The sequence below is a fragment of the Neopsephotus bourkii genome, unplaced genomic scaffold (genome assembly GCF_033783945.1).
Source record: "Neopsephotus bourkii isolate Nb327-2 ecotype Australia unplaced genomic scaffold, CSIRO-AGI_Nbou_v1 NB_962, whole genome shotgun sequence".
NCBI classification, from domain to species: domain Eukaryota; kingdom Metazoa; phylum Chordata; class Aves; order Psittaciformes; family Psittacidae; genus Neopsephotus; species Neopsephotus bourkii.
In genome coordinates, this window is record NW_026901456.1 from 4,283,590 (window position 1) to 4,860,305 (window position 576,716).

Genomic DNA, 576,716 nt, shown 5'->3' on the forward strand with positions numbered 1-576,716 from the left:
GGTGATGTTGAGCTGTGGGGACAAGGGGAGTATATAGAAATAGAATCATAGAATAGTTAGGGTTGGACAGGATCTTAAGATCATCAAGTTCCAACCCCCCTGACATGGCCAGGGACACCTCACACTAAACCATATCACCCAAGGCCTAGTCCAACCTGGTCTTGAACATGGCCAGGGATGGAGCATTCACAACTTCCTTGGGCAACCCATTCCAGTGCCTCACCACCCTCACAGGAAAGAATTTCCTCCTTATACCCAATCTAAACTTTCCCTGTTTAAGTTTGAACCTGTTACCCCTTGTCCTATCACTACAGTCCCTAATGAAGGGTCCCTCCCCAGCATCCCTATAGGCCCCCTTCAGATACTGTAAGGCTGCTATGAGGTCTGTACGCAGCCTTCTCTTCTCCAGGCTGAACAGCCCCACCTTTCTCAGCCTGTCTTCATACAGGAGGTGCTCCAGTCCCCTGATCATCCTCGTGGCCCTTCTCTAGACTTGTTCCAACAGTTCCATGTCCTTTTTATGTTGAGGACACCAGAACTGCACCCAATACTCCAGGTGAGGTCTCATGAGAGCAGAGCAGAGGGGCAGGATCACCTCCTTCGACCTGCTGGTCACACTCCTTTTGATGCAGCCCAGGATACGGTTGGCTTTCTGGGCTGCAAGTGCACACTGAAGCCAGCTCATGTTCATTTTCTCATCGACCAGCACCCCCAAGTCCTTCTCTGCAGGGCTGCTCTGAATCTCTTCTCTGCCCAACCTGCAGCTGTGCCTGGGATTGCTCTGACCCAGGTGTAGGACCTTGCACTTGGCATGGTTAAACTTCATGAGGTTAAACTTCACTGATCTCACAGCTTCAGAATGTTGTAACTTTGACAGAACCAGACAAGTTCTACAGTAAGGGAATGATCGGCATCAGCAGGCAACGACCCAATACTGCACGCAGCCTCTCCTGTTCTGAAAGACTGTTACAAGAGATGGAGCCTGACATCATGGACCAGATGGACTCAGCAGCTTTATAGGGACTAGTCCATGCACTAAGATAGAAGTACACTGAGATCAGAGTGATGGTATATTGAAAATGTAGGATCTGAGGATGACGTGAATGGTATGGAATAAGGGGTGGATAATGTCCTGGTTTTATCAGCAGCAGTCATTTTTTCTCCTTCTTAGTAGCTGGTGCAGTGCTGTGTTTTGGCTTTCGGGCTGGGAACAAAGCTGATAACAATGATGTTTTGGTTTGGCCAAGGACTTTGTGAGTCTCATGCTCTGCCAGGGAGGAGGGGAAGCTGGGAGGAAGCAGAGACAGGACACCTGACCCAAACTGACCAAAGAGGTATTCCATACCACAGCACGTCATGCCCAGGAGGTAACTGGGAGTTACCCAGAAGGGCTAGGTGGACTGCAGGGTTGGAGGAGGTATCGGTCGGTGCTTGGTCGGGCTGGGGGGGCAAGTTATTGGTTGCCTGGTGATGGGGTGTTGTATTCTCTTCCCTTGTTATTTCCTTTATCATTACTATTATTGGTGGTAGCAGTAGTGATTTGTGTTATACCTTAGTTACTGAACTGTTCTTATCTCAACCCGTGGGAGTTGCATTCTTTCTGATTCTCCTCTCCATCCCTCTGAGAGTAGCGGGAGGGCAAGAAAGGGGGGGAGTGAGTGAGTGAAAGCTGTCTGGTTGGGGTTAAACCACGACAGGTTGGCATCAGCCCACCTCACAACCGTGTCAAGGTCCCTCTGGATGGCATTCCTTCCCTCCAGCATATCAACTGAACCACACGGCTTGGTGTCGTTTCCACTTAGCTGGGAGCTCTCTAGATCTTAGCAGTCACTGTGGCCATGATAAATCCTGATGTGGGTGCTTGAGGATGGTGTATTTTACTGCTAAGGTGATGTCATCACTTCCTTAAGGGAGATCTGCACAGGACATTTACGAAGACCTTTACTAGCTAGTTAACACTGAAGTAAAAGCTGTTGAAGCCTTTGGGCTACAAGTGATCTATTTCTGAGCATTGTTTGGAAATGAATCTGCCATTATTCTCAATGGAGATGGGAGCATAACGAAACTTTCCTCAAAAAGAGTTTCACATAAAGCACTAGGAACTCTAGCACTGGACAGAAAAGGCAAGGATAACACAAAGGAATCTCCTTGCCTCTTTTCTACCAGCTGAGGCCACCATTTGGAAAATAGCTTGAGAAGTCCCTTTTCCCAATTCACAGCATATATATAAGCAGCAAAGAATTCAGTCAGAATAGTTCAGCTGGCTGTCTTGTAGGATAAACAGAACCCAGGAAGCCCAAAGGAGTCTCCAGAGTGTTTGAAATACTTGCTGCTGGTATCTATATTTATTCCTAGAACTATATGGGATAAAATACTTTCCCTATTCCAAAATAACCCCACTGTGTATTCATCTTGAGTGAATGTATCTTCAAGAGTACTGATTTTTCAGAAGGCCTTTGTTCACTCTAAAGGACAATTGCATTTAAAAAACAAGAGAGACAGGCAGACTGGATAGTTCTTCCTCCAGAATAATGGCCTCTGTAGCCACGAGAAAAGGCACTCAGCTTGAAAGGAGACATAGAATTTCCTGACATAAAAATATATGTGAATAGGGGATATAACAAAAAAAGATTCTAGTTGTTGTCATTCAGCAGGATGGAAGTGTTTGTGAGAATATTTGTGCAAGAATTTTATGGCTAGTCATGTAGAATGTTGAGGTTTTGGTCACCTGGTGTGTACTTGTCGCTTTGCCAGCACTGAAAGAAATGTCTGGATATACTTCTTCATTAATTCAGTTATGTTGGTCCTTGTAATCATGAAAGTTCATGCAGTGTGTTATGACTCTGAGAAAAGTTGAGGAACCCATTGCTTTTTAAGGCAAAATCTTTTGTTTCATGGCTTTCTCAGAAATGTGAATCATCTAGCATTGGGTGAGTGTTTTGGTCAGTTGTCTCCGCGCATTGACCAATTCAGCTGATTTATGGCCACATGAAGTCTTCTTGAAATTTCTGGCTAAGTGCCATAAAAGTTCTAAAACAGTCTTCGAGGTTTTGAGTCCCTCTCTTTCTCCTCTAGGGAAGGGAAGGTTGTATAAATGCGGTTATTCTGGGAATGCCTATGGTTTTAATTTCTCTCTCAAGGGGGTATAGATGTCTTCCAAACCTAGTATTGAGAAAAAGAGCCATAGGAATATCTCAGGAAAGAAGATACAGCTTGGGAGGCTAGTCTGCATTTTCTCTTTCCAAAGTTTTTTGAAGGAGAAGATATGAAGCTGTCTGGAAATCTGTCACCTGGACACTTGTCTTTTGTTTACAGGAACCTTTCTTGCAAATGAAATATTGGAAGATAGTGAATTCATTCCAGCGTACCCACACTGAGTGGGTGGAAGAGGTATGTGAAAATTAAATGTGTTATTTGGAAGCTTTGGATGCTCCTTGCTTTCCTGGGGGAAGGAAGGACCTAGAACTGTTTGGTCCTATCTTTTTTTTTTTTCCCCTTAATTTGCCTCAGGAAGATCTATCAGCCATTTCTGTTTAAGCAGCGTGCTAACGTATCCAAAACCAGCTGTGTTCTGAGGGCAGGCTGGTACTTGCTGGCAGGTAGGATACAGAAACACTCCATAGCTCTCAGTTTTAGGCTTTATTTACACTACTTTAGTATTCCCTTTTGTGCATCTTACATGTCAGGCATATCGGCCCACGTCAAAATGATTTCTTTTTACAAGTATCTCCCTCAAAAACCTGCTACCACACACACTCATTGTTTTTCCCACCTGACAGTGTGAAGCTCTTCAGAAAGCCCAGCTTTGGAGCCAGGTGGTTCTCTTGCCTTGCCTTATCAGGTAGTGAAACTATTGCTTCCCTTTGCTTTAAGAGCCAAATGCCCCTGTGGCTGCTCCCCTAATAGGCTCAAAGAACCTCATATTGTGAGGAACTCTCCTTGTTGATGTTCTGAGTGTGACACCAACTGACACACTGAAGAAGAGTGAGACTACTTGTGCTTTTGAGAACATTTCTCCAAAGGTTAATCAGTTTGCTGTTGGGCTATCGTGTAAACAAGGGATCAGATTGCTCTAATGGAATATCATTTATGAACTGGAGAGCTTGGCTGCAGATGAAGAAAGTGAGAAACGTTAAGAGTAACAAATACCCAGGTCTTAGCAAAACTCTGTTGTTACTGAGGTTGACATGCTTAGCTATAAATTGGGTCAGTGGTTCCCTCCTGGCCCAATCATGCAGAAGGAACTAAGGCACTAGATAGATGGAGGTATTAGCCTCCTGCAGTCTTAATGCTGAAAGAAAATTGTACAGCCTGTGTTCTGCAGGGCAAATGATCCTGATTTTCTCTTCCATTCTTAAAATCCAAGGCACTGACCTTCTCAAATGCATGACTCATCTATTACCAGGAAGGTGAAAGTCCAACTATTAATGACTTGCCTCATTGTATACAGTCTTCAAAGCCAGACCTCTGCAATCAGCTCAGCTGAACACTTTGGACGTCTTCCCATCACTTGATCCTAATCATGGGTCTGCACCTGGTCCAGCTTTCTGTTTGGGACAATATGGTAAGAATTTATTGTTGGACTTTTCTTTTAATTGACTTCTTCTTCCCCTCTGAGTTAAATGAATGCTTTATAGGATGAGAACTGAACAATGTCAATGGAATGAATTGTGCAGGAGAGCCACAGGAATGGCTCATATTCAGGAGAAAGCAGGAGTATCCAGCTGTGTCCTGCTTGCTTACTTTGATGTCTTTGGCTGGAGGCGTGATGTCTGATTCAGACCACCTACTCTCTAGGCTCTGGCTCTGTAGGTGGTCAAAGGGGTGAAGAAATCATGAACCCAGCACACCCCACCTGTAGGGTGCCTTGTGCATCCTGTTTCACTGACTACACAGGCAACAAGCATTTGGCCATCCTGGGTACTACCTGGTTTTATGTGTTTGTCACTTTCTTGATCTTAAACACTGTAGTATGGGCCTGTGTGCACCTGAGGTACCACAGGGTGAAGTTGGAGTGCACCTTGCCATGAGCATGCTGTATTGGTGTTTGCTTTGCCATTTCTGTATTTTGTCAAGGGCAAATTCTACTTGGTCTTGAGGGACCATTTCTGGAGGTAAATGTGTCTGAGGCAAATCCAGGCAGCGCTTCGACTTCCTGCACACTTTTGTGTCTTGGTTGGTTGGTTGGTTGTTTTTAGCATGTTTTGTTTCAAACTCACCTTGTTTAGTTTTTTGTCTCTTTTTCTTTCTTTTTTTTTTTCAATTGGCAAAGGCATCAGGAGGCATGGGGAGACTGAGAAAGCACTTTGGAAGTGATCCCCACACTTTATTCTTTAGCCTGTGGAAGTAATGGGGACTTCGATCTTCATTGTAAGCATCTCTGTGCACTTGCAATTGAAGTGAGCAGCAGAGAAAACTGCTGTAACAACGGGGGCATGAAGGAAACCTGCAATTAAAGGCAGCTTATCTGTTAGGGCTTGCCCAGCTGCTGGTTATCATCCATGTTGCATCTGGCTTTTCACAGTACATCTGTTTAGCATAAATAACAGGTTTTTTTATTGGAGTCCTATGGTACATCCAAACAATGAACAGAAGAAAAAAGAGAAACTGTAAATAAATTTTACAATGTCAGTAAGAGCATTCACATTAAGAGAAACTATTTTGAGTGAATGCCAGTTCTTAATAAATTGCTATTATTCTGGTGTTTTTACAAAGACCGCAAGGAAAAAAACAAGAAAAAGCACAGAAACGGTTGAAAAATGGAAACACCGAATGTCACTGCTCAATCACTCCTTTTAATAATAAATACTTCTAGGATGTTCTCCTAGCAAATTGGTGCCAAGATTGTTTTTTATTTTTTCTTTGGGTGTCTATCTGAAAGCCAGTGGCATAAAAAATGACCATGAGTCAGCTGGCTGAGCTCCCTGTCCTCACTGCTCCCTGGGCAACTGTGCTTCCACCCATATTACCAGCCCTGGGTCTGAGCAAGCTTTCTGGCACTGTGAGGCTCACCTGCCCAGCCCAGCACTCAGCAGAGGTGCCCGCATCGACTCCAAACCCACAGGCTCTGCCCTCAGAAGGAGGAGACCCCTGCTGCCGTTGCTTAGCTGATATGCCACGCTAAGGACCAGCATCACTTCACAAGGCAGCAGGTTTTGCTAAGGACTTCGCCTGCAGTCTTAATTCCCAGTTACTGCCACCTTGTTTGCTGTGATTTCTCAGAAATGGGATCTTACAGTCCAGTTTACCAAGAACTCTGCTCAACGATCCAAATCACCTTGGAGATAAAACTCACCCTTTCTCAAGCATTATCTCCTGGCTACTGCTGGTTTACCTCCTTAAGGCCACATGGACTTTGCAAGGAGATTTCTAAATCTCTGTATTAGTGCAGCTGCGTGGCAAAGCAAAGTTGTGGGCAGCACACTGCACAGTGAGAGTAGTCTTTACCTACAGAGTCCCTGTTGCTGAGCTTCATGGGGATAAGAGCTCCATATTTCAGGGGTCCCAGAAAATCTTCTTTTTTTCCTATTTTAAAACTTTGTTAGTGATCAGGGTATTTTATCCGTGTCTGTTTCACAGGCCCTGTGTTAACCTTAGTTAATTCCTGAATGCAGGCATTCTGGGAAGCTGCAGTCTCTGGTATCTCCATGCTTAGGGGAGACTTTTGTTGATAGAAAGCCCCTGGTACCATAGGAGTGGGGTACGTAATGTGTGGCTGTCTTGGAAATCTTACATTAGAAATATGGATTCCCCATCTGGTGTTGGAAAATCAAATGTTAGGCTGACCATGAGAGGTGCTGATTGAAGGTCATGGCCCAACAGGTAGGCACAAATAGGGGTGTATTAGAAATAATGACAGAGGAGGGGGCTCTCAAGCCACAACATTGCCATCATTTGCCCTTCCAAGATTTGCAAACCTTGCAGATACAATAATCACAAGGGGTATTGTTTCCTTGTTGGGCAGGATTTCCTGGGCAACATGGCCATGCTCCTGCATGGTGGTGCAGATGGTATTAAGGTCTGGGGAGATCTGGTAACTAAGATGAGAAGTTGGGTTGTTTCCAGTGACATAGGCACTGGTAGCTTGGGACAATGTAGGGAGGACATTGCCGTGCCATTCTCTTTCTGACATGGCATCTGGAGTTGCACCCAGAAAGTCTGGGGTTTGTGCAGGAAAGGTGGGTTTGCCAACAGTGAGAGGGCTCATCCTCCAGGATCATGAGGAAGCCAGCTCTCCTGGTCATGGTCTGCTGTACCCACCACACTCTGCCAGTCAAGCAAGTGGGCCTGGGACCTTTTGCCTTTTTGCACACCCTAGAGGTGCTTTTATAATGAAACAAGGCCAGAACACAGTGAGACAAAGGGAATTAGAGATGTTGTATGTGCTCGTGTCTTGCTTCGTAAGGCAATTTTAATGAGTAATTGATTGCTAATTATATGTGCTGCTTTGTGGTGAAACATCATGGTACTTTGATATTGACCAAGAACTGAAGGTTTCTGTTGTGCTTACTTTTGAAAAACTTTTGGCCTGCTGATCTGTATGGGGTATTTTGTGCCTGATTAATTTAATGTATTGTCTTGGGTGAGTGTTGATTTACTTGCTGAATTCAAGATCGATTTTAATGAAGCTCTTAGTGCATGCTGGTTTGGGGACACAGGGTGCCATGTTATTGGTTTGTCTAGATTGCTCACTGTTTTGTTAGACTTCAATAAGAAAACTTCTGGCATAAAGACAGCTTCCCACTTCCCTACAATTGAGTAGACAACAACAGAGCTTAAACAGACAACAAACTTTATTAAACTCACATGTACATACATAACAAGGAGAAACTTTAGAGTAAGCTAGTCTGTCCTACAGGGCAATAGCAACAGAAAGTATATTCTTCTTTAACTCCCAAACCAGGTGCTATCAGGGAAACAGCAACTACAGCTGAAGTGACAGCCTGTACATTAAAAGGGAAAATGAAATACAGACATCACTGAGGATATTAATATCTGCTCTGTTCTTCACCACCGTTTCCCTACACCCTTTCTCTTTTCCTACATCTGGGGCAGGATGTTGCCATCATAAAAGTCTTCCTAGGAGAAGGATAGGGAAAAAGCTCAGAGTGCTGGGAAATGCCTCATGGAGCTCAATGTAACCAGGGCATAGACATGGGATGTTGCTGGACTTCCAGTGTGAAGCCAGCCATGGCTCTTCAAGGTGCTATGAGTTTGCTGTGGAGCTGCTCAAATCCAGAGGGATTGCAATGGCACCACAACCATGACTACCTGTGGCGATGCAGCTGAAGCTCTGGTGCTTGTTTTTCTTTTCCCTCTTCAGCAGGATATGGCTGTGCCCCCTGGATCAGCGGCTGCATGTTTGGAAGAGCATCCTGCTTGGACAGAGCAGAAGTTAACTAGGGTTTTTGGAGCTGGTAGTGGTTATCCTGGGAGTAGACCAAGGGGAATATTTGCTTTCCACTTCCAAACAGGAAACTATAAGTGGATCCAGCTTACAGGGAGTGTGATGTGGGAGGACATACAGAGACATATGAATAGGGAGAAACAAGAATGCTGGTGGAAGACTTTTCCACCCTTGAAATGCATGGCCACAGTTAGCCCCCCTTAGCAGTGAGGTAAATCACAGCTCCACACCTGGAGAGCACCCGTGAACTGCTCTTATCTTGGGAAATGGCATTTGGAGCTTCCAGGTTAGACAAGCGGGTGGTGCTGGCAGGAACGTGAGCATCAGTTCTTTCTCATTCTTCAGAGAAGACACACACTAACTTGTCATGCTCTCTTTAATTTGATTTTGTGTAACAAACACGCCCAACTGTTTAATGTCCCGTGGACAAGAAAGAGAAAGCAATTGCTATGTTATTTGAGGGGGAAAAGCCATTTGCTTTGCTTCTGTAAGCAAAACATGAATTGACACTTCCAGGGTTCAAAGGACCACAGAATTTTCTACAGTATCAGTTTCCAGAATGCTGATGTTTCTTTTTCAGAGAGATTTAATAGCAGGATGAGACAAAAGGATACACAGCAGGCCTGAAAGGTCCTTCCTCTCCTGAGCAGTCCCCATCAAGTCAATGGGTAAATGTCTGCAGAAGGGGACCACACTGAAGTTCTGTTGGTAGGTGAACAGCAATGCTTACCAAACAAGGCACCCTATTCAATCTGGTTTCAATGATTTAAAACTGAGTTAGAAAATGTGAATCCAGGCAGGAACTTGGCATTTAAATTGAACACTTGAGATGACTGAGCCTTTTTTTCTTAATGCAATTTAAAAAAATTTTAATCCTGAGGGATGTGAAAGGAGTTAGAGCATGGAGACGACATGAAAACAGAGTCCTTTCATATGCTGCTTGACATTTCAGTAATTCTTCAAGCAGCATTTTTGACTCTGTTAAATGCAGAGTTTTCTTAGCCAAGTTTGCAGCATGAGAAGACTGAAGTTTACTCTTTTCAACATACACAGTCTTCGTATAGAAATAGCTCTTTCCTATATGTTTGTGATGTCTTAGTGTACACATATGTACACCTGGCTTCAAGCCTAGATGATACTAGCATCAGAAAAGTTGCAGCTGATGCAGTAGCTAAGGCATGTGGCTATGTCATGGCCTCAGGTGATCTTGAATGAAAGGGATATATAGAGAGAGATAAAAATGAAAGTGTAATTTACACATTGGATATTTACAAGCTATAGGATATATACATAGCATAATTGAAAAGTGAGTTCATTTAGGAGTGTTTCTAGTGATAACCTGCTTCATGATTAACAAGACCAGCAAAAAATTCATGCAAATTTTCTTCTTAAAGTGCTAGGAAATAATGATTAATGTAATTAATCTGTATTAATAATAGAAATCTGACATAGGCATCAGGGGATTAACCTGCACCTCAGAAGCTCTCTCTTCATTTCCCTGCACTCTTTGACTCTTCTTGACTGACTGCTGATAGTATCAATTCAGTATTTGGTTATCTAACTCTTGTTAAAATCAATGGTGGTAATGTTTGAGTGTGCTGCCAGCAAGTGCAGGAGTGAAAAATATTCAAGTGGCTTTTCAAAACTGTGGGCTCAGATACCTATGAAGCATTTAGCCCAGAGAAGCTGATGTTCCTGATCTTCAAGCACCTAAGCCTATGCATTCTGCAGTGGTGATGAAAAATCCATCTTTCCACCACTCTCTTTCCCAGGTACCCCTCCACCACCATCTGACCACTGTAGGAGCACCAACATGCTGTACAGCTCTCCCATGCTACAGCTGGGGCCAACTTTACTCCCCAGTCCAAGCCGAAGTTCCTCAATAGAAGTCTTGGTTTCACCACTCTAAATGGCTGCCATACATCTGTTATTACTGTTATTATTTGTTATTAAATTTCCCCCTGGTTACACCTCTTTTATTTTCCCACCTAAAAATGGTGGCTTGGTAGGTTCCAAGTTTTGCTGAGAGCTTCAAGCTGCCTGGTTGTCAACCTTGAGGGCCAGAAGGTGCTACTTCATTTTCACTCATGGTCATAGCATGGATAAACACAAAAGCTCCTTGTGTTATGGGTTGAAATCGTAGTTATGTTTTGTTTTACCTTCTGCACCAACTCCGTAGAAGCTGTGTAGTGTATCTCCATCGCTTCAGTGTGCAATGGATGGATCTAGTGCTTATGTTCTGTGTGTAAGTGCTGAGTACAGCACTCCCTGCTGTCAGGCACAGAGTGGCTGTTGAAACATCTCCAGAATAATGTTCATAGCTCTAATATTGGTCAATGGCTCTGAGGCCATGTTCAAAACACAGAGCATGAAAAACATTTAGGGTGGGAGTGCAGATGTCCTACTCATACCCTGTGCAGCTTCTTGGGCCCAGGCATTCAACTCTGTTCTTCTGAGTCTCAGTTCATTTGCTTTCAAGGCCATCTCCAAGAGCCATCTAATTGTCCCCAGGCTCTCTGCAAGGAGCCTGTATGCCCAGGCTCTTGGGTCACAGCAGGAGGGAGCACACAAGCTGTCAGGGCCTCAAAGGGCTAGATGTGACCACAAGGAGTGGCAAAATGCCTAGAGTTTTGCTATATGAGCAACATGCACACACTGTGCTGGCTGTTCCTAGTGACCAAGGATGAAAATTTCCCCATCCTTGGCTTTCTCCTTTCCTCCACACTGGAGTGCCCATGTATCTTGGAAGCTACAGCTTCAAGTAACCCTCCCAAAGATCTCCACCAGTGAGCTGGGTGGTCAAAGCCGTTTACAAGAGTCACATTGTCTGGTTCTGCTCACATGCTTTAAGTCCAAGGCTATTCTTCTTCCTCTTATCTGATCACAGTTCCCCAGCTGTGCAGTATGTGCCACATACAAATTCAGAGAACATAATTTATTTTGTTGAAAAGCAACCCATGATACACTCATTGCCTCTTCCTCTTTCAATCCACACTTGCTCTCGGTGCCTTCCTTGCCCCTTAATGCTCTCTGCTCCCTTGGCATGAGCATGCATCTTCATTTTTATCCTGCTTTAGGGCTCACTAATAACTCTCTCAGCAGTGCACCATGAACGCAATGGAGGAGAGCACAGGGGTGGTAATTCAGGGCTGTGGTGCAGCCCTGAATCCCTTTGCAGCTGCAAGGGGATGCTCAGATCATCCTAGCATGTCAGCATGCTGCTGGCAGCTGTGCACCATCTACCAAAACCAAGTAGCCCTGCTGGCATTCAGCTGTGCTGCTAGTGCTCTAACACGAGAGTACCATCACAAAATGGGGATTTGCAAGCTTTAGCTGCAGGCAGGTATCAGTTGTGCTGCAGTTGTTTGCCACTTGAAGCAGGATGGTGGGCTCAGAACTGCTGGTGTCCCAGCTTTTTGCTAACATTGCTGTGCTGTTATCAGTATTGGATGTGGCTGATGGGAGCTCTTGTGAGAAGTCACCCTTGTGCAGCATGATCTAGTAACTCAGAAAGTTACCATTGTATGAAGAAACGAGTTTGAACTGAAGCTTCAGGAGGACTTGATAGGGAGCAGAACATCTGGCCATTAACTGTGATCAAGCCATTGAATTTACTAACTTTCTGCATCATGGAAGGATTTCTTGTGCAGTTTTTTGGTATTTAGTTGGTACTAAATTACTTCCCTCTGGTGAGCTTTTTAGGTGATGAAAATAGTGGGAAGCTTTCATGAACTTTGAATCAGTAGTCATAGTAGTCACCTGCCCTTTAACTCAACTTCCTGACCCGCTCACCTCTCTGTAAGACATACATTCTCTCATGCATGAAGGACTGGATAGATATGGCTCAACTCTTCCCCTGTAGCATGACCCAGCCACATCCCAGCTGTTGGTAATGGGAAAACTCAGCTCATTCAGCGTCTTTGGTCATCTGCCTTAAATGCTACCCATGTGAGCTTGAAGTATCAGTGGGGTTTTGTTTAGCTGGGGAACAAAAGCAGGGATTGACAAAAGTAAATTTTGCCCCATTTGTAAACACATATGCACTGGTGAGTGTGGAACTGGACTGGGGTGGATTAGCCCTTTTGTCTTTGTTCTTATCCACATGCCTTATCTTCCCCTGAATCCCAGAAAGTCCTCTTTGTTGGCATGCCAACCATTGCTTCCTGACACACTTCTAGAAATCCCTGCTGAGTGTATATTGTTGTCTTCCTAAGAAGGTACAAGTGCGGCACTGCAGTTAGAGGCAATGTGTATATATGCATGGCTACTCATTAACCAGGGCTATTTTAAAAGAACTTTTAACTTCATCTTTGGTTGCATCAGCTGAAAGGTCAAAGAAAGGTGCAGAGAAAATGAAAAGCATGTAAAAGGTGGAGTGGCGTTGTGTTGCATTAAGGGATCTTCTATGCCTTCCTTGTTATGTAAAATCCATCAGAAGGAGGGGGGAATAAACAAAAGAATTTTCTTCTCAGCATGTGCTGGGACCCAGCACAGCAAATAAATGCATTGTTAGTTGAAATCAGTGTTTTGGTTTCTCCCTTCCTTTGTGAGATGCTGTAGAGGAAGCAGATTAAAGATTGCCAGCTTTCTGGCAAAATATACTGGTGGCATCATAATGACTTCATTATGGCCTCTAAATGAGCTAACAGACTAATAATGTGCTCAGGAAAAATCCTACATTATGAACATGCAAACAGGTGTATGGTTAACCCCTTCTGTGGCACCCCTTGTTCTGAATACAGCCACTGCAGCTTCAGCCACATTTCAGTGCACTACTAGCTGGGCAATAAAGGATTCAATTCAACAGCTGTGTGCCAACTAATTACAGCTGTATTTTCTTCTGAGTTCATCTACAACGCAAACAGCATGGCAGCTGTTTGTTTGTTTGCTTGGCTGGGGCGGCTGGGAATGCTTCTGCGAGGTGGAAATACCAGCACAATGGTGCAGAGGCTCTGCGAGGCCCTCAGCTCAAACCTCCTTTTATTAAAAAGGCTTTCAAAGCGGCTTATATCACATACCCTTCCTTTGGGTTTTCCTTATTGCTTTACATGTTGCATAAAACATGTTCACTGGAGGAAACAGAGGTTGAACAGTAAGCCAAATCCTTCTGCCCAAACTAATCCTCTTCCTGCCTTGCTGATGTATCCTCCACCTCACATTCAGCATCCCTGGACTCTTAATTGTTCTCATCACAAGCCCTGTAGCCCTCCTGCCCCCTCATCTCTGCCTTCACCATTTCTGCCTCTACTCATCTCTTGCTTAGGTCTGTTCATAATTTTTAATTTCTGGATTATGTAAAAAGGATCCAAAATATCCTTGTTAGCTATATATAGCTCTTCCATGTTTTCTTTTGAGGTTTTTTGGACATAGTAATGTGGACATTATGGTTACAGAATGAGAGCATGGAAGAACAGGATACACAGGATGTTCTGCACATGCTTGGCAAAGCCAACATTTCCAAAACATGTGGGACTTTTATTATGTGTGAAGACCAGCTATGAAACATGTGTTCAGGCATCACTGATACGGCTCAGAAAACTGAGGTCTATCTGCCATTAATAATCTTGTGCAAGTATCTATTATTGTACAAGTAATCTTGTACATTAATAGATACTAGTCAGGACCTGTTAGTGTATGGTGGGGTGTACTCATATATTTGAAGTATCTAGGGTGTAAAAAAGTCTCTTATATCTGCTGCCCAGGTCTCCCTGCATCTGCCAGAGGTCCAGAAATCCAAACAAACATAGGAAGTCCTGAAATATCCTAAAAAAGGGTGGAATTTCTAGGTGGAAGAAGAGCATGGGTTCAGAAAAACATGATCACATGGGAACAAAGCCATCTTTAGCGTAAGCCACCTTTAATATACAGGCATTTCTATCTTCTTCCATGAATATTTGAAGTTACGTATCCTGTTTTCTGACGGGTTTGTCTAACTTTGGTATGTTAGTAGCCAGTGGAAGCTCTTATGTCATTGAGATCATACATATGGCCTCTTTCTCTCCTGTATGATGTTTAATATGGAGTGCATTCATAATATGGATGATATGGTCAAGACAAAGACTATTCTAAGGTCTCTGTCTTCTGCCTTCTGTTTTCATGAACTATGTAGGAGTTTTGTATTTTGAGATGCCTGTTCATCTGACAGATGTGGCTGAACTTAGTCAATGGATACAAAAGTTATTAAACAGGACAAAATATGGACACTAACACAGGGATTGTAGGGCCATATATTGGAATTATTTCCTTGGGAAATGAGACCAAAATCTGTTAGACTTTTGTTCTTGCTCTTCCACCCCATGAAGTGCCACAACACCCTTTTCCTGACCTTACTCTACCCACCACCCTACCCAATAGTTTTGTATTGAGAATGTAGTCTAACGAATATTGTGCTCACTCTGCCAACCCTCTCTGTTCGACTTGTACACTGTTTCTTATTCCTTATTATAAGCTCCTTGTCCACACTGTCCTGATGGAGAGATGCTTCTCTCCCTCAGTGAGATTCTTGTGGTATCATGTTTGGTGATAATTCATCTCTCACCTGCTTTGTTATCAGCATCTAATGTCAGCGTTAGAACTTCAGTCTGAGTTCTTTCTGTTCTCATACATAGTGCCCCTTTGCTGAGAAAGCTTCCCAGGAAAACCTGCAGGGTTACTCCACTATGTGTTTTCAGATTCCCCTTCCCTGGTCTTCTGTGACAGCAGCCTGGCTGTGACAACAGTGGTACACTATGACTGCTGCTGACTGTGCCCTGCAGTATTTCTCCTTACTTCTTGGCATCCCTAATCTACGCCCATTCATTGTCTTCAGTCACTGTCCATAAAGCCTTTAGACCAGAGTTTAGCCAGAGGGTTTGCTGTTCCTAGCACAATGAGATGCTAACCTAAGGACTGAGTTTCTTAGGCAACATGGTATGACAGTAACTAATAACATCCCATGGATAACAGTAGTAACAAGTCCAGCCATTTCCCAGCAGAGGAATGGTACATCAGGATCCTTTGTGAATCAAGAAAAACACCTGAAAAAGAGGGACCTGTACCATGAGTTAAGCTTCTACATCTATGCATTCAGTCCTCTTTCTGCATGTAGGGCAGTGGAAGTATCTAGGAAACTAAATGGTCAGCAGATTGGTTAGAAGGACCATTGCTTAAATTGGCCTGCTGCTGGGAAAGTGCAAGAGAATGGGGAAGACATGTCTGAATACTAATAATTCTCCAAGGCCAAGATAACCAGGAGATGTCAGAGCAGTGTCTATCAATCTGATCCAATGAATGTCACCAACCCTTTCTTTAAGAAACAGCCTCTGCTGGTGTATTACTGCTGATGGCTTACACTTGCAATCAATATAAAATTACATTAAGAGAGGAGTATTCTTGCAGTTTTGATCCACTTCCCCCCCATTTCATAGAATCATAGAATGGTTTGGGTTGGAAGAGACCTTAAAGATCATCTTGTTCCAAGCCCACTGCCATTGGCAAGGACACCTTCCACTAGACCATCCAACCTGGCCTTGAACACTTTCAGGGATGGGGCAACTGTGGGCAACCTGTTCCAGTGTCTCACCACCCTCATAGTAAAGAATTTTTTCCAAATATCTAATCTAAATATCCCCTTTGTCAGCTTAAAGCCATTCCCCCTTGTCCTATCACTACATGCCCTTGTAAAAAGTCTCTCCTGCTTTTATTTTAGGCCCCCTTTAGGTACTGGAAGGCTCCTACAACCTCTGCCCTGAGCCTTCTCTTCTCCAACCTGAACAACCCTGGGTATCTCAGCCTGTCTTCACAGGATAGGTGCTCCTGTCCCACGATCATCTTCATGGCCCTCCTCTGGACTTGCTCGAGTAGGTCCATTTTCTTGGTTCTGTGGGTGGCATATATTAAAGACTAATTAGAAGCCTCTTGCACTCACTTTTTGAAACCTTACCACTAGTCTTTGATAAGCAGGTTAAAACCACCTCCTTTACAGAGCTAGGCTGCAGAGCCCAGGAGTCTAGTTGGCATGCTTCAAAATGGACTAAACTTAAATAGCAGAAGCATTGCTTCACTACTTTTATTGGTCAAAGCCATGACAACTAGCCCTCTGCAATGATAAATTCCAGGCTAGTCTGTGAGCCTGACTGATGCTGAGTTACCGTGCTCCATGCTGTCCTTGCCAAAACTGATGACTATATGCAGATGTACATGTAAGAAAAAGACATCTGGGACTCATTTATAAACAGCATATAACGAACAGTTCTTCTGTAAAACAAGCTATTGTTTATTTATAACTGTGTCATCACTTCATCTTTTTAGGGTTTCTGTAAGAAGTGGGCAGTTGCCTTCAGCAAGTACATAAGTGGCTTGGCTGTTCCATGTAAAGTGGAAAACAGAGAGAAAAGCTTTATGATTGAGGGTGAAATTTAAGGTATGAGTTGCTATTATCCATATCATCTACTTCTCTGAGTCTGCAATAAAGTAGACCGAGGGGTAATAAAGTGGTTGACCTATCATGAATGATTCTTTTGATGGTGTTCTATCTAAACATTCATTCTTTTCAATCTATTTTCTTGCTTTAAAACTACTTTTTAATGTGTGTAGCTCAGGAGCTATTTGTCACAAGCAGGGAACTCTGGCTACACACAGGTACCATTCATAAATAACAAAGTCACCTTGGAAGAGTGTATGGATTTTCTTTGGAGACACAAAGGAACTCTGTTTATTAAAACAGATAATGTGTATTAGAAGCAGAGAGTCATTTTCTGCTGCCACTGAAAATATTCAGGCTAGGATTTTCACATTGATTCACGTACTGGGCAGCCTTAAGTCACTTGGAAAATGGTGGCCTGTGTATACTGTTATTCAGGAAAATGACCTGAAGCAAGTCTGGGCTTAGGAGGCCTGTGGCCAGATTCACAGCGATCCATACTAATTCTACTGGAGCAGCTTAAATTTATAGTGGATGGAGATATGGCTATGAAAGCTGAGGCCATAGCCATTAATTTTTTTGTTTTCCCCATTTACTGCCAGGTCTTCAAGAAGCTGGTGAGCAGCTCCCGTTCTCAGTTCACGACTACAACCTGGTTGCACTGCAGACTTAATGGACCATGTCTTCCTTCTTTTCTGACATTTTTCTCTGGAACATAGAGTCAAAAATATAGCGCACACAATGCACTGGCTTCCTGTTCCAATCCTATGAATGCCTTATGGAGATAAGCCAGCTTTGTTCCCTGTAGTGTGTTTGCATAGGGTTTGGATGCAATGTTCCTATAGGGACAATGGATATGTCACCTGGAAAAGCAGCTGTTTTGCATATGATCTCAGTTACTGAGACATTCAGTGCCAGAATTGAACAGTGTGGCACCCATAAAATATTTCATTCATGCTAGTATAAAGCTAAGAAGCAGTTGAGTTTGCATGGTCCAGCTACCTTTCTGTTTGCCTGCTGTAAAGGTAAAACTTGCCACCAGCATGGAGAACATATTCATGAGTGAAAGTTTATTGATAGGAAAACAATTGAAGGAACTGAGCACTTCCCCAAAACAATAAGTGGGCTTTAAGGAAGGTATATTTGAGGGCAAAAATTCTTGTTACTGTGCAACACCCCTTGTGAGGATACAACACCCAGCAGAAATATGCAGGAGTAAATGGGAACAAGACCGTTCATGTAGAAGAAAACAAAATTATTCTGTAACAAGCTATACTGCAAGCCTATGTCCTTTGGAGGTGATAACAAAAACTTCCACTAATTCTGAATAAGGTTTGGATGAGGTTTGGACACTGCAGCAAGTACAAACTGAACATGACATGAAAACCAGGTCCTAGCAGTAGGATCACCATTTTCATTCAAAAAAGTGATTGGGAAATGTTCACTTTGGGGAAGGCTCTTTATTGGAAAGTTTTCATCGTTATTGGACTAGTGTAGAAATGAGAACCCTCATCCGTACTGGTAAGAATAGTACAGATTCTCAAGCACAAATACATGCTTACACTGAGATGGAAAAATGAAGTAATTTGAATTAAAACCATCTGTGATGGTATGAAGGAAAATAAGGGGGCTCTTAAAGAATATCTTGAAGGGAAAGAGAAACTGAAACATTGTTTGGAGAATGTAGGGCATCTGTGACAGCTTCCTGCTGATTACACACTGTAAATATGGCAATCCACTGGCTGCTTTCTGCGCTTCATATTTAGAGGAGAATCTGCATTTCATCTCTCAGCATTCTTTCCTGCCCCCCTTGGACTGGCATCACTCTGTAATGCACTCACAAGACATCATTTTAAGGAAAACAAAGTTTGAGGGCTTTTGGTTGGTTTTGTTGGATTATCTTTTTCTCCACAAAGAGCCTAGCATTGACCTAAAGCTGATCCTGGTGAAGTCAGTGGTAAAGTTCCCACTGACATTTCATTAGTGAACAGTTGTAGTATCACAAAGGCTTTTTGAAAATGCTGCCCTCTGCACACCAAATAAGTAGTAAACAGTGCAAAACAGATCCTGCAGTTGAATCCATTTCTGTCCCAGTTTCTAGCCCAGAAGCAATAAAAAGCATGTACAACCAACTGATGACTCTGGAAGTGATGGGGTGGGGAGGTGTGCAGTCACTGTAGTTTACGATCTGCTTCCAGTAGAGGTGCAGAATAGTCACATGCTGACTTTAAAAGAGTTGTCATACCATGTAGGGATGACCTATCCATCCTTCAGGTTTATTTGTCTGTATCTTCTGATTTGGGTTTGAATCATTCAGGTCACACTAAGGTAATCTTTTTTCACCTCCTGCTTTTTTAGTACTTTAAACATTAGATATCCATAACTCATTAATCTATCAGGAATCTATTTTTCCGTAGTAGTTTTGTTTGTATTATGAGGAACAAGACCCATGAGGAGAGCCTTCCACAGGTCAGCTGATATTTTGATAAATATCATTATGAGGTCATTTAGAGCAGTGTTTTCCAGTGTCTCCCAATTAGTGGACCCCTACAAAATTTATAGCAGAGGTGAAGCATGTCATAAGCACAGTGACAACACTTCTACTCAGTCACTTTTCCCAGATCCCTTGTAAATGGTTCACATGCTACCATCAGCCTGCAGGCCAGAGAATGGTCATCACTAATTCAGAGGCTCTTTTAAGGCTTTTGCCCTTGAGCAGTGCAAAGAGACATTGAAAGAGACAACCACTGACCCAGGCAAGTGGGAAGTTAAGCAGAAAAGATCTGAGTTATGAAACACAAAGAGGGAAGAGACTTTGAACTCTTTTTTTATTTTCTAATGATTGCCTGGAAATTGACATTTTTTAAAAAAGATTTGCAAAGAACAGTACCTGTAGGCTCTGTTCAGTCCCTCAGAGCACCTCAATCATTATTTGCCTCTAGGGAGGCCAATTCGTGGATATTAAAAATAGCAATATTTTGTCAAAAACTTTTTTGTATACAAAGTCATTTTTTTTTCTGTATGAAAGGCATTTGTGTGCTCTGTTTCAAGTTCTTTGGTAGACAAACTCAGCTTCCTGTTCCAGAATGTTCCAAAAATAGGGTCTTGGTTTCCCTATTTATGTAAATACCTGTCTCACATGAATGTTAGTGAGAAGTCACTAATTTATGCTGAGAGAACACTCTGAACGTCTGAAACATTGTACATGTCACATACTACTATTGCAATGGGCCAGATCCTTCAGATTTAGTACACTAGCCAGCTTTGAATAGACAGAAATGCCATGTACCCTGTTCTTAAGGGTGACATAGGCACAGCTAATTCATGTTTCCTTCTAAATACTCAGAGGGTGCATACATGGAAGCACTGGCCTCTTCTGTGTTTAGACATGAATCCAAGTGCTCTGAGACTGTCACCTGGTGCAGCCACAAGAACCTGGAACTCCATGTCCTAGAGTCACTCCAATGCTTCACATTTTGTTACACATGATGAGTCAAAAGACAGGTATGTACATTTCAGACCACTGACTGGGCAAAACAATACAGACAAAAAGTCAGAGGTAATGCATTTCTAGTGCCTTGCTTCTTTAAGGTCTAATTCAAGAGCTTTTACGGGTTAAGATGTAAGGCATTTGTCCTAAATCAGCTGCAGTATGGATTTTGTTCATCATTGAGGCATGCTCTTTTCTAATATGCCTGCCTCCCCCCACCCCACGTGTTTCTGGCTATTACTGGATGATTTTTCTCATGGCTTAGTCCAGGAGTTTTCATGCGTGTTCATTTCCCAAATGCCAAATTTTCTAGCCCAAATACTTAATGACTGTGGTGAAGACGACACCAATGTCTTCTTCTGTTTTACTTCACATCTTTTTGTGCAGTACTGTTGGTCTATTTCCTGCTGTTGTATGGATCCTCTGTCTTCTGCTTACTCCACATGCTCAGCAACCTCAAAGTGCTCTGCAAAGCTGTGCTGTTCTTTCACAAACTACACTTTGGATAAGGTCCGCAGCTGCCTCCTCCTAGAAAGTCAAGGTGCTTCCTATAGTTGAGTGACTGTAACTTCTTCCCAGGTGAGGCCAGAGGGTGTTGTTCTGCCTGAGTTCTGGGCTTGCTGGAACGCAGGAGATGGAGTGCTGTGTTTTAACCTGAGACCCAGTGGCTTCCCATTTACAGCACCATACTGAACACAGGATTTCCCCCTGTGCCAGCTGTGGCAACCCTCCCATGGGTTTCCCTCTGGTGTTACACCCCCCTTTCTCAGGTGTGATTATTCCCAACTGTTCTACAAGAAGCCAGTCATTTGAGGTCACTTCACAAACTTACACCTTATCTTAGGGTCTGTCAGGCCTCTGTAGTGGCTTTCCTGCGGCTGGATTCTGTGGGATCCAGATCAGGCACTTAGACAGGAAAAAAGATGTCCACCTGTGTTTGGGAGGAGGGTATTTGTTCTGAGTGAAGGGGGGTTGTTGGCTTTACATATCCCCTTGAAGTGTTCAGGCCTGTGCTTGTGCAGGGTGAGAGGCCTGAGATCAGACCCCATCCACGGCTGTTCATTTTGCAGTTCTATTACAAAAAATAACATGGGGGAATTTTCTAGATTCCATCCAATCCATAATAACTTTTGAAAAGTTAATTTGCTGCAGCTGCTTTATAACTTCTCCTAAGGCCACAACTCAACATGATTACACAACCGCAGTAACTTTTATGGCTGAGTGGAAACACTATCCTGGTTTTGTTGTTCTACAAAAGCCAATATTTGGTTTAAAGATTCCCTTGGATTTTTAATCCACTTTGCTAGAAAATCTCACTCACCATCAGTATTTTTAGAGCCATCACCTGCTTTTGTACCTGCTTCTTGCCACATGAATTGACAGGTCTACTGTGTACAGGGAAAAAAAACTGTCCTTCAGTCTTTTTGGGTATGAAATACGTCATTGGTGTCACCAGTTAGGCTTCACTATGGAGGTCTTAATGAGGACTAAGATTAGATACCCTGCTCCTCCTTCCTGGTAACCCCCTCCGGTGTAAGAGCAGTGTGTTGAACGCAGCAAGCAGCTGGCCAGCCTGTGGGTATGCTTCCCCAATCAACCAGCTTTGCCTGAGGAGTCTGTCAGCAAAAATAAAAAGAATATTTCTATTAAAATGCCATACAGTGTCTGCACATTGAAAATATTTTTACCATGGTAGCATACATGCCACTGCCAATAAGGGTGTATTGTTGTTATAAGTTGGCTGTTAAAATTCAGCCAGCACTAAAAATTGCCACTGAAAGTCGCAGCCTAGAAGGTATTTGTTTATTTTGACAGGTTATTTAAAACAGGGAATGAAAAATAACTGTTGGGTTTGGACTTCTACCTTGCATTTTTCTGTTTAAAAAGGTACTAGATTATGTTTTCTGGTGATTGTATCCTGACAGAAGGCTTATATCTTGAGGGAGGTGGTGAGAACAAACAAACTAGCAGGCAAATTCTGGGGTTCCTTTTTTAGGGGGAAAAAAAAGTCTAGTTCATTTTCAGGATGAGAACAACTTGCTAGACCTTGGTGCCTAGCAAGTGTTGAGTTTTGCCCCCCCAAGAATACAAAAGGGATATTTAACGACTGTCCAAATCAAGTATAACTGCAGGGGTATAGTAGACACCAGTACAAACGATCGTGGTCTGGATAAGGGAGTAGAGCATTGCCACCTGTGACATGCTGAGCCTCTGAAAGGCCTGAAGAGCTAGAAGTGTGGTCCTGGGCCCTCTTCATTCGTAGGTGAAAGTTCTTGGCTTAAACATGAAGCCCAACATGATCACCCTTGTAAAAGAAAGACAGGCACCTAAATTCAGATGTAGATAACTGGCCTGACATGAGCACTCTCCCCAGATTTGACATGGCGTTTGGCTGGCTGTATAACATGGCCATGTAGGTGCTGAATCTGAGACACACAGGCTAACGATTTTTAAAAAGTGGATGCCAAAAATAAGGGTCCTAAATCTATACTTGCCCAAATAAACAAACACCTGATTTTCAAGCTGCTGAGCACCCAGTGGCTTGGCCCCAGGTTTGAATACTTTGGCTTACGTGACTTGTCCAAAGCCACACAGGAAATCTGCTGCAATTCCAGGAATAGAGCAAAGATCCTGTGCTTTAACCGCAAGCTGGCTATGTTTTATTTGTAAGCAGTCATTCCCACAAGGAAGCTAAACCAGGGATCTCGCTGCATCTAAAGTCAGCAGGATTACCTACTGCTAATGAAGCTGAAAGACGTTCCTTGTTCTCTGAGGAAGTAAATTATGCATGAGACCCCAGAGCAGCAGCTGGGTGCTTTGAAGAGCCAGTCTCCTTAAGACACACAAAATTAGATATCAGAGCTAAGGACGGTACGCCCACTTCTGCATCGTCTGCATTTCAGGCTGTTGCACAGGCTGAAACTGTGTAGACTGGAAGAGCTGTTGTAGGCACAGAGAGGAGAGGTGGAGCATCTGCTTCAGTTTCTTTAGGGAGCTGCTTCTGGGGTACCCAGCAAGACAAAAGCTCCTCTTCCCACAGCTGATCTATTTTTCATTGCTAGCTGTTAACACGCTGCTTCTCAGCCATGTGAGGTGGGCAGTTCTAAGAGTACTTATGTCAGTCCTAGCCTTGGAGACATCACTCCTGGTCCCTACCTGCCGTTGCCAATAAGGCTGCGGAGCCAGCATCAGCTTCTGTGTCACACTCTGGCTCTGAACCCGCTCTGAAGTCTAGGCTTTCCCCCACCACCATCCCGCCCTATTTTCATGCGTGTGTCAGAAGACTGGTAGCCAGGAGGGCTTCTGACTCTCTAAAGCAGAGGAATTTGGAGTTCAGTGGCCACAGTTGGAGCCCTGGCTCTTCTGTCAGTGGGCTGTGTTCAGGAAGGATGAATGAGCCAATGGGCAGCAAAAGTGGGGTTCCTCCCAAGGAGGGTATCGATGTGTAGGTCATGTTGTATGGATGAGAAGTGTGCTTGAATCCAGCTTGTATGTCCGCCTTACTTTGCAGTGTAGGGATGATCTTAGGCTGCTTTTAGAAGATCTCCACATAGACATAACTGCTGTTATGCTGGCAGGCTGTGTGTGGTGGATGATATCAAACATTTTCTGACCAGCTGAGTCTGAAGATGAGGCCTAAACTTATATAAGCAACTGTTCATTAACGATATATTGCTTTATGTTATCATGGAGTTGAACTTTTATGAAAGACCTGGTTGCTGCCTCTCTAATTGCATTTAAGAGCATTTCCTATGAATACCAGAATGGACTCAAAACTAATGATTTAAAAATCTGTTATTCCACATTGAGGTTTATGCCCATGTTGTGGTTTAAGCCCAGCCAGTAACCCAGAGCTTTAACTGTTTTATGCAGAACTGTTGTACAGGTGAGGAGGTGCTGCAGGAAAAAAGCGTTGAGCCACAGGTTTTGTAAAGAAAATGCTGAGAATCTCTTCAGGGTACATGCATTCGACATCATATATGCCAGACAGTGGTTTCTAAATGACATCTTACGTAACTCCTGAGTCAAATAAGATAACAAAAAGTTCTGTGTTGCAGTCAAACAACCATAACTAGAAACTCTCTGAACATTATACTTATATACTTATTGCTAAACCAGTAAGGGCAATTACAAATTACAATGTAGAAAATGCTTCAGCATTCATTACCGTATTTCTTCTATCAAGGCAAACCACACATTCCTCTTAGACACATGTCAAATGTGAGGCTTTAAAGAAAACATTCTGTTTATATATACATATATATATATCCAAGTATAAGGAGCATCTGAGTAATTTTCTTAATTGCTTGGATTGCTCAGTGCTAATCTGAACATATTTTCTTCTCTCTTAACAGAAAACACACTGAATATTGAATCCTGGACTAAGACCAAACATGGAAAATTTCAGGCTATGCCATAATATGAAGGGGGGGGAGGAACTGTAAGTGACAAGCGGGTTATATTGGAAGTCCCATCTTGGTTTCAACAATAGGGCTGGTATCTTGATACTTGTGCTTAAGAAATGTGGATTTCCACATACTAACCATCTTTCATGAATTACTGCAGATCTGACAAATTTGAGTTATTGTGCTCCTCCTGGGAGATTTTTAAAGCCAATTGTAACAACAGATTATATGAAACAGCTGGTCAAACAGAATGAGGAACCAGTTCATTGGCATTTGATGAATTAATAAAACCACGCACAATGCAAATTTCAGCAATAGCTAGCAATTCTCCAGGAGAATAGGAGCCAAAAAGAAAGGAGCAGGAATCAAACTACAGCAGCTGTTTGGCCAACAGGTAGGAGGCAATTATTTCTTCATGGCTAGGGCTTGGAAAACTCTTGCAAGATTCCCTGGAAAAAAGAGCCCTCTCCTTGCAACTTGTGCAAATGATAACAGAAGAACAGTGCTTAAATGAATTTCTGGCTGTTCTTTTGAGAAAAAGCCAATGAAAGAGAGAAAGGTTACACATCAGATTGTCTGCTAATGCAGGGACAGAGAAGAACAGGCTTGGGTGTCTTGTGGGGAATGAGTAGCTGTAGGGACAACAATCCTTTCACTCTTTGCCTTTACAGTTCCAGTGGCAAGCGGAGACCTTTGAGAACCAATGGCATAACTGATTCACTCAAAGTTAAAGCATTAACCTACCACCATAACAATCTTTTTGCTTTTTGGATATCATCTTCTTGAATTTTATACAACTCAGAGGACACAGCTGCTGTTCTTCCTGGAATAGGAAAACTCAGAACAACGCTAGAAATAGCTTCCTGAATCTTTGCAAATAAGGGTTTCCAACCTTCCTGAGGATCGTAATAGTCCCTAAGGTTGGCAGGAGGAGTTTTTTGAGAAGATCTAATTGCCTAGCAGCAATGGACATCTGATTCAAGGCAATAGTAGTTCCCAAAAACCCCTTTATTAAATCTAAATAATGATCCCGCAAAGCACATGAATGTGTCTTGAATCATTATTAAGAGAAGGAGTCAAGACAACTTCAGCATGTTCAATTGATTGTTCTATTTCAGGAAAGAAGTCATCAGGAAGTTTTTCAATACTATACAAGGATTGAATAATTACAGGATCCATATATAAATGAGAAATAATACAGATTTCAACATTATCACAAGGTACAACATAAAGCAACAGCAAATACAATAGTAAATATACCCTGGTTCTGAGCTCCCATGGAGGTGCGAGTAATCTCCATGACTATCTGAAAAAAATGGGTAGAAGTGTTTGGCAACAGCTATAGCAGTAAACTTTATCGTGCTGGCATTTTTCTATAGCGGATCATACAGAAGTTCCCATGTAGGAGAATATCTTTACCAGGGAAATTCTGAGGAACTGTAGGAAGGTGAATCATCAGAAGGAGCTGAACAACCAAATGATGAAATTAATAATAACTAATTATCAGGACTAGATGGCTTAGACACTAGAGTACAAAGGGAAAGCAAATGGATACAGCTGAACTGATGCTTACAATGCATTCTTTGTCACCTGCATCAGCTACTACACTTCATGGAATAAAGAACCATGTGGATAACAGTGATTTTTTAAAAGCTTTTGACAAGGCCAGTCAGCATAGGCAGTTAAATAAACGAGCCATTGGATAAAATGGAAAGAGAAAAAATGGGGGAACTCATCAGTGGGATCCCACAGGGATGTCAGCTGGAACCGGTGCTGCCCATCATGCTTCGCAATGACCGCTAGTGGAATTCCAGAGCCGTTCCTACTCAAACAGTACCGAAGTCATGTATGGCTTTACACAGTCTAAAATGAACTGCAAAGAGTTTAAGAAGGCACTGACAATACTGCAGGACCAAGTGATAAAATAGCATATGAAGTCCAATATTCATACCTGCATGATAATGCATACAGGGGGAAATAAACCACCATAGCTATGAACAGTGAGGATCTGCTGAGCTGCTGCTGTTCCGAAAATTGGACTGGGAGTCTGCACAATTCCCTGGAAAGCCAATTCAGTGTTCAGTGATGGTCAAAATGAAAGACAGGTAGCAATGACTAGAAAAGAACTAAAACAAAACACAGAATAGATTATGCCTCTGTTCAGGTCCGTTATGGTTACCACAGCTAGAAAAAGATAGAAGGGAGGGAAATAAAGCTGCTGAGAAATATTGAATGGTTTCTGTAGCAGAAGAGACTACTAGATTGGAAAAGAGATGAATGGTAATGTAGGTTCATAAAATTATAAAGAATGAGGAACAGGGAAGGATTACTCATTGTTCCTGGTAATAAAAGAAATAAGGAGAAGCTAATAAAAGTATCAGACAGAAGTTTTAAAACAGACCAAAGGAAGGACTTTTTAATTCAGTGTGTAATGAAGTTGTGAAACTCTTAATCACAACATATTGTGGAGGCCAAAGGTTTAAATCAGTTGGAAGACAGATGAGACAAATTCATGTAGGATAGGTTTGTTTGTAGCTAATAAACACTGTCTACAGCCTCCGTCCTAAATGGTAAATCACCGATTGCCAGAAACACAGAAGGTGTGTCAGGGGAAGAACTGTATTATATGCCCTGTTTCTTACTCTCTTTCAACAGAAAAAACCTCTCGCATCTTTGGAGGTAGCAAGTTGCTCAGTTACAGCAAAACATATCTCTTGTGCTCGAATTCAGCTTGGTGTAAGGAAGTGGTTGGTGTGAGAGTTTTAGGAGGTGGTATTTTCCTTCTGTAGCTCTTGAAGACATCTATTTGATCTTCTGTATCAGTTTAAAGATATGCACAACTGAAACAGGAAATTAATGACTGTTTCAGTAGCTGCAAGTAGTCTGAATCTTTACCTTCCCGTCATATGGCCAGTTCCATGCAAAGGAGAGACCTTCTGGGGGGCAAACTCTGAATAGTGTCTGTGTCACAAAAAGTAGCTGCAAGTCACAAGCAAACATGTTCAGGTTCTCTGGGAGGGATACTTTCCCAAGACTGTCCTCGGGCTGTGGATATCTAGTGAGGAGATAGATCTTGAGCCCTGCTCTTGGCGAACAGTGACATGGAAGCCTTGTAAGAGGAAGCAGGTTCTGCATTTGAAAGGTAGGTGTTTGAAAGGAAGAGTTAGGTCAATCCCTGAAGGAAACCTTCCATTCTTGAGGCCTCCACTACTGTTTGAGTGGTTGTGTGTTTGAGTATATGTGTCTGCAGGTATCTTGGATTGCCTTTTCTATCAACTTAGAACAGGTGAACCTATATCCATAACCCGTGTCCTAGGCTGTGTAGCAGGGAAGCTCACTTTCATCTGTGGTTTGCATGAAATTAGCATGGAGCAAATTTGAAGCAATAAACACAATCCTTTCCCAGTTTTGATACTGAACAAGTTGATCATTAACTAAAGGTTACTTTACAGGAAATGCTTTTGGAGGTCTTGCAAATGGAGAAGGGGTTGTATTGAACAGGACAAACACAGCTTTTCATTGCTACTGTGGAGGCAGCCTTCATGACAATAAGACAGGCATTAAGATTTCCTCAGGTATTTAATTGAAGTGTGTACTTTATTACATACAAGATTTTCTGACAATACTTACTCATGCTGTAATTTTTCTTTGCATCAAAGAAACAGCTGTGTCCATAGGAGCTCTACCTCAGCAGACTATTAGCTGTCAGAGGCTAAAGGATCCTTAAGGAATCACAACAGTAAGGTTGAATGATGACTGGAGGGTTTGTGTTTGTTTCTGTGTGTTTCTGTCTTCTACAGCACTAGGGAGATCTTACCCTAACTATAGACATATCCTTGTTCTGTCACAGTATCTTGTTGCCATTATACTGAATGCTGTTACTTAATGGCTTAAAGGCATAAAGACTACAGAGAAACACCTTGGAAATTCTGGTAATTTGTTAAAGTGCATTTAAAGGCAAGAAGATGTGTTTGACTGATAATATTGGAGACTTTCTTCAAACTGGCGTGTTTTTTCAATCACAACACAAGCTCCTCCACAGCACTTCAGGTTCTTTAGCTCTGGCCAGAACAATCCAGAGTACTGCATTGTGCATGACATTTTGAGGCATAAGACTGTACTAGGAGAAATCATTAAAGACTCAACTCATTCTCCTGCAGTAGGTTACATTATCATTATTACCCAGATGGTAACAGGATGTGAAGGAGAACAGAGAGCCATATAGGACTTAAGGCAATTAAACTTCAAACTATTGGATCCTTTAGCTCTTTTAGTCTGGAGTAATTTTCAGGAGTGACCTGGAATAGTTTTTATGTGGTATCTCAGTGGAATAGCACTCCACCTCCCACCAGCAAACACTCTGAATAATTTAGATGTTCCGCACCCACACAATAAGGATTTTCAAGCCAAGTTTTCAATGGATATTGCACATATTACTTTTTTGGGGAAAATGAGCTTTATATTTTTCACTAGATGTAATAGAGTTTCATTTTTTTAACTCAAGACTTCCTTATAGACAAATCTTTCCTCACCAAATCTCAATGATCTATTGGGATCTGTTTGATGGGACTCAGTTGTGACATTGTCCAATTCTCAATGTGAATTTATCTAGAATAGAAAACAGTAGTTAGTCCTGAGTCTGAACTCAGTTAACAATAAACACTCCATTGAAATATCCACAAGATTTTTTTTCATCATGAATAAGCCCAATGAATTCTCAGCTGTTCAAAATATGTAAGAATGTGTAAGAAAAGGCTGCAAAAGCTATAGGCTGAAAACCTAAGTATTCAGTTATCATGCAGAAAGTCAATCAAGGATTTTCCCCAGGAGACTTTGCTAAGCTGTTTGGCTGGTTTGTGGAATAGTAGTCAAATGTTTCAGGCCTTGAGCCTTTTCTAAAGTTATTTTAATAGATTAAATTGGAATAAGGGAAGCTATTAATTTTTCAGTCATATGATCTTATATTTACTCTTGTAATCAAATCACATTCGCACCCCCTCAGTTTTACTGAAGAAACGTGAATCTTATACTCTGCCTACAGTTAAAACAAATTAAATTAGAGTGAGTTTACTTTATATGGAATAGATTAATCAAAATTCAGAATCCCACTAATGATATTTACATATAGTCACTGTAAGCCAAACATTGACCTTAGGTTAAAAGATTTTTATGGATTACTTAATGGAGACCCATTTATATAGCACTATAGAGAATTCTAAATCATGTAGATGCAGGGCAAAATGAGATGATTAGAAATGCAGCAATGAACTGCCACAACCATTGTCATGCCTTGGAAATGGTATTATTTTAAATTGTGCCAGCTGTAGAGCCACTGTAAGTGTAATAAAAATGGTGGTAAAAAAGCAGGAAAATTATGACTTTCCGCTTCCAGACAGTAGAGATTTCCAGAAGGTAAACACATTCCATACGCACCTCAGACCTTTATACATCCAGCATGCTCTTCTGGCCTTAAACACAAGGTAGATGTGTGAAGGTAAAGATGCATGTGCGAAAGTGTCTGCCTGTCTTCATCTTCCTAATTTTCCTTCTTGTGGTAGTAGCAGTGTCAGTGATGTTTCTCAAAGGCACAAACAGATCGTTAGCTGCATAGCTAACAAAAAATTATAGGGAATTAAATGTTTCCATGACAAGTCATGGCCCTCAAAGTCTCCCCAGAAAGTGATAGTATATCATGGCTACCATAATTTTATCTACCTTTGCTTACAGTAGGTATAGCATTGGTATAATTTTAAGTCTGTGGTGGGTAGAACAAGAGTGGTTATTGGTATTCACAATGTAAAGTTGTAGTAAAGTATTCAGGTGAGAATCTGATCAGTGTGCACAGCGTCAATGGACACGACTGAAAGTGAGCAAACTTGAAGCATGTGGATCTGGTACTCTCACATGGTGGGTTTCTTAACATGGCCCTATTTTCACTGATAATTACCTGTGCAAGTATTTCTCTGGAATTCAGTAATGTGCAATTGGCATCAGGAGTTACTGTGACAAGCAGAACCTGTTTTTTTTTTCCTTATCTGCCAGAAGTACGCCTATTAAACTCTTAAAGTTCATACATTATCACATGTAGTTTTCATAATAAACACTTATAAAGATCAAGCTTTCTTTGCCTTCTAGTCGATTTGCAACAGCAGACTCCTTTCCCTGCCTTGCTCTATTTTCGTCTTACTCTCAGTTTAATGCTGAGTCTTGTTTAGCTAACATTTCTGAGAACTGGAGGCAGAGGTGGGTTGGCATTTTCCTGAGCTCAGAAATGGCTGAGCTAACCAGTGAGTGAATGTGGGCCAGATAGCTTCAGAATAACTGCAGTGTTGATGGGCCAAAGTTGATGTGCTGCATCCCAACAGTCCCTTGCAGCTGGGCTCACAGGAAACTAGCCTTTAAATTATTATCTGGGTTCAGTCAAGTCATTATAAGCCATGTTAGCTCTTCACTGTTTTATCTTTCAGTGCAGGAGCCAACTCTTCCAGGTTCAGACATGCTCCTTGGGGAAGCTCATGTTGCAGCACTGAAACTGAATTGAAACCCTCTATCTGTCTTTTCAGACCTAAACCAAGATATTTATGTCCTGCACCTCACTGAAACAGTGCTGTGCCGAATTCATGGATCCCACAAACTTGCATGGATGTGAGTAAGCAGAGCCTGGCCTTGACCAACAAACTGTGAAGCTGAATCAGCCCTTTATCCTTCCAGTCCCTCACAACCTGGTCCACAGGATGGCTTCTACTGTTCTCCACTTCACCCAGCCAGCACAGCTTTCCTGAGGTCTCGGGATGTTATCCGCTCATGGAAACAAGGGGGCAAGTTCCTCAAGGGGCATAGGGGAATACAGATGTGCAGTTGGCAGCTAGTCAGGACACTGGTGCTTGGGTCCAAGACAGGGAAAAGGGGCAAGACAAGCTATATGCAGTATCTGATTCTGGTTTATCTTTTGTACGGCCAGTCCATTGACCTCAAAGACCTTACAGCCATACTCATTTGTGAGACAAGATCTCCTTGGCCTTTGCAAGGGAAAAGACACACATCTTAAACCCAGGTGAAGACTAGAGAAGAAAATGTCAGCTGCTCCCAGCCATTATTACCCCCCTTGCTGTGCACTGGGAACCAGGAGAAAAGGTGTTTCCACCATTGAAATGACAGCACCCCATTCGAAGGGAGCAGCAGCAACCTTGAAACAAAATACAGTGACTATGGATGGCAAAAAGTTCATCCTGAACTAAACTCTGGCAAGGAGATCAACCTGTGCAGAGGAGCATGATTGGCCCAGAAAATGTCAGGCTTTGCACATATAAATAAGTGTGACAAAAAGGGAGCAGCCTTGGGGACAGTTACATGTTCCCAGGGAATTGATGGAGGAAGGAGTGGAAATGGGCAACTGTAAATGCAAGTGACCCTTTTGCTGTGCCCCGTGTCCCACCCTTCTGCTACAGTGGGACCCAGGACAGCAGTAACTTGCGCCATTATTGCACAGTGGAGTCCTTCCTGTGCAGGTGACTCAGGAAAATCAGATGTGCCAAGAAAAGACAGGGTAATTAGTGAGATGACAAGAGAAAGACACCTCCCAAACTTCCCACAGACTTTCAAACATCTCCTGGTTTCCCCAGACCTCATTGTTGCCATCCTTGAGGTCATGACATGCAGTTTGAACAGCTCCACTGATGTACACCCACCTCAAGGGGCTGTAGCGTGGGTTTGAAAGTTTGAGAGTGCATGAACATGTGAGACCTCTGTATTAGATGATCTCTCATCGTAGAGACATATGTCCTGTTCCCTTCCTCAGCTGCTCTTTTGTTCTGCCTTTGGTTTCCACATGTCCCTGTGAGGCTGAAGAACAGAGAGAAACAAGACTTGGCGAATGCACAGCCTGATGCCCAGAGCTGTGAGTGTGCAAGAAAACTGCCTGCCAGAGTGAGAAAGGAAGCACGGTCTCCCATTCTGTCAGGGAAGGTTTGGAAAGTTAAGCACTGTACAGGATCATGGTGTAGGGATCTTTCAAATCTAATGGACTTGGGGACCCATGAAGTAAAGAGGAAAATTGCAAAAGCAGATAAAATATTGCATATTTCATCTATTCTAAATCAATTGCCTACTTTTGGCCAGATGAGTCACACCCTAAACACTTGTTTCGTTCTTGCCTAGTTAGCGTGAGCAGTTTAATGCAGGTTTCCATACTGTATATACTAAAGCTAACAGGATCCATCTCCCCTGGTAACCGTCTTAAGTACAAGCCCAGAATGGTTGGCTCTAAGTAGCTCTTCGCTCATAAGGCAGTTCATACTGTGAAGTAAAAAATACTGCAAAGTGGAAAGGACAACACAAGAGTCCTCAGGCCAAAGGGAAAAAAAAGTTACTCAGTTCAGCCATGCATCTCAAAGGGACTTGAGATCTGAAATATCATTTTGGCCATTGCTTATGGATCTCTGCAGTCCTTCTCCATCCTATCTCTCTCCTTCAGTGAAGAAGTGTACAGGGGAGGACAAACTAACAAATTGCAGAGAGCATGGTTTGGGGAAAAAAGCCATCAAGCAGACAGCTACCAAGAAGGAAGAGACTGTTAGAAAGGTAGAATGGGGAGCACATACTTCTCAACTAACAGCTTTAGAAGTGCCATCTCCGTAAGACTCATCAGGGACCTTGTCTCAGAGGTAAAGGAGCCTTTCTTTTAAACTTTTCAGTTCTGCCTCAGACAGTAGGGTAATTTTGTCTTAACATTGGCACACTACAGAGTTCCCTATGGAATATCTTGAAGCTACACAAACACAAATCCTAGAGAAACAATATTTAGTTTTCTAAGACAATTGAAATATTTTTAAGACCAACCACTGTTTTGGCCCAGGGTATGTACTTTCTGCATGGCAATCTCCAGTTAGTACCAGATGCAAAGGTATTTACTACACATACCCAAAACTGCACAAGTTCCTTTGTCTTTGTGTTCAGTTAACCTCAACTTCCATTCCACATAACTTACTTCACCTCAACTATGTTTCTTGGAATAACATTGAATTTTGGTCAGTTCATTGTTGGCTCTGTTTGTCTTTGGTGCACTGTGCCTTACAGGGTTGGCTTGAAACATGAAACACTGTGGGGAAGGAATCCAATATGGTAATACAATCATTTGCCTACTACTGCAGGAATAGTTTCCATTATAGCCCCTATTTTTCACACTCTCCTAACTTTCCAAAACACTCACCTTTAGAGATGGAGTTTTCCATGCTTGGAGTTTGCCTGAAGGTTAAATCTGCCTGTGTGAGTAAAAGCTTTAGCAAAGACATCTAGTCACTTCTATGTTATGGGAGAGTGGAAAAAAACCCTAAATTTTTTCCAGCTTGGGAAGAAAAATATCTAACCACAATTCTAAGAAGGGCGACAGCAAATCTGCTGAGGGTTGAAATTTGACAGGCACAGTCAGTGGAGAGCTCAGTCATATGTTACGGACCTTACTCTTTGAACTCATCTCTATGTTTCCCAGTGTCTATAGGGAGCTATTTGTGTTCAACAGCCTGCAGGATAAGAGCACAACCAACCAGTCACCCCAACTGCCAGCAACTATTTCCTGTTCCTTTTTTCCCATGTAAGCACAAAATCAGGATCTCTATTAACACCTCTGTTCCCAAGGGTCTAGAAATGCTAAAGTTAAACTTCTGATTGTGTTAACTCAGTCTTTTGAAATGTGTATAAGATTGTGAGTAAAGGAATTGTTTGTCCAGTTAAACAAGAAGGACTGACTGGTTTTAAAGGAGTTAGCATCTTTCTTCTGCCATCACTTTTAATTTTCCTGCTTAAAATGTCTACCTGATCTCTGTGAAGGGCTTGGAGCTGTAGTAGCTTCTGAATCCTACATGAAATATGGCTATAGAGGTAACTATCTTGTGACTACAGCTGGTTATTAGATTATTACCTGCATGAAGAAGTTGTCTTAGTTTAACACCAAGCCATTAAAAAGAAAAAAGGAAAGAAATCGATGTTTCCATGAGAGCAACTTCTTAGCTAACACATTAGGAAATCTAAGAAATAACACCTGAACTAGAAGCTGTGAAGAGGCTATGTGCACACAACGCACAAGTCAAAAAAGCCGGAAAGATCACCATCGTTGTTGAAAGTGCAAGCTGCATTCACAGAGATCTCACTGGCAGAGAGACTACATGAGAGGCCGAGGAAGGTAGGTTTGCTCAGGACCAAGAGGAATTGCAAGCTCTAGGTGAGATAAAGGTGCAGGTTTTGTCATCATTTTGGGAAGTCAGACATGCATGGAGAAGGTTTGAAGCTTTAAAATTAAACATTGTGTTTCTACTGCTAGGAAGACACTTTTAGGTCACCGACATCAATGAACAGTCACAAGCAATTGGTCAGAAATTAGTAGCTTATTTCATCAGTGGAAGTGCTAAAAAGTTGCAGCTAGGAGGTCTGGCAGAAGCCTTGACATTAGGCATGTGCATGGTGAGACTGGAGAGGGGAATGTCCCTGCAGCCGTGAAGCCAAACGCTTTCACTAAGTGTCCTGATTTCAGCCGTAACAGCTAATTTTCTTCCTAATAGCTGGTGCAGTGCTGTGTTTTGGCTTTAGTCTGAGAACAGTGCTGATAACACTGCACCCTAGGAATTACTGCAGTAATTCCAAAGCAAGAGCAGTGAATGAACAAATCCTCATTCTTGGCTGTTATCATAGCCCCTGGCTGTATCTGCATTGCTCTTTAGATGCTCCAATAAAGAACTAGAGCACCCTATCTGTCTCTTTTTATGACATTCCATAGTCTATGGCATTTCTTCCATACATCTCTGCAGCATTTCAGTCAAGCCACCCTTAATACCCAGTCAAGGCCCCCTCAGTCTCAACTTACCTGCCTCATGCATATCCTGAAAGCTCACCATGCTTGAGTGTGAGGCTAGACTAGATGACCTCCTGAAGTCATCTATGACCTGAGTTATCCTGTGATCCCATGACCACATTGCAGAGCAGGCCTGCAATCTGATATGTGTGTGGCACAGCAGATTACAGCAGTGTGGCCAGTATCACTGTGGAGGTCAACACAGCCATACTCTGGGTGTATTACTCTTCCGTTCCTGGTGTCCAGGACATAGCAGAGCATCTTCCCCCTTTTTGAGCTCATAGGCAGGATGTGTGATGTCCTACAGTGTCCCCTGAATATGCAGTCACAAAAGGTTTGGTTGTACCTGTGCCTCTCGGTCACTCTATGTGGCCCTTGAGCACCCCAATCAGAATGCCTGACTCTGCGTGTTGTTCTAGGGCTTCCTGGAAGTTCTCTGCCCACCACCCACACCACGTTTTTACTCTCTCAACTGTTGACACAAGATACCAGTCTCCACGATGTCATGATCTTCACCTTCATCTTTATCAGTGCTGTGTGACCCTCTGCAGCCTGCACCCAAATGACCATGGGGAGCTCAGCCACATCCTTAGCTCCTGCCAAGTGTATCTTTGTGTGCCTGAGAGCTGCCTGGGAGATAAGCTGGGTGCAAGAGCTGGGACACCTTCCGCACCAGCCCATCATAGATGTGAGCAGTTGGTGCTGCTCAGCCTTAGACAGGGATGGGACATGGTGGGGAGGGTACTCCATCTATGAGGTGAAACACCAAGGGCCAGGGAAGGACTCTTCTACAGGTCAATTTGTCCAGAGGAAGGCATGCATTGTAAAAATCCTTTCTGGCTGACAAGTGTGAAGCCTTTTCCTGTGGTCAAGGGACAGCAATCTGCATCAGCCTCACACAGAGAAGCTTCTGGCAATAAATTCCTGAAAGCTGGCTCCCATTATACTGCATGTCTGGGACCACTGTCTCCATGAAGGGAGCACAGCCCCAGGAAAGATGTGCAAGCTGATCAGCCCTCTCTTCCCTGCGCCGCCCCTTACTCTGGGGACCAACTCACAGCTGCGAGAAACTCCAGCTGCAAGTACTACAGTCCAGGCTTGGTACATGGAGGCAGAACGTGCAGACAGGACCAATAGCAGCAGCGGGTTTGCCACAGAGATCCCCCTGCCCTGCATGCACCCTGCAGGCCTTGCTTAACCAGGAGCAAAAGCAGCTCACATGAGGCATATGCAGAGAAGAAAGCTCCTCATTGATCACCGGGGCAGTGTGCAATCCTGGAGTCATTCATATTCACTGTACCCAGAAGAGATGGGTCACGATACTGGGAGAAAGGCTGGGAGCATTATCACAAGCCACATGCTGGCCTGGTTTTCTTCTTAAACAAGCTATAAGTCAGACCTCAGATCTCTCTGCCAGCTATTCATGGCAGCAGTTCTGGGCTAAGGGCTATTTGCTCTTCCGCTTGCTAAAGTCTGTGGTATCACAGCCTGCAAAAGAAGGTGCACGAGGCATCTCTCCCTAAAGACAATAAAAACCAAGAGGACTGAGGAAAAATAGAGCTGAAAAAGAGCCCCAGGGCTCTCAGTTACCCCACTGGCCCCATTTCAAGGAACTCTCTGACCCTGTTGGCCTGATTGCCTCTAGTCTATGGGCTCAGCCTTGATGTTGAGGACACAGGGTCGAGCTTCCTACCACTTTGACTGACTGACTTCCTGCAGCCACAGACAGGGGCCCTCAAGGAGGACATTGTTGGACTGACCTGATCAAAGCAGATCTGATCTGATCTGTAGGGGAATGGGTGACCTGAATGAAACAATCCCATTGGATTTTGTAGAAGCCTTCCACTAGGAGGACTCTCAGTGCAACTAAGCGATTTCTGGCAGGCATTTTCTGTGATAGCTGTCCTCCAGCTCTGCATGGTCACTGTTGCTGCATGAGGTACCGCTTGACCTGAGGACTGCTTGCTCCCTCTAATTTACTCCATGGCCTCCAATAGACTTTCTGGCAGTCAAACTTTCACCTGTTGGTCTGCTGGGAAGGGTAGGATGCAGGGTTTCTCCACAGTTCAGGCCCGGATCCACATGTACTGCCCACAGTGATCAGACTGTGCCATCAGTAATGAAACTGTGCAGGGCAACTTGACTGCACTGGGTAAGGGAGGTTAGGGCAGCTATGATTTTCCTGAATATGACAATCTTTTTCACTAGGATGGCAGATGCAGGGCAGGAGTCCATGTATTGCTGTGTCTTTAAGCCTATGTGGTAAAGGAGGGAGTGAACATTTGGTTTTCGGATCAGATACCCAGTGCTTTTCCTCTGGCTTTCCACTTGCGCAGCTAGGGCTACAAGGCTGTGTCCCATAGCTCTCCCTTGTGTTCCTCCACTATGATCCACCAACATGAAGTTATATTGCTCAAAACTGGACTCACTGGTTCCCTTCTTTTGCTGCTCATGGTGGTATTTTTGGGGGTCATCCTGAGGAATAAGAGAATTCTCAGCAAGTTAGACTGAGCAACAAAAATGGTAGCATCATCTGGTGACTCCTTAGCAGAAGGGTCCTTGATGCTAAATGGACTGACTGATGGTGGCTGGTGGTGTGACCTTGGTAGGTGGAGGCATGACATGGGTACCTAGATGAGGTAGGGCTGGTGGTCTAGCCCTAGGTGCAGACAGCTTGCTGCCAGTAAGCAATGATTCTAGCCAAAGAGTGACTATTGCTGCCAGGCTGGTGATGCATCCGTAGCAAGATAAGGCCCACTGTCACATGCACGTGCTGACATGTCACTGCCATCCTCTCTGATGACAGCTGCGAGTTTTCCTTCGAATCTGCTGCAACCTACTGGTGGGTGAGGAGTTATCTGTCTCTTATCAGCTTTCCTGTCTGTGGGCTTCCTGAAAATTTTCATACTCAAAGAAGTATCTTTCTCCATCTCAAGATGGTTGCTCCTGCTCTTGAAAGCATCCTGTAACTTTTTCTCCTCTGCCTGGCACTGCTCTCCAACTTGCATTTCCCCCAGTGACCAATCTGGCCAGGGATCCCTTTGTATCACATGGATACTGCAGCTCTGCTCTATGAAATCATAGCCCTACATTGGATTTCTTTCCCCATACCTCTCCTCCCCATTTAAATGAGAGCTACGTGGGCCCTATAGGGCCCCAGAGCCCCACCTTCAGATGTCAGGTGATGCAGAGATGTAATTGAGAGGACCCTGTGTCCTACCCACAGTGCCTAGCTTTTGAAGAGACAAGCTGTGTTTGAAGGGATAAGGAAGGCTGGTAAAGTATCATGGCCCACATTGCTCTACACTTCTGGATACATGTTGGTGTTCCAGCAGTGCTGTTGCCATGCACAGCATATCTGTTGTGGTCACACAGATATGGAGGTGTCCTAAACGTTGCTGAAGTGGGCTGGGTGCTTCTGAAAGGCCAGCTTCTGGTATGTGCTGGGTGCTCTCAGGTCTGTGTGCCCAAGGGAGATCAGGGAGGTTGGTTGCTCCCACCCCGCAGGGGCAGCTGAACTAGCTTGATGGCAAGGTGGGAACTGCTTTACCTCCATCCCTTGGACAGGGAGATATTAAGGGCAGAGGGAAACAAAACCCCACATTATCACTTATTGCATGGGTTTGGGCGTGTGGTCCGGTAGGGTGAACCTAGATAGACCTGAGCCTAATCAGGTTCAGGTCTGCTATGCACCTTTGTGAGGAGTTGGCAATTGGCTTGCTTGTCCATTTGTGAAATGGGGCTAACACTGCTTACCTTTGTTTTCAGTATGTTTCAGGTCTCAGCATGAAATATATTATGCAAACGAGGGAGGTTTCTGGTGTTATTTCTTAGCAATGAGCAGCAGACCTTGAATTTTGACCTTTACATGTTGTTGGAGGGTTGTTTTTTTTTGTTGTTGTTGTTGTTTTTTGTTGGGTTTTTTAATGACTCTCCGTACTCGCCTCACCAGGCCTGAACTGAGTGGACTGGTCGCAACTGAAGGTCAGAATCATTTTCCTGCCAACTCTAACTATGTAAGTACGGGGTTGAGCAGCGCTGGAGGGGGGTATATTTATGGGCATGCAGATGATCTACCATTTGGACGCGTTTCTGCTGGTAGGTGGAGGGATGGAAGTACAGCTCTGTGGGGACACTGTGTGGTCGCTGCAGAAAACGGCACCCGGTATGGGTGAGCTGAGCCCGTGGCTTGCTTTCTCCTTAGCTGCGTGTAGGCAGAGCGCAAGAGCAAAGACCAACGTGCGTGTCACCGTGGGCGAGTAAGCATGAAGTGCCAACTTGTATGGTTATCTGGCCCTCGCCGCCAGCCTGTTGGGTGGCCAAGCTCAAATGCTGACCAGGTTGCAAAGAGTTAAAATACTGATTCAGTTTTCTGCACTGAGTCCTGGCTGTCCTCAATGTGCTCAGCTGGATGCAGAGGAAAGGCTAAGTGCGTCTCAGCCAGTGTAAATCACGCCTCCTTCTGCCTATCTCCATCTGTAAATGATACCAGCCTAGGCTCGGCTGCCTCCTGAGTAACCCCACGTGTACAAGCATCTCTCTGTGAGCATTAACCTAACCAGGAGAGTTATTCCTATGCTCTCCTCTATACACTGCAGTGTTCCCAGCAAGCTTGTACAGCTGCAGCTGCCCTTCTACAGGAGTTTCTTCAGTGCATTGCAGTCTCCTAAATTCAGGCTCCATTTCAATGGATACCTCATACATAGACTATGTATGCACCAAACCTGAAGTTCAGTGACTGATTCCCTACAGCGTATCATCTAGCTGGAGGGATGCTCATGTGTTACTGTGTCAGCAAATTATTATTCATTAACTCAAGTGAGCCAAGCCCACGTGTGTGTTTACCTGCTGCAGGTGCTGCTATCCTGATTTCTGAATTAGAGCAAGCCCTGAGGAGGAACACTGTTTTGATGTCCACGGGCTAACGTCTGGGTTAGTCTGTCTCTGAACTTCTTCATATGTGTGCTCAGGAGCTCCTGTGGGGAGCACACATATGAAAATGCATGATGCTCCTCTTGCATCAGCCAGTGGTAGGGGCAGAGGGAGAGTGCTGTCCAGAATACAAGAGTATTTCATTAGTGCCCTGTCTGTAGACTGACGTTGTCACCATGACAGCTAGCTGAAGAAACAGCAGCAAAACAAGGAGTTCACCAGCTTGTCAAAAGTTTTAGGTTTGGATGAGGTTTTGACAGACCCATCTCACAACTCCTCAGTAGCCCAGGCACTGTGCAGATTGTCCCTGGGCTCCTTCCTCCCTCTTCCCAGCCACCTGCCTGAGAGTCTATTCCCTTTGCAAGAGTAAGATGAAATGTTTTAGTCTGGGGTGGAAGGCAACTAGATTTCATAAGGGAATTACTGTTTTCTGCCTAGGCTCTGAATTTTGATCCTGGTTCTGCACACACATTTCATGTATTTCCCTGATAAGAGTTGAAGGTGCTCTAAAATTTACCAGGAACATTGTTTTGGGGTTCCAGTTATCCCAAGAAAAGCTCAGATAGAGTGATATGAATCAGAATAGTGTTCTGTTGCAAAGATGACTATAAGCTTCTGAATTCTTCCAGTTACATGGGGTAGTTGGTTTCAATCCATTATTAATGATTCCTGACACAGCATTTGATCTCCAGTTCCACAAAGTCCAAGACTGTTCAGATGAGCCTTTGGTCCTTACTCATCTCATTATGTGAGCTTCAGCCACTTGTGATGTGATATTAATGACCACTTAAAAATTCTGCTCATCTATGAATTAATGATATGGGTCCTCATTTAAAAAAGCAAGTGCAGTTCTAGGACACCGTCAGATTTGTGAGGACTCCAAAGCAGACTTTCATCGTGCACATAGCGTGAATGTTTGGTGCAAGCTAGGGTTTTGTATAAGAATTAGTGTTTTGATGTGTGTTCTGTGGAGGATGGCATTCATACATCAGTTTCTATGTCAAAAGGTATTAGGAGTCAGTGGGTCAACAGACACAGCCGCAGCTGGGGAGACGTAGTTTCAGCTTCTTGTCCCACCACAGAGTCATTCAGTGACCACTCAGCTTCTCATAGCTATTTAGGTTCCTAGCTCCCACTGATTTTGAAAGGTATTACACACCTCAGTATGCCTGAACATCTACTCTTTCAGTTGCTTTCCTGAAAGAGTCAGCAAATCAATGTTTTCATTCAAACTGCTCAAGTCCATAGTGGTCCTGTTACCAGAACGCAGCCCACAGATACTAGGATAGAGCACTGCATGCAGTCCTGCAAATGCAGACCTCCTGGGATGGCATATCTAGAGGCGGCTCTGTACCAGCAGCCAGGCTCTATCTCTGGGTAGTGTGCGTCCATGAGTCTGCATCTTCAGAAACCATGTTCTTACAATTCCTTAGCCTTGTATCAGCTGTGGGATGCTGCAGGGTACCGCTCATGCTGTTCCTGCCTGGTGAGATAAGGCTCCCATCAAAGTTCCAACTTGTTACAGAAAATCTCACACCACATGCAGTGCGTCAAGAAGCTTCCAGATTGTTTAGAGTTACAAGAGCAAAACTGTATCTGTATTTTCAGCAAATATCTTCTGATGTTTGCTGAAATGATATGTGAGCTTTAAAATAGAGGTTCTCAAAAGATGCCAGCAAAAAGAGCGGTCACTGTAAGACCAAGCTGGTGTTGTGGTTAAAGTGTCTTTGAGACTTCCAGACACAAATCTATCAGTGCAAGCCAAATAAGCAAAATGCCTGTAACTTTTCTGGTTAAAACACTTCCTCCTATTTGGCCTGCCTGTTTGTTTCATAGTTTTCAGCTGCATGTTTTCAGCTGCATACACAAAAACCTAGGAAGAACCTATTCTGGGTGACCATAAGATGCTGACCTGGACTTTGCTACTGGACTGATACCTGAAGGGAAAGATAAAATTTCACTTCTTTAATTAAGACCTCAGTTGGACTTTCAAATAGGAAATGATCTTTAGAACAACAATGCCAGTCAGAGTTGGTGGAACCTGCATCCTCTGTAGTGTCCCATGTGCTCCAAGAGAAAAAGTAAGGAACATCCCATTGTCCTGATTTACAGAAAAATATGTCTCTGGAAGAGATCAAATCTGCTTTTGCTGGCAAAAGTGACCCAGATATTTTTGTATCTAATCATGTTCCTTTTTATTTGTCATGATGTTTAGCCAGAGCTGTAGGTCAAACAAACGGCTTTGTGCTGTGCGCCAAATGTAGACTGATATGGAGCCTTTGAAGTAAGAAATCTGAGCTGCCTTCTCCCCACGGATTTTGGTCCTTCTGATAAGTGGATGCACAACTGACATACCACTCTTTGACCCATTTGTGAGCACTTCACTGCTGTATTAGCTTTATGGTAATCCTCAGAAATAAGGGGAATACTTACCAAAAGTATAGAAAACTTTGAATAGAGAAAGCAGGATAAAACAAGTTTTACAGATCAGTTTTAAGACAAAGCCTGTCCTTGGTGAGAGGTTTGGGACTTCACATCTGAGAAGACAAAATTCCTCTAGGTGAGCCCTGAGCTATAGAAACTGTGTTTGTATTTTACTTACACAGAATATAATTCTGACTGTGGGCTGGCAAAATGAAGCCCCAGAGATGGGGACCCCTTAAGTACATGCCTTTTTTAGTTCAACCAACCCATCCACATTCTTACATCTGGATTTTGAATGTTTGGGGTCCTTCTGGGAGAGGTTCAGTTTTATGTAAGGAACCTCTGTTTTTCACTGCAGGCTAGGATCAGAGGTGAGCTCATGACACAGAACTTAGATCTCAGGTCAAAAGTGAATATGTTGACATGGAGGAACCTGCACAGTTGAAGTTCAGCTTCTTACACAGATAAACGGATGTATGAATGGTCTGCAGCATTTGAATCCAGGTCTGGATATAATATTTTGAACCCTGTCTGAGTTGAGGGAATTGCAGTCAGAAAGGTCAGCTGTGTATCCTTGTCAAGCAAGGCTCCTGAATTACGTCACTGGAGAGATGCATGATATTTTTTTACTTGGGATATCCTTTAGGCTAACTTCAATGGAGACACATATGTGCAAAACCAGGCAAGCAGTTTAGCCCTTATAGTCTACTGATTCCCTGCTGCACAAGGACAACAAGCTGAAGTTTGTCAGCTCTTAAAGCATCTGGAGCAGGCAAGGAGGAGACAAACAGACAAATAAAACCCCACTTGAATCTAGACTATTCCCTTTAATATTAGTGGGCTCAAATCTGGTTGTGTCTATTATAACCAATTTGCATTAGGAACCTTTTACTCGGTTTTCTGCCATTAGAATAGCAGTAAGTACTTTAAGATCCTGGATCACTCTCACTGAGTTAGATAACTCAGAGTCATGCTGCACATGAATGTCTTAAGACTCCTCCATCATATGGATACCTTGGTTGATATACATATGGATGTATGGTTGATACATCCGGTCCCTTAGTTCACATCCACTATGTGGGCCTTGCTCGTTGTTGAATGTACCAGTCCAAGCTCAAGTACAGTGCTGTTTTGGGGCTGGAGGGTTGCACTTAATGAGGCTCATAGCTATCTCTGGTGATGGAGACAGAGTGATGGTAACAGTAAATCTCTGCACTGCAAGCGCATGAGGTATGGTAAGCCCTGCAGAAGAGCACAAAACTGGAGTTTGATTCAACACATTAGACTGGAATATGAAGCTACCACTTGTCCTAGAGAGCTCATGGTACTGAGTGCAGACCTGCTGCCTGCAGCCAGCGCACTACTGTACTCTGGTGCCTTCCATGCTGCTCTGGGCAGCCTCATCCCCATCCAGGAGATACCAGCATGGGGACTGTGGTAACCCCCCTGAGATGATGAGACTTCTGAATGATCTAGGTCAATGGACAAGCAGGGTAAGCTACTGCCATGAGATGGAAATTTTCTGAATACATTCTTACATGAACCACAACAATTGCATATACACAAAAAGGTGTGTGTACTCCAGTTGTGCAGGTCTGCAGATCTGTGAAAAATCTGATTTATTTTAAAAGTGACTGAACTTCTGTGAAAATGGTAATTTCCTGTCTTTCTTTCATCTCAGAAATGGCCAATGAGAGGCAGTAGCAGAAATGCTAAACACGTCCTTCTCAAGAAAGTGCTTTGAAGATCCACACATTATATAGTCCTGAAAGTAAAAGAAAGCAGTACCAAAACATACTTCCATTACTTTGGTGGGATAAATGTACATGCCATGCCACAATGCTTGCAGCATATATTCCTGGCCACCACATTCACAGTATTTTTGAAATCTAAGGTGAATCAGCTCTTTAGCTTCTACTGGATCCTTCAACGGAGATGCCAGAATATGGTTTATAAACTGCTGGATGTTAGGAGATCCAGGAGAGTTCATTAATCAGATGGAATCCAATTAAAAGATTACTTTCCTTTTCTCCAGATAGCATGCTATATAGATGCACAAAATTATCTGTTAAAATCCCTCAGGCAGCTTACCCGGAATAACCTTCTTCTGGATCCACTCCAGCTCCCAGTGGAGGCTCTAGTTCAGGAAATCATCCTTATTCAGAACAGCACTTAAGCTCTTGCTTAAAGTTAGGCATGTACGCAAGAGCCACTTCCCACAAGGCTGTATTTAATTGCACCCTAGCTGCCTTCCTAAATTGAGATTAATGTCAACGGGAAGGTTCCTGCTGATTTCGGAAAGCTGGGAAGAGGCCGTTGCCATCTCCATGGAGTCACTGAACATCTTGACCATGTGAATACCCACAGAGTTATGTAGCTCATGGTATCTCTAAAATCACATATTCTCTCAGGCCTGGGAACCATCCGGGGGTGGTTGAAGATGTGTGGCCCAATGGATCAGGGTTCCCAGGAGGGTTGAAGATGTGTGGCCCAACAGATCAGGGCTCCCAGTGCCTTCCTGGTGGAGCTGGTTCCAGATGGGGAATGGCAGGGAGCCAGCCCCACTCAGAGGGGGTCAGCACCAGATCCAGAGCAGGCAGGTGCCAAGGTATCAAGGAAGGTGTGGGAAAGATGTTGGCATGGGGAAGGTGTGCATGCATGAATGGCATCTGTCTGCTGCTCAGGAGTTGAGGGGGTTTTCTGCTTGAAGTGGGAGCTGAATGTGGGCCAATTGCAAGGACAGTCTGTGCAACTGGATTGTGGCCATATAAGCAAATGACCCAAGATCAAGGAAGGTTGAAGAAACAAGAAATGTGCCTATGCTCACACAACATATACCAGGTTAAATGAACAATTACTTCCTAACTCATGTGCTGACACACTTTTTTCCCTTCCTTGTCAGTGGGCTTGAAATGGTCTGCTCTCATTTCTTTTTAGAGCTTTCAGCATTATGTGGGGCCTTGGGATATGTTTTGGCCTCAATGACCTCTATGGACTGTTGTGTGTAAACCAGATTTTTTCTGCCAAAATAAATATCAGCGTAATGTAATTTTCTCTGACAGTGGAGCTGGGCTCAGAAGATGCCACTGCATGAGGTTCTGTAAGGTGACTGCTGTGGTTTTCTATTCCAACAGAATGTCCTGAGCTGGCCTTTGCTTCCCCTTTTACTATCACTGTGTAAGCAGTATTAACTGGTTCCACAGTCACAGGACTCTATTGAAGTCCAGAGTATTAGCAGTGAGTATTTCTATTAGGCTGTATCCAGGTCTACAAGTTGGGAAAAATAAACAATGATGATGTGCATTAAACCCAAAATATATAGCAGTTCTAGACCTAACTTGAGATTTCTGCGAAACACTGAGCCACAGTGACCATTTGATCATATCAACTAACAAACACTGGCATGACCTGTGCTGGGTGCTCTCCTCATCTTCCTCATCTTCCTGTACTGCACACAGGTTGCTGGTGCCTGAGATGCACAGTAACAAAGCTGCTCAGTATCACAAGATGAGTAGCTCCCAGCATTGTTTCCTTCCCAACATGGGAGGCAGAGCCATACGGACTTGTGTGGCTGAGGGGCACCTGCTAAGATCAAGCAATGTGCTTGCTCCTTAGCACCAAGGCTTTGAACATGGGGCCCTACCAGGTAGCACACCACAGGCTAGCAGCCTTTCTCCAGTCTGAGATCTAGGGCCAGCAGCAGCTCCATCAGACCAGCAGCATTTGCCCACCAGGTACCTGGGTGGAAAGAGGCCTTGGTGTACTCCTAGAAGAGGGGCAGTGAAAACTGAGCTCGCACTGAGGGCTGCATCTGCACAGGCATGGATGAAGTAAGTTGAGCTCTGTTCTGCTCCTGCATTAAATATCACGGATTTGCACCCCAACTTGCTGTCTTATCAGACTTTCCAGTTTAAGCTCAGCCTCTGCAAGCCTCAGGCTCTATCTTGGTATCTCCAGTCCATTTCTCCTCCTTGAGTACTTAGTAAAACACTAAGTTTTAAGCCTTTACAAAGGCTTAAAATATAACAAGGGCTTAAAATGTAGAAATGTGTATGTCTGTATGTAGGCATGCATTGACTTGTAGGTATACAGAAAATGGTGAAGTTTTAAACACAAGGTTATTTAACGTGAGACTGTGCTGCTTGCAGGCACTTTAATTTGGCTCCTGTGCAGGAAGGACTGGTTTGCACTAGGCTCTGAGTAGAGAGAGACAAGCATGCTATTTGGCAAGCACTCTAATGCCCAGCTTCTGCCAGTCACCAGCTCCCGAGGGTACCTGCTGGGAAGGCATGCTGCTCTGACAGTGCTTCCACTCATGGCCTCCGAGAAATGGGCAGTGAGTGGTGCCCAGCTACCTGCCAGACTTTCAAAGGAGGCAAAATCATCTCATGGCCATGCAGGTCTTGGTCACAGGCTAAATGCATCTGGTAGGGGAAAGATCAAGTGTGAGGTAAGGCAGAGTCTTTCACATGTGGTTGCAAGCTGGTTTAAAGCACAGAGTGTTGTTCTGGAGCATATGAAATTGTCCGTGTAGACCTATCCACTGGACGAGTAGCAGATCTGCTGTCAGGAACTGCAGTGTTCAGTAATACCAGGAAATGCTTCCAACAGAATTTGAAAGGCCCAAAAGTGTCCTGTAATTTTTTAGACACCCAGGGGCTAAAATTTAATCCCCAACTTCAGCCTTCTGTCTTCTAAACAGTATTCATTTAAAACATGTCTTGGAACGCATCCTTACTAAGGAGTTGCAGCAGTCGTTCTGGAGAAATGGTTGAACTCTCCTGCCTGTGTGAATCAGACCACTTGTTTTGCTGAGGAATTATGAAAACAGATGATTCACTCATACGCCACTTTTCAGCAATGAGCCCATAAGTCTGCAGGCATGTGAGTGAACAACATCAAGCCCTGTGAAAGTGAGTATTTGCAGTAACTGGAGCTCCAGTTCAGGCTCTCCTTGCTTTGATCCATCCAAATTCCCCACTGGCTTCTGCAAACATCAGTTGAGACAGGACTGCAGAACTAGCTTGCTTATAATCTGCACCATCCCCTTTTTATTTACCTCATCCCACCTGATGCTCCATCAAATCATGGCACCCCTGCCAGCAGAGGGAGACATCTGATGGACGCATCCTTGTGACCTTACATCCTTGCGACCTTTACATCCCTGTGACCTTTACATCCCTGTGATTTCTACAGCCTTCCCTTTGTTTTCTCTGATGCCTAGTGGACAGGTTGATTCCTACACACCTTTTCTCACTGACCTCTTTCCTGCCTCTCCCTCCGCTTTAGGAGACAGGGTGGGGAGGCTTTGTTAAGTGAAGGAATCAGTCATAGGAATGGGCAAACCTGGAAGCCTAAGGAAAAACATAAATGTGGGGAAAGCATGTAGTCATGCTTCCCCCAAAAAGTCTTCACCAGTCTGCTGTGACATGGCATGATGTCATTTTGCTCAAACACCTTTGATACGTTTTTCTTCTCTAAATCAATCTCTTTTACATGCTTGCCAGCTAGTAGCATCTACAGCATCCTGTGGCAAGAAGGTCCACAGCTTGCAAGTGCATGGTGCAAAGAAGGGGACCACGTGCTTTTGTAAAGACTCAGAGACTCAGGATTTAGATCCATCTTATAAGCCACCCTCTATGGTTAGAATATGAAAGGAGAAGGAACAAGATTTGAAGCACCAGTGTTACTGTGGGCATTCAGTAACACCCCATCAGAAGCTGTGAGCTGCCCCTGCCCAGAGGAGCTGTTGCAATCTGTGGCCTCTGTCAGTGCGTGATCTCCTGCCAAACCCATAGCTTGTTGCTGTAACTCCTACTCTCCCTTCCCTCTGCTTTATGAGGACAGGACTGCAACAAAACGTGGTTTCAGCAAGAGTGCCTCTCCCAGTTTCCATTCCCCAGAAGCTCCTCAACACTGTGAGCACACTCTTAAGGAGACCTGAGGCTTCAGTGAGTTTGGTTGTAAGAAACAGCTTTTTGCTAGAGTAGCTGTGGCATGATGCCTGCTACCATTGCACATCTGTGCTGCAGTTTCTGTGAACTGCTGCCCGGTGCAGTCCCAAACAAAACCTCAGGACAGCTTGAGGCCAAAGCACATACCTTTGGCCTTCTCACACCTCCTAGGATCTGGCTTGCCTGACTCTGGATGCCTTGCAGGAAAGCAGGGAGAACATATAAAGCACTGTTTCATTTCCCCAGCACCTAAAGAGCCAACACACATGGAAGGAAGAAACATTCATCTGTCATCATGTTCAGCTGTGGACGTCACTGGAAGTCAAATGGAGGCACTGGTACAGATGACATCTAAGTGTTATAAGGGGGTGGGTCTGTGAACAGGGCAAGTGTTTCCTCATGAGAACAGCAGTCACTACTCTTCATATTTCAGAAGGTCTTATTCTGCCTGTTACTTGAAGGGCACAGCACACACTTCTTTAGTCAGCCTTTATCTACACATATAGTGCTTGTCAGAGCAAACGCCAGGACAAAATGACCTCAAAACATTTGAGGCTGATGGATCATGATACAAATTTATTTCAAGGACTAGGAGCGTAGCTATCAAGCATGTAAGCATCAGAGCAGGGGACCCAGACTTCAATGTAGGTGGAGGCATGAGAGAAACCATTGGCGCTAGTTCAAACCACTGATGGCAAATGACCTGTGGTTATTGGAGATACTTCACAGAAGCAGAGAGCAGGTGGGCATAGCTGCTACCTTGCTGTGTGCACTGCCCTGGGTGACATTTATACACCTGACACTTTACTACCATCTCTCCAACTCTTTAACTGCTCTCTCTGAGCTATTAACTGTATTCTTCCATAAGGGTCTGGGGAGTGTGGGTGAGGAGCAGAAGGCAGCAATGTTAGGTAGTACAAAGAGTGCTTGGCAGGGGGTGTATATCTGTGGAAAGTTTCTTTCCTTCTCAAGGGACACACATACATGTGTTCAAGGTCTGACATCTTACTTTCCCAGCCAGAAGGGCACTGTCCTCAGACTGCGGTGGTGGTAAGAGGTGAGGCTGGGAGCTGACAGCCTGATCAGCTGCCTGGGCTGCAGTGAGGATGGGGTTTCCATGGGAGAGGTGATCAGGTATATGGCTGTAACAGGTAGCCCTTGTTCTGGTGTTAGCAGACAGGAGGGGTGCAGTGCTGGCAGCTGCTATGCAGTTTCTCAGTAGTGCATGCAGACACCATCCCTGTTACCCATGCTGGGAATAGAGGTCACTCAGCACCTCATGTTCTCCAGGCCTGATGTGAGGGTGCCCTTTACCTGCAGCATGTTGGACAATGCTTCCCTCAGAATGATCTGTCCCAAGCAAAAGCTGTCCCTGTGGAAAAAAAAGCCATAATTGTTTGGAAAAGTGTTTAATTTCCCTCTTACTAAGGTTGATCTCAAGCAGGCTGAGGAGACAATTTCCCTAAGTCACTGTAAGCTAAGCATCAGACATAGTGAAATAATAGCATTTCCTTTTGCACATGTGCAGGCAGCACCCTTATTTACCCTCTACAGCTTTTGCAACAGCAGCACATAAAACCATAGCAACAAAGCTGAATGACTGCAGTCTCCACCTGGCCATGATTTCTCCAACCTTGCAGTTTGGGCTGAGGGAGCAGTACATTTCTTGGCAGGGTGGCAGGTACTGGTATCTTGCCTGCAGTGCAGACCCAGCACCAGAAACAGACAAGAGTTTGGGACCTGACTTGTTCTGCTTTTTTCCGAGCATTCAGTGTTGGAAAACTGCTTAGGCTGCAGTCCCTCACTGTCAAATGCATCCTGATGAGATACGCTTTCTCATAGACACAAAGGGTTTTCCTTCACAATTTTGCTTACACTTATGCTGCATAACAGAATATGGTTAAAATACACTTTTCTTCTGAATGCTTTTCCTCTCACTTCTGTGGTGACTGGAAAATGTTGCTCTGTCAAACACGATGAGACCCCACCTGCAGTACTGCATTCAGCTCTGTGGCCCCAAACACAAGGATGTCAACCTGTTGGAGTGAGTCCAGAGGAGGGCCATGAAGATGATCAGAGGCCTGGAGGACCTCTCCTATGGAGACAGGTTGAGAGGGTTGGGGTTGTTCAGCCTGGAGAAGAGAAGGCTCCAGGGAGATCTTAGAGCAGCTTCCAGTACCAAAACAGGGCCTAAAGGAAACCTGGGGAGGGACTTTTTACAAGAAGATGTAGTGACAGGAAAAGGGAGAATGGCTTTAAGCTGACAGAGGGGAGATTTAGATTAGATATAAGGAAAAAATTCTTCTCTGTGAGGGTGGTGAGGCACTGGCACAGGTAGTCCAGAGAAACTGTGGCTGCCCCATCCCTGACAGTGTTCAAGGCCAGTTTGGACAGGGCTTTGAGCAACCTGGTCTAGTGGGAAGTGTCCGTGCCCATGGCAGGGGGGTTGCAGCCAGATGATCTCTAAGGTCTCTTCCAACCCAACCCATTCTGTGATTCTATATTTTTATTTAGCCACAAAGGACTATTCCAGATGTCCCTCTCCACCATCTGAACTTTTCATTGTTTCTATATACAAGGTATTAAAGACAGTGCATCTTGATGTGGGTTTCTGAGGTAACAAAGGAGCAATCTTCAGACAATAAGTTATTCTAATATTTAGAGACAGGTTTTACCACCTATGAACATTTTGGGGACAGCCTGTCAAGATCCCTCTGAATAGCAGCCAACCTTCCAGCAGGTCAGCTGTTCCTCCTGGCTGTCACCCATGCCAGTTGTTATGTGAAAGGCTGGGGGTTAATACCTTTGCAAACTTACCCAAAGGGTTACAACAGGTGTTCAGATTGCATAATACACAATTAACTTTCAGGATCTCTCAGAAAAACAGAATACCCTGACTGTTGAACCAGCAAATGTATTTACCAGCCAACAAACGCCCCAAAAAATAGGCAAAGGATGAAAACTCTAAACACTTCTCCCTGAAAGATGGAAGCACAGTTATATAAGAAATAAACAATAGCAAAAGGATTTCCTAATTTAAAAAGAAAACCCAACCTGTACAGGGCAAGACATCAAAAATCCCAGCTGTGCTGAATACCATACCCTTGGGAAGGAACAGTGTACAGATCCTAACTCTCTTACCCTGGGAAATAAAATAACATCCATCATGAATGGGGTGGATGCAGAAAGAAGATCAAATGAATAACGATTTGCTTAGAGGAATGACAAACAGAGGTAAAGTTAAATGTTCAAGAGGTGGAAGTTACAGCTTCTGGAGATGTGATAGCTTACACATCCTGATCCATTGCATAGACTCTGCCCAAGAGTGTAAGAAACAGGTAAGAGACCTAGCAGTACAGCTGCAAAACTAAAAATTAAGAGGTGACATCTTCAATTACCAGCACTGCTATGAGAAACCAGAAGGAGATGGAAAATGTACCAAGATGTAGTGAAAAGTAGATTATAAAGAAAAAAACCCATAAGGAAACAGTTCAGAGTTAGTTAACGGTTGTAATCTTGAATAATCATAACAGGAAACGTTTCAGCAGTAACAGTTAAAGTAAAACTGTAAAACCTAGTGATCTTGGTAGGTCTTTTTGTTTTACAGGGTGATCGCCTGACAGTCAACTTGAAAAGCAGCAGACAGGCCCAGGGACAGAACTGCCGATTTCACTAATGTTCTTACAAGCATATGTGTAAGTACCAGAAGGAATCTAGGAGAGTTATCAAGACGGTAAAAACCTTAAAGCAGTGGGGAAACTAATTAAATGCTATCAGCACTCTACGTATCAGTAGTTAGCAGTACAACATATCAGTAGTTTAAGGCTGAGAAGATTGTGTGCTAAGTTTGTGTATACAAAAGCATGAGGTCTGAAAGGCAGTGAATAGTACAACATTATGATTTAAGCAGAACAGATGAAATGCTGAAGGAAAATTACATAGGTACATATAAGAGGACGCTCATACCTCTCCAATAACCATACTTAACAGCTATATTATTTTCTAAGAATTTACCCTGTAACCAACACTTCTATAAAAGAAGATGTTTGTGTCAAATATATCAGCTGATGATTTAAGATAAACTATAAAGTTTGCCTGTTTATAGTAGAGAATATGGGGAAACAACTAATGGAGGATTGGAAAAAAAAGTGACCAAGTATACTTGTAAAAAGTCCTTCTCCAAATTTCTTGCAGGCCCCATTTAGGTATTGGAAGACCACTGTACCGTCACCCCTGCAGCTTCTCTTCTCTAGACTGACCAACCCCAACTCTCTCAGCCTGTCTCCAGAGAGGAGGAGCTCCACCCCTCTGACCATCTTTGTGGCCCTCCTCTGTTATAAAAGGTATGACTGTTAAAAATTCCCCTAGAGTCAGTGAAATATTCATATCTAATGTCTCGGCATTTCTCAGCAGGTGAGGGTTGTGTGTTAGGAGTGGGGGACTTGAGCCCAGGTTCCATCTCTTGGCAATGGTCCTGATGGTCCTCTGATTACTGCAGACTTGAGAATCTGCAAACCCTGAGGGATATCCCACTCAGAGGGAGATGCTGGTTGCCACCCACTGCAGTACAGGAGAGCTCAAAGGGCCTCACTTTGAACCACTATTCACAGGGTCGCAAAATGATTGGCTTTAGACATTAGTAAATTTCCATCCTGGGCACAATCCAAGTCAGTAATTACTAGGAATTTTTCAAAACTCCAGTAACAATGGCACTGTTCTACTCAGGCTATGATAAAGGGAAGGAGTGTTCTAAGGCTGTCAAGGAATGACTGATTATCCCTTCTCTTGCTTCCCACCTTAGCCAGGGAACAGAAGTCCCTAGTACAATCAGTGCCTTCCTCCTTAGCCATGCAAGAGTTCCTGGTATGGGCAAGCGACACTTCATTGCTCAATTCATTACACAAAGTCTAAGGACCGGCAGAAATTCCAGAGATCATGGAGCAGCCCAGAGGATGAGGTGGGGAAGTAAGATGCACCACCACCAAAATACAGCAAATTGAGCACCCCATTCCAATCCTATAGTTAATAATCTATGTACGCTACGTGTATGCATGCTTATTTATGAGTATTCCTTTATGAGTTTACAATATGCATTGCAAAATCTTGGGAGAGATGAATCACTAATGAACTCAAACCCTCCTATGAGATCTGGGTCTAATCACAACATCTTCAGTATGCCTGCTACCTTCTTCACCATCTTACCAGTAAGCCTAACAAAGGATTTGTAAAATAGTCAACAACTAAATACATCACTGCACAGTCACAGAAGGATTATCAATAATGAAAGTTACGAACAGTTATCATTCAGTTCTGAGCCTGTTGTACATTGAAAATGGAAATGTCTTCCTTCAAGACCACAGGGCTGCTACATGTGAAAATAGATCCAATTGTAATGTTGTTTATACTGTTAAATACTGTACATATTTACATGTGATGTACCTCCTGCTGATGACAATACCCTGTCATGGGTTGGACCCATCTGCTCCACAACACCTAGGAGGCAAAGCAGATGTTGCCACAGCACTGCCTCATCCATGAATGGTCAATTGCTGCAGTGGAGCTGGCAGATGGGTGTAAAAGCTCTAATCTCCTTGGTTTTCACATACGACCCAGTGTCCAGATCTGCTACGGCTGTCACTTCTGTCTTGCTCATGACAGCAGTCCAGCTAGTTCTAGAGTCCAGACATCTAGTCTATAGCTCTCTAATATGGCTACAAGGATATTATGAAAGACCATGCTGAAACCTTGCCAAAGCAAATATAAACCACCGCTACCACTCCGCTGAAACAGTCCTCCCATTATCTCACAATAGAAAGCAATCAGCTTGATCAGGCACAATTTGCACTTGGTAAATCTATGCTGCTGTTTCCAATCACCTTTTGTTCTTCACATGCCTGATAACAGCTTCCAGAAGGATTTGTCCCTTAACTGTCACATGGTTTGGGGTGTGGCTGATCATCCTTCACCTCCCTGGACCTTCACTGCCCTTCTCAAGGATGAGCATGACATTTACCTTCCATTCACCAGGGTCTCTTCCCCATTGCTATGACCCATTCTTGTGTACAGACAGGAGGCTCAACCAGGTTCCTACCTCCCTCCACTGAGATCAGGAGCATTTTACTTAATGTTAGTCTCCATTTGGGAGACTAATATTAAGGCAGTCACCTTTCCTGCTCAAGATATTTGGCTGCCCCTCCTTTTTAACCAGTTCCATGCTATCTGGCCTTGGTCATCTCATTGCTATAAAGACTAAGCAACCCTGAGCAAATGTGACCTTCAAGGGGACACGCAGCACAATGGGATTATTCAAGGACTCTTATAATTTCATTGAGAACAGAGTTGGCTGTTAAATTTCATGTCTATTTGACAACCTATCCATCCCTTATTTATGTAGGTATGACTGTGTGCGTGCGTGCAAGTATTGGCTAAACAGGACTGGCCAGGAACAGATGGTAGAAGAGGTTGGCTGAAAGAAGGATAAATCCTTTCACCCAGTTATTGGCAGTCCATGGCAGCAGTTCCCAAGCTACTCTGCTTGGGAACCGCCAGTGCTATGGCTGCTCTCCTACTGCCATACTGACGCTCACATCCCTGCATTTGGGAGCTCCTCTAAGAGCATGCTGGTGGTTCTAGGTGGCTTTATCCAGCCAGGACAAACCAGGGCATGTCTCTGGCTACATGATGCGGGAGGCTGGGCTTGCCGTGGTCATTCTGACTTATGGATTTCATCAAAGCAAACAGAAGCAGCTTGCCAGCTACTTTGACTTTGAGGGCCAAGCCGAGGGCACATGGGAAATTGACAGAGAGAAGAAGGGGATCAGAGAAGAAATACTGCCAGCAGCTCACTCCTGTGCTGGGAGATGCTCATGCACAGAAAATTATCCAGAAGCAGTGATAGCAGTAACCATGACAATGTCAGCAGCACAGCACTAGCAGGGCTCCCTCAGGGATTAACACTTTTCCATACCATGAGCGTATCTCCCTTTTTCTGACGTATGCTGTTGTTCCAGTGGTAGTCCATGTTCGCTTTATCTTCCTGAAATCAGAGCTACCTGAGAAACTGCTTTCTCTGCGAATTGCTTAGGGAGGACTACGTGTAAAAAGAAAGTATTTTTTACAGAAAGTGTGTCCCAGAGCATGTGCTTGTGGAGCACTTTGCACCACAGTCCCGCCCTAATCCCCCTCCCTCAGATGTCCCCATCATAGCCAGGAACCACTGCTGACTGAAACCAAAGTTGCCTCATTTCACTGAACACACTGCTATTTTCTAAGATGTGACTCAGAGCTTTTCAATTAGGTGTCAGCATGTGCTATTTGCTAGAAATGAAATCAACAGTAATTCTACTTTGTTTTTTAGTAAGTTTTTGTCTTTTCTTGCTCCAGATCATGAGTGAGGTACACAGGGAGCAGAGCTCAGAGAGACTGGTCCTGGCTGTGTATAAGGACCTGCTTCTCATAGCAAAGGCTTCAGGCACGGGTGAGTCACTAACAAGCATGATCTTGGTGGAAGGGAAGGCAAACTGTGGGCACTAAGTAGCCTGACAGCTTGGCAGACCTTTCTCACTGACTGCTCAGTTCTCAGGCTTTTGTGCCCACACCAGCCAAGGGAATAATAATAATAATAATTATTATTATTATTATTATTTTATTATTATTATTATCAACATCATCATAACCATCATCATCTTCTTCTACTTCTTCACCATCATCATCATCATCATCATCATCATCATTCTGCATAGCTCATTTTTACTCTTCTTCTGTATGGGTCAACAAAGATCGAACTGCACCAATGCTTACCCCTAGGAAAGCCCAGCAGTGCTCCTTCACAGTATAAGAAATTGCAGTAATAAGCATAAAGAGTAATACTCAGCATCTGACGGGATGACTGATGTAAGCTGTCAGCCAATATTTGACTTTCCAGCTGAGATTAGATTTAGCATTTAGTTTAATATAAACACAAAGTGTTCAGTACAAGGCACTTATTTAATAGACAGTTGCTTACAGCCTTATGCAGGCTGGAGACTAAAACTTTAAGCTCTCTCTGCTCCTTACAGGAGTGTCATCATATTACCCAGCGGAGTTTTAAAATCCTGAGTGTTATCCTGAATCTCATTAGAGAAGGTCACAGGAAAGGTAAGTTTTTGTTGGTAATTCTTTATTATTGAAAAAGCACAGTAATTTTTGTCCTGAATTCAAGGAAAATGCAGATTTTACAAAGTTTCAAGACAGTCTGCATTTGGTTTTGTTCATAGCTTGTTTACTTTAAATAGATTACCTTTATCCCCTATGTTTGAGTGTGAGTATATAATTGCAGAGATCTACATGCACCCTTCTGTGTGTGTGCGCATGCCAATGTTGCAAAGCTAGTCCAACAAGTAAGAGGTAGGTAGACTGCTGAACTCCAATTCGAAAGACTGCAATTTCTTATTAGTGATGAAAATTCACTGTCTCTTACCATAGTCTGCAGTAAGCTCATCACTGCTTGAAGACTGCACTGAATCAAGTGACTTTTTCTGGAAGCTTTTGCCCTTTGTGTAGGGTTTGGTTGGCCTGAAGCATTAAAGGACAGATATTATAGAGGAGCATGAGACTGAAATGCTGTAACACACTCTTCACTTTCCTGCAGGCTAGGAAGCCGCAATCCAGTCAAACCTTCCTCTTTATGTAGGAAAGGCAGAGGACAGTGGTACTTCTCAGAGCTTCTTGAGAGCTCCTTCCCTGGAGTCAGTATGTGCCAATTTCTGCCCCAGATCTAGCTCGGTTCAAGCAGGACCAGATGGATCAGGGAGAGTGACTGGATCAGGGGACAATTTGGACTGACAAGTAATCAGCTGCTGAGTAGGTATCTCTCCCTCATCTCTCCCTGTTGCTCTGTTCAAGGGTTAACAACCTGGGAGCCTCAGTGGGACCCTTCTCCCACCTTTTTCCCTCTGCAACTCTAGTAACACTGAAATCTGGCCTTTGAGAATGTCTCCTGTGGGATGGAGACCTGATTCATGCTTTTCTGAACAGCAGCTGGGTCTGACTGTCGCAAGGTTTGGGATAGCTGGAAGAGGGGCAGGACAGATATGGCTCTGTGGCACTACTCAGCATGACTGCCCCTTTGGGATGGTTGACCCTAATGACCCATGAAGCTATTTCAGGTATGAGGGCTCTGCTTCCTTGTCCCTTCTCTGTCTATCAGGCTACCATTTAGGAGTTAACTGCCTGGCTATTATGCTCCCACAGAGTCATCTGAGATTGTATGGGTACACCAGTCTTCACACCAGATGTAATATTTGACACCAAACAAGAAAGAGGGGAGCACATCCCTCCCTGAGAGATCCTAGGTACCTGCCTGTAGTGGCAACGTGCCAGCCCTAACACAGGGCCCAGTATGTACTTTGTCTTTTGGGCAAAATGCTTCTTCACTCAGTGTTTTGCCTCAGTAGGGAAGGCAGGGTGCCTCAACCCCTGTAACAGTGGGTCATGGGGGCCCATGCTAACTGGTCTTCACCAAGGTGTATCTGGCTTCCCACAGGCTAAAAGTGAGAGGAGGTATAAGACCTCCTTGGGTCTCTGAACATACTGAACCTCTCAGAGATGCATATTCTCAGCTGATGTAAAATTAGTACTGCACTTCCAAGTGGCAGGTGGAAAGTGCTATTAGCCAATTGTCATAATGCAGACAAAAGAAAGCAATGTAACTGTTTCAGTATAGATATTTACTTAAAATAAATACCATGTTGTCTTTAGAGCCGTAACTTGCAAGGATGAGTGAGATACAAAACTTCACTTGGGCAGTAGAAGATATTTTCAAGGAAACTTTTCTCACTTATATGAATGGCTGGAGGAGAAACATGACGGAAGCAGCAGACAAACTGCAAGCCAAGGTTGATGCTGAAAACTTTGACTATGTTATTCTTTATTTAATGGTGATGATTGGGATGTTCTCCTTCATCATTGTGGCAATCTTGGTGAGTACTGTGAAGTCAAAGAGGCGAGAGCACTCCAACGATCCCTATCATCAGTATATCGTTGAGGACTGGGGCGAGAAGTATAAAAGCCAGGTTCTGAATCGAGAAGACCTCAAGTGTGTGATCCACGAAAACCCAGGTGCAAGGGACAAAACAAGCCCTGGCTCACCTTGACTTTTTGAAAACATCTGCAATGAGGAAATCATAAAGCCACGTGCAGGGAACTCACTGGAATTACAAACAGATGTGAAACTGTTCATTAAATTAACAGGACAATGCAAAACAGAGTGCTGAGGAAATCAACATTACTGCTTCCCATGAGGACTCTGGCACGGCTGCTCAGGGAACACCCAAGAAAAATGCATGATTGTGCTTTGCTTAGATACTCTGTTCTTCAAGAAAATAAAACCAAGAGAATGAGCAAATGAATTACTTGACTTTTTTAGGCCTTTTTAAAATCCAGAAGCAGATCTGGATGTTCCCAGAACAGAATAACTGTGAATTAGTGGCCAAAAGTGTTGATTTAGATCCAAGCTGTATGACTTAAGCCCAACTTAAAAATGTACAGTAAAATACCAAAATCTCCATTTATTGACTGAACAATGTGTTATGGTATGAATCATAGGAGGTAACCTATACCATAACACACATCCGTTCCAAACTATTTTCTTAATGATCTGTCTCCTTTTTTTATTTCACTATTCATTGGCAGCAAAAGTTGAGTCATGGCCTTCTGACAAGGTCTGGTTTATAGCAGCAGAGCTGCTAAGCCCATGTCCTAGTTGTGTAGGGCAGCTTCCACAGGCTCATTATCTGTCCTCGAGTCCATAACTGGCCAACCTGTCTCTTATGCTGTTCCTTGGTTCTCCAGACTAATCTGTCTACCTGGGGTGCAAGCTGTGTGATGGACGTGTTGGTTACATCCCATCAGCCAGGGCTCAGTCTAAACCACTGAGATCCTGCCTTCTGGCTTTCAGAGGAGGAATTTCTAGACCCAGTTACCAAAGCTGTCCCATTGCCATGCTTTCTAAGGGATTTCCACGGCAGGTACTCATTTCCAATGGCTAGGAAATGGGTTTTCAAGATGGTTTGTCTTCTCCTGTGCTGCTGAAGTATCACAAAGCCTGCTCTTGGGGAATAATGAGAAGCAGAACTGGTGACACTTCTGGTATTAAAACATGCTTCGTTTTGTAGGTTTAGATCCTATTCACGTTGCCAGACTTAAATTTCTGAAGCTAAAAGTTCCCATGCTGGCTGTCTATCGTGTGGGCTTGTTGTTTGTTTTTAGAAAGTTTTGGCTGAAACCCTTCAGCCATGTCTGGCACCACAGTGCCAACAATTTTGTTTTGCTCATGTTAAAAAGAAATGAAAAGGGCTTCTTCTCTTGGGAAGCTTCGGCTTGTTTTGGAGACTGGTCTCAAGACTGGGCACAGTAGCTGCTGTCATGCTCCCGATGTGCCTTTTGCTGGCATAGGAATAAGCCTGTGACATCTCAGCCTGCAAGGGCTGGGAAAGACTTGTCAGGTCCCAGAGCACAGCCTTGTGGGGAGCCTCTCTTCCCCAGCATGCCCCCTTTCCCCCACCTCCCCGGCTGGTCTGTGAGTGTCTGCCAGCTCCCCTGCTCCCACCATGGGTGTGCTCCGCAACCAGGCTGCGAGGCTTCCCTTCCTCTCAGTGCCCACCGGCTGCAAAAGCAGATACTGGGCTGCAAGATAGTGGGCTGCACTGAGCGGGCAACGGGGCCATGCTGCACTCACGGAGAGCCCCTTTTGGCAAGGTACAGCCGGAGGACCATGCCTGGGGCACTTGTGCGGCTGCACCAGCATCCCCAGCAGCTGCACCAGCATCCCCAGCAGCTGCCACACCCGCTCAGGTCCTACCTGCTCTGGTAAAAACTGACAGCAGCTGAGGCTGTGGCCGGGCTGGACGGGTCTTTGGTCTAGGGGAAAGTGTCCGGGCCTATGGAAGGGTGTTGGCTCTGGATGATCTTTAAGGTCCCTTCCAACCCAAATCACTCTATGATTCTACGGGGACCTGGCCGGCTTTGCCCTTGCACCTACCCCCCCGGGGCATGTGGGAACTGTTTTACCTCACAGTTACTATTTCTGGGGTAAGAAACACGCGGCTCCCTCTGCTCCGGCCTCAGGCGGCGGCCCGGACACAGTGGGCTTGGGGGACAGGCGCAAGGGCGCGGCAAGGGTACGCGGCCGCTCCGGTCCCTGCCCCGCCGGTCCCTGCCGCGGCCGCTCCTGGGAGATGTAGTTTGTGGCTCCCTGTAGCCTAGAGCCATGGCCGCGCTGTGAGGTAGGAGCCGCGTCTGCTCGTCCTCCGCACACCCCCTGTCCTCCGCGCTGCCGGCCGCGGCGCCCTGCGGGTTGGAACCGGGCTGCGGGGCTGCCGGGAGAGATCGGGCAGGAGCGGAGCGTCCCCCGTTTCCCCCCTACCCGGCCTGCGCTGCTGCCTCCGGCCTGCTCGCCTGCCTGCCAGCCCCAGAACCCTCACTCCCCTCGGCCTTCCCCTGCCCCCTGCCTGTTCTGCTGCCCCCGGCTAGAGCGTACCTTCCTTTGCCCGGCCTCCTGCCCCCCTTTCTTGCTTTCCTGCGGTCCTAACCCCCGCCATGTGCCTGCCCGCCCGGCTCATCGCCCTGCCTGCCTGACCCCGGCATCGTCCTAGTTCCTGCCCCGGCCCTCAGGGCTGAGGGTGTGCGAGGCGGCAACAGAAGCTTCCTCGTAATAACCTGAGGCCTCCCGGCTGCTTCTCAAACGAGGGACTGTGTGGTTTAAAAGCTGCTGGAGGCATGTTCGCTGGCCATAAACCACGTCCAGGCATGATACGGTGGTCTCACTGCAGGGTACAGGGCAGGGCCACCTGGAATTGTGCTTTACTCTGTATGGATCTGTGGAGTTTTATTGTGTTCTAAGAAAAAAAAATGAATAAGTAAGAAAGAGGGATCTGAAAATATCATCTGTTGATAAAGTTTGGTATGGGTTGCTGGCTGTCCTAGGCATTGGTGCTGCAGAGAGCAGCACAGGTGCCAGGGCAGAGGTGGGGGGGCTGCCAGCACAGCAGACCCTCTTAGGGCAAGGTGGTAGCAGCAAGCAAAGGCCTGCAGCTTGCAAGACGCCTGGTATGCGTCTGAAAGGATGCCCTGGGGAGCCACGGTGGAACAGTCAGATGTGCCGCTGATGTTTTTCGTTTTGGTTTGGTTTGATATGATTTTAGTCCAGGTGCCATGATCAGTACATCCCATCTGCTCTGTTCTTATTTTCCAGCATGTGAGGAGCTGCCAGAGGAAATCCCTAATTTCTGCTTCTTCAGGTATGAATATCTTATATGGCTTTAGGTTTTTTATGTTCTTTGAGTTGGTGTTAGTTTACAAACTTCTTACTGTAGTGACAGGACAAGGAGTAATGGGTTAAAACTTAAACAGGGGAAGTTTAGATTGGATATAAGGAGGAAATTCTTTCCTGTTAGGGTGGTGAGGCACTAGAATGGGTTGCCCAGGGAGGTTGTGAATGCTCCATCCCTGGCAGTGTTCAAGGATGAGATGGTTTAGTGTGAGGTGTCCCTGCCCATGTCAGGGGGGTTGGGAACTAGATGATCTTAAGGTCCTTTCCAACCCTAATTATTCTATGATTCTTCATCACTGACACTACTGTAAACTGAATGATTACACAGGTCTTTTTATGGAGTGATGTCTTTACCCGCCTACACATAGAGAGGCAGTAAATGTGTGCAAGTCTTAGTGCTTCTGACTTAGTATGACTACTGCATCTTGTGGCAGTGGTCTATGAAGGATTCTTAGCACAGCAGCTCTGGCTCTCAGTTGCTTCCACTGTGTTTCTTTGCAGCCTGGGCTGCAGCAATTTTGCTTTTCCATATTGCTGTGTTTCCCCATGACACAGTAGTCTTTTTTTTTTTTGTTTGTTTAAGGAAGCTTGATCTTGTCTTGCAGATGCAGAGCCTGAAGCATAACAGAACATGTCATATATAGTGGTGGGTCCTCCAGTGACTCTCCATGTGGGAAACACTGGCTTTGCTTCCTGAAATGTGTGTATTAAAGAAAGAAGTAATGAAACAGGTGGAGTGAAACGGCTTTTCTAGCTCAGGACATACTCAGCCATCTCACCATTTTGGATGCAGTCACATTGCCCTAGTAGCTCACTGCTTTCTGAGGCCTTGGGGCTGGTGACTTTTATAGCTTTTTACAAAGTGGATAAAATGGAGTTGCTCAGATATCCCTAGTAGACAAAATAATATCTCGAGTCCCATTTTGTTGGGTAGATGGAGTTATTGGCAGGCTGAGTGAGGCATTCAGCCAAGACAACTCAAGTGGGTTTGTGAGTACCCAGATGCCTGTGTAGATGTTTTCTGGTGCATTCAGGCCAGTTGATACTCTGCTGCTGCATAAGCAAACAATGGCATGAGTGGCTGGGCTGTGATGTGGTTGCTGTGGTGGACTGGAGCTGTAATTCAGTGGCTGAGAGACCTGGATTCAATTCTTTGCTCTACCACAGACTTCCCATCTGACTGGGACCCAGCTCCTCAGTCTGTCTGGGGTGGTCTGGCTTGCACAACACAGCGTTGTGCAGAGATCCCGGGGCTGGTATCAGCCAAAGTCTAGCTCTGGGACTTGGAGCAGCCCTTCCTGGGAGCTCTTTAACCCTGCTGATGATACGAGCCTCTAGGGCCATGTTGGTGGCCCTCTTTGCCTACTCTGGACCAAGAAGGCTTCACAGCATTTGAAGCCAATGGAGGATTGTTAGTACAGCACTGAGGTGTGTGATATAAGCAGGCCTCCCTTTCCCATCTGCAGTAGTTGTTTCTGCTTCACAAAGGAGGTAAATATGCTAGTGATTGTGAGGTGCAATCATGGTGAAGAAGGTCATCAATACATACATACATCAACACACACCTAGTGTGGTACTGTTTTATCCCTATCCTGCACAGGAGTCTAAGTACGTGATGGCTAGCTTATGGAGTCTCAGGCAGGGCTTCAGGCAGAGACTAGTGCTCTTGTTTCTTTCTCACGTGGCTCAACACGAGACCTCCTTGCTTATGAGTGAAGGTAATAGTGACCTTCTATGGGGCCCAGTCTCTGTTCCCAGTAGTGCTCTTTGTTAAGGGAGCTTACATTTTCCTGGAGAACGAACAATGCCTGACTGTAGATGTGTTCTGAACTCCTATCTGTGCCTTATCTGTCTCTGAAAAGGCAAACATGAAACTTCAGCTGTTTATTTGCCTGCATGCTTTTAAGATACCACAACCTTGAAAGTACAGTGTCTGAGCTTTTGCTTTGAAATTGATGACGACCTCAGTGCTAACAAATGTTTCTCAAATGTGAAGTGAATCCTGCTGTTTTCTCTCCTCTTCCCACTTTCTTCTTTCTATCCCATGCCCCAGCTCCACTGGTTTTTGGTGTTTCAGCTGTATTTAATAAGGTCTGGATTAAGATGGAGACCAGAAGTGTCAAGAGACAAAATGGGAAGAAGTGCTTGACCACAGGGGGCTGGTGGCACAGGATGTGGGAATGCAGCGAGGAGAGAGTGGTAGCTTCCCTGCTCAGTTCCCACTGCAGAAGACACTGTGAGGACAAGCCATCAAAAGTGTCAAATCTTACAGGAAACATTTCGGATCAAAACACCACTCTTCAGAATAAAAGGAGAATTCCTTTCCTTCCCATCCTTTGTGACTTCAGTGCAGCTACTCCTGGTGGATACAGAATTCAGGCAGATTCAGGCTCATGTGTCAGCACAGCGGAAATATTACAAAAGTGTTGTGCTGAATGCTTAAATAATTGGCTCACAAGCAACAGCATTCACAGGAGTGCACACTGTGATACACATTATACACTGCTTCTTGCTGGTGGGACAGTACCCTGCAATCAGACCCCACAGATGGGCTCACATAATGTTTGCTGAGTCAAAAACTTTTTCTGTACATAAAAAATCACTAAAACCCCATTTTCAGCAGCGTATGCCAGATGCTGGCATGTGTTTGAATGGCTGAATTCTTGCCTTTTTACATCATGTTGCAAAATTATTCTGACTGAAGCACAGAATTTACAGCAATTTAGGAGAAGAGCGAAGGCTGTTGCTGATGAAGCTCCCATCTATGTCAGCATTTTGAGGTGAGGACACCCTATTTGGGCAGTGCAGTCCCTTCAGATCAGGCCAGGCTTGTGTAACTTGAGTTTCATTGAGAAGCACGTAGCCATCTGAACCATGCACTGAAAACCTGATTCTGCTCTAATGCAGGATTTTTGCTGTGCCCATCTAGCAGGGGACTTTAGCTCTTACCAGTCACTGAAATTCTGAAGGAAAGATGAGAAGTTAAAATGCTTTATTTTTGGAGGTGTAACACTACTGACTCGTTAGTTCACAGTTGTCCTGACATTTTATCAACAGAAGGGAGCTGCACAACTTGGGATCGACACAATAAAAACTGAATGACAAATGAGTTGGCCACACCACTGCTTTAGTTCGATCTCGGTAACAGAGATCTCTCATGGTGTCTCTCCATGGGGATGTTTTCAGGGTGGTCTCTGCAGGGTGAAGATTTTGCAGCTGAGGGAAGAGGAGAGAGGAGGACAGCCTAGCTGGAGAAATAAGGGCATCTATGCAGGAGCTGCAGGAACATTTATTTGACTCCTTGTTTCTGAAGAAAGGTCAGCAGCAGCTATTGTGGTGTGGTGGTGATTTATTCAGCCCAGCTGCTGGTGAAGGTCTGGACTGAGCTGGAAGACTTCTTCCTGCTTTTTGACAGTGACTCTGTTGTTGCACGTACAGGAAACACCTCGAGGGGGTTAGGCAGGGAAATACGCTTAATTTGAGGTCTGGTAGCTGACATGGTGTCAGTGCTGGTGGAGCAGCAAGCAGAGACTCGAGGGCAGTGCTGTGGCTGCAGCCTTCAGCATCCCCTCTAGCATTTCTCACCTCCAAAGTTCAGCTGTGAAATACATGTTGACCACTCAAGGGATCCAGTGAGTAGTTGGTTTGGGTTTGTGTTATAGGCTGCATGGAAAATGCAATCTATTAGTAAATCAGAGAACTGATAAACAATACTGAATACTGGGATTCATTAGGCATTCAGGCTCTAAACAGGGCAGGTGAGCTTAAATACCACAGGACAGCTCTTCTGGCACTTCTGCCTGCTAGATCTCAAACCTCAGTGAGGTGGTGTGATGTGCACATGTTGTCAAGCTGTTCAAAACAGCCAACACTGTGTTTTCAGTTGGGCAGCTGCTGGGATGGGCTGCAGTCAGTGGAAGCCCAGCCTGCGCTGCAGGCAAGCGTGGCACCTGCCTGGGGCCTGTCAGACCCCTGTCCTTCAGCAGCATGGACGTTGCTCCTGTCACTCAGCTCCAAAAGGCTGATGTAGGTCATTTCTGGACTGCATGTCTCTGAGATGCTGCCAGGCGCTTCACAGCAGTGAGTTTGTCAGGTGCAGGGTTGACGTGCTGAGCAGAAACAGACTGGCTAATTCGTTTTCAATTTCCTTTTCTTGAAGATGTTCCTGGCCTGTTCTGTGCCTGTACAAGTGTGACACTCATCGGTGCGGGGTGCAGCTTGCTGCGGGACAGGCAATACCATCACGAAGCCAAGATGGTGGCATTTAACTGGAAGGTGAGGATGTTTCTATTCATAAACGGGGACTCGGAGGTGGCTGGATGTTTATGTATGTAAGATGTGGTTGGGTTTGTCCTGTGTTTAAAGGTGGCTTTCTTGCCTAGGTTAAAGGTTGGTTAACCACCACACTCTCTGCACCTCAGGGATAGAGGACTCCTTATGCTGTCCTTTCTTGCCATACGTGCTTGCACCTTGTGGGTTGGCCCCAGTACTTGCTGCTGGGGCCTCACACTTGTGTTGATAGGCAAGCTCTGCTCTGCTTGCCTCTGCTCCTCACATATTCCCCTTTCCAGGCATTTCTCTGTCTGTTCTTCCCTCAGCTCCTTTTGTTATTGGAGAGTGTTTTCTCTGCTGTCTTTCAGTGCGCAGGGGACTTGAACACTGCAAGATATGTGTTTGAGCAAGTACGTCATGCATTAACAATTTAACATGTTAAACCATTTATCAAGAAAGCCAAGCCTTAGCTTTATCTTTCTGGTGTTGCAGAACTGTGCTCAAAAGAGATTGCCACTTACAGTATGTGGGGAGATTGTCAGAGGATGATGGTTTTTTGTAGAATTAGAGGGGAGTGCCCTGATGCCAAAGGTAACGTGCAACTTCTAGACATCAGTGTTATGAAAGACCCCACCTGAACCTCTGATTTGTGGCCTTCAAGGGAGCACACTAATGGGGTATGGATACAAGGTTTTTTCTAAATTCAGTAATTTGACAATGGCCCAACAGCTTTATGAGGTGCTGGGAAACCTGCTAAGGGTACAGAGGGGTACTGGGAGGCTTGCTAAGGGGGAGCTGGCACTGTGAACCTGCTGTGAACCATTGAAGGGGATGGCATCCTGCTGGTCATGTGGCTGCTTGAAACAGTGGCCTGGGAAGTTCATGTGCCTTCGATATCCTGCTGGAACTGACATCTTTCACTGAGTGGCTGTGCCACTCATTATGTTTGTATTTTGAGTTCACAGTGTTATTCTGTTCCATTGTTATTGTTCCATTTGCATTTTACTTTCCACTCCATGTGCACTTACAGTAGCATGCTTTTATAATGTTGAAATATGTTGTGCAATTTTGGTGATTCCAGGCATTAAAAGCTCCTGAAACTGAATCATAGGAGGCTATGGGTTTTTTACTTTTCTTCCAGTTTAAAGGCATTTATCTATACCTTCTAAATCTGGTCAAGTTAATTGCAAAACTACCATGGATTAAAATTTCTAGGAGCACAGAAGTGTGTTTGGTGATCACATCTGATAGCTGATATGGATCTGTGCATATGTGCACTTAAGTCAGAACCCTTCAGAAGTGTTTCCACTTCTACAATTATCCTAAGATACTCAATTATTCCCCCTTTTTAGCTCCAGATGGTACCAATATTCTGTTTGCTGTAAAGCAAGCAAAAGCAGCAAAGACCAGTTCAGAGGGGCTTTGTATATAGACTTGAGTGAACTTGTTTTGCCTTTTGCCCTAGAGGTTGATCTGCCTAGTTTAAAAGTTTCCTGCAGGAAAGAAAGCATGAACAGAGGAGCATTACCATTGCTTTGAATAGTGCTGTTCCTGTAGGAAGCTGTATAGCATCCCTGTAGATTCATTTTTAATTGTCCAAGTGTTCCATTAACTGCCTTAAATACATTATTTTGCATTTCAGGCTTTGGAGAATTTCCCGTTGCTGATGTACATTTTGGCAGCTAAAACATTGATTCTTTGCTTGGCATTTGCTGGAGTAAAAATGTACCAGAGCAAAAAACTTGAAGAAAAGTTGAAGAGGCAACGTGAAGCGAAACTGAAAGCAGAAGCAGAGAAAAAGGATGACTGAAGAGTCTTTCAGGTATAGAATTTGTTTGATATCATGGTGTTCGATAATGGCATTGACACGTTAATCCCATCATGTTTTGACTTGAATGCATTTGGATCATGCGATTAGAACTATCACCGTCCTCTGAGTTCTTATAAAGTTTGTCTCCTGTGGTGTTTCAGTGTATTTGCACACCTATATTGTGCCCATTCTTTGTAGGAACTGCGTTTCCCACCAGAAGACTTGGCAGTCATGGTTCATGATTTAAGAGATCTTAGCACAGTATTCCTTCTCTGCTCTTTATCTCCACCCAACCAACTGCACAGGAAGTCCTGATGTTTAGAGATGGTTAAATTAGGCAAAAAATGCATGCAAAACGTGCCAGATGGAATGATACACTAAGACCTCTTGGCTTAAGACACATAAGATAGAAAAGAATCTGCCACTCCATATTAGTTGAATACATGATAGGTTATAGAAAGTTCAGCTGGAAGGGCCAAGTCTCATGCCATGGAACTTCCCAAGGTATCAGAAATGCTAGAGTATGCTATGTAACATCCACCATATATAATTCACTGAGAAAAGTGGACACCTTTCTGCATAAAAAATGCAAAGTGATTATTATAAAATTTCCTAGTTTGGGGTTTTCATGTCACATGTGCTAAAGTCCTTCCCTCTGTTTTCAACATTTAAACAATCATTGCCCTACTGCATCAAGTCCATTAGCAAAATGAGTGCTGCCTAGTGCTAAGATGATATTCTCTGACTTGTTTGGTATGTGATTTTTTTGTATCGGTTTGTTTCACATCTCTCTGTTCTGCAGCAAAATTGGAATTCTATTCTTGCCTGCCCTTTGGAAGCTCAGTGGGAGTTTGATGTAGTGTTACTCTTTGTTAAACTAGAAAATTTACTTTCCCCTGTTGAGGTCATCACCTCACATCTGAAGAGAATTTCAGTTTTAGAAATGTGTACTTATTTGTTTTGAAACCTCTCACTTTTATTTTTTACAGCATTGGAAATTTTGGCTAGAAATGGGGCCCTGGGAATGACAATAGGAACAAAGTGGTTCATACACGTACAAATAAACAACAGAACTAACACAGAACTAAAGGTGTTTTTCAGTTTCCTGTTTACATCAGGTTGAGGACTTTTCTCTGGGCAGACTTCTGCCATTTTTAACTTTTATTTTATATCAGTTTCACTAGCCACTGGAAAATGCTGTGAGAACACTGCTTTCTGGTCTTGCAGAGTCAGTTATATGGAGTTTTATTGCTAAACAAATGAGAGATGGGCTGCCCTGCAAGTGAACAAGCCTGCCACCTGTAACGAGGAGACCATACCGTGCTGTGCATGCAGCATTGGATCGCAGGGAGTTCTCTTTGGCAGAGTCCATAGCTCAAGGGATTGCACCAGGGTAACGAGCTTATCCCACAAGACCTCTGCGTCCAGCATGTGACATTGGCCTTGAATGATTGGCTTTAAAGAATCCCTGATATTGCAGTAAATGCCCTATTTGCCCAGTCACCCCATGTTGCGCAGCAATGGCCCAGTCTTTCCTAAATTCTACCATCTCTTGGGCTGTCTGCCATGTTTTTCTGTAACGGGCTTGAAAGAAGGGGTGAATTCTCCTAGCCTAAAAATGCTCTCTGGTGTCAGCACCTCAGGGCTGTGATTAGCTCTGATTGCAGCGTGCCACGTGAGCAGGCAGATTTAGCCCATGTACTGCCGGTATATCATGCCTGTTCTCACTGCTGATTCTCCACCCTGCAGATTTTCTGGCACTTGGCAGCTTGCACTGGATTCCTTTCCTGGAAGAATGAAGCCTTCCTGTAGATGAAGGATGTGTCAAAGGAATAAAACCCTCAAGAGTAACATACACTTAAACTGTATCTCAAGTTTTTATATGTACAGTGAAATAGCTAAGCCTCTATTTATGCAATAAAAAAAAATCCTTTGTTAAAAAAAGTAATGGCTTGGTTGCTGCTTACTCAAATGATACAGTTAGAGCAGCAGGGGAGGCAGTTTTTAAAGATTAGCTGCAAGCAGGTGGCTGGTTTTAAAGATAAAACCACTCTGAATTCATCATGGGTGTGTACGTGGTTCATGGGCAGACAGAAGGGAATGGGGAGGGCTCTGTGCGGCTTCTGTAGAGCAACTGTTTCCTGCAAGAGTGTAAATCTGAGACTTGTGGACCCTTTGTTGAATCCAGATGAACAAACCCAGGAGAGCGGCTTTTCCAGGCAGGTCTTTCTCAAACTACTTTCTGCACCTAGGACTTCCTCAGGTTAACACAAATCGGTGTCACTTCTGGCAACATTTCATGCTAGGTTTATTCTACTGTTTTGCTGTGCATAGTATCTGGAAGCATGTATGGCTCTCTACTACTTGGCCTATGAAGCAGAAAGGATTTTCCTGCATGCTAGCTATTCCTGCATGTCCTGTCCCATGTTAGCATGGAGGACAAACTAACTTCATCTTTGTAGGTTAATCAATAGAGCAGAATTTTTTCACAGAAGTAAAGGCTTAGGCACGTGTGTCAGTGCCAACAGGTACGTCTCCCTTCGTGTTCCCCTTCATGTTTCCATTATAAAGCAGTTCCTAGATCCTTGTGTTTCCTGGAAGTTAAGGTGAAGCTGAAATCTGACAGTGGAGCAGGGAGAGGTGGGAAGCGGAGAGGTGGGGGGCCCTTGGTGAAGCCTTGGGGACCACCAGGATATGGTAAGCCTCTGGGATGGCTTGCTCCTGCCCAGTCCTTGTGACTGCAGGCTGAGGTGCCTACTGTGGTCACACCAGCACAGGCTGCTGCAATGCCCATCTCTCAAGTACTACCTGACCAGGTTTGTGTGCAGCTGATATGGCTGATGCTCAGAGAGCTCTTGTGGTGGAGTTACTAACTGGGAGCTGCAGTGGTTTTTCAAATCTTGCTGTTCATGCAGTCACCTTGGTGACTGAGGAGTGTAAGTATTGCAGAAACCTGTTCCAGGGAGACAGCAATATCCTTCCTGCAGAAGCCTCAGGACTGCCAGGGTAGGGAGTTCGTATTGCCATTGTAAACCAGCAGCTCCCCTCTACCATCTCAGCAGTCATCTATCTATGCAAGGGTGGAATTGGATGGTAATTTGATTAAATGGCTTTTCCATGTTCAGTGAGAACTGGCTCTGCTAACCGCCTCTATTAAACAGCTATTGAGGGAAATGCACCAAGGTACTTAGCTAAGCCACACGCCCAAACTGTAACAGGAAATTATCAGTCCTGTGTAGTCTCTACCAGCTTCAGAAGCAAGCAGTGCCTTGGCTCCGAGCAGTGACTCGTTGCTTTTGCATACTGGTCCCAGTCGATTTTTACAGACTCTCAATCAAGAGCAGATTTTTCTAGACCAAAATAATAATGAGTTGTTTGGGGTTTTTTTGCTTTTTAAACTGAAAGCAGGGGTATTCTCTACTTCAATACAGTTGCTCTTTAAGCAGTACCAGTGGTACACAAGCTCCACTTAAAGCAAGTCATTTAGCATCAGAGCAGTTGGGCACCAATTGGGCACCATTTAGCACCCAAAGCAGTCAAGACTGGCATTAAAATGAGGTGGCCCTACCTTGCCTTGTGTGTATAAGGCTTTAAATCTGGTCCAGTCTGGCTGCTCTTTTCCTGAACTTTTGAGAGGGCTACGGCATAGATAAGACCCAGGGCAGGCTGATATCCTGGAGTTTCCCTGACCTCAACCAGTATCTTACATACCGGGGAAGAGTTGTGATCTACACTATCATTGGGTAGGTTATAGCAGGGGCATCGTACGTGCCACAGTTGTGGCTTTGAACAAGAAAATATGCTGACACTGGGGGGAGACAGCAGCTCACATTTGTTTCAGTTTCTCGTTCAGAAACCAGCTGGGGACCTTGAAATCTGGTTTCTTAATGAAAGCAGGGTTATGTGATTAGTCCGAGGAAGTTTAAAAGAGGAACAGAGAAATAGATTCCTCTTTTAAACTTCCAGAAACTTTCAGAGTGCTTCTGCAAGTGAGAGCGAGGCAGCAAAGAGCCTTGAAGTGCTCTCTCTGAACGGGTGTGCAGCTTGTTAGATTGCAGGGGATATATACAGGATCCTCGAGTAGATGTTCCCATCCCACAGGGCAAGCCAGGCAACACTCTTTTGGTGCCTACAGAACTTCAGAGTCCCTCCTTCTCCCCTGTTGCATAAAAATACTCTTCAAAAGGAGCATCCATGTTGTATAGATGGGCAGCTTAACCTTGCACAGTGCCTCACTTGCATAGGTCTTTCACTATCAGAAGCTGTGATTGTCATCAGTGCCAACTGCCGGAGACAGAAAATAAAAGGATTACTGGCTCTTAAACTTCTGGTGTTTGCACCTTTAGGCTTTCTTTTGGTGAGATGAAGGCCATGTGTTTTTAAACAAAGGCCAAAATCCTTGTTTAGTAATAAAGAAATAAACTGTTGGGAGTTTAAGGGGGAAAAAAACCTCTTAGGTGCTGTGGTTACTTAAGTGGCTGCTGGAAGGTCTTTTCCATCCTGAAGGAACTCAGTGGCTGAGGGGTATCTGTGGTCCTTAAAGTGAAAAACAAGTATAGAAGCATTTGACAGGAGTGTTTTCTCATTCTCCATTTTAGATTTCGGCTGAAATGAACTCAGCTTGATTTACTACTGCTGAACACTTTTAGTCTGAAGGCCATGAGACTTTTACCAGAAACACAACAGCACTGATGTGGGAGGAAAGCAGAGCTCCCTGAGCGGTGCCCCAGGGCAGGAGAGATTGCTCTCAAGACACTGTGCTGCAAGTAAGGGAGCTAAATACTTCTCAGCTTTTCAAGATCATAACATGCAAACAACTGTTTCCAACATTTCCTTCCTCACTTTTTCTCTTGGGGACAGCAATTCCAACTGTTTTTTTCTTACTCTTCTCAGTAAAGGCCCAGATGGTAAATGTTCCATCTGGGGCAGAGTCCTTCAACGTTCTCTTTGATCCCAGCTCTAACCTGTGACTCTCAGTCAGCATCTCTTTCTACTTGCTGACTGTCAACCCCCTTGGCCTCAATTCTGGCCAAACAGAAGCACTGCAGCCCCCTTTCCAGCTCTGTCAGGGGAGAAACCATTAGACTAAGCTGAAACAAACCTCATTTGTTTCAGCCTTCACCAGTTCTTCACAGTCTTTGCAAAACTGCTTCCAAAGATGCGTCAATTTGTTGCACCATCTCCCTGTTCATTAACTGTGTACTAACCTCAGCCTTCAAGTCAAATTCAGTGAGAAGCTGATAGACCTCACAGGAAGGAGTTGACTACCCTGTGACAGTCTTGTGTCTGACACACTCCTGATAAAGTGGAAAACAAAGAAATGCACGACCTACATGAGCGTGCAGAGACAGGTCAGGCAGAATTTCTAAAACCTGAGTTTAAGTTTCCCTCCTTGTACATGTGCCAAAAGCCATTTTGACTAGGGTGACTGTACGTGACTGTGGGGACTTGGAGGTGGCTGGATATTTATGCACAATCCATGTCACTCCACAGTTTGGCTTTGCCTTTTGAAGCTGGTTGGTTTGGCTACTGGAGCAAGCCCAGCACATAATCTAGACTCAGATGGGCCTTGATTGGCATATGTGTGTAGCAGTCTTGGGAGTAATCGGAGCACCAGCTGGCCCTTCTCCAGCTGAATACAGAAATACCTGGTAGTTGCCAGAACAGTTACCCCATAGCAACAGACTCCTCATATGTTCCTGTAGAGAAAAAGTTTGTTTGGGCACAAATAAGTGATTAAGCATGTATTCATGTGTATCTCCATATGGCATGTTTTTCTCCTTCTGTGAATCTGATGAGGGAGTTATTGAAAATGTCTGTGTGTACCGGCATCAAAGGCTGCCTGACTGCGAGACTGTTTCCAGTCTATCCAAAGGCTCTTGAGATGGCTGTCACAGAGCAGAGAATGTAAATAGTTTCTTCCTATTTTCACTAGAAACACAGCATGAATGATTATCCTTCTTTATTAATTTCTTTTTTTCCTGGGCTTCATCATATTTGTTGGTTTTGCTCTCCAATGCCTCAGCTTCTAACAGTGGTGCTTTCCTAGTCCTATGGCTCTTTGGACTTACTGTGACTCATAGTCCTCTGGCCTAAACTCAGACTAATTTCCTGGCCTAGTGTTTCTCATTGATTTGAGGAGGCTTAGAGCTAGCCAACAGGAAATGTCAGACACTGATGCTTAAGTGCCATTTAAGTTGTATAAATGAATATAGTCCTAACATGTATTTGTTTTCAGAAACAGTTTTCTTAGTTTGCATTTCTTACATAGAACATCTTTCCCTCTAGTCTCCTTTCCTCTGTGCATGTCTCTCCATATCTCCTCTGCATGGTCACTGCAGAAGGAAACATCAAGGAACAAGTTCACAGAGACAGAGGGTGGGCTTTGAGCAATGTTGGTTGCCTTTCCACTACCTACCCACCCAGCCTTCTCCCAGTACTCAGACGTGGCACAAAATGGGCCCCACTCTGCCTGCTCAGTCAACAGAAACTCAAACCTTGTGTCCTATCATTGCATCCCTGGCTTAGGCCTCTGTGACCCAAGTGCATTTGTCCTGTCCACACCCTGGACTGCAGCATGCTATTAGGACAGAGGGCTTGAAAATAGGGACAAAAATGTGTTGAGCCAGTCAGTGCAGGCTTGATTCATGAGCTGGAGGAAAAGAAATGCTTTTTTTCCATGAAAATGAGGCTTGGAAAAGCATTTAGAAGTAATTAGTCAGTGCGACATAATGAAAATTCAGGTGATTTGCATTCCAGCTAGTTTGGAGCAGAGGGACATCTGTTATAGCTTCTTCATCAACATACACATTTGCATCTTCCTCTCCTCCTTATGCAAAAGTACTTTAATCATTTTATTCTAGTGGTGCATTTCAGGCACACAGAGGGAGTCCTGGGTGGGAACAAAGAGATTTGCTTTGACATCCCACAGTGGTCAAGTGTACAAGAGCAAACCTGATAAAATAATAAGTACTTAAAACCCTACCAAGAAGATATTAGACTCATGCATGTTATTTCAAGTGCTCTTGAATAAGGTGCATGCTATTTGGTAACATCCTCCTATTAGCTTGTTTAGTCATATGTTAAAGGAATTGCTTGTCATCCTAAATTACCAGTTGAGTCAGAACCGTATGAGCCACAATATTTTTCTTCAGTGCAAAGGATTACAGCGTTTTATAGAAAACATGGGTTGTAATTACGTTTTGCAGCAGTGAAGGGGGGAGGGAGGAAGAAAGAAGAGGACTCATCTCAGAGGATTTTATATAAAATACCAAAGTTCATTTGATTTCAGATGAACTTGGTTCCTTATCATGCCTAGGGGTTTACAAACACATTTAAGTAGAGCTGGGTAGAAAAGTTTCACCAGTCCCCAACCTCCCACCTGGAGGCTGGGAAGAGTGAAGGTGTTTAGTGAGGCTTTCCCATACCTTTGCAGGAAAAAGATGCTTTCCCCTTGCTCTCTAGGAGATGTGGCACCAAACACTTCCTCTTTCCTCATGCTCATTTCCATGGAACCCTTCATGGAGGCTTCATCCTCGTTTTACTGAAGAATACAATCCAGAAAAGACTGATAAATCCCTGTGACACAAACAATTTCCTTTTGATACTTCCTTGTTGCTAAGATGGATGAAAAGCAGGTGATTCTGCACCTGGTCCCATGGACTCCACTGTGAATTAGGGTTGGCAGAAGAAACACCCTACCAATGAAGAAGTGTTGCAATGCAGCCCTAAATCCGCATCTGTGTAAGCCATTACAGCAGAGACTGGTAAGGCTGACTTGCAGTGAGGCCTTACTGGGCCTGGGACTATGCTCCATTGAGCTTTGGTCTCATTCTTCTTCATGTGAGTGCAGAACACAGCAATGAAGTCATCAGGTTTGTGCTGATTTTGACTATAGCACGCTGTTACTTCAATTAGTACACTGACAATTAGATAGTGTTTTTGGTGTTGTGGGGGGGTTGGTGTGTTTTTGGGTTTTTCTAACCTACTGTGATACTGTGATAGTGCAGTGTCATGGGGTGAAGGTAAACAGTCATTGGGAAAATGGGGTGTGCATCATTTATTTCTTAAGGAAACCAAGCTACAGTGCAGTTATTGCCTACCTGGTGGTAAAGAGACACCAGGCCTGTTTCTTTCCTCATGCTCATTTCATACCTCTTCATATTCATTGATATTTAGTCAACCAATTGCTGCTTCAAGCCAATGTGAAATTCTCTTCAGGCTCATGGTGTCAGAACAATAAAAACAAAGTCTCCCCCCTTTCCCCTTTCCTCTTTCCCCCGTGCATTTGAAGCAGCTAATTTTCCATTCTCTGCTGCATCCAGAGTTGTGAAAAATGAGCAGATGTCTTTGCTGATGAGTATGAAGTGAATATGATTATTTTTCTCTGCTTATTTACATCTCAGCTCTAGAGAGTTACATGTGTGGATTGTTCTGAAGGTAGATGAGACTCCCTATTTTAGATATCTCTCTGCCACTCCTCATCACAATGCTTGTTCTGTTGGTTTCCACACAAAGAAATAAAAACTGCACAGATTTGCCTCACTGTATTGAAATGTTTTAGTGAAACTGTGAATCATCTCATAACTTTTTATGATCTTAGTTCTCCTAGAAGTGCACAATAAACCCATACCCAGTAATGAGCAACACAGAGATTGCAAACTGGGATCCACTTTCGAAAGACCAAATTGTTCAATGAACTTGAAAAAACTGCTGTTAAGAAATACTTCTTTCATTGCTCTTTCATTGCTTTCATTCTCAGAGTCATGAGAAATCATTGCATCTCAGTAAACACTGTCATGGATAAAAGAAATCTCCAATGATGTGTGCCGTATTTTATCCTGAGAGACTGAGCTCTTCAGGCTTTAAAGCCTGAACCAACTACTAATTGTTAGGCTTCAAAAGGAACTCCCCTTTTAGGAAAACACATTTTACCTGTCACTGCTTCTTGCCTCTTGCAAGCCGTTGTTGCAAGCAAGGTACTCAGTGTAATGAACTACTGAGCTGATATCAGATGTTAATGCATATACAATAGGAAAGTCACATTAAATTCTTCAGACTTCTTTAAGCTGTGAATTCTGGTGCCAGTCATGGTCCAGCATATTCCCTGCTCAGGAGCAGATTGGCATCAGAGACAAGCTTGACCTACAGAATTGACTTTGCAGCCCAGGATTTCTCAAAATTGAGGGCATTTACATCTGGTCTTATGACTCCCATAAAAGAGGAACTTATGCAGAAGGCTGGCTAAACTGGATCTGAGGCATGGTTTGGCCCATTTTTTTTTATAAGAGAAATGAACTGTCCCTTCACAGCCCAAACATATCAACCTAGTCATGGAATACTCCTAAAATGAAACATATGCATTTAAATCTTTTATTAGTGCTATTGACATGTGGTCTGTTAGGTTTTTACACTCTTCGAAGGAAAGAGGTTGGCAGGGCTAGAGCAGGATAGCTCATTCAACACTAATCAAAACACATCTGAAGCCTGACTGCGGGAAGAACCAGTTAAGAAAGTGTACCAAGGTAGTAGTTCTCCCATCTCTTCACTCTGTTAAACGCTGCGTTCCATTTGTTTGGGGTCATGTTCTCCAGTCCTTTAACAATTAAATCACTCAGGAGGATACACCTATAGGAGGGGGTCCTCTCAATAGACCTCAGAGAAAAGTTATTCCTGTTGTTCATAATAAACCACTTCAAAGAAGACCAGGCAACGTCCATTGGGTAGAGGTAGTTGTAAGATGAAGGCACAACAAGAAGCTCATGGCCATTTGCTCTAGCAACTTCGGGGCAACATTTAATGCTGGCTATGTGGATCGCTGGTAGTGCTGGTGGCAGAGTTTCCATCTCCGTCTCCTTGCCATCTTTTGCCCCCACACGCCTCAGCTGTGTTTTATCCCTCGTCACAATTACACACTTCCCATGGGATGTAGTCAGAGACTCACACAACTCCTGAAAAGCCCCATTCTGCTGACGGGTGGGCAGGTCATCTCTTAATAGCAGTTTGTACTGCCAGGGCACCCACCCTTGACAGGTGCCAGCATGAACAAGTGTCCATATCGGCCAACGCAGGTCGTCTTCCTCAGATGATTTTTCTCCTGTTATAAGACTCTCTGGAATATCTGTTTCCCCTAAAAAAACAGTGTTGAAGCCATTGAACTGCAGTGTCCTCAGAGATCTTAAATACTTCAGGCACTGCTGCTTTTGAGCAGCATCAGAACAGCCCCTGGGAAGTACATGCCGGAGGAGCGGATTTGCAAAGCGCTGCATGCCTGTGTGCTGGTGTCTCAAGGCTCACGCGGGATGCTTGCAGAGGTCACAATGTGCCCGTTGTCCCGGTACTATTCTACAGCGTAACAACTAACCTGCAGCAGCGTCACAGGGGCTTTCAGGTGGTTGATTTAAAAGGTATCTTGGAAAACAAAGCCTAAGCTTTGAGACCAGTGGTAGAAATCATTTGCTCCTCTCTGGTAAGCATGTGCCCTCGTGGAGGATGTGGCCTTCAAATCCCCCAGGCAGAGGTGGGGGATGAATCCCAGGTGTCTTATTACTGGGGAAGGAGGACTTCTGGGCCCCCATACGCACCTCTCTGATGGGCAGGGCTAATCTCAGCAGCATTGTGAGGTGCTGCATGGTGCCTAGCACCCGCCAGCACAGCAACCTATGTGAGGTCCACCATGCTCAGCCTACCCAGCTCCAGGCCTTGAAGAGAGAAGAAATAAGTGATACCTCAGACATTGCTGCAGGGTGCTTTAGGAGCAATTTGTTTTCTGGAGTCCTCTTAGGTTCCCACTTTGTGCTCCCAATTCTCCATTTTGTGCTGGCCGTAGCTATGAACCTCTGAAGGACCTGTGTTGTGCCTGACACCAACACCATCACCGTGTCCAAGGGTGAGCAACACCTTCAGAGAAACAGAGGAGATTATGAGGGTAAAAGAGAACTGATGGTGTGGCGTTGTGTGAACACACAGGCTGAACTGAAGGTACTACCCTGCTGCCATGGCAAGTTGCACAGGGATACAGGAGCATGTGGCACAGTCAGGGCTGCAGCCAGCCTGTGGAGATGGAACAGCCAGGTGAAGATGTGTACATGTGTGTGTGGCGATGTGTGCGCAGGCACACTGAGAGCAACAAGTGTCCACCTGGGGAAGGTTATGGAGCAGCAGAAAGTAAAGACTGTTTTGACCCATATGGTTTCTTACCTCTCCCTCCTCCTATCTGCAGATGCATATACAGAATTTTACCGTGGGACCAAGCCTGTCAGTACAAGACTTGGATTGCTTACACTTAGCTGTACCTACGAGGCTGGGAGTGAAAGCTGGTAGCATTGTCAGCCTGCCAGATGGGGCTGAGCAACACAAATGTGTCAGTCTCTGTTGATGGCATGTGTTTCCTTGCCCACCTCTGAAACTGAGATACCTGACAGTCCACATCATTGCCTCTGGAACAGGTTTCCTTCTTTCCAATGCAGTGTGAAACTGTGAATCAAAGAATGTCTGAAGATGGACATGGCCAGTGTGGTCTAGCTCAGCTGTCTGGATGCTCTCTCTCCTTTCTGAGGCAGATGAATGATGGGGCACATTATGTTAGCAGCATCACATGGAGAACAGAAGTCTAAAATTTAATATAAGAAGAAGTGTTTATCCCCAGAAAGAAGCCTATGTGGTTTGTTAGCCAGGTGCATAATGATGGCAGATTTGGACTGCACACATATGAAGAAAAATATTTAGTGTATATTCACATGAGAATACAACATAAAATAATATTGACTCATCTGTATTAGGTGATATACTTTTCTCTTTTACTGTTAGTTTTTGTCCTTAATAGATATATACCAGGAGGATAACCTGACATGAGTAGTCCTACTGGAGTTATTGGGTTCTTATTAGTTCTGAAAAGCACATGTTTAGAGGCCTGATTAGGGCCTGAGGTCCCTCAGAATGCCGATTTAGGGACCTCACTTTTCAAGAACTGGATGTAAAGTGTCAAAAGAACTACCTGTAAAGAAATCTTGTTCCCTAATTCTTCTTGGTGCCTGTGACAATCATTCCACCTGTGACACCCACTGGAACCACAAATCATATCCCCTGTTACCTAAATTGAAGGTGTCATTTCCTTGTCTCCTCCCAAAGAGGATTTACTTAATTACGCATGAGTTGGAGCATGCCATCCTTGAGACAGACACAGAAAGGACACGTTGCTTTTGTTACTCTTGCTTTCTAGCTACCTTCTGAATGTGAATGGACACCAGTAGGAAGCAAGTCAGGTGAGCAACTGTGGTAGCATCCTTCTGAATGTGAATAGACATCAACAGGAAGCAAGTCAGGGAAGCAACTGTGGTAGCATCCAAGCAATGTCCCCAGATACGAAAGTGAAGTAGGGCTTACCCATCCTCTCCTCCCTCTTGTCCCTGAGACCTTCTGGCCATGGCTGGCTATGGAGAGCTTTAACACTGTCTGTCCTGTTTCTCTGAGATCTAACCCTGTCACCAGGAGCAAGCAACAGCTCTGTGCTGCTGTCCAATGCAGTCTGATAGCCAGCTCCTAGTGCCCAGTTTATCTGTGTGCTCTGAGACTACTTCATGAGGCAATCTGAGACACACCAGAAGTGGTCAAAAGCACAGTCCTCTTCTGAACTGGACCACACATGCAGGTACCACCGGGGCTGCCCGGGAAAATTAGGCTTGATGTTCCTCAGTTTGGACTCCCTATAGCAAACCATTGCTCTGTCACTCCAGGCTTTTGCAGTTTTGCAGCATCAGGGCAAATGCTGAGTGACAAAGCCTGCTGTGTAGGCTGAGTGCCTGTCTGTGATTTCATGTGCCAATGAAGGGACTTGACAAGGGAGGTGCAAACCAGCTTTTCTACCTGTGAGGCCTTAGGCACGGGCACGGTTTGTGTCACTGTGTTGTGGTTCTATCCCGGAAGGACATGGTGATGCTCTTTTGTCAGGTGGCATCACGCTGCCTGTGTCTTTGGCTGGCCCTGGTTTCTTCAGCCCCCATGAATTGGTTTAAGCCTAACTGGTTATGGAAATACCAATGATAATGCAGCTGATATTAGTGACATGGGAGGAATGGACTACTTTCATGTCTTTTTCAAAGTAACTATTTAAGAAGTGGATTCTCATTTGTCCCATTCATACACATATATGACATAAACCCAGCTGTTAACCTGCTTTGAAAACCATTATTCATGGTCCCAGCATCTCACCATCATTTAAAGAACTTGGCAGCAGACATAAAGCACTAGACCAAGACCCCAAACTACATATTTTATATCTCGTGATACCTTTAGTCTGCTGAGGTACTTTTGGCCTGTTTTCCCTTCCACCCCATGTCTACATGTCTATTCAGTGAGCACTTGGGGTCAGGGACCTTCCCTTCTTTTGCAGTTTTAAACTTCTGCCATTCCCTATCAAGGCCAAACAGTGCAAAATCACTGGTGTAGCCAGAGTGTATTTGGGATATGGGAAAGGGCACTTGTGATTGCTCTCTTATCCTTCAGACACTGCACTGGAGTCTCCTGCTCTCACCCTGCTGCCCTGCCATTAAGACCTGCCTCTGGCAGTAAGGCAGTGCCCTGAACACTGGGGGTGTGGGCATCAGCACTCAGCAGGGTCAGCAGCCTCCTGTTCCCCCTGGGAAGGAGGTGGGAGGCCTGGCCCTTGCTGTATGCCAGCTCCTCCATCACTGCCTGGGTACAAAAGTTGGGGCTGAACAGTGACACACACACACCTCTCCCTCCAGTGCACTTTTCTGATGCTTCACCAAATTCCATTGTGCCACTGAGATAAATAACAAATTTACCAATTACCCACGAACAAAGTCCCTATTAATGTAGCAATTAGGCTACAAATTATCAGTTACATACCAATTACCCATTTCAGTAGTAATTATGTGATTAGGTTACGAGTCACCACATTCTATACACAAGCTAAAAAATCATCAAAACCCCTTTATTTTAAAATGCCAAATAAAAAGATAATGAAATACAGAACATAATGAAATACACATAAACAGTAGGCATGATGTTAAGGAAACAGTGGATGATTTTACTGCTGTATTATATTGCATGCAGCAGCTAAAATAAGTTGCTAACTTTGAAATTCAACATTTTATTTTTACCCAAATAAAATGTTTTGTAAGTTAGATTTTTTTCCTTTTTTTTTTTGCCAAAACCAACACTATTCTACAGGGAATTTGGTTCTCTTCTAGTCTTACATGGAGTGAAAACAATTAGGATTCTTTTTCTAACGAATACCATATCCCATTTAAATAACCTGTTTTCCCTCCTATTTGTCTGATGAAGTCCTGAACACTACCTGAAGTCAGTCCCATGCCAGGGTAGTATTACTGGTGTCAAATAATAAGACTTCCAAAAAGCGTGTAATTTTAGCTCTTAGTCCCTTATGGGGAACCAATAAGAGAAGCAGTTGCCAAAAATCAAAGGTGGCCTCGGGATGGAAACAGAAAAAAGATGAAAACTTCAGAAAATAAATGAAGCCCACACCTGAAGTGAGAGCCCTAAACTCCTCAGAACAGAGCTAGAACAACTGCTGGTGGTTTCCCACAAGGACCAGCATGACACCTCGTGAGGAATGGTGAAGTTTGTATTCCAGCATTAGGGACTATGCCAAGGTTGACCTTATCAGCCTTCCCGTTTTGGTGCCATCACAGCCACAGGTTTCTTGGCACTGTTGCATGGTTGGAAAAGTTGATAAACTGGAGAACTGATAGACAGGAGGAACTGTCACTACTGCTGGAAGCCATGCTGAAGTCTTCTCTCAGTGCTGGCACCAGGCAGAAATAGATCCTTCTCCAGAATGGACAGGGATACTTGCTACCTTCTGGAACACTTCCACATGGGTAGAAGGAACAAACCTGGAACTGAAAATGTGTTTTTTGTGCTTTCAAAGCACCTCTCATTTTTCAGGTCTGAATAGCTGAGCTGCTGTAATTGGAGCATGGCTACTGAGTGCAGTCAAAAGCAGCGAGCATAAATAGCAGATCCTGCCTGAAACCAAGCAGTTGTTAAACCAGACATGGTAATGAAGCCAAAGGAAATGGGGTCCAAAACTAACTCAACTGCTTAACTGGCTTCTGCTGGAGACAGTGTCTGAGGAATATGCACCTGTCCAAAAAAGGAGATGTCTGTGTTGGAAAGCCGAATCTCTGGAATTCAAAGAAGTGTGGAAAGCCAAGAGAGCAGTGTGGATTTCATCTTGGCTATCAGCTGGAAGTATCAGCCTTGGAACATGCCTTACAAGATCAGGCTCTGGAAACTCCCTATAAGGAAATGGCCCACATGTAGTAAATCATTTCCAGGCAGTTGGCTTGGCTCAAACAGTGGCAAAACCCCATGATAATAATACTATATCATAGCAGATGAAGATAGATACATTAAAAAGAAAGAAGAAAGACAAATCACAGTGGCAAAATGTGAAGCTACAGAGAGAGTAAAAACCTGCTTAAGAAAAGTTAGGAAATAATGTTTCCTAGGGTACAAAATAGTTAAGATTTCTTTTCCTGTCAGTAGCAAAAAGCAAACACACAAAGCTACATAAAGGGGGCTGAGTGGAGCCAACAACACCCACCCCACGGGCACACCATTTTATGGGACTTTTGCTTCTGTAACGAAATGCCCTAAAGTTCTTGGAGTACCTGCACCACCAGTCTCCATCATTTTGATTTGCAGACTCCAGACCTTTTTCCAATGAATATGTGGACCAAAAATCAGAAGCTGAAGGCTGCTGCCAACATTTGCCTCTCCACAGCTGCGTGCCCTGGACCCCTGTATGTCAGGACTCCACGGGACATGGACTGAACACCTCCAAGCGTGTGTTGTGGTGGACAACTCCCCCCTTTCTTATGTCTGCCGAGGCTTGCTGGCCTACAGAAGACACCCTAAAACCATCATGGCACTCCTCTGCTTACTGTCTACTCCCTGAGGATGAAGCAAGGGCTGCAGACTCGGTGGAATCTCGTGATGAGGGGCTTAGCACTTGAACACCAAAGGAATTTGTTGGGGGCTATTTGAGACAATGGTGGCACAACCCTGAGGGCTGCAGCCGTGGTTTGTCAGCCCCAGTGCTGTCCATGTGGGCCTGGGGAGGGACTCTGGAGAAACATCAGGATGTCTTGGTCCTCCTCAGTATCTTAGGGTTTATTTAGTATAGGGCTGGCATGCAGGGAGAGAGCTGCTGAGAAATGCATGACCACTGTCAAAAACCCTTTGCAGACCGAGCCTGCCAAGCAAGCAAGCAAGTTCAAGTTTGACATGTGCTTCCAAACCCTTGGAATAACCCTCCTTCCATAAAGATCAGACATGGGTCAGCTTGCCTTCACCTCCAGGTGCCTGGTGTGGTGGTGAGGGTGCACCCCATGGCCAAACTGGCTGCTCTGACCCCCCCAGATAAATAAGTGAATGAATAATAACAGCAAACAGACACACCAACAGTGCCCCAGCTGGAAATGTACTGGCCCTGCTTGAAGCAACAGCGTGCAAAGGAAGGCCTTCCATTGTCCTGAGAGACAAGCCATAAAAACAGATGATAGAAACCGCCATGAAAGAGCTGGGCCATCAAGGACTTGATTTCCAGCCTCTTCTCCAACGGCCTGGGGCTGTAATAACACAGGTTGTACTTGGGTACCTCCGCGGCTGCACGTGGGAAGCTTGCACAAGACCGGTTGGCGTTTGTCCTGGCACAGCTCCTCGTTTTCTTGCTTTCATGAACCAAAAATATCCATGTTTAGGCTCCGTACGCACAATAGAAAGTTAATAAAAAGAAGACATTTTCATACATTTTTCAGGGCTGCATCTGTGCTTGGAAGCTCAGACCCAGGGTTGTTCTTCCCATCCTGCCTTTGCAGCTCCAGTAAGGCAGCACTGTTGATAATTATGAAAGTGTCTTTGCTGTCTTTTCCTGGAAGCTCCACCTTGCTTTTTGGAGAGTTAAACTTCCCAGAATAGAGATAGTCCATGTAGTTTTCAGGCTTGCTGGAAACAATATTGCTGAGCATCATGACAAAGAGAAGAAAGCCAAAAAACCCAATGATTATGAGGATATAGAATGAGGCCATTAACTCCTCTTGCATCTCCAAGGCTGGGTTGCTGTAATTATTGAACCGAAGAGTCTTCTTTTGTTCTACAAACATGTGGAGTAAATTCGGCATGACCGAACTGCTGTTCGTGTGGTTGCTGAGAGCCATCTTAAGCTTCCACTCTGGCTGCAAGAGCTAAGCAAAACAAAAGAACCAACTTAGCAGGTTAATGCACACCTGTATCTTCTACTCAGGTACCGCACACTGTTTCCTCTCCTCTACTGTGTAGCTAGCTGCATTTGGCTATATCCTTTAGCTGCTTGTCTTGCATGCAGAGAGCCATGGTGAAAGTCAGTGGCAAGTTAGCACAAGAATTCAAAGAAGAAACAGCTTTCTGCATGAAAGATGTGTGTACATGCACAGGCACATACTACTCCCTGAGACTGTTTTGCTGGTGGTGTACCATCAAAATCAGGACATGGTAATAACACTGCCAATTGCAACGACTATCTCAGTGGAAACAGGATGAGTTGTTCTCAGGTACTGGTATAATTCAAACAGTAACACCACAAAGGTGAGAGAGAACAGTACTGCTGTTATAGCTCTGGCTACTGAATGGAGCTAAATCATCCACAGTAAAACCTGCTGAATTGAAAAAGAGCTGTGGGAAGGAGCTAAACGAATCCAAACCAATGCAAATTTGTTATCTTGTTGAGAAGGAAACTTGAGAAATTATTTTCTGCCAAATTATGTTTATTGAGGTTGTCTTTTTTTTTAATGAGTTTTTTTTTAAGTCATTATTAGTACAAGAAGAACTTCAATCGTTGCCTCTAAGTAAATCATGAAATCTTTCCATTCTGAAAAAACCCAAAATAAAATTTTTTTTTACTCCATCTCCCAATCCCACATCCAAAAAATAAACTTTTTCTTTTGGCAACAGCAATTTTCCAATTTTGATGTAAATCTATGTATAACTTTTGGTTCTCTGAAACCCCTTTCTTTGGGAAGCATCTGATACTCTTAGAAAACCTTTGTATAAATCTGGTCCTGCCCAGCTGTAAAAAGCAGCCAAGAGTTTCATTCCAAATGTGCAACTTCTGCTAATTTAAAGTCATTCACTTTCCTTGTTGCAGTTTTCCTTGCTTTTCAGCCAGCACTGATTAACCTGTGTAGGTCTGATGTTGCAAAGAGTCTGTACAAACTGAGTCTGCAACCCCATGTATTGCAGCAAGAGCCCTGGTGGTTTACAGGACCTGCAGATTTGACCGCTCCCTTAAACCTCACAGGAGGGACCATTTAAAGAGCTAAATAAGAATAACAGAATAAAAAGCTCTGCAAGATTTCTGATGGGGACTAGGGAAAGCTCCCTCAGCGCAGCTCTGCCTGACAGTCACTCCAAAGACGTTCGGCAGTGTTAAAATGAGGGTTACTCTTGAAGAAGATAGTGACCTGAACTCCAGGTCTGGGCGGCTGGCATCCCTGGCAGGCAGCCTCCTTCCCTTTCTCATCCTGTTTGCAAGCACTGATGGCAAGAGATGTTCTGTCTTCTCTCCCTGTGCTTCACACTGGGATGTTCACTACTCCTGACTCAGGGAAGTCAGGCATTTCCTCTCTGGTCCAGCTGGGATAAGCCCATCACCAGACCACTGAAGTGCTGATTGGGTGTCTGAAATTGCCTGAACATCCTGGATGATTAAGGTTGTCTATTCCTGGTTAGGTTTCCTCCTTCTTGCAACGATTACCTTTTAATGAATGTGTTTACTCTGCTGGCTGGGTTGTGACTGGTCTGCCTGGAATCTATTAATGGCCAAATAACCACCTGGTGGCTGTGTGAGTTTAAGTGCAGAGCTTACATGGGACCCATTCACAGAGGTGCGCGGAGATTTACAACCGCAGCATGGGAGCTGGAGCTGTACCTGGGGGAATATAATGAATTGCAGCAACAGTGGGTGTGTGGGACCACACAGTTCAGGTAGAGTATGGCCTTTAGCTAACCAGGATGTTTTGGTCTATACAGAAAAATAGAAAAGCAAGATTCCTTCCAGATTCTAAGCCAGATAGAAGTAAACTTGCCCGTACATCTTCTCTGTTCTGCCCAAGGTCAATCTGACTACACCTACTTTGGCTGCAGTAGAACTCCATAATCAATCACAACACTTTGCAGAAGCGAAATTTGTCTTGGCGTTCCCCTTTTCAGAGGGCACAATGTGAGAAAAAGTGATTTATACCTTGGCTGAAAACTAGGTAATAGTTTTATTCTGAGAAAGATTAACTGAAAGTGAATTGACTTTCTGATAACAATATTTTCTCTGTTGCTTCCCAAACCCACATTTCCCTTCTCTGCCTTCTCCAGTCTGTTCTGCTGAACTGGCTGCCCTGGGTTTTTTGGCTAATGCCATGATAAGCTACCCACATTGCAGAGGACCAAAGTTCAGAAATGTACCAGAACTCTTCTTGACAGATGAATTTCCTAACTTTCTGCAATCCCACTGCAAAAAACCCCAAACAACCCACCCTCTATACTTCCCTACACTACCTTGTACTCATTTACCACAGCTATACTCATTTTCTATCCCAGAAAAGTGAGACTAAGCTTTAATCGCTCTTATCCATGTATATTACTCCCAGTGCCTACGGCTGCCTGCATTTTGTTGAGGGACTTCTTCTACAGTCATTATATTGCTTTAGGGGTCACCTCAAGCTCTTCTGCAGAGCCCTGGAGACAGGACAGTGGCTAGATGGGCTGTCCCTCTGATATTCAGGAAGATGATATCCAGTAGGGAGCTGCAGCTCCCACGTGGCCATTTGGAGTCTCTTGGCATGGGCTGCTCAATTCCTGCCGCCACTGGAGCGGGACTGGTCCTTTAGCTATGTGAACAAGTTGTTAAACTGAATACAAAAGTACAGTGTTCTGACATGCTGTTCCTCAGACACTGTGTTCTAAGGAATACGGGATTTTCTGCTCTAGAGGAGTGAAACTGGTTATATGTTGAGGTGGCATTCAAAATAATCTGCCAGCGTGCGTACTGCTGAGCCATGTGCCACTTCACTGCATGAACATCCTGTCCACACAGAAAACATTTTTTTGGGGGGGGGAATATGCATTTATGCTTTTTTAACAGTTTTTCCCTCCCCCACAAAATACAGCAGAAAACCAGCTCAGCAGAGACCAATCTCCAGAAAACAATAATTAGAGGCTTGAGGCAAATGACATAATGAGCCGAAAGGCCAGGGTATTGCCCGTTAACTTAAACAGATGCCTAATTTTCCTTAGGCCAGGCACACAGGACATTGGGCATTTTTAACAGGCAGGTTGTGCAACACTAAGGGAAAGCAGAACCTGAGTATGAACCTCAAAATGAGAAAGAAGAAGTCTAGAGTAGCATCTGCCTTTAGCAATAACTAGGGGAAGGAATAGCAACTGCTGTTGTACCACACCAGGCCCCTCTGAGAAAGAAAACAGGCTTCAGATGGTTTTGTACAAATAAGTCTGTATGTCATCTGCCTGTGTATATGTGCACACTCACACTCTGACACTCACCCAGACACAGACAGTGCTGGAAAGATACTGGGATGCCACATCAGTACTCCACCAGGCTTCAATGCATCTGTATTGCTGCTTTTTCCCCATCATCATATTGGATACCCAGGTTACAAATCAGCCTTTTTTTCCATGATGGGACTCATCCCCTTTCTATCAGCTCCTCTTTCCAATGCTTTTCCACAACCTAAATACTGTTTTTCCATTTTGACCATTTTCTCTGTGTGTTCAAGATTGTGCCTCACACACATCAGAGATAGGCATCACCATCATCTGTCTCATGAGTAGTCATAAACCCATGCACACAGATATGTGTGCATAGACTTTTCCCCTCCCAATGCACACAAATACATGCTAAAATAGAAAAAAACACAGAGCTAAATGTATAATGCCATATCTAGGTATTTATTTTTTTTAAAAAGAAAGGACTAGTATCTTAAGTGTTAAACAGAGATGATTTTCAGAGAACAGCAATTCAGGAAAAACATATCCACTAAATGTATCCAAAATAAAGGAAAAAATGAACTAAAAATTTAAACCAGTGCCTACTTAACACTATGATCAAGAAGTTGCAGACAACCCAGGCACCATAACAACAGCTATGAAAGGTTGTACCTATCGAACAGTTTACTTACATTCAGACCTGGCTCTGTCCAGGGAGCAGCACCTCTTTCAGCTGTCAGGCTTGCTCCCAGCTGACCAATGCATTTAACTATTTAAGGAGCATAGGAGAGGAGTGGCCTCTGCTTCTTGCCTCTAGCAAGTAATCACAGGCGTATTATGCATGAGGGAGTGTCAGCAAAGCAATGTGGTAACAGGATACTATGGGCCTGTCAGGCTCCTACTACATGGGGGATCCAGGCAAATGGTCATCTATATTCCCTTACCATTCAGGGGGTGAGAATAACATGGATGAGGACTCAGTTGCCTCAATATTGGGCAAAATAAACCATAAAGGCTGCTCTGTGAGTGTACTTGCTGCTGGACAGAGCCCATGTAAGAGCAGACTGTGGGCCTGGGGTGATGTTTGGTTATTCACCACAGATCTGACATTCTGAAGTCAGCGACTCTCAGAAGTAGGAAAGAAAACAGCTGTATCCATAGTGTCACCCAGATGTGTTCGGCTGATGCTGCCTCATCCCACCAGAAGAAAGAGGCAGCGCAGTTGTGCTGCCTTGTTCAGTGCACACCTATATCCCTGCTCATCCTGCTTTAGCCCTCTGGTGAAAGCATGGGGAAAGAAAGTAGCCAGGAATAGGAAAGAGGATGCTGGATGGAGCAACCTTGCTATCTTTCATCTTGCATCCTCCTGCCCCAGCCTTATATCCGGTTCTGCCAGCTGGGCATGGGTGTTTTATTCCATTAATACACCCTCTCTCTGGCAAAACAGCATGAGTTACACCCCTTTACAGCCAAGTCCCCTTTCAAGATCAACACATAACACCATCTATGGCTTGCAACATCTCTAATTTAACTCAGACTTTGTCACTGGAGCCAAAGACGACTGCTGGCATGGTGTTACTACTTTGTGTAACCAGAACAAGTAAAGGCAGCTGAGTGATGAGGAGAGCTCAAGCTAAAGATAAACCAGCTGGTTTTCCTTTTGTGGAAAGGAGGGAGGAAGACTGCTAAAAGCGAGGGTAAGCAGAGCCCCACAACAGCAGAGTGTGTCTACAGCAGCTACTGCTATTAAACTGCAGTCGGACAGATTCATAAATCTTGCCGTGAGTCTCAGTTCAAACCACTCATTTTTTCATGTCTAATCTTTGCTGGATAACACACAGTGCTTTGAAAGCATCAGCAGATTGTTGGGCGAGCTGCACCTTTGGCTAACAAACACTGAAACAGAAAGACAATCAAAAGCAGGGAGCTACTGGTTTGGAGGAAACGAGACCCCAGGGTTCCCAGACAGCAAGGGTAGTAGGGAATAACCCCCAGTGTGACCACACTGCCAATCTGTTTTACAGCCAACCCCACCTCTTGGAGCAAAATATGGTGTGAACAGTATTACTGGTTTGAAGCCACCATCGCCCTGAGAGCCAAAACCCAGCAGAGAGCACAAAACACCAGCAGGCTGCTCTGTCTGGTCTGGCATTGGGCAGAGCAGGAGACCAGAACTGGCTGTGGATGGGCCCTCAGGACACAAGAGAGCTGGATGGAGATGCTGGCTAGGGCCATTGAGCATCATAGCTTGGTTAGTGTGGCCCTACAGCGTGGCTCATTAGCCAGCTTCTCTGCCGGGCTCGTCAGATTAAACCCAGTGCTACACTGAGGTTCCTGTCTTATTTCCAGCTTTGGAAGAATCATGGTCAGGGCGAGGGGAAGGTGAGAAGCACACCTTGTCTTCTTGCCCCATCAAGCATGGCTCCTTTGCAGCTCCTGTCCCACGCCTCTACCTAGCTGGAGCATGGAGATGGAAAACCCACCTGTTTTCACACCTCTTCCATAGATTTGATGATCCTTTTTCTTAGAATCAAAATCAAATGCAAATGTAGAAGTTTAAACACTGTTAACAAGCTCTGTGGTGAAGATGACTACCTGACCTGCAGAGCATGAGGCTGTGTGTATGAGTGACACCGGCTCAAGCATACACCAAAGGTGGGAATTGTTTCACTGCCTGGGTTTCTACTGAGAGCTTTCCTACTCAGTGAGAAGAGTCAGATAGGCTGGAAGAGTGATGAGTCCATCTCTCGGCACAACATGCCCTCAAGAAGAGCTTGCTTTCTAATGACTGTGATTAGTGTCAGCCTCTAACCTGACGACAGTAAAAGTGCTGTGAGATAGACTCCCCCCTCAGCCATACCAAGGCAAAGGATGAAAGATTCCTACTTGTCCTTCCTAAGCCAGGACAGCAAGATTCCCACATCAGTCAGAGGAAGCATCCAGATACCATTCCCCATACCAAGAATGAGGGAGCTGAGGTAGTGTAAGATGTCCAGGTGAGGGGAAGGGCAGGAATTAGGGTAGTGTGTCACAAGGCTGGACCCCACTGCAGTGTGGATGGAGACAGGCATGCAGCCACAACTATGTTCCTTGACCGGGAACAAGCACTCAGCACCTGCCTGATGGTGACAGTCTCCTTCCTCCATCCACAGCCCTGGAAGTCTGTGCTGGTGCCAGGGGTCACCTTTCCTTAAAAAGGAAGGAAGGAAGGAAGAGTTTTGGAGCATGAATGTAACAGCTGGGCTGGAAGTAATTCTGACAATCTTTCAGTGAAGGCATATAGACCCCAGAATAAGCTGGGAATTTTCCATCAGCTTTACAGGAGGTAAGCCAGGGCACATGAGCTGATGATCTGATTCTCTTGTGAATGTAGTTTCTTTGATATAAAAGATAACATAATGAAAAAAATACATACCAGCAAGGCTACTTTGTACAAATGTTAGAGGTTAGAGTATTGCCTACTCTATAGTGAGAATCACCCCCCACCCCCAGAAGGGGTTTAGGAGCTGGTGGAAATTGAGCTAATCTCCATGCTTCCCCTCTTCTAGGACCAAGGACACCTGGAAGCACATGCAGGACATGACCAAGATGGGCAGACACGTCTTTAAAATCTAGTGGGTTGGAATGAGCCAGGAACAGAAGACTCATCATGCTATTGAAGCACTTGGACAAGCCCAGATGAGCTTCAGACTAGAAGCATTTCCCATGCACACTTTCCTCTGCAGCGTGTTAGCTTGTTTTCCATGCTCTCACCCCCATGGGATACAAGGTGGATCGTATCTTCAAGTGATATTTCCTGTTGAGCCAGGATGACCTGCCTGCCTCGGAGGAAGTGGGATGAAGGAATGTCTGGATCTAAAATGAGTGATGGAGCATTCCTCACATGACCAAGTTCTTCAAACAGACCACGCTTGTCACTGGGGACAGTGGGTTACTGAGGACCTCAGCCCCATGTGGCTGTGACTTCCTCAAAAACAATCTAGGTCATGCCCTGACAGGCATTAACTCCAGGAATAAACCATCCCCAAGGCAGGAATGCTGAGGGGTGCCCCTCCCCCAGCAATTCTCTGGGGGTTGCTGTTGGCTGGAGGACCCCAAGGTGTCCCAGAGGCAAGCCTGGCTTGCCACGAGGCAAGGGCGCAATGCCCATGGCATGCTGCTGCAGTGCTGATAGGAGACCTGTTCCATGGGGAACGGGAGGAGCTAGCACTGGAGGAGAAATATGTTGAGTTTGCAGAGAGCTGGCAAGAGCTGGGGAGCATTTGTTAGAGTGCTGTATGTAGAAACCCCCCTCCTAGGACCCTGGTTGGGCAGGGTGATGATCTGCCATGTCCAGCTTCCTCTCACTGATGGCTGAGTCATCCTGGCTTTCTAGAAGAGGCTGGGAAGGGGCACTGACTTGTGGCTGCGGGTGAGAGCTGCAGGTGATGGCCGCAGTGCAAGGCAGTGCACACTTCCTCTCTCGCGGGTCAGACTGCGTGTGTCATGAGTCGCGTTGCCCAAGTTTCTGTGTCTGAGAAAGAGCCAGAGCTTTCATTTTGCTGTTGCAATAACAGGCCTTGGGCTAGTCCTGGTTGTCTGGTGACCTCTTCCTCTCGCTCCACGCTTAAGTGTAGGTGTGAGAAAAAGCTCCTCTGAATCCCTGAGTATTTATGCCAAGCACCATTGCAGCCCTGATCTTACACTGGGGCTAAGGGGAAGCAGCATGGTCCTGGCATATCAGCACATCTGCTCAGGAGTCTTTGCTATGTGCCCGTGCAGTGCACCTCAGTCACGTGGCTCGCTTCTTCTTAACCTTTTTTTCCTACAGGACCTTTAGATATTCCCAATAATCCTCCTCAGCAATAGGGGCGAGCCCTGAATAACTGCTTGGACACTGAATACATCAGATGAAAGAAGACAGCTTCTACTTTCTGCGAGACATGCAGTGTGAGTGTGTGAATCAGCAAAAATGTTGTTATTAGGTATTTTGTTATGAGGGATTCTCATGATAAAAGTCTCAGGCAGTTAAGTTTAGGCTCTTTGTTTCTTCCTTTTTTCTAGCTTTCCCAACATGTATTGGCTGATCCTTACAGATGCCTGTAACTTTCTCTGTATTCCAGTGTAGCAGACCTCTACAGCTTTTGCTGCTTTCCCCCCATTCTCAGACTCTCCCTCTGCATGAGTGCTGCTGTGACCCCACATCACCGGGAGGCAGCTGTGGCAGCCAGCGCTGCCAGGACCTGTCCTCTTGCAACAGAGTGCACTTCAAAGGCATTACCAAGCACTGTGAACTCCTCCGTGCTTCATCACTCAACTCATTTCACGTGCGGGCTCTACCGGTATGTAACTGCTTCAGTTGATTGTCTCAGAGCCACGTCCAGGTTTTGCTGCTTGTGACTCACCTACTGACAGTAAAACTCTGGATATTGCCCTGAAATTGTACCTGTGAAGCAAAAAAGACCCACATTTGCTGTGGTCCAGTGTTCACATTTTTGGGTCCTACCCAAACACATGGTAATATGATTTGAGAAGTATCACCTCCAGGACAGCAATAAAAGCGATTGCCACTCCCATCCTGTGCTTCATATCCTGTTTCCACCACAGGCTACACATTAAGGAGCTGTTGCAGAGGACAACATCACACTGGGAGAACCTGAGCCATCCCGTGGCTGTGGCCTCTGGCTGCTGGTGACACCAGAGGACAAGCTGTGCCTTCCCCACAGAAGGAGGGGAGCTGAAGCAGGAAAACCAAGTGCAGCGAACACTGAGGAGTGGCATAATCTGTGATGAATGCTGAAACTATCCACGGAACTTCACAAGGGCCTTTTTTCCTCCCATATTTCACTCCTGATTGCAGTCAGCCATCACAGTAGGTGAAAGAGGGTACAGACAGGGCTAACAGCGTTGGAAGGGAAGTCGAGTTTGCTGCCCTGTGATTCAGCCACTGGCAGAGATGCAGCTGTGGCGGGGTGGTTACCCCTCAGGGCATTATTCCTGGACAATCACTGCTATGAGCTTCTCAGATCCATCTTCAGCTTCTAAGACCGTAGGCTGGGCAGCTGGGAACGGCTGTCTGGGATCTACCAGTAAGGCCCCCAGAATGGAAGAAGGAGGTGTCACACAGGAGGAGTATTTGTGTAGGGCCATGATCTAGGGAGCCACCCGGGTACGGCCACACATGATGGCAGGCAGGCAGGCAGTTTGACTGGTTGCCCCATGTTGTCCACTGTAATTGCCTGCTTCCTCTCCCCCCTCCCCTGAAGATTTCCAGATAAAATGTGTCAGCCTGAGCCACCTGCAATGGGATTTAACCAGGTAGGTGCGGGCTTGCCCCCCTCCTTGAATGGAAACTAATGTGGAATAAAGCCACAAGCACATCTGATAAACAAATCAGATTGCAATGTCCCTTTTCTGCTTTTCTAAAATTTCACAGACTGCTTAATCCTCTTTGAATCCCCAAAAGGGCCAATGGCTCCTGTGGATAAATGAAGAGGAGAACCTGGATGCAGGGTAATGCACCACCTGTGTTGTTTCCCACTGAAGGAAGCTTGGGAGGGAAAAGGAAAGTTACCTCGAGCTGAAGGAATGAAGGAAGGAGAAGCTGGTGCCACCAGTGTGGCTGCCTGGGTGTCTTAGTGGGAGAGCTGGGAAGCAGGTCTGGAGTTTTGACATGGCTGCTGGCCCCTTGGAGCAGCTTCTGAATGGATTCGTTGCCATTTATCTTGCCCAACAGTTACCTCTGCTGTTATTGCAGTTATGCCTTGGCCTCCACATGCTGTTGTTGCCACAGAATACCAAGCACACACCATGGCAATGTGGTTTTGGTTGGCTCAGGATTTTGGGGGTTTTGGTTTGGGGGGTTTTTTTACACTACCATAGAACCAGAGAATGGTTTGTGTTGGGAGGGACATTAAGGCTCATCCAGTTCCAACCCCCTGCCATGGGCACAGACACCTTCCACAAGACCAGGTTGCTCCAAGTCCCAGTCACCCTGGCCTTGAACACTGCCAGGGATGGAGCATTCACATCTTCCCTGGGCAACCTGTGCCAGTGCCTCACCACCCTCACAGAGAAGAATACTTCCCTAATGCCTAACCGAAATCTCCCCTCTGTCAGTTTAAAGCCATTCCCCTTGCCCTGTCACTACACGTCCTTGTAAGAAGTCCCACTCCAGATTTCTTCTAGGCCTCCTTTAGGTACTGGAAGGCTGCTATGAGGTTTCCCCAGAGCCTTCTCTTCTCCAGGCTCAACAAGTTCAACTCCCTCTGCCTGTCTTCATAGGAGAGGTCCTTCAGCCCTCTGATCATCTTCTTGGCCTCCTCTGGACTTGCTTGATCACAGGGTATTAGTTTGCATCATATAACACTGTTCTTCAGACCAGGCCAGATCATTTCCTTCACAGGGCACATGCTGGGATGTGTTGATACCCTATATTGTAAGGTAATGCCATTTTCTTTAACGCTGGTGAGTCTAAATCAGGGTGAGATCCTTTTCCACTGCTGTCAATGGCAGCACTGCCATCAGCAGAGACATTACCATTACCTGTACTCCTGCTCAAGCCTAGCCAGGGTGGTCTCCAGGGAGAAGAGTTGCCCCACGTAGCCAGGGTGGACACAGTCATGTTCCCCTGGAGGGACATGGAATGAGAGGAAAACAGGTCAGAAATGTGACCGAGGGTAATGTGCCCTTGAGATACCTGGTGGTAGCTTCAAAGGGTCTTCTGTCAATTTCTGTATTTGGGTGACTCATATGAGCAGAAATAAGGAGCAACATGCACATAAAGAAATCCAGCAGTGACTGTTTAATATGGACATGTTGGATTAAAGAATTTGTTGAACAAAGAAGACCATGTCTCTATTGCCTGTATTCCACAGTTAGTTAGCCAACACCACTGGGAATTTGGATTCGCATGAACCAGTACGTTTTTCTTCTGCTTACTTTTATTCAAATTGCATTTTATTCTGCTACAATCCCTCTCCCAAGGTCAGGCTTTGGAGGAAAAGGCTATTGGGCTCTTGCTGTTAAAGATGTCCCTCTTTTTTTGAGGGAAAGCCCAGCAGAGGGTTAATTCTAGGTATCAGTCCTGTCGCAGGCTGCCTTGAGAGTAAATCTCTGTGGCTTCTTGGTTGGCAGAGGGTGCCTGACTGATGAGTGTGCTGGTTTGTCTGTTCCTGCATTGTAACTCTTGGGTATCCAGATGAAAACTAAATAAAAGTATGAGGAGGATTTGACGGTTTATTCCATGCCGCCTGCATGCAGCTATGGGCCAGAGCCACCCTTGAGTGGGTTGGGAGCTGGGCTGCTGGGGGTGAAGCTGCTGAGGCACCTGCAGGGTGAGCTCAGCTCAATCAGCCTGGAGAAGGGATCTTGCCTGCAGGTGCAGAGGTGGCATGAGATTGCTGTTTGCACTCTTTTCCCGGATTTGTTTTGCATTGTTAGAGGGAAAGCTGATAATAAAGGCTTGAGAAAATACTGTCAGGGCAAAAAGTCCCATCAGATTGGAGGTCTCCTAGCCTGCTGTTGCCATGGGTGTGAGTAAAGACCACAGGCTTGAGTCATGTGTGCAGGACAGTGAACCAAAACAGCTGCTGAATCAACTGTTCCCCTGACAGCTTATCCTGCCACTCGAAGCTGGAGGTCACAAGGAAAAAGGAAATTGGAGCTCAGACTTTGGGAACAATGGGCTAGATCCTCCACTGATATGGCACCTTTCAGCTGGGGCTGAGGGGTTATGCTCCTTTCTGTCAAGGACCTGTGGACTGCTGGGGAGGCTGGGGAGGGAGGTCTGAAGGCCAGAGGTTGTGGTTTGAAGGGGAACCTGGAGAAGGGGGGATACTGTATGCTGCTGATGGAGCTGTGTCAGGTAAGCATTACCTCCCCAACAGGTAAGTGTGCTGTGCTGAGCAGCAGCTGCCAGTCAATCCCTGATCCTTGTGGTTAAATCAGAACGAATGCTCACATCTGGGCTAACAAGCTATGCTCGCATAAGCATATGAAAGCTATCACATCCACAAACAAAATGAGAACTATTATATACTAAGAATCCATTTACCAGACATCAGTCAAAATCACAGTGTATTTCTGTGAAGGTAGGCTGTGGTCATGTGGCATACCTATTGTAAAACTTCTATCACACTCATCAAACCAATACTGAACTAACCATTTTTTAGAGCAAGTGCTCTCACATTAAAATATCCAATGTTATTTTGCTTGGCTTTTATTCTTGGAAGGTTGGTGGCCCCTAATCCAGTGTGTGAATTTTGTGGACTAAGCAGAGAAATTATTTTGGCACGCTTGCATGGCCTCTGAAAACAATGTGCTGTAGCCCAACCAGAAGCTCTGGGCCTTCCTGGAGAAAGTACTGCATTTGAGTCTTTGGCCTTTCTTCTGCTAGATCAAATCAGACAGTCACAACATTTACTTCTGGATTTAGTATCCATGCATTTTCCATCAATACTTACATATATCTTCCCTTTTCTTTGATCTGAAGGACACTTGTGGGTGCAGTAGAAAACTGGCATTAGAAACAACCCTCCTTGCAAGCCCTGCCCTAGAAGTACCAAGGATTTGATAGTTTTCCTGCCTATTTTGGCATGGTATGGGCCTTTGCTTCTTGTCATTTGAAGGTGATTGACTGGTGTCAGATGTTCTCTGCTTGAACATGCCCATGGCTGTGTGTGGACAGCTCTGGTCCCTGGGAGCTGCCTCCTGCCCACTGCACTGGTGGAATGCAGGGTGAGCTTCCACAGCCTCCTCTGCCCAGCAATCACATTGGTGCTGGTCCCTTGAGCAATGTCTTGAGAAAGGCTTTGTGGAGGTTTCACATGCATAGCTGGTGGCTGCAGCTGGATGAGGAGATTAGGGAGTGAATTTGGCATAATGATAACAACGTGCAAGAATGAAACAGGATGCCATAGAAATATTGTATAAGATAATTCCAGTTCTTGGCTCTAAAGAATGTTCTGCTTGCTTCTGATTGCTCATATCTTCTATTTTTATCTGTTTCCTTCTGCTTGTCTTTCTCTGTGCATGTTTCCCAGTGTGGCAGGTCTGACCCAGCCAACTGCAAATACAGATAACACTGATAACTATAAAGGGGGGGGGGGGGTGTGTGGAACTCACTTCACACTCATTGCACACTTGGGCTGCTTTTCACTAAAGTATTTTCTAGATGGACTACTCAATTCTAGAGGTTTCATAGAATCAACTAGTTTGGAAAAGACCTTTAAGATCATCAAGTGCAACCATTACCCCGGGACTGCCAAGACCACCACTAAAGCATATCACTGATGGCCTTATCTAGGCAGTTTTTGAACACTTGTATCTGCACCTATGTGGATTTTTGCTGGGTATGATGAGAAGCCAGCTGCTGCAGATGCAAGCTTTCCATGAGACAGGAAATAAGAACCAGGGTCTGAAGTTCTCCAGGTTGATGAGAGGGGAGGGAAGGTTTTGCAGTGAAGGCAAAGGATAAACTCCGTTTGGTCTTGCTATGATAAGGCTATGTATCAGGCTACAGAGCTGCTACAGATCAGCACAGACTTGCTTTCCTGAGCTCTGTGCTGCCTGGATGTAAACCACTTCTAATCATTCCTTAGGGCATATTGGCCTCCATCTCAGCACTGCACCCATGCTTTCTGACAGCTGGAGCTGGCATCTGGCCGTCTTAAAGCTGAGCTTAGGCCACCCATACACTCTCTTGTGTGAGCCCATGCAGATGTATCCTCTGGTAAGCATACTCACACTTCGGCAAATGTCTGTGTGCTGTCAGAGAAGGGTATGCCGCATGCACCGGCTTTGCAGGCATGGCCCGAGGACATATATGCTTTAAGTTTTCAGGGGGTCCAACAGTCACAATGTTGCCCAGAATCTGGGCAGCCCAGACAGGTTTCCGGGGCAGGCAGGAAAGGGGAGAAGAGGGAGAGCTCATCCTCCTGTGAGTCAGTAACTGCATAAACGAGTGAAAAACTGCCCTGGAGCTTCTTCCACCAAGGCATGAGGACTGACTTTCCCCTCCAAGAGGTACAACAGAGCATCTTGCCCACATTTGTGCTGTACCACATACATTTATCAATATTTTATTCTTGTGGCTTTGTACCAAACAACTTCCATGTTAGTCTGCAACTGCACAAAGCAGAACTTCTCAAAATATACTCAGGAGAGAACCTGATATATTGGGCTTGGATTTTGCTTGAGACCTTTTTGCTTCACCATCACATTGCTGTTAACAGTGTAGGGCTTCAATTCAAAATGCCATTTCTGTATAATGCTGGCATTTCTATGTAATGCAATTTCTATTATAAAAAACATAGGTAACCAGGGAGCAATACCTGGAGGTATGCTCATTAGGCCAGCAGGCAGCAAGGCTATCGACTAGAATAAGCCATAGCTGATGAAGCCAGGGACTTTAACTATTGGGGCCTGGAGAAAAATAAACATCTGACAGCCTCCCTGGCTATTTTATGTCTCCTGAGCGCAAGCTTTTGAAGTTTGGGCAAAGAAAGTGTAACACTTGCCTATTGAGTTTAAGATTCTTCAGTCTCCCCAGTAAGCAGGAAATGTGAGCTCTGTGTGACAGTAATTACATGATAGGTTTGCTGCTGGCCTTTGGTCTATGGCAAAGATGATGAACAAATCAAGCATTTCTAGGCTCTTCTTGGCCAGTGAATGCTCTTTCTCCTATTATATGAAGTCAGAGATGGGTCCCATGTCAGCCGTCCTGCCTGAGTCAGTGCTAATGAGAGAGGAAGTGGGAGCTGGGTTTACAAGCCCTGTAGGATGCTTGGCAATGCAGGCTGCAACTTGGCTCACACTTTACATCTCCAAAACTGTTTTTACATAATTCAGAGCTATATAGGAAGGGATTTCAGAGCCTTTTCCTAGGAGTACATGCAGAAAAACCTGGCTGACCCAAACCACTAAGATCTCTTGATATAATCCTGCCTCTCCTGTGATCAGAGTTATTCTCTCTAGCCTTAAAAAGAATCTGCATCAACGGGGTCATGAGGGCTAACTGGCCAACTGATGCCTTGCGCAGAGCTCCTGGGAATCAGGTGGGCAACAGAGCTTCCTCCCTTGCTGGGGAGAATACTACCCTACAGCTATTTCTCTCCTTTGCCAGCCTCATTTCTGGCAGGTGGGGCAACAAAACCCAGGCTTGCCTGGGGCTGCAGTGGAAAACTGTGCCCAAAGGCTGCAGCCAGGACCACTGCACTGAACGCCAGAGACAAATTTGCTCAGGGTATTGCAAACCCTCGAGGTGAGGAATCTCTTCTTGACATTTTGATATTTCTCCAGGTCTAGGTGTAGCAGGAAATATCCCAGCACCCAGGCCCGGCTTTGGTTAATAGGGTGTAGAAAGGGGATAGATGGGTGGGTGCGCATCAGGTGGTGTCAGCGCTCTTTCTGTGAGCTTGTGAAACAGGTTAGGAGAAAAGTAAATCTGAGGCCACAAACTTGGTTTGCAATTCACATTTTATTGCTTTGTACAAGTGAAGAAAACAGGGAAAAAAGAACTACAGGGTAATGTGAAAGCCCATGGTGGGAGTTCCCAGCTGCCACTGAAGGGTGGTTAGTAGCCTGGTGGCACAGGAAAGTGTTATGAGAAAGGCATGATGGTCCCCCTCTTTTCTAAAATACGTAACATTGCAGAGCTGAAAAAACATGTTGAAACCAGCTAATTGCTGCCAGTCACCCTTGTCACAAATAACTACACTGGAGCTAATACAATAAAGTGACCAGCAAGTGCCTACACCCAAAATAGCTGAAAACACCTGGGACCGAGGGTGAGCTGCAGCAGGGAGACCTTTTGACAAGCTGTATGTTCAAAGGTTTTGATGTATTTTAAAGTCATTTTTGATGCAAGTTTAAGCATTGTGAGAGATGCTGCATGGGCCTGCCTATGGAGAACCATAAAGCAAGAGCATTTGAACTCTTGCAAATGAAGGGAAATTAAGTAATAAACAGACTGCATGGTGAGATCCCAAAAGAGCAGTTGCCCAAGCTGAGAAGGCAAAGCTTGGCTTTGGTTTATATTCCCTTAGAGGAAAAACTGACTCGGATAATTAAGCTGGTGGTGATTTTCCAAGCTGTTCAAGATACTGAAAACATGTATCTTGTCCTCAGCTTAATGGTAGGCACCATCTAAATACCTTTCTTAAAAAATACCCTGCAGTTTTAATTGTCCTAAGTATTTTGGGAACACCATTATGGCTGGGATATTACTTTAGTGAAAGTGCAGTGCTAAAGAAGTGCCTATGCATGGAAAAGGGATATGCTGTGACTGGTATCACTTGCCCATCCAAATACTTGGCCAGCTATATACCCTTCCCTTGCCTTTGAAGTGGCTGCTCTGCACAACTTTCTTTCAAGACTTTCCCACTTCTCTTTCCTCTCCAGTAGCTAAAAATGGGATGTGTATCTGCAGAGCAGAAATAAAACCCCTCTTCTGCCCAGGCCATTGCTTTGATCCCAAATGCAAAAACAGGCATAAAGTTGGCAAGGTTGTTATTTTGAGTAACACGATGTCCAGGGGAGCCATATTTCTCTTTTAACAGAGACAGATGAGAGCTGCTGCTGCAGAAGCTAAGTTCAGCTGCCACCAGGCCCCCGTGGCTCAGCAGACACGGCCTGCCAAAGGAGGGAATAAGGAGGCCAAGGGCAAGAAAACCTTGCTGGCACGATCTCCAGCTGGATGCTGCAATAGATAACTACAGCAATGGAGGCTGCTCCTGGGAGCTGGAGGAGCTGCTCATGGGCTTTAAGGCAAGCACAGACATAGGCTGTGTCAGTGATTAAATATCAAACACTTTATGGAGCTGCTTTTCACAGAGTGCAAATTCACCTTCCAACCAAGGGTTAGCACTTAGGTCTTGTGCAATAATTACAGGTGGCTGAAACTCTTGGAACATTACACACTTGCATGGCGTAGACCCTGTGGGCTGCTGAATCTTTGTGCAAAGGTAGATATTGCTGCCAGGATCAACCCCCACCTATGAGGAAGAAAACCAAAAGTAGCTGGCAAGACCAATCTAGGGTACCTATTGGGAATTAGGGGCAGGCACTAAAAAGTTTCCCTCCAAAGCCAGCATTTTTCCACAGAAATGGCTTTCAGAAAAAAAATATGATTTATTTTCTAAAATTTCATCTCAAAGGGGTGCACATTTCCAAAAGAAACAGGCAATCCACAGCACTGTACCATTTACAGTCGTTATTCTATGCTGGACAAATTGCATATCAAATATTTCAGCTACTTCAGGTCTTACTTGAAAAGTATTGCCTAAACCAAACTTAGCAGTTAAGGCCTCTAGCTTGCATTTGATCCAATTTGGTTTTAATTACATGGACTACTGCAAGTGCTCACACTGGCAACCCCAGCATTTGCTTTTTTCATTAGGTGAAGCTGATGAGTCCATGATATTCCCTATGTGTGTGTCCCCTCCTCAACCTTACACTGATTGCAATAAAGGTTCTGGTGGCTGGGCACCTCTGCAGCACCAGGGCCATCACAGATCCACCAGCTTCACCATCAGTCCATGGTCATTCAACCTGGCTGAGACCAGTGCCTGTGGCTCTGCAGATGGGCAAGCAGTGAGCCTTATTTGTGCCTGGTATCGTTTGGGATGTCCCTGTGCAGAATACAATCCTTTCTTCTGTTTTCCTAGGAAGACTTTGCCTCAGGAATCTGTATGCTTGGCTGCTCCACGGCCAGCTGGTTTTCAAAGACACAGCACAGCTTGTAATTTTCTATGAGCTTGGCTTGAAAATACTCCCTGTCCTTCTTGTGCCAAATGTCTGTGGCAATGTAGGTGTTGTAGGGGTCGTGGGAGTTCTCCAGCCTCCTGGCACGGATGTTGGTCAGCATGACTCCCACTGTGAAGAAGCCAAAGAGGCCAATTATCAGCAGCATGTAGATGATTTCCAGGTTGCTGCTGGCACTTACAGCCTGGGAAGGTGCAGAGCTATTTGTCTGCTCCAGGTAGTCTTGAAGCAGCTTGGAGAGAAGTGAGTTCAGGGCTGTGTCATTAGACAGCACCAACATCTTGTTTTTCTGTCCTTCACACTTCTTTCTTCCTTAATGGTTAGTTTAGCTAGAAAAGAATAAAATTAAGGGACGTGCCATCAGATTAAGACATGATTCTGTCTGTCTCCCTTTACGGGCTCCCCCCCTCAGCAAGAAAGCTACCTCAGGGCCTGTGCAGAGGCAGGGTGGCTGGACGGGAATGGAGGGATCCCTTCACCTTCTTTTTCCAAGCCAGGCTAGCTATGCCGAGTCCATTCCCTATAAACACTTGCCTCACAAGCTCATAGTGGGTCTGTGGTGGTGCACAGCTGCCCTGGCTGTTGGCCAGTCACCCAGATACCTCCCATGCTGCTATCTGAAGCCTGTGACTTTCATCCTGAGTCTCCACAGGCATGAGGAGTGTCTCACTCCCACCCTACAGCAACTGCTCTGGCTTTGAAGTTTGTGATCATGGCTTCCTTCAGTCCTCCTTGCTCTGCTTTCAGCTTAAGGATTGAATTTGGAAGCAAAATTTCTGTACCTGGCCTTCAGTGAGTGGCAGTCACTCAGTACCTGCAGCAAGCTCCTCCTCTCCACCGCCGTTGAGGAGTCCTGCTTTTCTTCTGCTCTCATAATGATCTATACCGTGCAAAACTGAGCAACAAACCTCTGACAGAAATGTATCCCACACTGGTTTAATGCAACTCCCAGTGGGCATTTGCCAAGGTTGTGGAGACAGGGGGAGTCTACAGTAATTGCATACCCAGCAGTGGAAAGGAAAAGCACATCCCTTCATCTCTCTTACAGGCTAGCAGTTCTTCCCCAGGGACTTCACTGTTTTACCCCTCCAAACTAAATTGCTATGCAACCAGTGGCTCATTGTCTGGTTAGGAGGACTCCCACCAGCATCACTGTAGGTCCGGAGCAGTTACCAGAAGATGGTAACACCAAGAAGCACCTGGACATCCAAAGCCTCCTAACCACCACACTCCTCATTGACAGTCTCACACAACAAGCTGAAGAGTCCTTTTCCCCTTTCCAATGTCAGCTGTAAACCAGTTAAGAGTTATCCTATCAGAAGTGCAGTCCCAAATCCTCAACAGCAAGGCAACATGACTGATAATCTCACTACAATGCCTAATTTAAATGTCTCTATAAAACTAAGACAACAGTATCCCTTTGATTGTGCCTCCAGCACAGCTGAATGAGGTACTGTTATTCAAGGTGACTTCCAAGACAGCAATCTTGTAGTCACATAAGATGGCTGTCAGTGCTTTCTACAGTTTTAAATCTGTGAGAGCAGGCCAACATATTAGCAAAAGCTTCTCCAGCATACTTACCTTTTGTTGTTTTGGGGTTTTTTTTAAGAGGTACTGTATTACAATCATTTATAATACATTAAGAATGAAATGTACCCTTGGGCAGAAAGCCACCAAAATGCCTAGGCAGCAATTACATCCCGCTGTGACAGCGTCATTAATGATGTATAGATGTTGTGCGGGACCTCTGCATGGGAGAGAGTTTAGCTGTGCACATAGCCTGCAGCTGCCGGTAATGACACTGCAGTAGATGAGATGTATCTGGAGGCTTCTTCGAGTTGTCTGTGCCTCACTGTGGCATGAATGCTGTAAAAGCAGATGCTGAGACAGAGGAAGCAATAAGAGGACACTGATCTTATGACCTGCCACCCCTCATATGAAGAGCAGTTATTTACTCGGCGTGTTCTGGGCTAGCGGGTGCTGTTGGAAGCCAAGTGAAATACACAATGAATGCAGACACGAATATGATCAAACACACCTCACAGAAATGAATTGATAATGGAACTGTATGTGCTGGTTTCAGTGTGAATCCTTTGCTAGACTTCTCTGCTGTGCAGTCATGGGTCTGGGGACAGGTCTTACTGAAAGCCAAATGCTCAGCCCAGGATGACGAATTCCATGGACAAAGCCCTGTTCTCCTCATCATACAACCCCAGGGCACATGAGCGGCACCAGCCCACACCAGATGACAACAGGCTGCTTCCCCTGGTGAGTGGGTGACCACTGGGAGCCCAGGTCAGGCTCATGGGGGTGCAGACTCGCCCTGCCCCAAGCAAACAGTTCCTGCGATGCAGTGCCTCGCCAGCAGGGAAAATGAGCCCAAGGGACAGTATGCTTTGGTGTATCGGCTTTAAACAGAGCCGAGCCTGGGGGTGGCAGAGGGAGACAAAAATCGACGTTAGAAAACAATATTCTGCTCCAATTTATTTGTTCAGTTGCATGAGTCAAAGCTACAGGAAATAACATCTTGGCAGCTTGGGCTTAATAGTTAAAATCTATTCACATTTCACAGCTGTTTTCAGATCCTTTAGAAAGGAAAGGAAGAGAAAAAGAAGTTTAAACCTTTATCTGAGATTACTCCTCCAAAGCATATAGAGCGTGTCAACACTGTAAACTGTTAAAACTGCTAACAACTTATGGCAATAATAACTTTAAGATATAAAAAAGAGGAATTTTTCTGGATCTCTCATCTTCTGGAAGGACAGGGGAATCACTTCTCATAATTTTCAGTAGCAGTGAAGACACTTTAGGTGCTGATGAAATGATGTTTTGAAGCTGGATATCCTCAGCTACCTCTCTATATTCTTTTGGGAGGTTTCTGAGGATTGCAAGGTGTTGCCTACTTAGGGGTTCCTGAGCTAGAACCCAGCAGGGAGCTGAATGGCCCCATATCCATAGCCACATCAGTCGGCAATAACATGAGAGGTTAGGGGAGGGAAATCTCCCCTGAAATCTCAGCAGCCTAACTGCCTCACCCACCATTGCACAAGCCCTGTGCAACTCCACTAAAATCCATGTGTCATTCTTTGCTCCATGGCAGATGGTCACATCTCACTGTCCCCAGAGCTCTCTGCTTTGTCCATAACCAGGGTGGCTTTCTGCTTCCCATTGTTCCCCCCAGCTGACTGCTTATGGACTGAAAATCATGCTCAATGCCCTCATGGGACTCTCCTGAGGAGCTCTGAGTAAAATCGTACCCAGTCCAAAATTAGCATCCTGGTTTACCCAGGCTTCATCCTGGTAAGGCAGGACCTCACCTGGGGTGGTGGCTCCCATCCCACAGCAGGCTTAAGTGCATGCCCGGAGGGTCACTTGGGAGGAGCAAGCACTGAGCAGTGAATTGCCTGTTAGAAATGACCTGGGGCAAAACTGAACAGTTCAGCAACTTTTTCACTGGCCAGTGAGTCAGAGGGAATTCCCTAAGGTTGGCAGCAGCGTGGGACACATCCTGCTCTCGCATGTATTGATGCCTCTCCATCCATTACAGCAAATACAGGTGACAGGTCTCCAAAGCAAAAGTAATGGGCTCAGTGCAGGCTGCTTTCCAGCACACAGGTTTCCCCGCAGTGCAGGTGTATTGATGGCATCGCCTAAACTCATCTTCCATCAAGTGTCAACAGCGACCTGAATAACTGCCCATGGTCCATGGTGCCAAGCAACACCACTGGAACTGGCCCTTGCTCACTGAGCCTTGTCCCTTTCCTCACTGTCATCTGCTGCTTGCCCTTTCATTCTCATGCCATGGATTTCCTGTTGGAGGTGGAGAGGGACCTCCTCTGAGTGATATCTTCATGGAGAGCATGTGTTTAGCAGGCAAGATGCCACAGACAGGTTTCTGGAGTTGGGAATGGATTCTAGATCTGTCTCTAGGAAACAGATCTACACCACAAATGTTTGTGTGGTCAGATGGGTACAGCCCAAAGGCCCCTGAGTAGATGAAAATGAGTCCTATTCTGCTTATTTCCAAGCACACCAGAGTCTGTTCACACTGCTCAACTGGCCCAGCACCAACACTGAGAACCACCTCCTGAAGGAAAAGTTAAGGCATCCCTGGCAAAGGGCATCTGTCAAGACTGCATTTTGACAGGTAACAAGGGGAATTAGGAAAGAAATCTTTAAGTCACTAAGGCCCCTTGGTTTAAAAAGGCTGCATGCAATGAAGAGCTGTGAAAGGCAAGGAAGACCCACTTACTCCTAGAGCTATGAAGCAGGACACACTGGGACTGGAAGATGGAGATACATGGGCAAATATGGATAGGCTTCATGCACCCGGTGTCTATCTGCAATCTCAGAAACCATCACCAAGGCCATGTCTCTCCAGTAAGACCATGCTATGAGAGATCTACCCCTAATACTAATCTCTTGAACACCCAAACGTTCACAGCTATGGAGTGCTACAGCTGCCAAATGCAAGACTGCCTGCATGATGCAGAGTCTGACCCCAGCTGGGTCTGAAGGGAGGTGAAGCTAAGGTCCTGGAGAGCATGCTGTGCCTGTCTGGGTGTTGAGGCAGTCATGCCCACTGCTGCTGGGGAGGTAGGACTGTGACAGGGATACCATTACAGAGCTGTAAATTGACATTTGAGTTCAAATAGAGCAATTTGCAGCTGCAGAGCATCCTGCATTTAATATAACTTCCATCTATATTATAAATGTCAGAACTGACTTAGACCTGGCTGATTCCCAACAAAGGCAAAGCAGAATAGGCATCTCTGATAAAAAGCAGGGTGATGGCATCTCTGTGAGCTTGGGTGCTGCTGCCAGTGGAGTGCACCCAAACCAGCTGGAGCTGCTGGCTCCATCCTTACTGCCCCTGTCTGAATTGACCTCCTTTCCAGCAAACGAGCTTCAGTGAAGCACATGCTGTGAGATGCTGCTGGGTCCTGGTTGACCACTGGGACAGGCAATTTAAAAGGAAAAGAGACAATTTTCTGTCGTGTAATGTACCTAGATGATGTGATATTCAGCTTTGGAGCTCAATGGGAATTTTGTCCTCAAGCATTAGGTGGGCAAACTGATTTGCTTTGGTTGGATGTACTTTTCTCCCCTACTGAGGTTAAAGTGTGGTATTTATTATGTAAACAGAGGTGGATGTTAATGACAGATGTTCATCTCCTAAACAATTTTCTCAGCTCTCACAAATCAAAGGACCTGCATTCGAATTTATACTGAGTAAACATCTCTAGCAATCTCTCCCTCATATTACTGGCAAAAGCATCAGTAACCAAGCACCAAGGGAGACTAGAGGAATACATACATACCTTTAGAAAATACAGTACTCCAGCAACTTCTCATGAGCTGTTAACACACAAAACCACCCTGCAGTACGCTAGTAACAAAAGATAGCACGGCACATTGACCACCTCCCTGCATTTTCTGCCAACACCACACTTCACCACCATAAAGCAGTGGATCTGCTGACCTCTCCGGCTCATTTCCCTGGCTGTTCGTTACAGAGATGAGTAGGATCAGACAACTTTCTGGAGGCCAGAGCACTGAACAAGACAGACCCGTTTCCTCCCTCCAGCTCCTGGAAAGTTTGCACCAGTGCAGCATCCAGGATGCTGTGATCCTACCGCAGACGGGCCAACACTGCAGCCCAGAAGTGAGCAGGGCTGTATGGGTAGATCTGCAGTTATACACAAGCCATACACACCTTCTGCAGTCCCCACCTTTCTCTAGCAGACCTGGATCCTCTTCCAACAAGTCCTAGGACCACCCATCCCTCCCCACCTGAGCAACGCTTCCAATCCTTGTTCCACTTTAAAAAGCAGCACTCATGCAGTGGCGTACACTCATTTCTTCCTAAAAGCACCATTTTATCTGACCACAAGACAGAAACTTAATCCTCTTACACACACTGTATATGTACCATTTTGAAGCAGAAACCCCAGCAACCTCCCTCAAACAATATGCAACCAAGTTTATCCTCCCAGACAGATGCAGATGCCTTGGGCTCGCACCCAGCCCAAAAGAGCAGGCAAACACCGGCACGGCTGTAGCAGCAAACAAAGCCTGTCAGGCAGAGCCCTGGCTCCCTCTTTTCCATCAGTTCAGCTCTGCTGCTCTGCAGCTCTGTGGCTCTCGCAGCCTCCCAGCTCTCCATCACCACCCGTTCTCACCACCAGCCCCACTCCTGAGTGTCAGTACAGACCTGGCAGCAAGGCACGGGCGGGTGCAGGGCTCCAGCCCCTCCAAGGGAATAAGGAGGATGTGAATCCTGGAAAGCCCCGGGGTGTGACACCCTGGGTGTGAGCGGGCTCCTGCAGGGACAGCAGCCTGGGTGTCACTGTCCCCTGTCCCAGGACCAGTGCAGAAGGTGAGAGGCAAACAGGGAAACACACGGGCTCACTCAGCTGGGGGAGGGCCGGAGCCTGTGGTGTGGGTGCTGTCAGCCAGCCTCCTGCTGCAGGTGCCGGCTCCACATGGGAGGTGCTGGGGGGGTACCAGGGCAGCTCCCATGCTGCAGCCCATGGGTGCCGGCAGGGCAGTGCAATGGGAGCAGGAAGAGGATGCTGTGGTGTTCGGATTCCCAAGTCTTGCTGCCCTTGGCACCACACAAGCTGCTCATGCATGTTGGCACTTGCGTCCCCACTCCCCTGCGCAGGGCACAGACACACCATGCCTCAGGTCCAGACAAGGGACTAAATCTGTGTGGAGAGGCACATAGGGAGGTGTTTTTAGAAACAGCAAAATCCCCTAGGATTAGGAGCTATTGCAATGAAAGGTGAGGTCCATCTTCCGGTGATATTGCTGCCTTTGGGGTGTGGGAAGGAAGGGGAGAACCATTTCCAGGGCTGCCCCTAAAAACTAACACAAAGAGCTCACTGCATGGAGGACTGGCTATCTCCTGCCCACCACCTGAAAAGAGCAACAAACAAGCAAACAAAGACCTATTTTCCATTTGAGAGGGAAGTGTCTGTTAGTCAAAGTGAGGGTTCATTGCTGCCCACCTGGAACTTACAATGAATTTATTATCTTTGCAAGGCAGCTGCATTTAAGCTCATTCAGGTGATGCTGGTGATGTGGGATAACAGGCTCTCAGCACCCCTGGGGTTCTGGAAAATCCATACTGGTGTGTCCTGTTGTCCCTGGAAGTTCCCTGCCCGGAGACCCTCAACAGCCCACAGCAAATGAGGACTGGGATAGCTCCTCCTCGGGCGATGCTCCTCAGCTTTACAGTGTGCTGTTGCTAGGATGGGTGCTAGAGATGAATATTTAGATAGTGATTGAGGTACAGAAATGAATGGATGAAAACAACGTCTTCATAGTTTCTTGCAGCATCACCCAGTACATTCTGAAACAAGCAAAATAAGCTTTCCCTGGGGAAGGTGGGAGCGTGTGCCAGGGAGGAGCAGCTGGTGGGTGACGAGTCCCCTACCACTTCCTGGGCAGGTGAAGGGTGGGTGTCATCCCACCATCCCAAATGCAGCAGGGAGGTAACCAACACAATAAGGAGTGAGGTAGATGCCTGGCACAGAGTGAACCCCTTCTTCATGGGGACAATGCATCAACCCCACAGCAACATCACTGTACCACTGGGGTTTGCTTTATTCTCGTTATATCACAAAAAGTTATTCAGTCACATTGCTAAAAGCAGGAAGAGATCTGTGAACAGGACCCCACTAGCTAACATCCTGTGATGGGGAAAGAAATGTGAATACAGTGACTAACCCCTGCTTTCCCTCACCTCACAGCCACTGAGCACCACTGAGCCATGGGGTACCCTTCAGCAAAACTCCTCCAGCTGATGCAGCTGCTCCATAGGGAGCTGGGCAAACCAAAGCAAGGATTCTTTTTGGGAGCTCTAAGGGTCTGTGTGGGACCTTGCCTTCCCTGCCATCACACCAGCATGGCTCCACTGCAGCTCAGAGGAGGATTATGTCTTCATTAAGCAAGAGCAGACTCATTTTGTTTAGAAGCACCTGTGTAACTCCTATTTGATTTTGGTTGGACCCAAGAGAGGGTGTGACAGGGAGATGATTGCTTTCCTACAGCAATGGCAGTATACAAAGGCTAGGTTCAGTGCTACAAAACCAAGACGTTTCTTTGTCCTCCCAGATCTGTCAGTAGCTGAAGGTTTCATTTTCTTCAGTGCAATGACGACATGTAGAGTGATGGGATCCCTCAGAAAGCAAATACGGGCTTTCGCTGGAAGGTGATAAGGGACATTGTGCAAGCAAAGGGGTCTGTAGATCTCTTGATACCGTATTTCTATGGAGGTCTTCTGGTTTTGATTTGGTTTTACTGTTGTTTTGCGGAAATACTTTGTGGAAGTAGGTATGGGGCATAAAGAATACAGTTTCAGTGAATCATGCATTTTCTTAGAAAGGTTACTGCTGTGGCTCTTGCACATAAACAGATGAAGTCTAACATGGTTCTGCCCAGATCACTATCATTGGCACTTTCCCATACATATCACGTTAGCCTCTCAAAATGAGGGGAAATCACATGAAAGATACAGCAGCCCTTTCTTGCAGAGCTTTGCTGCGCTCCCATGCACAAAGTGAAATGGCTGCTCAGGGCAGCCCAGGGGAGGCAGGAAATCTCACAAGGTGCCCTTGGTCTCCTCTGGTTCCACAGATACATGAGCTCAGCTCAGCTTATGGCTGCAGCTGCCCGCTCGCCTCTGCTTCCTTATGGAGGAGCAGAGGGACAAGGAGGATGGCTGGGGCTTCAAACATCTCCAGTGCTAGCAAACAGCACTGTCTCCCATCCTGAGATTATCTCCCAACCAAACAGCTCTATTGCTAAAGTCTCAGCTGGCCCCTTCGGGATGTGACCTCCAATTCATTCCAAATGCTACAGAAGTGACTTTGGATTGGGGGTTATCCAAGTCATCTTACAAAGGACTTTCAGGAAAACCACAGCACTGGCTTCCAGCAAATGAGGTTTGAGTCGCATAGCCAAAAATGAAAGCAATCGGAATGCACATCATGTTTAGCAAACCCGGCCATGAGGGTGACAGTAATTCACTTGCTGATATCCCAGCACTAATGCAAGCACATCGGGTTCTTAAAAGCCAGGGTGTGGACCACCTGCTCCCCCGTGTTTGCACAACCTCTGCTATTACACTACCACAAAATAAAGGTTCACTTGGCTGCAGCAGCAGGAGCGATGCCACAGGTCAGAGATGCAGCTGGCACAAGTCTGTGATGCTGCAGCAGAATTGACAGAGCTGTGTGAGTTTACACCAGCTGGGGAAACTGGCCTGCAATTTGCAGCCCATCTTTGAAATACAATTTAGAGTGAAAAACTTCCACGATGTTATATTATAACCGCATTGACGCCCGCAGCATTTGGAAGAGACAGTGTGTAGAGATGCTTCCAACCCCCATAACAGGGTTAAATGCAATTCTGTCACTGAAGAGTAATTCATAGATGCCGGCAGAGGCACGAAAGGCTGGAGTGCTATATATTTATAATGGTGATGATTCAGATGAGTCATCCCCAATCAGCAAGCACTCACTGCGTTAATGACCAGACTGGGGAAATTTGGTTTAGTGGTGACTGATGCTGCAGTTCATTCTTCTGACTGCTCACCAGGTGTTGTGGGAAGGCAACAACATTAGCTACACATTCACATCCACCCCGCACTACATCTCCTGTGAGCAAGCTGCAGTTGTCAGCTCCCACAGTACCATTGGCCTGGACAAAAACCTCCAGGATTTAGGCAGGTGGAGGAAGGTGAGACTCTGGGTCCTAAGTTCAGACGTATTCCCTCCAGGATCTCATCTCCTGGCCCACTCTAGTGCTCTGTGCAGCAGATCTCCCTGGGAAGCTACTGAGCGAGGAGGGGCAGCTCCAGGGCTCCATAGGAGCCAGGCAGCACTCACTTGGATCACCCTTTTGGCTGAATGCACTAGAAGGCCTTATTCTCCTCCACTGCTACAGAGGATGAGCATTGTGGAGATTTGCACTGCTTGTGCACAGCCAGAAGGAGCAATCAGCTCAAAAGCCTCTGCACACTCTTTCCCCAGGTTGGCTAAGGAGCATTATGTACTTGTCTGTTACCAAGGTTTATGCAAAGGTGGGGTTACATGCACCTTTTAAAAGAAAAGATTATCTTGAGCAAAGTACAGCTAAAATAGCACCTCAGACACATTTTGAAGTATGCTGTCTGAACAGCTCACTTAACTCAAGTGGAATTACAAAAGCTATATGCTCATAAAAATAAAACACTATGAGAAAAGAGCTACAAGAACAGTGCAGTGGAAAAGAACCACAGAGCCCTCCATACTTTGATGCTGGGGTCATGCTAACACTGGTGAATGGAAAATACTGGAAACTTTCTCCTCCTTTGCAGTACACAGAAGTTGAAATCTGCGTCAGATTCCATTAAGAAATCCAGATGGCATTTTTCCAGACAGAGCACACACAGAGGTGCAGGTTTCAGGATGTACCAAGTATGGAATGAGAGCATATGACTGAGCAGGATTCATTGTCACTTTTTCCACCCAACCACATAAGGAACAAGATAGCAAAAGCAAACCTCCAAACCCTGAACCTAACCCACCAAGAACTACTCCCTGCTTAGATACAAGTTTCTATCTGCAATTCCCTGTGCAGACTCTGCTGCTGCTGCAGCAGTAAGCCAGAGATGGTCAGATGTCAAGCAATGCCCATCACATCTGAAGCTCAGCACCCAAAAGGATGCAGCATATGTGTGCTGCAGGAGAGTGGTCAGTGGTTTGTGCTCCCTTTCTCTACAGCACGGCAGCACCCCTGGTTGAGCAACGGGTTCCCAGACGATGCACCCCTTTGCTACTCTATCCCTATGCAGTGCCCAGCTCCTCACCTCACCGTGGAGGAGGGAAGAGAAATGTGGGCCTGACAAACCACAATCCAGACTCAATCAGACTCAAAGGCTATACTCACAAAGCACATCCAATCAAACAAGATCCGCAGTCTTGTGAAGAGCCCACAGCTCTTAAATGATAGCCTTCCCCCCAAAAATTCCAATGCCCCAAAACCTGCATGGGCAGCAGAGGGTTCATACTGACAGTGACCCATGAAGTGCTGTGGCATCAGGCAGGAAGGGCTTTTGGAAGCCACCACAGCATCACTACATTGTTGGAGATTTATTCATACTCCCAATATCTAGAGTATTGGAAAACTACTAACAAGTTTGTATTGTTCTCCTTTGGCAGTATGTTGATTAAGCAAAAATAATACTGAATCTCTGGCTTTTCCTCCACCAAATAGAACAACCTCAGAGAGCATTTTATATCCACACTTTAACCAGCACATCTTCCAATACACCAGAAGTAGCTATGCTTTATGCTCAGAAACTTATTTTGCTTGGCAGTGTTGCCAGAAGAAAGAGCTCAAAGATCCTCTAATGGTGCAGAAAGGGAGAGCTGTCCAAATGTCCTCTCTATTCTTCCAGGCATTTGCACTAAATTGCTAGGTAAGGTTGGAAGAGAAGGGTCCTCCATGCACCAGGAAGGACGCCCTCAAAAACGCACCCGTTCAGGTGGAGACACAGCTCATGGGGGAAGGGAAGCCTTGTATCCTGAAAAACAAAAGAGAAAAATACATTTCCATAAATTTAGCTAAAATGATGAAACCCATGTGCTCACTCTGTCACCCATGCAACCCACAGCTTCCTGTGCTTGCGCATCACATAAGGTCCAACCTTGCCTGCGTTATCAAGGAAGTTTTTCAGAGGCAGCACTAGTCCTGGTATTTCTTCTCTTAAGAAGTTGTGTGTTTTCTTCTTCTCTTAACAGCTTTCTTCTCTTAACAGCTGTGTGTTTTACAGTGCAAGGCACAGGTAAGCTTCTCTCTAGCAGCAGCCACGTGCATTTTCCTGCTGTGCTGTTTTTCCCCTCGAGCAAACACCAGATATGAGCAGAATGAGCAAATTGCCACCCTTCAGAAACCTCTGAGATCCTTTGATCCACAGCAGAGCAAGAAGGCCAGGACTGCCCCCAGGACGCAGGACACGCAGCTATGCCCATGCAGCCCTCACTGGAGCACTGGCATGGATTTGCACTGTCCTTACCTCAGTTTTGCATGGATTTAGACATGTTGACATGAGTAAATTTTCTCCCAGTTCAGTGTAAGGAAAGTCAGAATTCGTGTATCATCTTGAGGGCACAAGTCAGAGCTTTTGCAGTTGGTCCCAAAATACCTTCTCCTGCCACAGCAGAGGAGGCTGATCAGTCCAATAAGGACAAGGCACTGAAGCAGGTCTCTTCATTACCCAACCACAGCATTAAAACCTGGCTGCTGTCATCCCAACAAGGGTCTACACAACAGAAACGCATAGTCCCTGCTCTCCAGCATCTGTCCTGCTCTCCTCTGTCGAGGGTGAGTGCTGGGCACAGCACAACCCTCTGGCCATCCTGGCACCCCATGGCCCATCAGTACCGCTCACACCCTGGGTTCCTTGTCCCTGCAATTTGGAAGTGGTGAGCAAACAAACTGCCTGCTGCTCAGTCCTTCTGTGGGTCAAGGAAGAAAGGCTTTCTGCATCTGTATACTAAACCAGACATGAAAGGCAAGCATGAGCCACATCACTTCAACAGCAGCGATCCCACAGGGCCCTGAATATTAGATACCTGCTCAGGATATGTAACAACTTCTTTGTAGCTTTATAGGCTGAAGGGCAAGATCATCCCTTGGTTAGTACATGAGGTTAGTACACATAGGTTATCTTTCTTCTCTGATCACAACCAAGCAGGAGGAAATTGAATCCTGGAGCTTAGGAACAGAAGGTACAGAAAAGCCAGCCTGAGAGTGGTTTTACTACACCTGGAGCCAGGGTTTTCTGTGAGGTTCCTCTTTGCTTTAACCCACACATTTCACAGGAGAAAAAGCAAAAGGGCTGACTCAGAGGATGTGAATATCACATAGGGCACTCAGCATCTGAAACACCTTGAAGCAAAGGTAGAAGCTGTGTTGCATTTATTCCAGGTAAACGTTGACCAGCTTCTACATGCAAACAGCCATAGCTGCTTGATTCCATTTAACCCAATATCTTAAGTGGCCAGAGCAACTGTCTAGGACGAACTGGTATGAAACCAGTGCCAAGGTAGGCAGCCTTTGGCACAGCCTCTCCATACCAGCAGCTGCAGCCACAGGCATCCCTTGCACAGCACCAGTTGTTACACAATTCCTTATGCCCGGCTGAAATTACAGACTGCAGTGACTTACGTGAATTAAGAACATTAAAACAGTTGAGGCATTTTCCTAACTAAAAATGTGTGCAGACAAAACCAGAGGTAGCACCGAATAAGCATAACTCCATATGGAAATTTCTGCTTTGCTGTGGCACTAAGCCTGCTCATTCAGAATCATACACAGTACCTCTGGACTCCGCAGGGACTGGAAATGAGGACCTTGGCCACAGATTTTTCTACTACTATTGCAGCTGGTGCTGAGTTCCGATCCATCCCACAGAGCATCTCACACCGTGTCAGTCCCTGCCGCACCTGAGGACCATCTGCTGCTGTGATAACATGGCTGCTGCCCAATTTGGTCTGGAGGAGAAACACGAGATGCAGAGGCTTGACCAGCAAGTGTCTGCTTAACTTGTGGACAAGAAACCCCACTTTTACCAAACATCATTAATTCTCCTCCCTTTCAAATAAAATCAGATCTTGTTTAATACCTACCTGGAGTTAGTGCCCCAAGTCCCCTACAGACTGTGATGCATTGGGGTTAGGAGGTTGCTGTGCTGGCCTGGGGAAAACAGCCTGCCTGCACACATGAGGCTTAACCAGACTTTCCGTGGGCTGAGGTTATGCAAATTCAGTTCATCACCATTTAAGTCTTTACCTCAGATCAGGGCCTGCACCATGGACGTGAGGAAGAGAGCCTCGAAACAAAGCTTAACACACAGGGTTTACTACTGGGCTGCTCCGTTCTTCCAGGTGGGTCCTCCTCTTCTTTACCTGTGTCAGCATCATGTGTTAATTGTAACTTCCTCTCAGCAGAGACCTCGTGTCTCACTTACCTACGTAAACCTCTCACAGAGTTTAGGTTTGATGTGTTTAGAGGCAGTGATGGTGACGATTGATTTTGAAGTTACATCTGTCTTCAGTGGGTTTAATGAATGACAGAGACAGAACCTCCCAGAAGTGTCAGAGGCTGTAGCTCTGCCTAATGGCATTGCTATAAGCAAACCTCAAACACATGCTGGATGTTAATTGTGGTAGATGGGCTGTCACCACTCCAGTCAAACTTTTATTGTTAATCATCTGGAGACGTGAGCCCAAGGCTACTGAAAAAGGCAAAGCTGAAGAACTTACCAGCTAATGGCTCAAGTGGTTAGTAGTCAAAGGCAGCGATGGGGAGAGTAATATCAAAGTGTAGCCCAAGAGTTTCACACCATTCTGCTGAGATAAATGCCTGTATGCTCCACAATACCTTTATTGCCAGCCTTAAAATGCAGCCCCTCAGCATATTGTCTTCTTTTTTTTGTGTGACATAAACGAAAGAAAGGGAGACAGGTTTATCAGTCATGCGAGTTCAGCAGAGAGCCTGGGAGAACGAACCAGCCCTCCCAGCCCTCTGAGGTTCAGGAGACCAGCTAACAGTTGTGGTTGTGCAAGGCAAACCTACACAATCCAGTGGCTTTCTGAGAGCCACAAAACCTTTTTATTTTATACCATCAGCTCGCAAGAAACCCAGAATGTTCTTGTGCTGCCACCTCTGAAGAGGGGAATTGACGGACAATAAAAACTCTGTTCTGCTGTCACCATCTATAAGATTTCCACCTGTAAGAAATTCTGGTAAACCCAAGTCAAACAGGTGTGTGCAGGAAGAGACCTCACACCTCCGCAGTGCCCACTGGCAGTGCATGGATGTCATGGGTCAGTGCGTAAGGAGCGCTTCCCACTGCGCTTGCTTACCAGGGCTGCTGCTCACTCAGGTCCTTCACTCCGCGCTCCTCTTTGCCTGGGTTTGTATATGCATGTTTATACACACAGGCTGTAAATATGCACACATAGACATTTTCTCCACACACCACATATTTTAGTTACTTTAGGAATTTCTTTTCCTCCTAGGCAAACAAGTCTTCCCAGTTTTTTTAATTCCCTCTCACTCAGAACAATAAGCTAGACACAGAGTGAAACCGTCCTTCCTTAAACCAGGCTGCCATGCATTCCTCTTGCTTTAAATAAGGCATTACTGCTAAACTCATAGTTTCCATTCTTTCTTGGTCAACAAGGAAGGCTGAAGCCCACAGTTGTTCTCAGTCAGAGCTGAAAAGCAACCTCTGTTGCTCCTATTTCACTTGTTGCCTGTAATAAGCCACGCTCTATTGCAGTCCAGGGGTAGCACCACCACAAGCAAACGGTGAAGTGACCTTAATCACAACGTTTGTAGAAGGATTTGACTTCATTGCTGACATGTTTTAACAAACTACTCTATTCTCCTTGCTTTTAAAAATTCCTGGCTGCAAAATTCATTGGTTTTGAAAAAGTTGTCATGGGGTCCTGGTAGACAGCAAGCTCAGTATGAGTGAACAGTGTGCAGCTGCAGAAGAAGGCCAACAAGATGCGGAGTCCCATGGTAAAGATGAGGAGTAATGGGCACAAGTTATTCCTAGGGAGATTCCAACTGGACACAACAGGAGGATTTTTCACAGTCAGAACAATCACCCATTGGTATAATCTCCCCAGGGAGGTGGTGGATTCCCCAGTGTTGGACACTTCTAAGATTCAGCTGGTCAGGGTGCTGGGACGTCTAATCTAGGTCATGCTTGCCTAGAAAGGTCGGACCAGATGATCCTTGAGGTCTCTTCCAAGCTGCTATTCTATGATTCTGTTTCTCTATGGTTCAGAGTCACCAGCACTGTCAATACATCTGAACTCTGTTAGCTTCCTGCCAAGCCAATACCAGGCAGCATTGTACTCAGCTCTCAAAGCCTTTTGCAGATACATCCCAACAACAGCAAAGTCCAGGGGGTTGTTGCTGACTCCTGTCAGTCATCCAAGCCAGAATCCTCTGTCACACGCAAATGAAGATGCTTGGGTGTGAGATACCAAATGCTCTATCTTGCTAAGGTGAGATCCATGTGCCAGGCAACAGGTCCATTTTATTTAGGGAACTGTATATAATTATAACAAACATTTTCCCTGAGCTATGGCATTGCTCGACCATGCCATTCATAATGTAATGACTAATAGATTTACTAATTTTAAGCCTACTTTGTTTGTTCCACACTAGGAAATGGAAAATGTGAATTCCTGTTGTTCAACTCTCTTGCCAGATATAGTACATTATTCCTTTTGTTTGGAAAGTTTCGTTTCCAAACACTATCCATTACTCAAATGGTATTAATGCAACAAATTTACTATCCAAATACTTTCCAGTAGATCTCACCGAGAGGATATTTTTTCTGGTGTTATGACCAGCTACACTCATGACAAAAAGCTCCACTTGGTGTCACATTTTAACTCAACTGCTTTAAAAAATGTAAGTGGGATTCTTGCCTGTTCAGGAGTTTAAACCTCCAGCGATACCTGCAAGCATCACAGGAATGCTCCAAGACAGTGGGGATCACTGCAAACTACTCAAATGTTTTAGTACCTTAGTCTAGGGTATTTCATGTGAACTAAAAGCATTTGGTTTGAGCATCATAGGCTGAGTCCCCAGCTGGCTGTCCCTGTCCTACAGCACCGCAAGAGCAGCTCAACTTCTCTGTGAGGTTTTCCTCCATGATGGGAAAATAACAAGTGATTTGAGATTCCTTCTCCCCATGAGTGTTTGGGAAGCACCATGCCCACCCTGATGAACAGGGCAGAGCAGGCTGCCTTCGAGTCATGGGGTGCCTGTGGCCACTCTGCTTCTAGTTCTGGCTGCAGGCAGCTTTCACCAGCTCAGCCACCATGGTCCCTCTCAAAAAACTTAGTACCATCTTCACTGCATGGCCTGTGAATAGCCCTTGCCCCTCCTGGACCAGCAGCAGGTCTTACCCAGTGACGCAGAGAAGGAGAAATCAGGTATTTGCTGTGAATTGCCCCTCACCTTTCTGCCCTTACTCATGCTCCCACGCTGCAGCATCAGGAACAATGAGGGGCTTGCTATGACAATGGCTGGGAGGTGAAGGAAGACTTGAGTCCTTCACATAGGTGCTGCTGTTTGTAAGTCTCCTCCACTCAGGTCTGTGCTAGCAAAGGTAATCCTTAATATCTTTAGCATTTCTTATCCTTCACATAATGTCATAAGGCTTCTGATGGCAAATTCATTAAACACGTTGACAGCTATGATTTAATTGTTGGAGATGAGATGACCTCTTGAAAAAAGTCAGGAGAAAACTGTACCTTAAAGTCAAGCTTTCTAGGACAAAGCAGTAACATGAAAACATGATTTTTGCTTACTCTATCACACCTGATTTCATCTAGTCACTACATTTCAAGTTCAAAATTAACCACTTGTGTTTCCACATAAGACAAAAATGTTCCCATTTTTGTTTTCCTTTGAATCTCACCCAAAAAGTCACATACACAATTACATCAGTAGGTGCTCATGATCTGAATGCTGCTGCATCACACCAGTGAACAAACCAGGACACCAAAATTACTTAAAAAGAGAACAAACCAAAAACCAAAACCTCAAACTCAAGACGTCCCAGTTCCTCCAATAAAAATAATAGATAGCATATAGAAAAATAACCAAGATATTAACCCTTTCCTTTTTAACTAAGGCTGCAACATCCAGACCCCAGGTGGGATCTGTGTCCCCTTTGGCTGGGCCAGGACTCAGCCAACAAAATCAGTGATGATCCCCATCACCTGATGCCCCACAAGATGGTCTGCCCAAGCACGAGTCCCACCAAAACAGAGGTCACAGCAAGTCAAAAGCACCTGTCAAGCTAGGAAACACAGCACAGCTGAACTTTCTGGACAGAGGCAATCCGTCTGCTCTCTCTGTAGAAAAGGAACCCTGGGCAGGACAGTAGGCACTGAAGTACGTCCAAAATGACAAGGGCAGTTTGCACCACACTGACACAAACAGATCCAGCAGTCTGCAGAACACAAAACATTGATATCCCCTCACCCAAAACCAACCTGAGCTGGGCACTTGTGCCACCTGCTCCAAGTTACACCTCCCTCAGCAGGCATCCTGCACCGACCCATCATCCATGCATTAAGTCATGAGGCAGCTCTCAGGGTGACACCCTGAGACCATTCGTTATAGAACACAAGGTCTGTGCTTGTCAGGCCAACCCTCCAGTGCCACTCAGATGTGTCAAACCAAAGCTATTCTTTCTGTCAAGGTGGGTCAGAATTTACTTACCTGCCCAAGCAGCAATCAGATAACAAAGCAAGATGCATTCAGAGCAAGGTCAGTGCAAATAACTGGGGGTTTTTTCAGCTATAAAGGGGAAAGAATGTTTCCCCTCCCTCCCCCTGCCAATTCCACCCAGCGCAAACCAAACACAAAAGCTTTCTGTTCTGTCTTCGAAGTAAAAATCCCCTGGCATTTCAGTTTGATTGATAATGTGAAGTTAACTGAGGTCAAAACCATGGAAATACGTTGATTTGACAAGGACTCCAAGCATGTGTCTATCACCATTTCTGTGATTGCACATGCACAGGGACATCTCTTCTGCTCCATTTTCTGTAACAACTAATTATAAAGAGAAGAAAAAAAGAAACAAAGATATGGGGTAATTCCCATTAAGATGCTCTCAGGACACTCCTTCGCCTGCGGTCAGGTCATCGCAGCTGAAGGCAAGAAGGAGGGGCTAAGTCCTGACCACATGAAGTGCTAAGAAACAAAGGAAATGGCTTTTTCCTGGCTGGAAAAGGTCTTTGGATGAAATTAGCCAAATATCTTTTTAATTCAACTTGTAATAGTCACAGAATTGGGTTTCACCAGTGGGAAGGGCAGGGAGCAGCACTTTGCAGCTCCAAATCCGCAAGTTACAATTAAAAGGCTTTCAAGCAGTTAAGTTCAGCTTCCACAGCCAGAAAAACTTTAGTCAGCAGCTGTGAGCGTGGCTTCTAATTGTAAGAGCTTAATGCCTGCTGGGTTAAAAGTGCTGGCTTGGGACTCTGAACATGCTAGGGGCCTGACAAAGTGTACAGACTCTGCCTCCCATCTCCCCAAGGCGAAAGTTACGTGCTTTCTTAGCAGCTAATGGAAAAAGGAAATCTGATAGCAGCTGCTTGTGTTGAGGATCCATCTGCTGCACCACATAGAGCTCTGACACCCATTTTGAAGATGCACAACACAGGTGTGCGATTTGTTGATAAAGGAAATGATCACAAGAGGCTGAATGCTCACACACTTGCAGGTTTGGACTTCACCCAAACAAAAGGTTGGCCTAAGCTGGAGCCAGCTCATTGTTGTCACCAAGAGAGCTTGCACAGACATGATTCAACAGCAGATGAGCTCAGGTATTTACTGCGTTTGGTTTTCTGATGTGTTTACAGGCCTCTGGTAATACCCTGGGAATGTCACTGCCATGCTGGACAGACTGGGACACAGAGCTTGAGAAGACTTTGGACCTCTGTGAACAGACCTTGTGCATGCACCAGAAAGTCACCCTACATTTTCTGCCAAGTGCTTTAAAAGCACTTCAAAAGCTTCATCAGTGCAAACTGCCGTTTCTACCTCTAACAGATATTTTTAAACCAATAGTTCCACAAGCAGCAGGGTGAATGGAATTTGCTTTCATGTGCATTACCTGGTCTACAGTGGACTTTTTTGGTACCAGAAAATGGTACAAGCATCCCACGAAGGCAAGACACTTGTTGTGTGCATTTCCCTCCTCATTTTGCTTCCCAGTTCCACATCAACTTTCTGATCTCATTATTGGTGTGCCCTCACCAGAGCCATTAGCAGCTGCCTCTCCTGCATGTGACTATTTATCACCTTCTCATGGAAGCCCCATATACCTGTCCTGATATCAAGATTACCCACAGTATGAGCTCTACACATGGATGTCTGAAGCTCTCTTTGTGGGGTTTGTTTGTGGAGTTGGTGCAGTATTTGCTGTGCCATCTGGCAGTGTGTAATCAAGTGGAGCACAGGGAAATTGAGACATTTGGAAGCAAAATAGCGAGCATCTGCAGATAGCAAGCAGCGTTATAGCCAGCCAAGCTGTGGTGTCATCAGCAGAAGTCTGCCATTTACAGGACCAGGCTCAGTGATTTTGCAGTGTCAGCTGAGGAAGCACTTGTTTGTATGACAACTGGGGATGTGCTGCTGTTCAGGTTGACTAACAGTAGCAAAATGGCAGCTTTCTCACTTCCCACTCCCCCCAGGAAACAGGTGACAGCTCTGCTAGCATGTCCTTGGGCTATAACAAGTTACTCTGTAGGTAACAGAGTAAATGCATCTCTTCAGTGTGTTTCCTCTTTGCCAGCAGACAGCATCTCTTTAGATGCACAAGCAATTCTGTGTGACTCAGCTGGCCAAATGAAGGCATGCGTCTACTGCTGAGGAGAGGAACAGTGCTGGTATGGGCTGCCAGCACCGTCCCTCTTACCGCTCACCGCTGTCTCCACAGCCCAGCCTGCAGAAGTGACAGCTTCTCAGAAGTTAGATCCATTTGCACCTGCCCTGGAGTATAAGAATTGATTTCCAGTAGGACTTCATTTCCAAAGTGTTCTCTTAAATAGCTCTGAGAGCTTCCTCCACACCAAGGAGCTCTGAGCCAAGCCATAGACTGGGGGTGTTTACATCGACAACTCACTTGTGCTCTTTATGGCCTCCTCAGTGTTCTCTCTCACATGCCCGAGTGTCTCATCTTCTCCTCACACTGTTGTTCGAAGTTGCTTGAGACCTTCTGAAGCCTGGTACTCGCAAAGCACACACATCATGATAGCTTTGGCCAACAACAATTAATCATAGTTCTTAACCTGAGCAGTTCTTCCCTCCTCCTCAGCCCACACATCTGCCACAGCCCTCAGCAACCCTGGTATCTGATGAGCAACAGACCACTAAACCAGCACGGCAAGACCTTGCCTCTGTATTGATGTTCTCTGACATGGAAACTGGGCTATGCATAAAGTGAGCTCAAAAACGCATCTGACAATGCGTCTGATGTGTAAGGGAGGCAAGGGCTGGGAGATCATAGTACTGAGAATATTACCCAGATGCATTTTGGAAACCAATTGGAAACCGTGGATGATTTAATTCATTGCCATCTCTATGGAAAGGAAGATTATTTACTACTACCCAGCACCACACTCCCCCCAGATGGTGCTAGCTCCTTCCCTGGATGGTTCCACATGCTGACAAAGCATGGAAAGTTCTTGCTAAGTATCTCTCCCACACAACAATTTGGCAGAGAGATTAGCGACATATTACTGTACCTTCTTATCGTGTACTGCACCTTCTTTATAATCTCATGTAAAGATTTTGACTGCTAAACCACTCTCCTTAATCAGCAGTGACCCATTAGAACTGCTACTCAGTGAGTACGTGCTGCAACAGCATACCTTGCTCAGCAAGCTTTTTGACCTACCTACAGCAGCTATATTATAGCAGCACTAGCCTATAATTAATATTGCGTTAAAGTTTCCATTCTATAATGCTGCCCTGAAAGGAAAGAGTATCCAGAGGTAAGGGTACCTAGAGGACTCATGGTTACTCATCAAATGGCTTGGGGAGCTTTTGTTTAGTTTTTACTTGCTTGTTTTTCTTTAAGAATGTTTTTTCAATAATATGAATAGTTTAGTACATCTGAGACTTCAACCTCTACACCCAGCCACGACTCACCCAAGTGAATTCAAGACCTTACTGCCAGGTACAACTGTCACTTCTTGAAGATATCCCGCACTATAAACTGCATCCTTTTATGAGCCTGAAGCTTTTCATCCTCCCTTTTGTCAAGAGATCTAAGGCAGCAGAAATCTTCACTTACACTACTAAGTTTTCCAGCATAATTAGGTTATCTTTTCCCTGCTTATTGCAAGCACACTGCATCTAAGTGGACTTCCTTATAGTGCAGCAACACTGGTCCTTCAGAAGACAATCTCAGATATATAGCACAGAACACACATGTATGTGTACCTGCTATCAGATTGAATCATGTATTCTCCATAAAACCTAAAAAAACCCAAAACCCTCTCAGAAAATGCCTAAGTAAGTCCTTAGCTTTAAAATTAAGGAATTATTTTCACTCCTAATTTTAAAAATAATACCATCCTTGTTCTTGGCTGAACCTCAAAGCTGAGATCTGGATCACCATGACCTATAAGGCCATTAGACCTGTCCACTTGGTTCAAGTGGCAAAGGAAGGTTAGTGAAATACAGATGAGGAACTGGAGCATAAGGAAGTAGAGGCTTACTCTCTGTGAACCTAAAAAATTAGAAGGTTAGGGAGTTGAGAGGTATCTGGTGTTGCACGAGCAACCTGGTGACACAGAGTATGTGTCTTGGGAAAGGAAGGTGAAGTGCCAGGGCCACAGGCCCAGATACTGGATCAGAGCTATTATTACAAAGAGGATCAGTGTGATGGTCCCTACAGCAGTGGTATTGTCAGTGAGTATGCAGAACATGGAGAACTGCTGCATCCACCATAAGGAGGCATATGTGAGGGCACTGAGGAGTGGTGGGTGAGGAAATCTGAGCAGAGCTTGCTCTGATGCCCATGTCAAACTCTCCCTGTTTTGGTTCTTCCCTACACACAGACTCCTCATCTCCACCTCAGAAATCTCTTTTGCCTCTCCTTTTCCAAAGGAACGCCTGCAGACCTGGCACAAACCAAGGAGCCAGGGCTGACATCCGGCTGCCTCACACTCCAAGCTGCCAGGTAACCCTGTCAGGACCAAGAACAACTGCAGCTGCTGCTGACCATCCTGGTTTGGACACAGGTATAAGTAAGAGTGTGACGGATACCAGTGCATGACCTGAGGTGCTTGACACTCGGTCAACTGCTGAGTAGCCCAGAGAGGGGAAATGGTGGCAGAGTCCCAAGTGTGGTTTGGCATGGCATCCTCTCAACCAGGGAGCACAGACCAGGGGAAAGGACAGTGGCTGTGCTCATCCCTTTCCCCACACACCTGCCTTGCAGTCCTTGAAGACACTTGGATCTAGTCATGGATGAGGTCACATACCATACAACCACCTTAAATGCCACAGCAAACCAGCATGACCCTAGTGACAGGTGATGTATGTTCACGCTTCCTCCCAGTCTCCTAAGTCCAAATCCATTCACCTGCTCGTACGATTTCTTTCTGTCCTCCCTCTGTCTCTTACCACCTTCTCCATCACAGCACGCTCCCTCACTTTCCTGAGTGACTGCCATTTGCTTTTCCTTAAAATCTCACCATACTGAATTGCATGAAAAACCCCACATCCGGAGCAGTGGTCTTCAGCATACGGAAAACCTTCTTGAAAGCCTTCCTCATCTCCCTGGATGAAATACTGTGCCTGGCTGAGGAAATACAAACCCAATCCTTTCAGTCTTTAGAATAACTCCAGTATATCTAATGAGTGTATGTTAGGATAGCTTAGGCAGCTACCTTGGTTCAGGCAGAGACATCTTATGCAGACTGGAAAAGCAATCACAGGCAAGACATTTTTCTGCTGCAGCTTGCCCCCATCCTCCCCCTTTACAAGAAGTAAAAGTCCTTGCAGGCCCCCTTCATACAAACCAATCCATTTGCCTTCTGACAGAATACTGCATGTTATGACATGCAATAGTTTTGACCTTGAGTGCTGGAACAAGGAAGATAACTGCAATTCCCTCTCACAAGGGCTGTATTAGCAAGTGTATTCTCTTTGCATACTCTCCCTCCTTTGAATGAGTTACGGCATATACACAAAGCATCTAAAATGTACAGTGAGAAATAATTACCTGGCTGAACAGAAATTTCCTTGCAGCCTGCAGAGGTCACCAGCTCCCTGTTTCTGCAGTTCCCAAGAGCTTGTCAACAGCATTTTCAGAGTCACTAGAACAGCACGTAAGAGGGACATTGAGGAGATACCAACACTGAAAGTTCCGCTGTTTTCTAGGGAAATTAATGCACACAAAATGCACACTCGTTTGCTCTGGTGAAGTGCCAGACCAACTGACTGCTGGTTTGTTTGCCCTTACTGAGCAGGGTATCAACCAAGGCAGGGGTGAATCCCACTGCCTTACTACACAGCACTTTGGCACCTGAACCTTTTCAGTCACTGCCGAGTACAGGTGCCTCAGCACCTTACTGCTTCAAGCCATGACATGACAGGTCAGTGTGATTAAACCTCATTTCACAGAAGAGGCAAAATCTGGAGTGGAAAACAAGAGGCATAAAAAGCTGTGCAACTGCTTTTTGTGTCAGGTCATGTATTTCCCCAACTCAAGTAACACTAGGAAATCGATCATTACTTTACTTACCATAACAAAGGCTTAATCCAACACAGTTCAGCTCCAACCCTGGAAAAGGCCCAGAAAGGTACTTTACCTAGCTCATCCTCTTTGTATTAGCCTGACAGTAACTCACATTAAGAAATGCTTTTGGGTGAAGTGGTCCAAGTCAAATACACCTTGTGAATTAGCACAGAATCATCGAATAGTTAGGGTTGGAAAGGACCTTAAGATCATCTAGCTCCAACCCCTCTGCCATGAGCAGGGACACCTCACACTAAACCATCTCACCCTTGAACACTGCCAGGGATGGAGCATTCACAACCTCCCTGGGCAACCCATTCCAGTGCCTCTCCACCCTAACAGGAAAGAATTTCCTCCTTATATCACTTTATATAGTGAGTCACAAAGCGCAGGGCATCTGAACTTCACCTTTTATGTTTGCAACCAGCCAGTTTCCACTGTGTGTGTCCAATGTGTCCCTTTAAAGCAAAAGGTTTTAACAAGAGAAGAAAAACACTGAAGTTTTTCTCATAATACCTTAAGTGTGTCTAATGGCTATGTAATGTAAGTAATTTTTAACCTAACCAAGCTAGGACAAGGCAACCAGTAGAGCAAGTGATAATGTGAAACAAATATAACTACATCCCACATAGCTTCTAACTTCTGGCATAAAACCATACCCCACTTTTAACAGACAGTTTCACTGCTGGTTATGTTTCCTTTGAGCTCATGCACTTAATTAGAAGTTGAATTAACACTAGTTTGAAAAGATATGATATAAAGACATCTGCAAAATTACAAGCATTAGCCACCACTGCAAGCCTGCAATGAATGCCAGCATTTTGTAACTTGTTCTTCCTGTTATGTGAGCATTACAGTGATGACTTTTCAGTGATGGAAAACTTATCTCCATTGAACCGCTACACCCCAGCATAAAGACCATACACAAAATGCTTTATCATTTGGATTAGCCCTGTGTTACAAGTACGCATGCTTACTTGCATACAGGGATACTCACAATGTTCCTTAAGTATTGGAAGCAACCTGGCCATGAAATACTGGATACATGCTCCATGTGCTTTTTAGAGGTTATGAAGTACCAAAGGTACAAACACAAACAGAAGTCTTCAAAACCTGTACTGCACCCTTGCAGCCTTCTAACAAGTTGAGATGTGAAACTAGCTGCTAGCTATCTTCCAGTAGTTAACCTGCCCTGAAAAGTACTATTTCTTAGTAGGCTGATTCAAACACTTTGCATATGTGAACTTTTTCTCATGAGTAATACCAATGAAACCAAGCAAAGCAGTGTGCCACACTGCAACTTACTGCTAAAATAGCTCATGATTACCTCTAAGAAGTAGTTTGCTACAGGATTTCCTATACACCACAGACACGTCTCAAATCACCTACATTCAAATGGATTAAGGAATACCATACTTTCATCATCTAATAGTGAAATTATTTCTTTTCCACATCTGCTATTGTGATGGGACCCTTAGCTGTAGGTTGAGATTGAGTTTTCAGGTTATTTCAGCAGTATGCAATGACATTGCTTGATATTTAGCTCCACCTATGGGCACCTCTACGCACCTCTTTCAATTCATTTAAATTTACTTAATGCTTTAGGGCTCTCATCACACAAGTCTCCCCTATTTGCCCACAAAGAAAACGAAGCAGATTCACATTTCTGTTGAGAACTGCATTCAAATTAGGATGTAAGTTGCTACTCAAATCATACAGCACACAAACTGGTTAATGGAGAGGAATGTGAGAAAAAAGAGGAAAAAAAACAAAACCCAGAAAATGGCATCTTGAAACAAACGGATTCAAGATCTCTTTTTAGAGACCAATACAAGATCAATTCCTTAGTTTCCAAAGCGTTCCTATTGACTGACTCTTTTAAACCAGGTTCTTGTATACTAAGCAGTAACCTTTGATATTTATTTTTTTTATTATTTTTTATCCTTTTTGAAGTCAGAATTCTAATAGCTTCCTCAGGCAAAATCTGACTTACAAGCTACAACCCAACTCAAGACCTCTCTCAGAACTTCTTTGGACCTTCTAGAACACCCTGACAGGAACCATCAGCTCACTGAGAACCATATGTAATTTCATTTGTACACTGAATCACAAAATAAAAGCATAGAAATCTGTAAACTTTAAAAGCTAAGTTGCTCTGAAAGTTACCCAAAGACTCGTAACGCTGTAACAAGAAATGGCCACTTGCTACAAGCTTCGACTGATTTCTTGAAGACTACAGATACACATCAGATGAAACTTCCTGGACGAGAGGTAGACTGTTAGGAAACAACCCCAAGATGACTTGACCAAAATCTATTTGAAAGCCTAGCAGGTTTTGAAAGAGTCATTTTAAAGCTTTAGACGAATTATTACAGAAAAGATCTTGAAAACCAGGGGACATAGTGTATGACATAAGGGAGAGGAGGAAGTAATCACTGGATTTTGGCAGACACCACAGTATAAACTTCTAACCACCGAAATACAGTGTCAGAGAACTCAGAGAGTTCCAGAACATGTCTAGATCTCACAGTGCCCCTAGGCACCCCAAAAAGCACAACGTATTCCTACAGAAGTAATTTGAGTCAATGGTAATGTCTACCTGAATGACATGTAAAAGACCTCTTTAGCTTTTCCTCTTTAGCACTTTTAGCTTGGTATCAGAGTAACTCCAGATATTAAGACATAACACTCAGTGGTACAAAGACTCATGGATATATTTTCTACCTTTTCCTCCAGATTTCTGCAGCAAGCCCTTTTTGGAAGACCTTTAACCAGGCTCCAGGTATGAAACTGAATAAAATGGATTTGGAAATAAGAGAGTTGTGAACAAAACACTGGCTAACCCTGAAATCCTGAGTATCAAATACAAGCACTGTGCGATGGAAGGAGCCTATCCTAGCTAGCAAGCATAGCAAGTTGAGAAGTAATTAATAGGTGATAAGTGCTAAAAAAACAGATACAAGTCAAACTCCTGCTAATACTCTTGGGCTCCCTGCACATATATCCTTGGAGAAGCTTATCCTCACAGGACTTAAGAAATGGTAGACAGGCAGGACAGACACCATCAAAATTTCCAGAGATTTGGACAATGGTAGATAGCAGCCAGCATCACGTTCACGAATCTGACTTGTTCCCAGGCCTACAGAAGTACTGAAAGTATCACCACACACAGAGAAAATCAGATAGAATTTCATTAGGATCAATAAAGGACATGACACCTTGAGCACTAGGGGAACGTAGGCAAAGTTCTTAGTTAGAGGTTTCATTCAAGTGGGATGTGGTAGTAATGAAACTGCCAACAAAACAACTTCCTGGCACAACTTCAATGGCAAGAAAACATGCACACACTCGAAGTGTAGGCAGGTCCACATAAATAAAGTTAAAAGTAAAATTTAAGGAGATAAAGGACCTGCTTGATAGATGGTACGTGATGAACTCCAGTGGGTAGGAAGAACGAAAAATAAAGTACAAGAAAGATTGCAAGACAGGACAAAGATACAGACCCCCAAAATCCCACCCCAACAAATTCACACTCTACAAAAAGTACCGAGAGTACAAAGTGGAAGCTATAAACACATAACCACTCTAAATACAAAAGTCATTACTGACAGATTCCAAACCTAGCAGCAAGAGCAGCACCAGACTGAAGACTACTAAAAGAGTCCCTGTCAGTGTCCCCCGTGTGCTGTGCTGCCAGCATACAAGACCTTTGCAAAGCCTGTACCAAAATTCTGGAGCCACAGACACTGAGCTGTGCCTGCCTTGGATGAGAGAAAAAAGTAATTTCAGAAAGGAAATTCCTGTAAACCTTAGAGGCTCTGAATCTCTTGGAAGTATGGAAAAGCATCTTGTGGAAGAAGGGCAGGAGTAAGAGCAGGAAGGAACGTTAGGAAAAACTGGAGCTTCCCGAGCTGGTCTTTGAGAGGCAGAATGTCCAAAACAGAACAAATGACACAGCTGACAGAAGTGACAAAGTGCCCCCTTCCTCCCTGTTCAACCTTTCATACTTAAACTCCCTATTCTTTTCAAAGCTCAGATGGAGTTTACTACAGTAAAAAACCAATTGCCAGTTACTGAAAACAAAACAAACAATCCCAAAACAGGCAAGGTAAGTGATATGGAGTTCAAGTGTGATAGTCACTACTTTATCAATGGAAATTTTGTCACTGAAGATAAATCTAGTCCTGCCAGATCCATCCTGTCACCTGCTAAACAACTGAGTCACCTTTTGTGGTCTTGCTTTATTTGTTGTAATGTACAGTACATCGGTGGATATCTTATCTTTGTTATTACTGGTTGTTTTGTTTTCTTCCTTTTAGACATGCAAGCATGAATTATTAGAAGCATTAAGCAGGTACAATTTTCTGAGAAATGTTTCTAAAGTGTGTTGGTTAAGCTAAAACCACAGATGACTGAAGCAGTGTGACAACCGAACTTCAGACCTAGGAAGGGAATTTCTGAACTGAAGTCTATACCTAAAGGTTGTCGTTTTGTACGCTTGGAACCGGGAGAGGGTTCAAGACATAAGAGAACAAGGAAGTGAGGTTTAGAGAAAAAAATCAATTTCAAGTTAAAGAACTTGTCTTCCCCAAGACGTTTTCTCTAGTGTGACAAAGCAAAACTTGACTAGGCAGGTGATTATGCCTAAGGCAAAATCCATGCTGTAACTGTTAAAATGGTATGAGAGAAGAGTTGCTGGAGTTCATTCCTTCCCCACCCTTGACAAGTCTGGACTACACAAGAAGATCAACTAATACACTTGTCTGGTATTTCAAATATCAAAGTTACAACACTTGTTGCTGCTCTGAAAAACAAAATCCTCATCTTTAAAGAAACAAACTTCAGTCTTAGGTGTTGTTGAATTCAAGGTCCTTAATGTAGCAATGCATGCTCGAATGCATAATCCAACATCAGGAATGTATGTCACCAAGCTGTCAGCAGGTCTTGCAAAATAACAAATGCTAATGATCCCTTACTAGATTTATGGAGATTGTGCATGCTTATGCATCCTTATGCAGAGGGCAAATGATAAAACATGGGCAATACTTCCAAAACATAAACGAGGTTATCTATGTGAAGCAGGATGGCTTCGTTGGAATTGCTATTCCAGATTCTATCCTTCGCTAGATCACTTAAGATCCAAGTTATTTATGTTACTCTACACAAGAAATCCCCTGGATGGCCTGCTACTGATGAGCAGCAGCAATTTGCAATTTCAGATCACTTCTGTGTGTATAGAATGACTTCTTACAAACATCAACACTTCCCAGTTGTAAGTAAAGAATGATTTCTATCCATATTGGGAGCAAAACCTTCAATGTATTTTTGCATAACATGTTCTGTAACACAAAGACAGTAACTAGATAAAGCCATTTAAATGCTGCTATATCTTCATCTTTCAAGAACTTTAAAAATAGAATTATTGATGTTGCAGAAGAAAACTGGCAAGGATATTATGAATGCACGGGGATTACTATGGAATAGTGAGATGTTGATACCTTTATTAGGAAGCATGTCAGTTTTCAGGCACAGAAGAATCAGTTGTTAATGGGAATATTCTGTAATGTATTTTATATGAATAAAAATATAGGAGACTCTCATACTTTTCTTGAGATCATGCAAGACTTAAGCAGAGGGCTAGAAAGCTTTTTGCTAAATAAACTCATTTGGTTGGTAAGGATGTGACTTGGGATAATATTCTCACCTTTTTTTAAGTGAGAAGTGTTTGGAAATTTGAAGCCCAGATTCTGGTGCAAAATCTTCAACTAGTTTCGTGCATAAATACCACAACATTTACAAGAAGACAACAAAATATTTTAATTTAAATATGCTCTATACTATAGAACTGTATAAAATACCAACTAAGCATTCATTTGAACGTTAGAAAAAACCCCAAAATAAACCCAAGAAACAACAGGAAAAGCAAGCAGCACACTGTAGTAATGATAACAGAAGGTGGCACAACCCAGGATATACAACCAAAAATGCAGGCAAGTTACTGTTTCACAACTGTTGTTTACAACTACCATCAGAATGGGAAACACGCTGTAACCATCCCAAGACTTCCATGGTTTCTAGTGTCCACCTTGTTATGCAGATGCCAGTGTACTAAAAATGACAACCATATTAGTATTTAACATCATGTTCTTTTTGATTGAAAGGTAGCACTGATTTCTTCGGATTCCTAGGAAACAACAGCAACTACCTGGATTTCTAATGCAAAACAAATGCTTTAATTGGTAATCATGGAAAGATGGAAAAAGGACAGAACAGGAGTTATTCCAACAACTTTAAATTAAATTAAGTGAAACACTAAGTCCAGCAGTAATTTGAGAAACATGGAAGAAATCTTGGAAAGGTCTGAAGGCAGTTGTAGCAAACATACAAAGTTTCTCTCCGTTTTATTTATTTTGCATGTTAACAAGCAGTACATGTATCAAGCTGATTGTTACACCTTAGTAACACAAAATAACGTTATGCACCCCCATGTCCATAAAACATGGCTCCAGCAATACATGGCATTCCATATAATAGCTCTTCTTAACGCTGGAGAGAGTGCTACTTGAGTTAGGTCCAAGTACCAGTGTTTGTTTCAGTTTACAGGGCACACCACACAAACCAAGATCATACTGCAGGTATTACTGAAGTTCAATATATTCCTGCTCTCTGTAGTCGCAGGGTATCAATCTCTGTTTTGCTTAGTATTATAACAGGCCTTCAATAACATTGCACCACAGCTTGGAATGGTTTCATTACCTATTTTTTAAAAAATACATTATTTATTTAAAAACCAAGGTGTGAAGCTGGGCATTTCAGTCAATGTTTGCTTCAAATGGCACAGAACGGATTGCCCAGCTACAAAACACTTTCTCAGACCAACTCCGGCAAAAGCAAACAGAGAATCATTCTCTGATTTCTAAAAACATGTCGAGAGGCTTCACACATCTCCTTTCTAAAACTGTAAGTTACATTTTCCCCCAGATTTCAGTTACTAGCTCTTAAAAAAAAAAAAAAAAAAGAAAAATAATCCTGAAATCTATTTCAAAGTGAGGCTCTCCATTTAAAAAAACAAGTAGTAAAATACACTTTTGTCTTCTTTCTTCCTCTGAACTTGTATGCCATGGGCTTCTGTCTTTTAACACTAACATATAAAAAGCCCTAAAGCTTCTCCCACAGATACCCATTACTTAAGTATGCATCATTACTTGGCATTAAACATTTCTAAATACCAGCTTACTTTGGAAGCAAAGCTAAGAAAGATTGTATTTATGGACATAGAAAGCCAGTAGAAAAAGGTACAAGTGTGTAGCTTGTAGAACAGTTCACATCGGGAATGAACGAGGAAAAGGCACTCCATCTCTCTTTACTGTTCTACACACTGTGTGCAATTTTTCCATCACTGTTAAACCTTTGCTCACAAGAATGCAGATTCACATACTGAGTAGAGTTCACATCTCTCCAATATCATGGTTTTCACTGAAAAATTACATTGCTGTGAATATGCAACATTAGCTTTATTTATACATTTAAAAGTACTTTTTTTTCCAAATGAGGAGTTAAAGCTACCAAACAGACGTTACTGAAGATATAAATTATTTGAACTTAAATAATTTAAAATTAACTTGTTTAAACAACTTTCCTATTGCACTTTTTCCATTACTTTGCCAGATAAAACCCTACATAGGCATTTAAAAGGTTAAAATTTTAAAAGCACAAGTTGCATAGCACCAAAATAAGGTGCTGAAGAAATCTTATGCCTGCTGGAAAATGAGTGCCAATAAAAACAATTATAAATATATATGTATATACACATCTAGTAGTAAGTCCAGGATGCCGAGATAATAAATACTTTAAACAATTCCCCAGATTTCCAGAAACATGTGAGAAACTATAGAAAATAATGCAAAGTTACTTTAGAAGACCAAGAATACACATGCACAAAATCTATTTTAAGAAAAAGGTTTAGAGTTCCCATATTTTAACCTTTAAAACCAGCTCTGTTATCGCTATGTACTCCACACAATGACTAGCCTATTAGTTTGAGGATTTTTGTGAGTCAGAACAAAGAAAGCTTCCCCCAGCTGCTTTACAATGGAACAGCCTATAGCACCCCCCCCCAAAAAAAATAAACTTAGTTTGTCCTCTTATATCTCAAAATGTCTTCTTCTGCCTATCTTTTGATCCCAGCAATCTGGGAATACCCTCATGGCATCCATCAACTTGCAGCATCAAGAGTAAGGATGAAACTTCCTATATTTTTTCTGAGCAAACTTATACTGGAATTTCTCCTATTATAACTGCTGCTGTTGCCACCAAACCTGTGACCTGCTGTTTCCACAGTAAATTTTCCCCTTGCATATGTCTACTTGCAACCTTGGAAAAACAACAGCAGTTCAACTGAAATGGGTAGGAGTATAATCTGGCCTTCTCGTCTGAATAATTTTTGGTTTGGGTTTCTTTGTTTCTTCTTCCACATCGTTTTCCTGGTCACTCTCACATACGTGGACGACAACACTAGGAGTAGTGTCAGTTGCAGCATGTAGCTCATACTTTTCTCCTGAAAGTTAAAATACGAGCAAAACTTGTTAAAAAGCATCTGTTCTGTAGAAAAGTATGAAAGAAATTAAGAGAAAAGGAATACATAAAAAATGCATAAGTAATACACTTGACAACAATCTGATGCCACAAGGCATTAGATGGTGCAGGCAAGTGCATTGTCAATAGTCACATTTACAGCTCCAAAGTATTTTGGTTCTGTTTTCAAATCAACATAGCTCAGCTGCTTGCTTAAAAGCAAGTTTATGTATATTACCCCAGGTATTCAAGAAAGCATTCTACATGAGCAGTTGTAAGTCTTCTCGATGGGTTTTTAAAGCATGCAAGATTATCCATCCACTGTACCACATTCAGGAAGACTTTGTTTTCCTGAATGACAGCAAAACCACAGGATCTTCCTTCCCCCCAAAAGCTTTCAGTTTAAGAAAGCTGGATACAGCTCTTCCCACTTCACACGGAGGTGCTCTAACACTGTTCTGGCATTCTGTGGGGGATCAGAGCTATTTAGCAGGCTTCATGCACATCTAATGTCAAACACTCGTATAATACAACCAGTGTGCAGAAGTGCTATGATACAAATTTTATTGACCACTGATGTGCAATCTAGTTTTTCTGTAATAAAAGAATTGCTTTTAAGTCTAATCTTACATTATGTCAGGGAAAGGGCAAACTATTTCCTTTCACCACTTCCCTGATCAGCTCCCCTGAATTTTTTTCCTTGTTACTTTATACTCACAACCTCTCAGTGGAAAGAACAGTCTCCATTAAGACCACTACAGTGATATGCACATCAGCTGTTCAGAAGAGCTAACACCCGTGGCAAGCAGCACACTCTAGTGTGTCAAGGCTCTGAAGTGGTATCTGCTGTTTCCCTCAGAACTTTATGAAGAGGAACTGGTGCAGCAAGTAGCTCCATAGGGGAAAAAGCTCTTGCCTCCAGCTCTTCAGAAACACACAAGCCATTGTGCTAGAGTAACCTCGCTTGTTCCTTGGTACCAAGTCATTAACCCTATATTCCAACAAACATCACGGTCAAGAGGCAAGCTTTATAAGAGCTCAACACTCACAATATATACAAAAAATCTCATAGGAAAAGGGATCACAGATGTGTCAATGAGCTTACTGCAGGCAATGTCAATAACAGAGCTTTCAGGGGGAAAAGGACCAACTTTTACTGCTTAATAAGCCCCTAAGTATTTAAGATTTACTGGCATCTTTTTGGTATTGATAAAACTTAAAAGGAAACTTTTAATTACTATGTGTGTATGAAACCACCGTCTACTTTTTTTCTGACATCTCAAGTTCACCTGGTTGAGGGTAATTAACTCGGAAAGTTCTAGAAATTCAGACAGTTTAAAAGGTGGTTTACTCAAACAAAATTCCAGTGTTTCTACTCCTCCTTACCTGGCCCTAACTTGGAGATAGCATATAAAAGGTCATAGTTAATGACTGGAGTAGCATCTTCCACTTGCTTCCAGCCAACAGGTGGAGAGGCAGGAGGTGAAATCAAAAACTGTTTGTCAGGATTCGGTGGCGCCAAATGTGAGCTTCCAATGTGCAAAGTCTGGAAAAAGCAATAAAAGCCAACACTGTTTCACTATTATCAATGAATCCATCATTCATGAGCAGTTTTAAGGTTTGGATAGATGTTATGCTGTAACAGGCACTCAAGGTGGCAGCATGTAACTATTATTGAAGAGAGCTATATGAAAGGCTAAGTATACAAAATACAGACAAGCCACCACATTCATTAACTCTGATGAAACATGCAATGAATTATGCACATCCACATCTTATCATGGATTTTTACAAGAATTTCACCAGAAATTATCTGTCCTTAAAATACTGAAGTAGGAGGAAGCTGGATATGGGCTTTAAGGCCTAATGACAAATGGTGTTGAAACTCATTACCACAAGTGAGAGTGGTGAGAATTCTAGAAGGTATATAAATAAACTGGCTCCTTCAGGACTGTCCCTAGGGACATCTGAAACAGACACACATAGATTAATTTTCCCATTTAATTTGCGGAGGAAAATACACAGCAGCTAACAAAAAAAACCCAGATTACCAGAACCTGAGTTTCACCTCTTTAGCAGCAGAGCTAGCCAGCTATAGAGCTGCACTGAGTGATCTCCAAGTACACATGTGCTTAAACAGCAGTGAGAGCAGGATCACCAGGTAGTCCTGAACCTGCAGCTCTCTGGATTCCCTCAGATACTACTTGAGCAAGCATGTGTGTAAGCGTGTACTGCTGGCAGAGCTACTTGGCTTTCCCCACCCCATTAACTCCTTTGATTGTGCTTGATTACTGTCATCTACTCCCTTTCCCCCAGATTATCAAAGCAATACAGAGGGAGACATAAATGCGAAGTATGCAACACCTCCAAATACTTGTATCTTTGGAATAACCTGTGATTCTCTAATCAAACTGGAAAAAATTAAGTGTTCAGTAGCATGACTGAAGACCTGCGGAAACTTACCAGGGTTAAGTTATGCTTTAGTACTTTGTAAGGATAATCACAACAAGACTCACCTGAGCAAAATACAGTTTTATTTCCTTTCCAAGGAACTCTGTCTTGTGCAACTGGATTCTAGCATCTGCTGCAGATAAAGGGTTACTGAAATTTATTCGTACTCTCTTGAAGCTCTTAAAATACTGAAAGGTGATATCTCTGTCGAATGTTCTAAACAGTGATTCAAATTTGGCCTGAAAAGAAAGGACCAGAGAAGAAAGTTAACAGGTAAAACACTACAGTTTCTTTAAAGAAAAATAGAAATAAACTGCAGTTACCAGTAGCGGCATACTACCACTCTTGAATATTGATCTATTTATAACAGCTTAGATTTAGTTCTCTTCTCTCTTTTTACAACAAATTTGTTTAACCTAGCACTTGTTGGCTGTATAGCAGCTTTTTTCTTCTTTACTGAAAATGGATTATTATTAGTGCTGGACATGATACTCTGAGTTAGTGACACAAAGAAATAACAGTATTGGTAACAAATTGAAAATTAATATACCAAAAAAAGTCTGTCAGGCACACCTTTGTCTGAGGATGCAATTTTCAAGGAAACCAACACAACAGTTTAAATAGAAGAAAATGTAAAAACAAACAAACAAAAAAAACCCCAACAAAACAAAACCTATTTGCAACGTAAATGTTATTTTTCTGCAGTGTCGCAGCATGCATAATAAAGTTCATGAACATCTCCTGTTTTAATAGCTGCTACTTTAAGAAAATTAACATACTCTTACTGAGCTCTGGTTTTACAGTCTCCTCTATTTTTGGAAATGGATTCTAAAAAAGCTCTCACTATCTTTCCTAAAAAAATCTTCAGGACAAACCATACAGCTCCTGAAGGACCTTTGGCACATTCCTTGTTCTGACTGTATGGTAAGAGCAGGAGCTGGATCAAAACCTTATACCTTCATAGATCAGCAGCTGTCACTTTGCAGTCCTATCTGTGTGAAAGACTGAAACATCTTTAACATCAGCTGGCTATTTGCATTTTAAACTTCAGGTTTGTGCTCCTAGGGCATCTATGCAAACCTGACTTGGCTATTTTTCATATCATTTACATGAAGAGTGCTTCCAGTCTTACTTCATGATGCCAGACAAAAAGACGAGAAAGAAGCAGGAGGTTCTGAAGCTGCCATGCTTTTGCAAAGTGTTTCAGGCTCACATTGAGAACACAGTAACCAGTCACAAGCCTTTTTTCAGTGATGGCAATAGATCAAGCATTCAGATTTCAGGTATTTTTTTCTCTTCATAGAAGCTCAATACAAAGCCAAAATAAGTAAGTACAATCACACTGCCTCATTTTTTTTACTGTTACGCTTTGAATTAGTAGGGGAAAAGCAACAAATGTTACATAAGAAGGCAGTGATAGCTTCAAAATTTCATTTTCCTTCCTGAAAAGTTCTGCTTCACAGACTCTCCACAGCCGTGTACAGAACCACTACGTATCAAAGATAAAATATCAGAGCTGTCCTGCTTCTTGCTGAGCCACACTTAAGCTTCTTCAAAACGAGCTCTGAAACAAGGCGAGGACCCTCCAGACACGAAGCCTGTATCTGTTAGCCTCCTGTACTCTGAGAGCGCTGGATGCAATCATGAAAAGTAAGTAAAACTCACACTAAGTTACATTTTAAAGTTCCCATTCAACACAAATTCAGAGAGTACCTGCAAGATTTGTGCTATATATATATATTTATTTTTTTAAAAACATGTGTGATTCTAGAGGTTGGAAATGTGCTAGCAATACAACAGTAAATAAAATGGTATTTTTGTCCCCAAGGTATCCTAGCAGTCAAAAATTCACTGTATCAGGACTGGATTACTTACATTATATTAATTCTAATCAGTTAAATATAAACCTGAGAGGACTTCTTATAGTTTTAACGTTATGCTCTTAACTACAGTGCCAACCAAAAAACAAAAATCCCATGGAAAGTATAAAGTGTGCTATATATTATGTGAAATTTACCACCGAAACCATAATTTAAACATTTGCTGAAAGCACATATGCAAGTGAAGGGTGCTCTATACAGGCAGTCAAAGAAGTTTGGAGGTAAACTTCTGATCATTTTCAAGTCCCCACAATTTCAGATACAGTAATTTCCAGAGTTCATAATCCATGTCAGAGCATGACATGTCAGTTGCAGACTTCTAAGACCCAAGACCCTTACATCAAACTGAAATTTTCTCACAAGTCATAAAGGTATCGAGGTATTTTAGACAATTTGAAACAGCAGCTACATACTTCAGTATTCCAGTAGTTCACAGGAATAAACCACAAAAGATAGAACATACCCTTGTTTCTGCTTGATTGAAGACATCGCTATCTGCCACGCAGGCAATCAGAGAACTAAAGCTGTAGTTAAAATTTCTGAAATGCATTTTATGCTTCACTAAAGCAATGCCTGCTGCTCTGCAAGAAGCCAAGGACTTAAGGAAGCCGTTGGTCCTGCAGGCAGTGTTTATAAGGGAAACAAGTCCAGCCCCTCAATAAAAAAAAAAAAGGAAAAGAAAAAGAAAGGTTTCAGAGCATCCTGTGTGTGACAGCGAATTCCTGAACAAAGTCCTGCATGCTTTGAGGCAGTCAGGAACAAAATGTAAGCTGCGACTGGAAAGAGGTGACGTCAGCACATTAGTCAGCTTCCCTATGCTAATTACCAGTGCTCGGGAGGATGGAAAAAACAGCTGAGGTTTGCACAGCAGCTGCTTTCTCGAGCCTCTTGCAGCATAGTTTCCACTGGTAGTAATTCCATTCAGCACTCAGACAACATGCTCTTCACTGGAATGGGACAACCCATCTTAAGATGGAAAATGTTACTGCTAAAGGACCAAAGTCTAGAGTAATAGGCTGTAATTAGCCAGGAGGAAAATTGCAAGACTTCAGAATGGAAAACAAATCCCTCAGGTCAATAGCTTTTGGTAATTTTGTGGAAAAATACACAGACCAATATTTAGAGATTAGGAGGAATTGATTTGGGAAAATACTTTTTCCCCCCATTACAGTGAGAAGTCTTTTTGAAGCTTTCTTCAAAGCAACTATATGGACTCATTACCATTCTCACTTTATTAGAAACCTCATTCCAAGCTTCATAAACTGCTGAGACTTTTTGTTTGGGTTTTTTTTTTTTTTTACTTTTCTTTAACCAGGACCATCACTAGAAATCTGGTGGCAGTGTTTTAAGAGACAACCTGAACTACTGACAGTAGTGATGAGGTATGAAACCTACATCTCTGGCATTTTCTGGTTTACCCATATCCGAACTTCAGAACATTTCCCACAAAGCAGCATAGAACAGGATTTTGTGGGGGGAGTTTTGGGGTTTGTGGGTTGTATTTTTTGCCTTAAAAAGAAAAAAGAAATAAAAAATATAATATCAAGAACCATTTAAAAACTCTGTAACATTTGAAGTAATTCACTAAGTTTAAACTGAAGCTCTTACAAGCTATTTGGAACTCTCCTTTGCAGCTTCAAATCGAAGTTTATTATAAAGTAGAAAATCCTAAGTGCAGTTTAGTTCCTGTCATTGTATGGGGCTCTGACAGAAGCACACTTTTATAAAATACTTGCAGACAGTCATAATTTTAAAACCTTATTTCATAAATATTTTATCATGTGTAACTACTCACATGAATAGCCTCTTTTATTTCCAGTATCTCTACTTACTTGCTCTAAGTTAAGGATGCTTATTGTGCCACAGTCTAAAATTCCCCATTTACCAGTCAAACTCTCTGCTATTGTAAAGTTACCTTAGCGTGAAAGACTACTCAGACCAACTTCGTAGCAGCTTTTCTTAGAAGCCCTTGAAAATAAACTCAGCACAAGAAAAGAGAAGGTGCTTGGAAGAACAACTCAACAATTGTATAGATGCTGTCACAGAGATTAAAATCAACTCTGAAAGAAAGCAACAGGTAACAAGCCTCCACAGTTCTCCAGGAGCACCGAACATACTGTGTGTCTGAGGGACAGAAAATACAGGGAGAAACAGCAGCTCCCTTCTTCCCCCTGACCTCCCAGGAAGATGGGATGCAGTGGCTATCCAGCCCCTCAACACTACCAAGATCTGGACTGGGCACAAATACAGTGAGAACAGTTCCCAAGCCCATGACCTGTACCCAGAAACACAGATACCTGATGATTCATAAACAGCCATCATGCCAAGCAGGGAACCTGAACTCACACAGAAAATCATGCCGAGTATGTCTTGAATCCCTTGCCCTGGAATTAGGTTGTCAAGTGTCTTAAAGACTTCGGAAGTGGAAGCACCAAGTATGACTCTGTAGACCAGTGGTCAGGATGCTCACCTGGAAAATATGGCCATGAATCACCTGAGCACAAAAGGAAAACAGGCTTTCCACATCCTAGGTGAATGCTATAGTTTCTGATAAGAAAGCAAAGAAGGTCCCCCCCTTTAACCTGCTACTGAGTCAGTCATTTGGCATACTCTCAGGCTACCAAGCTGCCTGCATCACCTCTGTGGGTGACAGGTAGAAAGAATATTTGAGCGTCACAAGGCCTACACAGGAGGCAGTTTCAAGCTGCTGAAGCCTTTGGCAACCTAGCTGCAGACCTTTATATAGCTAAGTGTGTCAAAGCTTCCTAGGAGCCCAGTGATCGTAAAAGTCTTCAAAAGCCCCATTTTGGACTTCACAGCTCGAAGTAGGATAAGTAGATTTCATGTACTTGCATTCCTTTGTAACTATAGACTGAGATTTTTATGTCCAGATCCCATGAAGAGTAAAGACATTAAAAATACCTCTGATTGCTATCTTCAAGGCCACCTACACATTACTGGGACCTAAAGAAAATTAGTTTACAGGTCTTTCAGATATAACTGTCATCTAAACCAGGACTGCAGCCTGCTGTACTGCTGTAAACAAGCCATCTATTTTTGAGAACATTTAACATGTCACAAACCAGTTTTTCACAGTGCTCTGGATGTAAAATAAACACTGAGTCTTCTATTGATACACACTAGGTCTTCCCTTTGCCCAGCTAAAAGGACAAAGAAAATAAACCAGTCCTAATCTGTTCTATTTTACCTTTCATATTTTTGCTAAAGCTGCATCACAAGTCTCTCTTAAAGAAACAATTCAAGAGAAAAAAAAGAAGAAAAGATGGTTGCACACTACCCCATTCACAACACAGAATAAATTGAGAATTAGTATTCTGGGGGAGGAGAAATCCCTTTGAACTGGTTTAATATCCTTGGTGCTATTCTTGATTAGAAGAAAAATGCAGTCTACAATGTTTCAGTCAGTAGATTTAAGGCAGCAGCACTGTGTTGGGAGCCCCCAGATCTACCCTGGAAATGAAGAGTCAAAAGTTACAAAACCGCCCTTACAAAATCCTGTCAGTGTTGCAATGTTTCTCCTGAGGTGTTCAGGTCCTGTAACATTCGCTAACCACATGCTAACAGACTGTCTGGAACAAGAACATGACAAGACTATCAGAACTCCTTGATTTGATGTTCTGATACAAAATCAAGAGTACAGTTTCTTCCTCCCTTGTCTTCAAAGCGTACTGCTTTTTGACGCCTCTTTGAGGCTCCCTAGTGACCTACAGAAAGAGAATGAGGGCAAGATTACCTACTTCGAGATATATGCTATCATCTAGATACCAAATAACTTCTGATACCAAAGAATACAAAGTTCATCAGTGCAATGGGATGCTGCTGTACTTTGGGCAACAAGACTCAGAGAAACCAACCTGGGCAAGAATAGTGTGACATGACAACACCACCAGCCCTGCTTTCTCAGGTTTCACCTTTCCCTTGAAAGGTACACAGACGCCAGGGCTTAAGTTTTAGAGTACTAAAACCTGCAGACAAGATACTCAATGCAGACCTAAAGTACTCCCTAACATCATTAGCACCTGTCAGTGCTAATTATTAGTAGCTACTATTAGTAGCACTTCCCAGGCAGAGAAATTCAACAGTGACCATCTTTTAATTACTTCCGGAGGTGAAAGGAGAAACAAGGATTCAAATGAGCATACGGAACAGTGGGAACACAAGATGATTGAATGCCATAAATAGTTCTATAATTTAATCTCCACATGCAGTAAAATAGGTAAGGCATAGCAGAGGAGGAAATGAGACCACAGAAGGAGGAAAAAAGGCAAGTCACAAAAATGACTGTTCATTGCCAATAACTACATTAGCAAAGCTAACAAGCTGAGGAAGAAAATTAACATGAAAATAAATGTGTTGGTAATTCTGTAAGCTAATAAATTGATCACCTATGAGCTAGAAATCAGAACAATGTAGTCCATTCTTTTCTCTCATCCCCGGCAGACTTTTAGAATTGCCCTTGGAGGGTGCTCTTTACATAATCCCTATGTTCCTCTATATATACTTGCTGATCTTTTGCTATCAACATATAGTTTCTATTCCTGTCTTCAAGTTAATTATCTTGCATTAGTCCTTACTTATGACAGGCATAAACATCTTGAAGATCTTGAAGTTGTCCAGAATGAATAATCATACTGGTTTCATTTTCCTAGTGGTTGGGAGAGGGAGGGTCAGACAGTAAAGTACAAACAGCTTCCAGAACTATCCATGCATGTCCAGGGTCAGTAAGCTCTGCTCTGTGCCAGCATGCACCTGAGTTCAGACAACCTTCTAACCTGTACTGCTCTGTCAGCACATAGTATATCTCTGCATGGGACAGGCATGCTGAAAGAGATGGGAAAAACTAATAAACATTCCTTTATAGAACATAACACTCACCTAGAGCATGGCTTCAGCATGCCTTCAGGTAAACACAAAAAATCCCCAGAACTCAGGGCCACTGGAAAGGCAAGTAAGTTTAACACATGAAGGGCTAATGAGCACGTCCTTGACTTCGTATTTTTCTTTACTGCCTTTAAGTGTGCTCTGCAAACACTGCCATCAAGGAACAGTAACATGCTCCATCATGAAAAAAATCTTCTTTTCCCTGCCCTTGCCATTCAAGAAGTGGGTTATTATTATGTGGATGTTTGTGTTCTGGGGTTTGTTTTGTTTTGAAACTTACTTGGTGAGCAAGAGGAGTCACATCAGTGCTGGCCGGCTCAACCAAAGAGCTAGGAGTGAGTGCAGTAAGTTAAGACACTTGCCTTAAAATGTCTGTACAATTCTTAGGCTCATTTTACTAGCCAAAAATGAATCAACTTCCTGGGACATGGTTTCTTTTTGTAGGTCTGACAGGATTTGTTATGAAGTAAAATTAACTGGGTGACTAATCATGCTTGAGTAGACTTTTTTCTCAAAAAAATCCTTCCAGTAGCCTGAGCACAGGGAGACTGGCAACCTTGAGATCTAATTCAGAACACTGGAATAGTTATACACCTACTCGTGCAGTAACACAGCCCTTAACTGAGCCATACAAATTTCTCCCATGCCACGCAAACCCAGATCAGAAGCACTGGGAGTCAGAATTCTCACACAACTGAAAACATTAATGAACAGTTTCTTCTCTTGTGGTTAGGAAAACTAAGTTTCCTAACTAAAGGAAACTAAGTTTTCCTAAGGTTGCATACTCGTTGATTTTATATTCTGTGCATTGATCAGATCATCAGAAAGACATTACAAGCAAAATGAGTATATACACCAAGTTAGTACATCACCAGAGAAATAATCTGCAATAAACCACCTTTTTAACAAGCAAAAAAAAGTATCTTTAATGTTACGAAATAACTGCATGGATAGCATCTGCAAATTTATTTACAATAAAGAAATCACATAGAGCACAGCAATATAAACACACAAACTGGTTTTCCAAATAACACAGAGCTACGTGCAGTGTATTAAATCAAGGTAACACCCACACAATGACAAAATGGAAAACTGGGCATGAAGCATGGAGTTAAGACTGTCATCATCAGCTCCTCTCATTAACTTTGTTTATAATAGGGAACAGCAAACACATGACCACTTATGCTTACAAGTATTTTAGTCACTGAATTTCCAGTCATAAAAATAGAGACAAAAAATTCGTGCAGTTTTAACAAAATTTAAGCATCCGATTCCATGTAATAGCCTACACAGAAGAAAACCCTATCTGTCGTTAATACATCAAGCTAGATCAAGTACTTGTATACAGGAACCAGTGGAAAAAATTATCCAGTGGCTATAAAACTGAACTTCTGGATAGTACTTTCGTCTCTAAAAAGCAACTTTTCAAAATATGTAAAAGCAAGCCAGAAAAGCTATGAAGAACCTTACTATGGTACACATGCTTAAGATGCAAGACTCAAATACCTTTATATACTTAAAATTATAGAAGGACAAATGCCAATCAAACCATTTTTTTCACAAAAGCTACCTATTTTTCTTGTATTTGTTTCTGTTTAAATTTATTATCTCATTTGTTTTAATTACAAAATTATCTACAGGTAATACATTTACAGTAGAAAGAACATACCATGAAACACCACGTCTTTTTGCAGTGGATTGGGTAGGGGGACTGAAAAAGGGAAGGAGAAAGTTCTTGCAAATAAACATTTTTCCCACCTGCACTACAGAGAGATAATCTGGTTTCAAATAATCAAAACAACCTTCAAGAAGATGCTTCTTTAAGTGTACGAAAATACCTGAAAAAGACTGTCCAGCATCAATTCAGTCAACTGATGCTGTCCAGCATCAGTTCAATCCATTACACGCTGGGGGTGGAAGGGGCTGCAATACAAAAAAGTAAACCTACAGGATAAAAAGCCAAAGCCAAAAGCCAAGATGATAATCTTTAACTGAAACAAATGTAAACAAGATTGTTCCCATGGCCGGACATAGTTGCAGTGTTGATTATTTATTTCTACTTAAGGCGGAAAAGGGAAAGAAAAGGCGATGAGGACAATAGTACGGTCTATAACTCATAGTGGAAGTGGTGCACATGCCACATTAGAAAAGGCTAACTAAGGAAAGGGAAGGGCAGGAAATCCTTAAACAACTCTTCTAACTTAAACTTGTTGAAGGCTTCTATAAATATAGATATCTATATAAATCCTTCCCTCAGAGTGGAGATTAAAAAAGGGGAAAGAGGAAAATTCTCCAAAGATCATCTATATTTATTATGAGCTAAAAAAGAACAAGGGCTTTTAAACCAAAATGTGTAAATAGGCCATTTTTGCCTACTTTAAAATAAAGCATCTCTAAACTATTTACAGCAAAATTGAAGGAAGTTGTTTGTTAAAAAAAATGTTCCCACCCTCCAAGATACAGATAGTATCCCACAAGCACTGTGTAACTAAGGAAATATATGTATTCTTCCTACCAATATAACTAGGAAAAATTATCAACAGTCTGACCTTTTCAAGGTTATCTGAATACCAGTGTGGGGAAAAAAAATATCCAGACAGTAATTAACAGATAGGTAGATTTGCAAGATGAAGCCATTTCAGAAAGAAAGAAGGGATATGGTACACACATCAGCTATTAAAACAGCCCTTGAGATTATTTATTGAGAGAGGGGGCACCTTCTGAAGATGAAGAACACTTTGGTTTTGTAAACAGAAACAGCTGTAAAGTTATTTATAAGTTGGATTCAGTGGAGGGAAAGGTCCAGGGGACAGGGCACATGCTGACTGAGATCCACGCATTCCTTCAGCACGTCACTCATTTCTGACACACAGCTGGAGTGCTGCACTCCAATGCTGCCTCTGCACATTGCCCATGCATTAGGGCGAGCTAAAGGGCATTGAGGAATGTTGGTGCTGAACTTGTACACTGGTATCTAAAATACACCATGTTTGAAGGTTGAAGAGAAATGGGCCTTTAATGTTAACCTAGATATATTTAAATGTTGACAGTGATGTAAATAGAACTATCTTCATCAGCTGAAACAAGTAGCGATGAGGAATAAAAGTTTTTGGAAGACTATCACCTTGTGACAGATTATATGAAAGATGTATCAAAAGACACAGAAATGAAAGCTCCCCAAACGTTTCTGATGCTAAGAGGGAAAGAGACCCCAGGGAGTGATCCAGCAGTGTGTCACAATCCAGTCCCACAACTGAGAGCATTTCATTCAAGCCCTATCGAATTGAAGCCAGCGTGGTCAAAGATCCCCAATACAAGATGTTTCGGTATCAAGCATGTCCAAAACTCCTTTTTTCCACCCTGGAGCCAGAAGCAGCATCCACCACATAAATGAAAAATGCTAACAGAACACTGAACCTAAACTTGGCTTATGATTTAAAAAAACCCAAAACATAAGTTATGATCTGTTTTGATATAGACACATGTAAGTACAGTGATGACGACGGTATGTTTTACAAAACAGGGTATTTTAAAAACTAAATTTTGAGATGATTGGGCAAGGTTATGATTTAGATTCACGTACTGAAAACCCCATCTTCTAAAAACTTATATATATAATATGTTTTAGTAAAACCTTCACGTCAGCATCCTGGTCTTAAATATTGCTTGGGGGGGGGAAATGCTTGGCTTTCTGGCTTTATGACACACACACTGATCATCACAGCAGGATTAAAAGGCAGGTGTCGTTTTTGGTTCAATATACTTCCAGATCCATTGGAACTATTCTAACAAAAAACAAAAAAGTCAAGTTATTTTTATCTCACTTCGTACATTCTAGATAATGAGGAATATCATGCTAAAAGGTCACTACAGAGGAGAAACAGTAGAAGGAACAAATCTGTGTCAGCTTATTCCCTACTCAACATCTAATCAAGAGTTACCATTATAAAACATGAATCATTGCATAGTAAAGCCTCAGATAAACAAATTTAAGAAACCTAATGACTTTTTCTTTAAGAGTTTGCCTTCAGATTTGTTCTGACATAGCAAGATACTGTTTTAGTGGTTTCCAGATGCATGACCAAAGGTCTCTGATGGGTATTTCAGATCAACTGGTTAGACAAAGAGTTCCAAGTCCTTAATGCAAAAAAAACACAACCATAAATAAGTCAGAAGCCAGCTGTCACTTCTCCTGATGATACTGGAGGCTCCTAGGAGCATGGAACCAACCTGTGTTTTGGTGCCATGCTGCTCTTAGCAGCAACCTGTGAGACTTACACCATTAACTCTACTCCTCCATTCCACAGACTGCACTGCAGTATGACAAGCCTGTAACTTTAAGCGAAAATTTCAAAACAAGTAAGATATCTGATGGTGGAAACCAAACCCCAGTCATTCTTATCTAACTGTACTCAAACAAGCAGAGCTTCTGAGCTGCAGTGAATCTTCCACAATCACATTTGGGCAATCAGATCAGCTGCCCGTGACAAGTTAAAACAGCTGTAAGCAGGGAAGAATACAACAATATTCACTCCTCAGCTCCACCTGTATTTTCCTACTGGAAGGTCTTGAAATTCTGCCATTTGGAGTTTCTCCAGAACAGATGCACACTCCTCAAGGCTAAAAACAGTTAAAAAAAAAGAAAAAAAAGCAAATTGGGCGATCACTGCAATAAACACTTTATTTACTCCCCCAACATAACAGCAACATACCTTTACTCAAACCAGTGGTCTTGGTGGTTCCTCCTCCAAGAGGCTGTTTCTCAGCATTGATTTGGTAGAATTCTGGAAATCTGTGTATATTCTTAAACCCAAAATCACAGCACACAGATGTCATTCTGTGGACTACTCCCCCTCACAGAGGGAGTACAGCTGATTCAAAATCTTCAAGAGCTATTATTACTATGATGACATTTGCTGAAGCAGCATACTGGCTTGCCTACAGTTTAATTACTTTACAACAAGTTTGGAACATTTTCCACTGAATAAAAGAAATCGTGGAGAATGGTTCAGAACAGTCAGTCTTTCTTCACAGGATCTCCAAAACCCCTGAGACAATTTTGTTCACCGTTTAATCAATAATTCTTGGAAGTTCCAGCCTTATTTCTTCTCCCTTCAACTAAAAATTTTACCTATTAAAGACAGGTGAATAGCAAACCATGCTTGCTCCAATGAATGCCAGTTAACTTAGTAATTTTCTTGATCTTAATTCAACAGCTTTTCACAGGACAAAAGAAACAAAACAATACTTTCAGAAGGTTACCTGCACCTACTGTTGCTATTTCAAAAGGAGAATAAAGAAGAAATCCTACTCAAATTAGTTGTTAATACAATTTAAAACATTTATTTGAAGTCTTAAGCTATGGCCTACGCCCTGAAGCTATATGTCCTTTCAGCAGAAAGCCACAATGCCAAGGGATCCAGAGTTTTGACCACAGAAGTGTGCATTACCAGTGGACGTCAGCGAGGCCTCTATGAAGCCAAGTCTGACTTCACTGATTTCTCTGGATACAGAAACTATCCACTCCACAATTACTCCACTGAGGGATGACAAAAAGATTCAAGTAACCCACTGATGATTTTTTTTAAGCACAGATTCCAAAAGCACTGCCAAGAAGGAAAGTAGCTGTTTCGCTGAATAGACTCTTACAAGATTTATTTTTTAAGCAGGACCTTAAAATATAGGAGCTGTAGTCATGATTGCATTATGTAGCCTACATATGTTCAGACAGAATATAAAGAGCTGTGCTCTGTCACAGAAGGGCTATTTACAGACTCAATGCATGATAGTTTTCCAGCCAGCCATCTGAAAAATAAATATCTACAGTGTGCTTATTACTTCCTTGGAAAAATCCATGACTTACCCTTCCATTTCCAAGCACTAAACACAAAATTCCTGTTCACTGACTGGTAACATAAAAGTGGTAATTTGGAAATTCCACTACAGAATATTTGAGTAACCAACTAGACTCATTTAGAAAATTTTCATATGGCAAGTATATTCCAAAATTTAAAGTCTTTTTTCAACATGCTTCCATTCCTGCAAGGAACTTACTCAAGTGATCCATAGTATATGGATTATAATTTTGCCCTCATTTGAATATTCTGGAAGGAAATAAACATTTTCATACCATGTATTTATTGGTAACTATTTTTCTCTTCATATTAAAAACATAATTCCACTTGAAAAAAATAGAGTGCTTTTGCTCCCAAAAGTTTGCAAAATCGCAGTGACTAAATAGAATAGTGGACTCATGGAGGCGGGGGACAGAGTGTCTTAAGACTTTATATGCTGAGAGCATTTTAGGAGAGGGAAACAAATCCCTTTTATAGTTAGAGATAACCAACTTCTGTTTAATGAAGTTGGTTTCATTAAGAAAAATATTTTCACCAACAGGCGAAAACCAGAACAAGTAAATAAGAACTGCGCAGCATTTGGTCAGTTGTATGGACTGATTATACAGAGGCTAATAAAATATGCTAACACTTGTGCAAATTAGCATCTTAAACAGATCATGAATAAACCTGCTGAAAGAATTGAGCATTCTACAGAAAAATCTGCAAGAAACCTTGCTACTTTGTTCAAGAAGTGACATTTTGGAAAAAGGGTGTTCACTTGAACTGAATAACCATGATGCTTAGTTATCACCAATTCATGTAATGCCACCCAGAAGCCAGATCAGTGCTAAAATTCCTTCCTTCTCCTTTATACCTCAAAGCCTTCCTACACTTGGGAGCTACAAAACATTCAGTCCAGAGTAACTGGTGTCTCTCTGGAAAATAGAAGAACAGAGCAAATAATATTTATGGCTGCTGTATACCTAGGAAGTACGTTAGAAAGCTCATAAAGTTTGTTCTCACCTGGAAAGCAGGAAACAGTCATTAGCTAACAGCATCTTAAAAGGTTAGGAATTTCTGAGGAGCACTCTATGTGCACTCAGAGGATTACTAAGAGCCTATAACCCTATATTCAGACATCATTCAGGGATAATCTCCTCAGGACACTACTTAATCCTTTAAAGAATGATCTGGAAAAAAAAAAGGCACTGTGTTTTACTTTGAAAGAGCTCCTTCATGCAAGTATAAATCCACAGAAGAAAAATGTCCCTTAAAGTGATACAGGGAGTTTTCTGTCAGCAGACAGCAGGCAAGGAATGGACTGTATTGAGTCTCTAAAGTTTTAATAAAGTATGATACCAGGATAAAGGGTTAAGGGACAGAATTTGTGATAGTGCTGCATGAAAATACCAGGGACTGGGCAGAGCAGGAAGACCAAGGAGGAAGCATGCAGAACTCTGCTGTCAGCTATTTTGCTTGGCAGAAGCCAGCTAGGCAACTTACGTGGGCCTCCAGGCAAGCTAGAACAAGTATCAGCAGATATCACAGGATGTAAAGAAGAGCAAATTCAAAACTTTGTAGAAGGTGATGGCCAAGGACACAAATGCAAAGTAAGACAGACATTTGTTCCACCATCTGTGAAATATACTTAGTGTACAAAGGAATTTCCAAGCTTTAGGGGCTTGCTTACGCTGCATGCTATAATAAAATTTAAAAAATTAAAATCACTGAAGTTATCTTTAGGAAAAAATCATTTTGGTTTTCCATGTTAAGCTCAACGGTATCTTGTATGGCTACGAATTAATATTTTTAAGCTTTTTCTTGTAATTAAATTTCTTCAGATGTATTTAACTGAAAATGAAGCACCCATCCACTTTCCAAAGAAATTCAAAGTTAAAGTTGCCTAAGTGCCATTTGTTTACATTACTCTCTTTCAAAAATAACCCAGTAAGTTATCAAGACACCGTTCAATGCAGCTGAACACAAAATGAATGCAGCAGCTTTCACTTACTAAAGAACAAAATATTTCGCACATCCCATTAGACCAAACTGGTCGAATCAAGAATATATCTATGCACAAGCCATTGTCTACATAGAACACTACCCCCACCCCCAAAAGACCCCCCCCACAGCCAATTTCCCTTTCCCCTTCCTCCCCCCCCCCCAAAAAAACACACCAAACAATATCAGAGCCACAAGGAAAAAAAAAATAAAATCACCAGACAAAACCACGAAACACAAACCAATCTCCTAAGCAGCCCCCAAAAGAACTTGAATGCAAACATCTTTGGTGGAACAAGCTCTTGTCAAGGAAGAGGAAGCAGCAAAAAGCGAGACTTTTCAGTCATTCAATACTCACAGCTTCTTATCTATGAAAGGATGTCAGTAAGTCCAAGCAACTCCCTTCCAAATACCAAGAGCTCCCCTAAGCTTTTGGATCAACAGCCCATGTTACAAAAAACTAGCGCAGGATTTGCTTCAAAGATGACTGAAAACTGTAATCCCTCACCCTATGCACTTTTTTTCTGGCATTTCTAATATTCCCTTTTAATCTTGTAACACTGTAATTGTATCACAGAATCATAGAATAGTTAGGGTTGGAAAGGACCTTAAGATCCACCTAGCTCCAATCCCCCCTGCCATGGACAGAGACACCTTCCACTAGACCACGTTGCTCAAAGCCCCATCCAACCTGGCCTTGAACATTACCATGGATGGGGCAGTCACAGCTTCTCTGGGCAACCCGTGCCAGTGCCTCACCACCCTCACAGTGAAGAGTTTCTTCACAATATCTAATCTCAATCTACCCTTTTTCAGCTTAAGGCATTCCTCTTGCCCTGTCACTACATGCCCCTGTAAAAAGTCCTTCTCCAGCTTTCTTGTAGGCCCCCTTTAGGTATTGGAAGGCTGTTGTAAGGTCTCTCTGGAGCCTTCTCTTCTAATTAACACTGTTCAGATCACACCTGCCAATGCACAAAGCATGGAAGTTCATGCACTTAAATGAGTTTGCATGGGTGAAACACGAAGACTGTAGACTTGGCTGGGAAGTATGCTGATAACCTGAAAAAAATATATTCTTTATGACCCAATAAGGAAATATTTGGTCAATTTATCATACATGAGGATACCGTTTTCCATCAGTTCTCTGAAAAACAGTAATCAGTATTACAGTGTATGTACATTACCAAGTACATAACTTCTGCAGTATCAATATAGAAGCCTTCATTTCTATAGTTAAGTAATTTCAATTGTGCAAGTTTTGACTTTAGTTGCTACTCTGAAAATAAAAGCCTGGCAGTCAAAGGAGAGAAGGCAAGTAATAGTTTCAGAAGACAGAGTGAAAACAGCCCCCCCTTTTTAAACTTTTTAAACAGCAGGAAAACACAGGTAAAAGAGGTAAGTTCAGGGAAGAAATTCCCTGAGCATCTTCAAGACATGATTTCCCCCCAAATACTCAGAACATGTCTGATATTAAACTTCATATTTATTTCAAAATAAGCATTTTTAGAAAGCTATGAGAAAGTCAAACAGCAGCAACTGTAATTGCCTGCTTTTCTAACTACACCTTTTTTATTTATGCCACATGATTTGTATAAAATCATGGAAAGCTGCATTATTTCCCGATAGCAAAAGGCAAAGGGTGGTCACTCAAACATTTCTTTGACTAATTCATTCCACTGGGTTTTCCATAAGTGATTCATGGCTGTTCTCAACTTTCCTGGAAAACATTTCACAAAGTCTGCACAGTATGTAAAGCAGTATATTTGCGCTGTCTAGTTTCTAATTGTGAACCTTTTGAGATTCTCTAAAAGCAAACAGCATATTTTAGTGACTTCAATCTATCAATTATGATTTTGTTAAATCAAGCACTCCTATACCCTGAATAGCTGCCATCATGGCAAACATGCAATTGCTTGTTTTCCTAAACAAGTTACTCAAGGCTTATGCACAGTTCTACTTTGACATGTAACTAGACTTAGTACATCCTTTAATAGCCAGTTTTATCCTCTCTTGTCCGTCCTGATCCTTACATCTCTATTTTATGTCTTGATTCTGTTTCCAGTTAAAGTTAATACCATAACATTGCCACTTTCCTAAATGAAAGGAGGATCAAATCCTTATCTGTAAGCTCCTCTTAGAAGGGATTTGTTACTGTTCAGATGCTGCTGCCAAAACAGTAATACAACAAAAACCCCCAAACTATCAATAAACACAAAGTTGCCTGTTTAATACGACTTAAGGTAAGAGTATGAGGACAGCATACAACTTAACTTTATGACAACCTCAAAAGCCACAGGCTGTCAGACCTCAGTGAAAAGACAAACAGTTCTTCCTCAAAGAGTACAGCTGCCAGCAGATCTGATATCCTTTTCGATAACCCATGAAGGGCTACTCTGTTTAAATAGCAAGACACTTACCCTCTGTCAGTGTGTATGTGGGAAAACAAACAGTTAAATATATACATTTGAATGCCAAATCTACAGACACTCAAACAGATCTGAGGTTTGCCAATCAATTCTTCTTAGTTCTTCATAGAAAAGTGGCAATTATAAATATTGGTCTGATTCAAAATTTAGGTGGAAATGATGTTCCACAGTGAGAAATTTACTTCGCCTTTTAAGAGTAGCATCTCTGAGGAAACCTTATTTCTTGGAGGATTCAGTAGAGAAGTCTTGACAATCTGGTATGAGGGTAGGTCGAGGCTGAAGAGTGGGGAGGGTGTTGGGGGATGTAACTTGATTTTGTTTAAAAAATTTTGAAAATAAATCTAAATGCTTATTTTCAATGCTTATTAAAAAAATATGAAAAAAAACCCTAAACATATGAGTACTTTTCACTCTATTTTCTACCTATCCATAGGATACATAGGATCTCCAGCATTAGGTGCCCTAGGAAACAGGTTTTGGGAGGCAGGGGGAGACTGTAAGCAAATTTAGCAAGAGCCTCTCTGAATACTTGCATCTTCTATTAAAAGTTTATTCATTTCTTGGAAGTCTCAACATTACAAACAGCTTGTTTACATAGAGGGACTGAACTAATTACAAGTTCCCTGAAACTACTTGCCTGACTGGTTTCTGAAAATCCCTTGTGGTGTCAGTTCAACATAGCGCACATCAGTGAGACTGACTTCAGTACTTGATCAAAGTTCTGGTTACCCTCTGTCTGATCAAGTCAGGAGGGTACTACTTAAACAAATGAGTCTTCAAAGTAGCTCCCAGGACCCTCATCTCCTCTCATTTTCATTAAGAAATTTCAGGGAACTTAATTTTGTTTAATCTGTTTGTATGCAGGTAAGCTCTGGGTATTGCAAAACTACTTGTAACGTCATGTTATTTGTATCTGGGTTGCTGCCTCTGTGTAATTTGAAGGGTAACAGGTTGATCTCTCTCACTAGACTTCCCTGCTTAAAAGGGCAATTGATTACACAATTCCTCCCTTCCCAGACAGTCTGACAAAGCACTGTTCACATTTCTCATGCCTTGAATGAGACTTACAAATCTCATTTTGATGAGAGCTTTGCAGTCCTTACAGGCAAGTTTCTGCTGGACTTCCATTAAGTCCCCATTTGAACTGACTTAAAGGGTTTACACTCTATGCTCTATTTATTTTTATAAATGTTATAAACATAAGTTACCACATCTGTAAGTAGAAGAGTGCTATCAAAATAGCTTTTCAGTGTTATAAAATTCTTACTACTTCCCAGTGAAGGTTAAAGAACAAAGAAATTTCAGTGTGATATGAAACATGAATGCAATTTCTCAGGTTTCCCTAGTGCTTTCAAATCTCCTGTTTACTTGTTCTTGTAGTCCCCCAAACCCTGTTTTGGAAAATACAACCATGAAGTCTTTTCTCCAGCTAAGGAAGAAAGGCAGACAGCTCCCCTAAGGGCACTCCCCTAAGCTATTCTTAGTGTTTGCTATTAATGCCACTCTCCAAGGTATTTCTGAGGAACCTCATTAAGTTACTACAACAATAACGTCCTAGTCAAAGGAAAGTTTACTATTGTATACTTAGCCTTTAAGTAAATAGAAGAATAAAGACATCTTTCCCATGTGAACAGTTAAGGCTTATCATTTTTTCCAGATGAATAGGGTTTTGATTAAACTACTTCTGTAAAAAGCTCGGAGATAAAGTGTTTCATTTTACAAGTCTGACTGAGGAAAACACACTAAGTGCTCAGATGTTCTTCGTAAAAACAGGTTTTGCACGATTAACAGATACACTTTTAGGAGTCAGTTTCATCCACACTGTATTTTTAACCACCACAGACTAGCCACTTCTCAAAGCCACTTGATTCTGACAGCCTCTAAGGAAAGCACTACCCTGGTTGTTTCTAAAGCCAACTCAGGAAACTTTAGCTGGCATTTCAAACCTGCCAAGCAGAGCAAAAAGAGCTTACAACAAGCATTTCCAGTTCTACATTACACAACCTAAATGTTATAACAAGTTTTTTTCTCAGATTTAAATGCAAAAGAATTACACAGTCTTCAAAAAAGATAATATACGATGCAAAGTACTAACTAGAACAGTCAGCAAAAAAAGGTGATACTTAAAGCAAGCTGGGGGAGGGAGGTGGGAAAGGAGGGGAAGAGAGATTAAACAATAATGTGCAAATACATGAACAGATTAAGTGTGTCGGAAAGAAGAAGGGGTGAGGGGAAGGAAGGAACATTTTATTAGCAGTTCCCTTAGGAAACCATAATGTTGTGCATTTACAAGAGAAGCTACATTGTCACCTACCAGGAAGTCAGCTGCCTGTTTTGAGGCTCAGAAACTACCAGTTACATTAAAGATAAATCAGCTTTCAATAACAAAACTTTCCAGGGTAAGTTCTTCCTTGTAGGGTACAGGAAAAAAAACCAAACAAACCACCTCACACTGCTAAACCAGGCACAATTCTCTTTTAAATTGCTCTACTGCACAGTTTGGTCCGTAATTAAACACAACTGCAGGATGTACCAGTTACAGTAATTCCTCCTCAGATATGGATGATGCTCCAATATCCTATAAAATAAATACAATTAGATCTGTCTGTTCAGTAGTAAACTTCGGTGTCCCACATCCAGTCTATTAAAAAAAGATTGTTAACTTCGAGATTTAAGGTGGGCTTGTCAGGTTGATGCATGAAGACTTTTCATTCAGTCAGTCCTTGGATTTAGATTTATAGATCCAAACACTATTTCCCCCCAAACCCTCATGGTCTGTCACACAGCTAACTTGGTCTCCCTAGACTTTACTCCTATTAGATATGTCCAACTGTTCAGAAAGAATGTGTCTGACCTTCCAAACCAACACCACCACTCAGCGTAACTGTTCCCAGCACCGTGCCAGTTCCTCAGTGTCACAGACAGCAAGTTCTCCTGCCAGAGAGCTGCCTTGGTGCGCAGGGGCCTGAAAGGGACCTTGGCTCCTCTGCTGTCATTGCTTCAGCTTTTGGCTTCCAGTACTGCAAACTGCTGGTAGCTTATATGTAAGTGGCTGTATTGCATTGTAGTTCTGAAGCACTGAAGTGCTGCAGCTGGCTTTTGTTCTCCAGTTATTTGTCATTCACAGGATCCTTTACCTCATACTTTTTAAGGATAAGTTGATGAGGCGACTGCCCTCCTAGTATTATGGTTAAACTATAGGTCCCCTATAGTCTAGGGAAGGGAGCCACAGAAGCAAAGACAGCACAGATTTAAGTAACTTCTACTTTCAAACTTATGATCAACCACTAAAAGTTTTGCGATCAGAAATTAATTCTTATCATTCCACCCAGTTCTCCTATCATCTAGAATTTCTTAAATTTATCTTTATATTGGACTTTACTTTTTAAAGCATCATATGCCTTATGTTTCATTACACACAATGGCATTTAGAAGACCAGATCTACTACAAATAAATTTTATAGCTTATTAACTGTAGGAAACAGTCCTCAAAAAACAGACACCAGTGTCATCACTCATTTCCCAGACCAAAGGACTCTCTACATAGCATCAGTTCAGGTCCCAGCTATGTGATATACAACTCTTCTTCATCACTCCTGTATTGCAAATTACAATGTGACTTGACTGTTCAGTTTTTCTATTTACTTCCTGCACTGACTTCTACAGAAATCTACCATGAGACAGCCACTAAAACATTCTTAATTTAACAGAAGTCTGCTATTAAATAAAAAGGAGGTTCAGAACATTTTCAGAGATGAAATATTCAAGATCAATGTAGTGTTCTGTAACACCTGAACATGTGTGCATTATGGAGGGGGAAAATGGACTCACAGCAGTGTGTAAGAATCAACTGCACATAATTTTATGCTGGTTAACTCACTTTGACTAGCAAGCATTTTGTATGTCTTTTACGTTTCAAACACACCTACAGGACTACATCATCTGTGGGGTCAGAGGTTTATTATAGTAGGCAATATAGGAGGGTATTATTATTTTCAGCTAGGAAATTAAGATCTGCTGTCATGTGCAGTATCTGGAAGGCAGCTCTTCACAGGTTCCCAAGAAAGCAGCTGGCAATTTCAATTTTGTTTCCAGAACTGTTATCAGCTTTAAGAGTATGCTTGGCATTTTCAGACGAGAAGGAATAAACGTAAGAGACAAAGAGGCAACACTCTTGCACAAATCCACTTCATTCACACCAGGATGTGCTGACAGTCTGTCAACACTGGACAAGCTCATGCATACATATAAACTAATGCCAAGAATGCTGCAAAATGTGGTGGCAATTCTAGGGTGCATTTCTTAGATACTGTGCTATTAGAAGCAACTTTCAGCCCACAGCAGTTATCCAGCTGCAGCCTTATTATCTACTTGGCCCACTTTAGAGCCTTCAAAAGTCCTGGAGTCCTTGCCTTAGTGATAAGGGCACTAGAGTGCAGGGCAGCTGCTCGGAAAGAATGGCCTCTTCCAAGACTGCAATGTCAGTGTTGCCAGGATGCTTCCACAGTAGCCCAGCTCATCAACACTTCCATCATTACATGACAGGAGTAACCACCTCCTCTCCTTCCAGTTCTGCTGCTTGTTTTCTACAAGCAAAATGGGAGCTTGGGGCATTACATGTGCCAAATTTTACCCAAGACACCCAGTTTATCCTTTAAATGGCAAAGACGATTTAACAGGTAAAACTAAATCTAGATTTACATTGGCTTTTACCCCCCTTAAAAAAAAAATAATCACAGATAAAACCCAACCAACCAAGCCCCCCCCCCCAACATCACCAAGTAAAACCCCAAACCGTGCAACATGAATGTGTAATTTGATATTTTTTCTTCTGTGGATGTTTAGCCATCATTTCCAAAAAGTAAACTAGGAGTTGCCCCTGACTCATTTCTTTAAATTGTTACGGTGCTTTTTTTTTAGCAGACAGGTACATGAACTGTCATATTGAGTGAAAATGAGTGACAATATAGCCATAATCCCGATGCAATTTAATGAAAAATACTTCTGCAATTAACTGTCTACTATCACTTAAAAAATAAAACTGTATCATGCAAAACTGCTACTTGAGGGAGTGCAAAATTAGAAGAGAGATCAGGACTAAACAGTATGAAAACAGCATGTGTCTGTCACCTTTTTAAATGACTACTTCCTTATAGCATGGCAGCAGCATTTAACTTCAGCATAAAAGATATTATCATAGGCAAGTAAAAGCTAGCGCTCCTCTTCTGACCACTCTTCAGATGTTCTCTATGACTAAGGGAAACGTCAAGGAAAAAAAGTTACACTCTGACACCCAAACCTTCAGAAAACCACAGTACTTGTTCAGAAGCAGGCTGGTATTTTTGTGAACTTTAAAGAATTAAATTTTCCACTGGAGTCAGAGGAAGAAGAATGGAAGATAGCTTCAAAATATTTTTAAAGAATGTTCTGTGTGGGTAGCAGAAGAACAACATCACTGCAATTAGATATTGTACTTCTAAGAACATACCAAGCACACCTAAATTTCACAAACAGAAATTTCAAAAGCATTTAAAAATATATACTAATAGGGATCATAAAAAGAGCCACAGGAAAGACAGGATTTTACCCTAAGTCACTGCAATTTTGGCAAGATTAATGTCTAATACACTGTAATTTTCTCAGGCCTGTTAAGTTAGTAATGTACTGGATACTGTGATAAATGATATAACCCATATTTGCAAGCATACTACAATATAACCGAACACAGCTTTTCTAACAGTCTAAACAGCCTGTCTGCAAAGTTTGTGAAGCTTCCTACGTAACTAACCCTTCCATTGCAGCAACCACGCAACAGCAACTCAAGGGCTGAATGACTTCTACTGCCAGTGGCAGTATCTTGGCATTTAAAAAACCCCAGCAAAACAGACATATGACCATTTGACCTAATCAGAGATGCCTCAAGGCAATTTTGCTGTTGAAACACTACTGGTAATAAAAACCACAGGCATTTAAAGCTTTTGAGGTACTTCACAGCAAAGCTTTCAGGATGCATTTAATTTCTTTGTTTATATGCCAAGAACACATCTGTTCTGACTGAAGGCGAAAAAGGACCAGTGCTAGAAAAGAACTCCCAAAACCATTATAACTTCCTGAATACCAAAAGCAACTTTTTTGTTGTTTATGAACTTACACTTCAATTAAAATTGCTGAAAACCAATGTGTTTCTGCATTTCATTCTATCTCCTGCTTCCCCCACCCCCCCGAAATTGTTGGGTTTCACTTTTTTCAGCAGGGAAGATGAAAACTTCATCCTTGCCGTCTAACACTGATAAGAACAGAATTCTATTTTGGCAACTTACTAAAGAAGAAACAAGAGACATAACAGCATCTCAAGTAGTTAATTAAGAACAATCTCTCCTGAAATTGCCTCCTGTGAAGAATTACTGCGTTTAATCTGCTATGGACAAGTTTATTAGAATTGCATTTAAAGTTTGTTTGCCATATACCAAAGAAAAACAAACAGAAAAACGCCAAACAACTTTTAAAATGTGTTCAGAGTTATTATACACTTCTCAATCACCTTCTCCCTTCACTCCTTTCTCAAGAGAAAAATACCTGACTCCTGATGTGAAGACTTTATCTATTCATGCCTAATAGGTGGGCTCTTTTCAGTGTCCTTAAATTATATGCTGTAATGAGGCCTGAACACGGGCCAGCAGCGTTTTTAATAGAAGTCACAATGATTTAACCTAGTCTCTGATCCGATTATTCTTTTCGTTATACAACCCCAGGCAAGAGTTATTCATACTTTCCACTGCCTGCAACAGCAGCTGTTTCACTATCACCCTGGAGCCCCAGGAAAATTCAAGCCCTTAATCACTGTTTCCATTAGCCAACCAATCTTTGCTATCAGCTTGATACGGTATGGCCAAAGTGCCAAGTAGTCCAACTACAGGAAATTGATTAAAAATATCCACCCTGTAAAAAAGTGTCCACATACCTCAGAGGCTCGACGAATACCACTCATGAGTTCTCACTGATTCCCTCTCACACAAGCCAGGCACATGAGCTTTCACCACAATATTTCACAAATACATATGTTCTGCTTGACACAAAAAACCCCTCATTTAATATCACAACCTGCAAGAAATACACATTTTAGTTCTTATCTTTTCTTCTTTTGCCCATATTTAATTTCAATCTCCTCCCTTAACTGGGCAAGCCAGTCTGCAACACGCATACATACAATTTCTAGACAAAAATCAGGACTAGAAGTAGCCTCAGCTTTCTACAGTACCAGATGCATTAGTACTGCAGCTTACTTGCAAAGCCACCAGCTCTGAATAATTATCAAAATTCTACAAAGAAATAACAGAGCTGGGATTTGTTCTTAACACATTTTATAACACATATTATCTATGGGGTTTGTGTTACACCCTCCCTTTCTTATATTTTCATTAGAAGCCCACAGATACGTTTTATTTATCTACATTATGAATGGCTTCTTCACTTACATAAACTAGAGGGGAAAAAAAAACCAAACCAAAAACCAACAACCAAACCAAACCCAATTTGTTATTAAAATACAGCTTGGGTCTGCTGGCAATTCACCAGCTCAGGTACCCTGTCTCCCTATCACTACAGAGAGAGGAAACAGTACGTCTAGGAAAAGAGAAACAATTATCCATGCCCTTCGGCCAATTTTTATTTGAAAAGCATCCTGATTTTTAAGAGGTCTTTTCATCCAGACAGTCCTTCATTTTTAATATAGGCCTAAAACTTCATAGAAGTTTCCAGAATGGTATTCCATCAGGAAAGAAAAGAAAGCGATTTTGTTTTACTCACCTATACAGCACATAAAAGTCAAAGTCTTTTTTTTTTCTTTTAAACATACTAAGATTTTCATTGGTTTTTTTTAAGTGTGATACAGACACATGTATCTGTATATATATCAATTCATTTATCAAACAATCCTCATCTCTCCATGATCTTCACTCAAAGGCATCATGCATTTCAGCAAACTTAGAGCTAAAAGATAGGACAAACACTTATTACATTAGATTAAGCTTTTACAGCAGTTTCTATGCATGCCTCAAGAAAGCAGCTTCTTAATAGGGGAACTACAATGTAGTTTCCAGGAGAGAAGTGCCAAAAGCTCCTTGTCCTTCTCCATGCCAAGTGTCTGCCAAATGACTCAAGGTTATCCCATCAGAAACATCCTTCAGCCAGGCTGGATAGGAAAAGCTAATTGCAATACTTTCAACTCCTACTTTACTCTCACAATCAGGCAGTTTGGTCACACTTATGCTCCCAAGACCACTGCTGCATCAAAGAGATAAACTGTCTCATAGTTTACAGTGTTTGCAGTGTATGTATTACATTTTCATTATACTTTTTCTACTTCAGGAACAAGTAACTAAAATCCAACTCATTAGGTTTGCCATTGATTCTCAGCTCAACAGCCAAGACTGCATCTTCCTTCCAGGAAACCAGCCAGCATCAAAATAACTCCAAAAAAAGAAAACCTCAGAAAGGAAAAACAATCAAATTCCAACTGTTAACTTTTGAACTGGATGAAAATCTGTGAAGAGGGGAGTTTATCTTGGACAATGAAGTTACATTTCTGTAAATGAAATCCACTGCATACTCTATGAGAATTGACAGATCTGCTTTTATGAGTGGGACCAGTAATAAATAATGACCCACATACTTAACAAGAAGCCATTCTAGTTTCCTCTGGATGCTTGGAGGAAGAAGCAAATGGTATAAAGCCAGGTAACCACAGACTATGTAGGCTACTCTTCTCCCATCTAAACCTGGCAACAGCACTTCACAAACTGAGGACTGTGCTTCACTTATACCACTCATGAATCAGTCCCACCCCTTTTTTTAATATATGGCTCATGGAACTCCCAAGCATTCTAGGACAATGACTTCCACAGTTTAATTATGCATTAAATGCATAAAAAACGATTTTCAAAATTTTGTTTTAGACCTCAGACCCAACTACAGATTCACTGATGACAGAGGATATTTCAGCTTCACTAATGCATTTCCAGCACATTTGATGAGACAAATAAGAATACAAACATTCTGCACAACGGCTCGCTCCCACACCTCCCCTCTCTAATGGAAATAACAATCCTACAGACTACAAATTTTGGTAGAACATGATAGAGCCCAAGTTTCATTGGGCACTGGGTTTTGTTGGCTTTTTTTGGTTTGTTTTTTTGGGGTGTTGTTTTGGTTTGTTTTTTCTTTTTTTCTTTTGGGGGGAAGAGACTTTTCCTTTTTTCTTTTTTTAAGGAAAAAAACAACAATGAAACAAAAAGAACCCTGAAAATCCTTCATAAATACCAGACAGTATTCATGCAGTAATTCATGCAGCAATTCATAATGCATGAATGATCTCTTCACTCTTAAAAATACAGTTTCCCTTGAGGGTAGGAGCAGGTTCTGGCTATCTGAATGGAAAAAACTGTAAGTAATTATAAAGTCATTCCTAGCTGGTTTTAGGTCAGAAGTGTCTAGAAACCTCTCCTCACAAAGTTAAGTCCTTGTCTCACTGACAAGAGTCTCAGTTGGGTCCATCCCTCAGATACTTCTATGAGCAGCTGTATCAAGTCTTGAGAAAAAAAAAGAAAGCCAAACAAACAACAGAAAAACCCAACACTCCCCCCCCCCCAAAAAAAAACAAAAAAACCCAAAAAACATACAACAAAAAAACCCACCCACAGAACACAAAAAAAATCCCCAAACATAGAAAGAAAACCCACCCATAGTCTCATGTTGTGGCTGTCGGACTTCTGTTTCACCAAGCTGAAGTCTCAGTGAAAACTGGGGCTTCTGAATTATTTCAGTTTCTATAAATTAGTACACAGAAAATATTAACTAGCATCACCCACCATTCTTTCACATTGTTTTACCTGCCACATTGGTGTCAAAACAGCAGTTAGATTATTTATCAGAAGATAACAGCAACAGTAGCAACAAAAGCTTAATTTCCCTCACTAACTTGAAAAATATCTCCATGAAAAGTCTGAAGTGCAGAGCCATGCTTTGGACCTGGTCATACTTGGAACAAGAGGAAAAAGTCCAAACCAACCCCAGTTAAGAGTACCCAGCATACCAGCTATGGAAGGTGGTGCACCTTTGTTAGAATACTATTTAAAAAAAAACCCAAAACCAAATTGGGTACTTGATACCCAAACCAAAACCACACAACAAAACCACACGTGCAGATCTCCAGTATATTTTCACACATATAGGCACAAAACCCAAACCATTTCTATTTAATTTACCATATATGAACTTTGTGTTACCACTTTTTAATTATTTGCCTTGTTCTACATTTTCAATTCTTTTGACATTGCTATGACACTGAAAAGCATACTGCTTATTAATGACCAATATTACTTAGAAATACAAGTTTATAAATATGGCTTACCAAAATTACTTACTCAACTGTACACGCTTTAATAATAAAATGCTGCAGAATTAAGCTTTCTGTATGACTGCTGGTGAAAAGACTGTCTTAATCATTTTATTACTGATTATGTTACCAATAGGTGTTTGGAATAAGTTCCAAGGCAGTATCACATCTAACAATCTGTAGTTATTTTCATGTATTTCTTTTTACACAAGTGTGTATATGCCAGTATTCCTAGAGAACAAAGCTAAATTTGTTCCTAAAAAAAAAATAAATAAAAATTTAGATAACTTTTATTTTTTAATAAAATAAAAAAAAAAAAAATAAAAATTTAGATACCAAAGATCATAAGGAAATGCACCCCATAATTTACACTATACTTGTTAGCGTGACCAGAGCACGGTGATTTAAACTAGACAAAGTTCTTCCAAGTTTCCATTTGATTCTCCAGGAAGATTAAAGCTCTCAATCTTGTTGAAGCACATATCTTGCCTATGATCTTTTTTCATTACTTTGAGCTAATGATTTGAGCATTGGATTGTATGGAAACATTTTTATTAATATCTCAAACATCTATGCTATGACAATTTTACAGTACGTTTTTTATTTGTAAGTTTTTAAGCTACCCAGCAACCATCTTGTGCAGCATTACAGAAATTGCTTCTAAACAATCATAAATTCAACTTTACTCTTACTTTCATACCATTGCATGACTTAGCATATTATATAAATATTCTATACTTCCATTTTATTTCTACTAATAAAGGTATTTGCAATAAAGTATAATAGAATGATCACAGAATAGAACGCTCATAGAATAGAACGATCAGCACACTGGAAGGACTTAGGTAGTAGTCGATTTTTGACATAGAAATAAATATATTGTTATTTTCACCTGACCTAGGAGACCTACAGAGGGTCAAACTGTGATATAGTACACTCAAAGCTGCAGCGTGAGGATTTTCTGTTAGTACCTTTTTTTTAATCAAGGCTTCAATTGGTTATGATGCACTCTGAAATGCACTGAGCACAACAAAGAGCTACAGAAATTAAATAATTCTCTCTCCCCTTGTGAAATCAACCTTTCTACTACAGTTTAATGGTATTATCCATACTTCCACAAGAAGAATAATTAAGATGTGGACAACAGTGTAAGGAAGCCATTTAAGTCACTACTCAATGCTTCAAAGTCCAAGTATAGGAAAAGAAGCAGTCAAGCACTGCTTGATCAAAAAATTTTATACTATACAGTCTCTTTAGATCCTTCTCTAGCTTAAAATAGAGTATTCAGCTCTAAACTTATTCAAATCACCTTTGTGATTTGAATTTTGTTGAGGTATTTACTTGAAATTTATTCAAATCACCTCTCAGCATCCCACACAAGATCTGGAAAGGAGCAACCAGAAAACCTACTCTGGGTTCACAGGCCAAAAGCAGCTACTCAAGCGAGAAGACTGAAGACACCACCCTTAAACTAAACAGACACACCGAGACTGAATAGAACCTTAATACTTGATAATATGTAGAACAGTATTCATATTTATTTCCATTTTCTTATTAAGGCATAGAAAGAATGGACAAAAAAGCCCCAGAGGACAGCACAGTCACTAAGCAAACTACAAGCATCTCTTCACTTCGAGTGTGTAAAGTGTGTAGCTTCTGTCTTCAAAGTGAGGAACTCTCTCGGAGTATTTCACCTCTTCATGACTACTGCTAAGGTTTCCATACAGAATGTAGATCATAGAATAGAATAGTTAGCGTTGGAAAGGACCTTAAGATCATCAAGTTCCAACCCCCTGCCATGGGCAGGGACACCTCACACTAAACCATGGCAACCAAGGCCTCGTCCAACCTGGCCTTCAACACCACCAGGGATGGAGCATTCACAACCTCCCTGGACAACCTATTCCAGTGCCTCACCACCCTAACAGGAAAGAATTTCCTCCTTAAATCCAATCTAAACTTCCCCTGTTTAAGTTTGTACCCATTACCCCTTGTCCTATCACTACAGTCCCTAATGAAGAGTCCCTCCCCAGCATCCCTATAGGCCCCCTTCAGATACTGGAAGGCTGCTATGAGGTCTCCATGCAGCCTCCTCTTCTCCAGGCTGAAGAGCCCCAACTTTCTCAGCCTATCTTCATATGGGAGGTGCGCCAGTCCCCTGATCATCCTCGTGGCCCTCCTCTGGACTTGTTCCAACAGTTCCATGTCCTTTTTATGTTGAGGACACCAGAACTGCACCCAATACTTCAAGCGAGGTCTCGCGAGAGCAGAATAAAGGGGCAGGATCACCTCCTTGGACCTGCTGGTCACGCTCCTTTTGATGCAGCCCAGGATACGGTTGGCTTTCTGGGCTGTGAGCACACACTGCTGGCTCATGTTCATTTTCTCATTGACCAGCACCCCCAAGTCCTTCTCCACAGGGCTGCTCTGAATCTCTTCTCTGCCCAACCTGTAGCTGTGCCTGGGATTGCTCCCACCCAGGTGTAGGACCTTGCACTTGGCATGGTTAAACTTCCTGAGGTTGGCATCAGCCCACCTCCAAGCGTGTCCAGGTCCCTCTGGATGGCATTCCTTCCCTCCAGCGTATCAACAGAACCACACAGCTTGGTGTTGTCGGCAAACTTGCTGAGGGCACACTCAATCCCACTGTCCAGGTCAGCGACGAAGATGTTGAACAAGATCAGTACCAACACCGATCCCTGAGGGACACCACTTGTTACTGGTCTCCAGCTGGACATTGAGCCATTGACTACAACTCTTTGTGTGCGGCCATCCAGCCAGTTCTTTATCCACCGAGTGGTCCATTCATCAAATTGATGTCTCTCCAATTTAGAGACAAGGATGTCGTGTGGGACAGGGTCGAACGCTTTACACAAATCCAGGTAGATGACATCAACTGCTCTACCGCTGTCCATCAGTTCCGTAGCCCCATCATAGAATCATAGAATAGTTAGGGTTGGAAAGGACCTTAAGATCATCCAGTTCCAACCCCCCTGCCATGGGCAGGGACACCTGGCTCTAAACCATATTACCCAAGGCCTCGTCCAACCTGGCCTTGAACACTGCCAGGGATGAAGCATTCACAACCTCCCTGGACAACCTATTCCAGTGGCTCACCACCCTAACAGGAAAGAATTTCCTCCTTATATCCAATCTAAACTTCCCCTTTTAAGTTTGTACCCATTACCCCTTGTCCTACCACTACAGTCCCTAATGAAGAGTCCATCCCCAGCATCCCTATAGGCCCCCTTCAGATACTGGAAGGCTGCTATGAGGTCTCCACGTAGCCTTCTCTTCTCCAGGCTGAACAGCCCCAACTTTCTCAGCCTATCTTCATATGGGAGGTGCTCCAGTCCCCTGATCATTCTCGTGGCCCTCCTCTGGACTTGTTCCAACAGAAATTTCCACCAAATTGGTCAGGCAGGATTTCCCCTTAGTGAAGCCATGCTGGCTGTCACCAAGCACCTTGTTGTTTTTCATGTGCATTAGCATGCCTTCCAGGAGAATCTGCTCCAACATTTTGCCAGGCACACAGGTGAGACTGACTGGCCTGTAATTCCCCGGGTCACCCATTTTCCCCTTCTTGAAAATGGGGGTTATATTTCCCTTTTTCCAGTCGTCGGGAACTTCACCTGACTGCCATGATTTTTCAAATATGATGGCCAGCAGCTTAGCAACTTCACTTGCCAGCTCCTTCAGGACCCACGGATGGATCCACGGATGGATTTCATCAGGTCCCATGGACTTGTGCACGTTCAGATTTTTAAGATGGTCTCGAACCAGTTCCTCTCCCACAGTGGTCCCAAGGTCTTCATTCTCACAGTCCCTGTGTCTGCCTTCCAAGACTTGGGTGGTGTGGTCAGAGCCTTTGCCAGTGAAGACCGAGGCAAAGAAGTCATTCAGAACCTCAGCCTTCTCCAAATCCTGTGCAGCCAGTTCTCCCGAGAGCTTCCTGAGGGGGCCTACGTTGCCCCTGGTCTGTTTTTTATTTGCTATGTACCTGTAGAATCCCTTCCTGTTATCCTTAATATCCCTAGCCAAGTTTAATTCTAACTAGGCCTTAGCTTTCCTAACCTGGTCCCTAGCTTCCCGGACAACATCCCTGTACTCTTCCCAGGCCGCCTGTCCTTGCTTACACTTTCTATAAGACTCTTTTTTCATTTGAATTTTCCTCAGCAGCTCCTTACCCATCCAAGGAGGTCTCCTGGCCCTCCTGCTGCACTTCCTTGTAGCTGGGATGCAACACTCCTGAGCTTGTAGCAGGTGATCCTTGAAGATCAACCAAGAGTCTTGGGCCCCCCTGCCCTCTAGGGCTATATCCCATGGAACCTTACTAAGCAGGTTCCTGAAGAGGCCAAAGTCTGCTGTCTTGAAGTCTAGGGCAGTGAGCTTGCTGGACGCTCTTCTCACTGTCCTAAGGATCTCAAATTCGACCATCTCGTGGTCGCTGCAACCAAGGCTGCCCTGGAGCACCACATTTCCAACGAGCCCTTCCCTGTTGGTAAGCACAAGGTCAAGCATGGCACCTCTCCTTGTCAGCTCCTCTATTACTTGCAGAAGGAAGTTGTCTTCCAAACAATCGAGGAACCTCCTGGATTGCTTGTGCAGGGCTGTACCGTCATTCCAGCAGATGTCAGGGTGGTTGAAGTCACCCATGAGAACAAGAGCCTGTGAGTGTGACGCTTTTCCTATCTGCCTATAGAGTGCTTCATCCGCAGATTCCTCTTGATCAGTCGGTCTGTAACAGATCCCCACAGTAATGTCTCCCATCGCTGTTTTCCCTTTAACCCTGACCCACAAACTCTCTGTTAACTGCTCACCTGTCCCCAGACAGAGTTCCATACTCTCCAGCCTATCCCTAATATAAATAGCAACTCCCCCTCCGCGCCTGCCAGGCCTGTCTTTTCTAAAGAGTCTGTAACTTTCCATTCCAACACTCCAGTCATAGGAGCCAAGCCACCATGTTTCTGTGATGCCTATTATATCATACCCCCGTAAAAGATACAGTATAAGGTGTTAGAACTCCTCATATTAGTCATAACATATGCTATCTTTTTAGACAAAAAAAGATTTTTTTTTTAGTGTAAAAAAAGGTAGGTGAAGCATCCCAGTGACTCTCAAGAGTTATGTTTGTCCTCAGATGCAGAGATATGAACATGCTCTGCTTGTGCACTTGGCAAACTGGATGCATCCCAGGAGCCATAATACTGCATTAGCGTGGTATTATGGTCTACTGTAACATCAAAGATTATTACGCCAGCGATAGCATTATATTTATATGGCTTCCAGACTTAAAATCACGAAGAAATCTGCCTTAACCTGTTAATATCTGCAGAATAAATCCGCATCATCTGAAAGTACAGGAGCTAAAAGATTCCAGAAGTTTTATAAATAAAATTTTCATAATACAAGATCTCTCCATTTTTTTAATGATCCTTAATCCTTTTACTATTCAGTGTAAAAACAAGTTATTGGGATATGATTTTGAACAACCTTAACCCTGGGCTTTTTTGGAAAGCAATAGGACAGAAAGAACTATAAACGTTGTCACCAAAAAAAGAAAAAAATTATTTGAGATAAACACTGGCAGGGAAATCATGAAAACCTTCAAAATCAAAGCAGAATAGTATAGATGCCACTAAGTAATTTCTACATTCCCTATTAGGAACTTTTTGACAGGCAGAGCTGTGGTCACAAAAATATAAACACATAAAAATACTTTTTTGAAATTTACTTGTTATTTTTTTTTTAATGTGATGTAAGAGGATTAACAAACTTTAAGTAAAAGGATTAACAAGGCATGGGACTGAGACAGGAAGAGATTACCAGAAAGCCCATGTATTGCTTTGTGAAGAAAGTTTTGCAAATATTCCTGAGAAATTTGACAAGCTTCCTGTAAAGTAGAAGTAATTCTCTAGGGATCTGAAAAACCCAAAATACATTCAGCATCTCATTATTAGTCCAGTAGGCTCTAAGTCAATTAAAAATTTCTAAAAGCATGGGTCATTTAACAACAGCTTCATTTTCAGATCAGTTCACAACAAGTTTTTCCGTACTAAACCTATGTAAAATTCTACTCTTCTTTTACCTTTAAAGCTATGATAATCATTAACAAGATTCAATGCACCTGCCACTACAGCTTTTTTCTTGGTTATACTACTGGAGAGATTTCTGACCTTATTTAGACCCTATCTTCAAACACAATTGTAATCTTTCTTTTTTTTTTGTTAATAAATAATCGCACTCTGTTTCACAGCCAGTTCTACTTTTGCTTGCCACTGGAGGTTACATCAGGACACAGACTACTGTAGACACTGGCTCACTCCTACTGCTGGTGCACTTAAAAGCAGTCAAGCTAAGTATATTTAAAAATCCATCCTTCCACAAAGTTTTCCCTAGCAGACTCCAGCAAGAAACTATTACTGTGATATAACAGCCTGTTTTCAGGAGTTATCTATGAATGTAAGTTTTTGTTAATTACGGGAAAACTCTGCCACATTCATTAGTCTGCAGTAACCTGCAAGGTTTAAAACATCTGTAATTGCCTTAATCTGCTAAAGTAATTTAAGGAACTCAACCCATTCTAGGGAAAATTACTGCAACAAAAATCCTTCAGCTCATTCTTTTCTCAGCAGTCCAAAGTTGAATTCTTTCTAGATACTCTTCATGTTCCTCTTTTTACTCTACACAAATTACATGAGTGATACTTGTCTACAATTAAGCTGAAATGGAAACCTGAGAGTCAGAACAGACCTAGGTAACCTACTTAGCAAGAGACTACCAGGGCATAAATGAAGTTATTTAGCCCCCCCGTGGCTGTACTCAGAACTTTAAAGTCATCAGTGAAGTATGCCACATCCCTTCAGGATTACAAAACAAAAGCCAGTGTATTACCTACTGGACTTGCCACTTGACAGTACGTGGTCTATAAAAAAACCCGAGTGTCCTCTAATGACATAAAAAGGCTCTTAAAAAATGAATACCAGCTGAGGAGGTTTGAAATATGCAAAAGCATAATTGCTGGCTCTGATAATTAGCCACTGACACCTTTTCCTTTTTTTTTTAATGAGTTCACAGGCATTTAGTTACAATAGATCAAACTTATCTGTTTGAAGAAACACTACTTTTCTGTAAGATTTAAAATCTCTTAAGCACAGAGTTGATGTTAAAACTATCAAAAAGCTGTGGGTTAGAGGCAGAGGACATTTCAGAAAATCAGAACAGTATTTCTCCAAGGTAATTAGCCAACCTAGAGATCAGGTAAAGGGTTCTTTTGTATCAGTGAAAACAAAAAGGGATGTGGAATCTATCTGCATTCTTCCAACTGCACTTCAGAAAAACTTGAGAGTAAGTACTCAGGTGTTCTCTGGAAGATTTTGTAACTGACATTGAGAAACTAGCCAGGCATTTAAGCAAGTCAGATTCTGATGAGAATAAAACAGAGAACAAACTGTAATTTGCTGGAACTATTACCTTACTTGGCAGAATGATATATTTTTAAAAGACTGATCGCAAACCTAAAATTGTCTTCAGATTTGTCAACTGTGACATCAACACCTCAAAAAAAAAAAAAAAAAAAAAGAAAGAGCAGTAACATCATAACATCCAACCAGCTTCTCAAGTGCCAATCACTGAAATCACTGTTTGGGAAGGAGGAGGGCAAACCAGAAACTGCTGTTGTCAGCCATCATGTAGTTGTCCTATCTCACCTTTGATTGGATCAACCCTCCTCAAATAGGGCAATCCAGGATTACTAAGGGGCTTACTGAAGAAAAAAAAACCAACCAACAAACACTGACTATATAGACAAGGTATTTTAAGAATGTTACATACACTGGAAAAAGTAAGTTCACAAAACAGAAGAAAACACACTGCACATACCAGAATTTACAGAATATTTATAAAATACTATGTCTGGTTATGTTATATTTTACAATACCTTTACTTGTTCCTTTATTATTACAAAGTTCACCACAATAATTTGCTTACACTGATAAGGGCAAGTTTGATTTTTCTGCATACACTCCAGCCTTAGTGCCTCCTACTACCTTTTTTCTCTTTGCAACTGCCTGATATTTAGCCAACAGAACACATTAAAGATGTATCTATCCATGAATTTGCCGTTTTCTTACACAGCAGTCACACATTTCCAAAGAGTTAGCTCTTGACATCTTCATAACCATATTAACTGAAGCTAAATTATATTTTTCAGTGGTTGCGATTCAGTTAGCAAAAACTTGGGCTATATTTTCAATCTATTAAAAGTCTATGTACACCTACCACATCTATAAAATACCAAGTCCCAAGAACCTCAATATTTCTTGGTATTTTTTTAATAAAACTTAAGAAATGCTTTTCTTCCCTCTTGGATACACATATTTATTCAATTTCAAGATAATTCTTCCATTCTTTGCCTTAGGAATTTCAATTTTAAAAGCCCCAGCCACGCTGCAGTAACAGTGCATGCTTTCATCCATGGTTAAAATAACACAGTTTATGACGGGATGATGAGCCTCAAATTAATTTGCGACTATTTTAAGTAATCTGCCTTTTTCCCTGCGGCAGCTCCTGGCAAGAAAAATAAAGAATTACTTAAAAAAAATATTATTCTGGTGTTAATACGTAAGACTTTGAACAAAATTAAACGTCTCGAGAGATTCTTTGGCATCGAAACAGGAAGACGAAAATGGTTCAGCTACCTCCTGGTCTTGCATGGGGTTATGCATCTACCTTTGTCATCCACCTAACTGCTGTTTTAAAACATGTACTTCATAGTCACAAAAACTCATTTGAGAAAATATTAGTAAACGCAACTGATGACACCACACAGAAGTGATTATACGCGCTTTCCTAAGCACACCTGGAGAGAGAACTTGGATGACCCAAGTCACTAGAAAATAAGAGCTTGATAGCAAAACCAACTATAAAAAAGGGGGGGGGGGGGGGAAATCAGCTTCATTCATTCATTAATTCTTGCCAGGGCTTGAAAAAATGGAAGAAGGATGAGAATAGAAAAGTGATGTGATAATTCTTCCTCAAGAAGGCCACAGGCAACAGGAGAAGCAATTCTGAAATATTTATATCTACTTATAAAACCTAGAGCTGTGGCTTACTCCAAGCAGTTTACAGTATTCCTATGACAGCTGCTGTTACCATTCTCTCCTCTGGAACGACGGTTCGTAATTTTGATTGCTTTTTAAACATAGTGGTCCTCAATTCAGACAGACGCTACAGATCTGTGTGTGCTACCCAACAACTCCCTCTGCCTGTAGGCCGGCAGCTTCTGTGTCTACTTGGACCCCTGCGACCAGCTACCTGCCTGCCAGCCTCCCATGTCTCCAAACGCTGCCTTACGCCTCATAGCTCAAACGCCTTCGGATGCATCAATAAACCACACTTCCTCGCTGAACCATAAACGCAAGGCTCTCAACTATGGTCGCGGGCAGGGGTTATTTCCTTCCTCGTCTATGCCCCCTTCACCCTGACCTACGGGTTCAGGTCAGTGGATCCGCTGGCTAAGCCTCTGGATCAAACCCGAAGACAGAGACCCGGGAGAAGAGCTCACACGAGGCGCCGGTGGAGGGGCCGGCCGGCGGGCCGGGCTAGAACCGCCGCACCTCCACACACTCGCTCCGCGTCTGGAGTGAGGGCGGAGACGCAGAGACAGCCTCGCTCCCCACACACACCTCCTGAAGAAGAGGGCGGCCACGGCTACTAAAGCGCCCGCCGAGACCGGGCGGAGGCGGGCCTCCTTCTGCCTCTCACCCTCCCTCCCGCCGCCGGTCCACAGCGCCCGCCACAGGCCGCCGCTGCCCGCACAAGCAACGGCCCCGCGAACAGGAGCCGGCCGAGCCGAACCGAACCGCACCGCGCGGCGGCTGATGCTAGCCAGCAGAGGGAGCCGGCCCGCAGCCCCAATCGCGGTCCCCGGCGTAGGGCGGGCCTGCCCGCCGCGCTCACCCGGCACGGGCCATCCTGGAAGACGCGCGGGTCCAGGTTGCAGGCGATGGTGGCGGTGGGCAGGTCCTGCAGCGCCACCTCCTCCATCTCGCCGTCAATGAAGCTCCAGTCCGCCTGGGCCTCGCGGGGGGGCCGCAGCAGCAGCGCCGCCGCCTCTTCGTCGTCCTCCTCTTCCTCCCCGGCTTCCCCGGCCGACGGCAGCGGCGGCTGGCGCAGAGGCTCCGGCTCCTCCTGCCCCGCCGGGCCCCTCCCGCCGCCGCCGCTCTCCATGGCCGGGGGCGAGCGGAGCCCCCGCGAGGCGGAGCCTGGCGGCCGCCGGCACCACCAGCGCCTCGTAGCGACGGCTTGTGTCCCGCTGCCTCGCCGCGCCTTGGAGCGCGCACAAAACTTACAGCCCCCCGCCCGCGCCCCTTTCGTTTCACTTAACCCCCGCGCCCGTTCAACCGGCGCCTTCGTGACACACACACACGTCCAGTCCCGTCCCGTGCCGTCCCCCGCCCGCAGAGCGCACGGCACCGTGTGAGCCAATAGGAAGCTGCTGCCACCGCAGCAACAGGTGGCCTGTCCCAGCTAGACGCTGCTTCCGCCATCTTGAGTGAGGGCAGCGGTCAGCTTGCCCATGTGTGAGGGAGCTGAGCCTGAGCGCAAGCCTGTGAACGCGGCCGCATAGCCTGGGGCAGTGGCAGCGGCAGCCACCCAGGGGCACGGTGACTGTGCAAGGCCTGCTGCAGTCACACAGCTGTGTTTTGCATCACGGCTGGAGCACAGAACAACACGTCTTGATAAGGAGTATTTTGCAATAAGCAGATGAATTAAAAACCCTTACTCAAACACTTGTAGATCAGTCAAATGCCACCATTATGTACACCTTGGTTCTCTTACCTGCCCTAAGGACAGGACAAACAACCCTTCATGTTCTGTAAACAACTGGCTGAACAGACAACAAAGGGAAGCTGAGAAGAAAGAAAATATAGAGGTAGCAGTGGACAGCTGCATCTCCTCTTGCTGGTGATTGATGCAGCTGATCTTCACCCTTTCTTTGGACTTTTTTCAGAAGTATCCTGTTGCTGGCCAAGACCAAAAGTGTTGTGACTTAAGACTTGTAAAAGATGCCACATAATGCCATGTCTGTGTCCTTTCCTTCTTACTTTTGGCATGAAGGAGGCGTTTTCTGACAACCTTTCTTTTTCTGTAACCTTTCAGTAAGGCCGTGAAGGATAAATGAACTTTTTCTGGCTACACTCAAGGAGCTGCTTGTGTCAGACATTCCTACACAGAAGAATAGTGTACTTAATGTGCTTAGCTGGTTAGTCTGACCTAACTAACCTAGACGCTTTCCTTACATACTAATACATAGTGTCACTTTCCATGGGAAGGCCCAAAAGTGAGCTTGAGAGGTCACAGTTTTTGAAACATCCACATATCTACCTGAAACATCCTATACTAGTACAAGGATAACACAGAGTAGTAGAAGGCAGTAAGGAGTGAGAGGATGCTGGGCAGTAGTAGTTGGCAAAGTACTAACCATCCTTTCTTATGTGCCACTGGAGGGCTACATAAGAATGAATGAGGACTGAAAGGTGGAAAGAACCATCTATTTGATACCAGAAACATAGGTGCTAGCAAAATGTACTTGAGTTGCTGTAAAGAACTGGTAGCAGAATACAGGAGCTCCTTCTTATCATGAGAAAGCCTGAGGTGCTAATCCTATTCTCATTTCCAGTTACAAGAAAATTCCCAGAGACAAGAATGCAGGGACAGTTGGCATTTATATTATAGCTGAGAGTCCCACAGCTTACTTAGAAAGCAACATTTCATCACAGAATGATCTTGTCATCAGGTGCCATCTATCCAGATACTGAAAAAAATTCTTCCATCTCATAATGTCTGGTATTCTCAGTGTTCATTTTTTTAACTGTCGTGTTTGTAGATAACACATGTTAGTGTGTACTTGGAAAACATTACTGTGTCAAATACAAGCTTGGATTTTGTAAACAGTCTATAAACATACTGATGCAGGCTGTGGCAGGTCATTTATTCTGATACAGTGAATATTTTCAATAGTGTTTGAAGTAAAATACTCTTACAGGTATTTTCTTCCAAAATACGGCAACATGAAAAACTGAGCCAGGTGGAAAACTAATTTTTAACAGGTTTTAATGCTGTAACACCTACTGGTTTTTGCAGTGTGCAAAGTTTACAGCAGAGGCAACAGCCTCACTCCTTGACATACAACTGTTATCCTATCTTCACTTAAGCACTGCTGACCTTTTTTTTTTTCCAACAGATCAAAGACTTTGAACTGATGGATTACTTGTCTTAGTCAATTTTAATGAGATCTTGCAGGATACAACAAGAAGAAAAATACCATGTGAACAGATAATAGTTTACCTACTCCCTCCTGTTAGAAGTTTCTTCAGCCTCTCTAATCATTTAAGCCTTTTTCAGAGAGATAAGCTGTCATCTTAGGTACAGGATATTTTCATGATCAGTTGTGCTAAGTGACATTAAGTCAGTATGTTCTCACACCAGTTTTCACAAAAATCAGACAAATGCTATCTTCAAAGAAACGTCACATATATAAGCAAGCTGCAACTTTCTACAGCTAAATTCAATCGTAGACTTCAGAAGAAAAATTAAACCTTAATCTCCCTCATCTTAGGTTTTAATGACTGATTCAGCCTTTCTTTTTTTGTTACGTATGAAGGTAATTTAAGGTAAACTTTTGACTGGGGAAGTTGGTAAACCAAGACAAAAATAGATCTTCACCCCGATGTTCAACTCTGTAGACAGAATATATCTTTTAATGGAAGTGACGATGTTTAACGATAATGATTTATTTACACGCAGGGGAAAAAGATTCCTCGGGTAAATCGCTTAAGGCACACTAGACAGCGTCACTCAAATGTTTTAAACACACACTACCATCTAGTGGTAGAAAGAAAAGCACGAAGAATCTCGAGAGGGCTACTTTTGCTCCATTTGCAACAAAAATCCTCACTTCTCAAGTCAAAAGTACCTAACCACAATGGGGGACAAACAAAAAATCAACCACCACGAACCAACCCTATACAGAATTTGATTATAACTAAATGGAAAACGTTTGGAGAATGACTGAACATGCGTCCCTATGGGCAACTTTCCATCCTGAACGCTCATTTAAACCACTGGCTTATTTAATATTCCTCAGAATAGGTTTTCATTGTACATAAGCAGATATAATTAGCAGTTTAAACACATGGCATTGGCATCAGTGACCTTCAGAAGACCTGGAGGGATTTTCCTGCATAGAAGCCTATTTGCAAAACTACTGCAATCATTCCTTGGCTGTAGACTTTAATAAAGGATATGCATAGCTAAAATGCATATATGAACATTGAAGATTAATTGTGGCTATCAATAGCATAGTTTTCTTTTCGTTAAAGTAAATTTTATTTAATTACTCCCATATCCTGCACGTACAAAAGCATGTGTGCTCAGTTGCTTCCTTACATTAACATTGAAATATTTGTACTATCAGTTATTTGCATATATATGTAATAGAAAATCTTGATGTCTTAAACTTTAACCAAATAACCACCTAAATTTACAACAAAAAATGCCCAACGTCCAACACATTCACAGCCATCCAAGCACAAAGCAACCCAACCATCCTATTGAATATAAAAGATGGTCAAAGAAATAACTTGATCTATGCCCATGCTTTTGCCACGGTCAAGCGGTGTATGATACAGTATTTTAGATAATTATTTCTCTTGGTAGATCATACAAACTTCATAAAAGCTTGACTGGTTCAACAGCACTGGCTTGTGGGGATCTTCTTCATTAACAAGGTTTGAAGCTGGAGTTCTCAAAATCCCATGCAGAAGTGTACCAGTAACTTTTTAATCTATTTCTTTTGTTGGAGGGAAAATGCCTATCCCTGATGCCTTCTCAGAGCCAGAAGGACCTTTCTGCGCAGTAATGACTCCTTCACAGGCTGCCCAAAGAGCTTTGCCTGCTACATTTCCTGCTGCCACCCTGAATGCCTTGTTTTCTAGGAAGTTCTGCTGAAAATCCTACTCTGTAAAGACTTCATTTTACCTCTTTCAGGTGCATATTACCTGCCAAGGAGCCCCTCTGGGTTAATTTCTCACGGATATATTTGTTCTCCTTCAAGCATCCTCACATAGACATCGAATTCTGACTCTCTTTAAAGCAAGCCAGTCATATTGAAGTGAATATCTAAAGTACACAAAATATCACTACATTTACTTTAAACTCAGTTTGAGCAAAGCACATGCCCCAAAATAAAATAGACATAAAGGAAAACCCCAGACCTATTTAACTGTTTGTTCTGATGTTGAATGTTTTCTTTATGTTTTCTTTCTAGCTATGAAAGTTATAGTTTATTTCTACCTTAAATTTGTCTGGTTTTCACTGATAGCCATTTGTTCTTGTTATGTTTTCCTCCATTGTAATAAAAAGTCTCCCAGGGCTTGATCCTTCACAGTGGAATCCCTCCTCACTATTCTTTTTGCTCAGCTAAGCAGATCCAGTCCTGCGTTTTTCCATTTAGAGCTGCTGAAAGTGGTTTCACAACTGATCCATACTTCTCCCCATCATGTTCCCTTTCCTTCTCTTGACTTAATCCAGATATCCCAAGGAATTCTTTTTTCAGAGTAACATTATCCTTGCCCTCTGAGGGTCTGGATGCCATCCATTGTTGTTTGCTAAGCTCCTGCAACACCTCTGCAGCACCATGGTTCTTCCCTGCCTTTCCTCCTGCTTGCTTACCTCAGCCTCTGTCCACCACAGTGATCAAAGTAACCAGGTGTCCTGAGTGCACTTACTCTAGCTTGATAGCCTTTCCCAAGCTTTACCAATGCAAACATACATCTTAAAAGGCCCTTACCACAGGTTTAATTTTTTGTGTTTGCTTAGAAAAAATGTGTACAGATCACTTTTATATACTTTTTTTGGTCTTTGTAGACAACAACATTCAAGGAATTGCTACAGCCTGTATCGCATCAAGTATCTACATTAGGTATTTCCAGCTATATTGACTGAAAATATCCCATGACTGGCTCTCATAGTAAAATGTCTTCAACAGCACAACCTAAAGGGTTATTTTAGATAGCAGTTCAGGGCACTGCATTTGACAGTAGAATAAACCATCCTTTTTTTTTAACTTCTTGAACTTGTGCAGACTGATCCTCTTTCTCAAAACCAGAGTAGTAAGAATGAGAAATCAGAGTGATAGCCTCTCTGTCCCATACTGTGTACTTGTGCTTTTGTAGAAGGGCCTACCACCCACAGGAGAGGCAGGATTAGCTGGAGTGTTTTTCAGAAGCACTCCTAATATTTGGAAGAGTATAAGCAGAGAAAAAACATACAAATAAAATGCTGTTAAAGAAAATAAATACAGTGAAGTTTTCTTTATTTTGGTATTGGTAAGAGGCTACAAAACACGTCCTCAGTTGTTTGGGGTTTTTTTTTGACAAGCTAAGGAGTAGGTAATGTACACAAAGCTCATATGACTGATTCAGATCAGCTGCTCTGTTAAATGTCTATCAGCACAATCTCTTCTCTTTTGTACCTATCTCTCCCTTCTCCCAAGGTTCACTATGCTCCCTCCTTGATGCTGTTCTCAGATGGCAATGTATCTTACATTTGCATTGTGCCTGGTAGGGCTGGACTCCCAAGGTCACTGCCACCTTTGAATGGCACCCCAGATCTCATGATATGCTTTTCATTGTAATAAGGCAGCAGGTTACCGTGTACCTCTTACAGATTTTTAAACTACATTCTGATAGGTCAGCTCCTAAATTAGGCAGAGAAGCATAAAACATAGTAGAGGTAAAAGAGCCATTTATTTCAGGAGCAATCAGTAATAAGCCTGGTTACTTATTTACTGTAAAGCTCATTTAGAAGTGCTGTAGAACAAATGGGTTTTGTCAGTAAGCACTTCTGAAAAGGAACAATATATATGATACAATTTCAGTAAAAAGTGTGTCAAAGCTGTTCACAGAAATAGTAGGGTTGGGTTCCTAATCCGGGGGGGGGGGGGGGGGGGGGGGGAAGAAAAAGAAAATAGAGAAATAAATCAAAGAGAAAGATAAAACCAAGAAAAAAGATCAAGAAAAAGAAAAAGGAAAAGAGAAAAAGTAAGAAAAGGAAAAAGAAAAAGGGGAAAAAGAAGAGAAAAAACCAGAAAGAAAAAGAGAGAGATAGTGGTATAACTTGCACGCAAATAAAATAAAATGAACATTAGTGAAAAAATGGATCTGGGAGGCAGGTAACATTTGCCTTTTTGTACATTTTCCTACCCTTTATCATCACTTCTAGAGCATTATGCACCAAAACCAGCTTCACTAAACACCTCCTAAAAAAAAAAACAAAATTCAGCTGTGTAGATGCTGTGGGAATCTCACATTTGAACTAAGCAAAAGGAAAGCAGGGCTGAAGAGAGACCTCTGGAGATCACATGTTGCAGCCTCTCACTACAAGGCTGCAAAAACATTGATTTCTTTATTGGTGATATAAAAAAAGCTATTTTCAAGGCTTTTATTAAATTTTATAAGAATATTTTAGAAAATTCTGCTGAATAGAAAGCTATGTATTAATTCATAGATAACTACGTATAGAGGTGGTCTGTTTTTTTAATGAATTGAGTCATTCAACAGTAACCGTAACAGCCAAATAGCAAATACTGCAACACCAGTAATAAAAGGCAAATGATCACTGTACTTCTTGATCGCACATGTAACATCTATATCACCTAGGTATTAACTCTAATAATTTTATTACTATTTTGAAATAGTCTAATATTTATTTCCAAAATCTACAATTATTTTTAAAGCTCTAATAATTGAAAAATCAGCTCTGAATATTGCAAAGAAGAGTTGTATTAAGAGCCAAGTTCAAATGCAAATGGCACAGAATGGGATACTTACATGACACGGTGAGGGGAGGCAGCTGTTAAGAGCTGTGAAAGGTAAACTGAGGTTTAAAAAAGAAGCAAGAATATGAAAAAGATCAAAAGAGCTGTGATTAGTGATTATATTTTAAGAAATCATTTCAAGATGAATCAGGCACAGTAAAATAGGAAACTAAGATAAATGTCAGTTTGATGTAATAGGAATCAAAATAATAGAGGAGTTTAAGAAAATCTAAACATTTTATTGAAAGCAAAGAAAATCTCTTGGACTTTAGGAAAAGCTTTGAGTGGTTTTTAGGTTCCACAGTAAAATGCTCTGATGGATCTAACTAGGATTACATATACAATATTATAAACCAGGTTGATGTGAGAAAAGCAGCATTTATAACAGAGAAAACATGAAACGCTCCATATAGTTTATCCATTTAATTGTGAGTATAAATATCTCCTGGGCACTTTGCAAAGCAAGTAAAGGTGTGGTTTTTTCTCTGAAAGAGCTTTTAATTTAAGGACTAGCTTTCAGATGTGTTGAGCAGATGAAATTCAGCTGAAGTTGGAGAACTTCGGTTTTTTTAAAAACTTACACCCCAAATTCAGTGTCACAGCAGATGTCAGAAAATAGAGGGAGGGAGGAATTATGAGGATGACAATAATGAAATCACAGTTACTTAATAAGACCCAGATCCTGGTAAAGACTCTTAGCTTTAAACATATCGGTAATCCTATTGAATCGTGTGCAAATCGAGATGGTCCTTTAAATAGTGTTGTGTGTACACCCTTTCCTAAGCTATGGCGCATGAGGTAGGGGATGGAAATGGTGGAAAGGCATTTGAAGTGATGGAGAGGACGGAGTTCAGTGAAGTAATTTGACGGGGATTTCCCGAGTGGAATAAAAAGCCTGGGCAGAGCCCAGAGTTGTCCAAAATGATACCAGGTCCAGAGTTCAAGCCAGACATATGGCTAACAACCAATTGAGTGCCAAGCTGGCCATTTTTAGCTAGCAAGCAAGATAATACAAGGCTCCAGCACAGTCATCAGGCTTTCTAGGACCTTGATGCTTCTGGGGCACTTCTAAAGTTAATTCCAAGCCACTTTTTTATTGAATTAGAGATGATACTTGGCAATAAAAAAAACTACTTATAAGGTCTGTTTGTTATCTTTCCTGCTGCAGATGGAGGACATTATTGCTTCATTTAAACAGTATTGCTAGCAAAAATAAAAGTGAAATATAAGAATAGGAAAGTCAAAGACTCTATTGGAAAATGAGAGAATGAACAGGTTTTAAGTACCTAAAATAGTTAGCAGTACAGAGACCTTTTATTTATTTTTTCTTTTCCTGAAAGCTTTATTATTGATAGTCTTCTATTTTTCCAACACACTTCAGAACATTTTATTCAGAATTTAAGTACAGGCTGCTTTGGTGCCTGTGGCTTTGTGAGGTGCCAGGAATTCAGGGAACTGAGTAACAAACTGAAGGAAGAGAGGGACTGGTAGTATCTGGCAAGAAGATGCATCTGCTCTCTCTGCTTTTTCAATCTTGGTTACAGGTAGCTTGTCTTCCTGTGCTTTCTAGGCCACCACCAGGCTTTTCCCCACCTTGCGTGTGTACATCCCTAGGTTCTTCCCAAGCAGACTGCCTCTAAGCAGCTGGGAAGGGAGCCAATTGCCCCTAATCAGCTTAGTGCTGGGAAGCTCAGAACACTAAATACAGATGGCATCACACACCCACCGCAACATGCAGCATGCTGCTGTGATTTTCAACAAGGCATCTCTCCCTTTTAATTTGTTTGGGTAGACTAAACACCCTTTTGACCATGAAGCAAAGGAATGCCACACTGACTTCTTGACACAAGTTTGAGAAACCAGGGACTAACATAGCAAACATACATGTAGTTTGGAAGCACTAAAAATTATAGTTCTCCAATACTATTTTTTCACTTGCAATTTTGTCTTTTCCATAGCTGAAACAACATTTTAAATGGAAGAATACAGAACTGGCTTACATACAAATGTTAATATAGTTTTGGGCTAGGCAGTCATATTCTTACAGGGAATAATGTTTTATACCACAAATAATTTGTAAAAATTCCAGTTAAACCACCAGCTGCAATAACAATAATGCAGAAAAAAGTAATCAGGCTTTGGCCCATGTTTTGCTGACTGTCCGTTTTCAAGTTTCAGTCTGTAAGGGAATCACCTGGGATAGAATTCATCTCATATGGGTTTAGATGTGTTTAGCACAGACATCACCCCTCTGAGCCAATCACCCTCAGGTCTTTGTACAGTGTAGAGAAATAGGCACTTTTCTATCGAGGACCATCTGGTCTGCTTTAGACATCTACCTTGGGATGAGAGGAATCGTTTCACTTACTCTGCTCACTAGATCTCTGTTGGCCCCAGGGTTTGCAGACTTGAAGTTTGTACCTGTCTATGTTTGCTCTGATAAATCCCTCCCTCCATCCAATGGTGGGGAACCCAGTTAAATGCCCCCTGGTTTCTGGAAGCTCTGCTCACCCCTATTTCGCTCTGGCTTCAATGCAAAATAGTTAGTTAGCATCTGGCAGAAACAAGCAGAATTCAAATGGCGTGCAGGCAGCTTTTGGCCTGGGAACATGTAGCTTCACTTCTGAATTGCGGCAAACTCTAGAAGAGCAGATACATACGCTTACTGAAACAGCACAACTTCAATCAGAGCAGGCACCAGGGAACAGGCAGAGCAAGCTTCTGTGGGAGGCAGTGCCCTGCACAGGGAGGCAAAAAGCAAAAGCCTTGCTGAGTCCATAACTCCATTTTTTTTTTAGGGCAAAGCATTAAATATTTGGCATGTGTGTGTTTGGCACAGCACAGGACTGTGAACTGGATTCTCAGAGGCATGAACAAACACCCTAGTCTGCTCCCTTTGTGGTGAGGCTGACCTGTCCCAGGAGTTAGGCAGGCTGGTAGGGAGGGCTTTCTCTGAGACCCTTGTAATTCCATAGGCATTTTTTCCTTACCTCAGGCTGCAAAAACTACAACCTTTGTCTGCAACTCCTTGTAAACCAGGAAAGGAAGTTACAATAACCAAGCAAGTACAGCCTAATTGAGATATTCCCCCACGGATATAACTTGTTGGCTAACAGACTATAAAGGGATCTTCATGTTGTCCACTAAGGTCTAACATCTGTGATATTTAATTACCTGCACTTATCTTTTAAATTAAGAAGTTTTGCATTAATCCTTTCTGAAGCTGAACTGAGAAAATAGTATTTATTAGCTAAGGACCTATTTTAGAAACAGATGGGGTGTAAAGAGCTTGAAGGTAGTGTACGGGAGGAGTGTGAAGCTGGAGAGATTAATTGTTAAATAAGTGAGATAGAGGGGGAGAGTGCTGAATGCAGTGAGCACAAAACAACAGATATCCAAAGCTCTGGGATTTCACTGAGACAGATCCAATTTTAATGGTGCATTTTCAAAACTGCCTTTGTGAAACCACAATGCTGAAGGGTGAGCAATGTCAAGCTGACTGGTCAGCTCTCCTCTGAACTGTGCCTACCTCAACACTCTTTACCCTGTTCCTGCCTCTCAGACTTCCTACTCCGTCTTGCTTGCACGGGGACCAGCAAATTGACCTGCTAGATCAGTGACATTAACCCAGTGCTTGCACACGTCACTGCTAGGTGTCATCTCCAGCAGAATTAAAATGTCTGTTCCTATTCTTGAGGAAAAACACAGCAAGATCTGTTACAAACTAGCAATCATTACTACAGAAAAAAGGTAGTTGTATCAAACACTATACCTTAAACTTTTCTCTGTCCTACAGAGACAACACCACCTTGTCTGTCAAGGTGTTCTTGACAGCTGTTGATCTTTTTCTGGTCCTCCTTTTTCAGACTTCCATGGGTATTTAAAGAGCTAATCTTTTGCTACACTTGAACATGCCCGATGTTAACTATGAGGCAGTGTTTATCACTGAAAGGGTTTTTGCTGGCCTTGAAACCCTCACCTTGTTTCATACCATGAGCTACAGAGCAGGAAACAGACAAATAAAGAAAAATAGGATACTGTGTTAATGAATAAGCTCTGCAATTAGAACCTTTCAGCAAGGGTTAGGACAAGTAAACCAATATTATCTATGTATAAATAAGGTGTCAGAGATGTGTCATTCTACCAATATCAGAACCCATAAAAGACAAGTGAAATAACTGCCTTATAATGGGTCCAGCTGCAATACCTCTGTTGCCAGATGCTAAGCCTCCAAATCTTCAAGAAGCCTCTCTTTTGAACACAACTGCTCCTGTTCTTTTGTCTCACTGGCAATGCACCCCTGGGCAAGCATAACTTCTGTGAAAACTAGCTTCAGGGTTGTTTACTGTATTGTTGTCTATTTATTTTTTCTCAGAACAGGTGTTGATGGAATGATTTATTTTATAGTATTTCCCATCTCCTGTTGACTGCATGTTCTCCCTTCCCACCCATTCTAAACCCGTGTGTTCAGTCTGTCTCTGCTCCTTTCACTCTCAGACATAAAAATGCGGGTTTACATACACATACATAAAACTGTTTAACTGCATGTTTTTAAAATATGATACCTAACTCCTCTCAGCTGAATTTGCCATCCACTGTTGTCTCTGCACCTAGAAAACCATTTTCCATTCCAATAGCTTAAGTAATGCTTTCTCATAAATCACTTCTGAGAAGAGTGGGACTAGAGCTGGCTGGATCTCCTAGAAAATGTCTTCTTTCTTACCAACAAATCTGCTGCAGCTTATCCTCACACCAGAGCCTGCTGATTGTCCTTATTTCTGTAAAGGGCCTCCAGAAGCCAGAGAAATTACCAGAAGTGTGAAAAGATGTGTGGAACAGAAGAAGGCCTGTGGGATAAACCTGAAGCTGCCTTACCCAAGCTAGAAATCAGTGCTTCTTTCACACCAGCTACCCTCTCTGCACACGACATGCTATTTCTCATCACATTTAAATGCAAACTCACAGAGGCACATAGTGCTTCACTTGGTCACATATGAAGAAAAGCTACTTAAAAGTATGCAAATCTAGGTGGGGGGGTTGTTTTTTTACACAGAGTTTGGATCTGTGTAAGTTGATATTTTTCTTTCTTCACAATGTTTGGTGCAGCCTAAAGAGACCTGGGAATACGCTTCAGATACTGAATACATGCTGAGATGAAGTATTGGTTCATCTGTGTTTTTAAGAAACCCTTGCAAGACTGTTGGAGCTCTGCCAGTTTCAGTGCATCAGCAGCAGCAGGGGGATTAGTGGTTCCCTTTGTAAACCTGGATTTGAGGAATGGCATCCACTCCTTGTTCCGGTGGCCAGCAAGCCCTCAGCCTCTGGGTGGCTGTCGGTCCCACTTGTCAGCATCGCAAGGCTTTTGCCTGGGGAGAGCAGCAGGGCGTCTGGGGGGCTGCAAGTGACGTTGTGCCTGTGGCTGTGAAAAGCAGCGAAGGGGAAAAGCAAGGGTGGAAATAGAGTTTGGGAGGGTTGGGGTGGGGGAGGCAAAGCACAGGAGGGCAGCAGGTGCTTAGCAGGCATGTCCAGACCCAGTGGGGCTGCTAGAGGGGAGCTGCGAGGAAGGGATAAGTTTTGGAGCACTCTTTGGAAAGGCTCCAGTCCCGCCGAGCACCTGCAAGCAGCCGGCAGGTAGGCAGGAGATGGCCGAGAGGAGAGAAGGCTGGCAGCGCTTGGTGCCACCGAGGTCGCGGTCACGGTTAGGCTCTCGCCCCTCTTCCCGTGCCACCTACAGCCAAAATCAGTGGAGAGGAGCTTTGCCGCGGCGGAGAGGTGTGGGGCGAGGGGCGAGGGAGTGCTAACCTTGCCGTGTGCGGGGCAGGCGCGGCAGGGAGGAGGAGCGCACGCACCTGTGCTGCCCCCCTCCTCCCCCCCCCCACGCAGCGGGCCCGGGGCTGGCCCTGCGCAGGCGCCGCCGTCCCCCCCGTCGGTGCCCGGTGCTGATCCCCGGCGCCGGCTCCTCGCCTTCCCGTTCGTTCCGGCGGGCGGACGCGCCTGTGTTGCTGCGCTTTCGGGCAGCGGCCCGTGGAGACGCCGGCATGGCGGAGAGCCCCGGACGGCCCGGCTGCCTGCCGCCGGAGGGAAGCGATGTCCCTCGGGAAAGAGGCGATGAGGAAGCGGCCGCCGGGCAGCCGCAGCCAGGGGTGTCCACAGAGGGGACGGCGGAGTCCTCGGACGGGTCCTTCCACTGCGAGGAGCCGCGGCTTAGCGGGGTGGCGATGGCTGGGCAGGAGGCGGCCGAGGCGGAGGTGGCCCCGGGCTCCAGCGCCGGGACGGGGAGCGGATTCCCCGAGGGGGCGGCGGAGATGTCAGGCGGGCCAGGCGCAGAGCAGCAGCCTCCGGCAGGGGCTGAGCAACGAGTTCCCGACGGGAAAATCCCGGGGGGCGAGGATCTGCCGGGAGGGGATCCGTTGGAGGCGGCCGCGGGGATAGACGTGCCTGAGGTCTCCACGCCAGCAAGAGCAGAACCCGAGGGCGCGGCCGTGTCCCGGGTGAACACGGAGCCCGAGGAGGCAGCCCCGGAAGGTAAGGAGCCCGAGGGGACAGCCGCGGCAGGGACGGAACCCGAAGAGGCAGCCCCGGTGGGGACGGAACCCGACAAGGCAGCCTCGGTGGGAACGGAGCCCGAGGACGCGGCCATGGCCCTAACGGGGACGGAGCCCGGCGAGGTTGAGGCAGCCCCGGTGGCACCAGACCTCGAGGAGGAGATGGGGACAGTGCCGGTAGGGACAGACCCTGAGGAGGCAGTGAGAGAAGAAGCCCCGTCGGGGACAGACTTCGAGGAGACGATGGCAAAAGACCCGGGGGAGACAAACCCCGAAGAGGCGGCGGGGCCAGACCCCGAGGAGGAGGTGAGGGAGGAAGCTCCGGCGGGGACAGACCTCGAGAAGCCTGCGGGGATAGAGCCGGTGGGGACAAATCTCGAAGAAGCGGTGCGGGAGGAGCCTGCAGACACAGCACCGGCTGGGAAAGACCCAGAGGATGCGGTGCAGGAGGCAGCCATGGTAGCAGCCGAGGAGGCGGTGGCCCCGGCGGGGAGCAAGGTGGCTCCCAGTAGCGGCGGGGAAGCAGAGGTGGCGTTGCCGGCCGGAGGAGAGGCCGACGGCAGACGCCGGTCGTCGGTGGGCCCCGCCGGCGAGGACGAGGTGGAGGCAGCGGTGGCGGAGCAGGGAGCCGGTGCACCGGCAGTGGCGGAAGAAGGGAGAGAGTCCCCGGGGGCAGGGGGAGCGGCGGAGCAGCGGAGCGGGTCCCCGGGCCCCGAGGGCGGCGAGTGGGACACGGCAGGTCGGAGCCTTAACGGCCGGGCGGAGGACGAGGAGAACGAGAGAGGTTCGCCTGCCGCCCTGGAGGAGGAAGAGGAAGATGAGGAGGAGAAACAGGAACACGACATCTCTCTCTTCGTCAAGGTAAGGTGTAAGGGGCTGGTGCACGACCTTCCTCTCCTCCAGGAGCCCTGGACAGCTCCTGTGATGAGTGGCATTTAAATCTGGCAGGCAGAAGTCAAGCCTAGCAACGATGATTTGATTATTAACACCTGTAATAAACTTACTGCTGGCTCCTCGTTCTTCCAGCAGGCAGGATGGTACAGGGCTTGCAGCATGGTGACTGAAGGTCAAGCCCTACCCCTCCCCTCAGCTCTGGGAGCTGGTGGGGCTGCTCAAGCACAGATATGATGGTCTCCCCCAGTTTTCCCTGGTGGGTCCTGTGCTAGTTTACTTGAGGATTCTCTAGGTTGAAATGGAAAAGGTATGCAGGGATCTCAGTGTTTGTGGACTTGGGGATGCTGCTTGTGCCCTTCTCACCATGGGGCTGGGGCTGAGGGCAGAGGTAGTAGGAATGTACCCAGCAGCATCCATTTGTTAGCTGTGAGTTGTGACATGAGTTCTCAAGGGATTTTAAGATCCACAGAATGCAGTGAGAAGGGGTTGAGGTAGAATAAACTGGAAAATACTATTTAAAATGTGATACTGGGATTTTCCAACATGAACTGAGGTTGACAGCCACACTGTCTGCAATTTTCTTCAAGCAGTAGGAGTTTGAATGAATTATGATAAACATACTTCTTCTACACAAGTATCTGGGTTTACCTTTGTGAGGTTAATTTGCCTTCGCGAGGTTAGGTTACCTTTGCAAGGACCAGTTTGTAACTTGCTAAATTCTTGTTGTATGCTCTTATATTCATCAGGGAATGCTGGAGAGTGGCAGAGGCCAAAGTCAGAAGGACTACGTGTGCATTATTGCACTTGGGTGCGTGCTTTATGGAGTAGCAATGTGGTCAAAAGTAGAGCTGTTGTGACTTTGTAGTCCCCAAATATTAGGATTAAGCACAGTTTTTTTAAATATCTGTGAATTAATAAAGACCAAAGCAGGAGCATTTTTTATTGTTGACTTAGCATTAGTAACTTAAGAATGCCTACAAAATAGTGCAGCTGCTCTTCTAATGATTTCAGGGGAGAAATATTACAAAGCTTGAATATTTTACCTCACCTTGAGCTAGATTATTATTTTTTTTTTTTAGCTGAGGTCGGTTTAGTTGAGATTGGATTATTTTTTTAGGGGTTGGCACAAATTTCTCCAGTTTAATGGAAGAAAAAAATACCTGCAAGACAGCATCTCCCTACCCACCAAAATGTTCCTGGGAAATGAGAAGCACTTCTCTTTCCTGCTGTCAGGAAATATGCTGTTCTTGCTGTCATGTTGAGACACACTCGCTATCTTTCCACTCTTCTCTTGGCAGCAAGAAAGGGGTATAAAAAGGAGATTGTTATGTATGTTAAAGTAGGTTTTAACATACATAATTGTGTGCTTAAACAGCTGTTGATGTATTTTGATGGGGAAAAGAGTAGAGTGGATTCTAACATGGGAAACCATGAACTCTGGGATTATTGAATGTTTGTATCTGATGCATGTGGTCCACAGACATGGTGCTCCTTTCTGAGCCATTGCTAAAACTCAAGGGTTGAGGAAGTGAGGTGATCCAAACTGAATGCAAACATTTGTTTTGAGCCTTTAATGCTTCCCTTACTATGTGTGTTTCTAATGGACATGGTCACCCCTCTTACGCTTCATGATATCACTATGTCTGCCTATTAGGTCTTACATGCTTTTGAGATTTTGACACCCACCTCTGCCTTGCAGGTGCTGCTGACTTCTTCCACCCTTCTGCTGCCTTTCTCACAAGCACCTTCTGTGCTTCCTCTGCGAGTTGGGGGTTTCCTTATAAATACACTATCCATCAGCTCCCTGACCTTCTTCAAACATCTGCTTAAAAGTAGCATTCTGTAACACTGCTAGAAGCAGGGAAGTGATTAGGCTGTTTAAAATACTGAGACTGTTGCGTGTCCTGTTTCTTGTTTCTTTGCCATGCCTTATTGCTGTTCATTTCATCTGCCTGTTGATTTTTGGCTTATTCATAAATGGTCAAGATGGGGGGATTGTCAGCCTGTTGTCTGTGCCTGCATGCACAGTGCTAGAAATAGGAGGGCTGTGCCACGAGTTGATAGCGCAATAGAAATACAGAAGAATTTTAAAAGTAAGTCCTACAATAAGATAAAACTCATAAGAAAATAATACAGTAATAATGATTGAATGATCATCACAGTTCCCCTGCTAGGGAGCATTACACTAGATTTGGCTAACACTGAAGTACTTGGTAATAATGTACTAAGAATAACAAACAGAAGCATGACCATCAGAAAGAAACTTTTTAAGAGATAACTGTATGATGAGTAGTGTTTCTTGTTTTAATTGTGGTTGATCAAGCTTGTTCTTTTTAGAGGGCTTGTTGTTTATTTTATGTTGGCATTTTATTTCCTCTTCTTCTTTCTGCTGTGGTTCATTTAATTTTGGATACATGTATTTGAATGTTGTGAACATCAAGTACCTTGTGCCTACCTCTGTGTGGTGGTGGCAAAGTTCCTTCTAGCTCCACAAGCATGGGTACTAGCAGTTGTGCTTTTAAGCTGATTTGTGTTGCTATGCAGTGCTATTTAGTTTGAACTTAGACATGCAGGGTCCAGTGTTGAGACCTCATGCTTTTGAGATACTCCAGCACTCAACAGGGTTAGTAGCATCTATGGTAGATAATGTCCTTCTGGACCAGCAGCTCAATGCCAGGCAGGCTACACTAGGGCATCTCGGAGACAGCAGACAACTGTGTTTGGGTGACTGAATTTAATGAAGCTGAACTACATAAGACCTTCTGGTTGTAAGGACAAAGCCGTATCAGAATTGCTTTGAGATTTTTACTTAGGTGCTTACCTGGTTTCCATTTTCCCAAGAAACAGTATCTATCATGTATTTCCTTTAGATAGCAACATTGTGTGTTTCTGGTGTTTCAAAGGTAAATGTTTGCAAAGTATATCATCCAGATACACTTTCGAATCAGTCTTTGGTAATACAACCAAGCTTATCTGGGACCTTGGGTAGGACACCCTGTGGATGTTGAAGCTTGCTAGCTGGTCTTCTAAGGTCAATGGTATAGGTATGCTTTTCTTTTTCCTTATGTGGTAAAAGACCTTTATTTGTCAAGAAACTTCGGTAAATGTCATATTTATCATACCATTTGAATGAAACAGAGTTCTCACTAAAATTAGTTGGTTAATTTTAAGCAATTTAAAGCTTTATGTAGGACTTAAGAGTTTATTTCTAAATAAAATAATATTAAAAAAACCCTAAACCTGAAAACAACAACAACAAAAACCCCAAACAGAATCCCCAAAACCAGTTCACCAAAAAACTCCCGCACTCCTCCAAAAAAAACCCAACCCAAACAACCAAAAACCTCCAAGGTTACCTACTGATGGATTTCAACTTTTCTTACAGATAGGAAACCTAAGCACCAGAGTCCCAACTGCAGAATTCATTATTCCTGAGATTTCTAGGGATAGTGATTTATCTGTATTGCTGAACACAAACAATCAGCCAAACAACCCAGCTTGAGCACAAGGCCTTCTCTGAAAATCTGAGATTTTGCTCATCTTCCAAAACATTACTTGCTTAGTTTCTGGGTTAAAGAGTATACAGTAGAAGTTGACCATGAACCTCAGGGAATAGATTTTATTTGATGAAAAGGAATAGGCTTTCATAACATATTCCACCTCATGATATTCTTGGTCTCTAAATCAAAGTAATTTATTTTGATTCAAAGAGTTACTTAATTCCTGCCATGGGCCAAGGTTACTTTACTGAAACAGAATTTCCTTGCACCATTCCTGAGATGTGCTTGACTGATTTTACATACTTAGAGCTGTGCTGAATTATCAAAAGCCTTGCTGGGAGTAGAGACAGGAGATAGGACAGGAATAACAAGTGCTTGCATCTGTGCCTCGTTAACATATCCAACTTAAACGGCAATGGGTGTTTTATATTAGAGCACAAAACAGAATCTCCTTTTCTGTGATGCTATGGATCTGTGGTTTATATATATTTAAGGTATAAACTGAACTTTGGGCTCTGAGTGCTACAGGTAAAAAGTCCATGGGCAGCAGGAGCTCAGATCCTTGGAAAAAAGCCTGTAATGTCCATTCAGTGGACTCTGCTGTGCATGATGCTTAACGTAAACATCTACAGTAAGTATTTGTGCTTAAGATCTTGATTTTTGCTCACTGGTGCAATCAGTCTGTAAATCAGTTAGGTGAGTATGGTTTATAAGGAGAATAGCTGACGTAGAATTGTAGAATCATAGAATAGTCAGTCATAGAATAGTTCCAACCCCACTGCCATGGGCAGGGGTACCTCGCACTAAACCAAGGCTCTGTCCAACCTGGCCTTGAATGCTGCCAGGGATGGAATCCTGTATTAAAATGCAAATACACACATGCTTATTGTCCTATTTTAGTGCAGGTTCACCATGGGAGCCCCATGTTTAGATGACTTTGGGAGAGAGGAAAGTAAAGATTTCTATGTGCGGAGTCACCCTACCTCTGTGTTTACAGATTAAAAGAGTTTTGGGGAAAAGTTTAGTTATTGAATATTTATCCAAGCAAAGGGAGCTATCCAGAGCTTGCCAAAGGTGAGCACATTAGCTTAGTGTGATGCCACTGAATACAGTTTACCATGAAATGTGCAGGGGACCATTTGATACGGTTTGGGCATAGAAAACAGACAGCTTCTGTTTGCCTGCATTCCAATCATTGCTGCTGCATTTCACTTTGTGTCAAAACCACACTGCATTTTCCTTGAGGATCACATCTGCTCTTTTCTCCTCACCCTCTGTTTTTATACTTCTCAAGTTCCATTTCGTGTACCTTCTTCAAGCATGACATTGCTGCCGCTAAAATCCTGTCACTTTTTCAAATATGTTGTTTTCCTCCACCACTTTTGGCTATTTTGTTTTACAGTTGGCTAAGAGACCTGTGTGCTTTTATAACTGAGTAGTCATGACAGTTACCCTAGAACAAGGGAAAAGTCGCTCAGGAGAAAGCCCCTCCCCTGGAGCAGAGCAGGAGCACTGTCTAGGCTAGATGTGCTGAAACCAGAATCAAACCAAATCTGCTCAGGACTGAGCCTTATGAGGCTGCCCAGTAAAACCAGCAAGGCCCTTCTTTTCTGGCTGCTGGTTAATGAGCTGTTTGTATGGTGCTTTTGATTCTTTGACTACTTACAGCTGTACAAGAAGTGCCGAATCAGCAGAGGTGTGTTTGTTCAAAGACATTTTGTGGGTCTGTTCCCAAGACTGTGGTACAAAGCAGGAAGCTGGCTTCTTTCCCATGGGTATTTGCCCTTTCTCAACCGTTTTTATTTTCTATTCAGAAATGGAATATGGCAATTTTGTGTTCCCTAATGCAGCTTAAGAGGAACTGGCATTACGAATTCCTTTCATAACTCTTCAGGTTATTGTGTGTGCTGGGTGCACCTGCAGCAGTTTTCCTGGGAGCTGAGTACTCTTCCAACAGTCTTCAGTTAAACTGTGCTTGGTAGACTTTGGTGTGAAAGGCTGCGATACCAACCTTTTTCTGGAAAAGCTAAGCAAACTGCTTGAGTGTACAGTCTTTTTCATTTGTACTTCTCGTGCTTGCTTTCTGGCCATTCAGGTTGGCACCTTCTTAAGGCTTAGACTGCTACAAAGAAACAAGGATCCTTGGAACTGCTGACTACAGAGCAGCTTTGAAAGCTACAGCAAAAATAGTTTTGGTGCTTTGCTCCCGGAGCGGTGGTTACAGAGCAGTGGTGTGCTCTGTTTATGCCAGTGTCAGTTCTGACAACTGACAGGCCAAGTCCTGTTTCAGAAAGACACAAAGCAAGAGATAGACATTAAGTGATGGGAAATGCAAAGTTGCATGTAATGTTCTCTCTGTGTGTGTAATCTAGTCATGCTTCTTGGAGTCATCTTTTTGTCCATGCTTTGGAAGTCCTAAAACTGCAAATGCCATGGGATTGTACAAGCCTTAAGCATCTATTTCTTGTCAGTGTGACTGAAGATCTCTGCACTTTGCAGGCTTGTTTTAGTCAAAATAAGTTCTGAAATAAAGTAAATGTCTTCAAAGCTGCATTCCTAGACCTTTTTGCACCTTTATTTACTCTGAGCTCACTGCTTCAGTAAAGCACCTCACCATGTGTTTTGCTTTAAGCTCAAGCTTAAAGTCACGTGCTATTTTAAGCTGTTTGCTAAACAGTGGAGACTCCTGATTCAGCCGTAGGGCACAGCTTGCATTTCTTGCTGGCTGAATCCAGCAGCAGCTTCTGATGAGATCAGCCTGCTGCCCAAAATTCAACTATACTGCCTGCGCTCCTTGAGGTTTGTCTTTGTTAAAAGGCCGATCTTACCCGTGCTCATCAGAGACCAGGGCAAGGATGGAAGATTTCCTTGTCTGCTTTCTCTCTTAGGTCCCTGTTTGTCTGAAGTGAACCTTCATTTCTTAAATCCGTTGGAGAGCTGCAGCCTTCTTCAGAAACATTGATGATTGCTGCATGATTATCATGCAGTTGTGCCTGGGAGTTTTCATGCTGTTTAATTTGAGGCTTGATTCCCGTTTGTGTATCGATGGATAATGAACGAATCTACAGGACTTATGGCATTCATGAATATGAATAATAAGTGTGTGCTGAATGATTTTCTGGGAAAGTGGAGGAAAGGGATTTAGCCAATTAATTAAAAATTACTACACTAAAATTAAACTATTAGCAAATTCAGGTGAAATTTTACAAATGGTCTTCATTAAATAAAAATTAAGAGCTTTTTGGGGAGAAATATTACCTGTCAGTGTTAGGTCTAGATTCATTCATAAGGGGTTTAGGCACAGCTGCCAAAATGCAGGAGACAGCAGTAGCTACCCTGTACTTAGGATGTTGGATGTGGGTGACCGAGATTGTGATGTTACCTGGATCATAAGTGGAAGATCAGTGTGTGTTCCTCTGTCATGCCAGAGCCATAGACACATAGAGTTATCCCTGCTCTCTCTTTGACACCATCAACATACAATAATTGCCTGCAAAGTGAGACAGCATTAGAAAGATAAAATGCAAGGAGCCAGGAATATTCAGCGATCATATGGTTAGGCAGCATATTGCCTATTTGCTATTACTTCCCATTGTAGCAGTATATAGGTTTTCAATGGCATTCAACAGCCTCTGATTCCTGTGGATTTTGTGACTGTTTTGTGGAATAAGAGATGTGTTACCCATGTGCTTTGAGAAACCAGGATGCGATGGGCATTAAAAAGTTGAAAAGTTATCGTGTCTCTTTCCCAGCAAGATTGTAACAGATCATGCCCAGTCCACTTGAGAATCTGGATTTTGGTTTTACTAACATCCTTAACAGTAAATATAAACCATTATTTGTTGATTTTTAAAAAGTCTGTTTCTGTTTATTAGATATCTTTAATACTAACCCAATTTTTTCTTCCATGACTTCTTCCATTTGAAATGGGTTCACTCCAGCACTTTGCTGTCCTGTTCACAGGAAGGATTAGGCAACCTTGTGATGGTTCCACTTCCACAAACATTCTGCCTTTTTGGGCTTTTCACCTTGATGGGTATAGCAGCCAAGTTTAGCCATCCTAGGACCTCTGTGTTTTGGCCTTTCCTGCGGTCTCGTGCAGATTCATGCAAAATTGTATTTGTGACTGTTTTTTAGAAGTTAGTTTAAATATTGCGAAGCAGGAGTGACAATGGAAATTATTAATATGACCACAGTTTTTCAGGATGCTGATCTCTGGTGAAGCTGCTTTGAATTGTCAGTGAATGTGTACTTTTAAGCAGGAGACAGATCTCTCATCTTTAGAGGCAGGAAAGGGAGTAAGGTAGTAAAAGGAAATATTATACCTATTATATAAAAGGGGAGGTGAAGGATGGAGAATGACTCCAACACATCACTGACCCTATTCTCTGTGTCTCCCCTAAAAAGTTCCTGTTGCTTCTTTTAAAAAGTAAGAAATTGCATGTTCCTTGAACTCTGCCCAAGGAGTGTAAGTAAATGCCATGTGAAGGTTAAATGATTATTTTCATGCTCGGATAATAAAATGTCACACTGTGATAAAGACTTGTATGCATTTCCATTTGCGATGTCTGATTATTTCCTGATAAAAGCCTGAACAAGTTGAGTGACTCCGTTCCAGTTGCTTTCAATAATACCCGCCTTGTCAGCACTAAAGTGTTTTAATTCCTTCATAAAAATATTTAGCTTTTCAAAGCAAACAGTGGTAACTTGTACAGCCTGCCACCAACCCCACTGATGGAGGCTTTCTCTGGGAAGAGGGTGCCTGTCACAGCCTCCTGCCTGCGAGGAGCCTGGGGCTGGCTGCCCGGTGTGCCATGTGCAGAGAGGTGGTTATGGTGAAACCTCACGGGCAGGCAGAGATGCCAGTGTGGCATCTCTGGTCTTGTTTGTTTCCTATTCATATGCTGAAACTTTAGCACATATGTGAATATTCAAAATAGACTGGAAACATAATTGTTAAGAGTGAGCTACATACAGCAGGACTGGAGTTGCAGATGTGTGCCCTTTTCCAAGTTATTCAAATGGGGTAGTTACAAAGAAGTTAAACATTTACTCAGATTTCAGAAAAATGCTAATTTGTGTCTTGGAGAATCATTGACATTTACCTGATAGTTATTTTTGAAATTATTTTTAAAAGCTATTACAGAACCTGAGTAGTTTCCTTTCCATAATGGTCACAGATGAAACTTGAAATGGGATCCAAATATACCATAAAGACCTAAAGATTTTGACACCTATGCTGCCTGCAGAAACAAACATGCTACCAACCTCTCAGCAAGCCCATCAGCTTCCTTTTTGCCAGGAGCACAGCAGGGGCCAGGGGCTCCCCAGGGGCAGGGACCACAGACAGTCTTTATTTTGGGGAGTATCAGTGTTACAGCTGATTGGTTTGTAGTATGGTTCATGTAGTTTGTATTTATTTAAAACCTGTATTTTAATTAGCAATACCATGTAGCCTATATTTTCCTAAAGCCTGTGAATAGAAATGAGGTGGTGGGGAGAGCCAGATGAAAAATAGCCCTGAGTTTGAATCTGCACCAGGAAAGGAAGGAATAGAGTTCAGCCACCCTCTCTGTCAAGCTAGTGGGGTTTGGCTGGTACTTATGTCCAGTTTTCAACTTTTCTTTCAGGACACATCTTTGCCAGTTCCCTCTGGAGCTGGCAGGTTTTTTATGTGATATTTTACCTGGTTATTTGAATTATGTTCTATGTGGACCAAAATATCACAAATTGTTGGAGGGTAATCTTTCACTTTCACCTCTTGATTTAAACATTAGACTTTGGAATGCCATTGGCAAATTATTTTCTCAAGCCTTCAGTGACCAAATCCCTGAAGCTGCATTAAATAGTTTATTTATTTGGGTATTTCTTATTTGTTTACAACACAAATCACAGATATATAGTTTTTGCATTTAGATTGAAACAGCATGTCTGTGTGTCACAGGTTAAGTATTATATGATGAAGTATAAACCAGGATGTGTCATTGAAATGCCAGTTAATCTTTTTTTCCCAGACCTATGTGTTCAAGAATATAATGCTCTTTTGTTGAAGTAATTCCCTGTAAGACTTTAAAAAGGATATAAGAATTTTGTCTCCATGTAGAATGTTCAGCTGGCATCTTGCCATGTTATTAAATACGGATTAGAAATAGCACTGAGGTATTTAAACATAATTCTTGTAACAGGATAAATAGCTAATAGCATTTGGTTTGCTGCTTGTGTGCTTGTGACCTGGTAATGTTCCCATTAAAACAAACACAGACGGCCCAAGCTCTGTAGGTAGAATTCCCAGCAGAAGAAAATTTGGTTTTGAACTAGTTGGTATAAGATTAAAGCAGTGACCTCTAACTGAGCGGTGCTTCCCAGCTCAGATTTTCACCTGTGTTCAGTTAAAAGGCTCTTCGTATCCTTAGAATACTGGCAGGTTTTTGAAGATAATCTTGAATCATAAGGAATGAATAAGAACTGGGGGTGGTGGTGATCTTTTTGAATACTGTGTGCTTTTATTTACTATCTAGCATATTTCTGTTGTGGTTAAAGTGGATGATGTATTCCCTCTCCTCAATTGCAGGGGAAGGGGACTTGGGCACCTGTGCAGCCATTCCCCTTTGCCTCTCCTTAAAACCTTCCCTTCTTAATACACCACTTGATTAGGCTTTTTTATTGTTTTTAATTTTTTTAATAAGCAATGGAGATTTTGTCACTTCTCATGTTAAAATAAACTGGCTTCTGTATTGGAGGAGTGGCAATGATTCTTTACATTGCTTTGAGAAGTCTCGGTCACTGTGTGTAATACACATAATTCATTATCATTGTGTAATAAATAAGTAAACAAGTAGTGGTGACTGAAAGTAATGCTATTTTGAGTGAGACACAAAACAAGTATAGTTCATGCATTGTGCCAATTACTTTTGTAGAAGAATGATATCCATAAATTGGGCAAGGCTAATTTATACCCTACTAAATTATAGCTGAATTTTTTCCAGTGGTTGCTAGACACACATTAATTTTCCTGCTTATTTTTACATTTAATTTTTCTTGCCTTGCTTCTGTTCTCCTGGCCGTGCACAGTTCCTGGAAGCTTGCTCTTCGTTGTCATCTAAGTAAGTCTTGTAAAATAAGAGATAAGTAATAACTCATTAATAATAATGGTGGGATAAAGTAGTATTTGTTGAAATCATTTTCCAAGTTGTTTCAGGGAAAAAGTAAACTGTCACAAAGGGTTACTGTATTCATGTATTGTTGGTGGGGGATAGACATCTAAAAAACCATAGAAAGGATGTTTACTTTGCCTTAAGCTTTTAATATCTGGCCAAGGAAAGACTGTGCATGAGTGCTGCACTACAACCAGAGATGGAAACCTGGGAAAGTGCTGAATTTTGCCCAGCTTTCTACCAGGGCTTGCTGGCCCCCTCCCTTGGTTGCTAGCTGAATGGGAAGCACCACAGGCCACTGCACAGGTGGGCACCCTTGATTGGCAGGAGCATGAGACAAAGATTACCCCATCAAAGCTTAAGCAGCCCCAGGAGAACCTCTTTCTGATGCCCCCCAAATGCTGGAGTTGCAACAGGAGCATCCAGTTTCCCCTCCCCACAGCAGGAGAGGATCTGCTCGTGCAAGGAGCCTCCTTCAGAAAGCTCTGCTTGGCCAGGCCTTATCACTCAAATAATTTAAGCAAATGATTGTTGAGCTCACAAAGCAGTGGATTCCTGGTTGCTGATAGCTTTTGCCTGATTGCCACATTATTTACTGTTCTGTGGATGGCAGGTAAGCTATATGCAAGCATCTTCTATGTTTAATTAGATGCCTTCCCATCATGAGAGGCACCAGTCATTTTGCTCTAAAACCAGGCTCAGCACTGTGCCAGGTTATGCTAAATACTGTAGCTACCAGAGTGGCTTTATGTGTAGACCTGGTACAGGCAGCTGAAAGATATCTGAGAAAACAAACCTGTAATTTGCATTGTTCCTTGGTGATTTCTTTTGGCTTTAGCCATTTTTTTAAGTACCTCTACTGACTGCCTTTAGTTGCCCTGTAGAGAGCCACAGCTGTAGATGAGAATACCGGTGGCCACGTGAAGGGCCCGGCCTAAGGCCAGTAACAGCAGTGTGCATAACATCACAGAATTGGTTTACTTTACTTTTCTGTAAGACTGCATACATACATAAGTTTAATCTTCAATCTCTTTAGTGCAAATAAGAGTGAATATTAGTAAAACTTGCATGGCCAGCAGGGTAAGGGAGGTGATTTCTCCCTATCTGCTCTCTTGAGACCCCACCTGCAGTACTGCATTCGGCTCTGGGGCATCCAACACAAGAGGAACATGGACCTGCTCGAGCAAGTCCAGAGGAGGCCACAAAGATGCTGAGAGGGCTGGAACACCTCTGCTATGTAAACAGGCTGAGAGAGTTGGGGTTGTTCAGCCTGGAGAAAAGAAGGTTCCAGGGAGACCTTAGAGCAGCTTCCAGTGCCTAAAGTGGGCTACAAGAAATCTGGAGAGGGACTTTTTAGAAGGGTGTGTAGTCACAAGACAAGGGGGAATGTTTAAACTGAAAGAGGGTAGATTTAGATTAGATATTAGGAAAAAATCTTCACTGTGAGGGCGATGAGGCTCTGGCACAGGTTGCCCAGAGAAGCTGTGGCTGCCCCATCCCTGGCAGTGTTCAAAGCCAGGCTGAACAGGGGGGCTTTGAGCAACTTGGTCTTGTGGAAGGTGTCCATGCCCATGGCAGGGGGTTGGAAACGGATGAGTTTTAAGGTCCCTTCCAACACAAACCATTCTGTGGTTCTGTGAACCACAGCTTCTACAAATATATTACAAGATATTGCACATCTTAATTTTCACCCATAGTCTCTTGTGTTTTATTCACTTTACAGTGTTATCATTTAATGATTCCTTTATTTATAATTTTTATCAGAACTGGAAGGGCAGGGTGCAGGCAGACCTACTGTTCAGCAGAAGTAGTGGGCAGACTGCTATAAAATCAAAAGTAAACAGATTTCATCTAAGTAACAGGAGTGAGTTTGAGCCTTTTGTTTCTCATTATTTATAAAGTAACTGGACAAAGGTAAAAAGTTTATTGCTACAAAGTTACTCCTTAATGAAGGAAAATTTCTTCCTATGCATCAAAAACATTTAATTGCTTACTAAGTAATTAAGTTAATTTCAGCAATAATTACCCAGCAGACCGTAAGTACATAATGCAGCTAAAGTTAGAATAAAGGAGGCTTTTTCTGCTCTGAAATGGCTGCTGGCATGTAGGGGAGAGAGAGACCTGAAACCAGAGGAAATTACAGCTTCAGAATTCTTTACCTTTCTGTCATCTAAAGAAGACTGGAATTGCCAGATGTCTATAACCCCTTTAAGCTGTGACCACTGCTCACTACATAAAAACAGGGTCGAGGGAAACATCCCATAAAGAAACTCCAACACACTGTTAATCCCTCAGCGTGAACTGAGGACGAAGACCATTTGAAGAACCATTTTTAGCAAAGAGCCGTACTGAACATTTGAATTATGAAACCTAATAAAACAAAATAATCATAGTAAGTTAATGCAAGCACTGCATGGAAGAAAGTATAGTGTAATTTCAGAAACCTAACAGAGTGAGAAAAGCCTTAATCATGAAATTGTTGGAAGATGTTATGAAATGCTAATAGGTGGCCAGGCCAGGAGACATAAATCTTGCCCAAGCTTCAAATGTTAAAATATGAGGTAGCAAGAGTTTCATTATTTCTGCACATGGGGGCTAAGCCTGAACTCACTGTCCATGCCAGAAGAACCCTAAATTGCCTAAATTATCATCCTGTTTGTAGGCAGACTCGGCCTTCAGCTTACTACTTATAATCGTGGTCATGCAAAAGACAACTTAATGGTGTTCTGTGGTCAGTTGAAGATGTGCAGGTGAAAAGTTAATTCCTTTTACTGCCTTGCACCTGTATGTGTTTCCTTTCATTCTCTTTCCCTTGACATCTCTTTTTGGCCTAGCTTTGTCTAATCTCGACAGTGTTTTGTAAAAAGATTTCCAAAAATCCTTTGGCATTCCCACTAATGGTCTCTATATAAATGTTCTGTTTGTTTTTTAAGTTAGGAGCACTCTTTCAGTTAATATTTTCACTGTACTTATACATATTTGTACCGTACTTATTTTTTAGTGCCTAGATGCTTCTATAATGGTCTACATTTCACTGTATTCATGAGTTAAAAAAGGAAAGCAGGGCTAAGAAATCCTTCTGTCTGAGAATCCCAGCCACACCTTTTCCATAGTTTTGTATTTGCATCAGTTTAGCAGCTGCTTGGTGTCCTGGACCTCCACAAGCTGACAGCATTTTAAAGCAGGACTCCTAAGATCTCATCTTTGTAGCCTGTTTTGTGGTTGGCTATTAACATCTGATGGGTCCAGACAACTGCTGATGGGTTTCACCACCCAGAGCAGCCTCCTGATGTCTGGTCCATGAACTCAGTGACTTGGACTTGTCTGAAAGTTACCACTTTTTATCACTAGCCATTTTTCTGGTATCTTATACTCAAGGGTTATCAGTTTGCTGTGTATTCACTGTGTTCCAAAAAGCACTGGAAGTGCTCCTGCTGTTCCTTCTGGGTTGCAGGCTCCATCTGCAGGTCTGGTTGTTATCATTAGATAGTTCCCCAGCATCTCTCTGGCTGAAACTTGTCCTTATGTTTTGCTGAAATGCCAGACAGGACCTCCAAGGTTCCCTCCTGGACCATTGTGCATTTCCATTTTTTGTGAGGTGGAGGAAGAGAACAGGAAAGCCATCATGCCCAGTGATTTGAAACACTTCCAGCTACGCTGGTGCTCTAGAAGACATGTGCTTCTTGATTAATCCCATTCTGTTCTGTGCAGTGGGACTCTGCACTGCTGCCGGTCCATGGGGCACACAGCATCCATTGACCTGGATGGAGAGGGTTTGTGTTTCTGTAACAAAACCAGGCTCTTACCTCCAGTATAGTAGCAGGTTGTGGTCAAGCCAAGTGCACACTAATTGAGTTGCTGGCTCCTCCCCCAGGTTTCCTTCCTGCAGTTGTGCCTGCAGCCGTCTTCAGGTTTTGTGCAGTGTGCTAATCTGGTACCCACCCTTTCTTAACACGTCCTCTTCCCAAAGCACTTCAATTTGCAGATTGGATTACTGAGGAGTAAAGTCAGCTAGTGCTCTACTTTGTCATTTCCCTTCTGCTACTCGGTGCACAGGATTTATGATGAGTCTGCTTTATTCTAAAGCCAAAATCAAATCCCCTTGAGTGGATAACTAGCTGCACTTCATGCTGTCATTCAAAAGGATATTTAGCAGATACAAAACTTAAAGAATCTGTCCATCCATTTGCAGTTGGTGAGCTAACATGCTTGTTTAAAAATTACAGGCACACCTAAATGCATTGGCTGATTGTGACTTCCATGAGAGGTGGGAGAAAGTGGAAGACATCCAGAGACCCCAGGGTCCATTTTTCAGCTGACCATCCAGATTACAAATTTTGCATGCCCTGTAAGATCTATTGCAACATGTTGGCATGATTTAGCTTGGATGAACGGTCCTGGGGATCGTTTCAGCCTTGCACTGAATGATCTCACTACTGAGGCTGTCTCATGAACCATCCAAACACATGCTTGAGGAGGGGTGTACAGAGTGAGAACTGCGATGTAGCTGAAGGCTGCAGCTGTGATAGTCTTTGCAGTCCTAACTTGGTTTTTATGTAGGGGGTGATGGGTAAAGGGGGTCATTCCTGCTTGAGTGGGAAAGGGCCATGCTTCCTACAGGAGTGGAGTTCAACGTGAACACTCTTCCGATCGAAGACTTAGCTACTCAATTACTAGAAGCTGTTTGCATTGGAAGGAGAGTGCTCAGGGTTTGTCCCTAGTTGCATTTGAGTCAGCAGGGCAGACTTCCAGCTTTAGCAGGAAAAAGGGGTCTTACAAGTGACATCGTAGGAGAGGGTGATTTAAGACAAACCAACTCTTCACTCTTTAGGGAAAACATTTTAGTACACTTGCTCCTTCCTTCCCCTGCATGCTTTTGTCTCTTAGCACCTTAAAAAGAGAAAGAAGCCATTTTCAGCAGAATGCTTGTTATGTTTCTGTTGCCTCCTTAACCCGGGTTTAGGACAAAAAGTGTGCTATGAACTTGTGTGTTAAAAGTTGTAATCCTTTAAGTATGTTTGGTGTTCTCTAAACCCTGTAATACCGTTCAAGATAAAAGATAGATGTTATTAGTATTTCTAAATATAAAATAAGATACATTTGTTTTAAAAATGAAAATCCTTATGGCACACTCTCAATATCAAGGTGCTTATTTTGCTCTTAAAAGAGAAAAGGAAGGGGAAATGGGAAATTATTTTACCTGAAGGAGCATCCAACTGCTGTTTAACACAGGTTTCTCATTGAACTTCTCTACTACGGATGTCAAACACAGCAAGAGTCTGCCCTGGGGAGTACAAAAAATACAGTTTATGCACAGGAATCACAACTACCAGCCACATTTACATATGACTATTTCTTCTGTTTGGCTGAGAAATTAAACAGCAGCTGGAAAGATCTGTTTTAAGTGTTGGGTATTATCGGATAGGCAGAGCTACATGGCTGTTCAAAAGTATTGGAATAATAAGTTGCAAAAGTTTTCTTTGTCCATTATAATGTATTTTAAATTGCAGATGCTGTATCTAAGAACTTAGCCTGGAATTACAATTTCAGCATCTTAAGTATTCTTAAAAGTGCCATTAGCGAAAAGCAAGGGTTCTTGCTGCAGAGGTGGCTCTGAGCAGAGCTTCTCATGATGAGACGTACTAATGTCTGGGGCTGCTGCTGCTCATCGCTTCGGGAGCACAAATCAAGATTTCCATTTCAAGCCCAGTAGGTGGCATCAAACGAATTCTCTAAAATCCAGTGTTCGGGTGTTCGTGTCTTAGCTGCAGCCACAAAATAAACACAGTGCTTAGAGAAAATTCCAGGTAATCTGTCTCACCCTCACAAAAAAGCTTTGCTTTGAATGTGATCTAAACGAAATGACATGCCTGTGGTGCTCCTGTGCCTAGCACAGAATATCGTACCTTACTAAGTGTATTTGAGTTGCCTTCAGTGAAGCAAAATGACTTGTAACTATATTTTTATCACATTCATAACAGAAGTAATATTGCCAATTTTAGGTTTGGTTTTTTCAGTGTTGTGATACTGTGGGAATCTGCATGAATACTGTAGCAGGCATCAAGTATGTAAAATGCACTTTGTATCCTCAAGCAGCAGGTGCTGTTGCTTTGTTTTAATTGAAACGATATATCTGTCACAGCACACTCACAGAACATGGTTATGGCTAGAAAACAGGTGACTTTCTGTCTGCCTGTGATCTTAAAAAAATGTTCTTAACAAAATGGCTTGGGCACTTTGTGGTAAACCAGAGGGCAGTGGGGTTGCTTCTCAGGGATGAGGAGGAAAAAGGAGGCACTGGGAGCTCCCCTCTCCTGTTTCCTTGGCTATTGTATGGTCAAGTTCAATGGCTGGTCCCAGTGATGCAGAAGGGCAGGAAGTAGAGCTGTTTACAACGGGGGCCTTTCTTGCATTGCTGCTACATGCGCAGAGCCAGTGGTAGCTACTCAGAGCACCTACTGCTGTTGGCTGACATTGCAGGGCTTAGTTTATGGCAAGAGTTGGGGCTAGGAATGCAGTGGGTTCAGTTAATCCATGCCAGTGCTGAACAAATGAGTCTCTAGAAGGAATTAAAGCAAAATAACTGTTGGTCTTGAAAGCTGCACCCAGCCTTAAAGTTGCTTCCCACAGGAGGCCCAAGCTTGCAAACTCCCTGTAGTTTTTCAGGCAGTAGTTTTCAGCTGGTGCTGTGGTTCTGTTCTTTGACAGAAGATCAAATGCGCTGTGAAAAAGGAGAGGGGAGTTGTTGGTGTGGTATAAGAAGGAAGAGCACGCACAAACTGCTTCATAGCTGAGGATTGAATAAGAAAACTTAAGAGGCAAGTCCCAGTTCAGCCTGAAACAGCAAGCTCAGCAGAATAGGCAGGGGCAGATTCATGGTACTGGTCACAGCTGGATGGAACGTTGTTTCCCAGTAGCAGCAGTTCTGCTCCACTTGCTGGGTAAACCTGCCTCTTAGCCAGCATAAATATGGAAAAGAAGGTAACTTAGCTCCCTCGTGTTGAAGGAAGAAAATGGAATTCAGTTCAGCTTTTGGGAAAAAGAAAAAGATATGATCCTTGTTCTCCTTTTTATTGTAGCTTCAAAAGGATTATATAATTATATGAAAACAAATAAAAATGTCTGCTCTGCTCCTTCTGAACTGTTTCTTCCATGCTTAACCTTCAAAAGGAAAGAAAAAGTCCAGGAAAAACAAATTCCACTCATCACGATTTTAAAGGCGCAGAATGTTTGAGGTCAATAGAAGAACCTTCAAAGACCTGGTTCTTGAGATGTTTGGACAGAAACAGTTACAAAACAAATTCTTACAACAGCTCCAGGGGCACAGCCACTCCAGCTCAGGGAGAGCCCCAACTACTGGCTTAAGAATGACATACAGTGTGTGACTCCTGAGAGAATTCACTATAATTATCCTCTTGGTGTGGATGAGGATGTGGAAGCAAGTGGCCTCTTCAAGGCAACCTAGAAAAGCAGAGCTGCAGCTCCAGAAACTGAATGTAGTGCTTTTAGGACCCTCTTTGATATCTTGTGCCTAAGGTCTTTCTGCCTAGTGAAATTAGCCTAAGGCATGGTGGTGCTTCTACTCTTGGGAGCTTAAGCAGTAGTGGGAAGAAGGGTGTGGATAGCTTCTCCTTTTCCCAGCATCTTTGAGGAAGACCTCGAACAACAACAGAAAAATAGACTGAAGAGAGTGGAACAGTGAAAAGCAAATGAAAACAGGGAGTGCATGCTAATAATCCTGTTAAGTAACGGCACATCATTACAGAGAGCTGTCAGAAGTCGATACTGCCACAGTCACTGCCTAAGGCTCTGATGGCTCTGAATTAAAGCTTCTGTGCACGGCCTGACATTTTTCTCCTCTGCAGCAAGGGATATCTTAATTGTTTGATTAATGAACTCATTAAATCCCAGTATTACTAGAAAAAGCACACTGACCTCCTGACCAATCACAATTAAAACATAAATGCCACTTGCTCAAGGTGCTGGTTTGCCATCTAAGCAGCAGAAGAGCATAAAAACCAGCTTTGTGTTCTGGGGACTTGGCCCACTTCATCCACAAGATCTGAATGTTTAAGAGACTGTCACAATTGCAGGTGGAGGCCATCATGCAGTATTACCTACAATTACAGCAGCATTTGCCTGCTTATTACGATTATAACCAGTCTGGAAACACAATCCTCCATTGAATCAACAACAAGGGACTCCAGCTGACATGACCGCAGTTAAGATCTCACCCTCCATCATCACTAAGCACAGCAGTGAGGAAGTGTAATTAAATTCTGTGTGTGTACCAGGCACAGCTCAAAGTTGCACATCCCTGTGCAGTGGTGTGGAGAAAAATGCAGGGAGTTTTGTTCCCAGGCTGCAATGCCTCTCGTTGCACTATCTTCCTGAGGGTATTAAATATGGGTCTTCTCTGATTCTCTTACTGATGCATCGTGTCCTGCTAGGTAAGATACCGGCACACAGTCTTACTTCTGTAAAAAGGGCACCCTTGCTTTGTTGGAAAGTACATTATCACACAATGATGGTATATTTCAGGTATTGTTGTCTTGCTCAGTACACAGCTATAAAGCTATTTCAGTGTCCCAGCTCATGATTTTTGAGTGGCTGGTGTCATCATGGCAGACCCTCTGTTTGAAAACTTGAACAAATGCTTTTGGCATGTATCACTCATGCTTTTATGTCCAGTAGCAATTGTAGCCCCCAGATTAGATGAGAACTGAGTTAGGAGAACAGAGTTGTCTCCTGTAAGCCAAAATGCAAGCTGAGGTATCTGAAGGCATTTAGCTAGTTGTATTCATTCTGTGTTCCACAGTACGCCAAAATATCCACGTTCTGGGCTTTCAGCAAAGGTTACAGGAAGCTGTAGCATCTTTGAGGTGCCAAGTCTAACTGCGTCAAAGTCTGAATCAGATTTGGTGTTTAAGGTCTTGCAGTCACTTCTGACTGCTGGTCACTGTTACAGTAGGGAAAGGTTTAATCACTGCTTGTGCTGTTGTGTGGGCTACTGTTATCTGCCTTCAGTTCTGCAGAACTGAAAGAAACCTGGAGGTGCCCACCACTAGCCCTGGCGTGGCAAACCTGGAGATTTGTCATCCCTTCACCTCACACCCAGAGCTCAAGCCCCTGAGGACTAAATGGCTTTCAGCTTCCTAAAGCCTGATGTGGTTCACCAGCTTCTCAGTTGTCTCTACTTGAATGGCTGCTGCCTCCTTTACCGTAGCACCTCAGCAGCTAAGTTTCACTGAGGAACTCCCAAATCGATGACTGTTCTTCTCAGTTCAGGCACAGCAATCCTAGAGCACACGGCCCCATCTAAGACATTGGGGTGTACTACACTGCCTGGATAGTGTGGGCTTTTAGAATGGATTTAAATCAATAAAGTGCACCACGGATTGCACAAGGAAACTTCTCAGGTTTTCTTCTTAGCCTGAGAGAAGGATCATGGCCACATCAGAAGTGAGGAAACATCCTAATCTCTGTGAATTTATTTTCTGCTGTAAAAGCCAAGTGCTTTCCATAACCACTGGTGACAAGAAAGCTGGGCAAACACTGCAGCACTTCACTAGAGACTGTAATGCCTGCTTTGCACAGAACACAGCTAAGAGAGCAGTATGCTATTAACGTTCCTTGTAAGCAGCATGGGAGAGGAGGCAGCACAGGATGTGAAGGTCAGATGCCTTTTGGCTTTCGTCAGTGTGTTTAACACCATCAGAACTAGCCCATAGAAGTCATCAAAAAGTACCAAATAAACAGCTGATCACCTCAGTCATTACAGTTGGCAGAGCATTGCTGTAATCAGTAATGCTTAATCCCTTGTTTTATTCAAGTCCTCTTTTCTTTTATTGCTAGGTTGCTAGCAGGCTGCTGGCAGGCTAAAGCCATGAAGGTAAAGGCTGAGAGATTTGCTGTTTGCTATTTTATCCAGTGCAAAATAGAAAGTAGTGCTGCAGCAAATTCTCCTCCCAAGTAGGCATGGACGTTAAAAAGTTTGCGCTTAGAAACAAGACAGGAGGTTGCTTCTGTACCATCTCCAGGACTGTCATCCCCCAGCTTCCTGGTTGCCTGTGTGTCCTTCCAGCTAAGGACAAACTGGGACTCAGTGCCTGCTTCATGCCTGTGTTACTCATGGTAAGACACCTGCCCTGACCTCGATCCCTGACTCTACCTATGGACATTTCCCCAGAAGAGCAGGCTGGGGCTGCTCTGAAGTGTAATGTCACCAAGGTGGTGGGGGACAAAATGAAGCAAAACCCATGTTTCCTTAACTCCAACAGTAAAAGTTAGAGGGAGCCAGATGTGCTTGCCTGACTCCTCTAGGCATGGCACATGCTAAACGATGTCCTCTGGCTGCTGCTTCTGCCCTCTGCAGCCTGGTGGAGGGTGGGGGTGCACATTGCTAGCATCAAGGGGGCACAGTAATACCCATCACCCTCCTTTTTCCTTGGGGGAGTAGGTAAAACCTGGCATAAGAGGCAGGGTGAGACAAAATGGTGGTGTTATGTATTTAGCTCTATTTTAAGCACATGCTAGCAGCATTTCTAGTCTCATTTTTATGAAATGCACAGTTGTTTCCTATCTTGTTGCTGTAAGCTGTACAGCACTGCAAAGCAGTGCTCTGAGTAGGAGGAAAAATACAATAGTAGCTTTGACCAGCTTTCATTTTTGCCACCTACAAAACAAGAGTTTTCTAACACAGAAGTCCAGCTGTTTTCGCATTTCTAAAAGTCTTCATCCCCTGGCAGTGCTTATGACAATAAGTTATTATGGTTTTCACTAACAAGAAAGCCAGTGGCTGTGGCAGTACCAGAGGCAGAAAGCAACAGAGAGTTATCAGAGGAGGATCATTCAGGTTGATAGAGAGAATAAGAAGGTTTATCAAGCTGCAGGAGCATCCTTTCTCATACGTCCCTCAAGCTCCATGGCAGAAACTTGCCTGCTCCAGACCAGGTGCTCATTTCCAGACATAGAGCTCTTTGTGAAGGTGAGCACTGTAAAGCAATCCAACGGCAATGTTTGTTTATGGAGAGCTTTTTACTATAGTTGAGATTCATTTGATAGCGTTGAGGAAGGTGAAACAGCAAGCAGAACTGGTTTCATTAATGTGTGTCATTTGGTTATAAGGTCTGCAAAACTTAATGGACTAACCTATTAACTGAGTAAATGATACACCTGGTTTTTTACTTCTGTGCACTTGCTTTTAATCTAAGTTTTGAAACTGTGCTTTAGGAGAATCGTATGAAGGGCTTAAAAATTAGACCTCTGATCTTTTCCAGCAATGTTGTGTGAAGCCTAACTCAACTAATAGCAACTATGCAAGACTGCCTTATTTTAACAAAGCCTCTTAACAAAATGCAATATAAAGTGCGTGAGAGCAACACTTCTGTGACCACATGTATAGTGAGTTATACCTTTAGTGCTTTATACTGACACCCAATGATATGTTTAATCAAAAGGAAAGAGGGGCACACAGAAAAAGAGGTTACATGGCTTGGGTACAGCCACACTTCACACTTAAAAGTGAGACCCTTGGGACTGTAACAAGGAGGGATTACACAGGGGGACATGGCACTTGTGCTTCATTAGTTCTCAGTTCAGCAAAGCACAGACAGATGGGTTCAGCACTGAACTTCCCTTCTCTCTGGGGCTCCCGTAGTTGTTTACTTTGAAACTCATAATTGTTTGATTTATTCTGTTCATTCCCTCAAGTGCTTTGGCCATTACATCTCAATTTATGTTGGTAAGTCTCTGTTTGTTTCCTGTGATCATAAAACGACTCAACTGGTTTTAATCATGCAGTGACTTAGGTAGATTTATGTTCACATGGACAAATGAGGTGGAGATTATTTCCTTTGGAAAGACTGCTGTAATTTCAGTTTTGTTTTCTAACTTACATTCATTATGCATTGTAATGAAAAACTACAGCTCCAAGATGACAGGATTCTTCGTCATATCTCTGTGCATGTCTGGAGAAGGATATACAGAAAATTTGCATGAAAATGTGTCTTGGTAGAGATGGGTAACATGCTATATGTACTCAAAGCAGACCTGAGTTTTCTGCTTTCCTTCTGCATCTGCTATCAGAATTTGCTATTATCACAGATGTATGTGTACCTTTTCTTTTTTACTTACAGGCTGGCAGTGATGGGGAAAGCATTGGAAATTGCCCATTCTCTCAGCGTCTCTTTATGATTCTGTGGCTAAAAGGTGTCATATTCAATGTCACAACCGTGGATTTGAAAAGGTGAGGTTGTAACCAGAGTTCTCTTTTCAGAACAGCTCTTCCAAAATGGTGATTTTAAAGGATGACTCTCTTCTGATAGATTTGAAATGACACCGTGGCATGGCATTGTGTTAACAGTCTGGATGCCTGATTCCTCTTTAGGATTCACTAGTATAAGGTGGACTAGCTCCTTTGAAGCAGCTGAGGTTTTAATCTGTTTTGCAGTAGGTCTCTAACATGACACAGAAGTTTTGAGGTGTTTTTTAAGCATTTCAGAGCACGTTCAGGTACGGGCTAACGAATTCTCACACCACTGGTGTGAGGCAGCTGGGCTAAGGTTTATTTTGTGAGAAGGATGCAGAGCAGCCTGTTGTTTTAAAGGTGAAACAGTTTGTTGCAATTAAATGTAGAAATTGCAAATGTGGTTCCTGCATTGATTAACCCCTTCTCTTTCCTCCCATCAGAAAGCCTGCTGACCTGCAGAACCTCGCCCCGGGAACAAACCCTCCCTTCATGACATTTGATGGTGAAGTGAAAACTGATGTCAACAAGATTGAGGAGTTCTTGGAAGAAAAGCTGTCTCCACCCCGGTACTGTATTCCTGTCCGCTTCTCTTGCTTTCAGTCCCTCATGGTCCTCAGTGGGGGTTCAGTGACCACACCGCTTGGTTTTGCTGGGTCAAGCCTTCATTCATTATGCATGTGCTAGAACTGCATGTGCAGACTTGTGCTTCCGCACCCCAGCAGCTCTTTCCACCTTGCCCCAAACCCTGCTGTCCCACCATCAGCAGCATCCTGTCCATGTACCTGACAGGGGAAGCTGTCTCCTCAGTGACCCCTTCTCAAGCATCTAATCCTGACTTAAACCAGGCAAGCAGTTGCTCTTTCCCTTTCCTCTCTGCCTCTAGCAACAACAGCTACTGGGCTGGCTGCTCTGAGCTTGCTGACACTTGAGCTGTCCAGGCAAGGAGGCTGGGAGGAGCAGCAGCTAGTGTGAGTAGGGGTTTTCCCTCTGCTTTTCCTCATGCCAGGAGCCTGGAGGAGGCCTAGGAGAGCCACTGTTCTGTTTGGGTAGTGTTTGCAGTAATAACAGTTGTTTCCCATCTCCCTCAGGGAAAGGTGGTCATTCACATGGCTTAGGTATGTTTAAAATCGTTTGCCAAGTGATCTTCAGTTCAGGATGGCTCCCTTTGAGAGTCCTGTGTATATTGTGACACTGCAGTGTAAAAATAATCTATGTCAATTAATGGAGATGAAAATAAAGGTTAGTCATATAACTTTTCTTGTTCAACTCCCCAGGTATCCCAAGCTTGCACCGAACCACCCTGAGTCTAACTCTGCAGGAAACGATGTGTTTGCAAAATTCTCTGCATTCATAAAGAACCCAAGAAAAGATGCTAATGAAAGTAAGTGCTGCAGTCTGCTAGTCAGACCTAGTAGCTACTGGGAGAAATCAGAGCTGTACAATTCTAGTACACTTGCTGTCATCGCTCCCAGCCTCGCTGCCCTGCCTGTGGGCAGGCACTTGCTCCATGGCTCGCAAGGTGAGAAGTCAGGGTGAAGGCAGAGCCACTCTGCCAGGTCACTCTGCAAAAGCATGCCCCACAGAGGTGTCTGAGGAGCCATTTCTGGTAGCACAGCCCCATTCCGTTTTTTCTCAGAACCCCATTTAGCTACTTAGGGCTCTTATCCCAGCATTAAGTTTTAAGCTTAGGATAAGGGAATTGCAGGAGTTGGCATGGCCAGATGTCTGTGAGCTGGGCTGGTGCCAGGAGACAGGATACAGGAGTTGCCTTTCTGTTTGGTGTCAGAGAGATCTTGGTACAGGCTTGAATAACCTTTTTATTGTCTTAACCTAGATTTGGAAAAATCTTTGCTTAAAGCCCTGAGGAAGCTGGACAACTATTTAAATAGCCCCTTGCCTGATGAAATCGATGCTTACAGCACTGAGGAGATCACTGTTTCCAGTCGGAAATTCCTGGATGGAGATGATCTCACCTTAGCAGATTGCAACCTCCTACCAAAGCTCCATATAATTAAGGTTTGCATTTGTTTTTTAGCTTCCTAAAGAGAAGAGTGGCACAGAAGCTCAAGTCCTTTTCTAAAATGCAGAGGAATCCTTTTATATGTTCTGAGGCCACACAGTGGTTGTGTTGGGACACGGTATGCTAGTGCATAAGGCCATTTTGTTACAGCGCAGTGAGGCAGATCCTCAGTTTGATGACTCTGGTGCTAGAATGTCTGGTTTCATATCTGGGCTGTGACTGCACTCACTAAGCCTCTCGTAAGTATGAAATGAGTGCTGTAGAGAAGTGTTTTCATTTACATTTCATAGGCAAAATGCTTATGAGCATGGACCAATAAGGTTAAATTATTTTGTCCATGCCAATTCAAGAAGCCAACAGAAACTGAAATTCAATCCTGTCTCTCCTACTTTTAATTCAAAACTCTTGCTTGGCTGAATATCATCACTAGTATCAATAACATCAGCAAGGTAACAATCACCCATTGCCTTCCAGCCAAGGTTCCCAGCTTCCTCTTGCAGGGCTGTGGAACATCTACACTTATCTAACAGTCCTAGTGACCAAGATGTGTGTCACTGGGCTACTCTGGAGCCAACCAAGCTCTGGCAGAGAAATGGCTGCACTGGAAATTCATTGGCTTTCAAACAAACTAGGTCCCTTTAGAAAGTGTCCTTTGTGACTACAGGCACAGCAAAGCTCAGAAGTAGCAGGGTCAGCAGGGCCAATATGGGGAGACTGACGTTATGCCAGGTGAATGCCTGAAGGATGATGGAGGATGAACATCACACCATCCCTTGCTGGCCAGCAGGGAGGGTTTAGGTATCAGCCGATAGTTGTTTCCCCTAGCCATTTGAAATTTAATATTTCAATTCAAGTTTTTCCTTTCAGTGAAAGTATCCAAGTGTGGGGCAGTTTGTTACTATAAGATTGATCTGTTAATTCTGGTTTATGCTAGCTCCTTTTCTCTTTTAAGCTGTGTCTCTTCCAGGTGTGGTCTACTGGTCCACATAGCTCTGCATAGCTCTAGCAGAGTATTTATACCAAATAAATCCTGTAAGTGAGTTAGCCTGTGAGCTAGCTTTCTTCATTTCTTTACCCTTGTGTTGCATATAACAACAGACTTGCACATTGAAAATTAAAACTAAGAGGAGATTTGGGTTTTTTTTTCAGATCATGTATGTAATTATATTTTTCTTTTTTCTTTTAATAAAAGGTTGTTGCAAAAAAATATAGAAATTTTGATTTTCCACCTGAAATGACAGGGATTTCAAGATACTTGAACAATGCATACGCAAGAGATGAATTTACAAACACTTGTCCTGCTGATCAAGAAATTGAGTATGCGTACTTGGATGTTGCAAAGAGAATGAAGTAAACAGAAGATGCTTCTGTTCTTTATTGCTTCTGAGATTCATATGGGCAGCAGCCAAGACGGAAGTATACATTCTGCAGTGTAATTTTAAGTTCTGCTATTGGCCAATCCTTCTTTTATAATGATTGTATAGCTTTATTTGCTCATTCTTAAGTTATGTATGTGTATGTTTGTGTGTCTGTACAGATGTCTGCACACATGAATATCTGTTGTGCATTCCAAGTTAAAGGAATATTCAAGCATCTGTTGGAGTTAGGGAAACAGTGTAGGTTACACAATTATAGCAATATTACAAACTGGTGACTTACGATAAACTGCTGAATTTTGAGAATAGCCCTGTTTCTAACACACATTTAACCTCTCGTTATTGCTGCCTCTGATCTCTGTTTCACAGTTGTTGCCAAACCTCACAGTTATCGGGAGGGTTTCTGTTTGCTTCTCTGCAAGCCTCAGAGGGCCCCAAGCCAGCTGCTGGTGCCCATGCAGCACCTGGCTTAACCCAGGAGAGAGGGCAGCCTGTAGGTGGGACCACATCTCATGTCCCAGAAGCCCTCTCCTCTGTGCTGGAGACCTGCAGGGCAGGTCAAGGAAGCAGAACTCCTTTTTACATTGTGTGAGTCTTCTTTGCTATAATAATTAAATAAATTAATCCATCCTGCCTTCTTCTCTCTCAGGGCCACAAAACCCATCAAACTTCCCTCCTGGTGCTCCCAAAGAGAGGAATAGAGACTGTCACTGGCCTATGGACTGTCTGATAATAGATATTTGATGAGGGAAGAGGGAGAAACATGGTTTTTACTGTAGACATAAGAAAGGGGTGAACATCTGTCCCCTGCTACTGATGTAGAATTTCTTTGTTATCCTTTCATGGCTCTCATCTAGTTTTGGAAAGTAAAGAGGAGGAGAGGGTTTAAGAAAGAAACAGTGCTCCTATACTTCCTTTTCCTGGTTGAGCTCTAGCATATTGGCTGTCCCAGGGCTGCTGTTAGGATTTCATTGCTGAGAGCTTTACAGCTGATCAGACAACATAGACCTACCTCATGCAGTAGGTGGGGATGGATTAGATGGACCCTTCCAGCCTTACCTGTGTCTGTTAAATTAGCCAGTACCCGTGAGAAGCACCCTCTAGGCTGGCACTGAGGACCACACGATATATGGACATAGAGATGTATGGGCTGGGATAAGTGACGTTCACAGCTGCTTTCTGCTGAGCAGGTCCTCAGCAAGCACACAGGAGCAGAGTGTGCAGTGATTTAGTCATAGGGTCACCTGGAAGTTTTCTTCTGATGGATTTTGCCTGTGTACAAAATAGATGTAAAAATGGCTAAAAATAGCCTTTACAGCACCTATATCCACAAAAAGACTCTTTTAGATCAGTCAGTTGTCCTTTCCCATGTCAAACATATGCTTGCTTTCTAACAAAGCTTTACTTAATGGTAACAGTCGGTGTCAGATGCACTGTGACTGCACTGTCTTCCACTTACACACTGCATGGCTCTGATGCAGATGTGCTAACATCACAAGTATTTGTAAGCAGTGCTGAATGTGTGGCTTTAGTCTAGTTTGCCTTTAGAGAAAACAGGCACAATAACTTTCCCCTCCCACCCTCCACTGTGAACTCTCATATTGGGGTTGATAGCTGAGCAATTACTCATCATGTATTACTAACTCTTGTGTTTTCAAATACATACATATATATATAAAAAATATAAAAAATGAAATCTGTATACTCTTTTCATATGCCTTACAAATTTAAATAGAAAATACACAAATTCATAAGTAATTTGAACAGTGTTCTGTCTTTATTTTCTTGGTAACTTCCTCATAAGCTGCATTGAAACAGTGGCCTAGATTTTAAGAAACACAGGGCAAAATTTAACCCAGCTTTCATTTGTTTTTGGGGAATCTTGTATGTTACAGACCTGCAATGAGATCTTGGGAGCAATATATACTGACTGTGCCTACTACTGGTGAATAAGAAACCAGAGGCCTAGAATGAGATCCTTGATGGCTGAGCTGCCTAGCACAAACTGTCCCACATCCATGCTGGTTTAGGGCTGTCCACATTTGTAACTGTTTGGTCATAGAGAGATCCACTTGAGATGATCCAAAACCACCAGGGACTGTCCACGCTGGTCGGCAGCTCTTGAGCAATCCAAATGCAAAATGCATGAGATGGCTCCTGGCTTCTCCATAAATAGAGGTATTGCTGTGTATCCTCAATAAATAACACCAAGCCTGGGCTATTCTGTGGCCCTAAGAGCACATAGCAATGTGTGGGTCACATCCCTACTACTTTTTTCTACCTCCTGGAAACAGCGGCCATGTTGGTTGTGGGAACCAGTACCTACGGCCAAATCATGTCTGGACATCGGTGAGAACAATGCTCTTGGCACAGGTCAGAGTATTTGTAACAGAAGTCTTGAAGTTGGTGAAGATGAATGAAAAGGTGCATGTGAAAGCACTGGAAGAAACAGAATAGGGTTGAGTAAAGGAATAGGTCATTGCTACAGGGCATTGCAGAAGTAAATTCATTCAAAGGACTTTGTAGCAAGAAGGCAAAGAGCAAACTGAAACCTCAAGCTAAGGTAAAGAGATGAGGAGGAACAGGAGAGGTGCCATAAAACATGCTGATAAAGAAAACAGAACAATAGGAAGCAGGAATTTTGCCTTTGACTTAAAGATCATGAGAGATTCCTAAAGGATACAAAAGGCACATCCAGAAAACAGACGGTTGGGCACCAGCAAAGAACCCAAGAGCTGTTCCAGGGCTCGACAGCAGGTGGCACTGGCCTGTCACCCCAAGCACAGAGGGGAAGGGTGCCTGGGTGCAGGTGACCCATGGGACACTGACAGTGAGCAAAGTACCTGCCATTCAGAAAAAAACATCACCCTTTGATTCCACAAGGTCCCACTCTGGCTTCCTTTCCCTGGACCCACGGTAACAACCATCCCATGGCCTCACCCCCCCTGCTTTCCATACCCATCACAGCACCCACGTCTGTGTGGGGGTCAGCTGTAACTCAGGAGCTGATGTGCCAGGGCTCAGCACCAGCCCATTACCATTTATTTTTCACTGACTGGAAAGGGCAAGAGAAATATCTGCCTAAAACACGCTGGGCTGCTTTGTGTTATGCCCATGTTTTTGGTTTATAGACACAATGAAACTTCTTTTTAGCTTCAGATCATTCATTTAACATCCCTTCCTTTCTAAGGCTTCATCAGAATCACCTGCACTTACAGTACTGTCAGGTGAAGGGGAAAAAGCCTCAGACACTCAGCAAGCAGAGGTGTTGGGTGGTGTTATTTTATTTTTAGAATAGAATCATAGAACAGTTAGGGTTGGAAAGGACCTTACAATCATCAAGTTCCAACCCCCCTGCCATGGGCAGGGATGCCTCACACTAAACCATGTCACCCAAGGCTTCGTCCAACCTGGCCTTGAACTCTGCCAGGGATGGAGCATTCACAGCTTCCCTGGGCAACCCATTCCAGTGCCTCACCACCCTAACAGTAAAGAACTTCCTCCTTATATCCAATCTAAACTTCCCCTGTTTAAGTTTTAACCCATTACCCCTTGTCCTACCACTACAGTTCCTAATGAAGAGTCCATCCCCAACATCCCTATAGGCCCCCTTCAGATACAGGAAGGCTGCTATGAGGTCTCCACGCAGCCTTCTCTTCTCCAGGCTGAACAGCCACAACTTTCTCAACCTGTCTTCATACAGGAGGTGCTCCAGTCCCCTGATCATCCTCGTGGCCCTCCTCTAGAATTGTTCCAGCAGTTCCATGTCCTTTTTATGTTGAGGACACCAGAACTGCACACAATACTCCAAGTGAGGTCTCACAAGAGCAGAGTAGAGGGGCAGGATCACCTCCTTCGACCTGCTGGTCACGCTGCTTTTGATGCAGCCCAGGATACAGTTGGCTTTCTGGGCTGCAAGCGCACACTGAAGCCGGCTCAAGTTCATTTTCTCATCGACCAGCACCCCCAAGTCCTTCTCCACAGGGCTGCTCTGAATCCCTTCTCTGCCCAGCCTGTAGCTGTGCCTGGGATTGCTCCGACCCAGGTGTAGGACCTTGCACTTGGCATGGTTAAACTTCCTGAGGTTGGCATCAGCCCACCTCACAAGCGTGTCAAGGTCCCTCTGGATGGCATTCCTTCCCTGCAGCGTATCAACCGAACCACACAGCTTGGTGTCATTGGCAAACTTGCTGAGTGTGCGCTCAATCCCACTGTCCATGTCACCAACATAGATGCTGAACAAGATCAGTCTCAACACTGATCCCTGAGAAACACCACTTGTCACTGGTCTCCAGCTGGACATTGAGCCATTGACCACAATGCATGCAGCCATTCCAGCCAATTTATCCACTGAGTGGTCCATCCATCAAATCCATGTCTCTCCAGTTTAGAGACAAGGATGTCATGTGGGACAGTGTTTTTTCCTTAAAAACTGACTTTGAAGGATATTTGATTAAGTGCTTGTGGCCACTGATGATAGTTCTGAAATCTAATGCTTTGTGGTTTGCTTACTCCTCTTACTCATGCAAAGAAAGTCCATGGTGCACACGATGCTAAGAGAGCACACTAGGGTCGGTGTTTCAATATTTCTGGCAACACAGGGAGGAGGTGCCACAGGAATGACTCAGTGTATCTGAAAACTGCAGTCACTTCATGTGTCTTGGAATGGGGTGAGCTAAAGTGTCTGCACAATCCCACAGTAAATGAGTTCACAACTTCTACACATTTTAAATGTCTGAGTCTGGCCCTTCTTAAAACACGCTATTTTAAGAAAATAGCTTTGTACACATTTGAGTTATTTTACTTTCAAAAACCTATCAAAAGATCATTTTTTTAAACAATTTACTGGAGAACAAGTTAGATGAGATGAAAGAGAAAGCGAGTTGTGGTATTAACAGTATCACCAGCTGTCTAGGTGGCCTTGACATGCAGTAAGATGTAATATCTAGACACAGATTTGTACTGCTTGATCCCATGCCAGGGCAGAGATCACGTTCTATTATTTAAAGTCATGTTTGTGGAGATAGAGCTACTGATTTCCCAACACTTATTAGCACAAGTAGCCTTCTGTGTGGTGTTGCTCGTGCAAAAAAAGTTATTGTAATTTTAAATACCATTTTTGCATATCCCTTTTCAACGTCTATTATCCACAAGACAAATATGGTCAGACAGTTACTTTATTAATTACTCTTCAACCACTTGTGTAGAAAACTCTCCAAGGTTGGAAGGTTTCCTTCTCAACTTCAGTACTTAGTCTTCAGCATGGCCCATCAACTTGAAGTTTAAACACTCTTTGAGCTCAGTGCAGTATTTCCAAAAGCAAGCTGAGCTAAAATCAAATGCAGGGTAACAAACTGTAACATATTTTCCCCAATGCATATTCTTTATTTTTTAAATAGCTTCAAAGCAATGAAAAAAAAAATAAACCTCATGAAAGCAAGTTAGCCTTCCCTACCCACATCAACATGTTCTTTTTTTGAGTATAAGCAAATACCTAGATTTCACAAGCACTTTAAAATTGGTTGAGGTTCAGTTTAAAAGGCTTTTTGTTTTTTCTTAGGTTATTAGGAAGGTTATTTCTAAGCTGTCAAGAACCAGTATTCAACTGCTAAGACTGGCCATGACCCTGAAAGTTCAAGCCAACAGAAACTATCTACAGTACAGCAGAGCCTTGGCTAGGTCAGCAGACACCCCTCTAAACCATTTCAAATGCTAATACCACTCAAGCACTGCCAGCCACAGAGATGCCCCCCATGGATCCTGAAAAGCTACTTAAAGGTTCATGTGGACCCTTACTGTGACTTTAGTGACCACGCATGGGATCTGCTGCCCTACAGACTGAATTTCCTGGTCCTAGATCCTGAGCACCTGACAGAGCTGGCAGAGCAGAGGTTTGCCACACGAATCATGCTATGTTCTCCCATCAGCAGCCTTATCCCTCGACTACTTTTAGTTGTCTCATATGGCAAAGACACAAATGCAGACCCTATTCACGAGCGAAGGGGTAAAGCAATTTGGTTGCTAGTACATGGCTCAGACCAGCAATCAGTTTTCCTTCACTAGGAAACTCAGAAAAGCAAAGGAGCAAGGTTTTTCCAGGTCCTGGTCTAAACTGGACTCCTGCTGATTAAGATGTTTTTAGTGATGAGCAGCATGCAAACAGAAAAATCTCTTCTGGAAATGAACTAAAGGAAACAAGAATTTTATTTCAAAATTTGAACATTGTTCAACTTTTTGATTAAATCAAAGCAATGAGCTGAAATAAAAACAAATGTTACTTTTCAAAAGCTAAGGCTATTTATTTTTTTTGTTTTCTTCCTTCTGCCTTTTTTTCAGTGATGAAAGGGGAAAAATGAGAGGCAGAAGTACTGGAGAAGAAAAGACCATAGAATACCAAACATTGCATTTCAACTCAAGATTAAAAAGTAAAACGAGACCTAAAGTAAACCTGTATCTTCTTTTGTTGAAAAACATTTGAAATGTTGCTTTCATCCAACTTCTCGTTCTTCATTTTGAAAACATTATAATCATCGCCAAGCTCCTAAAAGTTTCATTCCTCTCAGGTGATCTGCAGTGAAGACAAGGTGTCTCTAGAGGTGAAAACTCTGATGTTCCTTTGCTTGTAGGAATAATCACAGGACAGCTCTTCCAGCTCACTCCATTGCAGGACACTGAAATAGTCATAAATAGCTTCAGGTAATGAAGCCATAGTCCTGTGAGAGGCTACAAGGAGTTGGACCTTACACAGGCTTCAAGGAGGATGCTGCATGTCAAATCCCTCTGGGATACATAACATCCCCCCTAAGGCTCTGTGTGCCTTACATGTAGCTGTCCTGTATCAAGCAGAGCGTTAGAAGCCCATCTGTGCCTGGAGATGCCTGAGCCAATAGGCTGTAAGGCAAGTAAGGGTATTAATTATAATACCTTGTGATATGGATGGCAAGTTCTGCCACTGCATCAGTATGAGCCCTCCTGAAGGTTGCTCCTCTGCTGGTATCGGCAAAATCTCCTCTGAAAGAGCTCACATCACTGTGGGTGTAATTCGAACTAAAGTGAAGGCCTCTCCTCACCTTCTCCTTCCCTCTCTCATCTCATTCTAGATAAAGCTTGTGCCTTGGGAAATGTGGTAGCAAAGGCACACCCAGATAACTGCATCAATGAACTGATAAGACGAGCAGCCTGCTGAACCACAGCTACTGTAGAGGTGAGAGTGGCTGTAGCAGCTAACCAGGTTCCTGCATCCTTACGAAGACAGTCACCCTGGCTCTGCAGGCTTATGCAACAGCACCTCTAATCCAGTTCAGCTGTCCAAAGCGCCTAAATTGCCCTCATTTTCTTCACCAGCATGGTTCTCTGTCCAGGTTAGAGTACCTGCTTCACAGTGGGGCAGGGATATCCACACTAGGCTGCTTGCATCACGTAGACACACCCCTAATACCACAGCAAGGTTGTTCTCGCTGAGTTACAAGTTGTTACTAGATGAATGTGGGAAGGCACTGGAATGCTTTAGTCTCTGTCCTTATTTTCCTTATTCAAAGACTCTTTTGTTTGCTGTGTTTGGTTTTTGTTTGCTTCTACCTAAGGCATGCAGTGGAGCTGCTCACTTGCCTCTCAAGCCAGCTGGGCCTGAGTGCACACCCTGAGCTAGCAGCTTTCCCAGGCCGCACACAAATATAGACCAGAGGGATCACAAATTGAGTTGGACCTACAGAGTGAAAAGCACATGAGGTGAATGGCTCATGCTGTGCTTGGAACATACTGTAAGATGGGCAGAATCAGGAAACAGTACCAAGGGCAGCTTCAGGCAGGACTGAAGAGTACGCAGTGTGCAAAAAGAGGGACCAAAATGTAACAAGCTTCAAAACATTACTCATGAGCAGTTCAACTTAAACAATTTGTTTCTTTGCTTGTTGTTGCTTGGCTGTTTAAATCTTCCAGTACATCAAATGCGTGTTGTGCAATGTTGAAGAGCTATTCATGTACATCTACCACCATCGATCTTTTCAACTGCAACAATCATGAATTAGACCTTTGGAAGAATGAACTGGCTTCAAAAGTGTGTCAGACTAAAGAGGTGTTTCTTCTGTTTTGCCTGCTTTACAGCACTAGCGGAAAGCTAGTGATCAGTCACAAACCACAAAAAAGAAAATTGTGACTTGGGATTCTCACTGCCACTCAGGGCTATGTACAGTTATTTGGTAATAAATTTATGTATCTACTGGGAATACAAATCCAAAGTGCAGGAATCAGAAGGGACAAGAAGACAGAAGAAGAAAAAGACATAAAAGAACAAAGAAATTCAGAGGTAAACTCAGACAAGGTAAGGGAGCAACAGGCGGTATTTGTACTGCATGCACCTGATATAAACGTTTTATACACACACACAGAGTTCCTTTCAGATTTCATTCTTCTTCTAACAGTCAGAATGCAAACACCCTTCTTCTCCCCCAAATTTAAGAACTTGCCATTAGATTATGTTATAAAACGGGTGATCAGTCAAAACCATTCATCTGGATTAAAAACATCTAATTTGTAAAGCTGACATTTTAAAAGGTTTGAAAGCCAGTTAAAAAATAATGTCTTTTTAAAAATAATCCCAGAGGATTTAATAGCAAAAAACGTTGACACACTTCATTTCAGCCAGCTTCCCATATCACCCCTACTGCAGTAGTGTTTGAATGCCTCAGATGTATACTTACATCCGCAACACACTTGTCACAAAAGGAAAGCTGTTATTTGCATCTCACACCCACAAAACTGAAGGAGGCACAAGAGAATGTTCTAGTTAGAAGCCATAAGGCAAACTGTGGTGAAGTGAGGTCTCTCATTCTTCAATCACCAAGGCACTTTCCTGAAAAAGACTGTTATAAGTACATGGGGAGCCGTGCATCTCTTCCCTTTGTCAATATAAGGTGAAATCTGATGCAACTTGATAATGGCTAAAATGTCTGCTCTTATTTCTGTTCAATGGTTTTCACAACCCAGGTAGATTCCTCTTTGTTTTGGGCCTCATCAGCACTTAGCATGATTAGCATGAACCCAGAGTCTGGATGGCCCTAGAAAGCACACTGCTACCTCCCCTATAGATATATGTCAGGTGAAAGCGTTTCAGTGAGAAAGCTATGGTTTACATTTACATTTACATAGACATTTTCTAGTTTGTCACTTCTAGCATCTTCTACAGCACAGGCTATGGTACCAAAGTGACCTAGTAAGTAGCTAGACAAGGTACAGAATCAGTATTTAAGTCCCACTTTTCCTAATTTTCCAGGAGGCTGCCAGTGAATGCTTCCAGAAGTTCCTTCCATGTAAAGGATTTATTTCCAGGTTCTTGCTCAGTTCAGATGGACTTTCATTTCCACCTTCCTGCCCAAGACAGTACAAATTAAGGACTTGTCAGTAAATGGCAATCCAGGAAACACAAACCACAGCATTGCTAACATTACTGAATACTGATCAGATTTATATGAGCATTAGACAACAACTAGAGTAACAAGAGAAAACACAGAGCTGCCTGTTCTCACCATTTCAACCTTCTTTTCGTAAGTCTTGGCATGAGCTGAAATGCAAAAAGAGAACACAACTAGAAAATGTTCTGAAACAAAATGATTCTGCTTTCTGGGCACTTCAGCATGTCCTGCCATTTAACAAGATACATCCATGAGGAAAGTTAACAGAGCTGGCTCCTCCTGAAGCATAGCTTCCATAAATGTAGCATTACCATGTGTCCGTCAAAGGTCAGCTTCACCTCCAGCGTTGTTTCTGTCCCTTATTAGGGTTGAACAACTGACTCTCTAAAATGGGTAGGAAGCTGCTTTGATTTCTTGACAGTACAATGAACATTTTACTACTGGCATGGAAGTTAAAACTGACAGAGATCTCCAAAGCAAACACTAAAGTGGAGGGAAATTAACTGAAAGTAAACCCTGGCAGGGGGTTAGCTCTATTGTTCTGTGCTGAAATCAGTTGTTTTTCTACTGAGAAACCTCACCTGTTTTTTGCACTTATGCAAAAGCTGCCTGTCAAGATTACACATGGATGTCTTGAATCTCCAGGAAAGCAGTCCCATGCTCTAATGGGACCTTTGAAATTGTCCTGGTATAGAAATACCTAGGTCAGACTACCTGGATTACACAAGCCTAAACCCAGAGCCATTGAGACAAAGTCTGTTGGAAAACCCTTCTGGGCACTGTGGCAACTCTGGAACTGATAAGTATCAGCATGGTCTAATTTGGCTGACTGCAGAGCAGACAGGCTTTTTAGATGCCTACAGAGAAGGCATAAAATTCAGACAAAATTCTCGTATGCCGAGACATCTTATCAAATTTGACCTGAGAAAGCTGCAGAACTCACTGTTGTTGGTTTGGGATTATCTGGGTGGTTTTGTTGCACAGAACTTGTGCTGTTTATGGAGGACTAAAATTTAATACTTGTTCTTATAGTAGGATGTTCATGCTGTGGTTTGGAGCAGTGTTCAATGCTCATGGACTTGCATTCTTCGTTTAACCATGTCCAGTTAATAACGAGTGTAACGTCAACTGCACACATGAATCCTGTTCCTTGTTTCCATTTGCTCTCATTAAGTTACAATGGATTCCGTGTTATATTGTGGCAAAGTTTTATGAGAGGACTATTGACAAATATTGAACCTACACTAAGTTTATGACTGAAGTGAGATCCTTGTTTAACCAGGCAGATGGTAGATCTAACACACTAGAATATGGTGAGGAAACTTATTTATAGCTGTGAAACTGGTGTACATGAATTGGGTTATACAGCATTCACCTTCTGAAGCTGGAACAACTTACAAGTATTAGTAAAAGAAATTATTTATCCTCTTATAAGATTTAAAAGCAAATGCTCACTGGTCCAAATAGAATTCAATGGAAATTCTGTGGCTTGTGGGTTTGTTTCTTGTTTAAATCCATCCACCTCCCTGAGTGTGCTTTTGCTTCCAGTTACACTGAATCATGACCTCTGCCCTGCAGATACGATCATTATCTCTTCAGTATTTGACTCATGCTGTATCATTAGTGCTGAATGACACGGCAACTTGTACTACAAGTAAAACATCCAGAACCAACATTGATAAATGAGGTGCCCTTAGAATACTAAAAACCATCTGCAAGGGCATATTGCTTGCAGTAAGTTTTTCACACATTGCTCTCCTCTCCGTTCTTGGATTTCGTCACAAAGAAGTCTCCAACACTCTGGAAACTTGCATGCCTATAGGAACTTCTAGTGATGAAAATTTGCTCATTTTATCCCTCCTTTCCAAAAAATCTTTCCATAACACACAAACACACAGGTACCCCTTCCTTAGAAAAACACTTTAAGGCAAGGATATAAGGAAGAATCTTACCCCATTCAAAAAGGTACCTGGCACTTTCTGTTACTGGGCTCTTACACTCATTATAGAAAAAAGCACACACAGAATCGATATATAGTGCCTTGGTTATGTAAAACCAGTAAAGGATTTATGAATTTCCAGACCAATTACTTGCTGTCAGTTACCTCTGATTCCACTGATTTCATGGTCTGCTGTGGGAATGGCACATTTTTGTGCTTCATCAAACAATGACAGAAATTTCAGGATCTTTTCTTCTTGATCTGCTGGAGGGATCTCCAATGACATCTGCCTTTGAGCTTGGCTGGGGGGAAAAAAAGAAGTGTTAAGATCTTCTTCAATGTCATGTATAAAACTGTATCTACAGTTTGGATGGATTCACACCTAATTTTTCTTCTTGGTTCTGTTGACCTCAAAAAGGCAGCCTTGCACTTACTGAAAATGTAGATCTCTAGTACAGTTCAGCTCAATGGTAAGGTTTGCTGTCAACTACACAGCTTCAATACACAAAATAAGAATGAATTACTAAATAATATTATTAAATAAATATAATTATGTAATCATATTGTTAAAGTATAATAAACAATTACATTATTTAATTTCAAAGAAAAAATACTAAATAATACAAAGGATTTATCAAAAGGAATGCAATATCCTTGTTGTGCCAGTTTCTTCAGTGGCGCTATAAGTGTTACTCCACCTGAGAATATTTTGCTTTCTGTTTTAGTAATCCCTACCATCATAGAAAAATCTTCTCTTCATTCTTTTTACTTACATCTGTCAACTCATCCTTCCAACCATCACACTTAACAACAACACCCATGATAGGAGACTGGTGTCCTACTAAGACATATAACAGGACAGCACTGGGATCCTGCACTAAAGCAGACCCTCCCTGTTGGATGCTGTAGGTTTGCAGACACAACTGGAGAATCAGCTGCTAGAAAGCCATTTGAAATAACTGCAGCGATTAGAATATTAGTCAACATGTTGGTTGCCATTGTGATCAAACAGGATCTTCTGGGTGCTGAAGCCTCTATCTACAAAGCTTGTCAAAACTCCTTCATGCGCAACTTCTCTCTGGTTGAACAAGCCATCCCATCCCCTGCCTTATAAATCCTTGGCCTTTCTTCATTACCCAGAGAACAAAATCCACATCCAATTTCACTTTAGCGATCTGCATTTTGACAATTGGAGATGGGTCTTTTTTCTGGTTTCTGTGGTTTGCTTTGTGCCACTAATAATAGAGTCACCAGTGTCAGAAGCCTTTTCTCTGCCTTGAACAAACACATCAGCTGAGTGCTATCCCTGATTGAATAGGAAAATCTCAAACGGGTGTGCAAACTTTGGGATTGAGCACAGCATTGCTAACAGCAGCACAGGGATGATCACCTGGATGTACATCATCAAGGCACAGAAGAGAAATGGGGCTACTACTTCAGAAGCCAAGATTTCAAACACAGCAGTGACACTAGCTGTCAGCACAGCAAACAGTGACGAACTGAAGAAATAGCAAAGCCTCTAGACTCTGTCACGTGCTCCTAGGGACTAAATCAAAGTGTGACATAGGGGTGAAATCAGCCTGGATGAATCTGTCAGATGCAGGGCTAAATCACTTGGCTGCTGGCAGCCAAAGTTGGAGTGGGAGTGATACGCCACTGGTTCAAAAGCTTGCCTTAGCTTGCAGGGAATGATAGCCAAGAGCTTTCCTGAAGTGTGTCACAGGCTGCTGGAGGAAGGGCTACAAGGGACATTTTCAATATTAGAATGCTGGCCGAACTCCACAGTGTCCTGGGGTGTACTTTCTCCAACATCCACGCAGTGTAACAAGGGGAAAAAAAATGAGTACCAGAACAACACTGGGCAGAGAGAGGCAGCTTGGAGTGTGCACCACCATTTGGCTGGTCAGACTACCTTTTGGTCCTGGCACAGGGCCACATCACATACTGCAACGTAGATTGTGTAGTTAACTCCATATGCCCACTTACTGGGCTCTCCCACTGGCTAATGGGACTTCTCTGCTTCATAAACCACAGCTTTCCTGCAAGGAAAGTATTGCTGAGCCTCAGGGAAAGAAGCCTGGAATCCAAGACACATTCCCCAAGCACAGCACGATGGCTGAGAGCAATGCTGAGAACAAAGAGCAGCTCTCTTCTGTACCTTCACTACAAAATTGTTCTATTTCTTCTAGCACATGTAAAATGTGTTGCAAGAGCACTGCTGGTGGGAATGATTGGTCTTCTGACTGAAAGAGAAAACACTCAGACATCCTGAAAGGATACATTTGACCAATCTTCCCTAAAAAGGACACCTGGTAGCTTCATTCTGAAGAATTCCTCCAGCCCAACACCTCTTAGCCCAAAATTTGTTCATACTGAGTAAACAGTACAGTATCTTCCTCTGTTCCAAATAGCTCCTGCAGCTATTTTGTCAGCCTTTTGTTGGTCACCTGTGGCTGGTCGTACGTGATCTGAGATTTCAGCATGACACTGCCTCCTGTTTGTGGTCTGAGCTGAGTGTGGGCAGATTTTTGCCATGCTTTTGGCTAAGGAAACCACAAGAAAGAGACTAGTGAATTGTTTTGACAGAATCCCACATAGCTTGGATATAAAAAAGAACTGAATCTGCTGTTTGAGGCCTTGGGCAGGGAAAGGCCGGATAAAATTCATTTATTTGTATAACTCTTCTGTCGGGACTTGACTGGCAACAAGGGCTGAGTTCAAATCCTACAGGTCACTTCCAAACCCAGATGCCCATCCAGAGGCTTGGGAAAATTAAAACTAAACTTTCGGGTGCTCAGCAAGCTAATTTTCTTCATTTGCAAGCATGACTCAGTTGACTTAATAAACAATGTTTTATTTATGGAAGAAAAACAAAGGTAGATAAACAGCACAGCAGACAATATTTAACTCCCAGTGTATTCCTATTTGACAGTCATCTTTTTGTGGGGGGGGAAGTTAGTTAGCTCGCTTTCAGTTGCTTCCCTACTTCCTGTAACATCCTGCTTCCAGCGTGGGTTGGTCAAATCTTGTTGATCAGCATGGTCTGATTAGGATGTGTGCCTCCTTTCCATTCTCTCTAGCCAGTCCTCACTCTCCAAGCTAGTGCTGGAGTCAGTTTCTGGTTTTCGATCTCTTCAACAAGAATGCATGAACCACCTGAGATTACCCCATCCCTGTGCATTCAGGAAACCCTTTATCCCATTCTTGTCTCACACTTTGGAGAATGCTTCTGAATGGATTCTGCTCTGGGTTACTCTTTAAAGAAAAGTTTTAGTCAATGCCTATTTCTTTCGCCTCTGCCATTTTGGTTTTGGTTTATTGTTTTATTTTTTTGAGGCTATAACTTTTTCATTCCAGTTCTGGAAGCGACTGGCCTGGTGAGGGTGACCAACTCACCCCAGGGACACTGAAGTGTAGCTCCTTGGCCCAGATTTCTATCCCTAGTTACAATTACAAACATTCCTCCATTTAATTATGCTCCTCTTTTTACTAGAAATGCCTCCCAAACATAATAAAATAATATGCACAAAGTAAACATGTCTGAGGCCTGCCCATCGGTTCCTTTCATTTATTTCCCCTCTTCTCTACAGAAGTCAACAGAGTACTCTATTTCTTTTGCATTTCCTTGGGGTGGTGAGGTCACCGCTCTCTCTTTAAGGCTGCTTGTTAAAGCAAGGCTGATAACTGTCAAAAGGGGAAAACAAAACCTCCTCACAACACATTTGCAAACAGGACTGCACCACCAGGGGACATTTTTACTCGTGGGAAGATAGCTCAGGTCATCAGCATTTCCACGTAGAAACCTCAGCACTTCTGGAAGCTCCTGAAGAAGAAGCTGCCCAGGCCTGCATCTTGTATGACTGACCAGTAGTAAGAGTTGCTCTCAGCTACTGTGTAGCAGTCTGAACTTAGAGCACTTAAGATTATGGTTCATACATATCTAACTCCCAGGACAGTAATGAAAATAAATGCATTAACATTTCCCAGATACCTAATTTACTATATGTTGAAGGCAGGCGTACCTAAGTGAAAGAGAGAAGGAATCTCAGTTTGCAGTAAGTATGTAAATCTTTGCCTGTTATTTTTTTTTTCTACCATAAAAAATATATTTTCCTGTGAAAACATGTGAACTTATGAAAATGCACTTGTCTTATACTTTACTGTAGAGTTTCTTTTTCAAGGTGTGCACCAAGCCAAATAACACACACATACTTTCATGCAACCACTGCTAGTCCGCCTATGTTTGGAACAATTTGGTGCTCAAAGTTAAGCATGGCAATGAAACACATCATCCCAGCAGTGTACCTTACGTACTGACTGGCAGGGTGTTGGCATACTGCTTTGGAGGATTAGGTCTGTACCAAGGATTCAGACACGGGACATAAGGGGCTCAGTAAGAACCCCCGTAGGGTTTTCTTATTCATTTCTGTAGGCACCCTGCCAGCTCAACCAAGAACAGATGTAGCTGATCCTGCCTTTTTTTAGTGCAAGTTTAACAGAAACAACATTGACGGCTACCTCTAGGCATACTCCTTCAAATGAAATGGCAAAACAAGGCTCTTGGGAAACTGGATGACAAGATCTCAGTGCTTATTTTACATAGGTTCCACTGAGTATTAAAGGCTAACCTCATGGGTCTTTCTATTGCACTACAAAAACACTGACATGTCATTTGGGATACGTGGGTATTACTTCCCACTCCAACCTGACAAACCATATTGTACTGAGATCACAACTTTCTTTCATTACAGTGTTATCATTATCACCATGTACCTCTATTAAATTCCTCAGCATTTCATAGAATTATCATAGACTCATGATTGGTTTGGGTTTGAAGGGACCTTAAAGATACCTAGTTCCAAACCACCTGCCATGGGCAGAGACATCCTCCACTGCACCAGGTTGTGCAAAGCCCTATCCAACCTGGCCTTGAACACTGCCAGGGATGGGGCATCAACAGCTTCTCTGGGCAATCTGTTTGAGTGTCTCACTACCCTCATAGTACAGAATTTCTTCCCAATATCTAATCTCAATCTACCTAATCATTTATTTTTGAAGTGAAACTAAACATGTAGATGGCACAATATCAATGAAGCAAAGAAACACACCTGAACAATCTGGTTTGTTATCTGGTACTTTCTCATGATTTTTGGATCAATCTGGACTCTACTGAAAAAAGCCAAAAATCTCAGGGACAGCTCATCATATGTGACTGGAAACATGCTGTCACAGGGCTCAAGCCGTCTCACAGATCCAGGGCAACAAAGTGTTTGGTACTCCAAAAGTCTGGATGTGAAAGAATAGAAGGCAAGCAATGAACACTAATATTCTGCATATTGTTAAAGGAGTAGGAATTGGCCTGGCTCAGGAGTCAAAGTCTTCCTATCAGCCAGCCAGGGTGCCTGATACATTGCTGAGATTACAGCCATAACACAATACTGCAAACAACCCAGCCTCTTAGCTTTGAACCTTGTATTACAGTCGACTTTCAACATTTTCCAAGCTTCCAGGTCTCTGATGTGGCAATGGGAAGTTCTTCTGAGCTATTTCCCATCTGGATGTGTTTATGGCTTCTGACAGTTTTGATCAAGACTTCTTGAAATTTATTCCACATTAGCATTTATGGATCTGCCTGGTTGTCTGATCAGCGCATTCGCAGTTAGCCCATCTCTGGAAAGGTCAGGATTTCTCCCTGAATGGGCCAGAAACACAAGGCCCAGGCCTAGAGATACTGTACTGTTTACCTTCCACCCAGGTTTGCGTTCAGTTAATTAGAAAAGCCTCTTATAGGAAAACAGTTGTTTTGTCTTGTTTTGTTTTGTTTGTTGGCTTTTTTTCTGTCTTCTTAAGAGATCTGCAATTGTCAGAAGCTTTAGAAAAATCTGTATCATCTTAGTTGTATGCTTGAACCTTTTCTTCCTTGGACTTCACTGCTCCTTCTCCTTGCAATGCTGTGTTTCAGGCTGCTCCAGGCCATCCTTCCCTTGACTCGTACTGCTAAAGTCCCTCATGTGGTGGCAGAGTGTGTGACAAGACTTTCTCCCTAATGAAGAAGGGAGGAGAGGATCCTGGTTGGAACTTTGAAAGAAGCGCCAGCTGGACGTATTCCATTCATTTTCACAGAAGATATGTAGCTACATACACCCTTGGCACGGCTTTGAAAATCTCATCCAGCAGCAATGAACACAGTAGGTGAAAATGTCTTGCAGACAAGGTCAATGGCTTTTTAAAATTTCCCTTCTGTGAGAAGGAAAAGCATGTTGTTATTCTTCCTACAGCTACTGCTAATGTATATCCATTCCTCCCAGTCGTGCCTGGTTGCAGCCTTGCTGAGATGAAGGGCTACGCTGGCTCTGCTGTGGGACCCAGTGAATGGCTGAGGCCTTTCACCTTCCTGCCTGTGGTCTTCTCCTCCAGCCTGGCACCTAGTTACTACTTCATATAGTGTCCTTCTCAATTTAAACCCAGCAAGCCAGCACCATGTGAACCGGGAAACTGCCTGCTAAGCTCACAGACACCAAGGTTTGCAAATGCTCCCTTTATTGATTGTTAACAGAGTATCAAACAGCTTTCACATCCCTGGCAAACAGGAGACCAGTGCTGTGGGGGCTCAGCCTTCAGGCACTGTTAGATTTAATGCCTGACAATTACCTATATTGGTTTAATCCCACTTTCTTGTTGCTCTGAGCGGATGTCATGCTGCAGCTTCCCATTGAGGGTGGCAATTCTTTGAAAGGGCAGCTGAAGAATGAGTTGTAAACCTGGACCCCTGGCACCTTCCAGCCCCGCTGATCATACAGCGCTTCCCGCTGGAAGAGGAGAGGGAGTGAAACGCTGGAGAGGTCAGCAGCTACCAGGCTCGGGGGAAGCCTCACCCATGGATGCAGGGCTCTGCAAACACCCAGGGTAGATGACACCCTAATTTTACAAAGCTTTCTTTCACAGAATCATAGACTGGTTTGGGTTGAAGGGACCTTAAGATCATCCTGTTCCAACCCCCTGACACAGGCAGGGTCACCTTCCACTACACCAGGTTGCTCAAAGCCCCATCCAACCTGGCCTTGAGCACTGCCAGGGATGGGGCAGCCACAGCTTCTCTGGGCAACCTGTGCCAGGGCCTCACCACCCTCACAGGGAAGATTTTTTCCTATTATCTAATCTCAATCTCCCCTCCGTCAGTTTGAATCCATCCTCCCTTGCCCTATCCCTACACGCCCTCATAAAAAGTCCCTCTCCGCCCCGGCCGCACACCGGGACTCCCTCGGCAGCCCAGCAGGGCTGCGTGCGGGTCCCTCCCGCCGCCAGCAGCACTGCAGATAGCAGCGGCGGCCCTCTAGCGGCCTGGGCCACGGCTCTGGGTGCACGGGCCCTTCCCTCAGCCGGGGAGGGGGCTAGCGGGGGCCGCTGGGGACCGTAAGGGCTGCGGGAGAGCAGCCTCGGTGCCTGCAGCGGGGCCGGATCGGGGCTGGCAGAGCCCGCCGGGCGGGCAGCCCAGACGGGTGCCCAGTGTGACTGAGGTGGGGGAGCCCTACCTTGCAGCAAGGGCCCTGCCTGCTCCGAAACCCCGGGGTCCCGGCTCAGGCCGGCGCCTCTCGGGAGCAGAGGCTCTGCTCTGGCAGGGCAGGTCGGGCCGGGCTTCACTTGCCAGCGCCTCTCAAAGCGAACCGCACAAGAAGCAGCAAAGCTGTTCTGGTGGGGATCGAGTTTTGTGCACCGCACCATCATAAATGCACGTGTATAGCTCAGTGTTAGCTGTGAGAGACCTGCTGCTTTCCAAGAAGCATCCCATCCCCTCCCTGCCCCAAAAGGCAGGCATCGCAGCCTCATAAAGCTTGGAAGGACCCATTACAGTTCTCTGACCTGAACATTTCTAGCACAGGCCATCCGTACAGTTTGTGTTTAATATTTCATCAAGAGGCCAAATGGGTGTGGTAACAGCCTGGATTTTTATGTTCCCAGGGCCCATGTCCATGACAGCCACGGCCTCCACCTCTTTCCCCGTTAAGTCCCTCTACTCACCAACAAGGAAAAATGATTCCTTCTTCCATCCACCCCTGCTCAGCCGTTCTCCAGGAAGACCTGAGTCAGATGTTTGGTACCTAAACCAAATACCTGAGGAAGGTGGGGAAGAAGGAGACAATTGCTGGAGGGAAACACACAGTTACTAAACCAGCCTAATGTAAACAAGATCTAAAGCAAGAGTTCAAAGTTATTAAAACTAGGGGAAAATGCCAAAGAAGGAAATTCTTCTCTGTTCAGTCACCCAGCTCCAGAGCCAATGAAACCTGCTTCACCATCCCTAGAAGATGATTTATGAGCATGTTTTTAAACTGCAGACAATAACAACAACCTTCTCTCTGTAGACCTTTTCATCAATGGAGCTCAAAGGAGGTCAGTGTCACTATCCATTTGCAGATGCAGAAACCGAAGCACAGGATGGAAGGAATTTTGTTACAGCCATCAGAAAGTGAAGAACCCAAGAACAGATCCTTATTCAAGTACATTCTGTGTTAAAATATGTCACTCGGCAAACATAAGTGTGAATTTACAAATGGCACCTGAGACAAGGCACATCTTACTGCAGCAGCAGGGGCTTACCTCCTCATCGTGCTCTCCATGGACTCCTCTGAAAGAGACACTTCTGATGCGACCACACATGGTGGGTACAAACCAGAGGTGATGGAAGAGCACAGCTGACCTAGGCAAACGGAGAGATATTCCAAGGTACAGGAAAGGGGGAAAAGTACAGGCATAGCTGCATTTAATATAGCATCGTAACAACTGTCAAGGAGATAAGCAACTTGTGGGAGCCATGTTAGTTTCTAATGGTGGGTTATTACCAGCAGCTGAGAGTACTGGATCATAAAGCTCCACAGTGTGTGTGAGTGGTGGTACAAATGAGAAAAGAGACACTTGAAGAACTTACTTGTGAGAGATGCTGAGCAATCCCTGTGAGAAGATGAGGTTAATTCTCCTCCTTGCATCATCTGTCTCTGTTAGCATCACAGAGGAGTACCTAATTCCTATGGTGGTTTAACTCTAACATATGTTTGTTTTATCAAGGATAGGAAAAAACACCTTAAGAAGTATTCCCTTTCTTCAGCTATTTACAGCCTCCTGCACTGGAAGGAGAAATCAGTCTTTGGGGACTGTTCTTGCGCCTCTTTAACAGACAGTGAAAAACCTCATTCTCTTTAACAGAACTTGGCTGTTTTTTTTCTGCTAGAACCTTTTCCTTTTTCCTAGTTGCAAAATCCAGGTGGGAGGGATAACATACAGGGAACATAATTTTGTTTATTTAAAGATTAGAAATAAATTTGACCCCCAAATCACCCCTTGTCTCCCCCACAAGACAGACCAAACAGAACTCACTCTTCCCTCCTGCGTAATTGTGTTACTGAAACCACCAAGCTTCTTGTGGGAGGCAAATCTCAATATGCCTGTAGTTACTATTGCAAACAGGGCACAAAAATACCCTTCACAGAAGTGACTGAAGGGAACTCTCTCTTCATCCACTCTTGTCTCAGAACACTATTGCACTGAAAGTCTTGAGAAGTGGCAAAATTCACCATCCTGAAAGAGGGGACTCAGCAATGAATGACTCCTTTTTAATTTTTAATAGAACCACATTACTGAATGGACACTTGGAAACTTCTTGACCATACCATGTAGTTGTATATATACTATGGCAAGGTGTGGATGAATGATGAATCTTGAAACTTTAAAATAAGCAGACATTGGAGAGAGAGGCCCTTGGGAGAACTAGGAGAAATGCACCCAAAAACTTTGTGTCTTAGGGAGAGTTAAGATGCACGCAAGACTTTAGAGAGCAGAAAATGCCCAGCTTGGCCACAGGGCCCTGAGAAAGGACACAAATATTTGCCAATAGGTGATATGCTTTAAGATTCAGGGAGATTAGGAATTATACAGAACATTACAAAGGGATCTTGTTAATCAAGTCAGACTAAAGGGATCGCATTTGGAAAGGCAGAACTACAAGACAAAATATCTGCCCCTTAAGACTTTAGGTCTGCAAGGTCACCCCAGTGAACCCATGGGATCATTGCCACAGTCCTGACAGCATTGAAAGTAGCCAAAATGCCTGTGTAGGAAGAGCTTGCTTTTGGCCACTCATTCTTGGAGTTGGTTGGAAATATTTCTGATAAGCTGTGGTGCAACATGCTGACTCACCCCAACCATGTCACTGTTGCTGCTGATCAGCAGTGTTCCTTGCTTCCCACAGAGTGAGAAGCCCGGAAGGCCCAGGATTCCCAGCTAAGCTGGCAGGCTCCAACCTTTGGCAACCAAGATGATTTTGGCTTCAGCATTTTCAAAGGGATACTACTGAACATTATTTCAGGACCACATAGGCAGATGTTTGCTGTGTGCAGAAGGTTATGGAAGTGTAACTTTCTGTTAAAAAATAGAACAATCATTCTTTTTATCATCCAGCACCAAACTCATAATGCCCATGAGATGGACACGTTGGCATTAGACTGACTGTGGTCACACATCCTTCAAAGTTATGTGTGTCAGATTGACATCACCAGGCTCTGGGTTCTGCAGGAAGCTGGAGAAATACCAGAGATGCGTGTTAGAGGAGGGAGCAGAGTAGGAACAAAAAAGGGGAGAACAAATGCTTCGCCCTTCTGCAAATTTGCTACCATTTTATGCAGCAGAAATGAAACAGGAAACACCCCCCATGTAAAATAACCCATATTGCTTTGTTTCAGAGCAACTCTTTATTACAGACATTTAAGAGAGGAAGGGTGAATTTTGCCACAGGGGCTTCATGCAGAGGTTTTACTATTTCAGTGAAAATCATCTGATTTTCAGCCAATTTTGAAACACTTCCATACCTGTGATGCTCACCTGATGCAAAGACATAGTGCAGTTTGACCACTGGACTCCTTTGAAGAAGGCCATATAAAAAAATTGAGTGGTAGTTGGTATTAGAGGACATGGAAATACCCAGGCTGAGCTCTGTAGCATGGGATTCAGTGCCCCTCAGGCACTGCTGGGGCTGGGAATCCTGCATCCTTGTATCTGCAGGTACCCCTGCAGAAGGCAACTGGAGCTACCTTCTGAACTGGAAGGTCTTAAGGGATTCTGGTGTGAGCAAACAAGGGAAATGGGAATAAGCAGCCAGCAGGCATAAACCTGGTGGTGGCAGGAAGCACAGATGTCAGAAACCTCCTAAGGAACTGTAACTGCAGGCTTCCCTGAATGCAGGCTCTCTTCTCTGCTTACAGGATGTGTCAAGAGTAGCAACAGATAATAGTAAGATTGCCGTCTAAGCTTCCCTAGAAAAGCTACAGATGTTCCTTCGTTTAGGGCATTTGAAAGTAAAACAGCCAGAGGCACTTTTTACATGCTACAGGAAACAATTCTGCATCAGCAGGGAGCAGGTTCTCTCACTTTTGACAGCCTTCCTACCCTTAAACCCCAGCATTTTATATAGCCCACAAATCAGACCTAACTCCCTCCCTGCTCTGAAAGTAGGCTACATTTTAAATCTGTGTATTAGATTTTCTTTCTAAATTGTTTTATCCTCCTCTCACTAACCCAAACAATTCCCAGACAGTGACTCGTGCTGACTAATCCAGTCTGGGAGACTTCTAGGTGTCCCTGTAACTTAAAACCAGAAAACAAGCTTCCTAATTCAGTAGCTAGACATTCCAAAGAAGACCTGTAGGTTCTGAGCTTTTATTTTCCTTCTCCTCAGGGTTAAACATGCTTTTATCTACCCTGTACCTCCCTCCGCCAGCAGGCAAGAGTTGAGCTGTAATTCGGACATTCCCTGAGATCCTGCCTAGGTTACAAGTTGTGATCCACAGGGCATCCCAGTGGCAAAGTTATTGCAAGCCCTTAACCAAAGGTAAACAGTGCAAAAGGGAGCTGTCTTCCAGAAGGGGGTGCCTGAAGTAATAGCTGAGACATGTTCCCAAATGATCTTACAGAACTGTAAGAAGCCCAGGGTTGTTAAAAGACATGGGGCCACGGAAAAAATGTATTTTTGGCCCATTTACAGTGCTGGACTGAATCATATTTTAGTCATGTCTGGAAACCACAATGCCATTACAAGGTCTTCCAGTATCGTAACAGTTGTAGTGGTGATAGGCTTCTAAGCTGTGAATGCTGTGAACAAAGCCTGTCTCAGAGCAGCTAATTGTCTGAGAGCTTATTGTCTGTTTTGTGACCACACATGCTGCACCAGTAACCAGCATTTCCATGACTGCTGAAAAAAGGACTATCACTTCTGGGCACAGTATGCTGCACCACTAATCCAAGCCTGTTGTGAGACAAGCCACTGAAAAGAGGAAGAAAGCCATGTACACCAAAGGTAATACACCTGTGTTATCTTTCCAGGACATCTGTGTTGAGTTGTAGGATGCCTTGCAGGCTGATAGGATTTACTAAGATGCTTTTGCTCTGGAGCCTGGCTGATGGCTGTTTCCTCATTGCGCAAGTCAAACAAAACAGTGTGGGAGAACACCCATGACAATGGCCTTTATAATTAAAGGTCATTAAAGGCTGTCAGTCAGAGCATGAGGTGCCACAAGAAGTCAACAGCCTTTTGCGTTCACCCTTCCTAGCCTCTCCTCTCACAAACAGCAGTCTCCAGCCTTAAGTCTTCATTACCTTCTTTGCCCTTTCCTCTTCCTCCCACTCAAGCAACCAGAGTGGGGGAATTGAGCTGGCCTTTCTCAGATGCAAAAGAGGCATGGTGGGGCCACCTCAAGTGCCCAGGAATCCCGGAGGTCTGCCCTCATTGTGAACTGCTTGCTAGGGAGCTCTCAGCTTCCCATGGCAGGGAGGAAGGCAGGGGGGCAGGAGAGGGCAGCTGCCCATGCTTCCTCCCTTCACCCTGTAGGAGTGGGTGCCGCTACCTGGAATGGCACAACCACTGTGAAAGCTGGCAGGCGTGGGGCTAGGAGAGACTCACCTCAGTCCAGCTGGCCTACACAAATGCCTGAGCTGCTGCTGTCAAGAAAGAGACAGCCTTACTCACAAGTATAGGCAGCCTCAGTGGCAGCAGGATACGTGCATCCAGTAAAAATGGCCATGAGAGTGTGATGCCTTACTCTCCTGTACAAAATGAAGAACCTGCTAGTATATCCTCTGCATAGTCTTCAGAATCTAGGAGCAAATATTTCTGTTGGAGATGTCCTTGGGTGTAATATTTTTTGTTTTGTTTTGACTGTCGCTATTTGTAGCTTCTTTTCCTGTTGTATTGAAGTAAGAAACTAAGTGTGTGCTCTAGTTTATCATCCACCTCTAAAGAAGTGCTCTTGGGGTGCTCAGGGCAAGGATAAGAATCAGCAGGGTAGATCCCTTGCAAAAGGGTAACTGCAATATTGTTAGGATAACCTGGGATTGTGCCAGAAGGAAATGCTGGGGGGTCATACTGTGCAGGGTAACCAGTAACCATGTCAGTGTGTGTTGGCATTTCTGAACAGGCACCTGGAATTCAGTCAGTTAACTGATTTCTTTTAGATTTCTTTGGCCCTAATACTAATTATCATCTGAGAGATGGAGTGCTACCTGACAAGTTGTCAGGAAGAAAAACAACCCATCTTTAATAATTTGCTTTGTAACTTGTTTTTCACTTCACTGAGAGTATCTTTGCATATATACATTATTGTGTAAAAGGATGGTATTGAGAGCTTCTTCAATATAATGCAGTATGAAGTGTAGGGCCAATATTAGAAGATTATATATATCTATATGTGTATAGATACTTACACATACATACAGATATATATATAGAGAGAGGCTTTCAGACTGAACTTTCAATATTGACCCAGTTGGGTTTTTTTTCTCATTTTGAAAGCCTTTTACTCCCATATTAATGTTTCATTAACACTACTGTTTCATTATTTATTTAAACAGAAAAACAACCAATGTATTTCATAAATAATATGACCTCAAACTATCTGTTTTGGTGATCCTGAAGTAAGGCTCAACTCATCAATATCAAAAAGGATCCAATCCAAGAGCCAAAAGAGTAAGGAAGAAAAATAAGAGCTGTATATGACCTTGAAATATTGAAATTTAATCAAGAAGCCACAGATATAATGCTATCACTATGATTCTGTATCTGCAAAGCCTCATTTCAGACATATTTTGATGGTCCTATTGGATTGCAGACCTTTTGCCACATCAGTCCACAGCAGAAAAATGTCATTTTGTTAAAAAACAAAACAAAACAAAAAAAGTAGAAGTATGGAAACATATTTTTTTTGTGTGATACATACACCCTTTTTCTTTACTTTTTCTCTGAAAGAGTTGTTTTCTTCCTGATGAAAGAACATACTAGGCCGATGTGGATACTTGTCAAACATTTTATTTGTCATTCACACTAATTATGATACTGAATTTACAGAGGAAACTGTGGTACAAAGAAAGAAAGAAAGAAGAAAGAAAGTCTTCATTAGAACTAACGCAGCAGTCCAGCTGCTCTGTGTGCTAGTTGTAATGAATTCTCGTGTGGCGCTGGACACAGCCATCCCTATGTACAGCAAGAGTCTACTCTGATGTGGTATCTAGAAACTTCCTGTAGTGGGGGAAAAAATCTACCATATTATGTTTTCCTATCTGGTTCCAAAAAACAGCAGTCCTGTCCTGTTCCTCCCTCCCACCCTCCCAAAATTAAAATCCCCTGCAATCGAAACAAAAAAGCAAACTTCCAGAACCTGTTGGTTTCCCGTCCTGGAAATGCTCAGCATGACAGTGTCAAGGGAAAATGTGACTGTTGCAGGATGCTGCAGCATCTGTTTTGTAAACATAGCCAGCAAATGCTGAACAAATGCACTTTGATGCCATTCTGATAGGAGCACATCTCCCGCTGTGTCCTCCCCTCAGACTTTCTACACAGCCACCTCAGACTGAAAGTTTAATTTTTGTTTTAAAGAAAGATGTAACTGTTGAGCCCAGAATACCACAATTAACCCACAGATTTTTGCACATTCATTTCTCCCCTACCACAAAAAAGTGAAGAATGTTGAATAGAGACCATGCTATAACTGTTTACAAAAGTGAATAAAATGTAGTTAATCTTGAAGCCTAAAATAATTGGGAAAGAAATAAGTCTCACTACAGTATTTAAGCAAACACAAAGTAAGTTCATTAAAAACACAGAAAAATGAAAAAAATGCAGTGTAATTACAAGCACTAAATATTTTGCTATGAAGCTTTTGAAATCTATTTACATACATAAATACAAGTAACTCTGTTGATGCAACCCTTTTAGGACAAGGAGAAAAATGCCAAGTGATCGGTACTGACCAAGCAAGGTTAACAAAAATAAAATACAAAACTGTTACAATGCAGGAAAACAAGCATTTTGCTCAGATAGAAAAAGGATCCACTTCTCCTGAATCTTCAAATACACCAATAGAAAAGGTCACCCAGAAAGCAGTAATGAATGTTTCAAGAGTGCAGGCAGTTCGGAACACTTTGGCAAAGGCTGTGGGCCATTTGGAGGAAAGGGGTTTTCTCCTTTCCAGCAGATAATTTGGCATAATTTTGCAAATCAAATCCTTCGTAGCAGGGATGCACCCTGCATCTGCCTCCCCCTTGCACTTAAGCTCCTGTATATTGCTCTGGAAGTGTAGCAGGAGCTGCTGAAGTGGGTATAAATGTTTGAGAGGAAAATTATGGGCCTTATAGTGCGTAAGACCTGAGCCCTGTATTTACTTTGAAGTTGTTTGGTATGGCTGCATCTGGACAAGGAATTGTGTCTTGTGAAAGGAACACACAAACGGATAGTAAGGATTGCCATTAACTGCATTTCTGTAGGGGAAGGTACCTAAGGCACTCTGCTGACTGCGACTTGTGAACAGAAGCACAATAGTTCTTTTTTGGTTCCATTCAGTTACTGGGATGATAAAACTATATAAATACATATATTACATATAAATATAAAAATATATACTTATATACTATAATTTGGAGACATGTGAATGGAGGAGATGCTTTATCCAAATGTCTTCTTTCTGCCTGCTAAGTGCTCTTAAGATACAAGAGGAGTGATATGAGAGCATTTTCATAGCCTTGAAGATCTTTCTTTGCTCTCCTTAGTGGACAGGGATGGCTGCAAAAATACAGATTTGAGTAAGCTGTGGTTTCTCCTAAGCACTTATGTGAATCCACTGAAACCCACAGTGATTAAACAGGCTAATTCCGGGGGATAATGAACTTAGTTTTTCCTCTGTAAAGAGGGTGCTGCTTTGTGCTGTGCTTGTCATACACATCGAGGTTAGACTCACAGGTTTTTAGCTGCTGGCAATTACTACAAATCCCAGGGGCTTTTTACATGTCGGTAAAGACACAGGGTAAGTGTGGTGACCTGTTCTGCAGTTTCTCATCCTGTTCATACCAGGAAGAGTAAAATTAAACTTCACTTTCAGGTCAAATGTAAAGAAAGTAGATGTGTAGACATAAGAAATGTTCAATGGAGGGTCTAATCTCCAGGGTGAGAGATGCCAACTCCTCATTCTTGTGAATCCCTCATCTTTCTGTTTCAAAAATACTATGGGCTAGAAGGGGACAAAGGACTTTAGCAGAAAGCAGGCTCTGTTGACAGGCAGGCCTGGGAGTGTACTGACCATATCAACTGGGCTGGAGTCACCTAGCCATGGCAGCCATGCCCTCTGCAATGAGGAATCTGTCTCCTCATAGGTCCTTCTCTCTCCCTCGCTTTGGGGTTTGCACTCACGATACTATGCACTTGGGTGGTCCAGTCACAAGGCAGATGTGAGAGCTGTAGTAAATTATGATTTTAATTGCACAGAGACAGAGATGTGTGAGATGTATTCTGCAACAGAGCTACTGTTTAGTGATGAAAGACTTTTTTTTTAGGCTACTGAAGAGGTGAGATTCCAACTATGTAAATGTCACGAAAGGCAGGGTCTCTATTTCTGTATTCAGCAAGGTCTCCATACTTCCAAGATAGATCTTAAACTGTTCTGATAGAATTTTGATATTTTCTGCCTTTTTTGTTCAGAGCCAACTCTAGAAAATTATGAAAACTATTACACCAAATGAAAAGGACAAGGCCATGCATGTATTTTAACAGGAACGTTTTGAACTTTTGCTGAGATCTCTTGAAACACTCCCTATTTTCTGCAGAAAAATGACCTTATTGACAATGTAAATTCTTCAATTTGTAACTTTTCAATACCAAAGTGCTACTGCATCTGACTTAAACAAAGAAGCAAAATTATATATAAAAAAAAGAAAACTTGAAAAACAAATGGTTTTAAATAAGTCCAGCTGTTTTGCTGCCTGCAGCCAAGGATCTTTTTAATTTGAATCCTTTAAATTTTTTTTAAACATCAAACACTGATCTGAAGTCCTGCTTTCAAATACTCTCTGAGTTGACCTGCAATTGTTTCACTCATTTAAAGAGGTACATTAAATAATAATCAGGTAATTTGGAACGCACAAGTGTCAACATCAGCAGTTTGTAATTAATGAGTAGTACAACAACTGCCTTCAGACCAAACCCTCAAATAAAATAGTGCCATAAACTTTACAGTGACATCTGATATGTTTGTGCTGTAACGATGGGCAACGATGACGACTCTGTATTAAACATGCAGCTAGTATAAGCCTTGCATATTTGCTACAGGACACAGTATTTTATGCCTCAGTCTTAAATACCCTTCCTCTTCTCTCAGAAGATGGTGACAGAAGAACCGTTAAGGCCCCCTCTTTGCTAGCCTGCTTTCCAGATGAGCTAGACACCTCTGTTCAGTTCAAGTTATTTTGTGATGCAGGAACTGATCTATTTTCCAGTGGAATGGAACGTAGCTTTTGTACTCCACAGAAATCTTGGCTCTGCTGAGCTGGGAGCAAATTCACTCATATTCCATCAGAGCCAGGACTTCACCCTTGCCATGCTAACTGTGTGTTGGCTTTCACCTTTGAAAGCCTCAAAGGCCTCCACCAGTGTTGTTAGGAAGCCTGGACAAGCTTGGGAGCAGAATGAGGCCTATGGGGATTTATTTAGTTAGGGAATATTGAGTCTGCCTTACGAAATATGTACATCTTGATTACTGATCCTGAGGGTCACCACTGGTGACAAAGGAAAAGCAAGGAAGGAGCAGGGAGAGATGACCCGACTGTGTGGGAAGGCACAGAAATTCACAGGGATTTTGGTGCCTAAATTGTTTCAGTGGGAGTTGGGCACCTAAATGCCTTTGAGGATCTGAGCCTCGTTAGCTGAGTAAAATGAGAGTGAGATAACTGTAAACAATATTTCTAGGTAATTAGGAGGTCACTGTACCCATCGTTATTTCAGCCTTTTTCAATGTGATAAATTTGACTTTGGCTGCTACCAAAAAAAAGGCAATTGCTGATCTTTTCTAATATAGGCATATTTAAATAATAATAGTATCAACAAATACGAAGTCTAAATATCAAGCATAAATACCAATGAACTCATCAAAGTAGTACAGTAGTTGAAAATGACCCAAGGCTGTAGCCGTTGTATTAAAAAAAAAAGTCCAAGAGAAAAAAAGTTAAATTAACTCATTGAAAAAGGGGCTGATTCTTTCAGTTGACAAAGCAAGAAAGAAGCAAGCATGATGGAAACAAAAAAAAGAACAAAATCTTTTTCTTTTTGCAATTTATAAGGTGCCAAGAGAAATAAAACAAATTAGATGCAAAGCAGAATGAGCTGCATCCCCCCCCCCCAAAAAAAAAATCCCCAAAAACAAACCCCAAACAAAACAAACCCCAGCAATAAAAAAATTCCATATTCTTTGGAATATACAACTGGTTAAAAAAAAATTAAGAAAGAATGAAGTCCAACATATAAAACCTCTCATTCACAGCATTGCTAAAACAGAAGCGTTCACAGTTTCCCTCTGGGAATCTTCCTATACTTCCTTACAGTTAATATGTCCATAAGATGCAGTAAACTCACTAAGATTTTTTTTTAGGTTTTAAATCTTAAAAATAGAAGTGAACCGAAACTCTCTTTAGGGTTGTGGAGACCTTCAAGCCCAGGCACGCTGGAAAGCCACAGGCCTGGAAACAGACTGGGTACCTTACTACCCACCCTCAATACCTCTGGACCACCAGCTCAGGCGTCCTCCTTTCCAGAAGCTCAGTCCCTCTCAAGGGATGTTTTGCTTCAGTGACAACGCTTCAACAGGGGCTGGCTAATACATGCCACTGCTCCTGGGAGCGCTGACTTCTGGAGGGTCTGCTTCTGAAAGTGATGTATGAACTTGGCAGGGCCCATAAGCAAGATGGGTGTTTATGGGATACCTATGGGCACCAGGAAATGGAAAGTACATTAGTCCTCACCCATAACTACTTAAAATTCAATCAGTATGGTCGCCACACTGCTTCCTCTAGCCTTGCTGTGGTGGCCATGTTAGTAGGGGAGTTGCTGTGGCTCCCTTCTGCCTCGACCACATCGCTTTGGTTGGGGAGGTTGGGGTTGAGAAGTGTCGATCCCGTGGAGGCATTGGTGCAGGGTGGATGGATGCGTGGGGGAGACCGGTCTCCCCCTGAAATCATGGAGAACTGATAGGAGCCGGCGGAGGTTCCATAGTAGAGGTGGTAGGAGGGCGAGCTGGTCTGGAACGGGCTGCCCTGGGCCTGTGATGAACCAGGGTAGGGAGGTGGGAGGTAAGTGTGGTATCTCGTGGCTGTGGACATGGCAGACATACCGATTCCTATCCCTGAACTGACGGGCGTTGGTGTGTAGGTGAACGCTCCCGGGTAGTGCATCCGAGGGTCAGAGATGGAGGGGAGTGCAGAGAAGGAGCGGTCGATGCCCACCCGGGGGTCACTGAATGCCGTAAGCTCAGAAGCACCTGGATGATGGGGAAGAGAGAGAGAGAACTGTTGAGCTGGCATAATGGAGGCTCACGTATTCAAAGCGATAACCAACATACAAACTCTGGCCTACAGCTAACCAAAGCAGCCAGAACAGACTTATCCCTCAGCTGCTCTGGAGAGGCACTGTAATGTTTGTAGGTCTGGATGTTTTGGATTAATTTCTGTAAAGCAGCAATTAAAGAGGAGTGCCAAGCTCCTGCCCTGTTTTTTATGTGTATGTATTCACTCTTAGCGACCTTACAGCACATGGAATTATTTATACTTCCAGAATGTCCTCATCCTCAATGGGTGTGTGAGGAAGAGGGACACGTATCTCAAGCTGCTTGTCCAGACTCACTTGACTTACGAGGGACACTGATGAGACCTAATTATAAATTGTCCAGCTTCTGCATAGTCCCTCACTGCACCCAGTTTTATTTGCCAACTCAAATGGGAAGCTCCATGGAACAGAGATTGTACCTCAGGTACATGAACATGCACAGGTAGTGTTTACACACAAAGGCTCAGCCTACGTCTCAGCATTTAGAAGCACACTTCCCCACTGACTCAACACTACCAAAGTCTAGATAAATCAGGTTCACTTAAGGTCTTCATATCTGGGTCCTCACATAATGTCTCCGTAATTGTTATTAACTTCTCCAAATATTGGCTCCAATGAGTATGTAATAAAGGACAAAAATAGTATTGCCTTTTTAAAGCAGAATGATGTATTTGGGGGGTGGCCTTTTTATTTCCTTTCCTTTGTGCTAGAAGCCTTTCCCACCCTGCCAAGTGAAATGTTTTCTAGGACAGTCAAATTCTGCTCCGTGCTGTCGGACATCAGTGGAAGTATGTCCAGTCCCACCGTCTCCTTCCCCGGTGCGCAGGGATTAAACAAGCAGAGCAGATAATGGCATCTTTAGGAAGGATCTTCATCATGACTCAGATTAATGGAAGGTGTCAGTCCCTGCAGCTGGCAGCTACTTATGATTAAAATAACAACAATAATAATTAAGAAAAAATCTTTCCAGAAGACAACTTCTTCTATCAGACAAGGCGTGGAGTCTGCAGAAGAGGAGCCATGTGCTGAAGGAAATACTCATGAGGAGTAGCAGAGAGAAAACAAAGCTCTTGGCTCTGACCGGATTTAAAGCTAGAGCAGACACACTGCAGCGCCAAGTTCTGAAGGCTCGTCAGCGACACAGCCAGCACAACTTGATGAATCCCTATAAATTTCTTAGAAAAGCTCTGACGCATGCTGTATGCTTCCTTTCTGACTTGGCCTCCCATTTTTTTCTGGAAGATTAATGGGACCCTGAAAGCATTTCCTTCCCCTAGACCCCAGCACCTTTAGATTTAACATGGCAAGACACACTATGGTATAGAATGGAAGGAGCTTCAGAGTAGCTAAGGTTGAAGGTAGCATCTGACAACCTGCCAGACTTTAAACGGTACTTCCACACCTCATTCCTGAGAAAGAAATGGAGCTTCTCGAAGCTGCCTGGACACATCACTTATCAGATGATGGTTTTTTCTTCTCAGTTTGGCAAAAAGCAGAATAATGAGACTTAATGTCAAGGTATTCCAAGCAGGTCCTATATTTTCGCTTTTTCTTGTGAGGCACTGTGTCTTTTTATGGTAGGGCCTAGAAATTTGCCTTTTGTTCTGGAAGGAGAAATTTCTTCACTAGACATCAAGGGTGTGTGACAATAACTGGACTGGGGTGAAAATACTGTGAAAACTTTTTCTAGGAATATTGAACGGCATTTGATAGAAATGTAACATTTTGGAAGCATTATAAAGAAGCACTTAAGATGTGTAGAGATGAACCCCCATGTACAGAATTCAGACAGGAAAGAAAAGGATACTGACGTGAATAGGGCTCTTCTAGGCTCCTTCTCAAGTGTTGAAGAAAATATGCCTGCCATGAGGTAAATCATTTTGACATGGGCACAAAATGCACCAATAAGCCCTAGTGCTCGTGCTCTACCTCCATGCTCACCATGTACCACCGAAGAGACACAGAATTCAGTTACTCCACGTTTACATGGCTGTCTTCTGTTAGATTGTGCATTCCTGGGGCAGCTACCTTGGCTGCCTTTGGTGCTTATACCACACATGGCACAACAAGAGCCCTGCTACGCAATGATGACATTTGGGCACTATGGCAATGCAAAAAATATTGCCTTTCAAAATTGAGTGCAACCTCAGTCATCACATTGGTAAAGGTAAAACGTGATAAACATTTCCACTCAGTCTGAGTCACGTATCTACACCTACCAGTACACAGGCATCAGTCACTCCTGTAGAGGGTTTGAAAATCAAAATAGGTGGTAAACACTGATTTCAGAAAATTCTGTCAAGAAAAAATACTTCTCTAAGTAAAAAACTTGATGGAATTACTTGTTTTACTTTAATTTTTCTGGTTACTATTGTAGAATCTCAGACTGGTTTGGGTTGGAAGGGACCTTAAAGCTCATCCAGTTCCAACCCTCATGCCACGGGCAGGGACAACTTCCACTAGAGGAGGCTGCTCAAAGCCCCATCCAGCCCCCAGGGATGGGGCAGCCACAATGTCTCTGGTCAACCTGTTCCAGTACCTCACCACCCTCACAGTGAAGAATTTCTATGAAGAAATTTCTATGAATTTCTATGAAGATCTTCATTCATCCTTCTCTGTTTTCTATGTTTCTGCATTTGCCAGTGGAAAGGAGTGCAAAGGGAGGGAAGCACAGGAGAGAAAATAAAAACAGAGTCTTTTCATTTTGAAAGAAGAGTGTGTCAATAGAGAATTTTATAGACTTTTCTAAACCAAGAAATTTCCTACATTCAGCTATTTCTAAGATGTAATTAGCACCCAGACCTAACAATTTAATTTTGGTGGGCATCATTCCTGTCACTCTTTCAAAGCAGGCTGTGTATGACAACAATACAACAGGCTGGAGCACATTCAAGTGATTCTCTCTGATCTTGGAAGAAGCTCTGAGTATTCAAATGAGAGCAATATGTGCAAGATATGCTTTCAAAAGCCGTATGCAAATCTGAATTATATGGCTCTCATTCCTGCTGTTGAACACACACATATTGGTTCAATATGTGTGGGTTAGAGTCAGCAGATGGTCAGTTGAGTATGGTGGAAACCTGGGGGTTAGCTTTCACTTCCATGTTGTATTTTGACATTGGCTTGTAAAGTTCTGCTGTACAATTTGATGAAAATGTGACTAGACAATCCAGTGCAACACTTAAAATGTCAAACCCCACCATCCTGCAGTCTGTGTCCACCCATCACCTGCTGTGCTCTGGTCTGAATTTAGGGCGAGGGAAGAGAACATAACTGAAATATCTGTGACATTCATTTCTTGGTAGATAGAATAGCTCTTCAGCATGCCAAACTATCTTTATAGTTCCATACATTTCCAAAGTGTTGCTTTCTCCTCTTTCCTTTTCTTTTTGACAATGATATATTGGGCCCCAAACCATATTTCTTAACTCTTTGCACAAATGCCAGCAAAGTGTTAGAGAAGGCTCGCTGCAGGGGTTGTGCAATAAGCTTCACTGCAACTGGGGGAAAGCTGTGGCAGCATCCTGGGACTTCGCAACTGGTTTGCACTGGAGTCAGCCGTAGGGTCTTGGGGAGGCCCAGCTCAGAGGGACTAACTTTTAGGTACTTACTTGACAGCCGGCTGGAAAGCTCTGCAGTGAGGGATGTCATGCCGCTAGCCCTGCCAGGTGATATTGGCGTGGCGGGGTGAACGGACGGGGTGGCAATGGAGCCCAGGTACTGGTAGGACTGGTCGTAGGACCATGGTGGAGATGGCTGTACTTGCCTTGTATCTGCAATGAAAAAGAGACCTATAGGCTGTTTTGAATGACAAAACTTTGTAATCAAATATGTGAACCAAACCACATGGTGGGAATAGAAACTTAAATGCCAAGGTAATTACATTTCAGTTCCATAATCCCCTTTGTCAAGAGACCTTCAGATGAATTGCTTTCTAAAATATTATTTGTGCATCTGTGAGTTTTGATGGGTTGTTGTTTTTTTTTCTTGTGAAGCTTTTTTGGTATTTCACATTGATGGTGGGCAGGGAAATGCGGTCAGGGAAAAGCAGATTAAGCTTTCCAAGGTGAAAGACTATTCATTGCTGAGATGCATTAGTATTTCGGGCTGTGTGTTTGCAGAACTTTTAGCCAAAAAGGCACATGGTGCATGGCACCAAGGAGACAAGATTACTGAACTGCGAGGGCTTCTGTGCAGATGTGTAGGTAGAGAAAACCAAAATGAATATATGTATGTATGAGAGAGACAGAGAAGGAGAGTGAAACTAGTGTCCTCCAGAAGACAGATGCATAAGTGGACAATTAGGGCTGGGGAATCAGACTTCCTCAATCTTCTGAAATTGCCAGGGTGAATAAAATGAACAGGTATTTTGTACATCTATTTTGTATATGCTAAAACACAGAAATGCAGTTCACAGAGATGGATACATCTACTAGTAGAGGGTGAACTTCAGAAACAGAAAGCCTTAAACAACCTCTATGGCTCTGTTAGGCTGAAAATGCAGACAACCCGTAAGTACAGGCATTCTGTAGAAACTGCTGCTTCTTGGAAGCAGAATCTCAAAATGCACAGATGCATAAAACATTCACAGAAAAACACTAACCTATTATTTTTGAGCCACACGCCTCGTTTGGCTGACGTTTGAAATCAGAGATGCACAGCAAGGAGTTTGTCCAAACCAGTTGCAAAAATGCAGAAACAACTCTTTTCTGCTTATTTCATCTTTGCATAGGAAGCTGGCGTTTTTCAGTGTATACAAACGACTGATTTTTGTATAAATCAAAGTGAGAAAGATTCCTCCCGCCCTACCTACCCAGAAATCTTTTCCTATTTATAGTAAATCTTTTCTAGTCTCTTCAGCTCTAAGAGCATTCTCCATCAGCTTCATCTAGCTAATTGCCTTTTTGAAAAAAAGCAAATGCTGGATGAACTGCATGCAGATAAAACTGATATCAGCATGGAAGGGAAATCTCCCAAGTCTGAGATGAAGGACTTTGATCTTCCATCAGAAAGCCCATCTGGAAATTATTATTTTGTTGTGCTTTATGGAGATGAGTTTTACATTTTGTTTGTTTCATCTGTTTAGAAAGGAGGATTTATAAAGCTTTTAAAAAAATAACTAATAAAGTCACTTGCAGAACAAAATAAAGTCTTGTAGAGAGTTTTCTGCTGAGTAACATGTTCAAACTCAGATATTATTAATATTTAATTTTTTTCAGGCAGACTTCCTTAAAAATAAATTCAGTTGACTCATGCTGTTTTAAAAGCAACATCCAGTTGCATTAAATGGACTTCAGTAGAAACAAACAAAAAGACACAGGCACAAAGCCTGTCTTATTCTGACTTACAACATCATCTCATTGTTAATGTATGGTCAGTGTTTATTAAAGATGACAGGGAGACAGATGAGGGAATTCAGTCTCCAGGGTTAGCATTAGGATAAATACTACAAAGCATCAACAGAGTAAACGTTTAATGGCATGACACTGTGTTTCAATTCTGAAACGGGGTTAATTAAATAATTACTCCCTTATTTCAGCACAAAATCCCACTGATTTCAGTTCAGCAGCACAGCCAAGTACTAGAATCCTGATACTGGGAATCCTGATCACCCCTTGTGGTAAAGCGACCCCAGCCCAAGGATGAAAACCCCCTTGGCTTGTCTTCCTGCCCTAGGAGACTAAATGTCCTCTGCCAAGGCCGATGCTTCGGGTGACAGAGCCTCACCTCTGTCACCTCCCTTGCAAGGGCTCTGTTTAACAGGGTCACTGCAGAAGCCACAGAACCTCTTTGGCTGAAAATGTTTTATCCTGTTTTCAGATGCTCTGTCCTTAGATCCTAGCACTGCAGAGAAGAGAGGAAAAGTCTGCCTAGAGGGGTATGCTTAAAGGGGGTACTGCCATCAACCCTGTTTTTTACGCTGAAAAGAGAGAATGTACTCTCTGTTTTCTCCTGTTACAAACTCATTACATGGCAGGGCAGCTCTTTCTGCCACTTTTCTCCTGTTTCCTACATTGCTCTGGATCTTCAGATCAAGAGACATGGTTTTGTCCTGTGCCTTGCCCAGCACGTGTGGCATCCTGATCCATAAAACAGACCCAAGTCCAATAAACACATGACCAACAAACAGTAAGAAGATGCAGAAAAAGCCACAACAGCCACTGCAGCAGCAGCAGAGGAAGCAAGACCTTGTCATGGGTTTACTGAACACTGACAAGGCTAAATTGAAATATGGTTTATTTCTTAGTGCTACTAGAATTGGCCTTGTGCTGTATCCTGACTAGAAACTGCATAATGGGCCAAGTACACATCTAGTAACATCCAGAAAAAGGCTACCAAGGTACCTGACCTGCCTTATCCATTTGCTGCTATTACTGACCTCTGGGGTACTCAAAACAGTGATAGACAGCCCGAGAGACCCCCATTATTAATCTCCTCATCCCATTAAGTCTTCTTAAGTGAAAGTTCAAAATACCAATCAATTTTCCATCTCTGTACCTGTATTCTCAATCCCTGTATTTGCTCTTAAAGATTGGCTTTTTGACATCAGACTGGTTAACCAATTGCAATCTATATAGTGATGTTAATAGAGAGCATTATATTATATACACATATTAAAGCAGGTTGTGCTGAATAACCCCAGGCATCACCTTTGCTGTTTTTTAATAACAAGTGGAGGAAAATATCACTGTAATAGCATTTTTATGGCACCATTTCAGTATCAAGAGGCAGACTCAGCTCCCAGTAAAGGCAAGGTTTGCATTTCCAGCAGCTTCAGTAGGATCTGGATCAGGGGCCTCAAACAGCATTTTATTTTTTGTGATATCTGCTTTTCTTCAGCTTTCAGGTTAACCGAGATTAAACTGGAACAAGTTCAAATTTGCCACAGGACCAGGCTTCACAAAGAGTCAGCAAACGCTTTCTGAATCCATCTCTTTTCTGCTTTGAAAATAACGAGGTGCACATCTCAGAAGTCAGTAGCTTGGCATGGGGAACTGAATGTGTGGCTTTGTGTGGCTGCAGTTGATTTGGAGAAAATATGCTGCAAATAAAAGGGAGCTGCTTTCCAACTCAGAATATCTGTGAAGAGATTTGCAGGGAGAGCTACTTCAACAAAGGGAAATAGCAGGGCTTTGGGTCCACACAGTTTTAAAGCTGAAGAGGATTCCAAAATCATTTTAAGAGCAGATCAAAATAGCATGAAACCAAAGAAGTTGCTGCAGTTCGTGATCCGTGCCCAATCCTCCCAGTATTCCTCCCATTAGCAAGTACTTTCCATTTCTGCTTTTTATGGTGTGAGAAAATGTATTTAAAACATGAAAACAGTTATTAATTGCAATAAAACACTCCAGGGCGAGAATTATGGTGCAATAATTCACACCTTGCTGCGTAGTCACGAGCTCTGGGCCTCTACCCTCATGCCTAACAAGCTATTAAACAGAAAGTATTGAACCATCTTTCATGCCTCGTCATGTTTTATTGCTGCAAAAAGGCTGCGTTCGGCTTGTTGTTTTTTGTGAAAAAAAAAAAAAAGAAGTTGTAATTAAGCTGTACAAATGTTGCATAATGTTTAATAGTTTAATGAAACCGGCTTTGGTCTGAGACTCGGCGGAAAAAGAAATCAAGTAAAGATACGAAAAGAAGAGGCCGGTCTCCGCGCTCCGCGATGCTCCCCCTGGGCCTAATGTCAGCGCTGTGCCCGTGTCAAACACAGCTCCCGGCCGCAGGCGGCGGGCTGCTCCGCCGGCCGGGGTCGGTAGGTGGCGGCGGAGCCCGTGCGGGCGGCTGGCGGCCCCGCGGCGCACACCCGCCTGCCGCCCCCCCCCGCCCCCGCTGGACACGGCTTCCACCGCAGCCGCCAGAGCCTTCACACGACCTTTGTGAGCGCCTGGTGTCCGCTCCCACCCGGGATGCGGCACAGACGCTGCGCTGCACTAGCATCTTTGGTAGGACAGGCCACGGGCGCCGTGGTTATCAGGGGGCACGGGAGTCATGCCGACACCCAGACCCGGAGATAGCCTTGTAGGGCATGGTTAAGCAGGGTGAACAAATACTTGCCAGGCAATGGAGCTTGCCTAGTGTGGCACAGGGCATATTTTGGCTTCCAAAGTTGTTGTTGATACTCAGTACAGAAAGATGCTCGGAGCACAAGATAAACTGTGACAGTGGTGAGACACTGGCAGAAGTTGCCCTGAGAAGCTGTAGCTGCCCCATCCCCTGGCAGTGTTCAAGGCCAGGTTGGATGGGGCTTTTAGCAACCTGGTCTAGTGAAAGGTGTCCCTGCCCATGGCTGGGGGTTGGAACTATATGAAATTTAAAGTCCCTTCTAACCCAAACCATTCTGTGATTCCATGAGGGGTTAAGACCTTGGTCAAACGCACAGCGTATCTCTTGAGCTCATGCAGAACATCATTATGTCTAGAAAAATGATCCTGAGCCTAAGGGACATAGCTATCACTGGGACATAATAAACATGAAGTCCTGGGATGCCGTTTCTATCTGATTCTTTTTCAGGGGGTAACATGCATGAAAATGTAAAAGCAACACCCCCTCTCCCTCCAAAAGAAAACTCTGAGGTGCTGTCAGGCACTTGGAGGGTATAAATCAGCAAGTTTCAGTGGGACTGTGGTGATTCATAGTATCAGGGTGGTTGGGATGTTACTTGAAATGACAGCAAAAATGCCTGTCATCTCATAATTTCTATAGAACGAATATAACAAATCTATACCAAGCTTTCTAAAAGAAAGATCCCATAACATAGAATTGCAGAGTCATAGAATAGTTAGGGTTGGAAAGGACCTTAAGACCATGTAGTTCCAACCTGCCTGCCATGAGTAACATCTTATATTCTGATCAGAATGTTCTTCTTTTTAACCGTATTAAAAGCTTAAAGCTTAGAATTCAAATCAGATAACAGGTTCCACTGTACCTATGAGCTGAAAGGAAAAATGCCTATGCGGATGCATGTGGCTTGCGCTGGGTTGGATCCTGCACACCTCTAAATGTGTTTTCTGCCCTTGGAGCACAGAGAGAGACGGCTCTCTGTGTGTCACTGCAGGTCAGACATTGCTGCATGCTCCCAGCCAAGAGGCGCTGCGTGGCCAAATCTCAGTATGATACAGCATGTTCCTGGAAGCTTCGGAAAGGAGCAGCAGGATGTGAGTCAGTACGCCGTGGCGCGAGCAGGATGGTTCCGGAGCCGGCAGTGGCCCGGGAGGGAGCAGGTATGCCTTTGACTCAGCCAGGCTGTCCATCTTTAAACCTTCCCCGTTGTGCTGGGCTGCACTTGCACATGAGCTGCCTGTATGTCCTGTCTCACCCCTCTGCCTCAGAAATGGCACCTGCCTGTCTGAGAAACTACCGAACTACCTCCTGCAAGTGTTTGTTCCCAAGCCAGGGTAAGGGGAGATGGAGGAGTCAGCCCTGTGTACCGAGCAGCTAATTAACCACTGTGTCAGTGAAAATCCCCCCATCCTCAGCCCAGCGAGATGAATTGCGAAATAGCCCCTGCTGCTGCCAGACATTTTTTCTCAAGTTGCAAAAATTTCTGTCAGTCAAAGCCCGAAAGTCGCATAGCATCGAGCCTTGCAATTCCTCCGCCAGCCTGGCAAGCACTTTAAAGGCAGCAACTGGCAGAAGACGTGGGGTGAATGAAAGCTGGGATTAGTTTACTGGTGTCAAACTCGGAGGCAGACAAGGAGAGAGTCGGATCCTTAACTGCTTTGAAAGGCTTTTCTGAGTCTGAGATTTGTCCATCTCCCCCCCTCCCTCGCCTGATTTGCTAATCTTTCCAAAGGGAAACAGTTTTTATGGTGTGACTTTCCCTTCCTTTGAGTGTAAGGCAGGAATGGTCTTGATTAGACTTGTTCATTCAGAGAGGTGTCTTGCTTAATAGAGGAAACGGACTATGATCACAGAAATACTCCATGCAGCTTTGTGCTCGTGAGAAAGATGCCGCCTGCCTAAAAACTTCAGTTCAGCCTTTCCTCCTTCCCCTTTCTGCCAACATTTCTTACATGCCTGTCTCTGCCTCTTCATCCCAATTGCTGTCTTGCATTGCCTCCTAGCTCCACCAGCTTCAGGAGAAATTGAGAGAAGTACAATGGACCGTGGTCCTGCATGAGTCTGATCTAGTCCCTCTCTGAAGCATGGCATCCGAAATGACTCAATCTCCCTCCCTCACTCACTCGGGACACAGCAAATCCTCAGCCTAATGCAGCATTGTGAAAAGGTGTGTCATCCCCCAGCAGCTGAAAGAATTAGTCAGTAGCTTAAATACGGGGACTTTCCAAAGGACAAGCTCATCACTGGCAGTGGCAGCAGCCACACAAGGCTGGTATTCTCATACCTCTCGGTGCTGGAACACGAGCAGCTGGAAAATTACAGAGCAAACTGTAAAATTCCACCAGCAGCCTCTTCACCCTGCAGGGTGGTTTCCGTCCTGGTGCCAGGCTGTGGAAGCCACTGTCACACCACAGAGCCACCTCCCAGCACAACAGCTGGGAGAGCGGCAGGTTTCACAGAGGTGGGTACAAGCCCTGATTTGCCACCAGGAGAAATTTTGTAAAGCTTCCCAATTCCCACTGGAAATTTATAGGAGATGAGCACTCAGACCTCTCTGTGGCCTTGAAAAGCCCCTCTTAAATTGCTAACAGGTGACAGGACTTACTCTGATTGAGAACAACAGTGACAGACATGTTGAGCGTCTGCAACTATTCAAGGTGGGGGGGTGGAAGAGCTACCCAAATCCACAGCTATTCTCTGGAAAAGAGAACTTTTGGCAGCAACCTCCTTTCTTGGTGTTTGCATTCATTTTATTTCAATATTAATGTGGTTTTGGGGAGTATTGCAAAGGCTAGGGAAGTCCTAGAGGCATTTGAGCCTCTAAAAAACCTCTTGTGGGATAGGAGAACGAGGGGGTTTCTCCACACTGAGGCACCACACTCCTGAGAATAAAGAGGAAAAGTACCAGCCTCAAGCAGTAACCTTGCAAAAACCAGTTGCTGAGGCTGTTAGTTCTACTGCGGTGCTTAATGTTGATGCAGAACTTCCCAAAGCATGCTAGGTGCTGCATGGACATACAAGTGGGTACCAGCCCCTGGGAAGGATCGAGTGTGTAGTAAAGATGACCATGGGAAAACAGAGACAAGGAGTGGTGTGATTAGGTGCTGGTGAGCAGAGCACCACTACTTTTCATTTGGTACTTTGCATTCAGTTTCTGTGAATCCTTTACCCTGACTTATCTTCCATACTAGCTCCTTTCTTTTCAGCACCACACTAGAAAGGATCTTGAGGACAAAAATAATGCACATCTGCCAGAGCCTTTGAGGATATGTCTTCTAGTGTCTAATATAGTGAAAACCTGAAGTCTTACATGAAGATTTTTTGCTAGATTTTCTTTAGAAATAGATGACAGAAAAGGAAGAAAACCAAATTAATACATCCTAATCATATGTTTGAATTTCCTTCGCTGTCTTCATGTCTGTGGCAAGAAACTCAGTGCCCCAGTCATAGAATTACTTATAACAGTTTGGGTTGGAAGTGACTTACAAAGGTCACCTAATCCACTTCCCCTGCAGTGAGCATAGATACCTTCAACTACATCAGGTTGCTCAGAATGCTAGTAAGACACCTGGAGATGATACCAAAGACAACAGGAGAAAGCACCTGTGCTAGCTGTGTATATCTGGGAGCTAGAACATGAAGTGTGTATTCCTTCAAGTTTAAAGTTGTCTGAATGAGCTGCCTAGACTAGCAGAACCATATATGCACAATGCACCATAAAGAAACAAGTAGTGTTTTAGGAATGGTAACTGGCTGTAGGGTGGGGGTCCCCTAAAAAGCCTCTCAGGCCTCATTGCTAACTTGGTGCCAGAATCAGGAAATTCAGACAACTCCAAATTCCGAACTGTGAAAACTCTGATTGCACAATCACCGTGTGTGCTGCCCTAGCAGGTTAGTACATAAGCTGCTCAAATGAAATATAAACCATCTCTCTTCCTGAGTGAGCACACTCCTCCTGGGCTGGCGTCACTGCTGCTTTGAAGAGCATGATGGCATTATGGGCAAACTGCAGAGTCTCTGGGTGCCAGTGACATGCAGAAGTTGGAAAGCTGAGTTTTGCAAATTAAGGATGCATTGTTCTTTGTCTTCAGAGGTATGAGTCACCCCGGAGAGCTGCAGCTATTTGTTCAAGAGGGAGACTCCGTTCCACCACCCGTCCTCCTCTTCCCTCCCTCTCCGCATCAACAAGGAATGAAGTAAAAGAATTCAACCTTGACTTTCCACTCTTTTGGCTCCCCCGGCGGAGACATGCCACCAGACTCAATGTCGCTGTGGTGTTCTCTCCTATCTCCAAGTGTACTGCTAAAGCACAGACTGAAACAGTGAGGAAATCAGGAACAGATATCACAGAGATGTTGGCGGTGAGCAGACTTCACTTTTTGTCCCGTTGTGCCCAGCCTGGGGGGTGGCACAGTGCAGAAAGCTCTGTTGCTTGGGTGGAAGGATGCCAGTACAAGCACATACACGTATGTACATGCACATATACAAGTGTGCATGCACATACACTTGTCAGCTTGCTGCATGGTTCTGTAGTTTCCATTAGCTTCAGCGGTACTAGGGAGAGAGCAGGTAGCGTGCTGCTGCTGGGACAGCGTATTGATCTGTGGTGACCTGTACAGGGACTATGGGGTGGAACCTGCTGAGGAGTTCCTGCTCCCTTTTCCTTCTCAGTAAATCCACACCTAGAAATCACATCCACCCTGAGGCTGGAGGGGAATCACATGGGGACTGTGGCACCTTCCCCTGCCCTACTGCCACAGTAGGCAGTATGACAAACCCTGCAGGACAGTGGAGCACCTCTGTTTCTGTCCCACTTGTCCCTTCCTCAGCTTCTCCCTTCTGCTGCTCCAGGTCCCAGGTACTACCCTCCTCTTTACCTTTCCCTGAACCACTGTAGGTAGGTGAACGCCTCCCAGGTAATTCATTCCTTGATCCTCACACTGCCCCCAGAGGAAGGGTATGATTGCAATCCTCATTTTAGCAGGCGGAGAACTGATGCAGAAAGCAAAGCTTCAGTTCAGCAGAGCACTTGGGGCACAGCTCAGCACCTGGCTGAGTCAGAGCACATGCGAATTACCTGATGTCACCCCGGCAGGGAAAGTTCACCCATAAAAACAGCTTGAGGGGAAGGTATCTACTTCGTGCTAGTTAGCTCACATCCTGAAAGCAGTCTATCTGCAACGTTGGGCTCAGGTGGGGTACAATGCTCACTGAGAAGCAGGTCAATTAGCCCATCTCACTGCTGGTGAGTGGCTGCTTTCAGCCTGCTTTGGACAGGTATATCGTGCCCTGAAAACACAGACAGAGCTAGGCTGTTAATTGTGTAAAAAGTATAATGCTGACTCCTGGTGTCCTGGCTCTTGGGGAAGGATTCATCCTACCTGAGAGATCTACAATGTAGGTGTCTACCTCTGAGCTACCTGTCTAGACTCTAGACTTTATAGCCAGCAGGGTAAAACAGACTCTTGTGAGGTGCAAGTAATTTCATCCTAAGGGAGACATCTAAGCCAAGCCAGGAGGGTGAATCACACCCAATGAACAGCTGTTTCTCTCCCCAGCTGCAAAGATACCAGATGACTATGTCAGAGACACACAAAACATGGATGTCTAAAGTTAGGCGAAATGAATCACAGCGTATTTACACCTCCGAAGTTTCTCTTTCATGGGTTGGAGCAAGACCAAAGGAAGTGGAGAGATATCTCCTGGGCCAGGAGCTGGAAGTCACATTGAGTTTGCAAACACAAGATTAGCTGCACCTTCCTTTCGAGGGCAGTACCCTTCATGCCTGTATACCTGACCCTGCTGGTCCTGGGAGGGCATTGCTGATCGTCAAATCATAGAATCATAGAATAGTTAGGGCTGGAAAGGACCTTAAGATCATCTAGTTCCAACACCCTGGTGCTCAGCCATTGCCTGAGTGGGATTCTGCCTTAGGATGCTCAAGAAGACAGCCATGTGTTCATGTCACGGTGAAACCTAGCTTTGTGTCTGTGTTTCAGGATAGTTAGACATGAGGCTGGAAGTTCCCTGGATGGATTATTGCCACCAGAAAACCAAAAGAAAAGAGCTGAGTTGAATGAGAAAGTCTCTGCAGTCCACTGCTAGACACAGTGACAAGGGATGACTGCAGTGTGCCCTAAGGTATCTTGCAGGCTGCTCATGATGATGGTAACTAATTACTCCATATTAAAGTTCTTTAGCCTACAGATAAACAAAAAGTCCTTATCAATCTCTTCTTTTACACTTTCAGTGCTTCCTCCTTTTTTTCAACACGAAAGCAGTGGAAGAAAAAACTCACTCTCTGGAGCTTACCGTCATTTTATCCACCACAAAACACTGACCTTGATGTGAACTAATTAGGTTTGCAATAGATTATTAATACGAGTGGGTAAGGTGAAGTTTTGTCAGTATAAAAGAGGCCTTTGAAGATAACAGCCATTTACACTTTCATGATCTCATCCCAAGTGCTCAGAAAAAAGCCTATAAACTAATAAAGTAGAATTCATCCAGGGGCACTCTGCACACACAGCAGAGTATCACCCTACAAACCCTTATTCAGGATGGCAAATGAAATCTGCTTGGATTCTTTTAAATCCCAACACAAATCAGGATTAAAACACCTTTTAGTAATAAGCAGATCTCTGATGATCTAAAGACACACTGGTTCATTTTATTGACCTAGAGAAAGTAAGTGACATATCAAATGCAACCTTCATACTTTAACAACTGAGGTCACCTTGAGAAAAATGATACTGAGCCCACTGGTATGAAACCTCCCTCCAGAGTGCAGCTTTGATTTACAAGGTGAAGTAAGGTCTTCGGTCTTCTTCATGTGAACATGTATTTGTGAAGTCAGTTTGACTTAGAATGATGCACGGGTATTTTTAAAAAGGAGGTAACTAGGAAACTGTTGCTCATTATAGTACTGAACTAAAACAGACTTGTTGAAAACTCTATTAAATGATCTGCTCCTCTAAACTGTCAGGCTGGTTTTGAGGAGATCTGCAAAACCGAAATGGAAAATGAGTCAAGCCCAGAAGTATGTGCTGAAAGCCCCAACTCACTGGGTTGTCAGGAGCATTCAGCCCAGAAATACATTTAAAATACCATTTAAGAAATGCTTTGCTTCCTTTACAAAATCCTTTGGCACTTGCTGTGTAGCCAAGGAATGCAGCATCCTGCCGCGCTGTGGCCATCACCGATTCCACACGACCTATGGCCCTGGCGGGTGGCAGCAGGACGTCTCTCCTGACTCCCCCCGAACCAGAAAGGCTGGAGGAGTACAGCCAGGAAAGAAGGGTTAAAAGGCAGGTAAAGACTGATATCCTTGTTCAACCTTTTGCCACAGTTACAGAAGCAGGAATGCTCAAGACATGCGCTAGGTCTCAGTAAGCTTGCACATTCACTCTGCTGGCTGTATTTAAATATTACACTGATTTATTTCAGAGCAAGCCAGATCTAAATATGAAGGACAAAAGATAGAGGCATCATGAGCCTTGAAGTTAAAAGTGCTTCTCTTCTTAGGGCTACTGAAGTAACCAAGCAGAAGCTCAGCAAAATCAATACACAGATGTGTAGTACGTCTGAAGAATGATGCCAAAAATGAGACCCCTGAATAAGCAGGCACAGGGCTTTGAGCATGCAGGACTCAGCCAGCAATGACCTGGACACATGCTCTCCATCAGGCTGCTCAGGGAGGGGTCTGCCCCAAACAAGGAGGATGTGCCGCCCATCAGGGTACTGATGCCTGGAGGAGACCAGGGGGGCACCTGCTGATGCCCCAACTCCTGCACACCTCCCTGCCCCTTCTCCTGGTCCCTTCTGGGTGCAACCAGGCTGCCTGGAAACTGCACTGCAGCCCCAGACTTCGTGAACCTACACCCCAATCATGATTTCTGGTTTGTGTGCAGGCAGGTGTTACCAGAATGGGTGGAGTGAGGAATAACAGTGTTGAAGGAAAGTTGTAATCCGGTATAGAAAAGAAGTGTCAACACATGTCAAATGTTGCAAAATGTCCCGTTGTGGAAGAAATAGAGTAATTCCCAGTATTAACCAACAAACAGCTGTTGTGCTGCCAGGCTGAGGAAGATTTTTTCTTGGAATAGGAAACGTGTGGTGTTTTATACAAAAGACAACCTCAAAAATGAACCTTTAATGCACTAAACACTTCTGAACGGCTTGAAAAGTCTAACTTGCTATAACCTCTTTTCAAATTACCCCCTGTGACTAGCCTGCCTGCTCAGAAATACCATGTAAAGTTGTTGATCCCTGTTAGCAGTTATGAACCTGTGAAACACTGACACATCAAAAACTTTTTGGAAACTTAGCTAAAGACAGCTAAACTCAGTGAAATGTGCTGAACTGAGCAGTTTGAGACAACCGCGGCGTGGCGAGTAAGATCACAGGTCATCATTATAAGCAAAAGGAACTTTTTCCCATTTAAGAAACTATCTCAAAGCTAAACATAATTGTGATGCGTAAGCAAATACTGAATAATTATTTAAGTAAGACCAAACAAGGCGTTTACATAGAAAGCCAATGGGAGGGCGAGAAACAAGGTACTTTGTAGGTTATAGGTTGTTGGCTTGGTCAGGGAGAAAAACTTTCAGAAATTGCCCTAATTGAAGTATTTTTTATGTCTACATTTTCAGAGTTTTAAAAATTGGCAACATTTTGAGACAATTCATTGAAATTCAACCAGAGGTATGCATATGTGTTGTTGTTGTTTTGCAGTTGTTGATATTTGGGGGCTGCCAGAGAAGCAAAACAAAAAAACCCTTCATTTATTTGTGCAGCTCTTTAATCTGTTTAAATTAATATGCTTTATTACTCATTTTTTCCCCACCGTGATCCTAAAATGATCGCTTAGCTTCACTCACATTAGGCTCTCCTGCCAGTGAATTAAGTATGAAATGGTTTATTCCCCTGCTCTCCAGCAGCTCTTCCCCCCATCCTCACATGCTCATTTAGACAGTCTGAGTTTAAAGATAAGCTGATGATGAGACACTAGAAGGCAAAAACAGACAATTACCTAGGCAAATGTTTGAAGGATTTGGGCCCTGCGGCAAAAATGCTGTTTACTGAAGACTGAAAGCGCCATTTCTACTTAGTACAAGCCAGTGTGTCTGAACTCAGCAGTTCTGGATAGTGGCCACCAGTGGACTCAGAGCAAGGTTTATAGGTGCAAGATAACATCACGCTCCCGTCTGCATTTCATCACCGCAGGGCCTTTTTCTGTATTCTTAAACAAAGGCATGCAAGTACCAACAGAAGAATACTTTACCATCTGTCTTTATATTCACTCATTACATAGTTAATCATTTATTTTTATGCTGACGACCACCCCAACAAGGCAGAAGGGCAGATCCTCAGCTGGCATAGTTGGTAGAGCAAGACCAGCTTACGTTGGCTGAAGAGCCTTTGGTCTAATTCTGCACCTTTCGAAACTCACCACATTGGAGCAGGGTTGCAGTGCCAAACACGCTCCTGTTTTCCTTCCTACTTTCCTCCTTGAAAGATGTTTTGGGGCAAAGAACGGAGGATGCAGTAAGAGTTGAGATGAAGAGGAACAAGAACACAACCCAGCCTTCCATTTACCCGCTCCCACTTGCACAGCCTGGCGATCCACAACCAGTGATGGTGCTGGCAAAAATGGATGAGATCATGCTGAAAAGCTAAGAAAAAGGACATGGGAAAGCTGCTGAACTGCGCAACCTGCCTCTCACTTGGATCCATGGACTCAGTCACAAACAGCGCCGCAGCAGTTCTGCTCGCTCCAGAGGCTCCATGAGCCTTGGCTGATACATGGCAAACAGGTAGGAGGGCCACGTGCCTCCTGGCTGAGCTGGGGAAAAAATGCCATTAACACAACAAGTGGAAGGAAAGCCTGCATAAGACAGGCCTGCAGCCCCTGCTTCCCTCTGCCACCAGCTCTCAGTGGGAAGCAGGGCACAGCAGAACGGGTAGGAAAAGGTTCTAAAACATTACAGTTTCCACACAGGTGCACATTTAAAACATCTGTGCAGCAGAACTGGAGGAGGAAGAGTGGATGAAGGGAGACTGCAAGGGCAAAGATGGATGATCAAGAAAAAGGTCAGATTCCTGCCTTCACCTTGGAACTGAATGGTGTCTGGAGGTAGGCTGATCTTCCACCCAAGCTGAGCTACTTCAGAGGATCTCAGCCACACTAGCATCTGAGCCCAGCATCTTTCACAACATCTGAGATCTCAAGAAATGGCCCCAAAATGCTGGGTTAGTGGCACAGGTGATAGGCATACTGATAAGAAGGTATCAATAGTGCTAACCCGCCTGGAAGTAAGATTTCCAGTAAGACTGCCACAAACTAGGTGCCTATCTCCCATGCCTCATCTACCAGGCATGGTCCTACAAATAAGACCCTGGAGACCAAGCCTTAGTCACATTTAGATGCTGGGATTAAGCTATACTTTCCATAGGCTCTCTATAGGCTTTGTTCTATAACTTTATTTCCCCATAAAGAAAAGAGGGGCATGCTGTACCCAAGCACGGGGAACGTGTCTTGTGAGGAGACAGCCTTTCCTCAGTCCTCCCTTTATTTTTTTTTTCCTTCTTCTTCAAATGTGAAAAATAAGTTGTATGACAGCCCTTGGTGGAGATGTGTGCAACAAGGCCTTCATTGTCTCAGACAGGTGTGAGATTGGAATTGATTCAGCGCCAACAACCCCAGTATCAGAGCCAGCTCTGTGAGCTGAAAACATACACCAACCATCCAGTAATACCACTGCAGCCAGCCAGAGACTCAACAATTTAAGGCTTAACACACACACAACATAAATCAGATGAGGATGTACCAGCCAACCGTCAGCTTCTTGGGCAGATGCCTGCAGACCGTCTGTGCAAATCAGACCTTGCCTGTTTCAGTTATTGGAAACACTTTTTTTCTTTTTCATATAAAGATGAGAGGCTGGGTGGAGCAGCTGGCTCAGACACATTTACATTTGCCCTATCTTGCCCCAACAGCCTTCCTTTGCTTGCTGTTTGGAGGCAGTCCTTCTTGTAAAGTCACTTTATTCGAAGTGCAGGAGGGAAGGAATTACATCTTGGGGAAATGTTTAATGTACAAATACAAAAATCACATGGACACACACTCAATATGCACCACCCTCACGAAACAAAACCGTTCCCTTCCATGGGAGTTTAGGAGGCTCTGAACATGATCAAACAAGCACAAGAATTAGCACAGCTGTTTTTTCTTCCTTTCTTTCTTTAGTTCTTTTTTTTTTTTTTTAATCCATGGATACATTTCCTTCACTTTTCCAGGAAAACCTGGTTTTGCACTCTCCTCTCTGCCTTCACTTCTTTCACCTGCTTCAACCTACTCCCTGCTCTACATCTGTCCGCGTTAGTCACCCCAGTGAGGGTAAAACAGGGCAGTGCGGGTGGCCTCCTGCTCCTCCCCAGAGCTCAGGCACGTGCATGGAGAGATCCCATGTGGCACCCTGCCACCTCCGGCTCAATCACCCAAGGGTGACCCACAGATGTGCTGGTGATGGTCAGGCCCTCCGCTGCAGCCGAGGCACCTGGCAAACCCCACTCCTCCTTGTTTCTCCCTGTGCCCCAACAGCTCAGTTTTAGCTGATCCCAGCTGAAAGCTCTTCTCCAGCTCCTCAGTCCCCAGGGTGCACATGGGGCTCTTGCAATTCACAACACTGATAGCTAGACCTTGCAATCCCTTTCTGAGAAGAGGGTGACCTGCAAGAGGCTTCCCTGGGACAGGGCTGACTCCTGTGGGTCCCAGGCAGTTTATCCCCTGCCACATCCACCTGTGGGGTATATCTGCTGGCTTGGCAATGGAAGAGTGCTCACAAGGGTGGAGGCCAGGGAGTGCCATCAGCACAAGTGCCTGGCACAAACACCCATGTGTATGCTTAAAAGCTGAAGGAAGCTGAAAGAGAGCTTTAGAAAAAGGTGTTTGCAGAGGAGGGGTAAAAATGACAATACACTACTGATCCATTGCTATCTAGGTGAGTGTTAGCTGGCAATCTCGGTTTACACTCGCTTGAAATGTCTCCTTCCCTTCTGCATGGTTCCTTTCAAAGTTAACAAAAGTGTTCATTTTATAATGTATGTCAGAGCAGCACTGCTTTCTGGTAAATACCTTCCCCCATGAACTAATCAGTAACGGGTTCAAATTTGCAACTGGTTTTGCATGTAAAATTGCTCTTGTATATATAGGTCTGAAGGATATCAAAGAGGCTACTCTTTTGAGCAGTTATTCATATTCTTTACTGCAGAATGATGATCATCGTTTGGACTTGGGATTTTTAAAACCAAATATACTTCAGTAGTATTATGCAATGAGGACTGAAATCATCATAAATGCCACACTTGCTTAGCTAGCTGTAACTCACCTCCACGCTAATAAAACAAAGAATAGCTTCTGACAAAATGTGGCCTTTCCCACATGCTAAAGGATATAGCAGTTTACAGCAACTTCTCTGCATAGTGGAAACTTATCAATGAATAAAGCACTGAATATATATAGCTTTTACCTGTGCAAAAGAATCTTGGTTGCATGTTTTTTTGGTGTTAACGATCACCTGAATTTGATCTGTGAGAAGCTAAAGGGACCTGAACTGGCCAGGTCATACCTAAATGCTCTGATAATTGTAACAGTTTAAAACCACAAAGGATGCAGACTACAATGGTTTATATTCTGAAATGTGTCTAGTGATCCAGTTCCAGTTTTGGGTACCTAATCAAAGGCATTCAAAACATCTCTTTTTGGAGATATCCAGGCTCCCTGAAAGGGACTGGAGTTGAGCACCAGATCATGGAAGCTCTCGGAATCACTGATCTTGAACTGAGTATCTTGCCCAACGCAAATAAACCAAGTGAAACTCTGAAACAGACCTGGCTATTTTTTGTTGAAGATCAAGCTGACCCTGACAACAAACGCACAAGTTTTTAATAGATCTCTATCATATGCTTTTGTTTTTCAATGCTTTTAAGAGAAGAGCTGTATAAATAGAATGAAAATGATCAGATGGAGATGATCATCTATTTGACTATATAATGTGTACTTCTCCACATAACTGATTGCGTTACTGAGCACATCCAAGCCCATTGTTCTTTGCATGTGAACAACCTCCATTTGCTGGGGTCATCATATACTGAATACACAGGGAAAACTTATTTATAAGTTTGCTAAGGGTGTACTGTGTACTTAATTATGTAAAAGGAGCCCTGTGAACCCTCTAACCACGTGGGATCATTAGAGAAGATCTGCTTGATGCAACATCTTGTTAAAGGCATGGCAGTGGAAAAGACGAGGGCATGCCTGCACTTGATGCTTCGAAAGGAGCCCCCTGCCCCTCAGATAAATTGGGCTGCTTAAGAAAGCAGGATTTATCCACGTGCTGGTCCTCCTGACTGAAAAACCTCTTGGCTGCTATGAGCATGGGCAGTTGCTGAGCCTCCAGCAGAGCTAGAGGGGTTGATTTCACTCCATCCAAATCCAGCTGTCCACACCAACTCAGACTGTGAAGGCTCTGTATGGTGAAGTGGGGCTTTCACCTCAGCAACAAGCATTTGAGTACTAACTTATGTGCTAGTCTTGTTTCTCCTTCTTTGTTTTCTAGATGGCAAATAGTATGGGTGTCTGTGGTCAGTCTGCTCTAACCCCTCAGCATGTCCAGTTTGGAGAGGCTCAGTTCAGTATTTGAGGGAAAAGAATATATTCAATTACAAAACCAAAGTGGTGTCTTCTGGCATGTGGGCAGCATCTGCTGAATAATAAGCTGGTTTCAGTGGGTGTTTGTTTTTAGGGTAAGGAGCTCTTATTTATTTTTTGTTTGTTTTATTTACCATGGAAGGTAACTTGAGCTATGGTATCAAAACATGTCATGTTCTGCCAAGAGAGGATTAAAGAGGAGAATGCTATGGAAAGAAACTGGATTTGTCAGTAAAGAACTGAGAGGGATTCTAGTTACTGGAGTTTTGCAATCAGCACTTTCAATCTTCCTCACAATTGGGCTATTCAAAGGCTGAGAACATTGTTCAAGGGCCAGCGAGGAATAACCCCCAAACCAAGAAGTAGCTGCCTCAAATACCAAAATGCTATCAAACACATGACCATGTGTTGCCATCCAAAGTTCAGGACAGTGGAAGCACCTGCCTCTCAGGCCGGCAGGGATATTTGCTTTAGCCATCTACAGCATACATGTCATACATGAGATCTAGCAGCAGGCAAGATACCTGGTGAACCAGAATAAGGTGCTCCCATGGAAAAGTTAGAAAGCCCAGTGACACAACTAATCTCAATACAGATAGAGATGTGCCTTGAGGTAGAAAGCATTTAAGCTCCCATCCTGAATGATGCTGAGCCTTCTCAGTTGCCCCAGAAATGAGGAGAAGAGCAGGCAGATGGCCCACCTTGGAGGGGTTACTCCAGCACTCCTCTACCATGAGAGAGCTGAAGGACCGAGAAGTGAGGCTGAGTAAATCACTCTCTTCTCCAGCGATCACAGTGGCAGCTGAGAGCACTAACATGAGACTGACAGCATCAGCACAGGCACAGGATTCCTGCATTGGATTAGAGAGCAGCTCCACTTTTGCAATGACATAACGGAGAAGGGACTTTGGCATACTGAGTGGAAGATGACAAAAACAAAACAAACCAGAGAGGATTGCTGTGCAAGTCAAAAACTGAACAGGGGATACTTGTCCCTACCTGCAAGCTCTGCTTCTCTTCGCAGCATCCATCACCTCAGTGTTGTTCTCATGTGGTAAAAGACATGGACTGATTAATGAAAAATAAAACAGTGTCTGGGCACGAGCTGCCAAATTTTATAGCTGCCGAAAGTTTCAGCTAGACAGTGAGAAGGATTTCCAAGGGCATCTACATAGCTGTCACCGATTTCTTCATGGCTTAGGTGGTTGGGCGCTATCACAGATCTTGCTAAGACACCTTTCTGGTGTGCTAAGTTTTCCTAACTGCTCTGCAAAAAATCAAGATCTAAATAACTTGCCAAAAGAATGACTTTGACAAAACTTAGAATGAAATACAGATCTCTAAACTTCTCGATTGCTGCTTTAAAACTGAGATTTCCTTGTCTTTACTTAAAGTCATCCTTTAGGATGCTGTGCGGGGAGGACAAAAGGGGAATAAAAAGCAGAATAAAGTCTGTGTAAGTGGAGATGTTTCCTGGGGACTAAAAACATATTTGTTCCCTTATCTACTGCTTTTTTAACCTCAGGAAGTGCCAGGCAACTGGAATATGAAGATTGGTATCTTTCAAATATATCGACACTTGGAAATCTTCTGGATTAAACACCATTGCATAACTCTTTCCATTAGTACCTTCAGCTGATGAAAAAGCTGAACAATTTCAAGCCCTTTCTTTTTTTTCTAGAGCTGAATGTGAGGAGACATGGGAGGCTCTTGAGCAAGGCTTATGCCCCGGAGCTGGGTGTGCTCCCTGCAGTTGGGCAGGTGTTGAGGAACTGGCTTCCTCACCTCGCTCTGCCCCAAGTGGGAACAGACAGAGGAGACACAAATCTGTGGCTGAAGGGGATGAATCCTCAATGTGCGTGGAGGGGGCAGCAGGACAGATTTCTGCCACCCTCAGATGGGAGAAGTCTTCCCTATAGCAGGCAAAGCATGAGGTCTCCGATGCTGGTGTTGTACAGACTGAACTTGCATCCCAGGTGGGATTTATAGAGAGAACTGCTGAAAACTGGAGGTCCACATGGGTGCACTGGGGGTTTGCAGGCAAAGGTTTTACCTTGTCACTGGGATCCAACAGAGGAAAGAGTTGAGAAGATCCCTGAGTGTCCTCCTGCCTGTCCCAGAGAATGACACGTCTCTTGTTTTGCCTCACTAAAGCCACAGGTGCAGAGAATTGATTGAATGGAAGAAAATACGAGCCCAGAGAGCATCTCCTGGGTCCTGCAGCTGAGCCACATCTTGTGTGCTGCACTTGCATAACATAGCAAGATCTGTTTTATATTGCGTCTTTGTGTCTCTGATAGCACCCTGGAAGGCTGCCAGGGCTTCTCTGATACCTAGGAACCATCTTCTAATTTCCAGCCTAAATTCACTGTCAGGCAGTTTACAGAATAACCACTTGTTCTCAAGCTAACTGTCCTTCAGCACAAATAGTCCTCCTCCCTTCCTGATGTTGAACCTCTCTGCTGTGTTTATTGACTGTAATTATCTTCCCGCTCAGGCTCTGTTTTGGCACACTGAAAAAACTCAGCTCTGCTAAGCTCTTCTTTAAAGGAAGGTCATTATTCCTCTGGTCATACTAACAGCCCCCTTTGCACGCACTGCCACTCCAGTTAAATTTTTCTTGAACACTGGATGATCATTACTTCATCTGGACCTCGGATGAAATTTGTCTAAAACTTTCTATACTGCTATTAATGCAGTATCACACCTACAGAATCCCAAAATGGCAAAACTGGTGGCCCACTTCTGGGAGGGGAGAAGGGAAGAGAGGAGATTTCTAAGTCTAAGCAGTGGGAATTCCCTGTGACCGCTCTCATTCCTGGGCTGCTGCTGGGTATCACCAGCTCTCTCGTGTGTCTCAGCAGAGCCAGCCCTGCAGATAAGCAAAGTCTTGGCAGAGATAATGTGTCACAGAATTTCATCCCTGTCAAAATTACTATTTGGAGAGGACTCAAATGGTATTACAAACTTTACAAACCAAATGGAAGACATGCCTCTTGCTGTAAGGAGCCTATTTCCATGTGGGATGAAATGACTGTGTAAAAAATGATGTTGAGGGCTGGAGCCAAGAAAAAATGGACACTATGAAGCTGTGGGTTATTTAGTTGTATTATGCATGTCCTGTGTATAAGTCTACCAGACCGATATTTTCCAGTCTATACAATATATTCTGTATATACTATAACCTCACAAACATTCTCCAAGATACACATATGGAAGGTGTTAGTTTCACAGCAAAACAAGAAGTCTCACTTGGCCAGAAATGCTAGACAACTTACTTTTGTGCTTCTGCGGTTGGCAAGAGTCATATTTCTGCTGCTTCCTTTTAGTTTATGCTTTAGAGCAAACTTCCTAAGACATGCTCCAGTGTGGTCAATATGAGAAACTCTGGATAAAAATGGGACCATCTGTGCCTGCAGAGCTGCAGGAGGGATTCAGACAGCCTTAAATAGGAGGTTTATATAAATTTGTTAGTAGGGGGTGTGAAAGGGGAGGGATTTTTATCCAGAGTGGACTTTATTAGACTGAATGAAGAATTATTTTGTGTATTTTAATATGGTTCACATGCTTTTGTGCTTATCTTTTCAGATGCAAGCTGGTTTATGACACGATAAATAGACAGCAGGGTGAGTCTGCTGATAATGACACCATACCCCTTAAAAAGAAAAACTGCCGAGGTTACTTATGGCTTTATATAAAAGTATTATCTGTGAATCAAAGAAACATACTGTACTTTCAGTAGAAAGATATTTCTCTCTATAAAATTTCCTTTTTGATAGAGCCAGTTGGAACCCTTCCAGCTAAACAGATTTGGTTTGCAAACATCACTACTTCAACAAACTTCATGCGACCTCCCGGTGATTGTGGCACTTGAGCTCTGGGTCCACATCACTGGCGTGGCTTCAACTCCTTCCTTTTCTCCTTATGAAAAAGCTGTTTGGTGGCTACTGGCATTGAGAGGAGAGGAAAGAAGAAAAAGCATATCTCTCCCAGCACACATTCACTGGGTAGGCTGCCCACCGTAGGAGGGGGGAGATGGAGGGGATCTCCATCAAAAGGGATCTCCCCCAGCTGCCAGCAAAACATGTGCAAGTAGTCCCTTGGTCGGGAAACAGCAAGCAGGACTGGGGAGGCAGGATCTGTGCATCCAGGAGAAGCAGCAGAGCTTGGCAGCGCGGGCTGAGCTGACTGGAAATGATGTACCTGCTGCCCACACTGCCCCTGCTGCCCACACTGCCCACGCTGCTTGCACTGCTCGCACTGCCCGCACTGCCTACGCTGCCTCCACTCCCTGCTGATGTGCTGACGCGACTCTCCCCTTGCTGCTCCGCCAGCCAGGGGAAGGCGGGAGCGGCGCCGATAGGAAGGGTGCCAGACTCAGGCAGCACTTGCTTGACACGCCAGGGAGCGTATTTTGGGACAGAAAGGTCAGGTGGTTAATCAAGTGGAAACGGGATGATACGCTGTTAAAGCCCCATGTACTTGCTCTGCAAGCATGCTGGGATACAGAAAGACGGGGAGATGCAGACGTGTCCAAAGGGAACATAAACATATTGGCATTGAGCACTGAACAACAGAAAGAGTTGGCAGGTCCCTGATCTTCAGCGCATGTTTAGCTCTTTTGGCAGGGAATTACAGGCACATCAATCCAGATTCTCAAAAAGCACCTGAAAACTACATTTTGCAGCAGCAAAACATGGAGGCAGCCTGTTGAAGCCTGCTCTGAAATGCTGCTCTGTGAACACTTCTAACTCCATTAACCTATGGCCTATTGAGCTGATTTAGAAGTGGGAATATTATGAATCAAGGCAGGATACCTCTGTAGTCAGAACCAAGCCATTTTAATTCCCCAGGCTTAAATGCCGCCCTTGACTCCACTCCTGTGTTTCACCTGCTCATGGGAGCCCTGATAAACTTGGGCTGGTTTTGGTGGAACAAGATTACGATAGCAAGGACCTTGAAATGTCTCTTAAACAAAGCATAGTGCACCTAGAGGAAGACAAAAGGCTGGCTTGTAACAGAGTAATCTCTCAGTCGTTACGTTTCATGCAAATTCAAAGAGCTGATCTTTAAATGATGTCTCTTGCTTTGCTATCGGTGCTAATTCTGCTGCTTCGCTTAAAGATCTGTCAGCAATTTTATTACAACCTCTTGTTTCCAGGGATTTTAGGCTTGGTCATAAAAGTGTGGTCCCAGCCGAAACTTAACATATAAGGTTTCAAAATCTAAAAAGGAAAAAAAAAATGCAAGCGAGCTAACTCAGGTATTTTTAAGGCAATAAAAGCATAAAAAGAACCAGAAGCGTGTAGCACAAAGTGATCACAATGATTGTCTGTTCTTCTGAGAGAGGAGAAATAGCTTTATTTCATTTATTTTTTTAACCTATGGGTAATTAATAAGTCACCAGTTGGAAACATTGTTTGGGCTAATTTTGGGGGGGGGAAATGAAGCTATTTAATTGCACACGTTTTTGCATGGCATTCCTAAACCCACTAGTTGGAAGTTTATTATGCAATTTATGAACTCAATGCTTCCAAAAGAACACCTTCTTGTCCCCATGACTTACGTGTTTAACATATTTTTATTGGCCCTGAAAAAAAACAGTATTCTAAAGGAAGCCTATAAATTCCTATTTATGTAAAACTCTTGAATTACAGATCTACCTACTCTGGTTAACAGTAACCACTGTAGAATTAGTAATTGTGTCTTTAGTATCTGATTCAGGCTGGTGTTAGAAGAAACTCAACCATGATACACAGACAGATTTATGGCTCTTCTCTATATAAACTTAAATGCTCATCAAGGGGTTTGCTTAAACTTTGCTAAACAACACCTCAGAGCAGCTCACATGTCTCTGTTTTCTTTTCCCCTCTGTACAAAGGAAGGGGTGAATTAAGGTTGCAGCACTGGTCAGGTTTGGAGCTTTAACTGAATACCCTCACTTGGTGGGTCAAATCCTTTGACATTACATGCTTGGTACTGGCACAGAGTAATATTTCAACTTAAACCATGTGTGATGTGGTGGAAGCTTTTTCTCCCCCTCTGTTCTCCTTTGGTCTGTGAATTGGTTATGGTTAGATCTTTTAAATGAACAGGTGTACTTTCTCCCCCCTTGTGATATGAAAGAAGCATAAAACTCGATTATAGCAATTTATGGTCTCTTAACTTGCTTGGACTTGTATCCGTGACACAAGCAGCTTTATGCTCTTATTCAAGACTTGGTAGAATAGGAAGTTAAAATTAACCTCAATCCTTTTATAGATGAAAACCTCAACAAATAAACAGTGGTTTAGTGGCATGGCAACCTGCCCCTTTAAATCCAAGAACTAGTCTGAGATGTCTATTTTGAGTTAGTTTTGCTTTTTCAAAAAAGATAATTGGACTTGGATGAATAGAGGAGTAGTCTGTGATTCATACTGGTGTGAATTAAAGCAAAGTTTTATGCTACTACTTGGAAGATGGCAACACATGGGGTTTGATGCCTCATTTTACGCCTATATAAAAAGCACTCTGTGCTCTCCTCAGTGAGTTTCCACACAAGTGTTCCAGGATGCAAAGATGTGTGGATAGGTATAGCAAGCTATGGAGCAGGCCAGAAGTGTTTTGTTTTTAGAGGCCTGTGTTCTGAAATGTAACACTGCTTATTAAAAACAAAAAAACTCAAAAGGAATATCCCAGCTCCCTAGAGTTCACACAGGAGATCATCCCGAAAACTGATCATACTTTAAACACTGAGTTAAAAATGATGGTCTGAGCCTAGCCCTTTTCCCGACTGTGATAGCGTGACCCTGAAAAGACAAGCCCTAGAAATTAAAAGGCGTCTGCAGCAAAGACAGTCCCAAATGAGGGAGGATTCAGTTTGGGGCTTATTTTACTGATAGCGACTGCAAGCCTCAACAAGTTGCTCAATGGATAATGTGCACGTTTCAGAGGCTGAGGGAAAGGGGAACCAGGAGAAAGCAGCCTGAAGAGGAGGATATCAATGAGGGAACACCAGCAGTACGATCACTATCATTTTCTGAGCTACGTCCACAGGTGAAACACATTAAAATCTGTTTTGCAAAGAGCAAATCAGAGCACTGTACTGAAACTATTTCTGGAGAGAGCAGCTGAATCCATGTCCGAGCGTGAAAAGCCTATTGCTCTGAAGTTGTACGAGCGAGGTACTTTCACAGGGAACCAGGGGAGAGGGATACTGGATGTTAAACCTGATACTGTGCTAAGCATATAGTGTTCCCAAGAAGCTGAAGAATGCACGTCTGCGATGGATACCTCCACCCACATAGCCACTGGCTGCTGAGTAGCCATAATAATATGTGTGCTTTCTCTTACAGAAACAGAGCTGTGCACAGCAGAAGCCCAGCATGGTTTGCTCTGCAAATCACAACACTAAGTGAGGGGACTGGATCCTTCACCTGACCTGACCTGGCATGGATCTGGAGGGGGAAGGAGCTGGGTGGTCCTTCCAGCTGTCTTTTTTGCCCACCTCTGTCTACATTACAGCACATGACAACATGTTGATTTATTTCCCATACTGTTCAAAAACGCCTGCTTCTGCTCACAGCAAAGTCAGCAGCACACTTGCAGCAGATTCCACTTGAGCCTAGGTCCTTCCCAGCCCTGCGAATAATAGGATGTAACAAGTGTTTGCCTTAAGTAATGGATAACCTTTTCTGCATGCAATAAAGAGTACCCTGGTTTTGAAAATAAATGCTAAAAAAAGAACTTATTCTGATTTGCAGTAACTATTTCTCCCCAAAACCCCAGCAGAGAACCTCAATTGAGGCCATTTCATTCCAGTTGGAAGAACAGAGGAAAACTCCAATAGGAACCGTGTTCACTAAAACCAATACTGTTCCGCATCCTCCCTTTAGTTACAACTCACTATGAAGCTGCATTTTGATGGTTTTTTTTGCAGGACACGTATCAGCTGATGGTTTAGTGACCTGATTCATTGCTCACTGAGTTTTATCTGATCTTAGGGACAGAATAGGTTTTAGGAGGGCCAGACTCAGCTCTAGTGGTGGCAGGAAAGATTTCAAGCTAGAAATCTTGGTTTCATTCACATCATCCGAGCCTGAGCCTTGGAGGAAATGACTCCTGAATCACTGTTCTGCATGTTATCATTCAAATAACATCAGTTACAGAAATACACTCAAACCTGACTGCCAGTATTAAAGTCTTAGCACTAAGAGGTTGTCTTCAGGGGACAAAGCACTTTGCAAAGCCTTCTTTGCTGCTGACTTCCTGGGAAAGGTCAAAGCAAGGCATTGACAGTATTTCTCCCATTCAAGCACACAATGTGAATGATAAATACCCATCAGGAAATACACCTACGCATAGAAGAAGACCTGGCATGATGCATCTTTGCAAGAAAACAACAGCTTTCAAGTTATTATGGTTCTAGCACAGGTGAGGTTAATGAACACCATGAGCTGTACCGACACGAGGAAGATGAGGCAGTATGGACCCCTTAAAATCTGTCAGGTCTTTAGAAACACAGACGTATGTTAGGAAGCCCCTCCTTTCACTTGTTAAAGGCTTTCACTCATTAAAGGTGGCCAAGGGGAGTCTAGCAGAGATTGAGGGGCTGGGGGGCAGCGAGCCCCCATGCTCCACAGGCTGGTGGGGTGGAGATGGGCGAGCGGGGTGAGGATTTCAGGTACTTACCCTGAATCTGACTCTGAGGCTGAGGGTTAAAAGCAGTGGTGTGGTTCAAGGAGGCTCGTGGGTTGGGTGTGGGGGCTGGGTGGTGTGGGCTGACCCTCATGGCCGTACGACGCAACTGCTCCAGTTCACTCAGGCGCTCTGAAAAGGACAAGCTCCCGGGCTTTGTCTGATCATCTATTTTCTGACGATGTCCTATTGTGGGAGGGGGGGGAAAAAGATCAGAAAATCTCACTGACACATGAGGTCTGTTGACTTATTTTATTTCTTTTTTTATATTTTCTTAATTTATGTTGTCTGTTGTTTCGTTTTGGTTTTTTTTTTTTCATACCCCTCATCCACTGGTGACGTACCTAACTGGCCATCTGAAATCAAACTGAAACCACCTCTCTGCAAGAACAGGTGACACAAGCAAGTCATGCATTGTTACTGTATTGTGGGGTCTAGTGTGAAGGACCAGACCCACTGAAAATTGCAGTGCCTTCTTACACCTCACACTGGGAGAGGTGTTTCTAAAGGGAGGACTGTCTGTGGGGATGCATAAAAGGAGGAAACATTGAGTGGCCCCTCTGCTAAACCTGCACTGGAATAACTCCTCTAAAAATTCAGTCCCAGATTGTCATAAGGTACCATAATTAACTAAGTACTGTGGGGCTATACAATAACAAATCAGAACAAGTCCATGCTTTTGATCCTTTTGCAATGGATTTACAGACAGAAATAGGAAAGAAACACCAGAAGCTAGCAGAATTGAAACTGGAGTAATGAAGTTTCTCTTAGTGGCATCGGGAGCTTCAGAAACGTGAGGTCCCACCAGATACCTAACTATAATGAGTGTAGATACTGACATTACAGCACTGGCCAGTGCACAGCAGACTTGGTCATGGCCATACAGCAGTTAGAGCACTCCCCTGGAGCATGGTCCCCATGAAGCTTCGGTGCTGTGGCCCTTTGAGGCTGGTAAGGAACAGAGAAGGCACTGGAAAGGCCCAGCTCCAGTGCAACATCAGGGCATGTCCAGGTTCAGCTGGAAAGGCAGAGACATCCCATCATGGGCAGGGCTGGTTTCTAGACAAGCCTTAGTTAGCCGCAGTGAGCAGTGTGCAAGGACTAAGGTAATGCATTTCTAACTGTTGCCTGTGGCTGCTGTCTGTACTGGGATCTTTCGTGTGTCAACCTGTAACCACAAAGACAGCACACAGAGCATGCAAGAAGGGCGTCTTGTCTCCCCTCCCCTTCCTCCCATAGAGCACTGTTACCCTGACAGGAATTCCATGTCAGATCTCTAGCCCATAGATCAAACACCTTTTTTTCTCCTTGTTCCCTTGAAGAAGGTGGCATCATGCTTGTTTTTTGCTGAATGCCATAGTTTACTGTCTATCTGCTCCCAATTTTCATTTTCTTGACACGAAGAGTTGCCTCCTGTAGTTTTCCTTGTATCTCCATTCCCCCCACAAGGACATGACCAGTGCTGTTCCTATGTTGAATCCTCTCTCAACAACACACGGCTACAGCAGTGAAAGAGGCTGCCACAAAATCCCTAAAATAATCCACCGTGCCCTGTTCCACACATCCCCATAGTGTTTAATACATAAACATTCACCAACATCCATGAACATGCAGCTTCCAATCTTGAGTATTGGTGAGTAAGCAGCAACAGATCACTGGAGAGATCTGTATGCCCCTTACTCTACAGAGCGCTCTTTCACGCTGCCTGAGCAGCTCAATCGAGACACAGGACCATTTTATGCACTGAAAGGAAAATGCACATTTAAAAGCATTCCCAGTAGCTGCATTTCTAAAATTAAATTTTATAACTTGTATTATGGTTCCAAATCGCAGTGGCTTGCGTTTCTTCCTGCTGCCAGGCCCTTTGGCACAGCTTCAACTGTCTCGGATTCCACACTGCGCTGTGAGTTATCCCAAGGGGGGGGAGGGAATTAAAATATAAAAAGATGTATTATATAGCAGCGGTTTCATCATTAAAGAGACCCATTAGGGCTTCCAAAAAGAAAAAAAAAAGGAAAAAAAAGGAAAAAAAAGGAAGGGAGAAGTGAAGAAATATGAAAAAGACTTTTATCTGACATTCTGGTTGGTCAAGAGCAAACACTTCATCTATCAGCAATGCAAAGCTGGGTTCTGCCTCAAGCCTTGGGCTCCTGACCCTGGGCTTGAACGCAAACACGCAGAGTCATACATGAAGTGTAAAATACCTCATACATTTGGATTATTTTAAACTTCAGCAGGCTGAACCCGGGCTTGCAGAGCCAAGAGCCAGATCCTTCCAAATCCTTCCCAATCCTTCCCCCCTGTGTAATTTATTCCTAATTTCAAATTCCGCCCAAACATCATCTTCTTTCAAGGGAGTGCATCAGCACCAAACTTGACCCCTGCTACCCTGCCTTCTCCTCCTACCTCCCTGGTGCTGCCCTCCTTGCACCTGGAGTTATGCCTGCCCGGTGTGAAACCAAGCATCCCAGCAGCACAAGCCTATGTGCTTACAACCTCGCATGGAGTTCCTCCTGAATCCAACAGGACAAGGGCCACATTAAGGCTGTTGGGGCAGGATTAACATTCCTGCTTTGAAACCAGCTCAGGCACTAAGTTTGTGTCGATCTGGCACACGACGCTGGGCAGGGCAGGCAAACCCGAGCTCGCTCTCAACAAACCAAAGAGCAGGCGGCGAGCAGGGCACATTAACCCAGGCACAGCATCCTCCCGAGGTCACTGCAGGGCACCCTGTTCCCAGGCCAGCTCTGTCTGGGCTGATGGAAGCATCTCTGCCCGTCTCTGTGCTGCTCAACCACAGAGTGAAACTCCTGGTGCCCCCAGCCCAGCCCTGCTGAATTTGGGCACTGAAGGGGTCAGCTAGCCACCTGTTGGACAGGGTCTTCTCTGTAGCCTGGGGGCACCACTGGTGCATCAGCACACTCAAGATCTGTCTCATCCCTAGGGCTTGTGGAAATTCCACCCATGCCATTGCATTCAGATATGAAAGATCAGTGCCAACAGGTTCCTGCTTAGGGGAACTCTGTTGTTGTTTTTGTCCATATATTTTCATTTTTGGACAGAGCTGCTTAGAATCAATGCCAGGCACTACTGTCACCTCAAGATGTAGCTCCAAAAGTGGCTCTTCCCACCAAGTCACCCTTGCTGACTGCTGCAGGTAGAAACGCAGAACCTGTTTTGCATGAGGGTCTGCAGCAGGGAAGTGAAGAACTGTGTCAGAAAAATCTAACAAATATAAATGAGTTTCCCAAGCCACTATAAACGCACAGGCAGAGCTGTGACTTGCATTTTTATGTTTATTAGCTTTACTTTGAAGTTACCTTCTAAACACCTTGCTTAAAGAGCAGGCAAGTTATCCTCAGTTCAGCCTGGTAAAGCCCAGGACTATTATTATCCCTGTTTCACAGGTGGAAAACTGAATGACAGAGAAATGAGGTGACTTGCCCGTGGCTGGTCAGTGACCCTGTGGTAGACACTGGCCTCCCAACTCAGTGTGGTGACCACAAGCCCAGGCTTCCCCTGTCCAGGACAGCAGCATGTTGCAGGATGAAGAAGAGTGGCAGGAAGGGCCTTGGGAACCGGTGCAGCTCTGCTGAGCCAGCGGTTTGGCCACAAGGATCTGCCACGTCTGCAGATCAGACAGTACTTTATGGAAGTCAATCAAACATTCAGCTGTTGAACGAAGAAGACCCTGTCCTACAGCCCCCAGAGAGAGCTGGCTTGCCGTGAAATGGTACCACTGTCTTGTTCCCTCCACATGGGTTTTGACAAGCATCAATTTGCAGGTACTAGCAGAGAAAAGAAAAGGGCAGCATTTTTTCCCCGTGGGTTGCAGGGTCCGACAACGGAGTAGGACATCCAGCCTGCCTGGCCAAACCTCGGGGTTTGGGGGCTTTTGGACTTTTCTTCTTTTATCCCTTTCAAATACTGCCTTGGTGAGGTCAGGCAGACTTTTTTACACTGAGTATTAAACAAGGAGTGCAGAGAAAACATTAGCTTTTCCGATACTTTTACAGCAACGCAACATGAAAGTACTTTCCTTCTTAATGGGAGGGAAACGCAGTTTTATAGACTTTAAGAGACTGCAGAGCACTCAGCTTGGCCTGCAGCCATCTGGTTGGGGCTCTGGATGTGGAGATGACAAGAACAAAGCGCTCTGGCAGCCCCTAGTTTTGCATACATTGGGTTTTCACTGGGAATGGTTGCTTGGTCCTTGTTTCACCATGGCTGGCGCCATGCAGACAACAGCACCAATGCACTGGGATGTCTCCAAGTGCAGAAAAAGAAACAGGTCTCCCATTGCCTTAATTTTAACCTAGTTTGTAAGTGTCACTAGATACTCTTCAGATTAGGAGGGGGAGAAACAGGTAAAACAGAGGCTGAGGAAAGGCATCATTGCTCTCATTCTGCCAGCTGAAGCTACGGAAATTCCTGTGGGTACCCAATGCCTTTTTACAAGTAAACACTACTGGAATGCATTAATGGACATTTTTCTTCTCTTTTCATCAATTCACAGGATGAGTACACTCTTCTGTGCTTGCTCTCATTTGCTCACAAATATGACTATTTGGAGCATTGGGAGGTACTGATACCTGCAAAAGATTTGAGCTTGGGGGATCAGGTGTCTGATGGGAGACACATTGGCTCATGGCTGCTGAGCATCCCAGCTAGAGGCAGACCTGAGCACAAACACCACAGGTTTTCATGTGCATTATCCGTAAGTTTTCTATCCAAAATCAGCAGGGTGTATTTGGGTGGCATGTATAGGGGGAGTTTAATTAAGTGGAGCCCTTTCTCCCAGAGAGGAGCAGAATACCTCCCCCTCTTTTCTCTGCCTCCCACCTCTCCTTTTTCCAGGGGGAAATGGAAACATTTCACACCCAAAAAGTGGATCATAGACAGGAAAATAACAGCATCTGGCAGACATTGTTGAAGTAGGGAGTGACTGATGAAACGCAACGTTTTGGTTTAATGAAAGCTGGCTGCTTTGAAACCGTATTGGACTTTAATACAAGCATCTCCACTTTTCTGGGCTGTTTGTGTTAAGGGCTTTGGTTTGACTCCAGCTCTAGTGGGGTAGAAAATAAGCCATGTTTCATTGTGTCCAGTTAATAAAGTGGTACACATTGTTTTGTGCCGTGGAGCTAAAATAAATCCAATTATTCTGTACAGAGTGAAGAATGAGACGAAAATATACTCTTTCACATTACTGCAGGAAGTCAGCACACTATCTTTAGTGCAAAAAATTATACATTATTGTAAACAAAAGTGAAATAAAGTATAGTGCTTCTATATTGCTACCAAGCTGGGAAATGCTTGAATATCAACTATCCTGCTCACAAAACAGCAATTTTTCTTGCTGACAATAGAAATAGTGCCTTAAGGGCATAAACCAGTAATATTATATCCCAGATATAAAATATTTTGCACACTCTTTTCCCTTGATTTCCTACCTGCACAGAAAAAGCACATAGTATAACTTTTCTAGGACTCTGTTTGCTGCGCTTTCAAATAGAGCTGACCTGATCCTGCAGGGATGTATGCACATGCTTAGCATAGTGCACCAAACACTGCTATGCAGCAGCCCACTGGGCTCGAGGAAATCATGCTTGAAAATAAAACCAATCTGTACAGTGGTTTCCTCTCTAGCCTCCATTACTTGGAAAAGACTTATACTGCACTCAGGCATTAGAAGGATAAGTATGGGACAGCATCAGAGCTCACCAACCTCTTGCATAGTGTTAAAAAGAGAGTAAGTAAAAAGATTCTAAAATTAGATTAGACACACTGTAGGATATTTTCTCCTTCCTCAGCTAAAAATATTATTTCCGTGGTGAGGAAAACTAATGGTGATGGCAGTCAGAGCTTTGAGTAAACTCATCAGCAATTATATCTTTCTGCTGTTTTTCTTAAGTACTCTACAATGCAAACCTTCTTTCCAGACAGAAGGAACATTGTGGTAGACAGGATATTATGCTCAATGTTTTCATGCCATGTCTGTAATTACCAGCAGAATCAGTGTTGGTCATCAGACCTGACCTGACCATAGGCACGAGGTGCTGGGAAACGTGTGATTGAGTCTGGATATTACGTGACTTGATGACCAGGCTGACATCCAGCTGTCCTTGAGAAGCAGGATGCCAAGCAACGCCAAGCACAGACAGACTGAGACGGGAAGCTCTTCCACATGTGCTTCTCCTATCAGCTCCCTGGCAAACCTCAGCCTTTCAGTGTCTCTGTGGAAAAATCTGCTTGTCACTCTGAGTAGCTGCAGACAGACTAGATGTTTCAGGTGCAATCCTTTGCTGAGCATTTAATTTTTCCAGCAGGTGTTCCAACTTGGCTGCGTGTTGAACAAGTGTCCAGTGATACGACAAAGTGAACAGTGATTTACACAGCAAGGTCCCTGCTTTCCGGTAACTCCCCACTTTTCCCAGGGGAAACCTCAGGTAGCTACTTGCACCTCTGTTGCGGGGTAGATTCCCTACTGCAACAACGTGCACCCTGAGCTGTTGGTGTGTTTTTTCCTACATGTTTTAGCAGTAGTTAGACAAAATTTTGGAAAGATTTCATTTTTTTCATAGCTCTTCTTTTTTAAATCAGCGCTTCTTTAAAAGCCCCATAAAGCACGCTCTAGGTAGAGCAAAATTTGCAATGAGAGGGAGTCCTGCCCCAGAACACCCCCCCGTCTCCCAGCAGGCAGGAGGGTCTGGATCAAGCCCCTCTGGCCCGGCCTATATTAGAAAACAAACTTCAGTTTCCTATTTTCCAGGTGAGTGACCTAATTGCAAGCGGAAAGCCCTTTTCGTCACTGATTCACTATCCAGCTGTGTCAGTAGAGTGGGGAATGACCCCAGGAAAAGGGGCAAGTGGAGGCTGGCACACTGACTACAAGACTCCAGGCTCCTCTGGGCTGGGTCCCTCCAGCTCTCTCCCTACCTCCTGATGAACGTATGAAAAGCCTCACGTCTACCCTGAGGTACCACAGCCAGAAAAAGCAATCTCGACACTTTTTGCGAGGCAGGAAATATGCTTCCTCTCCCCCAGCCCTGCTGGTGAGGCCTGTGCTGTACAAACAGCAACACACAAACACATTTCCACTTAAAACACTATTATTTTGCTTGCTGTGGATCCACCAAAACTTCTGATGAATCCCACGTATGTGTGTCCTCTATTTCTGTCTTGGAAGTGCAATTATTCTGTGGGTTCACCCCAGGAATTAGGTCATCGCGATGAAGTAAAAGTAAGGGAACTGAGCGTTAGAAGTTTGGAGGGAAGAAGTTGTTCATGAAAGTTAAATTAGTCTGCAAAATTATACCCTTCGCTTTCTTCTCCCTTTCCCCCATGTCAATGTATATACTTTAAAAATCCCGACTCCTTGACAAAGTTTGAATGACTCCCAACTTAAGCATCACATTGCCAAAAGCCTCTTTTGTTTCTTTATAGTTTGCATCTTCCCACACGTACAAACTGCCATAAGAATACCCTCCAGCCATGGGCTGAGACATCATTAGTTGAAGATATGTATGAAAGTGTAGGTGCAAAATGAGACACAACCAGCCAACCAACAGCTCAGCAAGCAACCAAGAAAAATACAGGCACAAAAAGACACCTCTGTCCAAAGAAAATCTGCAGAAACACAAGGCTCAGACAGCAAGGACTGAGCCGCCATTTGAGCAGCCCTTGGGAGAAGGTTGTCTCTGTGCTGAATACACTGGACCAGGCTCTTAATTCAGGCACCTTAAATCAAATGTTAGCTTTGGTAGGATGAATCTGCACCCCTGCCCTCAGCCTGAGTGGGAAAAGATAGGGATGACATCTTTGCCACCTTTGCAGTGAACTGGAGAGGACAAACAAACAGGAAAGTGAGTTGCACAATCATGGTTTAGGAGGTCAGAGAAACAGCTTAGATAGAAACCCGTTTCATCAGCCCACTGAAATATCTCTAGACAGTAAAAGGTCTCCATCATTCAACCTCAGACAGAGTTGAGCAGGAGACCTGCAACTTGAAGGTCAGGTCCGGTTGCTCACTGTCTCTGTAAACCAGGGGAATTGGCAACACAAAAGTAAATTTACTCCCCATGGATGTTGACCATTCAGGCTTTGACGACTTGTAACAAACTTTGCTCCTGTCTACAAAGAGTGTATAGCTGCTCTACACACTTCCCTTGAACTAAAGACCTTTGCTTTTACCAAGTCTGGTGACTGGTGTTTCCACACAACAGCTGAAAATACCTGTTTTTCGGAAGTAATGGGTTTGGATATTTTAATCTGTAGTTTCTAAGCAGTCCCTCCTCTGCACTAATGCTCCCTTGTGCCTACACAGAACTGCAGTTCACTGGAAGCTCATAAATTTCATGTGGTTCTGCTTAGTCTTTATTTTAGGTTCTTGAATCATTTTTGCTTTCCTCATTTTCTTTGCAGCTGCAGAGAGATATAGTAAGCTACTGTACAGCATTTTGAAAGCAGGGCCTCTGAGAAGTTTCCAAACTGCATACAAGCAGGTTATTCTTTGGCTTGTTTTCTTTGGCTTGGTGTTAGCAGTACAGAATGAGTCAAACAGTATTAACTTTCAAGAGGGAAGTGGTGTGGTCAACCAAAACTGTTTGCGGCTAGATTGCAAAGATAGGTAGAGCAGGTAATGAAGAACAGCCCATAATGCAGGGTGTAGGTAGGAGAGGCAGACAGACTCAGACAAATAGAATCCTTAATAATTAAATCAACACTGTCGCCTAATTTTTTCTGCAGCTTTATGCGCTAAGGTTATGACACAGCCTGGCTTTTCTGGACTGGTCAGCCTTGAGAAGGTGTCCTGGTGCATGTTGTGTTTAATGGACTCAACACCACTCTTCAGAGGAAGAATAAAGGTCAGCTGCTATTAAAAAAGCAAAAAAGAAATCTATCAGCTTCTCATTTATCACTGCTTAAATCCTTTCTCGTGTCTCCTCCCAGTTTTACACGTTGTTCCTTATCTATTCCATGATTAAAGAAGTCAGCGGAGAAGTTTCCATCCTTCCCTCTCTTTAGGATGTGCTTCAGTTAGTAACAAGTACATTGTGCCCTCACACAACAGACAACTCCTTCTTTTACGATTCAGAAGCAGAATCGAAATGGCCTCTCCCAAGCACTGCTCTCCCTCATGTTTTGCACAGACCCACGCAGCACTGACACAGAACAGTCTGACCAGGATTTATCATTAGCACAAATAGAAAATGCATTTACTGATTACAATTCCCAGTTGTAGGAGATGAGCAAAGAGTGAGGGCACAAATGGAGATGCAGAGAAAAATCATTTCTGCATTCTTCACAACGAGTGACAAAGGATGAAGCAAGAGCCTGCACTGTTTTCATATGGGTTTGCAAGGCGGAAACTGCTGCACCTTCTGATAATCATGGGTAGGAGAAGCTGGGAGGGACTGCAGCACAAATGGATTTTCACTTCTGCCAGTTATATTCCAAGAAGAAAATAGGGCTGTTCATTGAAAGTGCCACACAGCTTTACCCAGCACTTCTCTTAGACAAGTGGTGTTTTGCTAAACCAGCAAGTTAAGGCAACTGCTCAAAAACAGAGGTTTCAGAAAAAGTCCTGCACTGCTAAAAGCTTGTTTAGCAAATGGGAGCACCTGATCACTCCACACAGGGGGAAAGTCTCCCTCTTCCATCTCCCAGCTCCCTTAGGAGCCTGAGGAAGAGAAGGCCCTCTCTCCCCCTCCTCTGGCGAGCAGGGGGAAGGAAGTGGGTTGCAGAGGCTGTCGCATTCTGTTACCCTCCAGCACATTCCTGAAGGAAACTTTCCCATCTGAGAGCACTGCAGAAGGCATTTGGTGGCCAACCCTGGAGGGACAGCGGGATTGCAAACCCAATGATCCAACAGCCCAGCTTCACTAGCTAACCTCCTTCGAGGGAGGGTAGGGGATATATGACCACAGACAGCTCCACTGAGGGGTTTCAAGTACAAGTCCATCCTTCCCAAGGTCATGCAAAGCCTCAGCAGCCTCCTCAAACCTCTCACTTGTTCACATTTAATCTCTGCCATTCAAAAGTCCTTCCTTGCTGAAGGAGCACACTGGATGAAGGACCAGACTTGGAAATCTTTGATTCAGAGCACAAACAGCTAACTACTGAAAAGATGATCGAATCAGCTGGATTGGAAAAGACCTTTAAGATCATCAAGTCCAACCATTACCCCAGGACTGCCAAGACCACCCCTAAGCCATGTCACTGTCGGCCTCATCTACACGGTTTTTGAACATCTCATTGAATTAGGGTCTTCCAGCATATAGTCACATCCCCTATGGCCAACCTACTTGCCAAGGTTCTGCATATTAATGCTTTTCTTTATACACACACAACTACAAGTGACATGTATGTATTCAGTCTTTTTTCATATTTCTATGGAAAATGCCCCCACCCCCAAAGACTTGTTCACCAGTCTTAGCAGCTACAAATTCTTTGTAGGTAAGTGCAGTTGACAGGAGAAAGTCAGACCCACTAACTGCTTAGGAAGCATGTTCAGAACTAATATACGTTCACTTAATTCTGCTTTTGCCACAAACTACTTGCCCCCTGACTTCCGCAGAGCTGGACAGAGGCTGTATAGCCCTTGAAAATCCCACCATGCAAATATAGGTAAACACTTAAAAATACTCATCACGGTCTTTGTAGCCACCCAACCAGTAGGCAATAAAGTAACGAATAAGTGCAAAAGTAAAAGGTTGACAAAGACAAGAAAAAAGTGAAAGGAATGAAAAATACCTACCTACCTGTTTCCATTTTAAAATCACAATAATTCAAGGCAGGTGGAAAAAGAGCTGTGTGGGATTAAGTGACTCAAAAAAGGAGTTGAAATCATTTCTATAGGATTGGGCCAGTCTTACCACTGTTTCTAGCCCACTCCACAGCAACTCTGATTTCCTGTTTACCTGCTCTATGCAAGGAAGGAGCTTATCCTGTCAACACTTCTGTGTATCTTCAAAAAAGCCCAGCCAAATAACTAGGTGAGCAAACACACATGAGCTACTGTGCTCCCAGAAAAGCAGTCTTGACACAAGATTTTGTATTCCACATATTTGACAATTTTATTGAACTAAAACGATGAATTCTCTGCCTCACATCACCCAACATCAGCTCTCCTAAGTGAGTCAGCAGTGAGACAAAGAAATGCCAGGGAAAATAATCCTGTTCCACCTTTTCCATATGGAAAAGAAGTGGCTGCACCATGAAACTTCAAGGATGCTGGCATTAAAAAACTACTGACATCCCACCTGTGGAGTAGGACAAAAAGGATCCCCCCTATTGCTGTTACACCAGGGGGTGCTGAGCATTCACACAAATCGTATAACCCTTTGCACATCTAATTGATAGAGAACAGCCAGCACTAGTTTTAGGAGCTGTGGGTAGCTGCTAGCCAGTTAAAGTCCACATAAAACATGGCCTGCCTGGACCTTGTTTGCACTGAGGAATCTTTGCACTGCGGTAGCTACAGCAGCTACTGGTCTTTGCTTTCACTGTCTTTACAGCTCATGGGCAGTGTGCCTGCTGGTATATCTGTATGATTTCCAATCTGAAACCAACTGCTTGAGAGCACGGGCACTGTTTCAGGTTCCTGTGCCAGTGAAAGCCCTTGGGTGGCCAGGCAAGGGGATGTGGAAATCTCAGACAACAGGAAGGTGCTGTGCCAGCCCTACCAGCCACTGTGAAGCAGCCAACCCCAGCACAAAGCTGCCCCTGCCCCAAGGGGGCTGCTCCACCTTCCCCTCATGGAGGAGAAGGAGCTTGCTGAGCGGCTGGGATGTGGGGTGCAGGGAGGTCTTTCTGGGACACAGGGCACCCAAGGGCTGTGGAGGTGCGTGGGGATGCTCTGCAGAGCTGACTGCACCCAGACATGTGACCCAGTCCTGTTCGGCAGACAAGCTTTTAGCATCCGATTTCAGGTGGCCCTATGCCATGTGATGCTCCTGTGCTATACAGTCCTGTGCTACACCAGAAGGCCCAGTGCTCTGTCACTGGAGTACTTCATTCTGGTTGTGTGACTGCATGTATAATGGAAACAGGCTGATTTCCCCCTCACTCTTCACTTTTCTTCAGAAAACACAAGTCATAAGGGGACAAACTGCTCTCTGCTCTTTTGCTCTTTGTGTACTTTCATTATGAAACGGGCTGGTGGCATGCACAGCTTTCACAGTGGGGGGAGACGTGCCCAACCACAGAATATATGCTTCAGGCTGTTGTTCCCTTGCCACTCTGGGGGACCATGGATCTGCTCTGGCTGCCAGGGGGCCGCTAGGACTGCCCTGCCTGTTTAGAAACAGCTCCTTTGGTCTGCAAGCATGCCCTTGCGATAATACATTGCTTTATGCTGTTTAAACTGATCCAGTTGCTCTGCTCCGTCCATCCTTCAATGAGACATACACGCTCTCAGGAAGGAAACCAACAGCAATCCCTTTCCTACTCATACCCATTTAGAGGCAGCAACACATCAAGTCACACTGTGTGAATTGGAGCTAGTGATGTTTTGTAACCTTCCCCCTGCTGCTGCACCACTGCACATAACCATTGCACAAGCCAACTACAAGTGTCCCCAGAGTGCACTCATAATTTAAGCACTAGTCCACCCACATCAGTGTCACCCAGACAATAGGACACGGGGACACAAACACACAGGCACAGACCCAGCAGTAAGTGCACAGCCGTTGGCTTTTCTTGCAGCCCAACCCTTTCTTTTGTCTGTACATGGTCTATTTAGGTTGGAAGCTCTCGGAGGCGAGTTCCTTAGCCAACATATTTTAAAGGGCGATTGGCAAAGTTGGGTTGTGATACTGAGAGGGTGGCATGCTGTGGAGCATGCAGCTAGTGCTAGCAAAGGAAGAAAGGAGTCCCAGTTCATTCCTGTTATATGGGCAATCAACTTGTAAGAACCTCCTTTACCACTACACATTTTCTGCTAAGTAACCTTTAGACACTGTAAGTCTTCATGTGAATGGAAGGAGCTGATAAGCTGAGATAAAAAAGGTTTTTTTGAGAACAGCTTGGCTCTCTCTTCCTTGCACAAAAGGCTGAAGGTGGAAGTGATGTGAAATCCTCATAGGAATCATTCCTTCCAAGCCTGATATGTGCAGCATGCCCTGTTTCTGGCATGGGATAGGGGATGCTGGCCCCTCACCAGCTCTGCTGACTCCCCTTCCAGAAGCTGCTATGGGAGTCTAAGTGTGTGGGCAAAGGTTGGATGGGGATAGCACTGCCACATCAGGTGCACTTAGCACCACCAGCCCTCGGGATTCCTTAAAAAAGACCTAATGCCAGGCAAGGGGGTCTTTGAAGGTCTACTTCGGATCAGCTACAGGTCATGGGCTTTCCTTGAATCTTACAAGTGAGATGGAATCACTTAAGATCAGGATCTGGGGGTGCTCTTTATTGTGTTTGCCCAAAGGTGTACCTGCACCCTCTCTGGCTACCTTTCCCAGGAGGCAGAAGGAAATTTCCATTCCTAAAAAGGGACATCTTGGGTGAGCAGATTTTTAAGCTCCTTCTCAAATCCTGCTCAGCAATATTATTCCCTCTCTGCTCCTCAGCATCTTGCCCTTTGACATATGAATGCCAAAAAAGTATTTGGGAAAACCACGTATCTAATGCAGGACAATCATATTTAATGTCCAGCTTAACCTTCAACATCTCAGGCCCACTCAGTTTAAATCCATGCAGCCTTTTCATTCCACACCATTTTCAGGCACCTGGTCCATTAGCAAAACTTTCAGTGCTATGTAGGTTAAAACAATTCAATGAGAAAAACAGAAAGAAGCAGTCAAAAGAAGAAAAACCTAATTTTTCAGCAGACGTACACAGTAGGTCAAATGGCCTAAGGGAAATATTTAATTTAAGAGTCATACTATTTCTACCAAGTTTCCTAACCAAAAGTATTTTCATCAGGAGCACTACTCTTGATCTGGTTACTGCTAATGATTTTCCCCATGGACTTAGCTCATAAAAACATAAATTGCTTTATGAATCATAGAATCATAGAAGTTGGAGAAGAAAATGATGGGTTAGGTCATCTTGTCCTTCTCCCTGACAGTGCGGTATTATTTCTTTTTTTATATATATATATTTCATATATATATATATATATGAAAATAAGCATTTATTCAGAGCTGTGGAATAAAAATACTAAGTTCAAAAGAGTTTTTAAAAATACATAATGAAAGCAGTGGAGGAAGAGCCAGATTCTTAAGTACCTTGGCTCTCTCTGTAAGCCATGACAATTTGATGGAAGTATAGTCTGGGTAGGCACAGCCAGAAATTCAGTGGCATAAAAAGGACAATGGGGTAAGTCCTATGCAGAAGTAATTATCACAATTGTAAATGCAAACCTGGTAGTTACATAGGCAAATATCCTGCGGGGCAAAAAACCAGCCTTCATGGTAACCCTGACCAAATGTTCAGTGGGATGTGCAAGAACCCAAAGTCTGCAGGCCTTTGGGCAGAGTGAAGGTGGCACATGTGATCATACACACCATGTTACTGTCACCTATCATGACATCTCCATGCATCCCAGTGAGCCATAAAGCCTGCGCTTTGTGTATTTGCTTTTGGAGCCTTTAGTTTGAGTATTTTTCTGTTTTCCAAAAAATGGTTTCAAATCCTGCTTTGTATTACTTTTTGAAGTCTTTTCCCTGAGCACACCTAGTTGAAAAGGCTGTCCTTGTGCATTAATAACCCACTCCACTTTGGGAATCTGTCTAATACTGGCTCAGAAACTGCTCTTGATCCAATACTCTCTGAAGACAAAAGAAAATGTTTGTTATTTCCTAAGTTAATCAATCTTAGAGGTTTTTAAAAAAGGTATTTCTATGTCCTGTAAAGTTCATTAAAAACCATCCTGGTGTGAAGGTCTGACTGTGGCCCCAGGTGGCATCCATCCTCAGGACTGGTCCCTTACCTTCCAGCATTCTTCTCAGAGAATGCAGACACTCAGGACTCAGGCTATCTGAGAATGACTATAAACATGTAGTAAATGAATCAAAACTACTGCTGGAGTTGGTTTTGGACTTCAGCATATTTCTTCTAGATCTCTGTGAGACAGCAGGATCTGATTTTGTTCCTGTTACTCTCTTCCACAGATTTCTTTTGAATTAGAACACCTTAGAAAATATACCTTGGTATTTCTGTAATTTCTTCAGTTTAAGCAAGTGAGTGAGGCATGCATCTGTAAGCATGAACATTCCCAAATACCGATTTCTGAAACTAGGAACACTCCAGCAGTTCCTATTCTGATTCTAGTCTCAATACAAGAAGGCTGATAGCATTTTAAATGCCTTCAGTACATGACATGCATGTTTTGATATGTCTAACCACAAATCTTGTGTGTGAGTTGCGCAGGTAACAGCCCTGTAATCTATTTCTGTACAGGTTACACGCGTAGCCTGTGATCTAATTGAACTGATGCAAAATAGGATACACCCACCAACCTAGAGCATAGAAAAATAAATGAGCAGCCCCAGCCCTCCAGAACTGCCTCAGAATGGAGAATGCACTGCTTTTTTTTCCTTCATAGCCTATGGTGTGTCTTGTCAGGCCAGTCTGTGTCTCAGTCAGGTGTATGAAGAAGAGAGGAGGTACCAGACAGCTTGCAGCAGCCACCGAGATTCAGAAACCCTTGGTGAGAACTCAGACTTTGTAGCCCACTTAAAAATGAACCCCTTCCATGCTGCATCACAAATGACTTGGTGATAATGGGAGCTGTGCATTCCCGCTGAGGGGGGAGCCTGACCTTCCCTTGACATGCCAAAAGCCTCCTCCACTATGCAGCTGATTTGCCTATGACAAAGTGAAATCATTTACAAGGAAGCTTTCACATACATTTGAGTTGGGGAGATACGTATGTTGCTTCAGTATGTATTGTATCTCTACTTCCTTTTCAAAATGTAGCATCTTATTAAATATTAACTATTATACCAACTGAGGAATTGATTTACAACAGCAGCTATGCCTGGAGGATGATTTTGTTTCTTACCATTCTAGCGACTCATATTCAAAAACCTAAAGCTTATTTGTTGTCTGCAAACTATGAACATGCTCAGGTTAATTGCATACGCAAATCTGAAACTTGCATATACAAATATCTTCTGCTATGTGCGCAGCTGCCTGGTTCACCAGAGATATTTTTTTAGGGACAACTCAGCCACAGTTTTCCAAGAAAATAAATTCAAACTAAATAAGAAGCCTTACCCCGGCAGCAGTATTTATTTTAAATTCTGGCCTTAAATCCAAAAAGTATAGGTCAGATATTTCCACTCAATGCATGAAGCATCATGATGCAACTCAGACAAACGAAGGATAAAGAACAAAATGCCTAGGCAAGACATGAGTTTTCTAAGCTATTTTAGTTGAAGTTTTAGACCTTTCTTTTCTCCGCCACAAATCCCTTCCCAGTTAAGCAACCCCAAGCTGTGAGTCTCATTCTCAAGTGGGTGCTTGAATACTGCTGCTCTCTTCTCCAGGGATGATTCCACTTAAGCAACAGGCAGAACTTGTGCCAAATGTGCAGGAGGAGCTCAAGAAGCTAACCACAAACCTCAATTTACATCAGGGCATTTTGATAAAAATATGAAAATGCCCCATTCAGGCTAACGACTGAGGTTAATGATTGCCTCTGGTAACAGGCAGTGCATGTGCTGCAGAAGCATCTATACCTGCCCATCTGCTCCACCCTCACTTCACCCCGCAGACAAAACAGCCTGCCCTCACCACCAGAACAAAACAACTGCCTGCGTGAGAGGTGCGGGTATTCCCATGGAGATACCAAACATCCACCTCCTCCTTGTACTTAGATCTTTAACAAACTTAAGGAAAAACAAAGAGGAAAGACTGTCTGCCTGTGAAAACGGGTGCTCCTAATCTATACGACAGCTCAAGGTATACAGTGAACTCCACAAGGCAACAACCAGGTGTCCTCTCTCAGGCACATATTTATTTTGCAGGGTGGCTGAGCTTGAAAAGTTAGATCAATGACATATTGGTTTCCAATGCTTTAAAATCCTCTTAACATCTGAAAGGCAAGACTAGCAAGAAATGATGCATAAGAAGGTATATGCTGCCCACCTTTTACCAGTATCCCTTCTGTCAGCTTTTGGGTATGATCCAAGGTATCCCTGGATAGATACTTTAGAAATGCAATGCAAATCATATTCTAGATCAGCTGGACACCCATGAAAAACAAGGCTTTGGGAAGGCATAATTAAAACCATTCCTAGGACAGCCTTGGCTTAATACGTACTCACTGCCCACATGCGCTGGATATAGCTGCATTTCATGAGGCTGGTGATGAACCCCTATACTAAACCATCAACCTGGTCTTCTGCAAACACTGTCATTAGCTCACTTACTTCTGGGTTCGCGGGGTCCATCCACAGTTATCTTGATGGCTCTGTGGTATGTGGCTACTTGTGGCGGATTTGTGAAGACTGTGATAGTCAGCGTGAAGCTTTTCCCTGCAACAGGAAAGAAAACCATTAGTAAGCATATGTGTAGGGAAAATGTGTACTCCCCATTTCAGGTAGCACTGAAACACACCAAATGGCACTAAAACACCTCAGCTGTCCATAATTTAAGACAGACATGTGCCCAGAAAGCCGTGTGTATAACCCCACAACTGCCTGGCACTGGGTGCATTCCCTTTGTGGCAACTACTCAAGGCTTTCAGAAAAAAAAAAAATTAATTTCTATTTAAATGATCTAAAGTTTGTTTGTAAAAAGGAGGTTACCCCCTAACAGTTAGAGTTTATCTGATCTACATGACTGCTGGTACGTTATCTGTACTTACTACAGCGTGTTAGCTCAGAAAGGCTTAGAAATCATGTCTGACTCTTCCAAAACTGCCATGGGAATCCGATCAACAGCGCTTGTTAAAATTAAAGAGAACTGGGTGCTCGGATCCCCTAGGCAGATCGTAAAATCCCACGCTTTGTGGTTGGAGCTAGCATGAGATCAATTCCATACTGCAAACCAGAATCCTTTAAAAATAATCACCTACTGCAATGCCAAGAAACAAGAGAATGGAAAAAAAAAAATCCCTACAGCTTGTCCACAGAGAATTAAAACATTTTATGAAGACATAGCGGAGCATTACGCTTATATGCTTTATTATTCTGTAAGAAAACTGTGAAGGCCTTTCAAAATTGTTATGTGCATGCCACGGCTCTGAGTTGGGAAAAGTACTCATTCTGATGGCTGCTGGGGAGGGTTTTGCATCCCCTTGTGACTGTAATGTGTTCAGATCCTGCTACCCCTGGATTTGCTTTTGGGAAATGCCAACATTTACTTCAGGCCTTTTTAAATAACAAAAGTTAACACTCTGCAGCTCTGATAAGACCTCATACATGCATTCATTGTGGCTTTGGCCTGGACAACAATACAAACATTGCCTGTCAGCAGGTTTAGCACAAGTTATCTGAGCATCACGGAGGACTAAGATACCAACAGGAATCTTAGTCATCAGTAAGAGACATCAAGGGACATCACCCCAAGTTAGATAACCAGGAACTATTGTAAGAAAATTAAGGCTCTCCTCCTTTGGGCACACTCAGTGTGAACTTTCCCATACAGATCAGCCTGCTTCATTTTACCACTTGGTTCCAGCCCTCCTGAGTGCTGAGTTCCTTCCCTTTTAAGACTTCACATTCTTATTGTTTGTTTCATTTATCTACATAAATAAATACAAACTTAAACATAAGTATAAATATAAATGCCTGCCTCTAGCAGCAATATTCCCCCTACCCCAACCCCATGCACATTAACTTGCAATTCAATACATCTCTTAATGCAGTTCCGACTTCTGGTGCTAATGGTCTGCATCAACATCACGATGAACACACACACATAGCTGTTACTGGAAGCTGTCCTCATCACATCCCTGTGAATTAAGGAGATATTCTCCCCACTCTGTGGATGAAGAACTATGGAGAGATAAAGTGTCTTGGCCACGATCTCACAGGAAGCCTGTGGCCAGCGATGCTAACCACTTTGGCTGCTGCAACTAAATCCAACTATAATCCTGAACCACAGCCCTGACAAAACAGAAGCTGAAACACAAGCCTTGCAAATCCCAGGTCAGTCTCCTCCCACCTCCACATCCTCACTAGAAAGCAGTTCCTGAGATGGAACGAACTGCAACAGAAGCAAAAATCATTTCAGATCCCTGTCTCAGGGCCTCTGGACCTCAGCTCTTGGGTCCTACATCTACCCAGACCAAAGATGTCTGTGTCCTTGATAGTCTTTAAATACCAAAAATAGTTTATTTCCAGAAATAGCTTCCCTGTATCATTATATACAACACCCAGATCACTAAGACTGAAAGAGAATTTGAAAAGATACTTTATTCTTTTTACTAATCTGAGGTATTTCCACCTTGCTTCCCATTTGTGGTTTTGGCTTGTTTGGGGTTTGACAACTGCTGAAGCATTAGGTAAGGTGTTTCTGCTGTTCTGCTAGACTATGTAATCCATTTATTTCTTTAGATGTTGTGGATTGATTTTCCAGATAGAAAAGAAATGCAGTATAAAATTATAACAGTGGTGAAATGTATTAAAATGTGGCCACATTACCAGTCTACAAGAATAAAGAAGAGGGAGGTAAAGTTACTTTCAAGATTTTCTACAGAACAGACTTGATCTGAGACCGTATATGGTTGTGACACAAGCTGGCAAAAGCAGGAAGATACTTGGCTTACTTCTTGTTGACAGAAGACTATTCATTAACCACATCCTGGTTAACCACAGGACTATATAACCATAAACCTACATGTCACTCATTGCTGCTTACCAATAATTCTGGCTGTGTTTTTTTCCCTGGTTATTGTGTTTCACTTACATTTAGCTTTATTAAGTGGTTTTATCACTTTTATTCATAGCTTCTACATTATTCATCCTTTATGTGTCTGGTTGACAAAGGCAGATTAAAATTAGAGGTACTGTTAGTGAAATCTGTATTTTATGGATATACCTGTTTTGGGATGACAGTAGGACTATAGATGTCTCCTCCTTGGTTTTATATATTATGATACAGCCATGATACAGATTTTTATTTTCATCATGCTCTTGCATAATACACTTACACACAAGCGCAATGCATATACACACACACATACATATGCAATGTGCAGCAGACTAAATTGGTTGAAGTAATACCAGATCAGTCAGTGGAGGCTGTATGCAGCCTCTCTAGCACTATAGCCTGTATTATATGCCATGATTTCTGATGCCTAAGAAGTGGACCTCATAACTGTTGGCAGAAGACCTACACTGAGCACTTAGTGTTTCTGCTCAACTCAGGAAGGAGTGGGTGCCACCAAAACAGCCTAAGTGAGGGACTAACCTCTCTAGTGACTGTAAAGTGGGACCAAACACCTCAAGAAGGCATTCTGAAACACTGGCCTGGTTTGTATGCCTTCAGTAGTCATGATTACAATTTGATGATGTCCTAGCAGTCTCAGCAAGACAGCATGTAGCCCTTCATGAGCTAACATCAAAATCTGAGACCCTCTGTGTTAAACAGCCCCATGAATCTACAGAAAACCATGCACAAATTAGCTTGGGTCTGTGGTCCATCCCTCAGTATACTGAAGCAGATCGTTACTGTGTCATCATGGGAGTGTTTGACAATGGTGTGAGGGCTGATGGGTGATGTCACTGTCAATCTGTGCCTTGCTGGGGTGCAAGAGTCACTTCAGAGGCTGTTGCTGTTTCTGTAGCTATCCCTGGCAGTTCCTAATATTAGGCACAAAACACCTCATGTGCACAAGGATTAAATTCTCCAGATGTGGGACACGGCTCTGCCTTTGGAAACCCTTCCCACAGACGTCAAGTATACCCTCATATGTGTAAGGGCAGAGCACAAGACTCACTGCTGCCATCAAGTCTTGCCTCACAAATAGAGTAGGAAAAATTGCTTGGTAATGTTTATTTTTGCAAGAGCATTAAGGCCAGAACCATTCTGGAGAAAATAATGGAAACAGCAACATTTCTGGTCAAAATACAATGCTGACTTTTGAAATGATACCTGGAGACTCTGCTGATGGGTTTGCTAGAGCCTGTACTACCAAAAAAGCCCCCAGAAGTCATTGCTGATTGGACAGCTGAAGTCAGATGGATTAAACCAGTTGTCCTGAGCTCATGACTTTACAGGATTGCTCATGAGATTCCCTGATGCTGTGCAAAGCTGCAAGAACTGAAGAGGAAGCACAAAGCATAATGTTGTCCGCCAGCACTTGCTCAGCAATACTGTTCCCGGACCAGCAAAAGGTGAAGATCAGTTTCTAAGACCCAAGCATTTGAAGGTATTGTGCCTGTGCACTACACTGCAATACAGGAACCTGAAGTCTGCATTCAGTCTGCATCCCATCTGACAGAGGCTGGAAGCAAAAAGAGCAGTGAGCTCACATCCAGCATGATGAGAGATGATTTAAGTGGTCCCCCAGAACAGCACTGAAGGGCTCTAGAGGGAGCAATAGGCTTGTAAGTCGTGGTCCCTGGGAATGTTTGAGAGGAACCAAGGGGGAAAAATGAATCCCAAGTGACAACATGGTCACATGAAGCTCCTGTGTGCTGATTTAGTCATCCTGAGCAGTTGTTATGACCAGATGGATCTGGGGGAGGGAAGGCACACTTAAAAGTGGCTGCATGTGCAGATGCAAAGGGCAGTGAGAGCAGATACACTTTAGGGAAGAGAGGTCACATCTTGAATTTATCACTTCATTTTAATTCGCCTTTCTTAGACAAAAAGAGACATTGATTCCATTTATGAAGGTTCATCCAAATGAGGGCAGAAAAAATGAGTTCAAGTTCCATAAGTTTGCTTGTGGAGAGGGAGAGGAAAGGGGGGCCAACAGATGATGTGGTTATTACAGTTACTATCTTTTGCTTTGGGGATTTATTCTGATGAAGTGTCATTAGAGTTGTTTTGTTGGTTGTTTGGTTGTTTGGTTTTTTTAATTGTTACAGTAAATTATTAAATAAAAAGAAGAAGAAAAAAGGAAAGGAGCCAAGAACACTTGTGCTGACAAGGACAAAAGGTATAGCTGGAAAATATGAAATGTAATACACAAATGCAATACAAATTACATTACAGACATTTCTATTATATTAGTGAGAGACTTCCAGGTTCTAGTAAGAAAGATTATGATACTTTTTTTTTTTTTTAAAGCCAGCTTTAGTGCTTATGTACTTACTTTTATTAAACCATGCTAAATGATCAATTTTATACATCTTTACAGTTTCTCACTACATCTTCCTGGGTATCTGCCAAAGTGAAGATGTTTACTGCATTTTAATAACATATCTGACTGTATCTCTGGGCAGGATGTAATACAAACACACACACATATTCATTCTTAAATGCTGACTGTTATACACTGGGGCCAAATTTTGCCATTCTTATCATTTAAGCCCCTAAATGCTCCAATGTAATCAACAGGATGAGAAGGCCCAATGTAATTTGACCCTGTGTTAGATAACTGCTGCTCACCATACAAGTGAAATGTTTTTGTAGGTATCCAAGTTGCAAATCCAATTGCAAAATATACTGTCCAAATTCTGTGCTCAGGTGGTGACCCTCTTCTCACACCCCCAAGATGGTTTCACACAGTCAGAATCTAACTTTGCCTGTTGTGCTTGGTCCAGTGGCTATTTCATCAGAAGAAAAGCTGCAGCTGAAGTAAGCTCCATCAAAAAAATAACATCATTTGTTTACCATCAGCACCACAGATACCACGGAATTTAAATATGAGAAAAAACTGTTATTCACCTCATCTGCTGCAAATGGTTTACAAAATCTAACTGCCACAAGCCAACGGCCCAAAGAGACAAATGCAAACATAGGTAGAAGTCAGCAAATCCGGGTGATGGCCCAAAAAGTGCAAGGACTGCCCATGCAAATCAGCTGCACCGGCAACAGATCTGTTTGTGTGTTTATATGGACGTCTTGTAGGTGCAAGCATGTGTCAAGGTGGAGATTTGGGAAATACACATACTTGCCTCCTGCCAAGCCAGCCTGGGTCAGCACAAAAGGTATACTTTTGAACATTTCTGTCAAGTGTCTCACTCCAGGAAGTTCTTATACCTGTGTTTACATAGCCTCTACTTGCCCAGAATGAAATATCCATCGTATTAAATCAATAGGTGTTTTGTTCTGGGTTTATATGGGGCCAAGCTATCATGCAATGGCCAGAAGCAGCCCTGCAGCAAACTTAGACCCAACTATGAACTACTGAATTTGCTTTGCAGTAAGTTGTGGATATGCAACTTGCTGCTGTAGGAGCGTCGCTAGCACTGGCTTCTCCCCTTCCCTTCCCAGCTCCCTGCAGCACTACCAAATGCTTAAGCAAGACATGCACTTCACTCTCTTCTCCTCCCTGCTCATTCTCCAAACATCTTTCCTGGCTAACAAGTAAATGCTATGGTAGAAAGCACCAGAACAGCCTGCTTCTCTTGCCATGGCTCTATGAATTCTGGAGCTAGAAGGCTAGAAGAAGGTTGTGTCTGGAGTGAAACCATTTCAAGGAATTATTTTGGTGAAGCACATGTACATTTAACCTAAGGCAACACAGGAACTATATTAAGCAACCAAAATTACATAACTGAAATCAAGTAACATTAATAGAGACGCTGCCAGTCCAAGAAGGCATTAAGACTGAATTTTACCTCAAGCCCATTATCTGGGTAGGGATAGTCCCTGGCACTCTTCTGGAAACTGTCTGTGTCAAAAACATAACCCTAAGTCTGCAAGCTGTGGACATGAAATAATTAAGCAGATGCAGAAGCTGGTCCTATACTCAGTGTAACTTAGAGCTATTAAAACCAAGCTGGCTCAGGTCCCCAGGAGCTATTCCAGTGAGCATGTATTGGTGACAAAGAGCAGTGTTTTGTGCATGCCCCTTGTCACTCACTAGGTGTACCAGGCAGCCTACAAGACATGCCACCAACACTGCATGTTTCCCTGTGCACTGGAGAATTCCTGGGCAGGTAGCAGGTGCAGAAGTTGCTTCCCCTGCCCTTTGCTGTGCTACAATGGTACCGAAGTTCAAATCCCTTTCCTCAGGAAAAAAAAGGAGAACATCCTCCTGTTGGAATAAATAAAAAATGACAGCACACAGCACCCCAAAAACATGCCATTGTCAATTCCAGAGCCCCATATTTGCTTGAATGCTGCTTTTTATCCATCACAGTAGGAACTAACACCTTTGGATTTGATCTGAAGTCCTCTGAAGAATGATTCTCTCTTGCACAAACATTATCAAGAGTTGCAAGGGTGGAACTCGGCTCTCTAAACCGGCCACACTTTTTCTCTCTCCTTTTGGGCAGATGTTTACATTTTAATTTGACAAGAGTTTGCGTGCAGCCAGTTTCACTTCTGCGCTGACGAGCGGTTTCACTTCCCAGTCCCATGTGCTGTCATGATGACACCCTCCAACACCTCCTCCCGCCTCGCAGGGCCCTCTGTGCTAATCCCTTCCCTGACAATGTGTGTAAAAGTGCAGCCGCCACCGCTGCTGCTGATCCACTGGTTGCCTTGAAGGCACCTGGTGGCCTTGCTCTACTTCAGAAACCTGGATTTAAAATGCACTCATTTGAAATGCTCATGTCTAAAAGGTTAGGCACAAGGCAGCAGTCTCAGCTGGCTTCCTTCAGGTTCCTTCCCTCAGGTTAGTACTTCTACTACCTTCACCTTATTATTTCACTCTGCTGAAGTGAATGTGCTTCAGCAGTGATACCTCAAATGCATTATTTATTCTGTTTAGAGAAAAAAGAAAGAAAAGTGGCAGTCGAGTAGCAGGAGATACCTAGTGTGGGTACTAAATGGTCATGGCCATTTATCAGGAAGGGAGATGCGGCAGAAGATGGGTAGGAGAATAACTTAAGCCTGTAGGAAAGGACATGAAATGAACTAACTGAGGAGAAGTGCACAGGATTAAGAGATTTGGGGCCGAGGTGGCAAGAAGGAGGGCTCTGAAGACAGGGTGTCCTACAATAGTCAGCTTAAGGTGACACCCAGTAGTTAACATAGTCATTAGTCACTTTTGTATGTAACCATCATCAGTCCGCAAACACACAAAACCACCAGGTATTTCACCTGTGTTGTGATGTTGTCTAATTTCAGAAGAAAGAATATTTTAAGATGTGGTAGGAATTTGGCTGGCAGGAACATTATTTGTACTTTAGCATCCTCAGGTCTAAATCCTCTGTAAATACCAGCTTTTAAGCTTTCTGATGGAGATGGCATATGTATACGTGCGTGTGAATGTGTGCAGCAGAGTTACAACAATGTATGACAATATATAAAGAAAAGGTGTTTTTCCATTCTGTTCTGAAAGACAACCAAGTGACCTATTTTAATTGAATTTTTAGGGTGGGATGCTTTCTTAGACTGAAAGCCTGCAGATCAAGTTTGCAAAATGGATTAAAGCATTAAAAGACTGGGATGGGGGGGCGGGGGAAGACCTTTTAATGGAAAAGCCAAGCAGCCTCTAACTATAAGTGGAGCTGCTGCAGTAACCACTATAAAATTCTTATGAACTTGGGTGGAGACAATAATTACAGCAGAGGAAGAATGAGATGCTACTGGGTGCCCAGCCTCTGTAACAGAGTGGCAGCACAAGGAGATTACAGTTGGAGTCTTAAAATGCAATGCTTATTGTCTAAATATTTTTAAGAGGTACTATATACGTAATGTATACAAATGGCATGTCACTAATGTTTAAACACAGATTTTGAGAGTAGAATTATTTATTCCCCAGAGATGACTCTAATAGAAATCGCTTATGCCCTATAAGTAGGCTACCCCAAAACCTGAACCTCTGCTTTCAAGCCATAACCTATAGCATACCAGGGAATTTCACTGTGTTGGTGTTTTTGGTTTGGGTTTACTTTCTTATTGCAGTATCATTTTAGTTTAAAATGAACTGCTTCTCTATACCAGAGCTTGGGCTGTCTATGAATAAGTATTCAGAAATGACTTAGCCTCCATGAAGTGTGTCCAGCTCTAGGGTGGAAAGAAGAAACGATCATTCAGCAGACTGCTATGTCACTGCCGGATGGTTCAGGGAAAGGAAAAAAAACAGCAACAAGAACACCAGATGGAAAGGACAGTTCAAAATGAAGTGACTTAAACGCAAAGCTACCTCCTTCTCACAGAAAATGCCCTGGGATCTTTAAGCCTAATAATAGTTCTTAACCCAGCTATAATTTCAAACCATTAATAAGCTTTTTGAGGCAGAAATTATCACCCACACTTTACAGGTGATGACAGAGACATGAAAAGGTTAAGGCCCAGATTCACAAGAGGATTTAGCTGCCTGAAGTGGGATTCAGGTTTGATTTAAATGCTTAAGTCCAAAATTACACCCCTCACACCTCCCGCCCCACCATCCAGGTGGTGCCTAGCAGCAGCTATGGTGGATACCTAAGGGGGCTGACCCTGCCGAACAGCGCCATGCCCTCGAGGCTGCAAGCTCAGCCTTCCAGGAAGGAGCATCTCATCATGGTCAGCAGGCCTGAACCCACAGTCTGAGCCTTCCTCTGCCCCTTCTCCTCTGGGAGGTTTGGTTCAGGAGCTGCTGCTTGGGGCTCACCCGCTGACAGCCTCTCATGGTGGCTGCTTTAAGCATTAATGGCAATTCCCCAGGGAAGGTCTCTGTTTTGTAGGGTGCACTTCAGATGTACACTTCCACCTCCCTGAGGGGCCATGGGCAGGTGGCGCTGGTGGGGTGCAGAATCCTCAGCACTCGTGGCCCCAGCGGCTGGAGGTCCTCAGGAAGAAGAGGTCTTTCAGGCAGAGGGGTGCTGCATGCGTGGCTCTCGGGGCTGGTGGCTGCAGTGTTTGGGGTGAGGAGAGCACTTTCTTCCACTCTCTTCTCCAAGGACTTCTGTATTTGAACCCATGATTTCTTCATCCCTCAAAGCCCTCTTCTCATCTTTTGCCTAATCGTCAGACCAGGAAAACCTCGATGTAATGGGTGTTGTGGTTTTTGGCAGATCCTGTTCTGAGGCACCTTCATGTCATGGTGCATTGTCCCATGATCCTAGAAAATGTGCTTTGAGACTTGGATTTTGTCTCAGTTCCTCTTCCTTTTTCCAGCACTGGCTTTCATTTGGGACCAGCCCAAGTCTGGCTACCTCTCCATCCAGGTGCTGGCATACCTCAGTGCTCTGGTACGGTGCAAGACCTGGGAATAAACATGTTCCTTGCCCTACGGAGCAATGAAGACCTCTCGGCATGGCTGCAGGCAGAGGCACCAGGTACAGGGAACAAGGAAGGTGTGGGTTCACTGGAAGAGCAACATGCTGCTCTGAATACAAAAGGCAAGGAGCACTTTCATGATCATCAGGGCCATTTTAGCAAGTGAGGGACTTCCGCCTGCAGTGGCCTAAAGCAGGTGAACGCCAAAAGACAACCTGCCAAGTCACTTCTTTGGTAGCTAGCTGAGTATGGGAGTGTGCACTGGGACTGTTTACTCAGAGTTCATTTTCTTAGAGGAAGGACTCCTTGTGCTGTCATTACGCTAATGCAATGCTCATTGATTTCAGAGCTCAGAAGAGGTCTGGGGTCACTCGATGGATATCCATGCAGTCAGTGATGGGGGAGATAACACTGCCATTACGAACTCGGAACCTGCCAAGTTCCACCAGAGACAACGTCCAAACATAGAGCAACCCCTGTGACCTCAGATACGGACGTGGTTTCGCTGGAGTTGTGGTGCATGAAGTCTAGCCTGTGGAAACTTTGTGGCCTTGGCAAAGCGTTCCCTCCAGTTCCTCCCTAAACTTCAGGGAACTGATGTGCATACACACCGCGCCAAGCACCGCCCCACTGAAGAGCTCTTATGGCATCAAGACTTCAAAGCAGCTGCTTCCCTTTGCCTCGCCTCAGTCTCCAGAACCTCCTCCCCATGCACTGCCTGCTCTCTCCATGCACCACACGGCAGGCAGCTCCCCATCCCCAGAGGGAACATTAGGAAAGGGTGGGAAGAATTTAGGATAATTCCTAGCAGCACACTCTGAAGCCAAAACCTGCTCCTGTGATAAAGGCTCACAAAGGAATAGCAACCTGTGCTGAGAGGCAACAGCTCTCAAAGGGGACAGGCATCAATAGAGGAAAGAGGACAAGAGGCAGATTGATGAGGGACAGAGATGAAGGGAATAAGGTCGACTAGGAGAGGCCAAGAAAATTGTGTCGAAATAATGATGGGAAATGGGAAAAGTAGGAGGAGAGCAAAGGAGTTGGCCAGTCACACAGCGTTAAGGAAAAAAAAAAACAAGGCTATTTTTTCTCTGCTGTTAAAGGGTTTTTAGAAGGGAACAGAGACTGATTCACACTGCTGAGGGTTTATGCATATGACTATCCTGGAAAAGATTCTCCTGACAGCAACTGTAAGCCCAAACAAAATTGTAGCATCCTCACTTCTGCTAATGCTGAATGAGCTGACAAGAACTGCGTGCCTTAGGCCAGTCAGCTGAAGTTCACTAGCCAGCCCTGAAGCCAAGGCCCTAATTCATCTCTCAGAATGATTTTATTTTGGTCACAAAACAGCAGCTGGTATTTGAGTTGTGATACAGGTACACACATATACAGGTACACAGGTATGCACAAAAAGAAGTATTGTTTTTCACCAGAACTCATGCAGCCTTTGAAGGAAGGCACAGCAAAATAAATAAAAAAAAGGGAAAATAAACCCAAAGGAAAATAAAAAGGTAAACAGATCTCTTGAAACTATCTAACGTTTTCATCTCGAGAGGTACTTCTTTTCCCCTAAGTAGTACCCTCATAAACCCAGCTCCTGTTCCTTTTAGCATGGAAAAAGAGAAAAAAAGGAGAAAATGCTTGGAGGACAGTGTCTGCCTCATCCTCCTCATTAGCCTGAGTTTCAAAAATGTACAAGCAGAGCTCTGCAGAACCAAAAAATAGATTTATTGTTATTGGACTGAGGGCAGTGGTTCAGCACTTGGCATGGCCACTGTTTACAGCAGTAATGCTCCCGGAGACAGGAAGTTCTCCAAATCACTCTGCCATTATTTTTCTCCTGTTGACGCTTTCTGATCAAGAGTTTTTTCGCCCAGACGAAATCTGAAGTAACCCAGCAGAGAGTGTTTGGGAGCTGGCAAAGCCAGCCGCAGTCATGCTCAGCCTCACAGACCACATGATGTTTTTCGAGTCAAACCCCCGTGCGGAGCTGCATCACACTTATACTTTCTTACACAATCAGCAATTCATGCAAACCCGGCTGCACGTAGCGACTGTGTGCCGAAGACGACTCAGGCGGCACTGCTGTAGTGAGAAAGTCTTCTCCCCTCCCCTCCTCCTGCTATTACGTCCCTGCCAAAGGTCAGCACGGAGGCAGTGTAGCTTTGAAGGGGCTGGTTTTGCTGATCAACCTAAAGCTGGCCCAGGCTATTTGGCCTGAAATAGCCATCAGCTCCTCTGTACCAGTGCAGGGAGTCTGCACGGTGAATTCTTGCACAGCTACTCGGTTTACACAGAAATCTTGATTAAAACTAACAACACAACTAAGCAACCCTGAATCACACATAAATCAGCATTCCTGGCCCTACTGGTGGGAGAAAAACCCTGTGATAAACATCGACCCTCTAACGCACACTGGGGGTGAGCACCAGTAGTGTGGCCCCTTCTTTTGGTTGCTTCCCTTTCCCAAGGGCCATGCCAGCCTTGCCCGTGCCCGGCACAACAGCAGGGCTGGAGGATGACTCAAAGGGCCTGCCCATCTCCCTACAGCCAAACCACCTTCATGCTGGTTGTAGCATCCTGATAGCACCATAAATTTATCGATCCAAAGTATAAATAAGTGGTTGGTTTTAAACTCAACAAACTGACTCGTTTTTCAGTTCTGATTGCTGCTGGATTTCTTCTATTTTTGTCCTGCCTGGCAAGAGCGTCGTCTCATTGTTACTCCAGTATCTGATACTGTGTCCCCTGAAGCATTCCAATGGCTTGGACCAGAAACCAGAAGGCTGCTTAATACTGATTTTTACGAGCCTGTTGAATAGCCTTCTCTTCTGTTTTGCACATACTTTTAACAATTTTGAATTCATTTAAGTAAAAAAAGAAACCAAATTTTAACAAAGTGCTCAAATAATGCAACCACAAACTGAAGCTGCACAGAAGGAGCAAAATTCTGACTTCAGAAAGACTAACTAAAATAATTGGACTGAGAATCCAGGCCAGTAATTTCTGGAGTTTAAGTATTTTTGAGATCCCAGCTTAAAACTGATTTTTCTTCCCCAAAGCAACATCCAGAAGGAAGAGTCCTGATAGCAGAAACTGCTGTTATGCTTGGTAATCTGTCTCTCGTGTTCTCCTACCAGCTACACCTGTGAAAAATGAGTATTTCTTTGGCTCTGTGGAAACTGAAAACTCTCACAAAACTTATTTATAGCTCTAATCCTGATAGTGGGTAGAAAAAATATACATAGACTCAATTTTAAGCCCTTTCCAAGGCACAGATTTTACAAAGGCCTTGCTGGAGAGCTATCAGGAAGCTCCAGCTCTTAGCTTTAGATCGAGATCTCCTGCAGCAAGCCAAGACACCTCCCCTTTTAGCTACTATTATGATAACCTATTAATAATGATTTTCATCTGGAAAACATGCTTATTTGTTAGGGTTTTCTTAGTGTTGCGTTCTACAAAGACGATAGTTACTGGGATTAATGATTCCATGAGGAAAATATGTAATGCCTACCAAGCCATGAAGCTTTCCCTCTCCAAAATAACTATTTATTTAATTTTATCCAATGAACCTCTATGGTGTCAGGCATTTTGCATAAGATTTATTTCATCAGAGTAACCTAAACCTGTTCATTATACATTAAGAAAACAGCAGTAGCATTCTGAAGTTTGAAGTGTTTATGAACAGAAGGAGAAAAATAAAGATTAATTTATTTTTACCAGGTAATCAGGTGAGGGGGGCTGAGACTGGCTGAATTTTAAAACTGCATTTTTCTTTCAGAAAGTACTTACCAAGCTTAGAAGCCAGACAGGCAGGTTTTCCCAGTAGCATTCTCAAACTAGGGTGAGGAATAGTAACTCTGGAGCCCAGCCAATTCCAATGTAAATCTGTTTTGTTCAGGAAAGTGAGCCAAATTGCTTTTCTACAACATCTCAATGTCTTGGGTGACCTGCGATATTCTCAGCTCCCATTCTGGGTGTCAAGAAAACAAGTGCCCTGTGTTATTTCTGTAATTCTGAACAACAGGCATCGGCAGAGCAACACAGGGCAACCGCTGGCTGTTAGATGTGAAAGGAACGGTGGAACGCAGCTTGGTTCTCTAAGCTTCGGCCAGTGTTTTGGTGCATCTGCTCAGGCCGACAAGCAGGAACAGACCCTCCAACAGGGGGAATTGCTGTAACTCTCTGACATTCAGTGCACAGCCCCTTATGTGAAAACGTGGACAATAGTCTTATGTTTGAAACAGCCATCGGACTGTCTTGGTAGATTTCATGTAAAGCCCCCATAAGGGAATCTAAACTATTTATCAAGACTGTCAAGAATGACAATTTCCTACTTTCTTATAAGGGAGAGAGCGATGGCTTGCCGTCAGTTCAGCAAGGCTTTTAATGGGGATGATGGTTGCATCTGCATGATAACTGATGAACAGGGAACTGTCACTGGTCAAAGCTGCTCCTTATTCTCCAGCCAGGATTTTAAATCACCTGAGATACATACACAAAAAACATCCACTCTGACTGTAACCAACGTGAACTTTCAATCACTGTTCACATAATGCTCCTGGAATCGCATTATCACTGGTGGCTACTGAACTTATGCAAACTCAAGTATTACACAGCAAACAAAGTTTCTGTTAATTTTCCTCTAGTGAAGTATCAAAGGAAGCAATGCCCTTTGAAGCAGCTACCTTACGCTTTAGGTTTTATGCAAGTTCAACAGAACAGCACCTCAGAAATCCCGTGCCAAATGCACACAATCCCCACCTTTTGAAAACAATCCCCTGTTCCAGGAATAAACAAAAAGCATACATTAGTCACTCGTTCCAAAGATGGGCAGCCAGTGGAGGTGATGAGATTTAACCTCGAAGACTGACTAATAGCAAGCAGCGTTTCTAAGTCGCTCCATTGCCTAAAGGATCCCAAGCACCTGAATATGATATGACAAACAAGGTCTATGTCAGTGCATGAGTGATCATCTACCAGCAACCACTTACAGCAGGGTAAGGGGCTCAACAATGCTCCTCACCAAGTGTTTCTGTATGAATAGGGACTGTTCACTCTCAGCCACTGGATTTTGACCTTGAAAATCACACAGTTCACTGTTATGATTTCTAGCTTCATTACCATGGTCAGGAACTGAACTACAGGTTTGTTTTTATTAGCTTCTCCGCCACTTTGCCAGCTATTCATTTGAATCTTCTAAACAGTCATCTCTGAATCATAATGCAAATTCCATTTACTGAAAAGGTGGTACCTTTAATATAACAAATGAACATGTTTAATGACTGATACTTTTAGACATTACAGCATCTCTCATGTTTTCAGTAAATGGATATAATTTTCTCTGCATTACCCTATTATTATTCTTTGCTAGCATTACGAAGCTACGTTCTCAGCTGCGGGTGTTTTCCACCAAGTGCATTTTGAAGACAGCCCAAACAACATGATTTAAAAGACATCTCCCTCTGTATCCTCAGCTAAAAATGCTGCAGGATATAGAGAGACGGGATCGGCATTTTATTCTTAAAATGCCTTTACTGCTTGCACCTATGTTTCAACAGGGCTGTGCTCTTCCATAATTGCTGACTGCATTTACATTGGAAGAATATCTACAGATGCATTTCACTTCAAAGGCAAATAAAGGCTATTGTGTATAATCAGGATAACTTCCTTGGTCTGAAGCCTGACCCGTCTCCCATTTGGAATAAAACATTTTGAGAGTGAGTGAGCAGAAGTGGGTCACCTTTGTAACTCCCCTGAGGCATGCTCATAATTCTGTTCATGTCTGTAAGGACCGTGTATGCAACCACACACCAGGATCTGTCTCAGATGCTCACATGGGGAGAAAGGGAGCCCTTAGTAGTCAATCTGATTTAGAGAGATAGCATTGCACAACTTGCTTAAAAAGGTAGTATACAGAAACCTAACTAAGTGCAGTAGACACTATTATTTTGATTTGTGAATGTCACAGCACTGAATTGTCCCTAAATAACTGCTGTTTTTGGAACACCATAATGCTACATCCTGATTTTACTTAAAGATATGAATGAAACACAATACATAAATAAATATCACACGGAAGATGTGATAGTTTTTCATTCTTGAAGCTCACTGGCTTCTCTTGTGGGGATTTGACTGAGCCCCCATGACCCATACAAGGGACACCACTCACAGCAACAAGGGCAGTAAAGCAAGAGAGTGCTTAAAATAATCTTGTAATAGAAAGGTAAACACAATTGATAGAATTTATGGGGTTTAAAATTATGGACTGGAGACAGAGAGTGAAGTTGCAAAGGGTCCTTCTGTTGATTTTATGGGGTTTTGGGTCAAGCTTGTACACCTCCTTACTCATATGCGACATGAGCCACACGTGTCAGGTACTGACTGCAGCTTCCTAAAACCATTTAATATCGTTTTTGCCTAAGTCAACTTTGACTCTTATTTGTTATTTATGCTTATAAGGCTTTTTTATTTACATGCTGGTAATTACTGGTTATTACAGAGATACAGAAAGCCCGACACTAAACTCATCTGTTCTCTTTTGATTTATCCTATCCATTTTGCAGGAACACACTAAATAACAACTACTGCATATTGTTCTACATCTATTTCAGAAAAGAAAAAGCAGAAAAAGTGCCTTGTGCCTTCATCAGGTTGTGATGAACCCAGAAAACTTTTAGATCTATGCATGAATTACTTGTAATTTTAGGTTGACTCACTCTCTTGCAGAGACCAGCTTTTGCAGAGAGTGCACTGGAGCCCTGAAATGGTCACGAGTCTTTACACAAGCTGAAAATTCTCATTTTAAATTGAAAAACATGCTATTTAATCTTTGAACATGGGTAATACTGTGCTATTCTAAATTTGATGGGCCAGTTGCTGGAGTCAGATGTGATTTTCTGTCTATGTGAGGTTTTTGCTTTTTTTCCAAATGAGATTCCACTGTTTAAAAACTGAGGTAACGCAGAGGACAGGCTACGATAAAACAAAGAAAAACATGCAGCTAATTCTGTGCCTTTGGAACTGGCCTATGCCAGATCCTGCGGCATTCCCTGCTGCAAAAAACTCCATAGACGGCGTCTTCAAATTCCCTCCACGTAACCTGAACTTGACATAAATGGTGAACATGACCCAAGTGTAGTTGAGAACAAACACATACCTCTTCCACTTCTGCCCACGAATCGGAGGTCATTGAACCTTGCTACTTGGTTTTTCATGGCAGCTGTGGCGTTTCTGAGCTCTGCAGAGTAGTTTTCATCGTTTCCAGCCATCACCGTTACGAGCGTCCCATCGGGCACATCTCCCAAGGCCACCACCTACAAAATCAAGGGGCAGAAGCCTCAGCTTCCTCATGTGACATTTAATTTGGGGCGCAGAAGATCAACAAGTTAACATGATAAAATAGGGAAAAAACAGCAACAACAAAAATCTCTGTAGACTAAGAAGCTGTTTGGGGAATCACTTCTATTCCTGGTTTGCTAGGAACAGAAAATAGAGCTACAGAAAAGGTTTTACACTGATGCACCTCTGAAATGCACAGTACAATCCATGCACTCTGATACGGAAAATACATGAAACAAACCTTCCAGGATATACTTCTGTAACTGTCAATAAATAAATTCAAGTAACAGGAGCTGATTCTGGTCTGATTTACATCAGTAGCATCACTTCCAAGCTCCAGCGGAGTCAGCACAATGATGGAAATGTAAAATCCCAAAGAAAACGAAAGCAAACCAATCATCTCACGGAGGCAGAGGGTCAGAATCCCCACAGCTGCACTAGTTCCTACCTTTTTCTCCCGCTGCTCTGAACAGAGATGCCCCAGCACAAATTCAGAGTGAGTCCAAGGAAAATCAGGCCTTGGTCAAATGTTTAATCACAGCTTTCTGAACAATTTCTTTTTTTCCTTTAGAAGCCTGAAAGCAAACCATTGACTTAAAACCTCACCCGCAACCTGGTGGATGGAAACCGTGATCTTAACTAATGAAATCTGCCATCGCTCAGCCAAAGGCTTTCACCTGCTCTGAAATGTTTGCACTGTAGCTCCTTGGTGCCAGCAGCTATCAAACAAATATTCAGGATCACAGGATTTGCTGCATTTTTTGATGCAGTGTCCCGAGAGATACAGAGATTTCTAACCTTAAATTTTCTGACTTGTGTCTATGATTTTAAATGATGAAAAAATTTGTCTTATCTTCTTGAGCAGGACTGAATTCTCAGAACAAGCTTACCCTGCTACAAAGGAATGGGTATCTGGTGCTTCTCTTGATTTACTGTGGCAGAAGTAAGAGCTTGAATTAGGTCCCCTACCATACTTTTTTAGATCCTGTTTCTGTTCCCCCAATTAAGTCTATAGTAGCAACCTCAGAACTAATACCAAAAAAGAAAAAAAAAAAAAAGGAGAAAAAAAAATCTTGCTAGTCTTTTTTATTTCCCCTTTTGCACATTCTAAGAGGAAGTAGTCCTGCATCATGTCCTCTGAGTTGCAGTTCGATATTTTTCCTTCCTCTTAGTGTTTTCTAGCTTACGTCCATACAGTTATAATTGGCTGAAACTTGTCATGGCCCAGTCTTATTTCAATTAGTTTCTCATTCAATTTGTTCTTTCCACACAGGACCAGTGCCGTCTTTACTCGATCTGCCTTTGATGCTTATTGCCCAGCCATAGCTACCTCCCATAATATGGGAAAGGTCTCCAGTCACAGGTATTTCACAGTCTTTCCTTCTATAGGAGGCTGCGTTTCTCACTTCCATGCTCTCCCATTTGTCACTGATAACCCTTATTTTCACTTCCACATGCAAACTTAAAATCACTGTGTCAAAATTCCCTCTTTACGTATCTATTTTAACTTCCTCTTTCCCATTCCTCTGCAGCCCAGGCTTTTGGGGTTTTATTCTCCTCTGTGTGCTGTGTTTCTGCGGCCTGTGCTACGCTCAGCGTGTTTTTCATGTTTTCCTGATCTTGGCATAAATGACTCCCTGCTTGAACACTTGAAGCTGGGAAGTCTTCTCCTTGCACCATGTTGTGTCGTAAGTCACGCTGCCCGGTAAGATCAGCAACTGCGAACCCAACGCACTCACCCAGTTCTTAACAGTTACCGAGAAGCCTTAATGCATGCACATATATTAAAGGCACAAGAAAGGGAAAGGGGAAAATCAGGGCATTACCCTCTCCTCCCTGTGATACAAATATTTGCATGTTTGTTTAAGGAAATATATGCTAGCATTTTAAGGGATGAAAAACCTTCCTGAATCCAGGGGAGCTGACTCTTACAGGACAAGGATTTTAAATCCCTGTTTTCAAATTACAGTAAAGGCAGCCTCAGCAATAAGACACGTGAAGAAAATATTAGAAACAAGTATAAAAACAACACAGCCCAGAAAAGAAACCAGACTTAGAAATCACAGACAATAGAAACAGAAATACAAACATTTACATTACAAAAAAGACTAAACAGATAAGTTGGGACTTGCTGACTGGAGTTATCTAGTACTTTGTTGTAGTCTTTAGCTCTTAAAAAAATGCATTTTCAGAGAAGCCAGAGGAGTATCACAGTTGCAGTGCTGCCGGGTATCTAAATTACCTACTTCTGCCGCATCAATCAAACAAAATTGGCCTTTAAAATAAAGATTTAGATTCTTTCTTAACAGCGTTTGGACAATTAATCTATATGGCACCTTATTAGAGTTATTATGTATTATTTCCTAAGTTTCTTGGAATCATTATTTATTTAAGAAAAAAATAATGTGTGGAAATGATCACTTTGGTTTGAAATGACATCCTGATCTTAGGCTCATGAGTGAATCCATTGTGAGTGAATTTTTCTAAGGAAATGTGAACTCTTTTTTGACACAATGGTTGTTAGCAAGTACTTAATAAAACTCAGTGCTTTTTTTTTTCTCAGATGCAAATAGGATATCAGCAATAGGAATGATCTAAACTGAATTTTTTAGTTCGTGGTACAAACGATCCTAAAAAATACACCTTTCAAAATGACTTTGCGAATACTCAGCGTTTCTAGCGAGATGGTTTTGTATGTGGCAAACTATTTCGGGACTCACTGCTCAGCGCTCCACGACGGAGTTTTGGCATGAGGGATGAGGTGCACCGGCGAGCAGGTGCCTCCGAGACCACCGCTTTAAGAAACGCTCTCCTGGGTTTTGGGGCTGCTTTTACAAGCGTATTTCTAGGTTAAGCTCTCCCAGTGTTACAAACGCTGGCTCTCCTCTGTTTGGAGAAGCTGACCCTTTCCTCTGTTTGCAGAAGCTGGGAGCGGGCTTGCGGCTGAGCGCGGAGGGCTGCTCCGGCCGCGGGCGGGGGGAAGGAGGAAGGACAGCAGCGTGGGCTCTATCAAAACCAGTTCCGCGCCTTTGTTTTTCACATAACCAAGGCAGCCGCCGCCGCTGGGTTTCCCCGTGCCCGGGGAGCCGAGAGGCAGCGGGGTGAGCCGCCTCTCGTCGTGTGTGTCCGCCCCCCCTGCCCTGTTCCCCGCCGGGAGATGACCGGGGCAGGGAAGCGGCCACGCGTGGCCCTGCGGGAGCTGCCGCTGGGGCCTCCGGCCGCAGGGAACCCCCTCGTAGAAATACCATCCACGTTTTGGGGACTTCGCATGCCGCCCTTCCCGGCGGGGCGGAGCGGGTTTTCACGCCTGTTCCACACCGTAACTCTGCCTTCCAGGAGCAGAGCTTCCCGAGTAATTAGCGTGGGTGACAGTGTAATAATTAATCTAAATGTGTGAATTTAGGAGCTGACCCTGACGGTTAGTTCCTCCCGTTCCCCAGACTCACATATGCTTAAATCAAGAAGACTCTCTAGACACGCTTCTCCCCAAAACTTCTCCCTGAAGACTCCTGCCTCCTCAGCGGGATTTCCCAAAGCTCTGGGAGGTGACCTGATTCTCCCTCGCTTCTCTTCCCGCAAAAAGCTATCTGTAAGACTGGGGTCTGCTCGCCTCCAAAACAGTTGTGCTGAAGCAGCCGGTGTTTAGCAATGACCGCAAAAGAAAGCAAGAAGTCAAATCCCGACCCTAAATCTAACCCTGGGGCTCCTAGGAGCTGCATGTCTCTGCGGCTCCCTCCTCGGAGAAAAGAGTAACAAAAATAATTATCTTTCTTTTCCCTGCTCGGAAGCGTATCTACACCAGTAGCAAGAAACCCACTGCATTCAAGAAGTCTGCGACAGACCCAAGCCAAAAAAGAGTGTGATCAAAGGGGTGAATTTTACTTGAACACTGCTAACGGGACAGCAGGCCGGGAGAGGCAAGAAAGCGCAGCAGTTATTCCTCCCCGCAGCCGGCCGAGGGGCACCGCTCGGCAGCACCGGCCACGCACTGCAGCACGGCCGGCGGCGGCCTGTGGCAAGGGGTGCCCGCTGTCTGTTCCCCCTATCTTTGGTTCCGTATTTACTTGGGCTACCAAGCACGGATTTAGCAAAGGAAACAAGGGACATCCAAGCGGTCTCAGGGTCCGTCCAGGCTAGGCCCTGACATTTACTATTTTAGAAACAGCCGAAAGAAGTAACGTGTTTTCCGCAGAGCTCCTGGCAGCCTGGCCGGGGGAAACCCGGCACCTCTCGACCGGGACCTGACGGTGCGTCCGCGGTGGCGGGCGGGTGTCAACACCGGCGGGAGCCCCGGCAAGGCGCTGCGCCGCGGGGCTGCCCGCAAAAGAACCCGCCGTCACTGCGGGGGACTTCTGTGGGAGCCCGGGGCTCCTTCAGGTCCGGGACGCCTGCAGCCGCCTGCACCGTGCTGCGCCGGCAGCTGGTCCCCAGGGCACCCAAACTCCTCGGGCCTTGCCTTTTGCCTTTTCATTTTTTCGCTCTCGAGCTGAGCCGCCTTTTACTACCAAAGTTATGAATGGGCAGCAGAGGGAGGCAGCAGAGGGGGAGCCCGCCCAGCTCACTGCGTGCCCCCACTGCCGCCGCTTGCTGCTGCCCGCAGTTCGGGCGAGAGCCGCGCCGCGACTGGCAGAGACTGCGGAAGGAAGGATGGGAAGACAGAAGGAAAGATAGAAGCAAGGATAGAAAGAGGGAGGCGCGGAGCCGGCTGCGACCCTCCGCCGTCCCCGAAGTGTCCTTCCCGCCGCGGAGAGCCATCCCGCCCTGACCCCAGTAGGAGTGCGGGTTCGAGCCCGGGGGTGCGCGCCCTGTGCCCCCCAGCCTGCCCCCCCCCCCCCCCCCCCCCGAACCGCGATTTTGGGAGCCGGCGGACGTACCTTGAAGGCGATGGGCAGCGTCTTGTTGCAGCGCCAGTGGGTGGGCAGCACGGAGCAGAGGAAGTTGGGGCTGTCGGTGCGCACCAGCTCCCCGGGGTGATCGGCCAGGACCTCCACCATGCTGCGGTCGGCGCCGCGTAGCTTCCCCGGCAGCGCGCCGCTGTGCTCGGCGCCGGGCAGCGGCAGCGGCTCGGTCATCTTCCCCGGGCTCAGCGTGGTGGAGGGCGGCGTGAAGCGGCGGCTGGTGCTGGTATCTACGGGGATACGCATCACAACAAGCCTTTTGAGTGAAAGACCTCCACAGAGTTTTTACAAAACAGCGAAACGAGCGGAACTCTTCAGCGATCTGCTCTCTGGGGACCAACATAAACGGATACAGGCAGAGGACCCGGGGGAAACTTGTTTCTACGCCAGTCCCCAAAGTTAATTTTTTGCTGAAGGCGGCTGAGATAGCGAGCGCGCCGAGACTTAACTCTTGGCTTCCTGGCGCGGCAGAGCAGATCACATTAATCCGATAAGTGAAAGGGGGGTCGTCCTTGCGGCGCTCTACCGCAACGCCCGAGCATCTACTCTGCGGCCGTGGCGCAGAAAGTTATCGGGGCACAAGCTCCTTTCAAACTCCCAAGTACCGTGGAAAAACTTAGGCAAGTCGCATACAAGACGTGGTCAGAAACACATGCAAAGCCTGGGCTTCCCAGGGAGTCAGTTGCCTATCAGTTTCTTCCAGGTGATTTCTCTACAGTCCCAAGAGAAAACGAAATACATCAGCGTCTTCCGCAGGCAAAAGTTGCTCTTTAAGAGAGGGAATTTCGGGGTCAGTCTTCAGAGAAGGCGGTAGGCGAGCTAGACTGCCTGATCAAAGGTCAGCTGGCTACGACTGCATCTATATATTCACGTACACACACGCCCGCGCACACACATATACCGTACTTCATAAAATATTTACAATATAATCTGTAGAGAATTTAAACACAACAGGAATCCATTAATGTTCTCTGCGAGACTTTGTTTTTTGTTTTCGAGCAGCCTTGAAAATGAGCTTCAGTAGTTTGGTTCGCGGTGCTCTAAGAGTACTCGTGTCATGACCTTTCAATCATCTTTGCGCAAAAAGAAATCATAACAAAGGAAAGCTCAGCGCATGGCATTCAAGCTTTAAATCTGTCTTTGCACTTGTCTTTGGTGTAACGTCTTTCATCAACTTAAGGAAAGGTCGCAGCCGATCACAAGCTCTGAGGCTGAAAGGTCCACAGCTGAAAACTTGGGTTTGGGGATGTTGGTTAAATTGTGGGTTCTCTCTGTGGTTTTGTGTGTGCAACAGCGCTCTCTCTCTCCCACTCACGTCCTCCTCAGCAGTCAGACCAACAACAGCCTGCAACAACTTCGGCACTCATTGCCAATTCTTTTTTTTTTTTTCGGTATCTGAGGCAGTCTTCCTCTAATTCGGCCACAGGAACCGGCTGCTTAACAATATTTTAACCGCAGCAGCAGGTGGAAGGCTGCTTTCGGAAGCATGGCTTTTCCATCGGCCGCCTCCGGCCAGCGGGACGGCTACCGCCAGCCTGCGTGGAGAAGCCCCCGCGCACACACAGAAAACCAAGAGCAACCAACCAACAACAGCAGTAATAAAACCCCAACCCGATTAAGGGAAAACAAAACAATACCAAAAACCCCAAAACCACTACTTTGAACGAGTGAAAGCTTTCCTTCCGCAAAAGAGGAGGTGGCGGCAGGCGGGCGGCGGAGGAGCCGCTCACCCTCACGGAGACGGAAAGAAGAGGGGAAGACCAAAGCCCCCGAAGTTGCCAGCCAGGGTTAGAAGTGACAGCCTCCAGCCGGGACGACCGCTCAGAGGAAGCCTATTTCCAACAGCGGAGAGCTCTCGGGTCTTCACGTGAGCCTCAGGGAACGCAGCCTTCCTGCCGCCCGCCCGGCCAACCACGGTGCCCGGAGCTCCGCCGGGCCGGGCCGAACCGGGCCGGGCTCTGCCGCTCTGCTTTGGGCCGGGATGGGGTCCGCCCCGTGCCCTGCTCCCGCCGCCACCGCCGCCGCCGGTATGAATGGAGGTGGCCGGGAGCGAGTCGGCTGCGGCGGGCGGAGTGCGGAGGAATGTCATTCCCCCGGCTGCTTTGCATACGGGGAGGGCGCCGGCCAATCACGGCTCTTTCCGGGAGCAGCCAGGGCGCGGCCGCGGGCCAGGGTCTCCTGGAATTGGCGCGCCCGCCGCCGCTGCTACCGTGGGGCGCGGGGGGTGAGCGCCGGGTCGGCGGGACGCCGCGATCACCGCAACCAAGCCCGCGGGAGGGAGGGAGGGGGAGAGGCAGGCCGCGGCTCCCCGAGCCCACTGCAGCCAGGGCGCTGGCTGCGAAGCCCGACGCGGCCATGTGCAGGATGCTCCGCGCCTGCGGTTTGCCGGGGGTTGCTTAGAGCAGCCGGAGAGACCCGCGGCTCTGCCTGCCTCTGGTGCAGGTCTTGCTTGCTCTTCACTTGCGGACCACCAGTCCCTGAGGAGCGGAGCGGAGCGGCTCGTCCTGCAGGGCCGCAGAGGCCGCACCGCCCCGGGTAGCCCCGCGCACCCTCCGGGCGAACTCCCGGCAGCGTTTGTTCCGGGGATTTTTCTCCCCTCTGAGGGGGAATACCCGGGCCAGCGGCCCCAGAGGAGGCCGCCGCCGGGCTGGCGTCCCCCGCCCGCCTTGCTGCTTCGCACCCCCGGACAAGGACGCGGCCCCGAGGAGCGCCCATCGCCGCTCTGGTTGTCGGGGCGGCCGCCGGGCCCTCAGCCTCGGGAAATGCTCCCCTCCCGACACAGCGCGGCCGAGGCCGGGCCGGCGGGCGGGCAGCTCCGGGCTGGCGGCTCCTGCCCCACCAGCCAGCCTGGGCCCGCGTAGCGAGGATGCCGGGTGGAGGCGTGGCTGTCCTTTCGGGCAGGGTTGGAGTTGGTTTGTTTTTTGGTTTTGGTGGTTTTCTGTCTTAGTTTTTGGTGCCGACCGCGGACGTCGTGGGCTCGCCTCTGGCGTAACCCAGGCTGGGAACAGGGCGATCCCGACCCGCTGCCGCCGTCGCGGCGTGCTCTTGGCCCGGGCTCAGGGTTCCCTCCGTCAAACCTCCCACCCCTCGCCCCCCCACGTGTTGCCTCCTCTCCCCGCCGCGGCCCCGCCGTGTGCCGGGACGACCGCCCCTCCCCAAGGCCACCCGCAGGACGCCGCAGCCGCCAGCTCAGCAGCCGCGGCCGCCGGCTCCCCCGGGGCCAGCGGGCTTGGAAGGGGAGCGACAGCAGCTGCGGCGGGGCGGGGGGCAGTGCGGCCGTGGGGTGGGCGCTGCCGCCGAGGGGACTACACCCGGGGAGCCGGGCTGGTAAAGGACAGCGGAGAAGGCTGGGGCTGCTGCTCGCCGCTGATGCCCGCCGCCGGGCCTTGCGCAAGGCGGCGGCGGCGGCTGCCCCCGGGGCGGCCCTCGGTGCAGCTTTGCGGTGGGGCCGGCAGAGGGGGCCCGCCGCCCGCCGTCAGCAAGGCGGAGGGCACCCGGGGGGAAGACAGAGGCCGTGGGGCGACCCCCGGGGATGGCGGTCGTTGCCTGCTCGGCCCGCTGCGGCCAGCGCGGCCCGTCCCCTCCAGAGCCTAGCGGGGTCTGCCGTTCCAGCCCGTCGTATCCCCTGGGACGCCGCTCCGCGGAGGGAGCTGCTTTGAGCAGCGGCCGGCCGGGAGCCCCCGGCGGCTTCCCCACTGGGGCGCGCAGGGCGGGTCGAGGACAGGATGTCGGGGATCGTCGGGTTTGCCGACACACGCGTTGGAAACGCTCTGGAATTAGGGAAACCACGTTTTGGCACAACGCGACCTGCGAGCTCCTGCCATGTACGCTACCCGGCTGACACGCAGTTACACCGCAAGCGGGCTGAGCGCCTGGGGTACTAGAACCTGGCTCTTGGCTCCCTGGAGCCGGCCGCAGGTAGAAGGATGCTCTGCGGTAGGGCTCCTTGCGCCTACACCCGAGCACCCAAACTGGGTTCGGGGAGCGGCACAGCCGCTTCCCACCGAATTCTGGGTACGAGTGTCAGGTGTAAGTTTACTCGCACACTTCCAGTGCGGGTAAGGAGAGCCTGCCCCTCTGCGTGAGAGTGCAAGGCTCCTACTGAACCCCCTCTGCCCCGGGTCCCTTGAGGCGGCGGCGAGTCCCGAGTTGCCCATCGCAGGGCTGTTACAGCTTCATCCTTGCATCACCCTCGCGTCATCCCCCTCCTTCCCCTCTGCCAAAGGACGCGGGTTCTTAGTGCCGTCCCCAACCTTTCCCTAAATCGCGGCAGTGACAGCGGCGGAGCCTGACAGAGCTCAGCCCGCTCTCGTACCGCGCTTGCAGCGGGTCTCCGTCTAAAGCATCCGAGCTTCGTGCAGAAAGCTTTCTACTTAACACCAAATTTCTATGGTTTGTGTGTGGTTTTTTCTCTCTTTTTTTTTTTTTTTAATTCCATCTCTTAGACGGTTGCTCCTTTCTTGTATGAAATTTATTCCGAATTTCAATTATTAAGGAGAAATTTCTGTTTTAAGGAAAAAAAATAATTATACAGACAAATGGCTGTTTTAAACGACAGCTTAAAAGGCATCTGGGGTATATTAGTGGCCGATAACTTTTTACGTGCATTGTAGAGATAAGAAGAGTTACTTTACTGATGTACATACATCTACATACATCGCCTAAAATGTGTAAATAGGCATATAGTCTTCGGTTGTTTGGTTGTTTTGTTTTTTTTAGTCAAGAAGTAGGGATTATGTTTAAATTAATAAGTATATTGAGCTGAATTTCACTCGCTGTTTTACATCCCGTCTTAATCTGAACTCCTTATTATAAATACAAAATAAACCTGATTTATTACACACTTGGATAATCAGAAACGTGCAAAATGCCACGATTTAACAGAACACACAGAAAATACTACATTCTTACAGTTCTCTGTAACTTAACAGCATTATCAATGCTGAGATGAAGGACGTTCATGTAGACTAAAGGTGACAGTATTCTTTTTTAACTACACAGAAGCTAAGCTTTTGCAGGTAAGTTAAGTAAGAGAGGTTGGACAGGGAAATACTGTGTCAAGGATATTTTGATGCAGATCGAGATAAATATTTTACATGCCTATTAACATTAACTATACGTGGATTGTTGTTTTTTGGGGGATTGCCTTTTCCCCTCTCCCTCTCTATTTAATTAGTTTGGCTAATTCAATTTATCGTCTTCCTCCTAGTACTATTTTTGCATGACAAATAGAGGAACTCCCATACGATTTTACTGTCCCCTTACTACAACCCGTGCAGGTACTCGGGAAGAATGGGAATGAATGAGTTAAGCAGGTTGCTGGAATATCAGTGATAAGGCAAAGTAAGGAAGGGAGGCAGGGTATTTAGAGCTGATGTTTCTTCTCACATGGTAAGGCTTTTTAGCATCCCTGACTCTACGATTTGCTCTCGAACAGTCATGCTTTTGTGTAGGAATCCTTTTGGAGAGCGAATTGTAACCGGTGTCGTAACTTCACCAATTCACATTCAGCACCACTTACATTTGTATTTTGACATCAATTTATTACAGCCGTAAACAAACCACAAGTGAATCTCTATCTACCGTGTTTTGCCTCTGTCGTACAGGATTACTCGACCACAAAGCACCGAGCTTTTTACATAATACAGTTAAGCAAAAGCTTCGGAAATATGAGAGGGAGCAGCAATTTAGGGATGAATTTTAAACAGCCTAAATTGCAAAGAGTGAATTAGAGCCTGAACGCAATGCAAGTTCCCACTGCACAGGTAAATATACCCTGGCCAAGTAGGCAGCAATGGACACTTGTTTACAAGGGTTTGGATTTGTGCAGGACAGGAGAAAACTTGCACAAGGCAAGCAACAAACCATTTTGCTAAAGGAGAAAAAATGCAGACCGTAACAGTGCTGGCATACGTACCATGTGAGCACAAACCGGGAGAATTGGCTACAGACCCTGATCTTGCCAGCACTTAGAAACATGCCCAACCCTATTCTTAGCAGCGTTTCTGCTGAATGCAATAGAAATCTCTTTGGGGAATGCACTTACACATGCACTTAATTGTTTGGAGCATCTGGGCTTAAGGTGGCATTATTCAGTGGGTCAGCTCCTACCACTTGCAACTGAATTAATTTAATATATGTACTAAGATGTTTATAGCAGTGTAAGAGTGCCTTGTTGCTACTGGTGATGAACCTGTGTTAATGCCTGTGAATGAAATTTGTATGATCAGGCTTCTGAATTGCCCCTGCAAATATTTATTGAATAGCATTTACCAATGTAGATAATGCCACTGACTGACCTGAAAAAAATCGCTATAGTAAATGACTTTTGGACTACAGGAATAATGAAACTTTGCACAGAGAAAAGTGGCCAGTAAAGAAAAAGGCAAGATTCTCCTTAATTCCTGCAGTGATCTTCCACACACAAAGTAATGTGCATATTTTAGCCTGATGTGCAAAGTGCATGTATGCTGCCACCAAGAATGAGATGTGAGATGGTCAGCATGATGCAGGGGAAACGTGGCCAGAACTGCACAGGTGTATGTGTCTTGACTTCCCTCTGTTTCAGGGAACCCCCTCCAGGGATCTGATCTTTGATCTCTGTTAACTGATAGAAGGTTATTTGCTCTGGGAGCAGAGAAACTGGCTGCAGCTCAGTTTATGCAAAGCAGAGGGGTTGTGAGGAAAGATGAAATAACATATTCATTTGATACCTTTAACCTGAGCATCTAATTACCTGTGACCCAACTTCACCACTGAAAAAATTCCCAAGAACTCTTCATCCTCTTTAGGACCTCCAGGTGATAACAGTGGTCAAAAGCCTGTCTCATTCTTCCTGTGCAGAAGCTGAGAGCCTTTTTCTTTTCAAAGAGGCAAATCCATGTCACTCAAAGTGTTTTAGAAGGTAGACATGACTCTTGTTTTGAGGACATGGGGAATGATTTGCCTGAATAGTCAGCATGTTACCAGAAACATAGATGCACATATATGGACCTGCATATTAAAGGAGTTATCTTTCACTGTTTTACTACCTTCATCATTCAGATACTGCAACCCAGAGAGCTGCATCTCTCGTGACTCAAACTATCAACTGGTGGCAGCAATGGGCGGGAAGCAGGGTACACCTCGGGACAGACAGCTTTCAGGAGAGGCTAAACTGTGAATTTGCATCCAGCATTAACCCCAGCTATAGAGGTCCTCCTGCGGTTTGCTGGGTCAATGGAAGGAATAAGTCAAATCACCATCCAGAGGATGAGCTCACAGTAGGGAAGAGCCCTAATAGGATGAGTGGTGAAACACGATTCAGCTAACTCTTCCTACCAGCATGAATGCAAACTCAATGCCCAGCAATGCAGTGTGCCCAACTATGAGTGATGCAGCACCTCACCAGTGCCACCACCTCTGGAGACATTTCTCCACAGCATCCTTCCCATTTCCCCAAGGGGGACATTCAGTAATCATGAAGTTACTGCAGCAGCAACCCCCGTTGATGCTCCCCCCTCCCTTAGTCAGGCCAGCTCCCTTCCCCCTGGCCCTTATGCCAGCTCAGCTCTTCTGGGAGGTTTGTTGAGGGCCAAAGCCAAGGCTTGGCTCATTCTTGTGCTCACCTGCTGTGGATGAGCAGTGTGTGCTTGCTGCTAGCACCCAGATCCAGGGGCAATGGGGCCAGGCACAGGGCAGGGGATGCCTCTCTCCTCCTCTACTTCACAGGGAGCATCCCAATCTGGCTTTAAAAATACTCACTAGAATATGTTCAGTAAGATGGCTTTCTCCTTGGTATTACACAGCTGTTGGTAAACTTGTGGGTAGGAGTGGAGACTGGGTTAAAGTTTCCACTGTAAAATACCTATCACCAGTCTGTCTTGTATATGCTCCCCATGAAAGGGAACACTGCACAATTAGGGTGGGATTTGGGTACTTGGTGCAGGGTAAGCAGAATAGGCTATCTAGAGGTGCAGAAGCAGAGGGGTCATGTCTGTTGCTGAGGGAGCACCCAGTCTTGCTTTCTCAGCACTCAGATCCCAGGGGGAACAACAGATTTTGTCCTAGCTGCTGTGTTTCTGGCTGTATATCAATGAATGAGAGAGATTACAGAGGAGGGCAACTATGGTGATTAAGGGTCTGAAAGGAACTACCTATACGTAAAGATTAAAGGAATTAAATGCATACATATAATTTGGAGCAAAAGGGAAGCCAAGGGGACAGCATGACTGTGGTTTACAAGTACATGAAAGACAACCATGAAGAGGAAGGGGAGGGAATGTTTTCATTAGCTAAAAATGATAAGACAAGAAATAACAGATGCCAACTGAAGTAAAGTGAGTTCAGATTTAAGAGCAGGGGCAACGTTGATCCTAAGATCAAATAGGCAGGAGGATACGCTCCCAGGGAAGCTGCAGATTCAACATCACTTGAACTTTTCAAGTCAGAGCTTGACAAGCACCTTGGAGGGGAAAGTTTAAGAAGCAGTAGAAGCAAAGCCAAGAAGCAGCAGGATGTACTGCATGACCTAGAAGCCCAGATGATTTTGGGGCCATTCTGGAGGGCTGCAGAACAGAGACACACACAAACGCTCAGAGCTTTTGGATGATTTCTTTCTCCACACAGTTCAAAATTAAAAGCGGGGTGGGGGGAAAGCTAAGTGAGGAAAATTAGTCATTTAATATAATATAATGTGGCTAATCCCTAGAGGAGAAGCCAATTACGTGAAATACTTGGGAGTATGGGGTGGAGAAGGGAATTGTTGAAAAGCTGCCATCTGGTATAAGTACTTGCTGGTTTGGAGTCTTAAAAAATACGCATTGTGTGCCATTATACTATGCTCATTACATGCCTAGATTAGTGCAGATAACATCACCCACACCTAGTATTTTCTGTGGCATTTTAGGTACTCAGATTCACATCATAACAACCTCCAGCACTAATTGTAACATTTGGGCTTTTGATCTTCTGCTCTGGTAGGAGCACTACAGATGCCTTGTACCAGAAAACTGGGGGGAAAAGTTAGAAAAAGAAAGAACTCTGGCTCCTTTGATTCAGGACATTGCTGGAAATCCGACCCACCTTGACAGCAGGAAAACAATCTGGCATAAGGAGGATTCTGCAGATGGCACAGAATTAATATAACTACTTTATTTCCCCCTCCAGACCCTCTGAAGCTGAGGGCATGCCGGCAGATAGGAACTGCAGCTTGGCTGTCAGCTGGCCCCAAGTGCTCTGGAGAGCTCAGTTCGTACTGGAGAAATGCTGATGGCATTTTGATTTATGCCAGGAGCTGTGCAGGTAGGCACAGACTTTTCTCCTGCAGTTAGTGGTGACAGACTTGACTGAGATTCAGGTCACTGAATGTACTCAGCCTAGCAAAAATAATCTACTATAGCCGTGGTGCCAATAGGCAGAATATAATGATAGCATTCACACTGCATTTGATCAAATTACTTAGTATGGGTTTGCCTTTTTTGGAGTCAGTTGGTTTAGTTTTCAGTCCAAATTAAGTATGAATTATAAATAATTGCAAAAGTTCCTACGGGGTCATAAGCGGGCGATTGAAAGCCTTGGAACACAACTCCTTCCCCAGACACCCAAACTGCACTTTACTGCTGACCAGGGAAGTTCTGGGACATCATCCACGGCCTCTCAATTCTCATTCTGCCAGTAAAAAAACCCTCAATTACATGAGAGTTCTCTGACATAAACATTGGTTTTCTGCAAATAAATAAGAGATAGAAAAACTTTGTACAGAAGCCTAAATCACCACTAACTTTGGCCCAAATTTGAGACAGTGAAATTAAGACAGAAAGATTTTTAAATCACAAAATGTCCTTCCGTTATCCTTCTGCACAAGGGATTTGTTGTTCAGGTCAACAAGTTTCAGAGATCCTTTGATCGTAAGGAAGAGGGGCTCCTGACAGCATAACAGAAAGGAAGAGAGATGGTTTCCAGAGGAGGCTCCCTCCCTCCCAGGCTTGGCAGAAGGAAAGTTGTGGTCTTGCAACACTGGATGCGAACTGCATCCTTTTTCTTCTTTCTATGCTATTTTCATCATTTAGAAACTGTGACATACTTGAATGATGAAACAGGAAGTTTCAGAAGGAAATGATAATGTTATTCCCAGTATGACACTGTGATGCTGAGATACTTATTAGGAAAGGCACTCTGTGAAGGGGTGGCTTTTCTCTGCTCCTCCTGTCTCTTCCTGCCCTTCATCTTTTTAAGGGTCAGGATGGGTTTTATTTCTCTCTCTGTTTCCCCTTGTTCCATCACCCATTGGTGATTGGTGGTGGGGTAAATGCTGGTAGCTCATTCACTGCCCACGTGGCAGTGCTCCATGCAGTGATTTTGCAGAGCAGTTCCAGTAGCTGTCTGACAAACTGGTGGCAATGGAATGACTGGGATCTTGCTCCCAGGGATGTAGCATAGGGGTTTCTATAAGAGGCTGTTGCAGTTCAAGCTTCAGATTTAATTTGACTGGATGAGATAGAAACTGCCTTTCAGTCTCACATCCAGTTTGCTACATCAAGAACAGCAGATGGTGTGAGATAGAACTAGTTTACTTTGATATTTTTGCAGCCCTCCAGGAAAGGGAGGCAGTAGCCTTGCCATGTGAGCCACAGCAGGAGTTGCCATGTTTTAGAGAAGGATTCTCTGGTAGATAGACACTGCTGTCCCAACCCAGAAAGTCTCCTAACACACAGCTAACATGAAACCTCTCAAACATGAATCTCAGTATGATTAGGAGTAGTAAATCCCAGGTACCTTATTTCTGTGGAGTCACAGACAGAGATTTGGCTAGAAGATGTTATCCATCCTGAATGAGGCTTCTCCTAGCATGTCTCAGATGACAGGGCTGGTCTCAGCTGCATGAGGCCCCGTGAGTGCCGCAGTCAGCAGCTGAGCCTGGTCCACATCTCTGTGCTCTGCACTGGCCAGCACACTTCACGTTTAACCCTCCTCAGCACAGCTATGACTTCATACACAAAACAATGACTTAATGCAGAAAAGGGTTTGCTTCTGAGCTGTCAGGGGATCATGCCTGGGACTTGCACCGCAACATCCCTTGACTGAACCGGGGAAGGAAGAAGAAAAGCCTGACTGAGACGCGAAGGTGCTATTAACCACACTCCGCACCACTAATGCATTCTTGCAGCCACAGACAAAGCCACAAGTTAATCTCCTAAATTGTTTCTTCTCCACTTAACATCCCACCTGCACCTGACTCTGCCTGTGATTAGCTGGTCTGAGCTTGGGTTTGCTGGTGCCAGCCCTGTACCAGCTGCCTTGCACCCAGTGGGGAGCAGCCACCCCATACAGGCCAGTTCATCAGCTGCAGGGTGTGTGGGCTAGCGACTGGAAAAGGTTCATGTTGTCAGACACTCTTGATATAGACCTTATTGACAGAAATATAAACAGAAAAATATTTTGATCATTTGGATCATTTTGATCCTAATTAATAATAAGAACTCCAGCTGAAAAGCCTCTTACTTCTAAGGCAGCACCAGCATTTGCTACACAGACACATATAATCTTCTGCTGAACTCCTAGTAAAACATGTTTTCAGGTTTAGGATGAGCATGTGCTCATAAGACAAGGCCTTAGGAAAAAGCATGTGCTCATAAGACAAGGCCTAGGAAAAAGCAGCATAGAATCATAGAATAGTTAGGGTTGGAAAGTACCTTAAATCTATTTCCTACTCTCCTGCCATGGGCAGGGATGTTTTCTGCTACACGAGGTTGCTCTTATTGCTGTATAAGGTTATAGTTTTTCTTTTGGTTTGATAATATAAATTTACCAGAAATATCTAGCACAGGTGTGTGTGTGACATGCTTTATGCAGGATGTACAGTCCCAGTGTTGTAAGACCTCTCCCTGTTAATGGTGCTTCAATACCAGCTGCTCAGAACTATAGGTAGATGCTGAATGTTACTTGCTTCCAATGACTAGTGAAAGGACATGATGCTCAGCTGCTCTCACTGGCAAAGCAATGCCTGTACCAACCAACTGATGGTGATGCCTGTGTATAATAAATGAAACCCTGTCTTCGGATGTCTCTGTGTATCTCTTCCCTGGGTTGCCCTAGGGTTTGTAAATGACAGCTACAGCTAGATATATTGCCCTTCACTAAAATCTTACATGACATCCTTGGTGGTACAAGCAGGGGAAGCAGGAGGTCTGCAGGCCAGAATCTGTGTTCCTTTCAAAATGTGCCATCCCTGGGGTTTTATTTTTGTTAGTCTAAGGACAATTCTTTTTGCCCAAATTGTTTCATTCCTTTTCCATTATTTTTTTTTTTTTTCAGTGTTACTTGCTTTTGGTCCTGCAATTACAGTCTAACCCATGAAACTGGTTTGTAATTTGATTATTATAGGGGACACCTAAGCTGGTGCAAATGTTTGCAGGAACTGTCTGTGTCATTCAGTTAAATGAAGACTTTTCAAGACATTCATGCCCATGATAGGGTATTCGGAGCCCTTTTACAGACCACTATGAGGACCTTCTGGTGGCACTGGACCTATCCTCAAATCCCTAAGGATAACTCAAAACACGTCTGGATACCCTAGCACAGCAGTACTAGGGATGGGCTCATTTTTAATGTATAGGAAAGGCAGCTCATTCTTTAGTCTCAGCATCACTGTCCATGTCCCTCTCTGTCTCAGTGTCACTGTCATTAAGACCAATTTGTTTTCAGCATTGTCCCTGTTTAAGCTGCTGTTCCTTCAGCTCTCTGTAGCCTAAATCCTCATTTAACTCTGGTGTAAATTTCTACTTTAAAAAGCAACCTCCAGGTGAGGTATGACAGTATGCCTCTGCTCAGACAGGTGAGCAAACCCCAGACCATGTCCAGTGCTGATCAATACTTCACTCTGCATGGGCACCTTTTGTGGGTCACAGGAGGTTCATGGCATTTGGATGGATGGGGCAAAATGACAGCTTAACTTTTAAGGGAAGGTAAAGATCACCTCTCTACCAGTGAGGGCAGGGGAAGTGGGGAGAGGCTTCCTGGAGAAGTCATGGGGCTCCCTCCTTGCAAGTCCTAGGACATGGCTGGGCTGATGGCCTGGTTTCATCTGGGATAGAGTTAATTTTTTTTCCCCAGTATCTGTGTTTTGGCTTTAGTCTGAGAACAATGCTGATAACACACTGATGTTTTAGTTGTTGCCTAGTAGTGCGTACCCTGATCAAGGACTAACCAATCTCTCATGCTCTGCCAGTGAGGAGGGAGCAGAGACAGAACAGCTGACCTGCACTAGCCAAAGAGGTATTCTATACCCCTATGGAACATCATGCTCGGTATAGAAACAGGGGGGAGTTGACAAGGAGGGGCTGACTGCTGCTCAGGGATGGGATAAGCATCAGTCAGCACGTGTTGAGCAATTGTTTTGTGCATCATTGTTGTTTGTTTTTTGTTGGTTTTTTTTTTTTATTTTGCTTTCCCCCTCTCTTTCTCTTTCCTAATTCCCTTTTCATTATTGTTAGTAGTAGTATTATATTATACCTTATTTTAATTATTAAACTTCTTATCTCAACCCACAGCTTATACCTTTTACCAATTGTCTTCCCATCCCAGTGTATGTGTGGGTAGTGAACAAGTGGCTGCATGGCACTTAGCTGCCAGCTGGGGTTAAACCATAATAACTGATCTCTTGCATGGCTGATGTAGGACACATGGGCTCCACAGGGCACAGAGGAATGGCCTCTGTTCATTAATCATTGGGATCTTCCCTCTGGCAGCCACTAAGCCAGAGGGGATGTCAAAGGCATCCCTGAACCTTATGACCTGCAAGCATGGCAGGTGTGATGGGATGTGACAGGACATGAACAGCCTCCCTCCTCGTGCTTTGCCTTCCCTTGGAAGAAGACTGATGTATGAGTGCCCAGTGGGAGGTCTGTGGGTGTTTGGACAGCCCAGCCACCCATGTCCACAGGAAGCAGGTCTGCCCTGAGCATCAGCTTTGGCAAAGCTGGACCTCCTGAGGCTGCCCTGCTACAGGACTTGTGGCCAGTTTGGGAGCAGACTGCTCCTCCCACGGAGGCTGAAGGCAGCATTTCCAGGGCTGTCAGTCTGGCATCACTCACCACCAGTAATGGGACTTGAAACAGGTGCAAATAATCACTTCAAAAGTGTACCTTTGTTTTAATGGAAATCATCGCTACTCCTCTTGGGTGGTTTTTTTCTTAAGCATTTTTAATTTACCAGGTATGTCATCTGCTGCCTTTGATCTCAACCACAGATTTCCCCAGGTCATGATGAGGTGCAACTTGGTTATCAAAGCCTCCGCTCCCACTTGTCTAAGATGAAATCTGTGCTCCAGCAAGAGAACAGTGTGGTTTGGGGAGAGGGAAGGGAGCAGACGAGGTGAGTCAGGTCTTCCTGCGCATCCTGAATGGGGATTCTGAGGAAGCCTGCCATCCTTTGCCTCTTCCCTTTTGATGCCTCCTGGTCCCCTGGCAATGATGCTGGGCTTGGACCACTTTAGGGCTGTCCTCCCATGTCCTGAAAGTGCTGTGCAGTAGGATGATATCTAGCAGGATTTAACAAAACCTGATGCCTCCCATGTTCCATCAGCTACAAAGTCCTCCATGAGCCTGGTTTTCTGGTTACTCAGTTCTAGCTGTGGGGCCCTGATTTATGTCAGGGTAGGTGAGAAGAAAAGCTGTAATTCCATATCTTTAACATCAGTCTTGTTACAAATGTGGCCTGAAATATACCCTAACCTTATGGAATATTCAAGAGCATGAAATATTCTTTCCAGCATGTCATAATAAATGACTCCCTGAATACCAACTACAATGCACAACTCTTTTAAAAGGAAATTTGCTGTAGAGTGAACAAAGCTTAGCAAGATTAGCTTAAGATCTTATTTGTCTACTGCTTTCCATTTACAGATGTTGCACATGATACCCAGTGGCACGATGTGCTGCCTATGAATTGGCAAGTCCTTTTAAAGAGAACAGAATATTTTAATGTTTTTCCTCTAGTTCATTTGCACAGTTATGAAATTAGGGACTGTAAATGCCATAGCTTTAGCTTTGTTAGGCAACAGACATGTAGCAATATGTTTAAACCCTTCTTAGCCAACACAAAGCATTCTTGCATGATTTTTAGGCGTGAATTACCCCCACTAAATCAAATCTGTGCATGACAATATTAAACAAAGGTAGTCTAGTCTATGTACTGCACAAACAATGACTCTCAATGTTGATTTAACATTCTATTTGTCTACCACATCTTTGGTGTTCTGCCGACATCTGCACCTGTTAAAAGCATTATCTAAAATATAGCAAATGTTTCTAACTTGAGGCTCATACTTGTCCTGGGCAGCCAGCTCTGGGTGGCCCTGCTTGAGCAGGGGAATTGGACCAGATGCCTTCCAGAGGTCCTTTCCAACCTCAGCCCTTCTGTGATACTGAGATCATTCTGTAATTTGCTTCTTACTCCATGCTCTTAAGCAAGCATGAAATTAAGACACTAATTTATCAGATGCTATGAAAAACATAACCACCAAGAATCCCTGTGCCTTACAAAGCAGAAAGCATCCCACAAACACCAACATTTACCCTAGGCACGTGTCATAATACCCCAGACAGGTCAGAAAAATAGTGTCTCACTGTTTTGCCTGCTTTTGAAAAGCCTAATAAATCACCCAGCCATGTGGCAGGCTTTTCCAGCGCTTGCACTGTGTGTGAAGCTCTGCGGAAGCAAACCAGGGAAAAGCCAGACTTGTCCCATGGGCATGGCACTTGGCTGCTCCTCTGATAGTCACAGCCTGCACATCACTTCTCTCAGCACTGTTAAGTCCTCAGTGTCAGGCTTTATCTAGTGCTTACGTATATTGCAGAATGATTCAATGCCATCTTCCCAAGTGCTCCACAACAGAAACAAGTGGTGATCCTCTCAACTTGACACTGGTTTAGGAATTAGTGGAATTCAGAGTTCAAGGGGTTCATGGCCTATAAATCAGATGAAAATTTGTCCCTTCACCTAACTGCAGATGGAAACATTGCTGCAGTTAATGTTAACAGCAGCCCCCTGAGGAAGGTGCCATTTCGACTTGCTAAAGGACGGGATAGGAGAAAAAAAGTGAAGGAATCTTCAAGTAGGAATGAAAAATAATAGATTTTCCTTTCTTCAGTGCCAGCTTTCATCCTTTTGCCTTCAATGGATCTTTTAAAATAAAAACCATAAACAGATTCAAAACCTTTTTATAAAGCTCTTTTGCAGACAGGTATCAATTTGTTCAGTTCAGTAAATATTTAGCAGAAAAGAGTCACTACAAACAAAACTAGTCCCAAGATTATAGAACAGAAACAAATTTCAGAGTATGCCGAATATTAAAAGAAAATAGGATGTGTTTCTTCCTGCACACTGTGCAAGAGGTGCCAGGGATGCTGGAAAAGGCAGTCCTGTTCTCTACAGACACACAGCAATTTATGAGTGTTTTGTTAAAATTCCTATTATTTTATCTAAATTACCATTGTGATAAAAAGTTATGTTTGGCATTCTCATGGGAAATTTTTTACTCCATGATGGTTTTTGAGGGATTAGAGAGTCATCAAGCATAATAGGCTGAGACTTTAGTTTGTATAAAAGAGCATCACTATCTATCATAACCCTGGGACTCAGACCAATTGACAAAGACCATTGCATTATCTGGTTCTCTGTGATCACTTTGCTATTGCAAAGCTGCAAACCGTTGAACATTAAAAGACATGGAAAGGGCATCTCCTTCCACCACCAAACTCAGCAGCACGATTCACTCCAGCTTTGATGGCACCCCCATCCCCTGCATTTGAAACAAAAACTGTTTTGGAGTATTTCCTCTGAAGAAACTGATTCAGTTAAGAACACTTGCAACACACTTACCAGGCTAGTGAAAGCCCCATACGTATTCAACTGTCTCATGGAAGTTAATGCACACATGCGCACACAGTGAGAGATTTCCTTATTTTCCTCCAATAGAAATTCTATTACTCTAAAGACCTTTTTTTTTCACCCAAGACTTTCTATTATTTTATAATCAAGATTTCTATTTCATTGCAATGCAAAGAAAAACTTTTTTAAAGGAAGATAAAGAAGTCATTACCAAAAAAGCCAGTTGCTGCTCTGTTTTTCCTCATCAGGTACATGGTCCAGGATAGAGAAGACATACCAAACTGCCCGTGGTTCATGTTTAAGTTTATATGAGAGCCAGGCAGTGGCCAGACACTGCAAAACACCAGCAGAAACTAAACAAGATGAGGGGAGAGCTCTTCCTTTTCACTTCACTCTTTCTCTGCCCTAGAGATCATTATTTAACATGAGCAAATTGAAAAATGACATGCAGCCATACTTAGTATGTGGTTTTTTTTCTTCCACTAACCAAACTCACATGAGACTTCCCATCTTTCTCTCTCTTCTCCCTCCCTCCCTCCCTTCCTCTCTCTCTTTTTTTTCTCTTTGCCTCAGGCATTTATAGGCTAGTAATTTTCATTTAGCTTCTCAGATGATTTTTCTCTGCTCAATTAGAGTGGAAGTGGATGAAGATTTAAGTTCAGAGTTTTGCTGTTAGAAACCAGGTTGGGATTGTTCCTGTTGTTTCAGCTGATGCACTGTTTCAAAGGTACAGGGGTCTACTACCAGTAAACAGAATAATGATAGGGAGAATGATTCTTTCTGCAGACTTCCCCTGCTCAGAGTATTTCATAGTCACTAACACCAGACAGTGGTATCATGAGAATGACTCGGACTATGAGGAGGATATTTTTGTTCCAGTAGATATACAGGACATTTCAAGCCCAGACTCTTTCCCCCTGTACATGGGAATAATCCCAGTGACATCCATGGGATGGGAATTTTGTATGCAAAATGGGAACAGAAGTCAGCCACTGTAAATGTGAGTCAGTATCTACAAAACTTGGAATTTCTTCTGTAGGGGAAGCGATATACACCTCAGTTCTGTGGTGTTTAGGAGGAAATAATCCTTCCTAGAAGTGTGCAAGTTTACAAGTACTGTTTATGTATCAGCCTGTCACACTTGTCACCAAGTGTAAAATTTAGCAACTTCATAGGAATTCATAGGTGAATGGAGCAAAGGAAGGATAGACAGGTAGAGAGATTTACAAAAGTATTAAACCAAAGTTTAGTCCAGCTGTTTTACAAGGAATGCTAAATGCTATAGTCACTGAAAGAGTACAAAAGGCAGCTGGAGGACAACCAGAACCTAGCTTGCAATGGAGATTTACAGAGCATCTCTTGAACCACAGCAGTGTAAAGCCTCTGTGCCCTTAATGGCCCACATGGTGATCACCTCCCTCTATATTTTATTTTTTTTTAATTTAAAGACAGGAGTCTTTGCTGAGATATAAAAATTATTTCCGCTACTTTTGCACCTCATCTTTCGTAATCCATTTCTCCTCCTAGATAATGGAGAGATGGTTGTAGACAGTGGTAAAATGAAACAAAATCAAGTAAAAACAGTTGCATCTGAGTAGACAAAAAGAAATGTTGCCAAATGCATAGCTGATAAGTGGGCTTAGTTTATTTTGGGGTATAGTTTTTTGGTTGTTTTGGGGGGGGGGGGGGTGTATTGTGTTTTCAAGATTCCAGGATGGGATGTTTTCTAGTGAGATCAGGGAATGATGCACGTGGAAACGAGAGATTGAGAGGTTTACTAAGGATTTGCTGCTGGCCAAATGTCACAGTTCAAGTAAGGACCACTGGTAGCATTTTAAGTATTAGTTTATATAAAAATGCAAAAATCTCACTTTTCAGCATATGGGCACAAACCTATAGTCTATACAAACACATCAACGCATGCAATGTTGCCTGAGGAAAATTTTGCATATGCTTAATCTGTTCCAGGAACGACTGAAGCTGGAATCACAGGAATTGTTGAACCACAGCCAGTATAAAAGGAACAATGAAATAAAACGTACTTCTGGGAAAGGCTAATCCAGAAACTGTTTGGGGCTGTTTGAATGTTGCTCTTGTACTGAACAGGAAAACAAGAAGTGGTATGTTGTTTCCCTTTCTTTTGAACTTTTTCTTAATACTGACTGAGTAAAGGAGAGACCTGCACAAGAAATATACTCCTTTCCCCAAGGAAAATAATGGAAAGAGAGAGAGAAAAAAAGCAACCAACAATAGGAAAACCCTACAGAAAGACCAGTGACATGAAATGAAACAGCACAATCTCTCCTGCTCTAGCAACTCTTACACAATCCTGGGTTATGACATTATTCAACTGCCACAGGAGGACCTCAGGCAAATGTTTCATCAACTGCACAGCAAGATGTTTCCTGGGCTTTGCTGACAGCGGTTCAGCAGCAATGCAATAGCCCCTCTGTTACAGAGCAGATAAAGCACCCCCCACTAGCTGCTATCTACAGATGCTAACTCTACAGAAAAGGTTCCTTCTTTCCATTCCTCCATATAGTGTTATGTTTGAGCTTTTGAAATGTACAGATCTTTAGCTCTTGTCTCTCTCATGTTTCTTTTTTTTATTATCAGTTTTCACCTTCCTTTTCCTATTGCTTGTTGCCCATCTATCAGAGTGTGAGCAACTTCTGGGCATTTACATAAAGATAAGGAATGATGGGGCTATGCAAGATACACGTATGTTATCAGAGATGATGGATCTCCAGGGAAAACTGAACTGCAGCCATAGGATGGATTTGGGTTTCATACTTTTTTTCCCTAATACAATACCTTAGTTGGCAGAGAATTGAAGAGATTGTTAAAGACTTTCTTTACCACTTTCTTTAGTTTGCTTATTTTGGGATTCTAGGAATAAAGCTATCCATCCTTTCAGATGAATGCTTCTTACTTACAGTGCATGTTGTTTGTTCAACAGTGCAAAGATGGTCAAATGAACATCCAAGTGAAACCCCAGGCTGAATTTTTATTGTATCATCTGCATTCACTGTCCCACTGGACACTTTTCAGTTGTATGCTATAGTCTTAGCCTGGAGATGGTAGGGAGCAGAAAGGAAGTTATGAGAGCCAAGAAAAGCAATAATCATTGATTTGTACATAGATACTGCAAGTGTTGCTCCAGCAGTAAATTGTGACCCAGTACTTACATAAGAAGATGTACATTTTGGCAAGGAATTAGCTTAAAACAAAAGCCCTGTTTTTCTGGAGGTGCTAAAAACCTGCAACTCTCATGGACTTCACTGAAGCTATGGGTGTTCAGACCATTTGGCAGTCAGGGTTGTGATAACTTTTTAATCCCAGTAATCTGAGGCATTGCACAGATTTTAAGATTAGCTCTTGGGGAGGTCTACAATTGCTTTGTAAAGCAAAAGTAAATGTCAGTCTGAAATAAAATGGAAGTAGCTGAGAACACTGTGCCAATGATGGTGTCCCATTAGCAGGTAATATGAAAAGTGAAAGCAGATTAATGGCTTCTGTTTTCCAGCTAAAGTGATGTTAGCCATACAGCTTTCCAAAACTGTAAAAATAGCCCTCTTAACAACAGCAGGTTTCCTGAAGTTGTGCAGCTTTTTGTCTTCTTATATATTGCTCTTAACATCCCCAAACATAACTGCAGGATACCCATCCAAATAGCTCCCTGTTATCAATAAAACCTTTACTTCACTGAATGTGTGAGACAGGATCACTGTGAAATGACTGGGTGCCCATGTGCGTCCCTAAACTTTACATTTCTGAAACACAAGGGTCTGGGCTGCTCATAGAAAGTATGTGCTTCTGTGGGCTTGTGCTATGCAAAACCCCCACACAAGGAAAGAAATATAATTTGATGTTCCTTTCCTGTCTTAACATCCAGCCTCTGTTAATCTTTTCTTAAAGACCATGCAGAGAGGTTATCCAATAGAGCACAAGGAATTTCACTTTATGAACAGAAATGTGTTTAGGGTTCTCTGAACTGAGCTAAATGAGGGGCATATTTTAAAAAGCACAATGCAGACCAAATAAAAAACCGAAGAGGCAAGTAAGAGTGAAACAGGATGGAGCACACGTCCTGTTTTCAACATGCAACACCACCTTGAACTAGCTTTGAAGCACTACATCCTCTTTGCAGAGCATTTAGCAAACCGCTTCTGAAGCAGGTTGTTTTTCTGGAAGCGGGATGTCACGGGCATTTGCCTGTGTTTCTGAGTGGATTGCCAAACCTGTGGACAAGGGTGGATTTCACTGAAAAACACACATGGCTACTGGGAAAATTCAAATGCCAGAGTTTTTTTGGATAGGGATAATATTTTTGTGCACTTTCACCATGATGAAGCTGGATGCATTCTCCAGTGAAACCAAACCCTGTGAGACGTTTGGAACAACAGCTAAGATTTCATTTGTTTTGGAGTTGCCTCCTAGACATTTGAAAACGATCAAAAACATGTTTATCCTTTTTTTTTAATGACATGAGCTTTCCTTCCATTACTGTCTCCTTTCAGTAAAGTCAAAGCGTTGTGAAATGGGTACTTTTAGAAAAGGAGGGAGCCTTGCAACCTGGGAACATGTTTGCTGACTCGCCGCTCTGGGGGCACAGTCGCTGGGCAGCTGCCTCCCGCTGCCAGCATCCACCGCTGCATCCCTCGGCGGCAGTATCAGACGCGGTAGCAGCGCACACTCTACACAGCGCTTGGGATCTTTCTGCGTGGTGTGGCCATCCCCGTGCTGAGCCCTGAGCACTGCGGCAGCTCTGCAGGCTCAGGGAAGCGCAAGGTCTCAGGTCGGTGCTGGCCAGGAGAGGGAGCTTTGCGATGACCTGGCCAAGCAGCGATGGCAGGTCAGCTAACCCGTGCCGTAACCAAATACCAGCTCTCTATCCACGCCGAGTGCCAGGTTCTCTACCCTGCTGCGTCTCTAGCAGCTGTATCTACATTCACGAGCAGTTTACACCTCTCTCTCTGATGCTGAGACTACTCCATGCTTTAATTACATGGCCACAGGGAAGAGGTGAAAGTGCCCATTGCCTCCCCTACCCCAAGCCGTGTGCTTTAGACAAAATCTGAGTCCTTTATGTGGGACTTCCTCAGCCAGACTCCACCAGAATGAATGCAGAAGAGCACATTTGCTGTCAGCTCGGCTCCCCTCCTCTCCCTGGCCTTGCAGCAGCACAGAAGTTAGTCCATGGACTCAGACTGGTGTCTGATCTAGTTAGAAATATGGGACTGGCAACAACATTGAGCACATGTGCCACAATACAGCAAAAACGCTAAATAAAACCACACCCAGAAGCAGGTATGAAGACCTTGCACCTCTTGGTTGCTTGAGGTTTGCCAAGAGACCTGATACAGGGCTAGCTGAGAACACGTCCTGTCTGTGTGGTACTTTTGTGCTCCTGTGTGGAGCTTCAAACCTTCAGCCTTCCCAGTGCACAGGGGTTTGCCTGGGTGGCCAGGACTAGCCATACCCTGGAGGTGAAGGTTGCGCAGCGCTAGCCACCAACAGAGCAGCTGGGTCTCCCTGCCTTACCTTTTGGAGTGAGTCCCATCTGCAGGAATAGCTGAGTACAACTGGAGCAGGGACACGACTGTGGCTTCCCACATCCAGGCAGGGATGCGAAGGCCAGAGGCAGCCTCTAGTTTGACCCAGCATCCTACCCCAGAAGTTGAAGGATGTTTGCCATTCAAATCCTGTACATTCATTTTTTTGTGAAAAGCTTTTTTGAGAAATGGACATTTTCTGACAGGAAAAAAAAAGAAAGAAAAATGGGGTGTGTGAGTGTAAAATTACCTGCCATTTCTCATTTTAGCTAGAAGGACAAATGTGATCTCAGGGTGCATCAGAGAGTGCCCTGTCAAGTATGGATTATGAATTTGAGTCATTTATTAGAATTGTTCAGTGCCAGACAGCTGGCTGGAAAGCACCAAACACAGGACCTCTGTATCTGAACCCTACAAAGCCAGAAATACTACAGGCCATGAAGACAAGGAAAACCAGGCACCGCAGTTACACCATGACTCATTAGCTTTTAGAGAAAAATCTTTCCCACATCTCCATTTAGCCATCTGTCAGGTCTCAAGTGCTGTTGGAGATCTGGTGAGTAGTTCAAAGGTAGCTCTGAAACCCACAGGAAGCAAACCATGAGGTCTGCGTTGTAGCTGCTGCTGCATTAATGTGGAGCCTGAACCCACTGTTCATTTGGGTAGTCGTAGCACCCTTGTGCTAGACACATTGCTGTGTCTTCTCCAGCGTGCCACCCAATGGGAGATCCCTGTCTATGGTGATGGAGAGGATAAACCCCAGAAAACCTGGGATAAGCATAAGGTTGCTCTTTTCTCCCAGTTCAATCTTTCCCACAGCTCCTGACAAAAGGAAGAGAGAGAAGAGTGGGAGAAAGAAGAGCAAGGGCCATATTTCACAGATTTGCATGAGACACTTTTGCTTATGGCCAAGATGAACCAAGAACATCAATCTTTTTCCAAATATGAAAGGAATGCCATAACAAATACCATCAGCCTTCCATTACCCCAGTGCATGTGCCCACCCTGCAGAGCAGGGACCATGACACAGCCTGCTGAGCCTCAGTACTGGTGGCACTGATGGGATAACCTTCCAGATGTGCCCACTCTAAGAAGACCTACTTGAGCCCTCCAGACCCTACTCTGGGAAGCTTTACCACCACAAGAGGGAGAAATCAGAAGCCTAAGGCAAATCGCACCTCACAGTCACCTCTACACTTTAACTGATTTCTTCACCCATGCAGCATTTCCAACAGACCAAGCCATGAGGAAAGCAGAAAGCTCCATGATGATGATGTCCCATTAAGGCTATGTTTCCCTTCAGCGTGCCAGGGGACAGTCCCAGGCAAAAATCTATAACAGACAGTGACAGGGGGTACAGAAAGTCTGAGCAGGTCCCTTGGTGGAGGACACAGAAGGTCCTTTCTGCACTTCTCACACTGCTCTGTTTGCACTTTCTCAGAGCTGTGTCTGCCATTATTCCCATGTTGGAGGTGGTTGTACCTCTGAAGAAGGGAGGCATTATAATTGAGGCTTCTTAACAGCTGTAGCCCTTACAGATTGCTGGTGCCTTTGTTTTGGGAGGCAGCATCCTTCCCATTTTGTACCCTCCACCACTCTTTTGGTTCCTGTTGCCTGCCCAGTAATGTTGATTAGGCTTCAGGGCAGAAGCAGCATTTTGCACTTTCTTCTAAGACAGGGTTTCAGTTGTGGAGAAAACTCAACCTTGCTTTCTTTAATAATTCACATGCCAGCATTGTGTGGATACTCTTAACTGCTACTTAAAAGTAATTAATTGATTTTCTGACATATCAGTTAACAATGTATTGCACTGACATGGAGTTGTGATTCTGCTGTTGATTGGGCTGGATGACTAGATGCATCATACTCGGTTCAGGAGCTGAGCTTAAAAGACTCTAAATATATTCTGCTATAAAAGGAAAGGCATTTTACATGTAGTGTTGTCTAAAACTTGAATCCATATGCTGCCTCCAATGCTGTCAGAGTGAAGTATTTCATTGTTATTTACAGTAGACTGATAGTATTTAAATTTAGAACATCCGGTAGGTATGAAAACAGAGTTTGTGTCAGCTGGAGACAATTGTACATGTTGAACTGCAGAAAGGAGTCTGCAGACAGGCTTTATGTGCTCATATATTAGCCAATCTGGGAGATGTGGCTGGAGCATCTCCTTTCTCCATACTCAGTTGCCTAACCTGCCTGAAACCCAGCAGCACTACAGATATATAAATGGATGAGTCTGAAGCAGGAAGTCAAAAAGACAGAACCCGTTTCTGGAGATTAACAGGGGTTTATACAGCTTTTTTATCTTTATCTTTAGTTCTAATAAACTCCAGGGCTGGGTGGCAAGCAGGTTAAATAAATTACTGTGGCCAAAATGTTCAAACCAGCCATATTCTTTTTAAGTAAAAGACCAGCTTTTTCTGGGTTTAATGAAACTGTCTGAGGAACTTAAGAGCATTTATTATGCTCCACAATCACAGATTCTGAAATCTACTGTTTAATTGCATAGGCTTGAAAACTCTGACCAGGATAGATAGTATGTGGGGGACACTACTGGAGATATTTTCATTCTTTATAGAGGATATGAGCTTACTTGCTTGTGATCTCTGCCTTGATATAGGTAATCCCATCATGGATAACTTAGAAGATCAAATCCCTAAGTTTTATGTGTTCCAGAATACTTCACATGTTGAGCACTTTTTTGCTTCTGTTCTGAGAGTCTTTTTCTCTCCTTCCTTCCCTTGCTCTGAAATACCACAGAAATATAAGCTGAGGAAGAATTCTCCTCTAAAGCTGTTCTTTTAATAGATACTTTATAGATAGTTTATGTTAAAGTGTTTGTAAGGAGAAGTAGTACTTTCATTGTATCAGCTGTAAAAACGAGGGAAAACCAGGAAGCTTTATGGTGCACAAACCCTTCTTCAGCTACTTATATCTGTATTTACCTCAAGAAAGGCTGCCATTTTTATCTTTTGTGTGTCAAGAATATAAGAACATTTCTTATACACGCTCAGCCTTGTCACAAGATCTAGAAGCTGCTACAGGAAATTAACTTCACCGAGACCATCCTGTTTATGCAACTACAGTATTAGCTGACTTGACTCTGTGTATACGGCACAGAGCAGAGTCACACACGGCGAAACAATCTCCACCCTCAGAATTTATCACCAGCCCTGTCCTGAGATTTAGCCATTAAAAATGCCTGCAACACTGTTGAAACTTATTTTAACTTCAGAAGAAGAATGACAGAACAACAGCAGATTAAGGAATGAGCATTTTGTGGGGAGTTTAGCTTCCGAATAAATGAGTTTTCAAGAAGAGCAGAGGTCATGAATTATTAACGGTAGATGGGAGAAAGTGTCAAGATTTTGCTGAAGTCATGGATTGATTTTCTGACACAACAATTGAAAAGATGTGAAAGCAGTCACTTGGACAGTACTGTCAGATATACGATCCGCCGGTAAATGGGATTCCTCCTCTCACTTACCAGTGCTGCTCATGTGCCATTGATTATGCCATATTATATAGAGAGAGCCCATAGTAATCCTTACAGGGAAGAAAGAAAGAGAAAAGTAGGCAACAAATTGTGGGGTGGATGGATAAATAAAAGAAAACACACTAAAGAAATGCTGCTTTATAGAGCTCGATAAAATGTTATGGCCAAAATATTATCTTGCCCACTGAGGTAATGCAGATTTAGGCAAAAATGATGTTTCATGATTTTTTGCCCGTTTTTAAGCTATTTTGCTGAAGGAGGAGTGAAAATTATAAAAATAAAATATAACTGTTTTCAGAATGAAATTTTAAATTATATATTTTTTACAGAAAAATAATACTTTGCATTTAATTTTATTTTGAAATTGTTCAAAAAGCCCTGACAGCTGAAACCTTAAATCTTAGGGGTTTTCTTGGTTCTAGAAGAATTTTTAAAGTAATTTTCCTAAATTCTTAATTATTTGCTTTGAATCAACTCAAAATAAAGTATTTCCTGAGGTTTTCCACAATTATTAATTATGTTTTTCTACAGCTAACACTGACAGAACAGCTACAGTCATTTTATCTAGAAACAATTCACCTTTCTGAAATACCTGAATATGTATGCCTCTCTGACTGTTCCTGTCAACCAGAACAGGGATACTAGACACCACTGGTTGCATCCTTTCCAAATGCTGTTTTCTTCTCTCCTCTTTATAAATGTAAATGTGGAAGAAACAGCATAAACAGAAGGGCTTCCTTACCAGCCTGACCAAAAGTCAGAATGCAAACAAATTATCTTTCAAGCCTTTACATCAGTTTAGTATTTTAAACCCCAAACTCACAGAAGGACGCACAGAAATGTTATCATTGCAGCCCAGTGTAGGTACCAAAGGCTTGGGAGCTTTTATATTATCTCACTGGAGAAAAAAAAGGAATATTCTTTTCTAGAAGTACTTGTAGGCTTGTGAGAAGAGCAAGCGGCCTTTAGCCTTCATGTGACTGCTGCCCTCCCCCTACTCACAAATCACTTGCCCAAAGGAGGAAAATTAAATGTATTTTCTGCTGGGGAGCTGGGGTTCCAAGCTCTTGCATCAGCCTTAGGAACCTGAAGCCGCAAGAAGGATGAGTACAAGTCCGTCCTTCACAGATTTTTGAGTATACTATGCTGCAAAGCGGGAGGTAAACAGATTATGGAAACATTAGAAATTTGCTGAATGGTGTCAGATTTAAGGCAACAGACAGCACTCTGGAGCTGACATGTTCGTATCTGAATGACTCCAGTTTCATACATGGCTTCTTTAAAAAAACTTAGCGTTTGTTATCATCTTCTTTCTTTGTGATCTCCTATTTTATGATTTAGTAACAATCTGCTGTTATTAACTTATGAATTCAGTGGAAATGATGATCCGTAGTGGAGTCAGATACCAATTTTCCAATGCAATATTTTTTACATGTTGATTTATCAAGTTCAATCTTTTCATGAGAAAAAGGACCTGATCCAGACAATTTGCTTTGAAAACAGTCTGAAATTTTAATAGTTGACATCGTGTTCCCTTATTTTTCATGGGAAAATAATGCTTTCTGTTTTGAAGTATTTTGAAATTAAGTTTGTGATGGTATTTCCAGTGGTTTTAGATTAAACACAGTACATAAATATGAATGGCATCTTATATTTATTTTTGTTTTACGAAATACTTCACTGGGAATCTTGTTTCTGTGGAAATTGTATGCCCATGCATGTGTGTGGGGAGAACGATCTTTTCACCCAGCTGTGCCCTGAACATCAAGACTGCCTTCAGAATCACCTTAAAATGGTTCCTGGCATTAGGTGGTGCAAAGCACTGTCATGATTCACTCTGAGTTAGTTTAGGTGAGAGCAGCAAGGATTAGCATCCCTTCTCTTATGTTGCAATTTCCTTTGGGAATTGATTGCTGCTTTCTTTCCATCCATAAAGTGTGAAACAGAAAATTACACCAGGACCTATATATGCTATCCTAGTAGCAATTCAGCACTACAGGCTTGGTGAAGGATCCATAAATGTGGTAAACTTGTTAGCCAGCAACGGTGGGAATAAAATGGGATGCGAGGTGGCAACACTGTGGCTAGCAGTGTGAAGGTGAAGCACTGGTCCCTACAGCTCAGGCTCCTGCCCGTGCTGAGGATGAGCCCTGGGAAGCGGTTCCTCATACTAGCCAAGTACTGGGACTCCCTTCTGCAAAGCCTCAAGCAGGGACAGTGCTGACTGACCTCTTTGTGTAAAAAGGCATTTGCACAAGAGCCAGGCGCCAGGACAGAGGGTTAAAACAATGGTAAGCTTATCTGCAACACAGAAAGCCAACGACTTTAGCACAGTTCTGATGGCAGATAAAAGCAAGACAGAGCCCGGCAATAAAAGGAGACTGAAGAGATGGTCAAGAAAAAAACTTAGAGCACATTGGAAAGATAGATTAATGACAATTTTGCAAGGAAATATGTTGCATAAGAGCAAGGCAATGATAGGTACTTTAGCACTGAGCAAAAGGTGGAGATCCCAGTGCAGAACTGTTCAAACTGTACTGCTGCATTCCAGCAACAGCTTCATGTTGCAGGAAAAGCAGCCTGCTTTGTGTTTTTGTATGCTGCTGAGGAGTTGCCTGTAGAAGAGTGTATTTGGTGGTCTTTGTTCAGTTCTTAGTGGTTTTTATCCCACCACACATCTGGCTCCTTTCCAGTGGAGCCTCAGTACTGAACAAAATCATTTAACAATTAGCATGAAGATAGCAATATTTTCTTCTCGAATTGGGTGGTCTATTTCATAGCCAAAATGAAATTAGATCCAGGAAGTGACAGGTATTTCTGAGGCTAAAGCTTGATAGCGCTGAACAGAAAGTTCAGAAACATGTGTCACACAATTCCCAGGAAGACAAAGGCTGGAAGCTTGCAAATGCATGCAAAGTAATGAAGGAAGTAGCACAGAGGAATACTGTAGTTCTGGAGAAAATACAGGGTGCTGATGCATATTTCCATAGCATTTTTGCCCATTTTAATTTCCCCAATACAAAGGATAACCCGGACATAAATGTGTATTGCACACATGCAGAAAGGACGTAAGGAAATCTTAATACCTGGGTATGAAATGTAAGCATTTCAAATTAAGGCTTAACTACCTCCATAGCCATGAAACACATCATGATATCCACAGTCTCCCTGAACTGCACTGTAGAGTGAACTAGGCTACAAGTGCACAGAACACATGATCCTTTTTTGTCAAAACAGTAACAATGGTATTAAAAAGATGACCACCAAGAGGGTGAACCACTAAGGTACAACCCTGCCTGCTTTTTGTATGCTGCATTTTGCTGCTGCTGTGACCAGAATCAAGGATTTAGCTCCCTCCAGCAAAGAAGCGCAGGCCATGCTCAATGGGCTCAGTTCTGGAGGGGAGTGCCTTTCTCTGCTGGTCCATGCAAATGCCACACAAATATACCGAGCTCCTTCCTTGCCAAGAGGCAGTGGGGTGTCCTGCAGAGCAGCAGCAGATAATGGTCAGTGCACTGCCATGCAAATCTAGCAGGGGGCTTGCTTGGTTTCCCTTATGGGAGGCATTTCCACATGCTAGGTGTAAGCAGTCCAGAAATCTATGGCTACCAAACCAGCAAGCCAGATACAACCTCCCTGCCGTTACAAGCATGATGGCAGCAGGAAGATCCAACACAGCTCCTCCTCCATGCAGGGTTTTCAGGTTATGCAGCACAGTGAGATTCCCAGTTTTCCACACAGATATTCCCCATTTATGTTTGCTGGTGGTTGGTGTGAAAAGTACTTGAAGTTTCATAGAGATCTTGAGTTTCCGCTTCTCGAATGTAGTGGTCTGACTAGCAAGGCAGCAGTTCAAAGGGAGTGTAAGGAGGAATAACTGGCAGCTTGACGAGCTAAAGTAACAGGAGCCCGCGTTTCGTTTGCCAAAAGTGGTTGCTGTCCATTTCATCATCCTAGAGATGATGGGGGCATTACCTTGTATTCATACATAAAGGGAAAAGTGAAAACATACAGAACATGTAGGAGTCATTTTAAGATACAGATGCTGAATGTTTGGAAAAGCTGGTGACCTGTTTTAAGCACGCTCACTACAGACTGATTTCTCAGCAGTTTCTCATAAACAGACTTTATCTTTTGGTCTGACAGAAGCTGAGGGTCAGATAAGTAAGACTGACGGCATTCTTGGCAATATTTTATAAGTTTGTGCCTGTATTTCATGTCTGTCTGGTAAATGGGTATGTTTTGGCTGAAATCCTGACCCCACTCGAATGAATGGAAAAACTCCTCCCCCCCTTAGGTGATCTTCTGGCGTGAGAGATGTGTTTTGTATGTTCAGGATTACTCTGGCTGCTCAGATTAGTGGCTCCCATCCCAGTATCACTGCACAGAGCCCAGCAGCTACTGGGATACACTCCAGAGTGCTCACAAAGCATGCAAGTGGCTGCAGGGCAGCATCAAACCCTTGCTACAGCAGATATCAGCTGTGCAATCTCCTGTACAGGATGTCTCCATGGACTAGTTATAAAGACAGTCCCCACCAATAATATAGATGAGGCTGATCTTTTTAGTGACAGGAAATGGATGGAGTGACCACTTGAGGTCTCTTCCAGACCTGCTCTTTGAATATATTACCAAATTTTCTTATAAATTCCCACCAGCTGGGTTGTTGATCCCCCTCTTTGAGCTCACTGAATCAAGGACTGGTTGCTGACAGCAGCATACAAACCACTGCATCCATGTGTGTGCATGTCCGTTTGTGTGACTGTGAGCGCACCAGTACACATGTGCGTGTGTAGTAGGCTACTTGATCTCAATTTATAACAACCTTTGCCCATACTCATCAAAGACAGAGTGATGAACAGAGATACGGCGTAAAGGACACTGTGCTCACTTATTTTATACATTTGTAATCTCTACCCAGAATGCTTTTTTTAACAACACTGTCATTTCCACAAAATGTTTCAGATTAGAGAAGATCTTGGCTAAATTTAGCTTTTATGGAAGAAAGAATAAAACATAATTAACTGTTTAAAGAACAAAACACAAACCACATGAAGCAATGAAACTTGTTGGCGAGAAATCTAACAGTAGTGCTTGGTAGCAAACCCATCTCCTGTGGAACAGATGTTTGGGATTTTACACAAAAATAGAAACTACACTAATGTCAAATGGTTTATTGCCTGAAAAACTGAGTAACATTTAATGCTGGTTTTGGGCACCACAAATTTCCAGGTTGTACAGAGACATCACAGAAAGCGGAATGAAATTAAAGCAAAACAGCAGCAAAGATATATTGACTTTTTTTTTTAAAGCAACTCCCCAAACTAGCAATGTCTCTTCGCCTTCAGGCAGCTTTTAGTGCAGTCTGAATGGCTAATTATTGCCAGCAGTGGTGGAAAAGCTGGTTTGCAGGCACTTTACCCTTGAAGTACAGGGCTCTGTTTTCAGCAGAGCTGTACACATCTTCCTATAAATTCTGCTTCAGTAGGTTTGTTATGCCCCCATCCCCTTGTTTTATAAGCAAATATTGTGACTGTTACTATGACAAAAGTAGCAAAACCCAGCAAACCCCTTGGCTGGTTGTCTCATTTCTCATAAGGAGAAGAGAAAATCGGTGGCCTGATTTCCAGGGGTGACTCAAATGGGGAGCTGTAAGACAGCAGTGCCTCTGCCAGTCACGCACATCATGGCTTTTGGTACCCTAGGAGACTGGGGTAGGAAGCTACATGAGATGGAGCACCATCCATTCATGTCAGCTGTAATAATTTTCAGGGCCTGGATGAATGTATTAGGATGAATTCATCATAAAGAAGCTTTAAAAATATCCCAGTTTTGGGCCATTGGTTCACAAGACATCACCAGTGTACAGCTTTCCTAGACACTGTTATCGACTGTGAAAAAGACTTTGTGCATGTAGCCCATGAGTTAAACCTGCGAGAATAAAGAGAGATGAAATACCCCAGCAGACTCTGCATGAATGTTCTAAGTGGGTGTTCATGTTTTATATCACCATATGATACTGCGCAGCTTCATACAAAGAAAGACATCAGCCTCTGCCACACACACGCACACACACACGAACATGTACACGCTCCCCAAAGCTAAACAGATGTCACACCAAGCCCACATCTCACCAAAATTTTCCAATAGTCAAAATAGAAAACATCAGGCCAAACTTAGCTTCTTCCGATGCGTGCACACACACCACTTTCACTTTGATTCAGTCTTTTTTGACATATGGTTTCCTCTCTCCTCCCTCCTCCCCTTTCCTTAGTATTTCAAACTTGAGAACATATAATAAATTGAATTTGAATATTGCGGCTGCAGAGGACACTAAGGGAAGGTGGGAAAGCCAGAAGCAGAGTTGAAGTTTCGAAGGGCAGACCAAAACCCAGTTCCTACCACTAAGGTGAGCAGGAGTTTCCCAGGGATGTGAGCCAAGTGTGGGAGCTGTGCCGTGATCTGACACTAGACCTGGACAAGGAGAGCAAGGCTCAGATGCACACCTCTCTCCTGGGCAGCTCCTGCCTGCAGACAGATTAATTTAAGGAAGGCACTGGCTCGCTTATTCACATGACCAGGGTGCTTTTATGGGTGCTGTCACACATACTGATGTATTTTCAGTTGTTTACCTGGATGCTTAGAACAGCAAGAGGGCCATAGGCACAATGCCAGGCACTCCAGAAATCACCAAGACCTGCGTGTAGGGCAAACGTCGCATGCTTTCCAGGAGCCATTCAGCATCTTATCATGTTATATAGGATTAGACCATAGCAACTACACAAAAGGCTGAGGTGTTTTTGAAAGTAAATGCTTCTTGAATGCATGAAGGGAAGCAGGATTTGTTCATATTGCAAAGATGAAACTCTGTTAGTGCTGCTTTTGATCTAGGAGATGTTTATTGAAAAGCTTATGTGTAACACCATTCTCAGCTCTTTTTAAGCTTGGAGAAGAACAAGGCAAAAATTGGGAATTTGTTTCTCACTAGCTTAGTGCGACTTTGCAGATTCACTCGAGACCAGCTTTTAATATTATGATGGGGGAAAAAAAAGTGCAGCCAAACCCAGCCCTTTCAGCAAGTAGGTAGAATTAATCAAGGCAAGTTTGTACATACCAAGGCTGAATTTGGTTCATGTTCTGTCTAATATCTAAGCAATTAGATTTCATTATTAAATCATTTAGGATTAAATTTATGTTTGGAAAATTATTTTTATTTAGCTGTACAAGTGAAAAACCACCAACAACAAAAGCCCAGGAGCAACTATTCTATTCTGCACTCATATTTCACTTTGGATACAGAAGATTTTTGCTGAATGGAGGGGAAAAAAAAAGTGACTCCTTCATAGTCTGAGCTCTCATTTCCTGGGCCTGGAATGAGGCTGTGCATGTCCATCTTCTTTCCCAAATTAATGAATAAATTAAAAAAAGCTGACAGTGCTGAACTCTACTTCTTTGGAACTGCATCTTATAATAATATTGCCTCCAAAACACTGCTCTAAATTCTTGCATATTTTGTTCAACTTTACTTCTTCCCATTTGCGAATTTTATTTTGGTACATAAGTTTGTTGTTGCTTTATGTCCTACGAGCATTCAGCCAAAAGAAAAAACTCAGGCTGATACAAGTGGGATTTTCAATATCTTGCTATTTGCCTTTGCAAATGTGAAGATCCTTTGAACACTATTTGAGCAGTATGCACAATAATTTTCTTTTACATATCTCTCTTCACCCCAAAGAATTTTGTCAAGCATTTCTGATCACAGAGGTTTTGGAAGCATCAAATAGGTGCAACCACATCTGAGGTGGAACGCCCTAGCTTTTTAACCTGAAAAGAAATAAATTATCCAGCAGCCTGCAGGGAGAATTCAGGGGAAGGGGCCCTACAAGCCTGGTGCGATGTGCCGATGCAAATGTATGGTTTCTTCAAGCTCTGTGTGGACGCGCTAGCAAAACCTTGTGCCACACATCTAACCCACAGGATGCATCCATGAGCACAGCTTTCCCCTGGCTTATGCGAACGGATAGAATCTCGGCTGCAGGTAACAAAACCATCTATCCACCATGACGTGCATATGCTAAACCTTCTCATCCATGTTCATGTATGCCACTGCTTCTGCTGTGTCCTGTCAGCTTGAGGTGGTGGGCAGTAGGGCATTCCCATCCAGGGAGTTCCCCCGAGCAGACTCCTCTTGGCTTTCACTGCTATCCCCCAACACCAAATAGCTGGCTGCACCCAGGGTAGCATGGGTGACTGGAAAGGATATCTGAGAAAGCCAATGAATCAGGAGTGATGAATAGACTTTAATGATCTGGTATGTAATTAATAATAGTAACTCTAGCTTAGGCTCCAAGTCCTTCAGATGAAAGGAAAAAATAACATGTGGTCTGCCATGTGCTAAGTATTTGCCTGTCCTTGAATGTCCTTGTTAAATGTGTTCTGAATTAGAGATATCTAAACACCACAAATAACTGCATTTTATTGTACATATCCATTAGTAACCAAAAATAATCAGAAGCACCAAATAATAAAGTTAGAAATAAAACCAAGGGCAGACCAGTGGAAGCTGCTTGCACTAAATCCCGAGGCACCAGTGTACCCTGCCTGGGGCTTTTCAGGAGTCTGTGGGATATGCTCTTGCCCTTGGTCACGCCTGCCCCCTTCTCATCATCCCCCTGCTGCTCATCGGGTTCTCTTGGTCCTCCTGGAGGCCAGACCCAGGTGATCACGAAGGAGGAGCTACCATCACAACAGCCATGTGTCTTTTTAAAACTTACAAGTTTTTGGAAACACAAGCTACCCCTTTGGGGCTGCTGCTGGTGACAAGAGCTGCTGCACGGGCTCAGTCTTACTCCCATCCTCTCCTTTGCTCCTTTGCCCCATTGCCATTGGAGAAATGATTCCTCCTTCCCCACCCTGCAGCATCTCCAGGCAGAAGTAGCCCTTTCTTGTATTTTATACATTTCATTTGGGAAAATCCTGAGAGCCTGCTTCTTACAGGTGACTTGTGAAGAAATTACTTTTATTTACAGAACTGCCCTGAAGCTGACGTGCCTCTACCTGTATGCTCCTCACAAATCATTTCTGCCAATATGCTTTTATTCAGTGACTTGCTTGTCTTATGATGATCCCATACGCTTTTCCTTACAGTCTGGACATTTTCTTGAACGTTTTCAAGATCTTCACCCTGAGTAACAGACCTTTTTATCTCCCAGACTTACTTTTAAAATCATTGCTTCTGCATGTGTGATGTTATGTTGATTACAGTAAAACTGGAGAATTCTCTTAAATGTCAGGCTGTCTGCTCTGCTGCAAATGCCTCGCTGCTTTACTCACCCCAACTCTTTTTGAAGGTTTCTTTAGTAAAACCAAATAGCAGTAAGATTAATGTAGGGATTCTCATTTTGTAATGGCCTAGAAAGCTAATGATAATTTTATTGTTTGATGTTTTGTTATAGACAGTATTTTTGGTGTTTTTTAATGAAGATCAGGGATTGGATTCTTTAATGAAAAACATATGCTGTAACTCAAGCTTAGTAAGCTAAGACTGTCTCTGTGTCCTACAAAACTATGCTAAATCTTTTGATTTATGTTTGGTATTTTGAACCACACAATACAAATATCTTATGCATTCTGGAGATACCAGAAGAAGAGAGCGAGAATAGCTTTAAAGTTCGTACATCAAATAATAGACACAAATATTTTCCTTGCAAGTAAGACCAAACCTTCACTCCTTGCATTATTGTTAGGGGGATTTGCAAACTTTCCTTCTAAGGGTGACAAAAAATGTGAACTAATTACCACAGTAACCGCACTCTATTTACTTGTCCATGGTGCTTTTACCATAAATGAAGCAATTTCACCCTCATCATCTCATTCACTTGCTTTCTGTTTTACTGAAGAGAAACTCCTTACTATTGAAGACTCAGGGTCTAAGCAGAGAAAGAAGTAGGGGCTTAGGGCTATGCAGGGAGTGAAAGCTGTGTAACCAGGACTGTTATTACACAGAAAACACAGTAGGATTAAACTAGATGAGTTACAGTTTCAAATGAGTTTATTAAACTGAAGTAGACGAGGTGTATATGTATCAATGCAATTTTTTTCAGGCACAGTTTTAGCGTATTAATTTTAAATGCTGTGCATGTGGCATGCTCAGTGCATATACATTTTCTAGATAAAGCCTGGAGTGTCTGGCTGGATTCCACAGTTCAGTCTAATCCGTAGGATGGGTTTTTTTTCTAGCATCAAAAATCCACCAGATTTCTATTACATTACCTTTCCAAACAGAAACACTTCCTCTTTGTGTCTCAATCAAAAGATATGTCAGTGTTAACGTTACTGATATTTGCAGAAAATTACAGACTGCAGAAAAACTGTGCAGAAGGAAAAAGAACAGAATAAATAACTGAAGTAAAAGGAAATGTTTAAGGGAAAACCAGTAAATAATATTCTGTAATTATTCAATGCAAAAATACCCTACCCAAGTCTTTAAAAATTGCAAATGCACCTATAATCAGAGGAGCATAAAAATGCTGACTGCAGCAGAAAATTCACAAAACCACATTAGCCAAATTACTGCAAGTTCAAACTTCAGCTTTTGGCAAAAGTCTCAGCCTCCAGTACCCTGGTTAGGAGAGTTTGCACATGTCACTTGTGGTACATCTTTTCTTATTTTTAGGCTTGACCTGAAGCACATTAACATCAATCCAAATTTTCCTGTTTACATCCATGGGTTCTTTAGGCCATATTTAGCATACTGAAACACAAGACTCTGTTTTAAGCTATCGCTTACAAAATAACACCAAAGTGGCAAAGCATTAGCATTATATGCTCCCTATATTTCTGGGTATTTTGTTAAACCTAAAGCAGTAAGGACTTTTGATTATCTCCATCTGCAAAGTTACCTTTTGTGATTACTTGCTCCCAGTAATAATAATAATTATAGTTTAATAAATCTTCTCTCATGGGGAGTGTTTCATACAGTTGTGGTTCACATCTCAAAACTCACAGAGAAACTGACAAGGGCTCTGGTTGAAACTTCGCAAAGCAATTAAATGTGAAAATTAATAATGTGCTAAGGTTCTGTAGTGGTAATATGGCTTAAGAACATGCTTAAAATCTGTAAAGCTCTTAAGTGTTGTGCCAGAAGGTGCTGCCCTGCGAAGGGGAGCTCATGTCAGAATGAACATACGTTATGCTACCGTCGCGTCGCTCTGGTTTCTAGCAGATCTTCCATCATTTCAGTAGTGTGCACTGCTGAAAGCCGGCAGCCCAGCACAGGGGCTTTGGGAAGAATAACTCACTGCTGGTGACCTTTCCTTTCAGGACACGTCACTGTGTGGGGGCCTTGACAGTGGCATTTTTAATGTCTGACACTGCAGCTATGTTTCCGCTCCATCTCCAAAAGCACTGTACCGCTCTATAGCTGGGAAGCTGCGGGACTGTGTGACACATGAACCCAGGCCGTGCTCAGACCCTGCCCAGAAGCTCTTCCTCTTTGATGTCTTCTTTTTTCCCCCTTTTTTTTCCCCCCCTTCTTTTTTAAGTTCTGGTTTAGAAGGTGGTAAGTTTCTAATCTTTGAAAAGCAATTGTCACACTGCCGTGCACGTGAGAGGAAACAGTGCAGACCACCCGAGTCCAATCCTTTATGTGGACATTTAATCTCCTCCACTAACATCAAAGCCCTTGCTCTGACATCCAGTTGCATTGCCTCATGTGAGCTTTCCAATTTGTTTTCTCTACCCCCTCCCCCCCTGCTCTTTTTCTCCTCACTTGTTCCACTTAATAATGCTACCCAAAGGGGGAGCTTTTTTTTCTCATTCCTCCTGCCGAAATGGCAACCCCCCTCTTAGACGTACGTATAGATACACATATATATAGTATATATATGTATATGTATAGTGTGTGTGTGTGTGCATATATATATGTACACACAATATGTGTAGAGTAGAGCAGTCTGAGCTGGGGTGAGCAGCAGCCTTCCCTAAGCCAGTTGTTGTGTCGGGGTAAGGAAGTGCAGGGGTACTACAGGAGGTGTGGGGGAACAGGGTGGCCAAGGAAGGCACATGGGGATGCCAGCACTGGAGGCCAGTGATGTGCTGGCCTCCTTCTCCTGGGTTTCTTGGGAGCATCAGGCAGGAAGTGTGGGCAGCCAGAACAGGTGTGTGCCCCCATGGTCCGTGTTTGGAGATAGCCCCATGTGCCTGCCAGTTGAAAGGCAAAGATTAAAGTCACCTAAATTGGAATGGGCTTGGCTTGAAAGGGGTGAGCGGGTGAGTGAACTAGGCGAAGGACTTCAAAAGCATCATACTGCAGGTTGCTTGGTAGGAGAGAGGTCTCCCAACACAGCCGTTGCCTGGAGAGGGGGACCAGATGGATGTAACAGAGCTGAATAGTGCTGCCCAGAAGACCTCCAGCTTCCGAAACTGAGGGGCTGATCCTTCAACAAGATACCATTAATAAATAAAAAGCATTTCTTTTTTCACAAAAGGAATAGTTTTCCACTTTACAACCAGGTAAAGATACCCCTTTGGGTAGCATTATTAAGTGGAACAAGTGAGGAGAGAAAGAGCAGGGGGGAAGAGGGGAGAGGAAACAAATTGGAAAGCTCACATTCCAGTAATTCTAATGCACCATCACTGTGCTGTTGCAATGTACAATACCTAGGTATGGGATTTGGAAAGTATCTCTTGTCATATTCACTAGCAGGACACATTTCATATTTGCAAATTAAAGTGGCTGAGAAAGTATGTAAGAGGGAGAAATGTGAAATTCAGGCTCCTAGGGCATAGCTTCCTCTTACATGATACAAGACTCTCTGGGACAGTTCTGTTTTATCATTGCAGATGAAAAATGGGTTGCATTTCTCATAGTTGCTTTTGTGTACACAAACTTATACAAGCACACATTACGTATTTCTACACACACTCATGTATGTAGATATGCAAACACTCAGAAAGACTTAAAAAGCGACACTGAAGCCTATGATAACACTGTAGAACTTCTAAAAAGATCAGGAGGAAAAAATATTGCACAAGCCTAAACTCCCCACTGGTTTCATGTGAAGTGTGGCACTCAGTGATGAATGCAAGACAGGAGTTTGGAATCATAAAAATCAATGTATGAGAGCAAACTCAGGGAAATTACTCATGCAAGTAAATTACTAGCGGATACAGGAACTGGATGGGTAAAAAGACAGACACTTTGCTACTAATGCAGTATCTGACTCTGGAGTATCAAATGTGAAGACTACTATTCAGTCTCAGCAGGCCACTCAGCTCACTGCAGTAGCATTTTGTAGCCAGAACTGCAATTATAAGCATCCCTTTTCAAGAGAAATGAGTGCTGTGTTAATTTGTTTGAAAACTACTACAAATATGCAGAAGTTATCTCAGCTGCAGGTTGCAAGCATTACTGTTGTGTACATGTGTGCAAAGGCTGGATCCCAAAAATGCAAACAGCAAATACAGGATTGCTTTTCCCTTTTGATCTGTGCTCAGGATCAGAAAAGAGAGTATTGCCCTTGGTACACTAAGTAGAATGAACAACACATCAAGAAAAGCACTTCTGGATTCTGTTTTTCCCCTTCAAATTCCTTTTGAAGTAAAATTAGAAAGCAACTCCTGTGTGTGGTAAAGTAAGGGGTATGTTTGCTGGGCCACACCAGAGGCGGACTGGGGTTACAACGGTGGGGATTTTCCTTCTGCTCCAGGAGAGGGGATTTTGCCTTTCCATGTGTAATGGTTGCACAACACTCCCCTCCATCCCTGGAGCACCGGCGCTGTCAGCATGTGGAATGCAACAGCACTGCTCCTGATTTCCTTGGGTCACACTGGATCAGAACCCCATTTGCAGTAAATAATTCAGTCACTGATAAGGGAGAGGCAGGAGAACACAAAGCACGGGCAGAGAAGGCAGCTGTACTACCACTGTCTCTCTGTTGATGGATGCTGGCTTCCTGCATGTAGCTGCGTGCTATGTCCTACAAACTGTGCTAGCAAGTGTATCACTGTGAACAAGAGCCTTCTTGATCTTTCTGAAATGCATAAACTAGTCCTAAACGATTTCCTAGCCAAAGCTAAGCTCTATTGGTTTGGCCAAGAAAAGCTGTACTTGAGAAGGTTCTAAAAGGGAGCTGACTCAAAACCTTAACACCTGAGAGAGACAGCAAAGGGAAAAAAATTGGTGTACTCGGTGTCGATGTGCAGCAGGATGCAGAAACAGCAAATACTCCCAGTTCTGAAATCATCACGGAAAAGTTCTGAGTGGAGCTGGAAACATCTTTTTTCCAGTGAAAGCAGATGTTTCAGGGGGGTGAACTGCAATTCATGAATTTGACTAAAATTCACGTATATATTTAGTCCAGAAAAATGGGGAAACTGTTTTGAAGCAGTTAATTTTATTTTGACATTTATAAACTACTTTGTTTTCTTTTTTTTTTATTTCACTAAGGTATTTTTAAAATTAATATTTTGACTCTTCGTTCTGGTAATTTTTGTTTGTTTGTTTGTTTAAAGGCTGGTCCATGTTAAAAAAAAAAGAAATAAAATAAGAAAAGTATAAAACAATGCTAACCAAAGCCAAACATTTCTATTCAGGTTGAAAACAAATATTTTTCACCAACCTAAATTAAAATATTTTAGGCTTGGGATTTTTTGGGTTTGTTTTTTTTTTTTAGAGCTTGCTTTTTACTTTTTTCTTTATGTAAGAAATTAACCCCCACATTCATAAGTCACCCAGCTGCTCTGGATGAATGACTTCAGTCATGATAAACGTTCAGCAAGGTGGAGAGTTTACAGCAAATCTGGCTATTTCCTCCTGTATCATGTGACTCAGAGCTTGAGGAGAAACCTGCCTTTAATTCTGTCCCATCCTCTCAATAAATCCACGCATGGTGTATCTCTCAACCCAGGAACTAGCCCCCTAAAAGGAAGCATTATTATTTATACCATAAATGAGTTTAAAGACATCAACATAAGGCTGAGGAATGACAGTGTGGCAGACAATATTTATGTGCAGCAGAACACTGTGAGTTCACACTTGTAATTTTGAACACATGGTCAAGACATCTCCTTTAGTAACACAGACAGAATGTATTTATAAATATGACTCAAGAAAGACTGATGAATGAGGGAAACTATTCCATCTTTTATGGAAACAAAAATGCTCCTGCCTTTCAGGCCATAGAGGATACTGAAGTGTGAACAGCCCCTTCTGACTATGAACTATTCAGCCCTGCCACACTATAGTTGTCTCTGAAGTTTAGTTTAAAGCAAAGGGATGTCACTGATTTAATGTGTGCATGGTTTTGTAAACACACGGGGTGTGAGTCTACATGGCAGAGATGACCTTAACCCTGGGGATACCAGCACCTAGCACTTGTGCTGGACTGGGTTGGACACTGTGAGTGAAAGAAAAATAAGGAACATTTTTGTTGTGGCCTACCACCATACACTGCTCCAGCAGCTCTTTAACTTGGGGTGTGCGCACTCTGGCTGCGTTTGCATTACAAGTAGTGATGAGCAACAGGGATAGGCCTTTAAGCAGAAACTGATGGTGCTGTAGCCTGACAGCCACACTACTTGTGTTACAGAGGTGTTCACTTGAGGCTAGCCATGGCCTGTCAGAGGGCATGTACCTGAAAACCTGGCACCTGTCTTTCCATTCTATTTTAATAGAAAGGGACCCACCTCATGCTCACAGAGACCCCTCCTTGATGGGTGGCTGGGAGAGGCTCTTCAGAAGTGCAATCCTGATCACAATAAAACACCAGTGAAGGTCCACCTTTGCCCACTAACAAAAATTGTGGGGGATAAAAAGCTGTCTTTTGAGGATGGAGTCAGTTTTGCCCTCAGAACCAATTAAGAGAGTTGGAAACGGATCGACATTGTGCCAGGAGCTGAGCACAGTGCCATCTGATCAACCATCACCTCTCCCTTAGTTCCTCGCTGCAACACTAGTTGCAGAAAAGACAAATCCCTTTTTCTCCTGATAGAGTACATATTTCGTGCAATCACTTGTATGTCTTGCAGCTCGATGGTGCTTTCTGAAACAGAACTACCCCACTTACGCATCAACACTTTAATGCAAAAGGCAGAAAAGGCTGTCTCAAAATAACAGGTTAAGACTTAAATGGAGGATTGATGTAAGACATTATGATGGGCTGCATATTCAGTAATGAAAAACATCCTGGAAGCTGATGAAGGAAAAGGTCATTCGCATACTGCTGAAATCCCTTAAGAATCTTAAGGCTTTGCTGGGTGCATTGATGGATATGTGTTAATGACCATGCAAAGATGTGGTCTAAGGCTGACCACCAGCCCTCAGCCCTCACTGCAAAATTATTGACAGCTATATTGCTTATTCTTGTAGCGGTTAGGAAATGAAATGCCTTTCTCTAATCAAGTAATTGCATTAAGCAACTGCTGGGAACATTTTGCTGCTGTTGTTTAATAGCTTAGAAGTCAAGTGTATTTCGTATTTGTTAACTGTCAGGAGTAGTTTTGTTCACATTTATTTTTGAACTAAAATAACATCATTACTGCTTCTGCCCTTTCAAGTAAAACTTTAATGTTATCTTTTTTTTTTTTTTTAAATTCAACTAGTAAACACACTTAAGCGAAAAGTTTGGGCCATCTTCAGCCAGTCTGCAAGAAGGAGTCAAACAAAGGTATTTCTGGGTAGAGCTAAATACTGAACCAGTGAATCTGGAATAATAAAAGTAAAAATGATACAAAACCAAAACCAATGATACAAAACAGCTGTAACTGAAGCCATGCAGCTCTTGGCAGACTTTGGATGGCTAAGAACTTTTATTGTCCCTCTTTCATTCCCTGTGGCCACTGGGTGCAGTGGTTGCAGCCCAGCTGACTGCTGCTGGGTGGAAGGAGCCACAGCAGCGTTTCCCTTCTGGGGTCTTATCATTTCAGTGACCACCAGGAGAGACTGTGGGCTCCAGTGACTGAAATCTGTGTGACAGAAGGGAGAAGCCACTGTCCTGCTTAGCTCATGGTGATCTCAAAGGCACCCTTGAGCCATAAAGACCCATCCTGCAGCTGCAGGGAAAAAAGCAAGCAGCTGTTGTTAGGTACAGGTAGCTCTGGGTATCCCACACACCTCCTGTGGAGCTGTGCTGCAAAGAGAGGTGGGGCATATCCTGGGGAAAGCAGCCCTCAAAAGTGATGCTCTGGTCTACAGTGTTGTCCTTGGTGCTTGAGGATTACCAGGATTGCTTGCCAGGTCTGGCCAGTGATTTTCCTTGCCTATAAATGTGCTCTGCTGTTAGTATGGATCTGTTTACTTTGGTAATATGATGCTCTTCTTGCCAATAATGTTACAGCTATATTAACCTGAAGTAGTTCTTTCCAAACTGAGGAGAGATTAATGATAGTGCAATAACCCCAAATGACAAAGACAAGATAATTATCAAAGACCAGGATGCGGAAATTTGCAAAGCAGCACAAACATCTTCTGCTACCCTCACAAATTCATTCATTTCTCATGGTGGCCTATTCGGAAATGTTCAGCCTATAAAATGACTAAAAAGGCATACTGCAAGACAGCCCTTTGTTATCGGTATATGCACGGCTCATCATCTAGACTGTACATTACTTTAGATGGGATATAAAGTAATTAATTACAATAACAGTAGGAGTGGAAACAACTTAGAGTGTAAAATGGGGCCAAAGAGACATGTAAAGTACATGACACCTGACCACCTGCCCATGTTCAGTGGTGTGCGAGGCTGAGGTTTGACAGTGGATCAACACAGCTGCCTGTCATGCTGACACATAAGGAAAATGAGCACTGTAAGCTGGCCCCCAGCTCAGATATTCAAACCTGCAAAAGGTTTAAGTCATCACACAAAATGGACTAGGATCTGAGCCCTCCCATGTCTGCCAAAAGTAAAAATAACCCAGAAGCCCTGCTGACAGTCCTTGCTTGTGTTCTTATCGCCTCGCTGTATAAGTTTGTTTAATCTTCTCCAAACGAGAAATTCAAGGAAAAAAATGTTTTGGGAACAAGTAAAAACATCTCTGAGCCCCTTGCATTGTTATTCTGCTCTCTTATTTAACAACTGCAAAACCTGGTGTTCTTCCTGAGCTCCATTCTCAGCACATATCTTAAGGGTGCCTTACAATTTTCTAATGTTATTTTTTGGCTCATGTGTTCTGTACTTGCTCTGATGTTTTCTTCTGTGAAATTGCCCAGCTGTTAGTGTGTCCCTTCTGCAGACCAAGATGCAGTATCTAAGGCTGAACTTGGAATGCACAGTGAAAATGTAGCACAGCTGATCTTTGCTAAAAAAATCCCCTTCCAATACATGCTAGTTAGATGTGTTTTTTAAAAGGATTTTTTAAAAGGATTTGTGGGTTGGTTGTTGGTTTTTTTTCTTATCAGCTAAGTTTCTGTCCTGAGCAAGTTGTTATTTAGGCATTCTCAACCAGCAAGTCGATTTGGTTTATAAGGACTCTGGTTGGGCAACTGCTCCCATAAATACACCATAAATACTGTTTTCTGCCTTCAAAAGAACTTCCAAGCATCCCAGAGTGGAGATGTGGAGGAAAGTCACAGATCCAAGCGTGTAGTAAGTTGAATGAGAGATTGTATTTTAGTAAAACTGATGATTATGATAGATCTGGAAGCCCTCCTGGTCTTCCTGTGTGCTAAGTCTGCTGTGGCTGGGGCTTAGCGATCAATTAAAGTGCTCTTACCCAGTCACTCCTGGCCAACAACCACCAGCTCCTGCAGCCCTTTCCTAAAAGCCCTTCTGTGGCAATAGTGCTGATGAGGCTGATGAGAAGCAGCCACCCAGCAGATGAAGCTGCACATACAGCCTCCTTGTGCTGGACTGCTGCTTCCTGCAGAGGTGGTGGGGCACAGGCCTTTGGCTGTTTCAGAAGCCCAGGGGCTTTCTGAAAGTGCGTAGGCTGATTTTTCAAAATTCAGATTTCACATTTTTTGATTGAATTTATGCAAAATCACAGAGGGAAAATACAGCCAATCTAATTACAGAGGCAACCCTGGAGTATCTAATTCCATTCATTAAACTGACCATGGAATGTTCCTGCTGTGCTATTCCTACCAGAGAACAAAAGTGCTCTATTGCTACTTAAAAAAAATCACTCAGCTGGGTGAGTGCTCAGGTCTCAGCTTCTTATATGATGGAGATGTTGAGCTTGCAGAGAAAGTTCAGTGTCAGTTTAGCTTGTGTATCCTCAGGAGTACAAACCTCTGTTAAAAATAGCATTAAAGAGATTCCTAGATGAAAAAGAGATTCCTAGATGATTTTTGTTTTTCAATAGGCAATGACTCTGGAGAATGTTTACCACACATTTAGTGTTCCAGGTTTTGTGATGACTGAGACATTTCTGAGAAAACATTCATGGCAAGCCCAGGAGAGCAAGTGAATCCCCTGGCAGGGCAGCCGAGAGAACAGCGTATGCTGAAGGATGACAGGCAGAAGGGGATTTTGGGGAGAGGATGAAATTCCATAAGCCGAGCTCCCTTTGCTAACAGCTGATTCCAACTTCTCAGACCAACCAAGAAAGAGAGAAAGAAAAGATGAAAAGAGGAAATATAGGAAAAGGAAATGAAAAGAGCTTTATTAGTAAGGTTCTTCTCCTGCCTGACCCAATTATCAGATTTTGCATTTAAGTTTAAGACAGTAGATCAAACAACAAGAGCCACTTTGTACTTTTGCCAGGAGACCATATGATATCTCTCAGTGACTCTCCTGCATGCCAGAAATAAGAAACTGTGCCTCCAAGTTAGTTTGTCTTACATATGGTGCAATGTGCAAAAAATAGCAAAATTCATAAATGACTGCACTCATGGATGATGTCCAGGATTTATGGCACTTTATCAGCTAGGGTATGGGGAGAACTAGGAAAAGGAAAATCTAATTATAAGTTTCCACAAATAAGCTAAAAAAGGAATGAGAACTGAAAGAAAGTCCAAAGGCTGGTGTCATGCTAAGTTAGCAAAAGCAATCGTTAGTTATTTTGAATGAGCAGCTTACAATGTTCAGAACCAAGTCTGCTGTGGATATTTGGGTATTTTTACATGGACGAACAATCTGTTATAGAAATTAATCTGAAAACACCCAAAATGAATTATAGCAGCTATAGTACGGTGATACTTTATAAATGCTGAGGTCTGTATCTCCTTGAAACCCTTTCTCTAGGTTGCAGCATTTCATGTTCTGGATATTTCAAGGCCTGAGTAGGATTTGTGCGCTGAATGAGATAGGATATGCCTTGAAAAGTGGTTGTCCTTCCCTTCATCTTTTCTTCAGCAGTACTTTTGGTAATGCTGGCAAGCACTGAAACCCCTTCCACTCTGCACCAAGGGGGGAGTGCTCGCTGCTCTGCCATGATGTCTGGCAGTTCATAAAGTAACATATGCTGCTTTCACTTGTGCAAACAAAAGCAAAGAACTGCAAGTTAACAGTGCTTAAGCATATCCCTTTAAACAAAACCAGAGGCAAATATTTCTGAGAGATTTTATGATAGGCTCTTCTGAAGATGAGGTTACTCACCTCCCGCAAGAGATGCACTTGATTTTAATGCCTGTACTTATTTTTCACCAGCTGATTGTGACACTTTGGCACATTTGTTTCCAAGATATTTTTAGTTTTGATGCATTTCATTAACACCTGTGTTTCTGAGAACAGTTCCAGCTTTGTTTTCAGGAGACAACTGTAATCTTGCATTTATTATCCCCTTTGGGCTGGAAGCCACTTCTAATGGACTTTATTATTATCCACCACATTCCTCAGTAGGAAACATCTAGTCTGAACTTGGCTGTCTTGGTTCTAAACTTGTTCCACAGCTAGCCTTTTTGGAAACAGAGGCTAGGACTTTTTGTCCTCCTTTTTTGCCTACTAAGTCTCACTGGAGTTTAAATATGTAGTTTCTTTGCTCTGTCTGCATTAACCAACAAAGATAACAAAGCCTTCTTGTTTTTATAATTTCCTTTTACACAGATGTGTACACAAATAGTTATGGACAGTCATCTTGCTTTAACTAGATTGCATGTAGCCACTCGTATTCCAGATGTTTTTGCATTCTATTTTCTCCTCCTGTAGGTGAACAGAAAAGACTCTGCATGTGTTTATGTTGGTAGAAGAATAATGAAAGAGTTCTATAGAGGTCTATAAATTCATAAATACAGTGAAGAAGGTGAATGAAAAAATAATTCACTATTTCTCACTGCACATGAACAGAAAGTTTTCTGGTAGCTTTTTTGTAATGACCTAAGGCAGGACATTTTCGCATGGCTTTTGATTAAATCATGGAACTTCTGCCACACGAGGCTGTAAAGGCCAAATCAGAAATGAATTCAAAGGAGTTTAAGCATCTTCACAAAGAATATGCTTGATGGATGCATGGAAGAAAAGGTATGTTACTGTCTACTAAGCACAATACTGTATGTGCAGCTTTCATCCCAAGAAATCCCTACACTGCTGACTGCTGGAAGCTGTGCCAAGTCCTACATATCTTCCATAACCATATACTACTGACCATTGGTGGAGACAAGATGACCCTTTAATGTCATCCCACATATTTATTTTTACAACTTTGGACAGTAGGAAGGGGCCAGAGAGACGTGATGTAGAGGGTGAGACAACCTCTCATGCATCAGTGAAGCTATAAAGAGCAGTCCCACTCTTTAGCTTAAAGTCAGAGGTTGCCCAAGTAGGGAAAATCTTTATTTTCCTTTTCAGTAATCTAAAAGACTGCCTGTCCATATTGGGTTTTGCATGAACTCCTTTAGTTTTGCCCTTGCTTGAACAAAGATGATCATCACATAACAGCTGGGAAACTTTCCCCTTAGCTCACATCAGCTAAACTAATAGGGAGAAGTTTTGTCTCTCAATGAGTGATCTTGAAGGAGTCTTCTTGGAGGGGTATTTACACCTTGGCAGATGGGCTGGCATCAGCCTTGATGGGAAATGGCATGTGGACCCTGGTGGTTGAGATGATGCTCACCCTTTCTCACTACTGTTTTCCTGAGCTGGAAGCAGATGTCTGGGAGAAGGCGTGTGCATGCATGGGTAAGAGTACTGCAAATAACTCCCCTGAAACCAAGCACAGCTCTACAGCTGAGGTCTGGGAGCTGTTGTTTACAGATTAAAGTATCCTGGAAAGATGTGGAAAGCTGTTCCTCTCCACTCACCCTGTGGGTACCATTATGTGGGACTGTTACTTCACTGTCAGGATGACTGATAACTAACAGTGTTTGATTCCTTGCAAGTCAGTATAGATTATATCCTTTGCTCTCAATCTAGTACCAACCCGCTCTGTTTTCTTTCCACCTCATCCATAGTGGCATCAACACTGATGTGGGTCTGGGAAGGAAATGATTTTTCTTGGAAAGATTTTGGCTAGTCCATGACAGCTTCTTGTGTTGCAGAGTTTTGTGTTTCTTGGTTAAAAGCATGCTCATCATTTGCCTTTTTTTTATCTCCTTTTTTCATAAGCCACGTTTGAATAAGGAAACACAAATATATAAAAAACAGCTGTTGAAATGTAATTAAAGAACAGACGGGGCCTTCTGCCAGGTCTTCTGAGAGAAATGAGAGCTTGCTCATTACTTGAACCTTCTTCTCTACCACGCCCAAGCACTAGGATGCCTCGCTACTGAAAGCAATCACTGCTTGCCTACTGGGAATAGACAAAAGCAGATACACAGCGTGCATTAGCGGCACTCCTGTCATGTGATTGGCTTCAGTTTGATCAAAGGAGAAGTAAATTACATTTTCATTTATACTAAACAACAAGGCTGTTTTCTTCCAAAGCAAATGTTGAGGAATCCGTTGTATAAAGGAAGCCATACAGTGCCCTCTCTATGTTGTTTGATGTTTCACAGTGACTTCAGAGCTGCAGAGAGTAAAGTATGAAATGTCCCATGATATCTGGAGAAGTAAGGATAGCTGGCATCTTTCTATACCATAGACCCAGTTCTTGGGTGGTTAACCACAGAAATATTCCTTCAATTGAGGATAGTTCTTTCTCTGAATCTTGTATCTCTAGAAAGTCTGTGTGAGAGTAGATAATTGTGTTGGACTACTAGGAACTGATTTACATATCCCCACTAGGTATCCAGTGCCCTCTGAGATGCCTTAAGGAGTCTAGGATGTCCACCTGGTGACAGCAGACGTCCTATGTGACCCATGGAGGACCCTCACCACAGGGCAGCCATGCTAAGCAGCAACTGGAGGCCATCTGGAAAACCCTGTGGAATCTCAAATAGCACCAGATGCCTATGAGTGGGCAACAGAATCAAGATCCCGGTGGCATTAGGAAATATTTATTTAGGGACACCCATCACCAAGAGTATTTCATAACCCTGTCAGTCCTTGCAAGAAGAATGCAGGCTTCGGCATTTACTCAATTAGACAGCATGTAGTCACTGACAGCTACATATCACTGCCTTGATCAGAACTGAAACTTTTTGCCTACAGCTCAGGGATCAAAGAAATGAAGGTTAGCCTTAAGAAAGATCAGAATACAATTTGCAGAATCAATGAAAAGAAATCTGAAAGAGCTAGCATATGCCTGAACTGCACATTGTGGATGTAAGAGCAGACTTCAGGAGCTGTAAGGAAAAGGTGGGCTCATCTAAACCATGAAAGTGGCAGAGAACTTAAATGAAGCTTTTCTAAATATGTCTCAAGTTATCTGCAAAACAACTTTCTGCAAGAATCCCCAATCCTCTTTTGGGCAAAGCAAAACAACTGAGAGGGAAAGCCAGTGTTACAACATTTCATGATTGCTTTGCATTTATAGCAGTGCAACACAAAGTTTTATGTTGTGTATAATACACACGTGTATATTTATCTATTGACAGATGCTGTGCATTTCTCTGGTCTGCTCCAAAAGTCTTGGCTGCTGCAGTCAATGCACTGAACTTGAAAAGGCCAAGGAAATTCAAAAAACAAGGTGATTTCTGGAAATAATAACCCCTCCAAAGAAACAGGGCTGAAACTCAAAATGAAGCAATCTGGAATTTTATTTCTGTTTAATGTTGTCTTCCAGGCTTACCTCTAATATTCCAGAGGGAACAGTTTTTCTCATGACTGATGGAAACTTAAGTCTCCTCATAGGAAGGGTTTCCCTTCCAGAAATTAAAGAAAAAAAAAAAAAGGTATCAGACAACACAACACTGTGCCAAAGAACAGATTTTTCCAAAGATTTGTATGGAATAATCACTTTGTTTTACATGGCAGACAAAATCTCTACTGAAAGGAAAACACAAAGATGTGGAAAATGCACAAACTGGACTTACAGGTTTAAGAGCCAACTGACGTTACATCTGCAGAGTTGGAAACCTAGAATTACTCATATGCTAATAACTGAAGACTCAAATATAGGCAGTGAAATGTGAATACCTCAGAAACCTCAGGATTAAATGCAACCAAAAGGTTAAACAGTATGGTGTGGGTGTCATTAGAAAGATGCAAAGGTGAATTTTGCTGGGAAATGTCAATGGCTCATGAGATCACACAGAGGCAATGTCCTCCTTCCAACACCATTTTCACAATATAAGCCATAGGGTAGTTTTGCCTTTTACTTAAAATGTTTACAATCAAATGTAAAGAGCTAGGTCCTTAGCAAGGATAAGTCAACAAGTTTCCATTCTAGCAGCTGGAACATGGCACAATGTCATCCTGCCTCATTCAGCAAAGGTATGAAATAAGTTCAACTACTTCCAAGCCACCAGGAAATCCAGATTTTATGTGCAGAGCTCTGCCTCCAAGAGTGGCAGGAATAATATGACTTACAGATTTATCTCTCCTAGGAAAAGCATGAAAGTTTCCCTTTTACACCAAGGCTAAATTTTGCTGCTTAGGCACCTTGTAATAGCCTTACCATGTATGCACACAGGGAAATGAGAACCTTTTCCCCTAAGGCTGTGACTCTTGTACTAAAAGATACACTGCAAAACTTTGGTCTGTCTCTCTCCAGTCTTCCCATGAAAAGACTGCCTACAGCTAGAAGCTGGCAACTGTGTAAAACCAAAAAATACCTTCCCAGCCCCTATTCTGCATTCACTGGTTTGTGACTGTGTTAATATTGATTAATTCAGAGCCACATATAGAACTTTCTCTTATGGAGTGAATTCGCAGTAGATCTTTAAGTGTTCTGCAAACAATGCAAGTATCATTACCTCTACACATGGAAAACTGAGTTATAGGAAGGGGGATCTTATCTGCCCAAAGTTATCCACCAGCTGATTAAAACCAGACTGTGAATATGTGTTATTCAACAGTAGCAGAACTTGATCCTTTAGAATGTGTTTTCAGGAATGGACTTATGAAGGCAAGAGAAGAAAATTGTTATGGGCTCGCTCCTGCGAAGTTGTTGAGCTCTCTGACTCCAGCCCTTAACAGTGCTTAAGAACAAACCTGACTTTAAGAAAGTGAGTTGTCCCTTTGACTTCTGTGACACATAATGATGTGCTGAAAGTTAAACATGTGCTTACACATGTGCTTTTGCAGGACTAAGTCCTTTATTAGTCACCAGTGCACTGCTAGACATTCTGCAGATTGAAAGAGAACCCAGTTCAAACCACAGCAAGCTCACTGATGGATGCATGGGCTGGAGGGATTCTCACAACTGCTGAGTGAATAATGAAATCCAAACTGGCAGGGTGTTAAGCTGCACACATCAGAGTTCAATTCAGAGACTACTCCAGTGTACAAAATAATGTCAAAGCGCGATTGCTACCTGCCTTGTCAGATGCAGTGAGACCTGAAACCACAAGGAAGAGCAAGAATTAAGAAGGTATTAAGAAAACCCTCTTTCCAAGGACTTGGACTCCCATTTGTTTGTGCCAGAGACACAGGGCTTAAATTAGGTTTCTTCCGGCACAGATGTGCTAAGAGGGGGAGAAGGAGGCAGGAAACAGCCTATTTATTTAGATCAGACATCATCTGCCCTCTGGACATGATTTGGAGAGTTAGGTGAGGACAAAGAGCAATGCTGGCAGAATTAATGTTCACAGATGTGTGGCTGCACAGCCCAGAGCCTCCAGGACCCAGCACTCACGGGCATCCCTACTGCTCAGTTACGGCAGGGAGGTCCCTTCCATCACTGTGACCACGTGCTCTGCAGAGCCCCAGCCAGCTTGTTGCAGTCCTTTCCCAAGCACGGCCTGAGTCACAGAGGGTACCAAACTAGAACTGTATGGGATACGTTGAACATTGACCCAACACCCAAAATAAAATGCCCCCCTCCCGCTGCTTGCTGTCCTTCCTTTCCCCAGCCTGGATGAGGGCTCTGAGAGGGAGTGGGTCCTGCAGCACAACCCCAGGCTAGCACATCTGGGCCTGGGAAGCACGCTGCCAACGGCACCAGTGAGGACTCCTGGCTGGGATGGGATTATGCTCTAATCAAGCACAGACAACACTTTTGCACATTAAGAGCACTCCAGCAGCAAGTGCTGACACCATTATTAGTGTGCATAATTCTCCCCAGTGTGGTTGTTGCCTTTCATTTAGTTTTATTTTCTCTCGTGACTGACTGACTGACTGACTGCTTAAATGCTCTTAACGAGGCTCACATGTGATGCAGCCTGGGTGGGGAGGTTTGGTTACTTATCCCAGTGTTGTGGAGCGGCATAACACTTAAACAGGGGCTGGCTAATATCTTAGATTTCATATATTCCATAGCACAAGGCTCAGATTCATGCATAGAATAAACCTCCTCTGATTTGCAGGGAAAGAAATGTGTATTTCTATGCCACAGATTAGTCTTTTCTACCACGAGCATGTGTGTCAAAACAATGTTAGCTACCAGCTGGAAGTGAGTGCTGAGCTTCTGCTTTTGGGTAGAAAAGCCCTGGCTCCAGAGGGCCCTTCTGGCCAGCTTACTGCAAGGCAGCCACAATGCATTCATAGAAAGGAGAAGGAAAAAAAGCAGGAAGAGAAGAAAAAGCCTAAAGAGAGGAAAAATTTACAGGCATAGCTTTGTACCAACAGAGTTTATTTGCTCTGCTACCTTGTAAGTACAAGCAAGCTCTGTGCAGAAGTCTGCATGGAAAGACTCCTATGGGGCACCCCACCCAGAGGGAGAGGTTGGAAAACCAGTGTAGGCTTATCACAGCCTGACCAGGGTGATGGGAAAATCAGGACTGGCTGGAATACTTTCGTGGCCATATCATAGGTGCACAGACTCCTTTCTCCTTCTGTCCCTAGCAGTGTCCTCAGCATGCAAAAGACAGACTCGGAGGCAGTAGCAAATGATGTGCAAAAGGTCCCCAGACCTTGCTCCTCATTGCTTTTTGCTCTGTTTCTTTCCAGGGAAATGGGAAGTGGGATCAGCACTCCTGAGGGGGAACAATGCCATTCTCTTAGTGGGAAAAGAGAAACCCTGAAAGCTGTCAGAAATCACAAAAAAAAACCTACATATTTTTTTTTTTTTATAGAAATAAAAATCCCCAACCCCTCCCTGTAAGCCCCTTAGAATACTGTCACAGGTAAGATGCAATGAAGGCAGTGAAAACAGTTTGAGGTGATTTCTTAGTGCTGAGAATAACGTGCAATAAGCTGCAAGCTACTTGCCACTGTTTTGGATGGTCAAGTTTGCTTAGGCGAGACACCATTACTCTTAACAGCATTACCATTTTCTGAAGCACACTGCCAACAGCAGGTAAAACAGGCTCAATGGCAGAGGTCCCACAGCATTCGCCTTGATGCCCCACTACAGCAGAGTGACCCTGCCTGCTGCTGCTGGCCTTCATCAGGCTTTGAACTTGAGTCAGTGCCAGACTGACAAGTTTTGTTTAGTCCAGGCTGGCTGTCCCGCAGATTCCCTGCTGAGCAAGGGCCAGGCCAGACACAGTCAGGTCTTTGTTTGACAAACTGCTGCCTGAAGATGGAATTAAATCCCGTTTAGTCTGCTCTGTGGCCACAGCCTGTGTCCCTACTGTTTCAGAGGGTAGCCATGGGCATGGGGGGCTGGCATGCTGCATAGCAGCCCCTGTGACCTTCTGGCCAGCTGAGCTGCACCCAAGGTTGTCCTGCTGGGGGCTCCCAAAGGAAAGAGTAAAGGACAGTAAGTCAGTCCCCAAAAAAGCAAAACAACAACACTGAAACCAACCCTCGTCTCAAACTTCTGTTCAACCTTGGGAATATGGAAGCTGCAGAGAGGGGAGAGGGAAAATGCTGGAGATTGAAGTCGCTGGGGTTAAGTTATGGGTTTTGAGGTTATCCTCCCGGAAAATGAGCACACTGAGCACCTCTGCTCTCATCAATCCCCCTGCCATCACATTATGCCAGGCTGCACAATGTGATGATGCTAAGATGACACCTCTGTGTTACAATCCTTCCCTGTGCTTGACTGGTGAGTTGTAAATGCCGCTCTTTGTCAGGCCAACGAGGTGGAAGGTGCTGATTTGATGCTGTAGGAATGTGTTTTGGATAAAGATCAATATAAATGTTTACTTCTGGATGTGGGAGCTCAGGTTAGGAGCTGGCTCCTTCCAGAAAAATACCAAGTCCTGACTTATAGCCTGGTGGATGCATCACCGGTTGATGACCAGGGGGTGGGGGATTGCCTTTGGAAACTCCCACACCAGAGGAGGGAATCCCCACTTCCTTTCAAGTGAATCTAGAAAACATCTGGGGACCCAGTTCGGCTGAGAACATGTTGCTTCAGCAGCAAGCTGAAAGTTTCTGCTTGATGCTCCCATTGAAACAAATCAAAACAAGGAGCGCTTGCACTCCAACACATGCTGCAACCACTGCTCCCGTCTGCTTATAAACCCATGACTTTTTTTGCTAGAATTTTGCTCTGGATTTAATCTTCCCACTACACTTTGGATTTTTGCTTTCCAACTTGTTACGGTCTTGCTAATCTCAAATCTGTATCAAAGCCTGTGGAAGAGTCTCTCGCACAAGGCCCTAGCTGAAGGCATTCTTTCTCGGTCACTTCTTGCTGCCTTTAACACTGGCAGTGGCTGCCACCAATAAATGTTACTTGACACAAATTACACTGCATTTTCTCTGCTAGGTAATGGAAAAAACCATAACCACGACCTTTAGGAGATTTTTCTACTGTGGGTTTCCTAGACATGAGTAGATGGCACTCTAGTTAGGCATTTCATTTCAAAAACCAGCATGGAGCTGCAGTGAGATCGATCTCCAGTACCTGCTCAAGCCGTGAGCTCAGTGTCACTCTTGTAAAGAACTACCAATTAAAGACAATGTTAGGGAATAACTGACACGTGAATAATGTCTGATTCCCAGACAGGCTCTTGGGAGCTCAGCAGCTCCTGAGAGCAGTACAATGAGATTCGGGGTGGGAGATTCCCTTCAGGGACCACTAGGGGAGCTTTCTGGCGCTGAACCAAGACCAGATTTCAATCTGGCATGCAATCTTAAGGAAAAGCAATAGAGAAGAGGGAAAACCAGCACCTTGCAGAAGGTTTGGGGCTTGTTCACATAATATAATAATAGTAATAATAACGTGTGACTCTACATCAGGATGGCCATTCACTTTTTGTTCTCCAAACCTAGATCAGCCTGTGAAGTTCCTGCTTTAGTGCTTGGATGTGGAAAGCAAAGCTTTCTGGACAATAAATGACTGCCTCACAAGGAACACAGTGTGCAGTACATGTGCAGGCACTCAAACAAAAATGCAAATACAACTCTACAGTCTCCAGCTATTCCGGTCTGAAATAATTGCCAGAAAATAACTCCGTTTAGTGAAAACAAAAAAGATGCTGCTGCTCAAGACATTCTCTTAACAAGCTGTTTGCAAAATCACTTGCTTTTTGTATAACTGAGGAGAACATCTACATGACCTTCGTGCAGACAGACCCCAATCCTCTGCCCCTGCTCAGGGCAGCCTGGACATAAACCTCTTCCAGCCTGGAAGGGTCTGAGGGGCATCCTCAGTCACTTGGTGGGCCATACAGCTCCAGGCCAATTAATGTGGACCTATGGCTACCCTGGCCAGAGCTGATTTCAGCCAGCTGAGAGCAGGGAAAAGTCAACGCGGGGTTATGCAGCAGCAGGTCAGAGCAGGGCATTGCAACCCAGCAGTGTGAGAGCTTTGTTCCCCAAGGAGCCTGGGAGCAACCTTTAGCTCAGGATAAATGTGAAGACAGCAGTCAGTTCCTTTGGGGTTGAAATAAGAGGATCCCAAAGCCAACAGAGGAGGGACTGTGTGAGACAGAGTGATAGCAGGGTGCTGCAAAGAAAAAAACCACAGCAGCTTTCAACATGGCTTGGGCTGAGAGAGGCTTGGAGCCACCTTCAAAGAAACCATTGTCTGTTTGATTCTTGCCACGTTCAGGGAAACAAGGCTCTGCACAGTGTTTGTAAACAAACAGGATTACAGCAAACAAATATTGGGCTCCAACACCAGCATCTACTCCTACCAGAAAGCCCCTCAAGGCCCCTGGCTGCCATTCTTCCCACCCAGTTCAGAAAGAAGGGAAGAAAATCTTTGCACCACCAATGTCAGCTTGGTTGTGCTCAGCAAGAATGATTCTCATCAGGTGAACAACCATGAGGATCAAGGTCCTTCCAAATAATGAAGCCACAGAGCTGCCTACATATCACTACCCCTCTTATCCACTACCAAAACCTCCTGCAGAGTCTTCTAGTCCATAAAGCTGCATTAAAGCACTGAGCTAAGATATCTCAGAAGGGAGCCTGTTTTCCAATCAAGAAACTCAACATCTCCAGCCCACACATACCACTGCCCCTACACACTTCTCTGCTCATGGCAAGACTGGCCAAATAAGCAGGCTTGCTTATAAATCAGGATGTCCAGCAGCTGTCAGAGACAGGAATCCTTCACTGAAAGCCTTCTCCTGCCAGCATTTAATTCAGGAAGCAGCCAGTCTGAGCGTTTCACCTCTCTCTAGCTGCTAGGATATCATGTAAGGACAGAGGTATCAGCTAAGGGAGAGAGATTTAGCTTGTAAAGGCACAGCAAAACCCTTCAGCTTGACCTGAAAGCAAGTGGAACTTCAGCCAAAATCTTGTTCTGATGTACCTGGGCAAAAGCTGAATAAACTCTGCTAAATTCCTATAACAAAAAAAGGGTGCATCCAAAAGCATTTTCATAATTTTCGAAAGTATTAAGAAAACTTTATCTACTCTCATTAAGCATTAAAGGATTTCTTTTAATTAAAAAATTAAAATTAAAATTAAAATCATCTGGAGTCTAAAATAGCTCCTTAACACAGACTGTTTTGGGTATGAAATCCATAAGCTTTACAAAATTCATCCTGTACTACTTACTGAGATGGACTGATCAAAGAAGTCCAGATGACTCAGACTTCTTCCTTTCCTTCAAAAGAAATGGCTGGCCGCAAAATGTCTTCTGTTTTCTATGAACAATTGGTTGGTCATCTTCCCTGGTAGCCAGTAGGCTATTAATATATATACTGCAGTCACCCTGCTAATGAGCTTGCACTAATGGAAATGCATTTTGGGTCTGGTTTATGAGATCATATCGCAAAGCACAAGGGTAAACTGGAAAGCACCAAAAAATTGTAGATAACTGCTGGCATCTCTGTAAACCTCTGCCACTGGCTTGCATTAAACATGTCTCAGACCTTGTATAAGAACTTCAGTGTAATCAAGAACATGCATTTTAAAGTCCACAAGCTATTTCAGACCAATTTCTTCTCATGAATACTTTCAGTGGACACCAAGTCAAGGTAGTTTGCTTAATTTCAAAGCGTGGTGTAATTAATTCCTTAGTTACCCCTCTGATAATTCCTCTGCAAACAAAATCTGGCATGAGAGGAGAAGGGCTAAAGCTGTTACAGGTTAAGAGACTGATTAAAACAACTAGGCAGTTTCCAGGTCAGCACTGCTCATACCTGCATCACTGGAGAAAACATGGTAATTTTGGACCGTACTTTGTAGCAAATAGCTGACTCCTCAAATAGCTACCACAATCACCTCAACACGCACATAAAAGTAAGTTGAATTTTACGCCGTATCTCTTCCTATTTTAATGTAAAACCTGAAAGAACAGCCACCAGCAAACTATGGAAATAAGTTAAAAAATTTTAGGGTGAAAGTACAGTTTCCAGAGCAGTGTGGTTGATTGCTGTAGTCCACCACACTTAATAATATAGGTATGGCTAATTGACTAAGACATTTTTATAGCCTGCTGATTAATTGATGGTAAATCCATTCCCTTTTTTCTAGGGTTTCCTAAAACTACTCTCTTGAAAATAAGAACGTTTGTTTATGAGAATGCAGATAATACTACTTACTGATACGTTGTACATATATTTCATTGCTAGAAAAGCTCTCATCCTCTAAATAGTGCTGAACTTCCTTTGATCTAAAAAATCCTACAATTCCCACCATGCAATTGATGTTTTGTTGTGTTCTGTTCTGTAATATTTAAAAAATAGCAAGTGCAGAGAGATTATTTTCTAACCATGTGAGCGAGCCTATTGCACTAAGCTATGGAAATAAGTTCTACTAAAACTAAGTAAACTAAGATTTACAAGTTGATGATACTGTTTGCACAGTTCTGGATGGGGTGCTCTGGCCAGGGTTTAAGATGCAGGTGCCAAATCTTTTCACACAGGCCATTCACATGTCAGGTCTAGCCCTCCTGATGTGGGGAGTGCTGGGGAGCTCATGGGCAATCCCAGTCTGTGACAACTCGAGCCCAGTTCTAGAGGCTCAAGAACTGTGTTTGCTTTAGATAAGGATTTTGGCAAACATGGATGACAAGATGCTGACAGCTCACTTATCATCTACCAGTGATGCTCCTGTTGATGGCAGCTGATTTATGAAGGCAGGGGGGAAAACGTATCCCAAACAAGTTGCTCTCTAGGACTGCTGGCACTGAACAGGACATATTTCTAATGTCACTTTTTTTGTTTGTAAGAAAGCTGCCCGAATTGTAACCAAAGTTGCGTGCTGACGGCAGTTCTGCAGTTCAGAAGGGCACCAATCCAAAAGATAATAGCCAGTAATGAGGGGATAAAAGTCAGAAAGCCAAACAGCGGACAGAGATAGGTTTCCTGGAAGCACACTTACAGTAACTGAGAAGCTTTTGCTGCCCAGCTATACACTCTTCAGGGTTTAGCACTCCAACTCTGTCTCCTTGGAGTAGTGGAAGTTAGTCAATTATGAAGTGATTGAGATAATTAAGTACTTTCCTAGAACTAAGAGGAACTGTAAGCCTGTGGAATCCCATACATTTCACCTGCAGGGCAGAAGAGGTAGATGAGATAAGAGAGAAAGAAGGTGGACCCATCTTCAAGGTTTTTGCATCCTTGCCAAAGTTTCCTTTTTTTAAAAGCCAAGGGAGTGCACTGGTAGGAATCCTTATGATCATCCTTTTCAAATCCTGTTTTCCCACATTTCATAGTTTTCCCAGTTGAAAGAACAATTACACATGTAACTTATCAAGGATCACCATAAGCTTGGTCTAGATTTAGTAAAGACTCCTGTGACCCTGTGGGGTAGGGCTTTCTCTCTAAAAGGGCAAGATGGTAGCCCAAGGATAACAGAGCATGGAAAATAAATGGTCAGCAATCCTAATCTACTGGTCTCAGATTCCCCAGTCATGCTGTTGTACAGCAATTTGCCTGGGTGCAAAGCTTAGGGTGGGATATGTCTCACCTAATTTTAGCTTTGTCTTGTCTAAGCCAGTCTAAACTATGCTCCCTTTATAGTCACTGGAGGTTAGAAAGGCGCTGCCAGAGGGTGATTCAACCTACTTATCTTAGAGACTTATCTTGTGATGGGAACAAACCCTATATGGAGGTGCACCTCTTGCTCTCTCTCCCCCCAGTAATCAGAGAGAAAAGACTAACTTGAGCTGGATAGGTGAGATGAGCCCCATCCATACATCTTGCTATTTTACAAGTCTCCCAGAGCAGCAGTCAACTTTTCCTGTGCATTTTTTTGAACTTGCAGTCTTCTGGCATGCGGATCCATAGCACAACTTCCAGACATGCAGGACCGACATAAATCTGAAATAGTTATTATCCATTGTACATGCAAAGTCTTTTTCAGCAGCTGTACAAACTGATCTAGCAGCATTAGTGTAATGACTAGGAGACATTTGCTTTCTGACCTTCCTTTTCTAAGGCTTAACTTCATTATGGTGATTATGGCTACTAGTAAAACAATAACACAACCTCTCGAACAGTAGACAATGTAATAAATTCCCCTAAAACTTCCAAAGCAATTGCACAAGGCTTTAGATATGAACCCTCCACTAGAGTCAATACAAATTGCATGGCTAATGCTCCACATACTTCTTTGAAAATGTGTCCTAATTGTTTTTCCTGTCTGCAAAAGCAGTTACTGCACCCAAGTTTAATATTAAAAAGAATGACATGTCTATGGGGGCTGAGGTGTATCTTAGGTTATGCACACAATGCCAAAATGGCAGTGAGATAGATATCTAATTCAGGGAATATATACATATGTCCCATTTTAGACCTTTTGGGGCAGTGAGACAGCTGGTAGTGAAATCACTGGTACACATGCAAGTGAGTCAGAGAGGAGAAAAGGGTAATGGGAGACTCCCACAAGTGGGAAACTCAGTGGATCTAGACATAACTATGCCAAACCAATTTACAATTGCACATAGTTAAGCCATGATTTGCACTTTGATGATGAGTGAAAAAGAAGGGAAAGAGCTGCCTGTAAGACATGACTCATCCATTTCTTCTGCTTGAAAAAAAAAAATAGAGGGAAAGAAAAAAGCCCACCCTTGTGAAAGAGTGCTGCTGCATGACATCACCCGTGGTAGGAATATACATGGAAATGTTTCTTGCAAGTCCCAGGGCCACAGCTCTGCCATTAGTTGCACCCAAAGGAGCATGGCCAGCTGGGGAGTGGAACTGGCAGATGCTGAACTCCAGGCACATCCTATTTACGGGACATAGATGGACATGGAAATAACTGAGGGCCTAATTTGGTATGTTAACATACCTGAGAAGAAATGAAACCTTTTTTTGTTTTTTTGACATGTGTGGAAAGAATGTCCTAAAGTGTTCAGGAAATCCTCCCCAGATTTGCTTTGGACAATGTTTCTGCCCTAAATAATCTGAAAGCCTTGGAAAAGTGATTGCAAAGGGGAAAGCACATCTTTCTCCTGAAAGCACAAGCAGTGTTTCAGGGAGTAACTGCAAAGCCAGAAGAGATGTCCTGCACTGAAACAGAGGAACTGACAAGTTCATCTTGAAATACCCTAAGTGGCTGCACTTACTTAAACAAGCATTTAGGGACAGACTCATAAATACAGCCGAAATACCAAAAAAATCCTTGGGACAGTTTCCTAAACGCCTTTGTAAGCTCAGGGTTTAGGTGCCAGCAAGTTCAGCTGGGCCATTTCATGCTGCTGCTGCTCCTTGCTATGAGGCTTTCTGAACTGGGGGTTTCTACCAGGTCCTATCACTGGACATGAGCATGTGTGCTATGGCCAGTTACATACCAGGCAGCCACTATGGCCACCTGGGAAATGTCCCCTTTTTGGCGGGAGCTGCTGCAATGGGGCATCCCGTGGGGTATCCCATCCCTTGCATAGGGGTAGCCTGTTTCCCTGCCCTGGGGCTGCCTGTGCCCTTTCCTGGTACCACACACCAGAGGGCAGGAGGTGACCACACACAGCCCAGGGCCAGGGCTCCTGCCCTCCTTGTCCCCTTGTCCGGTTTAGTGGGGATTTGTAAGGGAGGCAGCCTGTACCTCCCTGCACTTTTGCCTCCCGCATCCTTGATCCAGCTTGTAAAAATCAGACTCACAGATGATGAAGGCTACAGGGGTGACCCAGGTGGCTGTCTCAGTCCTCCGCTACAGCAGCAACCACAGGGACTCCAGGGGACTAATTTCTTTTCTGGCTTTTTTCCCAAAACCTTCTGATCTTGAGTGAAAGCTGCCTGCCAGCCACTCCTATGCCCCGTACTGAACAAGGTACACCACACTAGGCAAGATATGCTACACTACACATACACGGGGAGCCCAAGCCCATATGAACAATGCTAGCAGTGTGACCTTGGGATCACTCTCCATACCCTACGCCATACCCTAGATGTGATTTGCAGCATCAGTTGGGCAGAGTTTGGTGAAAGCAGAGCAAACAGGGGTTCTGGTTTACCTACAGTTATTTTCCATCCCCCAGCCTCATGGTGGTGGCCTTTTTCTTCTACAGGGTTTTATGCTGTCAGACTGCATGGTAATGAGATCTTTTTAGCAGGGGTAATTTAAACTGGAAACTAAAATGAATTTTATGACAGATCCACATCCTTGTGTATAGTCTATTCTTCTCTAAATGTGTTCTCCCTTGCCAAAGAGTGGTGTACTGTATTCAAGAAAGTAAAATGAAACCCCTTACAGTATGGTTGGGATTTCTATTTCCAGGCACAAAACCAAAGCAAGCCGCACTTGACACTTGATACCCTGACACTGTAGGTACTATAAGAGATGTGTGTATAATCAGACCAGACCTGCTGGATAATCACTGTGGACTAAAAGGAAGGAGGGTATGGAGTGGTGGTGAAAGGGTAAGAGGGAGGTCAAGAAATGACAATGGGCCAGAGACCCAGCACCATGGTGTAACAGGCAACACATGGTTGGGGAGAAGTAGAGCTATCCTTTCTGGGGAGCCAGCTGCAAGACTTAAAGATCCCCTTATGCCACAGGATACACATCAGAGCAAGAGACAGAACAAAGGTGTTGCTTTGGAGCATCCTCCATAGACTAAATTCTTACCATAATCTCAAGGAGAACGCATGTGACATAGTTGAAATCAGAAAAAGGGGGTAGGTTACTTCTACATCATAGAGGCACCCACTCCCTCACACCCACTTGGAGTTTAATTATGATGATGACCAGTAAAGAATTATTGCTAAGAACAAAGACCAAATCTGCTTCAGAAAATATAGGTAAGTCAGAAGTGTAAGATAGTTGACCTAGGTCTAGCTTTTTTGGTTGATTTTTTTTTTGTTTTAATTAAAGATGGAGCCTCTGGGTTCATTCTGGCAATTTTTTTTCTTCTTCTTATCTTAAATATTTTCCATCAGTTGTCTTGGAAGCTCCCATGTTAATAAGAATGTTTGTGGTGTTGGCACAGGTTAGAGTAAGAAATCATCAACAATGGCACCAAAGCATTAATATAAAGCAGCATTTTTGTGGCTGTGTGAATTTAGTGCTTGTGAAGAGTGACTCACTGATAGCTGTGGAGACTAAGATCCTTGGTTAATCCATAATAGAGAGAAAGTAAACAGTTCTCCCATTCGCCATTGTACACAATGCCTCTCCTTTTGCAAGGACCGGTTTCAGAGGTAAGAGGAGACACGCAGACAGCCCAGTCTCTGCTGGGACTACCAGCAAACAGATCCACAATTAGGATATGAAGCTGCCCACTCATTCCACAGAGGATCTCCCTGATCTAGAGGAGAGCTTGTCGCACTGGGTCATTCCTAAAACATTTGCTGGATTGGGCTTGGATGCCTTATACCATTCACAGCAGAGCCGTGGTGGCTTCTCCATGTCCAGTGTGGGCTCACCATTTATTTGGGAATAGCTGCTGGGCAGATGGGTAGCAATCACCTTCTCTCTGTTGCTGAAAAGCCTTTGGTAGAGAGAGACAGATTGGAGTACAGGGATGTTTTGCTTGGGTATATTACTACGTGCACAAGCAAATGTGCAAGGGCTTGTGTGCTTTGCAGTGGCAGCTAATTCCATCAGTCCCTCAGGGAATAACATCTTTATTTTTAAGCACACTGCAGGCTTACAGTGAAGTTGGGTCTGCTGCTGGGCTTCCCCGGATGCAAACCCACTGTTATTATCATGTAGCTCCTGTTTCTGCACATCACCAGAGCTTTCCCTTTGCTCACTTCATGTAAAGATGCAGGCTCCCAGGGGCAGGATCCGTACCTTTGAAGTGACTCTCACAGGACATTACAAATCTCCCTGGAAATCTGCCACAAACTAGTTTATTTTTAAAGGTTTTACTTTTTGTCTTAAGAACAACAGCTTGTCTGCAGTCCTGGAAACACCATTAGGGGTCTGTGTGACTCAATTTATGACTCAGGAAACTGCTTATTCTGTCTTTCAAAGCACCACATTTTTAGATCCAGACTTCAGTCAAATTGAAGTCAGATCAAGCTGATTTTTCCCCCCTTCTCTGAGTAATTTAATTAGTCTGCACATCTGGAAAAAAAAAAGGAATAAAATAAATCCTCACATTGTACAATAAATAACCACTGGGTTACTTACTGAACACTGAGATAACATGCTTATTTATCCCATGTCTCACTTCTAAAAGGCAGTTCCTCTCCACAGTGATTGTCTGTAGGCATTTTAGAGGTTCATGTGTCCACAGATACGATGTGCTATGTCCTGACATTGCACTCAGAAGTCCTGCCTTGACAGTGGCAGCACCTCCTGAAGTGAAGCCACTACACAACCTCAGCATTTCCAGCTGTTTAAATCCTTCCCTAGACCAGACTACACAATACAACGAACTCACTTTGGTACAACAAACATGTCATTGCACAGCCTCCAGTTCGTAAAGCATCTTGAGAAGCGTGGTTTTGTTTTAGCAGGTTACTCTCCCTCCCTTCCACCCACATTGTCCCTTCAACACAGCTGAACTAGCTGAACTAGTTGAACACAGCTTTGTAGCTTTCATCTTTGTTTCTACCTAAGACAATTTCCACAATATTAAGTTCTCAAAACAGAATACTCTTGAGATGAAGATGTCCAAAGTTAAAATCCTGTTTCTACAGCCTGTTCTAGTTTGGGCTTTGCACTGAGTCTCTCACCAGCTACCAGGATGACCTCTTTTCTCTTGTGAGTACAGGGGCAGAACGGTTTCTCATGCTCTGTGCCCTCCTTGGTCCACTTCCATGCTCTTGCAAAAAGAAATAAAAAATAGAGACAGAAAAACAAAAGCCCATTTGTTCACCTAGTGATTTAGTAGGATTCCAGAAAACCCCTATCAATTCTAGGCTCTCCTCCATGTTCCTCTGCAAGGGGCTGCAGCCTCCGTGCCAGGGCTGGGGAGATGGGCAGGCACCAGGAGCCACAGCCAGGTGGTTTCTGTGATGGTCGGTGCTGCACAAGGTGGGGCAGTTACACCATAGCACAAAGCTGTAGACAGCCAGCAGTGCATTTACCCAAACCACAGACAGGTGAGCATAAACTCTGTGAAAGGTGGACCTCATTCTTCCCTCACAGTGGGGGATCTCCGCAACAAGAAGCTCGCTCTGCAGGGTGCACGTTTCCCTGTAGGGTGATTTGCAAATACCTACGTGAAGTCTTTTACATAGGTCCTTTGGGTCTCTATGTAAGCCCCTCAGAGGGGACCCATAGAGCTGTAGCTCCCCTGGCAGCCTCTCAGTCATGCAAGCTCAAGACTGTATGATCTGTCTGCAGCCATGTATCTATGCAGTCCCCTTCCTTCCAACCCCATGGCTGCTGTGCTTTGTCTGTCACCAGCACCTGGAAAACCAGGTCTGAGAGTTTAATTTAAGGTAGTGGTAGGGGGTTGTAGCTGCTTTCCTTGCTGTATAATAGGAATATGTAAATATAACATATGCATACAAATTCTTATATAGTACATCCAAAATTAAATTAACTGCTGATTGTTGAAAAGCTTGCATTACTCGTGAGTGGCAAAGCCATTGACTGAGGTCATCGCCATCCAATACCAGTAACACCTTTATACCACACCGACATGCTTTCCACACAGAAAACACAATTTGCTGGAAGCCTACTTCAAAACGACTGTTTCTAGAACCACCTCTAAGCACGATTTTCCCCTCCCCCTTTTGGTTCACACAGCTTCTCTGGTCTTTTTGTTAACCAGAAATTTGCCAAGTGTAGACATGAAGGAAGAAAAACCCTTTCCTTTCCCCTCCCCCTGGATAAAATATCTCAGAAACCTGCACAAGTGACCTGGACTAACTTTTTTTCTATGACTAATGCGGAGTGCCAAGTTTAGGGAAGGGATTAGGTGGTGTGCTTGGTAGGACAGAGGACACGGTGATGGCGTGCTTGAAATAGTGAGGAGTGAGAAACCTTTTTGCTGTAGGAAGACAATTTTAAACAGGAGTCAATGCACACCATAGGTCTGAAGTTGTTGCCCTTCGCCTGACTAAAGGAAAAGAAACTGCTGGAAGGAGAGGAAATAAGACTGTGGTAGGGAAAGCCCTGGCTTCCCTCCGTATTACTTTCTTACAGTGGTGCTGGAGAGGGTAACAGAGGGGTTCGGCTTTTGCTGGCTCTCCGATACTCAGTCCCAGCCCTCAGTAGCCAGGAGCAGCCCAGGACCTATCATCGCACCCAAGTAATGCACCTGTGTTACGAAAAGCAGTCACACTTTCCATCATCAAGGGGTGCTGACGCGAGTCCTGCCAGCTCCTCTGGCTGCTTCCCCCTGCTCCAACAACATTGCCTCTGTCTGGAATAGGCATTAGGGGATGAAACTGAGGGGAAAGAAATTGAGCTGAATAGGAGGAAAATTTGCTACCATATAGCCTATTTGGACTGCAAACTTGTCTCCCAGGGGAAGTGGTAGGAAGCACCATAGCTTGAGTCATTTAAAACTACACAGGACAAAATGATCAAGGAGGAGAGTAGGAAACTATCCCGCTTTGGCAGCAGGGGAGCTTGGATCTCTGCAGATGATGCTAGTGCTGAGTTTCCAAGTGGCTATGAAAACATGACGAGGCCAAGAGGAAAACATCCACTCTGGGCCTTTAAAAACAGAGCAGCTGAAGTCTCTCGATAATTCCCAATGATTAATTTTTTTTCTGGCTAACCTTGCATACGCAGACTGCTGCCTACACCTCAGCTGCTCGTTGGAAAACCAAACAAAAACATACGTGTGAAGTACTGAGCTGTACACTTAATTCCTGGCAGGGCACGAGTCATCCAGCCATTGAGTCAGGGCTTGCAAAAAGTATTTTCTGGGTCTTGTGCGTGAGTCTGCAGCCCTGGCCTCCAGAGGGCAGGCCCCGTATCACCCCCTGCTCTAGGGTCCTGGTAGTGCTTTGTGTCACTGACAATATGGGGGGAGGTTTGGGATCCAGTTAAATGTTGAATTCAAGGCCAAGCTTTTTTTTACTTTGCTGGAAATAAATAAATATTGTAAACTGTATGTAAAATACATGGGATTTTTTTACAGTTCGGATTAACCTGAAATGGAATTAAAAAAAAAAAAAAAAGAAAAAAAAGAGTTGGACTCGACCACTTATGCTGTTTTCTCAGAGATCCCTCCTCGGCCAGTTTGGCTTTAACTCTCTGCTTTGCACGAACTTCCTGTATGACTTTGCACGAGACGGTTATTCCCTCTGTCTCACTTCCCCTTCAGAGAAACGGGAGGTGGCAGGTCCACACTTGCCACTCTTTGTCCATCTTGCACGGGGTTACCAGCACCATGAGGTAGGACTTGCCTTATAGTCCTTTTCAAACACTTTCAAGGTGCGTAGGGTCCAGTCTCTTAAGCTCATTGGTACCCATCTACAAGGTAGCCAGGGGAAAAGCAGTAAAATTCCTTGTGCAGATATAAGTGGATCCTTGGCTGTTTCTCAACTGGCTCCAGCATTCATCTCCACCACTTCTCTCCTAGACCTCCTTGCCCACAGATCCAGCTGCCACGAGCCAGCAGTGCTTTGCCACAGCCTTTGCAATCCCTACCCCTCCTGTACTTCACCCTTTTCCTAGCATACCCTTGGAGACCCAGCACGGACTCACTTCATCTAACCCAGTACTTGCTCTTGATGAAGTAATAACGTAATTACTGTATACTCTAAATAGTGAGTAAGCACATGCTGTTAAACCAAATGAACAGGCTCTAGTGATTATGGCATGATAATTAATGGTCTGAACAGGACAGGCTTAGAGGGCAAGATGAAATTTCACTGTCATAGAACATCAAACAGACATGTACATAAAAAGAGCCACTGGTCCAAAAAAATATAAATCTCATGATGGTAATAGAGAGGCAGATGCGTGGCCTTTACAGGGAAAGCTGGTCGTGTGTGCATTGGATAACAGGCAATTATCGGTGGTTTTACTGTTTGCCCTAAAGAATGTAGAAGAGCGTCAAATGGAAACCTGATCTGCAGGAGGCAAAATTGTAGGGCATCGTTAACCCTGTGCCAGTTTGACTGGACCAGATTCCAGTTTATTTCCACTGTTGAAGTTGAAGTTACCTAGTGCAGACCCATTTGACTGATCAGAAACTGACGAAACATACACTGAAACTGAGGTACCAGTGAAGAAGCATCTGCACATCCTTGCTCGCAAAACTGCTGGCCCCAGCAGGACTTGTTGGCATGGTAGGGAGCAACATGCCCTGGCCTGGACAAGAGAAAGCATAGGAGCATTTTTCAGTCAGACCTTTTCACCTCTTCTGGTGGGTCCCACACTGACACAGTGTTGTTACCTGACAGTCTGAGCAAAAACCCCATTCTTTGGCCTCAAGCTGTGAGATGTGAAGTTATTTGCCATATTTGGCAACTGTGCTCTCTACCCTAGAGGAAGACAAAGGTATGAAAGACACGATTATTCATGTTTAAGCATTGGCCTGTGAACTAAATGTTAAGTGTGTTTACCATGAAGTGTTACAACAAATAAAATATTTAGAGAAACGTATTTCTCAGCCAAATGATTTTGTTGCTCTCTATGGTATTTACTGCACTAACTTTTGAAGTCGAGATTAATATTTATATTCAAGATAGAAGCACAAATGGAAATCAATCCATCTTTTCCTACATTTTCTAAAGAATATGGTGGTGTTCTGCTGACCCTATCTCTGGCCGGAGTTACCATTCCTTTCAAAGTTACCAGGTACTCAGTGATGGGAATTACAGACTTAAATGGTGCCTCTACTAAAAAAATCCAAGGAGAACACATACCGGGATTCATTTGCTTCTAACCTCAGGCAAACCGTTTTCATTGGGATGTTTCAGTATTGTTTCCTTGAAGCTTTCCCTCCTTCTCTATGGTGCCATCAGTAGACTAGATTTATTATTACTTTTTTTAAACACAGTTCAAGTGGTTTAAGTTGGGTGTATCCTTTCACTAAAGAACGCACTGATTTTCAGGGGATTACAAGTGGTCAAAACCAGACAAGTTTCACAAAACATCTGAAATACATTGAAATAGAACATCTGGGCACTCTCAACACTAGCTTAAAAACAATTTCTGTCTTGAGGTTTTACTCCCCCCCCCCGTAGAGTGAGATATATCGAAAGAGTTCCTCATTACTTGTTTCTCCCATTTGTCTTTTTTTCTTTCCTTTTTACTATTCTGCCAGTTTGCTAAATTTCCTTTATTTTGAAGGTAACAGATTCATTAAAAAAAATACACATCTCTGTCTCTGGAACTACAGCTTTACACTTCAGTGTAAAGTCTGAGGCAAAAAGGAGAAAATGAAAAGCTGGCAACTCCAATCATTGAATTCAATGGGTGTATGAGAAAGGAATCAAGCGGAAGAAAAACAGTTATTTAGAATTCCATGGAAAATTGTAAGAACACCCCCTTAGGCTTATGGCTTGTCATTTCTCTTTTAAAAAGAACACTTCATTAAAGACATATAATGAAAAAATTAAATAGATACATTCAGTATATTTTTAGTATTATGTTTTCACAGAAAAGAGTTACATGTTTATTTGAAGCTAGAGAGTCTTTAGGATCCTTAAAGCCTTCATTTCTTATGCAGTTACCATTTCTAAGCATCTGGTTTCCAGTAGGAAAGCTTTTCTTCTAAGCAAATGGATTACTTTTTTCATTGCCTTACATAAAAATCCATTATATATTCATATCTTCATATATCCAAGCCCTCTTCAATTTATTTGAGAAATAAAACCTTAAGTTATTTAAGAAAAATAATGGAAGACTGAAAGAGCTGAATAATCCTACCACCTATTTAATCTGCCCATGTAAATCCTGAGCACCACCTATCACAGGGGTCTCTATTTTTCACCCAATGCATAATTGAAGTTACAGGCAGCTGGGAATGTCAAAAGTTTTGAAAGCAGTTTATGGCTAAAGAAGCCCCTATCCAAGTCAGGGAAAACATATCAAGCTTGCTAAGTTTCTTACATGTTTTCCTTAAGTACCCGCAAGTTGCCTTTATGGGGGAGAAGATATGGGAACAGGCAGATTTTTGGCTGGGTGTGGTTATGCTTTCACCTTATGAGGCTCTCATTCTTTTAATCAGAGACTGCACAAGATGCTTCCATCCCTGTTGTATCTGCAGCTGTGGCTAAATTCTGAAGCAGTCAAAGCCACACTTGTTTTCTGACAAGTATAAGAGATTTTTCTCCAAAACTCATGTTCTGCTCCCCTTCCGCAGCACTTCGTGAGATATAGTGTGGGGTGGCTGCTCTGTGGGCAGCAGCTCAGGGTCTTTCTGGGGACAAGGCCCCCTCCCAGCCTTGGATTCAGAAAGGACATGGAGCAAGCTTGGCACCTTAAACCCCTTTAAAAGTAAGTGGAAAATGGACTCCTAATTCCTTTGGGAACCTCTGGAAATGTGAAGTTGTGCTCCTAACTAGATCAGTTTCTATGTATCACTTCAGAGCTGCACCATAACCTCCTACCACAGTCAGCTGTAACCTGTTCCCTATGGAAGGACAAATCATACCTGGTGAATAAGTACTACCTAACATTTAAAACCTCGTGTTAAAACCATTGATCAAGACGCATACAATCAAAGCCTTGGCGCTCTTCTCAGTTTGCTTATAAACTAGCTCTTCTCCTTCAGCACTGACACACAAAGTTTCCGCCCCACACCCCAGCTTTTAAATAAACTGTTGAAAGCCACAAAAGTGACCTGAACTCTTTTTCCTCCAGAAGCCCAACGATCTTAGCGAGCAGCTGGCCTGAAACATGAGTCCTGCACCTCACGCTCTCTTTTGTATGAGCCCTCCCAGCTAAAGAGTGGGTTATTGGATGTCCTTTGGCAGGTGCTACTGGATTAAAGAGGCCAGGAGCAAACTCTGAACTGTGGCTTTTTTGCACTACTTAAGTAAATGTTGTTGGCTGTGTAACCCTCCTTATCTCCTACCAGGGATTTGGGATTTTGTAGCAGAAAGGGTTTGATTTGTACAACACTTTTGTTTTCTTCAGTGCAATTGAGAAATAACATACCCTCATTCTGAATACCTTCCGTGACATTACACTATCAATTCACCCCTGAAGAATGAACAAAAACATCCCCAAACTTGAAACAGCACAACAGTTGCTTTTGACAAGAGTCACCCCAACCTGTTCTCAAAGTGGTGTTACAGTAAGGGCAAGAGCACAGCCTTATTTCTGCTGCCTTGTGCCCTGGGAATGGAATCAGAGCTGTAGCTAATCCCTTTATCAAATGAGATGCTAGTTTTTTGTACTGTGTAGGGGACCATGGCATCAGAGCAGCAGAATAATAAGAATTGGTCTCCTGACACTGTGGACATGCAAACCCCATACCTGGACTCACAGAGTCATGTATTTACAGAAAAGACCAAACTTCCCATGCAGCAGTAGGGCTTCTGCAAGTAAGAGGAAATTTTTGGGAGACCCTTTTCTTTGCTGTTAAGGAGCACATGAACTTGCTTTGCACTTCAAAGGAGCTAAAGCCCAGAGGGGCATTTTTGTGTTGGAGATACAGAGAGGAAAAGTGTGCCCCAACTCCTTCCCTATCCCAAGAGATTTTTCTTCAGCAGCTTCTTCTGTCCTTTCCTCCTCACCTTTTTTGTTTCTATTTCCCCCTCTCCTGCTGCTATTTCCTCTCAGCTAAAACTGGTCTCCCCTTTTTTCCTCCTGCCCCTTGTCATTCTTCCTCACCCCTATAAAACCCTCTCTGATGCTCTTTGCATTTTTCCTTCCCCATGATCATCTCTGCTGCATCTGCCTCATGTGGGAACTCACCCAGAGGAGAAGCTTTGCTCAAGCCTTCTTATCCAGACACTATTGCTTACCTTTTTATAGCTCTGGTTACACAGCTTGCTTTTTTTCCTGCTCTAAATGCAGAATTTGAAGGGCTGAATTAGAAAACATGACCTGAAGAGGCAGGGGCAAATTCATAAGGAGAAGAGTCATGCCAGTATTGCTGATCCTCCAGAAATTTCTCCAGAGTGAGCTTCACAACTATTCTTGTTCTTATGACAAGCATATTGTTTGCATTAGGGAAGGAATTATTTCATACTGATAAGAAAAGATAGCTAATTCAGCATACTGGGAAAACTGTTTCATAGAGGTCAGAGAGATTTTTTATGTGTTTTGAACTAGGAATAATATCATTTAGTTAAACAGCTCTCTGTCTTCACATCTTTTATGTCTTTTTTCCATCTACAAACAGTTGACCCTCCTCTGCATCAGCTGCATCGTTTGGCTTTGGAGCAAAGGCACATGAAAAGAACTGCTCACAACAGCATCTCCTGCACAAAGCAAACGCACCTGTCCTCAAGGCAAATGAGGCTGCTCCCTGGCAGCTTCCTCTTATACAAAAGGAGAAACTTTCATCTAATCAAGCGGTGCCATCGTATCAACATCTCAATGCCTCTCCACCCCGTGCTCCTAACCCTCCATAAGGCATATCCAGAGAGCAGCAGGGATTGCTCCGAAATCCCCTTGGCAGAGCTGCCCTCAGTGCCTGCGTTAGTTGCTTGCAGCCTACCACAAAGCCCAAGGCATGCAAACAGGCTGTGCAACACCACACATTTCCTGATTTACTTGGTAGCAAGCTTACCTGGGCTGATTCATGGTCATTCATAGAATTCAGGCACTTGCATTTCAGGGACTTTTCAAAATACATGCTCTAGCACTGAATTGAAAGCTCCTGACTACCCAGAGGCATTCACCAAGCACACAGTAAGAGCCTTTGTCCTATGGTATCTAGGAAGCCTTGCACGCAGGCCACCAGCACCAACCACATAATGCACCTGGAATAAGCAACCCGGCTTTGCAAACCAGAGGACAGCATAAGCAGCACTCTCTGTACCCTCCTGTTACACTGAGAGCTGGCAAGGATGTGAGCCAGGTTTGATCCCTTAGTTGGTACATTAGTCTCCCATGGGTTTGCTGTGCTTAATGAGCAGCTCAGCTCAAGGTTTATCCAGCAACTGCTTCCCCTCTAGTGAGATCCTTCCCGGCTCCTTTCTCACCCATGGCCTGCTCCTAAAATGACATGGAATATGTACATGAATTGCCCTCTCTCCTTTAAAGACATTTGAGGTATTAGTCAGGCTCTCTGGGAAGGGATGTATGCCTGCTGCTTCTGCTTCATCTCATCAGCTCACAGAAGGTTTGGACTTCCATGTTTGCCTTCATGGCTTCACAAGCAATGCAATGAAGTTCAATATTGTTAATTAAAAATAAGGGCACATTTATTCGAGACCTGGTCTTTACGGAAAGAGCTGATTTGGAAGAGCTGTAGCAGCTGCCAAATACACTTCATCCAAAATACTGCCTTTTAGAGGTGGCTTTGCATCTAGAAAACCAGGGATACCCACAAATAGCCTAGGAGGGATTCATCTTCATTTAAAAGGATGGTCTGAAACTGCTGCAAAGGCTTTGTGACAAATGCTCCAGAAGAGGTGTGTTACTTCTCAGGTTTTAATGAAATCCTTGTGGAATGGCTTTGTCAGGCCCATTGTTAATACAAGCCATCTTCTGTATGGCTTTCTGTTAGGAAAACAAAATATTCTGAGACAGCAACACGTTACAGATGGCTTTCGTAGTGACACTTCTCCTTTTGCTAGTCCTGTGTAGGAAATGGACTTATTTTTGACAGTAGCTTGAGTTAACAAATAATGGCTTTTGTGGTTACTTGAGTGGAAGACCATTATCAGGAGAAAGCCATTTGTATTGCAAATTAGATTGGAGAACCACCATACAGTCTGCTCTAAAACCTACTGATAGAGGTTCATGGTCTGTGCTTAAGCAACTCTTCTATTGAGAGTCAGAAATTTAAAGCACAAATTGTAAAGTTTTTCCCTATGGGCTAAACTGGTAGCTCTGATCCAAGCTTGCCAGCTTGAAATCCTGAAGCTGAACTTTATTCCTTGCCCTATGGGAGTTTGTGCTGACTCAGGAGAGGCAGATCTTTGCAGAAACCTCTGAGTGAGGATGCTGGAGGCAAAGCCCCCCAGGAAACTGCAGATACCTGGTTAAATCTGGTAATCTTTTTATGATGATATTTTTATATGAAATAAAACTTCAGTCTGAACTGTGCACCTTGGGCAAAGCAATGGATGGCCATCTCAGGCCTACAGCAGGCTTTGGTTGAACTCAACTTCAAGATTTATCGTGCTTCTTTCCATCCCTGTCTCTGTTCCTGCATTCTAATAAGGAAATGTTTTCCAGGAAGAAGAGTAAAAAAAATGAAATAAAAACCCCAGAAGTGCTCCGTCCAGGGAAGGCCTGTCCACAAGTGCGGATGCAAGCTTTTCCCCACACAGCATCAGTTTTCTAGTCCAGCCTCCTGCACCATGCTCCTCTCCCACAGCATGGCTGCTAATTTGGGGAGGTGAAGGGTGGCACTATTGCCCTTCTCTGCTGTTCTGTCAAATGCGAAAAGGGCATGTTGGGAAATAAGCAAAATGAACATGAAATGTGGGTGGAAAAAACAAGGTCAGCCTGCCCTATCTGTGGCCAGGCAGAGTACCCCATTTACCTCCAGCCTGCCTATCATTAGCAACCAAGGAATGGTTGTGGTGGAATTAGTGGTGTACGTGGCTTTTTTCTTCCCACAAGAAAAAACCTAATGCTTTTTGCAGCTTCACTTTCTATGAAACTCACTGGGGCCAACGGCATTGCATTCACACTTCTGGTGACTAGAAAATGAAATCAAAGCTAATCACAGCACCATAAAGTCAAAGCAGCTGACTACGTTAGTCTTCCAAGGAACAGCTTCTCCCACTGATAAAAGAGAAGGGGTAAATAAAAGCAAAGGGCTTTATTTGGGCTAGATGATGATGGTTCTTCCCAGATGGTAGCTCTCTTTGAGCACTCTCTGCTCTATCTTAGCTTATCTCAGATCTTTTCTTCTCAACTATCCCTTCTCACCCTCACACACACTCCCTCCCAGTGCTGGAGCAGGTGCTCCAGACATATCTTTCTCCATCCATGTCCACCTATCAGATCCACACAGAGGAGTAAGCACCTGAAACAGAGGGGTCATAGCACTTTGGAAGATGCTCTGAGGCAGCCTAGTGGAGAACATCTTCCCCAAAGCAGTTCCCTTTTACAGCTTTATATAGACAACTGCTGGCTGGCTTTGTTACAGGCTGATTTTGGCCAGTCTTCAAGGTCCCAATGGTGATGTAAAATATCAGTGTCAAGGCTGACACAAGGCTCCCGGCTCAAGTAGCCATCATTAAGGCCTACAGAAGGTACCACTTGCCACTTTGTCCCCCCAGCTCCCTTGCCACAGCCATACACTGTAAAACGCTGCCGCATTACACAGAGAAGTGTGTAGCTAGTAGGCTGAAGGAACAGGTTTATAAGGACAACTTGGAGAGCTTGTCCTTGGACAAGTAACAAGTACCTGGCATGGTCAGCACATCCTGCAAACACTCAGAGCGCGCAAAACACAGAAGAGGTATTATTTAGGCTGTAAAGTAAATAAAACACAACATGTATATACATAGTGTATGGACATACTATAACATACACATGTGTATATATCTCTGTATTGTATACTATAAACACACATTCATAAACTGTAATAGTCTACAGTAACTAGGCAACTTAGATGAAAAGAAGAGAAACTTGCTGAATGCTAAGGAAAAATCCCTAACCATAAATTCTCCCAGTGAATGACCTAAGGGAAGGGATGGAAAAAATCCTTATGACTACAGCACTCAAAACCCATCAGTGCAAATACCCTGAAACCCTTAAACACTGCTTTGTAAAAGTTTTGTCTGAATAACCTGGAAGTTTCTCCGCTCTTTGAGGGGGCATAAAAGGCTTGAGCAAAAGCAAGCCATGCACCAAAAGGCCATCTTTTTGTGCCAGCAAAATAAAAAGCTACTATAACTTATAAAACAACAGTGACTCTACTAAGTGAGGGCAACAGTGCTGTAGCACTGATTGCTGGCTGGGCCTGGGATGGGGGCCCAGTACACTCACAGCAGCTAGGTGCAGGACCCTATGGGACCCTGGTCCCTGGGGGGGATGCTCCATCACCTCTGGGTACATGGGGTGGGAAGGGGGATGATACAGTGAGCTACCAGCTTGTTTTTCACCTCCTGACTCAATATTCAGAGGTAAAAACAAGCCCTGGAAAAACACCATGCTATCTAGAAGAGCTGTTTGTAGCAACTTTTGCTAATTGGCTCCAACAGCTCATGAGTCAACTCACTATTTGCCCTGCTCTCCAGGTAAGCTCTGTGGCAAGGAAAGTCTGAAAAAGAAAAGAAGACTTTGTACCCTAAATCAATCTTCAAAAAAAAGAAACCAATGCAGATGGCTTACTAAATACAGAAGGTCATGTATGCTTCCCGTACTTGCCAATAAATGACATAGGAAAGTACACTCCATTTTCTGCCACTTAAAAATAACCCCTGAAGCACCAAACAAGTAAGCTGAAGTTGGTAAGTTTGATCCAGCAGCAGTCTTTTGTGAATCACAATTCCACTGTCTCATCACAGCTTGCTATGCTGAGAGACACCACAGCAAGCCCTGACACCTAGAGTGACTGAGGAAGCAGGCTGTGCAAGTTACTCTGAAGCCTGTCAGTAGGGCTTGCCCAGATTCCTTTGAAGATCCCAGTTCAAATGCTTGCTAGCATATGGATATTGATGCCCTTCTAACGTCTGAGCCTCGCAGAAAGATTTCTTGGGGGTTTCCCACTTACAAGGCAAAGAAAAATTGCCGGCATTCCCGTGGTCCAGGCAGGAAGATGGGGAATATGCAGCTCCAGAAAACATGTAACCAGAAGAGAGGGAGATGGGAAGTGACCAAAGGGCAGCTCTTGCAAGATGCTGGGGCCAGGAAAGGTTTTGCACTGGGAAGGAGCAGTGGGAGAGGAACATGCATGTGTCTTGGGAGAGAACCCATACAGCACAGCGAGGGACCCAATACTTGAGCTCTTTTGCTGCAACTAGGAGGGGAGTAAAAGCCTGGGCAGGGAGTAATTTGTGGAGAGTGAGGTGACTTCAGAGAGCCTTACAGGGGGCTCTCCAACTTCCTCCCCCTCCCCCCATGTGTGACTGACATTAGCTCTTCCCAAAACCATTTCTATCTTTTTGTTTCATTTCATGCATCTCACAAAGCAAGTTTCGACAGTACCGGTCCAGTGAGCCTTCACCTATCTTTGGTTTTGTTTTCGTGATTGTAAATTCTTCAGGGTGCTTTCCTGTTCATTTGTATGGCTCCTAGCACAGCAGTGGAGCATGTTAGTAAAAAGAAAGAGGGCAAAGTCATAGGGAAAACTATGAAACTCAAAAGCTAGTGGTTTTGGCAGCCTTTGAAATTAAAATTCTGTCCACATTTTTATCATTATTCTTTTAGAAGAAAAAAGTGAATCAGCATTTTATTGAAACAATTTTCCAGCTTATCTTTTTCCTGACAATTGAATTCCTTGCTAGAAACCTATCTTTTAGCAAATGAAGAAAAAATTACCAGGATGATGTAATGGAGGTTGATAAGAATGCTGGTCAAGCTGCTTTAAACAAACATTTCCTGAGATATCGTTCTGAAGAAAGAGCGATCTGATAATACTGATGAATTTTATGCAAAGCTCAATAAAAGTGACATCCTTGGTTAAAGAGAGAAAACCCCGTTTCTTCTAGTCCCAGGATTGTGATCAGAGAGAAAGAATGGAAAGCTATTTATGTTAACACGTGGCTGAACCTTAAAGCGAGTGAAGAAAACCTGAGCCATGGGAAGTCCAGTGAACGTCCCAGCTTCCTGCAGAGGGAGATACACATGTCCAATACCTTTGCGGCCCATGCATCTGTGAGCCTGAACTTTCTAAGCCTTGCACGTGTGCTTAGCTTTGAGGAGCTGAGTAGCATCATTTACATGTTGCACACAAAGTCAAGGCTCCTTATGCTGCAAACAGAAACCACACACATACACACACTTCACCACCACAAAAGGGTTTGCATCAAACCCAAGGGAGTCAGTGATGGTCACGGCAATAAAGTCACGCACAAATGCAGGTCTAAGTCCGCAGTGCCCTGAGATTTAAATATAGGTCTACATGCCTAACCGCAGGTCTCTGAGCCTGAAAATGCTTTTCCCTTTGCATTACCAGTTTTGGCCTCCTCCAGAAGCGTGGGGTTAAACAAAGCCTCATGAAGTGCTCGGAGAACTCAGGCTGAGGAGCCCTGGCAGGGGGGTAGGCATGGATATGAACTTAGGAAACCCCAAGCTGCGACAGGTGCACACTTTTAAGAGCACCTACTTGCAGCCTCCTTCTTGAACGCTGGGCCCTATCCTCTCGCTCAGCCCCACGGATGCTGCTGGTCTCCCCGTGCAGGGAACGCAGCAGGTGCCCGGGTGCCCTTGCCATGCCGTTTGTAGCAGGAGAGGGCCCTTTTGAGAAACGGCCTAGCAACTGAAAAAACGTGGCAAGCTCAACAGCAAGAAACAGCGGCGGGAAAGGGCACGAAACAGGAAAGCGCCGGCAAGGCTCATGCCATCCCCCCGCCGGTGCTTGGCGGGGACGGAACTGCTGCAGAAGCGGCGCAGAGCTGTTATCAGCCCCGCGCAGGGGCTGCGGTTTGCTCGCTCTTGCAACCCTTCTTCAACTGTCACTTGTTTTTCAACAAACAGGATGCCTCTGCTCAGGCTGACAGCTTCCCTGTAACTCCGGGGCGAGCGGTGGCGTGCGCCCTTCTCATCGCCCTGGGGCCGCTCAGCTCACTCCGCTGGCTTGGGTGGCTTCAGGTGCAGCCCAGGCAGAGTGCTGCGGGGGGAACAGACCTATCTCCTTCCTGCAGCCCACTGCTGATGAGCAAAACAAGAAGCATGTGATACAGGCTTGGCTGCATTGGAGAGGAAAGGCTGAGCTTCCATCTTGCTCACTCTTCATTATTCCACCTAAAAGCAGTTATTAAGGAAGTGGTTGTGCTATGCTTAGGCACCAGGGGCACCTCCAAGCTGCTCACCTTCTCTCTGGTCTGTGCAGCAGTCCCAATGTGCCATAGGGATGTGGATAGCATGACTGCTTTGCTATGCAGTCCCTCTGGAGTGAAGGCACAGGGCAGGACTGATTGAATGGAGATGCTGCCAGAAGAGGTAAATGATCAACTGTCCTCACAGCCAGCAGCAGCAGCAGATCCTGTAGCAGAGCTAAGCTTCATGGCACCATTGTTGGGCACCTCCTACTGCCCATTTTCACCTCAGTGTTAGCAAAACCCCTGCACCAAGCTTTGCTGCTTCTGCTACTTGAGAAGCACCTTCTGTCTTTCAAGGTCACTTGGGCTATCCTACAGAGAATCCTGGTGTGTCTGCCAACAAGCAAAGTACCAGCCTGGAGTTCTACTCAGGAGTTAGGTACAGGAAAAGCAAAACACACTCCGTCTCTGGTTTGATAATTGCCTGGCCAAAGCTTAGCCTCTGTCAGCAGAGGTGGAGACCATGCCAACAGCAGCACAGGCTCTGCAGCAGAGCTCTCTAACCTTCACGCTTTTCTGGCACTGCCCAGTGTTGTGGCACTAGAGAAAGCAGGGAAAAAGAGAAATATTTTCTGGGGGGAAAAAAGAAAAAAGAAAAGAAACACTTTTAAATGGATGCATAGTTTTTTTTTCCTCACATCTCCCTGTGCTGCTTTGCTGGACCCCGGAAGGTTTTTGAGGGGTCTCCAAGCAGTGATGTTTCCAGCTATGTTGGTGGGACTTAACTGTACCATACTCCTGCTCTTCTTCTCCTACGCCGCTGCTCTGCTGGCAAAGGGAGGCACAAAGCATCATCTACTGCCAAGATGGTGGTAAGCCAGGCTGGAGAAAACCCTAGGGCATCGCTCCTCCTGGATATGGAATTCTGAAGAGCTGACCGAGACTTACATCACAAATTGTCAGGTAGTTGTTATTCTTTTCCTGTTCCCATATTGTCCACACACAGCTTGTAATGTTTTCAAGTTTGCCTGTTGCTCAAAAGTTATTGGAAAACATTTTTCCCTGGATTTTCTGTATGCTTTGCTATTTGAACTGGACTGCTCAGTTGCAGCCGGAGATGTACAACATTTGGGCCCTGAAATGATGAATGTAAGGTAAAATTCCAATGAAAACATGATCAGATTTGAAATTCAAAGTAATAAGAGATTGTTTTGTAGATAGTCAGGCTCAGAACTGTTAGTCAAAAAATGCAGGTTCTATTTCCACTTGTCTCTCCCTTGAAATCTGATATGATCACTCTTCCCTGGTTCTTCATCCATGAAGATGAGGAACATGCTATTCCCAGAGTAGTTTAAGTAGCTTCTGAAGGTACTCAACTGTCTTTGTGTATCACTTTAGCCCAGCATACTCCAAACCAAACTGCTAAGCTCCTTTATTAGCCTGCTTTTCTGTGGAGGTAGTGCTTATGTGCTTGCTCCCATTCTCTCTGTACTTCCCCTAGTTTTTCTAGTTTGTGGACCAACTTTAACTATATTTGACAGAGCAGAAGTGGTCTTAAGTTCCTATGGCTTTCACAAAACATGGCAGTGACTCAAGAGGCTGTGTCAGTGCTCCCATCTGAAAGGAGCCCAAGAGAGATAGTTGAGATTCCTCAAGAAAAGAAAAATCTTCGCTCAGATTAAAGACTTACTGGATGTTAAGAGAATGCGAGCACAAGATCCATCTCTGTAGGGAATTAATATTCAGTAGTTCTGCTTGGGACACCATATCTTGGCTTTTTAAAGACATCAAACTAGACTTGCCTTGGATTCAGACTGCTGCTTCCATCTAAAACTTTGTCATAAGCCCAGCATTTCCATGGAGAAGATTTTCAGTGGGTTTGCAAGCTTTCAATCAAATGACCCAAATTAGCTTTTTTAAATTTCCCAGTGAAGCAAGGCTTACCCAGAAAAGAACATGACAATTCTCATGAGAAGTTTCCCACAGCCCCAGTAACATGAGAGCTTTTTACCACATTACACTTGTTGTGGGGAAGGCCCACATTAACACATGATGAGAGCATTTGGATTTAATAGAGTTAATATACACAGCATAATTACCCATAGTGTTTGAGACAAATCTTAATCCATCCCTATCCTAAGTGATTCCCCAACAATTCCTTAATAACATATCAAGAACATTTATGATGCCACTGATCACATCATTAGCATCTGCTGAGGCTCAAGACAGGTCTTAGTATGCTTCCATTCCAACTATCTCCCAAATAACAACATTAACAAAGTCTCATATAGCACCCTAAAGTGTCATGGGGCTCAGGTGTAGCAACACAGAAGTCCAACATTAAGTCTCACAAAGAAAGTAGCTACTAATGTTACACAGGGTTTCTGTTTTGGTGGAGGTGCTGTGCTGATATCCCCTGCAGAATGCAAGCTAACACGATTGTATTATTTTTTTAATCGTAAGACACACTGAAAGGTAATGATACCATAGGATAAAAAAGGAAAAGAATCCTGCAGGTATAATCTTTAGTACTTGAACCAACCCTTTAGCATAATATCTTTATCACTTTTTATCTACCACATCATAATTTGCATCAGAAATCTGACACAAGCTGCCTACTAAGCTTTACATCTATTAGTGGATACTAAATATGAAAATGTAAGAGGCCAAGAAATTAGTCTAGAAATACTTCTCTTTTCCCTACTCCCTTGCGCCCCCAGCACACAACACCTTCAAGCTTTGCATTGATGTCATTGCATTACCAAAATTAAGCTAACAAGCCCAGTCTCATACAGAAACCTCGTAGGAGAGGCTGGAAAATAGGAAGGCAAGAGCCCATAGAAACACACACCTGCAGATCCCATGGCACCCTGTGCACGATGCACAAAACTTGAGATCTGGGGTGAAAAAAATCAGAAACCTTGTAGGTGTACTCACCACTTCCATAGAAAGGACCAAATATACAACAGGTTGTCTCAGGACTATCTGCAAGCTTAGAAATTAAAGAGCAGGATTACATACCAGCACCATAAGAAGCCAGTCCTTCCATCCCTTTCTGACTTTCCGGAATCAACTGGAAAGGGGTAAGACTACAGATGTCATGATCAAAGGAAGTGGTACCAGGTGCTAGGCACAGAGCGTGGTTTCCTTTGGCCACCTGTATCCATCTAATTCTAGCCAAAGTGGGAAGATACCAGTGAGGAAAAGGTCAACAATTCAATAAGATGGTAGGATGACGTTATGAACAACAGGGGATCTAGTTCAAACACCAAGCTTCAAAAAACCCCAAACAAATGCCAGTGGATTATTCTCAGAGCACAACCTGTGGGAGTTGTCTATATTGCATTATTACTGGCTCCTGGCAAAGGCAGCTCCAAGCACCTGTGTCTCAAATGTCAGCAGCTGGGCCTATGCCTCCATCACCTACCGATCCCCTGAAACTGTGTCAGGTACAATTGGTTAGGAGTATGCCCTATTCAAGCTGGAAAATGCTGTTTCCCAGTGGAAATAGTGCTATATCCCAGGGGCCTGCTAAGGAGAAGTATCTTTGCTAATTCAAGAGCTAAAACAGGCATGCCACTTCTGCCATGCAATAAAATACTTTTTCCCTTTTTTACTCTCTTCCTGACTTTCACACCCTCCCTTCTTTTCTGGGTTCTGGTAACACATATTTGGTATAGATTGTGCTTATATATACTCCTTGGCAGTCAAATATGTGATTCTTTGTTTTTTTCTTTTTCCTTCATTATGTGATAACTGAAAGCATTTTGTTCTCCAGATACAGAAATGAAAACTAGCAGCAAAATTAGCAATGTAAGTCATGCACTAGAAATGTTTGGGTTAATTTGTTTGTGGCAAATGTTGCAAACAACAGCATTTTATGAAAACCTCAATGACAAGGTAGCTCGTTTTCTCACCAAGGAAAAATAAGTGAGGGAAACTTTGCTGCAGCTAATTATCTCCTAAAATAGGACAGCTAATGTTTTTATATAGGTTATTTTTCTAATTCTCGTTTCATTTCTTCTTTGAACTGCAGTTTCAAATAAGGGGATTAATGTTGCCTGCATTTTCTGCAGGGAAAAAAAGAATAAATCCAGTAATGCACTGCAATAAAAAGTGTACAAGACCTTAATAAGTGAGCATCTTCAGAGAGAAAGCAGTTTAAGGAGCAGTGAAAATATCTTCCTTAAAAACAAGCTGTAATCTGACAACAAATTTCTGTTAAATCATGTTTTGTCTGGGTTTTTTTACCAGAACCTCTGTGTGAGCAAGTTGTATTAGCATGAACCTTCAGAGAAGGCTACAGTTTTAGTTAGGAGTGCTTAATTATTGGCTTAAGTCATATGCTGGGAGAAAACCTACTGAGCTGGCACCTCATATTGCCTCGGTTAGCTGTGCATGCTGCTCAGTCAGCAGCTGTGTGACTCATGTGGGGAAGTCTCTCCTGTGGGGACTGTGGTGTATACTAGGGTTTGTTCATGAACAAGCTGGAGACCAAGCAGTATTTGCTGAAGAAATTAGCAATGAATAAATGAGAGCACATCTGACAGAGAGAGAATAATTCATAAGCTGAAGATGAAAATGAAGTTGAAAAACTTTGCTGAGGAAGAACCTTTCACCTCCCTGTACTTATTTTAGGTGGCCCATGGCTGTGAAGCCAAACCCCACTGCTGCCATGAAGGAGTTCCTACTTATCCATAAGTACTGTGGAGCAAAACATGAAATTTCTCTTACTTCTGACTAGAGCTGGGGACAGGGTAGAGATACCCAGGGGTAAGCTGTCTCCTGTCCATACATCAGGACACACTGCCTGTGTTCAGTTCTGGGCCCTCCACTACAAGAGAGACATTGAGCTGCTGGAGCAGGTCCAGAGAAGGGCAATGAAACTGGTGAAGGGTCTGGAGGACAAGTGTGATGAGGAGCAACTGAGGGAACTGGGGTATTTAGTCTGGAGAAGAGAAGGCTTAAGGGTACCATATCTTTCTCTACAACTGCCTGAAAGGAGGTTGTAGTGAGGTGGGTGTTGGTCTCTTCTCCCAAGTAACAAGTAGTAAGACAAAAGGTAATGGCCTTAAGCTGTATCAGGGGAAGTTTAGATTGGATGTTAGGAAAAATTTCTTCAACAAAAGGGTGCTCAGGCATTGGAACAGGGCAGTGGTGGAATCACCATCCCTGGAAGTGTTCAAAAACCGTGTAGATGAGGCCCACAGTGACATGGTTTAGTGGTGGACTTGGTAGCGCTGGGGTAACTGTTGGACCTGATGATCTTACAGGGCTTTTCCAACCTAGCTGATTCTATGATTCTGTGCCTTTGCAGGACTTCACTAAAGCAGGAGGTAGACCAAAGTCACTCTTATTATCCAGCTACTGCCCCAAGCTGGTATCACACCAGCTAGTCCCCTCAGACACATCTGGGGTCTGTTGTATTTCCTAATCCCTCTGGCTGGAGTGGGTTTTTCTGAAGGCTGAAAGGGGAGATGAGGCATCTTGAAAAGCCTCCAACCGCTTCTGTTTAGGTTGTGCTTTTGATCTTCAACTGATGCGGTTTTGTCAAAGCAGTAACATACCAAAACCTGGAGGACGCGGCTACAGGAGCTGATTTGCCTGTCTCTACGTGGGTCAGGGATATGCCCAAAGCATGGACACATAAAGGGAGGGAAGTAGCTGGAGGGGCTGCCCTAATGAGCCTGTAAAAAGGAGCCAGCACATCAGTGAGCAGCTGGAAATGTGATCTCTAACTGACATAAATGACATTTTTTATTTAGCAGCTGTTGTGAGCATGGAGAAATGGGGCAGAAAGGGCTGGGACACCACTATGAAGCAAAAGGCAAGATGTGGCACAAAAGTGGAGTCAGCCTTACCCTCCTATATTTAATATGTGTGAGGGTATAAGGACAGCCATGTGAAAAGGGACTTCTGACCTGGGCTGTCAGCGACACAACTTCAGGGTGTTAACACCTTGATCTGGAGGAGAACAGCTCCAGGTCTCTGGAGGAGACTCCAGATCACAGGTCTCATCCAATGCCCAGAGATGCCAGCCAGGTCTTTGCACTGGTTTCATTGGGATCAGATACTGTGTACACAAAATACTGGGTTGCTTTAATTGCCCCAGTAAGATGTGAATCTGAATAATCTCTCTCCATATAGACGTCTGTCTAATGACACAACTTCACCCTACAGAGGAACTGTAAATCCCTATTCGTGTTGGTACATGTCTAGTTACAGCACAACACTCTCCTGAATGGGTATGGGCTTATATAGGTATAAAAGTGTTCATATTGGTAAAGATTATTCCTGCATAGTAAACGAAAGAAGAAAAGCATGTAGCTTTTCTGCCTCATAGTGTAAAATAGATGCACCTAACAGTATCAGTACAAAATAATATCACTCTTCAAAAGTAGTACTCAAAGTTGGATTATGTATGAAACTAAAAAAATAAATAAATTACTATTTACATTGCAATCTCTATTAGGAGGAAAAAAAACCCTCCAAACAAGGCAATAAAAGTTCTGATTGTTACACTAAAACGTAAGTGGTTCATCGCTTTTGAACTCAAGAAGTTTAACCTATTACTTTCTTTCTTACCTAAGCAAGTCATTCACATTCTTTGGTTTCCACAATAGCCCAACATATTATGGAAACATACTGTGCTTGAAACACTCTGTTTCATTTAGAAAAGCAAATCATTTTCTCCAGTGCAGTGAGGTACAGCCAGAATAAGTTCCTGTTCATATATGAGACCTGAATCTTGCTTTCAAAAAGCAAGTTATTCTGTGCTTAGTGTAAGAAATGTGTGGGTGTTTAGCACTGTACGTTATCAGTTTTTACAGATAAAAAGTGCAGAACATAAAGAAAGAATTGGTGCAGAGACTAAGGTGTCTTTTTTTCCTTTCAGAGGTGACTGTCTCTCCAGGCTGTGTTAGTGGAAGTCCTTAGAAAGCATGTGAGGGGCAAACCATGTGTCAGCTCTCTGTGCTGTCCTTTCTCTAGTGAGAGGGCAACCTGCCTGACAGGTCTCCATGCTCACCCTGATACCTTAGATGCAGTCATAAGCAGAATGCTTTCCAGATGCTATCTGCACCCAAAGCTTGGATTCCAATGCCATTGTGGCAGCAAAACAGGAATCAGGTTGATGTAGAAGCATGCTCAGTGATCTGGTGGAAAGAGGTCTCATTAAGACCCTGCATGAAGTAACCTCTGCAGCTCTGTTCCTCTGAGTCCAGAGATACAATGGACAAAGTGGTACTGTATTTCTTTGCAAAGCATTTGGATGCATGTAAGAGCACTTAAATCAGCCTGAACTGCAGTAACTGGTTTGATGGCCCCTGTGCAAATGTGGTTAACAAAGGCTTGAACGCATCTTCCAGATATGAGTTTGCTTACACCCGAGCTATGCAAAACCCAAAGCTCATTTACATTTAGGTCCTGAAAAACAGAAGCATTTTACAGAAGTCTGATATTATCTAGTAACTGTATTATAAAATAAATTGAAGTTCCTATGAACTGGGCATAATGTGCAATCTCATATCAGTACCTGCTCTGAATGATGTGCAACATGGACAGATGGTCAGCAGCCATGGCACCTTTGCCATGTGGAGTTTGACATCACATGTGAGGCCTCCTCCTCATTGCCTTTTACTTGGAAAGTGCTTTTAGGGTTGCTTTCCAAAGTTGCTATTGTTCTTACAGAAGTCCTGTCCCCTCTGCCCTTCTGTATAAGACCAGGAGATGGTACATGCTAAAGAGTGCTTCTTTTAGAGTCTCTCATTACTGCTTAGTGGGGAAATACACCTTACCTGTCCATTAGGTGAAGTGTATATCCTTGGTGTACAAGTTAAGTACAAATCAATAACTACCAACCAAAGAAAAAATCCCAGTCAATTCAAAGCTCTTTCTATAGCCATGCATAATATGCCATAATAATTCCATACCAGTATCTCCTAGGTAAAAGAGACAAAACCTTTAGTTCTCAAGCCGTAATTCTGCTACTTGGCACTGTGTGAATTATGCTTCCACTTTAATGCTATGTTTCCTTCAGCCCCTATGTCAAAATTGGCGTTCAGAGTTCACCTCCTGTCTTATTCACCACTTTGTATTTTTATCACAGGTTTCTTTTTCCTTAAAGGACAAATGCATCCCTGCTGCAGTTGATAGCCATCGCTTTCTGGATGGAGCCAAGATATTACCCTAAGAACTGGCTCTGGATATGCTTTTCTGCTCCTGGTCATGGCTGTAAAGAAAAGAGGAAGCGTGCCTGCAGGCATGTACAAGTAAAGCCGTGATAGCTTAAATCTACCCAGCCAGTATAATAACAGTAGTGAAACCCCAGGTTATGTCTTCCACCCCCGCTCACCACCATGATGTGTGCTGACGTCTACCAGGGGTTGGGTAGTGGTGACTTACACCCATCCGATTGCATCTATGTTATCCTTGCTAGACAGATGAAAGCCTTCTCTTTGTGTGCTAGCTTGCCTTCTACTACCCTTTGATACTGCAGCAAGTATAAATAGATACCCAAACACTGACAGAAAAGAAGGTTGGTCTGCCCACTGCAGAGGCTGTGACACTCAACTCTAACACGCCCTCAGCAAGCTCGCAGTGCTTGCCTTCACCAGAGGCAACTGTAGGATGCTTTAGCAACGCTTATGGAGCTTGGCATCCTTTGGTGTCTGTTCAAGGCTTCTGTAAATGCCACAATACTTTGGAGGCACGCATCTGACACAGACATATGCCATAAAGCCAGCTAGAAAATGGACTTATGAGAGAGGCAGGCGGTGCTGGGCCTGAGAAGATGCAAGACATTTGTCACAAAGGAAATAGATGCTGGGCCCCACACTGTGCCACTTTGCCCCAAACACACCAGGTATTTCACAAAAGGTCATCTTTTAAAGACCACAAAAAGGCACTTGAAGGACTGGGTCAATGCCTTCTGATGTTGCTGATTTGACATTGATCACAGGGCTTTCCCTAAGTACAGCCAAGAGAAATGTTTGTAGCAAATCACATAAAACTTGTCTGGTTTCAAGTCCCCTTGCACTGCACTCACAAAAAAATGCAGTAAGAGAGATAAGCCTTTCAACTTACAGTCAAAACCTTGGGCCAGCTTCTGAGCACAACTCAAAATCACAACTTCAGCATGAAACCAGACAACAGAAAACATATTGAATGTGAAAATACTCAGAATGCAAAAGAAAAAGCCCCAAGCCCATGTCTTGGTCTGCTTCTCGAATCAGAAACAAAAAGCATAGGCTGGGGGAAAAAAACTAACCCCAACCAAAAACCAAACTAAAACCAACAGATAGATCAAAGCCAGAGAAAATGTTCTCACAGGTCTTCGTGAAGTGAAACTACCTAATTTCACAGAGTTTCACTCGCAAGCAGAAGTGATGAGCCCTGCAAACAGTATTAAGGATGAACTGGAAACTCTACCAGGTAGCAGCTACTGTCACTTTCTGCTTCCCTGCTTTCACAGGGAACTCTTTTTTTTTTTTTGCCTTTTTTTTTCCCCATTTTTTTTGTTTGTTTGTTTGGTTGTTTTTTTTTTTTGTGTGTGTGAAATTCAATTGTCTGAATACACCTTTATAGAGAATTTTATGTTTTGGACTAAAATCTATCTTCGTCATAAGCCCAGGACCTTCTTCGCTGGGACCTAAGTTGAAGAAAAGGCATTTCTTTTGAAAGCTGATTACACTGGGAATCTGTATATAGAATTTTTATTCTCTTTTCCACTGGCAGCAAGAATGACGTGTCTTGCATTCATTGTGGGTATGCTGGTGCATGTATGGACTTCACCAACGTACTGTAGACCTCTGTAGGTGCTCTACTGCTCCAAACACCACCACTGTTGTCAGCCCTGTTACAGTTCAATGCACTTCAGAGAGGAGATATTCCTACTGTTCTACTATTTGGAAAGCTGACTCAAGTCTATACAAATATTATCCATTCTCTTAAGATGACAGAAGAGTTAATGAGGTAGCATAATGTTTTCTTGTCCTTCTCTCAGACTAGTGATTCACCTAGCCAGTGGTCTGTCTCTGCAGCCAGATGTCATGGAGGAAGCCACAGTTCACTTTGCAGATGACAGACATGCTTACATGGGAAGCTTTCTTTCCAAGCTTTAACAGAGATCAGTTTGTGCTGAGAAATATGGCAGTGAGAGACCAAGGGAGAACTTAACCCTTCCAAACCTTCTTTTTTCTTTACATGGCTGGTAGATAATAATGAACTCTTATGTATATACAGACCCAGCTGTTTTAAAGATCCTGCTAAACTCTTGGATTCAATGGTATTTTATGGCAATGTGTTCTAGTCTGTAATCCCACACTGTTTAAAAAAAATACACCATACCTTGTCCCATTGACTAAACACAGAGAAAACAATAGGAGTGAAAGGGTGAGCTGACTATATAAGTTGGTTTAGGGAAGAAACCCAAGCAAATAGAAAACACAAGTAAATACATAAACATTGAATAAAATCTGAGCAAACACATCCTTGAACAGTGCAGTCTTGAGGAAGACAGAAAATCTGACAGGCACATGCAGGCTCACACCCTGCAGTGAAGGGGGCCTGTCCTGAGCTCCCCCATGAAGCTGAGATGTCTTGTCTCTGTGCACAGCATGATGCTCATGGTAGCCCCTCTACCTGAAACACTACACACCCAGCTCACGCCCAGCATTCAGGAGGCCTGTGCTGGCACAGGGAAGACATAGATGCCCAGCTGGGTTTGGATTCAGAGAGCAGGTAGTCCCTTTCCAGCCAGCTTTCATCCATCCTCTTACCCAAAGCTAGAACCACTTCTTTCTTGCCCTAATGCTGGCACTGCTAGATCTGTACTGCCCACGCTCTCTCTGCATTTCATCCTTGCTCTCTGTGACTGCACAAGAGGACCTTATGCTACCTCACCTGGACAGTCCTCCTGGCATGTGCAGCAGAGACCACTGGGACCCAGTACAGCCCTTTTGCATGTGGCAGGGTGTCAAATTTGGATGAGCTTCTTCTGTTGGTGGAACAACCTCATCGTTTTACAGAGAAATGCTCTTGCTGTTTCCTTAGGATAGCTTCTGCTTAGCTTTTAAAAGCAAATATGTCAATTTCTATATCCAAGAACAGTAATTTCTTTGCCACTCCTGGTTTAACTATAGACTCTCCCCTCTTGAATAACAAGATGATGCCGATACTCATTGTGTGTTCTGACTTAAATTCTTGCACAGTTCATAAATTACTTTCATAAACTTGCCAATATCACTATCATTCACATGCATTTAAAGATAAGCAGACTGTTCATTTGGGGTCATGCCTTAGCAGTCAAACTAAACCATAATTACCTTCTAGTCATGAAAAAATGCAGTTTATTTTCTATTCATATTGCATACACTGGTTGAGTGGGGAAGATACTTCTATTTCCCACTAGAGAGCTACCTCAGAGCTGGAGTTTGGCTGTTGTGATAAAACATGGTCCAAGGCAGAGCTGCCATTCAACAGTCTCTTATTAATGGCCGTATGATAAAGGGCAAGACAGTCTGGGGGATCTGCAAGCCAACCATAACCTTAAATCTTTGCTCAGACTGTCATCACAACATCACTATGTTAAGTATGACTGGTTAAACACCCAGTACAATATTTTGGCCTGGGATAAAGTTTCCTGATCTTACCAAAGCAGTATATTCATCTCTGTCGAAAACTTTACCCCTTGCTTCACAGGAATTCCTGTGTTCAGGTCTCGCAATATTTCTCAAGACTTTTCAATGAAAGAATAAGGCTCAAACAGAGAAAAGGCTGTGTAAATCAGACATTGTGCAATTTTGTTTTCTCCTAGTAAGCCAAGGTTTCTATGAGCTTTAGCTCAGTTTCCTATTTGCAAGACACAGTTAGTATTTTATAAAGCTGATGCAAATTAACTCTTTGTTACAGTTAGGGCAGTCTGCAAAAGTGACAGAAAACCTTCTCTCACCCCTACACAGTGACAGTGGAGTTTATGTTATTGTGAAAAGATAGTTTTCTTCTACTTGGTGAGCAAATGAAAATACATGGCAGTGTTAGGTACTGTGCATCTCCCAGAGAAATGTGTCTTTGGCCGAGTTACTTCTAGTATATGATTCTGCTCACACACAGCACCAGGGATTTTAGGTCCTATCAATGTAAAGCGCATCAATAAGGCAAGTCAGGGCCACTAACTTTCAATGAGAAGCTTTCAGTGAGTGCTTTCAATGTCTCTGAACCTTAGATATGGGTGTCCACGGGTCCAGGGAAGGAAGCCCTTCAGAGCAGGAAGAGCTTCTTGCTACAGTTTTATTTAGCGTTTACAAAGGAAGGAACCCACAGTGAGGCTGGGCGCTACTTTGCACATTGGAACTAAGAAGAAACTAGGCACAGTGTATTTTTCCATATTGTAAAAGTGCTCTGCCAGAGTTCATTTCCATTTGATAAGTAACCAACAAAATTGCAGCTCAAGCCTTCATTGCCATGATTAATTAATAAAAAATACAGCAAAAGCAAAACCAAGAGGAATCTTCTTTGCATACTGAAATAATTGGACCTTGCTCAAAAGAAAAAATGAAGAAAAAGTGCCCTTGTGTAAAATGTTATGGTTTGTGCTATTTAGAGCTCCATAAAACCCTGCTAATAGATTTGTTATTCCATCTTCCTTCGTAGGCAAAATTATTAGGAAACCTTACAAGACAGTCTAATGTCCTTATTAAGTTAAAAGAAGTTATAGGGTAGGGCAATATTATGTAGCTATCTAGACACCCTTTAAAAACTATGTGTTTACTGTTTTATACAAGACTCTAACGGGTCCCGTTTTGGTCCCCTGCCAAAAAGGTATCACTGTATTGACCCAGACAATACACATGAGCTCTCAATAAAACCAGCAAATCCATCTTTATACTGTGAATCTTGCTAGAATAAAAGCTTAAATATAACCAGCAAATCCATCTTTATGCTGTGAATCTTGCTATAATAAAAGCTTAAACTACTGTCTTGTTGATGCAGTCCTAGATATGAGGAAAAGATGAAGCTATGTTTTTCTGCAGGCTGCACTGCAGCAAGACAGTTACAAATGGTCCTACCCTATATTCCTAACACCAAGCTGAGACTTTAAACTGAGAGAGGCCATTAGGAAAATGAGGCCATCATTAAAAGCAGAGTCATTAAACGTTTGAATGTGTTCAGCATGCAGAGCACACCGCTGGAGGTTTCAGTGTAATCCTCATTTCTTTACCTAGTGGCAGAAGTGAGGACCTGGTGTGGTGTGATAGAAAAAGGGCCATATCCTTTGTGGTGTACCACATTCAATTAATATGTCAGGCTTTCTATGTCTGTCACTGCTCACAGGGGCTGGAACAATGGTTCTGCTTCCCCACTCCCCTCTTTTTTTCCCAATTTTCACATAGTATCAGGCTAAAAAAGAGTTATGGATTTCCTTCTCGGAGAACTGCATGGACTGATAAAGTGAAACCCATGGCAGAAAACAACTTGTTATTTTCCCCTTTACTTCACGATTTCAGTTAAGAGAGAGAGTGCAATAAATTTTTGGCGGGAAAAAAAGAAGAGACAGTTTGGGACATTTCGAACGACCGGTCTATGTAAACACCATTGAGAAACAGGGGTGAGAACAACCAGCCCTAGGGATGATTTATTTTTCTTGCTCTGAGGCCCGAGTGTCACTTTAGCTGCACCCGGGATTTTGAAACTGTGTGAAGTTCATTTGAGTAAAGAAAGGAACAAAAGGGGAACTGCTGGAAAACTGTCACAAGCTTCCATGTTCAAACACAGTATTCTTTTGCAATGAGAAAACGTTCACTTTATAACTCAACTGAAGATCTGTTGCCCAAGCTTTTCTACCGCTGTACAGTGGGAGTTTGGTCTTGCTTGTGCTGGGTACGCACCAGAACCTGTACCTGGATTGCCCAAACTGGATGAATATCTTAAGGTAATTAATGTGACTTCTAGCCTAGCAAGATTCCAGCATAGTCCATGAGGAAGCACAAAATACTGGTGCTATTGTAATATTAACAGCAAAAATGAGAACAGTAATAAGGAGGATAATAAAATCCATTCTGGAGTGCTGAGCTAAATCACTTGCTGGATTAACCAGCTTTAATGAAACTCCTCCTTTTCTGGACAAATCAGTCCTTGGTCTCCAACCAGCTGCTCTCAGGCTCTTTAGGCTCCTGCCTACAATACAGTCTCTGCCATCCCCATCCCATCTCATCCCATGGACTGGCTGTGCCCTGGCACTTGCTGCAAGCACTGCCCCATGAGGTTCAGTCTTGTTCTTTTATCAGAAGCACAAAATTTCCTCAGCAAGCCTTCCTGTGCTACTGATTAAACAGTAAACAGTTGGGTGGCTAAAAAAAAAAAAAGGCAAAAAAGAAAAAAAAAAAAGGCTGACGAAATGCAGGAAGATCCTTCTTGTTATTCTAGCAGTATTGCTTCCTTTGCTCGTAGGGGTGCTGAGGAAACGTCAGCTGCAAGCGCTGCAGAGCAGTTAGCCACTTCTTGCTCAGCCTGCAGCATCTCCCCTGCCCAGGCTAGAAGGTGCTGCGAGGCTGACTGACTCACGCGGCTCGCTGCGATTCCGCTCTCCGCCGGTGCCAGGAAAGACAGATGTAGAGGAACTTTTGACATGGAGGGGGGAGAAAAAAGAACTGATGCAAGGCTGGAGAGCAGCTAGCATTTCGGCAGGCTGCCCTGCGCTCGCCTCCCTCTCGGGGAGCGCTGATCTGCATGCAGGAGCGGCAGGGTGCCGGCGGAGCTGCTGCTTCTTGTGACACAGCAGCTGGGATGAGCCTTCCGCATTCCCCAGCCCGCTTATTAATACGAATAACTCATGACTCACACCGACACCGCCAGCGAGGCCGGGAAGCTGTAGTCTGTAACTATAAAGAGTTATGAAGTGCTGCTCTCTGGCAGCACCCGGCCAAGCTTGATGAGCGGTCTGCGACGGGCTTTGTGTGCCTTGTCATCCGCACAGGAACAGCCCTGCTGCAAAAAGGGCTTGAGCGGTCAGAGGGCTTGCGTGGAAAGGGGAAAAGTTCAGCTGTAGCATGAGCTATTTAGGAAGGCAGTTACGAGGAAGCGGAGAAGTTTCTCGTGCCAGTCGCTGGCTTACTTGTCTGAATAACCCATGACTAAATCATTAGCTCCACAGGGGGTTGTGAGAACGTTAGAAGGAGTCTCTGAGTGCTCTTGATCACTGGTGAAAAAGTCATATTGCTGGGTGAAGCCCTTTAATTCCCCTCTCAGCCCTTACAGGACTGCTTCATTTCTCTAAGGGTGGCTTCTGCTGATAATTTACAGCCATCTGAGATCTGCATGGCATCAACAGGATCTCTGAGTTTATCCGCACTGCTCCTTTTCCTGAGCCACGTGAGTTGCAGCTAACTTTAAGCAGGTTTCTAAGCTTTTCCTGACTTCTCCCCTGTGAACATGCCTTTACTCAGGCTGATGGTCTAGCATAAATGAAACAGTATCACGCTCTGCTGGCTGTATGCTCCAGCTTGCTACTCGCCCCTGGTGCTTCATCCTGTAATATGTGTCGTATGCTGTTGGCTGTCATTTTTCATGGCAGTGGCTCAAAAAGTCTTAATTCTGCCAAAAAGAATCAAAAGGGACTTGTGCTACTGCTTTTGTATCTGCAGTAATGCTTGTGGGTTATTCTAGCACATTTTGATTTATGAAGAGAAAATTCACAAGCACGCAATGGCTGTTTGAACAGCTTAAATGAGTCCTTGTTATAATCTCTTTAATGGACTGATAAGTAATGAGATGATATTCCTGAAAGCTCAGATATTAGCTTCGATGAGAGTGCCTCAAAGAAGACTGAAGTGGAAAAAAGCATGTACTACAAGAATGTTCCCAGATACTCTCCAAACATGCATTTTCTTAAGTATGGGAAAGTAAAAAGTATATTTAGAAAGTCTGAATGGTACTTACCTCTCAAGAAGTGCTGGTAAGAAGGAAGTGACTCAAATAAGTTGCTTGAAGCCATTGTTTCCTCTTTAAAACTCTCTCTTTACAGTGAAGGAATATATGATTTCTTCTACCTTGGGGAGTGAAAATTGAAGAACAGTCATTGCTACCACCCTCCTCCCAGCCATCATGCTCTGTTTTATCCCCGTGCCTCAGGAGCAGCACAAAGCAGATTATAAGGTTCTTTTGCTAAAAGAACTCTGAAATTGTTTCTTAAAAAGAAAAAAAAGTAGCGGATCGGTTGTGGTTGATGATGCTTACCACTCTACGAAACCCTGTGGTTTGCAGTCAAAACGATTTGCCCTGCCTGCTGACCAATATCCCGGACCCGCTCTTGTGTGACTGCCTCTGTACCCAACTTGTGGTTCTGTGGTTGTTTATGAGGCCCAAAGAAGTGTTTCACACAACCAAAATTACAAATTTAACTGTTCCCCTTTCCAGAACCTGCCTCCATTGGTCCCTTTGCATCATGTGACCCGAGTGATGTCGACTTTCTTTTTCTTTCTTTCCTTTTTTTTAGCTTTCTGAAGTCATGCCCTACCCACTCCACCTGCCCTCCCCGGGGCTGCGCGAGGCACCAGTGCCGTCTGCTGAGGGAGGGAAAAGCACAGTGACTCACCGCCCCTGATGCTACAAATGGTCTTGCTGAGTTAGTTCAACTCCCCTTGTTTTGTTGTGTGTGGTTTTTGGAACTACTGATTATTTTGATAGAAATTTCATTGCTGCTTATTCAATAGTAATCCAAGCCCGAGCATTAGTCTGCTGCTCAGGCAGGATGTGCAGCTAGTCCTGTAAAACACCAGGAATCAGCTGTAGGAAAGACCACTGGCTGGGGAAAGAGCACTGAGAAGAAGTTTATTAAAAAATAATAAAATAAAATAGAAAAATAAACTGTCAGTGGAGCCAAAAAAAAAAAAAAAAACAACATTATTCTGAGCCTTTTTGCTGACACCTATTAAGGTATACTTGAAAGTTGCTAGTGTATAAAAGTCCACAGGAAAGGTTTGTTAGTTAATTCCGTAAGGTCAAATTCAGTAGTATTTCTTCAGCACAGCTCCTGTTCCCATCAGAAGGATCCCTACCCATGAGAAAACCTGAGTAAAATCCTCAAGGTTTAGCTGTGTCTTGCTAGGGGATAACAAGTCTGTCCTGACCAAAATGATTCCATTTCCTTCTCCCTTCCAAAAGAATCAAAAATAAGAGGAAAATAAAAAAAGTTCCTAAACCTAATAATCAATTGGCAGTTCTGGCTCTGGCTGTGACAATGCAAAAAGATGGGAGAAAAGTCACTTACTACAGCATAGGGAAATGGCTGCTGTGCCACCTTTTGTCTCCTTTTCCTCTCTCCTGAACAGCGAGGAGCAGCCCTTTTCCACCTCACTGCAAAGCACGGGACGCCTCACACCTGTGCAGCCTGGGGTTCAGCACACTGAAACCCATGAATCCTTTGCCAAGAAACACGTGGTGATAAAAGGACTGCACCGACAGTGAGGCTGAAGCCAAGTGAGACTTCCCCTGCACCCTCTGAGTGACTACCAGGGTGAAGGAGCTCCCTTGGAAGAACAGCAAGCCGCCTTTGCAATACTATCAAAAGTACTGGTAGGTGGAGCACCAATACGTAACAACACACGGCTCCTCCCGCAAGGAACTCACAGTCAACCCCCCTGGCACACAGGTACCACTGGCACAGACTGATGCCAGACTCCTGTGTGGTTCTGCAGAAGCACCTCCCGCACTGAGGAGCAGGGATACCCAGACCAGATTAGGTGCTTAATGCACTTGGATTTTTTCTGCTTATTGCAGCTATGGAGGTAGAATGACTTTCCCTCATGCAGTCTACATTTCTAGTGCAAATGCAATCTACCTGGGCATCCTGGCTTCCTTTTAGGGTTAGTGTGGAGCTGCGTGGGGGGGTGCAGTAGGTTTCCCTTAGAAAAAGTCAGTCTGCTGAAACAGAAGCTTCTCGAGGTGTGGAAGGATGTGACAGGTCTAGTGACATGTATTACCTAGGAAATCGTGAATTTATCCCAAACTAACTTCCAGAAAATAACAGATCAATTCTCAGCAGCAAGTACAGGAAGGTTAGAACACTTTGCTACCTTGTGATGAGCCTGGCTCAAACCCCTGCTGCACTTGAATTAGACCGGTAACTCAAAGCTTGGCTTTTTTGCTCACGGGCTCTTCCAGAGCCTACCACAAACAGACCAGCTTTTTGGCTTGTCTGGGATAAACCTCTCCCCGCTCCCAGCGCTGGACTCCTTCCACTCCCCTGTAAACAATTCAACAAGTATCCGCCAAAGATGAAACCTATCAGCAACGCTGACTCCCGTGGGGCGCTTGTCTGGGAGCCAGGATGCTCCGGGAGAACACCGGGCTGCCAAGCAGTGCCCAGGGGGATGCGTGCCCCCGGGCGCTGCTGGGCTAGGGCCGGCAGAGGGAGCTCGGCCCGGCAGGACGAGCCTGCAGCCAAGGAGAGGAGCATCTTTGGAAGGGAGAAAGCCCCAAAGAGGGCCAAGTTTGGAGTAAGTGACACAGCGATCTATCCGCGTGTGGCCGAGGTGGAAATGGTTGTTGGCTCTGGTTTTCCCTACGTGGTTAAGTTGCGCCATAAGGTATGATGCAGCTGGAAGTCAAGCAACCTGTTGTATGTGCATCCAGCACACAAGCTAGTTTCAGCTTCACTTTCTCAGGTGCCCCAGAAACCTAATTGTGCAAGTTTAACTCAGCTGGTTAGAGAGCAGAACGAAGATCTTAAGGCACATAAGACAGGCTCCCAGATTTCATAGAATCATAGAATGGTTAGTGTTAGAAAGGACCTTAAGGTCACCTAGTTCCAACCCCCCTGCCAATGGGCAAGGACACCTCACAGATCCATCACTATATAAAAAACAGATTTTTAAATCAGGGACACAGAAAAGATATATAATGTGCTGAGTTGCCTGTGATTATATATCTGCTCTGTCCCAGAGGCAGGATGTATTATGAAGATTTAAAATTACATCAGATATTTGAGATGAGGCCAACAGGAATGTATTTCAGAAGGCGCAAGGAACAAGGCTGCTGCAGGGGTGCAATTGGGCAAGCTCACTGCTGTGGCAGGGAGACATCAGACTCCTTATTTCTGACCCTTTGTCTTAGCATCAGGTAAAAAGACCCTTCCTGCAGGAGCCCTAGTCCCTGTCTGCTTCAGAAGGCAGCACCAATCAGAGCCTTTAAACCACTATTTGTGCTGCATTTGATTTCATTTTTGTAATACTCAACAGGCTAGGGCAGGAGAGCTGCCAGGGCTGGGACAGACACCCAGACAGCTACAGCATGTGCCACGAGCATCCATAGCGTTCTGGGCAGCACCCGGCAGCGCAGCGTGCCAGTGCACTGCAAATGTCAGCTATGTTAATACCTTCACCTCAGTCATCTGCCATGAAGGCCAGAGCATAGCTATGCTATGCAACAAGCAACAGTTGGGCTGGTTTTGTCATCTCATGGCTAGGGTAGATGATGCAAGAGAAAAGCCTGAGTGTTTCGACACGTAGCTTGCCACTCCGGTCAGTTTTCTGCCAACAGTCAGCTGTAAATAGTGCACAGGAATATGCTTTATTAAGGTCTAACCATGCTGAATTTTCAAGGAAAGGATAGTACTATGTGAGTCTGAGCTACACTCAGTCAGGATGATGGACGATTCTTCTCCCAGGCCACTGCTACACACAGCAAAGCTGTGAATCCTAAAAAAGTGGGCAAGGGCTGCTGGCAATGCTCACAGTACCATTTTATGCTGGGTGCACATCAGCTGTTCCTGCAGGCTTACAATAAATCTATGTCAAATGTACTGTTAGCATAGCTGGCATTGTTCAGAGGAGAGGAATAAGCTGGATCATTTCACAATTCATGCCCCAAGGAGGGCATCCAAATGTTGCTATGTGAGCTGTGTCACCATTAATGCCACTCTCAATTTTCTTTAAAAGCTGTTCTGTAGAGGCCCTTAAAAACCTTATGTCACTGGTACTTAGGCATCCTCTGCTTTCTAATGAATAAGTGTAAGATAATGATTAACTTTCAGGAAATAATATCCATTTTAGGTCATAAAGCTGACACATTGTGAAACGAATCAACAAGTGATCACACGACAATGGAAAGATCAAATTATCATGCCAGTAATGTTTAATTTGATGTATGGGGTAGGACTTAGGTGTACTGTATTTGCTGCATTAGTACTGCAGAGCCTGGCCTGTTGTCTGGGGTTGTTGGCTGGAACATGACCTACAGTAAACAAGCCCTGACACCAGGCATGTGCATACTCTGAAGTCTTGGTCAATGGATCCCATTTGAAGTCTCATGAGGTTGCCAAAATTTGGAAAAACCCCATCACCACTCCTTCCCTCAAACCCTCAACGGAAGTCCACTTTTTAAAGAGCAAATACTTCAGGTTTCACCAACCTGAACAATAAATTAACACAGGGAAAGCTCTGAGCGCTAAGATTTATCGGTCTCTACATCTAAACTGACTTCTTCCCCTCACAGAGCACAGTAGTGACCCGACCCCACCAGGGTATGCCCTGGAGGCCAGCCACCCTGCAGGCTGCAAAATCCCACAAGCTACTGAGAGGTCCAAACCAGAATGATTTAGGAATTATTTTGGCTGCTCCCAAGAGGTGTTCAGAGGTCAGGTTTACAGTTTGCGGTCTGACACAACAATATAGGGAGGTGCGTAGTCTCTCCATCTGCCCTACAAGTGACCGGCTGTACATAAACAATGGCTTCCTTCCCTCCACTTATAGCAGCCTCTCAGTTTTCATCCTCTTTTCAATTTAGACTGGCTTTAATCCCTCAAGATCTTCCAGACAGGCACCGTATGTCTCAATGCAGCAGGATGTGTTTGACCCTGGAGCATAATCTGCATATTAGATGCACTCCCTTGCTCTTCTCTATAACAAACAAAGCCTTGACTTCACAGACTGAAATGTGTGGTGGGCCTGGCCTCACTCAGACAAAGCCGGTTGGGTTCAAGCACAGGCAGGATGGACAAGTGCTAAATGGACGGAGGCAAGCCAGAGCAGAATACAAGGAGAATGACATTCTCTTACATCCACTTGTCTATTCCACGAGCCAGAGCAAATGCTCACACTGAGAGGACAAAAAAATCTCCCTGAGATTGGCGTGGAAGGGCAATTCCAAACCTTGAGCACTTCAGTTTGGGTAAAGACCTTATTCAGCCAAGGCACACCACACTGCTCCTCACAGCACCCTCTCACCAACTCCAAAGTACAAAATAAGGATCACCCAGGTTCTGCCTGTCAGAACTTTGCATGCTAGGACTCCTGGCACAGATCTTGCAGAGAAGAAAATGAGAGAAGTTTAGAAGCTGCCTGTGTATTTTGCTCATTACATAGTTTATATTTTGCCTTAACACTCTCCCTTGCTTCTTACTTTTCTGGAAGCCAAAGTGAAGGCTTCCAACATCTGCATGATTCTCCCTCTACCCAGCCGTGTCAGAAAGAAACGTCAAGTTTTCATCCTTTCTAAAAGGAAAAAGCATCAGCTTCCCACCTACACTCTTGCCATGTGTCAACAGTGAATGTTATTGAATGTCAGTGTAAGAAGCCTTGAGTCTGAATCACTTACTGAGTTAGCACTGAGAGGCTGGAAATGTCACAGTCCTGCAAAGCCACCATGGAATAGTAGAGCATGAGTTATGGCAAACTGGTATCGTAGTAAGCTGTTGCTACTGGCACTTTCTTACCATCAGCAGGGACATCTGGCTTACAATGGCCTCTCATAACCTTGTGAATGAGGTGTAAGAGTTATGAAAATAGTAATTAAAACAAATGTGGAGGATAAAATTCACCAAAAGATGTCATTTCAGCGGGACTGGATCAGCCTGTGAATTGAGGCTGTCAGTCAACACAGCAGAGGAGAGTATGGAAGCATTTCAAACCAACACCTGAATGTTTCACTCTGGTAGTTTCAAAATAAAATGCTTTAGGTTTTCATTTCAAAATTGACCCAGATTAAATAACTGTGCTAAAAAAGGACTGACCTAAATGAACTGCTTCCTTCTGGTCTTCCTGTTTTGCAGCCATACCAAAAATGCTACATCAGTGCTGCTATGAAGTGCTCTGGTACAGAGAAACCTTATCACTCTCACTCCACCACTTTTTGTCCTTTTTCTCCCTGGATACAAGAGCTGTTTCATTTATGTTCAATAGCTTATTCTCAGTAATAAAGTTTGGAGGGGTTTTCATCAGCCTTTTGCTGGTGACTTGAAATGAGTCTATTGCTTGTGGCCAGTCAGGGAAAAAGCAGAAAAATAAAGGAATAACGAGAATCTTGTGGGGAAGGAGGAGAAAAGGAAGGGTCTCAAAAATCCATAAAAACACTGAACATGTTCGCTCATAGTAGCTCACATAGAAATTCTGTTCATTTTTAATTTTCTGGCAAATATTTCACAGGTTGTAGGCCAGCCCCATCTAGAGCTGTCCTGCATGTCCCTAAACTCTGTGTGAAAATCAGTGGCTGTCAGGGATGTGCTGCTCCCTGGGACTGACACAGTTGTGTCTGGTTAGAGGTGATGCACACTGGTAAAAACAAGCAACTCCCCACCCTGTTGACTTTCAGTTCTCTGCTTTTCTCACCTACTAGGGAGCAAATTCTAGCCTGAGTCCCAGCGCACCCTGTACACTGACAAGTGCCACCACTTCACGCTGTCTCCATGTCTGCACCAGCAAAACCCCATTTGGATGAAAATAGAATAGAGAAACAGCTCGGGGCGGCTAAACAATGTCCTGACACTAACCACTGGTAAGAACTGAACTTGGGATTAAATCTGCAAGGACTCAGTTTGAACTTTTGTCAGCGAACTCACAAAGTAAACATAGTGAAACAGCAAATGCATGCTTACATTTGTTTATGTGAGTGGTTTTACTGGACTCAGTGAGATTACTAGCAAGTGGAGACTTTCTTTTACAGTATTTGCCATCTTTTTTTGTGTGTTTTTAGGCACACCAGTAAGATTGTCTAGGTATTGTAATGAGCTGGTTTTCCACTGGTTATTTTTTCGGATGTACTTGGTGATATTTCTCGAAGAAACTCATTGTTTTCCCATAAATGTCAAAAATGAGAAATTAAATATCTACTTAATAAGAAGTAGCTACGTTAGAAAGAGAAGTAATCCAGTAATTTAGTGATAAAACTTCAAGTTACTTATCTGCTACTTCTCTCTGGGTTTAAAGAATAGTGCTTGGCATTTCACAGGGAATTTTAGCAAAACCACCTTATTTTGTCTAATTGCTAAGAAAAATCTTTAACATTTATGACAGGAGTCTCTCACTCACGTTGTGAGTGATGGATACTTTAAATTCAAAGTTGGTTACAGGTTCCCAGGGAAGGCTGCTGTTTTTATAGCTATGCCAACCTCTTCTCAGTATGGTGCCATGACATGAGCTGGCTCAACTAGCGGGTGGCCTGGGAGTTGCACCTGGTTACTGTCCTCTTACAAAATAGTCTGTGAGTGCCTCTGCAGTCAAGTGTGAAAGATAGATGGATGCCCACCAAAGGTAAACAGCAAACATATTCCTGGGGAAGATTTTCCAAATTCTGTACAAAGGATTCAGGTACCTACTGCTAAAGGAACATGCCCACCAAGTTTCTTTATATGTGGTTAGTAATAGTCACTCTTAACAAGTTTTAGCTGTTCCTCCTGCCCTATCTGATCATGATTACTAGACTAATTTTGTACAGTCATGATTAGCAGCAGGGAGGATGCTTAATAAGCAGGAACTGGAAAGACCTTTTGGGTGTAAGAGGCAGCATAAAGGAAAGATGGCTGTGATGTGAAAGGGTGAGCAAGAGAATGAGGAGCATCCATTTGCAGTAACAATTTCACAGCATGAGAAAACTCAAGAGGAGAAGGAGAGAAAGGGAGAAGCTAAAAGAAAATGGAAAGTCAGAGATGTCTTTGAAGAGGGGATAATCTGATCAGAGAAATAAATGGGCAAGTCTTGCAGGAATTTCAGTGAAGGCAGGTGGACTCTGTTAGAGAAAATAGAGAAAGACGTCTATGAAAATGGGATGTAGTATCATATAAATGAACCTTTGCCACAAAATAAAACAGAAGAATTCTGCTTTATTTTGTATTTATTTTATGTTTTGTTTAATGCCTTAAATGAAAGAGAGTGGAAGTAACAATTGAACCAGTGCAAAAAAGTTACTGTCATAGACTTTTTGAAGGAAAGGTTTAATGCTATGACTGCATCCTGAGAAACAGCTTAACAAAAGAAAGAGTGGTCAAATGGTAGTTTACCTTTTTTTCCATGCTGGATTTACTTGCCTTGTCTTCCATACATTCTTCTCATGGTACTGCCCGGGTTTCTCCCCCTTTCCTCAACATGAAATGCTTGGATGTCCTACTTGCTTGCTTGGATATGTGCTAAATTGAAGTGGAGGGCAGCTGTGAGTTGAACACATCCTGCAAAACAATGTTTGAGTTTCTCCTATTATCAGCCACAGCACATCTCCACCATTACATCTGCTACAAACATCCTGGTGAGCCCTGTCAGGCCAATGGCTGGGGAAAAAGAAATTCCAAACCTCACCTTCTTTTGATTACAATAAAATCTGTTGTGGCTGAGAGTATCTGTATCTTATGACCTTTGCTTACAGGCCAGCAAACAGCCCGACCCCTGCATATTGTGGGTCTGTTCAGTGACAGGCACAACTGGGTCTGATCCAGCCCCCACTGGAAGTGACTGAAGGCTTTCCTCAGTGGCCAGTGGCTACCTGCATTTGGCTCATTCTTGTGATGAGAAAAATCTCTTGAGCAGGCAAAGAATGCATTTGTTTTCCCAGAGACTACAGTATTCCCGCCCACGAAACCTCCACACCTTTACTCATACAACAGATAAAAGAGCTGAAAGCAGGATGGGGTGTAGTCAGGTTGCTCCATAAAGAAGAGTTTGTCTTGCTTTTTGTGTAGATCATCCTACGTTGGACCACTGTTTCACTCAGTATAATGTACTTGATAATGCAGATGTGCTGGTGGGACCAAAATCAACATAATATTTTTCTTAGTGTTTAAAAGTATGTGCTAAATGTATGCACGTTTGTCAGTGGGAGGAGATACCCTGCAGAAGGGTATTGACAGTTAACTGTAAAGTGTCTTTAATGTAAGGTTTGTTCCTAAAGGAAAGAAGCGCTGGTGAACCATAGAATGGGAGTGTGAGTTGATGAGAGGTCCAGTCATTAGCAACCAGTGCTGTTCACATCACTTCATCAACTTGTCATGTATTGGCCAACATTCAAAGCTGCAGTGACAGCTGCACAAGATTCCCTGTAGCCTCAAGGTAGCGTGTAGCAATAAAGAGGCAGTCACAAGAGTGGGAGGAAAACTAACAAATGTAAAGAGTTCGTTCTGTTTTTACAAGCACTAAATGATGTTCAACCCTCTCAGTTAAATTTTACTCTTTGTTCAGTAGCTAAGTACAGGAAAATGACAACGTTTTCAGTGTAATTGCATTGTTATAAGCTTAGAGTTACTGAGAACAGAATTTAAACTTTGAATCTGCAACCGTTTATGCAGTAGTCCTAGAAATTATGAAGAAAACCTTCCCCAAAATACCATACCAGAGCACTCTTACCTCAGGCTGCAAGCATACGCATAAAAAGGATCACACCACAACACAGAAAGCAGCAATATACAAAACTGCTTTTTGTGTCGACAGAGATTTAACGCTGTGAACTTAGTACACCTGTAAGAAAAACGAGCAGCTCTATTTGGTTTGGGAAGCAAGGCGATCTTACTGAAATAACCCTTCAGTAGACTTGATGGTAGCAGCTAATGATTTTCCATACTCCTACCATGAGCTTGTGGAAAAATTTGGCAATAGGAAATCCAGCTCCTTCTGAAAATTAAGTTGCCTTAATTTTGTTATAGAAGCTATCAGAGGGCGGAGGGACTCTGCGCCATTAGCTGCTTCTGAAACTCTTGGTCACAGTGCGTACTCATCTATCAAATCTTTTGAAGTCCCTGTTCCCAAAGTTTACATGCCCAATAGCATTGACATAGAAGTCATGGCAACCGTGTGTGCTTTCCCAATAACTACTGTAGATACATCAATTTAGTAAGGAGTTCCTCTTGGTTCAGGTTCAGTGAATGTTCAAGGCAATCAGGGAGAGTTGCTGCAGGTTTCCATTTTGCTGGAAAGATTATGATATCTTGCAGCCTGCCAGAACCTAACTGAAAAAAGTGATGTGGAACAAAGACCTGGAATTAAAGGTGGGATCCCTGGGGAAAAAATCTTTCCAAATCCTGCTTGACCAGTGGAAACCTTCAGATACCTTGCAGCTCTGTTTCTCTTTTCTCCTCTTTACTCACCATCAGCAGCACAGTGATCTTGATCTTTCTAGGAGAAAATCTCTTTGAAGCAAGCTGGGCCAACTTGCCGGTGGATCAATGATAACAGCATTTCACTGCCAGTTCATATCATATGAGTTTTTTACCTCATGGTGCAAGAAAGAACAGCCCTTAGCTGGAGGTGGGGTGTCTGTTTGAGAAACTGCTGGCAACAGGGCAGGGATATCTCTCCCACTCTGAACTGCTGAATACTACTTTCTGCCTCATTTGCTGCCTGTTCATCTCTGAAAACATGCAACTGAACAGTGTTCAAAGGTGCTTCTTCCCTGGCAAAGCCAAGTGCCAAGTGCCCTCAAGGGAAAGCATTTGGGGAATCCTTGGATCTCCTCTGATTTCAGTAGCATGGAATATCCAGCTTCAGAACAGACCACACAGATGGATAAAATGCCAGCAGAAGGAAACCCATGAAAGGAGACTGCTTATTGAGATACTGACAGAAATCACTGTTTCAAACATCTAAAGGCCTGCTCTAATGCCTACTGGAAGGGAGCCCCTGGTTTTTGAACCATAGTCTTAAAATAAGCACATTTTTTCAGGTTTATTTATTTTGTCTTTGAGAGCTGGCAACCGCTTATTTGCTTAAAGTTAGCTATGTAGGGTTTGTGAGATTATACGAAGCTTCAGGCATGCTGGGGCTGTAACCTAATCCCATCACAGAACTGTCCTGCTGGAGAGTACGTTACATGTCCTTTATTTTGCTCCATCCCTTTAAAAACCAGAGCAATCTCATTATCTGTACATTTATCTCACTTTAAGGTCTTAAGACTGTGAACACTGCTAAATATAAAAATAGTGTTAACATGCACATTCAAAGGAAGGGAGCCTTTGTGTCTTACAGCGAATCCAAGGACTTCCACTGAAAGGGGTTACAGCTTATTCTATTCCTTTAAAATCTGAAGAGTTTCGGCCACCTGGTTTGGTTTCATTTCTTACTCTGTGGAATCTGAGAAGGGGTAATGTGCTAGCTAATCAGGAGCGCATCAGCTCTTGCATACTATTTCCTCCTGTGCTCCTTTGGGTCAGTTAATGAAAAACCACTGAGAAATTATGTCTCAATAACCTGTCTCTCACTGGGGGCACTAGAAATCTTACATTTACCCAGGCAGGCTAAGAGGATGGCAGTCTCTGGATGTTGAAGGTTCAGTAGTATTATAGTTAATGTTCCCCTTTGAGCTCTCTGAAAGCCCTTCCTTGTACATCACAAAGCTTTGTATACAAAGTCCATTCTAACTGGCCTACTGGAGGTGCAAAGGTTGGCTTTTACTATTTGATAAACTCCATCAGAGTTGCATAAAGTTACAAAGGTTTTTATCTATCTATCTATCTATCTATCTACCTACCTACCTATCTACCTATCTATCTATCTGCACGCGCATATACATATTCTTGTTCACCAAATAAATAACTTGCTGTTCAAACACATCACAGTTCAGGAGTCCAGTAAAACAAGCTGCTCCAGGGGTGGTACCCATTCCCAGTGTGGGATCTCTGACGTTCCCAACCACTTTTGAGCTCCTGGAACAATTTAGCAACTCCAAATGCATATGAAGGTATGACTATGAGATGGAGACTACATATCTTCAACACAAAAGCCACACTGCTTCTAGAGGAAAGCATGAGACAGTGCTTAGTGTTGCCTTCTGATCTACATGTGACAGAACGCAGAAAAGTGTCAAGACATGTAGGAATGTACACTCATGCACCTGCAAGTGGCGACAGGAGGGAGACAACAGAGACGCAGAGATAAAAGGACACGCCTCAGAGCCAGACTAGGTAAAGGGGTAAAAACAGGGGAGCATTAGCAAAGTGGCAGAGATGCATTTCTGTAACTATTTATTCCTAGAAACAGTATTGCCAGCCTCCGGAGCTTATGCACTCTGCAATTGTTCAGCAAGTCTTTGCTACTGATCTGAACAGTTTACAGTTTAAATGGTGTATTTTATATATATATTTTTTCACATCTTTAAGGCCAGATTGAATGGGGCTTTGAGCAACCTGTTCTAGTGGAAGGCATCACTCTGTGGCAGGGGGGTTGGAACTGGATGATCTCTAAGGTCCCTTCCAACCCAAACCATTCTATGATTCTATGATAGACATTATTGATCCTCCTCTCAGGCTTGGACAATGGCACAGAAGTGGCAGTAATTTGCTGAAGAAGCTTTCAAGAGAGAAGAGAACTCAACATTAAAGCAGCTGCTTTAGAGTTTATCTAGCTGCTCTGAGAATAAACCAGCTTTTACAGCTTGACATTTTGTGCCTCAATGTGCCAAGTGTATGCCAGCCCTTTTCCTTTAAGGTTTCTTTCTCTGCCTGCTCTTAAGAAATGTCTGAGTTTATTTGCTTTTCTATTCAGACTTTTTGAGACTTTTATGATTTTAAGCTAAAGGGCACTTCAATTCTGTCTTCTTTCAAAGGCAGTATAGGATGAACTGATGCATACCCCTGAAGATCAGATGTGTGCCCTTGGTTCCCCAGCAGCCAGCAGAGTAAAGAATGACTACAAAGGTTTTCCCCAAATGTAAATTGATCTGTGGCACTACCAAGTAGGAGGCAATTACTGTAAAAGACTGGAATTCTATCTATTAATTTACTTTTGTTTGCTTGTACAAAGTAGGTTGTTTCTTTATCCCCTTTTATTCCTCTTCAAGCCAGAGAACAAATTTATTGTGAGGTTGAACAAACCTTTGAAAAAAGCCCTTATACCTAACAAAACACAACTGTACCTTATATACACATGCAAAATATAAGATATTCCATTACTTTAGCTTCATTTTTCTTTTGTTCAGACATTTCTGTGGCATTTAGTAGAAAGACAGCTGTTGTATGGGAGACACAGTAAATGCTAAATAAATAAAATATTAAAACAATCTACATCAAAGCTGAATAGAAATGATCAACAACAGATTCATTCTGTATTAGACATCGTGCATCTTTATATCACTTGGCAATAGCGCACAATGCACATACTTTTTGTGGTATTGAAATATTATGCCATGCGCAATGACATAATATCATAAGAAAACCTCAAATAGCATTTCCAGAGGGTAGCAGTTAGCCAGTTACGTCTTGATATCGAAGTCTGGACAGCAGCCCTGAAATTGTCTAAGTTAAGGAGTATGTGAGAAAACCCACTTTGGTCAGTATCCTAAATGAAAGTCAATATCAATTTATGCATTTTTAGTCAGTTATGTTCTGCTTTGAGTTACCTGCTCAGCCTGGCTGCTTTGGCACTGTTTAACATTAATCACCAGATGAGAACGAGTTCCCTGGGAACGGAGGTGATGTTTTAGTAAGTCTATGCTCACTTCTATGTCAGTGCAGGAAAGATATTTTTGTCCTTTCTGAATCCTTTAAGGCACACGTGTGGATGATGACTCTTTCAGATACATTCAGACTCCATGTATTTAATGGTGGAAGGAGGAAAGAAGGGATTTTTCATAGGGTTAAACTGTATTTTAATCACAGTCAGATGCCTGGCTGCAATGGGTGTTCCAGAGAACTGGTACCCCACGGATGTTTTCCTAGTTGCATGGAGATTGTACACACGTGCACGTGTGTGCTGAAGAAGCAGTAACCTAACACTCATACTCCAAGGAAGGAGACAATCTGTTGTTCACTGGGGAGAGAAACCTGATAACAGATCCTGATGAAACCACAAGGTGTACTACATCTTTCATGTAAGTCTTTATGGAAATGGTCAGCTACAAGGAGCTGGCTTACACACTCCTGGTGTTGACAGGGAGGCAAGTGTTCAAGCATATGTAGAAAACAATTGCAAGAAGTAGCAATGCCAGGGAATGACTGGTGCTGAGGACTTGACCTTTGCATCATAGCTATATCAGGGAGATTGATCTCGAAGTAACAATAGTCTGGTCCATATGCTGACTGGGGACAGAGTGCACCTTGCATCTTAGTTTCATCTGAAAATCATGCTGTGCATGTGTCTTATGAGTGCTTCACAGCATAAACCAAAGCTTTGTTGGGGGAACTGGCAGGAAGCTTGCTTTGAAAGCATGCTCTTGATTCACACTGAAGTACTAGTGAGGATGTGCCCTTGGGTGTTTTGACATCAGTTACACTGGATGGAACTGAGCCCTAGGATAGTTTGGCATCCGGCTGAAGCTGCCTCAGGGCTGTTAACAGCTACTCTCGGGAACCTGAAGTAACAAACAAATTCTCAGAGGTCTGGAAAAGAGGGAAGACAGCTCCAGGATCTCTGATGTTTTCCTGGTCCATTCACCTATAAGCAGGTAGAAGTTAAGATGTCCTGAAGGAGCAGATAGCAAGGACAAAGAAAACAAGTACCAGGTGTGATTGCCCTGTATTAAGTCCCTGGGAAAGGAAAGATGTGGCACTCTTACTGGTGCTACTGGAACAGCGGAAACCATAAACACTTCAGAAGACATGCCTAGAATCCTAAAAGCTCTTGATCCAGTGAGTGTGAATAAAGAGGGTGAATTTCAGCCAGTCCAAGCTCAAGTTTGCATATCTAGCAATCGTTAGATATACAAATACTGGCTGGAGAAACACTGGCTCAGCAAAAGTTCTGCAGAGGAAGACAGGGTTTGTAGTCAACACGGTGTAAACATGTTATATGGATAAAGAAAGAGCAAGTGCTGAGTGTCATGCAAGTCACACAACACAGTCCTGTTGCAGTCAGTACTGACAAAACCCCAGTGGGAGCGCTATGCCCTCCACAATCCACCATAGCTCAATAATGGGGGAAAACTGAAGAAGTGTTTAAAAAATGTGTTCTGTTGGACAGATTCAGATGGGGCTGTTCCCCAGTCTCTCAAGGGAGAGCTGAATCTGGTCTTCAGACCTGTCGCAGGCTAACAAGTAGGAAGGGAGTAAGCTGTGCTCTGTATTCATTGTAGGTAGACAGGAGTGATGGTCTTCAACTGCAGATAGGGAGACATAGGCTGAACTTGAATCAAAAAAACTTCTGCAGTTTAGGATCACCAAGCACTAGAATAAACTGTCCAGGGAAGCTACAAACTCATCACCACTGGAAGTTCTGAAGAACAGGAATGTTTGAAATAGTGGTCTTGCTAGTTGATATAGATGGTCCTGCTTACATTTAAGGGAGGGAATTGATAACCTCCTAGGTTTCTTCCAACTTTCTAGTTCTATGTTTCTGTCAGGAGGCACAACCTAGCCAGCCCTTCCCTCCACTGTGGGTGTCCTGGCTTCAAGAAAGAAAAGGTCATTCTTCACTTTGGAAGGCAGGATGATGATCTACAGATCATATCAGACTGCAGTTCTTGCTGTAGTGTTGTTGCCCTTCCTGAAATCATTTATTCATTTATCACAAGACAACCACCAAAAGCCACAAGACAGGCTTCAAGGCACGCCAGGAGAAAAAAACTTTTTAAATCCATCCTCCATCATGATGCAATAAAAATAGATCATTGACCATTATTTGAAAAAATAATTCCTCTTCATAACATGGTGCTTTCAATGGAACACAGAACACTGCTACTTTTACAACAGGGTCACAAAACCTGGAACACTGTGTCAGCTATGTAGCACTGAACAAAAAAAGAAGAAATAAAAATGTGAATTACAAGCTGCCTGTGCCTTACAAAGAGTAACTTACTGTGTCTGGACTTGTGATTGCACTTGTATCTCTCAGCTATTACATGATACTCCTGCCAAGGTGCAGCAACTTAGGAGCCTTTGATAATCTAATCTCTCTCCTTCCTTACCCAGCACAGTCTTGCACATTCACACTATGTGGTGCAATTTAATTGCTCCTGCAGCAGCACCCACCTCCACAAGCACCCGGCGTGACACCTTGCCACAATATTTTATCCATTTAATATGTCCACTTCATCCATTACATTTTTATTCATCTGCTCAGTGCTCACAAGACTTTCAAAGGGAAAAAAAGTTTGATGGGAATTATTTCTACAAACTTCAGCTCAGGTGGTAGTTCAGGAAAGGCCAACAGTATGCTGTGCTCATGGGTCCAAGCAAACAGTAACCTATCAAAATATCTGACATGTAAAGCATAAGGGTCAAAGCCCCATAATGGATAGATCATGGAGGCAATTTTTCATGACATTTTTTCACATTTATTTTCTTCTTACAGAAGATGATCTGGCCTTTTTAAAGGTTGCTTTTAGGGCATAGTGTTCTTGTATTGAGTTGTATTCAGCCTGACATGACAAGCAGTGCGCTCCTCAAAACAGGCAAACCAAACACTCCCCATAGTAAGAAATGAAAGAATATGTAAGGAAGGACCATTGCCAAATACTCGGGAAACCTTTCCAATGAGCACCTGCACACAGAGTTTGTATAACAAGCTGGGTGCTCCTGCGAGATGAGAGCAGCATGCAGGTTGTCATACTCCTCCTAGTAATGACTTCTATTCCTGTTCCCCTGGCAATGCCAAAGTAAGTCCTTAGATCTGCTGGGAGCCAAGTCAGATTCTTTCCAGGGACTGACCAAGTTGCAGCAGTCTGTGCCTGCAAGTTATTTTCCTCCTTCCACTTTCCCCTTTCCCGTTACTCCCTCCCAGGTGCAGCAGCCCACAGGCACAGGTTACACTCCTGTACCTGCAATCACTTACCTCTCCCTGGGCACTAACCTTTGTAACCTGGTGGGAAGGCAGTGCTATGCATACCTCCATGGCACCCCCAGCTCCGCGGCTGTGCCAGAGACCATGTCAGGATGTAAGCAGCAACCGGCTTTTCCAACATGACACACAGCTATGCTGGCTGCAGCCAGACAAGGCTGGGAAGGGTAGAGCTATCCCTTTTTTCATTAAACATATTTATAAACATAAAGTACACAAGCATTTTTCCTTTCTTCACAGTGATGGATGATTATATGTCTATGAAATGTTTTCATTTATTTGGCGCCAGAGTAATCAAAATCAGTTGAAACTGTGGCGATGAAGGGCAAGAAAACAAGTAGGCGTGGGATTGACTGTGCCTCTCGCTCCCTGGGCCGTCCAAGGGTAGTAGCTGGCAAAAGAGCACCCCTTGCAGATGAACATCTTATTCAGCTGGTAATTGTTCCCAGTCGTGCTCATGGCCTCTGTCCATTAAGGATGTAGCCCTGCATAACTTTAAAAGGAATTGACTCTGCTCTGGAAACGCTGTGGGAGCGTCTGAGCCAGCATGTGCGTGACTCCGCTTAGGCAGAAGAGAACCGGTCCCAGAAAACCTTTGTGAATGAAATTTTCCTGCTTTCATGTCTGCCCCAGTGCAGATTCTGGGTCAGTCCTTCTGATCTCAAACATCCGGTTTAAACGGGTGTTTTCCACTACATAGATACAAAGATATTTCCATTGTAAGCCTTTTCCATTGTAAGCTCTGCATAGGCAAGCAAGGGGGATGAGATAGGACAAGGGAGTTCAGGAGACTGAGTCAAAGACAAACCCAAGCCCAAGTTTCTCTGCTTGTCAGTTAAAAACCCAATAACATCATATGCTCATCTTCTCAAAGCCACATGGTAAAGATTTCTGTGACGATGTTTTTGTTTGTGTTTCTCCCTTCCTCCTTCTCTATGTTTTCCTGGTCAGCAAGCACTGGAGCCATCTGTATGGTGGGTTGTGATGGCATCCATCACAGATGGCTGCAGAGGTGGCCCATGTTGCTCATTCCACAAGAGCTTCTCTGGGTATTCCTCGATTCCTGCAAAAAAGGCACCATCCAGGCACTCCACCTCTGACATTATGCATAAGCTGTTCACTGGCCGCATTTCCAAATAACGTGCCTGCAAACCACAGGCTTGATTTAACACCAAAGAGTCTGTCTGCTCTGTCTGGTGTGTGGAGTGTGCAGGAAGCTGTGTAGAGAAAGCAGCAGGGCACAGTGGCTGGTTGCAATGTGATGGGGGGTTAAAGAGAGCTGCAGGTACCTCTTGCCTGTTCGCCCACCAGAGACTGAGCAGTTTATCACTTCTGAAATGTGCCTGGTTTTCACCAGTTGGAAGTGGAAGCTAAGCAGCAGCTTCACAAACAACATCATGATTGCTTGGGCCACATGGGATCAGCAGAGAAATTCATGGTTCTCCTACATTAAAAAGGAAACAAACCAAAACAAGTCCAGCAATTCCACCACTGAGGTCAGAAGGGGAATACCTATTCTCTCACTCCCACTCAGGTTTTGATTTTGATATTTATTTTTTTTACTAGGCCCCATGGAGCATCTTGAAAAGAACTCCAACTTCCCCCCATTAAAACCAGTCATTCCTCTCCTCATTAAAATTATATTTTTTAGTATATATACAAACCAAGTCCCCAACCCTACCGAAGTGGCTCCTGTCTACTGTGTTCACACCTCACTCCACATTAGTAGACATCATTGAGAATTTCTGTATTTCTTTATGAATGGAACAATCCATTCATACAATCATACAATGAATGGAACAATCCACATCCCTGAAAAGCAGCAAGAGCCTGGTGCTCACAGCCACTGCTGACAATGGAAGTGGTCCTGCAGGACAGACCAGCTGCTCTGAGGCAATTCCCTGGATGACTCCAGCAGCCTTCACAGCACGCAAGTCTCCAAGATCATCCCCAGGGCAGAGAGGTGGACCCATTGCAGAATCCACTGCTGGCTCAGCAAGCTGGTTGGCGGCCAGCATCCCCCCAGGGTTGCTGTGTGGGTCAGAATCCAGCAAGCTGTAGAGTTTCCTCTATCTGAAGATACCTGCTTACAAAACATTACAGAAAAATCATGGTTTTAGAAGGGGATGAGGGGGAAAACAGCTTTTCAGACCAGTTGTATTCTCACGAGAATTCAGTAAACAATCCTAATTTCTGGGTAAAACTTGCTTTCCTGGAACATGTCATATTGACTCACTGTGGCCACAGCACTGCATAAGGCTGATTATGTGGGTGCTGCTGCTGCCCAGGGAAACTTGTTGAAACAGCTGGCAAACATCCTGCTGTTTCACTTGTCAGTCTATGATATGGCTAGATAATATAGGATAATTTATATGGACAGACTTTTTCAGCACCTGATATTATTGGCTAGTAGGATGGATGACCACTTGCAGAGAGCTGACTATACTTCCTCCTCAAGGGTATATTAGACAGCATATACATTCCAGAGGCTCCAGCCCAAGATATTTTTCCTTTTCATAGACTGTCTCTTGGCAGCCAAGGAGGAGGAAGACAACATTCTGGGGACTCCAACCGCTTTCAAAAGCTATTCAGGGTGACGAAGCTGTAGGACACTGTCTTGGGTTCAGCAGTAGCAGTCATTTTTCTCTTTCTTGGTAGCTGGTGCAGTGCTGTGTTTTGACTTTCAGGCTGGGAACAGAGCTGAAAAACAATGATGTTTTGTTTTGGCCAAGGACTCTGTGGGCCTCATGCTCTGCCAGGGAGGAGGGAAGCCGGGAGGAAGCAGAGACAGGACACCTGACCCAAGCTGACCAAAGAGGTATTCCATACCACAGCACGTCATGCCCTGGATGTAACTGAGAGGGACCCAGAAGAGGGCTAGGTGGACTGCAGGGTTGGAGGAGGTATCGGTTGGTGCTTGGTCGGGCTGGGGGGCGAATTATCGGTCAGCTGGTGATGAGGTGTTGTATTCTCTTCCCTTGTTATTTCCTTTATCATTACTATTATTGGTGGCAGCAGTAGTGATTTGTGTTACACCTTAGTTACTAAACTGTTCTTATCTCAACCCGTGGGAGTTGCATTCTTTTTGATTCTCCTCTCCGTCCCTCCGAGAGTAGGGGAGGGCAAGAAGGGGGGAGGGGGGGAGTGAGTGGACAAGCTGTCTGGCATTGGTTAAACCATGACAGACACACAGGCAGCATCCTTATTCGCTCCACTTGTGACTTTCCTGTTAGCCTGTGAGACTGAGCTATTTGCAGACATCAAAAGAAATTGAATGTTACCCCTCTGTCTATCTGTGTAACAATAACTAGTTAACTTAAGGTGCTCAAGATATAAAAGAAGCTTCAGTTTATCTGTTGTACAGGCAAATATAGTGCCTGCCTGCTTAGATCAGTTTTAAAATGTAGGTAAGTTTTTATGTGTGTATGAGGCAGAGAAAGAGAGAAAGTAAGAGTGGGAAACCAGGCAGGCTCCTAAATCTGTCAAAATACAGTATTGTCATGTCAACACATTTACCAGACCACTTGACAGGGGACTGCCAATTTTGTTCCTATGTTTACAGACATACATTCCACTTATTTACATTCCTCTAAATCCCTTCTCTGACTAAATGTAGATGGAATAAAAAAGACCACAACAGTAAAAATGAAGACATGGGAAAGAAGAGTCCTCTGGAGAGTCTGGTATTCAAAACAGCAAGGTTTCAGTCTTTACCAGTACATGCTAAAGCACAGAAACATCTGTTTCATTCTCCCCATGTTGGAGCTGAAGCAATTACTTGGAGAAGTTCCCCACATGGCTAAGGACACAAGAGACTGGCTCTCCCAAAGCCTATGCCAAAGCCTTCTCTGTTCCCCAGAAGTTCATCAGGCTTGCTTGTCTGATGGAAATTTGAGACCTATGGAGTCAAGTGGCATTCATTCCTAGGCACTGATGAAGAGGAAGACGAATAAAGCCTGCAGAGTTCTAAAGGACTCCAGGACTAGACTTCAGGCAGACTGCAGGCAGAAAACATGCCACAGACACTGCATGTGACTTGTTTTGACTATCACTAAAACCTTGTGCTGTTTCTGCTTTTTGATCTGGTCTGCATTTCCTTACACGGCCTGTGAACAGGCCAGCTCTCCACCAGCTGCCATCCCCCAGAGCCCTTGGCAAACTTTGGGGTAAACCCAGAAGGATGCCTGTGCACAAAGCAATGGTAAAAATTTGGGGGTTTGTGCCTCATCAGCATTTTTTACCAGGCAGACAGAAAAAAGCACCTGCTGTGCTGACTTGCAAGCCTTTTAACCGCTCCTTCTTGGTTCCTCCACAACATAGATAAGCACAGCAAAATGCTCTTGCCTTGTACAGAAAATACATTCATGTTCACCTGGAAAGTGCTACATGTGTCAAGGATTACCTGTCAAGTAATTAATTTTAAATGTTACATATGTAAAGTTCACAACAGAATAAAGTACTGTGGGGGCAAAGTTAACTGCAAAGAGTTATTGCAACTCTATTGGCAGTATAACGAATTATTTCAGCTATGGAGCTGCATGGGTATGTTTTTTCTGTGGCACACTAGAAATCTGTAGTCACCTTAAAAGAACACAGATTATCCTTGATAGTTTCCATATTTAATTAAAACCTGCATTTATAAGCATGTAATTAAAACCGTACCTTCAATATGTTCCATCAGTATGATGGACATTAATTACTTCTTCCAAAGTAACCCACCTCCTCCTAACCCTACCTCTCACGCAGATCTACGTTGAAGATCCAAGAACATCTACTGTTGGGAGACCTGGAACATTTTAACATTTACAGATAATTCTCTGTATATCAGAAGACAAATGGCTCCCAACCTGATGGTCTGTGTGTACGTCTGAGGGAATGCCAATACAGTCAGTTTAACTTTCAGGACACTGAATAGTGGGGTAAGGATGAAATCTGAGCCAGAACTTTAAAACTGCCATGTCTTATGGACCTAGTCAGATATTAATGTTGTTTAGACATGACTGTTGCAACTAAACTTTTTTCTTATGGTGGCTCCTAAGAAGAGAGTGTTATAGAATGAGCATCTCCCGCTGCACGGCCTGCTCTCAGAGCACAGAAAGCTGGGTGTCCAAAGATGGCAACAGACAGCACACAACAACCCTAACATCTGATAGTTGTATGTGACTTCGAATGTTTTACAAAATGATTAAGTAACCCTCACTGCATCTTTGTGAGATATGTAAAAATTATCTTGCCTGGAGTAAAAGAAGTGATTAGCTGAAGGCCAGAGGGAGGCTCGTGTTTGAACTCTTTAAGCAATTACTGGAATTAAGGCAACCTCCTAAGTGCCAACATTTTCTTTTAGATGCCTGGAGTTCCTGGGAAACCATGTGTGTCTCTCATAGAGCAGCTTTATGGAAGCTGTCACTAGCGTGGAGTAGTTCTTGCTGAAATGGTGTTAAAGATAATTGTTTTGAACAATTCTTGCTTTGCCTTTGTTCTAAGGCAACTGTCATGCTACTTTTAAACTGCAGGCAGGAAGTAGTGTTGCTGTAAACAACTCCTGTTTCCCTGCAATTATAGGCTACAAAGACTCTTCCTTTGCATTTCTATAACCCTCTAGTTGCTCTCTAGGACTGCATCTCATTGCACCCTTCTCCCAGCCTGGGAGATTTCTTCTAGCTGTGTAAAAGCCAAAACCACTAGCATGCTGTTACCATCACTAGTGTTAGTTGGTGTCATATTTTTGCACTCAGCATCAGCTTCTGGTAAAATACTCTTATGTTATTTGCTTTTTTGACCTTGTTTGTATTTCTTCTTTCAACCTGTTCTCTGTCTTACTTTTAGATTCCTTTCCCCATGTGGTCTGCCAGATATATCCATTTGAATGAGCACTGCAGATTGATTACAGAATGGGCAACTTTTTACTTTTTTGAGGCTTTGGTTCACATTATCCATGAACTCCAGACAACCTCATTATGCTGTATTTTGCTGTTCCGCAATCAGAAAGCTATTTACATAAAAAAGAAGGTTATCTTTTACAAAGCACAACTATATCACTTCTATACCAATACACACTGCATGTGCTAGAGAGGGGCCAGAAACCACGTATCTGAAATCTCTGCAGCAGAGGAGTGTTCCCATCTCTGTGCCTGCTCCAGGGGTGAATTCTTGCTTCTGGAATTTGCTTCCTCCAAAAGTTCACCAGAGCTAGCCTTAGGGAGGCTGGAGGGCACCACAATGAGGAGGCTTGCTTTGGCAAGCCCCTGAGCTCTGCTTAGCAGACTGTTATGGGGAGACACACAAAATCAAGAAAAGAAAGGCGGTTGTCGGGCCAAAGTGGAAGTGGCTGGGTGTTATTCACTTAAATTGCCAGAATGTATTTTTTAATATGGAGAACTGCCCAGAAATGGTCTGCTCTGTGCAACGTAAAGGTCCTACCATGTGTATATATGTGTATGTACGGATGTACATTCATACACGTATATTCCTTCCTGCTCCCTGCCCACCTTCTCCAAAAATGACTAAGCACATGAGAAGGAGAAAACATTCTCGTCTTGTGCCAGTTGATCCATGTTAATTTGATACAAATCTCTAAGATCAGAGCTCTCATACAGAGAAGTATGCTTTGTCCTCTGAGTCACCTCTTGGTTCTCAGCACCAGCTTTGTGCCTTTTGGGCTGACGTTCTTCTCTCTCTTCAAATACTTGAGCTTTTCAGTCTGTACCCTTCCTCACTTCCATGCCCATCAAGTTCTTCATAGTTTTCCCTGTCTGACAAATCTCTCAGGTACTGCTAGAGTTATATCCTTCATTTTGTGTTCTAGGATCCTTCTAATGGTTAGCTGTATTTCACGGGGTCCTGTTTCTCCAAACTCTGCCTTTATTCGTGGCATCACTTCTTTCTCTGTCTTTAGGCGGAGAGGAGCATATTCAACATGAATTGAGTCAAAAGAACTGGGACAAGCTATAGTACCAATTAATATGTGTCTTTTCTGTTTGCAGGTTCATTTTCAGGGTTCATGTCCCCTTTCTCTACCTCCAGCATTTCTTCCCTACTCATTTGCTACAACAGCAGGAGCCAGCATCCTCAGGTACAATCTGGGGTCCAGCGTCTACAGGAAGAGAAACAAAGCTGAACCTGTACTGTCACTGTATGACACAAATGAAAGGATTAGAAAGAAGGAAGTAATCACCCTCATTTTAAGGAGGGAATGGAGACAAAAAGAGAGGAAATTACTTTTCCAAGGCTGAATGGGAAGCAGCCCAACAAGACTGTTTGCCAGCCATCAGTGAAGCAGACTGCTGCCCATCTTGCTTCGCTTCCTGTTCCTCCCTAAAGCTTTGACAGGCTCCCTGGGTTACCACCATGCCTCAATTCCATCCATCCCCCAGGCTTCGACTGAAAAGCTTCCCCTCAGATGTGTTCTTCTTAACCTAGCTGACTTTTGTTGGTGTTTCTTCTGCTGCTGTGCTTTGTGTATGAATAGGGCTTGTGCAGCCTGTTCCTTTCTGTGTCCCTGCTGAATGAGTTAAGATGCAAACACAAATACAATAAAGGTCAGATTTTCACAACCAAATTCCACCAGAGAAGAAGGTTTTATTAGAAAAGGGATGTTTACACACGTTTGCATGGTCATGATGCAAATTACCTTGAGCATTTTGCTTAAGGAAATTACAGATTTCTAGTATGGATTAAAACAACCCAGCAGTCAGGGAGAAAAAAGAAAAAGAATGATGGACAGATACAATTCTTTTTAACTAACTGCAATAGCACATATATCCAGGGAGCCACCTTTACAAAAATGGTGTGAACAATTGCGGGCTAAACCCATTCTGGTGAGACAGATAGTGCTCCCCTGAGTCACTTCTGGGAAGGTAAAAGGACACCCTGGTTCACATCTGAGCAACATCTTGAGCAGAGTGAAGAATCTGCTCAGCATGAGCTACAGCAACAGTAATCTGTTTTAAATCTGCTTTCCAACCCTCTAATTGAATGTGCGGGAATCTATTACAGCTCCCCAAAGGAGGACCTGCAATGACCTCTGTCTCCTTCTCCTTTCCATTCCCATCTCATGGCAGTGTCCAGCTCCAGCTTGAAAATTTCAGGCAAGCCCTCTGACTACAATAGGCCAAACCTCAAACTTCCTCCCATCCCCAGCTTGATTCAGGACTTAATATGATTCCCTAGATCTATTTCTAAAATGAGGACTCCTTGTCTCAAAGAAGCTTAGGAGGCCCTAGGGTGGCCTAATGGCAGCAACAAAATAAAATAGCTGTTTTCAGCAGCCCATGGGGAATACATTTGACCTCTGCAGTACCGTGCCTTATTCCTCAGCTCACCAGAGACATACAGACTGGATGCTCTGCACCTGAGAGTGGAGGTGCTTCAGCAGTTGCCCTTCTAGATGACTCAGCCTGGAAAGCAGTCAGACCTTCTCCATCAAACACACTGCAGTCATGAGGCAAGTTCTCAAGAGAAACAAGAGGGAAAGAAACAGGTAGCAGCTGTATGAGATGGACTGAAACTGTAAGGATGAGAGAGGGAATGAAAGAGAAGGTCAAAATCTTTCTGCTTCCACAGGGCTTGTGGTATACAAATTTTCTTTTCCTACACCTCTGGAGTTACCCAACACAACAGGTCTGACTTTTCATTTGGCACTTTTCTCAAACCAAATTTTACAAACCTCCATGGCTGGATGGAATTGATGGGATAATTCCTTGTACTGGCTTCCATTCCTTTTCTTCAGCTGGATTTAGATGATGGTGCTGATGTTAAGGTGTCGGGGGCACCTCTGATCATGGAGCCTCAGAGGTACCAGTGTAGGTAGGACTGGGATGTGATGGAAGGGTGTCATTCAGGCTGGGACCTGAGAAGGAAGAGGATAAAATAATACTTCAAAGCGGTTTTGGTGTTTGCCCAAAGCAGTGTGGATGGTCATGTAAGAGGTACCCTCTATTTGGGACAGTCATACCTGGCTAAGGCAGTGAGCGATGAATTCTTGTGGTCTTGCCATGTTCAGTCAACAGGAGGACTTTGGGCCTATACCACTATAAAATCTACCACCGCTGGATGAAGTCTTTTATTTTTCCATTTGTGTTTGCATATCCTGGCTGCCTCTACTGTGTCTTCCTTCTAACCCCACCCTAATTTATTTCAAGATGACCACAATCCATAGAGTTTCCTCTTCACCCTTGCTTGGCAGGTGAGGAACATCTCTGTTTCATTTCCTTCCTCTAACATGCTCTTTCCTCCAGAGCTAACTTCTAACCACTGGGGAGATAACTGAGTGAAGCTACATGTTTTTTTGAAGGAAAAGGAAACCATGCCTTGCCTGCAAGTTGTACCAGATGGATGCCAGGTAGACATTAGGGTGGCAGTCAGCCCAACTTAATATATCCTGCTTCAGAGCCCAGTTTATTAGCTTGGGCACAGTGCTACACTAATCATGGCCATGTGGTTTCCGGTGCACAGTTGGTTTGTTTATACATAGCTCAGAGCATGGGCAAACCAAACGGTGTCTGTCTGCAAAAGACATAAACCAAGAAAAGAGGAAAAATATATTAAAACCACTGCCATGACTGTATCAAAGACTCTATTTGTCTTCATAGTACATTTTTCTCCTTTGCTGGATGTTCAGGCTATACAACTGAGGTATCATTTAGATGGAAAATTTACTGGAGCTGGGGCTACATCTTCCACTTCCATGGAACAAATGAAGATAAGTGGAGGCTCAAGACCAGCACAGTGATGTCATTTTGGGTTGTTTAGATGTCACATTCACCCAGAGAGGGACAGGACAAGGAACTCACTGTTCCTGCACCTTCACCGAAGGTGTTACAACAAACACGTGGCTTGTCCATGTCTCTGTGGCTGCCCCACTTTGAGACCTTAGTGCACTTTATATATTGCTCACCTTCCCTCTCTCAGACATCATCTCAGAAAAAAAGGTAATATCCCCTACTCTCATTATAAAGTATAGATGGAGAAAGATGCCTGAATGGGTAGATTTGTCAAAGTTATCTAAGTTGGATGCAAGATCTTTTGGGGGTAGCACAGATCAAAGGGTACAAGGAGACAGGATGTACCTATGTCTTTGTCAGGCTCAACTTTTGAGTTTAAAAATTCAGAACAAGAAATAACAGACTTTATCGAGTGTCAGGAGGCTCCCACTCAGCCTAGAATCATTCTGGGGAGAGATCAGCTCAAAGCTGGTGATGAGTTTCTCCTTCCATGTGCCTCAGAAAAACTGGTAACCTGCCAGCTCAAAAATAAAGGGAAGATTTTCAAACTGAGGTCATTCCCACAAGTGGTTGTCCAGGCATGTTGCAGTGGCTCTGCCCTTACGTAAGGAATATCCCAGAGAGTCCATTTCCCAGAAAGTGAGGTGTTAATTAAAATAGATTCAGGAGGGCTAAGTCTCTACCCTGCTCCCGGTATCAGCTTTTACATCTCAAGAGAAGAACTTTGGCTGTTCAGCAAAATCCTGAAGGCACCAAGTTTTGCCTTAACCTTGAACCTCCTCTCATGCCTGCCTCAGGAACTGCTCTTAAGAAACACAAAGCTAGGCTCATTGCTGTCCGCTGGCAGGTTCTCCACGTCCTAGAGGAGAATCTGCACTGGGGAGCAGAGCTCACTGCTGGAAAGAGGTCTCCATCACTGTTTGCCCATGTTGGAAACCTGTGTGACCTCCAGCACAAGCAGGGTCCCTGCTGCCCCTCACATGTTTGCTATTGCCCTGTAACACCCCCACCAGTCCAATTGCCTCACCTGAAGGGTCTCCAACAGTTTTCCCTGCTGCTCACTTTCACCTGCCAGATCATCATTTTAGTGAATAGAATGAGTCACAGTAAATAAAAACCAGACACAATGTTATTTAGAATGACTTCTGATGAAAGAGGACGATGGCTAATAAGTTGCAGATTGCCAAATGCCAGTGTTGGCTGGTATGCTTTACTAAATAAAAGACACAGTTTAACACTTCAAGAAAAGATCTGTGATATCATCAAATGCTGTAATAAAGTGTGACCCATTTTTCACTCCATTATTTATTTTGTTACCATGGACATCTTCAACTTCCCCTGAGAACAGCACCCTAATCATTTAAAGCAGGCATTTTTTTTTTCAGACATATGAAAAGGTTTTGTACAGAATGCATTAAAACAGAAAGTGCAGCTGTAAAGAGGAGTCTCTGTCTTAACCTTTTCAACTGCTGGATCTGTGCGTTTGTGTTTTATAGGAAAGTCTAATGTCTGTGTTGTCCATCAAAAAGTAAGCTAGATTCTGATTAAAGCTTTATTTTTGCATACCAAGGACAGGCCACAGGCTGCTGCCTTCCTTCAGCAGACCTTCTCCAAACCCCAAGTTTTGTTGGGTTAACGTTTGTGACCTGGATCCTGTTAGTTGAGCTATGGGGTTGTCATCCATCTTCTGATAAAATACCAGAAATGTGGCAATCTCTCACATCCATTTTGTACAGAGAGAGTAAAACCAATCTAGTCCAGCACTCAATATGAGTAGTCAATGCCCTAGTGGTAGCAATAAGTGTCAAAATTGGGGGGTTGGACTAGATGATCTCTTGAGGTCCCTTGCAACCCTTGGGATTCTGTGAAATAGGCAGCTTTGTTTTGTAGCGTGTTTGTGTTTTCCACTAATTTTAAGTGTCTTCTGTTCATTTTAAAAACTGGAACTTTCCCGGAATTCTAAAATTTCAACGTTTTGTAGATGGTTTCCTAAAATTTTTTAAATATCTTTTTCTGAGCTACTCTAAATCTGTTGCACCCTAGACATGTCTTCTGAATCCAGCATGCTCAACCCTTATGCATTTGTCACAAGGCCCTCCTTTTGGGAAAAAAAAATGGAACCAGAGCAAATATTCTGGACAAGACTGGTATTGTGTTACCATTCAGTGTGATTCCCCATATGGGTGGTACTCCAGGATAAGCATGCCGTTGTTCCAGAATAGTACTTCCATTTTGTGACTACAAGTGTTTTTAAGAAGTAAAATGATTTTTTATTCCAGAATAGAGCCCACAAAGGAAGCTACACTGGCATACCTGCAAGGGCAAAATTTCCCAGGCAAGCTAGTCTTAAACAGTGAACCTACACCAGCTGTTAACTCATAAATACTAAAGACTAAATACTATTTTTCTGCCATTTCAGCTGTAATGTGTCAAGGTTGGGATGTATATAAACATCCTGTTGATATTCTCTCTCTTGGACTCTGGACACATACTACCACTTATACATTTAGTGCTTCTTACATATACTATTCCTTTTTCAAAGTCCGTAACAATTGCTACTGTAGAAACAGCCTCTAATCTGAAATACAAAAATGGACTTTCAGTGCTCCTAGTTAGGAAACGGGCAATACCGCTGAAAGCCATATGTTATTCACAATGTCTTAGTAAAGGGTACTTGCAGAACCACTGTGGCAACCTTTAGCTTTTTAGTGAGCTGGATTTGACTCCCTGTGGTTCACTAGAATACTATGGGATTTGTATCACTCAGTGATGTGTTTTTTGGTGAGTCTAAATGAAAAGAATTTACCTGATTATTATCTCCAGTGGTACGGATAGCAAGATAGTACCAAAAGGCTTGGAAATGCAGGAAGGAGCAAGATTCATAACACTAATGAATTTGTTCACCCCTATGTACCCTATATTTTATTGGGGTGGAGGGATGGCTGCATGCAAAGAGTTGTGGTCAATGGTTCAATGTCTGGCTGGAGACCAGTAACGAGTGGTGTCCCTGAGGGATCAGTGGTGGGACCGGTCTTGTTCAACATCTTTGTGGTGACATAGACAGTGATTGGCTATAAGGAAGAAGTTCTTTACTGTAAGGGTGGTGAGGCACTGGAATGGGTTGCCCAGGGAAGCTGTGAATGCTCCATCCCTGGCAGTGTTGAAGGCCAGGTTGGACAGAGCCTTGGGTGGCATGGTTTAGTGGGAGGTGTCCCTGCCCATGGCAGGGGGGTTGGAACTAGATGATCTTAAGGTCCTTTCCAACCCTAACTATTCTATGATTCTATAAAGTGTGCCTCTGTCATCTCAGGGGATCACATAACGATTGCCCAATGTCCCCCATGGAGCTGCAGCTCCTTCAGGGCTCTCCCCACACCCTGCTCTCAGCAGTTCTGGAACTCCGGGGTGATGTTCTGCCCATACCCAGGCAACAGCACAGACCTTGCCCCTGGACACACACCCTGCACCCACCTGTCCCTCCTGCCCTGTTCCTGTTCTGCCCTTCTGCCCTACTCCCAGCCCTTTCCACTTGTTCCTAGCTCCATTTCCTTGTTCCCTATGCATGGGACACCATCTTGGAACCCAAAATGCAGCCCCAAAAGAAGTCCACCTTTGTCCTGCTGGTGGCCGGGCTCAGCCCTTGTGGAGGAGAGGACGCAAAGGGCTGCCTCCGCAGAGTAAGGAGGCGGTGGGTGCGGAGGCCAGGTGCGGGGCTGGGTCTGTGCCCTGGCCCCGCAGGCAGGGAGCACGGCCGCTCACCCCTGTCGTGCTCTCTGCTCTGGCAGGTCCTGAAGCCCTTACCGCCCCGCAAGGCGCTGAAGCGCAGGAAGCAGAGGATCCTCCAACTGCAGGAGCCAGCCTGTCAGAGCTGGTGGGTGCTGCTGGACAAGGAGCCCCCGGCCTCCTGCCAGCTCCTGCTGGGGAAGTGCCCGGGTCCCCAGTGCCCCACGGCTCTGCACCAATGCACTTTTCTGCTTGGCTTTTGCCTTAGGCTTTTCCAACTCATGCGGGACCTGGAGGCCGCCAGCAGGACCCAATTGGGGCTGCAAGGAGAGCCAATGGACATGGACGTGGAGGTGGAGGAGGATGATGCCATGGATTTGGACTGAGCTGTGGTAAGGCAGCACGTGCCCCCCATCCACTGCTGGCAGCCAGGGGGGGTCGGCTGCTGCCACGCTGGGGCTGGGGCTGTGTGTGACGGCCCCGCTGCAGGGACACGGTGCCCGGTGGCCTCATCCTGGTGGCACAAGCGCCACCACCGCGCTGCCCTGCGCTGCCTTTGGGACACGCGAGCCGAGTCTGATCCTGTAGAGCCCGGCTCCCAGCCCCAGAGAGAGCTGCGCCCCGCGGCACAGTCCTGCTCTCCCCAGCGTGTGGCAACCACAGTGACCATCAGAAGCCTCACTGAAATGACCTTGTGCTGCTTCTTTCCAGGGCTGGTGAAGAGGGAAGGTTTCTGGAGTTTGAAGGTTTGTTTGGAAGAGTTCCTGTTTTTGTAGAAGATGTTGCTTTTTAAGAAGATTGTTCGGCTTTCCATAGGAGTTATAGTTTTAGATAGAATAGGTGTAGTTTTAAGAATAAGAGTAGTACTTTTAGGTAGCGTAGTTGTAGTTTTAGGTAGAAGAGTTGTATTTTTTATGAGAACAGTTGTTCTTTGTTGTTTGTTTTGTTTATGTTTTTTGTTTTGTAAATACATTTATTGACGTTTTACTGGCCCAGTCTCTCTTTGTATTCACTGCGATCACATGTGGCTGTGGCAGACAAGCGGTTCCCACTTGCTCTGAGCTTGCAGAGCTGGAGGGGCCGTGGGGGCTGGAGCTGGGTGCTGGGGAACCCCAAGTGTCCTCATGTGGGCTCCCTGCCCTGGCAGAGCAGCTCTTTCAGGCTCTCTGCAGCTGTGGGCAGGGATGGGCTCGGGCTCGGCACCAAAGCTCTGGGCACTCACTCTGACCCCTCGGTGCCTGCGGGGCACCTGGTCTGGTGCTGCCAGCGGGCACAGCCTCTGCCAGCGCTGACCAAGGCTTCTCGGGCTGCTCCCCAAGCTGGGGGAAACACGGCCACGTGCAAGGAATCAGTCATGGAAGCACAGAATCACAGCGTGCCCAGGCTCAGGGCACTGAGGGGAACAGCCTGCACCCAGCATCCCACTGGATCCTGCTGCCCAAACCAAGCCTTTTACCCCCTTCCATTCTTTCCTCCCTTTGAGTCTCTTGGTCCCCATCCTGCAGGCTGGGAAGAGGGACTGGGGCTGGAGCTGGTTTGAAATACCAGATGCTCTCAGCTGCAGCTGGAGCCAGGGTCACATGCTGGTGCTGTCATGTGGGATCCTGCAAGTGGGCAGGGAGGGGTATATCCTTTCCAACCCAAACCATTTTATGATTCTAACTATTGTATCTTCAGTGCTGCCAGAGTCCTTCTCAGCAAAGCTGGTCCTTGTTTAATCATAGCTCTGGACATGGAAATTTCTAGACTCACCTCTGCCCTTCTCCTGGGGAAAATGCTTCTGAGCTAGAGAAGTCCCATATGAGAGGTGTCTATCCTGAGCCAGTGCTTGCAGAACTTTATAGAACAGTTTTCTGAAACTCTAGTTATTCTGAGACGTCACAGTATGAGGATGACTTAGGGAAGGCTTTTCCCTCACTTGCACAAATCCCTGATTTAGGATCATTTCAAAACTTAAAAATAACTGTCAGCATTCTGTGGCATTCCTTGCTCTTCAGACAATTGCAGTGAGTTTGCCCAAGCTTTCCACATCTGCTGCATGGCTCCTGTAATTCAGCTTTCCCTGAGAGCAAGCTGTCGTCACACTCTGATAACTACAAGCAAATCCACAGTTTGTAGTACCTTCACAAGTGGGAGAGGAGTGTTCAGTGCTTCTGACAGCCTTGTTCCTGTAAAACTTACAGATGAACATGAACTTCCAAGAACAGAACACACCATGCCTCTTGTGAATAATATAATACATAATTTCCTTACTGCTGGAAATAAATAGTTTCATACTGTCACTCACTATAGGGATATCATCAGTTGCAAATCTCAGCTGTAAGGGAAAACCACCTTAGGAAAAGCAAACAAGTGATTTTGAGCTTTAGACTGAATCTGTGGAAACTATTGAAAACATTCATCTGTAACACATCTATTTTCTCCCAATCCCCCTGACAAGGAGTTCCAAATTTAGCTCTCTGCAATTTATTGGAGGGTGTAGGGATATAGGTGTATTGACTGCAAGTAAAATACTGTGTGGTATGGAGTTGCTTATTCAGTCGCTGCGTCTTAAGTATTTCAAGATGCATATGAGTGTAAGGCAGAGAAATTCCTGCAAAGCAACCTGCTCTGAGACCTCCCTAGAACCTTTTTATGATGTTACTTAGGCACTAATGGTCACAGGCAGCTGCCTGAATTGGGACACATTTCTCTTCCATGTGCACTTCGCTAACTCTGGCTTTACAACGCAGCTTGAAAAGTCCCACACAGTTGATCTCCACACACTCAGCGTTGTGATTTTTTAATTCTCCCTCCGCATTCATTAGACAGCGCTTAATCTCCACGAGGAGGAAGCCGGGGCAGGAATAATCGCTCTGAGACAGAGAGTAATTAACTGAGTGTCTCAGAGGCTGCGGTGGGTCTGGGTTCCCAGCGCTTGACAGGAGGTGAACTGAACATACAGCAGCTAGGAAGTTCTTACAATGTTTCTACTATCCTTCCTGATTACATGACCAAATCTGCTAATGAACTATCCCATTAAAGATGAGAGGTAATCCACTCTTGCTTGGGGCTGCCTGCCAAAACGTTTGAGTTGTTAGGAAAAATGAAGTGATGCAGCACTCTGCGCAATTAGCGTGCCAAAACAACAACAACAAAAACCTTTTCTCATGGTCCAGAATACTAAACAGACGCAAATGACTTTCATTAAAAAGCCACATTTTCTGTACGGAGTTTTACCTGGAGAGAGCAACATTTCTTGTCATAAATAAGGTGAATTTTGCACTTCATTAAATGCCTTGATCTTTTCATCACATTAGCCTTTAATGCGACAACATAGTCTTTAGTTTGTCTGGATTAAGGATTAAAGGAAATGCATGTGCTTGTGTACACATGTGCATGTCAGCGGGTGCATACAAAGTCCTTCACTAGTCTTTAAAAAGCGAAATGTGATGAAACCACCCAATGTTCTTACCAAAGGTGTTGTTTTGAAATAGATATGTGAGCACATTTTTAGTTGCAGGGTTAATAGCTAATTTTTAAAGGCCTCTGTTTCTCCCCTGCAATGATCTCCACATTGAAGGGTGGTTATCTGTACAGGTGCTCCAGTTGCCTTCCTCCATTTAATACCCAACTGCTTTACATGCACAGTTGGTGGGCTTGCGTTAAGGTCTCAACACTGTTGTGTTCAGGCACAAACACGGCTCCACAACAAGACTGGTACAGCTCTGTCAGCTGATGCTGGACTGATGGGCAAGAGGGTGGGCTCAGCCCAAGACATCTGTCAGGGCTGATGTTTCCAGCTCTCCCTCACTCCTGCTGCATGAATGCCAGGCAGGCTAGGGAGCCAGCTACCACTATCAGGAAAGGCAAAGCTGGGGAGGACTCATCTGAACCCATCACACTATGAATTGTGGTGCTTCTGGTGCTGAGTCACTAGGAGCGCAGCTGTCCCTGTGGTGGGCAGGAGGTACAGCTGTGTGTGGCAGCTGTGAACCAGGGAGGGAAGGGTGCCAAGAATAAGAAAGCGGGAGCTGTGGGGACCAAGTATATGACTCCATAGTGTCTTTTTGGCTAAGGGTGGAACAAATAATTCCTCCTTTCTGTGGCGATATACTGAATGGCAATTGTATGCCCAGAAAATTTGCGGGAGAGATTTTGGTATGAACAAGTAAAATTGTATTTTGGATAATGAACTCTCTCACCTGACTTAGAAATAGAAAACTCGTATGTAGGTAAAGACTTTTAGAAACTTATTTTTATAGTATTTTTAAATATAATGGGAACACATGATAATTTAGTCATCTCCAAGAGAATTTGTCAAAGTCATGCAGCCTGTAAATACCTCTTTGATATAAGCAATGTGGCAAAACTGACATAAGCAGCCCAGAAGTCTTTATAATTTTAAAGTCTTTGTTTTTTTTCAATCAGAAAGTTTCAGTTCATTTTTTGACTCGCCTGATATACTTGGAAGCTCTATTGCTCCAGTGTCTGTGTTCACACCCACTGTTAAATGTCTGTCCACTTTTTAGTGATGGTCAATGAACGAGGATAAAATCTGACAGAAGTTCCTTCTTCCTTTTTTTCTTTCCCTGGATGTTTTCAAAACAAAGCTCTGGATGACATATGGAGCTGAATACCCATCTGCTTCAGAGACAGCATCAAACTATCAAAGCCAAAACTTAATGCAGAAATTGCTGTCTTGTCTTACAAACATGGGAATACCAAATTTCAGAAACTCACAGAACAGATCTGACAGTAACATATGCCCCAAACAATCCGTGCAATGTGTTTCTAATCTGGATATTGCGGCGAAATAAAGATATAGTAAAAGCTGAAGGGTCCCAGTCCTGGAATCACTTAGGGCACTGCAGTCTAAGGATTCATGCAAGGAAGGTTTAATTTCACCCAGTCTCAGTCGTATGAAGCAAGACTTGTAGCCTCAGCTAATTACCTCTGCTCCCTGGACAGTGAAGGGAGGGAAGCACCTACCTCTGGAAGTAGGCTGCAGAAGAGCTGCCAAAGCAGAGAGGCAGAACCACACACCTCCCTTACTGTTAGCGGGCCAAATTAGGCAAGAGGAGCCTTATCACAGCTGCTACAGCAGGATGAAGAGAAGCTCCTGCGCAATTAAAACGTTCAGCTGGGGCTAGCTCTAGCAGGCAACACACAACTCCCTGGCACTCAGAAGTGCACTTCAGAAGTGTTAAGTATCTCATCAAACCTCACATTGCTGTGGCAAAACTGCTCCACCATACAAGCTCACTGCTTGAAAGCTCATTTGAACCTCTGTATCCTGATTTGGCTGCTTGAAGCCCCAACCAACCCCGCCTCCCTGAGAGACAGAGCTGTTTCCACTGACTTGAAGCAACACAGGCAAGTAAACAGAATGAATCTGATGCCTTGAAAAATAGTGTTGGTGAGGGTGGAAATCTATATTCCTGAAATCTTCCTGTTCCCAATATCTTTGCTCTGCCAGCTACTTGCAGTAAAGTGCACAGCTACAGCAATGGTTTTTAAGGTAGAGAAAGCAAAACCCAAACAGTTCAATTTCCAGTAAGATGCAAAAGACCGCTGAATTCCTGATGCACTCAGGCTTCCGAGTAGTAGGCATTTTCCTGAAGAATTGTCAGGTGGAATGTTCTTGGAAAGCGCTGCTTGAATGGGTATTTTATTTTACAAAATGAGATTGAGGAGTTTAGGAAAAGCATTTGAAATTTTCCTGTTGTAGCATGCAAGAATAAATCAGAGAAGAGATTTCTCCAGAACTCCATTATTATGTCTTTGTGACTTGAAACACATTGCCCAGCTGAAGGAAGCTGAATGACATAATACTTATATTTGGAAATATACCACTCTTTACAAAAGGGAAAGACCTCTATTTTTTTTCTTTCAACCTCATAGCACAGGGCAGAGGGTTCCCCAGTACAGATGTGCATTTGGCTTCCTACATTTTTAATTTTAATAAACTATTCTGTGGTCCTGATCTGTCACAGACACTTTACAGTAGAGGGGACTACTATAGATGCAATTGGTTTTATGGTATAGCTCAGTTCACACATTATACTGGTATAGAAATGCATATGCAAGCTCACACTTCCAAACTGTGTTGCTACACTGGCAGAGGTTAATTAATTGGTCTGGCCCAAGATTATACACAAAACTGGGGAATCTGAGAAGGAGGGACCTGGCTCTCAGCATCGTTCGCTAACCATATAGACCCTGATATTGCCAGGTGTTTAAACCCTCACTTGAACCATGAAAATAGCTGCATTTTGATGTCTTCTGCTGAATGAGAGCTATTTTGGGGCATTTCTCACCATCTAAACCCAGATCTAAAGCTCACTAAGTTAAACTGGCTTTAGATCAGACCTTACAACATCCTCCCATATAGCAAAGCCAGCACATATTTTACCAGCAGTATTAGGCACTCAGTGAGTGCATTAGGCAGCTAGACTAATTCATAATACTTCAGGGTGTGTGTTTGTACAGGTATGTCTGCTGGCAACCGCTGTGAGTCATCTGGACAGACCTAGTTTACAGCATGCAAACCCATGATGCAAGCTGTGTGCTCTCTGAATGAAAACTCCTCTTTTAGGAAATGGGACTGTTTTTTCCTCTTTTTCAATGAATATTAAAAGCACTGTTGGTGCAGGGGTTTATGCACCAAATAAATGGGAGGCCACAAAACAAATGTTGTTGAGAGAGCAGCAGGAGGGATGGTGAGGGGAAGGAGACCTTCTAATAGAGCAAACAGTAAATTCATATCACTGTCATTCAAGGGCTGGAGCTGAGCATGCCCCCTTGGCTCCTTCAGTGGGGGACTTCTAGGATGATGACATACCTTGCAGTCAGGCAAGAAAACAGAATGTCCCCTAAAGAAACAGCCCTCACCACACAGGGATGCCTGGGAGAAATAGTAGTGAATAAATGAAACTGTTGCTGTGTTCACCTCCTCCTCTGCCTCTGCTCCTCAAAAGCCTTCTGCTTTATCTTTCCCCAGATCTCCAGAGAGAGGGTTGTGAACCAGCCTAAGAGGACATGTCTCATGTCTGATAAACCACCAAATTCTTCCATAGAATCATATAATCACAGGATAGTTTGAGTTGGAAGAGCCCTTAAAGACCAAATAGTTCCAACCCCGCAGCCATGGGAAAGGACACCTTCCACTAGACCAGGTAGCTCAAAGCCCCATCATACAGTAGCTTTTATAGACATGGAGGGGAACATGAAATATTCAATTCACTGGGCAGATCCATTCTTGTCACTGAACAGTGAACTGCCTGTAATCACCCACTGCACACCATTCACAGAAAAACCAGAGCATACGAAGTGTTAAAGATGTATTTTTGTTTAAAGCTGACTTCTCCTTAGCCCTCATGTCTTTGTTTTTTAAATGTCGGAAATGGAAGCATCTATTTTAATAATATTACATATCTTGAAAGCAAAACTCACATACAAATTCAGCATGTGACATGGCTGATAAATAAGTAGCAAACTTTTTCCAGTTTGGTAGGATTTTCTGCCACAGTTGTGAGCTTTTTAGCTCCAAAAAGTGACAGAGGAAAAAAATAATTAATATTGGCATTTGGAATAATTTCTGGCAGTATTCACAAAACTTTAACCTAGGAACAATTGTTTGGTAAGAATTTCAATGTTTCTAATATGTTCAAACAAACAGTTTCAGCCCAATGGAATGGCTCAAATATCCTCTCGAATACAAGTTTGGGGTTTTCACTAGCAGGCTAGAAGCAGCATGACACATCAAAACCAGCTTTTCCCTCACCTGCCATTTCTTGTCACACTCCCATGATTTCTCCTTCAGGTGTTTCAGCAAGTAGGAGGACCAAACCTCAGCAAAACAGCCCCTTGGTTTAATTTGCTCTTTACCAATTCCTTATCCCTTGCTTGCATTCAGGGCACGGGATGGGATCACCATTTCCTTCACCTTGTCATCTCCAGTTCCTTGATTTCGGGTTTATCTGAAAGCCTTTTGTTTGGGCTCATAACTCGGCAGTGAGTCAGTAACCCACAAGTACCCCTTGCGGAGCCAGCCATGATCCGCAGGCTCCGCTGACCACCTGCTCCAAGCTCTTTCCTGTGGGGGGAGCCAAGTTCAGAGACAGAGAAAACACGAGTTACGGTAAATGTTGTTCAACCTCGTGTGTGCGCTGCAGGCACTCGGGGTGGTTAAAACTGGACGACACCGAACTTGATTTTGCAGCCCCACTTGGCTTTGCTCTAAACCCAGCTGAACTTTGCTGACTATAGCAAAGAAAGGCAGGAATCTGGCCCTGACTGTTTGGTTCAGCCACGTTTAGTCACTGTTTGCTGCACATGCCATTACTTGCTCGCTCGAACCGCTGTTCCCATCTTTCTGCGGTTGCCCACAGCTGGCCCATCAGCTTTCCCTCCCTCCTTGTGATCAAGTGATGCTTCTCTGGTCATTGCTCATCAGTCCTGGGATGAGTTGGGATGCTTTTGTTCTCCCTTCAAGATAGCACCCCTTGGAGATTCAGTGCCCTAATAAAAAAAAAAAAAAAAAAGAAAACAAACCCCAAACTCAAAAAAACCCACAAAACCCCAAAAAAGCCAACCAAACTCAGCTAAGAAAACTGGATTTGGACGTAAGAAAAGAGAGGCAGACTTGGTATCTTCATCCAGAAATGCTGCCAAGGCTTTCATAAATACGTATCACGTGTGTAGGTCCAGGCAGGAGCACTTGTAGATACATCTCCTCCTCTTCTATCTCAAGGTCTTTTCCCTCCAGCTAGCCTCATCACACAGTTGTACTTTGGGGTTTCTTGATGTACCTCCCTTATCGCACCAGCCTTTACCACCAGCCAGCACTCCCCTTGCTGTGCAGCTCTGTCCCCCATCTCTGCCTCTCATGTTGTGTCCATGGTACTGCTTTACTTTTCCCTCTGAGACTCAAACACAAAATGGAAGCCAGGCTGGAAGCAAGGACAGGTATTCCTGGGACGAATCCAGAGAAATTATCCAAGCAACCAGCCAAAGATCAGGTTAGGAAAGCTTAAGCCCTGACAGAATTAAATCTGGCCTTGGATGTCAAGGGCAACAAGGAAAGCTTCTGCAAGTATGTCAGTGATGAAAGACTAAGGAAAAAGTGGGCCCTCTCCAGAAGGAAACAGGAGATCTGGTTACTTGAGACATGGAGAAGGCTGAGGTACTCAACAACAATTTTTGGCTTGGTCTTCACTGATAAATGCTCCAGCCACACTGACCAAGTTGCAGAAGGCAAAGGCAGGGACTGGGAGAATGAAGAATCACCTACTATAGGAGCAGATCAGGTTTGAGAACATCTAAGGAACCTGAAGGTACACAGAAGGAGACCATATAGCAGCCTTCCAGTAACTACAGGTGGCCTACAAGAGAGTGGAGGAGGACTTTTTACAAGGGCATGTAGTGATAGGAAGAAGCTGGTAAAAACCTAAATTTGGCGTGTGCCTGGCATGGCTCCCCATCCTGCTCACTGTGCTTTAGGAGCAGGGCTGAACCCAGCAAAGTAAGATTTAAAAAGCAGGTTTGCTTGTTTGGTTTGAAGTTAAATGTTCTGCTCAGTTTTTCTTCTTTTTCAAGGAAAATATTTGTGCAGGCTTTGAAAGTCTTGATATTTGTAAGTGGCATGTTCATCTCTTTTAACTGCTATTTATCTTTCATTTTGTAATAATAGCACTGGAACCAGTTTCTTGGTCACACATACATCTTTGGGAGAAAAAGATAATATCCCTCATTTATCTCCAAGTAAAAGATGGACCATGAAATACTTTTGCAGTTGATTATTTTGATGCATCTTCTCCATTTCCCTTAGCAAAAGGGAGCTCCAATTTCCTCACTCACTGAACTTTGTCCTTCTGCTGAGGAATATCTGATAATTTTGCTTTGAAAAACTCCTCGCCTTGATCTTTACCCCATTCATCATCACACACACAATTTGTGAGCAATGACTTAGGCCTATTTTTGCTCATCACTGCTCTAAATTGCTTTCAATTCTTCTGCACCTTCATTCCATGATGCCTCTTTTGAGTAGGCTGAGAATCTTTCAACATTTAGTTTCAACGTAACTAATAGCAATTTTCTATAGAGGAAAAAACTGTCACTTGCAATTTAAAATGCATTATTATTTTCCCCCTTGTTAGATACACAGTTAACAGAAAGATTCCAAAATTTGAAATACGATTTTTAAAATGTAAATTAAAATAAAAATCACATGAAAGAGAAAGATGTGAAAAAATATTTTAAAAGCATTAATGCAATTATACCCTTTTTTCAATATGGTCTAATGAGCCTGAGAATTCGGGAGTGATTTTTTTCCCTGTGCACACATTTTCAAAGCAGAAGAAAATGGTGTGCTGTGGATAATTTGCTTTGCTCACAGGCAGAGAGCTGGGATGGCATCAATTGCTTTTAATTATTTGCTTTTCTTCCACAGTTCTCAAATGGTCATTGGCGGGGTTTCTTTTAATTCTGGCTTTGAAAGTAGTATACTTCTTTGCATTTGATGTTAGGCAATAGAAGGGATTAATTATAATACTATGAATTCATTACTACCAGCCCATTTCTAAAGCTGTTTACGAGCATCATGGTGAACACTGTTGCATCCTAAGACATAGAAACTCATTCATACTTTGCAGAAGGAAATTAAGCTGAAGATAAGAATGGCAGATGAATTTCAACATTGTAAAATGATGTCACCCTGGGTAAAAAAGACCATAACTTTAATAAGTATGCAGCACTGGGCTCTGAGTCACCTGTGAGCATCCAGGAATGGAGTCCTGGGGCTAGAATGTGATGGATGTATCAGCTCTGCCCCCAGGGAAAGGAAAAACGAAACCATTGTCACTACTACCAGGTATAAAACCCTGCTGTGTCCTTGTCTTGAATACTGTGCGCAGCCAGTCCTGCTGCTCCCTTCAAAAAGGCCATACTGGGACAAGAAAGGATACATAGAAGGCCATCAAACAGCTTCTATGTTAAGAATGAGTGGTTAGTTTAGGACCCTTTAGCGTAGCAGAGACCAATAATGTTGAGCATGCAGGAGTTAGGAGCCCCTAGGTGGGTTTGACAGAGGTGGGTGCAAGGCAGACAGTGGTGGGCCCTTACACAACTCTGGTGAAATACACCACTGCAGGGCTTGGTGGGAACGCAGAGAAGACTTCATGCAGAGAAACTCAAAGTGTGAATGTGCCAAACACGTCTCCTGCAGGCAGGAGTACTGCCTCTAGCTGACCATCTGTGGGGATTAATTGATTAGAAGAAGTCTGGGATGACTATTTCTAGAACTCAAATGTTTCTTCCCTGGAACTTAATCTGCAAAAATGGGACCTTGATCAAAAAATGACTGATTTGTACAGATGAGTCAGAGCAAACTGTTGTGCAATGTGGAAACTGTAAACCTAGTGAGGGAGGTTTTCTCAGTCTGAGAAAGTATGTGATAAACTTGAGGCTGAAAATAAAGGAATTTACTTTGCTTTCCCAGAAGGAGTCTAGCCAGCAGTTTTCTTAGATCCAGTTAAGCACTTTCCCTCATTTTCATTTTGTGATTTAGGGCTACTTCATTCATTGGTTAAATTAAGAAAAATGAGCATGCTGAAATGTAAAGGTGATAAATGGGTCATGTAGTCAAATAGCAGTGGCACTGCAAAATATCAGCATGATGCTTGAGGAATGACAGAGCAATACAGGGAGGAATGGGGGGGAAGACCAGTTATTGCAAAGTCAGGATTTAACTCTGATCTTTGCATTTCAGCTCTTTCATTATTGTAAAGCTGAGTGGAGTAAAACTAGGGTGAGGAAAGTTATGGGGCTGTGGGCCTGGGACTAAATCTCAGGTTTCAGTTCTATTTCCTTCTCTATTATCATAGAATCATAGAATGGTTTGGGTTGGAAAGGACCTTAAGATCTAACCTAAATCTCCCCTTTTTAAGTTTAAACCCATTACACCTTGTCCTACCGCTACAGTCCTTGATGAAGAGTCCCTCTTGTTATATATTTATTATTACAATTTACCCGTTGCTGTCTTTGCTTAGTTTGGTGTAGAATTATAATTCCACATTCTTCTGACATGTATTTCAACTAACATAAATCTAGCTTATACTAGTGAAGTTAATGGAAAATAAAGTGATGTCTAACTGTACAAAGCAAAGAACATCCATTTTCCTGTATGTACTTTATGAATGCTCCTTGTGGTTCAGTCAGAACAGATTTGAGGTCCTGCAATCCATCAGTAACCCAGACCCAGAGCATCTCCACAGAAGGTGCTGAGCAGGAGTCTTCACTGCCTCTCAATGAGAGCAGCTGAGAATCCCAATAAATACCTGGTGTGAACTTCAAGTGATTAATAGCACTAGTTTAGTTGTGATTAGCAACTGCAGATTTGCTTCTATTTCCCTCTGTTGAGAACCTGGCCTTTCAAAATTAACTCCTGTGTACTGAGCCTTGGAGAATCACTAGATCAGGCCAGTTGCAGGGACAGCAGAATTCCACTGATACTGCTGAGCCACAGCAGTGGCACAAGGTACAACCTGGAGAGCCAGAGACCACTGGTATACTGGTTATCTGCTCCTGGCAAGGGGAGGGAAGCAGAAATCAGCTGAACCTGGTGGAATGAAGGAAAGAAAATCAGCATGGGTTGTTTTTTTTTTGTTTTGTTTTGGTTTTGCAAAGTAATTTGTGCATAATGAAAAAAATCACTGCTGTAGTGGAAGAGATTTTCAGAGGTACAAAGAGACAGTGTACAAACAGAGACCTTCCCTTGGACAGCCTGATCTCCCAGTGAGCAGGATTTATCAGCTTGGAGTGGTGGGAAGAGCCAAACAACACAAGGTACCTAGGGGACTTCTATCAGCTACTGGCAAGAAAATGGAAGGGACCGCAGAGACCCATGCTGCAATATAGTCACTGGTGTGACAGGTTGTTAAGAAACACGAAGACAAACCTTTCTCAATAGCACTGGGTGTAGCAAATTAATATCATCAAGAGGTTATTTCTTTGGAGCCTAAATTAAGATTTTCTGTAAAATTACATCCAGGAGCTGCAGAGATTCTGTAAACCTTAAAACTGGGTCAAAGCTGCCCAAAATCCTGCTCGTGTATGCACAAGGATGTTTGGAGGAAGAGGAATGCAGCTGGTAGCTGCAGGACAGCATAAGTGCAAGGATGGATTGCCACTGAATGGGAGTACAGACAGGATTTTTTTTGGCACCCAGGGATGATTTTCCATAAAGCTCTTTCATCATGGATAATTTTTTTCTTATCAATCAGAAGTAAAGAAGGTCTGGAAAGAGAAGGAGGTGAGGAAGAGTGTCTTCATAGTTATGTCTCTATGATTAGGCACACATGTTTGGAGAAGACACAGGTTCCTTCATGTCCCTCCTAGTGGCTTACAAAGTCTCTTCTCACTTCTCACACAAGCTGCTCCAGGCATGTGGCAGCAAGCAGACACAGGATAAAATGCCTTAGCGAGGAAGCCACTGCTGGCTTTTCATGTCTGCTGTAGCAGGGCTGGCTGTTGTTCTGGGAGCACAAACTGCAGGAGCGCACCACAGCAGGGCCTTCAGAGAGCAAAAGAGCATGGGCAAAGTTCAGTCCAAATGTTCTCAGGCTGGCGACTGCCTGTTTTGCAGGTAGGTTTCGGTGAATACTGGCTACTGTCTTGGGCAACGCTTTGGTCCTGGTTTGGAGGGTACGTTAATGCTGGGCATTCATCCCTACCCCTGGGATAGGAAATGACAGGGCAGCGTCAGCTTTCTACAAGCTCTCTTTCACCCTGCTGTCACCCTGCACTATTTCATAAACATTTTTCTTTCTCTTCAAGCACTGAAAATGAAGGGGAGGAAGGAGGGAGAGATGAAGTATGTTGATATAGTCTACATGAGTCACACCAACCTCCAAAGAGCTGGATGAGGCAAACACCCCAGGAGAGGGGGTGGGATTTTAAGGAAGGTCCCGCTTTGTGTTTTACCATGATGAAGCATTTTTAGCACATGAAAAGGCCACCCTGGGGAAAAAAAAGAATCAAGCCACATTGCTGAACTGCAGTAAAAATGAGTTTGCATTACTCTTACAGATAACGCAGTCCCAGGACACTGTCTGCTGACAAATCTGTTAGATTCCTTACTTTGGGAAGAGCCAAAACAAAGAGAATTTCTCACCTACAATGCAGCAGTGCCACCCACCCTGGAGGGGAGCTGTTTCTGTGAGGTAATACCACAATCATCTTCAAAAATTACTGTCATTCTAACCAACAACTTGCTCAAATGCTGTACACACATTAAGGCATCAGTGCATGTTTTTCCTCATTTACTGTACAAGTCAGGACTGTGCTACCTGCAGCTGGCATATGCTGCTGCCCACGGTAACAGGCAATGCTCAGAACGGGTGGGGAGAGCAGCCAAATGGATGAGGGTGGGATTTTGGAGGGCAGTTTGTGTTGGCCTGTCTCTCGTGCCTTTGAAGTCAGGGGAAGGCCTTGTTGGGAGGGGAGAGGTAGGCAAACACTGAGGACTTTGGAAAATCTGATGGTAGAAAACCAAACAAAGGCTGTGAGTTGCTAAGGTTATTAGTGAAAGATTTGAATGCTAGTTCAAAAATGTACCCGCAGGAATCCCTTAAGGTCAAGGGCTTAGAGCCGACTGTGATGTAGGTTTGGGTCTTCTTGAAGTAGAAGGATATTTTGAATGGTTAAAAAGGGGTACTGACACATGAATAGGTTGTATATGTAGATATACTTACCTGTATGTATAGATAACTATACATATATATCTATATATACACATATATCTATGTATCTATGTGTACCTATACATATGTATACATATATCTATGTGTATGTATATATATCTATATATACATAGATAACTATACATACGTATCTATACAGCATGTATAGGTTACTATAATATGCTGACAGGGGCACTGAAAGTAATGTAACAACCCATATTGCAAAATCCCTCTACAGCTACATCCCATTTCACACCTGCTTAGCGCTGGTGCCTCTTTGAAGTGCCCCTGTTGTCACAGATGTTCATCTGCTGCTCACCTTTTTATTTGAACTGCACAAAGAATTTTAATAAAATCCTACCCCTTACTCTTTTAATGGAAAACATGGGGTTTGGTTGCCTGTGTATTTTCACAGGACATGCCTACCTTCCTCAGAATCTCATTTATTGCCATCAGGAGATATGCATATTTTAATTTTTTTGATGAAGTAGGGCCTTGGTTTGCTGACAGATGAGGCTGTGGAGTTGCTCGATGATAAATCCTATGGTTGGGAGTTATCCGAGGTCTCTATTTATAAAAACGACTTAAAAACATGCTTTTACTTGCTTTGTCAAATCAAAATGAGTCAAAACCACAGGCTTGGGCAGTCAGAAATTTCACGTATTTCAGCTGAATTCAATGATCGGTTTTAGGTGAGATAAAAAACAGCAAGAGAGACATTTCCAGAGCATAAAAATGCATCGTTTCAGCACTTCTGAAGTGAAACTCCTAATTTTTTATCTCAATTACTCTTTCGTTTAAAGAAGATCATTCTGTTGTTGTTTTAATATTTTGGTTTTCCTTTGTTTCTTACTACAAAGTGCAAGCAACCTGAAACAAGACATCCCCTCCACCCCAAACTTTTAGTTTTGGCTCCAAAGAATCTTTTGAGAGCGATCCAAAATAAAACACACAAGTCTTTGATTTGCCAAAAATTGAGATATTTCCACTGTGGGACAACTTATTTTCTTAAATCATTTTTGTTCCCCCTTTTCAGTTCAGTCACTAAACAGAAAACTCCATTACCCAGGCGCACTACATTACATACCCAGGCAGGTGTGAATCACTGCACAAGTGGAGAATTAGGTTGCTTGTGGGACCTGTACCCTCTGGTACTGAACTTCAAATGAACAGGTTTTAGAGTAATACATAATACAATAAAAGTATTAAAATAAACATATCTGCCATGGGGTTTGGTCTTCTTCCAAGAATCGGAATATGACTTCTTCTACCCAGCTCATGTTTTTCCTCCTTTTCGTTCAGGTTTGGACATGAAGTTGCATATGTTTTTTTTTTCTCTTTTGCTTTAGCTTTTTTGTTGTTCCACCTAGTAATAATTGGACCACACAGACTCCTGTCAACAGAGCACTTACTGTCACCCTTCAGTGTCTTGAACCCTTTGTGTACAGTTCACAGATTAAGACACTTTGTAAAATTGATGTCCAAGAAGAAACAAGTGCATACACTTAATAAATTGAGATTCCCAGTAGCATCTTTCCCTTACAGGAAAAAAAAAGATATCTTGTAGGATTAGATCACACTCTGACACTAGCTCCTTCAAACAGGGTAAGGAAAATCCATGAATTACCCATATGCTGTTTTCTGTTCTATGATTTACAGACTTCTGCAGCTTAAAAACACAGATGTATACTATATATATATATATATATATATGTACTTATAAGAACACCACCCATGCACAATAAAAGGACCAAAGGTTAAACACCAGTATATTTAAAATTATGTCAAATAGAGCACTGCCTTGGTACTGCACATTTTTGGCCTGCCACACCTATCTACTTAACATAGCACATATCCACAGAAAATACTGAGCTAAATGGTTTACTTCCAACCCTGCTAAATAATGATGCAATTTCGTGTCTGCCCTCATTCTTTTACAAGGTTCAGACTATGACTGACTAGCAGCCAGTTACCCTGGACAACCTCGCTGACAAACAAACACTCGTAGCCTCTAAAGACCAAGAGGCTGAAGAGAGACTCTGCAGTCAGGCTGACTTCTGGATACAAGTGGGTGGTATAAACATAAAAGGGATGGCATTAGATTAGAGCTCTTGCTTTGATCTCTGTACAATAACAATAAAATAGTCATAAAGGACTTTCACTTGGTGGATCTCAAAGCACTAGACAAAATGTTAATAAGCCTCACAACTCCCCTGTGAGGCAGATATTATCACCTTCATTTTACCAAACAATAAACTGAGCCCAAGGGTCTGAGATGGTTTGCCAGAGTCATGCAGGCAGCCCATTCTCATCCCTCCCAACAGAGACTTGGCCCTACCAGGCACCTGAGAAGAGGGCTCTACGGTCGTGGCTCTCTGATGTCCCCTTCTTTGGCCATTGTGTGACCCTCCTTGTTCACACAGTGACAGCTCCGTTTCATGGCTCTGTGCATATTTGCTCAGCTTTGGGTGAGGGTAGCAGCATTTCTTACTTATGCTTGTTAGTGTCTGGAGCATTTGAGTCTGCCCTCTTTATTTTGTTTCATTTTCTCCTGTCTTCTGCACATACGCCCTCATGGTATTTTTGTCAGGCCTGTGAAATGATGAAGTTGGAACTTGTGGATCTGATGCCCATGCAGTGCTGGAGCTGATACATCACCAAAACCAAGGGAGAAACACTCCCATGGGAAGTGGTCCCGCAGTCACTGAGGCCACCTACCCCAGCCAGCCACCCCTGTCACCAGGGTGCTCAGGAGAATTGCTGCCTTTCCACACATTCCCTAAGGAACCTCTCACACCTCCAGTTACAGAATAGAATAAAATGTTATGGTTATGGCCACTGCCAGCCTTAGGTCACAAGTCAGAGTGAAGAATATGTTATAATTTGTTGTTCTGGAGAGCATCCATCTGGTGTGAGACTAGTTCTAATCTGACCAGGCAGATTAGGACTAGTCTCACCCTCTTCTTGCTATGTTCACACTTGCTGTTGCCCATGGATATTGGGCTCCACATCCCCTTTCAAGCCTCTAGAAAATTGGCTCCCATCCTAAAAGTCTGGTTGCCTGCTGCAGAATTACCATAAAGCTCCTTTTTCCCAGACATGTCCGCTTTTTCTTTCCCTCCAGGCTCGATCTAGGTGGAGTTTAAGATGCACCTCCTGTCTGGATTTTGGAAATCTCTGCCAGGAGCCCAGGCGGCTCCATGAGGAGCAAGGAGGCAGGTTTGGCCAGCCAAGGCAGCCCTTGGGGCAGCTTGTGGCCCATAGGATGGAGCCAAACTCTGTGCATGCCAGAAGTCCCAAGGGTCTCTGGTGGGACCCTGGGAAGAGGAAAAGGGCCAAAAAGAGAAAAGCCCTCCAGTGGAAATGAGTGTAGGCTGGGGGCCAAAAGTGAGCATTACATCAAGGGGCAGGGGCATGATTTAGTTCCTGCACTTGTCTCCGTTAGCACAGAGAGAATGGGATTAATTACACTAATTTTAATCATCTGCCGCATTTGAGGGCAGATGGGAGACAGGAGAGACTTCAGGGATGGGGAAAATTTGGAGCCAGGGAGATGGGTTTCCGTGCAGAAAGTGGGCATGGAGAGCTGAGGGAAGAGAATCTGGGAGCAATAAGAGGGAAAGAGGCCAAGGCCATGGGGCAGGAGTATGGAGGTGCTGGTGAGAAGGGAGGCTTTGGTGGCTCTGAAGCAGGGAAGATGCATAGGGTTGGAGGGTCTGCTGGGACAATTTAGGGGCTTCTCATGTGCAAGATTGGAGGTTAGGGCAATAGATGCAGAAAGATGTTTGGGAAGCCTCGGGCAGGCATGGAGCTGGAGGAGCTTTGGGAAGAGAAGGGTGAGAGGATAAATGCCAGCACAGGCAGGAACTGAGGCAGGGAGGGCTGGGGCTGGAGCCCCTATTTTGACACCTGGGCTACCCATCCTACTCCAGTACATTTCTCCCACCTAGGTGGAAATGCAGCAATCCTACCTCGCCATGGGAGCACTTTGTAATACTGTCATAATTGTAGTTAAATAATATTACAGGCAGCTAGCAGCAAATGAAACCGTTTTTCCTGCCTCAAAAAATAACTATCTATCTTAAGGGTGTAGCAAAGTGTCATACACTATTACAGTAGAACTTCTTTTATTCCAGGGAATCATCTCGCAGAACACCCATGACCCATCATTCTGCAGCCTGGTTTATCTGCCACCCATATGCTCCAGCACAGGTCTGATTTCCCTGAACCATCCCCTGACAGCAGTACTTAGCTCCTTCATGCTCACCATCCCCAAAAAACATGTTCAGGCAGAAAGTCAGGATTACCTTTTCATGTTGTGATTTCTTGTAGAGATGGGTAGGATACTTTTTTTCTATCCTATGGTAAATTTTCGAGATTTTGATATCTTACTATCTTGAATCAGTAAAAAAACCCAAACCCATTGATGTCAGGACAAATAGTTAAAATACCAAGTACCTTTCTGAAGTGAAAAAAACCAAACCACCCAACAACAAACCAAACAAAACCAGGATTCATTTAATGACTTTCAAATATTTTTTAATTTTTATTTCAACTTTTTAAAAACATTGTTTATTTGTATTACAAAATGAAAAACACTTTTAAAGACAACCTCCCCTCCCCTTTGAAAGAACAAAGGGGAACATTTAGATGACTCCAATGTTTTTAATACCTTTTTCGGGAAGAGAAATGAGTGAAAGGCAGGTCTTTCTTGAGAAGTTTTTATTCTGCAGCTCTGACAAAATACTTTTTGTTCAAACATTCCGAAGCAACTCTGTTCTAGCTGTTAGTCAAGGAGATGCTCTCTGCCTGTGAGCTTCAAAGGGAACTCCATGTGCAGCACTCACTGCAGTTAAGCATAGCATATGCATCCAACTGTTGCCTCTCCCCAAAAGCCTGAACAAGGGCTGCGTGAGCTAGGCAGGTCTTTTTGTGCACTTTGGAGGTGTGAGGCTTGATGAGAATATGCAGGGTGGTTTTTTTGTTGTTGTAAAGTTGGTACTTTGGCAGATCACCCTGCTTTATGTGACAAACTTTGCTGTTGTGTGAAAGCTTGAGGAGCCTGAGGAGCGAGTGGTCAAACTGGTCAAGCTCTTTGGGCTTCTGATCAGTGTGACCAGCATTTAATAATGAAATATGATATATTTTGCCAGTCAAATGAAATCCAAGATGGAAGAAGTGTTCTGAATGAGCAGGCAAGGATTTTATTGGTTCTATACCCTCCCATAAGTTTAAATACCAAAGTTGGGGTAGCAGTCTCCATTAGTCTGGACTTTGGTCCATATAGTTAATTATTTATTAACTATATGGTTAATAAACTCGATAATTGATCAGATTTGAATGGCCTGAATATATTAAAATCCCAAGACAGCAGGTGTTCAAGAAAACACACAAACGACTCCTGCATCATTGGCAGGGGTATCATAAAATTCCTTTGAGAGCATCAAACCTAAGGTAGCACATGAGTAATGCTGTGACGTGCACCTTTCTAGCCCCTTACATACACAATCCCCCATTCTTATATACCGGTATGCCCCTACATATGTGCACATAAGCACACATACATGTGCCATTTTTGAACCTGATGCTCAAACGTGGGGACATTTCTTTCTGTTCATGTAGCTCGTGGGTTTTACTGCATTTTATATCTTTTTTCCACTGGACTGTCTCCCCCCACCCGCCAAAAAAGAAACCAACACATCCTCAAAAGGCTCCTGGTTTCCTGTCAGTAACCAGTATATTCTTGACAGATTACCCTAGGGAAAAAGAAAAAAAACCCAAACCTGACTCTCCCACAGAGTTCATGTTGCCCTCATTTACCTTTTGCATAACAAAAGCTCAGACTATAATTCTGAATAGATGTTTTGTGTAGTTGAACCAGGTGTCTTGCTTGGAAAGACAGTACATTAAAAGTCAGCAAAATGCCAATTTGCTTTGTTTCAAAACATTTTGTTTCAATTGTTGCCAAGGCCTGGGGCTAAACACTGCATTCTGTTTAAAGTGTCTCTGCTCTGCAGTCAGCAAGTTTTTAAGGTTTTTCTTGTTATTTATCGGAATACTCTAATGACAGTCTCACCTAATCCTATTGCTCTGGAAGAGATTTTAAGAAGTAAAACCATAGCTGCATACAATCATGACTATGATAAATTGATGCCCACAAATAACGTAATTTCTGTCCAATTAGTGAGCCTGGTGAAAGGAAAGATCAGAAATAAATGGTTTTATTAGAGCAATTTCGACTCTTCTCTCATCGTGTCTGTGGAGTTCATAAACCTGCAACTGCAGTGTGCAAGCTGTGCACTGTGCTGTTACTGATTTCTTTAATCAGAGTTTAAACAAGTATTCAGTGATTTTATGCTTTGTGCTTTACATGTTTGTAAAAATCACCGGTTTAGCTCTGCCACAAGTCTGTGCCTGCTCAGCCAAACACACCAAATTTCTTCGGGGGGGGGGGGGTGTTAAGCACATGCTTTGCAGAACTGGGACCACAGAGAGTGCATTTTAAGGCCCTGCACCTGGAAGCATTTCTGTACATGCCTAATTTTATGCACTTGAGGAGTCCCAGGGCTTTTAATGGGCCTACTGATATGTGTGAAGTCACTTGTGTGCAAGTGTCTTGACGACCAGCGTCTAGCACTAAGCTTCTCTGTCTTGAGGTGTAGTAAGGCATCTCAGAGTAAAAGCTTTTTTCTCCTTGAGCCTTTCCTAAGAACTAAAGGATAGTCAATAGCGGATCAGAGCTGATGTCCTTTCATTGCTTTTAGCAATGGTAAGTAGTGGACACCTACGGAAAATAAGAAAGGGTACGTCTTCTTGCATCTTCCCCCTCCTCTGCAGCTCTGGCCATCAGAGCTTTAGGGATCTCCTGAGTTGGAAGCTGTGTTTTCTCTGTTGTGTTTCATAGTCCCTAATGGCCCTTTTTTCCATTTAGACTTTGGCTACCACAATATCTGATGGCAGAAACTTCTACAGCTTAGAAAAACGTGGGAAAACTGCCATGGGGGAAAAGTCCTTGTGCTGGCATATCCCACACCTTTGCCTGACTGTCTCGGAGGCTGCCCTCCAGCTTCCACGTGGTGGCAAGTTCCTCTTCCAGTCAATCCTTCCTGCTTTAACTACACACCACCTTTCAATTACACCTTTCCCTCTGCCACCTTCCCAAATTATAGTTTATTTAGTTTCTTTATGGATGCTCCTTCATAGTGTACTCCATGTATATTTCCTGCACTCATATTTGACATACCCCTGAGATGGGGCCAAGATGAATGTCCAAGATAAAACGTGTCTTAATAAAGTTTTCTATTTTATTCCTGCCTACTGTCTTAACAACAGTATTTCCCATCTGACTGCTGCTGAGAGCTGAGTTGACTTTCAGAGAATTGTCTGCAGTAAGTCAGTTTGATGTATCTCAACATTTCTCACATGAGAAAAACTGCAAATGTTATTGGCTTTGGCCAGGCAGAAATGAGAAGCTCTTTGGACTGCAGCCGAGTCATCTGTGTCCTGCGACTAGTTTAAATATCATGATTTGGGTGCCATTTTTATCACTGAAGTTGTGAAATAACTTGTGACCAGAGATGAATAAATAGCTGAAAAAAAATCACTTATTTTCTTCTAAATTCAACAGCTAATTTCAGTTTGACTGAGTTTCTGGCTTTATTTTCTTTCCTCTCTGCTTTTGGTAATACTGTGAGATTTCAGTTAATGCATTCAGCTGCAGAATTGATCTTTTCAGCTGTGCTGTGGTCAGTTATTTACCCACATCATATGGCATTATTTCTGTTTCCTGGCTGGATTAGCTCTGTAACAAATCAAACCAGCAAGGTTCAGGGTATTCCTGTAGTCATGTGAGTAGTTTAAGTAATATTCCATATGTGATGCTGTGCACTGTGGCCTGCATGTTCCTCTGCTACTCCCTGTTTTGACTGACCATCAGTGCTGGTTATTGAAAAACCTGAGTATGGTTTTTAAAAGTGAGTAGGCACTTTGCTGCAAATAATCTGCTCTCTCCTTGAAACAATGCAAGCTGGTGAGAAGGGTCCTCAGGACTTTTTTATGGGACTGAACTAGGCAGTCAGTGAGCTAAGCAATGATGTGAAATTAAACGAAGAAGTAATAGAGTTGAAGTCACTCATTTTTACGTACAGCTGGCCCTAGACCTCAGAGCCACCCAAAGGTTATGTGAAATAACACCCACCAGCTTCAGCAGGACTGGGGTTAACCCATCATCTCTGGATGGTGACTGTCTCCTGTTTTGGAAGAGGCCACATGTAGAGGCCTATGGGTGAGAGCTGGGGAGACGTCACAGCTGCTCTGCCCAAGGTCTTCCTCACCATTACCTTGACTGTTGCACCCCTTCAAACCAGAGCTAGAGTTTTACTGTCACTTCAATTTTCTCCAAAGAACCATTCAATTTAAATATATAATGTAACTACAGCATATTAAATATTGATTGTGTAAGAAGTACTTGGTAATGGATATTAAAGCACACACCTTCATCTAACCACCTTGATGAATATGAGAATTCAATAAACTGTTATACATTTATTACCACATTAAATATGACATGCACATGGCACTATGTATACCCTTGATATAAAAGCATATCCTAATACTCTGACAGCAACTTCCTAAGCGATACACATTGTAGCTCATTCAGTTAAACAGTAGATTACTGTAAAAGCTCGTTAACCTACAAACCTCCAATACTTCCTGGTGAACTAGAAGAACCATTTAATAATGTTAACTTCACAGCTGACTTGTTCAGCCAGGATCAATTCCTAATTCTAGTGTAGTGCTTTAAATTGAGAACACAGAGAAGAAGAAAGATACAATACCCAAATTTTAAGCCTAGAGTGGATGTAAAAGGTTGAAAAGCATTTCACCTTGATGAGGGCAGGGGGTATACAGAGTTCAAGAGCCCTCACAGAAGCGAAGCAGTGACCGTCCTGACCCCAAGTGCTCTGCAATTTACTTGAATCATTAGGATCCTTCCACGGAAGAATGGAGAACTAGGTTCACATTCCTATTCCAGGTCACAAGGAGGTGGGATTTGAGCTTGACTGGGTACTAGTAGGGAAGAGCAACCTCACCATTTTTGCCTTGTTTATTATTCTGAGAAAGGACTGGTCCAGTTTTTAGTTGGATATTCAGCCTAACCTCAGATCATAAGGGAAAGGAATCATGTGGCCAGCACCATTTCCTGTAGGCCATCTTAGGTGCCCCATGCTCAGGAGGTCTAGTCCCTGAGGATCCTGTCTTAGGGACATAGCTGTTGGCATGCACCAGGCAGCCTATCACAGTGCCACATCCCTCACTTAAATTCAGGCCCACATTCTCAGTCTGGCCATACAGTACCTACCCTCAGTGGGAACTGATTTTTTCATGGATCTGGCGTTTGACATGACTCTCAAACTCTGCCTTGAAATCTTTTCATTGTTACTAAAGCAGCACAACAGGAATTCTGGTCATACATCCTCCATTACTCACAGCTACCTTTTGGGCACTTTTCTCTTGAACTTGTTGAATCTGCTCTTCCCCCCTGAAAGGTGAAATTTCAGATAACTAAGAAAATAAATTACTATCATAATATTGCCATGAGCTTTACCATACCATGGAGTTTCTGAGACCTAGGCTCATCCCCTATGTACCTACTTTGGTTTCACTAGTGTTGCAGTAGACAAGCAGTTTACTGCAAGCAGAAACAACACGTTCATGGATTTTGCTTGGCTTCTGAATAAGGCGGCCAATGCTGTTGACTGTATTTAGAAATGTATTTAAAGTCACAGAAACTAAGAACAAGAAAAATGCAAGTTAAAAATAACTGCCTACAAGAGGAGGAAACACACTGGACAAATTGCACAAAAATAGTAAATTGGTTAGAAATTCCACTGGAAATCGTACCTTTTATGAATAGGACTTTCTAGCTTCTAACCAAGTATTTCCAATATACTCAGGTCCTCGAAAGTATAGTAATGTAACTAATCCTGGTCATTTTTCATTAGCTTATTCTTTCTTTTAAAAAGCACAAATGACTCCTGTTTACTCATAGGATACTGGCAGGGTATGTTTGTTACTTTTCAGTGCCTATGAATTTTTTACCATATCTGTAATAATGACTTTTGAGCCTCGCAGAAACTTAACAGGCTTTCACAGTAGCCGTGTTATAAAAGCCAGAGAGAGTAAAAATGACAATTTTTAGTAACAAGTCAAATATCATTATTTGTTTGGCAAGAAAAGGCAAAATAGTTTAGGCTGGATATGATGGTGCAATGTATCACAGGGGGCTGTAGTACAGGTACCTCAGTTTCCAAATGCTCTTGCCAGATCCCACTTTCCAGCTCACATGTCCATAGGAAGAAGGTGAGTGGGCACGGTGTATAGTGGGAATTTCCCCATAATGCGTCATGGTTCACATAGCCTATTCAAGAAACTCACACCAAGTAAGACATGGGGCAACCAAACTTGAATGACTCTGAAGCAGATTTTTTTTCTGGCTGAAAAACACTTTTTCTCTCTTTTTTTTTTGTTTGTTTGGGTTTTTTTTAAGCGTTATTTATTTCTTTAGTTTTAAATTCATATATTTTCCCTGTCCTTAAAAACCAAAGTGCCACCAGAACTAAGAACTCAGAAAACATTCTATATGTCTTACCTTGAGTAGCCACAGGAGTGGCAGTACGAGTTTCCACATGCTACCTTTACTTTCTCTATTTCTAGAAGTCCTTAATCAGCTTACGAAGTACTTTTTCTAAAGGCTATGATTTTCTAAATTATGGTTGTTGAGCCTATAAGATATTAAAAAACCTCAGTACAAACTGTTCCTGCATGTTTTATTTGTTGACATCTTCCCCAGAGAAACAGTGGGTGTCTTTTTTCTTTTTATTTCCTTTCAACACAGATAGTTTGTCTATTAAAATCAGATCAGCGATTACAACTCATTTCGCACATGCTGCGAAAAAGCTGTCAGCTGGTTGCTGCTGATTGTAGTTGGATTTCAATTAGTTTACTACTACTGTACAATTCCATAACCCAGTGCATTGTAATCAAACCCCAGAGCTATTCAGTCTTTCTCTGTCGCTGGTAGTTTTAGCTGAACTGGCAGCTTGTCTACTGCAAAACTATCTGGAGAAGTTCTTCCTTTTACATCTGGATCAAGGCTGAAGGGGGCTCTAAAAATCTTGTAAAACTCTTTTAGAGAGGTCCAGAAGGTGCACAGCGCTCACTTCTGTATGGTTCTGGGAAACACCACTAGCGGGGCCAGGAGCATCTCTGGGACAAGGCTATGCATCAGTGGTGTAGCAAGAAACAGCAAACCAGGAAGTTAATCCAATTGGAGTACTACTGATGAGCCCACAATGCCAACCTCAGCACCTGGGGGCCACACTCCACAAATTTAGGGATAGCTCAGAGAGAAGAGTCTCTTCACACCTGTTTCCATGGAGCAATCCCATGCAGTAAAACTAAAGCTCCTGCAAATGTTGCAGCTCATCTTGCTGAAAGAGGCTGCAGTGCCTGACAAAGCTGGGGAGAGCCTCCACCAGGCATCAGTAGGAGCTTTCAATCAAATGGCAATAGTTTTCAGATTTATAATACATAGTGGTGTCAGGCAGACATCAAAGCTCTGTGACAGCAGACACCGCAAAGGGAAATTGTTTCCATTGTCATTAGCTGTGGCTATATAGCCTTCTCAGGATGGCTTGTTAAATATAGAGCTCCAAATATGAACCTGAGCCAATGCAAACACAACTTGAAACGTTGATTGCCTTAGGGAATTTCCCTGATCTTTAATTTCTTTAGACAAATGAAAAGAATAGTATTTTCTGGGGTTTTCATGTTGCGGGACTTCTCTTTTTTCTTAAGCCTGTTAAAATCTGATCTTATTATTTGCAACTCGTCATCTTATGGTTTTCAGAGATAGCAACAAGAGAAAAAGAAAAACTGATCAACTAATGTCACTGGGAGCCAGCTCTCAAAAGTTTTCCACTCCGTGATAGGATCATCCCAGAGCCCCCTGCATATCCACAAGACCCATTGCGTAGACACAGACTTTCGCCTGTCTCTTATTCATGTGCAGTAATACAAGGTGTATTTTTTCTTAAGCTGTGCTGAAGTTGATATAGTTACAGAACATGAAAACTGCTGCAATCTACTTTTACAGAATAAGTAGCAGAGATAAAAAATAATTAAGGAATTTGATGAATCATGAAACTAACTCATTCTTTTACTTGATTTTTTCCTCATACAGGCATTGTTTTGTCTCAGTTGGTTTGAGTTGGAATGGATTCTTAAGAAAAATGAGTGAAAAGGAGCTTTGAAAGTAATATAATATCTCTGCAGGTCTTTAAGGGAAAATCTTGTGTAAGGTCTTAGTGATTTCAGAGGGAAACATCCCTCCCTGTTTCTCAGAAAGACTGAGATCTTCTTTATTTACAAGAATAATATTAAGGTAGAAAAAATGTCCATTTTGGAGGCCTCCCACACACTGAGCTCCATAATCACACTCACAGAGTGGTGCATCATGATGTATCAAATACATTTATCCAGATGATGTCATATACGTCTCCCTAAAGGGCCACATTATTTAATAAAAGATTTTTATTTTCTGTTGGGAGGCTGCATGAGGATGTAGAGAAGTTTTACTGGGCTTCTGAGCCTTGTAAAAAAGTGCAGCTTTTCTCAGACAATCCTTCTGATCCATCTGGAGGGCCTCTGTCTATGTTACTTGGTAAAAGTATCGACTTGCTTACCAAACCTGGTACAAGCATTATGCAATAAACACACTTACATACATATATATATAAAACCATAATAATTAATGTGCAAAATACATACACGCGTGCACAGCAGAGTTATGTTTCAGAAATTAATGTACATATTTCACTTACCCCACACAGAATATCAAGAAAATCTGTTTCTGCTGCATACAAAACAGACATTTGAATGTGTGAAGCAAATAGGAAACATGTTTCCCAGTAAATTTAGAGGCCATCTTTCATGGAGTTCTCCATATGTCTTCTTAATTCATCTCATGTTTCTATATCGTTTGCATTTCTTTTCTCTTCTTTTTTGTCTCAGAACTGGTACAAGTTAGGCTGCCGTAGAGCCAGAATCAAGACTGTTCTGCTGTCTCTCCACATAGCCTTTACAAAATGTTGAAGGTTTTTTGCTTCCCAGCTCTTTTTGCAATTACTATCCTCTTTTGGAGAGAAAGACAAGCCAAAAAAGAAAATGAAAGTGGTTTAGTCCCTGCGCAGAGATTCATGTGCTACATTTAGCATTAATTGACAGTATTTAAGTAAGTAGCTAGTTTAAGAAACCCCAAACTGTCCTCTAGCCTAACTGCTGAAAGGCCTAGATCAGAAGGCCTTTTGGTAACTACACAGCTGTAGCACATGTCCTGTGTAGTAAAAGTACCTTTACTATGGCCTTCACCTAATGTCTAGAAAACATGTTACCTCAGCTTTGATCATGGGGAAGTGTGTACCCCAGTTCTCTAAGTGACAGAGCCCAGAGCCCCATTCCCTATGCTTTAGGTCACAGAATTTTAGTTAAACATCAGAATTTAAAAAATAAAAATATGGCAATTATCCTGTGGGAGGCATTTTGCTTTCCAGGTGATCCAGAGATTATTTCTTTTATTTTAAATGAAAAAAAAAAATTCTTTAACTAGTAAATAAAAATAGGTTTTGGAAATCTTATGCAAGGCAAGCCTGTCTGCAGTTTTCATTATTTGGCACAGGTATGGAGCCATTGGTGGGCATAAGTTAACTGAATTTTTTTCATTGCTTCTGCTTCTTCATTATGAGCAAATATGGAAATAACCAATACTGCATTTGCCAATGACGTCTAGTGTTTTCTGTGGTCATTAGCACATAGGATGATGTCTACCAAGAATTCTTTTAATGTGGGAACTATAAACTGCTCTCCAAGGAAAAAGCACCCTTTCTGTCTTGGTTGAGGGTTAGCAGCAAAGAAAATGTCTAGTGCTCAGAAATGGACTTTTAATGACAGCAAAAGTGAGCAGCTAAAGAAACACTCCCCACCTATTTAACTTGCAAATGTAGGAATGTCATTTTACAAGATGCACATACCACTGTCGTTTCAGTAGAGATCCATGTAGTGGTTTTTTCACCTCTCCCCTTACAATCTTTTCATGATGTGCCATCAATAACATCATTAGTACTGCCATATTGCTATTCTTCACAGCAAAGAGTAATAGGGTGAGCTGGCAGGTAAACCCCAGCATCTATTATAGTTTCTTTCCTTGCAGAGACTTAATTTCTCCTCCCTTGAGTCAAAGTGCACAGTAGTGCTCTACTGTGACAGTGTGCTTTCTTCTCCTGGTTAACCTTCAAAAAGGTTGCAAGACATGTACAGACTGTACCACTGCTGCTTTGGAAATATATCCATCTCATGGATCCTAAAGCAAACTGGATAAAGCTTGCCCAAAATACAACACAACATGATATACTGATGTTTGGTTCTTTCAGAAATACAGTTCCGTGCCACAGCAGTAAGAGAAAGATAACTGTGGTTATTTCTTCAGTCAGATCCTTAACTGTAATAGGTCTACTGGTGAATACTTCTTTTTGAAGTCACAGATTCAGAAGAGATCCATACTAGCAGTGACAGCAAAACACAGAAGCAATCCAGAGAAGCTAGAATAAAATAAATAAATAAAAACTAATAATGTGTGCACCACAACCTTCCTCAGTTCCTTTGTATTGCCTCTGGCTCAGGCCCATCCAGAAGAATCTAAGTATTGTTTCATATCTCGTTTCTGAAAATAAGACATTGCATATAGGTTTCCCGCCTGACAGACCTGATGTTGGCACAAGGCACATAATGAAGAAAACTCACTTGACTGAGGTGACCAACCTGAAATTTGCTTCTAAAACAATGATTTAAATGAGAACATGAAGCAACATGATGGGATTCTGCTCCTGAAGCAAGACTTTCCTTGCAGAAAGTGGGAAGGTACAAGTCTAACCTACTGCTGTTGCAGTTTTAAGATTACAATCTTGTGGTCTCCCTGGGATGTCATAATACGCTTTGAACTTTGAGTCAAGCTATTTCCATATTCATTTGCTTACTTCCACAAGGACAGACTCCAATAAGACAATACACTACAAATCATTTTCTTTTAAGTTACTGAAGGGGTGGAAGAAAAAGGGGGAGAAGAAAGAGGAGGGGGAAGGGAGAGAATATTTGGTCTGTTCTTAATTAAAACCAGCCGATGACATACAATGATTTGTCTGAAGCATTTCTGAGCTGTACCCATTTCTGTTTACACTTGACAGCTGTACATTCTTTCCTGCCTGTATTGTTTGAACTACGGCCAACTGTACAATCATTAAATCTTTGATAGTGTTTTTTAAATACAAAATTGACCTTTTTCTTTGAGACAGAAAGAGAGGTAGGGAAGAAATAGCTATGTTACATTAGAGAGGTGTGGATTTGCTAGGTTGTACACCCTGTATTGCAAAACAGTGCCTCTGATCATCTTTGGACTGTCTATTAAGAGAGTTTTTTTCCAAGTTCCTCACATCTGCTTATAAAAGGAAATCATCCCATGACCCTTTTCTCCCAGAAGATGCCTGTTTTGGGTAGAGAATAAGCCAGAACAGTCATGATTACTAAGTGCAATTCTGCATTGTGAATGCGATGCAGAGTGTCTCACTGAACTATGACAGGTTTTTGCTATGAAGAGAAAGATTCAGGAAAAAAAGTCATCCCTGAAGAAAAGCAGAAAAGTTAAATATGAGATATCTGAAACCAGCTATCATTCTGTCATGAATGGAGAAGCTGGAAAGTAAATCTGTCGAAGCCAAACATGTCCTGGGTACTCCTTAGGTTCTCCCTCTGAATTCAGTCTGCAGCCTCCAAAGCTGATGGCTCATTACAAATGAAAATGTTTACCTAAAAAGGAGAGAAAAAGAACATTAGCATATGCCTTATCCCTTAAGTTCGAGCTAAACCACAGAACTGATTTGATCCAGATACTGCCAGCTGTCCCCTGAACTTGCCTGAAGTGTGTTTTGTTGCCAGGTTTGGCAGAGGCAGGCAGTCAGGCAATGTGGTATTACGAACCAGAGATGTACTGCTCCTTGTTGAGTTGAGACACCAGAGATGCATTATGTTTTATAGGCTGGAGCTTAGTTTAAAATCACACAGAGAGTAAACAGGAAGGATATATTTAGCTTCTGCAGCTTAGTAGGAGTGGGAAATCTTTACTTTAAAGTAAAGTCCTGCAGTCATCTTTAAAAACTTACACAGCCCTCATGATTGCTGCAGAACTTGCTAAAGCTGTATGGATTGGAGGAGATGTCTAAGTCTTGATGACACTGCATTGGTACCTAGTACTCTGCTACTTGTCTTGTTTATGTGGAGATTGTCCTGGGTTACGAAGTTTGGGGTTTTTGGTTAATTTAAATGCATCATGAAAAAGAAGCTGAATGTTTAGATTTCATTTCAGATTTTCATTAGCCAGGTTACAGTAGCACTTAACTGGCCTTAACTGAGGTGAAAGACCAAGACAAAAGATGATGTAGCCCCTGCTTTGAACATCTGAGTGTCCTCCTCCTCTACCCTTTAATGTACAGGCTTTCTGAAAAGAGAGACTGTCAAAGATATGTAAAAACATATGGCACAACTCTGAATGCATTCAAGCAATGTCCCAGCAATGCTGGGAAGGCACCAGGTCAGAGCACAACAGAGCTCCTGCCCCACGGACCTTCATGTGAGATTTTCAAAACTGCCCAGTGTTGGCCCAATTGAAATTGCCTGGAGTTTTTCCCTAATTTACTTTCAGTATTAGACAGAGGCCAAAATGTCCAGAAATTTAACTCACACTCTAAACCATTAACTTTTTCAATTATACAATCAACTTCGGGTCTTTGTGAGGACAAATTTCATTTCAACTGCTGATATCCTGCCCTAGCATTAAAAGTCAAAGTTTGACAATTTCAGTAAATCTTCTATTTACTCAAGAAGCTCCAGTGGAGATACCTTTTCTGAGAAGTCACGGGCAGTCAGACAGACAAACTGACAGAAGAAACATTCCAAAACAACACAAAAGCAATGGCTATATCAGGTGCAGCTGAGGACCTTGAGCTCTCTGGAGGTCATGAATCCAAATTGTGGGGTGCTGGTGTGCCACCCATTGCTGGTCCGCACAAAGAACCTGTCCTCCTCCTGATAAGCCCCAGGTACATATCTTCATTTCTGCTAAAGGTATAACATCCCTACAAGCAGGAAAGGGCAAGTGTTCAGTGTGTACTTATGAGCTCCCATTCTTCACTAATACTTAGATGCCTCCTGTATGTTTAACCCTGTGCAGGTCCCTGGGAAGACTCACACTCAGTTCTACACAGCAGATTCAGACTTATGTTCCCAGGTCTCTGAAAGATGCTTCTGGGGAAAATCAGAGATGAAACATCTGGCAGGCTCCACATTTGCTGTGAAAGTGATTATTTACATGCTCTCCTACGACTGGGATCTTTTCAAAGCTGGATGGATTGTGGTGTCATGATGCATTATGCCTTCATCCGTAAACTGTCATCCACCCAAGAGATTTATTTCTTTCTCCTTCCCCTCATTCTTCCAGCACTCCTAACTTTACTGGTTTGGGATTGCCACCTTCCACTTGACTGAATTATCCCCAAACACCACCTTACCAATGCTGTTGCGTAGAGGTGATCTCTTTACAGGCAATCTTAACATACACATTAGCGAGACAGTCCTGTAGAAAGCTCTCTCATTGCCCCATCTCAACAGCAGTCTCTCCATTCCACTGTCTGCTTCTTTTTTTGGTCTTTCCTTGCTGTGCCACTTCACAAATCAAATGCATTACTCTGATTTAGTACCCATATTCTTGTGGTCCTTTCCTGGGGCTTTGAGAGGAGAGAGGAGATTTTGCTGAAAAGAGACTAGCTTGTGCTTTGAATCACTTCATTTTCTTGCAGGATATGATTGATCATGTTCATTACAAGTTCCAAGCATGTTTACCCTCTAACTATACTGTGATCATCCTTGACTGGTAGAGGAACTCCAGGAACTGTCATTGCAGGACTATGTGAATATGAATATATCAGTATCACTGAGAAGGATAAAGGGGAAAAATGCTTCTTCCAGCACAGCCTTTGAGAGGACTAGACTCTGTAAGTGTGTGCCTGCTGGCAACAATGATATTTGACTTTATGTTTTCTCAGTCACCTACTACATCCCTCCTGGTTTGACTTCAGCTTCACCAACTGATTCCCCCTCTCTTCCTCAGGAGGAATGCAAGGATATTTCAGAACTGAATCACAACAGAGCTATTGTGTTTGGGTTCATTGGTAAGGACACTTCAGTTACGTGCATATGTGTAAAACCCACTGATCAGGGCTGTAATCTGTCTGTGCCACCTTACTTCGGAGCTGAAGCAGTTCAGTTACTTCTTTGGTTAGCAATAATTGAGATCTGCTCAGAAGCAGGCAATGGAATGGGACACAAAACCAAGGTCATCAACCCATTTGTACTGCTATCAGGAAGCATGTGCCACTCCAGCTGAGATCCTCAGCCATGTAAGGGAGTGTGAGATTTATACCACAGTTATGTCCTGAGCAGGTGGACCTGATGAGCACTGAGATGAGTCAATCTATGGGGGGCTGAGGGGGATTCTCTACATAACGCTGAATCATCAGTCACCAATGCTGTGAAATAATTTCCACAGCAAACAGTTGGGAACAAACAGTTAAAGCAGCAAAAGGAAGATTTTCATTCAGCTGTAATCTCTTGGGCACTGCTGAGTCACACTCTGGACTTGGAGGGAAAAAGTGGACGTCACAGCTGGATGCATTCAGCTAGGAAAGAAATTAAAGACATGATCAGTTCCCAGCTCATTATATTTATTTGTAGTTTATTACTGTATTTATATTCTTCCCTGTGAAGAGCATACAACAATCAGCAAGGCTGGCCTTTTGGTGCAGTGCTTATCAGTGCCTCTAATCTAACACAAATGTACAAGGCCCTCATCAGAGGGCTGGGAAGCCCTCATAGAGTGCAAGCTTTATTGCTAATGCAGCATCACTTCCCCAGGCAGCTGTACCATGATGGCAGCAGAATATGAATTCCTATTCCTGCTCAGGCTGACCAAATGATGCTTTTATACAAATATATTTTTATATAAAGAAGATTTTATACAAGTAAGTACATAAGTGTGTATATATATATATGTATATAACACAAATGCATGTCTTAACTCAGCTGAGGCAGTTTCTTGCAGTTTATGAGCAAGGAGGGTGAAGACAAGGAGAGAAACATGTGAAAGAGCAGATAATGACATAAGGGGTCCCCTGCCTGGGAAGATGAGACTAGGCGAGGAACTCAGCAGGAATACTCATGCTGGCCAACTTCAAGCACCTCAGTTATGTGCCTCACCTTCACATGGCTCACTCAGGATAGGTTTCAAATCCGTCATGTGTGCAGGGCTCACAGGATGAAGTTTAGTAGAGTGGCTGCTAGCTATCTGCATGCAGAGGTGTTGCCTAGGCCTGGGGCTACCATTAGTTGACCATGTGTCTAAGCAGTAAATGCAGGCTTCACTAACATATGGATCTCAGGGATCAAAGACTGGATGGGCAAAGCCAGCCTAAACAGGTTAACTGAGAGGATTTGTCTTTTTTTTCCTGTAGCCTGACAATACTCAAAGACTGCCACATCAATAAACTCACATTAGGCTGCACTGAATTACACAATTCAAAACAGAGATGTGTCTTTTTGCTTTTAACTAGTACTAAGTCAGCTCCTTCAGCTTCTTTAGGGCTATGCCAGTTTACACCAGCTGAGGATGTGGTACTAGCTCTCTAGGAAGCTGCTCATGCCTAAATGCAAACACATTGCCTGCTAAGAGTTCACAAGCTGAAGCACCCAGGATTCCCATGTTCTCTTGCTGCAGTTCAGCCTGAAGAACCAAGGTATTAAACATGTAATATGAAGAAATAAAAAGTGCATATTTTTAGCTGAGCTAGATTTCCATGTCCTCTACTTTTAGGACTATTATAACAACACCTGTTATTTTTGCTCTAGTCATCATTTCCATCAGAAACTTATTGTTTCAGGGGTTTTATAACTCATAAAACTTTTAAAGTCAGAAAAAATGAGCTTTAGGAAAAAGCTGATTTTCCAGGTCTTGGCGCTAGAATGTATTTTTATATGCAACAAATGTAAAAGAGAATAATGGCTGTAATGGCTTTCATTATATTTAGAGGGAGGAAGAACTGCAAATATATTCAGAAATCAGATCATTTGACTATTAATTTTACACAAAGAATCTGGGCAACCCTTACAGAGTATCTGTCAATAAACAGCAAATAAAACTGAACCCAGACAGTGGGGAAATTCTCATCCTTCATTTCCAAAACACTTAAGCACATACTTAAGTCCATCCTTACTGCAAAAGGCATTTGAGCATGTATGTAAACCCCTCTTGCAGAAGGACTGCTTTCCTCAGTGTCTGCTGAGAACCCAGGAGTTATCCCACTCAACTCACTACTAGCAGTCTTGAAGTTACTCATGGGAGTAAATATTTGCAAGAATGAGGCCTCAGTGAGGAGCTGCGTCTGTATGAGGAATCATGGCCAAACTATGCCATTCTAAAGAAAAATGCTCCCAGACTCTCTGTCTCCTCTGGAGAGCTGTTACCAGCACAGCACAGACTGGCTGCTGCTGCCCAGATGGCAGAAGCAAATGCATGCCCCCTGGCAGCAGGCCACATCTCTGAGGGGTCAGATGCATCTCCTGGGAATGTATCTTTAGATGAACCCTGGGAAGAAAAAAGCTCTTCCATGTCTGACAACTGCTGCAGAGGAACAAAAGCTTCTTTAAAAAGCTCTCTCCCTGTTTACAAATAGCGCATTGAGGTTCTCTCTCTCACACAAGCCTGACCAAGAAAACTGCAAACTGCTGTTATCAGCCAGCTTGGGATTTTGGGGCAGGGTGAACAAATGCCACTTTGACTCAAAGCATTCATGAACCAGAAAGGGTTTCCAGTGAAACCTATCACCCTTTTGACATGAAGGGGAACTAGAAGTTGGTCCCCCTTTCAAAGGTTGGTACCCTCTTTGTGTCTGCCTGATGCTGAGACACCAACAGTATCTCCTGTGGTAACGAAAGGAAGACTTCATGTCAGGGTGCTGGGACATCTAATCTAGGTCATGCTTGCATAAGAAGGTTGGACCAGATGATCCTTGAGGTCCCTTCCAACTTGGTATTCTACGATTCTATGTTTTCGCTGAAGCACAACAGCATATTATTCTTCAAAGGCCCCTGAGCTGATGTAGCCCCATCTTACATTTGAACATCCTGGGAAAACCACCTTAAATCTCACAGGTTTTGGGGTCACTTTCATTAGAAAATAATCTGTGTGCAATATTGTCACACAAACACAGACCTTGGGACACAGCCAATGTTGACAAAGCCTGGGTAAAAAGGTAAATCTAGCACAGACCTGTTAGTCAAAGAGAAGTGGGAGGCTTGACTATGAATTTGAGAGCACCTGCAGTGTTTCTGAAATTCTTTGCTCAGTTCTTATTTGAATTCTCATGGATCTATCCCTGACTTTTGATTTCCTCAGCATTTTGAAGACCTTGTTTTTACAATGTTAAAGACTATGTTTTTACAATGCTACCTAAGAGCTGGCATGGCTTCTTGCAGGTATTTCCATACATGGAAGACCTCATATAGACCTATTAGGCTGCAAAAAAAAAGCAAATAAGAAACAAAACCTGTAGGATGGTGACAGCTCCATCAAGCTTATTTCCCCAATATAGGGGTGGGACTTAAAGGGATTTTTAGTCCTTTAAGATTCATCTGTCCTTTACATTCCCTACCTAAATGGACTGCCCCACAAAACCTACATAGTAAAACAAAAAACCCCAATCCTGAAGATAAACCTAAGGCCTTTGGCATTTCTTAACACTGAGGAAAAAATCATCTTTCCCGTTTCTAATGCAGCCCATGTGTAAAGTTACAGGCTGTGAGCACTGGCTTTTAACAGGAACTGTTAACAACCCTTTTTGATCACAGGAAGCGGAGGAAAGCTTCTTCACTTAAGAAAATAACAGCAATGTTTATGGGCGCTGCTCTTCTCCCTGTTGGGAGCTGCCAATCACCCTTCCTCCCCCCCGAGCTGATTTCTGGGGGGCTGTGGTGCGGGGCCAGGGCTCTCTCTGGCTTCCTTCCGTTGGAGGGCTCCAGCGGCCGATGCTGTTTCTGGGCAAACGGCCACTGCGATGTTTGTGTTAGATAGGCTGCAGCTGGGCTGGGTGGGTGTTGCAGGCAGTCTGCACCCAGCCAGCTCCCTGGCCTCTGGTTCCTGGTAAAAACAGCTTCCGGATTCCTTTGGGTTTTATCTTCCTTCTTTTTTTGTTATTTTTTGTATTTATTTTTATTTTAAGCAAATAGGGCTGGTTTGACTTCTAGGAAACGTAGGTGTGAAGAGGAGGGTCACAAAGATGACCAGAGGGCTGGAGCACCTCTCCTATGAGGAAAGACTGAGAGTTGGGGTTGCTCAGCCTGGAGAATACTCCAGGGAGACCTTATTGCAGCCTTTCAGTTCTAAAAAGGGACCTATAAGAAAGATGAGAAGTGACTTTAGCAGGGGCTGTGGTGATAGGACAAGGGGTGATGGCTTTAATCTGAAAGAGAAGACATTCATGCTGGATGTGATGAAGAAACTACACTGAGGGTGGTAAAACACTGGCACAGGTTGCCCTGAATGGTGCTGGATGTACCATCCCTGGAGACATTCAAGGCCAGGCTGAATGTGGTTCTAGGCAATCTGATCTAGTTAAAGGTGTCCCTGCTTATTGCGGGGGGGGGTTGGACTAAATGACCTTTGAAGGTCCCTTCCAACCCAAACTATGGTTCTATGATTCTATGAAAGTTTGCTGTGCATACAGGAGGGCAGCTTAGCCCATTCACCTTATCCCTCTACTTGTGTTCCTCTGATGCAATACGTGGCACTTTCTTCTTTATTATCTCTGTTAAAGAAGCCAGCAGTTCATCCTCCTGACATTCAGAGCTGTCTTTTGAAAGCAACATAGTACTCAGGGTTACTAGGTGAAAAGCAGAGAGTATGTAACTGGTTGAACTGAAGGAACAACTCCAAGGGATAATTTGTCTCCCTGTGTTATCTCGTGATTTAAAATCCGTGCTGGCAAAACTTCACTTCTTCATAGAATCACAGAATCAACTAGGTTGGAAAAGACCTTTAGGATCATCGAGCCCAACCATTACCCCAGGACTGTCAAACCCACCACTAAACCATGTCACTGAGGGCAAAGTGGTCTCCCCTCATGGCTGCCCCTCACGATCTCCAGTCACAGCCACCCCACGTCTGCCCCCTCATAGTGGTCCCACACGATATAGCTGCTGCCCCTACCCCTCATGGACATGCCCCATCTCCCAGCAAGCTCTCCACTCATGACCAACTCTCATGGCCCATGGCTGCCCCTGCTCTCACCTCACGATGTCCCCTCACAACTGCCCCAGCACTCCCCTCATGATCTTCCCTCATGGACACTCCTGCTCTCCCCCCATGATCTCCCCTCACCTCTCATCGCTGCCTCTCCTGTCCTTGAGGTCATGATCTTTAGGTACAATTTCAAGCTGCAAGTATTCAGCAGCTGAGGAGCCAGTGTGTATATATATATATGTGTGTGCATGCCTGCACCATATGTATTCATGTTTATTCAGTTTTCCACTCAAAGCAGTCAGCGGAAATGAAAACCTGATTTTGCAAGGCTTCCACTGCAAAATTAAACCTTCAGTTTTTCCTTAAGGGAGTTTGCTGGTTTATGTACTGGGAAATAACCCCTACATTTTTAGTTTTTTTCTTTTTAAGTCCAAAATATCTTCCCTTGAAAGAGAGCTCAGCTATGATGGCAAACACAACTGTTCATCTGGGACGGGAGAGGGGAGCAGCAAGGTGAGAGAATAAGAAGAAATCAAACAGAAAAAGCAAACAGAAGTGAGGGATTTTCAGTTCCTGTGTGTGTGTCCATCTATTTTTATCCTAGAAGGAAGCTTCTTTACATAGCTGTGTTTACTTCACACTGCTCTCCTCCCTTTGCGGGACTTCCAGGCTTCACCTCAGCACCTGGCTTTTCCCTGAGCTTGATGTGTTATGCCTACAAGGCAGGACAAATTCGGCAGCTGTTGCACTGGAAGCAAAAGTGGAGCAGAACAGCAGCAAAGCGGATACTTTGCATGTCCAGGGGCACCAGAAGGATGTCATCTATTTCTTTTGCTTAGGATTTTGCTGGCAAAGCTGACTGCTTTCTTCTGGCCTTGACTGGGACATCTAGACAGTGGGAAGAGTTTTTCCTTTTCTGTTGGATCATAAGGTATCCTCTCTTCTAACACTTCTGTTGTTCATGTTCTTATCTGGAGAAAGCTTCTCTTTTCCCCCTTTTTATTTTTCTTTTTTTCCTTTTCTGGGGCTATGGGACAAAGGAAACATTTGGCTGAAGTGAAGTGTTCCTAAAGTGGAGAAGAAGCAGAGTCTGAGGCACCAAAACAGAACTTGAAACATTTTTCCATTTGCAAAGAGTCATACAGGCAGAAAGGAAAGGCTGCATTCCAGCCCTGCTGAAGCCAATAGGAAATGTGCCACCGACTTCCATGGGGTGAGAGATCCACGTGGGGAATCCAAACTCACCAGTCTGCCCACCAGAATTAGGGTTATTCATGATTTGTTATTTGTACTGAAGTTCCAGTTAAAGGGCAGGATCCCCTCTGCCCAAGGGGTTGTAAGAGCCCAGATCAAAGAGATATTCCTTGCCCCAGAGATCTTGATATCAAAGTTTATGTCTCACCATAACATTTTATGGAGGAACCGTATGGGGAAAACAACCCCACCTTGCCAGGTCTGAGCAGATATCTGTGCCCTGATGCACCCCTATCCGAACACAAACTTTCTGAAGTGGCTGCTTGTCTAAGCCCCCCTATGCTGCATGCAAAGCAGAATAGGATACCAGCACCCATTCAGAGGCACGTGCAAAGGATCAGGTATGGAGAGGTATGGAGAGGTGATACTTGCTGTCTCAGGATACGCTCTCTTGAGAATTCCTGGCGGCTCCCATTCCCTTCACAGAATTAGCATGTCACTTTATTAGGAGCCTCAGTAAATCTGAGTCTTTAATATTTCTGCAAGGTGAATCTAATTCTTACTATGATATAGCCCTGGGAATATCAAGCCAAGCCCAATGCATAATGCTAAACCAAAGCATAATAAGCTTTCTAGACTTAGTAGTGTGTTCAGAGAGAATAAATGGGAGAACTAAGTAAAATGTCAATTATTTGGTCCTGCAACACCAGATGATTCAATATCAAAGGGAATACCATCATTATCTTTGGCATCAAAATCTCTAAATTTAGGCTGAGATGCTGGAAAAAATAAAAATCACTGTAATCAAAATCACAGAAGAAAAAAAAAGGCCTTTTAAACTTGCTTGAGATGTAACTTGGCTGGAAATGAAACAAAAAGAGTAGAACCCAAAAGAAAGAGATTCAAAATGGAAAAGCTGGAAGCAAAGTTCCTTCAAGCTTGGGTGGCCGGGGCCAAGTGAGGAGAAATACACATGCAAACAGCTTTTCATAAAACCTTACCTTGTTCTTATATATAACTTTCATCAGCCATTTTCTATCAGCAACGGTGGTTCCCAAATAGCTGCAAACACACCAGTAGGAACCTATGGTCCCAAAAGAAAAAGTATCCTGATCTACAGATGAGACACATGTTCGCTTGCTGAGAGAAGGACCAACACTATCAAATGAACTAATGAAGAAAATGGCAAATTCCAGTCAGCTGCCCCCATCTAATACTGAGAGACCAGAAATCACTATGTAACTTTTCTCTCAGTAATTCATTCAATGAAGTTAATAATGATGAACTCTCAGACAATAATCCTATTTCTCTTAGAAAAATAGGATTAAGCATAATGTCCAGTATGAAGCCAAGGCTTCTTAGGTTGTTAATGGTTCTGTATGTCAAAGGATAAACAATTACCTCGTTACATGGGCAGTTCCCAGGCACTGGGGTGTTGCCTGGGTGCAGCTGCTCCCTGCAGCAGCAGTGCTGGTGCTGGGTGCACTGGCCACAGGTAGTATTCAGGCTTCATCTGGGAGCCTGCAACTCTTCAATAACTTTATTTTTTTTAGGGCAGAAGACCTATTGTCTACTTTTCCCCAATGCCTTTTCAGAGCACTTCTTTCTGCTCAGAATGAGGTGAATGAGGAAAAACGTAAGATCTCTTGGGAGCAGGTTTCCCAGCATTTGTCTCATGCTAGGAGACAGCCATCCTCTCGGAGACATTTTTAGTGCTACCAGACACAGCACCCCATTGTGAGCTCCCCTGTTCCTGGCACCCAAAGGCAGCTCTCGCATGCTTGCCATTTTTTTGATGAGCTGAGTGTGGGCCATCCCTATTATTGCAGCCTATCACTGGCTCCTCTGCTTTGCCGACTGACACAGAAGCTGTGCTACTGCTCAAGGCTGGCTGCTCCACCAGAGACTGGTAGATGATGCTTTGCCTGCAGTGAGGACCACAACTGACTTGGCAGTGGTAGTGAGACAAGGCTCTTTCCTGCCACAGTGAGAAAGCGATGGGGGAGGATCCTGTCCTAACACAGGGTGTAGGAGGCAGCAGCTGGGGGGGATGCTGGAGGAGAGAGCATTTAGGCTGTGCACCCCACAGAAGCCCACATAAGCATTGTTACCCCCTTACCCCACATCAATGCAGTATGAGGCCACTACCCATCAGTCTCTAATAACAGGGGAAAGGGAGCTTTCCCCCTGCATCCCCTCCACTGAAACTGAGCTGCTCAGCCACCATTCAGGTTTAAATCTCTTAATGTGCGTCTCTCCATGATCCAGGGTGACAGCATTAGCAGCATCCATTTCTCCCATTATTCACTTGGTGCTTGCTTTGTGTGGGAAACAACTTTTCCTCCCCACTAATGACCTCTCAAACTACCGGTGGATGGGGACAAGGGCAGCTGTCAGCCCTAATGAAAGTGGAGGGACTCCTGCTCTTCTCCAACATGGAAGTTGCTGTGTGCTCCTTAGGACAAGGAGTAAAATATCTTCTACAGGACAGGAGTATCTTCTTTTGTCATGAAGTAGATCAACAAAAGAAGATCAGGAAGACTGTGATATGGAGCCAGTAAGGAGGGCTTCTGAGTTCACAGTCTGAAGGCAAATCTGATGTAGCCACCAGTGTCATAAGCAGAACACATCTACAAGAAACTGAAGTGTGGGAGTCGTCACTGAGGGAAAGAATGACTGCAGAGGGGCCTGCAGAAACATCTGTGAGACATTCTCAGGATGTGTGGCACACACCCATGCCTTCCACCACTCATCCACTGAGGTTACCTTGCAGTCATTTTCTCCCATCTGCTGTGGGCTTCATCTCAAACCTCTCAGGGACAGTGAAGAACATTGCAGTGACCTCTGAGTTGGGGTTGGTATGCATCAGCCCCTGTGAAGCACAGAAGCCCATCTTTCCTGAGAAATAGGCTACAATTTTCTTCTTTCCCTGCCTCATCCTCTGTAACTCCTTCCTCCCTGCCATTACAGGTTTCCTTTAATGACATCATCTTGAATGCATTGACCTCCTCCATTCCTGATACAGCAGGGACTTGGTAACATACATGCCTGTGTAAACTTATCTAGGTGATCCTGCTCTGGCAGGGGGATTGGAGTAGATGACCTTTTGAGGTCCCTTCCGATCTCTAGCATACTGTGATACTGTGATAAGAGCATCTGTATTAAGTCAGACCTATCTATCTAGTAACCTATTTCCAACATGAACTGGAGCAAATGCTTAAACATATGTCAGGTGTGGTACCTCCTCCAGGTTCCTCTATGTGTGTGAACTTTCTGAACCACCCTAGAGCATTGCTTTAGCTACCATGAATCTGATCAGATTTATCTCCAATGACTTTATGAAAACCTTCTTTGACATAATTTCTGAATCAATCAATGGCAATGAATTTTCTGGTTTACTTAATTGTTAGGGGAAAAGAATATTTTGTTTATTCCCTCCCTTGCTCTCTGCCTTGAAAATGTGGCTAAAGATTATAGAGTAGAGCATCACTTCAGCTGCTCAGGCCTGCCATGCAGCTGCACCCCCACCTCACCCCTACCTAACCCCCACTCACAGCTCTCCCTTGGCTCTTACTAGATTTACATAGCAGCTTTGGGGTTACTTCTTTCAGATCATAAGGTTTACAGCACAGCTCAGCCTGTGACAACAGCTGTAAACCTAACCACAGAGCCTCTGAAACGCTGTCGCTGGGAGCTTATACCACCTGCAAGTCTCTCCCCCCTACAATAACCCCTCCAAGTGGCTTCTGGACTCCTCACCAGCATTGTATTTTAAAAGATGTGAAAAGGCAAAGGAAAATCAGTCCAAAACAGCTGGCCAAATCCTCCCCTTTGACTCAGTGGCTGACTCCTGCTTCCAGTGGGACCTTTCCCAGAGACTACTGATGGTCTACATTGGTCTTTCCCCTCACCCCACCCCACTCCTCCCTGTCAGCTCATCGGGCTCTTGAATGTGGTCACCCTTGCATATTTGTCTTGCTGACATCAAGAAGATGTCAGCCAACACCTTCATTTTCAAATTTGGAAACAAATATAAGGCCATGCTTCAGTCACTCCTGGGACAGAAGTGGGATGGCTGGAAAGGAGGAAAGTGTAGGAAAAGCCTGCAGGGAAGAAGGAGGTAGGAGTTCAAAGGGTTCGGGAAGGGTCACCTTAACTTGTAGGTTACTTCCTCCTTCATTTTAAATGTCAATATTTTTCCAACATCTCTGTACTGAGAATTTCACTGCCCTCACATTTCCCCCTCTTTTATAGTTACTTTTCACAGCTTCTGGTGCAGTGAAGATTTACAGCCTTGAGGAACTGAATAACTCCTTGCCTCCGCCTCAACAAAAAGGCCCAGCAAGCAAATCCTACATGGGAGATCCTCCCCTGAAACACTTCCCATGTGGGCACTGGGACTTGAATGCTGCCCTCAAAGCATAGCCCGGTGGTGGTCTCATTAGTTTCTTTGGGAGCAGAGCTAAAACTCTTTGGAAAATTCCATTCTTCAAGTCTAACAGGAGATTTTGTCCAGTTTTTCTGGGTGTGTCTCAAACACGACAATTTAATTAGGATGACCAGACCTCCCTGCATGCTTATGCTCACACCAAACTGCCTATTCCCAGATAGTTCTCTATCAGAGCCATGTCAGGTTTTTGACATACTGTGCAAAGGTAGCCAAGTGGAAAAAGCAGGCTGCCTGTTTAGTCTCGAACACAGACAGTAGCCACATTCTTGTAAGGAGCCCAAAGCATGTTCAAAAAATGTAGGGAAGATAAATGAAAACCTGTTGCTGTCCCAAAATTGAGCTGTTTGATTTGGAATGGAAAGCTTACTCATCTGTCCTGCAGGGGTTTGCCCAGCTCCTTTGCTCTCTTCATCTGTCTGATTTGCTTCTCCATTTTTTCCATTTCCTCCCCTACCTTCTTTTTTTCAGGGTCTCAAACAGGAAAGCATCGGCTTTCCATGATGACATCAGCAGTTACACAATGCTCAGTGCATTTCTTCTCACTTTAGAAAGGAGGCATCAGGGGGCTGATGCTTTACAGTAATATTCTTATGCCTACATGACTTATGGAAATGTTCAGGAAGAAAATAATTTTCAAACAGTCCACTTGTTATTGGTTGCATGGCAGAACCAGCATTAATCATCCTTCCCTCCTTACTAACAACTCCTGTTGCATTCAGTTCCTATAATTAGGAGGCTCTCAAGGACCTCCTATATATTTCCTTTATATTTCAGGGAGGTCCTAATATATAACAGCTCCTTTATGTATCAGTTATGTTTCTATTTCATCAAGTAATAAGGTAAGTGTTAAGAAGCTGAAGTACTTAGCAAAGCCCTATATTCTACCAGCACCTGTGTTTGGCTGCTGTATATGACTCATTAGATGAAGGCGGGTAGGTGACATCACCAGTAAAGGAAAACACATGATAAAGTGAGGGTTCAAGGATTTAAACTTCAGCTAATAAAATATCCAGACAAAGAGGATTAGCTGTGTTTGCAAGAAGAGTGTTTGCTTCTGTCAAAAGGATAGCCCAAAGAGAATAAACTATATCCTTTTTCTTCCTTCAGCCACCAGTTTCTTGTCATGCTGGTAAAAAAAAAAATAAAATAGCAGAAACAAAAAAGAAAAAGAAACCATCTGTCTTTCAAATGGATGTAGCCATTGCCTTAGTTAGTACATTTCAGAAGCGGATTTTCTGGTTTATATCCCAGGTTTGGATTTCCTTTCCTTAAAGACATGGTGAGATGCAGAGCTAGACAAAACAAAAGTCGTTTTAGTAGCTGAAAAAGCATATCAGCATGCACAAGTCTACTTGACCCATGGACAGAGATGCTACTCTTTTGCATCATCATGGGCAGCTATTAATTACAGCTCTGCTTTAGCTAGTTATTAGCCTGGTTTGAATCTTTGAGACTCTAGGTAGGAATGACGCAGCTTCCCCCTGATAAAGAGAAGAATAGAAGCAGGATCTTTGAATTTCTGATTCTTCAGACATGAGGACAAAACAATGACCTTTCCTGGCCAGCCCCACTCTTGGGGAGTAAAACAAAGTCTCGTGGGCTTCCTCAGAAGCAGCCAGCACTTTTTACTGTCAGAGAGACTGCAAAGTCACTTAATGCTGGAGCATGGTCAGCAAATGGTCTTTGGGAAAATGTGGAAGAACACAAAGCAGGGCTTTTCCAAGTACCATCCAAATGCAACCTTGAAGCTGTTAGACAGGATCACAAGAGGGAACAGTCACAAACGTGTTTTATTATTGCTGGGTCTGTGCCAGAGCTGACTAACCATCTTCTGAACACAGACACAACAACAGCAGCCTGTTACTGAAGCTGTTTGAAGCTGACCCACAGATTGCAGTACACAGGCAGATCTTGCTCACAGTGAGCTGCAGCATGTGTGCCACCTGTATGCCCAGGGGACAAGCCAGCTTAATTTATCCTGTGCTGCCATCATGCAGGTTTCACAGTCCCCCAGCTATTCTGTGCTGGCTGCCCCATAGCTACGTTACAAGTTGCAGCAGTGAGCAAAGGTGACAAACAGCTCCTAAAAGTGAAAATCAGTTTTGCGAATGCTATCTTGCCCAAAACTCTCAGCCCACTTCCCCACATTAAGGAAGGGCATTACAGCAGACACACTACCTATAATGGCTTGTTGCCATAAGCAATAGGGAATGCCCATACTCAATCATCTTGGTACAGGAAGGCTTGGGGTGCTCCCAAGCCTGGTGCAGAAAGTGAACATTGACTTACTGACTTCGGTTCCTCACTGTGCAAGGCAAAGCAGCTTTGCCACCTTTTTACTCTAAAGCTGTCTTAATTTCAGCATAAAAATGTCTCACATGAAAGGATATTTACCTTTTCTTTCTCCACAGCGTAAGCCACAGCTTGTGGAAGCCAAAGGCTTCAAACCTGATACAGAGCCAGATAGCTACAGCTCATCAGCTGAGGTTTAGAAAAAAAAAACAACAAAACAAACCCAAAACAAAAACCCAAACCTCCAAAAAGGCCCATACACACTCTGCAGAACAAGGGTTGAGCTGTACTCTTCTCATGATGAGGAGGACAGGAGACTGCTTCTACCACTACAGTTTTTGCAGTTATTGCCAGGATTTAAAGAAGAAAGATGCATTGGTTAGGCTCTAAGACCTGTTGCTGTCTCCATGATTACTAAAGCTGACACCTTCAGTTTTTAGCATGTCACCTACCAAGGTAGCGTTTGTCTCAGAGAAAGTGAAGTAATGTTGACAGTAGATCCTGCAAAATATTGTATTTGTTCTTCTATATTTTGTATTAAATTGACATACAAGCTTTCGTCATTAGCCTGAGCCATCTTAGGTGCTTCAAGGTCTTCATTTAACTTTCCTACTTTTGCACTTAATGTTTCACAGCATTGCAGATTTATCCTATCCAGTGTGCAATTCATTGGAAAACAGAGAGAAGCTGCTCTTACCCAAAGCATCAGCATGATGTCTCATAAGTCAATGAACTTATTCTCTGGTCTCACAGTGGAAAAGAAATAAATATCACTCTGATTTGTCTTTTTTTTTTTGTTGTTGTTGTTTTGTTTTGTTTTAGCTAGCCATTTAGCACATTTTTTATTTTTATTTTTATTTACCTCAAAGCAAATATTTGTGATGAGAATTTGGAACTGATCAGCCTACTCCTTGATACCTCTAGTTTCTTCTGCAGGCTGGAGGGTATATTTTTGTGTTACTGAGGTATCACACTGGCATCCCATACCTGCTCACATCTTACATGAACTGAAACCAAAGGCTGTTTCCTGACACCGCAGCAACTGAGCCTGAAGAAAAGAAACTGTCAGATGTTTCTGCATAACAGCTGCATGTCAAAAATAGTAGACTAACCAACAGCTTCACTGCGCTACAAGCATACAAAGCATACTGCCTCTAAGAAATATGTTTCTCATTTTTTGGAAGTGGGCAAGTGAGTCCATTTTCTATAATCACTTACGAGTGGGAACAGAAACCTTTCAATACAGAGATCTGCATTTAACACTATAGCTGTCTTGTTATTCAGCCACTGTGGCAACAGATACAGCCTGTTGGCCATTTCTTACCTGGATGAATGAGAGTTTGCCATTGCATTTGTTACTGTGCCACAACAAGATTAAAGGCGCATGCGTAAACATATCCTAAGGTCTGTATAAGTAAAGCTGTGATTAACCACATCCAGCTTTGGGAGGACCTGGCTACATCTACCCCAGGCATATCAAGCTTTCGGATGCGGAACAAACTGGGATTTAGGACGGAGCACTCAAGAGTCATCAGGAATTTCCCTGTCTGTGGTTTGAGAAGGGTGACTTTGTTACTATTAGCTGCATTTCCAACCCTCCACTTCTAAGAAGAGTGCTTCACAGGTACTGTAACAAGCCCATAAGACGAAGGCAATAAGCGGTGTGTAAAGTCACATAATTACAAGGCTTTGAGCAACTTGAAGAGATTCTGGTGACACAAGAGCCTCAAGGCAGTGTCCCAGTATGAGGCTGCTCGTACAGTTACTATCTGCTGCTTTTTCCCAATGCAGTTCAGATGTCCACATGAGATGTTTACAGCACTGTGCTGACTACATTATGCTTTCAGCTGCTCAAGGGAAATTTTCAGTGATGTTGTCTGAGTGAATCTAGACACACATGTGCACACAACGTCCAAGCAGCTCACTCAGTAAAATGGCACTCTTCCCCCCACTGCTCCAGTGAAGAAGGGAATTATTCTTAAAGAAACACTCTTATGTCACAGATTTTAAACAGTTGTGTGACACAGTGAATGGTTTTCTCCCTCCCCCAGCTGGTGGGAAATTGTTCTTTAACAGCCTCCCACTTGATTAGTACATGGGTGGTTCGTTGCCAATGAAAACCCAGGTGCTGCTGAATTCCTGTTAGTGATTCAAGCAGCAGTCTTCTCTCTGAGTCAAGAGAAAACCAATACCCCCAGAATGGTTTTAATAGGGAGTCTGTTGCAAATTGCTCAAACAAGACATAAAATAGAGGTCCTGACCACATCTAATAATTGAAGAGCCCACAGTGCTGTTTGCAGAGGTAAGAGCACATGTCCAGGGCAACTTTCTGTTGCCTTCTGCCTATATTTCTATCCTCCTTAACTCCCTAACATTGATGCAATGGTGTGCTTTCCCAAGCAATTTGGGACATATCTGCTTAGTAGTGGATAAAGCCTTTTAAGAACAATATTCACCGTTCACTAACTTCCTATTCTAGGCATGGTAGGTTTCAGAGGATCCTTCATACATGCATATATGTATACACATGCCCAACATACACAGAGACAAAGCAAATCCTTTCCTGAATTGCATGGGATCTCAGGAGGGAAGCAGAGTGCAGGAAATTTCAGCCTTAAGCAATCTATAGCACCAGGCACAGATGTGTCTTAGTTTTCTGTGTCCCAGTGTGCCAAGCAGTCCCCTGCGTGTTCAGCCACGCACGTACTGGATGTCTTGCTGACCTTTAACCTAACCGCCTGGCTCTGAAAGGTGTCAGGGTCCAGCCCTGGCTGTGTTTCTCCGGGGAAGCCTGGACTTTGCTAAGAGAGAAAACCCAGCTGTCACCTTGACATGTGCCACCACATGTCTTCCTGCCACCACAAAGTGCCTCCTGCCTTGCAGAGGAGACTTCTTGCTCTTCTGAGCTGGGCTTTCCAGTGGCCATTCCTTTTAGCCAGACTCAAATCAGTTGTTCCTGCCCAAGCTGTTTAATGGCATGCTCCAGGCAGGAGATGCCATCGATGGACGTGGGCTCAGGACCCTCCGGTTATGGCTCCATGGGGTCTCAGTGGCACTTCCTACAGAACAAATACGTCACCCTGCTCCTCTGTGTTGTGCAGGTAAATGAGGCAACACTGCCTAACCTCTGAACAGCAGGCAGACCTGTTTCCTTAGTCACACAGCCTTACAGGTATAGCTTCCTGAAGGATGTCTTCAGCTCCCACCCATGGTGGAGGCTCCCACAGGGTCAGAATGAAGGGTTCAGCCATAGGCTTTGGATAGACCCAGTTTTGTTTAATCCAGGAGGTACATGCATAGGATAGTAAACTCCTATTTGACACCAAAACGAGGAATGTTCTGCTCTGCTCAGTAAAGGCAGAGAAGCTAAGTATGTCTTCTGGGATCAGCCAAGAAGGACACAAAATTATGACAGAAGCTGACCTAGGGTAAGCCTCATCCCATTTCCCCTCTTGTAGTGCCTCTTGACCCCATTCTGGCATGTCAGTATGGTGGCATTTGCTCTTAGCCCTCACAGTATTCTTAGCCTAGATGTGAAAACTGAACTCAAATGTAAAAGGGGGCTTTTTTGGTTTCCTCTTCACAAAAAAAAAAAAAAAAAAAAAAGAAAGGAAAGGAAAAGTAAAGAAAAAGATGCCTTTATATAGATATTCTCTGCATCTGGCTACCTCACCACAAGTTACAGGAAATTGGTTGGCTGCCACTTAACACAGCTGTTAACACTTTGGACTAGCAGTAGCCATTGTGCTGATACTGGCTTAAATGAAAAGGATGAGGTATGCTATGGTTAGAATAACAACTGTCTCATATTCCGCAAAGAACATAGACAGTGTTCGGATACAAACCCCGCGTGCCTTAACCCACTGCTGCAAACATTGCTGGGGATGTATAATTCTGCTTCACAGACTTTCTGAGCATCAAAGAGATTCCAAGACATTAATAAAATGTGTCATAACAACATGATGATACAGGATCACTATATAAACATGACTAATAACTATGGTGGTATCCAGGGACCAAACAAAATCAAGACTGCTCTCTTTACAAGGCAGCAGAGTCACTCTCGCAGAGTTTCAAATGTAAACAGAAAAGATGGATGAAGGCTAGGAGGGAAGGGAGTTATAGTCCTGATTGACTAGCTGAGGGGGGAAAAAAAAGGAGGAAGGGATGTGAAAACCACTTTTGATATGGTATGAGATCTCTGCATCGTTCTTGGAAGCAAGTAATGACAGAAATTGTGGGAAAGTTCAGCTTCTTAGAGGTAGACTAATCACAGCAGGATCCATGTATTCTTGGGTATGATTGTCGACAGATTTCTCTGTAAGTGATTGTTGACTTGATTTTGTCAATACTGATGACATTTTGGAAGGTCTCATTGTAAAAAATTACCTTCTGTCAAATGAGTAGGAATTAATTCAGTTCCCCTAATAAGATTCTTGATTTAAAAAAGGAAGTTTGACAAAGTTAAGGAACTAGTGATTGGAGCCATCTGGACTGAGTGGTTCATACTCCACCATGCAGTCTGAAATTTTCTGAAGTCATACACGCAAGCAAAAGCAATGAGGGAACAGTGAAGTAAAGGGCAATACTCCTTCTAGTACAAATAACCAGCTCAAATAATGAAAATCTGGAATAATTAGAGACCCTAAATGGAATTAAAAATGGGAACCTTCATGAAGGGAAGGTAGATCTTGGAGGTTGGAAGTATGAATACAGAGTGAAAAGTAGCAAAAAAACAAGCTGGTTTAGATCTTGCAAAGGAAATAAAACCAGTAACTTAACGTACTTCAGTTATATGAATGAAAAAAGAACAAAGAAAGAAGAAGTGGGGACACTATTTGGTGAGGGCAACTTAGAGATTATAACTTCAGTAAACAGCCTGCCTCAAAACTCAGTGAATGTTTTTCTTCATATTTCATTGAGGATGCAAAATGCAGTGGCAAAAGCAGAATGACTAATGGGAATGGAAGGTGAATTGGAAATGATCATGCCTGAGGTGGAAGCAGAGCTCAAAGAGCTCATTGCCTTCAAACCGGACAAACTGGACACTCTCCATCTTCACCTCTGAAAGGATTTGCATGTGAAATTGCATGTCCACAGCACAGACTTTTAATGATCTTATTGTGCCCGGCTCAGGCCATGGGACTGGAAAACAGTGAATGTAGTTCTTGTATTTGAGAAAGGCAAAAAAGCAGTCAAGGTAACCACAGTCCTGTTAATCTGATCTCAGCACCTGAACTGAAGCTTTATGTGCTGGTGAATTAAAGATAAGAGCAAATGGACAATGAATTGAAAAGTCAATAAGAATTTTCCAAAGATACAGCAGATCACGCTTATATCTTTCTTCCATGGCAATGATTTTCCAGACAAAAGGAATGCAGAACCTTTGTGAGGTATCTTAGAGCAAGTACCATTTGGTGCTACCAAACATGGCCAAGACAGACTGTACCAATGCAGGCATTATTTTACACCTAGAAAGGCAATCACCCAAACTTCTATACATTCATCTCTAAATGTTTTGATGCAAGCTGTAACTCCACTGTGTCCATGAATATACATCTGCTCTTGCTGAAAAAGGAATAGCCATGGGGTCCCTTGGGGAGAAATGTGTCATAAGCAAGCAAAACAAATGACAGAAAAGGGATATTACTGCTCTCCAAGAGCACCTGAAGAGGTAAACACCATGGAGGAAAAGAACATAATTTTAGCAAAGAATAATATTGATATAAGGAGAAATGGAAATATATTGGCCACAGGTAGATTTAGCTTGGAAACCACAGAAGATTTCCAGGCCTTGGAGACCCAAGGTTGTGGCGCAGCCTTCCAGGAGGAGTAGGCTTCACACGGAGTGTGATCAGGTGTGGAAAATTTTAATGTGAAAGGACAGGAAAAGGTACTCTGCTTCAGGAGCACCACTCCCACACCATGTCTCACATTTTCCAGAGTGGCCCCTGACACTCTGAATTAAATAGCAGGCGGTATTTCTGGCCTCCATTCTTCACTCAGGTACATTGGGAGCAATTCCCATTGCTGTTGTCATCAGTACTCCACTGTCTCTGAGGAGGTGAGCAGAGACAGTGGTAGAGAACACCATGGTATTTAAACAATAACTTCCTTTCCCCTTCAGTTACCAAGCCTTACCTTGAAATATTTAGGGAACCCTAACAGCGTATAGAAATTCTTCTTCCTTAATCCAGTGTTAACTCAATACACAAGGAAATTAGCATGAAAGCCTAATAATCGTGTCTAGGATCAAGTGAGACAGACAGGTATTGTTTTATATTCACATTGTAGCTGTGTTAGTAAGCAAGCACAAGGGAAAAACAGTTCTCTGTTGCAATGCATAAGGATTTTGGCAGCAGGAATGAATACTGAAAGCTCTGCTTGTAATTAAGCTATATCTGCAGCTTGTAGTATTGTCCAGAAGAATTCCCATTGCTCCAATTGAAGATGCTTCAAAGTCCATTGCAAAGAACACACCATTGAAAAGTTTTGCTAGTAAGGTCTTTAATTATGGCTTTGTTATACATTTAATTTATAGATGAAAGAACAACTATTGTAAGTTTGGCTGTTAAAATCATATATGTTGCAAGCTATTAAATAGGCTTCTAGCTTTTTGTTAATTCCCAAATATGTCAAAAAGTCATTTAATATTATGTACGTGAAGTTTTTTTTCCCACTTTCTTTCTTTTTAAGTTAGATTTAATTGGATTGGTTCTGCAGTGAAGCGGAAATAGTGGCATGCATTTAAATCAAATATTTCAGGGCAGGATTTTAAATTCTGAAAGGCACAATCAACTTAAAAACAATGAGTATGCTTCACTCTTTGGACTTGCTTCAGTTAGCAGTAGCCTCTGTGATCACACTAACTACAAGAAGAACACAGATTTATTTTTTTTTTCAGTGGAATGTGCCCTAATGTTGTATCTAATTACTTTTACTGCTTCCTTGATATAGCCAAAAGGGAGCCTCATCACAAGGCTGGACCACTGCTGACAGTCCATTCTTTCCACTCAAAACCCCCAAGATACAAATGCCTCCCACCAAAACAATCTATATGACTCACAGAAGTGAAAAACCTTTTCCTGGGCAAACAAGACAAATTTCCTCCTTGATCTTTCTTCGGGGAGTGCTGCTGTCTTGCAAAGCAGTCCTATCAAAAAAGTCAGCCTCCCTGAGGACCTGGATCACAAGGCATTTAGTAGATCCCACTAGTTTTCTCCTCAGACTGTGTAAGAACACAGCTGTATGATCAGAAATCTATGCCTATGTTATTTTTTCCCTTTGGCTGCACATGTTGGCACATAAAAGTCCCAGCAGACCCTCTAATGTGCCAGGCGCACAAGGGTGCAGCCCCAGTCCAAGCCAGCTCATCCTGACAAGAAACCCTGAGCAGGTCTCAGAGCATCTTACTGGGAAACCTATTTAACACCAGCATGCACTTCTGAACCTCTGAGGAAGCAGTACCATGAAATGCCTTCTGACAATGAGACTTACCATGTGTACAGGCATAAGCTTGCCAGCAGCAACCCCGAGAGCAGCTTTGATGATGTCTCAGACACGGAGAACCCTGAGTGACCAAAGGGGCCATACTAGTGGACAGGTTTGATCATTAATTCAGGCACTCACATGAGATGAAAAATGATGCTCATCAGGGAAGAAAGGATAAAACTCAAAATAAGTTACCTGCTTCATTGAGCAGAGCCAGAGCAGATTAAAGATTGATACTTCCAAAAAATACATGTGAACAAACTGCACCAAACATTATTCACAAACAGCTGGCAAACGCATGCCAATTAATTCATAACCTGCTTGCAGACTTTCTGAGCCGAAAAAGAAGCCACATTCACAAAATAATAAATTATTCACTGCAGATGATTCACCAGCTTTATAAATTACCTAATCCTTGATCTCTTTTTCCAAAGAGAGTGGATGAATTTCTCTGGATTGTTTTTCGTGTCTGTCTCAGAAACTTAATTCTTTTCCAGTTTTTTATCCCTCATTTGGTTTCTATTACATTTTTTTTGCCTGTTATCTAATCCTAATGAGAGCTGTTTCCTTCCTGACTTATTCCCTTCTAGCAAAGCCCTTGTTAATTGTTGTCTTCTGTTTGTTAAAGTGACTTTCTGGGTCCTGGCTACTACATACTCTTTGCTGGTTCACCTCAGCCCTCTTCCTTTACGTTCTCAGTCCTCAGGGCCCCAGCAGAAACTCTGTGTCACTGAGCAGTATGCTCTCAAACACTTGTCGCTATGCACTTTCACAGCTATCTATACTTGTAAGGTATTTTCTTTTCACATTCTCAACTGCCACAAACCCACCCTTTTAGTATTTCCCATTCACATAGTGTGTAAACAACTGTCTTTTGGGACATGCTTACTGTTACGGAACTGCTGTCAGTGACTGCTGCCATTCATGAAGTTTTGTATGATGGATGAGAGCATTATTGTTAGGTGTTCACAGGTGACCTGTCCCTGGTTTCATAGCATCCACAGGATGCTCCTTTCCAAGGTGCAGAGCCAGGCATACTCCTGTACCCAGAAAGGTGACTGATGTGTTAGTTCTACCTTATGTTTGCAGGGGCTGATCTTGTCTTCAGCTTCCCAGGGACTTTCCCCTGTAGCTGTAAGGCTGGATCTCTACAGCCTCTTTCTGTAGGCACCAGAGTCTGAGCAAAGACCAGAGCTATTCAGAGACTCTTCCTTCCTTTCCCTCTTCAGCTTGGAAGGTTCACCATGGTTTTTGGCTCAAAATGTTTTTTAGCTGCATCCACAGCAAACTGGATTTTTCAGTCTTACACGTTAGTCTTTTGCTCCTCAGCAAAACGAGTCTATAGTGCTGCCAGAAAAGTTGGCTCAGTTCTATGTTCACTTTTCTCAAGACAAAACGACAGAGTACTGAGTAGAGCCACCACAGGGAAGATTTTCAAAATGGCTAGCTATAGAGTGCTGGCGAAGTCCACAGCCCAACTTCCAAGGCAGCAGCAGTATTTAAACAGCATAGACAAGACCTGGTGCTGCTGCTGGTTTGTAGTTAAAATCTTCTATGCTCAGAGCATAGAAACATGCACAGCAGCCAAGCCCAGCTTTACTGTCAAAATGAGTAGTGACAATCCTGCTTATATCCTATGACGACCCTTTCTAAAGCCATTTGTTTCTTAGTATCATCTGCTGAGAGAGAGAGATAATGCTTGTAGCGATATCTTAAAAAGCAAAAAGCCCCTTTTACATATTTTAATCCTTTTAAGGATGAATCTTTTTATATTCAGTCCATAAACTGAGCAAGAAAGACTTGACAAACTGCAATGTTGAAGGTGCATTGACTTCCTCCCAAGTTATCAATTATCTATGGTACTGGAACAGAAACATTCTGTTGTTCTGGTAACAGACTTCACACAAACGTGAAACACAGAATTGCAAGCAGTAGAAGTGAGTGACAGTTAGCTTAACCACATCTTCTCTAAATTGGTGGCACAAGCCAGGGTCCTAAAAATAAACATTGTAATTGCGGTTTTGGCTTTAAAGCCATAGCACGGTCAATAGCTTTGGTGCATGTAAAAGAAGAAAAAAAAATAAATCTCTTCTTCCAAAAAAAAAAGAAAAGGAGAAAACCCACTCAAACTGTCACAGTTTAAGCTGTGCAAGCCTGTATAGGTACAGCCATTATATGAAAAATTGCTGGTTGCCATTGAAACACTCATTGAAAGTTACTGAAAGCCAAGGTGCACAGCTTGCAGCTGAAGACCAGAGGAAAATCGCTCCAGCGGGGCTGTGAGGACCAAAGTGATTTGCTGGCCCGTCCTCAGCTGGGCTCTGAACTTCAGCCACCATGAGGAATTTGAAGAGTTTTTTTCAGTCAGGGTTTGAGAGACCAGCTTCCCAAAGCACATCCTGTGCTACATGTGCTCATCAACCCACCACTAATGAAGCTCTAAGATTCCTCCCATGGAAGACCAAAGCAGAAGAGCTGCTGGAAATAAACTGATGAGGTCTGCAGACACATGTGTACGATGTCCTCCTGATTGCATATACCTATATTGCATTGTTGACTATCTGCATGTGTCAACAACTGTCTTATAATCACATTATTTTCTGAATCATATGAATTTTCTGAACTGACACTGTTCTCTGCCGAGGCATCCTAGGAAGTGGTGTGGATGCCACAGTCCAGTATCAGTGTTGGAGTCCCCAGCACTGCAAGTCATTTGCAGTACAGGATAATACAAGCTCACCCTGTGGCAGAGAGCTTTCCATGCATAGCAGAGGCATCTTGGCTTTGCTCTGTTATGGGAGAGGAAGGAGGAAGAAGGAAGACAGGCCTAGTTAACAACGCTTAACTAAGTTCAGCTATTCTGTTTCGATAGACAATTTCCACGTTTTCAAAAGAGGGTGGCACTTTCACCCTCCTTGCTTCTCTGTATCTAAAAAAATGTGAGAAAACAGCAAGAAAGAACATAAATCTATTGTTCCCTCTGAAATTGATATCTTCAATTATGAAATGTCATTACATTCCTTTCAATGAGGTCATTACATTCACTTCATTTCTGGTTTTTACCAAGACATTGTCCCTTTGGAATTTTTCCAACCAGGCTAACTCCAGATGGAATAACAACTTTGAAGTAGTTTTTTCTTCTTTTTTTTTAATAAATGTGTTATTAGACAGCAATTTCACTCTAAAAAATTTGGTGCCATTTTACCCCACTAATGTTGTGGAGTAGGGAGCTTGCAGTATTGGGTAAGACTAGACAGCTGAGTCAAACAAAACAATGGTATGCAGTGACCTTAGCTGTCCCCATGCACACAATATTAGGGGAAATTCACTGTATCTGAAAGAACTGCTGCATAGAAAACCTGTTTCTATGGCACAACTAGTTTTGACTTGATAAGCAGTTCCAGTTAAATAAAAAAATTACGGTAACCACAATACAGTTCAATTCTACCTCAGAAAGGGAAGAATTATACCCCAAAAATATATTGGTAACAATGAACTTCAGACAGGGGGATTTCTAGAAGCAGACAAAGCGGTTGAGAAAGACCCTAATGTCAAAAACAGGGAAATTAAAATACCTAGACTCAGCAGGGAGACTGAGTGCTTGCCCTGCACAACCCATAAGAAGAGCTACAGAATGTATGTGGCTAAATTGGAAAGGAAACAGTGGACAAAAAATAAAACAACACACATAGGATTAAATGGCAGAGATCAAGAGGTTATTCGAACCGTGTTGGTATGCACCAGAAAATAGAAATCTGAATCTAGTGCAGCTGAAAGAAAGAGCACAAACAAACACAGGTAAGTTCTAAAGACAGAAATGAGAGGAATGAGACAAGGGGGTAAAGAGAGCAAGCAAACAGAAGAAGCCTTAAAAAGTATGTATGACATAAAAATGCCCTTCCATGTGTTAAAAAGCTGAAGCTCAAGAACAAAACAGTGTATATGACTATTTCTTGGGAAGTCAACACACTAATCGCATTAACAAAGACACTAGAGGGAAGCTTTGTCTATCATGTTTTCTTGACTCTGTCTTCATCAGTGGATTCAGTGCTGATATCTGCCCCAGCGCTGCTCTTTCCAGATGAAAAAGATGATGTTCTGTCAGAGTTTGTCCACAAACAAAATAGTGCAACCAAGAAAACCAATACATTTCAGAACGAATAAGACAATACATGAGAAACTTCACTATTTTATGCTATGAGGTTAATATCTATCTCCAAGAGTTAATTAGCAAACACTGAAAATCAAAACCAAGGTATAACAAATAATTTCCATTCCTCCATTACACAGAGGTACCACTGGAGTTATCATGGTCATGAGGTGTCATGAAACTTAATAGCTCTCATCTGAAAAACATTGAGCTTTTACACTGATTCAAAGACAATCTAAAAGAGGATGTTTATATTGGGAGATGAACTTCATAACTTCGTATCCATCTGAACATGTACTGATGACTAATTGGCATGGGTAGAAAGGAAGTCCCCACATATGCAGATAATGATATAAATAATCAATACAGGATCTGGTGAACCCTCTACACATTTCTTAGCTTGTTAGATACAGGATAGTTACAAAGCAACGCTGCTTTAATACAGCTTTGTAAAAAGCCTGTGGTCACACTCTCCTGAGAGAAAACTTGAGATCTGCTTTGAGATCACTGGCATTTAAGCAATAGCCTGTCTCCCCTCCAAGCATGAATCTTGCACGGATATGAAAAACAAATAAAAAAGTATCCTGGGGTCTGACTGAGACACAACTACAGTGTTTTCTGGAAAACTATGTCTGTACCTGCTGGAGGTCATGGTTGTGGTTTTAGAACTGCCTGGTGCAAATTGCTCTCTTGTATACTACAGACAGATTACCTGAATTCTCCAGTAATCTCTTCATGTGTTTAATGAAAATAAAACTTGAGTAGACAAGACTTGGTAAAGCTTGCTGTTAAAAATGCTAAGAAATAAGAGATTCTAAATTCCTCCATACCCATGTTCATCCATTGAAGACATACTGTTTCCTGACCCGTATGATGATAACAGCTGTCTGATGATCTTGCTCAATTAGCACTGAACAGCAGCACATCAGTAAACTCTCCTACTGAACATCAGTACATCAGTAAGCTCTCCTATCTGCCATGGATATTACTTCACCTATCTCAGTGTCTGTGCTGCATCATCACACTCCCTGCTCACTCTTTTACAGCACTGAGCAGGCAAGTGTCCAGCGAGAGAATTCACAATGAGTGGTTCATGTGTGGTATCTGCAGCAATAGGCCCTGACAATACCTAGATAAAAACAGGATTCAAAATTTCATCCAAAAGAAGCCTTCAGGATTTGGAGGCCCAAATCCCACTGACCTGAACTTCAACTCCCTGAGGCTCCTTTTATAATCTCAGTCTAAATTTCAGCCAGCCAATACCAGCTAAACACCATGGGGTTCCTTTCAACACACAGGACTAAGTAATAACAGACTGCAGGGGTAAAAGAAATACATGGCCATGATGGTCTTCATTTTTCCAGACCCTGCAACAAGGCATCATGAATTTTGCAGTTGTATTGGGCTGCAGGATCCTTGGTTTGTTCTCCAAGTGCCATGCATCGCATCAGGTCCATTATCATGCGAAGAATGCAAAATAGTTCTGTAGTTTTCCCCTGGGCTTTGTCTCTCAGATTCTCCCAGTTGATCCACTTAAAACTAGACAGCAGTTTCTTTGCTGCTGCTCTGATTAAGGAATTAATCTTTTTCTGTATATGCAATGAAATATCTTAAATACTTCTAGGGTGTCTCTTCGAGCTGTTGAGCTGTTTCTAGCACTTACTTTAAATTCTGTATGAAAGGGAATTCCCAGCTGAGTTACAGTTTTACCACCTAAATTAGACCTTCAAGCAGATGCCTCATCCGCAGGCGGAGGCTTCACCTCCCAGCAGCCTGACACGAACCAGTATGCTCAGAAGCGGGCACTCGTTTTTCACCGAGCACTGTTTACCTAATTAAGAGCTCCTCAGTAGTCCCCCGCTAGTTAATTGTGTCATTAGCGGCAGTTTTGACATGAGGAACAACTTGTGTCTGGAGGATCAGGCTGGCTCCTGCTCACGAAGCCCAGCGGAACATCCCCCCAGGGAGCCGGCAGCCGCCTGCCGCAGTTTGTACAGCGCACGTCGGAGTAATTGGTCCCCCGAGGGGGCTGCCTGTTCAGCTGCCAGTGGGGATTGTTTTGCCTTGCGAATAAAAAGCCGAGCTGCCATGGCTCTTCTGCTGCATGTTAATTCGTGGCTCCTGTGCATGGTGACTCGTGAGCGTTACAGCTGCTCTCGGCCGTTTAGCAGCTCACAACAGTGTGAAACGGCCAGGTCCAATCAAAAGAGCAGGGCAGCGGGTAACCTGGTGGCTCTACCACCTCTCAGCGTAGTGGATCACAGGCAGGTGCCGAGGGGTTGACCTGCTGCAAGGTGACAAGGGGCGGTTTTGTCTGGGGTCCCCATGTTGGCGACTGGGCTGATGCTGCTGTTGCACAGCCTGAGTTGGTAAGGAAGAGGGCTGCTCTGGCTGGCTGGCCAGAGTCTGTCTCCCCTGGGGATCTGGTGGCTGGCACAAAGGATCCCCTCCTTGGAGGCACAAAGCCACCCAATATCCCATCACTTTCCACTCACACACACACTTCATTCAGCAGCATATGCACACCCCCGACCCCGTGCTTATAGCAATAATGTGCCTAGAACACTGCAGGAGGAAGAAAACCGTGCCAGCATACTTCATAGGACAAAGATTAACATTTTCACCCTAAAATTAGCAGACAAAACAGTTTCAAAATCATATGCATAGACTAAGAAAAAGATAGGACAGCACAGCAGATTTTTGGAACCCAGTATTCTTACTTCATCTACCTTCTTTCCCCTGCCAGGATCATTACCTTTGCCAAAACAGAGACGATCTACTGCCTGCATGTTAGATGCGATTTGACATGACAAAAATTTCAGTCTGAAGCAGAAACCCCTTCCCCTAGAGAGCAGGATCCAAACCACAGACTTATCCCTGGTCTACAGTACTCTGTCTCCTGCTCTGGGCCACTGAAGCCTGAATCAGTGCTTTTTGTGGTTTGAGATTTGGCACAAAAGAAAAGATAAAGAGCATTACATGTTACCTCAGGGAGGTATGTAAGAGTTGAGGAAGATACAGATGTGGGTATTGTCAAATAAAGCCTGGCATGGATACAAGGTGTTCCATGCCTCATCAGGGTACAAGCACTTGCTATGTGAAAGAAAAGGTCTTGCCTAGTGTCTAGGCAAGTGTAACACTAACCCCTTCTGAAATCATAAGATCGGCAAGATCTAGTCATACAAAAAGCACATCAGTTAGTTACTGTGCATATAGCTGCATGATTTATAGGCATGTTAAACCACAGTGGATTTTAATGATTATTTGGGAACATGAGGGAAGGGAAAAATGAGAAAAGGTTTTGATTTCTTTAAATCAATATATCTATTAGAAGATAAATATGAGTTTAAAAGGGAATGTTCATTTAGCATCATTAATAGACCAACAGGTTGCTAATCCCTCCCATCATACATGTTGTGGTACAATGATATTGTCATGAAATTGCACAGAAAATCGTATTTTTTATAACTACTAAATTAAAATAAAGTCAAACCATTGTTCTTGCTTCTAAAAATATTCTGTATATTAATATAAAAATTCTTCTCATCTGTTGATATATAAACGAGAAGTCAGAAAAAAGTTAATAAATATTTTCCAAAAAGCAAAGGCTGCACATAAACAGACTAACATAAGGATTAATAATGTTTTCCTTCAAAGCGGGAAAACCAAGTGGGATAGCTGGCTTTCTGAGTTCAAAGCAGTCCTAAACAAAACAGACATTTGACAAAGCAGTCAAAGCAGTCCAGTTTGAAGATATAACAAGATTCTATGGCTGGAAAGCTGGGCAAATCTTCAGAGCAGCTCTAACATTAAGTAATTTACAACAGAGAAATGAGTGGAAAGACCCATAAGTTTTAGTTAAGTCCAGGATTTAAGGTAATTTCATGAAAATCTTGCATAGTTTCCACAGAAGACAGTCTAGCAAGACAAAAAACGATTTTTACATAAAATGATGAGAAGGTGTACATACTTAAGAAAGCAAGTAACTTTTACTGTGATAGTGTTGGCATCTATGGGAAACCCCTGCACAGATTTAAATATGACCAAAGTATTCGTAACACAGATTGTTTTAATTTTCACCATTAGTTTAATGTTAACTTCCTATTTTCCACAAATATAAACAGAGATCTGAAAATCTTGACAATAAGAGAAGAAACAGAACGCTGAATCCAGAAGGGAGAAATTAGGCAGGGGAAAAATTAATGTTCAGTTTTTTAATATCAACAAGAAAAAAAGCAAGAGTGCCTCTTGAAGTGACTGTGCATTGTTAAATATTTGAGGGGCTACAGCAATGGTTAAGCAATGTGTTCCAACTCAAACACAATGGTTTGCTGCTTCTCCCACTATGAGAAAAATGTCCCCATGGGAAGGGAAACTTGAGTCCTCTGGGCAGGATATGTTGAAAATCCGTGTTCTGTTGAAACAGTGTGTTTGGTAATCTTAAAATCCCAAGGAAGAGCTTTATATAAATGCAGGAGCCGTGGGGAGCGAGGTCAGCTGCCTGCACGCTCCAGCACTGACTGTGTAGGGAAGACTTCCTGGTGACTCAAAGGGGCTTTGCTTCAGGCAGGGCCATGCAGCAGAGAGGCTAATGGAGACAATTGCTCTGCAACAGAGAAGAGCCTCTTTGCACAGCATTGGAGCCTGGGAAAAGGACAACCACAGGTGTTTTACTGCCTTTGTTTTCAGGCTTCTTGTATTCAGGGGGGAAACCAGGGCTGGCTATTTGCTTCTCAGGCAATGGTGAATAAAGCTCTTCGTCTCCACCATGGCTGCCTCTGTTGCCAGCATTGCAGAAGTTAGACAGCTAAGCCGGGGGAATGTATTATCTCAGCAAAGGGAGGACAGGCTTGTTGAATATCCTCTTGTCTTCTTCCCTGCAAACTGGAGATAGGATCCAAATCCCGAGCTCTTTATATTAGAAAGAGACTAAATGCTGTTGGGGTAGAAGGAGGAGGAGAGTAGTCTGAGGATGGCAGGGAGAAAGGGGAGAGAGAAAGTAAAAGTAAGAAACAAAAAAGGGACCAATAAGACCTACTTGCCCATGGAGGGCCCATGCTCTAGTTCCTGATCTGACTCAGGATGAATCAGACTATAGTCCTGCACATCCCATGACACAAAGGAGGGGGTGCACCACCTGCCCAGGAAGTCAGCCATGTGCAACTCCCTTGCATCTGAACGTCTCCCTTGCATCTGAACGTCTCCCCTGGCTATGGGAGGTTTGCCCCCAGGTAAATCTTGATCAAAGCTGGTACTTTCCTGCCACACAATGATGTTTCTACAAACAGGAACACCCATCCATTAAAGCCCAAGAGATTCCAGCCAGGAGGGTATTCCCATTTGTTCCCTGGCTAGGAACCTGCTGTGCTGCAGCATATTCACTGATAACAAGCAGAGCTGCTTTGCACAGGCAAGCATCCTTATGTCCCTCGAGGTTTGCTGGGGTCATGTTTTTTACTGTCAGGGGAGAGAAAAGGTCATATTACTGTGCACTAATGATGAAAGCTAGTAGCAGGAGGGAAATTCTAGGCCCAAGGCACTCCTTTCTACACCAGGGATGCCCAGCTCACTTCCGTCTGACCTGTCCCAGCACCTGGGGAAAGTATTTCAGATATTCCCCTCACCATAGCACTTGTGAGTTTTTTACACAGCTATAATGTAAATGCGTGTTTACTTACTGGCAGCACAGAAGCTTTCCTATGTCACACACAAGTCAGTCTGAACTTACAGCTGTAACAGGTCCTTTCAAAGATGTAAGCTGGCAACCAGTGTTCTGCCCAATTAGTACTAGAGAAGGCTGCCTAAGATCCACACACTTGTCTTTTCTTCCATCAGACGTAGGTATGTAAGAGGTAAAACAATTCACTTCAGTTACAGTCCATGCTTTAGACATCTCTTATGTCTTCACTTAAGGGCTCCATTAGGCATTAAAGATGTTTTTATTTTGTCTTACCAGTCTAGGGTTTTATCATCATATTTTCTATTTTTTTTTCCTTAGGACTATTTCACTCTTCTGACACATGAAGAACTCCCACAAAAAGCTAAAGGAAGCTGACTAATTGTTCCTGGGAAACAGTGAAAGTGATTACAAGAGACCGTAACATTTTTCCTGTCCTCTTTTTTACTTTTAATCTCCTGACATCATTACTAGCAAACCAGCAATGTACAAAATTACTCATGCCCTTCCTTTAATGAATGGGAATCACCACAAATAACCAATTCAAAAATCCCAAATAAAAAGGGAGGCACAACGAGAGATTATTTTCATTTGGCACCTGGTCCCCAGCCAGTGTGACTCAATGGAGCCAGCCTGACACAGCTGGAGCCCAAATGTCCCCAGGCATCTGTGTGGCACCCGGTGCTGGTGTCATGGCAATGGGGCCTCACAGTGTTGTAGTAGGGGAGACTCATGCTTGGGCTCTGTAAACCTCCTGGGTGGCAGGAAAAGGCAGATGGTGTCACCACATCTGCCATAGGGAGCAGGGCTGTTCATGTGTTTTGTGCTTTCCTTCAGCAGGGGAGAGATTTCCAGCTCACCCTTTGGCCAGGGCTGCCTCCTCACCTCAGGCAGTACGGAGCAGCAGCTGTGAGGAAGCAGCAGTTGTAAAACTGTGGCTGTCCTGGGTGGGGAGGAGGAGAAGAAACCACCTTTTCAGAAACCAGGCAGACTGAAGTGATTGCATGAGTCACCTCACCTCCACTGAACTTCACTTACTGGCATGGGTGATCAGCTTCCTGCAGCTGAAGGATAATCTTACACTGCAAGCCAGAGCTCAGAACTCTCAAGGCCAGTTTGTGTTGACTTGAATATCTCAGTGCCTCCACTATTATTCCAAGCAGTCAACAGCTGTTCCTGATCACACTTATCATCAATGGAAAAAAAAAACCACCTCCTCTTACAAATCCCACTGCAGACTGAGACCACACAGCCATGGGTGCCAGCGAGCATGCCTTTCAGTGCAGACACATCCTAACCCAACTGGCACCCATGCCTCTCTCCAAGCCGCTGCTGCACAGGGAGCATTGCTGGCGTTGCTGTTAATGTCTGTGTGCATTTGGGATGCAGATAGGTTTTCCTCTCCTACCTGCCCCTGTTTTCTCTGCAAGGATTGCTGGCCAGCCCATTGCCACCCCAGCATGCTGTGCAAGGAGTGGTTAAACCTGGCTTGGCTTGGGTAGGGTAAGAGAGGAAGGCACGGCAGGAAGCAGCTCGATGGAGATTAGCTCTTGAGGCTGCAGGTCACTGACTGAGTTTCAGGGTTGAGGCATTGCTGCTGCTGCTTCATCACCATTGCCAGTGAGCAGAGAAACAAAAAGAAAGCACCAGGTTCCCTACAGAACCTGACTAAATGAGTGTCAAGCAGCACAACGCTGAAAACCCACCCTGGCTGCAGTTCTTAGTCATTCACTTTCTCCTTTCTCTCCGCACTCTCTCTTAGAAATGCAGATGCACTGAAGTTGCCCACACATTATAGGAAAAAACATTAGGTTTTCTTAAGCCAGAAAAGGAGGGTTGAGGGGAACAGGTACAAGGTGGAGGAGGAGAAGATAAATATATCACTCTGAGCCTGTTTTTTCCTTCTTTTTACTAAAAATAATATGCTTTAGCACTGAATGCCCAACATAGTAGCATTGCTCTTGGCTCTTCATTATTTTGCAATCATTGCCTATGTCAGTAACAGCCACAACATCCAAACACACCCATGATGAGGTAAAAAATAAAAAGAGAGCATAAGAAAAACAGTGAGGGTACAGAGTTTTATTATGGTCAGACCTCAACACTGGTATTCAGAAGTAGTGCAAAACTTGCTTCCTTAATATGCAGAAATGAAGCCAAGCTGAGGACTTTGCCACGCATTGTGACCTCAGCCAGCAGCTGGGAGCACTTTGGAAGAGTTTTCCCGAAGTGGGAACTGAAAGGTGGGCATGGAAGAGCATTTCAGCTTTCTTGTAGGCCCCCTTTATATACTGTAAGGTTGCTATAAGGTCTCCCTGGAGCCTTCTCATCTCCAGGCTGAGCAACACTGCCCTAAGGATTTCAAATTCCAGTATTTCATGAGCACTGAAGCTAAGGCTACCCTTGAGCTTCACATTACTCACCAGACCCTCCTTGTTGGTGAGATTAAGGTCCATCATAGCACGTCTCCTCGTTGGTTTCTCTGCTGCTTGGAGAAGGAAGTGATCATCAACACATTTCAGGAACCTCCTCGATTGCTTGTACCCTGCTGTGTTATCCCTCTAATAGATATCAGAGTGGTTGAAGTCCCCTGTTGAGGACCAGGGCTTGTGAATACAGAGCAGCATTTATCTGTCTGTAGTTAGGGCTTATCCACTCAGTCTTCCTGGTTGAGCGGCCTATAGTAGATCCCCACTATAATGTCACCTGTCACCCATTCCTGCCCTTCATTCTCTGCCTGTTCTCCTTCCTGAAGGATATATAAAGACCATTAGAAAAGAGTTGTTCATCCTTTTGGTAAGATGAATATCAGAAAGTCATACTGAGTCAGGCTTTTCAACTACCTTCTCCTCTCAGGTCAGTGAGAGAAGTGACTGCAGCTAGTGCCTGAATGGGGAAGTAAATGCAACAGCACCCCACTGCTGTACCAGGACTTCACCATGGAATTACCAACCAGACTGTCAGTTCGAAACTCTGGAAAAATTCCAGTCAAATACACCAGCCTGTTTCTCAGATCCTCATTTGTTGCTGCAGCTCTCACCACTGGCCCTTCCCACGAAGCCAGAGATGCCTTCCATTTATTTGTCTTACTCCACTCAAAGAAAAGGATAGTTGCTTCTCTGCCCAGTATTAGCAGAGAAGTAGTGAACTGCAATGAGAGCAACAATTCTAGGGAAATAAACCAATCTTTGGGAAAGCAAATAGGATAAAGAACCAGTTTGATTGTATATTTAAACCTAAAGAGCTTGCAGTTAGATAAAGGGGAGTGAGTTGTTCATCAAAATAGCGACAATTAGGTTTTGTGACATTTTCAGAAACCCATATGTTCACAAAACAGGGATACAAGGCACTGAGGATTGTAAGAAAGCTGAAATATGGCTGTCAGTTTTGCCCAGTGTCACATTTGCTGTCTGCCAGCCTCATCCGGAGCAATGTTGATTCTAGGCTCCTTTTTGTTAAGAATTTCAGTTAGATATATAGCTTGAGGCTTGCGTCAACCAGTCAGAAGGTAACATACTGCTTCAAAATGCAATAAAACCTGACAGTTTGGGGCATCTTTATTAGCAAAAGACATGCTATAGAAATGTCCAATATACTCTGTTCAGTTAAAAGAACATAAGCTATGTGTGGGACCCTCAGTGTAAAACAGGGCCCATTCACTTCTCCTTCCCAAGCACTAGTAAGTGGCTGTTTGACAGGCTCCTGAGTGGGCTGACTGAGAGGGGAACAGTAGTTAACATGGGTAAAACTGCTGATAAAAGGCATAACCTCAGGCAGGACACTCACCTTGTAGGAGTCGCACTTATCTCCTGCTTTTTATTGTATCTATCCAGACTGTGAACTTGATGGGCAGCTACTGTGCACACATGTAGCATAACCAGGTCTGATCTCCACTGCCTGTGTATACATCAGCTTTTTCATTCAGGGCAGGAGCGTGTTTTTAAGCAAATTTCTCAGACACTCCAGCTTGTTGCACATTGTTTCATTTCATGGAACTGTTTTAGCACATGCAAACTGGATTCCTTTCAGAGGAAACTAACCTGGAAGCTGTGCTTCAGGTGTGCACCAAATGTGCCCTAATTCCTGATGGGTCGTAAGAGGCTGAACTCTGGATGAGTTCTGCAGACAGCTTTGAGCCACATGCGCAATGGGGGTGCTTGGTTCTGAGAACCAGACCCAGTTTAGTTCAAAGTAAACACCCTAAACAGCACATTGTGAGTATGTGACTCAGCACCAAATGCTCTATCTACTGATACACTCCTACTGTACCAAATTACTTGCTAATATAAACATAGCAACAGATGTCTCCAGACGCTACTGTGTCATGCCAACACAGCAAAACCAGATCCAGTATTAAAAGGAGAGAGATATTTTTTGAAGCATATGAAATTTAAGTCCTTTAGTGACTTGTCCCATATTTTTCACCCCATTCCAGCTCTTGAGTGCTGAAGTAGACAGGAGCAGTAAGTACCTATGTTTGTTATATGAAATTTAAAAGCCATTGTTATGGGTACAAGTATTTTATAGCAAAGAGTGCAATCAAATAATTTTCCCTTATGCATATGTGCCTATTTGTTAATTCTTCTATGTGAAAATAGATACAATTCATTTTGGCCATAGGTAGAGCCAAAACCTAGTGTTTCTGCTAGGGTAAATAGAGCTTTTGTGCTGTGTTTTATTGATTCCCATCCGGGATGCTTGATGACCTGTGCTGAGTCCAAAGACTGTGCTGCAGTAGCACTCACTCTCATTACCTCCCAGCCCCACCTGCAAACACAACCATCCACAGCCTCAGATTTTGGTTTCCAGAAAGTGTCTTGGATGTGCCACAGCGAACGGCAGCCACAGCAGGGAGAGGAAGTGGGGTCTCTCTGGCTGACTTTTCACCTCATTCATCCCCTGTGCAGTCACTGGCAACTGTGCAGAAAGGTCATCCAGTTTCAGTGGCAGTGTGTGACATGCAGCTTACATTCACTTGCTCAGCTGCATGTGACTCAGCAAGGCCATGGCCACACTTGGAAAGAGGATTTCTCCCCTTTCCTTGTGAAAATGAAGAGCAGCAAGTGTGGATTTGAGTGCTTATGCTTATGTGAGAAACATATAATGGATTCATAAAATGCATTTTCTCAGATACAGTCCTCAGGATTCACCTATATGGAGAGGACCACCGTTGTGAAAGGGGTCCTAAGCTCCCTAAGCTACTGAGGGTCTATCCCCATGAGCTTAAACTGTATTCATAAATTTACAGACTCTTTGCTGTTCAGCCTCAGGAATAGTCATGTCTTTCTTGTGGACTGAATGGACCATGTGCATGTGTGCGAAAGGAAGGGGAAGGTGCTGCAGCACCCCATCCATCCCTCTTATTTGCGTTGGCCAGCACAACACAGATTCCCATGTCATGTGATGCGCTCAGAGACATGTAAGTTTCTCCACCACTTCATTCAGATCCATGCTGCCTATGCCCCTGAGGAAGGTTTGTTTTCAATTTGGATATCCCACCAGAATGACTTTCTTTTCAAAGCGTCTGAAGGCATATTTTTGTTCTATCCCATTTCCAGTTCTCTTTAATAGTTCTTAACTTACAAAGCATCTTTCATCCTCTTAAAACACTTTTGGCAACAGGTCACAGAAACTGAGCAAAGGACTAATAGAGAGGGGAAACACGCATTATTGATTTGTTATATGAAACACGGCTGGTTTAGAATAGGTAAAGACAGTTAGGTTGAATTGTTCAGTACACTCTTCAAGCACGTGAGTACCTCTCTGGTTATCCTGAAGCTGCAGCTGCTCAGACTTTGATGTAAAGATTCCAATCTGGTGGATGGGATTTGGCAACGATTATTTAGTTCTCCTGCAGCTTTTTCCTGCAGGATATTTAGGGATCCTGTCTTCTGCTGTGATACACAGGAGAACAAATTTTGCAATGGAAGAAAAAAAAAGTAAAGCCTAAAGCAATCCTGGAATTTGGTATCAGAAGAACAGAATGAGTACTGTTTTCTTTTTAAGTTCTGAAAGTGGTCTTCTTGATCGTTAAGAAAAGGTTAGAGGCCCAAATCTCTTTAACAAGAGTCCCAGAAATCCCTTATGAGCAATGATGATCTGTAAGAAGATGCAGTGAGATTAAATAGGTGGAAACTGTGTCCTTTTATTGCTAAAGTTGGCCTTATATTCCAACTTGCAGTATTGTCATGTTCTAATATAAACCACATGAGATCTACAGCTGGAAGTTTTAGATCAGTGCTTTGAAGACTATGAAAAGCTTCCCATTGCTATTTAAAATATTTACAACGACTGTCACTGAGCACAAGAGACCTTGTGTTCACAAGGAACATCAGTTTGCACAGAGCTGTGTAGCCAGAAAATGCAGTGCAAAACCAGTGTGGAAAAAGGCTGGAGAGGTCTGCTCTGAAGCTGGGAGCAGAGCTGTGTGCTCCGAGTTGCATTTGGCCAAGAATGCAGAAAGAACGAAGGTGTTCAATGCGATGAGGGGAACCTGTGAACTGAATTCATGATCCTAAGCCTGAAGCATGAGTGGAGCCCATTCACGGCCCACTCATGCTGGAGTTTCCAACAGGGAGCAGAAAAAAATAGAGGGAATCATCTGAGGCCATATCTGCACATTTAAGGCCTTGCTTCTGATCAGCTAGCTAGCTGAAGTACATGTATTCTATCATGGGCTGAGGTTTTCTCTCTCAGGGGGAACCCTATAGCAAGGCAGACATTGCTCACACTGCAGTTCTGCAAGTGTGCAGCCCAGCTCATCAGGGTTCATTTGCTTCCATCAGCATCACCTGCCAGAAATGAATGTGCTACAGCGTTTGCAGAGAAAAAGATAGCTCCACAGCACATGTGGTGCCAAGGCACTGCTCTGAATGGATGTTTGCACATGTTGGAAATGAATGTTCCCAAAATTATTTTCCAGTGTTTGAGCTGTTCTCTGTAGATCCTTGTGTTGAATATTGGTCAAATCATCTGATTACTGTGGTTAAAGATTCTGTATTTTGTGGTTATAATTGGGATAGGCTCAGTAGCTATGTACTGTGGATTCTGTGGTTAAACTATGATATCTTTGTTGCTATCTTTGTTGGTAGTAATTTTTGCTTTAGCACTTGCTCCTTTCCTGCCACCCACCTACTCTTTCACCCAACCCAAATGGCGCTAACATGCCTGTGGACACATAACTCCTATTTGAGAAAATGTCCTCAAGTTGTGCCAGGGGACGTTTATATTGGATACTAGGAAAAATTTCTTCACTGAAAGGTTGTCAAGCATTGGAACAGGCTGCTGAGGGAAGTGGCTGAGGCACCTCCCTGGAGGTATTTAAAAGACATGTAGATGTGGCACTTACAGACATAGTTTAGTGGTCGACCTGGCAGTGCTGGGTTAACGGCTGGACTCGATCATCTTAAAGTCTTTTCCAACCTAAACGGTTCTTTGTTTCTGTGATACAGGCTTTATTTCCTTTCTCTTTTCTGCCAGTGTGGTAGGTGTGCCATTGCCAGGGCTGGGTGCCCTTGCTAGGTTTGGGTGCCATGGGGCAGCTGGGTAGAGCTGGAGCTTTGCTCAACCTTGTGAGCCAGCAGCTATTCATGAACTAGATCACCTCAGCTGCTGGAGAGGTGCCTTCACAAAGTCCATCCCACACAAGACATACTTCTAATGCATAGAGTTTGGCAATGCCTGGTAAAATAAATGGAACCATCATTAGGTGAAAGTTGGACCCAGGTTGTTCAGAGGTTAAACTGAATTGGTACAGTGATAGCCCTAGGCTTTTGCTAATGGGGTGTCAGATATGAACATATGTTTGTGTGTCTTTTAAAAGCAGTTTCTGCCAGACAAGTCAATATTTTTATTTTCCTCACCAGCCATGAAAAATACAGTTCTGAACCAAATTGTTACCTTCTTGTGTAAGATTCATTATACTGGAAACTCTAGTATCTGTGCAGTATGGATCTGCTGGGAGTGGTTAAACACACCCTGTGATGCCCCTTGGCTTCTGAGGACCTTTCCTCCATCGAGGGTTTTCCCAGAGAGCAGGCTCTCAGATCATTGTTTAACCACCTATCCTGAGCAAGTCAGAGATGAATATTTATAGCTCACAACTGTCTTGAATTCCTTACCTCACCAGCATACTTGTCAGAACTAGGTCTTTCTAAATCATCTCCCATTTCAAAACCTGGCGATAGTCTTGCCGTCATAAAAATGCAGGCTTGCTTGTTGGTGAACAGATTAGTTGCTAAGGTGTTGAAAACACAGTTGGTTTGTAAGTGCTGTATAACCAAAGTAAAACCTTGATTCCATTGCAGGGCTGTTTGATCAGATACATTGCCAGCACTCAGATGGATGTGGACACAGCAAGTGCTCAGGTAGTATTTGAGGTGCATGTGTCGACATTGCCAAAGAGGCTGGGGATTCAGTGCAAGGGGTCAAAGGGAAGGCTTTGGAAAACACGTAGCTTTTGATATGCATGTTAACAGTCCCTACTGCTTTGTTGCCAGGCCTTAGTGTCCTCAGAAATGTCAGAGGCAAACAAAAGAGAGGTTTGTATTTTTACCATGCTGCTTGACCCTTGATTTGATCCCTTTGACTTCATTCTGCTTTGGAGGTTTAATATGCTGAGAAGGCAACCTTAACTAAACTGAAGGGAATCTTTAAAATGTGATTGGAAGATGTTGAAGGAGAACTGTAAGGAGACGAACTTTTTTAGTGCCTGGCTTAGAACCAGGAACACAGTATTCATGATTTTACCACTAAATTTAAATAATTAAGAGAACCCCCACGCGGGGTTTCTACCCACTGAACTACAGCCAGTTTTTGAGGAAAAAAAGTTTTCATTAAGAGGTGTAGCTTTGCTTGCTATAGTCCAAAGACCATAAATCTCCCTGGGAAAAGTCTGGCTAGTTTTACAGGGAGCTCAACACAGCAAATCCTCTATTCTGATGTAGGTGCTGCCACACAAACATCAGCAGCATTGGAGCAAGGGGTGGCAACGTGCCTTTCTTCTCATTTCGTGGCACCCCAGGGTTGGGAAAGGAGAAGGGTAAGAAGAAAGAGCTTTGATTTCATCATTGTTTTGTTTGTGCCTGGCAAACGAATTGCAAGTTTTAGATAAAACACACCTGATAAGTATTTGATCTTCTGGAGCCTCAGAAGTTGCTGCTATTGAATCCCTCCATTTGGTGACAAGGTGCGTTTGTAGAAGGGCAGCCTGGTTTTGTGTTTTGGTATTCAGCTTCACTAGGCAACAATGGAACAGAGTGCATTTAATTGCAGATTTGCATTTAAGAAAGGGATTTGCAACATAAGGAGTATCTTCAGGAGAAAAAAGTGGATGGAATGTAATGCTTACTGTCTGGGCCACTGTCCTCTGCCACATCAAAGCCTTCACCTCAGTGCTTTTATTCTCTTACGCTGACATCTCAGTTCAGCAATTGCACTTTGTTGCCGTTCATCACAAGTCGAACAAAGCACCTATTATATTTTTGCAAGAGATAGGATAATTATCTCAACTGCCAGGTGTGAAGACTGAACTTTCCTAGGCCCTGTTGCAATGTGGTAAAAGAGCCAAAGTCATTTAAGGCTTTTGCTGTCTTACTGCCAAACACTGGCTCCCCAGCTCTTGGCATGGCACTCCAGCTTGGCAAAGCACTTATGTACATGCTTAACTTCAAAATCACGAGCCACCACTGTCAATTTGGACAGGTTGTCTCACTGTCCTAAGCACCACCACAGACAGGCTTGCTGGAATCAGAGCATGACTGCTTACATAGCACTGTCCTTCTGCTGTTCGCACCTTTCGTGTGCATGGGGGGAGATGAGGAGTGTGCATAGGCTGTAAGCACAGTTGCGTGGGGTAGGCACACCCACAGTAAATGTAAATTGGATGGCAGGACTAACTGCAGCTGCCAGAAGCATGTTTCTGGCTACTCCATGTGGCTTTTCGGGCTGGTTTTGCAGCTCTGTGCTGCCGCAACTACAGCATCATCAGCATGCCAGCTGCCCAGAGCCAGCCTGGTAAAGCACCTGGAAGCATGAGATCAGCTTTCATTTTGAATAGGAAACTTCCCTTTAAAGCGAAGGAAGAAGTCTGAGGCTCCAAGTTTGGGATCTATCTGAAACTTTTCATGTGGTCCCTTGTCTGGGAGATTTGTCTGCATTCATAAAGACAGTCCAAGGCCAGCTTCCCTGTCCAAGCAATTTCTAGTGTTACCTATCTCCAGCATTATTCTTATCTCAATCAAATAAGTGAAGACATGCTTTTCCAAACTGAAGTGCTGTACTTCTCAATCATTGTACTTATTACCAAGGAAATGGGGAAATCATCGCTCGCTTAATAAGCTATCTGTTGCTCAGGTCACCACACGTAATTTCATGGAAATATTTGCACAGGGATCTTAAGCCAGGACCTTTCCTGGAACTGTTCAAGGCCAGGACGGATGGGGTGCTGTCTCTTCTAAAACGTGCCATATAATTTAAGAAGGGCCACGGTTCTGAATTACTGAAAACCTTGTTTAAATACCTCAGGAGATGCCTGTGAAATGGCAAACAAACTGCAGCAGCTGGTGGCTTGTCAGGCCAACAAAAACAAGCCGAGTCACAGCACACTAGTATTTTAAAACTCTAATCTCTTATGTTTCTGTAACTCTGGAAGAAGCGGTGATGGACAGGATGGTGCAAGGACTAACTTTTGTCCCAGTTCTCAAGCATTTACTGTTGCATTCAAAAAGAAAAACACAAAGAAAGAGCTATTTTACCACCAAACTATTTTTGAAACATGAGACTGAACTCTGAGGCCAGATTGTCTGTATTTATTTTAGAGCACTGAATATAGTGTTAGGAGTTAGAGACAATAGTTCAAAGAAAGTCTTGTCCATACTGAATTTACTGAAAAGGGATAATTTATTCAGGCTTCAAGTCAGAAAGAATTCAAGTGTATGCTTAAAATCACCTCTATTCAGAGCCACACTGAAACTCACAATTAGCTGGACACGAGTGAGATTTAAACAGGCACTAAACACTTCCCTGATCCCCCACTGATTTTCATCTTCTGCTTTGGTGCGAATCATGAACATTTTTACTACTGACAAAATAGTCCAAACATTTGAGGTAAGTTCTTGTAAGTAAAATCCAAGATAGGGCTTCCTTTCTTCCATGATGCCACTTCACACCGCAGCAAGACACACTTGTGCCTTGTTTTGTTTCTTTTCCCTGTCCCTCTTTAGGACCAATATTTGCACTTGAAGTACCTGATCCTAACACAGCCACACAACTGCTTACAGATACATTTCTGGTCTGGGATCAATTGAAAATTAGTCTGGGAACATTTTCAAAATCAAAAGCAGCAACTGTATATGATGAGGATGTGGGATCAACAGGATGATTGCTAGCAAAATCGTAAGTCTTTGAACAGATACACAAGTATTCTCCACCTCTTCAAAGTGGGTTTTGGGGAGAGGGGAGCATTTCTTTTAATATCCTTTCACTGTGGTACTCTTTTGGCTACATGAAAGCTCAAAAAAATTATTTTAGGTAAAAAACCACTTCAATGATTCTCCAAATGTATTTTTTTCAAAAGGCATACACAGGAAATTTCTCCTCCCCATCACCTATGCAAACATCAAACAAGAAAACATAAGCACTATCTTAACAAGCTCCTGGGAAAACTTTAAACAAAGCTGAGATGAGTCCAGGTGGACCAAAAGAAAGTGCTTACGCTGGATGCTCAGCCGAGAGCCAAAAGAAAACAAAGTTATTTCCTCCATGAGCAGATGACTCAGAGGACTGGCAATGACATGGAGGACATCACGTACAGAAGTGCTGTTGCTACAGATGAAGTGGTGAATAATAGCCTCAAAGCAAAACCTTCACAGCATGCTCATTGGCTGGCATTCCCCCAAGCATCACCAGAGGATGTGACTGGCTTTCTTCCCAGCTGGCCACTTGTCTGCTTCTCCAAAGTGCCTGCACAGCAAATGGACAGGGAAAATTGGTGAAGCACCAGCAGTATGCAAGTAGGGCACATCGTAGAAAGTCATGTGGGTGTTCTCAGTACTAACCTTCCTGAATAAACATAGGATTTCAGTAGCTGATGTTATTAATGCAGCCCCTCAATATCACTAAGTCATAGAATAACAAAAACATAGAATCATAGAATCATAGAATCATAGAATAGTTAGGGTTGGAAAGGACCTTAAAATCAAGTTCCAACCCCACTGCCATGGGCAGGGACATCTCACACTAAGCCATGTCACCCAAGGCTCTGTCCAACCTGGTCTTGAACACTGCCAGGGATGGAGCAGTCACAAACTCCCTGGGCAACCCATTCCAGTGCCTCACCGCCCTTACGATAAAGAATTTCCTCCTTATATCCAATCTAAACTTCCCCTGTTTAAGTTTTAACCCATTACCCCTTGTCCTACCACTACAGTCCCTCATGAAGAGTCCTTCCCCAGCATCCTTATAGGCCCCCTTCAGACACTGGAAGGCTGCTATGAGGTCTCCATGCAGCCTTCTCTTCTCCAGGCTGAACAGCCCCAACTTTCTCAGCCTATCTTCATATGGGAGGTGCTCCAGTGCCCTGATCATCCTCGTGGCCCTCCTCTGCACTCGTTCCAACAGTTCCATGTCCTTTTTATGTTGAGGACACCAGAACTGCACCCAATACTCCAGGTGAAGTCTCATGAGAGCAGAGCAGAGGGCCAGGATCACCTCCTTAGACCTGCTGGTCACGCTCCTTTTGATGCAGCCCAGGATATGGTTAGCTTTCTGGGCTGCGAGCGCACACTGCCAGCTCATGTTCATTTTCACATCAACCAGCACCCCCAAGTCCTTCTCCTCAGGGCTGCTCTGAATCACTTCTCTGCCCAGCCTGTAGCTGTGCCTGGGATTGCTCCAACCCAGGTGTAGGACCTTGCACTTGGCATGGTTAAACTTCATGAGGTTGGCATCAGCCCACCTCACAAGCGTGTCAAGGTCCCTCTGGATGGCATTCCTTCCCTCCAGCGTATCAACTGAACCACACAGCTTGGTGTCATCGGCAAACTTGATGAGGGCGCACTCAATCCCACTGTCCATGTCAGCAACGAAGACGTTGAACAAGACCGGTCCCAACACCGATCCCTGAGGGACACCACTCGTAACTGGTCTCCAGGTGGACATTGAGCCATTGACCAGAAATCTTTGTGTGCGACCATCCAGCCAGCTCTTTATCCACCAAGTGGTCCATCCATCAAATTGATGTCTCTCCAATTTAGAGACAAGGATTTTGTGTGGGACAGTGTCGAATGCTTTTCACAAGTCCAGGTAGATGATATGAACTGCTCTACCTCTATCCAACAGTTACGTAGCCCCATCATAGAAGGCCACCAAATTGGTCAGGCAGGATTTCCCCTTAGTGAAGCCATGCTGGCTGTCACCAAGAACCTTGTTGGTTTTCATGTGCTTTAGCATGCCTTCCAGGAGAATCTCCTCCAAGATTTTGCTGGAAACAGGTGAGACTGACAGGTCTGTAGTCCCCTGGGTCATCCATTTTCCCCTTCTTGAAAATGGGAGTTATATTTCCCTTTTTCCAGACATCAGGAGCCTCACTTGACTGCCATATTTTTCAAATATGATGGACGGTGGCTTAGCAACTTAATTTGCCAGCTCCTTCAGGGCCTGTGGATGGATTTCATCATGTCCCATGGACTTGTGCACGTTCAGGTTCTTAAGATGGTCTCAGACCTGATCCTCTCCTACAGTAGGCCCAAATTCTTCTATAGAGTGACCTATATACTCAAAGGAGATAAAGTCTGTTCTTCTGTGTGCTCTGAGCACTGTCTACCCTCTCTTACACTGCTACAAACACCCTACAGAGATGTCATTTCTCACATAGTTGGAATCTTCCTTCAACAAAAACACACAAGCCAATGTGATTTTGGTTGTTTTCCCACTCAATATAGTTGCAATGTTTGTAACACCATCGCAGCCACACTAGATTAATATAGGGGCCACTTAGCTCAGTAACCCGGCAGATGCTTTGGGAACTCATGTGAAAAAGATCCACCAATCTAGTGCAACTATTTGCCTCATATTACCTTCCTAGTTTCTGACACATACAGACTCGATGCTCTAAAGATGATGGCTGCCTCACTGTGTTCAATAACAAATAAAGGGTCTTAAAAATGTGGTTAATACTTTGTGGGGTTTTTGTGTTGTTTATTGTTTTTTTTTTTTTAAAGATTATACCCACTATATCCACTTTGGTATCCACAGCAATTGGTAATAATGGTTTCCACAGCTGATTTTTCAAGAAGAGACAATTCCTCATTATGTTTGTTCTAAATCCACGTTTGTTAGTCACTGAGCATCCCTCTCCTCTTTAGCTGTTACAAAGAATAATCTTTCCTCCACCACTGTCTTCACACAACACATGATTTTATCTGATATATTGTCTTCCACTTGCTCTGAAGTGACGATGTCTCAGCATCTAGTACCTGCTGTAATAAGCAGCAAGCTGGACTTACTGGAAAACAAACTGCACACTCTTGAATGACTGCAAATGTTGTGTTGCCTCAGTTCTTAATATTGGACAAGAGAAAAAAAAGCTGCAGAGAGATGAATTTCTTTTCCAACAGGATAAGAAATATTGCCCTTCATCATGTATTAAAGCTCCCACAAAATTTTTGATTCACTGTTTGCTAATTTCAGCCGCAGTGATAATCCCTGGTAACATGCAGCCCCATGCCATTTTAATACAGAGAATAATACAAACAGGCCTGAGTTTCCAGCCTAGAAGTAAATGCAACCATCAGTGGGCAGCAGGCCCTACAGCACATTTCTTGCCCGTGTCATCCACTTGCACAGGAAGTCCAAGACATCAGAGGTGCCACCTACATGACCATGCTGGTCTGGGCCCCAGTAAGGGTGACTATGCTGACTAGATGACTAGCTTATTGAGCAGATTCCTCCTATTGCAGTGCTTGGTAAGGGAGTTCCAGGTGCATTGAAGCTATGGTTAGACATCTGCAACCTTGACACATGAGCAGGTGACACACATCAAGGACAAAAATACAGACCTTTTCTTCAGAATTTTTCTCTCTACACCCTCTTTTATAAAAACCTTGGCTTCCTGGCGACATTTCTACAATCCAGATCTTGCTGCCCAAGCCTGCCCTGCAGGACACTCTCCTTCCCCAGGTCTTCAGGGAACCACATTTGTCAAGATCCTACAACCAGGACCCTACAAGCAAACCCTCAGCATCTGATCTGAGCCTGCTCCTTTCTTCTGTTACAGTAGAAAGCCTACATTTTGGGGCTGAATATTTTTGTTTTACTCACTAATTGCAATTTCAATTAGCCAAATTGTAAATTTGTTCTGAATCAAACCACTTTGATGGATGACTATAAGCCAAAAAGCATACTTTCCATATTTCTGAAACTGAGCTTATAGTGTAGGAATGCTTCTATTGTTTTCAAATTTAAGTAAAAGTAGTAAGAATTAGTATGTCTGAATCCCTAAAAAAAAAAAAAAAAAAAAAAAAGTTTTATTTTCCACAATGTTTTTTTACATCATTTTTCTAGCAAGTGCTCAAATCATCTGATAGCTTTGGAAAAGAACAAATATAAGAAATTCAAGCAGAAAAAAATACAAGGAACCCAGAAAGAGACAAGGAGACACTTGCCTAGATATTTACCTTTAATAGGGCACATACCGAAACCTAGGAGTTTACTCTTCTGTCCCTCTGCTACTCAAACCACAGGCAAAAAAGGTGGAAAGAAATAGAAAGGAAAACTGAAAGTAAGTTAACACAGGGGATTCCCTGCTGTGGTTAAGTCAGATGCCATTTCCAGACTTCTAGAAATTCTGACTATGGGATACTAGAGAAAATTAAATATCTCAAGTCAATATATCTGAGGATTACTATGGGAGCAAGGAGTGAATTTCCCTTGAAGAAGCAGCAGGGTGGCAGCAGGCAGCTGGTTTTGGGGGCAGAGAGCAGAATGAACATGTATTCATCACCCCAGTTCTAGAGTCAGTGAGGTGCGGGAGTCAGCAGTGTCATCCTGCCTGGAAAACTTCCTGATACAGATCCATCAGCAGTTTATAGAAAAGGTATCCAAGGAATGACACTGATCCACATTGTTTCTTCAAGCTCCAAGGTTTGAGTTTGGATTTGTGATATAAATAACAGATGGGTAAAATCACATGTAACCAGGCAGCTCCCTAGTGGCTGTATAGATGTGGATGTTGGAGAGCATATGATTTTCCAAGCTAGGGTCAGCACTAACCTGAGCTCAATTTTTCCTCCAGATCTGCTTTTCCTAGTGCTATCATGCAGCTTAATGTTTTTGGCTTGTTCCACCTCCTTCTGCTCAAATCACTCCCCTGCGGAGGATCCTTCCAATGCAAACAGGGGAGTCGCACAGCTCCAGAGCTCCACCATTTCTGGAAGATGAGAACATACCTCTGTGAGGTGTGGAAACTGCTGTCTGCCGCGTTAATGAAGCCAAATTGCAGAAATCTGCAGTAAAAATCTGATGGTACCATCTGGCCCTCAGCATAGAGGAGATAAGCACTCTGGTTTAGAGAGAGTTTATTAAAGCCATTAGCTTTGGAAACTACTCACCAAATAAAACAATTTATAAATTATAAACAAGAAGCCTCTAGAATTTTTTTCTTTTACTTGTGAAATCTGCTCCTATGTTTAACATGGCTTCAGTATATCACATTTAACTCCTTTAATAGGTTTTATACTTTTACTTTAGATATTTATGGTATCTGAATCTGGCTAAAGAACAGATGCAAACCATACCACAGAAAGAGCACAAGGAAAGGGGGAAGGGAAGGGAAGGGAGGAGCAGCAAATTCATGTCTCTAGAGATACTCAGATCTTGTGAGATGGGGTGAATTGGGTGACTCTCTAGGGGCCGGCTGTCAGCAGCACCCACCGGGAATCCCCAGCCACAGAGGAGCATCCTCTGCTGGAACCTGCTGCACCATCAGAAATGCAGCGGCTGAGGGGACGGATCAGCGAGTGAAGCTGCAGGAGCAAAACCTGGGGGACTTCCATTGAGTGCCCTGCCTCTGTTAGGCATTTAGGAGCCCTACGACTTCTTGCTCCACTTTAATCCTTCATATTTTGTGTATACAGAGGTATATATTTACATCTGAAACACCGAACTGAGAACAACTAAATATAAAATGAAAATTCCCAAATAGTTGTTATACGAAACATGCTGGGCAATGTTTCAGTGTTGTCTGAATGTTGTAGCTTAGTGTTTTAAATTAAACTCAACAAAATTTTAAGGGGAATTTCAATGGAGCTGTAATTCCTCTAGGAACTGATTTCTCCCATAATCCTCCTGCAACACACAGGCACATCCTAATTTCCCTGATTTCCAAAGAAAATGACTGTGTTGGTATTTTAAAGTGTACCCAAATTGCTCTGACTGCAAGCCGTTCTGTACTCCACTACAGCCTACACCCTTGTGGAAAACACTTAGGGACACAAGCACTTTCCCACTGCCTCCACCAACCAGTTCCCAGTGTTTGGTTAGCATTCAGCAGGTAGAGAAGAAGCAATGGGCTGATGAGCTTTGCTAATTGGCAAAAAAAAAAAAAAGAAAAAGCACAAACTGATGTTTGGGCATTGTACCTAACCAGGTCTAGTAACTGTATAACAAATATGTATTATGCTAGAAAGAGTAGACTCGCAGGCGCCAGGAGTGAAACATTATCCTTTTCAGACAAAGTCTCAGACAAAGATCTTTATCTCAGAATGATATATGGGATATATTTTTGAGATGACTCTACATAATACCTTTATTATTGTTGAAGTTTAACAACTTAAAAGGGGGGAAAAAATCATATTTGTCCTTTGTTACTTACCCAAATATGGGCAGGAAACTTCCGATGGGGCTAGGCTTATAAAGAAAAACACCACTAGCCTAAAATAGCACCAATATTTATAGCATGGAGGGGGCATTTATGAAGAAACTATAGAATTGGTTTGAAGAACCAAAGCCTGCTCTTGGTTGCAGACTGCTAACACAGCTCCATTGAAAACAATTGCTCTGTGTGTACTCGGGTTTGCCAGCGAGGGAATTAGGACAGCAGTTTGTGACAAAGATGGAAATTCAGATTAAGCTGAAAATAGTGTAACATTATTCATCGTAACTCTTCAAGATAGAGTTGGTGGAGATCAATTTTCAGGAAACTCAGAATTGTCTCAAACATTAACAGTTTGTGCTCCACTGCCTGTAGGAGAAATCAGTTTTAAGCCATTGGTAAACTATCATTAAGGTATTGATAGTGTCCCTTGGAAGGGAAACAAGCTATCCAGGCTTTGCCTTGGAGTTTTTCAGATCTTCAGTAACATCTGCTTGAGGATGAGCAAACTTTCAGGGGAATATGTTATTTAATGTCCTTATCTGGAGGATCAGCAAGGAGAAGCAGTGTACCGGTGGTCTTTCATAGCATGGGATGAGGAGGGCAGGATGCTTGCCTTCTCATAGCTCTTGTCAGTGGGCTGGCTGCAGCCAGAGGTCACACTGAGGGGAATGCACCTTATCACAGCTTTTACTGCTCTTTTGTCAACCATGGAATGTGCCCTTGCTGATGGTCAAAATCTGTGGCCCTATTCTACAAAATCCACTGAGCATTGCACATCAGACAGGCAATGAGGGCACTCATCCAGCACAGATTCCGTTGTGTCAAGGAAACAACTAGCAAGATTCTTGTATCTGTGCACCATCCATGTTCCCTGATTTGCCATGCAATGTCATGCCATTTGGATGGGCTGCCACATTTCCATTTTGTGGGAATACCCAAACTAGTCTATGATTCTATGGTTCTATAGGATGAACTGAATGCTTTTGCCCACTACTGCAAATTGTGCCTTTGAGCCCACTATACTTCACTGTGTCTGAAGGGAGTCTGGATCACTATTACGTGCTGACCAGGTGCAGGAGGACTTGTTCTTCCAGGTCAACTGCACCCAGTGTGAGACTGCCTCCCACCATGACACTTATGGCTGCAATGGTAGCCAACACAGGAACCACACCAGCACCTGATTCTCCATGGAAACTTGAACTATCAGTGCCTTCATGGAGGCCTTGAACACCTCCTCTCCTCCTCTGTGTGAGGACACCTAACCTTTGTTGACCTGGTCACTGCCTTATAAATAAAGCCACAAAGACATGTATGAAAAAGCTTTCTTCAGATTTAAGATACTGTGTGGGCTTCTTCAAGCTAAATGAAACAGAGGGAGGCAAAGCTGCCTAGGTGGCCTGGCCAGGTACAAACCACTGGCTGTCAGATTGCCAGCGTGGCAAGTCCAGGCAGGGCTCCTCTGGTGTGTCAGAGCCCAGAGCCCAGCATCAAGGGCCTCTGCTGTCTGTGAGATGGGGCTCTTCACACATTTTCAGTGTTGAGATATAAGTGCTGGTTCAAAAAGCCGCTGTGACCCCGTTGTGTGTGTGCATGGCAGAGACAAGTGAGACAGGATGGCTTTGAAAGCTGCTTCATACCTTACAATGCCTTTCTCACACCTCACACTGCTGTTTTGCCATCCTCAGAATCTGTGTGCAGGCATTTGGCTTGAGGACACGTGGCTATATGGGCCACTTCGTGTCAGAGACAGTATTTAGCTAAGAGAGCCCAAACTTGCACAGCCCCTTTCTCTGCTGCCTGTGGTATTAGTGGTATATCACTTCAGCTTTCTTTGTCAAAGACACTAAAATGTTTAACCCCTAATTTGATGGGTTAAACAGCCTAGTGTGAAACAGGGAACAAACTAATCTAACAATACAGATTTCCACTTAAAGTATCTCTGCAGGCACTGGAAACTGAATAGCCAGTGCTTCCAAAACCACATCATTTACTCATCTTCTGCTCAAACCCCCCATCCCCCAGTCTTTATTGCCCAATTCTGAAAATTGTCTGCATTTGAGAAGCAGTAGCAACTGATGGGAACATTACCTGAGGGGAGTGCAAGGAGGGGTGGGTAGGTGAAGGTATGTCTCAGTTACCTCTTTGTCCCAGTGTCATAAAGATGTGTCCAGACAAGGAAAGAAGCAGCGATCATGAGCTCTGGCAAGCTAACAGCCAAGTCATAGCAAGGCAAGCCAAGAAAGATCCTGAGAAATAACTTGTGCAAGGCTTAAATGTGACATGAAAAATTCCTCAAACCCATCAATAGCGAAGAGTCTGCCAGACTGTCACCGGGGCTATAGAATGACTGTGGTGTGCACCACTGCTGGGAGGAGGTGAGAACACAGCTGGAAAGTTCTGTGTCTACTTTTTCTCACCAAGGCTTCCATTCTGGAGCCTTTCTTTTTGGTGGGTTCAAGGCCAAGAAACTTTCTCAAAATAGAACATCAGCAAGAATAAGCTGAAGGTGCTCAGGAATGGAGCTGCGGAAACACACTGTCATCCACAATCAATGGCACAGCTTGTCCCCAGGCATCTCACTTAGCAGCAGCACAAGACTCTGGCCTGACCTTTTATGTTCAAGATGAGAAAGTTATTTCATGGAGAAATGTCCTTCCTTTTGGGGGGACCAAAGGGCTGGGGAAGTCCTCATCCATCCCCAGTCACTTGTGGGGCACACAGCATGCCTTCGGGTGGTAGCAGACTGTTCTCTTGCAGCAAGTACTGCACAAACATTGCATTTACAATGATGGAAGCAAAACAGAGACTGGAGCTGGCCTTGATGAAACACATCTTTGCTTGCCATTCCATGTGGAAAAGACCTTGATTGCTTTCCTGATAATTGTACGGGTCTTACTGGTGTTTTTACATACCCCTGTTCCATAGAACTTAATAGGAAGAGTGGCAGCATGAAGGCTCTAATTACACAGTATTACACTGCACTCTGCATAGGCATCCGCAACACCAACCAGAAGGATAATTCTGTAAGTGATTCTTTTACATTTTTTTATATTGTTGGAAAATAACATTTGCCTTGGTGAGGATGAATGTCCATCACTGCTAGCTCCTCCTCTGTGAGCACTGCCCCACATGTTTTGACACACCTCTTTGCTCTGTGCTGTCTCAACGCTGGAGCTAGTGTGTGCTTCCTGGCACAGCTCTGAGGAGAGCAGGAGAAAACTACCACGTGGTGAATAACCCAGGGAAATACGCCATGGTGTAATCCTTAGAGGTGTAGGTTCTCCTTAGCTGCCTTCTTCCTCTGCCTGCATCCAAAATACGGTTAGGAAACGTGACCACAGCTCAGGCAGGTGTATCCAAGCTAGCTTTACACTAATCAAGTAGCAAGAAAGCTGTAACATTATGGCATGTATTAGGAAAAGCTTCCAGGAATACTGAACACCAGATGCTATAAAGCTGTGCAATGCTGCAATAGTGTCACTAATTGAATTAGAACTCTAATGCAGTCATAGCTCTGACTGCTGTATTAGCTATACTCCCTATTTCACTATTCATCCCATACCTCTCAAACTGCATTGGCTAGTGAGTATAGAGACGAGTGATAAAAATCAATCTCTGTTCACTGTCATCTGATTTATTTAGTGTATATGAGTATCCAAAGAACCAGAGAACAGGCAGGGACAGCTGTGTTGCATGGTCAGCTCAGCTTTCTACTTAATTACACAAGTTTAAGGGTGGACATTCATTTGCAAGTGGCTCAGCTGCTTGAAGATGGTGCCACTGCTGGCTGCTCATCACTACTCCTGCGATGAAGGTCATTGTTTCCCCAGGACTATCACTGCAAGGGGCCACAAACATGATGAGGTGGGCATGAGCTTTGCCTATGGAGCCTAGCAGTAGCACAAATAGGCTTTTCTCAGAGGTAAGAAACAAAGAGCTTATACCTGAGCAGAGGAAAATAGGCTATGCAATATATGATATCAACATTGCATAACTTCTGATGATCAAGTGATGTCAGACCTAACAGCTTTCAGACCCTGACCTGACCAAGCTATTATAATTCCCTGAATACTTGTGGAGTGCTTTCAGAGACAAGTTCTGACATGCTGTCCCATGGTGCCTGGTAGTTTGTTTAATACACCTCAGCGAAAGAAAAGATCTGTACAGAAGCTATGCATTGTACCATGCAGCCCCATTGCATGACAGGCAGCAAGGTGGGGGACTCAAGCCAGAGACAACTAACAAAGTGAGGTTAGTGAGAAGCACTGGGGAAAGTTGACACACCACGTGGTTTGATGGGATGACACGTCACAGCCTTACCAGTTAATCAGCAGGCAGAGATCCGATCACGCAAGTGAACTCATCCTGTGATCATCAGCATCCTGCAGACAGACTGTTGAGTCTCTCCGATTCATGGGTCTGTGCTTTCAGACTCAGCTCCACATTCGTCTGCCACAGAATGGTGAGGGGAACCACACTGCAAAACTTGCAGTAAGCCCTCCCTGAAGGACCAGGACATGGTCCTTCAAGCATCTATTAAGGCAGGTGGGGTGAGTTATTTCTGGATGCAGACCTTGACTAGTTTTATTTCTCATGTCTAACTGTAGTGAGCAAAGGCAATAGAAAGTGCCTTCCATTTTGAATGATTTTGGTCTTTTGAAGAACAGTTCCCATACTTAAAACACTGCAGGGGTTTCCAGTACAGCTTCACGTGGAAGAAATTTTGGAGTATAAGGGTCCTGGGAGGCCCAAGGGAGCAGCAGTGCTGGGCATCCTGGAGACAAAGTTTCTCAACTCTTCCCATAGATGATGCTAAGAAGAGAGGTTAAGAGGAGAGGCAATCCCTCCCCAGGCCCAGTGCACATTCTGCCCCCACCTCCTAACCTCTGTGGTGGCTCAGCGCTGGCTCCTCAGCTTTCCTAGGAATTCAGCAATAGGTTTTAAACATGGCTATTGCATCGTGTCCCCCGGGACTGTGCTGGAACTGCCAGTTTGAATCACTTTAAACTCTCACAGTTCTTTTACAAATCCCATGGTGAATTGTTTTACTGCATTAGGAACCAATCAACTAGGATTTTTCTCCTTACAGTTCAATGTGTGCTTCTTCCCATGTTGCATCCACATCCCTGTCTTTCATCAGTTGCCCAAGGTTTTTGCTTTTACATTTAGTTACCACTGGGGCTATCAATATTTGTTTTTACTGTCTTTAATATGTGCATAAATGACTCCAATTTAGTGTAATGATGATTACATGTAGCAAATTTAAACTTCACCCTACTTGGCTCAAAGCAGGAAAGTCGGGGTAATGTGTAGGTTGTTAAGTCATTGGGTCTGCCTTTATATTTGATACATAGTCTCCACAAAAGAATTTATATGCCAAAGGCCAAAACTTAAATCCTTAAACCTCCCACTGAGCTGCCACCCTAAAGGTAGAACTGCCTAAACTAGCTACCCCACTTTCATCCAGTAATTTTCTACATACCTATGCTGTATAACATAGAGGTATGGATTCACACATTACTTTTTATGTCTTGGCCGTAATGGGCAGTCCAACAAACAAAAAAAGCACTGTAGGCATCCACAAGCTGATTGATCTCAATTGGTCTCAAAATCGGGGACCTATCCCACTGGCATTTTATGAGTGCATCCATGAGGGTAGGCTTCACAAAGAATGCCGACGGAGGGGGAGAAATGTGGCCCTTTTCCCCGCTGTCTAGTCCCTACGGCACATACAAGAATGTGGAAAATGCAGACTCAAATCAATTTTCTTCCAGAAGATCATGAACTTTCCCTTCCACCTCCTACTCCTAGCATATTGCCATAACTCTACCATTATGAGGTCCCTGTATCTGCTTTCTGCTTCAGTCTGCTGCTGGAGTTGTTTCTGCCTAGTGAAAGATGTTTGCATGCTCACTGTGCCCGGCTCCCAAGGTCAAGTCTCTGTTCTAATGTAAGCAACCTGATTACTGTCTCCCTCTCTTTTTAGACCTATCAATATTAAATTAATTTGGAAAATCACATAGGTATGTATCTTGCTCATAAATAATCTGTCTGGCTGTCTGCTCAACAGACTGGAAACTCACATACACAATCCCAACCAAAACACTTTCACTTGTAGGACCTCTGTCTTAAGGACTTATTTATGGTACTTAAGTTAAAACCTGAGCTGAGGTAGATTTTCAATAAAATCACGAAAGATGGCAAAATCCCTATAGGAGAATTCATACCTTTAATGCACCAACATGCATGAGGGATGCACAACTAGAAAGGGACTCAGAGCTTCCAAGTCGTGTGCCTCTGTGTGGTGCCTGAATGGGGGCCAGGTCTTAACCTTGGCAGCGATGAACAAACACATGGTATGTCAGGGGATACCATTACCTCTTTCCAGGATCATGGGCAATTACAGCTCCAGCTTCCTCCCCGAGGTGCCCAATGGAAATATACAGAAGCCAGAGCACAGTTGTGCTCACTCTGATTCACCAAAAGCAAACAGTACCTTCCTTAAGCCCGTAAAGCTGTGATTGCTCCATTCTGGCAGCAACATCCACCACTTCAGCTGTCTTTAAAAGACAATCTTATTGTTGCTCTGCTCCTCCTCAGGGTTCTGTCCTGCAACATTTTCTTTGAATCTGTGTCACCTGTTGTGTCTTCATGGAAGAGAAAGATAAACCATGACCAGTAACCAGGGTGTCTGGAAACAAGATCCTTGCACAGAGCAAGAGTTCCTGTCCTTCTTGGGTCCCCTTTGGGATTCCTCACCCACCAGAAATGTGTCAGTACTAATAGCAGGAACTGTGGATTGATGGCATACACCAAGGATGTGGCCTGGAGCAGTACTTTTCCCTTTTTACCAACAATGGGGGTAAGAGATCTTTCCCCCTGCAGGAACCAACAGATAGTGCCACAGTCACACTTTACACCAGTGTAATAGTCTGAGCTCCAGTATCTCCACAATGGTTGGCAATCCAGAAATTGCATCACTACAGATACAAAAAGCCCAATCTGCTGTTGTTGAATTTTTCTTCCTCTTATCATGTGGTTTGAGCAACTGCTATTTTTTCCCATTAGGATTTAATTGCTGGTACGATGCTATATCAACACAGTGTAAATATCTAACTGTAACTTGTCCATGCATTAACAATTAATGGCTGACAGATGCTGGGTTGGAACCATAGCTTTTGAGGAGAGTCCAACCAGAAAGATGGGATCATTCTGAATAGCACCCAGAATTTGCAAGCAGGCCCAAAAATAAAGGTCCTGACCTGAGATGGTTCAGTCTACTTGTGAGGTACACAGCAGATGGGAAAAGCAGTAGCAAAGAGTGAAGATCAGGCTTGCAATCTGTGGCATTAGTCTAATCTGTGCCAAATTTTCACTCAGGTGAAGGGGAGTTTTGAAGCTACAAAGTAAAATAATGAAGTAACATTCAGGGTATTTACAAAAAGCTTCTCCTATGCATGAAGGGCAGCACTGGGAAAAATATGAAGTCAATTTCCCAGAGAATGACGTGTCTTTGCTTAGGGAGAAGGGGTTTTATCATTTTATTTTTCAGAGAAAGATGACCTCACTTACAATGTTAATAAGTCCTGGCTTCTAACTGCCATGCAGATTAGTTGAATGAGGGGGTGCCTGTACCCTCATCTCCAAAGCAATGGAGATGGTCTTTACTGCAACAGCTTTAGTGAATAAGGATTTGCTCTTTGAATATACAAAGAGTTAGTTTTCTTTTCTGCTAACTCTACTGAGAGTGCTCCAAATTTCAGCTGCCAAGAAATGTCAGCCCAGAGGTGTGGAGAAAAATTGTTTTGTTTTAAATCCATTTCCGCAGTGCTTCTAATGAGTCTTTTTTAAGGGAATTTTATGAGTATGTGGAAATTTCAAGCAGTTATTAAGAATAACATTCATGCTACTTGTGGGAAGCTGGATTTCTTTTTTGTTGAATAGCACAGCATAGGTTGTACCCTGCAGTTCCCAACTTCTCACAACTTTTTTCTACTTAATAAATTCTAGTGTGGTTTGGTAAGGTTTGTCCAGGACACAGAGCCAAGTATGACATGGCTGCTGATAAAGGTGGGCAGTATGTGCTATGGCTGAGTTTGCTTTAAAACAAAAAAGGGAAGAAACTTAAGCTTTCTACATGTTTTCTCATGAGGCCAGTGCAGAGACAGCACAGCTGTACAGTTGTAGCAGTCCTCAACAGAGCCAGCTAGCTGTGAAATTCATGAGCACATTTGTAGTCAGAAAATCCCATGCAGCTTTCAAATCTAGTTGGTCTCAGCCATAGATTACCCTCTTCTCATTATATCTGCCTCCTGCAAATACATTTGGGAAAGCAACCAGAGCCAGCCACCACTACTGGCAGGTAGTCATCACCGAAACCTGCCTGTAGGTATAGAAGAAACCACTAGGGAGTTCTTCGCAAGAGGCTTCACTTAGCTCTTGTTGGTATGATTAGGAAGAGTCAACAACACAACCAAGCAAAGTAGGGAATAGCAGAGGATATTTGTTTGCTTTATCAGTCTCAGGGTAAGTCTAAGAACCATTCTTATTTCAGTAAAACCCATCTTCCCAAGACTCATATGCTGTTGGGATATAAGCTCAAGTAAAGCTTAGGAGTCTGAACAACTATAAAGAAAACAGTACTTTTCTTATTATAGTACCCCCCACCTGAAAGATGAAAGAGATGTCTTTATTCTTCTCTATGTCTAGTTTCTTTTAGACACTTTTTCTTTAAAAGTACTGGATTGTGTCCCTTCCCCTCTGACCTTCTCCTTCCTCTGCACATTTTTATTTTGTCACTGCTCTGCAAGGCATTTAAGTACGTGCTTAACTCCAGGCCTGCCAGTGCGTTACTCATGTATAAATATGGGTTTAACATTTATCTTGCTGCATCAGACCCGGGACTCCCTCTGCCTTAATTCCTCTTTCTCTCTCTCCACCCCCACCAAAAAATATAGTTCTTTGCTCTGTCTCTGTGTTCTGCTTTTCTCCTGGTTTTATTTTTTTGATTTTTTTTTTTTTGTGGGGAGGGTATGTTATTGATTTTGTTTGTTTGTTTTCTTGGCTATTTTTGGTTTGATTTTGTTTTAAATATTACCTGCCTGTGTTCCTCCCTTCCATCACATTTCTCCCCCGTTGATTTTCCTTCTTACTTTTTTTCTCTATCTTCTTTTCTGTCACACTCCATCACCCCTCCTTTTCTGCTCTCTAGATGATTTTTATGCTCAGTTCTTTCCATTTGCCTCTCTGATTTATTTATTTATTTTCCCCCCACAGAACAGCTAAATTTGAAGGATTACAGGGATATATAGTTTCCTATAATATTTTATTTCATTAAAGCCTGCTACTATTGAAATCAACGGCAAGCCTTCCATGCACTCCCGAGAGAGCTGGACTAGATCCGAAATATTGCTGTTCGCCAAATGGTGGGAGTCTCTGAGTCCAAAGCTGCTCTGTTTACATCAGGATCAAATGCAGACTGCAGTTAGAATCAGAACCATATGCTCTTCCCAAATTATGAATTTTCATAGTAAAATAATCTGCACAACACATACTGAAGGACAATAACGCCCCTGTTAAGCGCTGACTCAGCACCATGGGAAGGGAGAGGTTTACCCTGCTCTAGAATGGAGGCTGAAGGACGCAGCTCAGATGCAATGGACCAGGGCAGAGCAAAGGGCAGAGCCATGCATATATTGAGAAAAGTTGGTCATATTTAACAAGAAAATGAAGTTAGAAAATCTTTCACAGTGTCTGCCAGCAGCAACTGAATGTAACTCTAGCTGCACTAACAGCAGCAAGCCGCCCATTGGCTTCAGGCATCTGGAAGTTCACCTACCAAATACTTGATTTGATGTTGACGTGTGTCCCTTGGTGATGAGGCATTCTTGTAAGGACATCTCAACAATGCTGCATTTTGCTGCTGTGACACTCACTTTTTTAATGCATGTTATCACTGTCAGAGACTCTCAAAATATTCTGGTAAATATCCTCAAAACCCTGACTACTTTGTTTTTACAATGAAGATTGTTTTTATTTTTACAAATGTTCAAATATCTCAGAGCATTTGAACTTGATTTTCTTCTTTGTTCAAGGGGTTTTGATACCAGCTCTGTCACCTCTCTGAGTGAGAAGGGACAACTGGGCATAGGTATCTCCTTTTCTTGTGAATGGCTGTTTGTTCCGCTACTTGCAGAGAAACAGTGTGTAATAAACCTGATGGTGGTAGTGGCTCCCAGTGCTGGAGACATCCAATGACAGCAGCAACAAGAGTGTGGGGGTCCCTGCTACTAGACCTTGCCTCCCCAAAGCCCACAGGGCAAACTGGGTTTGTGAATGATTTTATTGCCTGAAATTGCCATCAGTGTTTTTAAAACTGTTGTTTAATTTAAGAAGAAATGAATCTGCTTTCCTAGCTGAAAGGAAGCTTGCTGTATGAATTACGGGTGAAGCACCCTGTCTGTGCAGCCCACACCCAGGACACAGGATAGGCACTAGATTCAATTTCTTATCAAATCCTCTTTTTCCTCTTTAGTCTCTCTCTTTTCTAATGCTGTCTTCTTGTTGATATCCCCCCTGCTCTGCTTGTCACTCTGTAATTGCACTGGATTCCTTTCTCCCCCTCCTGCTGCCCTTTTTCCTTTCCACTGTCTCTCCCAAGCAGAAAGCAAGCCCATTAACATTCCCCCTTCCCACAAACAAGCAAACCCACACTTTGCCAGCACACTTCAAGCACTTCAAGATGAGCTTGCCTCCCTTTACTCCCCAGAAATCCTGGGTGAGGGCAGCCCTTGTTGCTCCCTGGTGAGAACTACTCACCATGCATGATGGACCAAGGGAGAGAACACCCCTATACTCCGTACATCCCTGCCTAGAGGGGAAGATGCCTCCCACGATAACAGGGAAAGCAGGGGGGCAGCTCATGGTGTGCCACAGGGGGTTGTTTACGTGCCTGCCCCAAGGTTCCAGGGGTGGCCTGGGGTGCTGGTGCCAAACTTCCTCTCTGCAGCCTGCCGCAGCAGCCACAACGTGCCCGACTGTGGCTTTTTGGTGTTTCTCATTTCCCACTGGGAAGCAGGCAGGCTCTCCGCCCAGCCCTCCCCTGACACTGTGCCAGCAGCGTGTCTGCACTAAGGACATCTTCCAGGGGGAACCCCTGGTGTGGCAACTCCAGCACTGTGGTCCTTCAGAGCAGAGTCAGCTTCTCCAGAAGTGATAACATCTGCATGTTCCTCCTCTTGTCCCAAAAGCTAGTGTCCCCTGTGGTGGCTCCTGTGCCGCAGATGGCCAGAGTCCCATTTCTGGTACCATGTAAGTCGGTCGTATACGTGTGTGCCGCAGCAAGCACTTCCACATGGTAGTCGTTTTTGAACCGCAAATGTCACCGACGGAGGGGAAAGGGAGGAGAAGCAGAGGCCTTTACTTTGTGGTAGATAACAGGAAAGGGAGGTGGAGAAAAAGACTGTCTGCTCTCAGCCACTCTTAAAATGACTATCATGGGCTGTGAAGCTGTACTACCCCAAAAAGCCTGCAGGTACCATCTTAACTCTTCACCTCCCAGTCTTCAGAGACTTCACTTTCACCAAACTCAGCTTTCTGGAAAGGCATGAAGCATCTCTGTGTTAGAAAAACTACATTTTTAGTCACTAAATTCATTTACATTGACCAGCCTATGGCTGATAATGACACATGGTCAGAAAGTGACCTAGAGATGAAAAATCATCTGCAGGTCCCCCATGCTACTTTCTCCAATTAAACATCTATGCTCAGAGCTTTAAGGAAGAAGAATTTTGGCAAGGCTAAATTGCTCGCTGCTGATTTGCAAATTAGTGCTTCTTTATCATGCGCTGAATTTTAACCCTCAGTCACTCAGTTTTTAAGCATGCATCAACACTACGCTAAAGGAGTCAAGAAGATAGGCTTCAATTATTTCATTTTGTGGAGGTTAAAAAGGTTCTTGTAAATGACTGATACAAATAACTGGAAACCCAGTTAAAACAACTGGATAACAGATGGCAAAGGAAAGTGGTTTACTGTAAAGTGTTGCAGAGTAGAAGATCATTTACAAGAAGCAATTACACAAACATCCCTAAGCATCCAAGATCCCATAAAAGGGTTGCTGAGGTGGAAGCACATTTACAACTGTAGATTTTTGTGCTTGAATGAAAATCAAATCCTTACTTTAATTTTTTTTTCAATACTTATTTTTTTAATCCCTTCCATCTCCATGTCCCTCCATTACCAAAGGATCATTGGCATTTCTCATCCTGCACAAGTAATGAAACTGGCCAGACAAACACCCCCTCCAACAAATTCTTTCACAAGAAATAATTATTATTATTTTTTGATTCTTCATTTGTTCAATTCTTATTTCCTCTGGAGTTCAGGATCACTTAAAGACCCAGGAAGACAAGGCTTGTCTTGTAGGCATAAATATATTTAATAAATTGAACCCCTAGAGTAATAGCACATTTTTCTTCTGTATCATGACAGAAGACAGAAGCTGCCTCATTCTGACATTTAAGAAACTAAACATATATCTGTCTTTACCTTTTTCAAGCCCTTTTCATCCACCCATCTAATCCATTTTGTACAGATAATGGGAACACAACTTGTAGGATCTTGACATGGTGATGAGATAATAAGACCAAAGCATTTGCATGCTGGATGCCTGCACACCAAAGTACTTTCCCTCAGCTGCAAGAAAAGCATTTCTAAAGTTAGCAAAGGCAATTCTGGCTAGTGTCTGCTGTTCTAAGGATGGAGATTTAGCAGCTCCTGCAGTTCATAATGTTCCCCTGGGAGAGAAGAGGAAGGAGGAGCAGGCAACAGAAAATAGAGAAGACAACTGTATTTTTCTTTCAGTACTTGTCACGACATCCATGGATTTTGTTAGCAGGTTTGGCAGCATGACCGCTGGTAGGAATGCCGGATACTTTCACACTCACAAAATTATCTGCAGTCCTCTGATATTATCTTAGGAGATTCCCTTTCATGTCTCAGAGCCAGTATGAGTATGAAAGAAATTCAGCCCATTGAATAAAATTTCCCACAGCCTGTCTGTATCTCCTTGGCCATCCCAAATCCAAGTGCAGGGCACACACATTCCCTCAACAGTATCAGCAAGGTAAGGCATCTCATGTGCTGTAATTTTCAAGCTCCTTCTTGATGATATATGCTCACATATGCAAGATTGCCCTCTTGCCAGTTAGTTTCATGTGAGGGTGAACTCACAGGTACTGGATTAAGAGCATAACAGCCTGTCTACTTCTTTACAGGCGCATTCATAACTCAAGGTTTCCCTGCAAATGTCTAATATGCAGGTTGCATTTGGCTCCAGCAGGCCAGACTTTCACCAAGACTGATGGGCAAGGTAGTCCAAAAACTGTGTCCAGGAATGGTTAGGAGTCTGTCTCAGTGTGAAATCATGGCCAGGCTCAGTCTGGGTACTTGCTAAGAGGTCCTTGTCTGCTGGGATATGCATGGGGCCAAAAAATAAAGGTGGCATCCCCAGATGCTGGAATACCTCTCTAAGTTCAGAAAAACTTAAGTGTAAATAAGATCAGTCTCAACAATGAGATTTAAAAGGCAGGGAGGGGTAAATGTAGCATAGAACCACTATTTCTACAGTCCCCAAGGTGAACTAAGTGCAGCTTAGACACAGCTGAGGATCAAGCATCTGCAGACTCAGATCCAAACCACTGCACTCAGACGCAGTGTATACCATAGAAATGGACCCACAGGTCTACCTTGCCTGCTGTAGGTCCTAACTGAACCATCTCACTGGAGGTTTTTTGGTAAGTGTTACATGGTTTTTATCATCCCCAGCATTGGCATGGCACAAACCTGCCAACATCAGTGGAGTTATTTCCTGATGCACAGCAGTGATGATGATATCAGAAGCAGGTTGTTGCTATCAGGCTGATACGGTCACTGTGTTGCTTGATAAGTCCGTACAAGTCAGAGAGTTTTGTAGTACGAGCATTTTCTAAGCACCACATGGTAATTTTATAACATCAAACAATGCCTGAATTTTCTTCTTGTCTCTCCCTGCACACACACACACATACACACACCCCCACACCCACCCACGCACACACACACACACACTTCCTACCCTGCCACAAGTGACTAATAGACATGAAGCCCTAACCAAAATGTCACTGATCTCATGGATATGCTACAAGATTCATTGCCTCCTGCCCTGGGACCAGCAGCACAGCTTCCTGGCCAAGACTATCAGCCCAAGGCAGGAGCTGTAGCAGCCCCAACTGCTCCCCTCACCAGCTGGAATAACTGGGGGCATGGACAGGCTATCTCAGCAGGAAGGGCTCTATGCTGCGCAGAGCCACAGCTATCTATCTGCAGCATACATCAGTACACAATGCTTCATCTGACATCCAGCCTGATGTTCAAAATGTCCCCTCCTGGGGACTGAGAGGGAAAGAAACACTCTGGAGGGGAACAATTTACCTCCAGATGGCTGGTCAGGTGAGCAGAACTGCCCCTGCTCTTGTTTCTCCTCATTGACAACAGAGGGACTCTGGATGACAAGTTCAGGGGAGACATCTCCCTTCAAGACAGGGACAGGGACAACTCAGCTCTTATTCAGAGACCAGGGTGGATGGAGCAGAAATGCTGATGTCAAAAATGGTGATGTGAGGTCAATTACTGCCCACCCCTCTTTAATCAAGAGACAGGACAGATGTCATCCCTCCAAAAAGAGAGAACAAATTTAAATGGGGAAAACAGTGCTTCCCACGCGGGACAATGCTAGCTACCAATCACTGGCTAAGTGTGCTATGGATTTTGAACAAACAGTTCCAGATTTCATTTGAGAAATGTGCCAGTGACAAGCCATTCCCCAAGTGGCATTAAAGAGGGGTCCTGCAAACAGTTGCTTCAACACAGAGTATCTGAATAATCTGTTGCTGCTCCTTAAATGAACACCTGAGTCTGTCCTAGAAAGAGTCTACTGACAGGAGTTTTTGCTGAAGCAATGAGCCTTACACGAAAGACTGAGCAAAGCTTGCAGAAAGATCTTTTCTGCAGTCTGCCCTGATACTGCTCCCAGCATGAATTTCATCTTCATTAGGTACCTGACACATCAAAGCCACAATTTCCCTGGTACTTAAAAGACAGCTTATGTGGTCCTAATAACATATCAGCAAGTGCTCAGTATTAAACATACATCATCTACATGAAGAGAGAAGGGAAGACCGGATGACCTCATTTTAATTAAGGGGTCTTAACTAAGCCACTAATCCTGCACATTCCAGATGTTAGTTATGTGCCTAACTATCACCATTTGGCCTACTCATTAAATTGCATCTACAGTTAATTGAGAGCAAAGCATTTCATCCAGAAAATTGAAGGCTACATGAAAAAAAACCAGGCTAAGGATGCAGTCTGTAACCAAAAGATGTTATTGTGTCTCAGTGGCAAAGCATGAGTTTTTTCAAAAAGGGAAAAAGTTGTGTTTTCCAGTAAGCTCAGAGTCCCTCCACACTTCTAGTGCTTCACTATCGCATGAGGGTGATATTGAGAGGATTCTATGCCAAATATGGGGACACAGCATACCAGGCACAGTGCAAATACCCCCATGCCAGACTTTCTCTGCTGTAGTGAACTCACAGTCAGCTACAGTAGAAACCCTGGTTATGAACCAGAGCACACTGGGCAGCACTAAAATGGAAGTACTCTGTGTGATGAGCGGGGGGGGGGGGGGGGGGGGTGGATAACCTTCCAGTGAATATAAGAGACAAGTGTCTTCCTCTATCAGCAAGAAGACAAAACATTCTCCTGCTGGCACTACAGCTCCAGCTTAGCCTGAAGGGGTGCGTTTGAACGTGCTTGATCTGTCACAGAAGGACACAGGGACTTGAAAACTTTGTTGGCAAGTTTGTTCCTGGAGTTTTCTCCGAATCACTGGGGATGTAGCCTCTACCTTCCGCTGGCAGTGGGGTCTCTGCTGGGTAAGCTGGCAGCCCACCATCCCTCCTGGGGCTCCCGTCTCAGGGAGGACAGAGTGTCTCAGCCCTGCACCTCTCCTTAATGGGAGCAGGGCCAGTCACCCTCAGGCTCAGCTCTCCCACAGGGCTGTCATCAGAGCCTCCCCCAGTGCCAAATGAGTTGCTTCCTCCTCATTTGTCAAAAACACCACAAACCCTTGATTACGTAGCAAGCGCTGCCATTCCCAGGGGTCCTGATAACAGCCTGTGGAATCATCTGTCTTTGATAGAAAAGCGTTTGTATTTGTGCTTTACGTATCTAATAGGATAAGAGCTACGAAGACAGCCTGGCTACTGAGTAATACAAAGCAGGTAACCAAATTTAGAACAGTTGTTCACAGTAAAAGTATTTCTGGCAGCTTGCTCCTCCAGTGGAGATCCGTGAGCGCAGCTGTTAACATTTTCTCACCCACCTACACAGCCAGGACAGCCAGTGTTATTCTTTATTTTAATAGCATGAATTGTGTCCATTGGTGAAAGAAGTTCTGCTGGAATCTGCTGCCTTCAGCAACCAGGCTCAAAAGGGATTTGATAGGAAACCCCTCTTAAAGGAACATGAATCAGTTCTACGGGCTTTTTTTTATTATTATTTTTTTTCTGTGTTTTTCTTTTTCTTTTTTTTCTTTTTTCCAAGCTGCACTGAAAGAACTGGTTAGGAGTTCTCCATCCTTACATGGACAAGCTAAGTTTCAAATAGGTCTCTAAAGAGGAGCTTTCCAAGGAAGTCTTTGTGCTTAGACTGTTTAAAAACTCGGTGTGGGAGTTGCTTCACTGATCCCATCCCTTAACTCAACCTCATCTCCCACAGAAGCAGCCAGTGATGAATTAAATCATGTACTGCATTCCCCGAAGACTGTGAATGCAACAGCTAGTTGCACATCACCCAGGAGTGGGAAAGAGGCTAAAAACAAGTGTCTCCTTCCCCCTTTTCTTCAGGCTAGTAGCTTGTCTGGAGTAAGGCCGTTGTTTTCACTCTGATTTGTGAAGTGATGTTCCTCTTTGCCCTCCTGCCCTCTGGCCTTCACAGATGCTTCTGCATTGTCCAAAGTGTTCCCCAAATGGTCAAGGGGGAAAGTCTGAAGGTATGCAGAGATGAAATAATGTCCTACGTGGTGATGTTCTGATTTCACAAATATGTCTGTGAAACAGTACAATAATTTTCCAGGCTAGAGCATTTCCCTTAGAAAGACTTCAGATCAGTGGCCAAGGCAGATGCTTCTCCCAACATCAGGGAAAGCATTCTAGGGCTGCTCTGAAATCCAAAAGGCAGCACTGGCATAGAGGGCTTTTCTTACCTTCTGCGTCAGTTAGACACACACATAACCTCACTGCTTTTTGCCTCCACTTTCACACACTTTAAAACCTGGAATGGGATAATTGCACCCGGAATTCACTCTTATTTTCCCCAGATATAACAAATCACACCAGAGCCACCAGAGAAACTAGAGTCCTAAGTCCTATGCACATCCTTAAGTTGAGGGATTATCTTGCTACATGAGAAACTCAGCTTCAAGTACATGAAGTTCATGAAGTTAATAAGGAGCGCAGGTTGCCTTTTTCCTAGCACTGTACTAGCAATGCCTTCACTTCCAGAGCAACACTGAACACAGCAATGGTCAAGTGCCTCACAGAGTTTGTTTCAGGAGTGAGTCCAGGGCTGATTTGTTGAACAGCATCATCCAGCCATGCCACACAAGGAGGCTTTTGAAGGCACTCGGGGCAGGAATGCTTGGGCAGCACCAGGCCCCTGATGTAGCCCATCCCACCAGCCTGGGGAGCAAAGTATGATACAGGACATCACCAGCCTAATCAAGAGGGGAAATGGGATTTTGTACAACAGTGGCTGATATCTGCACAATTACAGCATTACGTGTTGCAGACTGATTTCTGACTCTAAATGAGGAACAGAGAAAACAATGTATTGTCAGAATTGACGTGCACATTAAAGCCTAAGCAAACCACAATGAAAATGAAACTCAGACAAAATGTTTCCTATTGTGTACATTCCTGAAAAAAAAGCCATCTCTCTCAAGACATGGAAAAGTGTCATGATGGAAATACCTATGGAGTACTAGAGGACACCCTCTTAAAAAGTACTCTGTGCAAGCAATGAAGTCCTCGGTCTGGAAAAGGCAGCTTGCAGTGGAGGCATGTGAGAAGCAGCCACCTGCTGTGACAGCCATAATCCCCTGTCCTTCTCCTTCTCCTCCTCCTCCTGCAGAACTGCTCATAGAATGTGAAAGCAGAAAGGGGAGGGCAAATGTCAGCAAGGGGAATGCCGCTCTGCGTAGCAGCCTTGTGCTGGGATTCCCCAAGATAACTGGACATTTGTATTGCCATGATGGTTTTGGACACCTCTTCCACGGCCTGAACTGCTCCCTTAAGGCAAATAAGTTCAGCTAAATAAGAGGTCCAAGTCACCATGTGATGAACCAGGAGGCAATGGGAGTGACAAGGATTGCTGAAACTCAGTGCAAACACCCCAAAGCCTCCCTAGATGTCCTGCAGATTGCTCGCTCTTTCCAGGGAGCATGGATGCTTAGTAGTATGGTCTGGGTTCAGCTTACACTGTAAGTAAGTGAGGTTCCTGAAGAAAGGTATGGCCCATGGCTTCCTCAGCCCTGAGGACAAAATCCTGAACTGAAGAAGATATTTTGTGTGTGTGTGTTTTCTCATTTGCAGAGAAAATAATCTGCCAGTTAGCTGCCCATAGGTTGTCAGGAGAACATTTGCCCCCATAGACATGCACATACACATACAAATGTACAGTTATCTCACTGGCTATCCAAGCCTGTCATCAATTAGCTGATCTTTAGAGGGCTGAAGTATGAGGGCAGAGGGGAATGAGTAGCCTTGTACTGCTCTATATTCGGTTGTTCATATCTAAACTTGGCTTCAGGCTGGAGCACAGCAAGTGCTGGTGAGTCCCATCCCCTCCCAAGTCTGAACCTTTGAAATATTGACCATGGCTTTTTCCCTTACCACTGGGTGTGGAAAGACATTTCATCAAAATGTTCAAGTCATCTACAGAACTCGGGGTGGGAGTTACACTCGCATGTTTTTGCTCCTAGTCATAAGCAAACCTTAGACACACTTAGCTCAACTATTGACCCTCCTGAGTTTATGAGCATAGCATTTCCATGGATGTTGCAGCCAGGCTGAACTACCCAAGGAAAAGACACATATTTTTTAAGCCCTGTCTACCTTGGAGACTTTGACTGCGCTAAGAACAAAGAGCTTGTGCTAGCAGCCTTGAAAAATGTGGCACTTGGTTTCTCCCACTTCCAAAACACTGCAGAGCCAGCTACCAGTTTAGTCTGAACCACTTCACCTTGCTCCTATTTTATATCAGTGTGGGAAGTACTGTACAGAAATGTCTTTCTGTTACTACCCTGTCATGTTCTGATGACCTTTCTACATCTTTGGGTTATTGCTCATATTGCTCTCTGGGAAAAGGAGCTTGAAGCCATCAGATGCACTCAGAGCAGCAGCAGAGTATGATTCATGGTTTGAGCACTCATGGCTTTGGGGCTGGTCCTCAAAGCAAGGAAGAATTAAAAGCCAATTCCATGATTGGCCTGCAACTCACCAAGGGGATAAAGGCACCTCAGGGCTCTGTTTCCCAGCACAGTTCAGTTTATGTGGGATGGAAAGGTAGCGATGACTTAAATTATTCCTGTTTGTCTTGGCATTTGACCATTGAAAAAAACATGCCTTAGCCATCATGCTACCAGTTACTGCAATGAAGGTGCTGCTGATGTCATTAACAATTGCACACACACATATTCACCAGCTTAAATGTGAAACAGGGACTCCTCACTGCATTCCTAGGCAGCATGAGTTTTCCACACATCGCCTGTGGTGTATAGCAGTAATCCCTCCAGAAAGGATCATGGTGCCTGCAGCCAGAACTGGGTCCTGTGGACAAAGGCTCCCTGAAGGCTGCAACCCACATGGCCCTTAGTGAGGTTTAGTCATCAGAGGTAGGAAGAGATAAGTCTTGCCTTCAGCTGGAATAACCAGGGAGTTTCAGTTTTCTGCCTCCCTATGCATGTTGATCCTCTGAATAATGTCATTTCTACCTGCACCTTTCTGGGACAAAGTCTGCAGCACAGGTAATAAACTCCTGTGTCAATAAAATCTGAGGCCAGCATTCTGTCTTTGCCTTGAGCTTACCCCTGTGTAATATGGCTGTGTTTGGTGGGCAGACAAAAATCAGGAAGCGAGACCAGCCTTGGGCCTGTGCATTAGAGAACAATCAAGTCCTGGGATAGGGCTTTTACAGATTTCTCACTGGAAGTCATAACTTTGTGCAGGAAGTCTTTATTTTTCCTGAGTTTTCCCCAAGACTGGTACAGTTTTGAAGATCACATTTTTCAAACTAAATAAAAAAGAAGCAGAAGCACAGGAAGTGCATGGGAATTACCATATCAAACACAGTTTTGCTTAGCAACTACTATACACAAAGAGTATTAAACCAGATGTTTAAACAGGAAGATCTTCATCAATTGTAGTTTTTGTAAGCATGCATTCAGCAGTGGCCTTGGGAAAAGTGGCTCATCTTAGAAAGCAACCTTTTAAACGAAATTTGAATGCACATGTGCAAGGTAGCAGATAGAGAGCTGTGGCTTTCTTCCCCATGGAGGCATATATTTTTTTATTGTTGGAGACTTCTTAAAGAAGGCTTCGGTATGTCTGGATGCTAATTGTTGAGTTGTCTAGACGGTGATGATATTATTACCAAGTTATGCACAGATACTCACTTTGTCACTGTTTCCAGTGCTGCCTACACATATTGCTTCACTGAGTACTGTTGACATGTGCAAAAGCTCCCCAGATATTTATTTTTCTCATTTAGACAGAGATGCAGCATGGTTTGGAAAACCATTATGCACTGAACCATTTCTAATGTTTGAAATGCCTTGTGGGTTAGAACTGACGAATAATAAAGGGGATAAAAAGCACTGTGGGCAGCATTTGATGGGCTTGCTCCTGACACAGACCAAAGTACCTGGGAACAGAATGGTGAGATCACAATATCTGTCCGATGTGTAGGAGAATGGTATCTGGTCCTATTTGCTCCAAATCTAATACTTGTCCCCTTATATCTGCCAGGGTGTGTGCATACTTGTGAAGAAAGAAAAGAAAAAATAAAACATTTTCTGAGATGTTTTGGCAGAGTTTTGAGCATATGGTACTCAGGTGGCCATCTAGGGTGGCTTGCTAAAGTAAAACTGACGGCTTGCTGAAATCATACCATATGCAGAAATGTGACCATGGGCAGGCTGACCAAGGTGAAGACACCAAGGAACCGGGGCACTTCACACAAGACTAAGAAATGGCCAAGGCTCCCCATGACAAGTTTGTGATCCTGAGTGCCACCTCCCATGCTGTGTTTGTCCATCACGTTTCAAAGCACCTAAAACACATGACTTGGCTTACTGCTATCTCTGCAGGGCTTTTTGCCTCTCTCGTATGCCTCAGCTCAGGAAAGTCAGACCTGGCTTTCTTGAGACATCCTCTGGCATCCTCAGCATAGCTGACACCCAACAGAAGGAATGAGTGCCATGAAAAACACAGCAGACACTGCAGCTTTCCTCCAAAAACACAAAAGTTGCCCTGCTTCTCTGCAGCTAAAAACTCACACAGAGAGGGGATGATCTGGGCTTAATGCCTACCTCATCCTGGGAGGGTTCAAATGTACACCTCTGCTTCCCAGAAAGATTCCCAACCAAAATTACAGGCTTTTGAGAAAAAGGATCTGCCTGTGCCCTGCTCAGTGGAGCTGAGACACTTGGGACATGCAGAGCTGTAGCCAAAGAAGGAAAGCAAACAACAGCCAATAATCCAGCAATACAGACATGTGTGAAAGGCTCTTGACCTGTCACTGGGCACCACTGAGAAGAGACTGGCTTTATCTTCTTTACACCCTCCTTTCAGGTATACATATAGATAATAGCTATATATTATCTATATAATATATATAATATCTATAGATAATATCTATATATCTAATATAGAGCCTTTGTCTTCTCCAGGCTGATCAGACCCAGTACCCTCAGTCCTTTAAACATCTCTGTGGCCCTTTGCTGGACCTGCTCCAGTATGTCCCTGTTACTCATGTACTGCGGAACCCAGACTGGACACATCACACCAGATGTGACCTCACCAGTGCTGTCTTGAAAGGAAAGGTCATTTTCCTCAACTTACTGGCAACACTCTGCCAGGTCCTTCTCTGCAAAACTACTTTCCATCTGGCTGGCCCTCAGCCTGCACTGGTGCTTGGGGTTGCTCCTTACCAAGCACAAGAATTGCCATTTCCTGTTGATGAAATTCATGAGACTTGTTGCTTGATGCCCAGCCTGTCTCAGTCCCTGTGAATGTCAGAACCGTCTGGAGCATCAAGTATGCCTCCCAGTTTTGTATCATCTGCAGACTTGCTGAGGGTTTGCTCTGCCTCATCATCCAGTTTATTAATGGCAATGTTAAATAGTATTGACCCCAGTATGTACCCCTGGGGTACACCACTGGTGACTGACCTTCTGATGGACTTCATGCCACATCCTTTAAGCCCAGTTGTTGAGAATTCTCATTGAGCCACTAAGCTCTTCAAACCATCTCACTGTCCATTACCCAGTCCATACTTAGCAGTTTGCCTGAGGATGTCATTCGACACAGTGCCAAAAGCCTCACCAAAGTCAATTTAGATTATATACACCGCTGTCCCCCATCCAACATGCTATTCCTTTCATCATAGAAGGATACCAAGTTTGTCAAGCATATTTTGCCTTTGTAAATTTGTGTCAATTGCTAAATGAAAAGCAAGCATCTTATCATCACCTAGAGAGTGTTGGGAGGTTCCATGTTTTGAAGACTAGGAGGAATTCGGGTGTGAGGAGTACAGTGCTCCAATGGCACTGTTGCAGTAAGTGCATAGACAACTTTAATAACACAGCAGCGTGTTAAACAGCTTTGATCATAAAGATTTATCTTGAACTTTCCTATTTTAAGTCATGCTGCAAGTGTAGCAGGACTTCTACACTTATTTCAAAAGGTGCCCTGTGCCCTGGCTTGCTTTTTAGTTAATTCTGTGCAATCAATAAAGAAAACTAGTTATAAAACAACAGATTTGATCCATCCACTGCTGGACTGTAAGAGTTACCCAGGAAAAATTATCTTACACATGCTATTGAACACTTTATATCTCTAGGGGTCCATCCAGCAGTAACCTGTTAAAAAATAGTATAATAAATGACTTCTTATTTAAATAAGTTTCATACGTACATCATAGGAGGAGCTAGTAAAGACAGCTTGCCTTCATCTGTATATGAAGGTGTTTCAAAGTCTTGCTTGCTTTGATTACTTGCTTGTCAAACTCATTCTTACTTGGGTCTGAGGAAATTTCGTAGCCAAAAATTCCAATGGAGAGAAAAATATCTATTTTCTTACAAAATAACAGGCATGAAAAAAGACAGAGAGGAGGACTTAGTTTGTTTTGCATGTCTTTTTTATATAGATTTTGCCTGAGCTTTAGTAGGTTTTAGTACAGCTTAATCGGGAATGGTTTATGCATACTGTTGAAGCAGAACAGGTCTAAACACTTCAATCCCTAAGATTTCCCAAGATCCCAGCTCTACTTCCTCCTGCATAACTAGGTCAGAACCCAGTCTGACAGAAGCCACTACCAACTGGCTGTTGCAATAATTCTGCAAATCTTGCCATATTTCTCTTATGTGCCATTCCAGTTAATTTTCAGGTTCAGTTCTTGAGCTGCAAGGTCCATTGGGCTTTTGAGGTACGCAGTAGGCAGTGACAAATTTACTCAAAATGAGCTTGCAATTCTTTTTAAGGGGAGACTTTAGTCATTGCCTATGGCAAAGAAAAGCCACTTCAAGTTCTGAATCAATGAACTTCCAAATAAACATACATAGGCAGCATCTCCAGAACTTTTTCTCAATTTACCCTTACCTTCTCACCCTACTCTTTCACACTGTTCTTCAGAGGACAGTTTTGAGTCTTGGATGCAGAGCTGTGGCACCTGTCCTTGGCTAGTCAGATTGTCATTCTTGAGCAACCTTAGCCCAAGGAAACTTTTGCAGGAGAACGTCTGCTCTTCAGTATGTGACAGTGCTACCCATAGCTTCATCACCTTCTCCACTGCTTTGCTCATTGGGCACCCATTATTCACATGCAAAAGAAAGGCTGGATGCTACAGAGAAGGCAGAGGCAGCAAGAAACCTGGTGCTCAGAGCAGCATCTGCATAACCGAGTGCATGATCTGGGCTGCAAAGGTGGGGCCGTGTCATACAGCTTTTATTGGACAACAGCTTAACAAACACTGCAAAGACTTCACAAGCAATTGCTTGTCAGCTGAAGTTACTGTAAGCTACATGAGAGTTAAAGTTCAGCAAGTCACTTGGTACTGCAGTGACAATGTGCACACGTTATGTCACTGTAACTGGCAGGCAGTAATGCTTTCTATTGCCAACGTTTGATCTTTTGCAATCTGCAATGGTTAACAGTTGCACTGGAGCCCAGCTTCCCTGCTGGGTCCACATGCTTACAGAGATGAGATAATAATACAGCAGATAATACATATTTTTTTTGTGATAATTACCTCCAACTTTAAATATTCCAGTGGAAAGGATGTGCTGGGCATGCATGGAGATTTTTGGTTTTTAAAATAGAATTAGGCTTTAAGGGTTCAGAAGAAGGCACTCACACAAGAAGATATCAAAAGACTCGCTTTCATGATAGCGATTTGCTGATCTAAATACACAGAAAATGACCATCTGCCTCTTCTTCATAAAAAGCAGAAATTGGTACTTTTCTCTGTGAGTGGCAAAATTTTTTTGGGTAGATGGTCCCTACAAGAGCATTAAGTCACATCCTGTTCAGCAACCAGGACCTTGAAGCTGTGGTTAGAAAACTGAGTCATAAGCTCCACTTTACTAATATTCCCTCTATTTTTATGTGGGATTTTTTCTCTACTTATTTTCATTTCCCCTTTTCCCTTGCTATTTCCTTCCCTACACCAGCATGCAAAGGATGTTACTCGATACCAGAGAAGCACAGCCATATGCCCATGCTAATTTCTGAAACTAGGCTCATTTGATGAGTGTGTGACATGTATTTGATGGGAGTGAGAGACAGAGATGGGTGACACCCTCTTTCCCCTTCCCCAGCCCTGATGGAAGCCACGTTTAATGCTGAACAAAGCTGCTAGCATGACTGGTGTGACCTAAAAGAAGCCGCTTAGTCATTAATTTTTGTCCACTCTGGATAAGTTTTGAATTACATCATCATTTGAGGAAAGTGCATGAAATTTAGACTAGTCTCTGTGTGGCCCAGTGGCTCAGGGCCTGGGATCTGGTTTCTGGCTGGGCTGTTGATGCTGGAGAAGGCGCTGTTCTGCTTGGCTCCTCCTCACACCCTTTCCTTGCCTGGGACCTTGCCTTGCAAGCCCCATTGCCTGACAGCTTGAGTGCAGCAGCCACTTCACCAGCAGAGGAAGAGCCCAGGAGGGGACTCAACCCATGGGGTTTAATATTTTGCTAGCTCAGGTTCTGCTCCATATTGATGAGGCAGGGGAAAAATAAGTGCTACCTCATCTTCCAGAGCTAAAAGGGTGCCAGGCCCCCAGAAAGAGCCTTTGAATCTCTCTACACCTGCATTTGTATATATGCTTTTGAGTGACCCAGGTATCAAATCAAACAAGCATGTGACCTTCTTTCTCCTTAAAATAAGTAGACACAGCATTTTTTTTTTCATGTAGGGTCTTTGATACCTTTGTTATGCATCAGTAAGCAAAAGAGGTAGGATGATCCCTGGTGAGTAAACCCCACGGATAGGAGTCAGAGCAAGACAGAGGTCCTTTAGCCCACTTGCATCCTAATTGTGGGAAGTGTCTGACCAGAGTATTTCCTATCTTTATAGGAACCAAGAAAACATAGAAATTAAAGAAATGGCTTTTGTATTCCAGGCATCAATACACTGCATGCTGCAGTAACTTATTACCTCCCTGATTGTCCCCTTGTCTCCTTTTGTTGACAGCAGCCTGATGCAGAAGTGACCCCTGAGCTTTGGCATAGGGACATTGGAGTAATGGGAGGGGAGTGGGCCCCACAAGACATGGCTTCGCCATCACACCGTTCATCGCACCTTCTGGATCAGAGGCACAACAAATGCCACCACTCATCCTGATAAACCTCCATAGTAAAATTCAGCAAAATGTAGGGGGGGAGGGGCAGTCAGACAACACAGAACAGGAGTTGGAAAGTCATAGACCCAATTTACATTTCATATTCATCTTTTTTGCTCATTTTTATAACTAGAATGTTATATCTCCTGTAACTACATCCAGAACAACAGGGAAATACCAGAATACTATGGAAAGAAAAGCAGGAAAACTAATTTTTAAGCATCATATTTCTAATAAAGTATGGAATCTACGTAAGTAAAGTCAGAACTACTTTTAATATAGAAATAAGCATAGCAGTAAAATTGCATAAATACAAGTAGGGTAATTAGACTGAGGCAAGGTTACTGTATTTCTTGATTTCATCAAGGAAAAGAGACAAGAATTTATTTGCAACGAAGCATATAAATCCCCTCAAATCTTCCACTGTAATACTAATTTGATACACTAGGAATGTTTTGTGTTATGCACCTATTGCCGTTCTTCTTTGTTGGTTTGGAAGCCACACAAGCCTGAAGTCAATGAGAATTTTGTTCCTAAATTCAGTCAGGCTAGGACTGACTCTTTTACTGGTGCCTGCTTTTTTTGCATTAGGGTTTTTAGGTTAGGAAAGAGAGTGTTTGAATATTAAGAATATTTTCCAACTGTGTTAAGAATAGTTGTATCAACAGCACTGCCAGCTGTTGTTAAAATCTTGTGGTTAGAAGCAATTGGAAGGTTTATGACTAGTTTGTTCCTCCCATGTGCCATGGATGCAAAGGTATTCTCATCATTCATTTTTTACAGTGGTTTATGTTGTGGTTGAGCTTACTCAGTTTCAAAGAGCAGAGCAGACCGTTTCTGAGGTTGACCCTTCTCTGGCCTTTTTTCTTTTTCGTTAAGATACTGGGAAAATTGAGCGGGATGCAGGATTGAACAAAATCAGCAAAATATGGATAAGGATGATTTACGGTAAATGTAAATGATACCAAAATGAATGTAACAGTAAATTCACAGAATAAGACTTCCAAAATTAGGAAATACCAGGAGTTGTTCTGGTAAGATAAAGTAAACCTGCACTTCATAACAGCAACAAGATGCACTATGATACTGATTAAAACAGACCAGGGAGCAACATGCAAATATTTTCATTTAGCAAGGAATAAAAAAAAGAGGATTTTGCAAATGAAACATGATGAAAATGATTTTGCCATTAAAAATTAGGTTTAGGGGGAGGAATTTCTTGAGCTTGAGTTACTTGATTTCAGACCACTGAAGTTGCATTTTTTTGTGATGGCACTGGTGTTTCTCTGTGTACAGTTTCTTATATGTCTTAAGCCTTCCATAAAAAAATTGTGGTTTGAGTTTTAGACACTGAAAGCCTGTGGCTATTTTATCACTCCCTGACTGAAAAACAGAAGGAATGTTTTCCAGTGTCTTCAGAAATGATGCATCTTCAGACCAAAAAAACACAAACAAACAAACAAACAAAAAAACCACCACACCCAAATTTTCCATGGAAAAAGCAGAGATTTTGGATGTCTAAAAACAATTATAATAGATTTTATTTTACTTTTTAATTAAAATAGTGGCTACAATACCAGTACTTGTTATAGCGCCAGTTGAGTGTTTAGCCCTTATTTTTTTCTTAACAGAATCTGGTGAAAAATGTCATTGAAATAAATAATTCACTTGAATAACTTCTTAATGAAAGGATTTTCAATGGAAATTTTGTCAGTTTTTGCAAATTTTAATGAATTCATAAACAATTTTATATTTTAAAAGAAATTTTATGTATCAAAAACTGTGGTATTCACATGAAGAGATTTTTTTTCCTGCCAACCCTCTTGTCATATTTTTCTCTCTTTTATTCAGTGGTTTCTCTTTACGGTGAAACCATTCTGACTGTGGTAAGCCAGCTAGCTAGTGTAATTAGGAATCACCCTCACAGAAGGTCTCAGTAGCATTCATACACACAGCATTCTTCAAGACCTTTACTCAGAAGAAATGATGATCATCAGTTAACTTCTTCAGTTAAATTACTTCATACAACCAACTAAATCTCTTTTCAGCTTAGAAGCAAGAGCTGCCTCTCTGTTACATCCCAGGGAGTGTGTCTGGCTGATTCACACTGCAGAGACTTTTCAAAGAAGACTTATACATCACATATGAAATGCAAGAGCAATGTAAGCATTTTCACTGCTGCCAAAACCTGGGAGGCCTGCTTGAAAAACTGAAATACACACCTCTCTTTGCTTTTTCCTACTGGTCCTTGTCAAAACATCCAGTGTTGACGTATATCAAATTCTTAATGTTTGGTATTTTCTACTGGGGATAGTCCACCACTGCAGATACCCTAGCATTTTTTATTGCTGTTATCCCTAGGATATGAGGCTATTTGAAGAAAATACATAAACAACCATACAACACTGTATACTCCTACAGCCTTTTCCTCCATCTGGAAATAAAAACAGGTGAGTAAAACAAGGAGTTGCCCCATGCGAAGTCAGCTGCTTGTTTCATTTAGCCTGTGAAAGAGATGCAAATATCCACCTGGCTCCTGCAGCAGAGATGTTTATGTTGCAAACAGCACGTTTTCATCCCAGCGTGTGGCTTCCCGCTGCCACCACAGACTGGCATTTTATCTGTCAGTGATGGCCTCTTGGACAGTAATTACAGTGCACAGACGTGTTTCTTCCCCAGTCACCAGCGTTATTATACTCTATTGGTTTGTGGTTTCCCAACTGAAACTTTAGCTACCTACCGGTTAAAAGTTGCACATTTTGATGAAGTACATGTGCCACCTAAGTTTGCAGGACTGAAGGTATTACACTACTCACAGCCAGGGATTTGCACAGCATCTCTCTCTGTCAGCAAGGTGCATATATGACCAAAATGGAAGGACTGCTTCTTCAGGAAAATGATTACTGGCCGGATAAGGTTATAATTTACAGCATACCACACGCTACTTGCACATGTCAGGAGGACGACTTTCATGCATGCATAAGAAGGATGGTCTTGTGGTTTAAACCACGGGAACAACACTAGCAATCAGGGCTCTATGACTCCGGATGAAGTGCCATCACGTCGCTCCAACTCGGCTCCAGCGGCAAGGAGATGTGGTATTTGGCAACCGCAGTGCCTTGCTGGCCAGGATGCTTCCCTGCGCTCTCCTTCACAGTGCCCTGGTCCAGGGGAGCCCAGACCTCAGGCACCACAGCAACTCCGCTGTGTGGTGCCTTCCACGTGAATGGTAATTGCTCTGTAGCTTTTAGCAGCCAGTGATTTTTCTTCATCAATGAAGAACCCCTGTGTTATTATGAACCTGGTTCTCATCCTAGCCGGGCAAATTGAGATGAACTTAAAATCTCATAGTAAGATGAAACATCTGTCCTAGATTCACAGGCATTACAACAAAAGCATTTGGAATTATGGTGCATGAACTAACTTCATTTTTGTTTAATTCAAAACCCGTTCTAGTGTGACTGTCTAATAGTTTGACTCAAGATTAATAGATCTTTACATAGTTAAGGGGAGACTATCATTGGAGCTGAGCATAGCCTGAAAAAAAAGCCACAAAGATTTATGTGTGCATATGTGGAGCAGTTCTTTTTAACTGCAAATATCTCTTTTAGTTAAAAGAGAAAGAATCTATAAAAGCAAGAAGAGGAAATCACTCTAAGTGGACAGGCCAATAGAGGGTGCCAGGGCATTTGGTGCTTCCTATACTCAACCCCAACATGGGACCTACAGATTAACCTGGTCACCAGGCATCAACTTGACCAGGGTGGCTCAGTAACATTGGGTTCGACTCCTATTGCTTTTCATAACCAAAGCACAGAGGAAGGATATCTGAAATGGCAAAACAAGGAAAAGCTACATTACTTTCAGCTGCTACCAACCAGAATAACTCCGGTGCTTCACATACTTCTCTGACTGACACCAACTGAGGATCCAGCAGTCTTGCTGAGCACATTAAATCTTGCAATGATGGCCAGAAAAAAGGTGCATCTTACATTTTTCATTCCTGCCATGAGGTTGCAGTGCTTTTCATAGGCCATGATCAAATTCTACCTCCTGGGAGCCACAGGGTGACCGTACAACTCAAAGACTCTACTTTAAAACCATATGAACCTCCCTGTTTCCCACACTAAGTTTAAATGCTCTGCAAAGAGCAGTCCATCACACAAAATAAACTTTACCTACCAGCTACTTGAGGATAAATAAATCAAGATCTTTTGGAAAAGGAGGTAAAAGTTTGTAACTTCTGGGACTTTTCTTACATGAAGGTGCTTTTTTGATACCTGTGGCAGTTAAATGTTAAGGACTTTAATGACACAGCTTTGACTTGGAGGTGGCTGGGACACCTATCTCAGAGTAGGTGCCATGCAGTCTTCAGCTGTGTTCAGGCTGGGCCAGAAGCAAGCATCTCCCACCATCTCCTCAGGGACGTGCCAACAGTGCCTTCCAAGGGGCAATGGGCAGCTCATTGCCAGCCTGAGAAGTCCCTCCTGTGCTGCCCAAATACTTCAGATGACATCTGCTCCTGCACAGCGCCTCGCGTCTGAGGTTTGGCGCCCGGGGCCGGCCAGTCTCTGCCTGTGGTGCTGCAGCTGCGCTGCCGGCCAGAGGAGATGGCGGGGAGAGGGAGGATGCTGGCCGGGTGCAGAGCTTCCCGGAGACTGGAACAGCTGATCTCATGGCTGCTGACTGAAAAGCGGATGTGAATTGGCAGCTACACTGGCTAGAAAGGCAAGCCAGGCCGCAAGTCTGTTGAGCTTGAATATCTGTCAGGGTGCTAGCTGACCTCCTTGTGTTAAAAATAGGACTGCTGGGAGAGGAGGCAAGAACAAGCATGAAAGGGTGAAAATATGTTAGCTGAGGTTTGCAGAGAGATAGCCATCCAATTCCCATTAAAATTAGTAGGTAACAGGGTTCCAAAACTCCCAGGTGCTTAAAAAGAAATAAATCCACATCTACTTTTGAAAAGTGGACAGGCAGAGATGGGAATGGATGGTGCAAACTGACAAAACAAACCAGTGGATTGCACCCAAGGAAATGTTTCTTTCTTATTTGCAGCCTCTGAGCTTGGTGGTAGGTAAATTTTCAAAGCAGTTGTAATTTCATTAGTGATTAATGCAGTGCAAACATATTTAATCCGTAGTAAAATCAATCGTAATTTAACCCTCATGATTATAGAAGGAACAGAAAACACTTCCTGAGGCCAGAATCGATACCCCAAACTGTAGAGTTTTAAAGATACCAGTCTGGAAAATAAATACCTCTGTTTTGTCTCAGCCGAGTCAAAGAGATGATTCATATGAAATATATGCACTTTTCATTAAAGAGTTATCTAGCTCTAAATTTCCAAAAGCTTTGCTGTCCTCCTCCCCAAGCCTGACATGCAGTAAAGCATGCCTTTAAACTGCTGTGAATCTTTACAGTGACCTTTGGTCTCCTGGTGCTTCAGCTTTCAATCCCTGCCCTCATTAGGAGGCTCCTATTTTTGTGACATAAACTAACAAGGATGAGGAGACAAATAAAGCATCACGTTCCAGTGTTACCATCCAACTGTGCTTCTGCCTGTAAGCTTTCCCTCTCATTTTCTCCCTCTCTCTATATTTATGCACCCCGTGCTCTCAGGGAAGACATTCAGAGAAAGCTGGCATGTCACTGTACATGTTCAGAAATGCAGATGTGTCACACAGGGGACAGAGGGGCTGAGACCTGGGCATACCTGCCTCTTCTTGAGAGGGAAAGCACTGCCCGTAGAAATAATCCCACTGCCTATAGGTCAACCCAGGACCTTAAGGAGGAGCAGAGGTCAGAAGTAAAGGCAAAATTTGGCTTTCTGATTTTAAGAAGTATCTCTATATTCATGTACAGATACTTTATAAGTACTTGTTTGGCAGTAACCAGTTAGAGAGCACATTGTGACCCCCAAGGGAGTGGATTAAAGTGAAGATGTCGACACTGACACATGCTGTTAATGCAACATTTCTGAACTTGATTTTCTTGTACCATCAAGAGTGCAATATGCCAGAAACCTGATCCCTGGGGACCATTCAAGGTTGATCTCCTAAAGAATGCCGCTCATGCCAGTTATTGCTGCAGATGGGATGGCTTGTTTACTGTCTGGAATCACTCCCCCATTCCTCTGCCTTCTGAAGTTAAAAGGAGTGCTGCCTGTAATAATTTGTTTTGGTTTTCCCATAAATTTGCTCCATAAACTGAAATGCAGCATTCCAAAATGAACCAAAATATCACTGAAAACCTCTGCTTTTATCTCTTCACTGTCTGGATTTATGCAATGTTCTCCATGACAACCAGTAGCAGCAATTAACACAACCCAAGCCGAAGACAACAGCAGGGTATATAAGCACCAACGTAAATAAGGAGAAAGGCAAGTAACTTCTGCCTTTGAGAAATAACTTCCTAAGCAAAGGGAACACATTATGAATTCTTCCAGAATTCATTAACTTCCCACTAAGCAGGTATTCTGGAAAATGTGTTACAAACACTGGCTGTCTGTCTATCTCCTTATCGATCTATAGATAAAGGCTGATAATAAAGAATTACCTTCCACTGCAACAGGGAATATTAACTTTTTCTGCATCTTAATATGGTACAACGTGTACCTTCCTGCACACAGCTCTTAGCAGTGGTATTTCTTGTGATGTTGTGTTAGGACAGAAATATTCAGTCTCAAAAAATACTTTATCATAGTATTTTTGTATAATTTTTGCTTTAGGTATTGGGTTGGGTTTGGGTTGTGAGAATGCAATATTCAGGACAACTGTGGAAAATATAAGTGGCTTCTTGTATCAGAAACTGACTATTTTACCCTTTTATCATTCTGGTGACCACTTCTGACCTCGACAGCAGTCAATGATGACAGAAAGTGGCATCACAAACTGCAGTGTGATATCACTAATGAAAGGGTTATTTTAGTTATCATGTTATCTAACTTTTTGGGTAGGGCGTTACTACCTGCATTCCTGGTGCTAGAACTGAGCAGCCATGCTGCCTTCTGCAGATGGCAGTGCACATGCACTGGACAGACAGCAGCAGAAGTGTGTTAAGATCAGAAAAGAGGGATGGCATCGTTAGTCAGCGGCTGCCGCCTCTTGCATGACTGCATGATAGGAATCGCTGCAAATGGGCAAGTCAGGATATGCATTGTGTGATGCTGCTGTGCCATGGCAAACTCCTGTACATGCTCCTTTTGATCCCAGGTCTTGGCTTTTCAGGGTGGGCTGCCACTTCCAGCAGGATCTTCCTCTGGTAGCTGTTTCAGCTGCCATGCACAAACAGCTTTGTCTGCTCCAGAGCATGGAACCAGCCAATTAGTGGGGAGAGAAATGATTTTTGCACAGCTGGCAGCCAGCACAACTGTCTGTTAAAGTTGTTTATGCCAGAGCCCTGAGCAGCTCCCACTGTACTCTAATGCATTGCAAGAATATTGTGTTTTTAGGGAGAAATATATGTTTGTGCAGAAAGCTGTGATGAGCTTCACGTGTGACTTAAGTCCTTTCCAAGCCTCTACACTGATCTGAAAACATGATAATTTACAGGTTTGTTATTTCAATGCCCAGCGCCATGCTCCACAAGCAAAAGCACGAAGACTGTGAAAATATTCAGTGATTAACCATGAAAGTTATAAGAAAATATTATTTTTATTTGTTTCAGCTCTTTCATCACTGAAATTCACACTCCCCACCATAAGTGAGGCACAGCCTGCTCATATTATTTTCATAAGGAAATACTCAATAATTTTGCCTTGGAAATTGTCTACCAGAGAATACTCAATTATGAAAACTGAAAAAAATGGATAAATTCAGTGGATTTTTTTCTGTTTTAAGTGTTTTTGATGGTGTGAACAGATTGGCATTTTTTAAAAGAAAGGGCAAGGACTGTTCTGTGAGAGCATTGACCATTGTTTCAATAGGAGTGAGTCACAGTCTAACTCTTCCAAAAGAGTGTGTGTATAGGAGGGGGGGCTGATGCACTCTAGACACTACTGTAATCTGTGAAGATGTCTGTAACAACCAACACTCTCCCTAATGAGACCTCAGAATGTCTTGATGATCTTCTCTAATTGCTCTGTATAATTGGAAGATGCTGCAGCCCCACTCTGCACTAAGGATGAGCATTTCGAAAATGCTAATCTGAAAAGTGTATGAATACAGTTCTAATTGGGCTGGGGGAGGCGGGGGGGGGGGGACTGAGGGGTTGTTTTCAGGTTGGGTTTTCGTTGGGTTATTTTTTTTCCCAGTCTTGATTATTTAAGGAAGAAAGCAGGGTAAATCTGTGGCCAAAATACATTGATTATCAAATTGCTAACGTTAAGAACCACTGACCAAAAAAGCTGCCTGTATGACTGCACTAAAAATGGTAGTTCGCTGTCAGGATTTTACAGCAGTGTAAAAACTGTGTTCAGTTTTCCTTCTCTCACCTTTTCCAAGGTGGGTTAACATCCCTAACAAGTTTCCTATCAGCGTTGCACAATGAGAGAGGAAGCTGCCATTATCTGTCATTCAGGGACTTCCCTTGGTATGGAGCACAGTAAGGCAGGCCTTACAACATCCCACTCTAGCTCACCCCCTGCTGAATGGCATAACAGAAATAGCCAGCAAATGCAGTTTTGGGAAGCTCCCCCAGGGATATGGCAGAAGGTTCAGCTGTGTTCAGTCATGCCACAAGTTTTCCCCATTCCTCTCTCGTAGCAGGGATTCAGGGGGTGGAAAGAAAAGCCACACTGCTCCTTCCTCCTTCATTTAGGGTCCCAAGGGGACAGACTCATCCCATCTGACTTTGGCACCTCACCAGGGCACCAAGTTAGGAAGCCAGTCTTCCTTGTATACCCAGCAAGAGAGAAAGTCCTCTCTAAAAACAGTGTATATCACACTGCAGAGGACACTGCTTGCCTTGCACCACAATGGGATCCTATGCCTAGCTGGGCATGTGAGAAGATACTTCATAACGTATGTACTTCCCTTCATTGCTTTAAGCTACCCATGGAGGCTGCCAAATCCTTTATCGTGCTGTCAGACTTGATCAGTCACAAGCTCCTTGCCATAGATTAGGTTGCATTTATCTCTGTGCTGTGCTGATGGTTGCAAAAGTTGTGTGATACAACTTTTCTCTCAGGATGAGATTTCTTTCTCAGTAGCAGCATGACATTTAGACTACACAGCTGACAAAGAGATTAAGGCACTGTTGTTCTCTAGGTTTGCTACTGGAAAACTGTGAAATTTAGAGCACTTGTTTCTAGCACGCGACTAAGTTGTAAGCAACTGAAATCTTGAGTTTTATAATGGAAAATGTCTGTCCTATTATCTGACATTGCCTACAGCATCTATGCTTCTGAAAGCAACTGTGTAGAGAAAGGCTTGACAAGGGGATCCACATCCCAGCACGCTATATGCATTCATAATACCATAGCTCATTTGATGGAATATTGGTCATAGAAAGGATGAGGAAAGAAGTATGAACACAGACGAGGCAGCCTTATTACCCTTTCTGATCACTACCATCAGCAAAGCTTTGTTGTGTTTGCCCCATTCTCTCCTTTTTTTTTTAATGATTTTTCTTTAGGAGCACAAAAGATAGGGGAGATAGAATCTAGCACTTCATCATCTCTCTCGTAATCTCTTTTATCGAAAATGTGTTAATTTGGAAAAATAAAAAGGAGGATAAAAGGATGATTTATGAACATACATAGAGTAATAAATAAGCTTATAACATTGCAAAAGAGCCATTGTTAAATATGTTTTACATTTGAACAGCTATAAAATTTTTAAAGAAAGCTCTTGTGAGTCTGGTTTTAATGAAGTCTTTTGTCTCTCCACAGCAGTATATTCCATGTGGAGAAGGTTATTTTCCCCCCTTTCTGATATAGTAAACTCTCACAAAGATAGCCAGGGCACTTGTTACAGCTGCTGTATATTGTTCTTTTGAAAATGAACAAGAAATCCCACTATTCAACACACTCCCTTAGCATGCACTTGAAGCAGTGGCTGCCAAAAAGAGTGTCAAGTGTGCAAAGTCAGGATCCCGCCTGAGTATACGGCCAGTGTTAAGAATACGATTAGCAGCCCCAAAGGGGTGAGAAATGCATGATCTGCCCTCTGCATTCATGCCTAGCGAGCACACACAGGCTGGTCATCTTTTCCTCTTTTCACACCCTGAAATCCCAACACTTCTGACTTTATCACCCTCACCCCTCAATTCCCTGTTCCTTCTGATGGCCTCCCAGTGATTTCCTTGATGTTCAGGTGTATGACTTGCTGGCATTTTTTTTAGTGTGTGCTATTCCCCTGGGTGAAAGATACGATTTGTATGTCAAAGTTGGTGTTTATTTCAACTGTGCTGGTCAAAACAAACACAAGCCCAAGCCCCTGAGGTTATGTATGCATTCTGTTGCTTGAAAATGAGCACTGCTCCTCGAAGTGTTAACTACATTTTAAAATTAAAATGTTAACTGAGCTGGTTATAAAAGCAGGTCATATGATGAAAACCAAAGTCTGTTGTGAATGCAAAACGTCTGTAACTGATGTGGAGGTTGTTTGTGTGTGCCTTTTAATTAAAACTTTGAGCACAAAAGACCATTCCAGTCTAGAGGATAAAACCAGAAACACCCTGGTAGATACAGGAGTTTGAGAGGTAGAAATTGAGGGTGATGTTCTTTTTCTTTCAGTGTACCACTAAGCCCTTCTCATTGGAGCTTGTGTAGGAGAGAGTCCATACGTTCCTTGACAGATTTTCTTTCTCCCATGTGGCAAGCAGGGCCTATGTATGAGTAGCTTTTGATCATCCCACGTACCTTTTCAGGCTGGTTATCTATGGCACCTTTTCTTACAGCCCCCGAGAATTCACGTGTGGCCTATGCATCTTGCTGTAAAATAGCTTCATCCACAGTTTCTCTTTATCATCACAATCTGCTTATACTTTTGCCCATTCCTCCAAATGGTAGGCTGAATTTGACCTGTCCCAGAACTAACTCAAAAGATCTTAGTTTCCCCTTGCTGCTGTGAATTATTCTAGAGCTAATTAAAAGCTCAGAACTAGCCAAAAGCCCCCTGACTGCACCACAGCTGAAGAGGGTGACATTTTTGCCAGTGCTCACCACTGGTCTCCCTGATCATGGGAAAACCTTAAGGCGGTGAAACAACAGTGTAAGGTTGGAGCATCAGTGTGTTAACTGAAGGAAAAAATAATGATGATTCCTTCCTCTTCTTTTCCTGTAGGGGAATGCAGACAAAAAGTGCTCCTGACAAGTTCTTGTTCTGAAGAGAAAAGATGAGAGGAAGAAAGGAACTATACCTCAAAGATGTGTGTGGTGAGTCATAAAACCTCTTGAGGTTGCTTCTGAGGTAGAGAGTCTCATGTGTCATCTTTCACTGGTGGCTGCGGCTGAAGCAGAGAATCTGGACCTACAGGGTTGCATAGCAGTTTGCAACTCACTAATTGTCTTTGACATGAAGGGTGGCCTTTGGCATGCTGTAGCTCCCCCTTGTCTGTGTGGGTGTTAGCTTCGCAGTGACTTTAAACTACTTGCATACCCTGGACCTGCTCCTTGCCCTTTCCTTTCTCCTTCTAAAAAAGAATGTGTTTATTATCCCTTGGCATGCCCAGCAATGGCTTTCCTTCAACAGAGTTTGCACCTTCTTTGGCTAGAGAAGCGCTTGCTCCCACCCTCAAGATTTTCATTGGGAGCCCAATGTGAGCTGCTCATGTCCAACAGGTTTCATACTACCCTAGTACATCTCATGGGAAATCTACATTAGCAGCAGGTAAACATTTACTGGAGCCAGTTCAAAGGCTCTGAACGGTGACCAAACGAAGGCAGAAGGAAAACAGACACGGTTCACAAAGCTGGTACCCCACTCACCTCACAGGGCAGGGGATGGATGGGCCATGCACTGAAACATATTTTCAGCAGTACAGGCCCAGGATAATTTATGAGAGCTTATAATGCTAACTACTGATGTTAAAAATGCTATATCCTGTGTAGAGGTGGGCAAAGTAATGAGGCATTAAGTCTGGCTGCAGCAGAAAACCTGGCTCTGTCTCGGCTCCGTGCCCATGAATGAGTGAGAGTCAGGACAGAGCCAAAGTGCTGAAAACTGTTTGGCATTTCTTCCTGGCGGTCACGGCAACCTGAAGTGCATGCACGTATGTGTGCATGTGCATGGGCACGCACACGTGTGTGCCACAATATGTTCTGTTCATGTTTTTATGCCGCACGCTCTGATACAAGGATCTGATGATGTTTTTGCCTCACGGGGCTAAGACAAATGTTTGGCTTGTCATAGCCTTAGTGTACCTTCAAACCTTTTGGCTTGCCTTGGAGTAGTGCTTAGACATAATTGGAGACATCTTTCAGCAGGGCCTATCTCCAGGACTGTGAGACATAATGAATAGTTCCTCCCCCTCAAAAGGTAAACTGCTGCTGAACTCTCAGCACTGTGTTCACCTGCCTGATGAAACATGTTTTGAATTACATAAGACTAAGTGATATTTAGTTTCCCAAGCAGCGGTGGTGAGAGGTTTGCACCTAACAGGAGATTATCCCTGAGCCACATCTGTCATTGAAGAAAGCCTAAAATACAAGCATTTGCATTAGATTTTTAATAGCTCAGAGGTGGGGACAAGCATTTGCACTAGCTGTTTATAAAACATGTAGTGATTTACAAAACATGGGTCCAGATTTGCCCCAACTTGGGGCACATATTAATTTATTTTTCAATTCAAGACAATCTCTAATATTTGGAAATGTAGAAAAAAAGTTTTTGGTAATTCACATTCTTTAAAAGTTGGACTCTGCTAATGTTGGGAATGGACGCGACTGAGTTCTGCTTGTGAATTACATATATTTTGAATTCAGACACATCCACTTATGTTTTGAGTTCACATACGTCCACGCAAACCCAAACAGTATTTTCTTCGCATTGAGTGGTAGTTGCTAGGTTGTGTATGCTTCCAATGCAAACAGTAAACGAACAGTGAAGTCATCCAAATCCCCAGCTCAAACCACTCATGAGTTCCTCTTTTTGACCTCAAGTACTTCTAGCTGACTGCCCTAAAGTCCCAGTCCTCATGCTAAATACCCAAGGGGCTCTCAATCATACTGGTCTTCCCATGTGCTTCTGCAACTCTTTCATCTGAGGAGGGAAGTGCTGATAATTGCACATGTGTTTTTTGACCCATTTTGGGGCTGGGTTTTATGCACTGTGCAAGCTATAGACTTGATATATCTGGGCTTTGTTGAGATGTTTAGTATCTCCAGGCTCTGGTAGGAAGTGGATTCTGTCCTGTGACTCAGGGCATCAGGAAACCTGTGTTTTCCACCTGTCCATGTTTGCAGGCTCACTGAGCAACCTTCAGGTTCTAGATTACTTTTCCATGCTCCCAGCTCTGCAATAGAAGGATGATAAAAATTCCTACCTATTCTGCAAAGCCAAGTAATGCAGCTTGATACTGTTATCAGGGACCACATATCATGGCAGTGATTCTATAAAACTCTCCACTTCCCAGCCATCTCCAAACACACATGTTGTCGTGGGTTCAGCAGTGGCAATCATTTTTCTCCTTAAACCATTTTTCTGGGCTTAAACCACGACACATGTATACGTGTTAATGCACAAAACCCCCAGTATGTATGTTGTATGCACACATGTGCATATCTTCCCCATATCCACACAAGCATGCACAGTGCTCTGTGAGGTATTTTGAGTGCTGAGAAAAAGGCAGGTTGGACTGAAACATATTTCAGCAGGAACACTAAACAGTCTGAATCTGAAATAAGGATTTTGCATGCCACATACTTGGGAAAACCTTTGCTTCAGTTTCTTACTGAGTACAACAGCAGAGTATTCTTAAGAAGGCATTTGAAGCTAAAATTACCACCATCACCACCACCTCCTTTTTCAGTGTATGCAAAAGCTTTACTTAGAAAACAAACTTTCCCTTGTGCTTTAATTGGCTGGAAAACATGGGGTTTTTTTTCCCATTTCCACTTCAGCCTTTGTTTTGTCCTGTCTAAAGCCGCTCTGACATTGTGGTCAGGACACTTGCTAGATCCTGTCTTTATATTGTGTTCACAGGCAAGAGTTGTAAAACAAAGACTGAGAAACAGGCAACAAATTTTGTATGGCTTAAGAATCATGAATTCTGTTTAAATTCGGTGAGGGAGGATTAAAATAAAAATATTAACTTTATAGTACTTTCCATTGTCTTTTTGTTTCATTGATTTGGGGTGGGGTTCTGGGTCTTCTTAAAATTGCTTGCTATGAAAGCTAGCTGGGGAAAAAAGTCGCACACTTGTCCCGTTGTGTGGCAAGAAAAGTGCCATATCTTGAGAGTCAGGATGAAACATAGGGTGATGTTGCTGCTTGGGAATAGGGTCAAGCCAAAAATGCGCGAGGAGACTGAAATGTGGTGTCAATTGCAGGTGTTAACTCAGATGAAATTATGTCAGGCACCACAGTGAAATCCAAGTGATCTAAAGCTTGAGAAAGGTTCTCAATGACTGCTGAAATTTAACTGAAATAACTCAGTGATCTGCGCAGGAGATGTTTTACCCAGTTTGCCTTTGATTTTTTGTGAAATAGCACAGGTTTATGCCTTCAAACCGACGATGAGACTACCCTTGGGCCGGCTGAACCCGTTGTTCCAAAGCTTTAAACCTGTGTTGACTTCCCGTCCGAGCCACTGAAGACACGCAACAGCCATCGGAGGCCGTTAAGAGCCCGATATTCCGGGGATCATAGGTTACCTAGCCATCACAGGGGCTTCTCCGGGCTGCTCGGTGCTCGGGCTCTGCCGTCCTCCCGGCTGCAGGTCCGGCAGGACTGAGTTTTGCCTGCCATCTATCGGCACCGGCCCCGAAAAGCGCCTGCCTCCGCCGGGCTGCCGGGACAGGGCTGCCGGGGGACCGTGACCTCCCCGGGGTGCTACCTGCGGCGGGCGGCGCCGAGCCGTGCGGAGAGGGGCTTCCATCCCACCCCGCGCCAGCTTGCGCGGCTCCGGGCACCGCGATGGAGGGACACCACTGGGCTGCGGAGCGCCCGGGATGCCTGCGCCTGCAGGGGGATGCTGCCTGGAGCTCAGCCCCGCTCCGTCCGCAGCACCAACGCGCTTGGGGTGAAAACACCGCTGCCGGCAGCGGCAGGTGGGTTGGAACCCATAAGTATGCTTTGATGTCCACAGAAAGGACTGCCAAGACATCGGCTGTTTGAGTCCCCAGCCAAAGTTCTTTCTCTAAGCCATGCATTAATGCCACTTTATTTATTTGGTGTTAAATTTGAATTTGTATTCCAATTCTGACTCCTTACACAATAGTTTTCAGGCCAACAACCTTGTACCCATGTAAATATTACAACATCTTTTGGACAGATTCAATAAGAAATGCCTTCTGTAACCACGCCTGCCTGTTCCTTGATTCTTGAGGGAAAAAAAGTCGGTGACTGTGTGTCATGGAATGGTTGTTTTGTTTTTCTACAGTCCACTTTCATGGTAAGCCAAATGTGTTTTCAAAGCCAGGATTTGTGATCTTAAAATTCATGTGACATGAAAGGCTGTGGACATGATTTTCTTTACTGAACCAGTCTGTGAAGTACTGTGAAATACTCCCTACAACACCACACATAAATGCCTAGTGCAGAGGGAGATAGATTGAGAGCACTTCATAGAAAGTGCTATTTTGGCTCCTGGGACCCTGTTTCACCACCACAATATCCAGCCCCCACTGCTCGCTCACTCTAACCTTAGTCTATTCTTCCCAGCCCAACTCAGGACACAACCACACCAGGCTGCCTACACTGAACCTGGTCCAAAAGTCCAGTGATACATTAAACAGCATTATGCACATTCACCTCCTAAATATTGTCCAACAAATCACTGTCTGGTAGTTGCTTCACGGGTTGATCTAATTTTTTTCTGTGCCTTCTTTAAAACACCTTATATGTGTTGTTTGTTTTCTTCTCCTCAGGTGATGCATATCTTACCCAAAGCAGTCACTGTACTTCAACATGGTTGTGTACTATTTTATATAATTTCTCATTCTGTGGAAACCAAGATGCAACGAGTGTGATTCACCCAACCTATGTAAACAGTTAGTATATGGTAAATGGAAACACACTCCAGAAATGCATCTCTTTGTAGTTTTTGCTGGTTCTGCCTGTAGTCCCAAATAAAAAAGTCAGGGACTGGTCCTTGCTCAATAACCGGGTGAATAAGGCTGCTTGCTGTCCACACTGCTTAGGGCTACTTCCCTCAGTAACCAAGTTGCCTTTGAAATAGCTACTTTGGGGCAAGGAAGTGAGGTTTAAGAAATTTAAGAAATGTATCTGAATTTAAGAGACATGAAATGGTCAGCAGCCCAGACTTGTACGCCGTATTTTTAGCATGGGCAAACCCTCCGATGGGTTGTAAAGGGAGTCAAGGGAGAAAAGATTCATTGTAGAAGTTTAACTTTGCTGATGTGACTCCCATCAAAGGATTTTTCAAGATCACATGCTAAACAAGTGCCAGTAACAGACCAGGAGCCTGGTTCACATGGCCTAGACTGGTACTCCCATCCCATCAGTACTGTCACCAGGGCCTGGAGAAAAGTTAACATTTTACTGTATGTCATCATGGACAACTCTCTGCAATCTCAGTAAAAGAGTCTAATTTTATCCTTAAATAATAAATATCCTTTTTCTTCCTTTGTAATAAATCTGTCACCAAAGTCTATAAAAGCCTTGGAACTAAACCTTCTGCTAAATGTAGCACCTCCAGAAATCATATTCAAATGCTCCTTTAGTTTGTCTTATGTGAGGGGAGAGAGAGACAATTGTAGGTTATTGCTTCATCCTCATTAATCACTTCTAACCATTATTATTAATATTTAAATATATTATTTTCCACAGTTTGGTGTTTTGGGATACTTTAGACACAGGGCGGGTTATGATGCTGTCTAAGCCTTCATTATTTGTTGCTGTTTCTGGTCTCATAAGACTGTTTAAAACCATGTTTTAAAAAAAAGGGTTCTGGGGTAAATTATGCCTTCATGTTCTCTCTTGTGTCCTTCCTCAGCAGATGTGCCCAGAAAGCCAGTTCCAGGAAAACAAAAGGAGGGTCCTTTTCTGTGAATACAGTATGACCACTGAAATTAATGCAGCACTAAGTGATAAGTAAATCCATTAAAATCTTCATGTAAGTATTTCTGGGATTATGCAAAACAAGCTGGTTTCTGCTGTTTCTGAGCAGGGTAAGGAAAATATCCAGTTTGCGGTTCCAGACAGGTTTAAAACCCAAGTGAAATAGAATCTTCCATGTTATTCTTTTAACTCTTCAACATTATGAGGACAAAATTCATTTTAAACAATAAAATCTATTTGACCATTTGGTATTGCGATTGGTGCAATAAAGACAATGCTGGACTACAAACTGCATATTTTCTTGATTTTTGAAAGTTTCTGTAGGGACATAAATAGATTTCAAAGCAGAACAAGACTAGAACCAGCTGAAATGCAGGATTTGGGGTTAATAATGCATTTTCTTCTTTTTCTTCCTTTTTTTTTTTTTCCTTCTTTTTTAATGTGGTTTTGTTTGGTCAGGACCTACATCAATTTTTTCAAGACCTTCTCATGACCCAGAAATCCCCAAACACTGTTTCTAAAAGGAAACATGCGTGGTGTTTCTGAAATATATAATTTCCTGAGACTTTCTTATTAGTTTCACCTCTGCTGGCCTCCACTTCCAGAAATTCAAGGTTCCTAGCACTGCCGTCTGACATGCTTGAAACACTGCTACAGTGAGTCAGCTCAGGGATCGCAAACCTCAGAAGCTCAGGTTCCTCAGCAGCCTGGCTAGGAAACCAAGCAAGGCTGGAGGAACTATGTCCACTTGGTATTTTCATCCATAAACTTCTGACCAGTGCTGAATAGGGAAAAAAATAATCATCTAATAAAGGCCTTAAGCCCCAGTCCAGCTTGAAAAGATAAAGACTTGGACTCGTTTTGCTTTTCTAAGAAGAAAAGAGTGGTATGTTTAGCCTGTCACAGGCTTCATTAGAAGTCAGGCTGGACCTTTTAGAGCATATAATCTTTGATCTGATGCATATTTTCAGACGTAACAAGAAAAAGAAACACAGGCTTAGGTGTTCTCTTGTAGTGCTTCCAATTCATGGAAATCCCTACTTAAAAAAAATAATCTGTGGGCTACAGTAGTACAAAACTAATTTTACCTTCAAAACCAGACAGGAGGGAAAAGTGTTTTAGTACTCCTTTAAATTCAAAGTTACCCAAGGCTACCTCTCTAAGCACTCTGTACTGCACTAATTGATCTCTTAATTGTCTCAGTCAACACAGCAGTCTCCATCACACAACAAGCACTAATTGCTACAAGCTGGCTTCTGAAATGTTAAGTACTCTGAAGACATATGCATATGCTGGAATTGACTGTATGGCAGCTTGGAGCAAGAGAGCATTTTTCCGCTGGAAGCTGGAAGCCTTGCCATTGAGGGTGCAGGTGTTCCCCTGGGCCCCTTGGGCTGATGGGGAGCATGCTGCTCCCCACAGAAGGCAGCGCTCTTCCCAGACTATATATGTATGTGTAAAAAGTAGAAGTGGAGGGTCTTGTCCAAAGGCCAGAGATCATTTGTAAAGGATATTAGCAAACACTTGGATCCACTTTCAAAGATAAAATTACAGACTTCTTCTCTGAGATCTATAACTGTAAAGGTGCCCTGAACCCAACCAAATGGATGTTTGCTTTCTGCAGGGCCCAATTTAGAATATAATGAGCCAAAAATCTACTTTACAATTACTTAGCCTACATAATGTACCTGGAGACTGGCTAATGATTTAAATGAGGGCAGTGTTATGGCATCTTTGCTCTGACACATCAGAAGATTATTCCCCCTGGGGCAAGATTCATTACCTTTGTAGGTGGATTAGTGGCAAGGTGCCTGACAGAGTGCCTCCAAGGGCTTATCTACACAAGACAGTTGCACCCATTTAACTTAAGGTCTGACTTTAAACCAACTGGGTTAAACCCATGCAGAGGCCTACAAATGCATAAGTTAGCAGAACTTAAGCAGGTAGGGAATCAAATACTAGGAAATGGGCAAAAAAAGGGTCTAAAATCAGCATAGGTTTTAGTATAACCTGTGGTAGAGTCTTCTTATGAATACCCAAGGGATGCTGCACTGCTTTCAGTTAAGTGGTGAGGATGACATATTCATAGGAAACAGAGAGGCAGAAAGAGTAGTACTTCTTTTAGCTTACAGATTTGTTGCTGTGTCAGGGTAAAAGCATTTAAGACTTTGGCCTTAATGCACTTAAGACTAGGCCTTATCTCTTTTCAAGTTACCTGTGACAAAAAAATCACTCTCACTCAAACACAGAGACTTTTGTAGAATTATATGGACTAATAAATAGGTGTGCACCGTAAGAAGTCTAAAGCCTTGGCCCAGAAGGGATATTTTGACATATTCTGTTTTAATAAACATGTTCCAAAAATTTCATTTTCATTCCAGTATGAACTCAAAATGCATGTTGCAATCTTGAAAACTGACACAAAACAAAGTTATACCCTGAGGTCAGACTAAGTTTGGTCTGCAGTGCATATTACCATGGGGCAAAGATTTTACTCAGAGAAAATACTTATATTTTCTCTCAATTTTGTGGGTAAGGTTTTCCAAATTTACCAGACCACAGACAGTATCAAATTGGGAATTTAGTAAGTAAGTTTCTGGAATTCAAGCTTCCAGGATTAGATCACTGACTCAGTGTGTTAGAGCGAGAGCTTAGCACTGATCAAGACTAACAAGAAATGAAGGAAATGGAAAATTTTGAAAGTTTTATACGACCTGTTGGAAAGAGCAAATTGAGTCAAACATGCAACATTAAGATGGTTTTAATGTGATTTTTATAGCAACAACTAAAATCAGTAGAAGTCATATCTGAGTAGAAAAACATGCAGAAGAACCCTGCAATGTGTCTGTGATAGCATAATACTCAGGGGAGCGAATCCTAACCTCTGTAGTTGGTGATAAACACCCACACCGATCCTTCTGTGCTGGCAGAGCAAATCCTAAGGGTTATGAATTTGCTCCCCAGTGCCTACCTGCATGCCAAGGACCCTTTCTTATCAGTGCGGCCACAGAAAGACTCAGGTTGTTTTCTCTTGAACCCAGTATTATTTCTCAGTCTGGTCTGAGCTTCTGTAGGGCTGGGCACACAAGCCAGAGTATTTGCAGAAGCATCCTTCATACCATAGATTTTCTACACCTGCAAATATGTTGTGATCTAGTTACATTAGAAACATAACAAAAGGCAAAACAGAAAACACAGTTGTAGATGTTTATGAAATATACAAGTGACTAAATGAAAGAAAAATCATTGTTGATTTATTTATGCAAAGGTTAAATCAGAAAGGTCTCTCCCCTTTTTACCAGCCAATTTTCTTCTCCCCATGCCCATTTGTCATCGACTTGATCTATACCTATATCATGTTGCATCCTCTAGCAAAGAAAAAAAGATGGCATATAAATTCACACAGAATAGGGTTTGGATTGAAAACTGAATGGTCTAACAAAGAATTAAATGTAAGAATTTTGTGGTGCATTCCATTTTCTGATGGGCAGGACTCTGGCTTTGGGTGTCAAAAAAAACCCCAAACAGTGCTTCCATCCTATCTATGTCACCAGCTTTTTAACTTGATTTTAACATGACACAACATGAAACCAGCAGACAATTAGAAAAATATTTGGTTCTTAAAACCATGTGAGCATTAAGCATGTTACCTAGGAAATCTTCAGTGAGGAAACCTGGTTCATGGCACTGTGCTTTGATGGAGTACTTTCCATTAGACAGGAAACAGCATTAAAAATTACCTGTTCTCCAAACTCCTTCCTGTTCTGTCATGTTCACATCTCCAGCAGGGATGGCACATGTGTTTGAATGGCACAAGTTCAGGGATATACGTGGAATAGAAAGTCTCACAAAAGAATAATACCAGAATTCTGTACCATCTCTTTCTCCCACAATCTTCCAGAAGAATTGTATTGTTCCATAAACACTTAAATGTCCTTTCTTTTGGTTTTTAATACAATTGGATTTTTTAAGAGCATAAAATCTGTTCCAAAATTTCAGGCATATTAGTACTCTAGGTAAGATGTACTCCACGTAAATACCAGATTCTCCATACCGCTTGTTAATTGCTGTTTCAGTTTCATCCAGTGTTTTAAAACCCCTGTCCATCTGCCAGCTGTGACAAGTTCTGCTAGATCAAGTGGCAGTTGTTATCCTGTTACATTTCTCTACTTCCTAGTTTTGCATTAAAGTTATTGATTTTAAGCCTGATCCTTTTCATATTCTAGTCTTAGGGTCAGGTTTTACATGTCTTTTCCATGAAGGGAGAAAGGCATCTCTGCACCACTGTGCAGATGCATTAGCCTTTTTCTAGGGCAGTGGCCGAGTACACTGAGACTTGTGGAATATATTTAAAGATACAGAAGTTGTAGAAATTCTCTCTAAAGTAAGAATGCAATGGCTTCAGAGGATGATGAAGATTTACGTATAGTCCAAAGACTCAGCTCTGAGGAACTATTCATCTCTTCCAAGATGTTTATGGAAATGCTTATGCTCACCTTCTTGGTGAAGGAAGATGGCCTGGGAACCCATAGTCTTAAGTTTCCTTCCTAACTTAAATACCTACTACCCTGAGTTGAAGAGCATGAAAGTCTTTTGATAATTTCTTAGAGAAAGCAAGAAAAACATAGACATACTAGGGTGAGTCCAGAAAAGGCCCACTAAGATGGTGGAGCTTCTAGCATGCAAGGGAAGATTGGCAGAGCTGGGAAAGTTCAATCCCAAGTAGAGAGGCCTCTGGAGGATCTTACCAATGTGCATAAATACCTGGTGAGGGGGGAGTAAAGAAGTCCCAGTGACAGAACAAGGGGCAATGGGCACAAGCTGAAACACAGGGAATTTTGTTTAAATTAAACAAACCAAACCAAACCAACAAAGCAAAACAAAACAAAACAACTACTTACAGGTGCACAGAGAGACTGTGAGGTCTCAATCCTTGGAATAGCTCAAACCCCAAAAGCAGGATTCAAGCTAGATATTCTCCAGAGGTCACCTCAGATCAGCACTCAGTGCTTCTGTGATTCTTAGGAAACTAATTTGGAAGACAGAGGAAAACAGACCAAAATGCACTCTGAGTAAACCAAGACATAATGTAGTATCTACAGATCTTTATTTGACATGAGTCTTTTTTTAGATGAGGGATACATGTAGCAGGTATAGTTTGTTTAATCTTTCACATCTGAAATTCTGTGTTGTGGAAAACCATTAGAAGCTACAGGAAGAGTTAGGGACTAGCTACGGATCATGCTCAAAAAAGAGCAGAAAGTGTAAAAAAACCTGCAGCTAAAAGTCAGTTTGACAGTCATTACGCCCTTGACATAAGCATAGGCAGCATGGCTCATCTGTGTAATGACATACTACCCCTCTCCCAGTACCAGGCAATGCAATTAAAACCACCATTCAAATGAACATCCCAGAGGAGGTTATGTGGAAATACTGCATCTATAGTCTAGGCGAGGGAGGGGGATGATACTACAGATATCCAATATCCATTAGGCATAATGTTAATTGTACTCTGGGTATTGGAAAGCATTAAAAGATTACAGAAAAATCTCAGCAAATGCTATTCTCAGGAATTTTAGCTGTTATGTCTAAAGAGCGGAATAGTCTAAGTGATGAAATAAAGGCCTTGGATTTTGAAAAAGCCAGACATGACTTCAAAGTGAAAACCTGCTGCTATGATTAGTGTCTCTTCCTTTCCAATACTTAAGCTGGAAACTTGTGAATTACCAAGAGCTGTGAATAACTTGTGGGGAGGTACATGGAGAAGCACCACCAAGTTTCCAGTCTCTCAGGTATCAGCTTCAACAGTGTATCAGGCAAGGCACAGTGCTTGCATAATAGTCTTCCTCTAAATTGCTACTCAAATGTAGCCCCATTTCTATCTACTCCTGTCAAGGGTGGGAGGGAATTGAGGTGCTCTGCTGTAGCTGGACCAACTTGATACTCAGGCCCACTGACTAGGACCCTGTTGTCATATTACTTATGTTATTCAACATCAATGTGAAATTCAATCATACATTGCCATGGAATAGCAGAGAAGACCTTTCTTTACAGACCGTTTATTTTTCTTCTTGGTTTATGCATGGTTAGGGTTTGCACCAAGTCCTCTACGGTAATGTCCTCTAGAGTGGCATGCACAAAAGTACTTTTGCTAAGGTCAGTGAAAAATCATCAAAGGCACTAGGGTTAAATCAATTAATATCTATAGTTCTGGGAAAACACAAAATCCTGAAGGTCAAATGTATTTTTGCATAAGCCTAGAAACAATAGACTCGTTATTTAGTAAAAGTGATGTTATTGCATTTGATCTTTACTAATGCATACTGTTTTCACAATGTATCTGATGTGGTCAGGGAATGTTCACTAAGGTGTTGCACCTAATGCTGTTTTATTTTTGGCATTTGGTCATCTTATTCTTCTAGAACAGACTAGTATGGGGGATATCATCACATAAAAGTTAGTAAGCTTGGTTTTATAACTCTAGAAGGCCAAATAGTAATAACATGTTGGATTTGACTCCTTTCTTATCTGAGGAAGGCCTGAACCCTGATAGGAACCAGTCCAAACACTGCGGTAAGAGTGAAGTTCTACCACTGCCTGTTTTGAAATGTATCTCAAAAATACCACATATTTAAAAGAGACTATTGTCTCTATACTACACTTCAATTATTCATGATAAATCAATCCCTGAAATATCTGTAATGCTTCCATGTTAGAGACTCTGGTCAATTTACAAATTATTTTTAGTCAAAATGTGCAGCAAAATTCTTTCAAGCTAATTGCAAAATGTAGTTGTGATTGGCCTGCTCTGAACCTAATCTGAGCACTTGCCTGAGTTGCTTACCTGCATTAGCTAAGATGAAGCTAGTACAAGACAGGGACAGGATTTGTCCTGCAAGCTACTTTATTCTGGGCCCTTTCGCAGCTCTATGACAGTGGTAGGATTCAAGAATGAGAATACATAAAATGAGCTGGTGCGTGTTTTCTCAACAGTGTGGTCAAAGTTCAGTTTTTCCACTTCAGGGATTAAGAAGCAGGCTTGGTCCATGCCGGTAAAGGAAGAGGTCGAGGAACAAGAATGGCATGGGAACAAGAATGAAGGAGATTAGGATGTTAGAGAGACCATGGTTTTGCTCCAGCTGTCACTGGAGGAGCAGGCAGAGCAAGGCTACAAATAGTATTGATAGAAGATGCTTTGGCCCATTTTTGCAGGGTTTTGTCTTAGACCTAACAGGACAACAAGGTGGTAGCTATTTTGCAGATCCCAGCAGACTACCACTCTAGGAGGCTGTCTCATTTGCATGTGCATCACGCAGATATAAATCCAACCTGAGACCAGAAAATAATGCCTCCAAAGTTAGCCAAAAGATAACCTGTCTAGTTTTGCACCGCTCATGTACACAAATGTGTAATCAACTGATGGCTATTAGCCCTGTGGTACTGAGTATGAGGTACTGACTTAGCAGGAAGGCCCAGGCCAGATGAAATGAGTTTGACTTGATCAACATGACAATAAAAAACCCAAGAACTCCTTTGGAGGAAGTAATCTGAAAATTTCTCCTGCATTTCCCTAAAAAACAATGTTAGCTTTTGGGCAGAGCCTTCAAGTGTGATAGTTGTTGGTGAAATGGAATTGCTCACAAAAGCAAGGAGAAATGATGGCAGCAGTAAAACAAATGTTAAAGCTGACTTACAATTTATGTAATGGAAAAAATGTAGATCAGCAAGATCAGCATCTTTGGCAAGTGTTTATTTATCCTGTTCTTAAAGATTTTCAGTGATGAAAATTGCATCCCAACTCAGAAGTTTATTCAAGTTATTAAGCATCCTGAGTGTGAGAAAATGTCTCTAACTCTTTTCCTTGATCTTCCTTGCTGCAAGAACTGTTTGGTCTTACCTAATATTGTTCTCAGTCTCTGATGTCTCAAACACAAAAGCGTAGGGATTGGTGCTATAAATCTAATCATTCAACTCAACTAGCACTCAGTCACCAGAAGAGCCAGCTACTTTTAGAAATGGTTTCTGTAGCAGGCAATTGCTAGATAACTTACACCAGATAAAACTTCTTGTTAACTTACATCTGGTAGATGATGCTTGCTTACCTGAGGTGTAAGCTGTAGGGGGTGAAATAAATTAAAAAATAAAAACAAAAAAAGAGAGAAATATTTAAACAAAGCTTTTAGCTGCACCCAGATTTGTTTTGTTTTACAGGGTCAAAAAGCAAGCTCCTGAGGTTTTACAAAACCCAGCTATCCCAAGTTGCACATTACAGAAGTGGGGCAGGGAAGGGAAACACATTCTTTCATCTAACCCACAACTCTAAAAACTTTGGTGGTTCAGATAAAGTGGAACCTGACTCTGAACCCACACTGGTTTGCAAACCTCAGACCACCCCTACATATTGCTAACAATCCCGGAAGACATTGCCTTGCGGGCTGCAAACTATTTGCAGTGTCTACAGTCCATCAGGTTTCCCTACAGCAAAGCCCTGGAGATTTTGGCAATTTGGAAGGCTGAGTATGACCCAAACATTAGTTAATTTCAAAAGAGTACAGCATGAAATATTGTCTGTGACTTCCAATAAGCAGTGTCTCTGAAGATGACTTCTCAGAACTGCGGAACTCTTTATGG

At 43.5% G+C, this 576,716-nt stretch overlaps 7 protein-coding genes and 1 long non-coding RNA gene across 15 annotated transcripts; 4 read left to right on the forward strand and 4 right to left on the reverse strand.

Moving 5' to 3' along the window:
• Positions 1–5,260: 5,260 nt before the first annotated feature.
• LOC133215237 (uncharacterized) lies at positions 5,261–56,483 on the forward strand. The gene is made up of 4 exons (XR_009726348.1): positions 5,261–5,370; positions 8,988–9,115; positions 39,500–39,563; positions 53,052–56,483. It is a non-coding gene; the product is annotated as an uncharacterized LOC133215237 (long non-coding RNA).
• Positions 56,484–57,798: 1,315 nt separating this feature from the next.
• On the forward strand, positions 57,799–59,245 carry KCNE2 (potassium voltage-gated channel subfamily E regulatory subunit 2). Its single transcript, XM_061359035.1, has one exon. It carries the CDS (start codon positions 58,613–58,615, stop codon positions 58,988–58,990), a length of 378 nt encoding a protein of 125 aa, XP_061215019.1. The 5' UTR covers positions 57,799–58,612; the 3' UTR covers positions 58,991–59,245.
• Positions 59,246–60,819: 1,574 nt separating this feature from the next.
• On the forward strand, positions 60,820–70,196 carry SMIM11 (small integral membrane protein 11). Of its 5 annotated transcripts, XR_009726342.1 has the most exons (5): positions 60,820–60,889; positions 66,326–66,441; positions 68,081–68,260; positions 69,476–69,530; positions 69,998–70,196. XR_009726342.1 is itself a non-coding variant. In XM_061359036.1 (4 exons), the coding sequence occupies exons 1-3, from the start codon at positions 60,835–60,837 to the stop codon at positions 68,246–68,248; spliced, it is 339 nt and encodes a 112-aa protein (XP_061215020.1). In that variant the 5' UTR covers positions 60,820–60,834; the 3' UTR covers positions 68,249–68,260; positions 69,998–70,196. The 5 variants fall into 5 exon arrangements, 4 of the variants coding, with proteins under 4 accessions (XP_061215020.1, XP_061215023.1, XP_061215022.1 ...); XM_061359036.1 differs by lacking the exon at positions 69,476–69,530; XM_061359039.1 differs by lacking the exons at positions 60,820–60,889; positions 69,476–69,530 and adding an exon at positions 61,096–61,120.
• Positions 70,197–77,606: 7,410 nt separating this feature from the next.
• CUNH21orf140 (chromosome unknown C21orf140 homolog) lies at positions 77,607–79,130 on the reverse strand. Its single transcript, XM_061359362.1, has one exon. It carries the CDS (start codon positions 78,514–78,516, stop codon positions 77,755–77,757), a length of 762 nt encoding a protein of 253 aa, XP_061215346.1. The 5' UTR covers positions 78,517–79,130; the 3' UTR covers positions 77,607–77,754.
• Positions 79,131–102,984: 23,854 nt separating this feature from the next.
• KCNE1 (potassium voltage-gated channel subfamily E regulatory subunit 1) lies at positions 102,985–103,954 on the reverse strand. Its single transcript, XM_061359363.1, has one exon. The coding sequence runs from the start codon at positions 103,791–103,793 to the stop codon at positions 103,413–103,415; it is 381 nt and encodes a 126-aa protein (XP_061215347.1). The 5' UTR covers positions 103,794–103,954; the 3' UTR covers positions 102,985–103,412.
• Positions 103,955–135,357: 31,403 nt separating this feature from the next.
• Positions 135,358–176,678, reverse strand: RCAN1 (regulator of calcineurin 1). 2 transcript variants are annotated; one of them, XM_061359040.1, is made up of 4 exons: positions 176,287–176,678; positions 138,953–139,126; positions 137,823–137,982; positions 135,358–136,419 (listed from the first exon to the last, which is right to left on the reverse strand). In XM_061359040.1, exons 1-4 carry the CDS (start codon positions 176,554–176,556, stop codon positions 136,256–136,258), a joined length of 768 nt encoding a protein of 255 aa, XP_061215024.1. In that variant the 5' UTR covers positions 176,557–176,678; the 3' UTR covers positions 135,358–136,255. The 2 variants fall into 2 exon arrangements, with proteins under 2 accessions (XP_061215024.1, XP_061215025.1); XM_061359041.1 differs by lacking the exon at positions 176,287–176,678 and adding an exon at positions 141,231–141,450.
• Positions 176,679–189,100: 12,422 nt separating this feature from the next.
• CLIC6 (chloride intracellular channel 6) lies at positions 189,101–216,990 on the forward strand. The gene is made up of 6 exons (XM_061359084.1): positions 189,101–190,614; positions 213,439–213,548; positions 213,992–214,117; positions 214,826–214,932; positions 215,386–215,567; positions 216,764–216,990. The coding sequence occupies exons 1-6, from the start codon at positions 189,247–189,249 to the stop codon at positions 216,923–216,925; spliced, it is 2,055 nt and encodes a 684-aa protein (XP_061215068.1). The 5' UTR covers positions 189,101–189,246; the 3' UTR covers positions 216,926–216,990.
• Positions 216,991–245,062: 28,072 nt separating this feature from the next.
• Positions 245,063–413,418, reverse strand: RUNX1 (RUNX family transcription factor 1). Of its 3 annotated transcripts, XM_061359090.1 has the most exons (8): positions 413,282–413,418; positions 412,985–413,094; positions 318,088–318,341; positions 313,032–313,188; positions 296,029–296,133; positions 278,642–278,833; positions 251,808–251,969; positions 245,063–248,131 (listed from the first exon to the last, which is right to left on the reverse strand). In XM_061359090.1, the coding sequence occupies exons 2-8, from the start codon at positions 413,037–413,039 to the stop codon at positions 247,638–247,640; spliced, it is 1,419 nt and encodes a 472-aa protein (XP_061215074.1). In that variant the 5' UTR covers positions 413,040–413,094; positions 413,282–413,418; the 3' UTR covers positions 245,063–247,637. The 3 variants fall into 3 exon arrangements, with proteins under 3 accessions (XP_061215074.1, XP_061215073.1, XP_061215075.1); XM_061359089.1 differs by lacking the exon at positions 413,282–413,418 and having other exon boundaries at positions 412,985–413,270; XM_061359091.1 differs by lacking the exons at positions 278,642–278,833; positions 413,282–413,418 and having other exon boundaries at positions 412,985–413,270.
• Positions 413,419–576,716: the final 163,298 nt, after the last annotated feature.

Coding starts and splice junctions, on each gene's coding strand:
- KCNE2 (XM_061359035.1), top strand. CDS start 58,613: ATGAGTGAGATACAAAACTTCACTTGGGCAGTAGAAGATATTTTCAAG.
- SMIM11 (XM_061359036.1), top strand. CDS start 60,835: ATGATTCTACGGGGACCTGGCCGGCTTTGCCCTTGCACCTACCCCCCC. Junction 60,890..66,325: donor CACCTACCCCCCCGGGGCAT/GTGGGAACTGTT, acceptor CTTTTCTTGAAG/ATGTTCCTGGCCTGTTCTGT. Junction 66,442..68,080: donor TGGTGGCATTTAACTGGAAG/GTGAGGATGTTT, acceptor TTTGCATTTCAG/GCTTTGGAGAATTTCCCGTT.
- CUNH21orf140 (XM_061359362.1), bottom strand. CDS start 78,516: ATGCAGCGCTTTGCAAATCCGCTCCTCCGGCATGTACTTCCCAGGGGC.
- KCNE1 (XM_061359363.1), bottom strand. CDS start 103,793: ATGTTGGTGCTGTCTAATGACACAGCCCTGAACTCACTTCTCTCCAAG.
- RCAN1 (XM_061359040.1), bottom strand. CDS start 176,556: ATGGAGAGCGGCGGCGGCGGGAGGGGCCCGGCGGGGCAGGAGGAGCCG. Junction 139,127..176,286: donor TCCAGGATGGCCCGTGCCGG/GTGAGCGCGGCG, acceptor CTTTCTTTTCAG/GCCAAATTTGAATCACTGTT. Junction 137,983..138,952: donor TAAAACTGTATTTTGCTCAG/GTGAGTCTTGTT, acceptor TGCTTTTTCCAG/ACTTTGCACATTGGAAGCTC.
- CLIC6 (XM_061359084.1), top strand. CDS start 189,247: ATGGCGGAGAGCCCCGGACGGCCCGGCTGCCTGCCGCCGGAGGGAAGC. Junction 213,549..213,991: donor ACAACCGTGGATTTGAAAAG/GTGAGGTTGTAA, acceptor TCCTCCCATCAG/AAAGCCTGCTGACCTGCAGA. Junction 215,568..216,763: donor CAAAGCTCCATATAATTAAG/GTTTGCATTTGT, acceptor TTTTAATAAAAG/GTTGTTGCAAAAAAATATAG.
- RUNX1 (XM_061359090.1), bottom strand. CDS start 413,039: ATGGCTTCAAGCAACTTATTTGAGTCACTTCCTTCTTACCAGCACTTC. Junction 318,342..412,984: donor TTACCAGCACTTCTTGAGAG/GTAAGTACCATT, acceptor GTATCCCCGTAG/ATACCAGCACCAGCCGCCGC. Junction 251,970..278,641: donor GCCTCAGAGTCAGATTCAGG/GTAAGTACCTGA, acceptor TTTTCATTGCAG/ATACAAGGCAAGTACAGCCA.